General features: G+C 48.1%; 8 protein-coding genes and 2 long non-coding RNA genes across 31 annotated transcripts; 6 read left to right on the forward strand and 4 right to left on the reverse strand.

The window, feature by feature from the left end:
• Nucleotides 1–6,091: 6,091 nt before the first annotated feature.
• Nucleotides 6,092–34,299, forward strand: DHX40 (DEAH-box helicase 40). Its single transcript, XM_077311371.1, has 18 exons — nt 6,092–6,182; nt 8,339–8,538; nt 9,749–9,894; nt 11,768–11,887; nt 14,542–14,772; nt 16,569–16,635; nt 18,398–18,529; nt 19,246–19,345; nt 20,806–20,892; nt 21,495–21,677; nt 21,994–22,074; nt 23,102–23,259; nt 25,829–25,943; nt 27,886–27,994; nt 29,795–29,889; nt 30,013–30,082; nt 30,797–31,025; nt 31,733–34,299. The coding sequence occupies exons 2-18, from the start codon at nt 8,355–8,357 to the stop codon at nt 31,870–31,872; spliced, it is 2,247 nt and encodes a 748-aa protein (XP_077167486.1). The 5' UTR covers nt 6,092–6,182; nt 8,339–8,354; the 3' UTR covers nt 31,873–34,299.
• A 1,481-nt stretch (nt 34,300–35,780) lies between these two features.
• CLTC (clathrin heavy chain) lies at nt 35,781–118,293 on the forward strand. 2 transcript variants are annotated; one of them, XM_077312436.1, is made up of 33 exons: nt 35,781–36,179; nt 62,015–62,222; nt 70,462–70,730; nt 72,189–72,350; nt 73,073–73,186; nt 74,143–74,316; nt 77,436–77,633; nt 80,166–80,366; nt 82,583–82,735; nt 83,617–83,739; nt 85,521–85,658; nt 86,588–86,752; nt 86,944–87,124; nt 88,538–88,701; nt 91,987–92,112; nt 92,648–92,790; nt 94,633–94,867; nt 95,524–95,646; nt 95,734–95,879; nt 97,465–97,648; nt 98,963–99,155; nt 100,932–101,089; nt 101,767–101,931; nt 102,481–102,588; nt 102,687–102,854; nt 104,063–104,212; nt 106,358–106,489; nt 107,564–107,674; nt 108,616–108,786; nt 109,125–109,346; nt 112,022–112,042; nt 114,956–115,031; nt 116,694–118,293. In XM_077312436.1, exons 1-33 carry the CDS (start codon nt 36,138–36,140, stop codon nt 116,816–116,818), a joined length of 5,049 nt encoding a protein of 1,682 aa, XP_077168551.1. In that variant the 5' UTR covers nt 35,781–36,137; the 3' UTR covers nt 116,819–118,293. The 2 variants fall into 2 exon arrangements, with proteins under 2 accessions (XP_077168551.1, XP_077168552.1); XM_077312437.1 differs by lacking the exon at nt 112,022–112,042 and having other exon boundaries at nt 35,783–36,179.
• A 5,264-nt stretch (nt 118,294–123,557) lies between these two features.
• Nucleotides 123,558–126,079, reverse strand: PTRH2 (peptidyl-tRNA hydrolase 2). Of its 7 annotated transcripts, none has more exons than XM_077311363.1 (2): nt 125,913–126,079; nt 123,558–124,199 (listed from the first exon to the last, which is right to left on the reverse strand). In XM_077311363.1, the coding sequence occupies exon 2, from the start codon at nt 124,183–124,185 to the stop codon at nt 123,667–123,669; it is 519 nt and encodes a 172-aa protein (XP_077167478.1). In that variant the 5' UTR covers nt 124,186–124,199; nt 125,913–126,079; the 3' UTR covers nt 123,558–123,666. The 7 variants fall into 7 exon arrangements, with proteins under 7 accessions (XP_077167478.1, XP_077167477.1, XP_077167479.1 ...); XM_077311362.1 differs by lacking the exon at nt 125,913–126,079 and adding an exon at nt 125,736–125,890; XM_077311364.1 differs by lacking the exon at nt 125,913–126,079 and adding an exon at nt 125,748–125,889.
• A 159-nt stretch (nt 126,080–126,238) lies between these two features.
• VMP1 (vacuole membrane protein 1) lies at nt 126,239–246,136 on the forward strand. Of its 2 annotated transcripts, XM_077311358.1 has the most exons (12): nt 126,243–126,384; nt 145,629–145,730; nt 147,019–147,154; nt 151,672–151,762; nt 153,649–153,759; nt 170,899–171,066; nt 180,267–180,398; nt 205,140–205,220; nt 212,878–212,994; nt 221,692–221,753; nt 243,612–243,711; nt 245,309–246,136. In XM_077311358.1, the coding sequence occupies exons 2-12, from the start codon at nt 145,655–145,657 to the stop codon at nt 245,450–245,452; spliced, it is 1,218 nt and encodes a 405-aa protein (XP_077167473.1). In that variant the 5' UTR covers nt 126,243–126,384; nt 145,629–145,654; the 3' UTR covers nt 245,453–246,136. The 2 variants fall into 2 exon arrangements, with proteins under 2 accessions (XP_077167474.1, XP_077167473.1); XM_077311359.1 differs by lacking the exons at nt 243,612–243,711; nt 245,309–246,136 and adding an exon at nt 239,868–240,016 and having other exon boundaries at nt 126,239–126,384.
• A 5,181-nt stretch (nt 246,137–251,317) lies between these two features.
• On the reverse strand, nt 251,318–293,730 carry TUBD1 (tubulin delta 1). Of its 13 annotated transcripts, XR_013226872.1 has the most exons (22): nt 291,589–292,888; nt 291,020–291,221; nt 288,961–289,108; nt 287,183–287,399; nt 285,106–285,337; nt 284,265–284,429; nt 281,564–281,704; nt 279,204–279,387; nt 277,507–277,743; nt 273,828–273,995; nt 261,378–261,482; nt 260,947–261,078; nt 260,538–260,623; nt 259,726–259,802; nt 259,548–259,621; nt 259,163–259,265; nt 258,815–258,910; nt 258,035–258,136; nt 256,756–257,345; nt 256,113–256,360; nt 254,845–254,977; nt 251,325–252,447 (listed from the first exon to the last, which is right to left on the reverse strand). XR_013226872.1 is itself a non-coding variant. In XM_077312481.1 (9 exons), the coding sequence occupies exons 2-9, from the start codon at nt 291,189–291,191 to the stop codon at nt 277,641–277,643; spliced, it is 1,362 nt and encodes a 453-aa protein (XP_077168596.1). In that variant the 5' UTR covers nt 291,192–291,221; nt 291,589–292,888; the 3' UTR covers nt 277,176–277,640. The 13 variants fall into 13 exon arrangements, 1 of the variants encoding a protein (XP_077168596.1); XR_013226874.1 differs by adding an exon at nt 293,488–293,730 and having other exon boundaries at nt 251,321–252,447; nt 259,163–259,802; nt 291,589–291,695; XR_013226873.1 differs by adding an exon at nt 293,329–293,450 and having other exon boundaries at nt 251,321–252,447; nt 259,163–259,802; nt 291,589–291,695.
• Nucleotides 293,731–293,900: 170 nt separating this feature from the next.
• RPS6KB1 (ribosomal protein S6 kinase B1) lies at nt 293,901–326,815 on the forward strand. Its single transcript, XM_077312479.1, has 15 exons — nt 293,901–294,192; nt 300,854–300,903; nt 303,925–304,045; nt 304,592–304,660; nt 306,026–306,173; nt 310,074–310,131; nt 311,756–311,856; nt 312,490–312,580; nt 313,113–313,203; nt 314,194–314,301; nt 316,088–316,150; nt 316,670–316,747; nt 320,597–320,704; nt 322,392–322,504; nt 323,473–326,815. Exons 1-15 carry the CDS (start codon nt 294,121–294,123, stop codon nt 323,708–323,710), a joined length of 1,509 nt encoding a protein of 502 aa, XP_077168594.1. The 5' UTR covers nt 293,901–294,120; the 3' UTR covers nt 323,711–326,815.
• A 3,682-nt stretch (nt 326,816–330,497) lies between these two features.
• Nucleotides 330,498–348,647, reverse strand: RNFT1 (ring finger protein, transmembrane 1). Its single transcript, XM_077311563.1, has 9 exons — nt 348,492–348,647; nt 345,916–346,340; nt 343,153–343,229; nt 339,796–339,896; nt 337,893–338,046; nt 336,138–336,296; nt 334,190–334,255; nt 332,379–332,480; nt 330,498–331,117 (listed from the first exon to the last, which is right to left on the reverse strand). Exons 1-9 carry the CDS (start codon nt 348,515–348,517, stop codon nt 330,983–330,985), a joined length of 1,245 nt encoding a protein of 414 aa, XP_077167678.1. The 5' UTR covers nt 348,518–348,647; the 3' UTR covers nt 330,498–330,982.
• A 6-nt stretch (nt 348,648–348,653) lies between these two features.
• On the forward strand, nt 348,654–379,309 carry LOC143824361 (uncharacterized). 2 transcript variants are annotated; one of them, XM_077311562.1, is made up of 14 exons: nt 348,655–348,746; nt 349,938–350,142; nt 354,820–354,966; nt 356,046–356,154; nt 357,611–357,723; nt 358,742–358,907; nt 363,655–363,877; nt 365,804–365,927; nt 368,520–368,688; nt 370,129–370,307; nt 372,276–372,419; nt 375,364–375,525; nt 377,872–377,981; nt 378,478–379,309. In XM_077311562.1, the coding sequence occupies exons 2-14, from the start codon at nt 350,011–350,013 to the stop codon at nt 378,518–378,520; spliced, it is 1,821 nt and encodes a 606-aa protein (XP_077167677.1). In that variant the 5' UTR covers nt 348,655–348,746; nt 349,938–350,010; the 3' UTR covers nt 378,521–379,309. The 2 variants fall into 2 exon arrangements, with proteins under 2 accessions (XP_077167676.1, XP_077167677.1); XM_077311561.1 differs by lacking the exons at nt 377,872–377,981; nt 378,478–379,309 and having other exon boundaries at nt 348,654–348,746; nt 375,364–375,699.
• A 25,942-nt stretch (nt 379,310–405,251) lies between these two features.
• LOC143824535 (uncharacterized) lies at nt 405,252–407,727 on the forward strand. Its single transcript, XR_013226793.1, has 3 exons — nt 405,252–405,555; nt 406,976–407,086; nt 407,490–407,727. It is a non-coding gene; the product is annotated as an uncharacterized LOC143824535 (long non-coding RNA).
• Nucleotides 407,728–407,820: 93 nt separating this feature from the next.
• Nucleotides 407,821–409,574, reverse strand: LOC143824536 (uncharacterized). Its single transcript, XR_013226794.1, has 3 exons — nt 409,504–409,574; nt 408,753–408,839; nt 407,821–408,535 (listed from the first exon to the last, which is right to left on the reverse strand). It is a non-coding gene; the product is annotated as an uncharacterized LOC143824536 (long non-coding RNA).
• Nucleotides 409,575–447,068: the final 37,494 nt, after the last annotated feature.

Genomic DNA, 447,068 nt, shown 5'->3' on the forward strand with positions numbered 1-447,068 from the left:
CAAATGGCATTATTTAACCAAGCTTATGGTTGCAGCCAGAACAAGCAAACAAGGTCAAATGGGCCTGCTTCCTTCCCTCTCCAGGTCTTTCCATCTTCTGGCATGCCCAACCATTGAATATTAGTCAATGATATTACAGCCAAGATATGGCCAAGTGGTGTCAAAGCATTATGAGGTTTTAAACTGTATGTTAACTAGAAAAAGAAGAAGAGTTGGTTCTTCTATGCTGCTTTTTCTCTACATGAAGGAGTCTCAAAGCGGCTTCCAATTGCCTTCCCTTTCCTCTCCCCACAACAGACACCCTGTGAGGGAGGTGAGGCTGAGAGAGCCCTGATATCCGGGGGCGGGGGGGGGGAGCTGGCAGAAACCCTGGTCCCTGGAAGCAGCCCCACCTCCCCATTTGGCTTGAAGCAATCAGCTAGATGAGGCTTCTGTGTTTTAATACCGATACAAGGGGGTAGTTAGGTTGGTCTGAAGCAGCAGAACGACGTTTGAGTCCCAGGCACCTTGAAGACCAACAAAGCTGTGCATTGGCTGTTGCATGTATGCATGCTTCTTCAGACACCTTATAAAGTATACACCCAGAATAACACAGAATAACACTGGCAGTCTTCAAGCAAAGGTTGGATACACACTTTTCTTGGATGCTGTAGGATGCTTTGGGCTGATCCTGCGTTGAGCAGGGGGTTGGACTAGATAGCCTGCATGGCCCCTTCCAACTCTATGAAAACTTTGTTGAATTTCAAGGTGCTCAAACTTTGCTCTGTGTTTTAATAGAACACCTGTGCAGAAGGGGAGTAATAGAGCCGCTAGCCGCTTGGTGCTCCCCTGTATTCGCCTGCCCAAAGTCTCCTCCACCGCAAACATTATAGGACAAACCTAGAGGCCTGGCCAGTTTTGCATCCCTTTTAGATGCACTGCCTGCAACCCCTTTCCTTGCAGGGCAAACGCCTGCCTAACCACCTGGCAAAGACATGTCACCCCTTTCTTTAAAAGCCCGCCTGGCCTTTAATTGCCGCCTGTGCTGCAGGAATCAGTCAGGTGCTGCTTCCCCATCCTTCTATCCCTCTGCCAGGAAAACCTACCCTTGCTAAATTTCCTCTGTGCTGCCTTTAAAGTCACAGAAGCAAGGCAAGTCAATGAAGGTCGGCGACAGCAACAGCAGCCACGGAGAAGACCTCAGAGGGGAAGGCTTCAGATTTCCTTCTGTGACATCTGGCTGCCAAAAAGCTGCTGGGCGGTGTGTAATCACCTGTAACTCGCCACCTGGACCTCCTGCGCAATTTGGGCAATTCTGACAGAGAGAAGAGGAACAAACCAGGAAAGAGCGGAGGCCGCAATGCGACCCGGTAACCTTCTCCTTTGCCTCTTGCTTTCAGCACAGGGGGCCTTGGAGACCGCTGGGTGGCTGCTTTGCTCGTTAATTAGAAAGTGGTTTAATACCCACACTCATCAAGTCATGCATATTTTAAGGTGGCACAGACACGCCAAGGAAACAACCTGCACATCTGCTGCGGGAGTCACATTATCAAACGGAGAGACATTCACATTATATCTCTAATTCTCTCTCTCTATTTTTTTTTCTTTTTACAAATCCAGGCTGCAGTTTGGCACAGTTACCCGTGGACACATGAAGCTCCCTTTATAAGGAAGTTAGACCATTGGTCAGTCTTGTCTGCTCAGCCCAGTGGGGGGGTCTTAGTCTTGGGGGGGTCTCAGTCTTTCATATCACCTTCAGCCTGGTTTTTTCCCCCCGGAGATGCTGGGGATGGAACCTGGGACCTTCGGTACGCCAGGCAGATACTCTGCTGCTGTACCCCCCACTTCACCTTTGCTGCCGGCCTGTTGAAATCTGTAGCCCGGAGATGGAGCAGGCACTAACGCGCCAAATTGCACACAGAGAAATCCAGCTTCTAAATGAGAGGAAGCAAAAAAGGAGCCAGCTGGGTGTCGTGGTTAAGAGCGGCAGCCTCTAATCTGGAGAACTGGCCTTCTCCACATGCAGCCAGCTGGGTTACCTTGGGATAGCCACAGTTCTATTAGAGCTGTTCTCTGCCCCACCTCCCTCCCAGGATGTCTGCTGTGGGGAGAGGAAGGGGAGGCAATTGCAAGCCGCTTTGAGACTCCTTTGGGTAGTGAAACAAGAATAAAAACTGACTCTTCTTCTTCAAATCTGGGCAATCATGATACAGAGAGCACAAATTGCTATGGATTGTTCCAGAGGCAAGGTGATACTTGGCTCATAGCCCCATGGAGCTGCCTTCTACTAAGTCAAACCCACTGGCAATGGCTCTCCAAGGTCTCAAGGTCTTGAACCTGATCCTCTTAAACTGGAGGCCCCAGGGACTGAAGCCGGGACTTTCTGCTTGTAAAGCTGATGGTCTACCACTGAGCCACGGTCCCATCTCTTGATCTTGTCCAGGAAAACGAGCATGAGGATGAGCCAGAAATTCAGTTTAAGAAAAGAGAGAGTGTGTGTGATGTTATGAATCATTGGTGCACGTGGGCGTATTTGACATATGGGAGGGATCTGAAGTGAAGACGGCGATCAGCTGCCTGCTGCTAGTCCAAATGACAACAACAAAGAGGGCGCCTGGAAAGCCATCTGCCTCGAGGGGATGGTAGAATGGCAGGAAGCCCACCAGCAGGGAAGGACTGGAAAATGGGCTGCTAGTCCTCATGGATCATATGCAAGGGGAGTCTGAGAATGCAAGAGATGGCTGAAAACATGTTGCCCCAGGCCCGTTTTTTTGGAAAACCAAGATTGGGGAGATCTACCTCTGGAAGTCGCTTCGCGCGTGAGCAAGATAATTCAAGCGACAATTCTGTGCACAAGTATTATGGAATAAGACCCACAGTGGGATTTAATTCCAAGTAAATGAGGGTTGCCAGGTCAAGGCTGGAAAATCCCTGAGGATTTGGGAACGTGGCCTGGAGATGAATCTCAGCAGGGTAGAATGCCATAAAGTTTGCCCTCCAAAGCAGCCATCCCCCCCCCCAGGGGGACTGATCTCTATGGGTCTGGTGACCAGCTGTAACTCCAGGGCCTGCCTGGATGTTGGCAACCCTATGTTAAACATGCATTGCATTGAGCTACAGTCTTCTGATTGGTTTCAGGTGGCTGAGGTAGGCTTCTTGGTTGCCAAATGGATGAGGGGTGTGTGTCTCCTGTCCCTTTAGTGGTAGAAAGTGCCATCAAGGTGCAGCTGATGCATGGTGACCCTCTAGGGCAGGGGTAGTCAACCTGTGGTCCTCCAGATGTCCATGGACTACAATTCTGCATTTGCTGGCAGGGGCTCATGGGAAGTGTAGACCATGAACATCTGGAGACCACAGGTTGACTACCCCTGCCCTAGGGCAGGGGTGGCCAAACTGTGACTCTCCAGATGTCCATTGTCGTCCATGGACATCTGGAGAGCCACAGTTTGGCTACACCTGCTGTAGCAACTCTGAACTCCCTGGGTGATCTCCCGCCCAAATATCATCCAGGGCCTGTCTTGCTGAGCTTCTGAGATCTGGGAAGATTGGGCTAGCCCCTGTGCCTTTAATAAAGGTCAAATGAGTGGAAATGAGCAGTCAAAGCTATCCATGGCGTGAAGCTGGTATCACCTCCTCATGGCTGAGATCCAGCTGACTCTTAGAGGGACCAGTTTCAAAGGCGATATTCCTGCCAGCCCCGTTCTGGCAGAGTTGAGCAAGGCCAGTACTTGGATGGGGACAACAGAGGCAGACAGAGGAACACCAAGGCAAGCTGCCTTTGCTCATCCCGTGCCGGGGAAACCCCAAGGTGGAACTTTGCTTGACAACACATTTTAACCCTAATTCAGGACAAGCCTGCAGGCTTGCAGATCAAGAACTCAGGGAGACTGGTTTCAAAATCATCAACGCTGCTTACCAACCTTGGTGTCCATGTGGTGTCATGCTGAAGAGTGGCAGCCTCTAATGTGGAGTGCCAGGTTTGACTCCCCATGCTTCCTCCCCAGGCAGCCAGTTGGGTGACCTTGGGCCAGTTCTCTCAGAGCTCACTCAGCCCCACCTATCTCACAGGGTGTCTATTGTGGGGAGAGGAAGGGAAGGCAAATGTCAGTCTCTTTGAGATGTATAAAGCCTGCTGGGTGACCTTGGGCCAGTCTCAGTTCTTTCAGAGCTCTCTCAGCCGCACCTACCTCACAGGGTGTCTGTTGTGCAGGGAGGAAGGGAAGGTGATTGTTAGCTGGTTTGAGCCTTCTTTGGGAAATAAAAATCAGGGGACAAAAAACTCAGCTCTTCTTCTCTTCTTAAATGACTCTGCTCCTGTGTTTTTAGCTGTAGTGTGGTCTGCAGATATGAGTAGGTGGAAATGTATGTCTCCAGGCTGTGAACAGCTTTGCAGCTCGATTCCTGTGCATCGAGATGGCACAATAATAGAGTGGGGCAGGCAAAGTATTCTGGTCGGCTGGCAGCGGCCCCACGAAAACAGCAATTTCTCTAAATATGTTTAGCCTGCCATCTCCTGGCTGTCAGAGGAATGTACACAGAGAGGGGCTTAACACAGAGACAACACTCTGCCCCATTAACCTATGAGAAAAATGAGATACAGCCTCATTTTGGAAGGGAAACAGTGTCTGTCCTGGTTAGCATTTGGATGGGAGACCACCAAGGAAGGCCAGCGTCACCCGGTGGAGACAGGCAACGGAAAACCACCTCTTGCCTTGAAAATCCTACAAGGTAGCCACGAATCAAGCAAGGACAGCAAAAGTATTACTGCAAGTTTGCTTGGAAATGAAGTAGGGAGTAAAGAATCAGGATGAAATGCACCAGGAAGAGAGAGTGAGGGAAAAATTGCTAAGCCGTAGAGATGTTTTCCTTGATTTCTACTGTATTAAATGGCACTAACTTTTGGACAATTATGTGTGCACGGGATTGCGGCCTTCAGTAGTTCCACAAGATCAGATGAGTTGCGGGGCTCTCCTATGCAGAGCTGCTCCAGTCTTAACTCAGAATCAAATTAGGACTCAATTCAACAGGTCCATGCTTAGATGCTCGTGACAGAATTTTTTTAAAGTCAGTTTTTAAGATTCCTGTTAGCCTGTGTGTCTCTGTGTGTGCACCTTCAAATCCCAGCTGATTTATGACTCCTCTGGGGTTTGCTTGCCACTGCATGGAGAGACTGGGACTCTGAGAGAGCACTCAGAGAACTGTGACTGGACTGTAGAGAAGTGCGGATGACCCAGACTAGCCCGGTCTTCTCAGGGTCATCCCTGGTGAGTACTTGAATGAGAGACCCCCAAAGAAGACTGGGCTAGTCTGGGTCATCTGCACTTCTCTACATGCAGCCAACTGGGTGGCCTTGGGCGTCACAGTTCTCTCAGAGCTCTCTCAGCCTCACAGGGTATCTCTTGTCGGGAGAACAAATTTAGAGTCCACTTCCTCAGTGCACATGCACACAGTAGATCATAACGGAAATACAACTTTGTTGGGCTTAAAGGTGCCCCCGGACTCTACATTTGTTCTGCTGCTTCAGACCAACACGGCTACTTAGTTGAATCTATCTTCATTTTGTGGGGAGAAGAAGGGAAGGCAATTGATAGCCGTTTTTTGGTAGTAAAAAAGGTACAACCCCACCCACTCAAATGCAGCCGGCAGGGTGACCTTGGGCCAGACACCGTTCTCTCAGAGCTCTCTCAGCCCCACCTACCTCACAGGGTGTCTGTTGCCAGGAGAGGGTGGGCGTTTATCAACTCCTTTGAAACTCCTGGGAGTGAAAAGCGGGGCACAACCCACCCAGCCACCCCATGCTCTTCTTCGATTGGGTTTTATTTTGGATGCACAAAGTCCCTCCAAATAATGCTATGGGGCTGCTATTCCGGTTAGATTTTTCTCCTCCACGGACCCCAGAAGCTCCACACAGTTAACGATTTTTTATTATTAGTAATATTAAGAACTTATGATCCTTAACCAGTATTCACTATTAACAAGCGATTATTAGAATCCGCCCCAGTTCTAAGGGCGCCTGCGAGCAGCTGCCTCCGGCGGGGGGAGGGGCTTGGCGGGACGGGTGGGCGGGGCCTTCGGAGGCGCCGCCGTCGCGTCGCGACGCCGGGAGGGGTGACGTCACAGCAGCGCGCCGTTTTCTTGGCTTCCGGGTTGGAGAGGGGAAGAAAGAGCACCGGGAAGAGTCACGTGGCTGGTACCTGCAAAAGGTGTGTGGATGCTGGGTTCACCGGTGTGCGTTTTTTGTTGTGTTGTGCTTTTGGATGTAAATGGGGATGGGCAGCCCCCTTTTTGCTTACCGGATAGCTTTCCGGTGCTTTTAACAGCCGTCTGGCTGGCAGGCAGGCATTTAACAGGTGCAGCATCAGCCCTTCCCAGACCCAGAGAGGTGGTGACATGCTGGGTTTTTTTGGGACAGGGGGTTGGGGTGGGGCTGGAGGTGCCATTCTTATGAATTGCCTCAAGACTCTCTTTCCCCTTCTGGCCCGTTACCTCCACTCCAAGCGCTGTTTTTATCACTGACTCCAAACTGTGGCTCTCCAGATGCCCATGAACTACAATTACCATGAGCCCCTGCCAGCTGGAGAGCCACACTTTGGCTATCTGTGATGAGTCCCTCTCTCTCTTAACAGTTGATCGGTGCTTGCTAGCCCTCCATTCATTCCTCACAGTTACTCTCACTTGCATGCAAAAGCTTGTGCTCTGATAGATTTTCAAAGGTACCATTTCTCACTATGTGTTAATGTGAATGAAAGCTTATTTTGAATTCATGCACCAATGGTAGAGGAGGCCATTATAGATGAAAGACGACAAGCTAGGCCCTGCAAGAAATTGGAGGGTTCTGAAATCCCATTCCATCTCCTCAATACCTCTCCCTCCAAGATCCTCTTGATGGCGTGCCTTGATTTGTCCTGCACAATCTATATTTCTCTTTGGTAACTGTCATTACTCCATGCCTGAAGATGCTGAGTTCCAGATTTAATAGGCTTTTCCCCTCATATTTTCTTGCATCCCTGAGGGGTGTCCTATTAGGAGATTCCCACCTTGTCCACAGGGAGTCTGGTTTCCTGCTTTCATTTACTATTATGTATGCTGAAACTGCCACTTGGAAACCCTCCTCCTCTTCTTTTCCCAGTTAATCTTATTAGATATATAAGTATAATAAATTACACACTGTTCAAAAAACATTGAGCAGTTGCAGATGAGATGAAAACTGAATACTGGCTCAGCTATAAAGTTGGGTCTCAGTATAAACCTGGGTTGTTCAGAAGATACAATGAGGGAGGGAAGACTCATGCAAGCCTATCCCCAACTTACTGGAGGAAGGGCAGGATAATAACTGTTGTCAAAAAATAAAATGTATATTGATGCAAATTGTGGGACATGTTGTCTTTAACAGATGAAATATTTGATACAAGTAATAAATTGGGAGAGAGTATTTTCTGAAAACTGTTTAAAACTGTTTCTGATCATTAGAAACCATTACGTGTTTAAAACTGTTTTAAAAATGGCCCTAAACAGGATTCTGTTGGTTTTGCTGCAGTGGAATATCAGTGGTGCTCCTTTGGAATTTCTAGTTATGCTTCTGTTGCATTTTCCTGCCCTTCAATGAGCTCAGGTTGATGTATATAGTTCTCCTCCAATTTATCCTCGTAATAACCATAGATTCAAGTGGGTAGCCATGTTGATCTGAAGTAGCACAACAAAAATTGAGTCCAGTAGCACCTTTAAGACAAACAAAGATTTATTAAAGGTGTGAGCTTTCAAGTGCATGCACTCTTCCTCAGACTAAAGATGTTATAGTTTTTGTTGTCCTAATAACCATGTAAGGGTTGAGAAAGAAATACTGGCCGAAGGTCATTGAGTGAATTTAATGAGTAAGAATTTGAACCTCCCACGTAGCCTGGCAGTTAAAAACATAGGAGAAGCCATCTTGTGTCACACAGTGCCCAAAACCCAGGTACTACTAGAAGACCCACCAGTAGGGCCAGAACTCCAGAAGCCCTCCTATTGTTGGCCCCCAGACACCAAGAATACAGAGCACTACTGCTCCAGACATAAGAGAAGCCATGTTGGATCCTGCCAATGGCCTATCCAGTCCTACACTCTGTGTCACACAGTGGCCAAAACCCAGGTGCCATGAGGACATCCACCAGCAGGGCCAGAGCTCCAGAAGCCTTCTCAATGTTGCCCCCAAACACCCAGAATACAACAGTACTTCTTATGGAAAAGACCCAGCTCACCAGATTAGAAGCTGCTGCTCCTAACTACTACACCAAGCTGGCTCTGTGAGTCAGTTACACTGCAAATGTGCCTTCAGGGCTTTGTGGAGCTTATTGTGGTGTGTTCCCTCTTCTTTTTACAGCCTGGCTTCCCTTCCAATGGAGAGAAAACCCAAATTGCTCAAAGGAGAAAGGAAAGAACATCGGGACTTTGAGACTTTGCCCATTTACAGATATAGGAAGAAATTAGTGGACGCTGTCCGCGACCATGCGTTTCTTGTGGTGACCGGCGAGACGGGGAGTGGAAAAACCACTCAACTCCCAAAATATTTATTCCAAGAAGGTATCTGTTTAGCTCTTTGTGATACTTGGAAAACCAAATGCTGGCCAAGCTGTGCCTTTCACACATTCTACACTTGTGTTGATTTGTCTGTCTGGGTGGTCCCTGGATAATGTTGGCCATTTGGGCAATATGCCATAGACCAGGAGTAGTCAACCTGTGCCCCCCCAGATGTTCATGGACTACAATTCCCACGAGCCCCTGCCAGCAACTGCTGGCAGGGGCTCATGGGAATTGTAGTCCATGAACATCTGGGGGGCACAGGTTGACTACTCCTGCCATAGACCATTTCCTGAGCTTGTTATTCTCCTCTGTAATTGTTTGCGTGTCCCAGAAGACAGACAGGTGGTGGTGGGCTGACTTACTTTGACAGGTAAATAGAATTGTCCTGCTGTGAAATGTTCAGAAAGCTGGGTTGATAAAGGGGGAGGTTGCTGGCCAGTACTAATCTTCTCACTGTAGAACACCTGACATATTTCTGAGGAATCCCAGTAAATCCTGAAATATTTATTTATTATCATTTGATTTGTATACCTCTCCCTCTTGGGAGTACCTAGCAATAAAACAATGTCACTGTAATGAAAACCGTAATATAAAAATGTTTAAAACGTTGTGGCAATGGCCACTACTCAGCTCTGATGACAGTATGTTCTGGCTTGTCAGTATTACACTTAAGTGGTGGTGGTTGTGGGGGAGAGGAAGCGAGGCCCAGTTTTCTTATTCTAGTACCTTCCCCGGCTAGCCTCAACCAAAGACCTGGTGGAACAGCTCCATCTTACGGGCCTTGTGATCTCTTTGGGGAGCTCATTCCACCAGGCAGGGGACAAGGCCAAGAAGGCCTTGGCTCTGGTTGAAGACGGATGTATTTCATTGGGGCCAGCTGTCGTCGAAGGTCACAGTGACACTTTTGAGATCTGTTCACCAGGGCGTCACACCGTCACACTAATTCTGTGAAGGCAAAGGGGTGGATGAGCGATTGGGATGTGACGGTCCTGCATTGTGCAGGGGGTTGGACTAGATGACCCATGAGGTCCCTTCCAACTCTATTTATTCTATAATTCTATGAATTATATCTAGATGTTATTTTTGACACATGCATAAAATCCCTGCAAATGCATGGCTTTTTAAAGGCTCCCTTTTGAAAGACTGCAGCCAGTTCCTTTTCTCGCTGCTCCCGTGGAGTTTGACAGAGCCGTCCCGTTACCTCCTGCAGGGCTGGCCAAGCATGGCCTGATCGGTGTGACGCAGCCGCGGCGAGTGGCCGCCATGTCGGTGGCGCAGCGGGTAGCAGAGGAGATGGACTGCCCTCTGGGAAGCCTGGTGGGCTACCAGGTTCGCTTTGAGGAGTGCGTTTCGGAGGTACGTCTCAGAACGGATCTGCTGGAGAGTTCGGGTTTTGCAGTTTTGAATGTAGGCAGCACAAAGGATCTGGGAGAGAGGCTGGGGGCTAAGGGGCCAAGGAAACACTTTGTGTCACACCGTGAGCAGTCCCAGGCATCTTTGGTGGAAGCACCTTGGATCGCAGGCATTGGGAAAGACCTTTCTTTGCCTGAAACCATGGACAGCAGCTGCCTGGTCAGATTGGCCAGTACTAATTTATCTGTCATACGGCGTGTGTCATGTCGCCAGGAGATCCTGAGATTGCCTGGCAGCCAGGCAAGGAACTTTCAGAGGTGGTGTGCCATTGCCTGCCTTTGTGTCGTGACCCCTCGTGTTCCTTGGAGGTCTCCCATCCAAACACTAGCCAGGGATGACCCTGCTTTACTTTTGAGGAGATTAAACTTGTCTACCCTACTCTGGCCACGGCTGAGCTCTGGGGATCGCTGGCCTGGTATGAAGCAGCTCCATAAACAAGCAAACGGACTTGTTTTAGTATATCCGTAACCTCCTTTTTGGTCCTTGTGGTCCCCTGTTTTTGGTCCCGCTGGTCTGCTTTGCAGCTGTACCATTTTCAGATTGCAACCATTAAAGCACGTTAAGCAAAAATGTTAAAAACTGCAAACCTCAGTTCAGCCCAGCTGGCTGCCCTCTCTCAGATTGGGTCAGAGGTCTCCTGGAATGAAGAAAGAGCCCTGGTTCTTTTGGGAAGCCTGCAGGAGCGGCATTGCTCTTGCCTCTGCAGGGAGAGAGTTGCAGAATTTGTGAGTGGCATCTGAAAAAATCCACCTTCATACCCCAACTAACCTTGCCTCTGACACAGCTGTGTCATGCCAGAAGGGCCACCCATTGGCCCCAGAACCGTAGACACCGTCCTCCTATTTTCCGTGATATTGTCCTGTAAAATCGGCTTTTCATCTCCATTTTTCTGTGTTTGAAATGTGCCGGCGGGCTGGGAGGGCAGTATAAAAATCTGATAAATATAAATGAAATTAAAAAATAAGTATGCTGATGCATGAGCTAGTGAGTCATCACATGGTGGCTCTCCAGATGTTCATGGACTACAGTTCCCATGAGCCCCTGCCAGGACATGCAGAGCAGGGGCTCATGGGAATTGTAGTCCGTTGACATCTGGAGAGCCACCGTTTGGCTACCCTGAGCTAGGATGTCATCCCCAGACTCTGGCCTGTAAGGACATGCTGGATCCCTGGGTGGGTTTGTGCTTTTCCTACAGGGCAGCTGTGGAAACATCTCTCATTATCCTGTTCCTGAGCGCTGATGGTTTAAGAAACAGAGTTTTTAGACCTTTCTTCTCCCATGCCTGGGTCTAATGCACAAAGCAGCCCCCTCCCTTCCCAACACAACAAACAACAAGCTGTTGAAGGCAAACAACGGCTTTAAAAATACAAGTTCAATGAAATACATCAATAGGGTGGTCCACTGAAAGTCCTCCAGAAGAAGCTAGGTTCAAGTCCAGTAGCACCTTAGAAATTGTCAAGAGACGTGCTTTCAAGAATCCAGGCTCTGTTTGTCAGATCTGACAAAAGGATCTTGGGTTCTCAAAAGCGCGTCCCCTGAAAATCTTGTTGGTCTCTTCATCTGGACTTGAATCTAGCTGTTCTACTGCAGAACCAACATATCTACCATCTGAAACTGACCTTTTCCAATGGGGCTGTCCTGCGTTGGGGGAGGCGATACCCACCCTTGGGGGATCTGAGCCAGGAGAAACCTACCTGCTACTAGTTTTAGAACCTGGAAAACCCCCTCTGGAATGATTCAGGTGCCAGTGGTTTGGGGAATCCTTGTCCATGTCTCAGCTTGTGGCTCTAATCCCAGGCCTGATTAAATCCTGCAGGACACTTCGATCAAGTACCTGACTGATGGCTGCCTGCTGAGGCAGATCCTGGCCGACCCGTCTCTTTCCAAGTACAGCATCGTTATCCTTGATGAAGCCCATGAGCGGAGCCTGAGCACGGTGGGTGGAGCTAAAACAGGTCTGTGAGGCACCCCCTGCTGGCTCGCTTGAGGCTAGCTGGGACGGCCTCCGGGAGATTTGACAGGGGAACTTTATGTGCGTTATACTCTTTCTTTCATTTTAGGCCTCAGATGTTTAAGCCTGGGAGGGGTATCATAGAATCATAGAATAATAGAGTTGGAAGGGACCTCCTGGGTCATCTAGACCAATCCCCTGCACTATGCAGGACACTCCCAACCCTATCGCTCATCCACTGTCACCTGCCACCCCCTTGAGCCTTCACAGAATCAGCCTCTCCGTCAGATGGCTCTCAATTCCATGGCCAGAGGATGCCCCTCCCCAAACCAATATTCCTGGTCAGACTGGCCTGGAAGAAATTCGCCTCTCAACCCCAAAGTGGTGATTGGCATTTCCCTGGGCATGCAAGAAAGGGCCACAAGAGCCAAGCATGGTCCTTTTAGCTCCTAGGGAGAGGCTAGATTTGATTTTGAATCAGTGAATTTTGTCCCTTGAGTCAGGTTGATCTGACCTAAAACCTGCTTATTTTAGCCCTTGTCAAAAGAGTAGCTCCCAAAAGGGCCTTTGGGCCTTTGTAAACTGGGAGAGTCTTATTTTCTCTTTAGTCAAGCAAAGCCTCTTGACCTTCCTGTAGCATTTGGGGAGTTTTCCTCCTCTGGGACAATTGCAGCATTCGGGGTTTTCCAAACATAAAATGGATTGACTCAGGCCAAGAAGCTGACTAGCAACAAATTTGGGATTGCCAAATTCAGTTGGGAATTCCCTCTAGCAAGATGTAGTGCTTGACCCTCTTTTAAATGAGATTTTAAAAACAAGTTAGACGAGTTCGTGGAAGAGAAACCTGCCACAGGGCAGATCCATTTTGCTTCCCCATCGGTTGAACACTTGGTGTGCATCGTGCAGGGCGAGGAGTGGTTTCTTGTGGTTTTCCTGGTTGCATATCCGGTCTTGTTAGTTCTGAAGGGAAGGAACTGTTCTGCTTCCCTAATGCTAGGACTTGAGGTCTTCCTGTCACTCTGATTGACTGCAGGTTTTAACAGCAGACCAGACAAAATGTTTTTGTTTCTCGTGTTTCAAACCAAAGGGCTTCTGTGATTCCATGTATGAAATGTAAGGAGGGAGCTGCAAGTGTTAGGTGGGGACACAATTTCCCCCCCCCACACACACACACATACTCACACCAAGACCTTATAGTTCATGGCTAAAGGAATTTTTTTTTCTGAGACTCTCTGTTGAAGAGGGATGTAGACAAACTGTCCAGAGGAGGGCAACAAAGATGGTGAGGGGCTTGGAGACCAAGACGTAGGAGGAAAGGTTGAGGGAGCTTGGTCTGTTTAGCCTGGAGAGGAGATGACTGAGAGGGGATCTGACCACCATCTTCAAATATTTAAAGGGCTGCCATACACAGGATGGAGCAGAGTTGTTCTCTCTTGCCCCAGAGGGACAGACCAGAACGAATGGGATGAAATTAATTCAAAAGGAATTTCGCCTAAACATCAGGAAGAAGTTCCTGACAGTCAGAGCGGTTTCTCAGTGGAACAGGCTTCTTCAGGAGGTGGTGGGTTCTTCATCTTTGGAAATGTTTAAACAGAAATTTTAAAACAGAGGCTGGATAGCCATCTGAGGGAGAGGCTGATTCTGTGAAGGTTCAAGGGCTGGCAGGTTACAGTGGATGAGCGATAGGGCTGTGAGTGTCCTGCATTGTGCAGGGGGTTGGATTAGATGACCCAGTAGGTCCCTTCCAACTCTTATTCTATGATTCTATGATTTCCCCCTCCCAAACCTGTATTGATCAATTATTATCATTATCATTAATAATAATTATATTTCTTACCCGCCACTCTTGGCATGCCAAGAGTGGTGAGTTACAGCATAAGCCCCCCCACAAAAATAAAACCCCATATAAACAAAATAGAACAATACAAAAACCCAAAATAGCGGAAAAACAACCTTTCCTATAACAGAACGCCTGCCACCAGGCAGCAGCGGACTGTGTCAAACAATCAACACCCAAGATGTTGATGTACTTCCTGAGGGGAGTGGTTATTGATGGTTATTAGCCGTGGTAGCTAAATAGAGCTTCCATGTCCAGAGGCAATATACCTCAGAAACTTAGAACAACCAGAGGACAGCTGCCATGTTCATGCCAGTGTTCACAGAAGCATCTGCTTGGCCGCTGTTGGGAAGAGCATGCCAGGCTCAAGGGATCCCCTGGTCAGATCCAGCAAGAAGGTCTTCACCTTCCTGCGAATGGATTAAAGTTGCTTGAAACGCAACAGTTCAGCTTTGAAAGGATTATGTGATGATTCCGGTGCATGACTTGGCAGACCTGTGTGTCGCTGGGCCATTTGGGAAGGGATGGGGCAGGATCACAGGCTTGAGAATGCCCCGATTATGAAAAGAGACACCTTTCTCCCCAGCATAGTAGCATCTACAGGTGTGACATTCCCCCTCCTCTGTGTATGTCTCCCTGCAGCCTGGATCACACTGGCTGGATCTGTGTACGTGGGCGGGAGGCTCGTGGGCAGCCGGTCACTGTCGAGGGTGACCTTGAAGTCTTCTGTTCATCCCAGGGATTTTACCAAGTCCTCCCCCTGCTTCTGGGCTCCTCCCCCCACCCCACTTTTCCTTAATAGGACATCCTCTTTGGCTTGCTGAAGCAGCTGTTCCATGAGAAGGAACCCCCCGGCAGGAAAAAACCTCTCAAAGTGGTGGTCATGTCGGCCACCCTGGACACCGACAAGTTTTCCGAGTTCTTCGGTGGCTGCTTGGTGGTGGATATCCCAGGAAGGAGCTACCCAGTGAAGGAGATCTTCTGTGACCTCGTGGGCCCGAGGGATGCCGGGAGCTCTGCTTATGTGACGGAGGTGATTCATCGTCGATCGGGCTGATTTATGTAACCCCGGTTTCTTTCTTTTAAGCTTTGGGTTGAAATATACAGCAGCCCACGTGAATCTGTGTGTGTTGGGGGGTGTGCCCACCTGACAGTCTGTGGGGGGGTGTAATGCAGGCTGTGTGCCCTCAGGTGGCTAGCAGATGGGATTTTTGGCCCCCTCGGATATGGCTTTCTTCTCCTTCAGTGGAGATCCAGAATGGGCATGGGTTATTTATTGAGTTGAGTGGGTAGCTAAGAGGTGGAAGCTTATTGAGGTTGGGAAGTTTCTGATTGGACCAGTGCAGAATTCTGGGCTTAGATCCCTGCTCAGTCGTGACTCCATCTTTCTACGTTGTTAAAACAATAGCAATACACATAAAAACCCACAAGATGGTGAAAAAAAACTATCACCCGGCATAATTTACTAAGTCCAGCCAGACAATCAACATTATGTGTTATACTAGTAATTAAGCCCATTGTACCCAAAATACAATGGGCTCTAGAAAGCGGGGGTAGAGGGGGGGGGAAAGGCGAGGGCAGCGTTGTGAAAGAAGAGGTACCTGAAAGCGGAGGCATTGTCGAGGGCGGTCGGCAGCAGCAGCGGCGGGACGTTCTTTTTTCGGCGGCGGGGCAGTAAGTAGTGGAGGAGGGAGGCCGTTGCTTCGGGCGGCGGCCCCCAGGCGGTCTGGCGGCGTGTGCAGCGGCGGCTCTGTAGGGCAGTGGTCCCCAACCTTTATTAGGCTGGGGACCGGCAGGGCTTCGGGCCGCGCCCGCGGGCCGCACCCGCGGATCGGGCCACGCCCGCGAGCCGCACCCACGGATCGGGCCGCGCCCGCGAGCCGCGCCCGGCCGCGCCCGCGAGCCGCGCCCGGCCGCGCCCGCGGGCCGCACCCACGGATCGGGCTGCGCCCGCGAGCCGCGCCCGGCCGCACCCGCGAGCCGCGCCCGCGGATCGAGCCGAGCGGGCGCGGCCCGGCCCTGATTCCCTCTCGGGCAGCATCGGCGGCGGCCATCTTCTTGTTGGGCGGGGAAGCGGCGGCCATTTTCTTTGTTGTGCGGGGCAGGGAGTCTCCGGCAGCGGCGCTCCGCGCTGCTGGCAGGGGCTCCCTTGAGGGGAGGCAGGCGGCTCCAGGGCGGCATCTTCTCTTGTTGTGCCGGGCAGGGAGTCCCCGGCAGCCGCGCTCCGCGCGACTGCCAAGGGCTCCCTAGAGCGGAGGCAGGCAGCTCCAGAGCGACGTCTTCTGAGCGGCGGCCATCTTCTTGTGGTGCCGTGGGCTCCCTGAGGCGACGGGCTGACGGCTATCTCCTTGTTGTTGCGGGGGCTCCCTCAGGAAGCGGCCTGACGCGGCGAGAGGCGCTTCGCGCCTCTCGCCGCATCAGGCCGGGAGCAACTGCGAGCCGCGCTGCGCGCGGCTCGCAATTGCTGGGGCTGGGAATCAGAGGGAGCAATCGGCAGGCGCTTCGCGCCTGCCGATTGCTCCCTCTGATTGTCTGTCATGAGGAAGGGTCCAATCCGGACCCTTCCTCATCCCGGACGCATCCCGCCCCAGAACCCCTTACTGTTTTATTTAGTCCGTGGCGCCCGCGGCGCCACGGGCGGTGTACAGATAATACAGAGATATAAGCATGCAAAACCCTTATCTCTTCAGCAGTGTGGTTTTCCTTGACTTGCATTTGTGCCAGAAGACAACTATGATTGTGGGGGGGAGAAGCAGACTTATTCTGATGAGTTTGTGTAAGAGAGGATCAAAGCGAAGGTCCTAATCGTCCTGCTCCTTCTCATTCCAGACGGTAAAAGTGACCTTGGACATTCACTTGACTAGCTCGGCTGGGGACATCTTGGTTTTCCTGACTGGTGAGAGTTTCCTCCTGTTTTCCCTAACCTCGATACAGTCACATGTGGAAGAATTGCTGTCACCAGGAAAGGCGATGAAAGGAATTGCTTCCATGAGTCCAGCCGGCTTCTTATTCTTTGCCCAAATGAATTATTGTGTGTTTTCTTTGCCCAAATGAATTCTTGTGTGTTTTCTCCATTGATCAGCGTTTCGCACTCTGGAAATTGCTGGGAAGCTGCACCCCTTCGGAAAAAGGGAAGAGCAGGCAGAGCTACTATGTTGCTGTGTGGTATTGGAGAGCTGCTATGATGCTTGCTTTTTAAAGATATGCACAATAACGGAAAATAACATTTCTGTAGAATGCGTTTTTGGTAAAAACGCTGATGACTGAAACAGGAAACAAGATTAATGATCAGTAAACCAGTGGTCTCCAACCTTTTTCGGGCCAGGGACTGGGGGGGGGGGGGAGAGGGAGGCTCGGGGACCAGGGGGGGGAGAGGGAGGTGTGGGCGTAGGCAGGCTGGCAGGCACAAATGCGCAGGTGCAGAGCTGCCGCGCCTGTGTGTTTGTGCCCGCTGGTGCGCCCGCACCTCCTGCCCCCCACAGCACGGCGCTCGGGATCGGCTGATCACTCCCGGCGCAGTGAGCGCCACGCCGCGCGGATGTGATGGAGGCGAGCCCACTGGCGTGCCAGCGCCCACGCCTCCCTCCCCCCTGCCACGGCCCAGTACCGAGGGCTCCCCCGCCCGGTACTGATACGCAGCCCAGGGCTTGGCGAACTCTGATCAAGATGGGTGGCTGTGTTAGTCTCTCTGTAGCGGCCGACTGGGACAAGAGTCCGGTAGCAACTTAAAAGACTATTTGTGGTAGGGTGTGAGCTCTCTGAAGAGCTGAGCAGTGACTCACAGTGACTCACCAAAGCTTATACCCTGCCACAAATTTTGTTAGTCTTGAGAAGAACTGGGGTTTTTTGTACCCTGCTTTTCACTACCCAAAGGAATCCAAAGTGGCTTACAATTGCCTACCACTCCTCTCCCCATGACAAACACCCTAGGAGGTAGGTGGGACCGAGAGAGCTCTGAGAGAACGGTGACTGGCCCAAGGCCACCCAGCTTGCTGCAGGTGGAGGAGGGGTGGGGAATCAACCTGAGTTCAACATATTAGAGGCTGCCACTCTTAACCAGCCACACTGCACTGGCTCTCAAGGTGCTACTGATGAATAAAAAGACCTCAACCTCGTCCACATTTTGCATGATCTGGGGTTTCTCGAAGCCTGGTGAATATTACAGGGGTTTCTCAATGGTAAAAATGTTGAGAAAGGCTGTGCTAGAGACACCAAACTTGCAGGGGATCCCGGGCTGACTCACTTCTACCTGTCCACTGAGTTTGGTGACTTTGATTCTGTCCTGCTGGGCTAGTATTGCCCTTGATTTTCTCTGTATTTCTACTGCAGAGATCTTCTCGTTTGGCCTTAGTCCTGTTGGGTTTGCAGTGGCACTGGTTCTGCTGGGTGAGGATTGGATTTATAGGTGCAGAGTTATGGACTCTACCAAAGAGAGGACCCAACCTCCATAGTCTCTGCTGTGTTTGCAACTGGAAATGTATACATCCTCAAACCAGCAGGAACCTCTGTGAACTGCTTGAAAATTCATGGGAAGTTCATCCCGGTTGACATGCCATGAACTTCAGTTCGTGAAATACAAACTGCCCAAAATTCATGCCTGTCCCTACTTGGATCGAGCCAGTGGGATCTTGGAGTGAGCACTTGTGGTTTCATTTCAGGTCAGTCTGAGATTGAGAGGGCTTGTGAGCTCCTGTTCCAGAAGGCTGAAAACATCGACTACCGTTTTGACGTGAAAGACAGCTCAGTTGAAGGCCTCCTACTGCTGCCGTTATATGGTTCAATGCCAACAGGTAAGTCCCCATCTTAACAATGCCTTTGTACCTGTTTACTTACTTCATTTATGAGTGCTTAGGACCCAAATCAACCTATGCCTATGCTAAGGTGACTAGATTGTCCCACTTTTAGAGGCAAATTGTAATGTTGAAATTAAAATATATATATATATTACAATACTATTTTTGCGTTCTATGCGTTCTATGAAAATTTTGTTGCTCCATATAGACCAAATTTTTAATCAAGAACCCCCCCCCCCCTGGTCAATGGTGTCCCGTTTTACCAATGTTAAAATCTGATCACCTTAGCCTATGCTATCCTCACAGGAACCCTGTTGTTATGTCTGGAGCTGTAATATGTCTTCTTGGTGTTTTGGGGGCCACAGCAGGAGGACTTCTGGGGTTCTGGCCCTGTTGGTGGACCTCCTGATGGCAGCTGAGAAGCCATATTTGATCGGGCCAAATGCTCATCCAAATGCTACACTGTGTCATGCAGTGGCCAAAAGCCAGGTGCCTCCCAGCTGTGGCCCCACATGCGCCGAGAAAGAGCATTGCAGCCCCAAGAGGGTAGGATTGGATAGGCCGTCGGCCTGGTCCAACATGGCTTCACTTATGTTCTTATGACAGAATAACGTCTCATTGGTAGTCTTGCCTTTATGCAATGTTCAGCTTTAGTCAACTTTAACTTGGCTGATCCTCTTCCCCGTCCCTTGTTTTCTGTCTCTTTTTTTTAGATCAGCAGAGGCGAATATTTCTCCCTTCTCCCCCAGGTATCCGGAAATGCGTGGTGTCCACAAATATCGCAGCGACCTCTCTGACCATTGATGGAATCAGGTGAGCCCTTCTGCTTCTTTTGATCAGGAGAAGCAGCCGAGAGTTAACAGCTACAGTTGGACACACCAGGATGTTGAAAATCTATTCTTGGGATTTATGGCTGCTTCATGAAAAAGCCAGCTGAGTAAAATGGCGAAATACAAAATGGATGTCAAATCATATAACGTGAATCGCCCACCTGTAATAAAACACGCTGGACATAGAACATTCCAAACATCCCTGCTTTTAAGTGCGGAAAAAATGACGTCGGTACTGCAAGAGACTACAGTGGTCAAAGCCCTGCAATAGTAAGCTTGGTCCAAGTTCAGTTTCTGGTGTGTCCCCTGCTGCCAAGGCCATTGTCATTAGTTACAGTGGCTTGTAGCGACCAAACAAAGCAAAGCTTTCTAACTTTGCCGAAAACGCCCTCTTGCCCCCAATCATCTAGCACAGGGGTAGTCAAACTGCGTCCCTCCAGATGTCCATGAACTACAATTCCCATAAGCCCCTGCCAGCGTTTGCTGGCAGGGGTTCATGGGAATTGTAGTTCATGGACATCTGGAGGGACGCAGTTTGACTACCCCTGATAGGCCATTGCAAAGGGCATGTGCTGCCAGCACGAAGGAGATAGATCTTACAGTTGTTAAATCTTACGGTGGCATTATGATGACTGAATCTGGCATGTGGCTTTAGAGAAGGGAAGATTTCAGGGGATTAGCTGTGCTGGTCCACAGTAGAACAGCTGGATTGGAGTCCAGTAGTACCTTAGGGATCAACAAGATTTTGGAGGGCATGACCTTTCCTTTCCTGCCTTGCCCTGCCCTCCTTTCCTCCTTTGTTCAGTAGGTCGTGAGTAGTTCTTGATTAGTTTCTGAAGGAAAATACAAAATGGGAATTTAGCAACCAATAAGATTGTGTTTGGATCAAGTAGGGGAATAGCATCCTTTTGAAAATGATTATTACATGATAAACTGGTAAAGTCCAGCGATGCCTTTTAAAAAAGTGAAAAAAGAACATTCCAGAATTTTATGACATTAAGGATCGCTTTTATTTTGGCCACAAGGGCAAAGGTTACCTGCATGTGGAATATTCCATGACCTCCCATGCAATACTCCCACGCTAAACCCTTCTGGTTAGCATTAAGAGAAGCTGGTGGAACCCCCCTAGCAGAATGAAGAACCATTAGGAAGGCAAAGTATAGGAAGGCAAAGTATGGGCTTTCGAGAGCCAAAGCCAAAAACATCCTCTGGACTCGACTCTAGAGAGGGGAGCCAAGCCCTTTAGGCCATTGGTAACTCAATGATGTACCATTTGGACAGCACGGACAGCCAGGTCCTGCTGGCTTTCAGCCGTAGACCTGTCAGTCACCTTCGTAGTATAAAATGGCCCTTGTTGACTCCTTTTCATGTCATCTACATTTGGGAATCTGGCATTGGTAATTTTGGAACTCCCTGAATCACACTTGTATTTCCCTCCTCAAGGTACGTGGTTGACAGTGGATTTGTGAAGCAGGTGAACCATAACCCAAGAGTGGGCTTGGACACCCTGGAGGTTGTGCCCATTTCCAAGTAAGTTTCAGGAAACGGGGTGCCATTCTCTGGCTGGGGAAGAAACCATATGAACCTGTTGTCCCTGGCTGCCATATTGAATGGGAAAAGAAGGAAGGTGATGTGTGAAATGTGGGCATCCAGGCGGACGCCAATGGGACATCCTCCAGGCTCATGGGAAAAAATCTTATTTGGGGTGGGAGGACAGGGCAAGATCCACAAAATGTCTTTGTGAATTAAGCTTCATGTAGGTATTGCCTTGCTGGATTGGGTTAAGGTTCAATCCGGCCCCCAATATCCTGTTTCCAACAGATGGATCTGGGAGCTCATGCTCTCTGTGAGTCAACAGCAATGCGGGGTGGGAAGCCCTGAGGAAGTTAGATGGGGATTCATCACTAATGTACCGTTCTAGAAAGGAGGGGGCTGCAGGGGAGACCAGCTCAAGAAACTGCCTTGCACCAGTAGAGCAAAACAGTACATTCAGCCGTTTTGGGAGTGGCGGTATAGAAATTGAAACACAAATGTTTCAGGTGACTGGCCTAAGCTCAGGGCATTTTGGAATGGAGTTTATACATTTAAATGGGAGCTTTATCTCACGTGCACACTCCCCCCTTGTCTTCCAGGAGCGAAGCATTACAACGAGCAGGCCGAGCTGGCAGAACAGCATCTGGGAAATGCTATCGGGTGTACAGCAAGGAATTCTGGGATGAGTGTATGCCTGACCACATGGTCCCAGAGATTAGAAGAACCAGCTTGACGTCTGTAGTCCTCACCTTGAAGTGCCTCGCTATCCACGATGTCATAAGGTAGCCTGTCTTTTGGGTGGGCTGAAGGGGGACAGGAGATCTTAAGTGGCACCCAAATATTTATTCTTTGTGTATCTCTCTAAACCACAATCGAGGACTAAGTGCAGCGTCAACGCATGTCTTTTCCCAAAGCATCCCAACCTTCCCTTTAGGGGAATTTTGGGGTCTGTTCTTCACAGCTTTAGAAATTATTTCTGAAGCGCGCCGGTCTTTCCCCACCCCCAGGATGCCCTGGACAAGCTCAGATGATTGGTAAGTTCACACTGGGGTAATGTTCCTGCAAGCTTAGTGATGAGATGATGTTTTTCCCCTGTAGATTTCCATATCTGGACCGCCCAGAAGAGAGGCGCATCTTAGAAGCCTTGAAGCAGCTGTATCAGTGCAGTGCCATTGACCGGTATTATTATAAATTATTATTTATTGCGTTTGATGTCCGCCCTCTCTCTGCAAACTCGGGGCAACATACACCGAAATGAAACACATACAAAAATAGAATATATAGGTAAAATGCAATTAGTTAATAATGAATATTTTTGAAAATGCCACGGAGGATGGAGTGGAGTTGTTTTCTCTTGCCCTGGCGGGACAGACCAGATCCAATGGGATGAAATTAATTCAAAAGAAATTCCATCTAAAAATCAGGAAGAAATTCCTGACAGAGCGGTTTCTCAGAGGAACAGGCTTCCTCAGGAGGTGGTGGGTTCTCCATCTTTGGAGATTTTTAACCAGAGGCTGGATAGCCATCTGACAGAGAGGCTGATTCTGTGAAGGTTCAAGGGGGTGGAGGTGACAGTGGATGAGCGATAGGGTTGTGAGTGTCCTGCATAGTGCAGGGGTTGGACTAGATAACCCAGGAGGTCCCTTCCAACTCTATGATTCTATGATTTGATGAAAACAATTAAAGACAGATTTAAGCAACCAGTTGCCCAATTCTTCTATGAGCTGGAGAGGAGGGGCGTGTTTACGCTAGACAGCATGGAAGTTAGGAGGGTTTTGACAGGGAGGCCACTTCAGTGCAGGTGTTGTTTTAGGCTTCAGAGCAAGCCTGGTGGAACAACCCCGTCTTGCAAGCCCTGTTCAAGGTCCCGCAGGGCTCTGATTTCATGTGGAAGCGTGTTCTGCCAGGGCTAAGGCCAAAAAGATCCTCGCCCTGGTTCAGCCAGCATGGTGCAGTGGTTAAGAGCGGTGGCTTCTAATCTGGCAAGCTGGGTTTGATTCACTGCTCCTGAGTGACCTTGGGCTAGTCACAGTCCTGATAAGTGCTGTTCTGACCCTTGCAGTCCTGTTAGAGCGCTGTCAGCCTCACCTATTTATTTGTGGCCCCACCCACTTGTCAGTCCATCTATTGATGGGTTTGGTTTTTTTAAAACATTTATGCTTTTCTCTACCAGGAGTCTGCTTTTTTAGACTGTTTCCTTTCTTAGGAGAGGCCGCGTGACCCAACTGGGCGAGTTCATGGTGCAGTTTCCCCTCCCTCCGACCTTGACGTGTGCAGTCATAAAGTCCATTTCCCTTGACTGCGAAGACTTGCTGCTCCCGATTGCAGCCATGTTGTCGGTAGAAAACGTCTTCATCCGGCCAGGTAATGGTGCATTGGTTGATACAGTTCCCCGGTTGATACAGTTCCCCGGCTGTGTGGTTTCATGCTTTCCTTCGGCTTCTGAGATTTTTGCAGGTGTCGCCTGTCAAATGGCACCAGTTATCAAATACAGAATCTTGGAATGGTCATTGTTTGTTTTAAGGTGAAAATCCGTAGTTCATTTGCACATGCAGCCCTGGTCACTGTTCATTCCCATTCAAGAGCTTGCAAAACAAAGGCTGCAACATGCAGCAAGGAGAATGTCAAGCTGAGGCTTGTGGGTGGGGGAAGGTGTTGTACCACCCATTTCTCGTGGGGGTTTGGAGGCACAGCTACAGCCTAAAGGGGGTGGAGGGAGTGTGGGTTTTTTCATTGTAATTTGGCAAACTTTCTCTGCCTGTTCACCGAGAGGCAATTTTTACGAGTGATAACAACATAAGTCTGATTCCTGCTGTATCAGCCCAGTGGTCCATCCAGGACTCACACGGGCCAGCCACTTCCTATGGACGGCTGACAACAGGACAGAGAGGCAGAACCTTCATAAGAACATCATTAGAAGAGCCCTGCTGGACCAGGCTAATAGTCTATCTAGTCCAGCATCCTGTTCACACACAGTGACCGGATGGTAAGCAATAGGGCAGGGGTAGTCAAACTGCGGCCCTCCAGATGTCCATGGACTACAATTCGGTGGCAGTGGCTCATGGGAATTGTAGTCCATGGACCTCTGGAGGGCCGCAGTTTGACTACCCCTGCAATAGGGCATAGAGGCCTTCCCCTGAGGTTGTCTCCTGACTCCTGGATTCAGAGGTTTCGAGCCTCTGAATGTGGAGGTTCCCCTCAGTCACTACGGCTGGTAGCCATTGATAAACGTCTCTTCTATGAATCTTAACCCCCTTTCGAAGCTGTTTATTCCTGTGGCCATCACCCCATCCTCTGGGAGCAAATTCCACATTTGAATCACTCTCTGTGCCAAGCTGTGTTGTCTTTTGTCCATCCAGATAGGTGACCAAACAAAGGGTTTGGAAGGAATTAAGGCTGCACTTGTCCTGTTGTTTCTAATGGCCAAACCAGATAAGACCCCGGAAGATCCATGATGTTTTTACACTGCTGAGTTAGGCAGCCTCTGATGCTGCTGCTTAAACAGCGGAGCGATTCTTCTCAAAAGGACCTTTGTCCTTTCCTCCCAGCATTCTTTGGTGGTCCTCGGTTATCTCGGTCACACATTAACTGGACTTTTTGGCTCGTCTGCAAAAAAGCGGCCATTCCGACTTTGAAGGAGAGAGAGAGAAAGAGAGAGAGAAAGACATTCTTAATCATTTATCAGTATTCAGCTACCTGAAACCAAGCCAGAAATCTTAGTCTTGGCCCTTCTTTTCTCCGATGACAGGTGTTTGGAGGGCTGCGTTGTGCAGGTGAATAGTGGCACTCTGCATGTACTCAGGGACTGTCCTTGTGGCCCTTACTTCATATGAAAACATGTTCCATTTGAGCGCAAAGCCCTTTTAATATGCTGAGTCTTTGTGGCCTGATCTGATGCATGCTTGTTCAGAAGGGGTCAGGGCACAGGGCTGCCTGTTTTCCTGTTTTGTTTTGTTTTTTTAAACTCGTGTTTCGTTTTGCTGCTCTTCATCATGAACCTGTTGTGGGAGGGGAGGAAGAACTTGCAAGATGCTGCGTTGAATCAAGGTCGTCCCCTGAATTTGGGCCTGTGGGAAGGGAAGCCTGTGAGCAAGAAGACCTGGCGAGAGGGAACTGAGAGCTGAATTCTTGGCAGTCGTGCCCTAAGCAAAGTTGTGTCCTTCCAAGCCCATTGACTTCAAAGGACTTAGAAGGGGGCAACTCTGGACTGGACTGCAAGGGTGCGTGACCGGGAAGTGAGAACAAACAACAAAGCATCAGAGGTTTTATTTATTATTTACTCCGTCTGTCCCTAATGTGGCTTACAGCATTCTGCCATCCACCATTTCATCTTCTGTGCGGTAGGCTCAGCTGAGAGTGCATGGCCATTCTGGGATTACCCAGGAAACCATGGCAGAGTGGGGTTGAACCTGGATCTCCAAGATCCTAGTCTGAAACTGTCTCAGGGATTCCCAACAAGCCTGGGGCTCCGTGAGAGCTCCCCAGAGGCTCCCCGGACTTCCCCCTCTATCCTGCCTGAATGGACTCAGCCACAAGCTATTCCCAGAACCAGCCTCTTCCACTGACTTGTGGATGGCGTTTTCACATGCTTATCGTGCCTGGGAAAGGGGGCGGAGCTGCTATGTGCACAAGCAGAAGAGTCGTAATTACCTATGGGCAGCCCCTCATTTAAGGGCCTTGGTTTGGTTTTCCCTTCGGCTGGAGAACAGGACAGGGCACCGAAGGCAGGCAGGAGGCCAGGCCCAGCCCTGTTGTAAGCCAGGACCCTCTTGTTCCCTGCCTAGGCCCCCTGTGTGCGGAGGAGCAAGGGGATCTGCTGTCCTCCTTGCGCCTCCCTGCATGAGTCATTGTTCACTGGGTCAGAGAGGGTGGAAACAAGATCCGAGAATGTGACACCAAAAAGAAATGGGCTCCGGCCATTGTGTTTCCTCAGGGGATCCCCAGAGGCGAGAGAAAGTGGAGCGCCGGCACAGGGAGCTGTGTTTGCAAGCAGGAGGATGCGATGACTTTGCCACGCTCTTGAACATCTTTGAATGTTGCAAATCGAGGTACTGCTGGAAGAGAGGTCAAAGCTATAAGGCGCCGGAGGTCATGACCTGAGGGTTCTAGCCAGGAGATCCTAGCTCAGAAGAAGACCAGTGGTCCATCTAGTGCATCCTGTCTCACACCGTGGCCAACCTGTTCCTCTGCAGGGCCAACTGCAGGATGTAGAGGCTGAGGCCTTCCCCCTGCTATTGCCTCCCTGCTCTGGGTTTCAGAGGCTTAGTGACTCTGTTTGTGGAGGTGAAGAACATAGGAGCCCTGCTGGATCAGACCAGTGGTCCATCTAGTCCAGGGTTAGTCAAACTGTGGCCCTTCAGATGTCCATGGACTCCAATTCCCACGAGCCCCTGCCAGCATTCGCTGGCAGGGGCTCCTGGGAATTGGAGTCCATGGACATCTGGAGGGCCGCAGTTTGACTACCCCTGTAGTCCATCCTGTCTCACACAGTGGCCAACCAGTTCTTCTGGAGGTCCAACAGCACGGCACAGAGGCTGAAGCCCTGCTGTTGCCTCCTGGCTCTAGGATTCAGAGGCTTAGTGCCTCTGTGGAGATTCCCCACAGTCACAATGGCCAGTAGCCACTGATAGATTTATTCTCCATTAATCTATCTAACCCCCTTTTAAAGCTGTTTATTCCTGTGGCCATCAGTGCTACTTCCGGGAGCAAATCCCTCGTTTTAATCTGTGTGAAGTGGTATTTCCTTTGGCCCTTCCTGAACCTACTGCCTGCCAGTCTCATTGGATGCCCTCCTTGGGTGTGAATTCTGGATGAAGGTTAGGGGCTACTATTGCAGTCAAGAATAAATAGGGTTTCAGATTATGCTGTGAACCTGGGGACTGTGGCTCAGCTCCAGCACAGATGTGGAATTAGCTGCCGTACGCAGCATACGGCATTCATGAGCGTCAATCACTGTATATGGGGGTCGTTGGACAAACTCATGGAGTCATCTGTTGGTGATGACTAGACATCTGAGCTTAGGTGGAACCTCGGTGCTCAGAGCTAGTATACCTGCAGATAGTACTTGCAGTGTGGGAAGAGGCCCAAACCAGGGGGAAACATTGTCATTGTGCCTCGCTTGGCAGCTTTCCAGAGGTGACCTGGGACACGGTCCGCTTCTGATTGAAATCATGCCTGTATGATCAGACAAACCAAGGCTTCCTATGTAAGCCAGCAGGGCAAGGGACGAACCCATTTCCAGCCGATTTAAAAAGGCCTGTCACATTTGTATTCGGAATTGAGTTGTCGTCAGGACCTGCATAAAGAGAGGAGTTCATCCTCCCAAGTTTTGCATTTCAGAGCTACTGTGAAACCCTTTCTAGTATTACAGATCCGAGAAATCACTGGCTTGAACTTTTTTTTATTGCTCTCGTGGTGTTCTTGATTTTCCTGTTCTTCCAGTTTTCCAGTAGAAAGCTTTGTGGTTCCTGATAGAACGCCCTTTGATTTGACTCTTAAAACCCGGCCTCCTTTCTGAACACACCTACTATTGAATAGACTTCCCTGGCTCCACAAATCTTCCTGTCCAACGTAGACACTCTGGACTGTCGGGATCAGCAGCTGGCAGTCCCTGAGCCAAGAATTGCCTGGTAAACCAGCCCTGCTCACCTCATAGATCCTCTTCTCTTTTACCCCCTCCCCTTCTCAGGGGTGCAAGGGCAAATCTGATTTCTTTAAAACAGCAAGGCAGGGAGGATAGAACCCAGGGCTGGCTGGGTCTCACCAGACCTGAGAAGCAAAGCAGGGTTAATCCTGGCAAGTATTTGGATGGGAGACCTCCATGGAGTATCAGCAGCATTGAAGGCCAACCGCCTCTGACCATCTCTTGCCTCGGAAGCCCCATCGGCTGGCCATTAATTCGCTGTGATTCGACAGCATTTGGCCCTCGATGCTCTTCTGCTTTAGAGGATATCTGTGTAATCTTTTTCGTCTCTCTCTGCTCCTACCCAGCAAATCCCCTTCCCGTTGGTGTCGGGAAAACTGGGTCCACTGGAGAGCGGTGAAGCTCGCATTCAGCGTGGAACAGCAGCTCCGGGAAATTGCTGGTAAACTCAAGCAGGTAAGTGAGCAGCTGCCTCGTCCGAAGGCCGCAGTGCTTGGATTTAGTTTAGCTTAGTCTGGTTTATTAGATTTTTGGTCCGCTCTCCCAGCAAGCTGACTCAGAGTGGTGTACGGAGGCTATAAAATACACAGTCGCAGTAGGCAAAATTAAATTTGAAATTGTTTCAAAGACAGCAACCGGTTAAAGCGGCAACGATACTGCCGTAAAATGTGTGCTATGAATGTTGAAATTCTCCCAGAAGTTCAAGATGATTCGGGAGTGGATCAATACATAATTAGATGTACAGATAATTAAGCAGGTGAGTGGGTGGGGCCATAACCAGGGAAGTAGGTTAGGTAGATAGGCAGGCAGGCAGACAGACAGACGTTAGCTTTGACCCCAACCAAGAGCCTGGTGGAAGAGTTCCATCTTACAGGTGCATGGAATTGTGCTAGCTCCAACAGGGCCCTGATGTACTCCAGCTCATTCCACCAGGTAGGGGCCAGGTCAGAAAATGTCCTGACCCTGGGTAGCCTCGGGCCAGTTGCTTTTGGTGAATCAGACCTACCTCACAGAGCTATTCTTAGGTTGAAATGGAGGAGAGAGCCAGCTTGGTGTAGTGGTTAAGAGTGCAGACTTCTAATCTGGCGAGCCAGGTTTGAATCTGCGCTCCCCCACATGCAACCAGCTGGGTGACCTTGGGCTCGCCACAGCACTGAGAAAACTGCTCTGAATGAGCAGGAATATCAGGGCTCTCTCAGCCTCACCTACCCTACAGGGTGTCTGTTGTGGGGAGAGGAAAGGGAAGGCAATTGGAAGCCGCTTTGAGCCTCCTTCGGGTAGAGAAAAGCGGCATTATAAGAACCAACTCTTCTTCTTCTTCAGTAATATCAGGGCTCTCTCAGCCTCACCTACCCTACAGGGTGTCTGTTGTGGGGAGAGGAAAGGGAAGGCAATTGGAAGCCGCTTTGAGCCTCCTTCGGGTAGAGAAAAGGGGCATATAAGAACCAACTCTTCTTCTTCAGTAATATCAGGGCTCTCTCAGCCTCACCTACCCTACAGGGTGTCTGTTGTGGGGAGAGGAAAGGGAAGGCAATTGGAAGCCGCTTTGAGCCTCCTTCGGGTAGAGAAAAGCGGCATATAAGAACCAACTCTTCTTCTTCTTCAGTAATATCAGGGCTCTCTCAGCCTCACCTACCCTACAGGGTGTCTGTTGTGGGGAGAGGAAAGGGAAGGCAATTGGAAGCCGCTTTGAGCCTCCTTCGGGTAGAGAAAAGCGGCATATAAGAACCAACTCTTCTTCTTCTTCAGTAATATCAGGGCTCTCTCAGCCTCACCTACCCTACAGGGTGTCTGTTGTGGGGAGAGGAAAGGGAAGGCAATTGGAAGCCGCTTTGAGCCTCCTTCGGGTAGAGAAAAGGGGCATATAAGAACCAACTCTTCTTCTTCTTCTAGGAGGGGAGAGCCATGTTTCCTGCTTTTTAGGCAAGGTGTGATATATAACAGAGGGGTCAATAAGGGCTTTGGGGGCATAAGGTGGTGGGCAGTTTTTACAGTGGGGATGGATGTGCTACCACTAGATTAGATCTTGATGAACCACATTTCTGGACCTTTTCAATGGCTATGGGTTACGGTAGCTGGAGCCCCAGCTTCATGGACTTCATGCCTCCTTGGAAACCCTACGAGCATCAGAGAGATCACTCTTGGAGGCAGAATCCTGTTCTAACTGTTGAGATCCGGCTCACCACTCTCTTCTTCCTTTCGCCCCGGATAACTTTTATTAAAACAACAACAGTAATCTGTACACTCTGTTCGTAGCTTCCAGACTTCCCAAGAGAACATTTTGACGGCACCAGAACTGAGCTCCTGAGACGGTGCCTTTGCGCTGGCTATTTTGGAAACGTTGCCCGACGGTAAGGGAGCCTCGCTGGCAGGATGACACTGCCCAGATGGGAGTGGTTAGTGGGGGTCACGCTTCTAGGTTGGGATGTGAGCAGGCCTACAACATCCCTGTCTCCTTTTGTGTCTCCTCCTAGGTCCACAGGAAAGTCGTTCTGCACCATGGATGGCCACGGAAGTATGGTCTACATTCACCCTTCGTCAGCTGTAAGATCCTGCCTTCTGTTAACAGTTGCGGGGGAATGGTTGGCCCTTCTTGGGGGAGAGAAAATAGAAGACATTGAGCACATTTCTTGTACTCTTCACTTGTTACTCCAGGGTTCTGTGAAATCCTGGGGGTTTCTTGATGGCCCTGGAAGGGTTTCCCAAATGGGTGGGAGCAAATTAATTTTTAATATGTCTTTAAAATTTGTTATACATTTATCAGGTCATATGACCATATACAGTCCTGTTAACCTGCCCCCGCCAGTGGCCAGTGATGGGTCTCGGGGGGAGGGACCCTGGATGGCTGAGTACCCAGCTCTGCTTCCCAACCACTTTCTGCACGATTGTGCCACTTTTGGGGTTTCTCGAATCCCGAAGAATGTTTCAGGGATTTCTCAATTGTAAAAAAGTTGAGAAAGGTTGTTTTATCCAACAAGGGTCTTAACTTCAGGGGTGGGGGGACACAGCTCAGTGGTCTAGCCCCTCCTTGGCATCTGTAAGGTGCCAGGTTCAATCCCTGGCAGTTCTCTACAAGGCAGAGCTGCAGTCTTCAAACCAACTCTCAAACATGTTGTGATTGGTTCCCATGACAGCCATTTCGGGGAATTCTAAAGGGGCTCCCTTGCATGGTACACCTTTTTGCATCTCGCTGTGCAAATCTACCAATTCAACGACCTGATGGTTTTCAATATAGATTCTTCTTAATTTTTTTCCAAGCTGCATGATCAGGAGGCCCAGCTGGAGTGGCTCATCTTCCACGACGTCCTCGTGACCTCCAAGGTGTACATGAGGACGGCATGTCCCGTGCGCTACCAGTGGGTCCAGGACCTGCTGCCCCGGCTCCACCAAATCGACGCTTATGAGTTGAGCAGCCTGGCGCGGGAGGAGGTGACCGAGGACGAGCTGGCCCACTGGAGGCAGAAAGAGAACCAGGAGAGGCAAGCGGGTGAGTGAAGCGTTCGGAGACTGCCACTGTCGTCACGTCTTGAAGTAAGCCGGCCAGTCCTCGTTCAGGTGACAGAAAAGAACGAAGAAGAAATGCCAGGCTCCAGATTGACAAGACAGGAGCCTTTATGTGTTCCTGCTGAGGAACTCTCCAACACTGCAGGGAAAATACAGTGTTGCAAGTTAATGAGAAGAACTTGAATGCTGGCCTGATGCTGGTTTAGCTGCTTCAGGAGGGCTGGAATCTTGAAAGGAACTGGGAGTCACTTCTAAAAGAAAGAACGGGGGGGGGGGGGGATAGAAATGTACTTTGTTCAGATATCTATTAGCTCCCATCTCGTCAGATCTCAGAAGCTAAGCAGGATTGGTCCTGGTTGGTACTTGGATTGGGAGACCAGGGTTGCTACATGGAGGCTCCAAGTTGAGGCCAGCATATAAGGGCTTGAGTGACTGAAGCTGTCTGAATGCTGTGGATCCACAGGAGGCGGTGGGGCCTGGACCCAGGGAGGAAAAATGCAGGAGCGAGCAGTCTGGGAGGGGGCTGTGGGAGAGGAGTGGTGTCCTCGGTCTTCTCAGCTCCCCATATCTTGCTTGGGGTAGGTGGAGGGGAAGCACGAAGCCACGCCTGCATTACAGAACATTTGACCATCTAATGCCCTTGCCGTGTTTTGTGGTGTTGACATTTTTGGTTGGGTTCCTTGCCTCTAGAAATAACAACAAACAAATCTGGGATGAAGATGGAGAGAAGAAACGATGACCAGTCGATACTGGATGCTCGCGCACGGTACCTGGAGAGGAAGCGGCAGAGAATGCAGGAATCAGACACCCCTTGGAAGGAAACTAGTTAGCAATCTCTGGATCCTTGTTGGTGTGCTCAGGATAGGAATCCAATGGTTCAGAAACCTACATGACAGTGCTGTCCCCATAGATGTGGATAAATGTGTGCTGTCCTCCTCTTCTCCCTCTTGTAGGGCACGGAGCCAAGAGAGGAGGTGACTTGGAGAATGTTGGATAAATTGGCTTTCCTTGAACAGGATTGTCCCTGTTTGATTGAGACATCTCTGCAGGGGTCCTTCTGCCTGGTCATTGCAGAACAGCTGTGTGTGGGGGAGGCAGAAGCAGCACTGCTTAAAGGCTTAGAGAGGGGAAGCCAGAATGCAGGCAGATCTGCTCTGCACATGCATGGGAAATGAAGCAGAACGGCCCATGGGTGGAAAGTGACATCTTGGAAGGCTTCTCTTTGCAAACTCCCTGCAAATAGAAAAGCAGCTCACAAGCAAATGTGGGAGTAGAGCTGTTTTTCCTGCTGTGCTTTCTATTTCTTATGTGAAGGGACATTCAAATCCTGGAATCTCCCACCTGCAGTCTGTAGTGGTGTGACCCGTGCTTGTATGAATCAAGCTGGAGCTATCTGATGTTGGGGGGGGGGGGCTCTGACCCAGATATAGGACAGGAGGGCTATGAACCTGCATGTTCCTGAAGGTTCTGGGGGATGAGGCTGGCCAGGATGAAGTAGATTTTGCTGTGTTCCCCCTTTGCCCTTACGAGACAGGCTAACAAAATGAGTTCTACCTGTTATCACAGTCCCTCCAGCAGTGAGTGACTCTGGGGGCGGTATTCTGGAAGAGGGCCCTGAAATACCAATAGAAGAATATTCAGCCTCTTCAGAAAAGCAGCCCCGTTCTGGAATAAATGGCAGGTTTCTTTCATGATTGGGTGAGAACGTTGCCTAATAAGTTTTGTAGCTTCAAATCAGGTACTTTTTAAACTAGGCATTTGAATGCTGATGTTTGTTTCTGTATCGTGCATCTGTGGATGCTTCCCTGGATGAAGAATTTGACATGCCAGGGAAATGACAGGCTGTTCTATTACCTTCTCTGTCCTCTTTCTTCATGGTGCTCAGGAGTGCGATGCACCCCACCCATATTTTCCCTAACAGTACTCTTGAATTGTAAATATGTCTTTTGGGAGGAGCTGAGACCAGCCTTGGTTGACCCCCAAAGTTAGCTCCAGAACATAAAAAGCTGTTGATGAGGGGCCTCTTAGACCTGCAGCACCAATCCGGAGTTCTCACAGGCCCCTTACGGTCTTTTGGGGAGTTTGAATGGCTGTTTGGATAGGAAATCCATAAACAGGGATGTGGCTAACCTACCTTTGTCACTTGCTAGAGCTAGTTCAGCTGGCTACTTACAGCCTGTCCGCAGCCTTTTCTGTTTCCCAGTTGAAGTTACTGCAGGTATTCTGCAAGTGTTTGAAGAATTCATTTCCCTTTTTAATCTGTATAGCTGGCACAAGGGGGTGGGAAAGAGGCTCCAGACATTTAGTTGGCTACATAAGTGGTACATCATAGTGATGCTTCTGTTTTGATATAAGTTAGAAACATAGGATGCATACATAGACAAATGTTACAATAACCACGTATTACAAAAGGTTACCAGGGAAGCCTATATTCAACTCAGTTTTTTTTCCATGCAGCTACTTAAGAAAAAAAAGCTTAGAAGTCCCACAATAATTATTTTAACATTTGTTCAGATTTGGGGTTTATTATTTTATTATGGTTTATAATTGGAATTTTTTAAAACTATTATTGTAAGCTTACTTGAACCAAAAGGAAAGGTGGGATATAAATATGCAATAGATAAAAAATAAACAAACGCCCTTTAAATTGTAGTAAAACAGCATCATAAAATAGTAAACAAATTAAATTAATACCACATGATTAAATTTGGTATATATTTACATGCAGCCTTTTCTGCTTAGATTCCTTATTTGTTAACCTCTGACCCCTCCTATTTAAGCCTAGATTGTAAGCCCTTTGGGGTAGATACCTGTCTTACTTTGTTCTTGCTGTGCATACTTGTTTTGTATACTGGAGGAGCTACACTAAATGATAACAAGGCATTTAAAAATTAAATGCCTTAATAATTTAAAATTATGTCTCAAAAGTAAAAGTATTCACCTTATTAGTAAGATACCGGGCCTAAAACTTTGAGGGGAAAAAAATTAAACACAGCTGTCTTTCTAGTGAGCATATCTGCTCTTTTACAGCCTCACTTGGGGCATCAAGGAGCAAGTCCAGCAGTTTGCAAAGGGATGAGAAACCTGAGCTCATGCAAAAATGCCTTATTGAGTGCAGTGAAGCTTGTTTCTTTTCAAGGAACTGGGTTTAGTTGAATACTTTTTCATTCTTTGGGAGAGACACAAAATACCAAGAAGATGAATATATCTCTGTGTGTAGAATTAATTTTTTTATTAAACACATATATTTTTCTAAATATTGTGTGATGCTTTTGTTTCCCCATCCCCTAAATTGTGATAACTTTTGCTAGTAAAAGCACTGAGTTCCCAAAAGCCTTTTGTTTCATCCCCTTAGGAGAGAGTGCTGAGGGTCTGAATGGGGAGGGGGGGTTTCCCAGTGGCCAGGCCCTCCATGTTCATAGAAGAGTTGGTTCTTATATGCCGCTTTTCTCTACCCAAAGGAGTCTCAAAGCGGCTTAAATCTCCTTCTCTTTCCTCTCCCCACAACAGACACCCTGTGAGGGAGGTGAGGCTGATATGCTTTGAAGTTCCAGAAACTGAGCCAAACCATCAGTTAGCCACCTGTCTGCTTGGTTAGACTGGTCTTTTGGTCAATTCAGGGGGGTCTGGTTGATGCCAGATGCATTTCCTTGGGGCCAGGGATCGTCAGCTGATTGGCATTGCTTGATCAAAGAGCAATCTAGTCTAGGGAACATAAAATAGTTCTTAGATGAATAACCTTTTCTTGATTTCATTTCTCATAACCCTGCCAGCTCCATGAACTTGTTAGACAAAATTTAGCTGTGGATCCAGTAATTGCTGGTAATTCATCACACAGAAATTTATTAACTATCACCATGTTGCTTAATGCAGTTTGTCACTTAACAAGCCTCCATGTTCAGAAGCTGCGTGCCTGAGTTTTAGATGAATGAAGGGACTGTATTGTTTTCAGCCAAAGGTCATTACAATGCCAAGCAATATTATAACAGTTAATAGCTGATCAAACAAAACCATTAAAATGGTACATACAATAAATATGCAAAAAATATAATAATTCAGACTTCAAAGTCTCTGATGGCATACATTTGGCATGATTTTTCCTTGCGGCTAATGCAAATAGTGATAAATTATAACTGATCAGGGGACTGGTATCCGATAATAAGAATACCATTTTGTCTAAATTTGCAGGAAAGTTCTGGCCTAATAAAAATCTCTTAATATATTTGGTTCTTGGCTCCAAGTACAGAGGCACAAGTTTTAGACGGAAAGGGGAATGCGTCTGTGAGTTCCCGTAGGTCGACTCCTCTGCTGCCAACCCAAGGTTACCCCCTCAAGGTCACTTGGCCTCGCCGTGCCCCCGCTGGGATTCGAACCCGCGACGCCAGCATTTCATTCAAGCACTTATTAGCCTGTAAAACGCTGTCGGCCACAGAGCCCTGGCTGGAGCCCCCGCCAGGAGGGGCCAGGTGGACTTCGCGGGGAGCCTCCTTCCCCACGTGACACGGGGGCCCGGCGCCCAGGTAGGAGGGGAGCCCGGAACGGAAGTGACGTCACCCCACCCAGGTCGCATGATGTGGCAAAAAAAAGGAGAAGCGCCGAGCACGGAGGGAGGCGGGGGTTGAAAGAGAGCCCCGCCCCGTTCGCGGAGAAGAAGTATCCTTCCGCCGCTCCCATTGAAAACTACGCGGTTTTACTTTCCTACCTTCTCTCTTTTTTTTTTTTTTGGCCCCCACGCGCGATCCCTCCGCCTCCGCGGCGCTTATTGGGCGGCAGGTGAGGCGGCGGAAGGAGCCGTTTGGCGAGCGGCCTCACGCAGCCGAAGCGGGAGCCGTATCCCTCCGCCGAGCGGGGGCCGTTTCCGGATCGCCTCCCGCCGCCTCCGCCTGCCCCGCCATTGAGAGGCGCCCGGCTCCCTGGCCCCCGCCCGCCTCAGCCTCAGCCTCAGCCTCCTCCACCGGCTGCCCGGCCTCCGTCGCGCGCGCTCGCCCGCCCGCCCGCTCTCTTTTTTTTCTCCCCTTCTGCATCGGAGAGGAAACGCTCCCCGACCCCCGAAGTCGGGCTGGAGCCCCCAAACCCCAACAACGCCTCCGCCGCCATGGCCCAGATCCTGCCCATCCGCTTCCAGGAGCACCTCCAGGTGAGGCCGCGGGAGGCCGAGGGGGGAGCCGCCCTGAGGGGACTCACCTGTGGGCGCAGGTGAGGGGCGGAAGCGGGGGAGGGGGGCTCCCTCCGCCTTGCCCCCCTCGGAAGGGTTGTGTGGGGGGGTCAGGACACTGCGGGGGGCTTCTTTATTGGTGTGTGTGTGTGGAGGTTGCGAGGCCCTCGAGGGCCCCGGGCGTCTGACGCCGTGGCCGAGCAAGGGTGACACCTGAGCATGCAAGACCAGGGGTAGTCAAACTGCGGCCCTCCAGATGTCCATGGACTACAATTCCCAGGAGCCCCCTGCCAGCATTCGCTGGCAGGGGCTCCTGGGAATTGTAGTCCATGGACATCTGGAGGGCCGCAGTTTGACTACCCCTGTGCAAGACCCTTCACCTCCCCGCGGGAGGGAAAAGGGAGCGCGGCCCGCGGGCTTCCCGCGGGTTCTGCTCCACTCACGGAATGCGGGGGGCCAGATTTCAGCCCCTCCTGTCTCAGGGGCCCCCCGGGCTCCCTTGCCCGTGTCGATCCGATCGCTTCCAAAGGCCGAGGAAGACCATAAAACGTGCTGAGGTTTCATAGGTCGCAGCCCGCTTGGCCAGGGGAGGGGTTGTCCTTGCGGGAGAGGGGCCGGGTGGGGTTAGGAGATGGTGGCACCTCTAGGAGGAGGGAAAGAGCTGGGGGGAGATGTGAGACCCGAGAGGTTAGGAATGTGGGGAGGGGGTTAGATGAAGAAGGAGCGGAGTTGGTTCTTATATGGGCAGGTTCCAAAGAGGTGTAGGAGGGAAGGACGCGTGGGGCTGACGGGGAGACCTGGGGAGGGTGGTGCATGGCCAGGGCTTTGGAGCCCACTTTTTATTTCCCAGAGGAGTCCCAAAGCAACTGACAAATATCTTTTCCTTCCTCTCCCCACAACAGACACCCTGGGAGGTAGGTGGGGGCTGAGAGAACTGTGACTAGCCCAAGGTCACCTGGTGGGTGGATGTGGAAGGAGGAGTGGGGGAATCCAACCTGGTGTTCCGGGTTGGAGGCCTCTGCTCTGAATCACTACACCAGGCTGCCAGCCTGTGTGTGGTGGCGAGGAGACACCTGACTGGTGGCAGTGTAGGTGTGGGTGAGGGAGCTGAAGATTTGGAAGGAGGAGGAAAGGACAGCAATTGAAAATAAAAGATGTAGCCTCTACACGTACTAAATGGATAAACTGTCCCTGCTTGGGAGGGGGGGCATCCTGTGGTCATTGCTGCAGTGGGGGTGGGGGAGTTGAGAGGGAGTGGCTGGTGTGGTAACTTGAAGGAGTTGGGGGGTCCTCATGTAATGGAGGGGGCAATGCTGTAGAGTTGGCCCATGAGCAATGGTGGGGTGGTGGAGAAGCTCAGGAGGTATGAAAAAGGGGGGTGAGGTCACAGCTAAGGTGGGTGGTTTTGTGTCTGATGCTGGAAGGAGGATTAGCACCTGAGTGAGAAGATCCTAATTAGGACTTCTCTAACCAAGTGTGATGGTCTTGTTTTTTTGTTTTAAATGAGGAATCTGGTTGCCTGGCAGGGTAGGGGAAAGTACCAAGAGGAATTGTTCTGGAACAGAGTGGGGGAGGGAGTGTATGTGTATTAATATGGTACTTGGGCCCTTAGGAGAGAAATGAACCTGGGGGACTTTCAGGGAGGTCAGCAAAACTGACTTGTCACTTGTGACAGCTGTTGGCAGGGAGTTGTGCTGGAAGGTTTTTGGTGATCACAATGGATGGAAGGGAATTTATGTGCTGGGGTGCGGGAACAACCACAGTGTGTAGGTTAGGCTTGCTGAGGATTTTGCAGGAGATGAGGATGTGGGAAGAGAAGGCAACAGAAAATATACGCTGCAAGAGAGCTTGGAGCTGGGATTTTATCTGGCTTGGGCACTATATATTTTTCCCCCCCATGTTTGTCTTGCTGGGTCCCCAAGTGTTGCTTGTGTGACAGCAGATGGTGGGAAGCTGAACAGGGATTAACGGGAGAGTGGTATGGAGGGAGGCTGCTCAGGAGGCTATACATTGCTGGATGAGTAATGAGAGTTAATAGGTGGGTGTTGGGCTGAGTTTTTTGGTGCTAATATTCTAAGGTGACCAGATTTTAACATTGGTAAAGCGGGACACCATTGACTGGGGGGGGGGGGTTCTTGATTTAAAATTTGGTCTATATGGAGCAACAAAAAGTTTCATAGAATGCATAGAACGCAAAAAAATAGTATTGTAATATATTTATATTTTTTACTTGCAACATAAGTACAATTTGCCAGATGCCCCCAGATGTCCCTCCAAAAGTGGGACAATCTGGTCACCTTATAATATTCGGAACTACAGTGAACTGCTGGGTATGGATCATGAGAGAAATGTGGTTCAGGTGTGATAGTGTGACCAGTAAGGGAATGCAAAAACTGAGTGTGTGTTATGTGGGGCTGGCACCAGTTGAGGGGGTGGGAGTAAAATCCAGGTGATGGGGCTGCATAGGATTTAAGCACAGCAGCTGTCCGTGAGCCTCCCTTCCTTGCACATCTGGCATGAGAGCTGCAGTAGCAGTATGGATTGTTGAGTGGGTGTGCTTGGGGGTGAAGTCTCTGGCGGCTGCGTACACAAACGCCGCCTGCCTTCAGGTCATGTCCTCATTGCAGCTGGAAACTGCCGTGGGGGTTTCTGAACCAGGAAGGACTGCCACACTAGAGGCACAGCTTTCTGACCTGCTGAAATGTCAGTGCCCTTAAGGGGAGAGCTTCACTGACTCCGGAGAATGTCGCCAGAGGTGGCGCTTTCTAGGCTGCTGTTGCCTTTGCAGGGGCAGGGATGGGTGGGGGGGGAGAGTGGCTCTTCCTCGTGTTATGCTGCTGCTGCTGCTCCATCTCCAACACAAGTGCGTGTAAAGACGTCTCTGGGGTAGTGTATCTTGACAGTTTGCCTCCAGGCACTTTGGAAGCTTATTGTTTTAGAACTGGAACTCCCGGCATCAACTCAGTGGCTTTTTATGTCTCTTTTCCTATTCCTATATTGTGTCCCTCCGTGTCCTCATTCCCTCTGTCTGATCTGGGATCCAACAGGCTTTTAATGTTGAGGTTAGGAATCGTAGCTCTCTCGCAGTTCCGCAGGGCCTGTACAACGGAACTCTTCCACCAGGTCCTTGGTTGAGGCTAGGGCTAGAACATTAAGGAGCCCCTACACATATGAGCACATGAGTGCCATATATAGTACCATATATAAAAGCTACAAGCAATATCAACAGATTATAATCTATCTGTAGTGGAAATAGTTGGCACCCCTGGGAATTTATACCTTGAGGCGCTGGGGGGGGGGTTAGGATGACAGGAAGAGTGGATTTGAGATGGGGTTTAATTTTTTCTCTGCCACTGTATGTTACCTTAATGCTTTAAGGTTTTAGTTGGTGTGGATTTTATTTTTTTCTTTGTAACCTGCCGCGAGATGTCCATGAGAGCGGCGGGTAAGAAATCTAATAAATAATAACAACAATAAAATGCTGCCTTCAGTTCATACAATTTCCACTTTACAAGAGTCTTGCTGTGTGGTTGAGAGCAGGTCTCTGCTTCATTCAGTGCCTGCCAGCAGGTGTGGCACTATTTTATTATTATTATTTATTATTATTAATTTTTATTATTTATTTTAATCTACTGCCCTCCCTGAAGGCTCAGGGTGGTTCACATGGAACAGGAACAATACAGGTAACTCAGTTCATAATAATAATATAGTGCTAACAATATACAACAATATGGTGATAACAATAACAATAAACAACATTATGAAACGGGGGAACACTGGAGAGAACATTGAATCAACTAGTACCGAAGGCCGAGTGGGTTGGGCGGATCTGCTGTGATTGTTGTAAGAGGAGGGAGGCTCTGGGGCCATTGGGAAGTGGTGGTTCAGGTCAACCTCAACCAAATGCCTGGCGGAGCTCCCTTTTGCAGGCCCTGTGAAAGGATAAGCTTGGGAAGGCTTTTCTTCTAAACTTGAGTCACCTTAGTCTTCCACAAAGCAGAGCCACCAAGCTTCTCTCAACCGTAAGCCCCCTTTAAAATGGCCAGAAATTATTAGTAGCTGTGGGCCTGGTGTTTAGATGTCACAGTAAACCATGGAAATATGGCAGCCAACTGTTTCTGGAGGTCCCTAGTTGTGGTTAAGTGAACAACCATTTTTGTTCAGCATTGGCCTCTAAGTGTTCATGTTAGGAAGAACCCTGCTATAGGTTTCCTTTCTGTGTATGCTTTAGCAGAGAAGCTTCAAAGTGCCTGTCCATTGCTCCTGCTCAATATACAGTGGCATTAATCATTGTTTGGCAAAGAGAAATCCCTGCTGTTTTGTGGGACCGGGGCTTTCAGCATGGCAATAAACTGATGGTCCTTGACATGTTTCAAATCAGCAGGACTGGCAGCATCCTGTGAAATAGAATTTGGGCATTCTCCCAAGAATGTTCTTAGTCTCTGCTGTTTATCACCATTCTGTCCCATGGCAGCATGACCAAGAAACAGAAGCCGAGATAGGGCTATGCAGCAAACAGGAATAGCAGAAGTGGGTCTCCCCTGACTTTCTCCATGGAATGGAATTTATTCCTTGCAGAGTCAGGGAAAGAGATGAAGAGAGATAAAATACTTCATGTGAGGCAATGCTGCAGTGAGAGTAGCCTCCCCCCAATTAATAGTATTCAGTAATGAAAATCCTGCCTAGTGGGTGCTCCCTACAGGAATTCTTCCCCTGTGCACATTGTATGTAAAGAGCCAGTGTGATGAAGTAGTTAAACCTGAGTTTAAACCCAATCTATGGTAAAGCTCACATGAGCTTAAACCCAATCTATGGTAAAGCTCACTTCTACCTGCCTCACAAGGTGGTAGGGAGTTTGTGTAAAGCTCCTGGATATTTTCTGATGGTACAAAACACCTTTGACTCGAACATTTTGTAGGTGCTTAAGATCAGCAGGATTCTGCAAAATTGACTCAGATTTCATTTGAATTCTAACTGGTTTTCTACTCAATTATATTTGTGGGTGGTGGAGAAATAATGTTGATTAGTTCTTCAGAGCAGTCTCTTCTGAAGTTGGCGGATATGCGTGCTAGTAACAATTTCTGGAGAAACCCTGTACTCTATCAGACTTTGGCTGAGGAGGCAACAAAAGATGGTAGAGCAAACTGCTCAAGGCAAGTGGTGTGGCTGCTTAATGTTTCACCATTGTTCAGTGTGTGTCTTCTGACATATGTGGTCTGTTTATCTGGATTTTTTTCTGAAATAAAATGATACTTAGCTTCCATCCTTTCTAAGCTGGAATGACTGAGGAGGAAGCTGGGTAGGCAAGCAACGTAGAAACAGCTGATCTTTAAAACAATTGTTTCTTGATTAGTTTATAGCTGAGCCCAAGGGGTATCTCACAAGCACATTCTGAATGCTGGAAAGTGCATTCTGCTTGTGCATGGGAGGGAGGGGGGGTTCAAAAGGCCCCCTAAACATTTACTGAAGGCATTACATTCGGCAGTCAGCTTGACTGTAGCTTCTATGTCAGAGTGCTGGCCTGAGAACCCAGCAGCAGGCATGTATTTTCCCTTCAGACTGGCGCATAGCGGTTAGCTTCAGATTGGGGCATAGCCCAAGCTTTCACTGCTTGATGACGCCATGATTGATTTAATTTAGTCTTCTATTTTCCTGTTCTCCCAGGTGGGGGCCCAAAACAGCTTGCACAATTCTAAGGCTGTTTAGATTCACATAAACACAATGCTGTATAAAGAACAAACAGAAGGTACACAGAAGATCCGCAGCTGGTGTTTTTTGGGTTAGCCCGTCAAGGCAACAGACCTTTAGGCTCATAGCCCTTCAACTCCCCCCCCTTCCCCCGCGCTTCAGATAAGCTACAACAGGGAAGAGACAAACACTCAGCCAATCACGTATCCTCTGTGGTCCCAGATTATCTAGGGTTGTTGTTTTTAGTTGTGAAGTCCTGTCCAACCCATGGACAATGATCCTCCAGGCTTTCCTTTCCTCTACCATTCCCCGAAGTCCATCTAGGGTTACTCCTGGCTAAAGTAAGAAATGACAGTGGTGGAGGGGAAATTGGCTACAAAAACTCATGCTTACAACCCTCAAAACTACTGCTTTTACCTGACATTCAACCGTTTCAGTTGAGCTACTTAATGGTTGCAGAAGCTTTAATTGCGAAAATGATAGAGGCACAGAGATGCAGCCAAGTAAGAAGGTCACTAAGTAAGATTAATTGCATTTGTGTGGGAACTTGGATTTCCTTGTGTGTCAGAACTTTTATGTTTCAAGATGTTACGTACTCAAGCCAATGTGTAGGTTAACTTGTAATCGGCAAAATTGTGGTATAATCTTTATGAAAAGCAGGCTGCACATGCACCCAATAAACTGGAAAGGTGGTCCACAGAGCAATTTCAAGTGGCTTCCAAAACCTTTCCTGTTGTTTTATCTTAAACGCCTTTGGGCTACCGTAAGTGGAGAATGTCAGTGTCTGGATTGTTGTAAGGGAGGTATTTTAGGTTCTCAGCATTTTCTGCCTTTGTGCCAAGCGGCTCAACCTCTGTTAGCCGACTAAGAAAACAGACCTGGAATACATTATTCAGGATGTAGACTGTACATGCCTGCCACTGTCACCTTTTGAAGCGACAAATGAAACCTGCGTCCCAGCTCAATTTCAGTGCTGGCAATTGTAGTCCGTTGCTTTGGCAATTAAGTGTTCGGCATATTGAACACTGGCCTCCTTTCCACTGTGACTTCTGCACATCTGCCTACAGCAGGGCTTGATAAATCCCCGGCACCGTGGCACCTAGACGTTTCTTTGTGATGCCTGGTGTTTTTAAGAGTGATTCATAGTAGAATTACAAAGTTTTTGAGGTGAGGGATAGAGGTAAGTGTTCTTGTTACGACAACCAGGGTTAGCCCATATTTATGTATATGCTACAACTCTTGTTATAACTTTAAAAAATGGCAAGGGGAGTTCAGGGGCAGTTTTTTTTTTCTTTTTGCAGTGTCAGTAATTAGAAAGTGCAGTCATTAAACTTTAAACCAGGGGTAGTCAAACTGCGGCCCTCCAGATGTCCATGGACTGCAATTCCCAGGAGCCCCTGCCAGCGAATGCTGGCAGGGGCTCCTGGGAATTGTAGTCCATGGACATCTGGAGGGCTGCAGTTTGACTACCCCTGGTTTAAACCCTCAAGGCTGAAAAATAAGTCCGGCTCCCAGAATTTTTGGAGTGCGTCTTGAAGCTGGAGAAAATTTGTCAAACCCTCTGCCTGTTTAATTTTAATGCCACTTCCGGTTCAGTGTTTTTTATACCACTGCTCCCAGCACAGCTGGCTCGCAGCGGTTTACAATGAACATAGAATAAAACACCCCTCAAAACATCAGTACAAGTTAAAACATCCAAATGTAACAACAATGCTCCCTAAAATTATTAGAATCAAGGTGGCGGTACAAATACAAACTCCACCCCCAACTTCTGAGGCAGTTGAACCAGCACAGCAAGTAGTCAACAACTGGAGTTTTCTGCACTCCCCCCTCTCCAAGGGCGATGGTTGTTTCCAGTTTTGTTGCATATGGCAATTTGCTGTGACATCTTGGTTGATGATGGGCAGCCAAGAATTGTAGAGGGATATTGGTTTAAGACATTAATGGACTATACTTACTAGTGGTAGTACTAAGCTTAATTGTATGTAGCCATAGGCCTTTACAAAATATAAGAGACAAGTTTAAACAGTAAGAGTAGAACTGTATAAAAGCATAAAAGTTAAAACCATATGACTATGAAACAGCATGCAAAGTACAGAGATGCAGGAGTGTTAAGAGCCTGCCTTAATGGTGACAGCGTTGGCCCTTATTTTCCTTGTGGCCAAAGCAAATAATGAGGTTTTATATACTGTCAACACAGTCAGATACTACACTTACTATTATACAAGGTTGTCCTTGTGTGGAGGTAGTGGCATTGAACTTTATTTCCCTATTATGAAAGAATCAGCTTCCAATGGGTTCATCTTTGGTCTAAAGTCGTCTTTCTGCAAACTGAAATTTGACTTGTAAAGTAGGCATTTGTCTGGGAAGTTTTTTTTGCATATGCTTTCTGAGGGTGCAGTGGCATCTCAGTATAGTCTTATTCATTACACGTCTCCTTACATATACATAAAAATGTTGATTCTTGCAGGCTGTCAATATATCAAAAATAATTTCAGGTGTGGCTTAGAAATATTAGTGATCTAGTAATCTTAGTGATTGTGTCTTCTATCCTAGGACACTATGGAGTCATAGTAACTAATGGCAAAAATAAAGATTAATGGCTAGAGTAGAATTCAAAAAATGTATGAGCTTTGGGGAGCAGAGCAAACAAGTTTGGAGAAAACCTGCTTAAAATAAGTGTACTGTACAGTTTAGCATTTTACTCTAATTTATTTATATTTAAACTTGTATACTGCCACTCTCAAAGACTCGCAGTATACAAGTTTCTCTCAAAGACTTTTCCAATAAAAAAGTAAAACAACCCATCCCATAAGACCCCAGTACATTAACCGATGACTATACATAAATTCATCAGAGTCAACTCCCCATCTCCCCTCCCTGTCCACTTGTAGTCATGAGCTCTGAAAGGAAGATGTTGACCAAAGCAGGTGTACATTTTAGGGGATTCAAGTTTGGCATGATGCAAGTTGGATAGAATAAGTTGGCAATAGAAGGCATCCACTTTATAATAAACACAAGAAGCTTCCTTAGAAAGAGTACCTTGGATCCAAAGAATTATGTAGCTAGTTTCAGTTGTCCAAGGAGGTTATGTGCTTGACTAAAAGAAGCATCCCCTCTGCCCCACGGCAAACCGCTCTTGACTGTAAAATGTGTTTAAAGCAGTATAGCATGTATAATAGGGTTAGCCATTGGGGAAAGTGTATGTGGGAAATTCCACTAGGCCTACCTGAATCATTGAACACATCTTAAAATAGCTCTATCAATCTGTGCCAATATCTTGATTTAAGCATTATGATCCAGAAACATAAAATATTCCCATCTTTTAGCACAAAAATTCAGAAAACGTGCAATGTCATTAAGGAGTTAGAAATATTTGAATACTGAGTTAATTCTTGAGCAGGATGCCATTCAGAACTAGCCACAGTAATCTCTGCCTGCCTGTGCAGTGCGCTCTTCTTGGGACTACCCATGTACACTGCTCAGAAGTTGCAATCTAATGCAGAAAGGCGCAATCAGACTGCTGGTTGGGGGCAGGTATCAGGAACATATGACCCTGTTATTACAACAATTATACTGGCTACCAGCTCTGAAGTCCATTTCGTAGTGTTATAATTTACCTCTTAAGCCCTGCTGATTTGGGATTAAAGTATTTGAAGGACTGTCTCTTCCCATATGAATTAAATTCACAAGGAGAGGTCCTCCTATCAATCCAAGAAGCTTGTTTGGTGGAGAGAGGGCCTTTTCAGTGGCAGCCCTAAGATTGTGAAATAACCTCCCCAGGAAAGTGATTCTAACCTCCTCACTTTGGTCTTTAGAAGGCAGATTCAATCCTAAAGTATGGTTTTGAAGTTTGGCTGTATGTTTTCATCTATTTTTGTGCTTTATTAACATGGTAAACTGTCTTAAGCTCTACATGGAAGAAAGGCAGCCAATGAATATTTTAAACAGACATCTTTTCAGGCTTAAGCAAAGCGAGTGCCAGATGATATTCTGGGCATGGTAGAAATCCAAGTCTTCAGATCAGTAGCCTGGCCTGGGTAGGCCAAACTGGCCCAGTCTCTTCCGACCTTGCAAGCTAAGCAGGGTCAGTCATGGACAGTACTTGGTTGGAAATTTAAGTTGAATGAATGAATGAATGAATGAATGAATGAATGAATGAATGAATGAATGAATGAATGAATGAATGAATGAAACCACCAAGGAAGTTGAGGGATGCGATGACAAGGCAAAGCACTTCTGAGCATCTCTAGCCTTGAGAATCCTAAGGTGGCCATAGGTTGACTGCAACTAACTCTGGATGTAGGCTGTCAGTGCTGGTGAGAGATCCAAGTTAATACTGACTCATTACATCTACACCACACAGTCTCTTTACCATTGTAACACTTTCATAGGTTGGAACTGAGATTTCTCTTTTTCAGAGTCCCCCTCCACGTCAGTCCTCAGTCCCATCCCTAGTTAGAGCAGGATGTGTCAAACTCCTTGTTTCTGAACTGTTCCCTTGCATTTTTGTTGACATTGGTCTCTAGTATTGCTTCAGATGATTTGTGGATTAGGTTCTGTGTATACCGTTTGTAAGATAAGATCTTGAGAACAGGTCCCTACTTGCCAGCGTGGAAGCAAGTCTGTTGAAAGCTGCCGTTCAGCACAGAAAACACATATTACCTTCCCCCGTTTCTTGCACATTAGGCAGTGCTGAGGCTTCAATATATAATTCTTCTAGACACCTGCATATGCTAGATGAGAATCACATACCATAGTCTGACAGCTTGCTAGATAATTCACAGCGATGTGTAGTCTCTGCTGAATTGCATTCAAAAGGCGCTTTACAGCTAAGAGTTGACAGCAAAATGTTACTAGCAACAGATCACTCCCCTTCTAAGATTGGCTGACTGCCCATCTGGTACCATCCGTCCGCCCACATGTTGAGGCATGTTCAGCTTGTTCTTCCTTTGGGATGTTCAGAGCCTTCTTAGAAAATATGGCATGGCTTCTTCTTATGTTTTTAACTTGGGGAAGCTTAAGTGGCTCTTCCGTGTTTGTTTTCATGCTAGTTGAAATTACAATAATACACTGTAATCCTGTTTACAGGGGTAGTCAACCTGTGGTCCGCCAGATGTCCATGAACTACAATTCCCATGAGCCCCTACCAGCATGTGCTGGCAGGGGCTCCTGGGAATTGTAGTCCACAAACATCTGGAGGACTACAGGTTGACTACCCCTGGGTTAGAACAAATCTGTTTCAGGAATTGTATAGCTTTCCTCCAAGACAAGAAGTGTGCTCTGCCAGAAACGGGCTCAGCTTTTGGTGGAATCAATTAATAGAACCTGACTTACTGTCATTGGAAGGGATATATAGACTTCATCAAGGCTTAAGTTGCTAGATGTTCTGTATCTGCTGTACTGCTTGGTTTTCAGACAGTATTCACTAGAGTCTTCCTGTTCTAAAACACCACCTCCTTACACAGTCACCCTGGCTGACCTTTAAATTCACTATTTTTGGCTGACTGTACCTTTTACTCTTTCCCCCTTAAGCAGTGTGGTGAGATGTGCAAACTCAGAGAGCCTGGCATTCTCGGAAACCTTTTCAGTTCCAGCAGAGCAACCTTGCTGGATGGGAGGCTGTGCGTGACTTCCTGGCATGCTGTTCTTGTGACAGGAGATTTACCTGACTTCCTCTTAATTCCACTACTACTTAAGAAGGGGGTGGGTGGGATGAGCTTACAAGGCTGGAGATCTGGTTTTCAAATGTGGATCAGCTCAACGGGCAGTTGTAAGGTGGGCGTTTTTGTGCATTCATTTCAAAAAGCACTTGGGTTTTGCATCAAAAGTGTGAGTGTGTGTGTGTATATATGGGAGTGATGTTTTAGCAGGGCCGCTGTCCTCCTGCATGGTAGCATCTGGGAGTGGGAAGTCAGAGTTACAATAGAGTGATGCACGGCGGCTTCTGAAGCTGCTCCGGAAACTCCAACTGGTCCAGAATGCAGTATGGGGAGCACACGTTATTTATTTATTTTATTTATTTATTATATTTATATATACAGCCCTCCCCAGAGGCTCAGTACGGTTTACATAGAACATAAGAACAATACATGAAACATATAACGTATGAATTACCGTACAATATTAATAACTAATCGTTGTAACAATATAACAGTATAACAGTATAAACAATGCAACAGTGCAAACAGGTCCGGAACACTCTGGTGGAGTTCTGAGCGGGGGGGGAGCAGGGGCCCTTCAGTTGCTGTTGGTTGTGTCTGGTCTCAACCAAATATCTGGCAGAAGAGAAGAAGAAGAAGAAGAGGAGGAGGAGTTGGTTCTTATATGCCACTTTTCTCTACCCAAAAGAGGCTCAAAGCGGCTTACAGTCGCTTTCCCATTCCTCTCCACAACATGTGGGGGAGTGCAGAATCGAACCCAGCATGCCAGATTAGAAGTCCGCACCCCTATATATTTATTATTATATTTATTATGCACATGTATTATGCACCCCTAACCACTACACCAAACTGGAGCTCCTTTTTGCAGGGCCTGCGGAACTGTTTACGTTCCATCAGGGCCCTGATCTCCTCCGGGAGCTCATTCCACCAGGTGGGGGCCAGAACAGAGAATGCTCTGGCCCTGGTCAAGACCAGGCAGACTTCTTTAGGGCGAGAGATATTGCATGTGTGCTCGTTCAGCTGCACTGGCTCCAGATAGGGGACTGAATCAGGTTCAAGGTTTTGACACGTTCAATGCCCTACAATATGGGATCCCTGTATCTTTGGGACTGCCTCCTCCCCTGTACCCTTCCCCCAAAGAACATTATAATCAGGCAGTCAAAATTTGCTCAGGGTCCCCAGTCCCAAAGAGATAAAACTGGCCTTGACCAGGTCTAGAGCTTTTTGTACCTTGGCCACAGCCTGGTGGAACACACTCGCTGAAGAAATCAGGGTCCTCTGAGGTCTTCAACAATTGCAGTGGGCTTGCAGAATGGAGCTGTTATGCCTGGCCTGTGGTTAAAGTCAGATAGCAACATCATGAGATGCTAGCCTCCCTACTTGAAAACTCAATATTTTATGTATATTTTATTTATTATGCACATGTATCATGTGAATGCTTTTATTGACAGTTGTCCATAAAAACGTAACACAATCCATATATACTATCTTTTATTAGGACTAACCTAATAAACCAGATGACACTAACCAGATGACACAACACTGTGCAAGCTTTTGGATTCCCCAGAACACTTTTTCAGGTTGGATGTCACAAAAACTAAAAAGAAAAAGAATACTTTTCAGTACCTCCTGGGGAGGCCTGCCAGGAGATGCAGAGCTGATGCTGGAATTAATGACGCCCAGTTTTTCATGTGAGCAAGAGGAAATAAACTGGTTACTCCACAGAAGACAGCAAATGGCCCTTATTTGTCTTTGTCCGGGAGACTGAATTTCCTTAACAGGAGAGAATCTAGAAGTTTTTATAATTATAATAACTGAAGCCTGATTGTTTGTTTGTTTTTCTAGCTAATTTAGTCTTCAAAATTAAGTTTCCAAAAACACAAGTTTTGATGCTTACTTAAAAAAAAAAATTCTGTTCTTTGAATTGTGCTGATTATATCGTTATTTCAGACAGGCTTATAAATGTTGTAACTAAAATGGGCAGGCAGAAGAGTGCTCCTTTCTAACAAATGCCCAGGTCTCTTTCCCCTTACACCTCAAATTGTTCCACAGTGGTCTATGAGCCTCTAGCCACCAGGAAGGTAATGTTCTTATTGGCCATTAATGCAGCCAGGAAAGTTACTGAGCTGTGTGTTTGATCCACCTTCCCTGAGGTTTAACCCATAGTCTAGGCTTCCTTCCTAAGGTAGTTGCCAGATTTCATCCAGCACAGGAAATTGTCCTACTGCACATCCTTGATGTTAGAAGTGTCCTCCTATATTATTTAGAAAGAACCAAGGTGTTTTGTAAGGACAAAGAACACAGCTACGTCCGCTCAGTTCATTGACGTCTTTTCTGCAGACACACATTCTACCCTCCCACCTCAAAGGAGCTCACCGGACTTATTGTGCCATGGAAGGGGGCTCATGGCGGTTTAGTAGGAACTACGGGGAGGGGGTGCCTGCTGCCAGAGCACATGAAATTGGGTGGGAATCCCGCACATCTGCTGACACCAAAGGGGGCAGGGTGCCCCCGTTTGGAGTTTAAGCTAGACACGAAATGTTCACGGCAGGCCTGCAGAGGTGCAGTCCCACTGTGTGTCTGCACAGAAGACATCAATGAACAACTGTTACAGGTAAATGTAACCCTGTTTTCCATGCCTGTTGAGGCAGTGATGGTAGCTGTGCCCATAAGCACTGTTTCCTTCCTGCCTTGATTCTTACTTAAGAGGCATTGTGAGGCTATTCTAGGGGTAGTCAAACTGTGGCCCTCCAGATGTCCCTACTTGCCAGCGTGGAAGCATTTGCTGGCAGGGGCTCATGGGAATTGTAGTCCATGGACATCTGGAGGACTGCAGTTTGACTACTCCTGGATTCTGCTCCCTTTTCTGGGAGCTAGCTGAAAAGATACAGGTCTTCTGAGTGTAAGTTAAATGCTTCTCCAGTTATTTAAGTGAGGAAAAAACAATCTGCTTTGGATATCAAGCCTGGGAAACAATCTAGAAAAAAAATGGCATTAAACTGCAAACTTGACAACTCCTGGTTGAAAATAAATGCCCCTCCCCACAGAACAATGGCTTACATCTGCTATCAAAGCTAGCAAACGCTGCTTTCTCAGCATTTTTGCACTTCCTTTGGAAAGGGGCAGCTCAAGGCCCCTTTCTTCTAGCGAAATATGCTGATTCTCTGCTGGAAGAGGTCAGCAAACTTGCTGTCGTCAGTACGTTTTATCCAAACGGATGCCAGTGCTTGGGGTTTAATGACAGCAAATCCACAAACGTTTACTTGTGTAATTCTTCTCTTTAGGAGGAAGTTGCAGCACTCCAATTGTAGATTTTTCTGAAGCCAATTGAGAGATACAGAAGCGTTTCAAGATGGGTATCCATCTTAGTCTGTAGGCAGTAGAAAAGACTAACAACATTTGTGGTAGGCAGTGAGCTTTTGAGAGTCACTGTTCACAACTTCAGATACAGCTAAAATGCGAGTCCATCTGTCCCATATATTGGAAAGTGGAATGATTTCAGAAGTTGAATAATATTAGCAGGCCAATGACAGTAGCAGGTGTGATTGGGTGAGGTGTGATATGCAGAGGTGAAGTAGGTGTGGAGAAATTTAACATCACTCATGAGACAGGAAACTCAGGTAGATGTATTGTTTTGAGCTTCATGATCCGCTGAAATTCACCAGTGTTAATAATCTCCCTTTGAAGTTATAAGAAAACTGCTACTCTTAGGTCAGCAACTGAATGTCCTAGAATAGGGGTAGTCAAACTGCGGCCCTCCAGATGTCCATGGACTACAATTCCCAGGAGCCCCTGCCAGCAAATGTAACCCTGCTGGCAGGGGCTCCTGGGAATTGTAGTCCATGGACATCTGGAGGGCCGCAGTTTGACTACCCCTGTCCTAGAAGTTTAAAATGTTCCCCATTGGTTTTGGAATGTTGTGATTTCTAATATCAGACAATGTCTGTTAATTCCTTGTCGAAGGGACTGGCCTGTTTGCCCAGTGCAGTGGGTGGAAGGGGATTGCAGACATGGGATGGTATAAATCACATTAAGAGGATGAGCAGAAATATAGAGCCAGAGATCGTATGGCTGATATTGCTGGGTCCCTTGATGGTGTTGCTACGATCTTTGAGAGCAAAGTTGGCATCTTGGCTTGTTGCAGGCCATGGTGCCAGAGTCCATGTTCCTTCTAAGTAGCTTATCCTTTTAGGAGAGAAGCATAGGTCAGCAGACTGTCCGTAAACAAGAAAAGGCCCCCCTTCAAGTTGCTTTGTGAGGGAAGTGTCACTATACAGGCACAGGTTTCCTGTCTCATGCTGACTCACATTCTAGGTGTGCATGAAGAAGTGAGCAGTGACTCACAAAAAGCTCATCATACCTTGCCACAAATTTTATTAGCCTTTAAGGTGCAACTGGACTCTTGCCCTTTTCTACTGTTACAGAAATGTATGCATTTAACTGACTGTAGCTGAGTTTAGATCTGGAATTACACTAGTGGCGTCTACTGCAGTTTCCTTAAGTTACGATGCTGCTCAAGAATATGCAGCGTGTAATTAAACAAATGGCAGAGTTGGTATAAAATTGTTTCCTGGGAGAGTAAAAATGTGTTCCTCTTTGATTGCATACTTATAACTTGCAGCCATTCCTGCCTCGGTGCAAGTGCCTGTTAGTGTGTCCCAGCTACAAGTACAGCATGCAGCTAGGGTTGTGCGCTGCAGCGACAGAATTCGCTGTTCCAAGCCAATGCAGCCAGAGCCGCAGAGGTGGGCGCTGGTGCGTAACCTGGTGCACACAAACAGGTGAGTTACGCACCTGTGCTCTCCATGCCACAGCACTGGCTGCATCGGCCTGGAATGGCCGATTCGGACACCGCTAAGCACAACCCTGCATGCAATTGAAGAAGGGAGCTGAGAGGGAGCTGAGACTCACGAAAGCTCATACTCTGCCACAAATATTAGTCTTTAAGGTGCTACTGGGCTCTTGTTCTTTTGCACTGCTGTAGACCGATTAACAGCTACCCACCTTGATGCAATTTAATGTTGATCTAAAAGCATGTCTTTAAGACAAAAATGGGAAATTTGGCAAAACCTGAAAATACGTTCAGCAATAAGCCTAAGTTTATTTTTAATGAATCCTTCAGTAGAATTTGATTTTTTTGCTTAGTGTGTTTTATGAAATCTTAGAGATACGTGCTTTGCATTGGAATCGTTTGCAGAGTTTCACCAGTCCAAGCTCATTGGGAGACTCCAGTTCAAATCCTCACTCTGCAGTGGAAGCTTGTGGAGTGATGTTAGGTTAAATATTTGGCAGGCCTAACCCGCATCACAGGGTTATTGTTAGGATAAAACAGAGAAGAAAATAACATAAGCTGCTTTGAGTTCCTATTGGAGAGAATGGTGGGGTTATAAGTAATAGGTTTAGGCTTGAGTAATAATGCATATGATTATATTTACTTATTTGTATGTATTTATTTAAATTTAGATTTATATACCGCTGCTCTGAATACTATCTTGCAGCAGTTTATAATAAAACAAAATACAGTATAAAACCCCTTAACATTAATCGGATGGCAATACTATCAGAGTTCCAGTCTCCCACCCCTCATTCAGCACATGGGTCAGATGAACTCTCTCACTGGGAGTGAGGGTCCTGATCTAAGACGAGCATTGAGGGATCCCCCGTTGCTAACGCTGAGACCCCACCCTGGCTTCAACCTGGCGGAAGAGCTCCCTCTTAACAAGCCCTGCGGAATGCTGACAACTCCAGCAGGGCCCTAACCCTATCCTGAGCTCATTATCATGAACAAATCATAATGTGCTTGACCCGATACCGCCTAAATCCAGCAAACAGGATTGCTGTGCAATTCCTTTATCATAGGAAGCTCTCTTGTATTGTCAGGCCATTGGCTTCTCAGGATCAGCGTTGCGTCTTCTTGCTTGAAGCAGTTCCCTAGCGACTCATGTGCATAGTATGATCCTCTTAACAAGATGGAGATTGAACCTGGAACCTTCTGCATGCAAAGCAGTTCCTCTGCCACTGAGCTACGATCTCTCCCGGAAGGCTATAGCCATGGGCTGTCGTGGTCCAGAGTTTCTTCCACCTCTAACAGGAGTTAAGATTTACATCCAACAAAATGCAGATTTATGTGGTCTCTCTCCATCTCAGCTGTATGAAGCCTATTGGTTTATCATTACAGTATTCGTACATTCCTGGTCATTGTGCATTCCTGGTCATTGTGGCCTCAGTGGTCCCCAACCTTTTTCGGGCTGGGGGCCGGGGGGGAGAGGGAGGCGCGGGCGCACTGGCGGGTGCAAGCGTGCAGGCGGAGCTGCTCCGCGCCTGCATGTTCGCGCCCACCGGTGCCTCCCCGCGCGGTGCTCCCGGCACAGTGAGTGCTGCGCCGCAGGGGGGAGGCGTGCCCACTGGTGTGTGGCAGCCACGCCTCCCCCCCCCCCGTGGGGGCCCGGTACCGGTCTACGGCCCGCGGGTTGGGGAACACTGCTAGTCTTTAGGAGCCGAGAGTAAAATGTCTTAAAATGCTAGTATACCTTTCAGCAGTGTGACTCTTTGAATCCCATGGGGCCTGCAGTTTATCGAACTGCTTGAACCCAACTGTGGTTTGTGGCTTTCGTATTCTGCAGCATTGTTCAGATTTCACTTTTGTGACCAAATGGGCTGCTTGTCCTTGGCTGTGACTCTACATGAAGCTGACAGCATTGCTGCTTCAGGCAGATGGTCATAATTAAGGTAAATCTATCTTGGGGTGAGTTGCTTAAATACTGTGGCTTAAGCTTGGTCTTCACTTAGATGACATTACCATCTGCTGTGCTTTAGCTGGTAAAGCTGTTGTTGAATTCTTTAAAAAAAAGTCTTAAGTTTATTGTTGAATTGTTTCTCCGGTCAGTACAGATTTTTCTTAAAGATCTTTGATCCTTGATGGATTTATGATGGTCTCAACTGCAGCTGAGAGAATGAGATTGGATTTGGGCATAAAATTTCCTCATGTTGATACCATGGAAAAAACTTAGGCTTTCCTGGGTTTTTAAGAAATATATATACATAATACATTAACCCTGAACTTGTTTAATTCTTTCAATAATATAGGATAATCATTTACCATATCTTTGGAATAATAAACTGTGCTGTTTGGCATATTAAATTGTAAAGCAACTGCTGAGCTATATTTGCAAGCAGAGATATACTTTTGGGTATTCGGAGCCAAATAAAAACACACAGAAAAATTTAAAAGCCAGATAAAGATGAGAGAATCTGACTGGCTATCAGTATAGATGACAATGCAAATTTAAAATAAAAGCCAGAAATATGTGCAAAGCCAATAACCCCATAGGCTTACACTAATAAAATGTATATATCTTTTGAGTCTAATGAACTAGAAAGGAATTTAATTGTTTAAATCATTATAGTCCAAGTAAAAAGATGAATGAGACTCCAAGATAATAAATATGTAGCCTGGGTTCTGCTTGAATTACCATGACTGACTGTCCAGCCTAAAGAGCTACATTGGTGTTTATGCCTCACTCATGCTTCAAACTTGGCATCCTGGATTTGAAAAGGTAAGGTAAAGGTATCCCCCGTGCATGCACCGGGTCATGTCTGACCCTTGGGGTGATGCCCTCCAGCGTTTTCATGCCAGACTCAATACGCGGTGGTTTGCCAGTGCCTTCCCCAGTCAGTACCATTTACCCCCCAGCATTTTACCGACCTCGGAAGGATGGAAGGCTGAGTTGACCTTGAGCCGGCTGCTGGGTTTGAACTCCCAGCCTCATGGGCAGAGCTTTCAGACTGCATGTCTGCTGCCTTACCACTCTGCGCCACAAGAGGCTCCTTTGAAAAGGTAGTGATATTCTAAAATTTGAGTGAGTATAGGGAAGCTGAAAACAGAGCTCACTGTTTTGCTGGCACAGTACTTCTAGTAAAGGGTGTGGTGTATTACTAATAGCTCGTGAACAACTTACTCTCAAAGGTGTGCCTCTAAAACAGAACTTGTCCATAGTTAGACATATTTTTGGGGTAGAAATAGAGGTCTAGTGTGTGAATTAAGGCTTTCTTTTTATTACACATTAATTACACTAGGGGCAAAGCCCGTTGCATTCAGAAATACAGTGGGTGCTAGATTGTGGGGGTGGGGTGGAAGAACTCTGCGGACAGCCTTTCACTCCCTCCAGGACCTGGAAAGACTACAAGCTGGGAAGGAAACTTTCCAGCAGGGGCAGCTCTCATGTGGCAGGGATCTGCAGCCTCTGAACCTCTGAGGGAAGTGGGTGGCACTTAAGCCATGAGATCAGTTCCTCCTCCAAGCCCTTACCAGAAATATTAAGTGGAACAGAGATATATAGATAATAAAATATCTGTGTGGCACATTGTGTATCCTTCAGTCTGAGGATTCTAAGAAGTCTCTTTAAAATCAAGGTGGTTTTTGTTTTTTTATATGGTGTAGGTGGTGGAATATTCAATTGGGATCTGGAAAAACCATGATGAAACCAATATTCCATAGTAGATCTCGATGATATGGTCTTGGGAAGATCTGCTTCTTTCCCAGAATTGTTAAATTTCAGCATACCAGAACGTAATTAGAGAAAAAGTACTCTATTTTGTTGTAGGACAGTGGTCCCCAACCTTTTTCAGGCGGGGGGGGGAGGAGGTGTGGGCACCAGCGGGCGCCCGCACCTCCCCCTGCTGTGTGGTGCTCACAGCGAGCGCAGCACCACGTGGAGGAGGGAGGCACCGGAGCGCTGGTGGGCGCAAATGCACAGGCGCAGCAGCTCCATGCCTGCTCATTTGTGCCCGCCTGTGCTTGCTCCTCCCCCCCCCCCCCGCAGCACACTGCTCACTGCGCCGGGGCCCAGGAACACCGTGGCGCGCCCACTGGCATGCTGGTGCCTCCCTCCCCCCCCCCCCGCTGCGGCCTGGTATCGAGGGCTTCACAGCCCGGTACCGGTCCGCCGCCCAGGGGTTGGAGAAGACTGTTGTAGGAGACTGATCAAGCCTAGCACTTTCTTCTGAAAACGATCAGCAGTATTAAGCTTGGGAGAGGCCAGAGGCACTTTTGGGCAGGGGGCTGAAGCTGGGAAGAGCCTCCTAGCTTTGCTGAGTACCTTTTGGATTGTTTCTCCTCTGTTCCTAGGGCAAGACCCAAAGTGCCCTTGGATTTATGATATTTACTGGTCTGGTTCAGGAAGTAAGCAGGGTATATTTTTCTTTTAACTGGTAATTCTGAAAAATCTGCGGTGATGAAAATGCACTCTCGGCAGTTCTGACTTTACAGGCTTTGAGCCTGTCCATGTGCAGCATGGCATTGAGGGTGTCCCAGAAACATTAATTCCACAATGTGAAACTATTGCTGAGCCTCATAAGTGGTCATGGGTGGTGTGAGTGAATACCAGATATACAAACACCTTGGATGCATTGTGCTTCAAGAGTCATTTGAGGGATTTTGTGTCTCTTCCTGTGCTTTTTGTATAGACATCCTCTGTGAGTTACCAGCAGTTGAGAACTGTACTGTGGCACACCCAGTCTTTATCAGAAGCTACAAGAAACAACAAAACAGAACAAGAAAGGTGGAGTCCTTAATGAGGCACCAGAAATAGTGCTGATAATAAGATTGGACTTGCCCCCAGGCGCCTGTATTCCATATGTTTTGGGAGAAACTACTTTAAAAACTAAAAAAAAAAAAAAACTAGCCATAAGAACAAAATGTGGAAGGCCTGAGGAAAAAGATATCTGCTTGTTGCAAAATATTTGCTTCCTGGTCCTTTACCCCTTAACTGGTTGTAGTGAATGAATCATTCTTCCTTTCTGTAGTTTACTGCACCCTGTTACACAAATAGGGAACCGAGAGCAGGAATTCTGTAGAAGAGCCCTTTAAGGAGAAGCCTCAGACTCAACATTCTGCAGCCAGATCTTTTTTTTAAGGAGCCAGATGTGGAGTACATTGATACTTGTCCATGTCATTGTTGCACCCACCTTGTAATATAGAATTAACTGAGAAAACACCTGGCTCCGGGTCCTCCAGTAAGCTTCATGGCTGAAGAAGGATTTGAGCTCAAGTGTTCCCAGCCCGAACCTTGAAACCTATTTTGAAAACAAAATAACGTAATGGTATGTTCGCTGCATAATGCTTTGACTCTGCTAAGTCTCTTTCAGCAATTTGCAGAAGTTAATCAAGTTGAAACAGGAAAATGTGGCTTGCTTACTAATAGCTGCTTTTATGAGTTCACTCTCACTCCGCCCCAGCATTGTGAAATTCTGTTCGTTCTACTGGGTCCGGTTTCCAGGATTCTGAGGCCGTTTGGATCTGGTGAGGTGGGCTTTGTGATGTATATGCCAGTCACATGCAACTATGAACTATAACCGGTTCTGACATTCTGCCTTGAAGGGGGGAACCCTTTCTGCATGAGCCTGTTTCCCAAGAAACCCCTTGCGCACACCACAGGATTCTCAGTGTGTGTTTGTGTGTAAGTGTAAGCACACACCCAGCTGGCGAGATGGAACAACGGGTTTGCTGTTCAGGTTTTTGATTGCAACTGCTGCCATTCTAGCTTTGCTACGCATTACATGGGAGATCTGTGACCTGGTAGGTTTTTAGCCCTAAAGCAGAAAAGCAGGGGAGGATCAATCACCTTTCACCCCCCCACCCTTGACCACCCCCTCCTCCTTCCACTCCTCTCCCGATGCTTGGAGGCTACCGATCCCTACTGCGTGAGAGCTGTCCCTGCTGGTTAGTTCCCTGCAGCCTGCAGCCTTTTCAGGTCCTGGGGAGGGATGGAGAGGCCATCCACAGAGTTCTTCCACCACCACCCCCAATCTAGCACCCGTTGCATTCCTGAATGCAGCGGGCTTTGCCCCTAGTATAGTGTATAATCATGGACATTTAAGCAAACTTATCCTTTGAAAAGTGAGTAAAATGTTGTCTTAAAATGCATTTCAAATTCCCAAAAAATATTTCATAGGAGCTTTTTATCTTTTTCATTTTGTTGATGTCCTTGGGTAGAGTACGGGGAACAAGACCCATACATACTGGACCTTCACACTTGGCTGTTACATCTCTAGCTCTTGATGTACATATGTTCACAGATGTATATGTTAAGGGACAAGAGCTGATGGCTGTGGTCCTAGGAGGTCAAAATACTCCTATGGTGGGCCCAGTTCTCTACTTGGTGTCACTCCTGGAGGGAGAATATCAAGCACAAACTGGGTAGTAACTGTTGCCACTAGCAAATCTGGGAGATTCCCCTGGATGTAGTTAACATGCTCAGCACCTACACTGTACCTATGCTGCCATTTAGCGACTCCACAGAATTGCCTTGATTCCTACACAAGCTAGCATACGGTCTATCCCTTTCAATTTAGCAATTTTAAGCTATTTTGTTCAAGAGACGGTGAGCTCACTTATTGCTACTTCCCTTTACCACACTTTAGATAGCAAGACCAAATAGTCATGGATGGTGTGTTAACAGAGATAAGTCTTTGAGCATTTAGAACATGACAAAGTTTAAGAAAGTGCATGTGGCCTGTTCTAAGCATTAATCCAAGCAAGGATACAAAGAAAATGTACTTGGTACTCATCCAGAAGGTTGTGCAATTAGGATAGGCTAGCATTTAAAAGTCTGTTATTACTTCAGGGCCCATTCTGCACACATTGGATAATACCCTTTCAGTGTGCTTTTGCAGCTGGATTTTTCTGTGCAGACCAAGAAAATCAACTTCCAAAGTGCATTAGAAGTGCGTTACCTAACATGTGCAGAATGGGCCCAGTTCTCAGAGCTAGGACTTCTCCCCATTGTCCTTCACCACATGAGGAAGGTGAAGTCCTTCAGTAAAGATTTCATTCTTCATGGCTTATGCCCATCCAAAGATAAGAGAAAAGGAAGGAGGAAAATAGTTTTTTCCCCTTGTCCAGAGAGTCCTTTCACCATTGGGGGTCCTTTAGATCTGTGTGCCACAAGAGAAAGAAATTGCTATCTAACCCTTAGAATATTCAGGCCTCTGTCCCTTTGGGTTTGACATTGTAGCAAGGTGTGAAATAGTATGCCTGTTCGACTTTCGCTAAAGCCTTTGCCTTTGGTAAGCACTAAGGCACTCTGGGGCTTGGGTGAATCATTCCCTGTATATGTCCAGGGTGCCAGCTACAGATCTGTAAAGGGACCCTGAATCATTAAGACAGAATGAACCCCATTCTTGGGGTGAATTCTAGAGTGGAGGGCATTTCTTCACACACTCCTTTTTCAATGTAGAAAAGCATCCGTGTTGCAGGGTACAGAAGAGCATATGACTTTGCATTCAGACCAATGCAAATACTAAATGCTTGCTCTGGGTTCATGGTTGAATCCTTGTCACTTCCAATGAAAAGCACTCCGGTACTAGAGTTGGGACACTTTATTTGGGGGACACTTCCAGTTGTAGTAGATTCTGCTGGGCTAGACAAGTTTGTGATGCAGCTCTCTGCATGGCAGCCAGGAATTTTTTGTTATTTATTACATTTATGCAATCCTTATCCAAGACACACTTCAACAATTGTCTTCAGCCTTTTAGAATGTAAAAGGTAAAGGTAAAGGTATCCCCTGTGCAAGCATCGAGTCATGTCTGACCCTTGGGGTGATGCCCTCCAGCGTTTTCATGGCAGACTCAATACGGGGTGGTTTGCCAGTGCCTTCCCCAGTCATTACCGTTTACCCCCCAGCAAGCTGGGTACTCATTTTACCGACCTCAGAAGGATGGAAGGCTGAGTCAACCTTGAGCCGGCTGCTGGGATTGAACTCCCAGCCTCATGGACGAAGCTTTCAGATGGCTGCCTTACCACTCTGCACCACAAGAGGCTCATTTTAGAATGTAACTCCCTCTAAACACTTACCCTGGCAGCTTCCCAGTGGGTGCTCGGTAGGTTGTCAGGCTCTCTCTTTTAGAGAGTGGGATGCAGGAGTTGATCAACAAAAACGCTGGTGATTAGAACCAGTTAATATTCAATGGCTAAAGTTTGAGAGTTCCCTTGATGATGAGATTTGGAGTTTTTAGTATTCAGTCACAGCTGCATGGGTGACAGTTGGTTTAATAGTGGAAGATACCTTGCACTAGTTTACTAGGGGTAGCACATACATTAATGGGAAGAGTTGCTTGTTGCGTATCTTGGCTGCTTATGGGTAGTGCATGAAGATGACACATTTGCAGATGGCACTAAATTGGGTGGGGAGGCTAATGCCTCAGAAGAAAGGACTACTGTTCAAGGAGATCTGGATATATTGGAAAATCAGGACATAGCCAATAAAATGACTCTTTAATAGAGAGAAGTATAATGACTCTTTAATAGAGAGAAATATAAAGATCTCTAATATAAAGATCAATATTGAGATCTCTAACATCGAGATCATGGTTAGATCTATTGTATTGGTGCCACCCTCTTCTGAACATTATTCACTCCACCAGGCTGAACTAAGATCAGAATTGTGACCACCACCGCTATATGTTATATGTAACTTTTAATTGGGGTTTTTATGGGGATTTTATTGTGTTTTAACTATTTATGTTGTAAACCGCCCTGAGACCTATTGGGAGAAGGGCGGTCTAAAAATTAAATAATAATAATAATAATAATAATAATAATAATAATAATAATAATAATAATAATAATAATGTATTACATTTGGTTAATAAAACTGTGATGCATAAATATTGGGTGGGAGATACCTGGCTTGATAGTAGTACATGTGAAAGTGACTTAGGAATTCTGGTGGACAATAAGTTGAATGTGAACCAACAATACAATATAGCAGCTAAGAAGGCTAATATATTAGGCTGCATTGCTAGGAGCACAGAATCGAGAGCAAGGGAAGTTATAATACCACTCTATTCTGCATTGGTTAAACCTCATTTGGAATATTGTGTCCAGTTCTGGGTGCTGCAGTTCAAGAAGGACCTTGACAAGTTGGAACGTGTTCAGAGAAGCAACAGGTTGGGATCGATGCCTTAGGAGAGAGTTGGGTATGTGTAGTTTGGAGAAGAGGAGGGCAAGGGTTGACGTTTACTGCAGCTTGGATTCAGATTACGGGAAAGGAGGTTCCACTTAAATATTCGAAAGCATTTTCTGATTGTGAAGGCTGCTCATAGATGGAATATGCTGCCTCAGAATGTGGCGGAGTCTCCTTCATTTGACATTTTGGACATTTTTAGGAGGAGCATCTGTTATGAGTGTGTGTTTTTAAAATCCCTGAGAAGGTGGAGGCTGGACTGGATGACCTTCTGTGGTCTCTTCCAACTCTGTGTGATTCTGATTCTGATGTGCCCTGGTGGACACATGCACAGAATGGGGTTTTCCAAGGATATTTCTACTAGGTTAGCTGCAAGTGCTTACTCAAATTTTAAAGCTTCCCAACACTTTTGGCTTAATCTTGTGCAGGTGTAGCTATTGCAAGAAGGAAGATGTAAAAGACCTGCTAGATGACTTTGAACTTGTTCTCTTATGTGTTCTAGCTCCAGAACCTGGGCATTAATCCAGCCAACATTGGCTTCAGCACTCTGACTATGGAGTCGGACAAATTCATCTGCATACGGGAGAAGGTAGGGGAACAGGCCCAGGTGGTCATCATTGACATGAATGATCCCAGCAACCCCATTCGCCGGCCAATTTCTGCCGACAGCGCAATCATGAACCCTGCCAGCAAGGTCATTGCATTGAAAGGTACGGAGAAATGTTCTCAGAGTTTTTAAAGATGCTTCTAAATGCAACAAGCTTGGATTTTCGTTGACACTTTTAGTCTGAAGGCTGCATGGATTTTTCTCTCTCCAATGCTATCTTTACAGCTGTGACTTTTCAAGAGATGCCAATGCTAATAATTGTTTCCTCTTGCACTGTGAAAAGTTGTATCTTATGTTGTGTACATGGTGCTGACAGATTGAAATCTCCAGGGTTTTAGCTGGTAACTTCCTGTGACAGGTTTTCGATATGGCTGCTAGAACATAGTTCCCAAAAGCTTTATTAAAGTGATTGGGGTTTGTATGCAACTTTAAGAAAGCGAGAGACAGGTCATAACCGTACAAACTCTTGGGGAATGGGAGGGGGCAGATTGAATTCTGCCTACCCCCACCTCATTGCTCCCTCCTAGGATTTTTCCTTTAACTGACTCTCAGCTGCTCTTGACCATAGTGACTGCTGGGGCACCTCATCTGTCTATTTTAGAGGGTTTTGCTTTGAACTACTATACAAATATCTGGGGAGGCCTGTGGGTAGGTGAAGATTAACTCGATCTTGCTGCTGAATGATTGACAAGGGGACTTAGCAGAGAGTATTATTAACTCCCCCGTGCAAGGACAGATTCTTGCTGCATCCCAAAGCAGGGATGTGGAGAGGAGGTTGGATCAAAATGCCCAATGGAGCATAGCCCTTCAGCTCTCCAGGTGGCCTTCTGCCTTGATTAGATGTCTTGCTCTGTGTGTGTCAGAATGCCACAGCTTGGAGATCAGCTGAGATGTGATGTTCTGGTCCTCCTTTCCCAACATGTGGTTCACTCTCTCCTTGAAGCCTTGGCCTCTTAAGCTTACAAAAATCCTTCCCTCTACTTCTTAAAGTAGCTTATCACAATACAGAGTAGGCTTGTAAGTAATTAACTTGTATGGTCTTCACTGGCAAATAAGATTTGCCAGCAGTAGCCCAGTTAGGGGCACTCTTAACTAGCTGTCAGATAAGAGATGTGGTCATACAAAACATTACTTGTGCACTAGTAATCTTTGTGAATTTTGAAGAAGAGTTGGTTCTTATATGCCGGTTTTCTCTACCTGAAGGTGTCTCAGTGGCTTACATTCACCTTCCCTTTCCTCTCCCCACAACAGACACCCTGTGAGGTAGGTGGGGCTGAGAGAGCTCTGATATTAGTGTTCAGCCGAAGCTGGCTGCATGTGGAGGAGTGAGGAAGCAAAACCCGGCTCACCAGATTAAAAGCCAGCATGGGGCAGTATGCATCATACAGGACCTCCATTTGATTTATATATTTTTACTTTATAGTCTTCCATTTTTTTCTTTTTTGGGCCAAGACTCAAGGCAGATTATAATATTAGAAAAAAATGTCTTGAGGAAAAACAGGTTAGATTGCAAAACTGTTTCAAAACTCAAAAACAATGCTGTAAAAACAAGATAATATAGTATATAATATAATAATAGTTCAGTAATCACCTGCTTCTGCTGGAGTGGATTAGAGGTTAGATAAATATGTTTTTTTCAGCTCTCTTTGAGTCTCCCTTCCTCCCTCTACCATATCTTCCAGCTGCTCTAAAGTAAAAGAGCCTCTTGTGGCAAAGAGCCTCTTGTGGCGCAGAGTGGTAAGACAGCCGTCTGAAAGCTTTGCCCATGAGGCTGGGAGTTCAATCCCAGCAGCCGGCTCAAGGTTGACTCAGCCTTCCATCCTTCCGAGGTCGGTAAAATGAGTACCCAGCTTGCTGGGGGGTAAACGGTAACGACTGGGGAAGGCACTGGCAAACCACCCCGTATTGAGTCTGCCATGAAAACGCTGGCGGGCGTCACCCCAAGGGTCAGACATGACTCGGTGCTTGCACAGGGGATACCTTTACCTTTACCTTTAATCAACCTTATCCCTTTGATAAAAGTGCCCCCTCGAACACTTGTGTTACACATTCTGAGATACGTCAGATAAGTGGGATTCTTCCTAGCATGCCATTACACCAGTAGAAAATAGTGGGCATCCAGTAACACCTTAAAGTCCAACATCCTTTGGGGCAGAGTATGAGCATTTGTGAGTCACTGCTCACTGCAGATACAGGAAGAATGTGAGTCCATTCTAGCTGTACCCGAAGAAGTATGCAGTAATTCGTAGAAACCTATACCCTGCCCCAAATTTTGTTGGTCTTTATTTATTATATATTTATTATATTTCTATAAAAGCACTCTTTAAAAACACTAGAGGGCGTCACCCCAAGGGTCAGACATGGCCCAGTGCTTGCACAGGGGATACCTTTATCTTTAAAGTGCTATTGGGCCCTTGCTGTTTTCTAGCGCTACATGCAGACTAACATGGCTACCCATCTTGATCTCATTCCACCAAGTGTAAGTGACGGAGAGTTCTGATGCGGGCAGTTGTTAATCTTACCCATTTGGAGGCTGGCACCTTCAGGGAGCTGTTCCCAGTCTTTTCTCAGCTAGATATAATAGCAGAGTTGGTCCTTTTAGATATGTTGTTCCTGGGCCTTAGAAGGCTTTGTAAGTAATGCCAGCACCTTGAATTTAACTTGGAGGTTGATTGGTGTGGTGACTGTCGAACAGGAGTAATATCTTCCACCTACCTTTTCATAGTAATTGAGTTCTGGCATTCTGTACCACTCGGTTTCCTTGTTGTCTTCAAGGGCAGGCCTGTGTAAAATTCATTAGAGTAGTATAGCCTTGGGTTATCATAGCCACTGTGCCCCAATACGTGGGGCAGTGCAGTCCTCTTCCTCACTGATCTGGGGTTGTGTAACACCCAGGATAAAGTAGATAAAATAGGGATTCTTTCACCTGCTTCTGCTGGAGTGGATTAGAGGTTAGATAAACATGTTTTTTTCAGCTCTTTGAGTCTCCCTTCCTCCCTCTACCATATCTTCCAGCTGCTCTAAAGTAATAGCTTCATCCAGTATACTGCCTCAGTCACAAGCTGAGATGCATAACCTAAAACACAGCCTATGACATCTTGCAGCCCTCAAATCTCCCATAGGAACATTATACCAGTCAATGTGGGGAGGTTTACAGTTTTAATATTTTTATTCTCCACTCACCCACTTCCTTTTCTCCTGGCTACAAAAGATGCTTTAATGTAGGATGATAACTATGCTGTAAGGCTGGATTCATGGAACGGGTAGGAGCCTAGGTTTTTTGGGCAGTCCTGTTTCACAAACTAGGTGAATTTTTCAAAAAAAAAAAAATCCCAGATCTAAATATTGGTATGATATTCTGATCTGGGATTTTTCAAAAATCCCAATTTTTAAAGGGTCCAATTTTTTAAAAAAGAGCCAGCTTGACTTTGGGGTTGGCTTGGCTTCTCATGAGGTACAGTTTAAACTATGCCACATGTGAAGCTGTCCCTAGGGGAGATCCTCATCACATGCAGACCTGGCTGGGACAGCTTCTTCTGTGACAATTGTGCTGCAGGAGAAGCAGGTTCCGGGATCTGATTTTTGGCTAAGATGTTCTTCCCCACAGCATGTGGATCTTGCTGGGAGTCTTCACTCCCACCTCCTTGGCAGATCTCAGTTTAAACTAATCTGCAAGTGGCTTTAGCCCCAGCCAAAGTGGCATGGAACTATCATCTTCCACTGCCACAGCTGACCTTTGGTATAGCTGAAAATACCTGAATAAAAGCCAAAAACAAACTTTATCAACTATACCAGGAGCTGATAAGATTCCCTGATCTGCATTTGGCTTAAGTAACTCCAAAGAAATACTGATTAGGTATTTCTGGGGTATTTTTTCAGGTCCATTTAAGCCAAAGGCACACTCCTAGTGTAGATCAGGGTTTGCGGTGAGAAGTTGCTGCCAGTTTTAGAGCCCTGACATGGATACAGGTGTGTTTGCCATTTCTGAGCTCAAAAGTACAGGGCATGCAAGTGATATTACCTGTCTGTTGGAGCAGTCCTGAAAAATGGGTTCTGTGGTTCTCAGTTCAAGTACAAAACTGCTCCAAACATCTTGAAGGCTCTTCAAAGGATTGGGTAATTCTGGGATAAGAATATTAACAATAAGAAAATTTTGCCAAATAGTGTACCAACTGCCAGATATGCAGTACACAAACCATATCGATTTTCTGTATCAGGTATTGTTTTCCAGTGTATTCTCAATAAAATCATCTTTCCAACGCAGTAGTTTATTAGTCTTTTTAGAATTTGTTCTCCGGCAAGAAAGAAGGTTAAGGAAGCCTGCTAGGACGGGCGGGGTACAAATCCCATCCCAGTGTGAATATAAATAAATAAGTAAAGCCCGTACAGAAGATAAAATGTATATTGAAGGTCTCAGCCTCCGTTCATCACTGGCTCTGCAAGGAGGTAGCAAAGTACTGTAAAATATCCCACCTGTCACACAACAGATCAACAAGCATCCTTCCAACGCAGTAGTTCGTTAATCTTTTTTATAATTTGTTTACCAGCAAGAAAGAAGGTTAAAGAAGCCTGCTAGGGGGGGGGGCAGGGTACAAATCCCATCCCAGTATAAATATAAATAAATAAGTAAAGCCCCTACAGAAGATAAAATGTATATTGAAGGTCTCAGCCTCTGTTCATCACTGGCTCTGCAAGGAGGTAGCAAAATAAAATATCCCACCTGTCAACTCAGCAGATCAACCAGCATAGCCAGTCTAACCCATAAGCTACATACAGCGTGTGTCCTGACTTGAATTAAACTGTGTAATAGATGACAGGTGTCTAAGTCACCCCTGCCCAAGTGGTCGCAACCATTAATGCTGCTCATCTCCTTCCTCCAAAGCCAGCACGTTGCCTTGTTTTCTTCCTTGGTGGAGAAACTAAACTTGTTTTTTATATATTGATCTCTTGTCTCTCTCATTATAGTAGTTTCCTCCCTTTTTTTTCTGACGGCTTTAATGTTGTATCACTATTTTTTTGTCACACCTTCAATGCTTTCTTGTGTGTGAAGATGGTGAGTTACCTCCGTTTCAGATTGTATTTGTGTTTTGTCCTGTTTTATGAAAAGAGAATGCGAAAGGCTTACTGGCTTAAAGGCTTAGCAAGGCGCACCGCTGAATAATTTGACATGGAGGATGACAAGGAACTTGCCTTCTGTCACTGCTTCTGAGTTTGGTGCTCGGGGCTTCTCCTTTTTCAAAACTAACAAACCAAAAAGTGGCAGGAAGAGTAGTCTTGAATTTTAGGAGTTGTAGCATCGTTGCTTGGAGTTGTCAAACTGCTTGACTGAAAGCAGGAACTTGGATATGCATCAAGCTTTTTATAAACAGGACTGAGACTCCTACAATTTCATATCTGGCTGTTTTTCCTTTTTTTCCTTTTTTCCTTTTTGGTTGGTTGGTTTGCTTTTCACATTCCCAGGGGAAAAAGAAGCCACAGCCTGGCTCCCAAATAAAAGATGCACTTTTGGATGGGTCTCCCCTCAAAATTCAAGATTACGCAGTGAACGGAATAGTGGTTTTCCAATGACGCTGAACCCTACTGATGCACTTTGGGTGTTCTCTGCCCCCAGCCCCCTTTTGATAACAGGTTTGACTTGTTACCTGGAGGATAACCACTAGTACAAGCTCAGTGTAAACAAGAGTTCTGAGCCTTGGTAGGTTTTTGTGGCTTAGCCTTTAACCCTGATACTTAGTTCTTTATGGCTTTGAAAGTCTGATTTGTATAGCTTCTGTGCTGTGTGTTCCCTTGGAGTAAAGATGGTGTAAACATACGGAGCTAGTAATGTCCTTGCCAGCTTTGTTTTCCCTGCCCCCACTAGTAGAAGGTTATTCCGATGCCTAGCCCCCTCCATCCTTGTCTGCCTGCCTGTGCTACTTTTCAGAATCAGAGATGGGCAATCTTGGATCAGTGACTTTGCAGGCCTCTTGTTAACATGGGCCAGGGGACGAAATTCCAAGCCAGTCTTCCTATCAGTGTTGTATACCAGCCCATGTGGTCAGTAAGAACTGCTCTCCTGGCTCAGATTGGCAATCCATTTGGTCCCATATGGTGAACACAGTGGCCAGCCAAATGCTCCCAAAGGCCTAAAAGAACCTCACTAGTAGAGGTGAAGACCGTTTGTTGCTCCCCCTGGGGGAGTATTATTTACTGGGGGAGTATTATTTACTCCATTCATTTCTACCTTTCTTCCCAGAGGAGTCCCAAATTCATTTTGGAGTTTGCCTTTAAGCATGAGGGCTCCATTTAGCCAACCTGCCTAATAGGGGTGGATGTACCTCTGCTTCATGAGTATGCCTAATCCCCTTTTGAAGGCATCCTAACTGGCTGACATTACACCCCGTGGCAATGAGTTCTGCTCCTTATAACTGTGGTAGAGAGAAACTAATTGGGTCTCTTGCATCCCATAGGTTTGGCCATCTTTTAAGCTTGCTTTGCGGCTTATAGTCTCTTCCCTCCTTCCTCGCTGCCACATCCTGAGCTAGGCACAAGTACGGACAGGCAGCTTGTCTGCCTTGACTTCAGAGGATGTGAGGGGAAACTTAGGTGGTGCTCTTGATGTCAGGACATTTTCAAGTACCAGTTTGAGTACCCTTTCAAATAAAAGGAAATGTTTTTTCACCTTACCAGTAGGTTCACGTGTAGCAGCAGATCAAAATTCCCAAGTCCAGTGGCACGTTAAAGATCAACAATGTTTTGCAGGCTGTAAACTTTTGTGAGTCGGATAACTGTGACAACTCAACTTGGGCTCATAAAGCTTATAGCAGGGTTCTCCAAACTTTTTGGAGCCTTTGGCATTGTGAGTGAGGGTGAGGACCTGGAGCCCTAAGTGGCTGCTTCAGGAGGTAGAGCCAAAAGGAACACCTGCATCCTCACATCTCCTAGGAAGAAGTAGAGCCTGCCGGGAGACGGGCACCACACACTGACAAAGGAAAGCCCAGGTGCTTGCCAGTCCTTCTGATCCTCCAGTGGAAAACCCTCTGGCATTGCCAGCTTTCTGCAAAGCTGGTAGAGCATCTTGGGGAATGCTTGGCGGGTGCTACAGGCACCATGTCTGGGGAGGCCTGGCTCATATCCTGCTTTAAGGTGCTGCTGGATTTGGAATTTTTTTTGACTTGCTAGTAACGGCTAATAAACTCTCCACCCCTTACTTTTATTCTGAATTGGGTTTGGCAAACTTAATTATTTCTTCTCACTGGGGGAACAAAAACCTTGGAGTTTTCGGGGGAGATGTGAGGGAAAGCCTAGCTTGCAACCTCATGTATTCACACTGATAATGATTTCTGGCTCGCCTAACGTTCCAGGACGTAGAAGGATGTTCTCTCTTGGTTTGCAGTCCAAGCTTGATGGACTTCTTTTTGGGATCTAGGGGGGTAAAACGTGCCTTGTTAAACCTTTGGATTGCAGAGGCGTGGTCCTTATAACTATGACAGTCCCCTAAGGAGTTCAGTGATGGGCATTGCTGCTTCATCCTTGCAGCTGGTTTGTAAAGTTAGTTTGGTAAAGACTGGCCCATGATCTCCCCAAGAGCTTCGTAGCTAAACGAGGTTTTGAACCCTGGTCTTCCCAGTCTGTGCTCCAGTGGTCTTTACCATCTGCATGCCACATTGGTTCCTTACTTGTGGCAAGGATGTTGGAGGCAGCATGCTTTGACTTCGGTAGAAATATTAACCCTCTTGCTAAGACAAGCAGTTCTCTCCCCTCCCCTCCCCGCCTGGTTGTCATTGTGTTTTCTGTCTCCCCACTTAACAGCCCACACAGTAGGCAAGAGCAAAGAAACTTTGTTAAGGGTTTGGGTTCAACCACGCTACCAGCCCACCTAACAAAGTATCTAGTTTGCGACTACTGTTTCCCCTTCTCATGGAAACCATTCTGTGTTCCTCCTGTACTTGTACTAGATGCAAATACAACCATGTGTAGCACTCCCTTTGTATGCCTGGTGTACTCCTGTTGCAAACGAGTCCAGTAAGCTCTGCTCCTTGGATTGAGGATCGGTAGCCTAGCATGAAAAGTTACGAACAAAGCTGTGTTTGCAACACCTGGATATGAAGCCCTAACCAATTCTGCAATTGGTTTAGCTGGAACTCGCTTTTTCAGTAAATAGATTTGGCTTTAGAAGTGTTGACGTCTGGTTAAAAAGCGGCCAAACACACTGCATGATGCCCTCCTTGCGGGAAGCGGTCGCTTTCCTCATTCAAACCCCATAACACAGTCGCATCATTTTAACCACTCATCGCCAGCCTTTGAAATGTCTGTACGCTGCTAACCGTCTTGACCAACTTGACCTGTGGTCTTGTTTTCAGCTGCAAAGACCCTTCAGATCTTTAACATTGAAATGAAGAGCAAAATGAAGGCGCACACCATGACCGACGATGTCACGTTTTGGAAGTGGATCTCCCTGAACACCGTTGCGCTAGTCACTGACAATGCCGTGTACCACTGGAGCATGGAAGGGGAGTCCCAGCCCGTAAAAATGTTTGACCGCCACTCTAGTCTTGCGGGCTGCCAGATCATCAATTATCGTACAGATGCCAAGCAGAAATGGTTGCTTCTGACTGGCATATCTGCACAGGTAATGCTTTCGTGCAGCGGCAAGTGCAAGTGAGAGCCAGTTTGGTTGTAGTGGTTAGGAGTGCGGACTTCTAATCTGGCATGCCAGGTTCGATTCTGCACTCCCCCACATGCAGCCAGTTGGGTGACCTTGGGCTCGCCACGGCACTGATAAAACTGTTCTGACCGGGCAGTGATATCAGGGCTCTCTTAGCCTCACCCACCTCACAGGGTGTCTGTTGTGGGGAGAGGAAAGGGAAGGCAGTTAACTGTAAGCCGCTTTGAGCCTCCTTCGGGTAGGGAAAAGCAGCATATAAGAACCAATTCTTCTTCTTCAGTAATCTCAGGGCTCTCTCAGCTTCCCCTCCCTCACAGGGTGTCTGTTGTGGGGAGAGGAAAGGAAAGGTGAATGTAAGCTGCTTTGAGCCTCCTTCGGGTAGGGAAAAGCAGCATATAAGAACCAACTCTTCTTCTTCAGTAATCTCAGGGCTCTCTCAGCCTCCCCTTCCTGACAAGGTGTCTGTTGTGGGGAGAGGAAAGGGAAGGCGATTGTAAGCCGTTTTGAGCCTCCTTCGGGTAGGGGAAAGCGGCATATAAGAACCAACTCTTCTTCTTCTTCAGTAATATCAGGGCTCTCTCAGCCTCACCCACCTCACAGGGTGTCTGTTGTGGGGAGAGGAAGGGGAAGGTGAATGTAAGCCACTTTGAGCCTCTTCGGGTAGGGAAAAGCGGCATATAAGAACCAACTCTTCTTCTTCTTCTAAGGTCTGGTTAAGCTGGAAGCTGAATTTGTCTGTGCCAGTCTGACTGGCTCTCAGCACTGCTCACCTTACGAGTTGTGGCCAAGCTTCATTTTAAAGACTCCCTTGATACACTTGGCCCTGCTTTAGAAAAACGTCCAAAATTAAGCTAGGGCTGAAAGGACAGGAGCATTGCCGAGCATGCTACAGTGCATTCTCATTTAAAGAAAAGCCCTGTTGGCATTCTTCAACTAGAGTTTACTTATGCTATAGTAGCTCAACAGCAGTGCATTTTGATGTGCCAGTTGGAGTCCAGTTCCCTATAAAGATCACCATGCATCTCAGGGGAGGGAAATTGCTTCTGTTAAATAACAGATGTGCAGAAGCAGATGCTACCGGGGGGGGGGTAGTACTGCACAAGTATTGCAGAAAGTGGAGGGGCCCGATAGAATCGTAGAGTTGGAAGGGGACCTCCAGGGTCATCGAGTCCAACCCTCTGTGCAGTGCAAGAACAGCGAGTTCCTTTAGCTTGTGAGATCACCGCAGGCAATGTTTCAAAGCTTGCATGCATTAAAGAGAAGGCTTCTAGTATCTGGCAGAGTGCAACACAACCTCTGCCTGGGTTGGAAAGCATTGCCTAGGCTCCTATAAACGATGCCATTGGCCTGTTCACCTTGTGCGTAGCCGTTGTGCAAAGGTTGCTGACTTAAATCTTTGTGTGTATCCTCCTTTCTTTAAAGCAAAACCGTGTAGTTGGCGCCATGCAGCTTTATTCAGTAGATAGGAAAGTCTCCCAGCCCATTGAGGGCCACGCTGCTAGCTTTGCACAGTTCAAGATGGAAGGCAACGCTGAGGAATCCACCCTTTTCTGTTTTGCAGTGAGAGGCCAAGCAGGCGGCAAGGTAAGTTTGCAGCTCCGATAGTCCTTGCGTGGTAAGGGGAAGATCCATGTCTGGGCCCCAGGGCTGCTGTCTTTGTAAATTTGATGGAATAGTAACGGGGGTGGGCGGTGGGACTGTGTCTTCTCTTCCATTTATCCCTATCAAGAGCTACCATTGCATGTTTGTTCAAGATTCAGGATGAACTGAATGAGAAGCCTCCTTTCAGAGAGATTTTACTAAAAGAAGGGAAATGTGATAAGGGATGTTCAGAATGGAGAAGAATGAATTGATAGATTGGGAGTGAGGGGTGGGCTGTGGTCATTCATGAGGGAACACTGCTGGAGGACATCAGGGGGACACTGCAGAAAAAGAGGGCATCAGACAGGGATTTTCAGCAGATTGTACCTTGGTGACCTGGCTGTAATTCCACCTGTTTCTGTGTAGGCAGGGCTATACAGCCTGGCCGTTGTCGTTCAACCTGGGATTAATATTCCATCAGTTTCCTCCCTAGCACTCTTGTCTTGTCTTGCTTTGCTCATAAAAAGCAAATTCCAGAAGGGTATCTGTGTTTACTCCATTGCACCAAAACCAAGTAGGATTCTTGCAGTCTAGTTCGCCACAGTTTTTGTACTAGTTCAGGGTGCTACAAAATTTCTGCTTGAAGTCATGGGGGATGTTATTTTGGTTGTTTTCTATCCTGCGGAAGCTCAAGATACATAATCCCATCCTTTCTCCCCATGCAGTTGCATATCATTGAAGTTGGCACACCTCCAACAGGAAACCAGCCATTTCCCAAGAAAGCAGTGGATGTCTTCTTCCCACCTGAAGCACAGAATGACTTTCCAGTAGCGATGCAGGTAGGGCTGAGGCCAAGGGCATGCATGCAGGTGCTCTGTGCCTGGTAGCAGGCAAGGCTAACCGAGCCTTTTAGAAGGCTGAAAGGGGACCAGATAGATCCGCCCAACCCCAAGCACGCGTGGGAGAGGGAGAAAGCAGAGCTGTGAGCCGGGATCACTTCATGGCCTGCCAGACCACAGCTGTATGCCCCTTCTGTATTGTGGGTGGCAGGGGAAGGGGGACACTGCAATTCTGGAAGGTGTAAATCATTTGGGGAATCAAAATGCTGAAGAATAAGAGAGTTCCTACTTTCTACTTCCAAGCCTTGGGCTTAATGTTGTAAGCTGCCTTTAATTGCTACTTAGCCTACCCTTTTTATATAACAAAAAGTTCAGGTATTTTTAGCATTTGTAAGAGTATGGGTGGTAGTTGGTTGCTAAGCAAAACTCATTTTGCTGCTTGGCTGACATACACTAACAATTTGTAGGCTACTATACATCAGGGCTCTGTGCATTGATTAATGTTTTGTGGCTTCATGGGAGGCCTGAAATGTAATGGTTTGGGGTGCAATGTTCAGGATCTTTCGTGCCTCAGCTTTGTTTTAAAACAAGCTTCTAGCCATTATGGTAGGAAAGAGACCTTGGAAATGTTGGGAATTCTTCCTGATGTCTCAAGTCTGAGGGTGAAGGGGAAGATCTCTGATGGTAGAGGATAATATTCTTTGACCCCCCCCCCCTTAATTAGCGACAGGCAAGCAAAGTAGGTGAAATGAGACAGTTGTGTGAATATTAAACATACGTAGGACTGTCCTGCCTTCGGATCACCGAGAAGAAAGATTCGTGGTAAGTGAGGCAGATCTTCCATTCTTTGTGCACACGGTAGATGGTGCTAACCAAAATCTCATGCCCTCACAGAGGACATACATCGGATGTTAGTCGTAAGGACAGCCTCAAGGTTTATTTCCATTGTTCTGCAGATCAGCGAAAAGCACGATGTGGTCTTCCTGATCACAAAATACGGTTACATCCATCTGTATGACCTTGAAACAGGCACCTGTATCTACATGAACAGAATCAGTGGAGAGACCATTTTTGTCACCGCACCCCACGAAGCGACGGCTGGCATCATTGGAGTCAATCGAAAAGGACAAGTAATGCCATTTCATCCTCCCAGGGCTTAGTTTACAATTCCAGTGGGTTAAAGCCTCCAATTGAATACCAGCTCCTGAAGGTTGAGGCATCTCACAGGACCCAAGTGCCGCGTTAAATGCATTCCCCCCCGTCATTCAAAACTACATTTGCCGCCTCTTTGATAAAGCACATTTGCAGTGTTGCATGGGGAAGCGGTCGGTGGAAGGTCAGAGTAGCCAGAATGCTGTTTGGCAATGTTTGCCATTGCTGGCCTTGATGGTCTTTCCTGTGCAGACATTATTTGCTTTGAGAAGGAGGCTTGCAGTGCACTCAGTGCTGGCGGTTCTGGAATGCCGCTTTCATCCAGGAACTGGAGCATTCAAGTTGGCTCCCTGTGAAAGTTGAAGAGAGGACTTATGTTCCAGTCGTCACCTTACTTGTCTGTGCATCGCAGTAAGGCAGGGGTAGTCAACCGGTGGTCCTCCAGATGTCCATGGACTACAATTCCCATGGGAACTGTAGTCCATGGACATCTGGAGGACCACAGGTTGACTACCCCTGCAGTAAGGGGCCGTAGCTTCCTTGCCTCCAGGAGCCATATGTTCTCCCCATCACTCCTGAAAGCCCGCAGACTCTTTCTTGTATTAATCTGGCATTGCTCTGTGGTCACTCCACCTAATTGCTAAGCATTGGTATTCATAAAAATTCACTGTGAAACATAGCCCCTTTTCACTGGCCGTAATATAAAGGAGTTGCCTTTTTGAGCTGTAGGGGGTTCTGGCAGGGAACAAAGGAGACACGCCCTTTGAGAACATTCATTGTATATTACAGCAAAGAGTTTGGCTCCTGGCAGGATTTTCAATGTTTTTGTATCGCGGGACCTTTTTTTCCCCCCAACCCCCTGCCAGATTTGTGCCTCTCATTTTCGCTGTGTCGATCTAAGGCTGCAAACTTCAATTAATCTGCATTTCATCACTCGACTTTGATTTTGGCTCAGTATAATAAGAGCACGACAGAAAATGGTTGTTTTTTTACCTTAACCGTGAGTGGTTGTTTTTGTCTGAGCCATCTTGCATTTCCCCCCATAATCTTCAAAAGGCACCTGTATTGAGAATATGGCTGTGTAAATTAGTCCAAAAGGCCAGGTGACCAGATTGGTTGTCTGGTGAACAGACTCCACTGAAGCGCACGTGTTGTTATATCGAACATGGGCTCACTAGCATGAGACCAAAAAGGAAAAAGTCCAAGTCCCTGTTTATCGCTTTGTTCACGCTCTCATTTTTGACAAATTTTAAAGACTGGACCTACATAATCTGTAAACTGCCATATAGGTGGGTATGTTTTGATAAACCAGTTTCTTCGATGGATTTCTGAGGGGAGGGGCTTCTTCCCTTGTCCCATTGGCCCTGTCTCTTTCCCATTGACCTGCCTCACTTTGTGCTGTGGATAGAAGTACATTCTGCCTCCTTGAGTCCACCTGTTTGTTTTGATATCCAGAAAGAAAGATCTTTTCCCCCTCTCTCCTTGTGATTGTTCCAGATTTTGCCCTGGCTGACTTTCATGAATAGCATGCTTAATCCCATCCCAGTTAGTGGAGTGGGGGTGGGGTGGGAGAACAGTGTATTACATATACACTGCTAACTACATTTAAAACATTCTGAATAGGAGGGTGTCTAAGAAGGGACAGCCAATGAGAGTTAAGTCATCTTGGGTCTGTGCCAAAGAGCAAGCCCTCCTTACTTTGGAGTAAATGCTATTGCTGGAGTTCCTCCACAGATTAATATGAATCTTTTTCTCAAATAGCTAGCATCCTTCCACACGGATTGCATTTTAATCTGCTGCTAAGCTGCTGTGGCTGCAAAGAAAGCTTCCTACAGCAGCTGACTGTGTGGTCTGAGAAATGGCAGCTTTGTGAGTTCCCCTCCCTATTCCTGTGAGGATAAAGATGGGAATTATAATCTTCACAGCCTCTTGCTGCCTTACTGCAAAAATCGAGGGTAATGTGCGAAAACTCAGCCAGAATTGCAGGAACTGCGCAGTTGTGTTTCTAAGTGTCATTCCCCCCTCCAATCCCATTGCATGGCAAAATGTTCTTGAAGCCAAGGTGTCTAAAACCTGGTATAAATAAGGGCCGATATGCATCCTGCCTCTTCCAGAAAGGCAGAAAACTAATGAGCTGAAAATGGTCTTGGAAAACCTCCCAAGAAATTACCCAAAGCCTCTACTCTTATTTCCTCGTTGATGTTAGTTTAGTGAATCCATATTCATCCCTCTGTGCTAATTGTGAAGGAGGAAGTCCCAATGATTCCAGGCCATGGGTGTGGAGCAGTAGCCCCAACACTATATTATTTCTGAAGCCCGGAAAGCTAGAAACATTTCTGTAAAAGCTGAGGTTCTGGAGAACAGAAGCCTTGATGTAAATTGATCTTTGTCAATCTAGTCTTGCAGTATCTCCAGCAGTAGAAAAGCTAGATTCCTGTCAGGAGTTAACAAACCAATTAAGCTAATGCATACCAGCTTCTGGTCTTCAGAGGCATGATGTCATTAAATAGGGACATTCCAGGGAGCTCTCACAGTTACCAGCTGTCAAAACACAAGAAGAGTCTAGCTTTTTTAAAAACAATTTTAATATGAGTGGCGGTTGTAGAACCTGGTGTAGAACCTGGTGAGCTTAGTGGATGTTAAATGACTCATTGCTGGAGACCTGAAGGTCCAAGCTTCTGAAGTCCAAGAACCAGCTATGTGTGCACTTCACAAAGAAGAAGTTGCACAGAATAAACTGCATGGTTTAACCCAGGGGTTGTCAACCTGTGGTCCTCCAGACGTCCATGGACTACAATTTCCATGAGCCCCTGCCAGCAACCGCTGGCAGGGGCTCATGGGAATTGTAGTCCATGGACATCTGGAGGACCACAGGTTGGTTGACTATCACAGGTTTAACCTACCCCCTCCCCCCCCCTTTTTCTGTTTTTCCGGTCTCATGCCTTATTAAGCTGCCTTACTAAGTCAGACTGCGAGCCTGCCTAGGCCAATATCACTTCCTTAGACTAGGAATGGGTATCCAGATCATTTTTTTCTTAGTATAATGCCCGGTTCTTGATCTCAGAACACGTCCTCTTGTTCTCCTAACTCCAACCAGGTGTTGTCCGTGTGCGTAGAGGAAGAGAACATCATTCCTTACATCACAAATGTGCTGCAGAACCCTGACCTGGCCCTGCGCATGGCCGTCCGCAACAACCTCGCGGGTGCCGAAGAACTCTTTGCCCGGAAGTTCAATGCACTTTTTGCCCAAGGGAGCTACTCGGAAGCTGCAAAAGTGGCTGCAAATGCCCCAAAGGTAACGTTAAATAGTTCTATGTTTGTGGTACCTGTTAGGTTTGGGTTGGTTTTTGTTTCAGCCAGCTTGATCCTCCCCGTGCTCCTGGATTCAGGATCGACACCAGGCAATATGCCATTAAAGGTTTATTCACCGATTGAAATCACTAGGCCAGACTTTCTTAGCCTTTTTACCTTTGAGAGCCCCCTGAAATATTCTACAGGCTTCGAGAAACCCCAGAAGTGGTGTGATCTTGCAGAATATGGTTGGGAAGCAAAGCAGTATTCATGCCCACCTAGGGTGCCTTCCCGTTCCAACCCCCTCCAGGCCCATCATTGGCCGTCTTGGAAGGAGAGAGCAGCGAGAGACTGGGAGAAAAAAATGGTCCTGGAAAAGGGCCCCACTCCTACAAAGGAGGGAGGGAGAAAGCCAGCCGGCCCCACACTTTCTGTGGGGGCACCTCCCACAGCTCTGCTGGGCCCAGGTGTTGCCATCAGCAAGCTGCGCCTGCCTCACTGGGGCTGAGCAGGAGGGGCCCGTGCGTGCATGTGCAGGCCATCAGCCCCCCAGGTAAATCCCCTGGTGGCTCTCACGGCCAGTCTGTCCCTGGGTTGTGGCTTTCCATGAGACGCAGTCTTAATGGTGGTCTTGTACACCAGTGGACCCTTATTTGGCCCAGGCACAAGGCAAAATATAGGAACCTTTCTGTGCACCTTTCAGTTGTATCGTAGATGACGGTAGATATATTTGAAATATCATGCTTACTTTGGAAACCAGCTTTGTGGAGTCTTTAAAAAAACAAAAGACAAACTCTGTCATAGTCTTAAGGAAAATCCCTCAATGCTGCCTGAAGAAACTGCTTTAATTTTTGTTGTTTGTTTGTTTGTTTATTTATTATATTTATATACCGCCCTCCCCGGAGGCTCAGGGACATTCCAGGGAGCTCTCACAGTTACCAGCTGTCAAAACACAAGAAGAGTCTAGCTTTTTAAAAATAATTTTAATGTGAGTGGCGGTTGTGGAACCTGGTGTGCCAGTGTTCACCAGGGTGCTGCAAAGGGGTTGCCTCTTCCCCGGAAAAGAACTTCTCTGGTGTTGGGCTGTGATATTGTGTAGCCAGCCAAGCACAGAGTTTGTCTTGCACACTTGCCAGAAATATGTGCTTGAGGCCTGGAATAATAAAAATGTCTGACCTGAATGCAAAGGATGTTCGTCAAGAGCACTGGCAGCAGGGTAAACAACAATACGAACACTGAATTTGGGAGGCCGTGACCTCTGAGCTTGGTGGATGAGAAATACTGCTCAGAAACGTCAACCTTATAGCCAAAAGAAAGTGTATCTGCTCTAAGATTTGTGTCAACGATTGAGTCTGCAGCGGCTGTCTTTTGCTGGCATTTAAAGGACCCTGCATTCTAGAAAGTGTCTTGCAACACACCGCCCATTTCCGTTTTTCTAAGGCGTATTAGGAAATTTGATGCTCTCCAAGGAGCGGGGTGGGGCAGGAATCTTGAATACTTAATTGCTCTTCAAAACTGGTCATTGTGCAACGCCATAACCCAAAATCAAAGTCAGCAATGAGTCAGTCCAATCACATTAAACTTTAAAAGGTTTGAGTTAATAGTCTTCTAAGCCTCTTTAAAATTGTGCCCGGCTTCTGTGGAGCTCAGGGACTGCTATTGAAAGAACTAGCCACAGGCCTAACATTATGGAACTACTGACAAATTATCTTCCTTCCACCTTTGTGATGCAGAGGGAGTATATGGAAGCAGATCAGTTCTCAAATGTATTTTATAATTTATTTTGCCTCCCATTCCTTAAAGCAGGGGTCACCAACCCCCGGGCCACGGCCCGGTGGCGGGACGCGGCCACGGTACCGGGCCGCCGGCAGCTGCGCCTGCCTCCCCCCCGCCCACAGCGAGAAGGAAGGGAAGAGGCAGGCGCAGCTGCAGGCACGCCGGCAATGCAAACGCGCATGCGCGTTAGCGCTCCCTGGTGGCGAAAACACACATGCACGCAGTTGCGCGTACGCGTTTCGCAGCACCCGGGCCGTCGGCTCTCCCCTCACCCTGGAGGCGGTCCCTGACCTTAGAAAGGTAGGGGACCGCTACCTTAAAGCATCTGGGGAGTTGTGATGACCATGGTCTTCACATAGAATTTAGCCAGGAAGGAACTTAGCATTGCAGCTGAAAACTTAGGTCCACATATGCTCTTCTGCAGCTGACATCAGGGGTTATTTGTGATTGCTGCATCCTGAACCATCCTAAAACCATGTTGGAGCTCCGTACAGCAATCCAGGGGGGAAGCTGTTTAGAGGTTATCTGGGGAACAGTTCCATAAGCTAAATTGCATCTAACCCCATAGAAGAATTTTGCATGCATAAAAGTCGTCAAGAGTTGGGTAAAAATGGTACTGAAGAATTAGGTTTCCAGCAAGGACCTGTCCCTAAGGAGCTTGGAATGTGGCTAAGCACCCAGCTTGCCTCTCGACATTGAAACCTCCATGGGAGCCCCTAAGGCCTGAGTGAGTTGCCTTTTTATCTGTTTCTCTTCAAAGGGGATTCTGCGTACCCCAGACACTATCCGTCGGTTCCAGAGTGTCCCAGCACAGCCGGGCCAGACTTCTCCCCTGCTCCAGTATTTTGGAATCCTGCTAGACCAAGGCCAGCTAAATAAATACGAATCCCTAGAACTCTGCAGGCCAGTGCTCCAGCAAGGACGCAAGCAGCTCTTGGAGAAATGGTTAAAGGAAGACAAGGTAAGGCACAGAGGCTGGGTGTGCCATCCTCTGAAAGGGCGCTTTATGAAATCCCCAGACTGTGATGAGCATCTGCCAATGTGATACATTTTACTATAACATAACTACATTGGAAGAGCAACCACTGATGAAGATACACAGAAAGCGGGTTATTTACCTAGGATCCCGTTTTGGTTGACTCTTTATCGTTATTTGGACTTTTACTTATAATACAGAGAGGACTATTACATTATCTTGCCTTGTGATTCCTTTTTTTATCCTCTGAAAAGGGGCAGCTTAATAAACAATAATAGCACGGTTCTTTCTCTCTGCCATGCATGTCTGCCTTGTTGTGTGCCGTGATGCCAAATAGCAGCCGGCTCTGTGTCCCTGCAGATGTCCGCATTCTGGTTAGCCTTTGACTGATGACTGCTGTGGAACCAAGCAGTGTCTGGTGCTCAGTTTATGGGGCTCTCTGTAAGCAGATGCCAAGTAGGGCTTGAGCCACCCCCTCTCTTTGAATCTTAGCCAGCAATGTTGACCCCTCCTTCTTTCAGTTGCCAAAATTTTCTCCTTGGTATAAAAAGGGCTCCATACCTCTTAGAGGGAGCACAAGAGGGGGCAACAACCAAAACTCTGTTCCTGGAAGAGATGAATTCTGCAAGCTTGTTAAAACATTCAAGGCTCTGTCCTTGTAGCCATGCATCTAGACATAGGTCAAGAAGCAAGGCATAGCTCTGAATCCTTGCCCACTGCTCAAACAGCTGTGCCACCCTCTGAAGATTTGCCAGGCATTGGCTACACCCTTTCATCCGTTGTTTATTGCAGTTGTCCAGGCTTGGTGTAGTAGTTAAGAGTGTGGACATCTAATCTGGCGAGCCAGGTTTGATTCCCTACTCATCACCACATGCAGCCAGCTGGGTGACCTTGGGCTTGCCACAGCACTGATAAAGCTGTTCTGACTGAGCAATGATATCAGGGCTCTCTCAGCCTCACCCACCTCACAGGGTGTCTGTTGTGGGGAGAGGAGGGGAAGGCAATTGTAAGCCACTTTGAGACTCCTCCTGGTAGACAAAAGCGGCATATAAGAACCAAGTCCTCCTCTTGTCCTTGTTTTTCTAATAGCTGTGAATTAGCTGTGCTTTAATGTACATTCATATTGCCTGCACTCATGACCCTGTGACTACTATGTGGGAAGCTCCTCCCATGGCACAAATTTGGTTAGTCTTTAAGGTGCTGCTGGACTCTTGCTCTTTTCTGCTATTACAGTGAGACTAACAGGGCTACCCATTGTGCTTTGGTTCAGGGGTAGTCAACCTGTGGTCCTCCAGATGTTCATGGACTACAATTCCCATGAGCCCCTGCCAGCGAACGCTGGCAGGGGCTTGTGGGAATTGTAGTCCATGAACATCTGGAGGACCACTTGGTTTTTGGGTAGTGACTGCTGAGTGCTGTGGGAGCTTATTGGAGAGTGCTCAGTGAAGATTAGCAAATGGCAGGCCCTGGAAAGCTCCCCATGACCAAATTGTCTCAGTGGTGGCCATACACAGAGAAGTTCTGGGAGCGATCTAAGCCCTGTGTGCTCAAGCTGACTGTATTACTATCTGGTGTATTTAGTATTACTTTATCTGTCTTTCTTCCAGAGGCTCAGAGCAGATTACACAGTATAAGAAATTCCTATGAAAGATTTATTATTTATTATATTTATATACAGAGCCTCTTGTGGCGCAGAGTGGTAAGGCAGCCGTCTGAAAGCTTTGCCCGTGAGGCTGGGAGTTCGATCCCAGCAGCCGGCTCAAGGTTGACTCAGCCTTCCATCCTTCCGAGGTCGGTAAAATGAGTACCCAGCTTGCTGGGGGGTAAACGGTAATGACTAGGGAAGGCACTGGCAAACCACCTCGTGTTGAGTCAGCCATGAAAACGCTAGAGGGCGTCACCTCAAGGGTCAGACATGACTCGGTGCTTGCACAGGGGATACCTTTACCTTTACCTTATATTTATATACAGCCCTACCCGAAGGCTCAGGGCGGTTTACATCAAACAGAAACGAGGCAAATAACTCAGTATATATTAATACAGTAATAACTATGATATTATGAACAATAGAACATTGGGGAGAACAATAAATCAACGCTTACTGATGGGAAAGTGGGTGGGCAAATCTGCAATGATGGTTGTAGGAGGGATGCCAAGGGGGGGATGTAAACATTTAATGATTCTTTTTTTTTTTTCAACAGCTGGAATGTTCTGAAGAGTTGGGAGATCTAGTGAAGTCCGTGGACCCAACACTGGCCCTCAGTGTCTACTTGAGAGCTAACGTTCCCAACAAGGTCATCCAGTGTTTTGCAGAAACAGGACAAGTGCAGAAGATTGTGTTATATGCAAAGAAGGTGACTGCTACTGATCTGGTGTTGGTGGTCGGGGTTTCCCATGCCTCTTTCAAGTTTCTTTACCATTGCGAAACCCCTGAAGCATTCTTCAGGCTTCACGGAACCCCAGAAGTGGTGTGATCGTGCAGAATATGGTTGGGAAGCAGAGCTGTGGACACGCCCACCCAAGGCCCCTCCCTTTCCCACCTCCTCCAGGCCCATCATTGGCCATTTTGGAAGGGGGGGGAGTGGATCAACATGACCATATATGGTTAAATCACCCAATAAATAAATGTTTAAAAATATTTAAAATTAATTCGTTCCCAGACATTTGGGAACCCCCTTCCAAGGCTGCCAAGGAACCCCAGGATTTCACAAAACCCTGCTTGAGAAAGCCTGTTCTAAATGATTTAGGACTGTTTTTCGAGATGCTGGTAGTGGCCTCAGCAGGTTTCGGCATGCCTGGAGTCTGAAAAGAAACCTGTGAAAAACATTGCTCCGTGCAGGGGCAGATGTCCTGGGTTGTGGCGTAGCTTTTTAGGAGGGTGAGCTTCATTATAGGATGGTAGCTGCTGCCACTTTCTCCTGCCAGGCAGTCTGGTGCAGCTGGTTCTGGACTGTTAACAACATTGGCCCCAGCCTATTGGTAACACTTGGGGGCTGCAGAACAAAGGCCAAAAGAACAAAGGGCCTGAGGCTGCTGTGCAGGGGGAGGGACTTGGAAGAGCCTCGCTTAGAGTGGACAGGGGCCAAGTGGAAGGTATTCCCCTGAGCTCTTCTGTCAGTGCAAGCCTATAGTATAGGACTGGTCAGCCTTTCACAAGCTTCTTCCCTCTCAGTATCACTGAGCCTCAAAAAGCTTACAATGCTCCTCTTTTTTGAACATGCGGTTTTGCTCCTAGGTTGGCTACACTCCCGACTGGATCTTTCTCCTCAGGAACGTTATGCGAATCAGCCCAGACCAAGGACAGCAGTTTGCTCAAATGCTGGTCCAGGATGAGGAACCTCTTGCTGATATTACCCAAGTAAGGGATGAGTGCGAATTTAGCTGTTCGGTTTAAAGAGCCCCTTGCCTGTTGTGTTCTGGTTTTTGGGACCACTAGTTGGCTCTAGAACCCAAATTCTATTTCATTGTTTATTGGATGTTCCCTCTTGTGTGTGTGTGTGGGTTCACTCTGTGTCATCTTGAGCCCCAGTAAGAGAAGTGGCTGATATAGAACATAAATAAATACTCTTCAAGTTTGCTAGCATTCTTTCCTAGGGGAAAGGGTCTGAAGAAATTTTTCCTAAAGTCTTTCAGGATCTAAAGAATTGGCTCAGAAAACCTTTCTCTACAAACATAATCCTAGATAAGGCAAGTGTGTGGTTATGATGCATGAGGCCGTATCTGAAACAAATACTGGGAATTTTCTTACTTGACTGCCACAGTTGTGTGGAATGTTGGCATTTAAGGGGAGGGGACCATTTAATGTAGCCCTTCTCACCTTTCTTACCACTGAGAAGTGTCTGAAACGTTCCTCAGTCTGAAACCCCAGAAGTGGCATGATTATGCAGAATATGGTTGGGAAGCATCGACGCATAGACGCCCTCCATATATGGTCATATCACCTGATAAATGTGTAACTAATTAGAAAAATGTATTGAACATTAATTAACTCTCCCCCATTTGAGAAGCCCTGGTTGATGGAATAGATTCTTCATTCTTAGTGGTGGGGGGCTACCCATGCCAGAGTCTTTTCCTCCCCCAGTAAGAACCTTCCTAATGGTGGTTATATAATTCGGTTAACCAAGGGAGGTCACTTTGATGAGGGCTATGATTCATTAGACTTCAGATTCAATGTATGAATGTGTGTTTCTGACATTTTTGCTTTGCTTTGTCTAATCCTAAAATAGGAATAAGAGGTATAACCAAAGAGGTGCCGTCTAACAGAAGGGGTGGGGAGGTTGCGATTCTGAGAGCTGAGATAATAGTTCTTAATTTGGTAACAGATGCATAAGTGTTGAACCTTTCGTCCGGATCTCATTTGCATCCTAATCTTTAACGAAGCTGCTAAAATGTCTCCTGGCCTGTGCGGAGCCTCTTCCTCTTCAGTTCAGCACAACTCTCAGATTGTAACCAATGATGATAAATGCTATAATCCTCTCTTGGGGAAGGGGGGCGGGGAGTTAATATGGTGTGCTGTTAACGCACACCGTATAGCCTATGAACAGGTGGCTAGATGTTGGGGGGGAAGCTGCTACCAGATGTGCTGTGTATCTTGTTGTTTTGATGCATGTACGTTCTGAAGAAGCTTGGTACCTTTGTAAATACCTGTGTATAGTTATTTCTCCTCTGCACACAGCTGTCATTTGTGGCAGAAGGGAAGGTGGGAATACCTGTAAACAGTTTTGCATTCAACTGACCTAAAGGAGGCTATTGCCGAGTATTGGGAACTAAGAGCATTGGGAGCATGTGTGCTGGAACAGGTGCTGATGCGTGGGAGGGAAGGAAATGAGGTTAAGGAGTAGAAGATGCTTCCTCCTTGCACGGAGGCGGTGAGGGTGCTCATAGGCAATGCTGGGTGGTCTTGGTGTCTTTAGGTAGCACCCAGGGGTCTTGTCTAAGGCTTGGCAGCAAATTTTGAGATGCACTGTGGGAAGGAGGAGCTCTCAGAGAGGGAGTGTTGAATCCCATAGTGATCCTTGATAAGCATCATTTACGTTTTGTAAATGTGTTCAGAACAAGTCTTAATCCTGCAGTGTGGTTGTGGTGGGTGGTGGTGGGGAGTACAATGGGTTCTAAAGAAAGTCCTTTTTTCTTTTCCAGATAGTAGATGTATTCATGGAGTACAACTTGATCCAGCAGTGTACAGCCTTCCTCTTGGATGCACTGAAAAACAATCGCCCCTCCGAGGGACCTTTGCAGACCCGCTTGCTTGAAATGAACCTCATGCATGCCCCTCAGGTAAGAGCCAGTTCAGTGTAGTAGTTTGGAATGCGGACTTCTAATCTGGCATGCCAGGTTCGATTCTGCACTCCCCCTCGTGCAGCCAGCTGGGTGACCTTGGGCTCACCATGGCACTGATAAAGCTGTTCTGACCGAGAAGGAATATCAGGGCTCTCTCAGCCTTACCTCCCTCACAGGGTGTCTGGTGTGGGGAGAGGAAAGGGAAGGTGAATGTAAGCCGCTTTGAGACTCCTTTGGGTAGAGAAAAGTGGCATATAAGAACCAACTCTTCTTCTTCTTCCCACCTCTGTTCTGTAGAGTGGGGATCAGAGTGGGGATTTGGCTGCAAAGCTGTGTAGCTGTGAGGCTAGTGTGCTGGGTAGGGCAACTACACTTCCCAGTTGGTCGGAGGCGGGGGGGGGGGGGGGAGGACTGTAACTAGATGGATTTGGAAATGCTGCAGGTACTTGAAAGGAAGATTTAATTGCTTCCTCACTTAATACTCTAAAAGCATGTGCACCACTTTAATTTCACATAGAATTTAATTACAAATCAGTTATTTAAAAGTAATGCAATATTGGAGATTGAAAGCAATAAACCATCAAGTGAATTGAAATAACCCAGGAGTCGCATCTAGTGGAGACAAGCCCTTTGTCCCCAAAGCATTCCTCAACAGAAGCTGTTTTTCTTAAGAACATGATGGATGTGTGGCAGCTTCCCTTGGCTTGCTTACATTTCACTGAGCGAATCCTGGCCATGTGGGGGCCCTGCTTTTTGCTTGCCGGCCCCTTGCTTAGAGCAGAGCCCCATCTGCCTGGAGCTTGTAGCGGGAGGATCTCTAGGAAGCTTGTGTCACCGTGCATCATTTGTTCAGCTGTTTTTCTTGCCTCGGGTTAAAGTTCTGAACATTGAGACAAAATCTGCTCAGTTGCCCAATCTCTCTCCAGGTTGCTGATGCCATTTTAGGAAACCAGATGTTCACTCACTATGACCGGGCCCACATTGCCCAGCTGTGTGAAAAAGCTGGCCTTCTCCAGAGAGCGCTGGAACACTTCACAGACCTGTACGACATCAAGCGTGCGGTGGTTCACACTCACCTTCTCAACCCTGAGGTACGGCGCCCACTGTCTAGTGCGTGCATGCGTTGTCTCCATGAAAGGGTTTCCGTAGACGGCCGGTCCGAACCATAAGTGTCACTGATTCCCCTCCAGTTCTAATGCGGTTGCCTTGGATGCTTATTTGGTACAAGGAGAATCGAAATCTGAGGCACGGGCTTATATTGGTGTCTTTTGTTAACCTCCAGTGGTTGGTGAACTACTTCGGCTCCCTGTCTGTCGAGGACTCCCTGGAGTGCTTGCGTGCAATGCTTTCCGCTAACATCCGTCAGAACTTGCAGATATGTGTCCAGGTGGCTTCCAAGTATCACGAGCAGCTTTCAACCCAGTCGCTCATTGAGCTCTTTGAATCTTTCAAGAGCTTTGAAGGTAAGGCAGCTAGGCGTCTAGGCTCAGCAGCACTGACCGCAGAATCCATGCAGGAAGAGGTGTCTCATCCCCGTTGCTTGGTTGGCCTGCAGTGGCTGAGGATGTGAACAGTTCCTGGAATGGCACGCCCCACCGCAAATGCTCAGGCTTTGTCTTCTGGAGGTGGGCAGAGTTGAGCAGGGGAAGCGGATGCCTTCTAGAGCAGCCACAAAAGGACAGGTGAGCCAGGACAGGGAGAAGGGTGGTTGTGAAGACAACACCACATGACTGCCCTGGCTCAGCTCAGGTCTGCTTCTTGGAATTCTCTCCTCTCCTGCATTCTGCATCTGGGAGAGGAGGGCACTTCTTGTTTCCACGGTCTCTTCCCCCTCGGTATTTTAACATTTTAAAAAAGGTGTGTTCTCTCCCCACTTACATTGCCGACAGGTCCGTTTATTGTGTGGTTTTGATACCTGAGAAGTAAAAAAAACAAACAAACCCATTTGACAAATGCCTCAAACTGCTTTGAGCAGTCTGGTTGAAAAAGTAGAAAATGTTTTCTAAATATACTAGATCAATGAGAGACCCTCTTTGTTCCATTTTAAGTGGAGCCGTCTTCTGTCTCCTTTCTCTTCCTGGCTCAGACTCAAAAAGGGAGGCATCGGAGCACCATGAGCTCTACTGGGGGACTGTGCCATAGAGTGAATGACCCAAGAGGTCTTTCAGATCAGAGGGGGAAAGTGGAAGATATTGTGTTGGTAGGCATGAAAGGCCAGGGACTCCAGTTGAGGGTTGTCACCCGGGCAGAGTATTCCAGCAGATCACTCCCCTTTCAGGAACTTTGTCAGGTCTTCTGCAGCAAAATAGACTTTCCAAGGCTCTTCAGTCTGGGAACCCCTCCCTTAGTTGTGCTTTCCCTTTAAGCTTGTGGGATGCTTATCTGACATGGCAGATTCACGTGTGAGCTTCTGCCATTGACAGCAGTTGTCCTCTGCTGGGCTGAAATGTGAACCCCTTTGCCAAGAAGCTGTGCTTGACACCTAACATGGCTGGCTGCATGCTCCTCAGAACGACTGTCTCTGCCACAAGGCGTATTTGGAAGTATCTGTCATGAGATCCTCTAGCCCAGGGGTGCTGGCAGGGGCTCCTAGGAATTGTAGTCCATGGACATCTGGAGGGCCGCAGTTTGACTACCCCTGCTCTAGCCTGTCTCTGCTTTGAAGGCTGCAAGCCTCCGAGGTCAGTGGGGCAGCTTTTTAGGTCTCTGCTGGGGTCTCTGTTAAAGGGAACTGCTTTGTAAGAAGTGATTCCTGGGAGGAAATGCAACTCCGGGGTCTGAATTCTAGTGACATTTCAGTCCCATGTTAGTAATACTGATTAATTTATTTCCAGGGTGTTGCTAGTCCTTAAATATTTCTTCTTCTTTATTGCCAGGTCTCTTCTATTTCCTGGGCTCTATTGTCAACTTTAGCCAGGACCCCGATGTGCACTTCAAGTACATCCAAGCTGCTTGTAAGACAGGCCAGATTAAAGAGGTGGAAAGAATTTGCAGAGAGAGCAACTGCTATGACCCGGAACGTGTAAAGAACTTCCTCAAGGTAAAAGGCTCTGAGACTCTTTGACCCCCCTCCCCCCCAGGCCCTTCTTACTACCAGTTGGTGGTGGAGGCTGTTTTGTTATACACCATCCAAACTGACAGCTATAATCCCAGAGTGCTGATTTAAACTTTCTTGCCCACATCAAAAGTATCTCTGTGTGTGTGTGTGTTTGTGTGGGGGTGCCAAAAAGGTGGCAGCTTCTCAGTCGCACTATGCATCGCTATCACTCAAGCTCCTTTGGCAAATATTTCCTGACTTGAAAATGGAAGCCCACCATTTGACTCTCAGAGGAAGAGCTTGTATTTAGAGGCCATGAAATTAATTGTGCCCACCTTTCAGAACATAAGAAGAGCCCTGTTGGATCAGACTGGTAGTCTATCTCAGTCAGCATCCTGTTCCTCTGCAGGGCCAACAACAGAACATAGAGGCTGAGGCCTTCCGCTGATGTTGCCAACTGGGATTTTGAGGTTTAGTGCCTCTGATTTGTAGAGGTTCCCCTCAGTCACCATGGCTGGTCATCCCTAATAGTTCTATCCACTGTGACTCTGCCTAATGCCCTTGTAAAGCTCTTTACCCCTGTGGCCAACCCAACATCCCCCACATTTTAATCACTCTCTTTCTGATCACCCTTGGAGGGGCTCCCCCAATTCTTCAGCAGTCCTCTTGATTGACAGGAGGCAGGCCCAGGCCAGCGACACCTGGAGAGAAGCAACAGGTATCTTCCTTTGGGGGCAGGAAGTAATATCCTTGCATTGTAGATGTGCAGAGTGACTCCCATCTTAGCAGACTGGAACAAGGCAAGGGCAGAGCTGTAAACTGTGCCTAGATAAAAATGGGCCAGTTCCTATCTGAGTAGATTTGGTGCACTTTTATCGACAGTAGCTTTTTTTTTTTTAATGGTGAGCAGTTCTGCTTTGGCAGAGGTGTTCCCTGGTTCAGTTCATAATCTTGCAGTTCATTTTTCTGGGCCCTTGAACAGAGACGTGCTGCTCTCCCCAGAACTGAAAGAAACCATAAATTTGGTCTAGCCCAGGGGTAGTCAAACTGCAGCCCCCCAGATGTCCATGGACTACAATTCCCATGAGCCCCTGCTGGCGTTCGCTCATGGGAACTGTAGTCTATGGACATCTGGAGGGCTGCAGTTTGACTACCCCTGGGCTAGAGCCTATACCTGAGTCTTGATAGGTGAAGCTTAGTGATCTGCTAACAAGAGTCTTCAGTATGTTCTTAGTGACACATTTCCCAAGGAAATACTTGACTGTTGGGTGGGAATGTTGAAAGTTCATAACTCTGGTACATGATGAGTAGCCTGGTAGAAACCTTGGGGGGAAATGCATAACCACATTTTCTGGAGATGCTTCTTGCCTTGTGTGCGCTTGGGGGCTTGACACCCCCTCTTAGTGTTGCCACTAAGCTGATGCTCCCATAGCTTCTATTGCAGGGCTAGTCAAACTGCGGCCCTCCAGATGTCCATGGACCACAATTCCCAGAAGCCCCTGCCAGCGAATGCTGGCAGGGGCTTCTGGGAATTGTGGTCCATGGACATCTGGAGGGCCGCAGTTTGACTATCCCTGTTCTATTGCATAAAGCCAGATTTTGTGATATCTGTCACAGTTGCTGTCACAGAAAACATTTGCTAAGGAATGACCCTTGCTAGTGTTGGGCTGTGGGGGGGGGGGGAGGAGCAAGGGACTGTGAGATGTGGATGTCTTTGCAACAGCTGTCTTTGAGGGTGGCCTATGATCAGCAGTTTGAAGTTGTCTGACAAGCATTTCCTGATGCGCCTGTTGTCTTTTGTGCTGTTCCTTGTGTCTCGGAAATATTCAGACCCTCTACCAGGTAACTCTTCCCAGTATAGGTTTCCCCAAATCTGTTATATCCTTCAGTGTCCACTTTGTGTATAGGATTAGATCCTGGGATTTGCGTTCCTGAAAACTGGTCATACGAGCGGCTTAATTTTTCTCGGTGTTCCTCCTTTGGAGCGGTCCTTTGACTGACATGCAAAGAGCAACGACACTTGATTTTGCATTTCTAGATATTGAATTGTTTTGTTGGCATGATCTCTCTTAAAAAAAATAAATAACCGGAAGTTATTAGGACCATTTCTCCTCGGCCACTACCTCAGCTTCTGTTGATTCCCGTCTTGCGTTTGGGTCTTGGGTAGGGTCATAGCTGGGTTATGACGGACTTCATAATAAGTTTAGTGAGAGGCCTTCTGGGCAGAGGGAACATTTACCTCATCTTTGAGTGTGAACAGCTTGTGAACTCGGATCAGTTAGAACTGGCTAGACACTTGGTCATCCCTGCTTCAAACATCTGCTTCAAACATAAGCACTTTTGGGGTTTTGGGACAGAACTTTGTTGAAGCTAAGGAGGCTTGTATGTAGGCCTGCCAGTTTCTGGCAGGACCCACTGTTGTCAGCACCCCTTGCCCCCTCACTAGCACTCCCAGCACCCATACTCCCAGCTGCATGCACTGCCCAGTACCACTGGGGAAAAGTCAATGGCAAACCTGGGCAGTGAGAGTGCTTGAGAGCAGGCAAGGGAAGGACACGTACGCAGGTGGGTGGAATGGCAGAAGTGCCCAGTGGCAAACATGAGACGAGGGCCCCCCAAAAACCTGAAGTTGGCCCTGCTTGTTAGCGTGATAGGTTAAAGGTCAGAGGGGGAGGCCTGTTCTCTCCCATTGTGTGAGTCTTCATTGCTGGGTCTCCTGGACCGCTGTTGCTCACTACGGGAAGTGAAGCAAGCTTGATGGGCAGAAGAGACGTGTAACAAAGGGCAAAGGAACCTGAACCGGCCTCTCATCCATCTTCCTTTTGTTCAAGCCACTGCAATCCCAGAGTTGATCCTGCACACTCATTAGCAGTTGCAGTCCGCCAATGCTGAAGCCTAGCGTAGGCTTGTAATCCCCTGTTGTCCCGTGTTTATTTTGTAACATTGTATGTCAAGTGTGAGCATGCCAAGAAGCCATGACTGGGCTGGACTTGCTTCCCCCTACCCCCTACCCCCCATGACTGGGCTGGACTTGCTTCCCCCTACCCCTACCCCCCAACCGTAGGAGTTTAGAGTAGGAAGAAATGCTTGTGGGCCGAGGGAGGAAGCCTTTAAAGTAAGATGTGGCTTAGGGGAAATTGACTGGAAACGGACTCTTCCCTCAATCCCCATTCCTCTCGCCCAGTTCCTTTTTGCTGTGACAGTTCAGCCGGGCTCCTTCCGTTTTCCTTTTAGGAATGTACGAATTCTGCATCAGAACAATGCTTTCCCCTTCCTCTCTCCCTACAGGAAGCGAAGCTGACCGACCAGCTCCCACTGATTATTGTGTGTGACCGTTTTGACTTTGTCCATGACCTGGTGCTCTACTTGTACAGAAACAACCTCCAAAAATACATAGAAATTTACGTGCAAAAGGTGAGAATCTGGTGGTTATTTCTCTCTCAGAGGCAATTCTGAACACCACCTCCTGCTTTTTCCAAGCACAGATGTAAACTGCAGCCATGGAAAAAGTGCAGTAGTTAAAAGCTTGCATGAAATCCCAAGCTGATCATTGCTTGGGCTTGAAAGTTGGTCTCAGCAGCTTCTCCCTTTCTAGAAGGTGCATAATAGGTGCTTTGATTAATTGCAGATGTCTGCCTTAGAAGCGAGTTTTTAAATTTTTATTTACTAGATTTTTATATTGCCCTTCTGTTGCGGGTGGTTTCCCCCTACATGTGCCCCCAGTTAAGGTGGCAGAGGACTCCTACCTGGAGTGGTTGGCCACTCTTTAGTGAGTCGTAGCAAGTTGTTTGAGGGTGCTGCTTAACTGCCTCTAGGATTGCAGCCTCTTCATTCACCTGTGTTAGAGAAAGCTCATTTCTGACACAGACAACGCTTGACTAAAGTGCGAAGCTGAGTAGTCCCTCTTATAGTTGTGCTTTACGGTTTTCCCACCCTCTTCTTGCCGCAGGTGAACCCGAGCCGTCTGCCAGTGGTCATCGGGGGCTTGCTCGATGTCGATTGCTCTGAAGATGTCATAAAGAACCTGATCTTAGTTGTGAGAGGGCAGTTCTCCACAGACGAGCTTGTTGCTGAAGTAGAAAAGAGAAACAGGTACTTCCTGTGACCTGCTGGAGTTGTAATTCATGCCACTCCGTGCCTTGCAGAGAGCCACTGTTGGCACCCACTGGAAGAGCCACACTTCCGTGCTTAACAAGGACGCTCATAGCCTACCCATACCTCTGATGACAGCTGTCTCAAGCTGGGAACCACCTGTCAATTTCAGTCCCTACTGGGCACGGGGATGTGGCTCAGTGTCAGAGCCTCTGCTTGGCATGCAAGTCCCAGGTTCAATCCCCAGTATCTCCAGTTAAAAGATCTGGCAGTACGTGATGTGAGGTCTCTGCCTGAGACCCTGAAGAGCTGCTGCCAGTCTGAGTAGACAGTACTGACTGTGATGGACCATGGGTCTGATTCAGTATAAGGCAGCTTCATGTGGTCCTGAAAAATTAGTTAGTCCAGGACCCTCACTCCTAACAAGAGAATTCTTGACTGCAGCTGGACAGGGGAGGGAAGATGGGGAGTTAACGTCTATGAATAGCCATCTTTTAATGTATTGGGGGTTTTACGGGACGGGTTGTTTTATATTTTTATTGTAAACCACCGCGAGTCTCTGAGAGCGGTGGTATGTAAGTTGAAATATAAATACAAAAAAATGGGGCAGGAGCCACATTGTGGAGCAGTACTCAGAAGAATAGTTCCCAGTTCTGCACCATGCAGAACAGCTCTGGTATAATCAATTAGGTCAGATAGTCCCTCTGCCAAATTTTAAAACTACTTCTAACTGCCTGGAGGAGATAAAAGTGAGTTTGGTTGCTTTGGGCTCTTGGAATAGTTTAAATCTGGAACAATATGGGTTGTGATCTTCAGTAATCCAAACAGACTGATAAAAACAGTATTCATTTTCATAGGGGAGCCAAGGCAAGAACATAATCATGTCACATAAACACTGCATGGTCCTTCTGACAACGTATGCCTGTAGTTGCCCCCCACCCCGGGAACATTCCTTCAATAGGGTGAGAGCTGTCCCCTGCTTGAGGGCCAATCAGAGGCTCCCCCTTCTCCTCCTGGCATCCATGAGGATGAAGAGCTGGGAAGAGGTAAACCAAGGGGCTATCCATGCACCCTCTGCCCCACTCTACCACAGCCCTTTGCTGTTCTGCGCCCTCCTTCCCACTGGGAAAAGAGTTGGTTTTTATACCCCCCCCCCATTCAGTGTCCAAAGGAATTTCAAAGCAGCTTACAATCACCTACCCTTCCAATCCCCAAAACAGACACCCTGTGGTTCTGAGGGGGCTCTGACACGACTACTCTGTGAGAACAGCTTCTAACAAGGCTGCAACAAGCCCAGGTCACCCAGCTGGCTGCATATGGAGGACTGAGGAATCAAACCCAGCTCACCAGATTTGAAGCTGCTGCTCTTAACCAGTATATCAAGCTGGCTTTCCAGCTAGGGAAGGTCCTCCAGCCTTCTTGGAGGGACTCAAGGTGGATTACATAATTTTAAAACCACCCACCTCCACATGGCACAATTAAAAACATTAAAACACAATTTTAAACCATTCAGAACCAGTAATCCAATTCATGAGAGTAGCGCTCCCGTACATAAATTAGTGGGCTACTCAATTTTTTAAAAATCCAATATTTCTCCTGGTGGGAAGGGAAAGGGATGGGGGCAAATTTGATGTTATGCTTCCTTGTTTTGGCCCTGCTGTTTGCCGGCGGGGAAAGCAAGGCAGACGCTAAGCGGGAGTTGAGCCCAGCCCTCCCATGTCTGATGCACAGACAGCTTTGATGTGTCCGAGCCCTCCTTTCCAAAACACGGCAATGCGCAGGCTTCCAAAGACATCTGCTTTAGAACCAACCCGATCTGAATAGGCATCTTCTTCCCCTTAGGTTGAAACTCCTCCTCCCGTGGCTGGAAGCCAGAATTCACGAAGGATGTGAGGAGCCGGCTACGCACAATGCTCTGGCTAAAATCTACATCGACAGCAACAACAACCCTGAGAGATTCCTGCGCGAGAACCCCTACTATGACAGCCGGGTGGTGGGGAAGTACTGCGAGAAGAGAGACCCTCACCTGGCATGCGTGGCCTACGAGCGTGGCCAGTGCGACCTGGAGCTGATCAATGTGCGTATGGACATGGGGGAACATCTGAGAATGGGAGGCCACGGCCTGAAGCTCGCACTGCAATTGTGTAAAACCAGATTTTTCTCTTTCACCATGCAGCTTTGTGCCAAATCAGTATCCCAGCACCTCTCCCTTTACAAGCTGTATGGCCCTGCTGCTCATCTCCCCCTGCCCCTAAATTCTCAGCCCTGAGCTGTTCTTCTGTGCTGTACTCTGGAGCAGTTGGCTGACCCCTCTAAGTCCTTAAGGTTTGCAGGAATGTTCAGACTTGCGTGGAGTGAAAAGTTGATGCTTACTTAAAAAAAATTAAAAACATGGTCATGCATGGCCCAGTATCCCAACTCTATCATTTCTGTGTAACAGATCATGAGTTACTGGGACTGCAATTAAACGGGTCAGTTCTCTTGCACTTTGCAGTTGGCATTAGGTAGCTGCTAAGTGCTTCAGGGGTGTGGCTTGAAGTCCTTATCAGCTTGAGTGCTTTCCGTGGGTCGGGATGCAAATTCTGTCCTCTTTAATATAACCTTGGAATTTGGGGCCAGGGGCCACCTTGCCCAAAGTTGTGGCCCAGGCAACAAAGTCCACTCAGTCCAATATTCTTCTTCCCAGACAAAATGCTATTGCTTGACCTTTGGCCTCTGTCCCTGGTCCTTTAGGTCTGCAACGAGAATTCCCTCTTCAAGAGCCTCTCCCGTTACTTGGTGCGTCGCAAGGACCCCGAGCTGTGGGCCAGTGTGCTACTGGAAAGCAATCCTTACCGAAGACCACTCATCGACCAGGTATCCTTTCCCAGACTCCTTTGGCAGTGCAGGTGGGTCTGGTTGTAAGCCAGAAGGGTGCCCATTGCCCGCCTCTTATGTTCATAGGTTGTGCAGACGGCGCTGTCGGAGACTCAGGACCCTGAAGAAGTATCGGTTACCGTCAAGGCTTTCATGACAGCCGACCTTCCTAATGAGCTGATTGAGTTGCTGGAGAAAATTGTTCTGGATAATTCCGTTTTTAGTGAACACAGGTGGGCTGCTTTCTTTTCCTTCCTTCCTCTTTCAATCCTGCTTAGTATTAAGTGGTCCTCTGGAGGGATTTTCAAATGCTCCTGGGCAGTCTTGGGATACCTTGGCAGGCAACCAGATATCTCTCACATGGGTGGGGTTAGTCATAATAGGCCAGCTTTCCTGGAAGACAGCTTGCTCACCTTCCCCTACACTGGACCGATAAGTTAAGTGTACCATCTCTTTTGTTTGTTTGTTTGTTTGTTATATGTGTATACCGCCCTCCCTGAAGGCTCAGGGCGGTTCACATGAAACAGAACAGGAACAGTACAGATAACTTAGATTAACGATGATGAATGAAATGAAACAACAAGCAACATGGAACCGTAGAAAAATTAAACATTAAAGTAACTCCAACTGATAGCCCAGTGGGTTGGGCGGAACTGCAGTGGGTGCCATAGGAGAGGGCTCAGGAGGAGGGCCCTTGGGAAGTGATGGTACAGGTCGGCCTCAACCAAATGCCTGCTGGAGGAGCTCCCTTTTGCTGGCCCGGCAGAACTGTTCAAGTTCCGTCAGGGCCCTGATCTCCTCTGGGAGCTCGTTGCAGTAGGTGGGGGCCAGGATGGAGAAAGCTCTGGCCCTGGTTGTGAAGCCAAGCGAGCTTCCCCTTTTAGTTTGACCTTGGCTTATGCAGGGCTACAGTGAAGCCCCAAAAGCCAGGCCCATAATCACTGGGCAGTCTAGATCATCTGCCTCTCCACATTCCCTGCCCCTCAGAACCTTCAAATCCTCAGCAGTACCCAAAGGTAAATAGATAGTATCCCTTGTAGGAATATTAAATGATGGACTCTGTTTGGAAGCTAAGTACCCAGAGGTTGAACTCCTGGTGGTCCGAAAAGTTTCTCACTTGTGTTGTCACTGTGTGTAGTCTGCTTTGGAGCAAGTGAGGAGGAGCCTTGTCCCAGTATTGATGGCTGGTTGAGATAGAAGCTAGGCTGCATGCTTGCCGTGGTTTCTGTGGAAGTTATGGCCAGGCAACGTGGCCTAGGCATACTGTTCAGCTGCCTGGAAGAAAAACCTTTCACTTGCTTGAAGCTTCTCGCAATGAAGGCTGTAGGGAAATCCTCGACAGAACTCCAGAAGTTAGAGGACTTGAGGCCTGAATTGCCTGGAAATGCCATCGCCCCCACTGGAACAAGGGGCATGAATAATACAGATTATTTTGGGATTCCAAAACTTGGTGTGCAAGTTTGCTCAATTTTTAGCTGTTTACTTCAAACAAAATCCAGGGTTTTTATTTCATCCATTCATCCATTTTGGCAGCTTACCTAGAATCTTGGGGCAGGTTCAGGTAAGCATGTTTGCTCCTAATAGGGCAGATTGCATGCACGGGATCTATCTGCTGCCACATTGTCATTTGGGGGAATACGGGATACATGCAGCTGCCCGATTCAGACTCTTAGAAGTGAGAAGTGGTTCTTTCATGTGTAACCCACAGCAGCTCCGTCTTGCTAACCAGGCAAAGGCATTCGACGTTGAACTCAGGGGGTCATCTCTCTCTTTCGAACAGCAGGTGACAATCAATTCCTTGCTCTTCTGCTTTCTTAGGAACCTGCAGAACCTGCTTATCCTGACAGCGATCAAGGCCGACCGTACCCGCGTCATGGAGTACATCAACCGCCTGGACAACTACGATGCCCCCGATATCGCCAACATCGCGATCAGCAATGAGCTTTTTGAGGAGGCCTTTGCTATCTTTAGGAAGTTCGATGTCAACACCTCTGCAGTGCAGGTAATGGTCGGATTCGAGTTTGGGGGTGGGGGGCAGGTGTTCTTCAAACGGAGCAAAGCACTGGCCCTCTTTGCCTTGCTCATGATGCTGTCTTTGGGCACAGCTGTTGCTTGCCACCCTCCCCTTTATAGCTTCACCTCCAGCTTTAGTCACTAAGGCTGCCCAGAGTCTCTCCCTCCAGTGCCCTCCCTCCTTTCGTAGAAAAAGGTTCTTTGCAGCCTCCCATCCCAGCAATCACCTTAACTGCCTAAAGCAGCCTTTTTTCTCAGCTTTTTTGCCATTTAGAAACCCTTGAAACATTCTTCAGGCTTCAAAATAATTCAGAAGTGGCACGATTGTGCTGAATGTGGTTGGGAAGCGTAACGGTGTACATGCCAACCTGGGCCCGGTCCCCTTCCCACCCCCTCCAGGCCCATCATTGGCCATTTTGGGAGTGGTGGGCATGTCAACATGACCATATATGGTTGTAAAGGTATCCCCTGTGCAAGCACCAGGTCATGTCTGACCCTTGGGGTAACGCCCTCTAGCGTTTTCTTGGCAGATTCAATATGGGGTGGTTTGCCAGTGCCTTCCCCAGTCATTACCATTTACCCCCCAGCAAGTTGGGTATTCGTTTTACCAACCTCGGAAGGATGGAAGGCTGAGTCAACCTTGAGCCGGCTGCTGGGAATGAACTCCCAGCCTCATGGGCAGAGCTTCAGACAGCATGTTGGCTGCCTTTACTACCTTGCACCACAAGAGGCTCTTCATACACGGTCATATCATCTGATAAATGTTTCACAGATTTTTAAAAAATGTATTAAAAGAGTTTCACAAAACCCTGGTTGAGAGAGCCTGGCCTAAAGCTTTGCTCTTGGTCTGTTTCTGTTCTCCGTCCCTCTTGGCAATCCTTGGCTGGAAACAGACCTGCCAAAAGGGTGGCAAGGCTGAGCATTCGCTAGGGACCCTCAAGAGCAGGGGTAGTCAACCTGTGGTCCTCCAGATGTCCATGGACTATTCGCTGGCAGGGGCTCATGGGAATTGTAGGCCATGAACATCTGGAGGACCACAGGTTGACTACCCCTGCTCTCAAGATCCCAACAGTATCTGCAGCAGAAAAACGTTCTCAGTTTGCGTTGCCCGCTCTTTTTAGACCCTGTTGGAGGTGATGCGCTGCCAGAGGTCACTGCCTGTAGCTTCTACGTCCCTCCTTGTGTGATCTAGGTGTAGGCCTCGCTTAAGAATAGGCTTTAATCTGGATTGTAACATTGTACACGTCGCAGAGGAAGCTGCATCAGGACCTTGATGGCAACTGTCCCCCCTTTGTGATCTCAGGTTCTGATCGAGCACATTGGAAACCTGGACCGGGCGTACGAGTTTGCCGAGCGCTGCAACGAGCCCGCTGTGTGGAGCCAGCTGGCCAAAGCTCAGCTTCAGAAAGGGATGGTGAAGGAAGCGATCGACTCCTATATCAAAGCAGACGACCCGTCATCGTACATGGAGGTTGTCCAGGCAGCCAATGCCAGTGGTAGGGCTCAGGGTTCCGATTCCTGGTGTCTAAATGACTGGGGAAGGAGCTGGAGAATGTCCAGGCAGGGTCATTTTAGCCTCACTCCTCTCCATGGGATTCTTCTATCCACTGTTATGACGAATAAGAGCTTCTAGAAGGCTTTAGGGGGGGGTGTGCGTGTGTGTTGTCGTGAATCTGTTCTCTTTAAGAGAAAGGCTTTGGGGTTGTCCGTAATGTGTCCTGCATTCCCAGCTCAACAGGGCCCTGGAAGTAACTTCTGCAAACAGCCGCAAGGTGTACATAGCCGAATTTGATGAATTATTTATATGGGTCAATCGACCGAATAAACGTACTGTACTGTATGTAGCCAAATTAAAACGCAAGGAAAACCTACCAAAATAGTGTATCCACCTGCTCTTAGCATCGAGGAAAGTTCCCCAGTCCTTACTAAGCCTTTTTAACAGCAATGGATGGGATGGGCTTAGGGGCCAAGTGCTTGGGAGCTTCCAGTTCTTCTTCTTCGCTTGGCTTCTTGTCCACTCTGAGCTCCCAGTGGATCTTAAATGGGATGTGGCATTGTTCCCTGCACAGAAATAGCTGGCAGCCTCTTCCTCAGCACGCTGGGGGTGTGTTTGTGTAAGAGAGAGGCTTCTCGGAGCCAGCAGGCTGGGCAAAGGAAAGACCTCGGTTGCAACTTGGGGGGGTCGGCTGGGGGTGGTGTTCTCCTCTGTCCATTCTCTGGCACACCAAGCTGCAAATACAAGAGGGCAGTAGAAGGAGCTGGCTACAGCAGATAGAAATCTGACTAGCTTTGTTCTCTGCTCCTAAGCGAGGAATGCTTTGCAGGGGGAACAGAAAGAGCCCTTTTTTCTCTCCTTTCCCCCCTTTCTGGTGAACAGGCTTGATCTGGGACTTTTATGGCCCCCCCTCCCCAGCATGAGAGGAAGCAGGCTTCCAGCATGCAGGGCTTTTGACACCGTGACTCCTCTTCTGTAGTTGAACACCGTGAAGGTCTTGCCTCTTTCAGCTTACCATTGTGTGCTCCCTCATAGAATCATAGAATCATAGAGTTGGAAGGGACCTCGTGGGTCATCTAGTCCAACCCCCTGCACTATGCAGGACACTCACATCCCAATTGCTCACTCAGTGTAGCCTGCCACCCATTTGCCTTCACAGAATTTCCAAAAAAGCATCGCTTGGGATAAGTTGTCCCCCCCCCCTGCCCGCACTGGCATCATTTATGTTGATACCCCACCCCCTATTTGGGGGGCAGGGGTTCTTCTTTGAAGCATAGTGTTCCTTCCCCGCAATGGCAAGGGACCCAAGTTGACGGTGGAGTGCATTTTATCCTCTACCAGATGTGTGAACAGAGTCGCTCAGTATAAGGAGGGGACCACAAAGCGGCCGATTGTTCGGCTGACCCGGTTTTTTCCCAGCTTTGGGAAGCTTGCGTCCTGTGCAGCAAGAATGGGCGACTGTTCGGCTCTAACAAAACTCCACACACAGCGAGAGAGCCTAAGTACAAATTAATCAGTACTCTGATGGCTCATCCCTTGGCTTTTGCCAGCATTATGCATGCTGCAGCCTCTCCTCCCATCCTCCCCCCCCCTCCCCGCCCGCTCCGTGGGGGGATTAAGAGGCATTCCCTGTTGCGGCTAGAGAGAAATCCGAGGCTGTTTTTGAAGTCATGGCAATAGAGCAGAAAGTTCCCTGCCTTGACGTATGCTGCCTCAGCGGAGTGAGCATGGATCTCCCACGCCATGTGATTTAAGCTGCCCCGTCTTCCCTGCCTAGGCAACTGGGAAGAGCTGGTGAAGTATCTGCAGATGGCCCGCAGGAAGGCCCGGGAGTCTTACGTGGAGACCGAACTCATTTTTGCCCTTGCGAAGACCAACCGCTTGGCCGAGCTGGAGGAGTTCATTAACGGACCCAACAACGCCCATATTCAGCAAGTGAGTGCTCCTGTCATGCCGTTGATGCAGATCGTCTGCAAGGCCTCTTGGGTTGGGGTTTTGCTCTTCTCACCTCTGCAGGGCTTTGGCAGGTAGCTAGTTTGCTGCTTGCTGGCTGCCTCTTGGAAAGAGACACAAACACCTGCAACTTCAAGTTGTTAGTTTGGTGTCGTGGTTAGGAGTGCGGAATTCTAATCTGGCATGCTGGGTTCGATTCTGCGTTCCCCCACATGTAGCCAGCTGGGTGACCTTGGGCTCGCCACGGCACTGATAAAACTGTTCTGACCAAGCAGTGATATCAGGGCTCTCTCAGCCTCACCCACCCCACAGGGTGTCTGTTGTGGGGAGAGGAATGGGAAGGCGACTATAAGCCGCTTTGAGCCTCCTTCGGGTAGGGAAAAGCGGCATATAAGAACCAACTCTTCTTCTTCTTCCTCTTCTTATCGAGCGGAGGAAATACTCTCTCTCAATGCTTTTATAGAGACGGGGAGATTTCCGTTGCAGCTCTGTTACACGTTTGTGAGGGAATGCACCTTAGAAGCTCCCCTTTAAGAGGCTGTCCAGCTGCTGTCACGCCTTGAGTCTCATGGAGTCTTCTGGGATGCTGAATTGTGCTTGAGCAGTTGAAATCCGAGAGGGCGCTTTAAAGTAAAAAGTTGAAATGTTTGCCTCTTCAGGTGGGCGATCGGTGCTACGATGAGAAGATGTACGATGCTGCCAAACTGCTGTACAACAACGTCTCCAACTTCGGCCGCCTAGCGTCTACTCTGGTCCACCTGGGCGAATACCAGGCAGCGGTCGACGGGGCTCGGAAAGCAAACAGCACTCGAACATGGAAGGAGGTGGGCCTCTTGCGTCAGCGGGGACTCGCTACCACCAGGTGTGGTGAGGCACACCTATGAGAGGTGGACGGGATAGATCCCTGGCAGGGGGAGTATTGGTCTATCGATAGTATTAGCTGGGAGCCAGCTACAGTTCAGCCATCAGGCATGACTGGGGATGGCCAGAGCCCTTTTGCCAAAGCTAGAGAGCAGGGAGGAGCCTTTGACTATATGCTGTTGGGAGTCCTGTGGAGCCTTGGTTTGATTCAGCCAGGTCCCTTCCTCCATTGTCTTGGCAGTGTGTGCCAGGGGGCGCCTTAAGCCTTAGGGCAGGGGTCGTCAACCTGCGGTCCTCCAGATGTTCATGGACTACAACTCCCACAAGCCCCTGCCAGCATTCGCAGGTTGACGACCCCTGCCTTAGGGAATAATGGCAGCAACAAGGGGATTTTTAAAATCCTGATGCAATTGGCAGCCGTGGAGGGGCTTAAAGTTAAAAGTGGATTAGAGGAGGGGAGGCTTGTTCCTTTTTAGCTCTTCCCAGCACTTAAGGTCTGTTTGCCTTTTCAGGTTTGCTTTGCGTGTGTGGATGGCAAGGAGTTCCGCCTGGCCCAGATGTGCGGCCTTCACATTGTGGTGCACGCGGACGAACTGGAGGAGCTGATCAACTATTACCAGGTGACGGAGAGTCGGAGAGGTGGCTTTCTGCACGGTCAGGAAGTGGCTCTTTGTCTCCGGGTTTTAAACCGTGTAAACTCTGTCTCTCCCTCCCTCAGGACCGCGGCTACTTTGAGGAGTTGATAACCATGCTGGAAGCCGCACTGGGGCTGGAGCGTGCCCACATGGGGATGTTCACAGAACTGGCCATCCTCTACTCGAAATTCAAGCCTCAGAAGATGAGGGAGCACTTAGAGCTGTTTTGGTCCAGAGTCAATATTCCTAAGGTAACGCTTAACAAAACGGAAGCCGTGGCTGGGCTGAAAGATGGATCCCAATTGTAGCCGAAACCTCGTGCTAACCCACTAATTCTGTGTTAACAGCGGCTTACAGGCTTTGGTGCACTACAGTGGCAAGTCTGGGGACAGAGTTTAAATCCCCCTACTCAGTCGTGCCCTTCACTGGGTGACCTTGGGCCAGTTGGTCGCTGTCAGATGAATCACCCTCGCGGCATTGACAAGCTAATTCCCATACGAGTTGCCCAGGGCTCCCCTTTGAGCACCAGCAGTAGTACAAATGGGATTGTGAAGGTCAGCCCTAGAGTACCTGTGGAGCAGACCCGCTCCTTCAAAGGATACAGGTTTGGGTGTGGCGCCTCCTACTGGCACCTTTTAAAAAATACACCCAAGCCTAGCTAAACTACGTGTCGGCTGGTCACAACTTAGACCCCATCTAGGAGCCACAGCGGTGTTTGTGTAAGCCCATGGTGCTCACAGGCCCTGAGCACCTGTTTCAGTTTGGCAGGGATTCATTCTTGACTAATTGGAAATGAAGGGTGGGATGCAGCCTGTCCTTTCCACATAACGCAGAGCAGTTTGCCGACGTCCATTTCTTGCGGCGGAGGACAGTTCCACTCCTAGCGGAGGGGGAACGTTGGATCCTCATCCCAAGAGTCTGAAAGCAGCCGGCCGGAATCAAACGTCGTGTTCAGTCAGGATTAGGGTTGTGCGATTCGGCTGGTTCGGCGGCCGTTCCCTCCGGGCGCAGCCAGCGCCGCACCGCAGGGGGGGGAGGGCGGTGCCGGCAGCGGCGTGACAGCGGGCGCAACCACGCAGGCGTGCCTGTGTGGTTGCGCCCGCTGTGACGCCGCTGCCGGCACCGCCCTCCCCCCCGTGCGGAGTGGCGCTGGCTGCGCCCGGAGGGAACGGCCGCCGAACCAGCCGAATCGCACAACCCTAGTCAGGATGGCTGCTTGTTCAGCACCTGGTTCGTGGACCAGCTTCATACTGGGCAGGATTCCTTACCATGAGGGAATGGGAAAGGCAAATCCATTGGTCTAGAAAGCTAAATTGGGGGTGAAGGGGAGGGGAGCTATACCTACAATTCCCTGGTGGTGGGGAAGGTCCTTGCCCAAACTTACCAGATCTGTCTGGGTTCCGCCGGAAACTCTGCGTGGTGCCCTGAGATCCCAGACCCCTTTTTGTTTGTTCCGCAGGTGCTAAGGGCAGCTGAACAAGCACATCTTTGGGCAGAGCTGGTCTTCCTGTACGACAAATACGAGGAGTATGACAACGCCATCATTACGATGATGAACCACCCGACAGATGCGTGGAAAGAAGGACAGTTCAAGGATATAATCACTAAGGTACGGCCTTGCCGGATGCCGTATCGCGTTCATATTTCCGAAGGGAAGCCTGAAGTTCTTGTCACTAGTGGGGAGAGTATCCAGAGCTGGAATTGCTCCCCCCCCACACACACACACACACACAGGCTTGCTTCACAGGCATAGCCATCTGGACATAGCCTGTCCCCTACAGAGGGACAGCTTGTCCCACTCTCGTTCCAGTCTCTGAGCAGGTCAGCCTTGTTTTTCCAATAGTAGCAGAAACACATTCCCTCCTGCGGGGAAGATCTTCAAGCCACTGCCTACAGGCTTGACCTTGGATTTCACTGGTGGTTTTCCTTTATGTCATGTATTGCATTGAATTTCTTCTGAGGTGTTGTAGGAGCTTGGTTGGGAAGTGGCCAGAGCATTGAGTAAGTTTGCAGAGACGTGCTCGGAATGCATTTTGCTTTGAGCCACACTTAAGTTTTCTTAAGAAGAAGAAGAGTTGGTTCTTACATGCTGCTTTTCTCTACCCGAAGGAGGCTCAAAACGGCTTACAATTGCCTTCCTTTTCCTCTCCCCACCACAGATACCCTGTGAGGTGGGTGAGGCTGAAAGAGCCCTGATATCACTGCCCGGTCAGAACAGCTCTATCAGTGCTGTAGCGAGCCCAAGGTCACCCAGCTGGTTGCATGTGGGGGAGTGCAGAATCGAACCCGGCATACCAGATTAGAAGTCCGCACACCAAACTGGTTCTCGATATTCACTCCCGGTATGTGAATAAGCTGTGACATACCAGGGCCATTAAGTCAAGGCTGGCTGCTGCCGGTCACACTGCAGGGACTGGGTCCCGTACTTCCTGCTCATTACAGGATGATGCTAACTGAAGCCCTCTTTTCTGCTGGGAGGTGCTTCCGCCTTTGGGTCCTGCCAGCTCAACAGGGCTGCGAAGAGTTCTTGTCCCAGTACCGGTTAGCTTCCATTACAGCACTGTGTGTTTTTAAGGGGCTTGGTCAGAATAATGTCTGCCCTCTTTACCACAGCTCAGTTAGGACAGGAAGGGAGCAGTGGCTCAGTGACAGAGCATCTGCCTGGCCTGCGGAAGGTCCCAGGTTCAATCCCCAGCATGGCTTTAGGAGGATTAGGCAGAAACCAATGCAGAAGATCTCTGCCTGAAACCTTGGAGAGCAGCCGCCAGTCTGGCTAGCCCAGGGGTAGTCAAACTGCGGCCCTCCAGATGTCCATGGACTACAATTCCCAGGAGCCCCTGCCAGCATTCGCTGGCAGGGGCTCCTGGGAATTGTAGTCCATGGACATCTGGAGGGCCACAGTTTGACTACCCCTGGGCTAGATGATACTGGCCTTGCTGGATTGAGGCTCTGATTCAGTGTAAGGCAGCAGCATCCTGTGTTCATGGGCAGCAGCTGCTGTGCCTGCAGCGTGGCTGACCGGCAGCTCATCTGGCAGCTGAAGAGAGCAGGGCTGGAAAGCTGCAGAACGATGCGAGCCGGACGCACACTGAGGCATTTTGACCCACTGCTTCTGCACCAAGGATCTGACAACTTCCTTGCCAGTTCGCACCTCCCGTTCGCAAAATGAGCCATCGGGCAAGAAGACATCCCAGTCTCTCTCGAGCAGGACTGGAAGACCTTCAGATGCACAAGAGATGGCAAACCATCTGGAGCCCCGTGTCAGATTCCAATGGTGCAGAACGTGGGGCTGTTTCTGGTTCCCTGCAAGTTCCGTCTGATATTACGTGTGCCGCCAGCGGTGATGGGAATCCGCAGGAAGAACATCTGGGACCTGTTTTGCGACATGCAAAGGCCTCCCCTAGTTACTCATTTTGGCGTGTGCCGCCCAGCTGTTTTCCTGTAGCTGTGTCCCATAATAGTGCCTCCGAAGTGTCTCGTTTGGGCATTTCCTCCACCAGTGCCCCCCCTCCCAGCTGCATGTAGAGGAAGGGCCTCCACGACAGAGGGCCTATTGATATGGAGTGACAGCCAGCCAGCCGCAGCTCGGCTTCAGGAATGAGCTTAATGGATAAACGAGCGCGGAGCGGCTTTCCTTGCCTTCTGTTCGAAGGGAAGCATTCTGCACTCTCGGCAGTTGTGTAGGTAGGAGAGCAATTGTTGTTTGAGTAATGTGGGAGCAGTAATTGTTTTGTCTCCCCCCTCATTCCCACAGGTGGCCAACGTGGAGCTGTATTACAAAGCGATCCAGTTCTATTTGGAGTTTAAACCACTGCTGCTGAATGACCTGCTGATGGTGCTCTCTCCCCGACTCGACCACACCCGTGCTGTCAACTTCTTCAGCAAGGTAATTTGAGCACCGGTCTCCAGCTGCCTCAGGAGCCTCCCCAACTTCCTGTGTCCCCTTTTGATGCACGGCTGTCTGGTCATGCTGCACTCTTGTTAGGCCAAGAGGCAAAGAAGCTGAGAGAAAGGGCAGCAATAAACTACAGGGATGTACACCACTAACCTTTGATGCTTACATGGAAGGCTGTATCCTCTTTCTGGCTCCTTCCTGAATGTAGTTTTTCCTTTAACACAGATCAGGGGGCAAGCCACTGGTGTCAAGAGAGATTGGACATTATCCAAAGAGTTCCATAGCGTCCCTTGCTTGGGAACCCCAGTACAACTTTTCACCTGCCGTGCCACAAACTTTTAAAGCCTCTTCACTTTTCAGGAGTTGTTGTGTGGCATAAAGGGTTTCCCTTACTTTTTGGTCTAATACCCGGGAAGTTGAGAGATTGCTTTCGCCCTGATCCTTATGCAGTCTGTGAATTGGGTCTCCAGAGGCATGTGAAAAAATCTCTCCAGGCTGCAAAGAACGTCTGTTGGAATCAAAGCCCCAAGGTAGAAGGCCAGGGGTATGGCCTTGGCTGTCTCCTGGTGTGGCTGACAGCCTGTGTTCTAGTGAGGCAGGAGAGCTGTGTCCTTAGAGCAGGGGTAGTCAAACTGCAGCCCTTCACATGTCCATGGACTACAATTCCCACGAGCCCCTGCCAGCGAATGGGAATTGTAGTCCATGGACATCTGGAGGGCCGCAGTTTGACTACCCCTGCAGAGACTCCCAAGTACCACTGGCCTCTTTGAGGTCTCTGTGCGTGAAGTGCTCTCAAGCTGCTCCTGACTTAATGACCTCCAGGCCTTGTGCAGCCTTTGAAGGTGCAGCCTTTGAAGCAACCCATCTCCCGTGTGGGTCTTCCTCTTTTCCTGCTGCTTTCATCTCCTTGTGATATTATTGCCTTTCCTGGCGACTCTTCTCAGTTTTGGATATGCCAGTGCTTTAAACAAGCCCATGGGCAGGGGGACAGCCCTTGAAATCACAGTAGTGATACCCGTTTGAATCGATGGGTAATGCAGCACATGGCCTTGCGCTGTTTTACAGGTCAAACAGCTTCCGCTAGTGAAACCGTACCTGCGTTCGGTTCAGAATCACAATAACAAATCGGTGAATGAATCCCTGAACAACCTCTTCATAACGGAAGAAGACTACCAGGTAAGGGTTTTGTTTAGAACAGTGGTCTGCAACCTTTTTCGGGTTGCGGACCGGGGGGGGCGATCCGGGAGCCACGCATGCGAGGACGCATGTGTGGCAGGTTTGCACGTGCGCATTTGCGCCCAGTGGGGCCGCAAACGCACATGCGTGGCAGTTTCACGCATGTACGGACCTGCCGTGCATGCGCGTTTACGCCCCCATGCCAGCGGTCGCGCTTTCCTCTCCCCCCCCCTCCCCAAAAAGAAACTTGCCGTGCCACAAGCTAATCGGCCACTTTGGTGGCCGATTTGCTCGTGGCCTGGCGAGTTTCTTGCTGGGGGGGGGGCAGGGAGAGGGTGCCGAGGCCTTTACGGCCTGGCACCGGGCCACAGCCCGGTGGTTGGGGACCATTAGTTTAGAACGAACGCTGGTGGTACCCAAATGTTACTTTGTGTAGTAAGTCTCGTTCCCCCCCTCCCCCCATGGCCGTTCAAAATCAAAAATAATGAACTGGGAAGGGTGGGTTAGGATTAGGGTTAGTGAAGAGACAAATATAGATTAATACAGATGCGCTGGGAAACCAATATGGCAATAAAAAATATCCAAATTGGACTTATATCGAGTTGTCTCCCTTCAGTTTCAGTAATTCTTTTATTCTTACTTCACACAAGTCCCGACGCGTTTTGCCTACAGCTTTTTCAAGGGACGGTTTTTATATTTAAGGACCAACTTCCACTTGGGAAGCGCCACAAGCTAAGTTTAGCTATCGTATGACCTTATACTCTGTCAAGAGATTTCTTAATAAGTTGAGATTTCTTAATAAGTTGAGTAATACAGCGCGTCTTGTATTATTCTACGTTCAAAATCAAAGACACGTTCCCAGAGGTTCCCCTCTCCAGTACTTCGGAGAGAGTGTGGATCTCTCGCCCGTTTAAAATGTCGACTCGTGCCCCCCTCTCCAGGCGCTCCGGACGTCGATAGACGCCTACGACAACTTCGACAACATCTCCCTTGCGCAGCGCCTAGAGAAGCACGAACTGATTGAGTTCCGGAGGATTGCGGCATACCTCTTCAAAGGCAACAATCGCTGGAAGCAAAGCGTGGAGCTCTGCAAGAAGGACAGGCTGTACAAGGTGTGGGCCTTGGCGGAGGGCTTAGCAGAATCGCTTGGGCAGGGAGACAGGAAGAGAAGGCCTGCTTTGGAGAAGCCCACTGCAGTTGGTGGGACGGGGGGGGGGGTTGTTGCTGTCCCACAGCACCTAAAAAGGAGGGTCATTCCTTTTCCCTAGCTGGTAGATTTTAATCTGTGGGGAGGGAGTGGTAGACAAAGGCTTGGACACCATGTGCAGGTCTCCTCCCCTCCCCGGTGAAGTTAGGCCGTATTTCTCCGCGGAGCAACCTGGGTCCCTTCTCGTAGCGGCCGCTTTCCAGTCGTCGCTGACTTGCCCTCTGCGCTCTCTCCCTCCACCAGGACGCCATGCAGTACGCTTCCGAGTCCAAAGACACCGAGCTGGCGGAGGAGCTCTTGCAGTGGTTCCTGCAGGAGGGCAAGAGGGAGTGTTTTGGGGCCTGTCTCTTCACCTGCTACGACCTCCTCCGACCGGACGTGGTCTTGGAGACCGCCTGGAGGCACAACATCATGGAGTTTGCCATGCCCTACTTCATTCAGGTTATGAAGGAATACTTGACCAAGGTAAGGGCCGAAGCAGCCGCCCAGCAAGCCCGAGGCCTCTCTGTTAGATGCGCACTGTCCTGTTCGTCTGATGCGCCTTTGTTGCCTTTGTGTCGCTAACCCCCGTGTTGCCTTTATCGGACGTCTGTCTCTGTCCCCCCCCCTTGCACTCCTCATTCTGGGCCCAGCGGAGGAAAACTGTGCTCAGGAAGCGGAGAACCGGACGCCTGCCGAACAGGTTCTGAGCTAATTGTAGCGTACCAGCTGCTAAATAAGGGCCCCGGACATCCCTTGGCCACCAGAGTGCCCCTTTAGCTGCCGCCGCAAGCCGAGAAACAGAGTCCCACTATCCTTTGAAATCGAGCAGCAAGTTCTCCTGCCAAATCCTGAATGCATGGCATCGCTGAAGATGCTGAAGCCACTTGAGGCGGAGAGGGGTCTGCTCATGGAGCTACATCCCCCAAAGACCAGTTTCTGGCCTGTCCTCCTATTAGCGTAGAATACAAATCCAGCCACCCTCGACTCCCCCTGCACATCCTTCATCTCTTGCCAGCCCAGTATCTCCTGGATATAGAGGCGGGGGCTGTGCAGTTGGGGTAGGGACTCCTTGACTTCTGCTTCATGCAGAGGTCTGCGTCACCCTGGAGCAGGGGTAGTCAAACTGCGGCCCTCCAGATGTCCATGGACTACAATTCCCAGAAGCCCCTGCCAGCATTCGCTGGCAGGGGCTTCTGGGAATTGTAGTCCATGGACATCTGGAGGGCCGCAGTTTGACTACCGCTGCCCTGGAGCTTAGTGTGGCCATAGGCTGATCATAATTGGTTCAGTAGGGTTATCTTGCTGCAGCCACTCCACCAGCTCTCTGCCAGGCTGATCAACTCCAGGCTCTTCGTGCTGCAAACTGGTTTTGGACAGAAAGAGGAAGACAGAATTGATCCATTTCCTGTCACCACCTTTGCCTGGCTATTTAATGGGATGGGTTTAACCAGCTCTTTCACTTGGTGTCCCTCTTTTTCTCTGTGCTCATCCCCACATTTTGTCCCCAGTGGTCTCCCGGTCACCAATATAGCCCTTTAGGGGGTCCAATGGGACTCCTTCCTCCGTCTTTTACTAGCGGAAAATTCGGTGAGGCCCAGCCAGGTTTTTAAGCATTTTGCAGAATCTCTGCAGTGCTTACTACAGATCAGCAATGTTAGGGGAGTGGTCATTGCTTTGAGATCAAGACCAGACTTAATTAATTTGATCCCGACCAGAACCAAAAGAAATTCCATCTAAATATCCAGAAGTTCCTGACAGTTAGATCAGTTTCTCAGTGGAACAGGCTTCCTCAGGAGGTGGTTGGTTCTCCATCTCTGGATATTTTTAAACAGAGGCTGGAGAGCCATCTGACGGAGAGGCTGATTCTATGAAGGCTTAAGGGGGTTGCAGGTTACAGTGGAGGAGCAATAGGGTTGTGAGTGTCCTTCATAGTGCAGGGGGTTGGACTAGATTCAGGGGTAGTCAACCTGTGGTCCTCCAGATGTCCATGGACTACACTTCCCATGACCCCTTGCCAGCGTTTGCCCACAGGTTGACTACCCGTGGACTAGATGACCCAGGAGGTCCCTTCCAACTCTATGATTCTGACTTGAACCCAGGCCACTGCTCCCAGCTGTCACTCTCCCCTGTGACATGATTGGTAGTTCCCCCAGTGTTCAGATGCTGCTTGGAGAGTAGCTGAACTTCCACAGTGGTGCAAATAGATGTTAGAGGTTGGTAGGCATGTTCCTTGGCTTGCTGCGGGAGCCCTCCGTGCTGAATCTTGTGTCTGTCGCCGCGACAAACTCATGCGAGAAACGGGGCCAACCTCCTGTTCCAAAGGGAACCTGGGTAAAAAAAAAAATTCAACCATCATGTAACTTCCCCTTTAAATACCCTGCAATCTTCTCGTTAACTGGCAGTCATGTGGACTGGGCATCTGTTTCCTTCAGTTTTCCTCCTCCCAGATGCCTATGTTTTGTGTGTGTGGCTTTCCCCCTTGAGAGAAACGTAGGAAGGACAAGGTGTAGCCTAGGAAGACCGAAGCCCAGAGAGTAGGCGTTTGCCTAAGACTGTGGAGCTTTGCATAAGATCCTTAGACTCTGCTACATTCAGAAACAGGTAGTTAAAGATGGAAACACCCTCCCCCCCCCCCACATCCCACACCCCTGCATGGGGAGAGCTCTCCAAAAATATCTTGAAAAACAGCCTTGGTAATTAACTGCTGGAGAATGCGGAGTCTGAGAACAGCCTACAGTTTGACAACTTTTTTGTTGTTGTTGTTGCTGCTAGTTCCCAAATCCCTTACACCAGGGGTATTCAACCTATGGTCCTCCAGATGTCCATGGACTTCAATTCCCATGAGCCCCTGCCAGCGTTCGCTGGCAGGGGCTCATGGGAATTGTAGTCCATGGACATCTGGAGGACCATAGGTTGACTATCCCTGCCCTACACTGTCCTCCGCATAAACATGGGAAGCCTAGCCAGCCAAGCAGCCATGGTGTACAAAGCCCAGCTTGGCTCTCTGTAGCCAAGAACTTCCAACGTGCTGTTTGGTTTTTAACAATTTTTTCCTTCCCTCGCTCTTTGCTGATTCTACCTTTTTTTTTTTTAACATGCTCAGTGTGGAGTTTGATTTTTTTTTTCCTCTAAGCTGCACCTTCTGAATTCCTTTGCAGGTTGATGCAATAAAGGAAAAGGTGAAAGTTGGTTCTTTCCCCCCCACCTCCATCTTTGGAGACCTAAGTCTAAGGAAATCTGCATGAGTTTTCTTTCCTACCTTTTTACTATGCTGCTGCTGCTGCTTTCTCCCCCGCCCGCGCCCTCTCTCCCCCCCCCCCCCAACAAAGATCTCACTGAAGCCTCTGCGAGTTTTAAAACCATAGCCATACAGCCGTAGGACAAAAACCGTAGACACTAATTGGCTAACAGACTCGTCAGGAAGGTCAGAAGCGATCAGTTGGATCACAGCTTGCCCGAGAAACGGCAAAGCGAGTTTGAATTCCGCACACAAGGATGCTTTGAGAGACGTTGTGGCTGTCGGCAGTGCAACCGTTGACAGTGCCGCCCTGAAAACGTAGCAGGGTGGCAATTGGGTTCTCCACGTAACAGCCTCTTTTTTACCTCCCTGCCAAGGGCTGTGATCCAGTGTCTGATCTCTTGAATCTCACTAATGTCTTTCGCTGACTGTAGGCGACACCCCGAATGCTAGCTGCTTTGAGGCCGTCCTCTCACGTTTAACCAGGTGCCGGGCTCCCGTGGTTCTAGTTGGCTCTTCCCTCCCTTTGCCCCAAACGAAGCCCACTCCCCCCACACTGGTCAATCCTTTTCCATCGTGAGCTCCCGCCACTTCAGAGTTAAGGCACGAGACTCTCTCTAGAGCTCAGCTTGCTTGGGCTGATGGGTAGTTCGGGAACCGTGAGGCTGTCAGCAGGGGAGATCTTAGACAGACAGACAGACAGCTAGCAAGCAGCTGCCTCACTTTGGCCCCCGGCCCCTTCCCCCCTTGATAGCCCCTGGAGCCTCCGGCAAGCCTGTGTCATACGTGTTGGGCGCTGAAGTCCTCCAGCAGCTAGGCATTGAAATGGTGAAAGTGTGGTGTGTGGAAAAAGGTACATGAACTGCAGTGTTTGCTTTCTTGAACTGAGCATGTCCAGCAGTCATTGTGATGTTCATCTCACTTTCCCTGAAGCTGCAGAGCATTGCCATGGAGGGGGAGGGCTGGGGGGGGGGGGGGCTGTGTGCCGTGATCTCTTTTGGGGAGGGGAGCCTGGTTGGCTGCCGTCTCCAGCCTCACTCCTTGCTTCAGTTCTTTTGCCTTCTTTCCATGCACATGAAATACCACCAGATATTAACATTGACTGCATGTGATTCTTTCTTTCTTTCTTTTTTGGTTCTACTTTTTTTTCCCCCCTTCCTCCGCAGCTTTATTGCAGTCTCTGTGGAAAAGCCTTTTTAAACTGCAGCTTGTATGCACTCGAGTAGACCTGTCAGCAGGGCATCCGACCATGTGATCCGGGTCAATCAAGAGCACCTTCTCTTGGCCCCCTTCCCCTTTAAAAACCCTTCCATTCACTCGTGGCGTGTCCGAAACCCCTTGTATGTTTCTTAATAGCCCTTTGAACAATCCCAAAATTGTCTAGCCCACGGTTAGTCAAACTGCGGCCCTCCAGATGTCCATGGACTACAATTCCCATGAGCCTCTGCCAGCAAACGCGGTTTGACTACCTCTTTAAAAGCTGGAAACTGGCCAGCTGTATAGCGACCCTTCCTCTTTGCTTAGCTTGTATTCCTCTTTGATGCGCACTTCTGTCTGGATCTCTGCTTCAGCGCCTCAGATGTGCCTGGCTTGTTCTTACTTACCCTAATGCTCCTGAGCTGGGAAGGGAGTGTTGTGATGCTCACAGCTGCAGAGTTGAATGCCTGCGTTTGTGCAAATGAGGATGGGAGTCCTGAAAGTCGGCTGCAGGCAGGCTTAGGGCAGAGCAGAAACCCGACCTCTTGTACGCCCAGATAACACGTGACAGCAGCGTTCAGGGGGGCTGCATTGTGGAAGGGAGACTGTGTAGCCTGCTTGCAAGAAGCTCTTGCATTAAAGGTTCGTGCATGAACCTCTCTGCTGGCCAACTTATGGGAAATTCCGGATGCTGAGCGACCTTGCTAAGGAATGTTCATTCTGGGAATCGCATCGACATTGGAAGTAGCAGTTGGGGGGGGAGCAAGGGACAGAACCTTGTCCTTGTGTCCCTTCCCAAAATAGCTAGGACAGCTTCTGACACTTGAGATAGGTGTGGAGCGAAGGACCCGAGGCAGAAATGGCTGCAGGAACTGGACAGGTATCCAAAAGAAAAGTCCAACTCACCCTTGGATCCCTTTGCAACGCTCAGATTATGCACTTTTGAAAAAAAGATGGTGTGCATTTCTTTACTTCAAGGATCCCCAACTTAAATGTTCCCATGGCATCTGGGCCAGCCCACATATTTACACCGCTGGGTGAAGCGACTGTGTCAGAGCAGATCCAGGCTGTGATATGCCTGGTTCTAAATCCACATGCTGCATGCCCCAAAAGCCCACCCACAGGTAGCTTGCATGGACTTCACAAGTAGGAACCGTAGTGCAGCAGCCAGACAGCCCTTGCCAATTATCCACAAAGGCCCTGCAGCCACGCCCTCGGAGGACAGTTCATGAATTTTACCCACTTGGCTTGGCTGCGAGGCCAAGCTTTGTTGACTCATCCCAGTGAGCAAACTGCAGAGAACCAGTTAGTATGCTGGCGCTTAGAAATGGTGCCAGAGAGCTTTAAGGGGAAACACGATTTCTTGAGACTTCTCCGTGTTAAACCCCATCCTAAGCTGGATCAATTGAGTGCCAAGATTCCAGGGCCAGACTTGTAACGTCATTTTCTCCAGGTGTTGTGAACCGTCCTTGTGGAGGTCCCGTCCTTAACTCCCCCCCCCCCAAAAAAAACCCACATTCTTTTGTAAGTGGTCGCCTTGTCTTTGACTGTGTTTCCCACCCACCGAAGGCTTTTCCACTTCTCTGCCAGAGAGCAAAGGATGTGACCTGTGGGACCATGGGTTTGTCTAATGTCTGGGGCTCTTCTGTCTTCATAGGTGGATAAATTGGATGCCTCAGAGTCGCTGAGGAAAGAAGAGGAGCAGGCAACAGAGACGCAACCCATCGTCTATGGTAATGACTGCTGCTTGCTTGGCAAGGGTCACCCTTGCATGGTTATGCTATGGGTCTTGTGGAGGGGGGGTTTCCCCCCAAATTGGGCTGACAGGTCAACAGGAAGCCTCCCCCAAGCTGCACCCAGTCCCCTCTCCAGCAGGTTGAAGGAGAAGGACCTGCACCTGTAAACCTTGGGACTTGGGCTGACTAAAAATAATTGCTCAGAAGGAGCCCTCCAGCCAAATCAGTTGCTGACGGGTGCTCCCAGTTACTCGAGAAAAGACAGCCAAGAAGGGGAGAGTGTTACAAATCAGAGAGCAACAACCCTAACCAATCAGTAGTCAAGGACCAGAAGGTTAGGGGTCCACAAAATATAAATGACCATATTAACATTTGAATTGATCTTCTCATTCACAGAGAATAAATTGAAAAGTTTTAAATCTTTGCTTTGGTTGATTGAGATCTCGCCGCTTCCGCCAAGCCGTCTCGCGGCGGGTTATAAATAAAACCCCACATAAAACATTAATAATAACCCCATTAAAAATACCCCCCCCCCAGCGGCAACAACTCCAAAGCCCCATAGCCCCTGAGGCTGCTTTCCAGTATCCAGGGAGATCCCCAGATTGCCGGCTGTCCCACCAGCAGCAATGAGCAGCTAGGTGGAGATCTCTTCTGCTTCGGGGGAGGTGGGGGGGATCAGATATTCCGTGGCCCAGGCTCAACCCTAGACCTGGCGGAAGAGCTCCGTCTTACAGGCCCTGTAGCTGGAAGCTTTGAAACATTAAGCTGTGCACAATATGAATTAATATATTATCGTTGCTATTTTGTGGACACTTCACCATTTGGGTCCTAGCTTCGGGTTACTCACCCGCCTGGTTTTCTCCAAGAGCCAACAGTGGAGAGAATGCTTGCAGAAGTAGAGGCCTGGGGCACTAAGGGACAGCAGATTAGCATTCTATGCCTCTCATTTTCCAGGCACGTTTTTTTGCCCAGCACACTGGCTTTGTGCTTCTTAAAAAGGGGACGGTGTAGGTTGAGGATCTCTGCTCCCTTCACAGAGAGGTCAGTTAGATCTGCCCCTGTTAGACCTTCCTTTGCATTCCTCATGCAGTGGAGGCCAGGTTGAGGGTTGCACAGAGCAAAGACGGCCACCGTGCTAAAACAGCACCTTCAGCTTTAAGAGGTGACGTGATGCCCGTTCTCTGAGGCAGGGAGCGTCCTGCCGTGAACGATTTTGGGGAAGAACTAGGAGTGCTGGCGGTAACTTTGAGCCATCTATTAGGCTCCAAGTTTGTGGTCAATTAAAGCGGTGCCCTACATGGGTTGCAAGCCGTCACAAAGATCTACTCCAGGGGTAGTCAAACTGCGTCCCTCCAGATGTCCATGGACTACAATTCCCAGGAGCCCCTGCCAGCGTTCGCTGGCAGGGGCTCCTGGGAATTGTAGTCCATGGACATCTGGAGGGACGCAGTTTGACTACCCCTGATCTACTCAATAGGTGTTTTTCTTTCCGTTGTGAGAGAAGCAGCCCCCTCCTGAGCTGGATCCAGGCCCGTCATCTGAGACACGTGCAGCTGTGTCTCCTTCAGCACTCACGCTCTCTGTGATCCTCGGCTGCCGATTGACTTCAGCTCATGCCAGCCTCAGCCGCTGACGGTGTGCCCTTTCTCCTCCCTCCAGGTCAGCCGCAGCTCATGTTGACGGCCGGTCCCAGCGTCGCGGTCCCTCCGCAAGCACCTTTTGGCTACGGCTACACTGCACCTCCCTATGGGCAGCCTCAGCCCGGCTTTGGGTACACCATGTGAGGAGCAAGTCTGTTTGGAGTGAGCATCGGCGAACCTCCGCCTCTCCCACCCCCCGACTCAACAGGGAAAAACTTTGTGTCCTTGTAACCCTACTTCATGAAGGACTGTTGTTTTGTCCCCACCCCACCCCTCCTCCGTGCAAGCTCTTTGGATCCTGCTTAGTGTAACCCTTTTTTCACATTCCACGTCACTTAGAATCCCACCCCACCCCCTTTTTCTTTTTTTTTTCCTTTGTGTTTTGGGTTTGGTTTATTTGCAAGACTGCTTCTTGACATTAAACCCAGTCTCTCGTGACGATTCCAATTTGCACTCTGTAACGTTTAAACTCTATTATTGAATCTAAGTTCCGTGTATATGCGCCGCTTCCAAAATATGTACTGTCATATCCAAAATGCATTTTAACGTCTTGTCGTATATTCCAAAGGGGAGGAGGAGAAAGCTGAAGAGCAGAATTTGGATTTGGGGTTGCAACACTAACCGGCATATCCTACCCAGGCTGGATTGCTTTAGTTCTTTAAAAAAAAAACAAAGAAGAAGAAAGGGAAGCAGAAATTGAAGTTGCATAACAACTGCTTTCCCTGGATTTTAAAAGAAAACCTAGTAACCGTTTCCCTTTCAACCTATGCAGTATCCAGTTACTCATAGAGAAAACTCTAGTTGTTCGCTCACTCCATAAGTACTGATTGCCCTTCCGTTGTGCTGTGCTCTGTGCTTTCTTGTGGGGACCATTTCTTCTTTTCTTTTTTTAATTTTCTACTTGAGGAGCAAGAGAGCACCAACAAATCCGATCTGTGTGTATTTGACTAATCCTGCCCCGAGGTTTGTGTACGTTGGGTATTGTGGTGTTCAAGATCACTTTTTTTTCCCTTAGTGTACAGAAGAGAGTGGAAATCAAACAGGGTGAGGGAGGAAAAAAAAGAAAAAAAACTTAATTGCTGTTCAGTTATGTTTGTGCAATTTAAAATGGCTCCAATGGCAAAGAAATAAATTACTGGACTGTGGAAATCCTCTATAGTAGTTTTTCAGTACGCATTCTCTCTTCAAACTCGTTTGCTACGGACGCACTTGGCCTCAAAAATAAGACAGGTTGAACAGTGTTTGTTAGGTCAAAGGGCAGGACCAGCAGCTTAGCAACATACCAAATTTATGACTTACGGGGGGCTTATTGGCAGGCAACTTGCACTGAAGAGCCGGCATGAGGAGATGTGCACTGTGCTCGGGACTCTATACCAGCAGCGCGGGGAAAAAGACATGTTAGCACTTTGCGGCTGGGCTGGGCGCTGGGCCAACGGCAGTGTCTTTGACCCGGGAGAAAGAGAAAAAAAAAGCAAAAAACAAAAAAACCTCTTTAGGGTTGTAGTTTTGAGTGTTCCAATTTAAATTTGACAAAAAGAAAAAAAAAGAGATCATGTTATAGGTATGTTAAGTTGCCTTAATATATTTAGCTTCAAAATAAAGTTGACTTCAATGTTCAACACTGTTGAATACTGTCATGTTTGTTATGGGCAAAGGTCCCAGTTGCAGGGCAAGGTAAGTCCTGACTCTTTTTCTTGGGAATCCAGTTTTTACAGCACGTCTCAGGGCCGCATGGTTCCGATTTCCCTTTTCAACAGCTGGATGAGCCTCCTTTACAGGCTGTCAAGAGACTGGCCAACAGCTATTGGATATCCAGGGATAAGAGCGGTGGGTCAGCAGTGAGGGGGAAAGGGTCTGCTGTGGCTCAAGAAAAAGGGAAACCTGATTCCACAGCTCCACGGAATCACACTGCTTTGAGAATAAGGAGGGAAAGCAGCACGGCTGTCCTGAGGGATGCACTAAGGGCAATGAGCAAACGGCCAGACTCGGCAGAAGCAGAAAACGTAAATCGGTGGGCAGAGCAGCTCTTCCCCATCTTGCCAGCCGCCTCTCCCGGTCTGGGGTTGGCAGGTCGATGGGATGGCCACCTCCTACAGGCCCTGATAGGGAGGGGGCACTGATGAGACGGAGGCTACGTCAAGCTTGGTCTGCAACACCAAAGTAATCCAGTGACCTGCCAAAGACAGCAGGATTGCAGATGTGCTTCAGTCAGACTGAGACCACTTCGTCAGATGCATAAAGTGAATCTTCCATGTGGATCTTTATATTGCACACAAATGGCACAGAATGTTTTCAGGCTTGCGAGATAAGCACAGGACAATTCAAAAGAGCTGTAACACGCTGAGGAGCCACCCCAGATATGGTAAGGAGTAGAGCATCTCTAGCAGCTGGGACTTGAACCCAAGTCAATAGTCTTGGAGTCCTGCAATGGTATCCCCTTCAGTAATGGTGACTTCCAGGCTAACAGCTGTGGCCTGTGTTGACCTGAAGTGTCCCACAGGTTTCTGCCTGTAGGCGCTTTGATTTTATTATTTTTGCATAAAGATTGACTACACCTATGCCTCATACATTTCAAAGCTTTCTAACTCTGCTGTTTAGTGTCGTCTGGCTAGATTATTTTTTTGCTGTCAAACTGCAGCTGACTTCCGGTAATCCTGTAGAATGTTCCGGACAAGATGTTTAAAGAATGTTCTACAGCAGACATGAACTTCCTTAGTGGTCTCTCTTCCAAATTCTAACCATGGCCAGCCCTACTTGGCCTCCAAAGCCTGTTAAGACTGGGCTAGCTTGGGTCACAGGGGTGATCTTCTCTCACAGGGGTCTAATGGTCTTAGCATGTCTATCCATCCAACTGAAAAATAAACCACTGGGATGTTGGGGGTGGAAAACAAGACAGACCATGTTGGATCTGGCCGATGGCCCATCCAATCCAAACACTGCCACCCAGGGGCCATCAGGAGGTCCAGCAGCAGGGTCAGAACACCAGAAGCCTGATGATGATGTCATCCGTTCAGTCATGTCCAACCCTCGACGATTCTATAGGAAAGTCTCTACCATGCACATACACACCTCCCGTCTCTGGCTGCTTCTTTTAGTTGGTTCATGGTCATCCCTGTGCCAGCTTTGATCGTGTGGAGCCAGCGGATCCTTTGGAGACCACGTTTCCTTTTGCCGCTGACCATACCAAGCATTAACGATTTTTCTAGCAACTTCGATCGCATGATGTGTCCAAAGTAAGTGAGCGTTAGCCTTAATATCTTCCCTTCTAATGACACAGTTGGTTTGCTCCTCTCTAAGACTGTCTTGTTGGTAACTTTGGCTGCCCATGGTATTCGCAGCATTCGTCTCCAACACCATAGGCCCCTTCAAACACCAACAAGACAGAGCATCACTGCCCCAGAATGGCCACCAGAAGGCATTGCAGGCTCAGTTTCCATCCTGTTGTCTGAAAAGAAGGCAGGGCTCCGTCAGAGGCTGCTTTTAACCAGCATCACAACATGCCGTTCTTCTTACATGCTGTTGCATCAGTTGCTCCTGTGCATAAATGTTTCGGGTAGAAGCAGTTGCTAATGTAACCGCCGTTGTGTTTTTTCCCCCCTTCGACTTGGCCTGCCTCTTATTCCCTTGGGAACACCTGCTGAACTACTTGTCAGAGCTTCCGAAAGCATCTCTCTCTTCTTCCTGATGCAGAACAAGCTGCAGCTAGCATTTCCCAATATACTTCCAGTCCCTTTCTCAATACTCCCCAGCATACAGCTTACATTTTCCACTGCTGCAGCACACTGAGAAGGCATTCTCACCGAGTGATCCATAATCTCCAAATTTCTCTCCTCCACCAGGTCAGACTCCATCAGTAAGTATTTAAAGTTAGAAATCTCAGAAAGATCGTCCTGGAACTCTGCAAAACCCGATGCCTAGGTTTTCACTGGCAAACGTGGCATCTATGCTACTTTTCACTCAATTTAGAGTTGGGTTTTATACCGTTATTCACTACCTGGAGTTTCAAAGCAGCTTCCGATCACCTTCCCTTCCTCTCCCTGCTACAGCCACCCTGCGAGGTAGATGGGACTGAGAGAGCCCTGATGTTACTGCTCTGTAAAAGCCGCTCTAACAGGATTATGATGAGCCCAAGGTCACACAGCTGGCTGCATGCGGAAGAGTGGCTCGCCAGATTAGAAGCTGCCGCTCTTAACCACTGCACAAAGCAGCATTTTTCTCTCAGTGGCAACATACATTGTTCTCCCCCCTCAATTTTTTTTACAACAGCTCTGTGAGGTAGGCTAATCTGTGAGCATGACTGGTCCAAGGTCACTCAGCAAGCTTCCATTGCAGAGCGGGGACCTGAACCTGGGTCTCCAGGTTCTTGTCCAGCATCTAACTCTACCACACCAGGTCTCACATCAGATTCCAAATCATCATCATTTATATAAAATCCATTGTGAGGGAGGCCTGCAAAAAGGAGCTCCTCCACCAGGCATTTGGCTGAGACCAGACATAATCAACAGCGACCAAGGGCCCCTGCTCCCCCCCACCCCCCCTCAGAATTCAATAAACCACCCCCCTCAGAATCCCATCAATAAGCCCTGGACCTGTTTGTAGTACTATATTGTTATACCGTTATATTGTGCTGTTATTTTGGTTACAATTATTAGTTATCAGCTATACATGTTACAGACTGTTTTATGTATTGTTCTCTGTTATGATGTAAACCGCCCTGAGCCTCCGGGGAGGGTGGTATATAAGTATGATAAATAAATAAATAAAAAGTGCTGACCCCTAAACCGTTCCTTGTGGGAAAGCACCACTTCCTTTCCTCTATCACAAGAACCGTATAGTTATTCCTTTCTTCCTGACACTTAACCGATTTTAATCCACAAGTGGACTTGCCTGGTTATCCCCATTGACTAAATTTGTTCAGAAGTCTTTGAAGGAGGAGCCTCAAAGTGGCTTACAATCACGTTCCCTTTCCCTTACTGATCTGTGAGACCAGCACTATCAGGGCTGTGATGAGCCTAAGGTCACACAGCTGGCTGCAAGTGGAGAAAGAAGCGGGGGAGGAATCAAACCTGGCTCACCAAATAAGTTGCTGCTCTTAACCACAACACTGCCTCAAAAACTTTGAAGATGTTCCTTTGCAAGGTGTGTGTGTGTGCACATAGCTGTCAGTAAGATGTATGTGTAAAGCTACATTTTCCTAAACAGCACTGTTGAGTCTTACTGGGGTGGAATATTAATCTTTTCCCCTCTGCAGCCTTGTTCCAAAGAACAAACTCAGTTCCGGCCCAGCACAGCTGGCTGCTTAGTCCTCTCTTTCTGAGGGCAAATAAAACATTTTTAGCTTGAACGTACAAAGCCGCAAGTACAACCATCTCAGCGACTGTAAATCCAGTATACTCAATGATCCTTAGTATTTATACAGCACAGTGTGTGTTTAAAAACATGTCATTAGACACGTCATCACATTCATCTTCAAGGCAGTGTTTTTCTGATTCCAGGTGCAGCTGGAGGGGACATGCTTTGATGGCCGAGATTTGAGGCGGCAAGTTCCCATAGGGAAATTGAGCCATCTAGACAAAACTGATATAGGACAACCCCCTCCTGGGGTTTTCAAGGGGCTGTTTGCCATTGCCTGCCTCTGCCCAGCAACCTTGTACATGCTTGGTGGTCTCCTATGCAAGTACTAACCAGGGCTGACCTTGTTAGCTTCTGAGGCTGAATGGGATTGGCCTAGGCTGGGCCATCCATGCAGGAAATGCCCACGATGCTCTGTCAGCCATACAAGACGACTGTCTTTGCACTGGAGACTGGGGGAAATTATGGATGCTGCCTGTTGGGCAGCATGATAAATAAAAGAGGCTGAAATGCACCTTCCAGTCATCGAGTGACCCTGTTGGGTGACGTGTCCACCATTCTGTCCCCCACAAAGCAGAGCCATCTGCATCGCAATTCTAATTTGTCTGCCAATTTGTAGCATCAAGCCCCTGGAGAAGAAGCGGATGAAACTAGACCCTGAAGTTGGAACTTCTACTCCTCATCCTTATTCACTCCAGCCCTGGACCCAACCTGTACAGCTCTTCCTCTGTGCAGTTCCTGAAGGGATCTGCTGAAGGACCCAGGCATTGTTTTACGACCAATGAACTTTAGATCAGGTATTATGGACCCTGTGCCTCTATTAGCCCTTATTTCAGTGTCAGCTAAAGTTAACCTGCTCCTCTAGATGTCAATGGACTGGACTACAAGATGGTGGTCCTCCAGATGTCCATGGACTACAATTCCCATGAGCCTCTGCCAGAAAACACTGGCAGGGGCTCATGGGAATTGTAGTCCATGGACATCTGGAGGACCACAGGTTGACTACCCCTGAGCTAAAGGCAATGAGGTACATGACCAAAGCACTTTCCTTCTCACAGCAAATGCCCAAATGTTTTTAGGTCCAGTCTTTTAATATGCACATCCTGGGTCTATCAAAGCTTTCTCCGCCTGAAAGCCTGTTAAAAAGTGAATTCTCTTGTTCCTTGATACCCCCTCAGAGCCTGGTTTAGATCTTTGCAGCCATCCCAATAGCCACAAAACATTGAAGAATGCATTCATAATAATAAATTCGAAAAACAATTCAGATTGTTTCGTTTGAGCCAGTCCTAAGAAGGGGCAGTGGGTAGGCATCCCTCCCCCTCCCTCTTGCCAGGCTCTAACTCCAAGGAAAGCCCCTTCCTTCCGCCTGCTATGCACAAGGCTATCAAAGGGAGGGAAAGCAGCCGCTGGGAAGCACCCGTCCAGCCTGGCCCTCTCCTCCATCTCGTGCGTGCAGAACTGAATGGAAGCCACTTGAAAAACACAGACTTTGCAAAACACTTTAAACTGATGTTTGACACAAGAAGTGGGCTGAAAATAGATGATTGTATTTTATGTATCATATAAAAAAAACAAAGCAGTGGAAAATGAATCCAGTTGACGTTCCCTAACGCTGTTTCAGGATTTGTTTCTTTTTCTCATCAAAAAAGTTTTAAGTGACCAGAAACTTTATCCACTATCTCAGCTGGCCCTGGCCCAATGCCCAGGACAGTCCGACAGCCTGGGGCGATCTGAGTGCGCCCGGCATCCTGGATTAAACTGACTGTCAGGCCCAGTAATCTGGCCTCGGTCAGGAGCTGCAGAAGAGTTTCCTCATCAGGAGCCTTCAGGACCACCTTTGGCTGGCCACAATATTCCCACTGCTTCAGGAGTTCGGGGTTCCGGCGCTGAACTTGTTTGTAGGATGACACGGCAGCGTGGGAGCACTGGGCGGCCACTTTGCCCTTGCCCATCTTCAGGTCGTTCCGGACTACAATCACCATCTTGAATTCCCCGCCTTCGCCCATAATGCTGGCCTCGTTACCTAGTTCATTGGCAATTGGGGTCATTTTGGCTTTGGGTGGGCGGAAGAGCCGTCCACGAAGGCCCCAGCCCAGGCATACCCCACAGGCCACTCCGGCGATTAGACTGAAGAAACCAGGATTAGAAAGGTAATCCATAGTGTTGCCACAGACTAAAAAGAAAAGTTCAAGGGTTATTAGAATGCTCACAGTGGTAAAGAAAGTTTCAGATTGTCTCAGTGAAGCCCATGTGTTGTTTGGGATAGAAACAGGGGGATAGATTTGAGGGTGGAGGCTTGTGTTCAAATTCTTATTGAAACATGAAGTTTAACATGATACATTTATATTTAGCCTACCTTGCAGGTATGCTGTGAGGCTCACCGGAACACTAATGCAAACTCTTCTACATTTCTTAGGTGGAATGCAGGGATGATTAATAGGCCCAGCTTGTAAACATGTCCCATGCTTACTGTTTTGTATTGTAAACTGTTTTCAGACTATCTTAGACCTTTTGTGTTTTTATCATTGTCTACTTCACATTACTGTTGTTTTTAACTGTTTTAATTTTTAAAATTCTTATCCTTTGTATTTGCATGTCATATTGTACACCGCCCAGAGCCAGTCTACCGGGATAGGCAGTATAATTTTTTTTTAAGTTTTTATTTTTTTTATATTGCAAGCCAATGTGACTAAGGTAGCTAAATGTTTTACATACCATTTTCTTGTACTAAAAAAGCAGATATTTTAACAAAGAAAGCTGCCAGAAGTGCATTATTGCTGTATTTTCCCCAACATTTTAATAAACTGACAGTTTAAATCAGCTAAGAATGTCTACATGTAAGAAGCCTTATTAAAAACATTTAGAAAGGTATACATAGATAATGCTTTAAGACACAAGCCAAGCCCAATGCAAAGCAGGTCCACATTTTTTACTTCTGTATTCTGCCCACACAACAATCCTGTGAAGGAGTTTGGGTGGAGGAAAAGAGGGCCTAAGGGAGAATGCTGATTGTGGCCTTGAATCCAGGTCTCCCTCAGGCAGCATTCCAGGGGCCACACAATGCTATTAGCATATGAAAACTGTTTTAACATCGATATTTAATGAATTCCAGCCCTCCACTAAGGAGAAGAGCTGGGTTTTTGTACCCCACGTTGCACTAACCGGAGGAGTATTAAAGCAGCTCATAATCGCTTTCCCTTCCTCTCCCCACCACAGACAAATGTGAGGTAGGTGAGGCTCAGAGAGTTCTGAGAGAACTGGGTCAGGCCCCAGGTGTCCCATGTGTCTCGAAGCAGCTTATAATTACCTTCCATCCCTCTCCCACCAGAGACTAGGGAGGCAGGTGAGGCTAGGAGAGCTCTAAGAGACCTGAGACGGACCCCAGGTCACCCAGCAGGCCTCACGTGTCTCGAAGCAGCTTACAATCGCCTTCCCACAAAAGAGAGCTCTGTGAGAATGGCACTCTCAGGACTATGACTACCCCAAGCCAGCTGGCTGCCTGTGCCGGAGGAGCGGGGAATCGAAGCCGGCTCTCCAGAGTCCTTACCACTCTTAACCCGTGCACCAAGATGGTCCTCCTCCCCCTTCGCTCGGCACAACCACCCCGTGAGGTAGACCAGCCTCCCCCGGGGCTCTGCGTGGGTGGGGGCAGGTTGCAGCCCGGGTTCCAGGGGGGGCCCCCGCCCCTCCCGACCGTACATCCACCTGCCTAGGCCTGCACCTCCGGCCGCCTCCTCGCGGAGCCCGGGATGCCAAGCCGCCTCCGGCCACTTCCGAGCGGCAGCCGCGACGACTTCCGGTCACGGCGTCACGCACACCCCCCGCCAATCAGGGCGCCGCTCGCAACCTCCCTCCCCCGCCCCCACCTCGCGTCGCCTCGCTTCACCTTTCCCAGGCCGGGGGGCGTGACGTCACGGGCACACCGCCCAATCGGTGACGCGACGTCGCCTCCCGCGCGCTAATCACGCGCCCCTTTCCCCTCGCGGGTGCTCGCGTGCCGATGACCCGACGGGTGGGCCGGCCAATCCGGAGGAGCGTGCTGCAAACACCCGTATGGGGGGGGGGGGAGTCAAGGTAAAAAAAGAAAAAGAAAGAAAGCATCAGCAGTCCCGGAAATGGCGTCAGCGAACGCGCTCGCCTGGAAGCCCGCCGGCTCTGACGTGTCGGCGTTGCGAGAGTGCGAAAGAGAGAAGCCGCTTCCGGCCAGGGGCGGGGCCAGGCGCAGGGCCCGCCCCCCACTTCCGGGTTGGCCCGCGCCCAGGAGGTAGGAGCCGCAGGAGGGGAAGGAGGCAGCGGCGGCGCCTGAGAAGCCGGACGGAGGAGCCGGGAGGGAAGGAGGGAAGGCAGGAAGGAATCACGTGAGTCAGTCCGCCAGGGGAGGGGGGGCGCAGGGGAGGGGTCGCCGCTGCTGCGCCTTCGCAGCTCTGGGTTCGAATTCCCCTCAGGAAGGGGGGGGGCTGTCAAGGAGGGGGCCTCATCCGAGGGGGGGGTTGCCTGGGGGGACCAGGCGGGCTTGTGTTCAAATCCTGCCCCTCACCCTCTTTTCGGGACCGTCTCCGCACTGTTCCCACGGTGCTCTCCCTGCCCGGGCACTTCACGTGTGCTTCAGTCAGTGCCGGAGCATCCCGGGGGAGGAAGGCCAGGCCTCTGCCCCAAGGAGCTTGCAGGCTTCGCAGGGGCTGGGGCCGGGAAGGAGGCAGCAAGTGCATGTGCCCCTCTCGGGTGAAGGCGGAGTGGAGACTCGGGATTGGATGCTTAGTGGGCAAGAGGGTCCCCATCTGGAGGATGGGGCATGCGGGGCTTGTGCGGGTGGAGGCCGTGGGTGTCCCCAAGCCCTGCCTGCCGGGTGGCTCGGAGGCTGAGGAGCCCTGTGGCGTTTGGCACCTGTGCCCCTCTGGTGCGGGAACATGCGCTTGAGGCACTGTGGAAAGTGCACAATCTAGTCTGTTTTATGATCGCTTGGATGGATGGTACACCCCGTGCCTCTTAAGAAGCAAGCAGCTACTGCTTATTGCAGGGGTAGTCAAACTGCAGCCCTCCAGATGTCCATGGACTACAATTTCCAGGAGCCCCTGCCAGCATTCGCTGGCAGGGGCTCCTGGGAATTGTAGTCCATGGACATCTGGAGGGCCGCAGTTTGACTACCCCGGGCTTATTGGATCATAGTAGCTAGACAACCTGCCTTTGCTGGATCTTCCCCTGTGGTCACAATGTGGGGGCCCAGTCATGGGACAGAGGGTCATTTCCATGCAGTTTAAAAAGTCCTGAGCATGGGTGTGAAGATGCTGGTTTCCTTTCCCCACATTGAGCAGAAGGTTCACCCTGTGCCTGAGTTTGCCACACAGCAGTTTGGTCCAGTTGCTCAAGAATACGGGCATTAATTTCCTGTGAGGATCGATCGAGCTGGTTAAAGGGGACAATGGCTTTTTTAAAAACGTGTCGTCGCAAAACGGCAGCTCGGTGGTTGACTGTAACATTCTGTGGGGCTGCGGTGTGCTTTCTAAATGGTCTCTGATGCCTGGCAGCTTGACCCAGTTGTCCTCCGTTTGAAAGGTCAAATATGAGGCAATGTGCATCTTTTCCCTTCAGCCAGGAGGTCCTTCACACCTGAGTGAGATTCTCTCTCCTCCCCTGTGCTTGCTCCCTCTAGTGTGCAGATTTTGAATAGTTTTCCACCAAGGTTATAATTCCAAACCTGCTTTCGAAGAAATATGTCCTATGTGGGTGAACTTCTGAATCTAAACAAGTTTGGAAGATACCGTTTCCCAGCATGGGCTCCCTCAGATGCTGCAAAGCCAGGGGCTTTCACTGCCTTGTTCCATTACAGGTTATGGAGAGATGTGTAGATTTAAAAAGAATTTTCCTATAGTGGCACACCTGCAAAAGCTGTGATCCAGTACAGCATAGTGTTTAGAGTGCCAGATTAGGGCTTGGAGGACCCCGATTCAAATCTTCTATCAACTGTGAAGTTTGTAGGGTGCTCTTCAGTTCCAGCTATGTTTTCTGGACATAAACTGCCTCTCTGAATTGTGTTGACAGGACTGGTTCTGAACAGGAACATGCTGCCCTGTGTACCAAGAGGGAATCAGTGTGGTGTAATGGTTAAAAGGAGAGGCCTCCGATCTGGAGAACTGAGCTTGATTTCCCCACACTTTTACATGCAACCAGCTGGGTAACCTTGGGCTAGTCCCAGTTCGCTCAGAGCTCTCTTAGCCTCACAGGGTGTCTTTTGTGAGGAGAGGAAGGGAAGGTGATTGTGACCCACATTGAGACTCCATCGGATAGAAAAACATCTCTTCTTCTACTTTTGAAGAAGTTTAGACTAAAAATTGCAGTATATATTTATTATATATTTATAAATTATATTTATATATTGCCATTTGCATGCAGGACAGGTGCTGTGACCCCTTAAATGTCGCTCAGAGCAGAGCTCATCTTAATTGGGCTTTTCCACCAGCCTTTGTCCAAGGGACTCTGAGGTCAGTGTTCTTTCCGCCTTCTTCTAATCTCTGCAAAAATCCTGTGAGACAGGTTAGTCTGCAAAATGGGGGCTGCTTCCCCCTTCCTGCCAGTCATTCAACAAGCTTCGTGGCAGTTTGAACTTTAGTCTCTTCTGTCCTGGCACGACACTCCAACTGTTGCAAGACATACATCAGGAATCCTACATCCATCCAGTATTGTTCTTCCCACATTATAGATGCATTTGTGGCTGGTGGTCCACTACACCAGGGGTAGTAGACCTGTGGTCCTCCAGATGTCCATGGACTACAATTCCCATGGGACCCTGCCAGCTTTTGCTCATGGGAACTGTAGTCCATGAACATCTGGAGGACCACAGGTCGACTACCCCTGCACTACACTTTCAGTGACTGAAGTTCACATGGTGCCAAATTGGGGTTCTCTCATACCAATATTTCTCCTGAAGCACATGGACCTGTTGGCGGGCTCCATTTATGTATTGTTACACGACCTGCAATTGTGCTCTAGGACTTTCTGAATAGAGGTATAGTTATTTTAGAAGTGAGCTATGAACTCCAGTAGCATCTCTAGACACCTTCAGGAAGCATGTCTGTTTTGTGGAACTCTTCTTTAAAGTCATCTGCGAGTTTAATCTGGTTAGTTTGATAACTACATCCTGTAATTTTAAAACAGTAGAGTTTTAAAAATAACGGCTCTGCGGCAGTACAAAGCCGCTCTCTTATTGGTACAAAAGACCAGCAGGCTTCTTCCCTTGTATATGTTCACCTACAACAAGATACTCTTTGCTCCTTCGAGTGGATCCCCCCCCCCCGCCCCTTGTCCATGTAATACACCTGGTTCTTTTCTGTTTCTCTCCTTGCTGTTTTCCTTCCGCAACTCTTTGATTGAAAGCCGTGACTCCTTCGGGTATTGACTCAGCGTAGCGTAGTTATGCAGAGTACAATCTGTGAGCCGGTTTAAATCTCAGTTTATCCGTGAACTCTGATCTGTGTCAGTTCTTCTCCCCACCCCCCTGCATTATGGAAACTCAACTCAGTTGAGAAGATTACGGAGTTAACAAATGTGAAGACCTTTCAGCACTTGAAAGGTAGTATAGAAATACTGTTCAGGACCTCTGTTGAACTACGGTTGATGTATTGACTATGTTATATGTTAGACTGTTTTATGTATCCCCCCGCAATGTTATATGTAAACCGCCCTGAGCCTCATGGAAGGGCGGTATAAAAATCTAATAAATAAATAAACATTATGGTCATTTGGGAGTTGGGGAGGGGGGGATGCACCATCCAGCTCTACACACTTCCCTGTATTCTAGACTAGCGATCCCCAACCTGTGGGCTGTGGACCACATGTGGTCCTTCGACTAATTGGAGGTGGGCCCCGAAGGACGCCTTCTCCCCCCCTGGCCCTTTACTTCATCCCCCCCAGCCCTTTACAACACACTTCATTGTTCTGGCTTGTCTGTATCTTATTTTGAAGGGATGTTTAAACATTACCATAGCGATCAGAGAGCGCTAGGGCAGTGGTTGAGAGTAGAGGAGTAAACTACCCCCCCCACCGGGCCTCAGTAAAAGGCGTTGAGTGGTCCCCAGTGAGTGGTCCCCGGCGTTGAGTGGTCCCCGGTGATAAAAAGGTTGGGGACCACTGTTCTAGACCAGCCATTCCCAGCTTGTTTTGAGCCATGGCCCTTTATTCTCAGGTTCTAGGGCCCCTGCAGTAGGCTGGCGGCTTGTGCTATGAGCTAGGCCAGGGGTAGTCAAACTGCGTCCCTCCAGATGTCCATGGACTACAATTCCCAGAAGCCACTGCCAGCAAATGCTGGCAGTGGCTCCTGGGAATTGTAGTCCATGGACATCTGGAGGGACGCAGTTTGACTACCCCTGTGCTAGGCTAAAGAAGGCCTAAGGTAAGAGTGGACTAACTATACTATATGAATAGTGTTCATTAATTAAAGCATGCACAGAGGAACAGATTACATGATTTCTTTGCTTTCCCTTGACAAAGGTCAGCCTTTCTAGCAATTAACTACATCATACACAAAAAGGGTTATTTCACTGGTTCAGTTACCAAGGCCTCCTGTAAACTCTTTGGGTTCCCCTTCTCACATTTTTCAGCCTGTGCCCCTTTCAAATTTGCCAGGGCTTCCCAGTGGACCAAATGTTCAGTCTTTGGCCAAAAGCTGGATTTTTCTGTATTCCTGACAATTCCCTATATATATATATAGAGGTCTCTATCTTTTCTCTGGGTAACTCTGTTCTGCTGCCTGCAAGACTCATTCTGAAGCCAAGATTGTGAGATGCCTCTGGGGAAAAGGGAATATGGACATAGCCAGCACCGGCGAAAAGGCTAAGCAGCAGGGTGAATGCAGGGGTGTCAGTTGGCTCCAAGAGTTGGTATTGTCAGGAGATGGATGTTGGAACTGTGAAGGGGAACAAAACAGCAAGACGGAAGTCCTTTGGTCACTTTTCTGGGCCAGTTGAAAACAGCAAGAGCCCTGTAGCACCTTTAAGACTAACAAAATTTGTGGGGTGGTATTTTCTGTATCTGAAGGAGTAAGCAGTGAGTCAGGAAAGCTCCTCCCCTGCCACATAGGTTTTTTAGTCTTTAAGGTGCAACTAAATGGACTCTTGCCTCTTCCTACTCCTGCAGGCAGACTAAGACGGCTTCCCATTTTGATTTGGGCCAGTTCGTCATTAAATGCACGGAAGCCCCTGTTATTTCTCCGCATATCTGAGGGACCGCCTCTCTGAAGACATGCCCCAGAGAGCATTGTGACCTAGTAATATCAACCAGCTAAGGATCCTTGACCCTAAAGAAATATGCCTTGATTAAACCAGAGCTCGCCTGTTAAAACGAGCTCCCTGGGGAGATCAGAGCCCTGACCAAACTTGCTAAGTTCTGCAGGGCCTGTAAGACAGAGCTCTTCCAGCGGGCCTATGGTTAAGGCCAGCCAGATCTGCACCATAATACTTGGCCTCCCTCCTGTCCCTTCCCCCTTTCTCCTCCTTTCCTTTGACGCCTCCTCCCTGTTAGCATCACAGCTGGTTAATTTGCCATCTATCGCAGTAATAATTGCAACTCAGATAGTGGTCTTATTGTGATTTTAAATTGCACTGGTTTGGTGTTATTGTGAATTGAAATTCACTGTTTTTTTTCTAAATTGTAGTTGGTTGCCCCAAGACGGCAAGTCCGAGAGGGGCGGTATATAAACCGATTAATAAATTAAAATGTCCATGTAGGTCATTATGATCTCTCTGCAGGTATTCGCAACTGGGCTCCAATTATTATTTCTGCGTGCCACTTGGCTTAATAGTAGTTTGTGGAAAGGTGCATGTATGCTTGTGTAAGAGTGAGACATTGCATTAGCAGCGGCAGACTGCCGGGTTCAATGTGAATGAGTTGAGGGGCATGCCCTGGGCGTCAGGTTTATTATTGTGTCTGAGTCTGTTGGGAGGGTCCTTTCTCTGTGGTTTAGTTTGAGGCTCCACAGTCATTCTCAAGGATTTTCATCACTGCAGGCCTTGGAGGTTGCTGGGCATTGAGGGAAAGAAAAGCCAAACTGATTCAAGGCTGCGAACGCTGACATGTGAGGCTCCATTCATGAGCCAAATATAGCCCTTCTTCAGGACGATGTGGTGAGAGAGGAAGAGAGCAAATAGCTGTAAATATTTCATACGATGTCTCTCCCAACTAAGCTTTCTGCATGCCCAGGCAGACTCCTTGACAGTTGGCAGTATCCTTCCAGCTTGACACTGGAAAAATTTGCTTTTGGAATGGGCAAGAGTAAGCCACTCTTAGGAGGGACGACACCTTTGTAGTCTTTTTGATTGGATGGAGGAAGGCCAGAGCAGTGACTCATACAGAGACATGCAGAACGGGCAACCTCCACTGAGTGTTGCATATTATTTTTGTTGTTGTTGTAAATCTGTGTGTACTTGAAGGATTTGTTGATATCCAGCCCTGGGATAAGTTCGAGGTCTGGCAGGTGCTAACTGGAGCAGAGAGCCTTGTAGCACACTGACTTAATGGATAGGGCCATTCCAGGTGGGACATTAGATCTAACTGGAAGCCACAACATAACATTAAGAACCCGTCAGGCTTCCATCAGAGCCCGGGCCTATCCATTTTGGAATGGCTCCTGGAAGAAGTCGCGGGGGGGGGGGTTCCTGTCCTTCAGGAGGCACTGTGAGACCTACCTGCTCCCCCAGGCTTATGGAGGTATTTGAACGGCAGGTATATTTTAAGAAGGGGAAGATTGACGGGGGGGGGGAGTGCTGTTTTGTTTTTTATTTTAAACTGAAAGCACTCTGTACTTACTGTTGTAACCCACCTTGAACCACGAGATGAGGCGGGATATAAATGCAGCCAATGAATCAATCAACGCCCAGCCTTCTGTTTCCATAGGCAGCCAGGCCTCTGCCATGTTATTTATATACCGTGATGATTATATAAATAAACCGGCAAGTCGACTTTCCCTTCCTGACCTCGTTTGTCTTCTCTGGCCACAAGAGCTGGATCCCATTTCCCCAGCCCCACCCACGGAGCCGGCAACCTCGGCCCCTGTGGAAACTAGGACGCCTCGTGTGGCCCAGATCGATAGAGAGGTGGTGCCGCAGGAACGTGGCCCGTTGCACAACTGGCCGGGGGACAGCCCCCTCCCACACGGCCGCCTGCTCCGTTTCAGTTGCCACACCAGCAGCTAAAGGAACGAAAGGGAGGCGGGGAGCCAGCAGCACAGGAGAAAGCCAGTCCCGGGGCTGCTTGTGCAATGAGCCAAGGATTACGTTTGCGTATTCCAGTGGTGGATTCTGTGCCATAAAGTGACACTGCCTTTACACTGTTGAGCAACTGCTTGGCAGCTGTAGAAACAAGCAAGAGCCCAGGAGCACCTTAAAGGACTGACCAAATTTGTGGGAGGGGAGGGGCTTTCGTGAGTCACTGCTTCGGACACTCAGACCCTGCCACCGATTTTGTTAGTCTTTAAGGTTCCACTGGATTCTTGCTCTTCTCCATTTAGCAGTTGCAAGTCCTGCACAAGTCTTGTGGGGTGAGGAGGAAACTCAAGCACAGTTAGCTGTTCGCTGCACGGACGGTTAAACCTCTTTGATGGTTGATCTCAGGCCGAGACCACCACCTGTCGTCCCAAAAGGTCGCTTGAGGACATACAACTTCCCTGGCATCCTTTCCAAGGGTTACTTGGCTTGGGTTCATCTAAGGGACTTCAGGCTTGGTTCTTTCCAGAGAGCCGGCCCTGGCTTTGTTTGCAGTTCTTTTTCTGCCTTTTTTAAAATGCAAGAGTGATTGTTTCTCTGCTGCTGGGATCAGGCTGCCTTAGTGAGAAATTCCTTGGAGTGGAGGAGAAGGAAGCCAATGTTGGCTTTTGGAGAATTGACTTCTCATAGCGAGTGGTGAGTTAAAATTGCATCCAGGTGAAGAGAGAGGATGTCCAAGGAAGATAGGGCTCTTGATCATTTCAAAGCAAGAGATTATTTTCACCAAATACATTGGGCAAATGGTCTTGTACTTCCTTGTAGGTCTGTTTTACATGGTAGATCAAGCTTTCTCAACCAGGGTTTCGTGATGGCCCTGGAAGGGTTTCCAGAATGGATGGGAGGTAATTAATTTTGTATATATTTTTTTAAATTTGTTAAACGTTTATTGGGTGATGTGACCACATATGGTCATGTCGACCTTCCCCTTCCTCCCAAAATGGCCAATGTTGGGCGTGGAGGGGGTGGGAAAGGGAGGGGCCCTGGTGGTGTACACAGCTATGCTTCCCAACCACATTCTACACAATTGCATAACATTCTGAAACCTGAAGCATGTTGCAAGGGGGTTCTCAGAGGTAAAACAGTTGACAAAAGCTGTGGTAGATACTTGATGCTTACAAATACAAATCAGTAGGAACTCGGCCCCTGTTAACTTGGTGGGGTGAGGGGAGGCAGGATGAGATAACAGGCAATGGTATCTTTTCCGGTGAGTCTTGTCTTCTCGTATTGTGGCCAAAGTATGATAGCCTGAGTTTGCATTAATATTTTAAGAATATAAAATGCTAACCTACTTTTGCAGGTAAAACTGTACTATCTAGATGCTTGCAGCTATTTCTTGAATGAAAAAGCCCTGGAAAATTTAATGTCATAAAGTGCCAGTGCTATAGGTCAGGGGTAGTCAACCTGTGGTCCTCCAGATGTCCATGAACTAAAATTCCCATGAGCCCCTGCCAGCAAATGCTGGCAGGGGCTCATGGGAATTGTAGTCCATGGAAATCTGGAGGACCACAGGTTGACTACCCCTGACCTATAGGTGGTTGTGGAAACTGTTGTGCCCCAAGGTCTCAAAGAATATTTTGTTGGGAGAACTGGAATAAGCGTTGAACTGAAAAACCCTCTGTTGGAAGAGTGGGCATGGCCTCCCTCCGGTTGGCTCCTTGTGTGTCCCAACCTGGAACTTCCTGAAAAAGGGACAGGGTTAGAGTTACACCTTCTTCCTCTTTACAACTTAAACCGTGAGGAAAAGGGGAATATAAATGCTTTATTAATAAAGAAACAGAGACAGGAACTTGTCCACAGATGGGCCTGCTTCTCCCTCTCTTCTAGGGGCAGCCCCACTAACTGCACAGCCCCCGTAGCCGAGTGGCCAGTCACTTCAGATACTGAAGAAATGAGCAGTGACTCACGAAAGCATCTACCCTGCCACAAATTTGGTTAATCTTTAAGGTGCCACTGGACTCTTGCTCTTTTCTGCTGCAAGTCCATGAAAATATTAGCCTAGCGCGACTTAATTTATCTCATTGGTGTCTGAAAACCACATATGGCTCTTTGAAATGCCACCCGTGGCTTATCTGAGTGCTGTTTCCCGTGGCACCCGCCCTACGTGTCAAGAAAGTGGGTCATGGCTTTAGAACTGCAGTCCCCCAATGTGTTGACTGGGGCACTTGCTGACACCTTTCCTGTTGCCCACCAAGTGTTTTTAGAAAGCAGTGGGGCTTTTGCCCAGCAAGGGCTCTGATTGGCCACTAGAGCAGCTGTTTGTCTCTGTGCTTGCCATGCTATGTCAGGTTTCCAAAGATGCCCATACTGGCAGGCCTTGCTCTAGAAACTGGAGCAGCCGCATCATTACAGTAAAACTGCTTAATTTTTAAAATGCAGCACACCTAACATGCCAATTATAGCAAGGTGGTGCAGATAGAGGGCTTTCTTTCTTTCCCCCCTTCCTTCCCCCCTTCCTTCCCCCTTTCCTTCCCCCCTTCCTTCCCCCCTTCCTTCCTTCCGTCCGTCCGTCCGTTATTCTTTCCTTTGTTTCTGTTTTTTGTCTCTTCCCTCCCTCTCAGCAAGCCATCTTGTGGTGGGTTACATAAAAAGTTAAAATCATCTTCACCCCCCATCACAAAACAGAACCCAGTGGCGAAAACCTGGCTTGACATGGATTAGCACATAGAGCTGCATGAGGTAGTGGAATAGGGTGTACCATTGTGGAGTGATAGCCTATGAACTATGGAGGGGTTTTGTACCCCCAATATGTGAGTAGTATGTGGAGGTTGGATGCCTTCATTTCTCTTTCAGACTCTCAGCTTGGACCAGACATTTAAATACGTTCTGGGGAGGGGCTGTGACTCAGTGAAAAGAGCCTCTGCTTGGTGTGCAGAAGGTCCCAGGTTCAATCCCTGGAATCTCCAGTTAAAGGACCAGACAGTAGGTTGATGGGAAAGACTGCGACCCTGAAGAGCCACGGAGAGGGGCCATGGCTCAGTGAAAAGACCCTCTGCTTGGTGTGCAGAAGGTCCCAGGTTCAATCCCTGGCATCTCCAGTTAAAGGACCAGACAGTAGGTTGATGGGAAAGACTGCGACCCTGAAGAGCCACGGAGAGGGGCCATGGCTCAGTGACAAGAGCCTCTGCTTGGTGTGCAGAAGGTCCCAGGTTCAATCCCTGGCATCTCCAGTTAAAGGACCAGACAGTAGGTTGATGGGAAAGACTGCGACCCTGAAGAGCCAAGGAGAGGGGCCATGGCTCAGTGACAAGAGCCTCTGCTTGGTGTGCAGAAGGTCCCAGGTTCAATCCCTGGCATCTCCAGTTAAAGGACCAGACAGTAGGTGATGGGAAAGACTGCGACCCTGAAGAGCCACAGAGAGGGGCCATGGCTCAGTGACAAGAGCCTCTGCTTGGTGTGCAGAAGGACCCAGGTTCAATCCCTGGCATCTCCTAAATCGAAAGGACCAGGTAGTTGGTGATGTGAAAGAATTTCAGCCAGAGACCCTGGAGAGCTGCTGCCAGCTTGGTGGTCTGATTCAGTATAGACAGCTTCATACATGCTGTAATATTTTCAAGTTCTTCTCCAAGTCTTGAATATTCAGTAATCCAGACCAATGTGCTTCCTCACTCACTTCCGTCCTTCCAAAAATGCTCAGAGGGTCTATCCCACTTCTGGACCTGTGTGCTACTGAAGGAACCCGCTCTGGGTGGGGGGATGTACTTTTGTCAATGTAGAGTGCCTTGAGGAGATGTCCTAATTCTTGTTCTAATTGAATTTTTCCTTTTGGGTGTTCAGGGAGCTAAAAATACCATGAGTTGCTCCCTTTCTCCCCCCCCCTCCCCAACTTCCCTCCCTTGCCACCTAATTGCTTATTAAGAAACCCCTGATCATAACCTTCAAAATCTGAATGTTCTACTTCTCACCCTGGGCAGGAGAGTCTGCATCTCTGTGGATCTGGTAGAGCACTTAATATCTGTGCCGGTTAGGAGGTGGACGCTTTGGGAAGTTTGAAACCTGGGAGAGCAAAGCAGCAAAGAGGAATATTCCTTGGGAAACTGGAAGCTGGTAAACCTGTGCACAGTGATTGAACTGTATGCTTGTTCAGTTTGATTGGGGAAGAGAGGGGAACTCCCAGCTCAGCTCCTTAACAATGTACCTTTTCTGTTTAGGCTTGCGGTGGTTGCCTTGGTCTTTGCAGACCCTGCCTTCTGAAGAAATATTTCACGAGTCTTGCTTTTGCTATTTTTCATTTATTTAAATGATAGGAACTTTCTGTGTGTCGTTTTTAGAGCATAGAAGGCTGGCTGGAATGTGACTTACAAACAGACAATCAGTTCTGGTTCAAGTGACTAGAGCCTTGCAGAGATTCCTTGGTTGGAAGTCGGTATATGTGGACAGGATTCCCTCAAAGAATGCTAGGATGTTGTTCCCGGTATTCCCTTGCTCTAAGAAGACTGGAGCTTGTCTGCATGTGCTGAACGTCTTCTAGAGGCAATGTTGGAGCTGTGCAGGCTTGGTATTGAGCTTTGTGTGCATGCCTTAGGGTTGGAATCCTGGTCCATTGACGGGTCAGACGCTATGGGTTTAAACTGTCTAGACTGGTACCAGCTTGATATCACACAGAATATTTTCACAGAGTAGTACCACAGTGGAATGGGCTGCCTAAGGAGGTGGATGGCCCCTTCCCACTCTAAGATTCTGTGGATCTATGGGTCTAGTTCAGCAGTGGAATGGGCTGCCCGAAGAGGTGGGGAGCTCCCCCTCACTGGTGGTCTTCAAGCAGCCGCTGGACAGAGACTTCTCCTGGATGCTTGAGGCTGATCCTGCATTGAGCAGGGGTGGAACTAGATGGCCTGTGTGGTCCCTTCCAACTCTGGGATTCCATGGGTCTAATTCAGCAGCGGAATGGGCTGCCTAAGGAGGTGGTGAGCTCCCCCTCGCTGGCGGTCTTCAAGCAGCCGCTGGACAGAGACTTCTCCTGGATGCTTGAGGCTGATCCTGCATTGAGCAGGGGTGGAACTAGATGGCCTGTGTGGTCCCTTCCAACTCTGGGATTCCATGGGTCTAATTCAGCAGCGGAATGGGCTGCCTAAGGAGGTGGTGAGCTCCCCCTCGCTGGCGGTCTTCAAGCAGCAGCTGGACAGATCCTTCTCCTGGATGCTTGAGGCTGATCCTGCACTGAGCAGGGGGTGGAACTAGATGGCCTGTGTAGCCCCCTCCCACTCTAGGATTCCATGGTCTAATTCAGCAGCGGAATGGGCTGCCTAAGGAGGTGGGGAGCTCCCCCTCACTGGCAGTCTTCAAGCAGCGGCTGGACAGATCCTTCTCCTGGATGCTTGGGGTTGATCCTGCATTGAGCAGGGGGGCAGGCTAGATGGCTTGTGTGGCTCCTTCCAACTCTAGGATTCTATGAGTCTAGTTCAGCCATGGAATGGGCTGCCTAAGGAGGTGGTGAGCTCCCCCTCGCTGGCGGTCTTCAAGCAGCAGCTGGACAGAGACTTCTCCTGGATGCTTGAGGCTGATCCTGCATTGAGCAGGGGTGGAACTAGATGGCCTGTGTGGTCCCTTCCAACTCTGGGATTCCATGGGTCTAATTCAGCAGCGGAATGGGCTGCCTAAGGAGGTGGTGAGCTCCCCCTCGCTGGCGGTCTTCAAGCAGCAGCTGGACAGATCCTTCTCCTGGATGCTTGAGGCTGATCCTGCACTGAGCAGGGGGTGGAACTAGATGGCCTGTGTAGCCCCCTCCCACTCTAGGATTCCATGGTCTAATTCAGCAGCGGAATGGGCTGCCTAAGGAGGTGGGGAGCTCCCCCTCACTGGCAGTCTTCAAGCAGCGGCTGGACAGATCCTTCTCCTGGATGCTTGGGGTTGATCCTGCATTGAGCAGGGGGGCAGGCTAGATGGCTTGTGTGGCTCCTTCCAACTCTAGGATTCTATGAGTCTAGTTCAGCCATGGAATGGGCTGCCTAAGGAGGTGGTGAGCTCCCCCTCGCTGGCGGTCTTCAAGCAGCAGCTGGACAGATCCTTCTCCTGGATGCTTGGGGTTGATCCTGCATTGAGCAGGGGGTGGGACTAGATGGCCTCCATGGGCCCTTCCCACTCTAGGATTCTATGAAAAGGCCAGGTTGCTGCCTGCCCTTCTCAGTGCACAAACAGTGGTCCACATACTGTTTGATCTTGGTGTTGGTGTAAAGTGCCATCAAGTCACAGCTGACTCGGGAGGAGGGGGGGACCCTGGACAATTTGAGGGAGGAGACTTGCCGTTGCCTGCCTCTGTGCATCAACTCTGGGCTTTCTTGGTGGTCCCCCATTCAAATGATAACCAGAGCTGATCTCGCTTAGCTTCAGAGATGAGATAACACCAGGCTCATCATCCAAATTGGGGCATGATGTAATTTGTTAGGAAATGCAGGATTGGAGGCTGCTGGCCCCGATCCCCCAGTGGTTGGGAGGAAAGCTAGCAGCCGAACAGAATTTCTCACACTGGCCACCTACTTTTACTGCCGGAGGTTCTGAATCAGCATTTAAAAATAATTCTTGGTATTTTCCTTTATTTCTGTTCTAATTTCATCGTTTTTGAAGTTTCATTGCTGTCGGCTGATAGTCCTGTCCTAGTCTAAAAGTGAAAGAATTACGCGGAAACTAAATGCACATTCTAATAAATCCCCTTTTAACAAGGGGTTGCTTTCATTATCTCCTGAGAAAGTGATGAAGAGAAGCAACCAGTTAACTGTTAGTGTCCTTTTTTTGGTTGGAAATAGAGTCAACATTTTAAATATTTTTTTAAAACAATCAAATACATTTTTTGGCTGGTCAAATGGCCAGCCCTATCTTGAATGCTGCCCTCCAACTGGTGGCTCAGGACCTTCTTGGTCACAGTTTGACTTAGAGTTGGTCACACTGTATGTGCTGAGTTTTTTGTTTAGTTTTGTTTTATTTTTAGAGAGGAGGATAGAATGGGAGAGTGGGAAAGGATGTGGACCAAATTGAGAGGGTATAGAAGAGACGAGGATGATCTGGGGCCTGGAGACCAAGGCCTATGAGGAAAGACTGAGACGCTTGGGGATGTTCAGCCTGGAGAAGAGGAGGTGGAGAAGGGGCAGGAAGGCTCTTTTGAAGTATTTGGAAGGGAGTTACTTGGAGGAGGGCAGGGAGCAGTCCGTGTTTGCACCAGAGGCTGGGACCCGAAGTAATTGGTTTAAACTAAGTGTAGGATGGTCCTAGCTAGATATTAGGCAAAAACGGTTCACAGAGTAGTTCCGCACTAGAATGGGCTGCCTAAGGAGGTGGTGAGCTCCCTCTCACTGGCAGTCTTCAAGCAGCGGCTGGAGAGATACTTATCATGGGTGCTTTAGATTGATCCTGCATTGTGAAGGGGGTGGACTAGATGGCCAGCATTACCCCTTCCAACTCTGTGAGTATATGAAAGGTCAATCAGCAATGTTTTATAATTAAAGAGCCAAACTACCTCAATTTAAAGCAAGAGGTCAACAGTTAACAGGGTAAGAAGCTTACGTAAATGTCTGAAAACATATAAGGTACTATTACCTAAAAGCATAAAACTACTTATAAGGGACATGTTGTCAGAGGGTGTCTGCAGTAGAACAGTTAGATTCAAGTCCAGCAGCCCTTTAGATGCCCACAAGGAGTTTTGAGGTATACACTTTCAATGATATCTGACAAAAGGCGCTTTGACTCTCAAAAACTTGTACCCTCCACAAATCTCTACAAGACTAGTCTCGCACTTATAATTGATACGTTGATTAAGAATCAGTAAAGTTTCTGATAGATATTTGGCACTGGAACTCTCTGGGGCAAGATTCAGGCTCATCCAGTAGAGCTGTCCACTGCTCTCCTTTTGCCTGTCAGTCTGCTTTCTTCGTTTTTGCTTATTTGTTATGCATAATCTCCTTTTCCCATTGAGATGCCGACTTGAATGCCCGTTCTCTGGAAGGCAACTAGTGTATTTTAAAAACTCCACCCCCTCTTCAGCTTTTACGTTGGTGCTGATGTTTTTATTATTTTATTTGTCCTTTAAACATTTATAATTCCACGTTTTGGTTGGTAAAAGCCCAATTATATCGCTTGTCGGGAGAAATGGAAAAACCTGCCTCCGTTTTTTTTGGTGATGGGTTTGTCTTCTGTGCTTCAGTTCATAGAATCATAGAATCATAGAGTTGGAAGGGGCTATATAGGCCATCTAGTCCAACCCCCTGCTCAACGCAGGATCAGCCCTAAGCATCCTAAAGCATCCAAGAAAAGTGTGTATCCAACCTTTGCTTGAAGACTGCCAGTGAGGGGGAGCTCACCACCTCCTTAGGCAGCCTAGTCCACTGCTGAACTACTCTGACTGTGAAATTTTTTTTCCTGATATCTAGCCTATATCGTTGTACTTGAAGTTTAAACCCATTACTGCGTGTCCTCTCCTCTGCAGCCAACAGAAACAGCATCCTGCCCTCCTCCAAGTGACAACCTTTCAAATACTTAAAGAGGGCTATCATGTCAATAGAATAGAAGCCTGGAATAGAAGCTCACTTCATGTTTGTCTCTTTAAAAAAAGGAGTGGACGGATGATTGCGACTCTTCTGTGACCCTCCACAAGACAGTTAACCCCCCCCCCCCCAATTTCGACTGCCCCTCCCGTTCTGGCTGCTCCTGTGGCCCAAGCCATGTTTGGATAATCATCTACAAGAAGTCATGTTACGAGATGGGCTCAGACCGAATGGAAGCGCTGTCGACGCGGAAGAGCCGGTCACAAAGAGCTCCTTGTGCGCAGAAGGCAAATGTAAACAGCCCCCGGACATTCGGATGTGAGACAAAGAGGCCAATAAACACGGACATTTTATGGAACGTGTCTTGCCTTTGTGGGGGGAGATCTGCTCGCAGGGTGAGAAAAGCAGGCTTGGAGTCAGTTGCGTGAAGCCGGCCGATGCTGAATCACACCACCTAGCTGGTTCTCGCCTAGCTGGCCGTGATGGTCCAGGATCTTGGGCAGAGAGCAGGTTCTTTCACAACACCTGTGACTCAAAGATTGCTAAGTGCAGGTAGTGGTGGTTGAAACTGGAACCTTCTCTATGCAGTAAACATCATCAGGATAATAGGTGTTAGGCATATTCTAGGTCAGGGGTAGTCAAACTGCGGCCCTCCAGATGTCCATGGACTACAATTCCCATGAGCCCCTGCCAGCGGTCGCTGGCAGGGGCTCATGGGAATTGTAGTCCATGGACATCTGGAGGGCCGCAGTTTGACTACCCCTGTTCTAGGTCAACAGGAGGCAATTCTCAAGGAAGGAGCAACTTTGGGTGTAGAAGATCCCAAATTCTTGCTACCCCCCCCCCCCCCCAATTGAGATTTGTTTATGCAGCTGCTGTGAAGCAGAAACTTGGTGTCCCAGTTTAGAGCGGCAGCCTCTAATCTGGAGCACTGGATTCTATTCCCCACTCCACGTGCAGCCAGCTGGGTGACCTTGGGGCACTCACAGTTCTGTCAGTCCCACCTACCTTACAGTTCCCTTCTCCTCAATACATAGAGGCAGTGTGGTGTAGTGGTTAAGAGCAGTGGGCTCTAATCCCGAGAACCGGGTTTGATTCCCCCTTCCTCCACATGCAGAATACACCGGTAGCCTTCGTAGCACCGGGTGGTGATGCGTACCATAGGTGCAACGTGCAGAGGGCGAAGGAGCTGTCGAAGAGGCTAAGCCGGGTGGGACAGAAATCCAGACCCAGAGTTCTGTTGGAGCTGCTCTTGCAGAGCTCTCTCAGCGCTGCTTTCCTCACGGGCTGTCTGTTGTGGGGAAAGAAAGAGAAGGCGACTGAAAACTGCTCTCCTTCGGGTAGTAAAAAGCAGGATCCAAAAAGACAGCTTCTTCTTCTGTGAAAGTACACTTAACCGTGCCTTTTCCCCCTTAGCCACGACTAAGGAATATCTTTGATCATCCTCTCCTCTGCACCATTTTTATCTGCATCCTTTTTGAAGTGAGGCCTCCAGGTGCGGTCTGACCAATGCACTATTGACATCTTGCGATTTTTTGGTGTTTGCATTTGCCGTTTTTGCCACCGCTTCACGCTCTGCTCGTCTTTAGCTTACAGTCCACAAGTACCCCAAGATCTCGTTCACACACACACTGCTGCCCAGAAGTCTCATCTCCCACCCACTATGCCTGCTTCTCTTTTTTGTGACCCTGATGTAGAGCTCTGCACTTCCCATTATTGAATTGCACCTTGTTCTCATTGGCCCACTTTTCCTGCATGTTCAGATCTTGTTGGACTTTCTCTGGTGTGTTCGCCGCTCCTCCCAATTTGGTGTCATCTGCAGATTTAATGAGGAGTCCCTCCACCCCTTTCTTGTTAATGCAAAAGTATCGATTCAGTCCTGAGCCCTGTGGCTCCCTCAAATCTGAGGACATACCATTGACAAGAACTCTTTGGGTGTGGTTTTCCACCCAGGTCTCTGTCCACCTAACCATCCAAAACTCCAGCCTACGGTCCTCCAGTTTACCCATCAGAACATACTGGGGAACCTCGTGAAAAGACTTACTGAAATCCAGGTCTTGCAAGGCGGAAGGCCAGCAATGAATATCATGAAGCACATTGTTGTCAAAATGATTCATGTTGTGTCTAAAATTGTAGGTCTGTATATATAGGTGGCGCAAAGCGGTAAGGCAGCAGAAATGCTGTCTGAAACTGTCTGTCCATGAGGTTGGGAGTTCGATCCCAGCAGCTGGCTCAAGGTCAACTCGGCCTTCCATCCTTCCGAGGTCGGTAAAATGAGGACCCAGCTTGCTGGAGGGTAAACGGTAATGACTGGGGAAGGCACTGGCAAACCACCGCGTATTGAGTCTGCCATGAAAACGCTAGAGGGCGTCACCCCAGGGGTCAGACATGACCCGGTGCTTGCACAGGGGATTCCTTTACCTTTTATATATAGGAATAATCATTAATGCCTTAGATTGCTTTACATTAAAATGTTAAGCATTTGGGTAGATCCCACCACTCCAAAAGTTGAAGCCTTCTTCCCACATCCATGGCTCTTCTAAGAACCATTTATAGACCAGAAGAATATTGGATTCTCTGAAGGCAAAGAGGGGGCAGGTGACACTAGATGAGCGATAGGGATGTGAGTGTCCTACATAGTGCGGGGGGTTGGACTAGATGACCCAGGAGGTCCCTTCCAACTCTATGATCCTATGATTCTATGGACCAGCCCTGTTGTCTTAAGAAACATTTCCCTCATTCCAAAAGAGAAAAGAGTTTCCAGGAGATTTTTTTTTAAGTGTTCTTTTTTCCGAATTCTCTTGTCTTTCGCTCCGAAATGGTGTTTTTTCAGTGTTAATTTCCTGGTCTCATCCATAAGCCCGGTGGAATAGCACTGTCTTGCAGCCCCTCTGGAACTGTTGAAGGGCCTGGAGGGGCATGATCTCAACTGTAGGCCAGGCTGGGGCCAGGCTGAAAAAGCCCTGCCTCTGGTCCAGGCTTCTTCGGGGCTGGGGATCTTGAGCAATTGCTAATCACTGGATCTTAGTGCTCTTGGGAGGGGGTATAGCAACAGTCCCATAAGAACAGGGGTTCCAGCCCTTTTAGGGCTCTTAAGGTCTGCAGTCGGGAATCTGTCCACCTGGGTCTGAGAAGCAGCTTTAACCACTCCTGGTGATTGTGTTCAAGCATCGCTGTGCCAGGCATTAAAACAATTGTATTGCCAACAAGGTTCTCATCTTAGAGCTTTAGATGGCATAATTTTTTTTAACCAGTTTGCCATAGTATTTCCATCTGTCTGCTTCCGTGGATTAACCTTTCTACTGTTGCCAGTCTTGGCATAGTGGTTACAAGCGGCAGCTTCTAATCTGAAGAGACGGGTTTAATTCCCCACTCCTCCAGCTGGGCGACCTTGGTTTACAAGTCACAGTTCTCTCAGAGCTGTTCTCACAGAGCAGTTCTCTTAGAGCTCTCTCTGCCCCAGCTCCCTCACAGTGTGCCTGTTGTGGGGAGAGGAAGGGAAAGGTTTTTGTAAGCTACATTGGGGCTCCAGATAGCAGCATTTCAAAGGACCTTTGTTGGCATAACAAAAGCATTTATGTTAAAAGACATAAGGTAGTGAAAAGCTGGGTATAAAAATAGCTCTCCTTTCCCTCCATTGAAATGAAATCCCTCTATTTAAATGAAATCTGAGATTCTCTGGAGGTCTCTCTGGGCTCTCTGGTGCTCCCCCTGGTGGTTACCATGAGTAACAGGCTGCCTGTTTCAACACTGTTAAACTTGGCAGAACGGAACAGCATTTACGGGTGTTTGCTTTGTTGTTTGTTTGTTTTGTTTCTGCTCTTCTGGTTAACACTTTTTGTGCTTGCTCTTTTGTGTGTGTGTTTGTGTGTACGCTAGGTCCCCATAACTGACTGATCTATGAAATGGCAGAAAATGGAACAGATTGTGACCAGAGGCGCATAGGAATCAGCAAAGAACAGCACAATGGGAATTTCACAGGTGAGAAAATGCAGAGCTTCCCTCTCCAACAAAGCGCTTGGCATTCCTGCAGCTGCTGAGCGTTGACTGCTCAGGCGTTTTGCCTCTAATTTTCTCCCTCTGCTGAGTGGAGTGGTTTGCCTCCTCAGCAGGATCTCACTGCTGTAATCTTAAAACAGCCGGTGGTTAGGTCAAGACTATGCAGCTCCAGGTTGTGGCTAAGCCAGGCTTCCTGGGGTAGTGAGCGGCTTTTCACTCGCACAGCTTTGGGGGAGCATATTCAAAAAGCTAGCACACACATTGGATCAGCCACTACCGTGTTGTCATCAGCTGTTGTTGTCCTGGCGGTAGCTGCCTCATCCCACCCTAAATTCTGGACATCCTGCCTCTTTGTAATGACGTTTTAAAAAGGACCCTCTGGTCACTCTCTCCATAATGAGCATAGGGTGGTAAGTGTAGGTTTGCGTAACATGCGGTGGTCAAAGGTGCTGTCAGAGAGGAGTGCGGACTTCTAATCTGGTAAGCCGGGTTTAATTCCCCACTCCCCCACATGCAGCCAGCTGGATGACCTTGGGCTCGCCACAGCACTGATGAAGCTGTTCTGACCGAGGAGGAATATCTGGGTTCTCTGAGCCTAACCTCCGTCGCAGGGTGTCTGTTGTGGGTAGAGGAAAGGGAGGGCGACTGTAAGCCACTTTGAGCCTCCTTCAGGTAGAGAAAAGCAGCATATAAGAACCAACTCTTCTTCTTCTTCAGTAATATCAGGGCTCTCTCAGCCTTAACTCCCTCACAGGGTGTCTGTTGTGGGGAGAGGAAAGGGAAGGTGACTGTGAGCTGCTTTGAGACTCCTTCTGGTAGAGAAAAGCAGTATGTAAGAACCAACTCTTCTTCTTCTTCAGTAATATCAGGGCTCTCTCAGCCTCACCTCCCTCACAGGGTGTCTGTTGTGGGGAGAGGAAAGGGAAGGCGACTGTAAGCCACTTTGAGACTCCTTCGGGTAGAGAAAAGCGGCATATAAGAACCAACTCTTCTTCTTCTTCAGTAATATCAGGGCTCTCTCAGCCTTAACTCCCTCACAGGGTGTCTGTTGTGGGGAGAGGAAAGGGAAGGTGACTGTGAGCTGCTTTGAGACTCCTTCTGGTAGAGAAAAGCAGTATGTAAGAACCAGCTCTTCTTCTTCTAAACTGTTTGGCGCAGAAATCCAGGCCCGCAGCTCTCACTGACATCTCCCATACTCTCGAGCTAGTTCTTGCTTCTGTTCTTTTGCTTCCTGTAACCTCTCTCCTTTCTCTCCCCTCTCCACCTGCAGAGCCCTCTTCATCAAATGAACAGAAGCAAAAAGAACGGGAAGATCGGCAGAGTATCGTACTCTGGAGGAAGCCTCTCATTACCTTGCAGTATTTTTTCCTGGAAGCGCTATTAAACTTGAAAGAATGGACCGTAAAGTAAAGATACCTCCTATTAACTTGAGTTGAAGGGTGGGGCAGAGGGTCTTGCGAGGCACAGGGGGCAGCTGCAGTGAAGGACCTCAGAATCCTCCTCCACAGCGCCCTCTTGTTAATATTTCTCCCCAATGTGGTCCTCTTTTATCTAGTGGTATCCCTAGAGTGGGGGTGGCCAAACTGTGGCTCTCCAGATGCCCATGGACTACAATTCCCATGAGCCCCTTGGGCTCATGGGAATTGTAGTCCATGGACATCTGGAGAGCCACAGTTTGGCTTCCTTTGCCCTGCGGTGTTCTGTAGTTCTGGGTCCCTGTTTTCAAAAGGACTGGACTGCTTTATCCTCCCCTTCTAGAGGCTTCCAGTTGTTTTGTGCAGCCCGTTCCCTTTCTTCATAGGTCGTCTTGAGTTTGTCCTCAATCCAGCACCCCGCGTGAGCACTGTCTGTTTTTAAAACCTCAATTTTGAGTTTATTGTTTGCCAGCTTAGCTGTCGCTGTCGGGAGGAGATCTTGGGTTCGTTTATTCCGGGCCCTTCTGCCTCCTTGGCAGTTTCAGCATTTCAACTAGGAACATAGTAGGAGAATCACACAAAACGTCACGGAACCGCAATTCATTTCTTTAAAAAGAAAATTAAAGACAACAGAAGGGGAGCACTAAATGAAACGTCCCTCAAAGTCAGGATTATCTCTTCAAAGTGACGGCGGCTCTCCAGGCACTCTGGCAGAGGTCTTTCGTGTCTTCCAATCCTTTTGACGGGAGATGCCCGGGATTCAGCTTGAGACCCCCTGCATGCCAAGCTGTTGGGTGATCTCAGGCTGGGCACAGTTCTCTCAGAGCTCTCTCAGTTCCACCTGCTTCATAAGGTGCCTATTTGGAGGGAGAGGAAGGGAAAGCGAATGTGTGCTGCTTTGAGACTCCATAAGGCAGAGAAAAGCGGGGGTATAGCAACCAACTCTTCTTCTGCAAATCCACTTTTTATATGGTGTGGAATGTTTTGATGCATGGTAACCAGTCAAGGTGTCAAGGTAACGATGTAAAAGCATTCCTTAAGGGCTTTGAATTGAGGAGGGTGGGGCTAGCTCTAAGGCTGAGGAAAAGTTCAGAGTCTTGTGAACTTATCTTTAAAAACGTGTCCTCCCTCTCCAGGTAAAGTTCAGGATTACGTGGAACTTGCATTTGTACCCACCTAGAGGACTTTGGTTCTTACCTGGCTATCTGCTCCGGTAATTGACATGAGTATCCTAAAATGACATGAAAGCCAGCGTGGGGCTGTGGTGAAAGAGCAGCAGCCCCTAATCTGGAGAGCCGGGTTTGATTCCCCACTCCGCCACATGCAGCCAACTGGGTGGCTTTGAGCCAGTCACACTTCTCTTAGAACTGTTCTCACAGAGCAGTTCTCTCAGAGCTCTCTCAGCCTCACCTGCCTTGCAGGGTGTCTGTTGCAGGTGGAGGAAGGGAAAGGCATTTGTAAGCTGCTTTGGGACTCCTTCAGGTAGTGGAAAGTGGGGTATAAAACACCAGCTCCTTCTCTTCTTCAAACCAAAATAGTTACTTACAGGTTTTGGGCAGAATGGCATTGGAATGGATTGGCTGGTTAATACAGGAAGCCCTATGGGCTCCAAACTCATGTGACATCCAGTCCAGTAGACTCCTTTCGGAGACTGGTAGGCCAGACTCCTTGGGGGGATTTTGTGAGCGCTCCCTGACCCCCCCCCCCCACCTGCTCGCCCCAACAGCCCAACAGCCAAGATCTCCCCAGATACAGCTGGTGCTTTCTGCCCTTGCAGTTAGTGATTTCATGACAGTTTTATTGTAATTGTCTGTGTCGATTTGGCTAGATTCAGATTTGAATGCCTGCGAAGGAGGCATGCAACTGTTCTTCTAAGTCCTCACGCAACCATTTCTAACAGCGGCCCCTGCCAGCAGCCCTCGTAGCATCTGGTGGTGATGCATTCCTTAGGTGCAGCGTATGGAGAACGATTTCCTTTAATTCATGAGTCGGCCATGAGCCCTCTAAGCAAACAGGCTGTTAGGGTGCTGCTGGGGTCCGTATTTGAGCATGTTTCTCAGTGAGCTGGCAAGACTGTGTCCTGGCTGCACCACTTTACGGCTCAGGGGCCAGAATGCTCCTTGGCAATGGCTTTGAACACAGAAAGCTAGGATGTCATGGAGTAGGGTCCTTCTCCCTGGCATGCTAGCTTTCTTCATGCGAGGGTTTTGCTCTTATTTTCTTTTGCCATGGGAGTGTGAAGAGGTGCAGCCCGGGCACAGGTTTACTTGCTGCAATGTGACTAAGACTCTGGTGACATACAGTTGGCCTTGGCTCTTGCCTCCTCCCCCCACACTGAGCCTGCTGCCAGCTCTCTGGCTCACCAGACTGAGGCACACCCAGGCAGCAGGCCATCCAAATGCTCGTGGCAGCACTGTGGTCTCCCGTCTGACTTTTGGGCTTGGCTCGTGCCACACCCCCAAAATTTCAGACTTGAAGACGAGTTTATTATTTATTTATTCACTCTGTGAACTGCTGCTTCTGGACCAGCCATCTCATGGAAGTTGACAACAAAATCTAAATGAAAACACAGTCGTCTCTCTCATCTAAAACATAAACGCCACACAGTCCCCTTCTGGCCTATTTCTCAGGGTTGGTGCTTGGAGGAGGGGCCTGGCCTCAACCAACTAGCAGAAAAGCTTTGTCATGTGGGCCCTGCAGAACTGTTGGTTTTTATACCCCGCTTTCCACTACTCAAAGAGCCTCTTGTGGCGCAGAGTGGTAAGGCAGCAGTCATGCAGTCTGAAAGCTCTGCCCATGAGGCTGGGAGTTCGATCCCAGAAGCTGGCTCAAGGTCGACTCAGCCTTCCATCCTTCCGAGGTCGGTAAAATGAGTACCCAGCTTGCTGGGGGGTAAACGGTAATGACTGGGGAAGGCACTGGCAAACCACCCCGTATTGAGTCTGCCATGAAAACGCTGGAGGGCGTCACCCCAAGGGTCAGACATGACCCGGTGCTTGCACAGGGGATACCTTTACCTTTACTTTCCATTACTCAAAGGAGTTTCAAAGTGACGTACTGCCACCTTCATCTCCCCACTTTGACTCTTAAAAAGACAAACAAGTGCTTCTGGGATCAAGCCAAGCCTAAACTCTCCCTAGGAGCTAAAACCACTAAGGCTATCGTACGTTGGTCACGTTATGGGAAGCCGAGAGTCACTGGAGGAGACAATCACTCCAGGAGAAGCGGAAGGCAGCAGGAAAAGCGGAAGACCCAACTGGAGATGGACGGACTCAATCCAGGAAGTCCCAGCCCTCAGTGAGCAAGACCTGAGAATGGCTGTGAGCACTGGGACGTCTGGGTGGGCGTTATTTGTGGGGCTGCCATCTGTCGCAAGCAATTTGACGCCGTTTGCCGCACGCATCCAACCTCCTTGAGCCCAGCCTTGTTGGCCCATGCTCAGAAAACACAGCAGTGAATCCCACTCTGCAAGATGAGAGTCCAGTTGTTCCATCAAGACCAACAAGACTTCCCGGGCGTACGCTTGCTCTTCCGCTACAGACCGGCATTGCTACCAGCCGGGATCTGTGTTGCCAGGGGCAGCTGCTGTGCCCATTGCTCACTGCATTGGCAGGGGCTGGCTCAAGACAGCCTTGGCGTGGCACCGAGTGGGCTGTGATGTCTTTGGGAGATCGAAGGTGGCGATGCAGCCCGATGGGAGAATAAAACTGGACAGAGCTGAAATGGATGAACAGACACTTGGGGGTCGCCCCATGGCAAGGCTTGGCAGTTGGCAGAGGGTGAATGCAGGAGCCCCTCCTCCCTGCAACCCAGAATTAACCTCCAGAGCTTGCTCCCAGGCCACTGGGGGCTGCTATTATTATTATTAATATGATTATTATTAAATTTATTGCCCGCCAATCCCAGGAATGGCTCGTGGTGGGTTACAAATGTGTCCAATAAAACCCATTAAAATGGACAATAAAACATAACAAAAAGTCAACAGCTGTAGGCTAAAGCAGGGGTAGTCGACTGGTGGTCCTCCAGATGTCCATGGACTACCATTCCCATGAGCCCCTGCCAGCATTTGCTGGCAGGGGCTCATGGGAATGGTAGTCCATGGACATCTGGAGGACCACAGGTTGACTACCCATGGGCTAAAGGGCCCCTCCTTGTGTAGAGGCCTTTGATGGCCAGATGTTGGGCACCAGCTTTGGGGAGACCACCCTTGCCTTCACGCCCAGCTAGGGAACTCCATGGGCTCTGTGAGATTGTTGTGTGGAAACAGCCGGGCTTCCTGCCACAGGGTTTGGCCTAACCCGGTAGAGTTCTCCTTACATTCTCTGCCACTTACGGTAGAGTCCTTTGGGAGCGGTGCTAGTTGAGAAGGGGACGGGGCAGGGGGAGAAGGACGGATGTGCTCCGTCCTGATGGTGGATTTCGGAAGTTGACGATGACCGCGTCCTTTTCCAGTTCTGGGGATCCTAAAAACATGCTTTCTCTCTTTTTTTTTTCTTTTCTTCCCCCAGATTGTGGCACCGCCGGAGTATCATGGTGTCTCTTTTAGTGCTACTCATGGTTCTCATGTCTGCGTATTATATTGAAGGAGCACATCAACAGGTGAGCCTGCTACTCAGCCCTGGTCCTGAGGTCCTCTGCATGGGCCTGGGGCAGCCATCCCAACGTCAACTAGAGTGTCCAGAGAAGTGTTGATCAATGGCAGACTCTTTTCTTCCGGGGCCATCACTCTGCTCTTCTCCGGGCTTAGGAGATTTCTGACATTTCCTGGATGGCTGTCTGTTTTGCAGGACAGTCTCCCCAGACCTTCCTACTATGATCAGAATTGGTGGAGGGGGGGGGAGGGACCATGCTCAGCTGAGTCGTCCCATTGCGTTTATTGTGTTCAGAGCTCCGGGTCTCCAGTGGCCAGACAGAAGCGTTGCTGGGGAAAGCCTCACACGCTTTCTAAAACCCCTTGGCAGGCTCCAGGAAAAGGTGTTGGTGGATGCCATGTCACCCTTGAGCACCATGTTGGAGACCCCTGGTCTAGACTCTTTACCCCTCTACCCGCAGCGTTGAGCACAATCCTTGCCCACCTGTTAAATCCAGACCACATTTGTAGACTGCTGAGGCCACCCCTGTAGGGCGGGCCCAAAATGTTCCCAGACTGGAAGCTGAGAGCAAGCGGCTTGTCAGAAGGTCGTTTGAAGAACTTGTGGCCAAGCTGTGAATTGTTCGGCGGAGTTTCTTAGTCGGGAGAACTGGATGAGAAGGGCACTCACTTTCACCCCAAGAGACGCGCTTAGTCTTTGTCCCATGTTCTCCCCACAGCTGTTGCCTGCATGAGTATCACTTCTTTGCATGTGTCTGCTCCCACCCCATCCCCAATGCCCTGAAACCAGAACTGGGGCAAGGGGGTGGCCTGTGCCCACTGTCCAGTTTGCAGCCAGTACAGGGATGACCATGGACCAACTTGAAAGAAGTGGTCATTGACAGAGACGAATGGAGAAAACTGTCCCGTAGAATCGCTGAGGGTCAGACACGACTGAATGGATAACATCATCATCATCATCATTGACTTGGATCACCTGTTGCGCATCCCTGGGGCCACTGCATCCCCTGCGGTGTTTTCCACGCCAGAAGCAAAATGGAGATCCGGAGAGTGTTGCCTGCAGGCCCTATTGTGTGGGTGGGGATTGGGACCCTTGCCCCTTCAGACCTTGCTGCATTCACAGGTTACCCCGGGCTTTCTCAACCAGAGTTTTGTGAAACCCTAGAGCAGGGGTAGTCAAACTGCGGCCCTCCAGATGTCCATGGACTACAATTCCCAGGAGCCCCTGCCAGCATTTGCTGGCAGGGGCTCATGGGAATTGTAGTCCATGGACATCTGGAGGGCCGCAGTTTGACTGCCCCTGCCCTAGGGTTTCGCTGGTGTGAGCTAATTATATATATATAATTTGTTAAACACATATCAAGTTATATGACCGTATATGGTCAAGTTGACCCCCCCAAAAAATGGCTGATGATGGGCCTAAAAGGGGTGTGGAGGGGAGGGGCCCTGGTTTTTTTTGAAGCCTGGAGAATGTTTTAGAGGAGGCGTCACCCCAAGGGTCAGGCATGACTCGGTGCTTGCGCAGGGGATACCTTTACCTTTACCTTTTTAGCCCCTTAAAGACCAATCAAAACGTTCAGGGCAGAAGCTCTCATCAGTTTCCGCTCTCTTCCATTTGTAAATGATAAATCAAGAGCTTTGACTCACAAAGGCTTCTACCCTGGGAAATGTTGTGGCCGTGGACTTGAATTTTGTCCTACAGACTCAGTTTCCCCACCCGTTGCTCTCTCTCATGGTGCCAACTGCTGGCTGTAGCTGTCCTTCCTTCCCCCCTCCCTCCCCACCCCTTGGTCTGATTTTTTGTGAAGAATACTTTTCTGTTTTCTTTAATGTTACGGGTTTTTTCTGCTTTCTTATGCAAACTTCATTGTCTTCTTTTCCCCCCTCTCCACAGTATGTGCGGTATATGGAGAAAAAATTCTTATGGTGTGCCTACTGGGTAGGCTTAGGTATTCTGTCCTCGGTTGGACTGGGAACAGGTCTTCATACTTTTCTGCTCTATTTGGTAAGTAAAAGTATGTGTGTGTGTTCCTTAGTAACAACGGGGGGTTGTGCACTTGGAAAATTCTGAATGCAGCAGCAAGAGAACATGAAAGACCAAGGAATGATGCTCGGAATTTGGTTTGGGTTTTAGATCTGGTTCAGACCTATTTTTTCGTTGGAATGAGTAAACTTTCTGGGCAACTCCCTTTCCAAAAATCACACAGACACACGATACCTTTATTGGCATAAATCAGATTAGCAAGATAAGCAGAGAGAGTCAAGATGCATCAAACAGTTTGAATTTAAAAACTGAAGACAGAAATTCAGCCACAATAAAAGTGACGCCAGCATCCTTGTCACTCAGTAAAAATTGGCAGATCAGGTCTTTTGAATGGTTTCTCCAGTTTGCTCTACTTTCCAAAAATCGTCTGAGGATTGAGCATGCCCCAGAAAGGTCAATGGGCACATAAGGCTGTGTGCTTCAGCGCGATTCAGCCACCTCTGCAGTCACCGAACCCTGAAGCAGCGCATAAGAGGGGCATTCCTGGCTCCTAGCCCAGCACCCATAACTGGTGCTCCATGCTGGCCATTCTTCCTTAGAGCAGGGGTAGTCAACCTGCAGTCCTCCAGATGCCCATGGAATACAATTCCCATGAGCCCCTGCCAGCGTTTGCTGGCAGGGGCTCATGGGAATTGTAGTCCATGGACATCTGGAGGACCACAGGTTGACTGCCCCTGCCTTAGAGCCTTCGTTGCAGCGTGTCATCAGCAGCTTCTACTAACTCCGCAGAAAGTGTAGCGCTGCAGTCCTCCGCCTGGTGTCACTGTCCATTCACTGGGTCGAAGGTCCGCTCTAAAGTGGTTTAAACTGAAGTTGGAACGACAAAGCCGGTCAAAACAAAACCCGACGTGGCATTTGTAATGAACACTAGATGGCGCCCTTTCCCCAGTTAATGCGGAAGGGTGCTGCTGAAGCTCATCTGTACTTATGCTTTTGGTTTTGCTTTATTTCTGGCCGACCGGAGCGAAACATCAGGCACGCAGAACTATATTTAGGGGAGAGGCCGTGGCTGGGCGGCAAGGCACCTGCCTCACATGCGCTAGGTCCCAGGTTTGATCCCTTCTTCTGGCAGATCTCGGGGCCGCAGCCTCAGACCGTGGGAAGTCGCTGTCCATCCAAAAGCCGATACTGGCCTGGATGGGCCACCAGATGTTCTGGCCTTGGGTAAAGCCCCCTTCAAGCTTTTGCATATTAGAACTGTGCTGCCCGGTCATACTTGGTGATCATGAGGGTGGGAGGGGAAAGAAAATAGACGCATCCCCCTTCCCACCAGTCACAGGAGTCTCTGCTTAGGAATACGCTCTGCACCTGCTATGGGGCATCTCTTCACGGGATAAGCTCCTGGCAAGGAAAGGTCGTGCCAGCGGGAGCTCTGGCACACATTACTGTATTTACTTAAAAGGACGATTACCTTCAATGCAAGAAGCTCCTTCCCCTCAAAAAAGCTACCCACAAAATATTTTAGCATTCAACATCGTAATCGCTTGTGTGCAAATATAAGGGGATCCTTCTTTGCCATGCCCGGTCTTGCCTTTGAGTAAATACTGTAACACCGTAGCACAAGGACAGCTGGCGTGACCAGTGGCTTGGCGATCAGAAATGCCAGTCCCGTCCCTGGAAGGTTGCCGCGTGTTCAGGAGAGCACAAGACTGCTGCGTCGACACAGTGGCTAGCACGTCTCTACTTCTGGTTTCGTCTGCCTTTCGCCCTCCTCCTTGCAGCTTCCCTAGAGGCTGGCTGAGCAATTCCTGTGGAGACCTGCCCAAGTCCTCTCGGGTCTCCTGTAGCGTGTGACCCATCTCGCCCTGCCCTTCTGCAAAACGCAATGCGGTCGCATGGCACGATGCGTCCTCCACAGGCATAGTCAGACGGCTGTCCTTCACAGCTTCGTGGCTCCTCTGTGGTGTCCCAGGTCTGTCATTAGACACTTATGGAGCGGCAGCACCACCCCCTTTTCACGCACTGCCTCTGCTCACCCCACGTCAGGCAGGAGGGCAGAGCAAAGTTTCTGCTTTCTTCACCCTCACCCCAATTCTGGTGTGCAATAGAACCGGACGAGAGTCTTCTTCTGCAGTTCTGTGTTCATTTGCAGATTATTTTACCACAATAGCTGCCGTGCGCTCTCCAGGATGCTGCCACAGCGTTGGAGAGGAGGCGACTACACAGAGCCAGTTTGGTGTCGTGGTTAGGAGTGCGGACTTCTAATCTGGTGAGCCGGGTTTGATTCCGTGCTCCCCCACATGCAGCCAGCTGGATGACCTTAGGCTCATCATGGCACTGATAAAACTGTTCTGACCGAGCAGGAATATCAGGGCTCTCTCAGCTTCACCCACCTCACAGGGTGTCTGTTGTGGGGAGAGGAAAGGGAAGGTGACTGTAAGCTGCTTTGAGACTCCTTCGGGTAGGGAAAAGCGGCATATAAGAACCAACTCTTCTTCTTCTTCAAAGACGTGGCCACCATAAAAGGCTAGCACGGGGGTGGCTGCACAGTGGCTCCCAAGGCAGGGACTAGTTGGGTCAGAACTGCACTCGGCCTTATCTTAGTGTGCCGTAAAAACACATCGGTACAATACAAAAAGTTCTGTCATCCCAGGCAAGTGTCTGTAAGCATGTACAGAAGCCCCCCCCCCCCCAGGGGTGTGTTTTTGCTATGGAACAAAGGCAGAGTGTTCCTGTGCATCTGTGGTGGGGCACCCCTATATTCTGAGAACCGGCCCCCCTAGCAGATGCAAGTTCCTGTTCGGTTGCCTAACCCCTCCCTTCTGCCGAGCTGCCATTGGAGAATCCCTGTGACGTTACAGAGGCTGGCACTTTAGTGAGCTGTAGGGTTTTTCCCGTGTATTTTCAAGGACACCTGAGTGAAAAGGGGCCAGCTGCTAGGACGGTGGTTGGGGACGGGGCGGGGAACGGACACCCTCCCATATCCGAACACCAACGTCTGCTTGGGTTGTAAACCCGATTCAATTCTTTCTGTGTGCCGCTTTTCCTAATCGGCTTGTTTGTCTTGCTGCAGTCCTGTTTTTATTGCTGACCTTGTTGGTTCCATCGTGGAACTTCCTCAAAACCTTTTGGTGAGGAAGTGGAAAATGTGTTTGTGTGTTTTAAGAAAAGTGCACTTGCTGTGAATTTTGGCTTTGTTCTTTTTTTTGAACCCTGGCTTGTTAGCCCATTGCAATTTGTAGTGCCCATTGCTTCCCAAGGACTTTGCCTATGCCAGAGGGATTGTGGGGAGGGCATTCCCACATTCTTTGTGTGGCTCTTGGCTTTCAAGCTGGCAGCACACCCCCCCCCCCTCCCCAATGTTCACTGCGATTGGGGACTGCTTCTTCCCGCTCCAGAGTTGCGATCTGTGTGTGTGTGTGTGCCCTGTTGCCTTGAGCAGGGTCCCTTTCCTGAGGTTCTTCCTTCCGGCAGGTAGATTTGTGGACTCCTGCCCATCTGCTTGCTTGGCTGGTTTCGACCCTCTTGCGCAACTCTCAGTGTTCTCTTCCCTCTTTCAAGGAAATGGTGACGCTGGCTGTTCCTAGTTCTGTGGAAGAGGCCAGGGAGTGCAGAGGAGGGCGGTGAAGGCAGCGTTGGTCCCAGGGGATGGGAAGGCCACGTTTGCCCTGGTTGCAGCCTGCCACTTTGGCCAGAACCACTGAAAGCATCTCACAGAACAGCTCATTAAAATCCATATTCCGACAGCTTTTTTTTTTTAAGCAAGGTGTGCAATCCCCATCGGTACGAACTAAGCATGGGGGAGGTCCCGTTCTTAATGTCCTTGTTGGGGCGAGCTTGGAGAGGGTGCTCTCTCCCAGGCCAGCCAATTAAATGCCATCTTGGCGTCGTGGTTGGGAGCGGCGGCTTCCAATCCGGGGATCCGGCTTGGATTCCCCACTCCTCCTCCACATGCAGCCAGCTGGGTGACCTTGGGCTTGTCAATAGTCTCGTTAGAGCTGTTCTCACAGCAGTTCTGTCAGAGCTCTCTCAGCCCCATCTCCCTCGCAGGCTGTGGGGAGAGGAAGGGAAGGCGATTGCCAGCCCCCTTGAGAGTCCTTCGGGCAGTGAAAAGCGGGGGTAAGGGAGCCCACTCTTCTTCTTCCTCTTAATGACTTTGCTCAAGCAAGGGATCATTGGGTCGTGGTGTCGATGATGGACATGTTTTCAAAATCCGTGTGTCGTTACAAGGCCGGCTTTGGTGTTCATTACGGGAGTGGGTGACCACGGCTGTGGTTTAATCGTGGCATGTAAAACTGCTTCGTGCCGAGTCTGAATCTTGGTTTGTGCTTCCTGGTAGGGACTCTTCTGATTGTCAGGGGTTTTTCAGGGCTTGAAGGGTCTCCCCTATCCTGATGCCCGGGAGATCTTTAAGCTGGAGACCGAGCCCTGATCTTCCACAGGCAAAGCTGATGTTTCCATCACTGAGCTCCTGGCCTGTCTTTGCACGTGGGAGTTCTTCCGCTGTAGCAGCCACGGCATTTTAAAGAAATGAATTTCTCCCTGCCTGCCTCCACTCGCTCTTCCCTTCTCACGTCCGCGTTGCCCGACTGGCTCGCATTAAGCTCTGAAGTTGGCGTGGCCACGGTTTCTGAACCAAGGTCAAGTGATTGGCAGGGGCCGGAGAAAGAATTGCCTTTGGGCTTGAGTCGGAGACCGTCCAGAGTGCAGCTCCGGCCTTCCGACTGATCCTTTTTGGAGCGGGGCTGGGGTGTCCGTAGGAGAATTGTTTTGTGGCTTCTATCCGTCTCGTAGGCTTCCTCCCGGATTTCCAGCTGCTTCCTCTCACTGGCCTTTATGCCATTTCCAACGAACGTCCGGGCTTCCTGGAATGTTTGACGCTGGCACAGCGGGCTTGAAAATTGCTTCCGCCCAGTCTGCGCCAGTGACCCAGTGCCCGCAAGGGTCCCATTCCTAGCAGCCCTGGCCTATGGCCCTTAGACTGCGCATGGGTCTACACCAGGGATAGTCAAACTGCGGCCCTCCAGATGTCCATGGACTACAATTCCCATGAGCCCCTGCCAGCATTCGCTGGCAGGGGCTTCTGGGAATTGAAGTCCATGGACATCCGGAGGGCCGCAGTTTGACTACCCCTGGTCTACATGAACCCTTGGCAGAGAATTCCAGACTCCGCTTCCAATCAAGCCACGCTGTACCGCGAGGGGAGACCCTTTATTAGAGGCAATGTGTTTCTGCCCAGATGGGAGAACGTATCATTTGTCGAGGCAGGTGGTGTTCAAAGGTGGCTTGCTATTCACTGCCTGTCAGGAGGGAGCCTGGACGTCCTCGGTGGTCCCCCATGCTCCCGAGCTCCGGTGAGGTCAGGCTAACGTGGGCTGTCCGGGTGGCTAGCTTGTGATCAGGAGACTAAGACCAGAGGTTGCCATAAAGGGGAATACAAGCAAAGAACTTGCTGTCGGGTTTTCAGTGGTGGGGAAAGGCAGGGAGAAGCCAAGACAAGGCCACAAAAGGGGAGCAGAGGAGATGCAGAGTTGCCCAGAATGCTGGGCCAGTTTAGATGATTTGGGGGGAAGTCAACACCCCCCGGCTTCCGAGACGACACAGGGCCCTTTGAGACATTCCCTTGCAATGGGTACCTCTGTTGCAGCCATTCTCAACCAGGGCTTCATGACATCTCTGGAAGGGTTTCCTGAATGGGTGGGAGTGAATTAATATTTGATACATTTTTTTAAGGTGTTGGACATTTATTGGGCGATCTGGCCCTATATGGTCATGTTGACCTGCCCCCGTCTTCCCAAAACTGCCAGTGATGGGCCTGGAGGGGGTGGGAAGGGGAGGGGCCTCAGGTGGGCGTGTCCACAGCTCTGCTTCCCAACCATATTCTCTGCTTCCCAACCATATTCTGCAGCCTCACAGCACTTGTGGGGTTTCTCGAAGCCTGAAGAATGTTTCAGGGGTTTTTCAGTGGTCAGAAAGTCGAGAAAAGACGGCTCTGTTGGGAGGTTTGTAAAGGAGATAAACTTGATGTAAAAACATGGGGGAGGTCCCGTTCTTAATGTCCTTGTTGGGGCGAGCTTGGAAAGGGTGCTCTCTCCCAGGCCAGCCAATTAAATGCCATCTTGGCGTCGTGGTTGAGAGCGTGTGGCAACAGGGTAGAGGTTTGTATCGTAGTTCTCACCTGTGCTCTTTTCAGGGGGACGTGGGACTCTTCTCTTTCCGAGGAAGGTTAGACTGAAGCACAGGGACTGGCCCCAGCCCCCCCCCAGTAGTCTTTTTTTGGGGGGGGGGATTTGGCCTTTTGTTTCTCCAGGCCGAGGCCAGTCTGGCTGAGTAAAATTCTGCATCCTTCCTGCATCTCCTTGTCACTTTGCTCAAGAAGGAGACATATCTTAGACCAGTGGTCCCCAACCTTTTTATCACCGGGGACTGGTCGACGCTCAACAATTTTACTGAGGCCCGGGGGGGGGGGTAGTCTTTTGCCGAGGGACGTCGCCACCGCTGCCTGAGTCCCTGCTCTGCTTGCTTTCCCGCCAGCACCCCTGACTTCCCGCCGCCCACTGGGGGGTGCTGCCAGCAGCAGCTGCGCAGTGCCACACCGAGGGGGAGCCCCAGCCATGGCGGCCGCCGGAGAGCACCAAAGGTGAGCCGGCGGCAGAGTGGCAGGGCAGCCCCTGAGGCAGCAGCCAGGGAGGAGGAGGAGGAGCCGCAGCCTGGTACTGACTGATCTACGGACCAGTCCCGGTCTCCGGACCAGGGGTTGGGGACCACTGTCCTAGACTATCCTCAGCGCTCTTTGTGAAATACGTGTAGAAGATAGTGGCAGACCAGCCATCTCTTGGGCGGGCAGCCTGACATTGCTGGTCTCATGGGAATCCATCCCAGCTGGCTCATAGATCCAGGGAGTCCAGCCTCCATTTCCCCCACGGTGGCTGTCCAGGTGCCCTCAGGACGACCAGAAACAGGCACAGAGCTGCCTCTGTAGCCGGCCTTCCCCAATGGCGGCCACTTAGAAGCATATTGTCCCCAAACGTGGCGATTCCCCGTTAGGTCCTTCGGCAGCTACTGGCCATAGCGGTTATCTTCCTTTGAGTTGGTCACGTGGCCCCTCCATCAGTGGTTCATTGTGGGAAGAAGTACTTCCTGGTGTCTGATCCTGGGGCCGCCATCTTCATCGGACGCCCCTCCTCGCTATGACGGGGGAGAGTCTTCGCTCTCCACGCCTTCTGCACCGTGCATCTTCTCGCTGAGGAACCCTTGGCGAACCCGCCACGGGAGAGGATGCAATTTGAAAATTGCTGATCTTGGATAGTTGCACCATCTGAACGAGCCCTGCTTTCTCCGCATGGTTTCTCTTCCCCCGCTTACAGCCAGAAATCCCCCTGGGGCTTTCAGCCTGTGATCCGTGCTGCAGCAGCTCTTTGAGAAACTCCACGTTACAGAGTTGAGCAAGGAACAAGTTGATTCCATTCTCCCTCTCCCCCTTGGCCAGGACAGCTCTGAGCACAAGGCACCCACCCAGGCTATCTATCCATCTGTGAAGCACCAGCTGCGTAACTCAATTTGGGCTTGTCCTTACCTTGTTCCATAACATGGTTGGACACCCACCCACCCCCTTAAGAAAGCAAAGGACTGAGCAGCTCTTTCGTGTCTGTGTTGCTTTCCTCTTTGGGGCGTAACGTTGTGCCTCCCTAAGAAGGCATCAGGGTTCCCAAGGGCACGACGGAGGGCATACGAGGCAGTCTGGTGCCAGTTCAGGGCCGGGGGACAGGGGGAGGGCTGCAGGGAACCCCGCCTAAGCAGCCTCAGGTTCCTTGGTGGAAGAAAGGCCGGATGTGGAGGCATTTGTTTTCAACGTCTCCCATTCCGTGTGGACGCTCTCTTGCACTGAATCAGGCCATTCTTCTCTCCAGCCCGGGGCTGCCCCTTCTGTCTGGAAGCAACTCTCCGATGCGTTTCCCAGCTCTTGCAACCTCAGAGCCTTTTAACTGGAAGTACCGGAGAGCAAGCCAGCAACTTCCTGCTGGCAGAATATGTTCCCTTAACAATCAGCTGAGGGGCGGGGGGGGGGGGACTGGATCTTCAGGAAGAGCTTTGCAGGGTGTGCAAAAGTGACTGCCCCTGGAAGAAATGTTGATGTCTTTGGAACAGATTTTCTTGACTGTTTTTTACAGTTGAGAAACACCTGCAACATTCTCCAGGCTTTGAAATCCCCCAGAAGTGATGCGATCGTGCAGAATACGGTGGGAAGCATATTCCCTCCCCTTCCCCACCCCTCTCTAGGCCCATCATTGGCTGTTTTGGAAGGGGGTTGGGTGGGTTGACATGGCCACATGAGGCAGGACTTCTCAGCCATGGTTTCCTTGAAACCCTACAGTTTCCTGACACCCTGGAAGGGTTTCCCAAATGGGTGGAAGTTCATTAATTATATGTATAGATTTAAAAATTTATCAGGTGATGTGACCATATGTGGTTATATTCACCTGCCCCTCCCTCCCGAAATGGCCATTGATGGTCCTGGCGGGGGCAGGAAGGGGCGGGGCCCCAGGTGGGCGTGTCCACAGCTCTGCTTCCTAACCATATTCTACACGATTGCGCCACTTCTGGGGTTTCTCAAAGCCTGAAGGATGTTTCAGGGGTTTCTCAACGGTAAAAAAGTTGAGGAAGGCTGATATATGTTCCTATCCCCTGATAAATGTTGTACGAATTTTAAAAAATATATTAAAGATTAATTAGCTCCCACCCATTCAGGTCACCTTTCCAGGGCTGTCAAGAACCCGGTTGAGAAGGCCTGCTTTGGGATATGGCCTGTTAGAGCCCCAGTGGGTGGTGATAAAACAGGAAGTGACGTTGCAAGTCACTGGCTGACGTAATCTGTCTCCATCTTACCTACTGGGAGGGCTTACTTTGGACCTCCAGGTGTGCCCACAGTGCATCTCTTTTAAGACCAATGTCCCCTCCCATGCAACGTTAAGAAACTGCTTTTGAAGCCCCCCTTTGGTTTCTGAAACTGCTTCGACTCTGCTGTTCCGGGGACAAAAGGCCAAAGGGTCCTTGGGGACACAGACGTTATCGCCGTTTCTTTGCTCTTGTCCTGGCCCTTTCAGAAAGCTGGGCCTGGTTATGCCACCGGTTTCCAGCGTCCTTCCTGGGAAGCAAAGTTATTTCCTTTGGGCCCGTTTCCAAGTCGGGGCTCGCTGAGAAGCAGGGAGTGACCATTTGAGAAGCCCCATTCCAGGCTGCGTCTCAACAGTTGGCTTTTGTGTTCGCTCCCTGCCTAAATATAAAAAGATGGTGTCATCCGAGGCTGGCTTCACTTTTGGGAAGGGGTGGCTAGTGGGGGTGGGTGGGTCGATGAACGCTGCGGGATGAGTCGCCGGTTGTGGTGAAGAAAGCAGGCAGATTTCCCATGAGAAAATAGCCCTTCGTTCTCTCCAGGCGTGGGGTGACACATTTCTGTCCCACCCCCGAGTCGTCTGCCCAAGGTTAAAAATCCCACATCTCTGAGCATTAATAGCAAGCAGAGATGCTCTCCGTGGGCCTCTGTCTGGATACTGCCCTTTCCCTCTTTTCTTCCCGGAGGGTCCGTGTCCATTTGTTTTTATCCCGCCTTCTTTGGCAGAAACTGTCTTCCAGTTCTTAGGAATGAAAACACCTAACGGCGATTAAAAGTCAAAGGTTCACAGAACTGCCTCCAGACCAGGCCGAAGAAACCGCCCTGAGCTGTATGGGAAGGCGGTTTAAAAATCTAATAAATAAATAAATAAAGGGTGCCTGGCTGCTTCCTTGCTTTGGTCTCAGAGAGGGCAGATTCTCAGCTCGCTGGGTTGATCTCCCTCCAGTAACTCTATCATTGGCAGCTGGAAGTTGGCTGGAAGGGAAGGGGGGGATACCAGCTATAACGGGATGCAGCCGCAATAGGCAACATAGTGGACAAAAAGGAGATGGTGCAGGGGAGAGCAGCAAGGATGAACCGGGACCTGAGGCTAAGCCCTGTGAGGAACGGCTGAGGGACTTGGGAATGTTTCAGCTGGGAGAAGAGGAATTTGAGAGGGGACAGGATGGCTCTCCTTAAGTATTTGAAAGGTATTCACTTAGGGGAGGCCAGAGAGCTGTCAGGGGAAAAAAATCAGAGTAGTTCAGCCGTGGAATGGACTGCCTAAGGAGGTGGTGAGCTCCCCTTACTGACCGTCTTTAAGCAGCGGCAGGACAGAATTGGCTTTATTGTAGTGGTTAAAAGCAGCAGCTACTAATCTGGTGAGCTGGATTTGAATTGCTGGCAGGGGCTCCTGGGAATTGTAGTCCATGGACATCTGGAGGACCACAGGTTGACCAGCCCTGCTCTAGACTCACTCCTAGTTAAATGTATTGGTTACTCTGATAAATGCAAGGTACAGTTCCTTCTCTCCAGTCAGGATCCAGATACAATTAACAAAGTGGCTAAATTCTTACAAATGGCAATTAAGCTGCGTGAACTTAAGAACTAATTGTCTGTGTTCTGATTTGCCTTGTTTTTTTATGCCAATAAAAGTTGTTGTTGTTGTAACAAAATGAATATACTCGATGGTTAGCAGCAACTTTCTTTCCAATCAGCGTCCCGTCAAGCAGATGAATCTTCCAGCTAAGTTGGCTCAAGGGTTGCACGGTGACAGTGTCCATCTCTCAGCTGGCAGTTGCCGTTCAAGCCCTCTGTGTTTTACGTCCTCTGTATTTGTCAGCCTTTCTGGCCAAAGCCTCTTGCTAACTTATTTGATGACGATTTGAAGGATGCGGTCGCTAAATCTGGGCACCGGAGGCTTGAGCCATGCCCTGCACGTTTATGAAATAGATGTGCTTTGATATTTCCAAAGGTTTGTCTCACCAACATACTAATTGGACAGAAATAATACAGAAACCGGAACCTCCACGCTTGGGGCATGGTTGTCTCCCCCCCCCCCCGCAGGGAAATGCTTGCCAATTCCCCTAAAATTAGACTTGCCCTCTCTAGAAAGGGGGGGGAGGGATGGTTGGCAGGGAGAGAGATTTAATTTGGTTTCCCCCTGGTGACTAGCCTCCCCGTTGCCCAGATTTATATTTCACCCTTGGATTCCTAAGGAATCAAATTCCAGTCTAACCACAGGCTCCTGAGGGTCCCTCATCAAGCACATGTTTTGCGCCCAAGTCATCAAAGGGTTTTCTGATGAGATGCTTGAGTGGTTCTCTCTGCCTCCCCCCCCCCCCCCCACACACACACACTCCCTGTTGATGCTTGCTCTCGAAATGTGTGCACATGCCAACCTTCCGTGATGGAAGTGCAGCTTGCTGACTTGGCTTTTGCTCACCTCCACCACCTTGATCCGGGCGTTTGCCCCTGAGCACACAGGGAGCACTAAACAATATCCCAACTATTCAATTGTAATCTTTTTTAAGACAACAGGTTTCTAGCTTTTAAGGTTGGGCGAGAGGTTGGAAAATGCACAAACGAACACCCAGGAAGTTGACTTAATGCAGAATCAGACCCCTGGTCCCTCAAAATCTATCCAGACTGGCAGTGGGTGTCCAGGGCCTCAAGCAGAGGTCGTTCACCATCACTGCATCCTTGGGTCTTGAACTGGAAATGCCTGGGATTGAACCTGGGACCTCCTGTATGCCAAGCAGAGGCTCTACCAAAGAGTCACAGCCCCTCCCCAACACTGGGGAGGAAAGGAAAGGCAGAGCAGGATTTCCACTGGTCTCGGGTGCTACCTCAGCTATAGCTTTCTGCACACTCCCTGTTGTAAGTCATAGCAAGGATCTTCTGGCTTATTAGCTACAATAGCTACATACTCCTGAATACCAAACACAGGCTGGCAGTTGCTAGCCTTGTTGGACAAAGCAATTTTTGTAAACAGGTGTCCCCTCGCTTGACTTGCATAGTTTGGAATGTCACTTTTCTTGTCGCAGAATTCGTTTTTTTTGCTTTTTTTCACTAGACGTGTCTGAGGGCACCGAGGTTTTGGACCTTGGTGTCTCCTGCCTAGGCCAGTATTGTAGCTGCTGCTTCAAACTGGATTCCAGCAGTGAGTCTGACATCATTTCTATTTTGGTCAAGCCCTTGGATGCCCTTGACGCTCTTTGCTGAATGTACGTGGAAGGTAACGGGTGCAGCTGCCAGCTAGGTGCACTGCCTACAAAATCACGGTCAGGCCAAGGTGGGTCCACGTAGCACAACATCACTCCCCAACAGTGACCTGCCAGTTGACCCTTCCTGCCCCAAGGTCCCGGAGCAGTGGGGCTTAGCCTCCCATCCACCCCCGGTAGCTTCTATTCGGAAGTATATTGTCTCAGAACATAGGGGTTCCAGGTAGATCTCTTAACGCCCACTAGCTGCAGCGGCTCTTTTCCTTCGAATTAGTCTGGTCCCTCTTTAAAAGCTATGCATTGTGTGAAGAAGTATTTCCTTTCATCTGACTCTGTCGCTGCCTAGCCCTTGCTGATGGCTTATGCTGGCCAGAACTGGGAAGTCAAGCAGGGTCGGCCTCGGTCAGTACCTGGGACAGGAGGCCACCAAGGGTCGCTACACAGCGGCGGGCAATGGGAACCCACCTCTAAAAATCCTACAGGATTGCCGAGGGTCGGCTGCACTTTGACGGTGTTTTCCACAACTCCCGTGTTCCAGCTTGTGGCTGTTGCTGCCCCTTCCTAATCCCGCTCACTGGGGGTCCCAAAGGCTGGGAGAATTGCCCCAGCAGCACCTTGATCCTTCAGCGCAGCATGCAGGTCGGTGGTGGGCTTTCAAGCTTAGCTCCGGAGCAGGAGAGAGAAATCTCCAGGCTTGTGCCAGCCTCTGACGCACGGCCTGATCGACTCCAGGCTCTGAGCAGCAGGGGGTAGGAGAGCAGCTTCTCCTCTCTGAATCTGAGCGCAGCCACCCCGTGTCAGTTTAAACAAGCCATTGGCATCGTAGTTTTCATTCCAGTTGCCCTGTGGTTTCTGTGGGTTTCTGGATTCTGGGTCTGTCTTTTTCTTTTTTTTTTCCATTAGGGAATTGTTTGCATTTCAGTGGGAGAGAGGTAATAAAATCGGTTTAACCTTCAGGTGGCTTGACAGGTGTTTCCAGCTGCTTTCTTTCCACCTCCGCCCCATATGTGGGTGCTTTCTTGCTGTAAGTTTCTTTTTGCTCATGTTGAATTCCAGATCAGACTTAAAGTTTTGGCAATCACCTTTAGAGCCTCTTGTGGCGCAGGGTGGTAAGGCAGCAGAAATGCTGTCTGAAGCTGTCTGCCCATGAGGCTGGGAGTTCGATCCCAGCAGCCGGCTCAAGGTCGACTCAGCCTTCCATCCTTCCGAGGTTAGTGAAATGAGTACCCAGCTTGCTGGGGGGTAAACAGTAATGACTGGGGAAGGCATGGGCAAACCACCCCGTATCGAGTCTGCCATGAAAACGCTAGAGGGCGTCACCCCAAGGGTCAGACATGACTCGGTGCTTGCACAGGGGATACCCTTACCTTTAATCACCTTTAAGGCCATACGTGGTCTGGGCCCAATGTACCTGAGGGTCTGCCTCGCTGCCTATATCCCTCAAAGAGCATTACGCTCTGTCACTTCCAACTGGCGAGTGGTCCCTGGCTGTAAAGAAGCCCATCTGACTTCAACCATGGCAAGTCTAATGGAATTGATCTGTCACTCCTGCTTTCAAACTGAACACCCCTCTTCAGAGCAGCTGCCAGTGACAACGCAGTCTTGCCCCGTGAAGCATCTGCCCTGCCTAGCTGCCTCCCGGATTTGCTGCCTCTATCTTGTGTGTCAGTTTGGTATCTGGTGTGCGTGTGTGGACAACTGTGTGTGAGCAGTATGCTTTTATTAGGATGTAAAGCTGTTGTGGGGGGGGGGGGCGGTGTGAGAGCCAGCATTCCATAGTGGTTAAGAGTGGCAGACTCTAATCTGGAGAATGGTTTGATTCCCCACTCCTCCACATGCAGCCAGCTGGGTGACCTTGGGCTAGTCGCAGTTCTCTTAGGGATGTTCTTGCAGAGCAGCTCTCTCAGTCCCACCTACCTCCCGGAGCGTCGGCTGCGGGGAGAGGAAGGGAAAGGTGTTTGTAAGCCGCTTTGAGACTCCTTCAGTAGTGAAAACCATGGTATAAAAAACCTGCTGTTCTCCTCCTAGCTCTGTGTTCTCCTCTTCCAGACCGGTGAGCCTCAATGGGTCATGACAAGGAAATGCACTTCTGAACGGGACTGTCATTTTTCTGTTTTACGAGGCACAAATTTGGGTTGATAGTTCAGCAAGTCCTTTTGTGACCAGGCTGGAACAGGCTTCCTCGGGAGGTGGTGGGTCCTCCATCTTTGGAAATTTTTAAACAGAGGCTAGATAGCCATCTGACGGAGAGGTTGATTCTGTGAGGGTTCAAGGGGGTAGCAGGTTACAGGGGATGAGCGATTGGGATGTGAGTGTCCTGCATAGTGCAGGGGGCTGGACTAGATGACCCAGGAGGTCCCTTCCAACCCTATGATTCTATGATTCTATGACCTGTCCATCCTCCTAGGAACTTGGGCTGGTGCTTGCGATTCTTTCCTCACAACAGCCCAGCGAGGTAGATCATGCCAGGCATTTGTGATTGACCCAGGCTTGCCTCGTCTCGTGGGGGTCTGAACGAACTGGTTTCCCTGATCTCATCCCGTGCCCCAGTCACTGAGCCACACCAGCTCCCTGTTTCACCTCCTTTCCCCGATGCTGGCCTGAGTCATTGACTGCAATTTTAAGGAAGTCCAAGGGTGGGACAGGCTGTTCCCTTATGCGGGGCCTAGACAGGATGATCTGATTTGTGGTTCTGACCCAGTGCTGGGCTGTCTGGTGACCCCCATGAAAAAGTTACTGCAACCTCATTGGGAATTACTAGTGGTGGATTCAATTGAATGAAAGGATGTAAAGCTGTGTATGGGGGGGAGTGAGTGAGTCATCAGTTCTCTTTTGTCTCCCCTTCCTTTAACCCCAGGAGACGAGGTTTTTTTGGCAACTTACCAGGGGCCCCAGCTGCCATAACCCAGCAGTGCCTGGGGGGGGGGGGAGAGAAGCGCCCCGTGTTGACGCCACCAGAGATGACTGAATCCCAACCTTATAATTAATTAATGGGAAAAGATAAAATTAAAAGTTTTTTCTTCTCTGCCGTGGCCGAGATCCAGGATGAAAAGGGCAGCTAGTTTTGGCTTAGGGAGTTCATTGGCTTGCCCCTCCAAAAAAACTGTGTCAATCATGCTTTGGAAACTGAGGAGGGTTTCAGGAAGAGTTTATCATGTTTTACGAGGCTCTCTTGTCCAAAGTGTAAAATCGGGTCATTCTCCTGGCTGCATCTGGTCACGTGAGCATATGAAGCAGCCTTAGACTGAATCGAGCTGAGAAATGGTCTCTCCAGAGCTACCTAAGGGTGGAGGCTGTTGATGCATTTGGAACAGTGTTGGTATGCTTGTTGGCATAAGACAGGGGTAGTGAAACTGTGGCCCTCCAGATGTCCATGGACTACAATTCCCATGAGCCCCTGCCAGCGAATGCTGGCAGGGGCTCATGGGAATTGTAGTCCATGGACATCTGGAGGGCCGCAGTTTTACTACCCCTGGTATAAGTTGTTTAACTTTGGGCATTTAATATAAACAAAAAAGGTACAATGCACACACATGCTTTACCTGGTGCCCAGGAGAACCTTCTGAGAACCTTCCCAGAAGCAGTGAACTGAATGGATTGGACATGTGACAGACAGCACTGTTAAAAGCGTAGAAGAGCTGTGTGAAGAGCTAAGCAACTGTGAAGGGTTAATTCTTCACAAAGCCAGAGAGCTTTGAGTGACAAGCTGTTCCAAGGGATCTGGGTGGTTGGCATCAGCTGTTCTGAGAAAGACTTCAGGCTTTTTCAACCTTTTGATGTGAAGGAGCTTCTGAAAGAATTGCGCAGGTTTCCAGGAGCCACAGAAGTGGTCAGCTGGCCACGCCTCCCTGCCATGCCCTCCAGGAAATGACATATCACCAGAAATGATGTCATCCCCTGTGTTAATGGGCAGGCTTAAGGAGGACTGAGGGCAGGAGAGATAGGAGGTGGCTTAACCTGAGTAAGTGGGCCCCTGTCCTAGGTGCAAAAACCATGAAAGAACTCGTGCTTGAGGGGGGGAACATGGAAGGGGCCAGTTTCCTTAGCTTGTGGCTGAGTCCATTATGGTAGGAGGGGAAAGGCTGCAGACCCCCTCCAGAGTTGCCACAGACTCCCCAGGGTCCTGTGGACCCCTGGTTATGAATCCCTTGTTTAGACAAACAGGGGTAGTCAAACTGCAGCCCTCCGGATGTCTATGGCCTACAATTCCCATGAGCCCCTGCCAGCATTCGCTGGCAGGGGCTCCTGGGAATTGTAGTCCATGGACATCTGGAGGGCCGCAGTTTGCCTACCCCTGCTCCATACTGTCACAGACTTCCAACTGCTCTCAACATTCTGTGCCTTCTTGAGCATGCTCAGTTTGTCCTTCTTTCATGTACAGTCACATTGTTCTACATACCTGGGGAGGCCCCTGCCCATGCCCTTAACCCTTGTCTCTTGGTGCCCCGATCGTTCCTCTTTTTCCTGTTGGCACCCCCATCTTCCTAATCAGTGTGGTTCATTTTCCATCAGCAGAACAGCTAGGTTGGGGTCCTGTAGCACCTGAGAAACCAAAGAGATTTTTGAGCTATAAGCCTATGAGAGTCAGAGCTCCCTTTGTCAGGCGAAGTTTCATTAGATGCCATCTGACGAAGGGGGTTTTGACTCTCGAAAGGTTTGGCCTCCAAGCTGGCTGTTCCGTCGCAGACCAATCCGCCTTCCCTCTGGGACTTTTATTTGGTCGGTGGGAAATAACTTTTGTGCCTCTTCTCCTTCGCTGCAGCTCAGCAGTCTCCCGAAAATGCCGTACCTGACGCTATTGGGGGGGGGGGGTAAGGATGAAGGGGAAATCAGTGAAAATTGCTCGTTTTGCCTGGCTCCAACCATAGTGATGCTGTAACAGAACCTGCTTTTAGAAGTCCCTTCTGTGGGAAACTGATGTTTGAAGAAACCCAAGCCCAAATGCTTCTTTGTGTGTTCAGATCTAACCATTGCAGGCCTTCGGATTCGATCTGTAACGGCTCTAAAACGATCGTGTGCGGCGACACCTGACGTTTCGGTTTTCTCTCCTGCTCCCATCTGCAGGGTCCACACATAGCTTCAGTGACTCTTGCTGCGTATGAATGTAACTCTGTGGACTTCCCTGAGCCACCTTACCCTGACCAAATAATGTGCCCTGACGAGGAGGGGGTTGAAGGATCAATTTCATTATGGACCATCATCTCCAAAGTCAGGCTAGAGGCCTGCATGTGGGTAAGGAATCCTTCCAATTGAACATTTTTGGAGGCGAGATGTTGAAGAAATTCTTGGATCTGTTTTTGTTTAAGCGGTCGATTTAATCGATTGACTTAAATGGCTAGATTAAAGACAGCTTTTTAAACAAGGAAATGTATTTATTATATTTATTATATTTATTATATTTATTATATTTATTATATTTATTATATTTATTATATTTATTATATTTATTATATTTATATGCCGCCCTCCCCGAAGGCTCAGGGCCGTTCACATGAAAAAGAAACTGAGTTTAACAATAGATATTAGAGAAGGATGCATCGAAACTTAGAAGAGGCATTCCAACGTTGTCACACAAGGGAGCGTGTCCCTCCCAGTACAGCCCTTAAAGAAGCATCCCACTTCTTTGTGTGGATAAGGAATGCCTCTTCCAAGAGGCTGTGGCAGGGGAGATATCTTAAAAACAAAAGGATGTGAATCAATACAAATGTTCTTTGAATGAATGCAAATGTCACAGGTCAGCTAAGGTTTCCTTAATCTGTTGTGTATTTCCGACATCTGCACTATTGCTATGAGGTAAGGGTGTACATAGCCTGTTTGGTGCTCGGGGTGGGGGGCAGCGTGCCCAGTGGGCTTGTCAGCTGGCAGAGCACTCACCTGGCTGCCTTCTGGATCTCCCCCCACATGCTCAAAGGCACTTGCCCAGGAGACCCGCCCCCACCCCCCACTCCGCCTAGACTTGGATGTGAGCACCAGGGATGGCAAGATGCAGGGGCCTGCAGTGTTCCTGCCCCACAGACTGCTAAGCAGGCAGCCCAGTCAGGCGAGAGATGCCAGAGAGACCTGCCACCAGCCCCCCTGGGGAGCGGCTAGGGTGTGAGCGACAGGGAGGGTGGTGTGCAGGCCATCCGGGTTGCGGTCCTTTACAGATGCCTTTACAGATCCCTTGAGCATCAGCCTGGCCGATGGGACATGCTGGTGGCGGACTGTGGCTCCTGCGGAAGGCTGCAATGGCCGCTCAGGGTGTCGTCTGGACAGGCGGGTTCCCCCTTCCCCCGGCAGGGTGCTCAGAGCACAGCCCCTGCTTGCCAACCCCTAGTTCTGCCACTACTGCAAGGAGTAATTTGGAGGGTTGTTTGTGCTTAGCTTAAGGTGGGTGAAAGGCTAGCCGTCGTCCGCCAGAACAGACATCACACGAGGAGGAGACAAAACATACAAAGACCTCCTCAGCCTGCTGCTTTTTTTGACAGTGGAGATCAACGTGTGGCTCTTCCCCTCGGGGAACCTCTTCCTCTCGCTACCGTTATCTGATGTCATGACATGTTTTCTTGGCCTTGTTTACGGGAGTCGGCCGGTTTCCTGTAAACTCAACGCGCCAGCAGCTGCATCGCTCCGTGTCCTCCGAATTCCAGCCTGCTCCTGGAGAAGCCGCTGGGGGAAAGAAATGTGCCCCGGCTTCCCTTTTCCGTCCGGTCAACCTTTAGAGATGCCGCAGTCCAGCTTCGCTTGCCCGCCCGGTCATGCTTTCAACCATTTTTTTAAAAATCTGAAGCAAAGGACAGTGCTGCACATCATGGGGGTTGTGGGGTTGCTGCCAAAAGGGCACACTTGCCTTGACTTTCCTTCCTCTCCATTTGCAGGATGGGGGGGGGGAGCTTCCTGCATCCCGAGGTGATCAGTTCAGTTAAAGCGGGGGTAGTCAAACTGCGGCCCTCCAGATGTCCATGGACTACAATTCCCATGAGCCTCCTGCCAGAGAACTTCCCCAACAGATGGCTCTCCGGCCATTTCTTGGAAACCACTAGCAAGCAAGGCTGCCCCCTACCCCTGGAATTGGTGATGTGGTCAAAGTGCTCTTTAGCAGTGGTCCCCAACCTTTTTTTGGTTGGGGACCGGCAGGGCGATGGCCACGCCAGCGCAGCGCGCATGCGTGGCCGCACGCGTGGCCTTCCTCTCACTGGGCCGTGGAACACAGGTTGGGGACCACTGCTCTTTAGCATGCATGTTCAACCTGAGATCTCTCCTCCAGGATCTTAACCTGTGACCTCTAGTCTTGCTCTTTGGAATAGTAGAGAGCAGGTATTTCTGTTTCCGCCTTCTGGCCAGGTTCTGCTGGGGGGGGGGGGGGTCGTTCTGCCAGTGGGAGTTGTTCGTTCATTCCGTTGCTTCCCAGGAAGAGGAGGAGGAGGAGGAGGTGCAGTTGCCTGCTCCTGACATGCTCAGAGCACGGACTCTCACAGAGGCTCTATGATTCTGAGAACACATCCCCCCCCCCCGGGAAGGAGGTTAAAAGCAGATTATACTCCAGCTTCCATGGGGTGTGTGGGGTGTGCTTCTGCTTTCAGAAGGAAAGGCCACGCAAGGGGGATCGTGAGGTCTTGCGTTCTCCGTGTCTGTCTGGGTGGTTTGTCTGTCTCCACACGTGGCCCAGCTAACTCAGGGAAAGTTCACTTCCAGGCCATGCAAGGGTGACCTTTTGTTTTTCCTTTGGGTTAGCAACAAGAAGCCAAAACAGAAATGTTGTTTTTATGGTGGGAGAGCAGGGTGGGTTCCCCCGCCCCCCCCTTCTCTTTCTCCTTTTGCCTCGTCACATTCCAGATTCATTGTACAGGCTTGGAAAAAATGTTTTCGGACTCATAATTTGAATCCTCTGTGACAAACAGGCATTTTGGAGTGCTAAAGTACTAATTTAAGTCCTGCTGTTTGTACTCTCAGAGGATGGAGCCATAAAGTGATATCTGATGCCGGTCTGTTCTCCTTGCCTCCTTCCTCTCACCCGTCTGTTCTCCTTGCCTCCTTCCCCTCACCGGTCTGTTCTCCTTGCCTCCTTCCCCTCACCCTTGCCTCCTTCCCCTCACCGGTCTGTTCTCCTTGCCTCCTTCCCCTCACCGGTCTGTTCTCCTTGCCTCCTTCCCCTCACCGGTCTGTTCTCCTTGCCTCCTTCCCCTCACCGGTCTGTTCTCCTTGCCTCCTTCCCCTCACCGGTCTGTTCTCCTTGCCTCCTTCCCCTCACCGGTCTGTTCTCCTTGCCTCCTGCCTCTCACCGGTCTGTTCTCCTTGCCTCCTTCCCCTCACCGGTCTGTTCTCCTTGCCTCCTTCCCCTCACCGGTCTGTTCTCCTTGCCTCCTTCCCCTCACCGGTCTGTTCTCCTTGCCTCCTTCCCCTCACCGGTCTGTTCTCCTTGCCTCCTTCCCCTCACTGGTCTGTTCTCCTTGCCTCCTGCCTCTCACCGGTCTGTTCTCCTTGCCTCCTGCCCCTCACCGGTCTGTTCTCCTTGCCTCCTGCCCCTCACCGGTCTGTTCTCCTTGCCTCCTTCCTCTCACCGGTATGTTCTCCTTGCCATTTTCTTGGCTGCTGTAGCTAGAGAGGCAGGGGGTGGGATGCATGGAGCTATAACACCATGATAGAGCAGATAAGCATCATGTGAAGGTTGAATGTGGCACAGAGATGCAGGTTCGCACAGTGCCTAATTCTGCTCTGAGAGAGGCGTGAAGTCAGGTAGAGAAGTGGAGCGTTGATTTCCTTCATGTGGGTAGCGTGACATTTCATCTGCACCTAGCACGTTATTTATTTTATACTAGTATCAAAGCCCATTTTAAAAACGGGCTTTGAAAGGCTTTCCTTTGGGCTGAAAAGCCCTCTCGCGGGCTCTGTGAGGCAGTGAGAGGTCTTGGCGGGCCGAAGGAAATGGAAAAGCCACCCTCCCCCCGCTGTCCCCCACCCTCAGGGCACTTACATGTTTCCTGGGGAGCGTCCAGCAACAATGGCGGCAGAGAGCCCCTGGCTCTCTGGGTGGGCGGGAGCAGGCATGGCCTCTGCGCCCACTCTCCGCCCACTTAGCCCTTAGCCCTTTATTAACAGCAAGCCCGCTGTTACAGATATTTATGTGATATGATTTATATCCCGCCACTCCCATACAGTGGCTCGTGGTGGGTCACAAGGTCATTAAAAATCCCATTAAAATCACCATTAAAAGGACACACTGATACAATGTAAAAATACGCAGCGGAAAGGCGATAAATAACACAAGCCCCACACCCAAGACTAATACCCACTATCGGGGAGGGAGAGGGGGCCTAGCTGGCAACTCCCAGGTGCTAACCCAAGCCCTGGGAGGGGTGGGGCCTGATCTTCCTCACTGCCCCGGCCTCCCCCCAAGACCTGGCGGAAGAGGTCCGTTTTGCAGGCCCTGCAGAATGTGGAAACCTCCCGCAGGGCCCATTTGTCCTGGAGCTCAATCGGCGTGAACTGACGGACTTGAAGCTACAAAGTGATTTTCTCCTGTGTGAAACCGGCGGGAAACTTAAAGCCATTTTATTTTTTTTACTGTCAAGTTTTGCCACTCTCCACCTGCCTGTGGCCTGGCTGGCTTGCTTTGAGTCATCAGGAGCCACTTCCTCCAAAGGGCCCTCCCGGCGGTACACCTGCTCTTTGCTGGTGGCGCTCTCTACGGCCTTGCCTGCGAGAGTGGTCTGGCCTTAGGGCTCCAGGTGGGCTTGTTCTTCCCTCTGTAATCGCCCACATTTTTCGGCAGATCTGAGGACTCGCATGCCGCCCTCTTTCATGGTTCCATGGACAGCTGTTGCAACCTGAGGGCCCTGGGGCTTTGTCATTGAGAGGCGAATGCCCACTGGGGGTGCACAGAAATGCAGGCGCTAACCCTTCCGCGCGTTGATGTGTCTGGTGCTGTAGACCAGGGGTAGTCAACCTGTGGTCCTCCAGATGTCCATGGACTACAATTCCCATGAGCCCCTGCCAGCGTTTGCTGGCAGGGGCTCATGGGAATTGTAGTCCATGGACATCTGGAGGACCACAGGTTGACTACCCCTGCTATAGACCGCTCCCGATTTGCGCCATTCCTCTTTCGCTGTTTTTTTTTTGAGGACAGGTTATATGCATGAAATGTCCTTGCACAGCTGTCTGGGTGTTCTACCCGGGTCGTGTGTTACCTTTTGTACGTGTTTTGATGTGCAGTGTACCTTCCCGCCCCCTCGACACCCACCTCTACAGGATCCTCAAGGCACAGACCCTTTCAGCTGGCCTCTCCCGTGTATCTGGTTTGTCAACCAGACTTACAAGTCCCTCCCTGTGAACCAAGGAGCCCAGCGTGTATATGGGGAGGGCAAATTTCTTCACCTTTAATCCGAACATGTCTCTCTTCCTTGATGCAAATTGTTCACATCTGGATAGCAGTGGGGAAGTAAACACACTGGCGTGGTGGGCCGTGTGTGTTGTGTTTTTCTTCTCAGTGGAACGCAGTCTTCAGTAATCGAACACACATGGACACTTGAGTCTGCCTTGTACCGAATCAAGAGTTTTTGCTCTATCAACATCTGTATTGTCTGCTTTGACGAGCCAGCAGCTCCTAACTGGAGAGACCAGGGATCGAACCTGGGACTTTCTGCATGCAAACCAGATGCTCTGCCACTGAGTCACAGCCTCTTTCTTGTAGCTATTAGTATTATTTAATTTATATTACCCACCACTCCCAAGTAGGCTCATGGCGGTTTACAGATGTCCAGTTGAAACCCCCATTAAAACCCTATTAAAATGGACAAAAATACAAATACAGTAGACTAACAACCCAACAACATGGCAGAAAACCCCCCTCTACCCCCAACCCCTACCCCCACCTCTAGTGGAGGAGGCAGGAGAGCTTAACACCAGGGGGGCCACATCGATCTTCCCCCACTGTCCCAGCCTCAACAGTAGGCCTGGCGGAAGAGCTCCATTTTTCAGGCCTTGTGGAATGTTGGAAGGGCCCGCAGGGCCCGCAGCTCACCCAGAAGCTCATTCCACCAGGTCGGGGCCAGGACCGAAAAGGCCCTGGACCTGGACCTGGACCTGGACCTGGTTGAGGCCGGGAACGACCGGTAAATTCTCACCCGCCCGCAGAGCATAAGGCCCTGCAGGGCGGAGCACAGGGCGATAGGTGGTCCCTCAGGTATGTGGGTCTCAACCCACGTAAGGCCTTAAAGGTTAAAACCATAACCTTGAACCGGATCCGGAAAGCAACTGGCAACCTGATGGGCTTGTTGGAGCACACAGAGCCAGCTGCGATTCTGCCCAGCAGCTGCCTTTGGGGAAGCGAACAAAGGAAGCCAAACAACTATAGAGCCAGTGGCTTGAAAAGGGGGTTCTGTAAAAGTGTTTGTCGCCTGGCAGCGGCTGCAAGCAAAGACACCTGCCCTCGGCTGAGGGGTATCCTTCCCCAGGCCAGCTGGCTGATTGTCCTCCCCTGTACCTTGCCTGCGTTTTTTAAGCCGCCTCTTGAATGAGATCCAACCTTCCTCTTCTGTTAACCTTTGATTAGCCAGGTGGCTGGTGGGGCGTGATCTGCCCGGAATGGCCAAAAGGTGTGTTTTGAACCATCTGGGGATTTGGGCCTGAGAAAACCTACACTGCTGCTGATTCATTGCGGCAGGAATGCTGTTTACTTGCTGCTGCAGTTATGAAGTTATTCCGGTTCCTTCTCTCACCGTCGCTGATTACTCCCTGCTGGAGCCCCAGGGAAGCGGAGATTTCATCTTGCTCGAACTTAAGCGTACGGGTTTCGAGCGTACGGGGACCCACAGTGGCTCTGCAACCAGGCCTCCTTGCAGAACAGGAAGGGTCAGGCCTCTTTAAGAGGGGCTCAGGGCTCTAAAGAGGGGAGTGCTGAGGTCAGGCCAGTACGGTTTTCTGCACCTGGTGGCAGCGCTCTGTGTTGAAAGGAACAGAGCCTCCCCCCCTCACCCTGCACCTACCCTGCCCACATTTCCCCGTGGTGGTTAGCGTACGTGGCTTGGGACAGGAAGACCTGCAGATAGAGCTGCCACTTTCCCATCCCAATTTGGTGGCATTCCACAAGTCACCGGCTCTCAGTCTAACTGACCCACATGGTCTTAGTAGTAGAATGAAATAGGTTATAATCCCATTTTGGGCCACCAAACTGAGTTTCAAGGACCAACCCAAATCTGACCGACCCAAAGCTGTGTCAGATGTTCCTGTTCAAGTTAAAAATTGTTCTGGTTGACATGTCATGATGGTTATATTTGTGATTTGTTATATAATTTTTGTTATAATTTGTTGCGATGTTCTATGTCATCGTGTTATATGTTCTATGATGTTATATGTAAACTGTCCAGAGTCATATGGCAGGGCAGTATATAAATATAAGATAAATAAATAAATAAAAAAGGAGGAAAGGCAGGTTATGAAATGTGATTTCTCCCTCCTCCTCCTCCTCCTCCTCCTCCCCCCCTTCAAAGTCTGCCTTTGCCAAACATCAATAATAACCAGTATTATAAACCAGGGGTAGTCAACCTGTGGTCCTCCATATGTTCATGTACTACAGTTCCCATGAGCCCCTGCCAGCAAACGTTTGCTGGCAGGGGCTCATGGGAATTGTAGTCCATGCACATCTAGAGGGCCACAGGTTGACTACTCCTGTTATAAACCACCGTACCGAACTCAAAAATATTGCCCAGATCAAGTTGTTTTAAGCCCCCTTAATCTCAGCTGAAGTTACCCTCTAGAGCAGCCTTTCTCTATTTTTTTACCATCGGGAAACCCCTGAAATGTTCTTTAAGTTTTGAGAAACCACAGAAGTGGTGCGATCGTGCAGGATGTGGTTGGGAAGCGTCGGCGTGTGCACGTCCACCTGGGGCCCTGCCCCTTCCCCCCCAACCTGCCCATCACTAGTCACTTGGGAGGGTGGGTCAACATGACCATATATGGTCATATCACTAGATCAGGGGTAGTCAAACTGCGGCCCTCCAGATGTCCATGGACTGCAATTCCCATGAGCCCATCAGCGAATGTTGGCAGGGGCTCATGGGAACTGCAGTCCATGGACATCTGGAGGGCCGCAGTTTGACTGCCCCTACCTAGATGAACGTTTAACACATTTAAAATGTTTGAAAAATTAATTAACTCCCACCCATTTGGGAAACCCTTCCAGGGCTGTCAAGAAACCCCAGGGTTTCAGGTAACCCTGGTTGAGAAAGCCTGGTTTAGAGCCAGTGTGAAGTATCAAGCTTGGACTGGGGAGATCTGGGTTCAAATCATGGCTTGTTGATTGATCGTACCTTGCCTAAGTCACACTCCCGCCGTCTCTAACACATCTTCTCCTGCCTTTTGGAGAGTCACTAGAGGGGTGGGAAGACCCCTTTAGGTCTGCTGGAGTTCTTTGGAGGAAGGAGAAGACAAACACAGAGCAGGTTGTGCACTCCATGCTTTGGCCACTTCAGCAAGCACTGAACCCCGAGGCGGCCAGTGCCACGGACGGGAGGTGCAGCCGGTGCCTGCATGCAGGCACAGAGCTCTGCGCCTGTGTACAGGCACACCACCGCCACCCCTCTGCACTGCATCACTGGCTGCCTCAGGCTCACCAAATTTACTGGAGCGCTCAACCCTAGTCTTCAAGCAGTGGCTGGACAGATGCTCATCAAGGATGCTTGAGGCTTATCCTGCATTGAGCAGGGGGTGGGGCTAGATGGCCTGTGTGGCCCCTTCCCACTATAGGATTCTAAGCAGCAGCTGGACAGAGACTTATCCTGGATGTTTAGGCTGATCCTGCCCAGAGCAGCGGTGGGACTAGATGGCCCGTATGGCACCTTCCCATTCTAGGATTCTATGAGTCTAAGCAGCAGCAGCGGCTGGACAGTTACTTATCCTGGATGCTTGAGGTTGATCCTGCATTGAGCAGGGGGTGAGACTCGTTGGCCCTCTCCAGCTAGAGTTCTAAGCGTCTAAGCAGTGGCTGGACAGATACATATCCTGGATGCTTTAGGCTGATTCTGCATTGAGCAGGAAGTTGGCCTGGGTAGCCTGTCTGGCCCCTTCCAGCTCTATGATTCTGGATGTCTAAATGCAGTTTGGTTGAAGCTTGCCTTTTGAAATCCGTGGGGCTTAAAGTGCTCCAGATTGGCTGGATTGCCCTCATTGGTCCCTACTGTAGTCTCCATCTAAACCAGGCCCTGATTCCTTCTCAGACTTCTGAGTGCCTCTAAATAGGCTGCCGCCAAGAGTCTGTAATTCAGTGCAAATCGCCCGTGTGCTCCATGCCTAAACCGATCCAGACAAAATCCATGAACACCATTTTGATGAGAGGAGACAAACCTTTTTTTTTTTTTGGGGGGGGGGGTTAACTCCTAAGGACTCGCAAAACTCTCAAGGGGCAGGGAAGTGCTGGTTTTGCTTATGGGCTTTGTTTTTCTCACTTCTCTCTCCAGGGTGCCGGTACAGCTATTGGAGAGCTGCCTCCCTACTTCATGGCCAGAGCAGCCCGCCTCTCTGGAGCCGAGCCCGACGACGAGGAGTACCAGGAATTTGAAGAGATGCTAGAGCATGCGCAGGCTGCACAAGTAAGCGTGGAATCCCGCAACCGGCAGTGGCCGTCTGAAGCTTTCGCTCTGGCTGGCGAGCAGCAGGGTGCATTTGGGAGGGAGACGATGACAGATGCAACCATCATACACTGGATGGGACCATTGATGCCTCCAGCCCAGAACTGGCTGCTCTGGCTGACGCTGACTCCTCAGGGTCCTAGACAGAGGTCTTTCTTGACCTCTCCTGCCTGAGATCCTCTCAGGTGGAGATGCCAGAGATGGGAGGCATTCATAGTTCATAGCATCACTACTGTTGCTGATTCAAAAGCACAAGTCCTGTGTGTAATGTGCAACCCCCCCCCCCCACACACCCACACACAGGCTTATCCTGCAAGAGCTGGTGTTCTGCGGTGGTTGGAGCATTAGACATCACAGGTTCGAATCCCCGCCTTGCCGTGAAAGCTCACCAGGTGAACTTGGGCCTAGCCTTACATTTTCAGCCTTCCGTAGTTGACAGGGTGAGGACTTCTGTAACTAGCTCTATGTGGGCCTGCCCTTGGCTTTGACCCGGAAGTTACAGCTGGTACAAAATGTGGCTGCCAGGGTCTTCACTGGGACATCTTGGAGGGCCCATATTCCGCCGGTGTTGCGTCATCTGCACTGATTACCAGTCTGTTTCCGGATCAAGTTCAAGGTTTTGGTTCTGACCTTTAAGGCTATACGCAGCCTGGGTCCTACTTATCTGCAGGACCACTTATCTGCTTATGCCCCCCACAGGGCTCTTCGCTCTGCAGGTATGAACCTATTGGTTGTCCCGGGCCCCCGAGATGTCTGCCTGGCCTCAACCCTGGTGGAATGAGCTCCTGGAAGAGCTAAGGGCCCTGTTGGAGTTGTCAGCTTTCTTCAGGGCCTGCCAGACAGAGCTCTTCCGCCAGGCATATGGGTGAGGCCGGGGTGGCATCTTGGGGTTTTTAATCTGAGGATCTTGGAGTTGTAGTTAACTAAGCTCTTCGTGCCTAGGGAAAAATGCAAGGAGGATCTATTGACCCGTTGCTGAATGGAGAGGTGGGAGGAGGACGTAAATTATTACAGATCGCCATCTCGTTGTGTTATTTTAAGGGTATTTTTACGGGTTTTTAATGTGTTTTATTGATTGTAAACCATTGCGAGACATTGAGAGCACCAGTAAATAAATATAATAATGAATGTATGAAAATGAGTAAGTGAGTGAGTGAGTGAGTGAGTGAGTGAATGAATGAATGAATGAATGAATGAATGAATGAATGAATGAATGAATGAATGAATGAAGAGGCAGAGCCTGTGAGTAGCTTTCCCCCCCCTCCCTGGGGAGAAGTAGACGTAAAGCTGCCCACAAAAGCCCTGTCTCTTTAATTGAAAGGTAACAGGATGCTGTTCAAAGGTTCACCTGCCCATTTCCACACATCAGGCTTCAATTAAAGGGACAGGATATTATTCCTACAGTTTGCTGCCAACCCTATGATGCAGAAGGGAGGAGTGTTGTGGCAAAGGAAGAGGAAAAGATGATCAGAGCAGAAAGTGTAAAGAGGCCATCAAATTGCCTTAGGTCAAAGGTGGCCAAACTGTAGCACTTTAGATGTCCATGGATTACAATTCCCATTAGCCCCTGCCAGCAGCTGGCAGGGACTCATGGGAATTGTAGTCGACGGACATCTGGAGAGCCACAGTTTGGCCACCCCTGCCTTAGGTGGTTGTGCTCCTCCAGAGTTTTGCATTCACAAGGCCAACTTTGCAGTCAGAATAAGCATGCCAGATGTCCCTTCCTCTGAAGTCCCTGCATCCCAACTCAGGCGTGAAAAGTTGGGCTACACTAATGAAGAGGAAGGAGGTGGGCTACAGATCAGGCGTTATGGGACAATTCGGGAAAAGAGGGCTATTGGTGGTCGCAGGTGACAAGGCTGGGTGACTGCTGGAAACACCAAGCTGTAGGGCTGTATGTGTTTTGCGGAAACTCCTGTCCATTGTGATAAAGTTCTCCCCCCCCCCTATAGTTTTAGAACCCTGAAAGCTTCTTTATGCAAACTCGATGGCTTGCAGGTAAAAGTGGGGAAGGGAACAGGCAGGTGTTTTGAAATCCAAAAAAGGCCAAGAGCACAATCCATGGAATACCTGCATCAGGGCCGGCCCAGTGACGTGAAACAAAAGGCAAGCTTTTTCATTCCCCTGATCTCTTCCTCAAGCTGGATGTGAGAAAAGAAAGAAAAAACTTAAAAGGCAGATTTTAAGCAGATTTCGAGGTCAGAGCATTCAGAACTCTTCACACCAGCGTACAGTGGACTTGCTGACAGGCTATGGAAAAAATCCGGTTTCAGGTTGCTGCCTGCCGGGAGCTGTAAAAATGAGAGGCAATAAAACACCGTTCATTTGGCTACATATAAGACAGAATGAGACCTAGCAAGTCCCCGTTTTGGCAGTGGTGACTCCTTATTTGAACTTGCACCATGGCATGTTTGGGTTTGCCCCCGTGTAATGTGTGAAGCCATGTAGACAGGAGTGAACCTTGCCAGGATTCTGAGAAGGGTGTCAGACCTTGGCCTAGCCAGTGACAGTGTACTGATGGCACAACCACCACAATGTTCATCCCATTTCCTCTGGGCAGCAAGCCAAGCCTCTCTAGGAGACCCCTTTTTAAAAGTTCTCTGCAGCCTGCAAAGCGCTCTGCATTTTGTACCAGGCTGTCACCAGCCGGAGGGGTGTTGCCATCTTGTCGCCTTGCCACGGGACCGAGGCAGGCAGCTCTGCGTGTTAATCATTTGCTTGACGAGGCACTTCTGCGTTGGCGTGCCAGTAAAGACAACCGGGGGGGGGGGGTGTCTCGTCACAGCAGCAAACCGTAGCATGAGAAGCTGGCGCCAAGTGGCCCATTCACCCAAAAGCTCGCGGGTTACGCACAAAGTGTTCTTTCCCTGCTCCCGTGCCGTTTGGTCGCCCAGCCAAAAAAAATATTAGGCAGTTGCCTGTGTTACTATCAGTGGCTTGCTGATAGTTTACTCTCCCAATGGAGTCTTGTCTTCCTTTAAAGAAATACAAACATGGGAAAAGGAGTGGAAGAGCCAAAACCTCAGAGAAAGAGAGAGAGAGAGCAAGCAGGGTCTGGTTAGGGGCATGATGGAGTGTCCATCGTAGAGAAGACCCGAAGTTGGGTTTTTTTCCTCCCCCATGTGACTCTTGACTTCTCTGAACCTTTGCTGGTTGTGGTTTGTCTGGCCATCACATGATTTCTCTGAAAATTCCCCCTCCCCTCCATTTCCAGTAAACTGTTTGAACAGGGATGAGTCACAGCGAAACCAGCTTCCCTGTAACCACAGAGCTTGTTAAAGAATTTGTCAACGTGGATTCCAGAGGGGGGCATTTTCATTTTATCTTATTTGTAGTCAACCGAAGCTTATAAGCTTGGAGGGGAGGGGGGGGCGGTTAATCTTTTTTGCATCAGGAGTTAGATGGCATAACTTCCTGCCCATGAAAGGGACTTGGGCTGGTTGTGAGTCGAGAGGAGCGGTCAAGGCCATTCAGGAGAAACCCCTCTCTCTTTCTCTCGAAGCATTCCTTAGAGCTCTTGTGAGAACTTACTTTCCACCTTTGAGCATGGAGTTTCTCTTCTGTTTCCCCCCCCCCCCTTTTCTTTGTTGTTTCCTTTTAGCAGAGAGGACAGAGTGCACTGGCCCCTCCCAACCGCCTTCACTTTTTAGAACTCAGTACAGTAGGTGAACGGTCACGGGGGCTGAACCGTTGTCCTGTGAGAAGCGCGGGTCAGAACACGTCCTTCCGTCATCGGAAGCAGAACGGAGCGGGCGGCCTTTGGGGGCTGTTTTAAAATGTTGTCATCTTGATTTAGATTTCGGGCAAACCAGAAGCAGTTTACCTTTTTGGAAAATGAAAAGTGGAATCGGTTCAGATCCCCGCTTGGCCATGAAATCTGTACGAGTCGGCCCCTCCCTCCATCTAACATCCTACGCAGGGTTGTTACAGGTAAAACGCAAGGGAGAATCTCACCTGACGCCTCAAGCTCTTTGCTCTCCAGCCCCTTTCTCTGATCCAGGCTTTCTCAACCAGGGTTTCTTGATAGCCCTTCAAGGGTTTCCCAAATGGGTGGCAGTTAATTAATTTTAAATATATATTTTTAATTCGTTAAGCATTTATTGGGTGATATGATCCTATATAAGAGCCTCTTGTGGTGCAGAGTGGTAAGGCAGCGACATGCTGTCTGAAAGCTCTGACCATGAGGCTGGGAGTTCGATCCCAGCAGCCGGCTCAAGGTCGATTCAGCCTTCCATCCTTCTGAGGTTGGTAAAATGAGTGCCCAGCTTGCTGGGGGGTAAATGGTAATTGAGTCTGCCATGAAAGCGCCCTGTACTGAGTTTGCCATGAAAACGCTGGAGGGCGTCACCCCAAGGGTCAAACATGACTCGGTGCTTGCACAGAGGATACCTTTACCTGTGATGATATATAGTCATGTCAACCTACCCACCCTGCCCAAAGTTGCCAATGCCTGTTTCACACCATAAGGCAAACAACTAAGGCACAGGTAGAGGCCAAGGCCTTCCCCTGATGTCGTTTCTTAGCTGCTGGGCTTCAGAAGTGTGTAGTCCAGGGGCGGCCAAACTGTGTCTCTCCAGAAATCCGTTGCTGGTCAAAGGACTGTAAATAAATGAATTGAATTGATGTCCATGAACTACAATTCACGTGTGCCCCTGCCAGCATGTCCATGGACATCTGGAGAGACACAGTTTGGCCACCCTTGCTGTAGCCTCTGAATATGAATGCACATGAAGATGCCTTAACCCAGGGGTAGTCAATCTGTGGTCCTCCAGATGTCCATGGACTACAATTCCCAGGAGCCCCTGCCAGCGTTTGCTGGCAGCGGCTCATGGGAATTGTAGTCCATGGACATCTGGAGGACCACAGGTTGACTACCCTTGCCTTAACTGAATCAGGCCTTTGGTCTGCCTGGGTCGGCATTACCGTTTCCCATGGTCTCAGGCAGATGTCTTTCAATTCGCCTGCTGCCTGGTCCTTATAATTGGAAATGCCAGGATTGGAGGCTGAGACCTTCTGCATATGAAGCAGGGGCTCTTCCACTGGGCCACAGCCCCTCCATGTGGATACGGAGACATAACCATGTGTGGTCAGGAGCGCAAATTGGCCTTTCCTACAAGGCACCCCTGTTGGAAAATGTTTAGAATCCTGATTGGTACAAAGCAGCCCCCTCTCCATTTCAAGCCATTGGTTAGAAAATTGGGGGGGGGGTCTATGTGTCTCTCTTGTTGACTAAGGCGTGACTGGCACATGGCAGCTAGTCACATGGTTCCCTGGCTGAGAATACGCAACGGCCATTTCAGTCACTGAAAGTCATTGTTTCCAGAGTTGAGGTTCTCTTTCTAGGTGAGCATGAAAATCTGCTCCAGTTGCCCTCTGAATTTCCCCCCCCCCATTTTTTTTTTTTTTACTAAGCAAGGTTGTTTGATTGTCAGATAGGGTCATTTTTGTCCCGGTGGCTGTTTAAGTAGACATGTTTTAAATAGCTTGCCACAAAGTCATTTCACACAAGGAGGAGCTGGAAAGATGGGAGGCTACCATGTTTGAGACAGAGGAAACGTTGCTGCCACCCCTTCCAAAAATAGGCCTTGGGCCCAAGTGCAAATGCTAACTTCTGTCTGCCTTTTGGGAGTCATCCCATCATCCTTTTGCCTGCTGGCTCTTCAGCCCATCTCCCCTCTTTATGAATGGTTTTCTGCCTCTGGCCTCGTGTTGCCTCAATGGGTGGCCACCGGGAGTTCTGTCTGCATGTCCCGCATTCCAGAACCTTGAGGCATGCATTGTGCTCCTGCATGGGTGGATCTGTCTTAACCCTTTCCACCCTTGGGCCACAGCTCTGAATAAGATCAGCCAGCATGGGTCTCTTGGCTTTGCCCCATCGCCGACAGACGACCCTCAGCTTCCTGCTTTGGGCATTTGAGTCGTGCTATTAAAGCAGTCCATAGTTAACAAGAAATAAATGTACAGTCTTCTTGGACCAGTTGCTGGATTCGTTCCATACATCCAGTGCCAACTGCCGGGCACAAAGAAGGACATTTTATCATAGCTGTTTCTGAATTGTCCTTCTCCTGGAGTTACAAACTCTGGTGTCTTCAAGATACCTGATTTTTTATTGTGAACAGGAATCAATGATGGAATCCTAACAAGATTTGCCGGACCGCATTATTTTATTTAATGTTTATCATTAGTAGTAGAAGTAGTAGTGGTAGTGGTAGTGGTAGTGGTAGTAGTAGTAGAGCCTCTTGTGGCGCAGAGTGGTAAGGCAGCCATCTGAAAGCTTTGCCCATGAGGCTGGGAGTTCAGTCCCAGCAGCCGGCTCAAGGTTGACTCAGCCTTCCATCCTTCCGAGGTCGGTAAAATGAGTACCCAGCTTGCTTGCTGGGGGGTAAAGGGTAAACGGTAATGACTGGGGAAGGCACTGGCAAACCACCCCGGATTGAGTCTGCCATGAAAACGCTGGAGGGCGTCACCCCACGGGTCAGACATGACTCGGTGCTTGCACAGGGGATACCTTTACCTTTTTAGTAGTAGTAGTAGTAGTAATAGTGTTCTAAGGCCCTTGATACCAATGGTCTTTAAGGGGGTTTCCTAAATAGAACAAATTTTGAGTCCAGTGGCACGTTTAAAACCAACAAAGTTTAATTCGGGGAGGGCGGTATATAAATGTGAAAAATAAATATAATAATAATAATTGTTGTTGTTGTTAATTCAATTTTTATACTGCCACTCCCAGCATGAGCTGTCTCGTGGCGGTTTACAAATTATAAAACCAATACAAATTACAGAATAAAACATATAAAACCCCTCATTGCAATTACAAATGGTGGCAGCATAACCGAATTCTTGTTCTCTCATGGATCCACCACCCCACTGTTCCCAGACTTGTTTCTTACATAGATGACCCTGGGTGATGTTAACCCGGGGCCCCCCCGATCATAAGGAGGTACGGCGGGAACCTCAAATTGGTAACTCCGGTCTCTGCCCTGGCCTCAACCGAACGCCTGGCGGAAGGGCTCTGTCTTACAGGCCCTGTGGAACCCAGGGAGCTCCGTCAGGGCCCTTGGCTCTTCTGGGAACTCATTCCACCAGGTTGGGGCCAAGGCCAAAAAGGCCCTGGCCTTGGTTGAGGCCATGTGACCCAGCGACAACCAGCAGATTTCTAAGGATTTGTGTGCCTGTATCTGAAGAACTGTGCATGCCCACAAAAACTTTGACTCAGGATGAAACTTTGTGCCTTTGGACTCCAACTTGGTTCAATTGCCTCAGACCAACATGGCCACCCTCCTGAATCTATTTACACGTTAGGAGAGCCAGCATGGTGTAGTGGTTAAGAACAGTGGGGACTAATCTGGTGAGCAGGGTTTAATTCCCCACACCTCCACATGCAGCCAGCTGGGTGACCTTGGGCTAGTCACAGTTCGCTTAAGACTGTTCTCTCAGAGCAGTTTTGTTAGCCTTACTTACTTCACAGGGTGTCTGTAGTGGGGAGAGGAAGGGAAGGGTGTTTGTAATCCGCTTGGGGACTCCTTCTGCTAATGAAAAGCAGGGCATACAAAACCAGCTCTTCTTAAAAACATTATGCTTTGTTGGGAGCCAGTGTGGGAAGGTGGCGCACATGTTAGACAGTGAATTGGATTTGTCTGTGACCCACCAGTCACCCCAGAAGCTCAGGGGCAGCCTGCTTTACTGTGGTGAGGACTAAGTTCTCCCAGGGTTAGAAACTTCTGGAAGCTTTAAGTGCTGAGGAAGGGGCAAATGCAATGTGTTGAGTAGTCTAGTTGAGGAGTTGAAGAAGAGGTTTCTCGAAATACTTGCGACCCCCCGGATTATAACACCCCAGTTAATTTTCTCCCCCTGAAGACTTACGGATGTTTGAGATGTGATTGCAGCCGTGTCCCCAAAAGCAGCAACGGGAAAATCTAATGACTTGTCTTCAAAACTCTATAACCTGTTTCTTAGGAAGCAGATGAGAATATATGAGCTGGCCTGGTTTCATTTCCAGTGAATTGGTTGAGCAATCCTGTGTGATACTTAAGCATTTGTATCCCATCGTAGTCTTCAGGTGCCTTCTCTCTGTCCTGTCAACAATCCTTCACTAACCGAGGGTTGCCTCAGCTCTGAAGGGGACTAAAAAGGCTCATTTAATGTAACCGTGTGGGAAGGACAAGGTTACTAAAGGCTGAATGAGGGCTACAGATTTCCAGAGATTCTTCCAGAGATTTCCAGAGAGGGCCTGATTGTGATGTTTCTAGGTGGGTGGTAAAAATAGGCCTATTATAATGTCTTGGGGGTGCTTCTGAGTGTGAGAAGGTGGTGTGGGGGAGCCACCCCAGGGAATCCATCTGGGGGTCCCGTGGTGGCTGTTGACGGTCTTTTCTGGCTCACAGCTGAATCTCTTTACCTACGGCAGCCCCTTTCAACCTTTTGACCATGGGGGAACCCCTGAAATATTTTTCAGGCTTTGAGGGACCCCACAAGGGGTGACATGCCCTTTCGGAGAAGTGGGTACAGAATTAAGATGCGGGAGCCAGCCAATCGATCAATCGTTTAGCGTTTCCATCATGGAGAAAGAGACAAGGCCTGTAGACCAATGGGGGAAGGGGGCTCCAGTGACTTCTAGTGATGTCAGCGGCCATCTGAACTTTTGAGAAAGGCCACGTAACCCCTGGGGAGCTCTCGCAGAACCCCAGGGTTCCCTAAATCCCTAGATGGGAATCCCTGACGTAGGGTATCGGCCACTTCCTACCTATGCCTCACCTCCTGACCACTTCCTGTTCTTGGTGTTTCTTACCTGTTGACCAAATACACTTTTTCTGAATCTGGCCTTTCTAATCCAGGCTTTAGTCAAGATTAAAATAGTAACCAAACATTACATGTTCAGTATTCTGAAATGCACAGCTTCCGTGGATTCAAGTGGCTAGTCATGTCAGTCTGAAGCAGCACAACAAAATTTGAGTCCAACGGCACCTTTAAGACCGACAAAGCTTTATAAAAATAAACCTTTGCCTGTCTTAAAGATGCCAGCTTTCGTGGAGTGCCCCCAAACTGCAAGGTTAAGGGCAAGCTTTGGATTTCCCACTTGTCTTTTAAAAGAAAGCCCCAGAATCCCAGACCCAACCCTTCACCGTCTTCTTCGAGGCCATTTTAGGAGGTACAAGGAACTATTTTCTGTGGCTTTCTGTGTGGGGGGTGGGCGACGTGTCACATTCTGAACATACCAACCGTTTTATGCTCTTCTGAAGCGGGGCAGGCAAGCAATGAGTTAACCCGGTGGGCAGAAGTGCTGAGTAATTGATGTGTAAAGCTCCTCTCCTCCCTCTGGCCCCTCCTCCCGTTAGATTTCTGCAGCTATCAGAAAAGAACACAAAGTTCCCAAGCGGGTGTTGTACGTTCTGTTTAACTCTCCCGCACCTGTTGGCCAGCCTGAAGGGAGGGGGAAGAACTCTTAACCACCAGGCGGTGTTGGGTTACTTTTTTTGTTAAAACGATCCCGAGACGTTTACGGCCGCTCAATGGTCCCATGTGCATGCCTCCCGAGTCTTAGAACTAATTGCCACTTTCAGACTTACTCCGGTGCTTATTTCCCCAATCCCTCCCCCACCCACCAAGAGCCACTGGGAACTGGTGCAGGGGGGGAGGGGATCTTCGGACAACCTCACCCTGGGGGATTTAAACCCTTCCTTAAAAGAGAGTTTACACTCCCAGGCTCTGGAGAGGTCCTTTGTTCAAACAAGTACAGGATTTCCCAGTTGCGACATTCATGTTTTTTTTCTGCTGGGAGATGGGAAGAGCTTGAAACCCAGATTCCGTTTCCATTCAGGGTTAGGGTGATCAGCTCTGAAATCAGCTCTGATTTGGGAAATTCCTGGACGTTTGGGGGGCGGAGTCTGGGGAGGGTGGGTTTGGGGAGAGGAGGAACAACAGAGGAATATAATTCCCTAAAGATAGAGTCTGTTCTCCAGGGATACCGTTTTCTCCGCAGCCAGTGATCATCGTAGTCTGGAGATGAAATGTAATTCTAAGAGCTGTCTAGGCCCCACCTGGAGGTTGGCAACTCTAGATTAGGAAGAACTGGGGGCAGGAGGAAGCTTATCTAAGACCACCTAGCAAAGTTAACGCTAGCCGTGAGGACGGAATCTGAGGTTGCTTCACTGCAATCATAATATTCAGCATATACAGTGTTTGGAAGTGCTCAAAGAGCTTCAAAATGTTATCATTGCAACAACTGTCTTCAATTGGGGCGGGGGGGGGGTGAGGCTGAGAGAGAATGAACAACTGTAGGGCCCTTGCCTGACTGTGTTGGGATCCCAGCTTGCAACCGGCCGATTCATAGCTCAGCCTCTTAGCTCCCCTGCCGTTCTATCTGCGACTCAGTCTGCGGTGGCCAGTTACATTGGGCAGGCTCCAGCATCCCAAAGGTTGATCTGCAAAAAATAATATTTTAAAATTTCAAATATTTATTACGTGAAGTGCACCAGTTCGATATATTAAAAACATAGTCATCATAATTTAAAAGCATCACATTTCTAACTGCACATGGAATGGACCAACACAGAATAAACCAAAGGCGTTTTGATCCGGGGGGGGGGGGGTGTCTTCCTCAATGGACAGATTATTGTGAGGAAGAAGAAGAAGAGTTGGTTCTTAGATGCCACTTTTCTCTACCAGGAGGAGTTTCAAAGCAGGTTACAATCTCCTTCCCTTCCTCTCCCCACAGAACAGCTTTCTCAGTGCTGTGGCGAGCCCAGGGTCCAGTAGCTGGCTGCAGGTGGGGGAGCGTGGAATCAAACCCGGCATGCCAGACTAGAAGTCCGCACTCCTAAACACTACACCAAGCTGGGTGTCATGTAGAAAATCAACATCAAAAGGCTTGCTGGGTGGCAAAGAAAAATCTTTTCCTGACCCACATGGGAATGCACGGGTGATTGAGAGCTGGGCAAAAGCGGAGAGTCTCTGGAAGTGCCTATTTGAGAAGGTGGGTCCAAAGCAGATACATTTACATTAGAAAGACTAGTAGGAGCAGCACCTAACAGATTTCTCTTTGCCACCCAGCAAGCCTTTTGATGTCGATTTTCTACAGGACACCCAGCTTGGTGTAGTGCTTAGGAGTGCGGACTCCTAGTCTGGTGAGCTGGGTTTGATTCCCCACTCCCCCACATGCAGCCAGCTACTGGACCCTGGGCTCGCCACAGCACTGAGAAAGCTGTTCTGTGGGGAGAGGAAGGGAAGGAGATTGTAACCCGCTTTGAAACTCCTTCTGGTAGAGAAAAGTGGCATCTAAGAACCAACTCTTCTTCTTCCTCACAATAACCTGACCACTGAGGAAGACCCCTTGGGGTCGAAACGCCTTTGTTCCCTTCTACATTGGTCTATTCCAAGTGATGTCAGAAATGTGATGCTTTTAAATTATGATGACTATGTTTTTAATATAATAATAAACCTTTATTGGCATAAAACAAGAAGAGGCAAATACAGCCAAGCAGGGAAAAAATATAATAGGGTAAAATAGGCTAATATTATAAACTAAAACAGAGTAAAATTGGCTGATTAAAACATGTTTTCTTTAAATATAATATAAAGTGCATATAGTGCACTTTATGTAATAAATATTTGAAACTTTTAAAAAGTATTTTTGCAGCTCAACCTTTAGGTTCCTGACTTTTCTGACTAGGCTGAGTTTTGGTTTCCCTTTTTGGTTTTGCATAAGCTCCAGCATTCATCATAGGAAGATGCTGATGGCTGTAGATCTGCCCCCGTCCCTGAGCAGTCTTGTCCCATGACCTCAGGAACCAGCTTTCCCAGGATCCATCCTATAGACTTCCATAGGAGTTGGGAAATGCAAAATGCAGAAGCTGTGAGCTGTACAATCGCGCAGTTAATTCCTCCCACCCGTGTTTCATTGTCAGCATGCTCCCCCAGGGCTGTCATAGGGGAGTCCGTTTGTGAATGCGGGGGGGAGGGGGGGAGCATCGCCAAACACGTTTGCTGTATGGTTTGGGAGTGGATTTTGGTATCGCATGAGAAAAAAGGAGCCCAGAATCCCACTGGGTGCACTCAAGCCCTTGGGCGTACCCAGAACCACTCTTTGGATGCCAGCCCGCAAATGAACATGGAGTGAGTCACATGACCTGAACAGGGGCGAGCTGGGAAATGGGAGATAAGGTGGCGACACCAACTGATGGGCTTGATAAAGAGTCTGCAACGATAAAATGCTTTCCTCTTCCTTTCGTCCCCACGTTTCCTTTGATTGTCTCTCTTATTTCTGTGAAATTTGTCACAATCAATGGACTTGACTCATCCCAAGGCACAGGTGAGGTGAAACACCAGCCTTCCGGGGCGGGGGGGGGGGAGCATGTTCTTCGTCTTTGTAGCGGTGAGCAGATCACCCTTTTGAGTGTCGATGTCATTTCTGAGTGTTGCCAGGATCAAGATCAGGACATGGCCTCCTGCAGCACTGAAAAGCCCTTGGATCAAGCCCCTCTTTTCAGTGGGCTGTGTACAGAGAGGGGCTGCCCTGGCACTCTTGGCTCAATATAGCAAGCATTCCTGGTATACTTTTGCTTCCTCTATGCCTCCCCCCCCCCCCACATACACACACAGTAACATATTCTCCTTAAGTCTGGGTTTTTAAGGCTGCCTCGGTCACTCTGAGGCCCTGGTGTGGCCGCTGTTATGGGAAACTGTTTTCACCACTGTGGGAACAAACTGAGGGAGGGGGAGGGAGAACCTTTGGGTTCATACGCAGCGGTTTGTACGCAAACCATAGTTTGTTGTGTCAAACACACATTCAAAAATGACCCTTGCAATAGACTGGCAAACTGGAGAGTCTACGCCAGGGGTAGTCAAACCGCGGCCCTCCAGATGTCCATGGACTACAATTCCCAGGAGCCCCTGCCAGCATTCGCTGGCAGGGGCTCATGAGAATTATAGTCCATGGACATCTGGAGGGCTGCAGTTTGACTACCTCTGGTCTAGGCATTGCTGCTGGGTTAAAATGGCCCTTTTGCACCCCTCCCTCCATGGCTGCCTCGTGATTTAGTGGCTTTCCTTCCTCTTTCATCCCTTCCATCTCCTCGGCTGTGATGGACAGCCCTGTCTGCGGCTATTCTTTCTTCCTCTGGACTTCTTCCGAGTCTCCACACAGCTGACAATGTCTGTCCGTAACCGCTCAGGTTTCTTTCTCTCTCCGAGCAATTTATTCTCTTATCTGTTTTAATGAAACCTGGCCGCTCCTCCCCCCCTGCCCCCCAACCCCACCACCACCTGGTGGATCACTTGACTGATCAGATATGGTCGAATGTGGCTCGAGTTATTATTAATTTTTTTTTTTGTAAGCATCAGAATGACGAAGAAGACACCTGATTTGTCAGCGTGTCCCTTAGTTGTGCTGTTTGCAAACAACCAATAGTTAATTGGGGGGGGGGGGGGGATGCAGTCCAGTCTTTAAAAAGTAATGAAGTGTTAAAAGTGTTTGATGCTGGATAAGGTTTCTTATCCAATTAATGCACTGAAAAGCCTTTGATCCTGGAATGTCAGGATCAGCTTTTGGTTGCCGGCCAATCGACCGCAGGGGCCAGACGCGTACCCCGTCGTTTATCACAGAGCGGCTGTGCTCCTTCTCCAGGGGGAGGGGTCCGCACTCATGGGGACTGAAGAATATCCCGTTCTAATTCCCTGACAGTGAAGAAATAACGTCCCCTTCTCTGAAGATAAAATGCCATATTTCATCCAATGAGCTGTCACAAAACTAATTCTCAACTTTGCCCCATCTTGGCTCCAAGTACAGCTAGATACATCCGTACGTAGGTGCAAACTCATACCAGCTCCTTTAAATATTCTCTGTTTTTCAGTGTGTCATTTTTTTTTTGTAAACTGTTCTCTATTTATAAAGTTGGATGGGGTGCATTTAAAAAAAAGGGAGATGGAACATTTAACGAGGTTGCCGTCTTAAATTCCCCCTGTCCTCACTCACGCGAACGGACTTGCCTTGAATGGCAGGCATATTTTGCCGCCTGGGCCGGTGATAACCCGGGGTGCTTCTACGGTGCAAGAAAAAAAAAGCAGCCGGAAACCAAATTTTCCAAATTTTGTTTGCAGGCCATGTGCTTAGCAAGGAGGAGGTCTGCGGTTCAATCCATGGCCTCTCCAGCTGAAGTGCCTGGATGGCTTGGAGCGAGATCTTTGCTCCAGGACCCCTAGTAAGTGACAGGGACCACATCCAACAGAGACCAACAAGATCTTCCAGGTCTGAGCCTTCCACAGTCGAAGCCCTCTTTGTCAGATGGTACCTGACAAAACATGGGTATCTGACAAAGGGAGCCTTGGCTTTCAAAAGCTCCTACCCAGAAACGTGTGTCAGGGCATGAGCTTTCACAAGTCACTGCACCTAAAGTGCTTCTGGACTCTTGCTCTTTCAGAGAGAGAGAAGAGCTGGTTTCTTATACCCCGCTTTTCATTAACTGAAGGAGTCCCAGAGTGGTTTACAAACATCTTCCCCTTCCTCATCCTGTCTCCTTAGCAACCTGCATCCCATTTTTTCCAATTTGTGTTAGAAAGCCATTTGTTTTCATTGTAAACTGCCCAGAACAATGAAAAGGAACATACCCAAGAAAGAACAAGAAGCGGGTAAAACGGTCTATACAAGCATATAAATATGAACCATTTGGTGTAGTGGTTAAGAGTGCAGACTTCTAATCTGGCAAGCCGGGTTCGATTCTGCACTCCAGCTGGGTGACCTTGGGCTCGCCACGGCACTGATAAAACTGTTTTGACTGAGTAGGAATATCAGGGCTCTCTCAGCCTCACCCACCTCACAGGGTGCCTGTTGTGGGGAGAGGAAAGGGAAGGCGATTGTAAGCCGCTTTGAGCCTACTTCGGGTAGAGAAAAGCGGCATATAAGAACCAACCCTTCTTCTTCTTCTTCTTCTTCTTCTTCTTCTTCTTCTTCTTCTTCTTCTTCTTCTTCTTCTTCTTCTTCTTCTTCTTCTTCTTCTTCTTCTTCTTCTTCTTCTTCTTCTAAATACAAGCCGTAAACATGAACTTTTGTCTTGCGGCCATCTATTGCTGCCCATTTTGAATTGCGGGTGGGAGCCCCAGCCCTTGGAACCTCGGTGGTAGAGAATGTGGTCAAGTTGTGACCGCCTTATGGTGACCCTATGGGATTTTCAAAACACAAGATGAGCAGAGGTGGTTTTCCATGGCCAACCTCTGTGCGGCAACCCTGGACTTCCCTGGGTCTCCTACCCAAGTGCCGACCAAGGCCAGCCCTGCTTAGCTGTTGAGATCCGATGAGATGAAGCAAGCCCAGGCCAGCCAGGTAAGGGCCTTTGGAGGCTTATGCCCTGATATATATTTCAGGTCTCTTTAAGGTACCTTTAGATACTCTGCTGGCTATCACAAACTAACATGGCTGTCATTCTGGACATCTTTTTAAAATTTATTTGCACACAGAGAGGAGATTGTAAGGGTTCATTTGTGCTTGGGCTAACGTGGTTACAATGAGGTCACGCCCTCCTGGCCCGTGTCCAGCACAGCGCATGATGTGGTCACCGTGAGAATGCTGCATGATCATCTCCTGATGTCTAACCTTCAAACATACAAGGGCTTGTAGTTAACAATGTATCGTTAACAATGTATCAACATACATCTTCGCAAAAAGCAGCCTTGTATAACTCTGCACATGCGCAGTGGTAATTTTTATGCTTCAATGAAAACCAGAAAACTCTCGAGGGGGTCAAGAGAGTCGGCTGGACCCACTCCGTGTCCATGGGTATCATTCCAATGGGGGATGTTGACCTTTCTCCCGGAAGCTATTTCCCCAACAACCAAACTCACCGACCTGACTCGGGCCAGACAGGATCACCCCCCTCGACAGAAGATACTTCCAGAAATGACATTTTACAGAGGAAGCTTCGAACAAGGACTTCCTTGTTCCTCTCTTGTGTTCAGGTTGTTGCCTATTTAAACCTAAAGATCCTGTTAAATATTTTTTCCTCTCTCTCTCTCTCTATACTCCCTTAGGAACAAAGCTTCAACAAGCTGTCAGCTCTGAACTTGTGAATCAGAGCTTATACAACATCCTTTCCCCACTCCTCATTTTTGGGAGATGTGTATTCACAGCAGTTTTTGTGATTCGATGATTAATCCGATGAAGTAATAACTAATCATTTAACTGTTCCTGACCGGTACGGCATGGCATTGGTGACAGGAAGCCTTTATTTCCAGGCCTAAAACAGTCATCCTTTTGATAGAAACACTGAGCAAAAAAAAAAAATACATTATAGTTACAATAGAGAAAATGAATCACAGTAGCCAGGAAGAACGGAGGAGAAAATCTAAATGCTTTAATTTTGGGGAAAATATGTTTTGCCTGTAAGTAGTTTCAACATTTTAATATGTATATATACTTTCTTGGAAACTGGTTACTTGTAACTTTATTTGATGAAAACTTTCAGAGAATTTATCAAATATATTTCCCAGAGTGAAATCTTTAATTTTTGTAACCTCTCTGTATTTTTAAAACTAGGGTAGTAATTGTGTACTTGAATGTTCATCGCATCTGAGAAGTGAAACTTTTAGAGATCTCTTTGAGAGAGGTGCTATGCTTTAAAAAAGCACATTCCCTTTAATAGTAATAATTTAAAAAAATTAAAAATCAGAGCTGCATTATTGTACTTTAAAAAAAAACTGGGGGGAGTGGGGAGCTGACACTCTAGAAGAAAATTAGGGACTCAGGTAGCTTCAGTGGGTTTTTGTTCCTATAAGTCTGCTTATGTGTCATTTCTGACTTTGTTCAAACTTCTTCGCATAATTTCTTTTACTGGTATATATTTTAAGAGCCTGAGGAAAAAATGCAGATTTATAGCAGGGGTCCACATAGGTGTGCAAGTTTTATCTTAACTTCAAATAAATGATCAATTTAACCATTTCTTAGAATTTATACTAAGGCATTCACGGAGCCTAAAATAGACGAGTCTTCTGTAAAGTAACATTGATAAAACTAAAAAAGGAACAGTTGTATTCAAGGTACGGAAGTTTGCTAAGATTTGGTGGTTAGATTTTATTCACAAAAAAACCTACAAGGCAAACTGTAGTTTCGATTCCTTTTCTACATGAGAATTTTTGAAAAATAAAAGGTGCTTTTTCTTCCTTTCCTTTGGTGTGTGGTTGGTTCTCCATCAGCTCTGTCTCAGGCTTGTTTGCATAGAAGTAATTCTCACAAGCAATTTTCCAAAAATGCTCTTAAGACCAGTCTGTCTAGAACTAGAAAATTTTAATTGTGTCGTTGGGGTGAGCCCACCTTCTTCCATTTCCGTATCATCTGTCTTTTTATGACTTTTAAGTGTAACCGTGCTGTCCCCTAAACTTTTTTTTATTATATGTTAACTTCATGAGGTTTTTTTTTTTTTTTTTTTTGCCAAGGAAACGCATTGAATTTTAGGTTATTAAAATGTATGGAAGCCAAAAGGAAATTCAGTCCATTTTTTAAAAATAATGTTGCTCATACCTGTTTAGTTTTAATATCTTATGAACTTGCTTTTAACTGTACTCTACAAGTGGGTTTTTGCACCCCAGCCAAAGAGTTTTTGCAGGTTTATTAAATTCCAAGTGTTACAATAATGCATGTGCCTTGAGAAATAGCTTTGGCCAAATAGGAACTGAAAATATGTTCAAATCTACTATTGCAATATCGACCATGTAAGGAAACCTCTTTCGAAATCTCTGCGCAGACGGAAATGTTTTTCATGTTCATTTCTCATCCTTTGATAATTTTAAAATGGGCCCTGATTCGAGGGGGGGTGACAATCTGCATATAGATTATCCTCACTGTATTAAAACATGTATTGTGATTTCCCACACTGAGGCAGCACCAGTTGTAGATAAGGCTGTGGCCCCGATCCACAAGCCTGTCTCTTCTGGTGGTCATTTAGAGCAGGGGTAGTCAACCTGTGGTCTTCCAGATGTTCATGGACTACAATTCCCATGAGCTCCTGCCAGCGTTTGCTGGTAGGGGCTCGTGGGAATTGTAGTCCATGAACACCTGGAGGACCACAGGTTGACTACCCCTGATTTAGAGCTTCTCTCTGCCCCTCCACTGCTGGAGGAGAGTAACTGTAGGAATCCCCTTCTCTGTTCATGCAAGTTTCTGGTTTGTTTGTGGGGGCCACTGTAAATGCTCTTCTTTCTGGATTGCCACACCTACACTAGTTTAAGGGGGAGGACAAATAATAATCTTTCAGAAATTGGATCTCTTACTGGACTCTTACTTGACATTTGTTAGACAACTAGAGAAAGCCCGCCTACCCTTTTCCCAGGCCCTTGCTCTCTCTGCTAAATCAGTTTCACAGCTTGGGTCCTGAAATAGGAGAAAGGTGAGGATATAAATATTTTAAGTAACTCCTGATCGTGGCTGTACGGTGACAAAAACTGCCTTTTTCCTACGTAGGTCTATTTTATGACATTATACTCTCAGCATGGCCTACACAATAACTGGGCACCCTGGTGTGTGTATAACGCTCCCACAGTCTCACGCCCAGATTCATTGCTGGAGCATGCGTGTGCACATGGTCCATTAAGGTCATTAGTGGACCATTGATGACCACTTAATGTGTCATGTCAATATTTACGCCACGCTTCGGTTCGTTCTGATGGTTTTATACTGCTACTATCCTAATGCATTGGCTATTAAAATGTCTCATTTAGTTGATTGTGTGGACTCATTATGTGTATACCTTGAGTCACTCTGAGAAATGCATCGTCCCTGTAAGCGCTTCCCTGCTTGCTGAATGCTGTATTCTTTTACCACGGAGAAGACTGTTTTGGGGAGACTTCTGAAGTAAAAACTGTCCATCACATAAGAGGAGCCTTGCTGGATCCGGAATAGGAGTGCATCTAATCCTGGCCAATTTAAAAGCTCAGAAGTCCCACCAGTAGGGTATTGAGGTCTGGATCTCTCCCTCTTGGGGCCATCCCAGAGACTGGAATTCAGAGGTCTCCGAACATGGAGGTCCTCTGGCAGGGTTCTTCCTTGTGAAACTCTTAAATGGAACATCCAGTCTGGGAACAGCACTGGGAACAGAACTGAGAACAGCATCTTTCTTTTACTGTCTGGACAGGCAGGTTTTTAGGAGGACAGGAGTTATAGGGCCTGTGCGCATGCTAACACTTAAAACAGGGGTAGTCAAACTGCGGCCCTCCAGATGTCCATGGACTACAATTCCCTGGAGCCCCTGCCAGCGAATGCTGGCAGGGGCTCCTGGGAATTGTAGTCCATGGACATCTGGAGGGCCGCAGTTTGACTACCCCTGACTTAAAAGCTTCCACAGAATCTGTCCCAAAGGTAAAATAGAGAGAGTGATTTAGCAGGGCCAGCAGGAGAAGAAAGAGGCCATACCTGGTAAAATGGATGGTTGCAAGCATTCGCTGCTAATAGACCATGTACGCATCTCCCCAGGTCTCAACCCCCCCGTAAACAACTGATCACATGACATATTTCTTACAGTTTGTCTGAAATGACTTCGTCTGCTTTCTACATCATTAATTGTTCACACAATTTAAAAGGTTTGGCTTTCTACTTGTTCCGTTTATTTTCACAATTGATTTGGAGTTTTTAAAAACAGCTCCACTTTCTAATTTACTGTAGCTGGCATTAAAATGTTTATTATAAATACATATATAACAATACGTGATCCACTTGTTCGTAAAATGGTGAAAAACTATTTTCTGGAAATATAAGTATTATTCTCCATTAGTATGTGTAGGAATCAGAATGACTTTGTTGGATCAAACTACATTAAATTTGTTCCAGGCCATTATTCATATTGGAAGCGTAAGGAAAAAAGGATTTTTAATATTCTGTGTATAGTAGCCCAGTTGCCAAAATTGTTTCACATATTTTAAGAGGAGTAAATTAAATAACTCAAAAGCATTAATTAAGGAAATCTTAAAATATAATTTAAAAAATAAAATAAAAAGGGTTTTAATTATCCATAGATTGTTCATATATGGCTTCATTTTAGGATTACTGCCTGGCGGGGAGATCTTTGGGCTAATTATTCTAAAGAACCTTTCATCAACTTTTTAATCTGAATAGTCTTAAATGAGTACTCAGCAAGTGTGAGTCTTATTGTTGTGCTTTGCCCAAAATAAAAATTGCTCCACAAAGAAGAGTGGTACTCAGATGCTAAAACTGGATTCTTAATTTTGCAAATCAGACTGAGATTTTTTAAAAGTTGTTTTGAATATTTTTTAAAAGGCTGGGGTTTCAAAGTCTTGACATACAATGCTTGCAATTGGTTATCAAGCTTAGCTCATTTTCAGTTGACATAATATTTGACAGATACTTATTGTTAATATTGCATTTTAATAATCAAAATAAACTCATCAATAGCCTTGAGTTAGACTATTTAACCTCAAGCCCAAGAGTCTTCCCTTCTTTAAAAGGAGTATTTTTTTTTCATTGAAATTGTAAGGCATTTAAGTGAATTGCTTTTGTCTGATTTGAGGATTTAAAAAAAAACTTTAAAATTCTGGATTTGGGGGAGAAATGAATGCTAAATAGAGTCTAGCTGGAAGATTTTTCCTAAAAGGGGAAGAATTTGCTTTGGATTATTTTAAAGAAATCTAAAGGTAGTCTCATCCTTGTCTGTGGTTTTAAATTAAAACTTGCTTAAAATTAGTACGAGCACTTACACTGAATCACAATCTTATATACATTTTATTTCTTTATTTTTACATATATACCCCATCTTTCCCTTCCCTGAAATTGCAGAAACTTACTTATTTGTGCTATGAATTTAAACTAAATAAGAATATTCTGATTTTTTCCCCCGTTATTCTCAGCAAGACTTCCAAAGAAGGGGAAAATCTGTGCTAAAATTCATAAAAGTGGGCCACCAAAAATAAAATGTTTTTCAATATGTTTTAAATGCTGTTTAAATTCTTTATATAAATATTTTCATAGCCTCAGAACTTGACATGTAGCATTTGTATTTTGTATTGCAGGAAGAAAGAGATGCATTGATGCAAAATTAAATTTAAAATTTGAAAATACATAGCCTCGGGTTATACTGTTAAGAATTAATTGTAGCCATTCTTAATTTATTTTAAATGGTCTGTTTGTGTTTAGTGGTAGTCTTGAAAATAAGCTTTAGCCACCCAAGACTGTAACTGTCTCTCATGCATCATTTTTGTGCTTTTATCAGTTTTAAACATAAAGCTTTGCCACTTAATTCGCCCAGTCATTTTTCAAAGTTTGCATAACTGCATGTTTAAATCATTAATACATTTAACAGTTCTATGCCTTGCGAAAAGACAAATCTATATTCTAGCATATAGTTAGACAAATCCATATTAGACAAAACCATATTCTAGCATACTCTAGCATATAGTTAGAATTAAGAACCCATAAAGTTTCTAAAATATATGAATATGGAAATATATCTACCATTATTATAACAAAAGAAATGTGTAAGGAATATGAATCTTACAACTTCTACTGCATCATTTACTAAAATGACAAGAGTCCAGACCTCAAAGTAACCATATTTGAAAATTTCAGCAAGACCACTTCAGATGCTCATTTGAGTGATACAGAATTCCTTGAGTTTATTTTGGAGATGTATATGAGGAACTCTGAGTTTATATCCTTCAAATTGTCATCCCAGAGATTCCCAGACATAGCAACTATGTCAAAGCAACTTTCTGACTTCTAAACGTACATAGGCTAATTCAGTTGGGCGGGGTGGGGTGTTCCTTGGGGAGGCGTCACAACCCCCGGTGGGCCTGAGGAATGACAGGTTGCTGAAGTAGCAGTCCAACCATCTATTGAAATGGAAGAAGAAAGATGGAGAGCAAGGAAGGGTGGCTAGATCTGGATAGCTACTTTAAAATGATACATGAATTATACATTTGAAAATAATTGTTGGGGAGATATAAACCAGGGTCCACATTTCAGGTTGCATCCTGGTTCTTCTAAGGTTATGGCCACAGTCCTAGTGCGCCTATCAGATCAACAGAATTCCTACAGTGTGAGTCTGGATTCTTATATCAGTCGTCCATGACAAGAACACCTAGATTGGCTGCTTTTGAGCTCTGAAACTTTCTTCTGTTCTGAGGATCACATTCCCCTTAAAGGATCAGGTGTGCACCCTGGAGAAACTGCTGGGGATCCAGTATTGCTTCGGGCTGCCGAAGTGGCAGCTGTGATCCAAATCAGTGGTCCCCAACCCCCGGTTCAGGGGCCGGTACCAGTCCGTGGATCAATTGGTACCGGGCCATGGCTCCTCCTCGGCCTCCTCCCCGGCTGCTGCCTCGGGGGCTGCCCTGCCACTCTGCCACTGGCTCACCTTTGGTGCTCTCCAGCGGCCGCCATGGCTGGGGCTCCCCTTCGGCAGGAAACAAGTGGAGCAGGGGCTCAGGCGGCGGCAACGTCCCTCGGCAAAAGACAACCCCCTCCCGGCCTCGGTAAAATTGTCAAGTGTTGACCGGTCCCCAGTGATAAGAAGGTTGGGGACCACTGATCCAAAGGACCAAGCCTCACTCCCAGACTGGTAAATTACCCGATAATGTCCAGGCTGGACTGCTGTAGCATGTTCTGATTGGAGCTGCCCTTCCAAAAGTTCTAGAAACTTTAGTTACTTCAAAACAATGGCTACCTGTTTATGAGAGGAGCCAAAAGGAGCCCACTTTCTCAATGCTGAGGCAGCAAAGATGGCCTTTCATTTATGGGCACAGTTCTGAATGACCCAAGAAAAGATTTCATTTGGATCAGCTTCCACGTACAAGAAGCCATGTCCTGACTCCTCTTTTTTCTCTTGAGGTCTGAGTGGTGAGATGCAGGACGTCCTCACTAGTGGACCCCCTCATTAGAAATCCCTCCCCAAGCAAACCCACCCGCTCAGCTCGTTCTCCACCTTCCAGAAATTAAAGCTGATTCCATCACGGCAGAGCAATTTGCTTCTCTTAGGAGAACTCTCCCCCCCCCGCCTCCCCCTTGTTTTGTTGGTGGAGACAGTAATTACTGTTTATATATTTAGAAATGTATAAACCACTGTTTTAAGTGTATTAAAATATATATTTAATTGCTCATGTCTAGTTCTTGTGCTCTTGCTTCCCGCTTTGGTGGGATGGTTAAGTACATAATATATCACTCTATCTTCCAGAGGTGATGTAAAAATGTTCTGTTCAGGATTAATCGTTCCTTTTCATAACCATGTTTCTTCGTGTGTGTGTGTGTGTGTCTGTGTTATGGATTTATTTTGTATTATTATGTAAGCTATAATATTTTTGTCATAAAAGTTTTTTATTGTGACATTCTTTGCAGTAACTCTCCCTGTTATAAATTGTAACCCACTCTTGTGAAGAGGGTTAAGGTTATAAATCTGTGACTTATTTATTAAATGTTACGGAACTTGTTTCATTCTGACACACAAGTCAGCGTAAATAGCTGCCTAGGGCTCTGAATTTGACCTGAAGTGTTCCTCCCCAGAGATTGCCACTTTCTGTCGTAGAACCCAGATTTTTTTTTATTTTGCAAAAAAAAAAAAAAGAACAAGCTTCTAGTCCTCATGGCCAAAGGAGGAAGAAAACTCCAATGTGGATGGCTTCTACCAGATTTTTAGGAACTGGAGAGCTTCAAGCTTCTTTACTAGTCAAAAACTCCAGCCCAGTTTACATAAAGTTAACTTAGCCCTGTTGTCTTGCATTGTGACCCATGTACTGTTTCCTGGTTAATATTCCGTGTCAGAACATATAGTTTGCATGCAAAAGGTCCCAGGTTTATTCCCTGAAAGTTATGATCTGCTAAGAGAAGATCTATTAGCAGGCTTGGTAAAATTTCTTCTCCAGTGTATCTAGCGACTGACGGGTCTTTTGGTAAAGATTCTGGCAGGACAGTTTGTGGCCAGTCAAAGCAAATGGTATCCTTGGTACCCCTCATCTTTATCTGCTTGAAATCCCGGGAACTGAAGCTTTGTACTTGATGCTTTGACCCAAGCTAGCCTGATCTTGTCCGATCTCGGAAACTCAGCAAAGTCAGCCCTGGTTTAGTACTTGGATGGGTGAGCACCAAAGAAGCCCAGGGTCTCTACACAAAAAAACGGGCAACGGCAAACCACCTCTGAACGTCTCTTGCCTCAAACTCCGCAAGGTCACCATAAGTCAGCTGCAGGTTCACGAGGCTTTTCACCACCCTTGCATCATGCATGCAACCTGGGTAACGTGCAACTGAGCAACAGGCCTTTCCTGAGTACCTGCAGTGCACAAGAACCACGAGGCTGTTTGCAGGAGCTCCATTGATCCTAGTGGTGAACATGCAAGGGGAGGGAGGGCTTCATGGAAGCTCTGGCTCACAGCCCTTCCTTGGCAGAAACACACTTCAGACCTTTTGCCAGGGGATAATTGCGAGCAATTAGCTTTCATGAGCAGTCTCTATGTCACTTGGAACAGGTCAGATGCAAATAAGCATCTGCGAATGTTCGCAGTTTCAGCTTGCTTCGGCATGCCGGACACCTGGTTCACCAGCATGTCAATTCTCTGTCTCCGTGTTGTGTGGGTTGAGGGTCTTTGGGTTGTGTGTGTGGGTTGAGGGTCTTTCTAATTAAACGTTCTGGCCTGAAGTGGAGCGGGGAAGGAGAAGGGTGGTCAGTAACGCCCCGGCCAATTTCCTCCTTTGTTACTGATTGCGCCGTTTCCCTTGTTTTGCAGGACTTTGCCTCCCGTGCTAAGCTGGCGGTCCAGAACCTTGTGCAGAAAGTTGGGTTCTTTGGGATCCTGGCGTGCGCTTCAGTAAGTTCCCCTCCAGCATGAAAATAACTCAAGAGTCAATAAATCAACCAGCTTTTATTTGCTAGCTGTAAAAAAAACTACCCAAAGCAGCTTCCAGGAAATGGAGCAACACCCAGACTACCACAAATGAAAAATGATACAAATAAAGGTGGAGGAGGAGGGACAGGGAATGAAACATCAATGAAGTTAGCCAAATCATTAATGAAAGGGGGGGGGGGGCTCACTACCTCAAAGGAGGCTTTTGATCCCATGCAGAGTGGCTAGCCTTGGGCCCATTTTGGGATTCTAGCAGATACCTGAACCCTACCCTCTGGAGCCAACTGCAGTTGCTTCATTGCAAGGTCTGTTTGAGCGTGGGGGGGGGGGGCTAAAGAACACACAGGCAGATCTGCTATAGCTGGGGAAGGTCCACCTTCTCTGGTAGGTCTCTCAACACATTGGTGGCAGGGCAAAGGAAAGGTCGTGCCCAGTGGGCTGATTGAAAAGGGCCTTTGAAGGTCAGCTTCTTCATACCTGCACCATCCTGTGACTCATTGCAGGTGAAATGTCGAAGGCAAAACTCATTCATATTACCTCCGCCTGGGATCCTTCTAAAGATGAGTCAGTTCACACATTCTGCTACGACTCATCAGGCGGTTAAGAACTGAACATTTGGCATGCTCATTTGAAGCTACGCTGAGAACTTGCCCCACCCTGGCATTTTCCGGGTGCTGGATAAGCCAGTCAAGAGATTCTGGGGGTGCTAGACATATGTAGCTCTGTTGTATCTGGATTACTCCCTGACAACGTGCAAGCCATTGTTGGGTTGCAGGCTGTGATTTTGTGTGTGTGTGTGTGTGTGATGTTCCTGGAGGGTGCTCACTCCCGTCATCCTCGCACAACCCCTACCAGGACTGAGAGGGTGTCTGACCCAAAGCGGTCCAGTGGCCTTCATGGCAGAGCAGGGATCTGAACCCAGGATTCCCTAAGCAGTCTAAACCAGCTATATTAGCGATCCCCAACCTGTGGGCTGCGGACCACATGTGGTCCTTCGACTAATTGGAGGTGGACCCCGAAGGACGCCTTTTCCCTCCTCCCGGCCCTTTACTTCATCCCCCCCAGCCCTTTACAACACACTTCATTGTTGTGGCGTGTCTGTATCTTATTTTGAAGGGATGTTTCAACATTAAACATTACCATAGCGATCACTATATAACCTACAGCAGTGCTCTGGGAATTCCCCTCTGCCATAGGAGTGCATGATGCCAAATTTATGTATTATTTATTTCATTTGTTTAATTTGTAAACCGCCCCTCCCTGCGGACAGGCTCGGATCTGATCTGATTCATAAATATTTAAAATCCTAAATCATAAAACCATACACAGGACCTGTAAATAGTTATTAATACAAGGGCAACAGTAAAACGCTACGACAATTCACCCGTGGGGCTATAATGTCCAGTGGTTCCCCAATTACAATTCTCCATGGTGAGGAAGGAGAGAGGTGAGGAGGGAGGCCCACCTTGATGTTACATTGCTCATTTGGGCCTCAACCATGCACCTGGCAGGAGAGCACTGTTTTGGAACTTTATTTTATTTATTATTTAATTTATAGTTAAATTAAATAATAAATAATAGTCTGATAGCAGGCGAGTGTGAAGGCCCCAGGCGAGTGCGAAGGCCAAGAAGTCCCTGGTTGACCTCAATCGTAGAAGAAGACTTGGTTTTTATACCCCGCATTACACTACCTGAAGAAGATTCAAAGCAACTTACAATCGCCTTCCCTCCCTCTCCCCACAACAGCCACCTTGTGAGGTGGGTGAGGCTGAGAGAGCTCTGAGACAAACTGCTGTGTGAGGACCGCACTATCAGGGCTGTGACTGGCCCAAAGTCACCCAGCTGGCTGGCTGTGGAGGGAATCAAACCCAGCTGTCCAGATTAGAATCCCCCACTCTTAACCAGGACACCAAGCTGGGGCCAGGAATCACCAACTGAGATTAGCAGAGCGTGATGCTCTCTGGGGGACATTCTTTGAGACCTTCAGACCATTACCTCTCTCCCTTAATGGGCTCAGGATGGTGGACAACATAGATGACATGCATAAAACAGTTAATTCATTTAAATTTAAAATTAAGATTTAAAAAAATTAACCCTCAATTCACTGACTTATCAAACAATTAACAATCTAACAGCCACCGTTTGTCATTTCCTGCCTGTCGACCGTAGCGGTCACATCTGTTCAGTGACATGGGGAAAAGAGACGGAGGAGCCTGAGAGGGGCAGAGGGAGGCCCATTTGACTAGATCGCTCTGACCTCAACCACGTGCCTGGTGGAAGAGCACCATCTTACAGGCCCAGCAGAACCGTGGTAGTTCCATCAAGATCCTGGTCTCAGCTGGCAGCTCGTTCCGCCAGGCTGGAGCCAGGACTGAATAAGCCCTGACTCTAGTCGAGGCCAAGCGGATGTCTTTGGGGCCAGGGATTACTTTCATCTCTGCATTCATCTGGGGACATCCTTGGTCTCCACCAGGGAGGGCAACCCCGGGGACATCCGTGGTCTCCACGTCCTGCTTGTGGGCCCCGGGAGGAAACAGGATGCGCAGCACAGTAAAGCAGTGACTTGATTCGGAAGGGTGCTTGTGGCCTTCTGATTCTGGGGACTGTCTATTCATTTACTTCATTTACACCCGGCCTTCTTTTCTCCCCAGTGGGAACTCAAAGCGACTTTCGTAATTTTCCTCTACACCATTTTTATCCCCACAATAACTCTGTGAGGTTAGCTAGGCTGAGAATGTGTGACTGGCCTTAGGATTACTCAGCAAGCTTCCAGGAGCACAACTGGGGATCTGGACCTGCAGCTTCCAGTTCCTGGTCCAGTTCACTGGATTGAGTCCCAGACTGTCTGCGGGGCAGTAGAACCCCCCCCTCCCCCGTGCCTCTCAGCTAGGTGCCTCCCCCTCCTCTTTTTCAGGGCCCAATTTCTCCTCTTCCATCCCACTTAGACTGTCATGACATCAGCCCACGGCAATCGTCTCCGTGTCTGATGCAGGGCGCTTCCGAGGGCCTTCCACTCCATGTCCTCTTTCACGCCAGCCAAGCCCTTCTCTGCTCCTTCTGCTCCCCCCACACACACACACACCAGTGACGTGTTGTGTTGCCAGTGCAGCTCTGCTTTGTCTAGTTCTTCTCAGTTGCTCAATTTGACTAAGCCTCCGTTGGCATGCGGTCCCTGGATCTGACTCACCTCCTCACAGTCACTCTCTCATGAGGCACCTCTGAATAATCTGACTTGAGCCGAGGGATAACTGGAAATCCGGGGTTGGGGGGGGGGGTCTGGAAATGTCTCTTGCCCAGCCCAGCCTCACCCCCCAACCTTAGGGCTTATTGTTTAAATAAACTTGCTTTGGGAATGCTTGCTGTGGGAGCTGGGTTTTTTTGTCCTTTATTTGTTTGCTTCTGACTGTGACATAAAACCTATTACATCTTGCTGCATCAGAAGCAGCTTGCTTAAATACGGGAATTAAAATAGAGCCTGTGTTCAGGGTTTTTTTTTTTCCTTCTTCTTCCTTTTTTCTGAAGCGTATAGTTTGCACAGAAGGGTGCTGACAGAGGCCCGAAACTAAATGGCTGGGAGTTTGCTAGGGACGTTTGCCAGGCTCTGCTTTGTGTTAAGCTGATGTCTTCACAGCACAGGGAAAATAAAACGGAGCGTTTGACAGGATTGATGCAAGTGGGAAGCCGTATTGGTCTGAAGTAGCACAACGAAAATAGAGTCCCGTAGCACTTTTAAGACGAACAAAGATTTATTCAAGGCGGGAGCTTTCGAGTGCATGCACTCTGTGCACGCACTCGAAAGCTCCCACCTTAAATAAATCTTCGTTGGTCTGAAAGGTGCTGTTGGACTCTATTTTTATTTGACAGGATTGGCCTTCCTCGCTGGTTGACATAACGTGAAAAGACACTAGATTCGTCTGCAAGGAAATCGCAGCAACCTGGACCGGGTCCAGATGAGTTAGATGGCACGGCAGAGAAGCTAAGGGACCTGTTCTGGCTCGTGGAGGGACCTGTTTGGAATGTCACCCCTGCCACTGACTCACCAAGTGGCCCACAGTGAGCCCCGCTGACTGCAGCATGGCAGGATGGTTCTACTAACCTGCCTGTCGTAAGGACTGCAGTCAAGTCAAGTCTTCGAACACCGCACGTGTCGTCTAATGCTGCGTAGTAGTATTGCTATTAATTTTTCATAAGAGGCAACCAGCCCAAAGACCTCCAGAGGGACAGTCACTTTGCATTACGTTAGGAAACTTGACTGTGCGGCCAGAAGGCAAACCTTTTCCCCAGAGCCGTATAAACATAGGTGCTTCCCAGGTGCATGTGAAGCAGGCCAGAAATCTTTGTAGTGACCAATGTAAGAGAAGAACAATAGTAGGAATAATAATAACAATAATAAATAAATAATAAAAATCGTATTCATTTATTTATTTTTCGGTTTGTTACCCACCACTCTCTGCACTCTGGCCCGTGGCGGGTCGCATGACCATCCCGATGCAATAAAATAAGACCCCCAATTAAGACTCCTAATTAACCCCTCCCCCCAATTAAATATCCCATAAAACTTTACAGAGAAAATACAAAGCAATATGGTGGAAAATAAATATACCGTATATACTCGAGCATAAGCCCACCCGAATTTTACCCAAGGCACCTATGCACTCAGGCATTATAAGTGCCCCCGTTGTGGGGGAGGGGGCACAAATTGTTTGCTGGGCAGATTCCACCATCCTGCCCCAGTGAGCATGTCTGGAGCAGACCTTTCCTTTCTAGATTCAGCGCATTAACATTTATATAGAATCATAAATGCATAGAGTTGGAAGGGACCTCCAGGGTCATCTAGTCCAACCCCCACTAGAATGCAGGAGATTCACCCATCCACCCTCACCTCTATTCCATGCCGAGATTACATAGTTCATTATTTCACATCTTTCCTTTTATCAGCCCATAAAGCTTTGGCAGGGCTACCACGGGCCAGGTGAAGATTCTCCAGGTTGGTTCTCATGCTGTAGGCCTGCTCTGCAATCCTGAATGGGGACAAAGCTTTGTGTCAGAATTTTGACATCCCATTTGCAAAGGAGGTAAAACCTCTCCTTTCCAGGTCGCGGGATTCCGGACTGCATAAGGCAGCTTGGTCTTGTGGTTAAGAGCGGCGGCTTCTAATCTGGAGAGCTGGGCTTGATTCCCCACTCCTCCACGTGCAGCCAGCTGGGTGACCTTGCGCTAGTCACAGTCCTGTTAGAACTGTTCTCACGGAGCATTCTCCTCAGAGCTCTCTCAGCCTCACCTACCTCATAGGGTGTTTGTTGTGGAGAGAGGAAAGGAAGGTGATTGCAAGCCGCTTTTGAGACGCCTTCTCATAGTGAAAAGCGGGATATAAAAAACAAACCCTTCTGTGTGTGTGTGTGTGTAACAGTAATCTCAGCTTCCAACCTATCCCCCAATCTGTCTTCCTCATTCCCCTGATTACAACATCTGAAGCTTTATCTACAGAACATTCTGTGCTCTTTTCCGGCTGCTGTGCATAAGCACCTCATCTGCTTGTAGTAAAGCGGACTCATTGCCATCTTCTCTGCCCTCCCCATCTGCCCCTCAGTGCTGGTTCCTGAACTATGCAAATAAACAAAGGGAGGATTAGAGTTGTCAACCTCCAGTTGGTTGCTGGAGAGCTCCAGCTATTGCCACAAAGATCAGCTAACCTGGAGGAAATGGCTGTTCCAGAGGTTAGACTCTGTGGAACGCTGGCAGGGGCTCATGGGGATTGTAGTCCCTGGACATCCGAAGAGCCACACTTGGGGCACCCCTGCTGTTTTCTTCTGCCTTCAAAAAAGGATGGTCTCTACTCACTGTCTAGACCAGGGGTAGTCAAACTGCGGCCCTCCAGATGTCCATGGACTACAATTCCCAGGAGCCCCCTACCAGCGAATGCTGGCAGGGGGGCTCCTGGGAATTGTAGTTCATGGACATCTGGAGGGCCGCAGTTTGACTATCCCTGGTCTAGACCAAGGGTGGCCCAATATTCCGCTTTTCTCAACCCTCAAGAGTTTCAAAGCAGCTTCTAATCGCCTTCCCTTTCCTCTCCCCACAACAGACACCCTGTGAGGGAGGTGAGGCTGAGAGAGCCCTGATGTTACTGAAGAAGAAGAGTTGGTTCTTATATGCCGCTTTTCTCTACCCAAAGGAGGCTCAAAGTGGCTTACAGTCGCCTTCCCTTTCCTCTCCCCACAACAGACACCCTGTGAGGGAGGTGAGGCTGAGAGAGCCCTGATGTTACTGAAGAAGAAGAAGAGTTGGTTCTTATATGCCGCTTTTCTCTACCCAAAGGAGGCTCAAAGTGGCTTACATTCGCCTCCCCTTTCATCTCCCCACAACAGACACCCTGTGAGGGAGATGAGCCTGAAAGAGCCCTGATATTACTGCTTAGTAAGAACAGCTTTCTCAGTGCTGTGGAGAGCCCAAGGTCACCCAGCTGGCTGCATGTGGAGGAGGAGCAGGGAATCAAACCTGGCTCGCCATTTTAGAAGTCCACATTTCTACCCATTACACCAAGCTGACTCTTGACAAAAAGACAAAAGGAATGCTGACTCTCCAAAGCCTATTTCTCTGAAAATCTTGTTGGTCTTTGAGCTGCTGCAACACTCAAATCTCATGCGTGTTTTGAATTGGCGGCCAATGCATTCACCGCTACTAAGGTGCTAACACAGAACTAGGGGCGGACCCACCACCTATTAGAAACTGGCTGGTTAAAATCTGGAATCAGGTTGAATTGGTAAAATTAACAGTTTATGCACTCGAGAAGAGATGTGTGTGGGTGGGTGTGTTTTCTAGAACATGACAACTGTTAAAGAAATTTGTAAAACCGTTATAGTTATTGGTAATTTGGTGTGTGATTGCTAAGATATGAAAATATACTTGTTGTCCCGTTTCCTATTACGGATATAAATTTGAGTGATGGGGGAAATCTGAGATGTGGGTGCAGAGGAAGTGAGGATCCACTGGAAGAATGAGAGAACCGTGACCAAGAAATCCTCTTGGAATGAACCAGACTTAGGCTCAACCCAGTCTGCCCCGCAAGGTTGTTGTGAGGGCAAAATGGAGATTTAGGTATGCCACCCTGAGTTCCTTGGATACAAAAGATGGCCAAGAAATGAACAATAAAATGCTTCCATTTTCAACAACAGAGTCTGGGCTCCCAAAAGGTGAAAGAACAGAAATAAATACCAGATTTTTATTGTGTGTGTGTGTGTGTGTGTGTAAAATTTCCCTCCTTTGTTTCAGACAGTTCACAAGAGAACAGTCTGAGTAGCTGAGTCACTGGTTCAAAACACTTGTAGGGGGAGAATGTTTGATATACGGCCTTAAAATGGCTGACTGTGGTTTTTCTGCATTTCATATGGAAGACGTCTGTTAGCTGTTTCTAATCTGGGGATCAGAAGAGAGAATCGGGCAGGATCTGTTGTTTGTCTAAGACATTGTTGAGTTGAAACCTTGCAGTTTTTTTTTTCTAATTTATGTGCTGAAATACACCGATTTTGGGTAGAAGACAAAAAATAAAAATAAATGTTTTTCAAGGGATTTATTACTGGATTGACCACACTACTGAGCTTTGCATCTCTGCTCTTTCCAGATTCCAAACCCTCTTTTTGATTTGGCGGGGATAACATGTGGACACTTCCTGGTACCCTTCTGGACTTTCTTTGGGGCCACCCTGATTGGAAAAGCAATAATCAAGATGCACATCCAGGTAATTAAGTTCCCTTTCTTTGATCCAAACACTGCCCATCTCTCCATGCCTTTCCCTTCCCTTTCACAAATCCACTCAGGCACCTGAGTAGCTCCACCCTGTATTTCTTTACAAGGTAAATTATTCCTCACCACCACTACCACCACCGGTAATTACTCTTTCTCAGCAGCATCACTACAAAAGGAAATCCTCACCCCAGGAGGTACCCCAGTAGTTGGCACCTGGGAAACAGACTCCCAAATATACCTGGGGTTAAAATGGTAGTCAGAGTGAGAACTATATTTCATAGAATCATAGAGTTGGACTAGGCCATCTAGTCCCACCCTCTGCTCAATGAAGGATCAGCCTCAAGCATCCAGAAGAAATCTCTGTCCAGCCGCTGCTTGAAGACGGCCAGTGAGCGGGAGCTCCCCACCTCCTTAGGCGGTTGATTCCACTGCTGAACTAGACCCATAGAATCCTAGAGTGGGAAGGGGCCACACAGGCCATCTAGTCCCACCCTCTGCTCAATGCAGGATCAGCCTCAAGCATCCAGGATCAGACTCTGTCCAGCCGCTGCTTGAAGACCACCACTGGCTCACAGAATCCTAGAGTGGGAAGGAGCCATACAGGCTGTCTGGTCCAGCCCCCTGCTCAGTGCAGGATCAGCCTAAAGTATCTAGTGAAGGCCAGGTGCACTTCCCACGGACCGGGAATCACGAACCTCATGATTGTACTTGACTTACAATATGTAACCCATCTTGAGGCTCAGCTAGGAGGGTAGTCTTCTATAAATATAAAATCCAAATATTCATTTATTTATTTTCACATATTTGTACCGCCGCTCTCAAAAAGTCTCACGGTGGTTTACAACAATCCAATAAAACACAATAAAAAACTTCTAAAATCACCCCTTAATGCATTAGTCATTAGTCAGATGGCGGTCGATAAGGGTTCCAATCTCCACTCCCCACCCCCCGTTCAGCCCATGGGTCAAAAGCTCTCTCTCACTGGGAGCGAGGGTCCTGATCTAACCACACATTGCGGGATCCCACAAAAGAGTTTGCATGTGCACATTTGAAAAAGAGTCATGTAAGTCTTAAACTGGCAGTGTAATCCTGCGGCTGCAAACGAATTCTCAGCTGTGTGCGTCTTGTTCAGAGGTCCCCACTGCCACAAGGCCAAAGAGACGGGGAGTAGTCTAGAGCAGGGGTAGTCAACCTGCGGTCCTCCAGATGTCCATGGACTACACTTCCCATGAGCCCCTGCCAGCGAATGCTGGCAGGGGCTCATGGGAATTGTAGTCCATGGACATCTGGAGGATCACAGGTTGACTACCCCTGCTCTAGAGAATTCCCCTAACCACCACCCTCCAGTTTAAATTGTAATAGGAGGGCAACAAGAAAACATATTGAAATCAGCATTCAAAGTGTTCAGACCTCACCGCCGTTCAGGAAACCGATGGTTTATCAAAGGAACGTTTCACCTGAGCCGCATCTGCGATCGTCCAAGCAGAAGACAACCGCATAGTCATAACGAACATACTATTTTTCGTCACATTCTTGTGTACTCATTTTGGCAGTTCTCTGATGATAGCTTTTACTCACTGTGGTGGAGGGCGGCGGAACAACCTGCCACGGGAACCGTAACGAAATAAAGCCCTTTTTACAGGGCTTTTAAATATTTTTAATCCTCACGTGAGAGCTTAACACAAATTTTGAAACGACCGGCAACGCAAATGCTGTTTGCCTGTCCCAGACGGCAGCCCTGTTGTACTCACTGCACCTACATCAGCAGAGCCTGTTGTGGTGTGTTGAAGACCCAGAAGACGTCCTGGGGCAGATGCTTTGAGTTGGGTCATTATTCTGGCCCGCAAGCCCGATGAGAGCAGAACAATCAGATGCTGATCCTGTCTGGTGAAGCGGGCCACAATCCGCACAAGCTCGTGCTCGTGATAATGATTGCAGTGCTCTAGTACGGTCGTGTCCACATTTTAAGAACATTAGCAGTTCAAGAAATGCAATAAAAAGTGGCAGAAGGAAAAGGGGAGGAGGAGAAGAAGCAATAGGTAAAGAAAAGGAAGAGGAGTTGGTTTTTATACCCCACTTTACATTGCCCGAAGGAGTCTCAAAGGGGCTTACAATTGCATTCCTCTCCCCACAACAGACACCCTGTGAGACAGATGGGGCTGAGAGAGCTCTGAGATAACTGCTCTGTGAGAACAGCTCTAATGGGACTGTGACTGGCCCAAGGTCACCAGCTGGCTGCATGTGGAGGAGTGGGGAATCAAACCCGGCTTGACAGATTAGAAGCTGCTGCCCTTAACCACCACACCAAGCTGGCTGTCGCCTGGGGTTTCTTGGCAGCCTTAGAAGGGATGCCTTCCGCACCCAAATGAGTGGAAGTTAATTATTTTTTTAAAAGGTATTAAACATTTATTGGGTGATATGAACATATATATATGGTCATGTTGAGCTACACGCAGACCCCAAATGGCCAATTATGGGCCTGTGGGGTTGGAAGGGGAGGGGACCCGGGTGGGTGCATACACAGCTCTGCTTCCTAACCATATTCTGCATGATCGCACCACTTCTGGGGTTTCTCAAAGCCTGGAAAATGTTTCAGGGGTTTCTCAACCGTAAAAAAGTTGAGGAAGGCTGGGGTAACGTGTTGTCTAGATACCGCTGACTTATGTCAAGTTGTGGCCCTGCAGAACTTTCAAGGCAAAGGGGTGTTCCAGGGTCCCACCTTGCCTAGTATTCAAGATCTGGCACGATCATCAAGCTAGCTCCCATCCAACTAAGGACCCATGTAGCCCTTAGTACAATTAAAATAGTTTTCTTTTATATTTAGTATAAGAAAGGCTCGGAATTGTACACATCACGCTAAACAAAAAGTTCCTTACAAACATTTACGTTTGTTCCGTTCAGTGTTCAAATGAATAATAGCGCGATTTTTTTTTAAGATTGTAAATGTTCATTAGTAGCACAGAAAATGTAAAAGGCAACCAACTCCATCGTGACCAAGGATTCAGTAGGAGAGAACATGATAGTTTATGCATTTGCCTGTTTCATCCATAGTCTTCATAGAATCATACAAAAATAGAGTTGGAAGGGACCTCAAGGGTCATCTAGTCCAACCCCCTGCACTAGGCAGGACACTCACATCCCAATCACTCATCCACTGTAACCTGCCACCCCTTTGCCTTCACAGAATCAGCCTCTCCGTCAGATGGCTCCGTCAGCCTCTGTTTAAAAATCTCCAAAGATAGAGAACCCACCACATCCCGTGTAAGCCTGTTCCACTGAGAAGCCACTCTAACTGTCAGGAACTTCTTCCGGAGGTTTAGATGGAATTTCTTTTGAATTAATTTCAATCCATTCATTCTGGTCTGTTCCTCTGGGGCAAGAGAGAACACTGCTCCATATGACACCCTTTTAAAAACTTGAAGATTCCTTTCTTTCTTTCTGAGACTCAAGGCGGACTTCGATGAAAAGCAGTGCACCAAGAAGTAAATCCTGTAGCCCAGGGGGAAGTCAACCTGTTGTCCACCAGAGGTCCATGGACTACAATTCCCGTGAGTCCCTGCCAGTGTTTGCTGGCAGGGGCTCATGGAAATTGTAGTCCATGCACCTCTGGAGGACCACAGGTTGACTACCCCTGCTGTAGACTACAGAGGGTAAAGCCGGGTTACAAGAACAACGCAGGGGAACAACGCAGCAAACCATTATGTCACGTACAATCAACAGTGTAATAAATCTGGATGATAAAATTTGAGAACAGGGCAATAAAAACGGCATTGTATTACAACATCAAGACTAACTCTGATTCCACAAACTATAACTGCTTCCACGTTTTTAACAAAGGGAAGAACTTTGTCATGAGGAAGGAAAATAGAATGTGCATTTCTGACTGATTACGATCATATGTTATTAATAATGATTATTATTATTGCCTTCAGAGTCCTCCATGACTTCCCTTTTCTCGTTTCTCCGCTCCTCCGGTACCTTCCAGTACGTGTCCTTTTCTACTCCTCCATCCTTAACTGTCCACATGTCTCCTGCTCCCATCTCTTTTGCTGCCCCTTATGCCTATAATTACCTCCCAGGACAGCTGGGTAATGTCACCTCTCTCACGTCTTTCAAACTTCGCCCTGGACTGTCTAGCACTGACCCTTAACTTCTAAACTTCTGTGATTGGAATAAACATACGTTCTTCCCCTATTTATGATTCCCCCAACTTCTCTCCGGTTCCCTTTTTTGCTTCCCTTATCTCGATTTCCAGGTAGATCCCTGCCCCAAGAAGCTTACTGTTATCACTGGTGGTAGAAAGTACCGTCGAGTCACAGCTGATGTATGGGGAGAATGTTCATAACTAATAAGCTGCCCATTGTTACTGTGGAGATAGATCAAGATGGGTAGCTGTCTTAGTCTGTCTTTAGCAATTAAAAAGAGCAAGGATCCTGGCGCACTTTAAAGACTGACAAAGTTTGTTGCTGCTCCCTTCTTCAGATATGGCTAGAATGTGAGTCCATCTGTCCTATATGTTGGAAAGTGGAGGGATTTCAGATGCTTGCGGAGAAAACAGCATTGGTAATGAGACAGGAAACCTAGGTCTAGTTTCAGCCCAGGAAGATGCCTTGTCTTGAGCTTCATTATAGCCGCAATTCAGCAGTCTTTCTTTCTAATCTCTCTTCGAAGTTCCTTTGTAAGAGAACGGCCTCTTTGGGGAAGGCAAACTAAGAATGGTTTTTTTCATCTGATCCAGCGCTTTCAAACATGGATGTGATTAAAGCCCATTAATCCGCCTTGAGTCCGAGAAAGGCAGGCTATAGATGGCGTCAATAAAATAAATAAAAATAAGATATGCTTAATCAATAGAGACACCTACTTAAAAGTGATGGGGGCATATAACACATACCTCACTTTAAACCAGTATAAAGTCGATTTATACTTATAATTATATTATAAAAGCAGCTGCATCCAATAATTGGATTGCTGGTTTTTTTTCCTTGAAGGCCACTAACAAGCCATTGAAATTAGCCTCTCCTGGAAATGTTTTTCGCACGGTGCAAAATGATCTCATGGAACTCACTGCCCCAGGATGTAGATAGCCGCTAGCTTTGATAGCTTTAAAAGGGGGGATTAATCGAGAGCAGATCCATCAATAGTCATTAGTGCCGGCAGGGTCTCATGGGAATTGTAGTCCGTGGACATCTGGAGGGCCGCAGTTTGACTAACCCTGTTCTAAACTCTGGGATAGTATACCTGTATTAACAACCAGGAAACAGGACAAACACCGTCAACTCCATATCCTCCTCGTGGGCTTCCCGGGACCCATGGTTGGCCACTTAACTTTGAAGCATGAGACCCCCCAACCTCATTTTAGGGAACAACGGTTTAATATCGCCGCTTTATCAAAGACTGCTGCTTTTTGATTTCAAGCAGCACGCTGAAATCAGCCCGGGGGGGTGGGGTGGGGAGAGGAAGATTGTGTAAACTTTTTTGTGGTGCATATTATAAGGTCAATTAAATGGAGCCATAAAACAGACTACTGTGACAGGGCCGGTGGCTTCCTGTCTGGGAGAGAGGGCAGGGGGGTTTCATTGTAAATCACATACAGCCACTGCATTTCCGAAACTTCTCAGCAACAGTAGGAAAGAAAGACAGATGTACATACAACGAGGGTGGGGGGAAGGTTCAGGATATTGCGCCATAATGCGCTTGATGTACATAATGCAAAATGTACGGTCTGCTTTGTTGGAGGGGCGGGCGGGGGACACGACGATAATGCTTACTTTACGACAACCATGAGCTTTACCCAGGGTAGAATATTGGGTGGGGAGAAGGAATGTGGCCGTTTTGGTTTGCTTTGCTTCCACCACATGTGGGTGTTGATTATAAATGACAGTCCTTTTTTTAAAGAAAAGAGCTACAGAACAGCACGTCCTCCAAGGTTTATCTCCCCGGACCAGTGATTATCCTCAGAGAACCCTTCGGAGTCCTAGTAAACCACCAACGGAGTCACTGTGTGCTGCGGAGAATTCCAGAGGAACACCCTGGAGTCACGCTTCCTCGTCCGACCAAACTCAGTGTGACTTTTTTCCCGAGCCGGGCCTGAGCTCCCCTGGAAGCGGCACTCTTAAAAATCAGATGGCAGCTGCTGGATTTGGGACCGCAGAGCGAGGAGGGGAGAAACATCAGCCCCCACCATTTTCTGTTTAGGGGAAACAGCAATGGGGAAAGCCCCCCCACAGCAAGAGTCAGCTCAAAGGCAGTCTCAGACCCGGCTCATGGGAAAATGTCCCATTTGGCCCAGTGAAATGAATCTGTCCACTACACCAGGGGTAATCAACCTGTGGTCCTCCAGATGTTCATGGACTACAATTCCCATGAGCCCCTGCCAGCGTTTGCTGGCAGGGGCTCATGGGAATTGTAGCACATGGACATCTGGAGGACCACAGGTTGACTACCCCTACATAAGAGGACACTCCCGCAAGATCTGTGCTTGCTTGGTTTGTCCCCTGCATGTATTTTGTCCGTGGCTGGCATCTGAGTCATGCCCTCAACACTTTAGGGAGAGAGTGACCCTCCCTGCCCCCCCCCTCCATCCCAACTTACAACAAAGCATGTGTCCATCCATCCCATAATAAGCCATGGAAACACTGGTGGGATGGCAGACGGAGAGGTGGCTCAAGCCACTTAATTGCTGAACCTTGATTTATGGGAGCTAATCTTCTTGTGGTCGTATCTGTCGCCGAAATACTATTTTCCATTTTTAACTTGTTTTTCTCACATTCCCTGAGCTATGCTGCTTCTGAAGAAAACAGGAAATGGGGATTTAAGTGGGGGGGGGGGAAACCAACAACTTGATTATCCATTTTTAGGGGATCTCGGAAGGAACAGCCCACCAGGTGACAACACTGTCCCTCGATCGGTCCCATTCCATAACACCACTTATTCTGATCCCCCCTCCTTGTATAAAGCACCCTCTGCATAGAAGGGTAGAGAAGGGACTGTAGCCCCGTCCTTGCCATAGTTTCAGTGTCCTGTGATGTGCTTCATGTAGCTACCCACCTATCCTTCTAAGCACAGTTTTCTCACACAGGGAGCTTGGAAACCCTCTGTCTTCCTTGCCCTGGGCAGATTATAATCCTTAAAAGGCTCAAAAAAGAAAGCCAAGTTTGGTGGCTTTGAAAGTTCAATGGATTTCATAGGTGGGGGAGGTTCAAGAATGCCATAAATTAGCAGATCTTCCAATGCATCAGTTTGGGTTTTTTTCCCCTTAAAGGAATTGATGTTTTTGAGTGATCTTCAGTCTTCTCATAACTACTGGTCTGAGATTTCATAAGTTCTTGGAACCAAGCCTGAAGAGAAAATGGAAACCATTATGAAATAGAGGGTGTTTTTTTTTTAATAATGGAATACATTTTTCATTGCTTTGGGATGGAATAAAAGACCAATGTATGGAGTTATGTTTCATGGATACAGCTGCTCCTGGCAGTGGCATTCATGTGTCTCCAGCTCCATCCATACTGACTCATCCAAGGGTCTCCACTGTGGTGCCCACAATACCTTTCCTGGGCCCATTCTGCACACACAGGATAATGCACTTTCAATGTGCTTTGGCAGCTGGATTTTCCTGTGCGGAACAGCAAAATCTACTTCTAAAGTGCATTGAAAGTGCATTATCTATTGTGTCCCACCAAGGGTCATTAGGCAGTGGGCATGGTCACATGGGGCTTGTGCCCAGGAGGAATTGTGATTGGCTATTTTAAACAGAGTTTCTGCCATAAGTATTGAAGAGTTAATAGAAGAGTTATTCCTTAACTCGCTCACTGACATTTCGTGGTTGTGCCCACCACCTTTAGTGGCAGCTATTTTGTCACTGTGACCCAGACTCTGCAGGCTGAAAGAGCTTGGGGATCCCTGGTCTAGCAGAACATCTCCCTTGCCAACTTCAGTGTTGTGCATTTGTCACCTCACCAGCACCCATTCTGCACCAGTTGGATAATGCACTTTCAGTGTGTTTTGGCAGCTAGATTTTCCTGTGCAGAACGGGATAATCTGCTTCTAAAGTGCATTGAAAGTGCATTATCCAACTGGTGCAGAATGGGCCCAGGGTGTTCTGCTGGATGTTACAGAAGGAGGAGTCTTGGACGCATGGCTTCCATTTTCAGCAGCAGCTCTGTGTGCTTTAGATTCAAGCGGGTCGCCGTGTTGGTCTGAAGTAGCACAACAAAAAGAGAGTCCAATAGCACCTTTCGGACCAACAAAGATTTATTCAAGGTGGGAGCTTTCGAGTGCATGCACAGAGTGCATGCACTCGAAAGCTCCCACCTTGAATAAATCTTTGTTGGTCTGAAAGGTGTTATTGGTCTCTATTTTTGTCTGTGTGCTTTAGTTAAACATCTAGTTTGCCCCTAGATTGGTCCCAGGACAAAGGCCCAGGGCTTGTGAGGTGGGCACCTTGCTGAAGTTAGAAGGACTGGGCCGAGTCAGTGGCCCAATAGTGGGGGGGGGGGGGGGGAGATCTCCTGGGAATCCTGTTTGCTGCCTAAAAATTCCACAGGAGTGCTTGGGATCTAAAGCGATGATGAAAAGCACACACGTGCTCGAGAGGCTGATTAATCGCACAGGGACACAGGTTGTGAAACGGTATTGTCCCCGCTTCCCCTCTGGATCAGTGTCTCTCTGACTGATGTTTTCCTTCCTACAGAAACTTTTTGTGATTATAACGTTCAGCAAACATATAGTGGAACAGATGGTGTCTCTAATTGGGTGAGTAATTCTATAGCTGCTTCTCCCTGTTAAGCCATGAACTATCGCTATAAACATTTGTTTAATGCTAATGATTTACAGTGCCGGGCACCAGGGAGGGGGTTATTCAGGTCAATGCCACCCACCCTTGCCCAGGGAGTTTATACTCAAAGAAGGGGAAAGGCGGGGCACGATCAGGGCTTTCTTCAAACGATCAGGGGGGGGAAACGCACCCTCAAATGTGTGTTCTGTTACATTGATTTGAACATGCAGCTTGTTCAGAGTAGAATCATAGAATCATAGAGTTGGAAGGGGCCATACAGGCCATCTAGTCCAACCCCCTGCTCAATGCAGGATCAGCCCTAAGCATCCTAAAGTAATTTTAAAGTTCTGCCTTTAGTCATTTGAAAGGTCGCCTTCAGTGCCGTTCATCACAAAGAGGGTCGTTGGGCTGTTTCTAAGAGTCGCCGGCTGGGAACCATAAGTGGAAGCAAGCCATGATGCCAGGGAAGCCGAGTCCCACCCCTCTGTGGGTTTTGCACCCTTGCAAACTTTTGCACCCTTGCAAACTTTGCAGTGCCCATGCCACCCTGCACTTCAAAATGGAGAGGCATGTTTGGCTGGTAGCAGAAAGCACAGGAGGAGGGAGGAGGTAGATTAATTGTCCTCCTCCATTTTAGCCTCAGGACAAGCGTGTGAGATTGGTTAGGATGGAAGGCCGATGGGTCACCCAGCAAGCAGAGTGGGTATTCGAACCGGAGTTTCTCCGGTCCTAATCCACGCTGGCTTTCCCGTTAACATGGGAATAAGGACTCTTTGAGCAGAAAGGCGACTGTGGTGATATAACGCACCCCTAGAACCGAGCACTGAATAAAAATGAATGCAAACATCCTCCCATGTAAAAGAGAGAGCGCATGCAAACGGCTCCCTGCTCGACTCTGGAACACGATCTAAGGCCCCCTTCCCCTTCGGCAGTACCCCTCGGGATTCCTTGGTGCTGTTGCCTTCACCGTAATATCCTTTCAAGTTAAATGCATTAAAAACATCAGAAGAGCCTTGCTGGATCAGGCCAGGCGGTTCATCTGATCCCCGCATCCTGTATCCAGCGGTAGCCAACCAGATACCCCCAGAAGGAACAGCCATAGAAACCAAAGTCTTTTCCCGTTGCTCTTCGCCCCGAGCAATTGGACATTCAGAGGTAGACTGCCTCTAAACACTGAGGTTCCGTTTAGCCATCATAACAGTTGATTGGACGACTCCTCCTCCTCTTCTATGGGTTCCGACACGGCAGGCACAGCCATCTACGCTGTCTTATTGAAATGAAGCTGTGGCCATTCTTCTATCACTGGCCCCACCTCCTGCGGCAGCCATTTTGCGGCTGTGCCGCAAAATGGCTGCCGCAGGAGGCGGAGCCAGTGATAGAAGAATGGCCACAGCTTCATTACAATAAGACAGCGTAGATCTTTGTGCTGTGGTAACAGCTGTGACCAAAACAACATGTTTTTTAAAAAAATCTGCCCAGCCAATCAGAAGCCCTGCTGGGCAAAAAGCCTTGCCTGGCCCCACCCACTTCCTAGAAACACAACACTTGGCAGGCACTGATTGGCGGACACCACGACACCACGTTGGGGCTCCTGCTGTAAATGAGCAACCATCCATATGGCGTTCTACGCAGGGTTATAGCTCCCATTAGGCAATTGTGGTGCCTTTGAATGGGGTTCTTCTTGTGGTCCTGCAGCGGGGCTAGCCAGATGACTGCACGCCCTAGCTACTGGCTTAAGTTCCCCAAATAAATGAATAGTCGGTGCTGAAATGCACAGAGTGTCTGGCTGGGGGTGAAACACTCCCTTGTGCTGAAGTGACTCGCTCCTCGAATGTGGAACACATTACAAAATGTCGAAAGAGCAACCATCAGCAAAAGGACGGGTTTGTCTGTTGCCAGGGTGGCTGTTTCCTTAGAAAACCGTCCCTCCCTTTTCATGGATAAACCCGTCCCTGTTTTAGAGGGGCGAAGAAGTATATCCACCCCCCACCCCCCCTGCGGTCAGGAAGTGATTCAAACATGTATTTTTAAAAGCTGAGGATTTATTTGGCTGTTGTGAGCAGGAAATGAAGCCAAGATGCAGACAATAAATACGTCGCTTCTATATCGGTAATAAGGTTAATATCGTAATACCTGGGCCCGTATCCTCATTCGAGAGACCAAACTGTGTCTCAGCCATACTAGAGAGAAAACTTTTCCTAGGAGTTACGGTTCTGATGAAGATAAAAATGGTATTTCTACTGGCAGATGTATTCCCTCCGGTCACCTTCATGGTTGCTAATTCGTCTCGTCATCTATAATTATTAGGAAACAACTCATCTCTAGTATGGCCAAGGAATCCTTGTTATAGCTTATTCGTCTTTTATTTCATTTATTTTATTTTGTGATTTTGTGACAGTAATTTTTAGTCCTGTTTTTATAACTTGTTTGCTGATTTTAGTTTATTTTCACCATGTATTGTGAACAGTACTTGTGTGTGATTACTTGTCGCTCAGCATGGTGCGTATTTCTATGTTTATTTGCTTGCTTAGGCTTCGGCTTCAACAGTAAACCTTATATTCATATAATTAAGGTGACCCAATAAAATCCTATAGAAGAAGAAGAGTTGGTTCTTATATGCTGCTTTTCTCTACCCGAAGGAGGCTCAAAGCAGCTTACAGTCGCCTTCCCTTTCCTCTCCCCACAACAGACACCCTGTGAGGTGGGTGAGGCTGAGAGAGCCCTGATATCACTGCTCAGTCAGAACAGCTTTATCAGTGCTGTGGCGAGCCCAAGGTCACCCAGCTGGCTGCACATGGGGGAGTGCAGAATCAAACCCGGCATGCTAGAAGTCCGCACTCCTAACCACAACTCCAAACTGGCTCTATAGGGATTAAAAAAATCCCTAAAGGTAAAGGTACTCATTTCACCGACCTCGGAAGGATGGAAGGCTGAGTCAACCTGGACAGGCTGCTGGGATTGAACTCCCAGCCTCATGGACAGAGCTTCAGACAGCATGTCTGCTGATTTACCACTCTGCGCCACAAGAGGCTCTCAAATTTTAAAATCTATAAGGATTAAAAATAAACCGGGAGTCCGACAAACTGATCTGGTTGACTTGGGGGTCTCCTGGGGCTCTCCCCAAAGGCCCCAAGTCAACAAATCTGGCATGTCTGACCCTTGTGACACAATGAAGACTGGGAAGGGAGTGACATTAAAAAAAAAATCAAACCCACAAGAAAATCTCTATGTTCGTTCCTTGGGCAACCATTAAACCCAGTAGAGAGGAGAAGGCAAGGAGTTCTGCTCCTGCTAGAAGCCCCTATAATATAAGCAGCACTGCTGTTCCATAGCTGGGACTTAGGCAGGAGAAATTTGTGAGTTGTGTCCTCCGGCTCAACCTGTCTGCTGTGCTTAATGGTGTCCATGGCCTGTGTCAGCCTTGGGGATGGGGGAGAGGATCGCTTGGGATGCCCCTCCCTCATCCGCCCTTGCCTCTTAAGGTAACATGAGGTAGCAAATCAAAGATATTGGCTAAGGAGGTGGGAACAATCACCTAGGGCAGGTGCAATCCACTTCCTGGGGTCTTCTGGTGCATTTAACCAGTGGCTTGGTTGGCACCTCCATCTCTGGCCTCAGTCTTCAGCCTGCAAGTCAATATGAATTGCTCTGTATCAACTGCATGCTCCCACTTCTAACTGTTGCGGGGAGATGTCCATCCAAGTACCCTGCTGTTGTTTTTCTTTCCTGGCTTGCCGTCGTTCTAAAAGAATTGGAGTTCAGTTTTTGGCTACCTTAGAACAGGGGTAGTCAACCTGTGGTCCTCCAGATGTTCATGGACTACAATTCCCATGAACCCCTGGCAGCAAACGCTGGCAGGGGCTCATAGGAATTGTAGTCCATGGACATCTGGAGGACCAGAGGTTGACTACCCCTGCCTTAGAAGATCTCACTCTATGAGAAATTGGCGTTGGCCAAAGCAGTATCTCTGTTTCCGTCTTCTAAATCCATAAAAGTGAATTGGTAGCCGAGCTAGGCTTGGAAGTCTTATGGCTAACATCTCATGAACTCTCAGGAGCCAGAATTGTATGTGAGCAGACTAAAATTTCCTGGGGTCTATTGGTAGCATATCAGTGTGCTCCATGCCTCCATGTGGCCAACTTCTGGTGACCGCATAGGGCTGGGGTGGCCAAACAGTGGCTTTCCAGATGTCCATGGACTTCAGTTACAATGAGCCCCTGCCACCACAGACATCTGGAGAGCTACAGTTGGGCCACCCCTGCCGTAGGGTTGTCAACACAAGTGATTCTGCAGAGGCGGTTTGCTATTAACTTCTTAAAAGTCTTCCTTGGTGAAAAGTCTTCCTTCCAAGGACCAATCCTGCTTAGCTTCCAAGATCTGACAAGATTGGGCCATCCTGTCCCACTGTACAGCCAAGCAAATCTTTTTTCGTTTTACGCTTTGGGCTTCTTATCACTCCTCATCACCAGTAAAGGTTTAACTTGATCTAGCACCTCCTGGAATTCCCTGATATCTAGAGGGGAAAATTTTGTCTCAAGGATACGTTTTCAGGCTTCGAATGTCTGGAAATAATTACGGTTGAAGTATGTAAACTTGACATGGGTAGCAATATACACAGTCGGCATGACTGAAGTAACATTCTTGAATGCTTCGGTGTTGGAACAAATCTGCTTTTTATAACTTCCGGCGCTTCAAAATGAATCTTTCTTTTTGCTTTAAAAAAAAAGAAGTCAATTCATCCTCATCTTTTAGCGAACCGTCAGGGCCTTTGCTACTTTTGAATAAGAGCTGACTTTTGTTGAGGGAGTTGGGCTCTGAAAAATTTAAGGCTTTGAAGCAACATTACTCGAATTTCTCCTGCAATTATTCATCGGCTTTTCAGAGAGTTTCCCACCCCCCATGTCTTTGCAAAACCTCAGTTGGTTTCAGAACTCTATTAGACAGTTGATGTCAGGGTTCAGAAATGTTCTTTGGAGACAAGAAAATTTTTTGGAATGTCCTGGTATCTCTCGACTTTATTTTCTTTCTCAAAATGCTGTCTCTAGCATTACCTCATCAATCTCCAGAGTAGTGTATAAAAACATGTGTAACCAACTACTAGAATCAGAATTTCTTACTCATTATCCAACACAGAATGGAAAACATCTTTCCAGGGTCTGTGAAAGTTATCTTGGTAGTTCTGTTAATTTCTCTTCATTTAAGAGTGCAACATCCAGCATTTTCCACTTAATTTGATGGGATATTTACACATTTGCCACTTAAATCTGTGAAAGCGCATAACTTTGTCCTATATTCTGTTCACCATTACCACCAGCCTGAGAAACTTTTTTTTAAGCAGTTGTTCGGTTTAAGCACTATTTTAAACAAGCCCATAATATACACAGAGAATGAACTTAAGCCCATAACACAGAGTCCGACTGGATCAGCCCAGGGGTCCATCTGTATCTTTTCAAGGATCCTATTTGTTTGTTTTCTTTAAATAAATGTTTATGTCCCATGTTCCTCCCCAAAGCAGCTTACAAAGTAAAAATCCAATGTATATATACAAGTGGAACAGAGGAGACCATCCAGATATCTCCTGGAAGCTCTGGAGCCAGGGCGACATCTCTCATCCTGCTGCTTCCTTGCACACAAGAGTTCAAAGATAGACTGCTTCTGCACATGGAGGTTCTACTTAGCTCTTTCCCCCCCCCCTTTAGCTTTTCATACATTTTTCAAACCCTCTTACCAAACCATTGGCCTTCACATTTATGGCAGTGGATTTCGTGTTGGGTACAGAAGGACTCCTTTAGTCAGTTCAGCCCGTGAATTTCATTGCTTGCATCTGAATCAGTGCCGTGGGAGGGGACAAAGAAGTTCTCTATCTGCTTTTGATTTGATTTGATTTTTTAGATTTGTAGGACGGCCCCTCACCACGCAGAATTTAAATCAGCCCCTATAATAAAAAGGCCAAAATTCCTCAGTCATTTCGTGTGCCCCACCCTGTCCCCCCTGAGAAGTGCAGTTGCTCCCATCCCACATGTAAGCATAAAGGCAGCAGAGTCTGTTCACAGTACATATAAACTGCAGCCCTGTTTTGGGGGAGTTTAACAGCAGGGCGTCTTGGGTGTGTTTTGGGTTTATGAGCAGGACAGATCAACTGGCCGCCTGCTGCTGGCCTTCTCCTGAATTGATCAGCCGCAGGGCCATGTGGAATGTTGATTGGGAATGCTGTGAAATCACACCTAGGAAAAACATGCGGAAAGGGGCAACTAAAACGATTGATTAAGGGGATGGGACACTTATTTGTGAAGGAAGGTTAAAGAGGTCAGGACTCTTGAGCTTGGAGAACCAATTTAGGGGGGACACATGATAGAGGTTCACAAAATTATGCATGGGATAGAGAAGGTAAAGGAAGAAGTACTTTTCCCTATTTCTCACAAGAACGCATGGGCACGCAATGAAATTAATGAGCAGTAGGCTGAGAACAGATAGAAGAAAGTACTTCTTCACCTAAAGAGTACTTAAGACGTGGAATTCCCTGCTGCATGCATAGGCAGTTTCAAGAGGGGATTGGAGAAACATACAGAGCAGAGATGCATCAGTGGCTATTAGCCACAAGGTCTAGATGGAGCACTCTGTCTGGGGCTGTGATGCTCTGTATTCTTGGTGTTTGAGGAGCAGCTGTGTGGAACTTCTGGAGTTCTAGCTCTGCTGGTGGACTTCCTGATGGCACCTGGATTTGGGCCATGGTGTGACACAGTGTTGGACTGGATGGGCCATTGGACTGATCCAGCATGACTTCTCTTCTGTTCTTGCATCTGGGAAAGTGATGCTCTGTAATCTAGGTTGCTTGGAGAGCAAGAGTGGAAGGTCTGGAGTTCTGGCCCTGCTGGTGGACCTCATCGTGGCACCTGGGTGTTGGTCACTGTGTGAGACAGGATTGGATTTGATTGATCATTGGCCTAATTCCACATGGCTTCTCTTACGTTCATATGGAAAGGTTCATCATTGTGCAGTTCCGCATGGGACCGCACACACAGACAGGCCAGCTGCCAGAAGATTTTTAACTAGCCTAATAACAGAGCACATTTTTAACTAGCCAATAACAGAGATGGCCCCATCCAATCAGAGCTGTTTGGGTTGTTTTCCTGCCTAATAGTCACATGATTCAAGTAGGGGCCCCTCTCCCTCCCTCAGATCTCCCTTTGCCACTGCAAAAGTACCGGAGTGGGGGGAATTGCACACTCCTGGTCACTAGGGGTGCTTGCTAGCCCACAATTATTATACCTACAACAGCCTTTCTCAGCTTTTTCACCGTTGCAACCCCCCCTGAAACATTCTTCAGGCTTTGAGAAACTCCACAAGTGGCATGATGGTGCAGAATACGGTTGGGAAGGGACACGCCCACCTGGGGACCCTTCCCCTTCTTGCCCCCTCCAGGCCCCTCATTGGCCAGTTTGGGAGGGAGGAGATCAACATGACCATTTATGGTCATATCAACTGATAAATGTTTAACACGTTTAAAATATATATTTTTTTAAATTAATTAACTCCTCTCCATTCTGGAAACTTCTCCAAGGCCGTCAAGAACGCCTACTCTATAGACAAGTGGCAAGAATGCATAGATTAAATGTCTATAGGAGTCTTGGCCTCCATGTTCATCTCACATCTGGACTTCAGTAAAATCCTGGGCTATGTGTGAAAACACTGGTCTTGTATAGCAGTTTTCACTTTCTTTCCCAAGAGCGACTGTTTCATACATGCACACATCCCCTTGGAAGTATTCTTAAAAGGCTTCACGTTTTGTTTGTTTGAGAGATTCTTTATACACCATGTGTTTTCCTCCCTGTTTATAAGATTATATTTAGTGCCAGCCCCTGAAAAGACATGCTGCGACTTCCCCATCGTCCCCCTTTTGCTCAAGTGAGGCCGAAGCTGTCCAAAAATTACGAGGAATGTCATGTTTTTCTTCCGAGTTTGAGGCCAAAATTTACTTCCGAGTGGATTTTAATTAACATCCTGCAAGTCAGATTTTTGTGTCTAGAATCAGAACTTCGGCTTCTCAAGAGGATCGTGTTTGTTTTGGAAGCGCTGGTCCCGATATGGTCTGGGGAATCCCCACCCACTTTTCAGAGCTGAGCAAGTGCTACAGTTTGGCCAGCAGAATCCCCGTCAAATGAGGCTTCCCCCCTTTTCTTCTTCCGTCTCTGGGTCATCCCGCAATTTAATTAATATCTAGAGGATGGTTATCAAAGCAGAGGAAGAGACAGAAAATACCCCCTTTACGACCATTTTACATTTCCATCGGGAAAGTTCAAGCGGATTCTGAACTTTCATAGAGTGTTATGTGACGTTAGGCAGAGGGGGGGGAAGCTTTTTGGCCGAAACGCTGCTCCACAATGAACGGATCTTAAAACAGGTCAAGGAATATGTTGGACACCTTTTGGTGTTGGTGTCATGGATGCGAGCAGGTCTGTGTGCCATCTCCTAGCAGGTCCAGAGGTTTGGCAGCTTGACAGCTCCGACGGCACACAGAACTGATTTTTGACGGTGCGTGGACCATCAGGTGCAGCAAGGCAACTGGTATATCTGTAGCCAGCCCAAAGAAGCCTAGCACCTCGCAAACCCAATTATTTGTGCGCTACTTCATGTTTTCGTCCATCGTAAGATCGTTTTGCGACTCCAAACACACAAACTTGCAGCGTAACTACAGGACACGTTGTCACTTGTTCACACGCATGCATAAATACAAGCAAATTCGTGCCGAGTGATCTGCATGTGTGAAAGAACCACAGGATTCATAAAAATGTCATGGGCGGAAGAAGTGCAAGATGGGTGTAGCGGCTTTGTGGAGGTCCTAGTTCAAAGGTGGGCAAAGATTTCAGTAGATGGCTGGAGTGGAATCTCTGTACGCCTCTCAGCAGATATGAATATAATATTGGCTTTCTTCATGGGGATTACAGAGGTAATATATGCAAAGTGCCTTTGAAAAGAAGTGCATTTCAGTTGTGTTCAAGTTACGTAGAATAAATACTATATTTGAGGTGGTAGAATTGCATATGGCACCTTTTTTGCTTCTTTGTGTGTGTTTTGACTACCTCCCTACACGTAGACCAGGGGTAGTCAAATTGTGGCCCTCCAGATGTCCATGGACTACAATTCCCAGGAGCCCCCTGCCAGCGTTCGCTGGCAGGGGGCTCCTGGGAATTGTAGTCCATGGACATCTGGGGGGCTGCAGTTTGACTACCCCTGACGTAGACTATATTGAATCTTTTTTCCCCTCCTGATGTGCTAGTTTTCTGCATCCGGGGAGAATTTTTTTGAAAGAAATCCCCCCCTACCTATCACTTAACAAGACAATGATCCTGAATTCTGCTCTTTATTCTGTCTGAGAGCTCATTTTACAAATACTTTTATTCACATAGTATTGTAGAATCACTACTGTTGCATCAGATAGTATTCTTTTGGGGAGTCCACCCCCAAATCTGCATTGCACAGGCACAAATGGACCTTTTTTATCCCTGCATATAGCAAGATGTGTGTACCCTTCTGTTACATTTGGTGCAAAAGATAACTGCCTTCTTTGTGTAAATTCTCTTCTCTGGAACCAGTCTGCTTTTGAGTTGCTTAAAAATCACTCCCCTCTTTGATAATAGCCTTGAAACACCTTTATCAAATCAGCCAGTGTTTCAAATTCAAGCTTTCAGCTCACACAGAGTTCTTCTTTGGGGAGGCTTAATAAGCAACACTGGCTACATGCACTAAAATTTAATCCATCAGAGTTTGACTGTTCTCTTTTAAAACAGAGGAGTTGAAGGACTTGAACTGGAGGCATATTAATGGTACAAAATTCAGCATGGACTAGAGCAGGGGTAGTCAAACTGCGTCCCTCCAGATGTCCATGGACTACAATTCCCATGAGCCCCTGCCAGCATTCGCTGGCAGGGGATCATGGGAATTGTAGTCCATGGACATCTGGAGGGACGCAGTTTGACTACTCCTGGACTAGAGAATCTCCCAAGGTAAAAATGGCCCCAGATCCGTTCAAAGTGACACAGCTGCTATCTCTCTTAATCTGAAAGGATTTACCCCATCCCCTCCTCTCTGGCCAACAAGTATATCAACAATTGTATGTTCATAATACAGCCAGTATATAATAGGGCAACTTTGGCAGAAAGAGAGGGAGAAGCTGTTTCCCCCCCCCCTCTTCTCCTGAAAAGGAAGCACAGATGTGAAGGAAATTCTAGAAGGTCTCTACACCTTTTTAAATGAATCACAACAGAACCATAATAGCAGGTTGAAGAGGCCCAGAAGGATTTAAGACGGCATTAGCCAACGAATGTTTGAAAGGTGCATGCATTTTTAAAAAGGTATAATCTTTGGACGCTGTTTAGTTTCCTTTAGATGACCCAAGAAAATGGGGAGGGTACGCAGACCTTCAGCTGCTGGCACTGGAATAGTCAGTCCTAAAATATAAGTTTGTATTTAGGACTGCCTAGGAAGGACATCCATGCATGTGAAAAACAGATTAAAATTACATACATAATCCTCATAGTGGCAGAATGGTGCTGAAAAGTTTGTCAATTGGATCCTTTGAATTCTGTAAGATGATAGTTCAGGTTTCCCCTGGGAGAATGCATGCCTGCTTCCAGAGACACTTCCCGTGGTCAGGAGAACCAAGTCATAGAATCTAGCCCTAAATCTCCTGCTGATCGGTGTTACAAAAATATGCCCCAGCCGGTCTCTGATTTGTGGCCCCTCCCTTCCTCCCTTGGTTATTGAAGATTTCCTGAGAGCTCAGTTGGTTGATGGGTCGGAATCAGATGGCTCGTTCTCCGCCGGCCACAGTTCCAAACCAGCATGAAACTGTGATCCGGGACCCTGGATTGGTAGGCACACCACAGTTTATTAGCTCTTCCGATTTGGACGTCACAACCGACTCTGGGTTTTCAGGAAGCCGGAAGTCTTCAGAAGAATAGATTCAGGGTGTAAGCACTCGAGAGTTAAAAGCTCCATTCCTTAAATACCTGTCGAAGGGAGCTTGGATTCTTGGAAGCTGGTATCCTGATAAGGTCGCTGGCTTCTAAAGGAGTTACTGGATTCCGATCTAGCTCTTCTACCCCAGGCCTAAACGTCTTCTGACGTCTTCAGGGTGCCTGAGCTGGGCAGACAGCAGAGAAGAGAGGTTACGAGCCCAAGGACTGGCAAGATTTGTTCCTGTAACAAAGGCTTTGAATGTCTAAAACAGGGGTAGTCAAACTGCGGCCCTCCAGATGTCCATGGACTACAATTCCCAGGAACCCCTGCCAGCATTCGCTGGCAGGGGCTCCTGGGAATTGTAGTCCATGGACATCTGAAGGGCCGCAGTTTGACTACCCCTGGTCTAAAAGAAGCCACAGTCTGCCGGGTGAGCATTGCGCAAATTGTCCTAACAACAAGCCTCGGCATTCTAGAAATTATATCAGGCCGTCGATGATGTCTGATTCACAGGGCGGAAGAAACAGCAGATGCATTGAGAGTGTCAAACTAGGATCCGGGGGGGCCCAGAATCACATCTCTCCCAGGGAGGTTTGCTCTTCATTATGAGGTCTGTGAATTTATTATGAGGCATACCAGCGTGGTGTCGTGGTTAAGAGCGGCAGCGTCTAATCTGGAGAAGCGGGTTTTGATTCCCCCCGCTCCTCCCCCTCCTCCACATGCAGCCAGCTGGGTGACCTTGGGCTAGTCACAGTTCTCTTAGGCCTGTTCTCACAGAGCAGTTCTTTTAGGGCTCTCTCAGCCCCATCTACCTCACAGGGTGGCTGTTGTGGGGAGAGGAAGGGGAAAGTGCTTGTAAGCTGCTTTGGTACAAAAAAACCAGCCCTCCTCCTCCTTGTAAGTGACTTTGGACTGCTGTTCCTCACAGAGTTTATCACGATGCCATTAAAGCTGTTTTGGTTTGTTTTATTTATTTATTCATATTGCAGTTTATTTGCCACTGCTCTTGGATTGCAAGAATTAAACAGGAGGGGGGGACTTTGCCAAGATGGCCCAACTGACACTGATAGTTAATGGAAAAACAGAAGAGGTATTCCAAGAACAATGGGGCCCTTATCTGAATTATTTAAGAAGATAAACTAAAAAGGGACACTAAAGGGGAAATAAGTGTAACAAATGAAGAGCATACTCTCTCTTTCTTTGTATTAACAATTTATATTATTTGTTCTGTTTCTATATTTTTATCTTTATGAAAATAAAAATATACATTAAAAAAAACAGGAGGGGGGAACGATGGATTCTGTTCCTAAACATCTATATTATATTTATATATATATTTATATTTATATATTCCCACTGTCATGAAGGGAGTTCATAGTTTGAGGAAGAGTGCTTGCCCTCGAAAGCTCACGCCTTGAATAAATCTTTGTTGGTCTTAAAGGGGCCACTGGACCTATTCTGGTTGAGAGAGTGAGATAAAAAGCTCTTGTCTAAATTCTTACCTAAATATGGCAACAAAAATATATTGAGCATCTGTTCTTGGGCTTTGAAACCTGTAACTGTTTTTTTTTTTTTTTGGGGGGGGGGAGATGGGGACAACTGGCTAAGACTGGATTAAAATTCTGTGGCAAGATGTGGGCAGGTTGGTTTGTCTGTGACCCCCTCTCAAACAGCACCAAAGGATGTTCCAGGACCGCGTGAAAGCCCCCCAAGTTCCATTTCCTCAATGGCCATCTGCTCCAAGCAGCCGTTCTTGCCCAATCAATACGATCCTTGGGGATGTATGATCCTCAGGGACTTCCAGATGTCCCCAGGGGAAGGCAGCTTTGAGACCGAATCCCCGTCCCTTGCTTTCTCAAAGCACCCTTGACCACCAGGTCCCTGTTATGACTGAGCGACGCTGAGCTCGTTCTGAATCACCCGACGATTATGTCTGCCGGGGTATGGGAAACGGACGGTTTTAAATGCTGCGAGAATCTTTTTTATCGCTACAGGAAATGACAGCTCGTTAAAAAAAAAACACCCTGACCATTAAAGCTGTTTACATCACCGTCTAGAGGGGGGGCGGGGGGTAGTAAGACATTGTTTTAGGGTTCAGAGAACGCAGGTGGAAGGGAAGCCGGCAGTTCCTTTTGATGGGGAGGAAAAATAGAACAATGCCTCACCTTTAAACTGTCCAGCACAGCATTTGCGTGGCGGTCCTTTTCCTACCGGGAGCCCCGCGGACTTGAGCGGGGTTCCCCCCCATAGGGACGGTCTAGCCTGCTTTGTACCTCAGTGTTCAGAACTGGGAACCTTCCTAGTTCTGTATGGCCAGAGGCTTAGCCGTGTGGTTCTGCAGCAGAACAACTAGGGGGGAGTCCTTTAGCACCTTGGAGTCCATCACGATGCTCAGGGAGCTTTGACTCTCGAAAGATTCGTGTTGGTCTTCAAGGTGTGAAAGGACTCCAGGCTAGCTTCCCGGTCTCTGTGGGTTTTCACAGCTCTTGTGGGCTTCAGGTGCCTCCAAGAGAGTAGCCGCCCCAGAGCCCTTCCATTGGCCTTCTGATATCTTCCCTATTTGTCGGCACATCTGTAACGCACATGTACTTTATCCTCAAAAGACTGCAGCCTTGGGTGACTTTTCTCCTTGGGGTTGGGGGGAGAGGTGGGTAAATGTTCTCAGACTCCTTTCCCCTCCGCCCCCCAGCCACGCATGCATTTTGTGGACCAGGAAGATGGAAGGGCATCTCCAGAGCTCTCTTTTCAGGTTGAAAGTAGGCGAAGGCTAGTCACCGTGGTACGCACAAGTGTGGAGGGGACGTGCGTTTGGGTCCCCATTCAGCCCCGGGGGTCACTGCCAACCCCCCTCGTCCCTCTCAGTGCCCCTGGTGCTCGGGGCAGCCACATGGCTTCAGGACGTGACTCTACGCCTTAACGCCCACCCCGTTATCCTCGCCATGTCAGTATGAGGTTGGTTAAGCCAGAAAAATAAGTGTCAGGTTTGTAGCTGAAGAATCCACGAAGAGATGACCTCCGCCAGCTGTTTTTATTCTGGACTTTTTTTTATAGAGTCTGGTGCGGAGTTATTAAAGCAGCACCATCCAATCAGTGAAATAACTTTGGCCTCGTCTCTCGAGACTCTGGAAACCTTAAGTGAAACATTATTTTTAGGACTTTGTCTGCAGCGAGGCAGGTTGGAAGCAGATGTCATGGCAGACCTGGGGCTTCCACTGAAAAGAGCAGCTGCGTGTCTGGCTCTTCTGCTCCGTCCCCAGGCGACTCTGCTCTCGAAAGCAGGTTGTTGAAATGGTGTCTGGGAAAGGAAGGGGAGGGGTGGAGGAAGACAGGGCAACCCTCGTTCCAAGTGCATCGGGCCAGATTTAGGGCTTGTAAGTCTGTCAAAACGTGGCCTGTATGGCCCAGGCCAGCCTGTTCTTGTCAGCTCTCAGAAGTGAAGCGGGGTCAGCCTGGCGACTGCTTGGATGGGAGACCTTCGAGGAACACCAAGGTGACTTGGCAGAGGCAAGCAGTGGCAAGCCTCCTCTGGCTGGTCTTCTCCCCCCCTCCCCATCCCATTGCAAAGATCGTTAAAAGAGTATATTCAGACAAATGTGACTTTGTGACTCGCTCTGAAGTCACCCATCAGCACATGCCTTTTGGGACGTCTTGAGGGTAGGCTTTGTGAGCACGCTCAGCATTTCTCTCCCCATCCTTCAAGGCAGCCTGTGTCAGCGATCTGTGGGGCCAGCACTTTTCCGGAAGGAAAGGCTCCTGCTGTCCCTCGCTGGGTGCTAGGGGAATCCTGTGCAGAGTTGCTCCAGTCCAAGCCCTTTGAAATTGCTAAGCATTTGGGAGTCACTAAACAAGGCCGATGCGGGGTAAATTCAGGGCAGATAGAAAAGGAGATGCCTCTTTGTGCTCCGCTGGCCACGTTGCAAGTGAAGTGCTAACTTCAGCAACTTCCACAGGAGAAAAAGCCCACTGGTGGGCATTAGCTATATCCAGAGCAGTTGGCAGGGGGCTGAAACGGGGACGTTTAGGTCGTTGGGAACTCTCAGCCACAAACAGGACAGGAGGGGAATTCTGACCTCTTGGCCACCGGCCCCTTTTGCTCTGAAAACCCAGCGCCTCTGTCCGGGTTTCACATGTGCAATGGGGGTGGGTTTGTCAGCCTTTCGGAGTAAGATAGGCCTGGAGCTTTGCTTCAGAGTAGGACTTAAATCATTCTGTGCATTATGCTGCTGTGTGCAACCTGTGTTGGGAGGGGTGGCACACGTGCATGGGGCTAGTGAATGCGGCACCCCCAAATTCTGCATTACGTGCATGTTTGTGAGCAGAATAAATCTTACCAAGGGGTAATTCTGCGTGCCGTAAAACTGTCTTAATGGAGGCACTGTGTCCTCGAGGGCAAGAGGGATGGGGCTGGTGGAATTTATTAGGCAAAAGGGCAAGGGTCATAGGGCCGAGGGTCAGGGTGCTGTGGAGAAGCCCCCCTGGCTAGGAGAACCCAGCTTCACCGGTTCCACCTTTCTCCAGCCGTTTGCTTTGAGCCTTCATTGAACACGGGCACCACCTCCTACTTTCCTGGATCACAAGGACTAGAAACACACCTCTCTTTTAAAAAACTACAGCCTTCAGAAGCACGGAATCCAGGCTGCAGAAGTCTTGTTACACTTTTGGCCCTGGAGGATCCAGTCCCGAAAAACAAAGCTCGTCTTAACGCAAGTGAAAGTGGCCAGAATTGCTAAAAGCCACTGGGTCCATTCTCAAAGGGCAGCAAATTTTGGGCAGGGTGGAGCCATCCAGCTTTGAAACAAAGAGCCAGCAGAGTTGACTGCAGGCCGGATTGTAGCCTCCACTTGGAACCGTTTGCCGTGGGTGGCTCAGGATGAGAAGGGGCAGCCAAGGCCAGTGACCCATTTGGCTGTTGAAATGAAGGACAGTCGTCTCCCTGACGCTACCAACTGGCAGCGACTATTTCCAAATCCCGATTAAGGACGCATTTGGCGGATGCGAGAGCGTAGCGGAAAGACAGTAGTCCAAAGTGATTTCATCTAACCATTGAGGAAGGTGTAAGAGAATCATACAAATTTCCATGGGGAAAGGGAAGGGAGAAATTCCAGCCCGTGGAGGTGATGCTTTAATGCAGGGATCCTCAACCTGTGGTCCTCCAGATGTTCATGGACTACAATTCCCATGAGCCCCTGCCAGCGTTTGCTGGCAGGGGCTCATGGGAATTGTAGTCCATGAACATCTGGGGGACCACAGGTTGAGGATCCCTGCTTTAATGTTCATAGGATGATGAGAAACAAATTTATGCATTAAGGATTTCTGTGGTGGGACGGCTGCATGCCAGCTGGGGAGAGCCTGCACCCAAATCCCCACCTGGCTGAAAAGTGCACCAAAGGATCTTGGGCTACTGGCTTTCCCCACAGAGTGGCTGTGGTGAAAGGTGCATTCCTCCTGCTCTTTTTGAGGATGGTTGCAGACATGATACCGTTGTCTCGTGCTGGGATTCATGAGAGCCAATTTGTTGCAGTGGTTAAGAGTGGTGGCTTCTAATCTGGCGAACTGGGTTTGGTTCCCCGCTCCTCCACATGCAGCTAGCTGGGTGACCTTGGGCTAGTCACAGTCCTAATAGTGCTGTTTTCACAGGGCAGTGATATCAGGGCTCTCTCAGCCCCCCCCCCCCCCAATACCTCTCAGGGTGTCTGTTGTGGGGAGAGGAAGGGAAGGCGATTGGAAGCCGCTTTGAGACCACTTTTGGTTGAGAAAAGCAGGGTACAAACTCTTCTTCTTGTTCTTTGTTTTCATAAAGCGAATGTGACCAGTCCTTTTTGGGGAATTTTATAGATGATAACTAAATTATAAAAGCAAATCCTGCCCAGCAGTTTGTCAGGATATTTTAACCCCGTGAAAATTAAATATGTTATGTGCCTATGTTACGATGCAGAACTTTGCGACAGAGGAAAATTGTAATGCTTTTAAAAGATACACACACACACACCCAGAACACAAAAGTGATTTTTCTGAATATACTCTATTCAGGCTATAGTCTGCCATGCTCATGGGACAGATTCTGAAAAATGGGTATTCCTAACAGTTGTATTTTACCATTTCACAGTTTTAAAGTGCAAGTTAGGCAACATTTACAATATGTAGGATTCTCTGCTCAGTTCTTGACTGGTGTTCTGTAGCAATCCTTAATTATATAGAGAGGAAGAATTCACAGGTCTTGATTCCGTTTCTTTTGTTCATGACATCAGAGTGGTTCCCAAAATGCTCGTTTGCTTCTCAAACCTCTAATTTTTTATTAAGTTCTTAGTCAACTCAAAAGCTCAGGGAAATATGCTGTGGATTTCAGTAGCCGAGTGTATTGAGCACTGTGGGATCATGGCAATACGTTTTGGGGGGTTGTTTTTGAATGAAACTGAATTATTAAACTCGAGGTATTATGTGCTCGAGGCACGAGTAATTCAAAGTTAAGTACTTTTCATTCAGTCGTATCAAGAGAAGTGATCACATACCTACATGCAGTCCGTTGAAATGACTTGGGCTTAAAAACATTCTCAGAACCATAAAATGAAGACAGTAGAAATGATCGTGCTACTTCTGGGTAGTACACATTTTCCTCTAGCATAGTGTGTCATTCCCAAGACAAAAACCGATTTCTTTATTAGTGATGAGGATATTGTGCAGATAAACAACTTTTACAACGCTTAAATAGTTATACAAATATATATATTATAAATACATGTATAAGTGTATTGTCAGATTTATCATAAAGTGGGGCAAAGTTTGACCAACTGCAGTAAACCGACAGAAATTGTAAGGCTGCTGAAAATATTTTAACAGGTTGAAGGGGGAAAAAAAATTCTCAGCAGGATTTTGAATATTTCCAGCGTTGATATTTCAGGGGGCTTTGTTTTGTTTTAATACAGTCCTCCGTAGCTTCTAATTACAGTCCTCTGATTCTTAATAGCCGATATGAATGGAAATTATTGTTTGCGTTGAAGTTGGAAGAAAATGGTTTATCAGGAACAGAGAAGTTTTTTAAGTGGGTGACTGATAGCTCCTGGTAGGAGGCAGGGCACCCATCTACGCACATTTTGGGGGTAGTTTTGCCATAAGCTCCATGTCTCTATATCTAGGAAGCTGTACCATCCGGAAACCTACGCAACGCTCAACCAGCCCCGGAAGGCGCAGGGTAGTGATGCCGGGCGTACGTGTTGCTTCGGTCACTGCTGCGGCTCATGAAAGCCAATTCCTGGAAATCACATTTGGAACGGCTGCAGCATCGAGGTGACCCATGCAGCTTTATCCAAGGCGATAGTGAAATACATCTTGAAAGAGAACCCAGTTGCTGGGTTGATGGAGCTCTTAAAATATCTTTTAAAACCCTGAACATTTAGTCCAGCTGAGAGCTTTCATTCTTCTGTAACATTCATGACAAAGCAATTTCAGCAGGTTTTGTGGCATTCTGGAAGATTATATTTTATTGATCGATTTTTATTTATTTGTATTTACATATTTATACACCGCCTTTCCCTTGCAACTCAGGCCAGTTTACAGAGAATATAAAACCATAAGAGAGTTGCAGTATAAGTTCGATAACTACATCAATTGATAAAAGCAGGGAATAACAGCAATAACAATAACATCATTAATAACTAATAACTTCAGTTTCTTCTTTAAAAAAAAATGGCTACTGAACAAAGGTGTTTTATTTCCCCTGTTTAAAAAAACCCACAATGACGTTATCATCTCGATTTCTTGAACAAGCTGAAAGGTTTTGTAGTGTAAGAAACAGCCCCCTCCCCAAGACAGCAAAACAACTTATTAAAATTATATTGTGCGATAGATTTACAAGATTGTCCTTCAGCACCATTTTCTCATACGGGGTGGGGAGGGGGAGAATGTAAACGAGAGAAGAGAATAAAACTTTGATTTGCTTTGAGAAATCTTCTCAACCCTGTAAGCTGGAGCCCTTCCTTCAGCAATTAATGGAGCTGGTCTCTCCTATTGAAAGAGCTGGGCGATTCTGGCCAGTCATCCAACTTTCACTGTCAAAATGTTCATAACTTTAAAAGTTTTTGCAGTAAAGGTTACCTTTCGGTAGCTGTTTCTTCGCCGGGGCTTCTGTGTCATCTGAAAACCAAACCCGAGTGCGATTTTTCTGAAAGCGGTGACTCGTTTCTCCGGGCGAGTCATTCCCGAGAATTTCTGTGGGGTGATCAGTCTTGGCCCAGCCGGCAAGATGCTTCCCTTCCTTTGCAAAACCTTGTCTTTAAACCTCAAAATGTCCAGTTCTGAAGTGGGTTCTTGATCTGAACTGGGCTCCTTGAAGATCCTAAGTTTCCTAAGTAGTCACTTTACAGACTTTGGACAGCCGATGATGAACACGTTCCTCCCCCCCCCCCCCCCCGCAATGAATTATTGAAAGTTGTAGAGAACTGGATAAAATCCTGGATGAGATAGACAGGTAAAATATATTTGAGTGTAAGTCATAGTTTTGTGTAAACAAAGGTAATATTTAATAGTAAAGAAACGGCACTATTAAAGAAATTCCCCTTAGTTACAGGAACACTAAAAGAAACCTTTGTAGCAGATGTCAGGTCCTTTTCAGCACCTCATTTAAAAAAAAAACTCTTTAATATTTGATTTTAGTGCCTCTTGGTGTCACTGTCAGCATCTGGTGCCAGGCTACTGAAAGGGTACTTTTAAGGATGATGACCGCAAGAAACATCCTAGAATTCATAAGATCCCCTCTTCTTGTAGTGGGGTGGGACGAGTAAAACTAAAAGTTGAATTAATAAAGGTCGCTCTCAACCCTTGCAATGCCCTTTAAGAATGATGCAGCTTTCAGTTTCTTAAATTGTGCCTATTTCTAAGACCAGTGATTAAAATGTATTAAGGGTGCGGGTGTATGTGACTTCTCCCCTGCCTTCCTAAAAAATAAAAAAAAGAGAAGAGGCCAGAATCCAGTTTTGGAAAATAGTTGGTGGACCATCATAAATGGCAGTTTTGAGTTTTAGGCAATACTTTTAACTTGAAGAAAGTGGGGTGTTATTCCTCCCTTTTGAACGCCTGGTTTTCTTGTTGGTGTTTTGTTTTTTAATTTGAAGAGCCTTAAGTTCAGAATTTTTCTTTACATCCATCGGCATCGTTTCTTAACTTGCTGTTTTCCAAGGAGGTCAGATCTGGGCTTTCTCTCCCCCTCCCCCCCCCCATCACCACCACCACCATAATTTTACCATCACAACAGTCTTGCGAGGTGGGTTAAACTGAGAGATAGGGAGCAGATCAAGGAAAGCCCGCAGGGCTGCCTTGATTTGGACCCAAATCTCTCTCCAAACTAGGAGGCCTGGCAACAGAATCTGAAAGAGCAGATAGACCCAAGCCCCTTTTTGATTGCACAGGAGCAGAAATTTCCCTGCAGAAAAGGGTGGGTGGGTTAATTTAGCCATACAGCACTTCAGGACAACACACATGCCTACCACTTTCCTTTCCCATGCCTCCCCCGGGATTAAACCCAGTTTAAGTGGCCGATGCATCAGCGTTGTGGTTACCCCTCTTCTGGGCTCTGTGCTTCAAGGACATGCAGGGGAGTACCTAGTTTTGGCCTGTGGAGTGTCTGTCTGCTCCAGGGGTAGTCAAACTGCGGCCCTTCAGATGTCCGTGGACTACAATTCCCATGAGCCCCTGCCAGCTGGCAGGGGCTCATGGGAATTGTAGTCCACGGACATCTGGAGGGCCGCAGTTTGACTACCCCTGGTCTGCTCAATCGTGGGGACCCCTTACCCAATACCCTGTGAAAGGTGTTGCATGCATCGGGCTTCCTTGCCCCCTTTCTGAAGGTCGGAGGACAACTTGGCCTACCCCCCTTCCCCATCCCGTTGGGAAGCCAAAGGGCTCAATCGGGGAAGCTTGATCAGCGTTCCATCTGCCTCCCGGGACAAGGTGCGTTTATGGAGTGTCATTTCTCTGCACAGTCATCGGCCATAAAGCCCTGCCGTGATTCAGAGGCAAGGCTCAGCTCTTCCTTTGTTCCTTCAACCTTTTGTTAATTGCCTGCTTGCTTGCTTGCTTGCTTTCCTTCCTTCTTCTTTTTTTTTAAACATTGCTTGACTCTCTTTTTTTCCTCTCCCCCTTCTCCTGGTGGGAGGTGTCTCTGGAATGGGCCAGTGCCTTCCCTTTTGGACATCAATGACGCGGGAATTGCCCTAATAAGGACCTGGTTTGAGTAAGGGACCTCCCCTCTTGGAGCCGATGGGGGCAAGTCACAGGGGTGGGGTGTGGGGGGGGGGGAGGCGGGCAGTTTCTTTTTTAAACTGGGGCGAATGACACAAGCCCAAGTCATTTCCTTACTTAATCGGTTCAAACCAGTTCTTACAGGAACCCTCGGTGATAAATGGTTGGGACTTCTCAGAAGTCCCGGCACCGAGCTCCCGGCACTGCCCTGGTGCGCACACGGCTGGCTTTCCTGGCTCGGCCGGGCCTTGCCTTTCAGGAAGTGCTCTCCCTCCCACGGCATATAAAGCTTCTCCCCCTCTGCTGCCACTTTATCCTCTTAGCAGGCACTTGGCAGCCAGAGAACTCTCCTGCATTTTTTGGCTGTTTTCTCCCCTCTCTGTTTTTGGTTCTTCCACGCCAGCAGGGAAGCCAAGAGTACACGTGCTGCTTTGGGTTTTTTTTCTTTTTCTTTTGCTGCTTCCCTCTCCTCTTTGGTCCTTCCAGATGCCTCTGACCCCAGGGGCAATTTTGGACCTTTAGCTATGGTTTAAATTTAGGCGGTAAGTTTTGAATTTTTTTTTTCTTTTTTTCTTTTGCATATCCTCCCCCTCTTCCCGTTCCCTTTTCCAAATTTCCCATCTTGGGTCGGAACCGGGTTTCAGTGCCGTCCCGAGCGTAGGTCCTTCTCTTCAGAAGCCTTTCCGAGAATATTTGGAAGCCCAGCGGATGAAGCTGCACCACAAGGCGGATGGCGGCCCCCAGGTAAGAGATCTTTGCCTGTTCTCCCCCCTGCCCCCCCCATGCATCAGACCCATTTTCTAGGAGGGGGGGTGATAATTTGGGTTAAAGAGAGCTGGATGCCAGTCGTATATGAAACAAAACTTTTGAGGTTGATCAAAGTTAATAGGGAAGGAAATCATTCATCTCAGTAGTAATAAGAATTTAAAATATGGTTTCAGGGCTGATGTGTCAAGGGTGGGGGTGTTGATTCCTTGCTATGCCAGCAAATGTTAAAGCCTTTCAATTTGCATCATTTCCTACGGGCTAAAGATAGAAAACCACTCTTTTAACAGGAAGTATTAGAGGTAGAATTGACAAAGATTAGAGGTAGAATTGACCAACACCCAGAACCCTTCAGTTGGATTACCTGAAGAATTGCAATAGATCTTTCCAAGCCCTGGAAGGTTTTGTTACAAAGAAACTAAGCATGTTAAGAGTATCCCTCTCAAATACATTTTGGGCTAGTCTGCTGGTCCCACGTTGTGTGGTCCGGTCCCCCTGTCCCGTCCCCCCCCTGAACCTGTCCCGCCTTAATTCGTCCTAGAAAGGTACACGTCCTGGGGAGAAACAGACAAGGAAAGGAAACCAGATGGCAGAGGGAACTGGGTGAAAGTGTGAATGGATCAGTTGCTCACTACTGCCCTCCAGAGGGGGATACTTGGCTCGCAAGCCGCTCTTTCCCCCCCAAACCCTTCCCCGCAAAAGCTGTTCGAAGCTGCTTTTCTGCTGCGTCAGTTGCTGGTTGCACAAGGATCGCCAACCCGGAACATGCAGCAAACAAATAGGGGGGTGGGGAATCCCAAAGGGGATTGGCCTTCGGTGAAACCCAGTGGCCAGCCAATGGTTGCATTCCCGGTGGTGGTTGGGCCATTCTCCCCTTACCCTGTCCTGAGCTTGAACTCCTTGAATCCCCGCCAAGGAGCAGGAGGGAAGCAGAGAGCAGCCCACTCTTAACCCTTTGCATACTTTTAACAAGTTGAAACCTCTCTTGCCAAGCTGCATTCACTCCGGGATTTGTTTTTTTTTTTGGGGGGGGGAGATCAGTTTCACCCCAGCTGATTTGTGCAGCCTAATGAATTGTCCCCAAGACCCCCCCCCCCGGCACCCAGCAGCCTCTCCCCGACACAGCTTGCCTCCTGCCTGCCGCTCCACAGGTGTCCGCGGGGACATTCTTGCGTTTGACGTGGGGCAAGGAGAAGCCCCACCAGGCCTCAGATAGTTCCCAGATGCTCCCCGCCCCCTCTGCTTTTTTACAGCACTGAAGACAGGCAGAAAATTTGAGTAGGGAAATTTCCCTGTCTCTAGATGGAGAGACCCACAGGAATACAGGGAGGTGGGACTGTTTGGACCAGGTTAGTCAAACTGCGGCCCTCCAGATGTCCATGGACTACAATTCCCATGAGCCCCTGGCAGGGGCTCATGGGAATTGTAGTCCATGGACATCTGGAGGGCCGCAGTTTGACTACCCCTGGTTTGGACGCCTGAATCCACGAGAATTTCTGGCTGCCTTTGAACTAACCTGCGTTTCCCTTCTCTTTCTCTTCCTCCCTCGTCCACGGGGGGTTTTGTGTCTCCGCAGGGTGAAAACTGGCTCTCGTGGACATTTGAAAAATTGGTCATTGTGATGGTGTGCTATTTCATCTTGTCGATCATTAACTCCATGGCTCAGAGTTACGCCAAGCGGCTCCAGCAATTAAGGCCCTCTGAGGAGAAAACGAAATGAGCCGGGCAGAGGCGCAGGGAGGGGAGGGGTGAGCCCCTAACGTAATTCGGACATCCGGCTTCACTTAACTCTTTAAACCCCCCCCCCTTCCCCAAACAACAAAGAACAACTGGCATTATTTGAGGATAGGGGGTGGGGGTGGGGGCCCTTGTCAATCATCCTGGCTCCCCTTGCAGATGATTCTTTTAAAAAGTAATTCTGCCATTATTAAACCATCCACCTTGACCGACATTTGCCTGCTCAAGGTAACGTCCGCGCTTTCATTTGAATCTGGTCCCGGTTGGAACCTGAGCAGGGATGCTCCAACTCTTCTTTTTAACACAGTTTTGGGACTTTTCCTTGACAAACTGAGACGCTGGCAAAGCTTGCCGCTGAAGGTCGGCATTTCTCCCGGGTGCCCCCTCCCCCTCCTGCAAAATCTGACACCCAACTAGTCTTAGATCAGCCTCCCCCCCTCCCTGCGTGCATGTCCCTCCACGGTAACACTTTAAAAATCTCATTTTTCATTTGTGTTCATTTGCGGGGGGTGGGGAGCAGGGGGACGGGCCGGCGGGACATTTTTAAACTTCATAATGGTTGTGAGCAGAGAGACAGACTCTGTCAAGCTGCCGTCTTTTTTTTTTTTTTTAATCCTGTATATTTAGAATGAAGCTAAGACGATAAAATTTATGAAATCAACTTGGATCATTCCAGACCTTGTTGTCTTGGTCTTTTAAAGCACCCCTAACCTCCCTGCCCTGGACTCCCATCTCTTCTTGTATTCTCGTCTTTCCAGTCGTGTCCTTGCAATCAAATGCTTTCTGTAGCCCTTCAGGTGTTCTTGAATTTTTCCCAAGGACTTCCTGCTTGGCCGAAGGTAACAGAAAGCATGGATCTTGAAACGGCTCAGTTAATTTTGTCGACTTAACTGAAAATTCGTAGCGTGTCTGTGTGTGTGTGTGTGTGTGTGTGTGTGTGTGTGTGTGTGTTTTAATGGGCTAATTCTTTCGATGTTTGCCTAGCATCGTTAGGAAATGCCAAGAAGATGCTTTTGTCCGGTGCAGGAAAGGTAAAAGGAATAAACAGCATTGAAATATATCTTTAAGATGCCTTTTTTTTTTTTTACCTTGATGTCAAGCAGCGTATTTTTAGGTTGTGTTGTCATTTTTTTTAAATTTTCCCTTTCTTTCCAACTCCTGTTTCTTTTCTACAAATTGGAGACTGTTCTGGTCATTTCCCAGAATGCCAAGAAGTAGCATGTCCCTCCGCAGTGTTTGCCTTGTTTGGGGACTGCTCTCCCCTCCTCACTTTATTCTGTGTGCCTTCATAGGTGCTACACTTCTTTTCAAAGAACGTCAATCATCGACTATCCCCTCCCAAATCATCCTCTTGATACGGAACAAGCGAGAGCAACCTCTACATCAGGGGTTGTCCTTCATAGTCCCCAAGAGGTTCTTTGGGACAAAACAGAAGGATCACTCTCCTCGCCCCCCCCCCTTCAAGAATATATTGCCGATCAAGTTGTACTAGAAAGAGTGGCTTCCTGTAAGGCAGGGGAAGTCAACCTGTGGTCCTCCAGATGTCCATGGACTACAATTCCCATGAGCCCCTGCCAGCGTTTGCTGGCAGGGGCTCATGGGAATTGTAGTCCATGGACATCTGGAGGACCACAGGTTGACTACCCCTGCTGTAAGGTATCATTGGTAGGCTGCAGAGGAGTTGCCGTCATACGACTGGGTGCCTCGGACTGTGCTCCCCGATGGCTCTTTTTGGGACGAAGACCCCGGGCATTCCTCCACCTCTGAACTGTTCTAAGTACCCAACAAACTGACTCTTCCAGCAAACAGAAAAGAGCAGCCCATCAGTCGCCTTCGTCCGACTAGGGTCTGGCACGTTGGAAGACCCACTGGTCTTTGGGTAGATTTTGTGTTGACCGGATTGTCGAGTGAATTTGTGGTTGTTTCCCCCCCCCCTCCCCGTGCGTTGTGTGCAATCCCACTCATGTTGCTTGCCAACCTATCGTCGTGACGTTGCCGTGGCCTGTACCTTTCTGTTGGATAGCTTATCAGACTGATGTTGACTGTTGGATCTCATGGCAACAACAGTCGGTAGGCTGTCTGACATTTTGGTATCTATCATCTTGACTGTTGTGTCCACCCGTCTCCAAGCGCTGGTTGCCGAGCCCCCGACACCGGTGGCCGAGGTCTGCTTGCTTAGGGGGGAAAGGACCAGAAGGGGAACTCGTACCTCCGACCACCTCCCTCCCCTCATTGGGGAGAGCCGCCGGGGTCCCTGGAACGTGGTTTGGGTAACAAGCATAAGAGCTTTTGGCAAAGGGGGGCCAATATTGTTTGGTGGGTGCCTTGGGATTTCCCCCACACACCCCAAAAGGCTATTAGAAAAAAGGACCTTTATGCATTTACAAGGCATGGGCGGTGGGGGGGGGGGTTGGAGATGCCATTTCAACAGAACTGTCCATGAAACTTCCATTTAAAAAAGCAGGGGAATTGTTGTCCTCCTCCTTAAAGGCCAGGATCCAAAGAACTGTGCAATTAGGCTGCAAACTCCAAAAAACAGGGGAATTTCTGGTTTTTCCCCTTCCCCCAGCAGGCCTCTGGACCCTGCAATGGGAAACCCTTCACTGCTTGTGCTTAGCTCACAGCAGCCAGGATGTTGCGGGGGGGGGGGGGGGGGGACTTTGGGCGGGCTGCCACCCTGGCATTGTCTACACCCCCACCTAATTACAGCAGCCCGTTTCCTTAAGAGACTCTGCTTTCTTAGCCAGCCCAGGTGTGCAGTGTGAACCATTCCATTTGTCAAGGAGAGAGGGTGAGGAAGAGGTTTGCAGGGGATGAGCTGCCAGTGGAAAAGGGTGAAGCTCTCCTACCCCCATCTGCCGCTTCTTACTGCAACACACACACACACACGCTGCTGTGAACCTGCCTTTCTGACATGGTTCAGTAGGTTTTGGGACTTTCCTGGCCCCTGTGGCCTGTATTTTCCCAGTCTCTCCAGTTATATTGTTGGGTCCCTGCTTAGCATACCCCAGTTTTGCTCGTATTGCAAGCACTTTTTTATTGAATCCTTCTAAAAGATTTCCCTGCCCCTCCCTTCACTTCACAGAAGGTGTCAAGTGGAAGGAACGCACGGAAAGCCCCCTTAGGACCCTTTTGCCCCTCTCTTCTTTCTTGAAGGATCTCTACTGACCTGTCTGGTTTGAAGACCTGGGGACTTCACCGTTCCCTGAAGCAGGGCATGATGGGATGTGGTTATCAGCGTATGGCCATAAAAGCAGAGTGATTAAACCCTCCTGAAATTATGGGTTGTTTTATTGCTAGCAGTTAATGCATGAGAGCGAAATTCGATTCCCGTTCCTCGTAGCAGAAGATTCCCACAAAGATTTGAATGATCCTCAGCCTTGGGAGAAAAGCAGACCGGTTGTCGTGTGCGTGTGCGTATGTGTGAATACGTTATTCAGGATTCATGTTTCTCTCTGGACCAAGGATGTGATTCTCAACGTTTTTTTTAAAAAGGTGTCTCATTTGGTTTGATTTGTCATCCCTTCCAAGTCCTGGGGAGAGGGTGAACTCTGTTGCTTTAGGACCAGGTTTTAAAAAGTGAAAGATTCAAAACTGAAATACTTATATTGCAAATAAATGCCTTGCTCAATTGGTCAGGTTTTAAAAATAAATAAATTGCATTTTGGTGGCAAAACATTTCTCTTGGATTTATTTTAAGCACATGAATATCTGCCGAAGCCCTCTTGAGTGCCCCTCGCTCAATCAGTCAGTCTATCTTAGCGGTTCCCAAAGTAGGTGGTACTCCCCTCCCCTGGGGGACAGTGAGGAATCTGAGGGCAGCAGGGGGGCAGCAGTCTGACTCTTCCTGCCGCAGCTGCGTTTTCCTAGAGAGAGATGTTCTGAGGTGGCTTGCCATTGCCTGCCTCTGGGGAATACTGCCCTGGACTTCCTTGCTGGTTTCCCACCCCAGTGCTGACCAGGGCCTGCCCTGCTTAGCTTCCAGAAGAAAATGGCAGCTTCAGAAGGTGGCCGCGGGAGGGGGGGTTGTATTCCTGCTGAGCTCTTTGTCCTCCTCAGGCTCTGTCCTTTCCAGGCTCCATCCCAGATCTCCAGGAATTTCTTCACCCAGGGTTGGCAATCCTTCCCCCAACGTCTCCATCTTTGGGAGGCTGGAGAAACCTTCTCCCACTTGTTCCTGGCCAGGGGGTTCTCCATCGCTTGCTTCTCTGTCTCTGTCTCTGTCTGTCTGTCTATGTCTCTCTCTGCCCATCTTCTCTCCAGTGAAGACCAAAACTGCCTCATGCAAATGATTTTTACAAAGAACGTTTATGTCCCCCCCCCCCACCACTAAAATATGGCCAATACACAACAACCCAGAAAAGAAGTGTAGGCAACGTCGCGTGTTTTGAATTTGCAGTAGAGCTAACACCAGGAAAGAGGGGTGGGGGGTCACTAGGGTTGTGACCTGGGAGCCAAGGGGGTGGCAGCCTAAAAAGATGTGGGAACTACTGTGCCATCTGAAGCATCCTTTCTTGCCAGAATGTGCCCTGTCCCAAACCAAGGGTTCAGTAAGGTTGTGGTTGTTCTAGAGCAGGGCTGGCCAAACTGTGGCTCTGCCCATGTCCTGGACCACCATTACCACGAGCCCCTGCCAGCCTGCGATATTCCTCCTGGCCGCCATCAAGCAAAAGCACACAGGTCCTACAAACGGCCCATGCTCCAAAGTCAGCACTTCCTGGAGGAAAGGCAATGCCAAAGCATTACGGCCATCGGAAAGACGTCTCCCTGTGCCACTGTGGATCTGAATGCACAGAAAGCTCGTGGGGAGGTCCAGATCTTTTTCGGATTGTGAAGGGCTTGGCTGGTACTTTAGGTTTGTTGGGAAGCAGTGCTCAATGGGGACTGCCTTCCATCAGCCTGCTCCCATGAGCCAGAACTTTGTTTTTGGCAAAGAGGATTTTTGTGTAGATGAATTTGCCCCGGGGACATTCATGGCAGTGCTCTGTCTTAAGATATGTGAACGAAGATCAGGAGCCGGAGCCCCTAGGCGTGAAATGCAGCCTCATTGAAATCCAAGTGTGCATTCACACTAATTCATCTTGCCACCATTGACCAGCACGTTTTGGCATCGCTGCCTTTATCAATGGAAAGGCAGAAATAAAGGAGGAAGCATACATAAAATACAGGAAGAGACATGTTAAATATCCCGTTGGCTCCTGGACATGCAGGCATATAATATGTTAACTGTGTAGGACACTGAAGACCTTGGTCAATTCTATGGGCCAGAAGGCCAGATGAAATCCTTGGAGGCCTCTTGTGTTTCCGAAGCAGGCTCCGGTCCAGAGGATCCTTCCAGCGTCCAGGGAGGGTCCAAAGGGACCCCGGCCTTTCTCCAAAGGAGTCCTCTACAGCAGGCCTGAAGGGAGCCGGGGTGGGGGAGGAGGTGCGGAATCCTGAGCAAGAGTTCCGATTGGCCCCGGGGAGGAGAGATTCCACCAATAGGAGTCCTTGGTACCTTCCGTATGTTGTCGGAAGTATGAATCCCTTTTGATGTATATAGATGTATTTCTTTAAAGGAAGATTACGCACAGTGGCATTGGGAACTCCTAACGTTTCCAAACATTCATTCATACCCTTCCTGTCCCCCAAAGAGACCCCCAAAGGCATTCATCATTCTCTTTTCCTCCATTTCACCTTCACAACAACCCTGTGAGGCGAGTCGGGCTAAGCGTGTCGGCCTGACTCAAGGTTAACCCGGCCAGTTCCTACCACTGGCCAGAGCTGAAAGTATTCTTTTTTGTCGAATTCTACCGGCTCAAGTGATTTGGAGAGTGGCATCAATGTTGTGTTTGTGGGAAGAATTTAAATAGGCAGAGAGCACCAGGCTTCTAAAAAGAAGGAAACGTTTGCGTAATAAAACAATATAAAATCAATTCCTATGACCAGAAATGAACTCTCCGTAGATACTCTAAGAACAGCAGTGAGGTGTTGCAGCCCTGCATGGATATTGCAGTTGTATGCTGCGCAGAATCCTGTACATAAATCATGACAGAAAAGACAAGTCTGTTGTGGCTAACGGTTCAAATGGTTTATGTGTCGACAAAACGAGGGATAAACTCCATTGTGGGATAACAGGTGTAACGGGCAGAGGTATATTTTTCAAACCTTTGAGAAATGTAGAATTTAATGGGTGAGAAAAAACAGACTTGCCATCCACTATATCATGGGATGCAGAAATAGCAGCCAAGCAGACCTTGACAGATGAGTTAGAAAGACCTCTATCTTTTAGATAAAGGTAAAGGTATCCCCTGTGCAAGCACTGGGTCATGTCTGACCCTTGGGGTGACGCACTCTAGCATTTTCATGGCAGACTCTATACGGGGTGGTTTGCCAGTGCCTTCCCCAGTCATTACCATTTACCCCCCAGCAGCAAGCTGGGTCCTCATTTTACCGACCTCGGAAGGATGGAAGGCTGAGTCAACCTTGAGCCGGCTGCTGGGATCGAACTCCCAGCCTCATGGGCAGAGCTTTCAGACTACATGTCTGCTGCCTAACCACTCTGCGCCACAAGGGACTCTATCTTTTAACTTAGCCAAATAAGAAAAAATCACAGGAAGGGGACATGAACGTGATAAATGGCCCGAGTCCTGAGCCCATGTCATAAATTTATTCCACTTGGTGGCATAGGAGTGTCGCATGGAAGGTCTATGGGCAGCTTCTAAAATTTGATCTACTCTGGCATCATTTATGTGCCCACTCTTTAAGCTGTAAGGTAGAGGGGGGATTGGGATGTAGGGACAGTAGATTGGTCCGATCTGGAAGGTGAAAGAATCTCCCTTGGGATAGGTAGAAGAGGGACGGAAACCAAGTCTTCTGCATCCAAATTGGGTTATACAAATGCACCGAATGTTTTTGCTACTACTCTGTTTATTAAGCTGAATGGCAGGAATGCATAAAACAAGGATGTTACCAGCACGCGTTTTCCTTTGGTTAGGTCTGAAAAGGAAAGGAGAGCATATCTTACCGCAAAGTATTCTAACACATTGATGTGAAGGAATTTCTCTCTTTCTCCCCAGTGAACACTGGTGGAATGGTGAAGGCAGTGTGCCCCCCCCCCAACCTTTGAGAGATGCATCCGTATACAAGGTCAAGTCCTCTCCTTGTATCACTAGGGGAATCCCTCTAGATACTGTATTTGCCGGCATATAAGACGACTGGGCGTATAAGACAACCCCCCAACATTTCCACTCAAAATATAGAGTTTGTTACATGACATTACAGTACTATGGGCCACTATGGGCAGCTATGTCTATCCCAACTGAAGTGCACCCGGCGTATAGGACGACCCCCCCCCCCCCCACACTTGGAGGCATGTTTTTCAGGGGGGAAAAGTAGTCTTATACACCAGCAAATACTTTTAATTGGAAGGGAGGGCCCACCAGGTGAGTCAACGGGAAACTGAAAAAGGCTTCCAGCTGCTAACAAAATGTGGTTTGCACACAGAAAAAACCAGAGCTGGAGCGGCCTGATTCGGAATCTAGCGTAAGGAATGACCACCATAGTGACGCCATGTGCCCTAGCATAGTTTTGATTTGTTGCACAGATTGGGACCTGAACCTAGAGATCTTCAGAGCCAAAGCTGAGAGTTCAGAGACCCTCGCTGGTGGTAAGTATACCATTACATTCCATTCGCTCCATCCAACAAGACACCCATAAACACCAAAGAACGAGATGGAGTAAGGTGCGATTTACCAAAATTAATATTAAATCCTAAGGAACTTAAAAGTGTAAGTGAAATAGAAATGGAAGTGGAAAGTTCTTCTGCAGAGTGGCCAACCAAATGCCAATAATCAAGATAGGGGTATATTTCTACCCCTTGTCTTCTGAGATATGCTACCACAGGGGTAGTCAAACTGCGGCCCTCCAGATGTCCATGGACTACAATTCCCAGAAGCTAGGAATTGTAGTCCATGGACATCTGGAGGGCCGTAGTTTGACTACCCCTGTGCTACCACCACATTAGTGACCTTTGTGAACACTCTAGGAGCGGATGCCAAACCAAATGGGAGAACTGTGAACTCAAAATGGTTTTCCCTTGCACAGGAGTGCAAAATTTTAATGCAGGACGCATTGATGGAAATGTGGAAATAAGCATCCTTAAGGTCCACTTTTGCAAACCTTAAGTCCTCAGATAAAAGGGGAATCAACTTTGAAAGGGAAAGCATGCAAAAACATTTAACTTCAATGAAATCATTAAATGCACGCAAATCTACAATTGGCCTCTTCTCACCATCCTTTTTATTCACTAGAAAATACTTGGGAGTAAAAACCCAGCGAGGTTGGTGTAAAATTACCTGCTAACGGGAATCCCGTATGGTTTGTTATACTGATGGAGATTGGTGATACCAGACTACAAGTCAACTAGCAGATATTTATTTTTGTACGGAGATGGTCCCATCTCATGGGCCAGCAGAAGACGAGAAGCAACAGCTCTATCATCGACAGAGCCTGAATATATTGCTGCAGCAGAAGTGTGCAGAGGTTGAAGAAACTGCAGTTTGGAATATGTGACCCATCACTTGGATGGAGGATAACCAAAGCTGCATCACACTCTCCCCAATAGACAGGGTACATGTATGGGCAAAGCACATAGGAGTGTGGGATCACTTTGCGCGTGATCTCAGAGAATGAGGGGTCATGCAGATGAGGTTGTCCAACCAATTAAAAGACGGCTGATGTCCTGAACAAGCCTTTACCAAAGGGCAGATTGAAGAGCTTGCCTACGAATATTGGACTTTTTGGTTCCTGCATGCAGGTCTGAGAAGCAGAGTTGGAATTCTTGTTCTGCCTCCCTGCATGGACACTCTGAGGCCAGAGTGATGCATGATGGGAGTGTTCCAATTGACAGTTGGCTCCTCACAGTTGGCTGGGTGTGAGACTGAGAGTCAGATAGACTGCGCTCTCTGGAGTCCCCACATGGGAAGGGAGAATGGAAGGGAAGGGCACTCCTGCAGGGCGTTCTTGACTCTTCCGTATGGGAGAGAAGAAGAAAAGCAGGCAGGCCCCAGGGTCAGCTCTCTTGCCTTGGTCAATAAAATATCCGAGGGATCGCAGACTTCCTTCCAACCTGGGGTCTCACAGTGGGCAGATAAACCTGCACTTCGCCTGAAAAGACTTCTTCAGAAAGAGCCCTCGTTCCCCGGAGGCAAAGGCATTTCAAGACTGGGGCTGGGGCCGTGGGAAGAGCATCGGGAAAGGCAGCTGAATCGGCACAGAAGTCTGGAGCCTGCAGTGGGGAAGGCTTATCTGGACAGAAGGAACTCCGATGCTCCTAAAAGCGGGATGGCCTGGTGGGCTGGATAGGCTGCCTCCAGAAAAGGGACGCTAACTCACCTTACTCATGTGGAAGGACTTTGAGGAGCTGTCCGATGACCTCCCAAGCCCTCTCCCGGATGTCTGCTTCCGGGTCGGCCAGGGAGACGGACAGCTTTGCCACCAAGTGCCCGTATTCATCTTGGCCAATGATCTAGAGGGAAGCAGAAAAAGAGGCCTGTCTTGTCCATCCAGAGACAGCACAAGAGCCCTGAACCACTGGGGTCTTCCCCCTCCTGCTTTGAAAAGGACTCTGATCTTGTGGGATAACAATCTGCCCCCATCCAGCCCCCTAAGGCAGCAGTTGTCTCCCAGCCTGGCTGGCATCATTTCTTGTGCAGCCGGGGTGAGATCAGTAAACCTCCTCCAGGGAAGGACATTTGAGCTGCAGAGGGGTTCCCTTGAGGGCCGCTGGTGTTTCTCAGGCTAATTGACCTCCCTGGGTTGTTGCCAGCATGCAGAAAGGAAGCCCACCTAGGCAGCCCTGAGCACTTTGGAGAAGTGGGACAGAAAAGAAAGACGGCCTGAAACCTTCTTCCTGAGAAGCTGCTTTTCTACATGCAGGGATCTTTTCCTAAGGGGGCAGTTGGGAGTCCTCTCTGCCTCCCACATCCCAGAGAGGTAGACTCCCCGGAAAGCACAGCCAACATCTCAAGCAGCCCTCAGATTCCACGAGGGAACAGGACAGGTGCCCAGTGACCCTTCAAATTGGATGGCAGCTCCTTGAGAGTTTTCCCATTAGGGGAGAGGCAAGCCACTTTGCTTCTGCTACTGAAAGCCCAGATTCCGGAATGCGGTCTGAGAGCAGTTAGTGGAGAACGAGCCCCATACGGCAGGCCAGTGGGGGGCGTATGTGCTGACCCAGAGGTGAGCTCCATGCTGAGCTCCCTTTTGCCCATCTGCCTCCCACCTTCCCCAACCAATTACGTCCAGGAGGCTGCAAATGTGGCCAGATGAAGGATCCTCCCTAATCAGACCTCAAAGCAATTGGGGCAGAGCCTCCTCCCTATCCTGCTGCAGTCCCTGTTGAGAAGAGCGACCTGGCATGGGATGGCTGACCCCTCCTCCCATTCAGATGTGCACAGAAAGCCTTGAAGACAACCACTCCCTCTACTGCGGGAAGGAGGCCTCCAGATTTGGCACCCAAAGATGGATCCTGCCTCCTTCACCTCTTTGTTCTGTTCTGGAGGAACACAGCTCTCCCCAAAGTTGCACCTCATCCTCCGGGGATCACAGGACCGGCAGGCGTGTCCGCCATCCTCTTGACAAGTCAGGCTCACTGAACGTACCTGCCTGCGTTCTGGCGTCTGGATTCGGCACCCATAGAGGGACCCTGCCACCTTCACCTCTTCTGGAAGAACTCAGCTCCTCGTCCCAAAGCAGCACCTCGTCCTCCAGATAAGACCGCTGAGCGTTTCTGCCTCAATGTACCGGGCCTGCGGGGTCTGCTCCAATGAGTGGCCCCCCGAGGACCATCCCCAGAGCCCAGGCCACCATAGATCGCCGGACGGTGGGTCCCAGCGGTGGATGGAAATTGCTGGCAGGACAGAAGGGTTGGAATTAGACTCCGTGCTGGAAGAGAGGGCAAACCCCTGGCCCTGCAGGGGCTCTGTCTGAGGCACCCCCACTCCCCCTCAGGCCTGGGACAGGGGGGCTGCAGTGTGAGGGTGAGGGTGGGCAGGGAGATGGCAGTGCAGCTGGTGAAATTCAGGAAGAGCCTCTTTGAGGGAGGCACCACTCCTAGCTGCAGAACAGGGTGCTGCCTTGAGGCGCTTTGCCCGCATCCCGAGGCCAGGCAGGATCAGCAATGGCCTCCGGGAAACTCCTTCTCCTGCCTGCCGTCTCTCCTTTGGGCTGCCTCTGCTGGCCGTCCTGCAGCCCCAGAATTGTTTTCCTCCCCCTCATAGAGCTGGGCACCAGCCAAAAACGTACCTCAGGTCTGCCACGGCCTCCATGGAGAGGGTGAACCTCGGCTCCAAGCCAAGGAAAGATGTGAGCATGATGTCCTTGGGGAGACAAAGGTTCCAGAAAGAGGAAATCAGAGATCCTAGGGCTGAGGCAGGGCTGCTCCTGCCCCCACACCCCTTCCTTCCCCCCCCAGTCCCCCTCCCAGGGACGCTGGGCTCTTAGGCATCCCTGAGACTTGCCCCCGCATCCTGGAAGCAGGAAAACCTCCAGGGGGTGTGAGGGATTTTCCTCTGCCTCTCAGCAAGAGCTTCAGGTCTGCCATGGCCTCCATGCACTGGATCATAGTTGTCTTCACTCCAAGGAATTATTTGAGCATTACGTCCTTGGGGAGACAAAGGTTCCAGAAAGAGATCCTAGGGCTTGTGCAAAGCTGCTCCTGTCTCACACACCGCTTCCCCCCCTTAGTCCCCCTCAGAGGGACCCTGAGTATCACTCACTCTTATTTTCTCCCCAACCGCATCTTTCTGGATGGGAAGCGTTTTCTTTCTTCCCCTCTGTTGGCTGATGCAGACCCCCCTGACCGCCTTTAAGAAGCAGAGGTCCTCTCTTGGGCCCTGGAAGTAGTGAGAGGTAGGCTGTGAGCCTGGCAGGGGGGGACAAGGAGACCCTGCTGCCCGCAAGAGAAGCAGCCATCCCCAGTCAGAGGCCTTCTGTCTGTCTGGATTTGAGCCGGTCCCACTCCTGAGGCGACTCCCTCCTGAAAGTCTCCGCGACCTCCCTGGCCCTCAAGGGCGCATGCCTTGCCCACGGATCCCATCCAGCCTGCCCTGCCAACTTCTGGGCAGTGCCTTGAGGGCCGTCCCAAGGACACGGCATCCTTGGCAGACGGAGGCAAGCTAGAAGCTTCTGTTACTCCAGGAGGTGCTGGTGGGACAGCCGTGGGGTTCCGTAACCCAGGGGATTGGGATGGCGGGGACCCCGTTCCCTTTTCTCTGCAATCTCCTCTTTGCAGAAAGGCAGAAAACTCTCCTGGCCATGGCAGAGCCCCCTGACCGGCTTAAGGAACTGGAGCTCCTGTCTCGGGCCCTGGAAGTGGCGAGAGGGAGGCTCCTGACCCACCCCACTGAACCCCAGGAGGAGAAGCATGTCTCAGTGGCAGACTCTGGCATTTTGGAGAAGAGGGAGGGAGGGAGCTGTGGGGACCAGAGGACCAGTCCTCATCATCCCCCTCCCACAGATGGAGTGGCCCCTCCTCTCTTGCTGGCCTCCACCAGCCATATCCCGCTGGGGGTGGGAGACTTACGTTCAATCCGGGCATCTTGGTGGCAGCCAACAGGTCCCTTTTCAGGGCACATGCCCGGGCTCGGGGGGCAGGCCACCTCACCCGGTTCCAATACAGTAGTTGCTGCGGAAGGAAGGAAAGAAGGAAGCGGCCCCTCAGTCTATGCAACACACCCTCCCCCTGCAGCTATGCCCACCAAGGACACTGCTGCTCTTGAGAAGATCCCCAAAGGGGGCGGGCCCCATGCTTTGAAAAGGGCTCTGATCCTGCCTGTCCCCATCCTGCCCCCTAAGAGGATGGTCCTTTCCCAGCCTGGCTGGTCTCATTTCTTGTGGAGCCGGGGTGAGATCGGCAAACCTCCCCCAGGGAAGGTCCTTTGAGCTGCAGAGGGGTTCGCTTGTGGGCAGTTTGTGTTTCTGAGACTCCTTGTCCTCCCTCTCTGCCCCCCGCATCCAGGAAGGGTAGACTCCATGGAAAGCACAGCCACCGTCTCAAGTGGCCCTCAGATTCCACGAGGGAAGGGGACAGGTGCCCAGCGACCCTTAAAGTTTGGGTGCTCGCATGGCTCCCGGATGGCAGCTCCTTGGGAGTTCTTCCCCCCGGGGAGAGGGAAGCCGCTCTGCTGCTGCTACTGAAAGCTCAGCTTCCGGAAATGGGTTCTAGATCAGCCAGTGGGAAAGCAGCCACATCCAGAAGGTATAGGGGGGTGGGGTCTGCTGACCCAGAGGTGACCCTTCTCCCCACTGGGATCCCTTTTGCTCCCCTTCGCCCATCTGCCTCCCACCCTCCCCAACCACTTACATCCAGGAGTGTGTAAAAGTGGCCTGAGGAGGGATCCTCCGTGATCACACCCTACAGCATCCTATGCAGGGCCTCTTCGCCGTCCTCCTGCAGTGCCTGATGGGAAGAGCGATCTGGAATGGGATGGCTGACTTCCCGCTAGGCCTGCCCAGAAAGCCTTGAAGATCACCACACCCTCTCCAGTGGGAAGGAGGCCTCTGGATTCGGCACCCAAAAAGGCACCCTTCCTCCTTCACCTTTCCTGGAGGAACACAGCTCTCCCCAAAAGTTCCCCTCATCCTCCAGAGAAGACCAGAACCCTGGGTGTGCCTGCCACCCTCTTGAAAAGTCAGGTGGTGCTCAACATACCTGGCCTGCGGGGTCTGCTCCAATGGGTGGCCCCCCGAGGACCATCCCCAGAGCCCAGGCTATAATTTACTCCCGGATGTTGGGCGCCAGGGGCGGATAGAATCTGCTGGCAGGATAGAAGGGATTAGACTCTGTACTGGAAGGCAGGGTGATCCCCCAGCCCTGGCTGGGACAGAGGGGCTGCAGCATGAGGCTGAGGGGGATGGCGGTGCAGCTGGTGAACGTCAGGGAGAGCCTCTGGGAGGGAGGCACCGCTCCTAGCTGGAGAACAGGGTGCTGCCCTGAGGCGCTCTGCCCGCATCTCCCTGAGACCAGGCAGGAAGCAGAATTGTCTCCTTCCCCCTCATACGGCTGGGCACCAAGGTTCCCCCAGCCAAAATCATACCTCAGGTCTGCCACGGCCTCCATGCAGAGGATCATCCTCGGCTCCAGCCCCATTAAGGATCTGAGCATGATGTCCTTGGGGAGACAAAGGTTCCAGAAAGAGGGCATCAGAGATCCTCGGGCTCAGGCCTCGTGAGGGAATGGACATTGCGCTGGGCCTTGTGCCTCATGGGCTTTACCTGTTCCATGGTGGCCAGGAAATCTGCTATAACACGCACCACACCCGTTTTGGTGCGCCTCCTGCAGGCAGCTGTAGCTGGGGAGGAAGGACCCGATTAATACCCGGAAAGATCCCGCTTTCCTTCCCCCTTCCAAGGTGGCTTCCAAGGTTCCAAAAAGAGGACATTAGAGCTCCTTGGGCTGGGGCAGGGCTGCTCCTGCCTCACACACCACTCCCCCCCCCCCAGTTCCCCTCACAGGGACCCTGGGTCTCACTCTTATTTTTTCCCTGAATTCGTCTTTCTGGGAGGGAAGAGTGGTCTTCCTTCCCCTCCGTTGGCTCTGGCAGACCCCCCTGAATGCCTTCAGGAACTGGAGCATCTGTCTCAGACCCTGGAAGTGCCAAGTAGGCCCGAGAGAGAAGCAGCCTTCTGCAGTCAGAGGCTAGACATGAGCTGGTCCTGCTCCTGAGGAGGCTCCCTCCAGAAAGTCTCCACTGCTTCCCTGGTCCACAGAGTGCATGGCTTGCCCACGGATCCCATTCAGCCTGCACTGGCGGCTCCTGGGTAGTGCCTTAAGGGATGTCCCAAGGACACAGCATCCTTTGCAGACCGAGGCAGGCTAGAAGATCCTGCCCCTCCAAGAGGTGCTCGTAGGACAGCTGTGGGGTTTAGTAACCCAGGGGACTGGGATGGCGGGGACTCAGCTCCCTTTTCTGAAACCACCCGTTGGGGGCAGCTGCCAGCCAGTGCGGGATCCATGTGCACGGCCTCCCTAGCTCCCCAGCCTTTCCCAAGACTGCCTGGCCAGCACCACAGACGGGTCTCCATACCTCAGCTGCCAAGGTGAGGTGGGAATAGCTCTCCCTCCAGGGTCGCTCTGGGTCCTCCTCCCAGGAAATTGTCTTCTTGCTCTGGCCTGAAAGGAAGACAGCAGGAGGAGCTCAAACAGACTTGCCCTGCACAGAACAGCTGAGCTTCCTCCTGGCCTGGGGGTGTCTCTTGTCTCTCCCCCTGGGCTTTGCTCCGATACCTTTGAGAGGGACTGTCCTGGCCCTCTGTTGTCTCCCCCTCTGGCATCGGTGGAGGGCTGGGGCCATGGGGACAAGTGGAAAGAGCATCGGGAAAGGCAGCTGAATTGGCACAGATGTCTGGAGGCCGCGGTGGGGAAGGCTAATCTGCACAGAAAGAACTCCAAAGCTCTTAAGGGAGGGGGACCCCAGAAAAGGGACCCTAACTCACCCTGTTCCTTTTGTTGGAGTTTCAAAAACTGTCTGAAGACCCCCTGGCCTTTTCCTGGACCTCTGCTTCTGGGTCAGCCAGGGAGACGGACAGCTTCGCCACCAAGTGTCCAAATTCATTTTTGCTGATGATCTAGAGGGAAGCAGAAGAAGAGGCCTGTCTTGTCCATCCAGAGACAGCACAGGAGCCCTGAACCACTGTGGTCTTCCTCTTCCTGACCCTCCCCACTGACCCTGGGGATGACCTTAGAGGAGAAGGAAGACTGTCCCAGTGGCAGACACTCTAGAAGTTCGGGGAAGAGCCAGGTAGGCAGGGAGGGAGCTGTGGAGACCAGAGGACTAGTCCTCATCCTCTCCCTCCCAGAGATGGAGCGGTCCCTCCTCTCTTGCTGGCCTCCACCAGCCATATCCCGCGGGGGGTGGAGGACTTACCTTCAAGCTGGGCATCTTCATGGCATCCAAGAGGACGTCCCTCATCAGAGCAGCTGCCCAGGCTCTGGGGGCAGGCCACCTGACACGATGCCAGTAAAATAGTTGCTGTGGAAGGAAGCACCCCCTCAGTCTACGCACTCCGGGCCAGGGCATGGTACTCAACGCACCCTCCCCTACCAGGCTCTGCCCACGAAGGACTCCGCTGCTCTTCAGAAAGATCCCTAGAGGAGGACCCATGCTTTGAAAAGGGCTCTGATCCTGTGAGATAGCTGCCTGCCCCCATCCTGCCCCCTAAGGGAACAGTCGTCTCCCAGCCAGGCTGGCCTTGGTTCTAATGGAGCCAGGGTGAGATCAGCAAACCTCCCCCAAGGAAGGTCATTAGAGCTGCAGAGGGGTTCGCGTGTGGGCAGCTGGTGTTTCTCAGGCTCACTGACCTCCCTCTCAGCCATCTGCTTCTTGGAGAGTTAGATTCCACGGAAAGCATAGCCACCATTTCAAGTGGCCCTCAGATTCCAAGTTCGGGTGCTTGCATGGCTCCCGGATGGCAGCTCCTTGGGAGTTCTTCCCCCAGGGGAGAGGCAAGCCATTCTTCTGCTGCTACTGAAAGTCAACTTCCAGAATTGGGTTCTAGAACAGCCAGTGGGGAAGGACCCCCCCATCTTGCAGCCTGGCGGCCTTACTGTCAGTCATCTGTTAGGCAGAAGGGAAAAGCTTTGCCCCCTCAAAAAGAAAGCAAGTCTATTCTCTCAGACTCTCTTGCATTGCTCACTGAAGGAAAAGCCTCCCTCCCCTCAGTCAGGGGCTGTTAGAGACTTCCTTTACAGCAGGCCTGAAGGGAAGGGGGGATGCGGAATCCTTAGCAAGGGCAGCAATTGGCCCTGGGGGAGGGGAGGTTCCACCAATAGAAGTCTTCGGAACATTGTATGTTGTTGGAAGTATGAATCACATTTTCTGTATAAGATACAATACGATACGAAGATCTATGAACTGATTTCTATTCTAAACCTCTATGTTGAACAAGTTGAAGTTGAGAGTCACAAAAGTTCCCCTCTTCCCTGAGATTAAGTGACAGGAATGAGGATCTCATTGCCACAAGGACTTGGTGAGGGTTCAGGCGGTAGCAGCACATGTCGAAATGGTGGGTGCAGCCAAGCAGCCTGGGTCTCCCCGAATATCTGCTAAGAAGGCCTCTACCCTTGTCTAGACTAGCGATCCCCAACCTGTGGGCTGCGGACCACATGTGGTCCGACTAATTGGAGGTGGGCCCCGAAGGACGCCTTCTCTCCCCCCCCCGGCCCTTTACTTCATCCCCCCCAGCCCTTTACAACACACTTTGGGTGTCATTGTCTCCCATCACTCCCAGATGGGACTATCTTGTTGCAGAGAAACAAGCTCAGGGTTCCCATTGATTTCTCATTGTCATGAGTTAAAATTTCCATGAAAATAAAATGTTCCTTATGTTCATTGTTGTGGCATGTCTGTATCTTATTTTCAAGGGATGTTTAAACATTACCATAGCGACCAGAGAGCGTTAGGGCAGTGGTTGAGAGTAGAGGAGTAAACGCCCCCCCCCACACCGGGTCTTAGTAAAAGGCGTTGAGTGGTCCCCGGTGTTGAGTGGTCCCCGGTGATAAAAAGGTTGGGGACCACTGGTTTAGACTACCTTCCCAGAGATGGTTTTGTTTGCCTGCCTTTAGAAAAGGGTGTTTTTTGGGTGGGGTGGGGAGGCTGGTGCATGGTGTAGCGGTTAAGCCCAAGTTATGTTGGGGTTAAGAGTGATGGCCTCTCCAGATTAGAGTCTAATCAGATTAGAGTCTAATCTAGAGAACCCGGTTTGAATGCCCACTCCCCCCCTCACAGGGTGTCTGTTGTTAGGAGAGGAAGGGAAATGTAAGCCAATTGGAGACTTCTTGAAAAGCTCTTCCTCACATTACAGCTGACCTATGACTGCATATTTTCAAGGGAAGAGACGTTCAGTTACTGTTTGACATTGCCTGCCTCTGCATAGCAACCTTGGTATTCTTTGGCGGTCTCCCATCCACATATCAACCAGGACCGACTCTACTTAGCTTTCAAGATCAGCCTGAGCTATGCAGGCCAGGGCAAACAGGGCCATACTTCTCTCTTCCCCCACTTTAAATGGGGGAAGCTGTTGACTGAGTTTGCCAGGCTTTTGAGTTCCCCTGGATGTAGTTTGAGGATTGAACATTTTTTGTTTGGCTTTTAAATGTTACGTGGTTATGTATCAAATTAGTTTTGAGAGCCCATAAGACTTGTGGAAGGTGATGGATATCAAGTAACAATTTTAAAATAAAGATAATATTTGTGAGAAGGTAGCCCTGCAGGTAAATCTGAAGCTTTTTGCTTTCGTGCCCTAAGTGGCTGGGCCGGACTTGATGCTCCTCCAGTGCCAGGTCCCAAGCACCTGTCCCTGCCTAAAAACTTCCTCCTGCCCACCTGTCAGGTCCGCCCTTTCTAGATGGCAAACCATGGGCTTTACAAGCCTGTAATCCCTGTTGTTTTAATCGCTTCAAAATGAATCTGGCTTTTATTACCGGTTGAGCTGGTGCCCAGATAAAGAACCTGCTCGGTGGCATTGAGACATAAAATCCCGCAGGTGACATGTTTACTAGGCAGGAGTTTTAACCCAAGAGATTTTACAGCCGGCTTTGGCAGTTTCCAAACTGTGCTCCAAAGAACCTTGGAAGGTCAGGGAAACGGAACGTCAGATCAGTCGTGGCACGCAACCCCTGCCTCCCCCCCCCCGGAAAGATGGCTCCCCAGTTTCCTCTTGCGATGCCTTTGTTTCAACTTGGAAGAAAAAGCCCTGTCCCTTTCATAGAGAACGTGTGGAAATGAGCCCCGAAACAGGGTTGGCGGCTCTGGGTTGAGGGATAAACGTTCTATGTAAACATTCTAAAATGTTTTATGTAAACCGCCCAGAGCTGTAGGGAAGGGCGGTATAAAAATCTAAATAAATAAATAAATAAATAAATAACTGGAGATTTGGGTTATGGAGCCCAGGGAGAATGGTGTTTGGAGAGGGGAAAGACCTCAGCTAGGAATGCCAGTCCGCAGATGGGACCCTGAAATCCCCAGGGGTTATAGGTCATCTCCAGACAATAGAGACGAGTTCCCCGGGAGAAAAGAGCTTCTTTGGGGGGTGGACTCCATAACATGCTCCAATGAGATCCCTCCCCTCCCCAACACTACCCGCAGTGTCTTCAGGTATTTCCCAAACCAGAGCTGATAACCCTAAACTCAGCAGGGTACAATGCCACAGTGGAAACAAAAACCAATAAGTATCCAGGTCCTGATGGCAACAGAGCTGAGAGTTCGTAGGGAACTCAAATGTGAGATGCTTAATCTACTAATACGGATCTGCTGCATCACCAAAATTGGGCACTGTGATGGAAGACTGGAGACCAGCAATGTTATGTTGATTTTATAAAATGCAGACCAGTTAGCCTAACGTTTGTCCAAGGCAAATCAGTACAAACTGTCATTAAAGGCGGAATTATTAGGCTCATAGGGGAACAGAAGTATGTTCATAGGAAAATCACAGCATAATTTCCACAAAGAGAAATCCTGCCTCACCAGCCTTTCGGAGTTCTTTGAGAAAGGGAACAAGCGTGTTGACAATGGTGATCTTGTAGACCAAGGATGGCCGAACTGTGGCTCTCCAGATGTCTGTGTACTACAATTCCCATAAGCATGCTACATGCTGGCAGGGCCTCGTGGGAATTGTAGTCCATGGAGATCTGGAGAGCCAGTCTGGCCACCCCTGCTGTAGATATTATATACTTGACCTTTCATTAGGCTTTTGACAAGGTACCCCACCAAAGACTCATGAGAAAGCCAAGCAGTCATGGAATATCAAGATAGGTCTTCTTAGGGAGTAAAAATTATTTAAATTACAGGAAGAACAGGCTTAAGCCATGGCCAATAAAGCTGTATCACTGAAAGGAAGAGGTGGGAATGGAGGGAAGTAAGGTGTGCCGTCCCACAAGGATCGGGGCAGGTGCTTTTTAAGTGGTTCATAAGTGATTGGGAAGTTGGTGTGATGGATGCAGTGGCTAGTTTTTGCAGATGACGAAATTTTTCAGGATGGAAAAATCCAAGGCTGACTATGAAGAGCTCCAGAAATTGGGTGAGAGGACAAAAATGTGGCAAATGAAATTCAAAGTACGTAAGTATAAAGTGATGCACAAAAGGACAAATAATCCTGACTTCAAGTAAATGCTGCTAGGATAGGAGTTTGCTGGGACTGAAAGAGAAAGATTCATAGAATCACAAAGTTAGAAGGAGCCCCCTACTCAATAGCCCAAGACTGCATTGGCCTTCTTTACCACCACATCGCACTGTCTGCTCATATTTAGCTTACAGTCCACAAATACCCCAAGATCTCGTTCACACACACACTGCTGCCCAGAAGACTCATCTCCCATCCACTATGCCTGCTTCTCTTTTTTGTGACCCTGATGTAGAGCTCTGCACTTCCCATTATTGAATTGCACCTTGTTCTCATTGGCCCACTTTTCCTGCAAATTCAGATCTTGTTGAACTCTAAATCTTCTGGGGTGTTTGCTCCTCTTCGCAAGAAGCCTTGGTATTATAGTGAATAGTTCAATTAAAGTGTCAATCTAGCATGCCACAGCAGTGGGGGAAAATCACTGTTGGGGATTAATAGGAAAGGGACTGAAAATAAATCAGCCCATATTAGCCTTGGCCCCTGCCTGGTGGAATGAGCTCCCATAAGAACTGAGGGTCCTGATAGCCAGCTTGGTGAGTGGCTAGGAGCGCTGACTTCTAATCTGGCAAGCCTGGTTTGATTCCCCACTCCCCCACATGAAGCAAGCTGGGTAACCTTGGACTTGCTACAGCACTGATAGAACTGCTCTCACCAAGCAGTAATAGTAGGGCTCTCTCAGCCTCGCCTCCCTCACAGGGTGTCTGTTGTGGGGAGAGGAAGGGGATGGCAAATGTAGGCCACTTTGGAACTTCTGGTAGAGAAAGCGGCATATAAGAACCACTGACGGAACTAATGCTGTTCTGCAGGGCCTGCAAGACGGAGCTCTTCCTCCAGACATTTGGTTGAGGCTGGGTGGAAGGAAGATCTTAGCCCCTCCTTCGATATGTCCAACGATATTATCCCCCAGATATATGGCGGGGGGGGGGGCAGAGACAGACAGACAGACAGACAGACAGAGAGTGCAGAACTTGCTGTGAAGGCTCCTTTGCAGTAATGGAAAGCTTTTATGTTTGCTTCACTCTTTTCCAATGGAGTGTTTCCTTGTGGCTGTGGGCCTGGGTTGGGCCTTCCTGGGAGAGGGCCTGGGGCTGCCACAGGCACAGAAGACGGAAGTACTCCATAAGAAAACCCCAGCTGTAACACAAAAAAGCTGAGCTGTGTAAACAAGTGTGTACACTCGACCAAACGGACAGGCTGGATAGGCTGTTTTAACTCGCTTTACGCCAAGAGCGGCCTTTGTGCTGCACGCCTATCGGTTTCCGGATTACTCAGGAGGGCCCAGATTACTTTCACGTAGCCCAAAGGTCATCTTTTCACTGACATCACTGTGCATGATGTTGACACTGGAAGAGCCGCTCCCTTGCCAGTGAGTGGTATTGGATGCCGGTTGTCTGACTTTAAGGCCTCTTTCCAAAGGTCCCCCTCTCCCCTGCATGGTTTCTCTCTTTTTCTTCCTGAAGTCCACTACTTTGGCTGCATTTCTAGAGATTGGGGTCTGGTAATGGGAGCTGAAAATCCCCATTTCTTTTCAGACGAGAGGAGGAAAGCGGCCAGTCAGACCCGCAGGCCTCATTGGGAGATCAGCTTTGAGCATGCTGTATACATTGGGAAGCAGCCTAAAATAGTAGCCAGCTTCTGTGCTATGGTTGCCAACTCTGGGTTGGGAAAGAACTGGAGACGTTTGGGGATGGAGAGACCTCAGTGGAGCTTAATGCCTTAATCTACCCTCCAACGCTGCCGTTTACTCCAAGTGACCTGATCTCTGTTGTCTGAAATTATGTGGGGAGACTCCAGGCCCAGCTGGAGATTGGCAACCCTAGCGGTGGCCAAACTATGGCTCTCCAAAAGTCCATGAACTCCCCAGCTGGCAGGGGTTCATGGGAACTGTAGCTCATGGATATCTGGAGAGCCAGTTTGGCCATCCCTGCTCAAAGAAAGGGGCATGTGGGAAATGTCTGCTCTCCTGCTTGGGGTTCATTATTATTCATTTCCTTGATTTATATCCCACCATTCTCCCCTAAGCAAGACCCAATGCAGCTTACATTGTTCTCCTCTCCTCTGGTTTATCTGCACAACAGCCCTATAAGGCAGGACAGCCTGAGAGTTTATGACTGGCATGAGGTCACCCAGCAAGCTGCCATCGCCCAAGTTGGGAATTGGACTGGATTTCCCAGTTCCCAGCCTGACACTGAGAACAGAACACCATGCTGCCACTTGGTGTTGTGGTTAAGAGGGGCAGTGGCCTTTAATCAGGAGAGCAGCTCTGAGAGAAATGCCTCCTCCTTCTCCACATGCAGTCGGCTGAGTGACATTGACCTTGGGCCAGTGACAGTTGTCTTGGAGCTCTCTCAGCCCCACCAACCTCACAGATGTCTGCTGTGGGGAGAGGAAGGGAAGGAGTTTGTAAGCCGCTTTGAGACTCCTTTGTGTAGTGAAAAGCAGGGTCTTAGAAATCCAGTTCTTCTTCAAGTCTGTCATGTTGCCTTTTAAACGAAGGGAGCAGAGTGTGAAAGAGCCAGGATGGGGCCCTACCCCCTTTCCCCATCTTGATGCTTTCCATTGCACCCTTTGAGTATTGACAGGTGTAGTATCCTCTTCAAGGAGAACATGGCTTTGCTGTGGAAACAGGCTGCACCAATTCCCAGAGCCAGATCAAGAAGGGTAGCCATACTAGTCTGTCTGTAACAGCAGAAAAGAGCCAGTCCAAGAGCACCGGAAAGACTAAACACTGGTGTCAGGATATGTGCTTTCACGACTCCCTGAGCAGTGACTCACAAAAACCCATACCCTGCCATGAATGTTGCTAGTCCCAGAGCCAGCATCATGTTCCACCACATTCTGATGCCACAAGCAAATGGTGCTCAGGCTGTGCATACTGGAAAAGCCACCTGGGCACCCCAGTTGAAGAGGGATGTAGGCAAAATGGAGCGTGTCCAGAGGAGGGCAACAAAGATGGTGAGGGGTTTGGAGACCAAGACGTATGAGGAAAGGTTGGGGGAGCTTGGTCTGTTTAGCCTGGAGAGGAGACGACTGAGCGGGGATTTGATAACCATCTTCAAGCATTTAATAGGACGCCATGTAGAGGATGGAGCAGAGTTGTTCTCTCTTGCCCCAGAGGGACGGACCAGAACCAATGGGATGAAATTAATTCAAAAGAAATTCCATCTAAACATCAGGAAGAAATTCCTGACAGAGCAGTTTCTCAGTGGAACAGGCTTCCTCGGGAGGTGGTGGGTTCTCCATCTTTGGAAAAATTTTCAACAGAGGCTGGATAACCATCTGACAGAGAGGCTGATTCTGTGAAGGCTCAAGGGAGAGCAGGTTACAGTGGATGAGCGATAGGGTTGTGAGTGTCCTGCATAATGCAGGGGGTTGGACTAGATGACCCAGGAGATCCCTTCCAATACTATGATTCTATGTTGCCAGGATGTAATTCAAACCCGGGCTTCCGTTCATCCATTCCTGCTTCAGCTAGCCCTCTTGCTGCTCCTCCAAAAGATATATATTTCTTGGAACATTCCCTGTGTGTAGAAATGTGTTGCATTTCCATGCTCGGTCTCTTTGTCTTTTTCCCTTCCCTCCCTATGTTTGCATAAGGACCAGGTTTCTTTGTTTCCCACTTCCTCACCTGTGCTTGACTTTGGAACAGCACTCCAATGTGGAAAGAACCAGGGCCCTTTGTGCAAGAAGAGACTCTAGGTGGGGAATGAGTAACAGGAAGAGAGAAAAACAGAGAGCCAGTTTTTATGCAAATTTCTGTGCCATAAAAGCACCAAGGGGACAATGTTATCTCGGGGCAGGAGACCGTTTTCTTTTGAGTAACAGTCCCCGGCTGAAATAGTACCAACCTGTGGCTTTTTATAAGCCTCAGTATCGGTCATGGGAGGACTGCGGGGGAGTTGAATTGCCTCATTATCTTATACGGATAGTCATGCAAGGGTTCCCGTGTCATTTTTAATAGCTGCATGTCAGGCACGCATTTGACCAGCACAGCTTTTCTGGTTCTGGGCAGGCAAGAGAACAGGCAGTGACCTTGGAAGTTCCAGATTTTCTGCCATGAACTCGCAAAACACTCACCCCATCCAAGCTTGGATGGGTGTTGGGTGCACAGTGGGTGGCGGGGCAGGGCGTGTAGCATACAGCAGGGGTGGCCAAACTATGGCTCTCCAGATGTCCATGGACTACAATTCCCATGAGCCCCTGCCAGGTATCCATGATGGTGAAGCTTGCCAGGGGATGGGGTCCCCTGTGTTCTGTGCCCCCTCTATTGGCACCTAATTTTCTTGCATTTTGCACTAGGAGTGACCAAGCCGTGGCAAACCAGAAGCCATGGAGGAAGGGTTTCCTGCTTCTGGGTGGGGACTGGAGTTCTCTCTAGATTACAATTGCCCTCTAGACCAGCGGTCCCGGCCCATGGATCAGTCAGTACCAGGCTGCGGCCGCTCCTTGTCCTCCTCCCTGGCTGCCGCCTTGGGGGCTGCCCTGCCACTCTGCTGCCAGCTCACCTTTGGTGCTCTCCGGCGGCCGCCATGGCTAGGGCTCCCCTAGGCGTGGCACTGCGCAGATGCTGCTGGCAGTGCTCCCTAGCGGGTGGCAGGAAATCAGGGGCACCGGTGGGAAAGCAAGTGGAGCAGGGGCTCAGGCGGCAGCGGCGACATCCCTTGGCAAAAGACTACCATCCCCCTGGGCCTCAGTAAAACTGTCAAGCATTGACCGGTCCCCGGTGATAAAAAGGTTGGGGACCACTGCTCTAGACTACAGTACCCTTGGACAAAATACCTGCTTTGGTGTAGGGTAGCAAGACATCTGTATCTGACGAAGTGAGCAGTGACTCACAAAAGCTCATATCTGAATACATATTTCATAGTTTTTACGGTGCTACGGGAGGGCTAGGGATACCAGTTCCCAGGTGGGACCTGGGGATCCTGTGGAATTATAGCTCATCGCCACACTAAAAGGATGAGTTTTCCTGATGGAGAAAATGGCTTCTATGGATACTCCACAATACTCCACTAAGGTCCCTCCTTGCCCCAAACCCTACCCACTTCCAGCTCCACCACCAAAGTTTTGTGTTTTCCCAACCCAGAGCTGGCAACATTATACAGGACTCTGGATCCTTTCTGCTTTTATAGACAGACTAAGATGGCTTCCCATCTTGATCTGTGCTTAGGGGGGTGAACTCTATGGCATTACACCCCGCTGAGGCCTTGCCACTCCCCAAATCCTGCCCTCCCCTCGCTCCATTTCCAAATCTTCAAGTATTTCCCAACCTGGAGTTGGTATCTGTATGGAGAGGGAATAATGCATGGGGAAAGCCCCCCCCCCCCAAGATGTGCAAAGGTTTGGAGTTGGCTCTTTTAGCAAACTTGACCCAACTTCAAATATCAGAGGGAAAACTGGCTGGCGTGGAATCTCCTTTTTGCATTCATCGCTAATCCAATGCTGGAGTTTTTGGTGCAATTTCTTCCATCAGCCAGCATTTTACTTTCCCCTCGACCAAAGGATTTTTGAACAGCTTTTTAATTAAAAAAATTAAAAGGTATACGGGTATAGAAATGCAGTGCTAGGGCAAATCCCATAGTTTTTTAGGCCTCCTTCATCTGATAGTTGTTTCCTAAGGAACCACCTTTCTGTGTGTAGCTCCTACCCTCAAAACTGAGATGATGTTCTCAGAAACTGAGAGAAACTATCAATTACCTCCCCTGCACTATTATCATAGTGGAATTGCTCCCTGCAGCAGGACTGCAAATGAATTTGGTGGGCCCCACGGTTTTAGGTTGAACATTCTGGTTATTGACAAGCAACTAAACGTCAGTATTGTTCCCTAGGGAAATTCATCAGAAATATTACCATTAAATTCACTCTTTTTATCACCTGCATATAAAGGCCACAGAAATAACAACAGCAAAAAACCTGGGAATACCAACAATGAACTGGAGAAAAACACACAGACCTGGCAAGGGCGAGTACATAAATTTAAGTCCAGTAGCAGCTTCAAGACCAACAATGTTTTTGTGAGAGAGAATCAAAGCTCTCTTTGGTTATTGTGGGTTTTCTGGACTGTGTGGTATGCTCTGGTAGTTTTAGTGCCTGAAGTCTCAACGGTAACTGCAGCTGGCATCTTCAGAAGACACGGAAAGTTGGAAAAGTGTGGACAATTTCTGAGCATTTTATCTACTTCTTGAGCGGGGGGCAGGTTGTATTCCTGTCTTAAGTGGCATTTGCCCAGGGGATGGACTGAAACTAGGAAGTGCTTTTCCTGTATCTTGGTGGAGTTTGTTAGCAAGTCCATTAGGAAGTATTTTTCTAGTGTCTGGGTGGAGGTCATTAGCAAGTCCACTGGATGTATTTTTCTGTGTCCGAGTGGAGTTCATTAGCAAGTCTATTAGGAAGCATTTTCTTATGTCTTGGTGGAGTTCATTAGCAAGTCCATTAGTCAAGGTCTCGCTTGTCATATCTGCTGAAGTGTTGAAAGGTGTTTCTAGTGTCCCATGGTTTTTTAAAAAAAATTCTGGTGTCTTTTAGGGCTGGCAGTCAGGTTTTATTAATTTCCAGACAGCTTTTTTATTGAAACTATCAGTGTTTGTGAATTTCAATAGCTTTAACAGCGTTTTTGACAGTCAAAAGACTATGCTCTGAAAATCTAGCTGGTGCCACTGGACTTGAGCCTAGTCATTCCACTACAGACTAACATGGCTTAAACTTCAAAGTCAGCCATGAACTCCACACCTGTCTGGAGCAATCTGCATTGTAGGCCTGCTGAAGGCTGCATTTTCTTGTATCCGTCATGTTGATTTCAGCACGTTTCCCCTCTGCCTGGACAAGTCCTTCTCCAAGCCCCGGAGCCCCCCTTGCCCTTCCTGCACTCTCTTCCCTGATAGCACTGTGAGTCAGTCTATGAGTCAGCACAGCCCCAGTAACCTTTTCCCAGAAGGGTAAGCAGCGGCTCCTGGGGTGTGGCAGCAGGCAGGTGCTTTGGAAAAAGACTGGAGGAGAGTGACTGGGGGCTGAGCGAGGGGGATTGGCTGCCCCTGGCTTCTGTTGCAATCTTTCCTTCTCTTGCCAAGTAACATCACAAATGAACTCTTTGTAGGTGTGACTGTACCCCACGGAGCAAGTAGGAGCATATCAAACCTCTTCTTGGGGCTGTGACTTCCAAACCACACTGTCAAATAAATCCTTGTCTCTCCCCAAAGCAGGCTCCTGAGTCTATGGATCCATGCTGCTTTGGAGAAGTGCCGCAGGGCAATTTAAGTGTGGCTTGGAACCTCAAAGAATCCCACTTTCAGATTCCTCAGCCAGGTGGTGCATACCCAAAAGCTCCCCAGTGGGAAACCAGCCAGCATTTTGTTCTCTAGTGTTGGAGGCCTTCCGTTTTCTCCCCCACTCCATCCCCAAGTAAGTTAGTGACTTATGGAGCTGTTGCGGATCAGGATGAGGCTCTTGTGCTTTATCTGGTGTACCCACAATAAAATTTACTGGCCCAACTTCTACCAATTATCAATTATTTTATAATTTAACTGCATTTTAAATTGCTGCTATCGTGATCTCTAATAAGATAGAAAGGCAGCATAAAGATGTTTTCAATAAATAAAAATAAAATCAAAGTTGTAATGGAGCTGCCTCGGATGGCATGCTGCCCTCACTAAGTCTCTTAACAAGCTGATACTTGGTTTTGATCTGCCATATTGCATATGGATTGAAATTCCCTGACAAGGCGGTAGGACTGAATTGATTGTGGTCTAAATCAGTGGTCCGCAACCTTTTTTGGGTTGCGGACCCGGGGGGGGGGGGGGGGAAGGGTGAATCTGTAAATATTTGTTAAAATTGGACTGTGAAGCTGAGCAGGTCAAGGTTTGCATGGTGAAGTGGATGCAGAATTTTGGTGACATTTCCTTTGATGTGCCGGGGCAGCTTTGGTCTAAGAACGATACATTTAAAAAATGGCAATTGAGGAAGTGATATAAAATCTTTTATAAATAGTATCTGTCCTCTAAAGGTATAAGCAGAATGATGAGTCAGTTGGATGGTTTCTTGGAGATGCTTTGATACTGTTGGTTCCTATCTTTCATATGTGGTGGTCTTGTAAGAAAGTTAAGAGTGTGCCTGATTAAAATACATGAGATAGAGGATAGTGGAGTTCAAATTTCCATTGGATCCAAAATGCATGTTGTTAAGTACTTTTCCGATAAATTTACCTGTGTCTGCGAGATACTTTTTCTTCTGTGCGACGACCATGGGTAGACTTCTAGTTGCCTTGAGATGGAAGTGGCAAGTATTGCACGAGTTGGACGTATAGCTGGCGAAACTCACCAATTTAGTGAACAGGCCACCAGAATGCTGGGATTTCTTTCTTGAATTTGTTGCTAAAAATGCAGTAAATGTAAGATTAATACTTTATTTTTCTTTTCTTTCCTTTTATTATAAACTAATAGCATCTATTAACATGTAAATACCTGGCTGTTTCTGAGATTTTGGTTCCCCCCCCCCACCTGCTTCCAATTCTACTGGTGATTTCTATACAGATGGTAGGAAGTGGTTCATTTTTACGCTTAAAAGGTATGCAGTCCTCAGACAATGGACTCTGCTACTGCAATGACTCATGTTTGGTGGTTGCTGAAATGGGCTTTGGAATTGCAATAGAATCTGCGTCATAGAACAATATCCCATGATTCCTGTCTGGCGTCTCCAGGTTAGGAAATTTCACCTTCAAGGGTAGGGCGTGCAAATATACCACACAAGGCGAAGTATGAGATAATTTCCAGTATTACCATTTAGAAAAGAAGAAATACATTTATTCTCCTTGTGAATAATTTAAAATTTTAATTCATTTTAAAATTTTGCACACTGAATATGTGGGAAGAATTGCAAATCTTTGCTGCTACTCCCAAGCAAGTATGGGAGAATGTTTTCTCTCCCCAAGCATGTATGCACACATACCCACACAGAAAACCTTTTTTTTTTTTTGGGGGGGGGGAGGAAATCAATTTCCTAAGTGTTTTCTGTGGATGTCCCAGTTTGATGAACGATTTCATCTTATGGCAATCCTATGAATTAATGACCTCTAAACTGCCCTAGTGTTAAGAGCCTTGCATTGGTCTTGCAAACTGAAGGTTGGGTCTTTCTCTTTCCTGGCTGCCTTCCACCCTTCCTGGCTTCGTTGTCTTCTTCTTCAGTGATTCTTGGATGCTCAGAATGAGATCAAAGCACAAGAGCCTCAGTTGAGTCCTTGTAGCTTTCTAGGGAGAAGTCAGGGTTAATTTGATCTGTGTCTATTTAGTGCCATCAAGCAACTTCTGATTTAGGGCAATCCTATGAATTATTGCCCTCCAAAATGTCCTAGTATTCACAATCATTCTCAGGTCTTGCAGACTGAGGGGGGCTGTGGCTCCCAGATGGAGTCAGTCTATATCAGGTCGGGTCTTTCTGTTTTCCTGTTGCCTTCCTCTTTTCCTGGCATTATTGTATTTTCCAGTGAGACTCCTGGCTCCTTAGGATGTTACCTTGGCAAACTGGGTGTTGGAGGGGAGACAGACTGCATCACTGTTTGTGAATGGCTAACAACAGTGAGTGAGTGAGTGAGTGAGTGAGTGAGTGAGTGAGTTGCCCAGTTGATGAGACTTCAGGAAAAGTAGTATGGATAGAGTGGAGTCATTCTAAGGACAGGTTTATAGGAAGATGCCAATTCTACAGTCAACGGTGCACTGAACTACATTACCTGATGGACAGCATACAGCCTTATAGGGTTATTGTAAAAGATCATACATACAGTTTAGTTAGTTGTACAATGATTATTCATGAACTGTTATTTTAACTGGTCAGTGAGGTTTGTATAATGTATTGTACCACGTATTTTAATGGGATTTATTACATTTTTATCCTATTTCACTGGTTAGATTTTTTTTCAATATCTGGTTATTAGAAGGCAGTTTTGTGTGAAGTATATACAGAACAATACTGTGCGATGCGAAAAGAATAAACTTTTACCATCTGTCACTGCTTAACAAGTACTGGGTATGACTCTGAACTAGAGGTCAGCTTTCTCAAGGGCTTGCTGAGTAACTGGAACTACTCAGCTTAGTTTCTAAGTTATCTCTATTTTTTTTTTGGTGTGGTTGGCATCGCTTTTGAATGTGCCACACATATTGATGGTGTTACATGAAATCTGTTACTCTCCTGCCTTGAAAACTCCATGGGGTTGGACTTTACATACACCATGGATGTCTTGGTCAAATAAATGAAAATATTCTTGCTCCCCCATAGAATTTTTTTTCGAAGGGGGGGGGGGGGTTAGAAGCATACACTCTGTGCAAAGCTGGCCAATGGTGCCATCTAGTGGCCAAAAAAAACAGTTTCCAATGTGGAAGGTTCATAAGGCTGTGCACAACTTGCCCACAAGCCTTCCACTGCACTTTGGAAGTTTCAGTCTCTGTGCTTAAGCCTTGAGATTGCAGATCAGGGATTCCTGACCTGGGTTCTAGGAAACTCAGGGTTACACAGCCTTTCCCAGAATTCTGCATTGCCACTAACATCACTAGACATCACTGGAGCCCAATTCCAATGGCTCTACAGGCCTAGTCTCTTTCTACACAATGGAAACGGTAAATGATCTATCATGTGATAGGCTGGCTCCCGCATCTTATTTCCATGGCCACTTCTTTGAACGGGCATGTCACCACTTCCAGAGTTCCTCAAAGCCTGGAATTTTTTTCAATTCTTCCACAGTCAAAATACTGAACAAGCCTGGTAGATGACAGGCACTCTGCTGTAAAGGTAAAGGTATCCCCTGTGCAAGCACCGAGTCATGTCTGACCCTTGGGGTGACGCCCTCTAGCGTTTTCATGGCAGACTCAATACGGGGTGGTTTGCCAGTGCCTTCCCCAGTCATTACCGTTTACCCCCCAGCAAGCTGGGTACTCATTTTACCGACCTCGGAAGGATGGAAGGCTGAGTCAACCTTGAGCCGGCTGCTGGGATCGAACTCCCAACCTCATGAGCAAAGCTTTCAGGCGGCTGCCTTACCACTCTGCGCCACAAGAGGCTCTCTCTGCTGTACAACTGGGCATATTTGGAGCACCCCAGAGAAAGACAAGGCCCATGGGAGTTAGAGAACCTGCTGGGAGGATGAGGCAGGCTTCTGGGGCATTCATGAGATGTGGAGGCTGTCAGCTATTACTGCATGATTTCTACTGCCCCTGCCAAATGGAGGGGAGCACTCAGGGATGTGGCAGAACCACAGCTGGCCATTGGAATGCGGTATTTTCAGGGTCTCTTACTTCATATACATCAATAACAGATTTAAAGGGGAAAACAACATTCTCTCAGCCCCTTTTGAAAATGCACTGAGCTTGTACTAGGTGACACACTACAATACTCCCCAAGGGACACTGAGCAGTAACTTATCCCCAAACCACTGCTCTGGGGGGGGGGGGGAACTGCATAATTATGGATGCCTTGAGCAACTATTAAGGAAGGATGGGGTACAAGTATAGGGACAGCTAGGTGGACACACAACAGAGGCAGCTGATGAGGCATGTAGAAGACCATTAGAAAAATTAATTTATTACATATACAAAATATGTAAAACTCAGACCTCCAAGCAGACTGAGGTATATGTGTTCCAGTTCCCAGACAATGCCCTTTATATAGTGTCTTAAGACAGCTGCTTCTGTTTCAGATCCACATTCCTAGATCCTCTCCAGCTTTGGAAACATGCTAATTTGAAAAGAAAGCATTAGATGATCTTGCTGTGTAGAATGGGGCCCTTGCAACGCCTTGCAAGTGTGGGGCCTTCCCCACGAATGCAGGAAGCATGGCAGAGTATCATATGTCATCAAAAATTTGCCTGTGAGATCTTCCATCTAAGTTCCCCCTTACCATGCTCCTTGATTGGCCCTACAAGGCACGCATGTGTTCTGCTGTGGATTTCAATCTCCTTCCTCCATCTTTCTCCCTTTCTGGGTTATAAGATCTGTACAGTCCATCCATGCTTGTTCCACACTGGTCCAACCTCAAAGGCTGGCGTAGCTGGTGACAACCTGTTCCAGAGTGGTAAAACAGTCCAAAAAGTCTTCCTCTTCTATCCCAAACTTGGTGTACTGATGAACATAAGCCCTGGGCAGAACAAAAAGAATGGTACGTAAACGGAAAACTTTAGACAAGGATTACAAACAGTCATGTTGAAAGCAGTAGATTTTAGATAGCTGTGGCAAACTTGTCCCACTGGATTTGGTTGGTGAAGGTGGTGGAAAGAGTCATCAAGTCACAGTTGACTTGTGGTGATCCTGAATGGTTTTCAGAGGAAGAAGGGCTGATTATCAAGTGCTGGGAAGCAGTCAGCAGGCAACATCTGTGTGCAGGTGATGCCGGGTTACATGGTCTGATCTGACCTGGCTACCCTTAGGTTTTTACAACAACAACAACAACAACAAGTGTGTCATCTAGTCACAGCTGACTCAGAGTGACCCTAGGGCTTTCAGGGCACTAGAAGAATAATTGGTTTTCGTACCCCACATTTTACTACTTGGAATCTCAAAAGTGGCTTATAATTGCCTTCCCTTCCTCTCCCAACAGACACCCAGTAAGGTAGGTGGGGCTGAGGGAACTTTAATAGAACTGCTCTGAGAGAACAGCTCTAACAGGACTATGACTAGCCCAAGGTCACCCAGATGATTGAAGGTGGAGGAGTGGGGAATCAAACCCGGCTCTCCAGGTTAGAGGCCGTTGTTCTTAACAGGACACAAGCTGGCTCCTGAGAAACAAAGGTGGCTTGCCACTACCCACCTCTGTTTAGTAACCCCAGATTTCTATGACAGTCTCACATCCAAGTCCTAACCATGGCTAAGGACTTAGCTTAGTTTCCAAGGGCTGACGAGATCAGTCCATTCAGGTCAGAGCATGTTCAGTTGGACCCAGCAATCATTCTAGCAGGATTTGAGCCAAGAATTCTGTATTTTTGCTCCTTCTGGGTGCCTGAACATGACATACTGTCATTAGCCCTCCCACAGCAGTGTCTGTTCCTCTGCAGGATTGCCAAAGCTAGGTAGTAAAACTATTTTCTTGGGGGTCCCTTAAGCTGTTTGGGCTGGTCTTTTAAAGACCAGGAGGCAGCAGATGTGAGGATAATTTTAACCCACTTGTGACAAGCATACCTGGTTGCCAGAGAGAGGGTGAAGGCTGATGAAAACAAATCTAAGAAACAGAGACCATACCAGGCTGCAAGGGGATGGATGTGTGCGTCCATGTTGGAGCTTTCTCTGTCTCTTGGTCACAGGCAGGGTCATGTTCAAAACTGGCTCCAAAGGAAAGGACTATATCCCCCAGGCTACAAGACTGGCTTTGGCCACACTGGACGTTTGAAATGACTGCAATTCTGTTTTTTTGAAAAAACACTCCCCCCCCCCCCCATGTTACAGTGAAGAAGGCAGAAGACAGATGCACCTCTTAACACCTAACTTCCCTTGACCCTGCTTTTTGCACACTGCCTGTTTTCCCCAATCAGGGATAAGCCCTGGCACATAGTGCAAAGTTCAAGAGTAGAGCCCCCAAACCCACTCTCCCCCACCCGCACTTACTTCGAAGCAAACATTTTCCAAGCCTTTGACACTACATCGTCGATGGGCTTCAGTAAAAACTGGCTGTTGCTGACCAAGGATGCAGATTTCTCGTACTTGTCAAAGGCTCTTGGAGTCTTCCAGACAGCCAAGGCCTCCTGAGCGCTTAGCCACGAGGTGTACAAGGCAGCATCTCTGAAGCCTCCTGAAACATCAAGCACTGCATCGTGAAATGTATTTCCTCAAAAGAGCTCATGATATTCATCTTTCTTTACATTTCAGTTTATATATCACTCCCTCTTGAACTGTGTCATCTGGGGCAGTGTGCATCAACAATCATGAGTTCAGTTCAAATCAAAGCAGGAGAATTACGAAACGATTTAAAAACATCGTGCATTTACAGTTACAATTTATTTATTTATTTAAGCATCAAATGCTGTCTTCCAGTTCTAGATTGAGAACAGCCCTGAGGAAGGAGAGGGGGCTGCCCATGCTGGATAAGTAGATCTAGAAGAGCTGGTTCTGATATGCTGCTTTTCTTTTGCCTGGTCTTCAGCCTCTAACCACACCCCATTTTATTCTCACTGCTATTAACACACCAAGCTGCCTTATACTTAATCAGACTCCTGAAGCATCGTCAGCATTGTCTACTCAGACTGGCAGCAGCTCTCCAGGGTCTCACACAGAGGTCCTCCACTCCAATATGTGGGGTAGTGGTTAAGAGCAGCAGACCCTAATTGGAGAACTGGGTTTGATTCCCCACTCCTCCACATGCAGCCAGCTGGGTGACCTTGGGCCATTCACAGTTCTCTCAGCCCCACGTATCTCACAGGGTGTCTGTTGTGGGGAGAAGGAGGAAAGGCAATCGTAAGCCAATTTGAGATTTCTTTGGATAGTGAAAAGTGGGGTATGAAAACCATCTCTTCTTCTTCTACTGCCTGGTTAACTGGAGATGTCAGGGATTGAACCCGGGAACTTCTGCATGCCAAGCAGATATTCTACCACTGAGCCATGGCCTCCCTCCACCAAATAGTGGAGTATCTCCTCTACACTGTAGTACAATGACTCTCAGACCCGAGAGGCAAAGAGGGGCAGAAGTTTCTTGTGCTGGATGCACAAGAGAAATTTACCCCATATCAACATCCATAACCTGGACATTCCATGAGCTGTGTTTTCATCCACTTACGTGATGCTGCCTTAGACTGAATCGGGCTATTTGTCAAATCAAGTCAACACTGCCTACTTTGGCTGGCAGCAGCTCTCTGAGGTCTCAGGCAGAGGTCTTTCACACCAGTTATGACCCGATTATTAACTGGGTGCCAAATGCATGCCAAGTGCCTCTTCCAGTTAGTCATGCCCAGCTACAAGCTGCAGGCTGGACAGGCTCGTTGAATGCTGTGTTGAAAAAAACAGCTTCCCACTGGTTCCCACCCCAAGCAGTGCCCTAGTTGGGTGGAAGTCTATTGTTTGAAAGGAGAAGGAGGCCAAAAATAGAGAGATAAAGCCATCTCCTTTGTGGCCTGCTTCTGAGCTTCCTGGAAGCCATGTTGAGGTGGAGGGAATGTGCCAAATTCTTATCCCATGATGGACAACTAGCCTATTCTTAACTGCCCTTCCATTACTAGGACAGAGTGAAGAGTCATAGGTACTGTTGTTTTTCTTTAGGATCCAAGCAAGCAATGATTAAGTTTCTGGGCCTTTCCATATTTTTCTTACATGGATCTATACTAACTTTCTGAGACTAAGCTTCTTAGCATTATATCTCTGGACATTCCTTAAAGTCCCACACCTCCTCAATGCACAGAACTCATCACAAGATGACAGCAGAACTCTGAAATAGCCTCTGGCTGCTGTCTCTCTGCTCCCATGGCGCTTAAGAACAAGCTTGACAAAACCCAGGGGCCAGGGCACCATGGCTCCTAGAAATCTCATTGTGGTGCTTAGTGATTTCACAGTCATTTATTGTAGTGACTTCTGGTGAGCCTCTAAATAAGCCTCAAGTACAAAGCTTATTTAGATGACAGATACAGATTAGGTTTTTGCTGTGGTGATAACCAGCATTAATATGTACATTTAAATGCAAGAGTGCTTTTGGTATAGCTTTAAAACAAATGATACAAAACTCTAAAAGAGTTTAGGATTGTGGCCGAAAAATAAGTATCGGCTCCCAAATATTTAGAGTAGTTTATAATGCCACAGAAAACTTGTCAAGGCTTGGCTTAAGGTCAGGAAACAGGTCTGATCTTAAGGTCTGATTTTGCCAGGCATCAATCAAGCCGCTTGTCACAACCGCATGTCTTGGAAAATGCAGGCAAATTTGACAAGGCAGCAAACTACCAAGAAAGAAATATCTACTGCAGTCCTTCTCTTCAATGCCTCACCTAAATCTGCAGCTTGTACATCTTTTCCTCGCAGGGTAACCAGGTTCGCAATGGAAGTGTTGAAACGGACTGTCCTGTTTGGAGACTGTTTCTGGGATGAAGGGAATCCAGGCAGTGGTGGTTGCACCTGCCAATCAATGCCTGTAAACACAAACAGGAATGGGAACATCATGTGCTTGGAGCCCTGGCACCATGCCAATAGACTGTTCCTCTGGGGAGTTTAGCAATTCTTACAGTGCTTTGGGCAAAAGTCTCCCATTACCCCACTCATTCTGGGGAGCCATCATTCAGGAGGGGTAAAAGGGGGTGTGGGAGCCCCATCCTTGATTTCTGGCTAAGGTCCCAGAATCACTAAGTGCACCTCTGACCCCCACCCCCCAGCATCTAGGGTCATTCAAGTTTTCTGTTCTAGAGCTCGCTAGAGGCACAGTAGTTTGAGGATGTATTAAACTAATGATTGTACATCTTGAAATGACACAAGTGGTGAGCACAATGATCTATCCACATAGCTACTAAGAATGATTTCATTATCAACAAAAATAGCGAAAGGAGTCACCCAACACAAGCTGAGATTCTCATTTAGCATCTGACAAGAAACCAGCAAACTGACAAACTGCCCATGTACGTGTTTGAAGTTTCAAGTGTGGCAATAACTTGAGAAGCTATTTTAAAAAAATGTTTTACTAGCATCTCCCTTAAGCTACACTGGGGCTCAAGAGCAGGTCTTTTAGTCATCTGCAGGTGTGTAAATTACAGGGGGCTGAAGCAGGCCTGAGGATTTCACAGAAGGAGTAATTCCCCACGCACCCAAACACATAGGTAGCATCATGAAGTTGCTCAGGTTGTTGAGTTCTCAAGTTTGGTCAGTCCTATTTGTCTTTGTAGCAACTTTACAAGTCCCTAAGTGGCATGGGGTGGTTTTGTTTTGTTTTTTTTTGTAAAGAGAAGGGGCAGAAGGAGCCTTCAGTGGATAATACTGACTATGAAGAAAACATAGGGAGAGAAATCTAGCGAAGAAGAAGAAGAAGAAGAAGAAGAAGAAGAAGAAGAAGAAGAAGAAGAAGAAGAAGAAGAAGAAGGAGAAGGAGAAGGAGAAGGAGAAGGAGAAGGAGAAGGAGAAGGAGGAGAAGAAGAACTGCTCTGGAGACCAGTTTGGGGTATAAAGCTTTCAACAGCTCAAGCTCCCAAATTCCATATGCAAAATCTTATACTCCAAAAATCTTGTTGGTATCTAAGGTGTGGACTTGAATCTAGCTGTTCTACTGTAGGCCCATACAACTTCCTTCTGAAACTATCCAATATAAGTAGTGGATCAACAGAATTCTGGTGACTAATTGTCTTGTTACTCTGTCCTGGTGGCCCTGCCTTAGAGAAAGAAAAGGTCTCAGCTACATTTTATCTTCAGCTACTTTCAGCTTCCAAGCAACCCTTACCTAAATCTCCTGATTTGCCTTTGCAGCCATGTTAGGAGCTAGCAATGCCTTACTTTGGAGAAGGTGCGCTTGTTAAAGTCTAAGACTTTAAGAGTTCAACTAAGACTTTGATGGCGGCATATTATTTTTTTGAAAACATATATAATTTCATCCTTATCCATGGTTCCTCTACATATTTGTGAAACAGCCTAGGGGGTGGAACATGTCCAGCTGTCCGAGTTGGAATAGGGCCAATCAGGGTGCAGCCAGAAAAGGGTTGTGGTGGAGGGCCTACTAACGAGGGCCTCCCAGCCTGCTACGCAGGGCCTGCTAACGAGGGCCTCCCGGCTTGCTGACTGCCTGCTAAGGAGCTCTGTCCTGGGCCTGCTAATGAACTGGCCAGCTCCCGCCCACCCCACTTGATCTGGCTGTGAGCTGCGGCCCAAAGCCACCTTAAGATGCCTGGCCAGGGGCCAGGGGAGGAGGCCCTTTCAAGGCCTCTTCTTAGGAATGGGTTTTGAAGCTAGTATTGAAATAATTTAAGATTACTAGGCGTGGGCTTGAACCAGGTTCAGCCATGTGTCCTCCTCCCACTGGGAAATTGAGATGTCTACGCTCCTGATCGAACTCTACATAGTTCCTTTTGCTTTCACCCCACTCATCCCTTGGTCATCAGACTGGTGCAAAATACATATATATTCCCATAATCTGCATAATTTGGGCTTCTGAGTCTAGCTTTTCTTTGCAAAAGATTTAGTTTCTTTCCCCACACAGAGGTGAGACCTGGCAATAATATTGAAAGTCCCTGTGGATCAATTTAAATAGGGGTCAGGAAAGGACAACCCCTCAAGACAGATCAGGCCCCATGTGTCTCTGGTTGCCCTAGGGCAGGGGTCCCCAATATGATAGCTGGTGCAATGGCGTCCAGACATCTGCCCACCAAATGTTTCTAGAAAGTGGTTGGGGTTTTAGCGCAGCAAAGTTTCTGATTGGCTGTGCAGATTTTTCAAAATATTGCTTTGGCAGCAGCTGCTACCACACTACAAAGATCTTCACTGTGTGACCGAAGGTAAGCTGCAGCAACCATTTTGTAGATGGCTCTGACTCTTGCAAAAGCCATTTTGTGGCTGTGCCCACGGGATTGTGTTAGAATTCCAAAAGTGCCCGCAGGTTAAAAAAGGCTGGGGGGCCCTGCTCTAGGCAAGCCAGTCACTTGTGGGGAGGGGGACGGCTGCAGTGAGGGATTGGGTCCCTCTCAAAGTGGCTTTTCAGTGAGCTCAGAGTTCTACCTTCTTCCATTTTGGCATTAGCAATGAGCATCTGCCTCAGGTGTTTCAGGAGTCCAGGCCAGGCAAAGGTGCTGAAAGCAAGAGAGTTTTCAGACATCTGTGGAATGTTCCGAAGACCCAACATTTTAAACTCGGGATGAGGAACAAGAGCCTCCATCAGGTCTCCTGAGAAAGAGGAAACAAAAAAATGAAATTTATTTATATATTTATTTATTATATTTACATAACGCCCTCCCCTGACGCTCAGGGTGGTTTACATGGAACTGGAGAAAAACAGTACAGATAACATGATAAATTGAACAATAACAATACAGTCATAAAGGTAGAACAATATAATAATAGAACAAACATGGTAAGAACATCTATTTGACTATAAATGTACTGACGGCCCCGTGGGATGGGCATATCAGAGGTGTTTTTTGTGGGAAAGGGCTCAGGGGCCAATGGAAGGTGATTGAATTCAGGTCGACCTCAACCAAATGCCTGGTGGAAGAGCTTCCTTTTGCAGGCCCTGCAGAACTGTTTAAGCTCCGCTAGGGCTCTGATCTCCTCCAGGAGCTCGTTCCACTAGGTGGGGGCCAGGATGGAGAAAGCTCTGGCCCTGGTTGAGGTCAAGCGAGCAGTTGGTACTAGCAGAGCGTAAGGCTCTTTGAAAGGTGTAGCTTAAGGGTTTAAAAAATGTTAACAGTATTTGTTTGTGATCACACCAGTTTACCTTTTGCCCCTCCACATCCTCTCCGCAGAGGTGATAAGGTTTGGGGACATACAGACAAAAGCCAAGTGAGAATTACAGTATCAAGTCAGGTGAGTTATTATGGCACCCCTAATGCCAGATACCCACCTAGGGGACTCCTGCTATACTGAAAGGCACCGTCAGAGGAATAAGCTGGCTGGAAGATGCTTCCAAGCTGATGTGCAATGACTTGATTGACATCCTGGAAAGAGATCTGCTTGATGTTCATGAGCTGCGCACAGATCTTGTGGATGGCATCATTCTCATGAACAAGGAGTGCATCTGAGGTCTGGTACAAGTGTGAGAGGGTCAGGACAGAGTTGTAGTTTTGAACAATAACCTAGAGAAGTACAAAAAAGTTATTCTAGGGCAACCACTTTTGTATATTAGTCTTTTCACAAGAAGATCAAGGGACATTCAACTGGGGGACATTCACACATACTCTGCATGCAAGAAGGCCCGAGGCTTAATCCAGGGGTAGAAGCTAGGAACCTTAGAGGTTGAGCAGCAGCAGAATTAATATTAAATATTAAAATACAAATATTTATTCCATTCATGTGTACATTTAAGATTCTAAAAATATCAACATTCATCTCAAACTATTGCACAATTCAGAACATAGATAAACGACCTGATACAAAAAAGTGACTACTACCAACAGCCTGACTCAGGATAAGCTTCTTCTATTATCTGTAACCAGTAAAGATTTTGGTTACTGTGCCTGGGAAAGGTGGTGGAGCCTGGATGCCTATTCCTGACTTAAAACAGCTTCCTTCCCACCCCCAGGCATGGCAAGGAGGTGTGATCAACTGACATCACTTCTGTCCGGGTTCTGGGGTTCCTTGAAGCATGAAAAATATTTCAGGGGCTTCTCCATGACCAAAAGGTTGCAAAAGGCTGTTCTAGCCAGCTATGGACTGTTCTGACTGGACACCACTTTTATGGCTGGCAGCAGGAGGTGCCAAAATAGGGCAGCTGTTCAGAGACCAAGTCCAACAAAGGGGCTCTACTGAAGACAGAGGAATGTAGGGGGGAGCTATCCAGCAGATGATCCTGTTCCTGGGCAACCTGGTTGTGGAGGAGGAAGATGAACCTCCCTTTATCTCTTTCTGATATAACTATTTACATAGACCTTTCCCTCCACTTCTTGAATGACAGTCTCCTAGGAGGATGCCAAAAATCCAAAGCCAGTTTTTGTGCCCCTCCAAAAGTCATTACAAGATCTGTCACCCAAGGTTCTTTTAACTGGAGGGACCAAGATCTGAACCCTGGAACCGTTTAAACCAGCCTTACCCAGCCCTGAAACATTCTCCAAGCTTCAAGAAACCTTAGAAATGGCACACTCATAAAAAAATAGTTGGAAAGCATAGCTGTGTACATGCCCTCCTGGAGGGCCCTCCTCTTCCCATCCATTCCAGGCCCATCATCAGTCATTTAGGAATGGGTGGGTGGGTTGACATGACCATATATGATCATATCATCCGATAAATGTTTAATACATTTTACAAATATATTTAAAAATTAACTGACTCCCACCCATTCGGGAAACCCTTCATGAAGCCTGAAAGCCTGCTTTAAATGCAACGCTTGTGATCCAGCATGGAGCTACAGGCTCTGCCTATCATACACAGCAGCTGCACAGTAATGTAATAATAATGCCACACTAGTTAGCAGGTCTCAAGTCAGTATGCAGGTCTGCCCTTGCTAGCAAGCAGTATTCAGCATAATTGGAGACACCCTACCAAATCAAGGTGTCTTTTTTTCACAGCAGAGAATAAACAGTAGTTTATGCATGCACGTACACAATTTGATTTATGCTAACTGTCTGGCAACTGAATTCACAAACTTGGCAACTGAATTCACGAACTTGTGGAATCCTGTGAAAGAGACAGCCAAGTTCTCTCTCTGGCACTGGAGTTCTGCGATGGCTCAGCCAGAAATGCAAGGAAGTCACCATCACTTGGTATTGGAGCCACTCAGTGATGGACATGAACGTGTAAAACAAGGTCAAAATATGTGAAAGAATTTTTGTTTTGCAAAACAATAGTTTTCTCACAATGTTTTAAAAATTTAGTTGTTAAACAGGGTCTGGTGATCCCAACTAATATAACTGAGGAAGAAGAAAAGGCAATCACAGGAAAAAAGTGTGCAACTTCAAACATTTTTACAGAGTGACTCTATTCACCTCCCCCAGACTATAGGGCCAGATGACGTGGTTCAGCAGAAATGAAGTTGGGTAAGTGTCCCTCAAGCTTCTGGTCACAAAGGCCCCAAGGCCTGACCCTGTCCCACCAGCCATGCTCAGGAGTATCAGAAATCCACTCAGCCGGTCACATTTCTCAGCCTCCTTCTGTATCAGATTCATGATTGCTTCTTTGTGTTTGGGCCCGTGAATGCAGTAACTGTGTACATATGGGGGGGGGGGAAGAAAGAAATGACAGGAAGCAATTAAATTACAGCTCAAGAGAAACAAACAAACAAAAAATCTACTTGGTGCATGATAGAACAGATAGGCAACAATCACACTGCCTTCCAGGGTGAAATAACTGATGAAAATTTGAAGTTTGGTGGTTTAAAAAAAATGATTTTGACTCTCCTGCATTAACATCATAAACAAAACAGTACAGAGGGAAAATTAATTAAATATAAAGGTAAAGGTAAAGGTATCCCCTGTGCAAGCACCGAGTCATGTCTGACCCTTGGGGTGACGCCCTCTAGCGTTTTCATGGCAGACTCAATACGGGGTGGTTTGCCAGTGCCTTCCCCAGTCATGACCCTTTACCCCCCAGCAAGCAAGCTGGGTACTCATTTTACCGACCTCGGAAGCATGGAAGGCTGAGTCAACCTTGAGCCGGCTGCTGGGATTGAACTCCCAGCCTCATGGGCAAAGCTTTCAGACAGCTGCCTTACCACTCTGCGCCACAAGAGGCTCTGGTAATTAATAATTAAATATAATAATAATTAAATATACCTCATATCTTTTAACAATAAACAGCATAATTTGCTTATGAAAGTGTGAGTTATGTTATGCTTAAGAAGAACGCTTCAAATCTGTTCTGGGAAGAAAACATTTTAATATGGGGGTGCTGAGAAGTAAAACGCACACTAGGTAATATTTTGAGGTTATTTGGGTTCTCTTATGTAGTGAAGGAGACTTCAACAGTGTTCAAGATAACCTTTCCTTAAAGTTTTGTGGGATAGTTTCTTTGTTTGTTAAACTAGCTCACATTTTGTTTGGTATCTGAGAAAGACACCTATGCTGAGGTTTTGGTAAAGGTTAGCTTGTTTAATTAAAGATTAGCACCATGTCCAAAAGCCTCTGCAGCTATAGGATGGAATGCTGAACTGCTAGAAAAGTAAAACATATAAGCATCTCCAAAATACAATTTGCCTGTACATGTAATAGTTCAGACCATGGCTTGTTCTATAAACAGAGTTAAGTTGGTCTGCATGGTGTATAAACAGATTCTTAGTTGAACTGCAAACCTTTCTTTATTGTATGCTGCCTTAAGCCTGCTGTGCACGGAAGGGTGACATAGAAATTAAATAAATAAATAAATAATCTTGAGGTTCTCTGTACCTGAATTACTGGGGTGTAAGTTAAGGCGAACAAACCAGTCAGTCCTGGAGATCAGCCCTGACTGCTCTTTAGAAGGCCAGATCCTGAAGATGAAACTCAAATACTTTGGCCACCTCATGAGAAGGAAGGACTAACTGGAGAAGAGCCTAATGCTGGGAGCGATTGAGGGCAAAAGAAGAAGTGGACGACAGAGAATGAGGTGGCTGGCCGGAGTCACTGAAGCAGTAGGCGTGAGCTTAAATGGACTCTGGGGAATGGTAGAGGACAAGAAGGCCTGGAGGATTGTTGTCCATGGGATCGTGATGGGTCGGACACGACTTCGCAACTAACAACAACAAAGTCAAAAATAATTCCTCTGCCACCCATGAAACACTCATGCATACCCATTTGCCCAGTTGTTTCCTGAACCCTGCTTTTGACAGAAGTGTGATTGATGGTCATATTTCCAGCTGCCAGATCGTAAGGCCACTGATAAAGTCTGTCCAATCACTTTTGGCTCCATGTCAACAAGAACTGCCCGAGCAACTGGAACTAAAGAAGAAAACAAAAGCTAAACATGTATCTTGTTTTGTTTTTAATTGAAAGAAAATGAGGAAGATGATTAAGGGGGGAAAGATCACAATAACGACAGTCAAAAGCAACAGGATTTTTCCAGAGCCAGCAGCGTTTAACATTGACTTCAAAGTTGGCTTCTCCTGAATTCATATGCGTGCATCATCAGCAACTAAATATGCATTCCCACATTTTGAAATAAGAAAGCACTGGTGTGTCATATATTGCAGAAAAACTGGGCTTTATATGCTGTGGAATTCAGGGCCAGTCCCTGCTTCCCCCCTCCCTGAAGTGGCCTGAGCAGCTTCTGTTGCGAAGGAATCTTGTGAAAGGGTAAAGTCCGTGAAGGGATCTTTGAAAACCAGATGTCCTGCTTTAGGACAGACTTTTACACAGATGAACTATGGGGCACTCCAAGACAACTACTTTTCAGCACAACATATATGCTTTTTAAAAAATGATCTATTGTGTTTGGCCCTGCAAAGCTAGACGTTTGTTTCAGGGGCCATAATTTCTTTCTGACACTAGACATGCTGTAATTTGAATGTGAAAAAAAACCACAGTTCTTCTCTTCCTCTTTTCCAGACAGCACAACTGTTGCTATTGTGATCGCTAAGTCGAAAGCAATTGAAATTGTGAAGCAATTAATAAGCAACACAATTCCAATACCATGCCGTGACCCATAATCGAGACTTTCATAATCAAGAAAAATATTCTATCAGCAAAGATTTCTCTTTTGCTACACAATACTTCACATTACCATTGGGGAGGGGTTACTAGCCTCCAGTTGGTGGTTGGAGAAAATGGCCATTTGGGAAGCTGATCTCTATAGCACTATACCCCATTAAAGTTCATCCCCTCTCTAATGGCACACTTCTCACGCTTCACCCCACAATCTCCAGTTATTTCCCAACCCGACCATAGGCTGACATTGGTAACTAAGGAGAATCAGCAAATCTCTGAACATGGGTACTCGAAAACTACTGTAGAAGATCTTTGCTTTGATGCACTGTTTGTTAACCCTCCAAGGGAAATGTAGTGGTTAAGAGTGACTGCCTTTATTCTGGAGAACCAAGTTTGATTCCCTACTCCTTTACATGCATCTAACTGGGTGACCTTGAGTTAGTCGCAATCCTGTTAGAGCTATTCTCACAAAGCAGTTCTATCAGAGCTCTCAGCCCCACCTATATCACAGGGTGTCTGTGGTGGGGAGAGGAAAGGAAGGCAATTGTAAGCCGCTTAGAGATTTCTTCAGGTAGTCAAAAGTGGGGTATAAAAACCAACTCTTCTTCTTCTACTATATGAAATAGGATTATTCCTAAATAAAGAGAAGAGTTGTATACTACCTCTCCAGACCATTAAAAAAATTAATCAAAACAACAAAACAAGCCAGTAAAAGAAACTGCACAGTAGTCCAGGATGCTGGACTAGATGGGCCACCAGTCTGATCCAACTAAGTTCTCATGCATTTCATGCAGGATTCCATGTATTAAAGGTGGTAATGCCTCTGACCCCTGGGATTGCTGTATTGAGGGGTGTGGATAGGAAAGAGAAAACATTTATTTGTGTTTATTTTGATTTAGATTTGTTGTCCACCCTCTCTCTATGACTTCATAGTGGATTACATCAAGATAAAACTCCAGCAATAAAATTATAAAAATAACATTTAAATTAATAAATTAGTAAAACACGAAAACAAGATTAAATACTTAGTTTGCCCATTCTCTCTTTCATGGGAAAAGATAGAAGTCAGATAAAACTCTTTAGTTAGAGTATGGTTACGGGGGATTCCAGCAGTTTCAGATGTTATTTCAGGCCTCAACCATAGGCCTGGCGGAACAGCTCCTGGCTTGCAAGCCCTGCAAAATCAATTAAGGCTACAGAGCATACCTCCCGTTTTCTCCTCATTGAAAAAGCGCTCTTTGGAGGCCACCTGGTAGGCATCATTTTCCTTTTTGGAACACAGTCCGTGTGTGCTGTGGAGATCTGTGGAGATAGCCTGGAACACCTCACGGCCAACCTGGTTACCGCACTGCCCAAGTTGTATTGTGATGATTGACATTCTTGCCTTAATCTTGTTGTAGTGCCTTTCCTAAACAAAAAGAATTACATTGCTTCTGTGCAGGTCTTATTGAATTCAAATAGACTTGCAAATTATTAGCCCCTATTTTTAGCCTTGTGTTCCTGCCTACACAGACATTTTTGATTAACTTTTGTAGAGTTTCTGTTCACGCAGTATTGAACTTAAAAATTTGTATTAAACATGCCATGCAACTATTTTAGCACCTAACATGTTCTAATAACAGTAATTCATATTAATACAAGTGTGTATGCATTCAGCATCTTAATATTAAAAGTTAACATTAACAAGTACTAACATGTAGTTTCAGTGAGAAAGGCAGGATATTAAATTGTAATAATAATAATATTAATGATAATAATGATGATATTGGTAATACCTGGACTCAAATCCCCATCCCCAGTCTGTCATAAAGCTTTCAAGGTGACTTCAGCCTAATATATTTTGCAGGACTGTTGTGATGCTATCATGCTGATGTGGGAGGAACTATGTATACCAAGATCCGAGGAAGAAGAGTGGCATAAAATTTGATAATAAATCATATAGGATTATAGACAATACAAAATTAGATCCTAGGCAACTATTCTCTTAGCAAGTTGTGCTTCTATTTAGTATTTTTATGCAACTTTTGACTCTAAATGACAGACACTGATACTATGCCTATATTTCAAACTTTTAGCTTGTTTGAACAGCAGTTTAAATTAATGGTACACATGTACTTTGTAACAAGAAAAGTACTTTGTACATGTGTACCATTTGTAATATTGTACAATGTAAGTGCTGCAAATAATGACAGAGTACTTTATTAAAGACCAAAGATGATCATTTTATCTATTAGCATCCAGCAAACACTTTAATGATATTTCACACACTTAATAATAATACATATTAATAAGTAATAAACTTCAGCAATATTTAACTCATTATTACTACACCGTAGAAACCAAAACTCTAGCAGCACTTTAAAGACTAACATCTATTTCAGTATGAAACTTCATGGATCTGAAAAGTGTGCACATGAAAGTTTACACCCAGAATTAAACTTTGCTGGTCTTCAAGGTGTCCCAGGACACCTAACTTTGTTCTGCTGCCTCACTTCATCAGACAGATTTGCACTGTTCATGTTTAAGATGGCACTACATTTTTCTTTTAAGAGAGCCAGCATGATGTTGTGGTGGCTCTAACTTGGAAAGCCGGGTTTGATTCTCCACTCCTCCACATGCAGCCAGCTTGGGCTCGTCACAGTTTGTGCAGAGCATTTCTGCCAGCGCTCTCTCAGGCCCACCTACCTTACAAGGTGTCTGTCATGGGAAGAGGAAGAGAAGGCAACCATAAGCCACTTTGAGACTCCTTCTAGTAGAGAAAAGCAGTATACAAAAATTCTTAAGACCAACAAAGTTTAATTCTGCGTATAAACCTTTGTGTGCATGCATGCTTCTTCAGACATCTTCTAAATTAAACTTTCCTGGTCTTAAATGGGCCTCTGGGCACCGAACTTTGTTCTGCTGCCCCCCACTTCGTCAGAGAGATCTGTGCTGCTCGTCTTTAAGTAGCCACTAGATCAGTGGTTCTCAACCTTCCTAATGCCGCGACCCTTTAATACAGTTCCTCATGTTGCGGTGACCCCCAACTATAAAATTCTGCAAGGGTTCTTTCACAGAAATTAAACCGAAACTGACCAATGGCGTGAAGATCCATTGTTCAGGATTGTACATTAATTGTTTTTTTCGGGGGGGGGGGGGTTCTCAGTTCAGTTCTGTCCCACCATGCCGATCACGCTCTTTTCCACTGCTCCAGACAGACAAACGCTCTATCTCGATCTACCCTGCAAGGCTGTTGTGTGGATGGCGTTCCTCTGTCCAAACTGCTTGTCCTGCCACAACCCCTGTGTTCGACCTCCAGGTTGAGAGAACCACTGCACTAGATCTTTTTGCTTTTCTTTTGCGATGACAGACGAGCATTTGGAATTACTTATGCATGCCTTGCTGACCGAACAGCGTGCATATGCAAAGGATACTCCGTCGGAGTCCGGGGCCTCTCGAAGACCAACCAAATCTGATTCTGGGCATAACATTTTGGGTGCGCGCGCGCTTCCTCAGATACCCCCGAAGGCGTATACCCAGAATTAAACGTTGCTGGCCTTCAAGGTGCCCCTGGGTCTAAAGGCATGCGAGTGGAGGTTCTGCTACGGGTCTGAGAAAAGGTCGGCGGCAGGAATACGATTGTGGGACCCCGCCTCAAAATCCCCTCAGGAAACCAACCGCCCCTCCTCAGCTACCTCTCGGATTCCGCTTCTCCTCCCGGCGCATGCGCCCGCACTCCCTCAGCCCCCTCCGTCTACTACGAAAGCGCGTGTTCAGGCGGGAAAAATGAGCAAGGCTGCTGGCCTAACGCGCATGCTTGCGGCGGGGGAGTAGGGAGAAGAGAGGGAGAGAGCGCTCCCTTTGGCGCATGCCCAGGAGCGGGAATAAGTTTTTTTTTTAAGTCAATGACGGGAAGGCGGGCAGAAGCTGGCGCACGTTTTAATTTAAGGCGCGTTGGCTGCCGGGCGAAAGGGAAGCTGGGAGGCCGGGCGGGCACGCCTCGCGCGTGCGCGTTGCCGGCAGAGGAAGGCACGAGGGAGGGCGTGGGCGGGCCCCGGATGTTCCCTTCCTTGCCGCTCGCCTGCCGACGCCACGCTGGGCGCCTGCGCAGTCGTGCGGGAGGAGGGCGCACGCAGGCAGGCGTCGGCTGAGGGGAGGGCCTGGCAGGCTGTCATGGCGGCGCTCGCGATGAGCGCGGAGGGCCCATGAGGAGGCGGCCTGCAGGCCGGCCCTCGCCCGCTCGGCGCGCTTGGTGGTAGCGGAGGCAGGCGGGCAGGGAGGACGGCGGCGGCGCCCCCGCGCCGGTCCTCGCCGCGTCCCTCCGGGCCATGGCGGGCGTCTTCGACATCGACCTGGACCAGCCGGAGGAGGTGGCCTCGGATGAGGAGCTGGAGGAAGGGGTGAGGCCCGTCCCGGCGGCAGCCTGCAGCGAGAGGGAGGGAAGGGCTCGGCACAGCCCCTCGGGGGAGGGGGGCGCGGGCTGCAGGGACTCTCCGCAGGGCCCTTCTCCCGCCATTCTCCTCCCCGTCGGGCCGCCACTCTCGATTGCAAGCCTCCCGGGGCGGCCGGGAGATTCTCCCGGATTCTCTACCGGCCCCCTGGACCGCAGAGATCCGTTTCCCGGAGGGAGATGGCAGCTCCAGGTGGCAAGTTCTGCGACTGGGCTGGCCAAGCTGTGACTCCGATTACCATGAGCCCCTGCCACCATGCAGGGGCCTTTGGAGAGCCGCAGTTTGGCCAGCACTGCGTGAAATGCCTCTCCATGGCTTTGGAAAGTGCCGACGAGACACAGCCCATTTGTGGAGACTCCGTTGGGTTTTCAAAGCATGAGGTGGAGGGAGGTGGCTTGCTGCTGCCTGTCTTTGCATAGGGACCCTGGGCTTCCTCGGTGGTCTCAGGCCTGTCCCAGGTTAGCTTCCAAGATCTGGTGAGCCTGGGCTATCCAAGTCATGGGAGCTGCTCAGAATCTCCAGGGATTTCCTGGGCTGCAGTTGGCTACTCTATGAACTCTCCAATTCTGAGCTAATGCAATGTCTATGTCTATATATACTGGGCTAATGCAATTCTGATCTAATGCGGATAATTGTTGCTCCAGGGGGCATGAAGATCCACCTGATTTCTAAAAGTAACATCTGCACAGATGGTTCTTATAGATGTGTAAGCTGTAAGTGCATATAATTGCGTTCATATTCTCACGCTACTGAACAGCGTCTGTTAAGGCTGCCAGCATGAGCAAGCATTATTTTTTTCTGGTCTCTCATAATGCTGTTTTTGGATATGAGGAGAGCTCAGTATGTAGCTTGCTCGGATTCGTGGCTCCAAGGTGGCGATTTAGAAGAGTTTAAATGACAGGAAACAGGCAAATGTTTGCAGATCAGTGACCATATTAGCTGCATGGGACTCGTGTGTTTTAATTGCTGGGGACTGATTGAGGCTGCTACTCCCATTCTCTGATTCTGCATTTCTTAAAAGAAAAACCAGCTGACTGGCCACTGTTGAACATGCGATGATGGGCTTACATGGTCTGATTAAACTCTTAGTTGTGATGCCTAAATGGAACCGCCAGAGATAGGAGCAGTTGCAGTGGGAGATGGGTGCCCCCTTAATGCCCTGTGTGCAGATTTCCAGAAGCTTGCAGTTGACTGCTCATGATCACTGCTGCTGGACATTGTATTTATCTTCTATTCATTTTTTTGGCAGCATGTATACAAAAATGTACATTATTTGGAGCCTGCTGTTCCCACTGAGACTCAAGGTGGATTACAAGTGTAGATCAATGTAGTCTATTTATTTACATAGGTATTTATATACTGCCCCTATTGAAAACCATCTTGAGATGGTTTACATGATTTAAAAAAGAATAAAAGAAAAAACCAGATTATGATACAAAAATTAGACAATTGCAGTTGATGACTATCATACCAAAAGAGCCTCTTGTGGCGCAGGGTGGTAAGGCAGCCGACATGCTGTCTGAAGCGCTGACCATGAGGCTGGGAATTTGATCCCAGCAGGAGGCTTAAGGTTGATGCAGCCTTCCATTCTTCTGAGGTCGGTAAAATGAGTACCCAGCTTGCTGGGGGGGTAAACTGTAATGACTGGGGAAGGGAATGGCAAACCACCCTGTATTGAGTCTGCCAACAAAGCGCTAGATAGAGGGCATCACCCCAGGAGTCAGACATGACTCGGTGCTTGCACAGGGGATACCTTTTCTGATGATGATTTGACCGTATTGGCCCAGTTGATGTTAAAATGGGGGGGCAGGGCTTTGGGGGTGGGAGTGAGGCAATTTCATTGGAATTGCTGTTAATTGGCTGGCCTCAACTGTAGGCCCAGTGGAAGAGCTCCGTCTTGCAGGCCCTGCAGAACTCAGAAAGTGCCAACAAGGCCCTGATCTCTCCTAGGAGCTCATTCCACCAGCCAGGATCCAGGGCCAAAAAGGCCCTGAGTTCAGTTGAGGTCAGACGGATTTCCTTGGGGCCAGGGATCCTCAGCTGATTGGCATTGCTTGATCAAAGAACAATCTGGGGAACATATTCAAAGAGGCCATGCCTCAGATACACAGCGCCCAGACCATGTAAGGCCTTTAAAGTTTAATACGAAACCTTAAAAGAGACCTGGAATTTCAGTTGTTTGTCTAATTTAGATCAGAAGTAGTCAAATTGCGGCCATCAGGGGCTTATGGGAATTGTAGTCCATGGACATGTGGAGGGCCGCCGTTTGACTACCCCTGATTTAGAGCATAGTGCTCATCCTTAATGGACATTATTCAGTAGGGGCATCCAGATGTGCTCTGCATACATTTGTATGTCACTTATGTGAACTGAATGTACAAAAACTGCAATTTAGTTCTTTTCTTTCCCACCACCGTCTTCCAGTTTACAGAACAGGGAATGCTGTACGGTGTAAAAACTGCACAAGTAAATCTTGCATTGGCCCGAAATGAGAGAGGTTGAGAGATGGGGGGAGAGAAGGAGGGAACCAAAAAGGAGATCAAGACTGCAATCTTATGCATGCTTAAATGACAGCTTGTTGTTAGCTTTATTGTGCCATTGCTGTGCATAGCTATTTGCTGAGAACCATCCCTCCCCTGAAAGCATTGCTGTTCCAGGTAACCTGCCATCTAAATACTTTCAGGTAGGAATGGGCAATTTGGCTTGAGCAAGCCCAAAAGTACCTGAGTCAATGCTGATATGGGCACTTTTTGGATGTATCTGAGCCGAATTGCTCATCCCATCAGTTTAAATCAGCCTAATGATTCGGCTGATTGAGAAAGAACTGGAGGTCCCCAACAACTTTTTTTTTCTCCTGAGAATCAGCTGTTTTTTGTGGGGGGAGAGGCATTAAATGTCTCAGCAGCAGACCCCTCTAAAGCCGTTAAGAACGGTCTCTCCACAGCAGGGGTAGTCAACCTGTGGCCCTCCAGATGTCCATGGACTACAATTCACATGAGCACCTTCCAGCATTCACTGGCAGGGGCTCATGGAAATTGTACTCCATGCACCTTGTCCACCCTGGAACACAAATCCGGGGTAGACAAGGTTCATCGGGCCAAATGCTTCCCTGTTCGGGAGCAGGAAGAGTTGGGGCAACCTATCCTGGCTCAAACTCCAGCCTGCAGCCTGGCTCGAAACTTACTGTCATCTGTAGCTGTTGAATTGCCTTCTTAGGCAAGTAGGAGGTTTTGATAATAATCTATAAAGATTTCACACCTAGCTAAGCTTTCACTGGAAAATAAGCCTCATCAGTTTACAGTGGATTTCTGTCTCAAGCGTCCCTAATATCAGCAAAAGGGTATCTAAGCAGATCTAGAACTCTGCTATGAGTACCCATTTGCCGAACATTAATGTTTTAGGAGCTGAATCTCATGCTCTTGCGAGCTAGTAGCGCACTTTAGGCTTGTAGAATCATGTACCGGCTTGTCTCTCTTATAAAAATGTCTCGTAAAGTAAACAATACCGCAGGAATTAACCTCTCCCCACTCCCTGCTTCCCAGGCTGTCGGTATACCACGGGAAGGATTCTCGCATGTATATATGAACGTGGTGGTGGCGGTGGGGAGTTTGAGCTCAAAACTTTGGTGGGTGGCTACGTTTGGGCCACTTTCACGTTTAGAACAGGTGAGAGATATTGTGTTGCTTAAAAAATGCAGAGATAAAATGTTGGGCAATAGACTTGGCCATCTCCTCTTGGAGGAACCTCTTTCTGCAGTAGAGCTGCAGCTTTTCTGTCTGATAAGTGGAGACGCTGGAGAGCATAATGCATTGTGCGATGTGCACTTTTCCTGCAGTGCTGCCTGGATAGGGCTCACTGTGCCTCATTCCGTTAGACCAGGGGTAGTCAAACTGCGGCCCTCCAGATGTCCATGGACTACAGTTCCCAGGAGCCCTTGCCAGCATTCGCCAGCGAATGCTGGCAAGGGTTCCTGGGAATTGTAGTCCATGGACATCTGGAGGGCCGCAGTTTGACTACCCCTGCGTTAGACGCTGCAGGATGTTCTTGTTTCCTTTTTGCTGCGTACTGAAAGTCAGTATAGCTTCCATGTAGCTCCTTGCAACCCAAGAAATTCTGGTAATTCTGGAGTGACTTTTGGAGCCATTAGAGCTTTAAGATTTGCCTTATTTACCCTGCACAGGAACGAACGCTGCAGCAGCTACTCCACAAATATTTCTGTGGTGTAGTCTTGTGGACTAGCATCTGAGTCAATTGTAAACATTTGTGAAAGGGAAACACCTCGGTAAATGTAACAACGCCTTTTGTACATATTTTACAAGATTTCTTGAAAGTTGTGCTAGTTGCTTTTGAGTGATTATTGCTTTATACCTAGAGTTAAAATAATTGCTATTCATTGTGTCACTGCGAACTCTGGATTGGCTGCGGTCTCTCCGTAGAGCTGTGGTATTTTAAATCAAAGTTTTTGTATGTTGAGGTCGCTGCGGTATCGCTATTTATTTTGTTTGTTTGTTTGTTTATCAATCAATCAATTTTATTTACGGTCATAGACCAGCCAGTAAAAAACATAAAATTACAAATATAACATCAATTATAAATGGGTAAAAACTAAGAAATAAGAACAGTTGTATATGGATCCAATATAAAAGCTTCTATACCACCCCTCACGACAGGCCATCTCGGGGCAGTTTACACATAAAGCCCATAAAACCCTTAATTATACAAAACTAAGAGAAAGATGACAGCATGATTTCTACAGCCCAGTGACTGTTCCAGCCAGGTCACCGTGGATGTTCCTATCATCTTGTTCATCCAGGGCAGGTTATACATATCAGGAGGGATCCACAGATGTCATTTCTGGACACTGCCCTGGCCTCAAACAAATGCCTGGTGAAAGATCTCCATTTTGCAGGCCCTGCAGAACCCAGCGAGCTCTTCCAGGAGCTCATTCCGCCAGGTAGGGGCCAGGACTGAAAAGGCCCTGGCCCTTGTTGAGGCCAGGTGAATGTCCTGGGGGCCCGTGACTACCAGCAAATTCATACCCACAGAGGGAAGGGCCTTGCGGGGGCCACAAGCAGATAGGCAGCCCTTCAGATAAGTGGGACCCAGGCCACATATAATGTGTTAGTTTGTGCTTGTCACCCTCTCAGTTATATATCCCTGTTTCAACAACTTTGGACTGTTCTGGCCAAGCACTGTAGCAGAGATGTTCAAATCGATCATTGTGAGTCTGCTTTCATCAGGGCCCCTGAAACTGCCTATATATCCAGTTTTCAAATATAGCGGGGATTCCATTAGCAGTGATATATACTTTCCTAGTTCATTCTCCTCAGTACATTCAAGAACAAGTACTTGGGCTGCAAATTTTGGGATGCTTAGGCACCAGCAGGGTTTTCTAGGGAAGGAACGGGCACCAGCTTTTGGAGCTCTGGCTTAATTGTGGCTAGTGCTGCTAACCCGAGGTTGTGAAATGTCTGGAGATTTGTTGCTGGAGTTTTGGGAGGGACCTCTGTGCATAAATGCCACGGAGTCAACCCTCCGAAGCTGCCAGTTTCTCCAGTGAACTGATGGGCTGGACTGTAATCCCATGGGATCCTCAGGCTCCAGCTGGAGGCTAACAACCCTATGGCATTTTTGTACCTCTGGCAGTGGAGTTAATTACAGTGCTACTGGCACATGGTAGGAGGAATCACATGCGCTTATGGTGTCCTGCTTCATTTTGTGGGCTGTGAGGTTAGGGGAATCTCTTGGGCGTGGTGAAGTAGGTTGGTTTCTGTGTCATCATCCATAAAGGAGTAAATTTCAAGTCTTTCATCGCTTGACCGCTGCTAAACTCAGGCTTCGGTGGACTCTGAAGCAAGCCTCCATGGTCCGCCAGCAGAGCATATGGCAAGATGTCAGTAGCTGCTAACAGTAGTAGTAATTAGTTTTGAAGCCATAGTTTGAAGCCGTTATCTGAAGATTTTCAGGGCTGGAGTTAACTGTAGGGCAAATGTAATGTAGCACCATGATTAAACCTGAAAAGGGAAAGCAGGGTGGCGAGGAACTTGTGCAGGCCGGTTGGGAAGCAAAATCAGATGTGTAGCAGGGCAATGTATAAAAAATATTTTCAGCTGCATTGCCCATGTTTTTAACTTAACAGTTTTGCAACTGAATCCTCCCCCCCTTCTTTGATGCCTCTCCAAGAGGAAGAAAACTGACCCTCCGGTTGAAGGGTGGGGAGGGTGGGAGGGGATTAGATATACTGAGTAAGAGGTCGCCATCTATCTTTCTATATTGTGTTGTTGTAAGGGGCATTTTTATGGGGTTTTATTGTTGTAAACCGCCTCCAGCTGCCTCTGTTGGGAGGGGTGGGATAGAAATTAAATATTGTATGCTAGCATCTGATTGGTTAACAATGCAGTCTGAGAGAGGGTTTGGCAGCTCTCCTGTAAAATACAGTGGACATTCCACAAAGATTTAGAGGGAGAGCTACCATCTTGTGCCCACTGTCCTTGCATGTACAAGTTATATAGGCAGGCAGCCTTGCAGCAACAAGCAAAAAAGAAATCTAACAGGGGTGTTAAAATGGTTCTTGTGTATGATGATGCATTACATTTTTGTTTTGTTCTAGGGTCACTTAAGTGAAAGCATGGACCATGGAGGAGTCGGCCCATATGACCTGTAAGTTCTTACCCCCGCTAATATATACACATTGAGGTGCTGGAACATAAATACAACACCTCCTGAAGCAAGATGCAGCTGAGAGACGCCTGTAAGCTGATCCTGGCTTGGAAACCTTGGGTGTTCAGAAAACCATAGTTGCTGAAGAATAGGTGTAATTGAACTATGCTGTACAGCAGGGGTAGTCAAACTGCGGCCCTCCAGATGTCCATGGACTACAATTCCCATGAGCCCCTGCCAGCAAACGCTGGCAGGGCTCATGGGAATTGTAGTCCATGGACATCTGGAGGGCCGCAGTTTGACTACCCCTGTTGTATAGGAATGCCTTCAAAAAACATTCAGGAAGACTCTTCAGCTTGTTTTTATCTGTTTTCTGCTGATAACAGCCCTGATAACTAGGTACTTTTACTGAATAGTGGTAGGACCTCCTGTTCTAATGATAACAGCCCTGATAACTGGGTACTTTTACTGGATAGTGGTAGGACAGACTGACCTCCTCTCTGAATTCTGCTTGAGGTAGGCAGCCATTTTCCGAAGAGCACAGTTGACCCAAGATTTGCCAATGGCTTATCTTTGTCTATAGTGTTGTAACTCACCATGCAGGCACACAGTGGGCTTTATGTCTAAAGGTTACGGGTTACATTTTCTTGCTGATCCTACAAGGAAGGAATGAAAGGAATCTGCACTGTGGCATTCAGAGACGTGGGATGGAAAATTTCACAAAATAGAATAAAATGAAAAAATTTCCAGAATGTTTTCTTGTGCTTTGCTTTCACGGTTGGATAAAACTAACAGTGAATGGATGCTGTTGCCAATGCAATATTGGGCAGGCCTGGAGGTTTCAAGGTTATAATGAATGATTTCTGAGTGACTATCCCTTGGAACTGTGCAGGAAAGCGTTTGAATCATAGAGTTGGAAGGGGCCACACAGGCCATCTAGTCCAACCCCCTGCTCAATGCAGGATCAGCCCAAAGCATCCTAAAGCAGTGGTCCCCAACCTTTATGAGGCTGGGGACCGGCAGGGCATCAGGCCGCGCCCGCGGGGACCGCGGCCGCACGGGCCACGCCCACGCGGCGGGCCGTGCCCGCGGATCGGGCCGCACCCGCGAGCCGCACCCGCGGATCAGGCCGCACCCGCGGGCCGCGCCCGCGGATCGGGCCGCACCCGCGGGCGCGGCCTGCACGGGCGCGGCCCGGCCCTGATTCCCTCTCCCCGCCCTCTCGCAGTGAGAAGCTTCCCGGGCCGCAAGCTTGCGGCCTGGGAAGTTTTTTACTGCGGGGGGGGGGGGGGGGCCGGGAGAGGGAGCCGCAGCCCGGCGCAATGGCCTTTGTGGCCCGGCACCGGGCCGCGGCCCGCAGGTTGGGGACCACTGTCCTAAAGCATCCAAGAAAAGTGTGTATCCAACCTTTGTTTGAAGACTGCCAGTGAGGGGGAGTTTGTATTTTCTGGATTCGTAAGCTAGGGCATGGGAGGATACAACCACAAACAGAGAAAATAATCCTAATACACATCCGGGTCAAGTGAGACTCAAATGCAAAATCTTTATTTGTGACTCTTTTCGCAGGGGTGGCCAAACTGTGGCTCTCCAGATGTCCGTGGACTACAATTCCCTTGAGCCCCTGACCGGTGGCCATAGTCCCCCCCCCCCCCAGTCTAGAAGATAAGAGTAACAATGAGATTTGTGCACACAGCTCTCGTTTGCTACTTCCTTTCTTTTCTCTGGCAGGGGCTCGTGGGAATTGTAGTCCATGGACATCTGGGGGCTGCAGTTTGACCACCTGCACTACTACTAACCTGCACTACTATTAAGAAAAGACAGTGCTCCAGTTTGTAAATAGGGATGGGCACAAACTGGTTGATGAACTGAACCTTGTCAAGAATTTTGACCGCCATGAACATTCACTGATTATGATGCCGCTTACGGCAGTTCATGAACAGCAGAAAGCAAAGGTTTCACGAAAAATAGCAGTTTGGTTTAAATGCACAAATGTAATTAGTGGCCATCCCTATTTGTAAATTCAGGCATTAGAACAAATTGCAGGTAGTATAACCTGTAGCTGGCCGAGCCAGTTGCAGATCTTAGGTTGAAACTCCAGCTTGTTGCAGAATCAACAAACCCTTTTTGGTTATATTTTGCAGCTAACCGGGATTTATTGTTATGTCTGAATGCAGCCTGTGCATGGGGATTGTCTCTTTTCTTCCAGTGGTGTTGTCCCATCTGTTTCTCTTCCTACTGCCATATTTTTTCTTTAAAAGCTGAACAGCATTATCAAAATAGGGAAGTGGTGCCGAGTTCCTGTAGACAGAATTCTTCTGTATATTGTCTTTCTCTTGAGGCTTTCTCAACCAGGGTTTCGTAAAACCCTGGGGCTTCTTTACAGCTCTGGAATGGTATCCTGAATGGGTGGGAGTTAATTATTTTTTTATATATTTGAAAATGTTGTTAAACATTTATCGGGTGATGTGACCATATATGGTTGTGTCTACTGTGCTACTCCATGGCCACTGATGTGCCTGGAGGGGATGGGAAGGGGAGGGGCCCCAGGTGGGCGTGTCCACAGCTCTGCTTCCCAACCACATTCTGCACGATCGCACCACTTCTGGGATTTCCCGAAGCCTGAAGAATGTTTCAGGGGTTTCTCAATGGTCAAAAAAGTTGAGAAAGCCTGGTCTAAGAAGTCTGGATTGGAGCCAAGAGTATTTTTTGCATTGTGTTTTTCAATATATAAAATTTCCCTCTGGCTACATTGCTAGTTTGAGCATTCTTTGTTTGTAATTTAGTGGTCACAGTAGGTATTTCTCACATACAGAATATCTTCCCATGAAAGATCTGAACTTACGTACGTGAGCTGCCTTTTGCTAGAAGCCGCTGTGCCACTTAATATGTCCTGAAAATGATTCAGTGTTTGAGGTTTTTTCCCTGCAAGATGCGTATTTCACCTCTGGTTCGAGTGTTCATTGTTTTGTGTTATTTTAAAGACTGCCCTACTAATTCTAAAAAAAAAAATTGTTTTTTTAGTGGCATGGAGCATTGTGAAAAATTTGAGATTTCAGAAACCAGCGTGAACAGAGGCCCAGAAAAGATACGGCCAGAGTGCTTCGAGCTGCTGCGTGTTCTTGGCAAAGGTGGCTATGGAAAGGTATGATACTTGGATCATCTGTATCGGGGTTTCCCACTTAAAACCAGGGAGTCAGAATTGGCCCACCCAGGGCTCTGGGTGCTTCTGGTCTGTAACGTCATCCTCCCTTCCTCCCCCCACCATTCACTGCAGCCTGCAGTATTCAGCATCTTGAGACACCTCCTTTTCCTCAAGGCCTTCATGAAATTTGGCCAGGGAGCATGACTCTGCCTGAAGTCGATGCATTGTGCGTTCTTCCCCCTAACGCTGTGCAGCCTGGCTCTTAGAAGCTTTGATGTTGAGATCCACATAGCAAAGCTCATTCTTTGTTATCAGTGCTACTCCAGGGTTGATACCTTCTGCTTTCTCAGAGGGATGTGAACAGTGCTGTGGTAGATATGAAATAGCCACACCTGTGCAGGTTTAGTGCCGAGGTAACTTGAGAACATTAACTCTTCATTTTTGCCATTCCCTTGGTAACAGAAGAATTTAAAATGCTAACCGCTATTATTATGCTCCCTTTAAAAATATATATCTAACAGTTCTTTTCAAAATTGTTTTGGGCAGGTATTTCAAGTTCGAAAAGTAACAGGAGCAAATACTGGTAAGATATTTGCCATGAAGGTGCTTAAAAAGGTGAGTTGGTTTTCAACATTCAGCTATGACAAGCTTGTAATTCTCCTTTACGTTTTACTAAATGATTGTACTGAACATTTCTCAGCTGCTTGCAAAGTTCATCATTTTGAACCCCTGCTTAGTTCTGTTTCGGGCTTGTCCCAGGAGCAAGGGAGTGCAGGTTTATGCTAATGAATGCTCTTATTTATTGCTGGCCACACTATCTGTGTACCTAAGGGACTGGCTCTCTGAATATGTTCCCAGAAGAACCTTGTGGTCTGCCAGTACAAACATGCTAGTGGTCTCCAGCCCCAAAGAAATTTGGCTGGCCTCGACCATAACGAGGATCCTGTTGGGTCCTGTTCTGCAGGGCCTGTTAAATTTAGCTCTTCCATCAGGCCTATGCTCGAAGCCAGTATATATCACCATCAGATTGGCCTCCCTCCTGTATCACACCCCACCCAGGGTTCTGGCTTATACTTATGGGTGAAATTTTAGAATTGTTTTTATTAGTTATATTACTGAATATAAGCTGTTCATCACTCTGAGTCTGCTCCCAGGGAGAGGGCAGATTACAAATGGAAAGAAATAAATTACAGCAGAATTCCAAATTTTGCAGAATCCTAGGGTCAGCTGATGCTATGCCCCTGTTAAAATGTAAATGCCTAAGAGTGAACCACATATTCAGTTCGTGCTGGACCGTATCCTTGGTCGAGAAAAGTAGGAAAATGACTGTTGGAGAGGGAATATGGGGAAGAGGATGGTTGGGGGGAACCCTTAATTGAAAGGGGGAGAATATCTGTGAAATCTAGGTAAATGGTGGAATAATAAGAGGGCCAAGTGGAGGTACCTGTGGAGCTAGAGGGGCAGTGCAGTGGTTAGAGCAGTCGACTAGGACTGGTGCAGTGATGCTCATATCTCTGCTCAGCATTGACACTCACTGGGTGACCTCTAGTGGTCTCCAGCCCCAAAGACATTTGGCTGGCCGCAACCATAACCAGCATCCTGTTAGAGCCCACTGAGTTCTGCAGGGCCTGTTAAATTTAGCTCTTCCACCAGGCCTTCTTCCATTGAACTGAAGGCAACATACATGGTTTCCCCTTATTTTACTCTCCCAGCAATCTTCAGAAGTACGTAAGGTTCAGAGAACAGTGCTGGACCATCCCTGAACCTCATGGGAAGGCGAGGATTCGAACCCAGATCTCCCCAGTCTGGTCATTGTTCTGCACTGACTTGGGCCATTGTCTCTACCACCACCTGCTAATCTCAGAAGTTACCAATGATCTGATTAGAAAATCCTGGGGGCTAATTGCTGGGAGTCTTAGAATTTGATGAGGGCACGGTTTAGAGTCTGCCCTACTTATTGCTGAAACCTCTGTTCTGCAGGCAATGATTGTACGGAATGCAAAAGATACAGCTCACACGAAAGCAGAGCGGAACATCTTGGAGGAAGTCAAGCATCCATTCATTGTAGATTTGATTTATGCCTTCCAGACTGGTGGAAAACTCTACCTCATCCTTGAGTATCTCAGCGGTAGGCATGCCACTGTACTTCATAATTGTAGTGAGCAAGAGCCAACTTGCTTGATGGTTGTTCATTCCTGTCGTGGCTGTTCCCCCTTTCCCAGGCACCTAGGACTAATGACCACACCCATTAGATTTCAGCCAGACCTCTAGTTTGTTCTTCCTCCAGCATGGCTTGCTTTTCATGTGGCCTTTCCTTCTGTAAGCAGCAGCAGCCACAGTAGATTTGTACTGCATGAGACCAAAGACTAGTTGCCCAAGCAGTAATAAATTTTACTGAAGGTCGCAGCAAGTTTAAAAACATTAAAGTTGTCAGGACCAGAGCATAGTGGAGAACATCAGGGCAGAGGTTTTGCACAAATTTTCTCGGCAGCCAGAGGATGCAGTGATATCCTATAGGTCATCATTGTAACGACAGTCAACTGGTAAGACAGGAGGTAGATGATATTGTCTTCTACTGAATGTGAGGCTAGCCTGGCTAAAATGGTTGCAAAGGACATGACCCTCGGAGCCAAGTCAGAGTCACAAAAGGGACATAATGAGGGAGATCCTACAATTCTGGAGCTTCACAGATACATACTCTCTGAGCAAGTGGTGTATGCTGAAGACAGCCACCTAAGTCAGTGGTTGTCGTTGTTTGAAATCTTAGGTCTGTGAAGGCTTCTCTAGGTTTGTGGATGGTGTTGCTGGACAAATAGGAAGCTCTGGTATGATCCTATTTGAGCAGTTTAAACCAAGGGTCAACTCTAAAACTGATAAAGGTAAAGGTATCCCCTGTGCAAGCACCGAGTCATGTCTGACCCTTGGGGTGACGCCCTCCAGCGTTTTCATGGCAGACTCAATACGGGGTGGTTTGCCAGTGCCTTCCCCAGTCATTACCGTTTACCCCCCAGCAAGCTGGGTCCTCATTTTACCGACCTCGGAAGGATGGAAGGCTGAGTCAACCTTGAGCCGGCTGCTGGGATCGAACTCCCAGCCTCATGGGCAAAGCTTTCAGACAGCTGCCTTACCACTCTGCGCCACAAGAGGCTCATCCTAAAACTGATACTGGTTCTCTTATCTAAGGCGGCATCAATATTGCATATTGGATCCCTGACATGCACAAGGAACAAACTCTTCCCTAGTGGCTTGACAGTCCAAACGAGCTTGCAAAAGAATGGGTTTTGTAGTTTAGAGGCCTATGACAAGAGAACACTAAACTGGCAGACAATTTGCTCAGAGAGATCCAGAATATCCAAACCATGCTTCAGTGTTTCTTGGCACAAAGATTGAAACACACCAACTTCCAGAATGTGTGGTATAGTAGAATGTAAGCCCTGATTCTTCTGGCTCCCTGTTGAACCCCTTCATGTCCTGCAAACGGTTAAGAAGTATTACAACTGAATAGCCAAGTGACACCTTAAGGCAGGGGTAGTCAACCTGTGGTCCTCTAGATGTTCATGGACTACAATTCCCATGAGGGGCTCATAGGAATTGTAGTCCGTGAACATCTGGAGGACTTCAGGTTGACTACCCTTTCCTTAAGGGATAGTAGTTACTTTCGGCCTTATTGCTTACCTCAAAATAGGGGTGTGTTACAATGGTGATGAGACGGAGATGTAATCTATTTTACTAACGCCCTGGGGGGACAAGTACGTATAAATGCCACAAGAGGAGTCATACATGGTTCTGTGGTGGTAATAGATGATGGGGAGATAAAACTTTTGGAAATCTCAAACCTGCTGTGTTCAGGAGCTGTTCCTGAGATGACCTGGCCAAAAAAAACATGCTTACCAAACAACCTGGTTGTTTATACACTTCGAGGCACCAGAAGGACTACACTAGTCCTTACAATGAACTCACTGCACAGGGCATTGTGGAACTTGGGGAGCTGGGAGTCTAGAGCAGGGGTAGTCAACCTGTGGTCCTCCAGATGTCCATGGACTACAAATGCTGGCAGGGGCTCCTGAGAATTGTAGTCCATGGACATCTGGAGGGCCGCAGTTTGACTACCCCTGAAATAGAGGCTAGTATCTGTATTTGGAAGCTTAGGACTTCTAGGTGGAATATATGTGTTCACACAGAGAAGAGATCCAGTGTGTTTGCCTCTAATCTCCAGCACCTGGATAGGATTCCAGGCACCATGTTCAGGATCTAGATGTCATCCTTGGGGTCAGTTGAGACCAAGGTTGCTAGACCCGTCACTGGCATAACCTTTAGTGCGGGTTTTAACAGCAGGCACAGCAATTCCCGGAAGCCCTGTAGAAAGTCAGATTCTTGCAGAAATGAAAGGACATTTGAATTGTGGAGTTAATTTCCCATCCTGTTCCCATCCTGATCTGCTGTTGCATCAGTCACCTCCTTCCCCGTTCTTCTTGCACCAAGGCACGCTGCTCCACTTTCTGACCCAGATGCTGTGGTTTTAACTGAAGGTGCTTCAGTTAAGGTTCCAGGAGCAGAGGCATAGTCTCCCAATCCTGTTCAGCTCTCCAGTGGGTTCACTGGAAGGGACCCATGTTTTGAATAAGAGCATTGCTGGCTAGGTCCACTGGATGGAGCTCTTATTGTATTAAGCTCATGGGCTCTTAAAAACTTCAAGGATTGAGAGTTTGCCAAGTGGTTGGGTGAAAACTTATTTATTGTGAAGAATTCACCCCCTCCCTCTTTCTGGAGAAGTGTGGATAATAGGGTGGGTTCCTTGAGGTTCCTTCTCTGTCCTAACTACAATTATGGGGAAAGGGGACAAGCGTGCTGTCCTTCAGACCCAAGAGCCTGGTTTTCAGCTACACCAGCCTGTCAGTGATGGACTTTTGCTCGCTGGAATAGCTTTGAAAAAGCTGATAAGGTCTGCTGCTGTAGAATCACTCAGTGCTGCATTGTTAGGTGAGATGTCCCTTGGCTTGGACTCCATTTCAGCAGGGGGGGGGGGTCATCCCAGCTAATCAGATTGCTGTCTGGGACTCTGATTGAGTCACATCTCCTGCCGTTGGTCTCAGTGTCCGTTCTAAGGCTAGCTGTCCCTGGCCTAAAGAGGGGGGAGATGGGATATGCTATTTAAGGCTATAGATGGAAAGGTTCCCTTAGAATTCAGAGTTTTTTTTCTGTTGCATAATCAGAAACCAAACATTAACAATCTGTTTGCCCTGCAGGAGCAGTTAAGATTCTCAACTAACTTCAGATCGATGGGGAAATTTTGGGTAGTCAACGGTGCTCTCAGATGCCACACTACACAAAACTTAGAATTCTAAGAGGGGAGTTTCATCATCCAATAAGATAGTCAAACAGAGAAGGACTAATTGGTACAAGCTGTTGACTCTACTGGTGGCTGAGGACCTTGGGGCCTTTGGGCACCGCTGTTTGGTGGGAATGCCAACAGGGGAGTCATGCTTGTGATGGGGCTGCATTGCACATAGGTGGCAAGGCATTATTATTGTTTGTTTCCAGCGTTACACTAGTGAGGTGATCCAGTTCTGAAAGTGTTGTCCAGTTGATCAGAAATAATTCTCAGGCAGGAGACCTCTGCTGTTGCATCAGTCACCTCCTTCCCCGCTCTTCTTGCACCAAGGCACGCTGCTCCACTCTCTGACCCAGATGCTGTGGTTTTAACTGAAGGTGCTTCTGTTTGGGGGGGCAGGACAGAAAACCAGTTAGAGGTGGGCACGTAAACTCAGAGGAATTAGCACATGCAAAGAAGTCCTCAATTCTGCTCTGTTTGGAGGCTGGGGGCTGGCGGGTTAGGTCTGGCCACCCTCTGGAGTGTTTTTGCACACCCATCCTTCTTCCCCTCCACAAAACAAGCGCAAACCGACAATCAAAGTGGGGACAAGCAGGGAAACCAAATACCTGAAAGCTAAATGCGGGCAGCTGCAACATGACATCGCAACAAACAGCATATTTCTAACCACTGTTTTTTCCTCTCCGTTCATTGTAGGAGGAGAACTGTTCATGCAGTTAGAGAGAGAAGGGATATTTATGGAGGACACAGCTTGGTAAGTGAAACGAGCTGTACTGAATTCATACTAATCCGTGTAGGAGGGTGGTTTGTCCTGAGCATTCTGTCCCTGGGAGGAAAAGGAATGGATGGAGTTAGTGGTGCTACAGGGTGTCTGTTGTGGGGAGAGGAAAGGGAAGGCGACTGTAAGCTGCTTTGAGACTCCTTCAGGTAGAGAAAAGCGGCATACGAGAACCAACTCTTATTATTATTTTGAGAGTCCCAGGGCCCTTGCGGCTTGAACTTTTGTAGACAGCATCTACCCATACCAGATGCGGCCTTCTCCTTGTTATTTGAGGTATTTGGGGATGTAGCACCTGGGATATAAAGATGTAGTCTGGTTGTGTCTGTTGACCTTGGGTCTCTTAAGAGTTGGGCTTGTTTATATACCAGCTTGGCCACACCATAGCCCAGAGGTTCCAAATGTGGGCCATCGGAAAAATGCAACAAACAGTTGAGGAGTGAGGGAGGTACGACTACAGAATGCCAAGCAGTTTTTCTCTTTCTCTCTGCTGGGCCAGTATTTGAACCAGGTTTACAGGACAGTCCTCAGGCAAAGAGCCAAGGGACAAAGATCTCTTTGGGTTGTGCCTCTGGCCACAGCCAGGCCTGAAACAGTTGCAACTGGAAGAGAACAAACTCAACAAGATGTTGTTTGGCTGCTGCGAACTGTTGAGCTAACAGGATCTCCACTTAGGGGCATCTACTTAGGAAAGTAATCCATGCCATCCTGCTGCGTTGTAATGTGTTGAGTCCAAAAGATTCCTCTCCCCTTCCCCCTGGCTTTGTGTTGTGTGAGATGCTGGAATAAGTTTCAATGGGACAATGTGGATGACAGCAGGTTGACCCAGCCTTAACAACTCCAGCTGTTACTGCTGCAGAAGTAACTTTTTCTTTGCACACTATGAACCCCACTATGAACCCCATATTCAGGTGAGCTTAACGGATTTGGTGCAGTGGCTTGGAATGTGATCTCATGGCAAATAGGACTTTGAAGCCATGGTGTGAATTGGATTTGAAAACCTTGTTTTGTGTTCACCATGGTTCCAGCTTGGTGTAGTGGTTAGGACTGCAGACTGCTAATCTGGTGAGCCGGGTTTGAATCTGCGCTCCCCCACATGCAGCCAGCTGGGCAACCTTGGGCTCGCCACAACACTGATAAAGCTGTTCTGACCGAGCAGGAATATCGGGGCTCTCTCAGCCTCACCCACCTCACAGGGCGTCTGTTGTGGGGAGAGGAAAGGGAAGGCGACTGTAAGCCGCTTTGAGCCTCCTTCGGGTAGAGAAAAGCGGCATATGAAGAAGAAGAAGAAGAAGAGTTGGTTCTTATATGCCGCTTTTCCCTACCCGAAGGAGGCTCAAAGCGGCTTACAGTCGCCTTCCCATTCCTCTCCCCAGAAGAACTGACTCTTCTTCTTCTTCTAACTGCCACTTCTCTGGATATCTGCACACCTCAGGGTGGGAGTGCTGGGCAGGCAGGAGATGAAAACAGGTTCCCAGCAGTCAGTCATGGTTTGCTGGATAAGAATCTCAAACTTGTGGTTTGGCAGGACATCTGAATCGAGCCAGAGAGCCCTCATGCTTTGGTGTGTGTTTAATGTTGAGAAATCTCTTCCTTGCAGCTTTTACTTGGCTGAAATCTCAATGGCTTTGGGGCACTTGCATCAGAAGGGGATCATCTATCGAGATTTAAAGCCAGAAAACATCATGCTGAATCATCAAGGTTAGGACTGCAGCCACGAGTTTATTGTTCGTATGTCCTTAAAACGGTTACGCCCTAGAGCTTTCACAAGTTCAGGGTGATCCTAGAAACCCACGGTCCAGCAGAACAGAACATCAGGATGTAAACCAGGGATAGTCAAACTGCCGCCCTCCAGATGTCCATGGACTACAATTCCCATGAGCCCCTGCCAGCATTCGCTGGCAGGGGCTCATGGGAATTGTAGTCCGTGGACATCTGGAGGGCGGCAGTTTGACTCCCCCTGATGTAAACCACCCAGAGAAAGGGGATGTTAAGCCTTTATAAACATAAAGCGGTCAGTTTTGATTGTGACTTGTTAGTTTGAATGTTTAGATGTTACCTTAAAAGGCCCTTGCACTACTTGAGTTCAAGGTAGCAGCATCTCCTTTGTAAGCTTTTCCCATCCTATGCCTCTGAAATCTCGATCTCTGCAGTGCTACTAGACTCAAATCAAGGTCCTCGTGATTAGCTGTATGTTGATTGCTGCTTTGGAAATACCTGGGTAATAAATGAAATGGCTAAATATCCGAATATATTTGTGTGATGATTCCTGCACTGTTGGAATGACTCTTCTATGTCCCTCTGTCCTCCTTTCCTTTTTGTGTTTCCTTTTAGGTCACGTTAAGCTCACTGATTTTGGACTGTGTAAAGAGTCCATTCATGATGGAACTGTCACCCATACATTCTGTGGAACAATAGAATACATGTGAGCCTGCATGATGAAACAGAAAAGTATTACTCTGGTTTGGGGGCAATGTCTAAATTTTACCTTTTTGAAACTTGGCGACTAGGTATTCCAAGTTTTGGCTTTGCCTGTCTGCAGGGCAAATTGCCCAGTTGTATACTTGGCAGAGGATCCCTAAGGCACAGGATCTCATATAAGCTGCCTGTATTTGGAAGTGGGTGGAGAGAGACTGTCAGAGGAGCTTCTGCAAATAAATTGTAATTATTCGCCTACAAACGTCCCTAGCCAGCCCAACTGTGCCTGTTAAGTCATTCATAGCCCATTGCTGGAACAGAGATGTTTGCAAAAGCCTTTCTTGTGTGTTTGCGAAAAGATGCCTATTCACTGGAGGTTGATCAGATAGTTAGAGAGATCTGTTCAGAAGCCTGCTTTGAGGAAAACGCCCTCTTGACACTTTGATTCCTGTCTGTGGCATTTTCTTAATGAATGAGTAAGTGCTGGTTGTTACCTGCTGTGCAAAGTGCCTCCATCTTCCCTGTGTTTGTCATTCCAGGGCCCCTGAAATCTTGATGAGGAGCGGGCACAATCGTGCTGTGGACTGGTGGAGTTTGGGGGCGTTAATGTATGACATGCTGACTGGAGCAGTAGGTGCACACTTAAAAACTGCATGCGCTTTTATTTCATGCTGCTTACAGAGTATTGCATCAGAAGCCATCTGTCTTATCAGCATTTTGTGTGGCCAGGCTTAGGAGGCCAACACCAACCTTGGGCAAGACTTGGGCCTGCAGCCTGGGAGACTTGGAAAGCCGAGTCAGGGCCATGAAAGCCATTGCAACGGAAGGGTGGTGTTACACCTGGGCCTGTGCTGGGTCAAATCGCTGATCCATCCAGCACAGTAGTATTGACTCTTCTCTCAAGGTCTCAGACAGAGATAGTTCTTTGCCAGCATTCGTTAACTCGGGGATTTCTGCACATAACATTGACCTTGCAGCCCTTCCCTTCTGCTGTTTAATCCTTTATTGCATCTCCTGGGCTGGCTTACATTGAGGAGATTCAGGGGAGATGGAAATGACCTAAGCAGCATGCACCTGTCGGGGGTAAATTGCATAGTGGGGGATTGTGTTTGCAGTATGCAAATCGGTTCATATTGCTCTTCTAGGTGAAGAGTAGCTAGATACAGGTTGCTTTGAAAAATGTATGTCCTGCATATGCCATGTTGCCAGCTGCAGAGTTTTCTATTCTGTTTTATTGGCTGTCTGAGCTGCCTTGTCCACCGCAGCTGTATGAGCTCTGTAGCTGAAAGCCAATTTAAACGTGTGTCCCTTAGGTGTCGTAGCAGTTGAATTTGTTGTGTATGACTATAGGCTGGAACAGTATAAAACATACAGCAGTATAAAAAGTCCCTTATGTCCAGTTGCAGTGCTTCGTGTACTTGCCCAAACCTTGCTGAAAATAACCAAACAAACCTCATGCTAGTTGCAAAGTTTCACATTAAGGCCCTTGACCTAAATGCTCAGAAAGTCGCACTTATAAGCTGTTGAGCAAATGTACTGACATGGAAATGCTGTTCCATTATACACAATTCCTTATGACTTCCTTCCCTTTTCTCCCTGCGTTCCAATTGTGTTCTCCAGCCCCCGTTCACTGGGGAGAACCGAAAGAAAACGATCGACAAAATTCTCAAGTGTAAACTCAATTTGCCTCCCTACCTCACGCAAGAAGCCAGAGATCTGCTTAAAAAGGTAAGGTGCCCTGCATGGGGGACGGGAGAGGAACCCCGCTTCCGAAGTTGTTATGCCTTGTTTTGAATAAAGTAAGAAATCTGTTGGAGCTGCAAGTTAGGGTTTGAGAGCTGGAAATGCCTGCTGTTGTTAGAACAGAAAAAGAGCTGTTGGGGCTGGATACTGAGAATCATAGAATCAGTTGGAAGGCATCTCATGGGTCATCTAGTCCAGCCCCCTGCACTATGCAGGAAACTCACAAACCTATAGCTCATCCACTGTAACCTGCCCCCCCCTTGACCCTTCACAGAATCAGGCTCTCTGTCAGATGGCTATCCAGACTCTATTTAAAAATTTCCAAAGATGGAGAACCCACCACCTCCCGAGGAAGCCTGTTCCACTGAGAAATGACTCTGTCAGGAACTCCTTCTGGATGTTTACACAGAATTTCTTTTGAATTAATTTCATCCCTTTGGTTCTGATCCGTCCCTCCGGGGCAAGAGAGAACAACTCTGCTCCATCCCCTACATGGCAGCCTTTTAAGTGTTTGAAGATGGTTATCAAATCCCCTCTCAGTCGTCTCCTCTCCAGGCTAAACAGACCAAGCTCACCCAACCTTTCCTCATACGTCTTGGTCTCCAAACCCCTTAATCGAAACCCCTTGGTCTCCAAACCCCTCCAAACCCCTGTCGTCTGCTGCAGCCTCAAGAGACCTGTCATGAGGGCTCTTAAAGCCCGGTAGTGCCTGTAGTAGGTTTCATTGGTTCAAGTTGAGAGCCGCCAGTAGAAACTGACCTTCTGAGAGGGAAGACGATAGCCCGTGGATCTGATCCGAATTATTTGTCCCTTCTGCAAAAGTTTTGATATAAATAATAATACCTTTTTAAAAAGGGGGGCACCTTAAAGGGGGGGGGGAATCCCAAATGCCAATGCAGCATTCCTCCTGTTCAGCTTATCCCTTCTCCTTCCTACTCTTTAGCTTCAAAATACTGAATTGATGTAAGGGAAACTGACCTGTACTGTAATGTTGATCCAGGACCTGTTACCTGTTTGAAAATGCAATACCTTAAAACAGGAGTAGTCAACCTGTGGTCCTCCAGATGTCCGTGGACTACAATTCCCATGAGCCCCTGCCAGCGGCTCATGGGAATTGTAGTCCACAAACATCTGGAGGACCACAGGTTGGACTACCCCTGCCTTAAAACAACAACCATCAGACAGAACATTTGGGTTAAAGCAGTGGTCCCCAACCTTTTTATCACCAGGGACCAGTCAACGCTTGACAATTTTACTGAGGCCCGGGGGGGAGGGTAGCCTTTTGCCGAGGGACGTCACCACCGCCTGAGCCCCTGCTCCACTTGCTTTCCCGTCAGCGCCCCTGACTTCCCGCCGCCCGCTGGGGGGGAGCTGCCAGCAGCTGCTGTGCAGTGCTATGCCAAGGGAGGGCCCCAGCCATGGCGGCTGCTGGAGAGCGCCAAAAGTGATCCGGCGGCAGAGTGGCAGGGCAGCCCCCGAGGCAGCAGCTGGGAAGAAGGATGAGGAGGAGCCGTGGCCCGGTACCGACTAATCCACGGACCGGGACCGGTCTCCGGACCGGGGGTTGGGGACCACTGGGTTAAAGCACACGAGTTAGAAGGAGAAGGGGCCTGGCACTGTCTCTGGCAGTTCTTCTTGGCTGACCGGTCTGAGAAGTACTTTGGCCAGACACTCTGGAGAACGTTTGGCCAACCAGAGCAGCCAGATGGATGGAAGGAACCCCCTTACTGTAGCCTTCTGTTCTTAACGTCTCTCTGCTCTCTTTTCTCAGCTGCTAAAAAGAAATGCTGCCTCACGCCTAGGAGCTGGTCCTGGAGATGCTGGAGAAGTTCAGGTATACTTTGCTTTCCACTGTGGACAGAATTAGATGTCAGCATTGTGTGGAGGTTGTTTGTTTGTTTTAAGAATGGGAGTCAGGTGTGGGGGGGGGGGTCAATTCCTGCAGCTCAGAGTCAAGGTGACTATGTTTAATTATTTGAAGTGCTTAAAATATAACAATATAGCTCAATAAACTGACCAAGCTAAAGAGCAGCCAGGCAAACGGATTGTATAAAATCACAAGTAGGCAGAAAGGTAGGAAGAGGATGGGGAAATGAGGTAAAACCCCAGGTGAACAAAAGCCTTAATGACTCTCCAGACCAGGGGTAGTCAACCTGTGGTCCTCCAGATGTCCATGGACTACAATTCCCATGAGCCCCTGCCATCACATTTAAAAAAAAATGTGTCGGTTGCTATATATTTTAGTTCATCCACATTTAGCACCGTGAACCAGTTGCTTCACATTGGAGAGGAAAAGAGCAGTTTGTTTACCTGACTTGGGGGAGGTCTTGACTGCTCCGATAATATTTCTTAGGCTCATCCGTTCTTCAGACACATCAACTGGGAAGAGCTGCTGGCTCGGAAGGTGGAGCCCCCATTCAAACCATTACTGGTATGTACTGCTCCAGTTTCAGAACACAACTTGCTATATTATTTTAGCTGTTGTGAAATGGGGATGTTGCTTGTCTTGGTCAAGTGTGGGAGGGGTCACGTGCTCTAGGCTTTGTCTTAACTCGGGTGTATACCAGTGGTTCTCAACCTGGGGGTCGAATGACCCTTTCATAGGGGTCACGGCAGGGCAAGCAGCTTGGCTGTGGGACATCATCCACACAACAGCCTTGCGGGGTAGATCGAGATAGAGCGTTTGTCTGTCTGGAGCAGCGGGAAAAAGCAAAATTGGCATGGTGAGACAAGAGGAAGAACGGAACTGAGAAACCCCAGAAAAAAACCTAATTTATACACAATCACAAACAATGGATCTTCATGCCATTGGTCAGTTTTGGTTTAATTTCTGTGAAAGAACACTTGCGTAGTTTTGTGGTTGGGGGTCACCACAACATGAGGAACTGGATTAAAGGGTCAAGGCATTAGGAAGGTTGAGAACCACTGTCCTATACTAACACAACAGAGTTTTCTTGCTATTCTTGGAATGTGATGTGTATTTACTGTTTATCCTGCCCTTTCTTCCAGGAAGCACAGGGCAATACACATGATCCTTTCCTCCTGTTTTATCCTCATATATATTGATTGATTGATTGATTTTTATACTGCTGCTCTTCCATTGGTCTCATGGCGGTTCACACAATTTAAAACAATAAAACCCCATAAAAACAACCCTTACAACAATAAAAGACGGAAAAAGAGATGGCGACCTCTTGCTCAACATTTCCAATCATCTCTCCCCCCCCCCCCCCATGAGAGTCCTGTGATGATGGTGTCAGTTGAAAGAGAGAGAGTGTGAGTAGGGGAGGGGGCGGCATGTTGAGAGGAGACTTGAAAACAGCAGTTAAAAAACGGCAGCTTAGGAGTTAGTAGCAGAAACAGAGCTGACTCTCCATTGGATAGAATGGAGAGATGGGGGCACCCTCTTTGGGAACCACTGGACATGGAACGGGGTTAGGGAAGAGTCTCCCAGAGCTACCCTGAAAGTTTGGAGGCTGTAACTGGAACCCCCAGGCCCCGGGAAAGGCGGGAACACCGGACTTCTTATTAAAGTCAATGGCGCCATTTATTGTAATGGGTGCCGCTGAATCAGTCCAGATCATGCCCCTGGTGCACAAGCCTAGTTGTGTACATGCCTATCTGGGCCCCTCCCCTCCCCACCCCCTCCATGACTGTCAGTGGCCATTTGAGCGGGGTGGGTTGGTTTAACAAATTTAAAAAATATTAAGAATTAACTTCCACCAACTCAGGAAACCCTTCCAGGACTATCAAGAAACCCCAGGGTTTCACAAAACCCTGGTTGAGAAATCCTGGGTTAAGGGCTGAGGTAAAAAGGGATTTTCTGACTGTATGGATGAGTTCCTCAGATAAGGTGAATTTGTAACTAAATCTCAGTTGTAGGTATAGAGCAGGGGTGGCCAAACTGGCTCTCCAGATGTCCGTGGACTACAATTCCCATGAGCGTCTGGAGAGCCACAGTTTGGCCTCCCCTGATATAGGACTTTACTTCAAAAGTGCTGTGGGAATGAAACATTGTTCTTTAGACTTTACTTTCCTCATTGTTTTGTTCTTATAAATAAGTTTCTTTGATTAAACCTGTGGGCTGCGTCCCTAAGGGGAAGAAACGGACACAGAGTTTAATATCTCGGTCTGCATACATATATTATATGGTATGAATGAACACATTTTAATATCTCAGTCTGCGTACATAAATTATACAATATGAATGAACACAATTTAATATCTCAGGCTACATAAGTAAATTATACGATGCGAATGAATGGGGGCAGTGACCGATTGGAACCGTGCTTGAACTCTGCCACAATAGCTCTGTGTACGCAAGTGCTGATTATTAAGGGGGGCTGGGCTACCCTCTCTGGATTTTCCGGGAGTGAAAGAAGTCTTCAGATATGAGATGGTCGCGACTCCGTCGCTTTTAAAAGAGACAAGAAGGAAACCTCGTCACCTGAGGTTATTGAGTGGGGTGGCACTCTGTGAGTGGAAAGGGTTGTAGAACAGTGGTCCTCAACCCATGGGCCACGGCTCGGTGCCGGGCCGCGAAGGCCTTGGCGCCGGGCCGCGGCTCCTTCTTCCCTCCCCCCCCGAAGTGAGAAGCTCGCCAGGCCGCGAGCAAATCGGCCGCCAAAGCAGCCGATTAGCTTGCAGCCCGGCAAGCTTCTTGTTTCAGGAGGGGGGGAAGAGAAGCTTGCTGAGCCACAAGCTAATCGGCCACCTTAGCAGCCGATTTGCTGGCGGCCCGGAGGGGCCGGGAGGGGGAGCCGCGGCCGCCGGCATGGCGGCGGCACAAACGCGCGTGTGCAGACTTCCGCGCACACGCGTTTGCGGCAATGCGCGTTTGCGCTGGGGCTGCCGCGCGGGCCCCCGGGCCGCTCTCTCCCCCCCCCCACTCCGGAGCAACGGTCCGTGGCAGCTGAAAGGTTGCGGACCGCTGGTGTAGAAGATTTAGGAGTGTTTTGTGAAAGTTAGTTCTGTCCAAGGGAGCTTTGTTAGTCCTTATTTGAATCTCGCTGTGTAAGTGTAAACGACCCTGTGCAGAGTACTGGCATTTGCCTCCCCTTTTTCTCTCAAGGGGGGGGGGGTCAGTGTTGGGTGATACCAAGTAGTATGACTGGTGGGGGGCACAGGTTTGTGCTTCTAAAAGTCTCTCTCTTGGTTTTGTCCTCATATTTATTTATAGTTCAAGTTTTATACCACGCCATTCAAACAAGTCTCGGAGCAGCGTACAACATTCAGTCTGTAGATGTGACATAAAGCTAAAAGCAATAAAATCCATCATCGTATTAATAATTTAGATAGTCTTAATTCTATTTTTATCACAGAACGTTAGCACTGATGTCAAGTCCTGGTCTTCTGAAAGTGCGAGGCGGGGAGGCCCAACATGTATTTCCGCTGGCCTTAACCATAAGCTTGGTGGAAGAGCTCCATCTTGTAGGCCCTGCAGAACTTAGTATTGGCTGACCATAGCAGTCTCCAAGGGGGCATATTCAGATAGGTGGTCCCTCAGATATATGAGAACCAGACTGTGCGTGGCCTTTAAGGTTGGTACCAGAACCTTGAACCAGATCTGGAATTCAACTGGGAGTCAGTGCAGCTGCTGAAGGACTAGCCTTATATGGGCTGTCCAAGGTGTTTGTGTGAGAACTCAGGCAGCTGCAATCTGGACCAGCTGCAGTTTCTGGAGCAGAGTCAAGAGAAGGCCCACGCAGAGCCTATGGGTGACTGTCACATGGATCACTGTGGCTAGGTGTTCTGGGGCTAGATAGGTAATTTGTAGCTTTGCTTGGTGGGAAAAAGCCTTCATGGCTTTGAGCCTCCATGGTTCAGAAGGCATAAAAAATCACTCCCGGGCTCCTGGCTGTGTATTAATAAACTGTACATCATCCAGCCTGGGTAGGTGCATTTCCTGGACTGGTCCTTTCTCTCCCAGCCACAGGACCTCCGTCTTTGAAGGGTTCACCTTCAGGCGGCTTGCTCTGAACCACTCTGACATTGCTTCCAAGCGCTGGACCAGTGAGCTCAGAGCATCCTTCAGGAGATGGAGCTGGGTGGCATCACCAAATTGATGGCACCCCAGCCCAAAACACCTTAACTTATCCTTTTTACTAGGTTCTTTTGCTTTTGATTGTATCCCCCTTGATTTTTCAGTCCAACTGGGTACACTGTGATCTTTCCCTAGTGGCGATAGGATTTCTGTCTCTGTCTAGGGACTTCATACTGCTGCTGCCTAAATTTGGATATAGTGGGTATAAACCTTTAATCCATTTCTGTCTTTGCAAAGCAATCCGAAGAGGACGTAAGCCAATTCGATGCAAAGTTCACCCGTCAGACGCCCGTCGATAGCCCTGACGACTCGACTCTCAGTGAAAGTGCCAACCAGGTCTTCCTGGTAAGTGAGCATGAGATCTAGTGCTGCGGAGAGCCAGCAGCATGCGCACCCCTCCTTCTGTAGCCCCCAGTGCTTGCCAGAAAGCCCAGAGAGAGAGAGAGAAAACACCTCTCCTGCTAAACTTGTTTTTCACTGGAGTCTCTGTAAGAAATAAATCAAGTTCCCAAAAGCTCCATCCCTCCCTGCTTTGCCACAAGGTGTGTTTCAATTCTTCCATTCATTTGCTCTCCCTGTTTCGCATTTCGGTTTCTGCCTTTGTGTTACATGCCAGCAACTAACTTTCTCGGAAGGCTACATTAAAGGGGCAGGGGGGGGGCGGCACTGAAGAATAAATTGCTAAATCTTATTGCTGTGAACATGCCATTCATCTCTTCTGTGTTGTGTGCATAAACTTATTTATTTATTTGATTTATTATTTGATTTATTAACCGCCACTCCAAGACTGGCCGGCAGGTGGTGGGTTACAAGGAAAAGATCCCCACACTAAAACCCCCAAAGCTTAAGAACAGAAACAGCGGCAGCAAAACCAACCCCCTGTGCCCCCACCCATTACCCAAACTCAACAGAACCCCCGCCACAGGGGGATGAGGGGAGACAGCTTGTTCTTACAGCTATGGGGATGGGATCTTAATTGCCCTGGCCTCAACCAAAGGCCTGGTGGAACAGCTCCATCAGGGCCCTCAGCTCTCCCGGGAGTTAATTCCATCCGGTTGGGACCAGGACCCTGGTTGAGGCCAGACACACCCACCTCCTTTAGGTTGGGAGCCACCAACAGATTTGCACCTGCAGAGCAAAGAGCCCCGACTTGAGTAAGTACATATGGTGTTGTCTTCTGTTGAGTGAAGCCTTGGGTTAGATTAGCTCAGTATTGTCCGCATTGTTCTCCTGCCTCTCAGAGACAGTTTTCCCCCCTCCCCTCCAGCATCTTCTGCTCCTACCTCCCCTCTCCTTAACTCTGTACCTATCCCTAAAGCCAGCGTGGTGTGGTGGTCAAGAGCAGCGGCCTCTAATCTGGAGAGCTGGGTCTGGAGCCCCGCTCCCCCACATACTGCCAGCTGGGTGACCCTGGGCTAGTCATGGTTCTCTCAGGGCTGTTCACATAGAGCAGTTCTGTTAGAGCTCTCTGAGCTCCACAAGATGTCCGTTGTGGGGAGAGGAAGGGAAAGGTATTTGTAAGCCGGATTGGGTAGCAAAAAGTGGAGAATAAAAAACCATCTTCTTCCCATGGCTTTTTGTCCCTTTAAATTCTGCAGTTCTCAGGAGAGCAGTTTTGGGTGGGCAAGGATGAGCCCTCATTCTTTTTTTTCACTCACAGGAAAAATTGGATTGATCCAGCCCTTTGTTTCCTATGAGGTTTTTTTTTAAAGGCCCACATGTCAGCAGCATAGGAAATTCTTTGTGCATAGGAGGCCCCAGGCTCGACCCATGGCATCTCCAGCTGGGAAGACCCCTCTGTCCGAGTCTGTGGTGAGCTGCTGCTAGTCATAAAGAGCACTGGCTATGCAGACTGAGATCCCCCTCGGTGTAGGGCAGTCAGGTGTGTCTTCATTCCCCGTACTAATAAGGGCTGGATTTGACACTTATCTCTGTGTGTGTTTGGCGCAGGAGAAATGGGAGCTAGTGCTGGGCTTGAGGCTTTGGGATATTACCATGGATGATCTTAGCAACTTTTTTCTTTAACTTCTAGGGCTTCACATATGTGGCTCCCTCTGTACTTGAAAGTGTAAAAGAGAAGTTTTCCTTTGAACCAAAAATCCGATCACCTCGCAGATTCATCGGCAGCCCACGGACGCCAGTCAGGTACTCCCCCCGCATAGTCTGTTGTTCATCTCTGGTTAGGTGTCCTTTGCCTCCAGAAAACCTTAAATTGTCCAAAAGAAATTAGTGCTTTTATAGAATCAGAGTTGGAAGGGATCTCCAGGGTCATCTAGTCCAACCCCCCCTCGGATTTCAGGAAATTCAAATCTACTTGTCCACTCCAGTTCCATGCCCAGATAATTATGCTGCTGTTAACTTGGAATGCCTCAGTGTTTGCCACTTGACTTTGCAATCCAAGTGCTGAAGCCAAAGGGAATAGTAGGACCATCGAGCTGCCTTTGCCTTCTGCAGTGGGCATTTGACATTTCACAGAAGGAACATTTTGTGTGTGTCACAACCCTCAAAAGGAGTGTAAGGCATGCCAGTGTAGCCTTCTGCTCGAAAATCCCAGGATTGGTTTCCTTCCTCCTTCTGATCAACTCATGCAGCCCAGCACCTGGCACTTTAATCTGCTTTGTAGGTTAGCTTGCAAGGGGGTTACCAAGGCCTGATCTAACAATCTGGCAGATTTTGGCACTCCGTCTTGACCCTCTTCCCCTTCAGAATGGGAGGGGGGCAGTCTGTTCAGTTACCTTACTTTGCTCCTTGTGGAAGCAGCTCAAAGCACCTGTGTAGGGCTTTGAACATTTTTAAGAACGAAGGGTGTAAAATAATTTTCAGGAACGATCCTATGCATCCTCCTGATTTCCCCTCTGAAGTAGGCTGTTAGTACCAGTTTACAAAACAGGGGACTGAGGCTGAGCGAGCCTTGCTGGTGGCTGACCCAGCAGTCTGTGCTCAGGCCTGGAGTCCTCTGCCGATAGCTTTTGGTTGCAGCTCGCTCTAAAAATCAAAACCAGGAGCCAGCGACTGAAGCGCAGATACTTGCTACTTCTGCTATGTAGAGTTCCGTAGCAGGCAGCGCAGTTCATTAAGTGAAACTCTATAACAGGCCTTTCTTGTCTTTGAAGCCCTGTAAAATTCTCTCCTGGAGACTTCTGGGGACGAGGTCCTTCTGCCAGCGTGACAAACCCTCAGACACCTGTGGAGTATCCGATGGAGACAGGAGGGATTGAACAAATGGACGTGACGGTATGCGGAGAGGCTTCGGCTCCCCTTCCCATCCGGCAACCCAACACCGGGCCATACAAAAAACAAGCCTTCCCCATGATTTCCAAACGACCAGAGCACTTGCGCATGAATCTATGACACAACCGGTGGCCGAATCATCTCCAAAGCTGCTTGGGCAGTGGAAGGAAGAGATGGCAGATCTTTGCCGGCAGCCCCCTTCCCACCCGGATGAAACAGGAGGGCTCCTTGTGGCTTCTTTCTCGGAGCAGCGGTGTCGAGGCGAGTCATTGCGCAAAGTGGACTGGGAAAGAGAAGCAAAATCCCGTGGATCTCCCCCTCCCCCCTTCTCTGAATCAGTGGTGCATAAAAAAAAAAAAGAAGGACCTGGAGCAAAATGGCGTTGTAATGCTGCAGGAGCAGCAGTTAAGAGTTTTGCAGTGTGGCGTCTTTTGCGGTTGATCAAGGGTGATGGCTTGAAGCTGACAGTGTTTAGCGTAGAGCGTTGCTATGGCGTCGTCCTGTCGAAGGGGTAGCCCGCTTTGCCGGGCAAGCGCACACAATGCCTCCTCCGGTACTCGCCTCTCGAGGATTAATTAGCATGCAGGCTTATTTGGATGGTTTCCTATAGTGGTGTGGCATGGATGAGCCAAGATAAACTCCGCCACAAGGTGTTCCACATGCCAAAAAAAAAAAAAAAAGACCCCACACAATCTAAACAGGTTTTTAAAATATGAATATATATTTTTCAAATAGTTCTTCCCCCCCCTTTTTTTTCTCACATTGGCTCATTATGGAAAGTATATCCCAAACTTGGAAAATGCAGAATTATTGGTTTGATGCACAAAACAGAAAAGCGGACTTTAAAAAAAATTTGTTTTGCTACTGAAACAATGAAGTGGTGAAAAAGACAGCGGCACACTGTCCATTAGGTAGTCGGGGTTGGTGGAGGGGCTGGTGGGGGGACATACCCTGCCTACCTTCTCATTACAAGCAACAGTTCAGGCTCTGCTATATCCTAAGCTGACACTGAAGCCATGTGTCCCAGTCTCACGCCTCCGGGGTCCACTTGATGTTCAGAGGCTCCCTCTGCTGGCACAGACTTCTGTGCGCAAGTCAAGAGTCCCCCGGAGATTTTGGATTGTTGCCATGAGCTTATATCTGTCAAGCGTTTCATCAATCTCAGCAGAAATGTTGCTGGTAAATACCCGTATGTTATGCTGGCTAAGAATGGTCTCGAGATTCCCCAGCGTACTCCGATGTACCGAGCCATCGAAAAAGAGGTGGAAAAGGGGCGTGGGTATGTGCGCGCACAAGCCATGATGCCATCCGTGTGCTACCGATTGAGAAAAGAAGCAAATTACCCTGACCTTGCCAGGAAGTGGCCACGCTTGGAGAGATGGTTTGTTCAGCTCGCCTCTGCTCCGTTATGCATTTCCGTGGCAAATCACAATAACCGTTTTCCAGTGGTGGGGCTGTCCATCTGCTGATTGTATTTCAAAACAAAGCAAAGTATTAAGATGGCCTTCAACGAATGTCTTCCAGCGAATTTTTTTGCAACTTTAATTTTAGGGAAACGTTCGATAGATTTACTATTTATGTTTCTGCGATTGTCGTTGGGAAAACGCAAAACACACAAACAACGATCTGTACACGTGACTTTACAGATACAAAGAATTAAATAAAGGTATCTTTACCTTATCTTAAAAATACTTCCTGCCTTAAAGAATTTCCGTGGACGTAGCTGGTGAAGGGAGTTGCTAATGGTCGGTAGAGCTTTACGCTCCAGGGCAGAGTGAGTGTGTTGGGGGGGCCTCTGAGTAATTGTGCGGCTGCGTCAAGTCCCTGGTGCTGCTTCGTCCTGCTTGTTAGGTTCTTCTGTCCGTGTTTGTCCCGCTACTGTAGGGATGACTTTTGTTTTTCGTCCTCCTGAGCCATAGGATCCAAGCCATAACTCTTCTCAAAAACAAAAAATAGTCACAGCCCAGAGGCTTCACTTTCCACAAATTAACATGGAAGGAAATAGCACAGATGCGAAACCTGGTCGTATCAGTTAGGAGCATCATTGTTAATTTTTTGTTTTTCTGCAAAATGTTAAAGGGGTTGCAAGTCCCGCTGAGAGCAGCAGTCCAAGGGACTGAGTTGGGATCGGAACCCTGCTGGGCTTGGTTTGGGGTTTTAGCCTCTGGCAGCAGAGGACCCGCTTTCCCTCGTGCCGCTCCAGTAAGGCTCGTAGGTCTGAATCATGTGGGGATAGAAAGCAGGTTGTGTTGGCGCTGCGCTCACCAGGGCAGCCTCCCCCGACGGCTTGTGGCGCTCCTGCCGCCGGAAGGGTCAGATTTGGACGTGCAGGTGATATTGGAACTGTCCAGGCTGTTGCCGTTGAGCAATTCCATACCTCTCAGGAAGGCTCGCCTTGATCCTAAGGCCTAACTCAGACAGGTGATAGCCGCTTTTGCGTGGTGTGTGTTTGTGTGTGGGGAAGTGCTCCATGGTGTGGAGGCATATTATGTAGGGTTGTGCGATCCCCGAAGCCCGAGGCGGGCAGGGGCGGCTCTTTGCTTGTGTGCGGCCACCGGCTGGCGTGCCACCACTGCCCCTCCTCTCTGCGCCACAGCACTGGCCTCCTATGCGCCGCTTTGGCCTTCGGTGATCGACGAGGTGGCTTGAACCGCACCGAAGCACTCGACCCTAATACGACGTGTGCTATGGGAGCGCCTCGCGGGTCCCCATGCACATGGACCTAATGGGTGTGACTCCTCCCCCTCCCCAGGGAGGAAGAATCGCCTGAACTGTGAGGCCATCGTATGGAGCTCTTGTGTTCTGCCTGCCGTTCTCAGGGAAGGGGGGGACACAAGCTGTCGCTGCCCTCCTCCGACCCACCCCTTGGTTGCAGCTGGATAGTGTGCGGTGGGGCGTGGGGCTGTCTCTGGAGAGCGTTGGGGCCGTCCGGCTTTTCCCTCTTAGTTCCTCAGAGGAAGAGCTCCCTTAAAAGTGCTTTGATTATAGACATCGGATACGGCATAGATCCCACCCCGCCCCGCCCCACCCCGAAACACTGTCTGAAATAGCAGCTGCTTTCCCCTCAGCCTGCGCTGAAGCAGCATGGTTGCGGTGACAGCTAAAGGTGAGATTCCCGAACCCTGTTAAGGACTTCTGCTACTCAAGACTCAGGGCGTTTGCGGTTGTAGAGGAGCAATGCTCCCTATGTGGTTCCCCTCCCCCATAAGAAGGGGTACGATTTCCCATGCTCTTACCCTTCTGTCCTGGCAGGAAAGGACTTTTTGCAAGGGGCCTGGCATTTCTAGCTGGCAGAAGAAAGCGGCTAAGTGTGGTAGTTTTGAGTTCACTGCTGTATCCAGTTCAACCGATTTTATCGTGTGTTTCCACATTATCGCTTCATCCTGTTAACTGTGAATCTTTATTTTTTTATTTTGGGGGGGGGGGAAATGCGACTCGGGACAGCAAGTACACACTATGCAATATGGGTTATCCTGTATTTATTTGTATAAAAGAAGAATATCCAAAACCTTGATTTTTGTGTATATAACTCTTAGCGACAATGCGTAGTGGTTACCGGACTTCGAACGGAGCGGCATCTCTCTCCGGCACGGCCGTACCAGAGTGCTAGCCTGCGGAATGCAGTGGATATCGGAGAACTTCTAAGTGCTTTCTTTGAATAAATTTTTTAAAAGTCTTACAGTTTTTCTTGGGGTATAGCGATGAAGATTTATTTTGTACAAGCTGTGCTTTTTTAATTATAATCTTGGGATTTTTGCTATAATTTGATTTTTATAGAATTTTTGTACGGTTATATTATTAAAAAAAAAAATAACTGGGCGTAAAACTTGGTAAGGCTAACCACATATTAAGTATTAAAACTTGATTAACTTGAATCCTGTTTTATTTCAGACAGTTCCATGATGTCGAAAGTAGTGCTACTTCTGCCGTTTATTTTGAAGAGTACAGAAGTGCATAGGTCAGCTGGGCTGGGCCTTCTCCCTCCTTCACCCCCCCCACCCCCCCACCCCCCCGTGATATAGATTTGGAGTTGGGGCGGGAGTTATTCAAGGGCTCTCGGTCAAGCAAGGGATGCTCGGTTAACTTGGTGAACCGGGTAATGGCGGGCGAAGTCCAGACCAGGCTCTTTGTGTGTCATCTGAAGCCTGGTTTGGTGCACACAAAACAATGTGGTAGAAATAGACTGGAGATTATGCACCTTCAGACGACTCCTCGCCAAAGAAACGTAGCATGCGGTAGGGAGAATTGCTCTCCCCTCCTGCCTGCTGGCGTTGCAAGGAGCCTGGGGAATCGAGGAGCTTTCCAAAGCGTGAAGATGCGCAGTCTATTTTTACCGTCTCATTTCCGTACATGTACGAGCCAGGCTTGATAGACCAGACTTCATCAGGGTGTTGCTACTTGCTACGGGCTCCCGTTTTAAAAATCGGTTTGTGGTGAAATAGTGTCAGGTGGGCTAGACCAGGCCACTGGGGGAGATCCCACCACCGAACTGCTGCTCCTTCCACTGCCCTAACGTTCATCCATCTCTATGAATCGGGGGGTGATGAGAGTTGCAAAGAAATACAGCTGGGACCTGGGGAGGGGGGTAGTGGAAGGACAGCAGAGAGCGTGCCTAAAGATCTGTGTGCTTGTGTGTGGGGGGGGATCCATCTCGTAAGAATGAGGGGTCTTTTGTAGTGCCCTGTGGGCTGGCTTCATATGGGCCCCTGGCCAGGAGTCCTGGATTCATCCTGAAGCAACCTTGTGCTTCTCATTATTGTGAGTTTATCATATTTGCTTTTATCTTTCCGGAACTGCTTGGGAATGTTTTATCATGGTATGGTGGCATAACATCCGTCTAGATTCTCTTCTTTACCCGTGAGGTGCCATGGGTGAGGGTGGGGTGGGAAGAACAGCCTGGACCCACCTGGGTTGGTTCTGTTTTCCCCAGAGGTCTCAACATTCTAGTGACTTTTCTGGCTACGATCGTCAGGGAAGGAGACGGCTCTAAATTTGAGCCAGCGAATTCTGAGTTTATCCCCATTGCAAAGGAGTGAAAGCGTCCATTCACTCAAGGGGAAATCTCCCTTCCAAAGCCCCATCGAAAAGAAATTGGGCTTCAGTGGTGCTGTGGACATGTATTAAAACCAGCATATGCACCCTCTCATTTAGGGGTGAGCAGGGAAAAGAGGGTTTGGGCTTCATCTCAAGCCGACCCTGCGTTATTGCAAACCGGGGAAATATCTATGGGAAATAACCTTTCTCCGTCAGTGTCCGATTATTGGGGGAAAGGAGGGGGCAGGAAGAGGGGTTGTGAATGCATGGGTGGTTCTCATCTGTACCATTATGATTATTATTTTTTAATGGAAGTATTCTTTCTGCCAGACCTGAGCTGGTTTTTGTAACCATCTGTAAGAATTGCTCTCCAGCTGCCTTATTGGGAATGGTATAGAGCAGGGGTAGTCAAACTGTGGCCCTGCAGATGTCCATGGACTACAATTCCCAGGAGCCCCTGCCAGCGTTTGCTGGCAGGGGCTCCTGGGAATTGTAGTCCATGGACATCTGGAGGGCTGCAGTTTGACTACCCCTGGTATAGAGGATAAATATCCTTCTCTGCATTTCATTCTGTACTATTTACTGTAATGAAATATACTTGATTTCAGAACAAATGGATGTAAATAGCAATTAAATGCAACTTTGAACAAATGTTATGAAGAGTGTTTTTTTAAAAGAGATTACATTTATACTTTTGCATCCCAAGCCGACCTTCCATACAAATGGACTGAGCAGTAACTACTCCCTAAATGGTGCAATTCTTCATTAGCGTCAGTACACTGCTGATGTCGGACTACACCTCTACGGAAGGTTGTTTTAAAGGGGGCAGTTAAGAGAAGAGAGGGGGGAAGCGGCTTCTCACCCAAAGAATAACAACTCAGGTGTTATATCGACCTCCAACAACTTGCTTCTGTCCTGGGTCTGGTAAAGGTAAAGGTATCCCCTGTGCAGGCACCGAGTCAAGCCTGACCCTTGGGGTGATGCCCTCTAGCGTTTTCCTGGCAGACTCAATACGGGGTGGTTTGCCAGTGCCTTCCCCAGTCATTACCGTTTACCCCCCCAGCAAGCTGGGTACTCATTTTACCAACCTCGGAAGGATGGAAGGCTGAGTCAACCTTGAGCCGGCTGCTGGGATTGAACTCCCAGCCTCATGGGCAAAGCTTTCAGACGGCTGCCTTACCACTCTGCACCACAAGAGGCTCTGGGTCTAGTAGGTTACCATTACTGGGGATGGAGGGGGTTGGCTGCTTGCTGATTTACCTTGTAAAGACCCTGGTGGTTTATTCTTCCTTCTGGGAACCAAAGCTGTAAGGCTGGAACATGTGCTTTGAAGGCAGGAAGGCCCAACTCCCATCCCTGGTACTTTCACATAAAAGAACCAGGTTTTTTTTAAGGTTCTGAAAGACCTTTGCTTGACTCGCAAGCAACAGCAAGGACAGCTAAATGAATGGAGAAAACAAGGCCTCATTATTGGGCAGCTCCGTACGTCCAATTTGTCAGGTTCCTTTATCAGCCTGAGCTTTTGAGTGCTGAGAATTAATTTAAAACCCACTGCGGCTCTCTCAAAATACTTCTCAAATGCAAGAAGTTTTGCAGGTGTGTATCTGGTGCCAACAGGTGTGCCCTTTCCTAATACACTGCGGTGATGCAGTGTTGGGGCTGCAATGCTGTGTTCCCTGCATATGCTTCCATGTTAGGAGCACCTGCAATTGTGAGTGTGCCTCGAAAAAATGATGCTCCCCTTATAGGACTGGCAGCAGTGCCTCAAGCTTTTGTCACACCCGATAGGCACATGTATCAGTAGCGCTATAGATGTGGTTAAGTTTCCTTTGGCAGAATATGGACAAAATTCACAAAGGGAAAGAGGAGGGTGTTCCATGGATTAAGAACTGCATTTATTCTTGTCAACCTTCAGGCCTATTACAACTTTTGTATAGAGGCCCCACAATTAGGTATATCTCCCCTTTTTATTTTGCTCCTCAAAATATAGCATCAAATAAGTTTAAAAAAAATAGATTCCAGGGATCAAATATCCATGTTTACCACGCTGAAGTAACTTGGCAGTAAGAGCAGAAATGGGACAACAAGGATAGGAAAGTGCTGTTGAATCCTGTGAGCTGCTGCCAAAGCCCATTCCAATGGGTACGAATGTGATTCTTAATATTTCCAGGGCACTGTTTAGGGGTATCCTGTTGCTCTGGAAGTCGGCCAGCCCTTGTGTGTTGCATGGTACATGCATTGTTGCAGATTTAGCCGTAGTGGAAGACCAGAAAAGTGTCCGAGAGGCACGGCACCAGTTACCCACCCGGCCTCGAGCGGAAAGTAAGTTACACTGTGAAGCAAAAAGCTGCAAGCTTTTTAATAGAGCTGTAATTGCACAGAAGTCGCCCCATCTTTCCACTTGTTAATGTGATCTGAGATGACTGTTCGACACAAAGGGCAGCTTTTCTCTCTGTTGAACCACAGAGCTATGCATTCTTCGCAGAATATGTGCTGCAACAAAAAGGACCAATTTGATTGTTAGTGCCCAGGAAAACCTGAATGTGAACAGAGGCTGCTCAGTTTAAACGGGTGGCCCTGATTGAACTGGCGTAGAATGTCCGTTTTCATACCTCCCCCATTTTAGCCCTCCCTTCCTGTGCTGGTTCAGTGAATTGCAGAGAATTCTCGGGCTGCTGTGGACAGCGAAAAATGGGCCCTGCCTTTTTCCCGTGCCTGCAAAAATCAGCCGAGTATCTTGTTGCAAAAAGCTTTAAAATCAGATTCAAAAAAATAGAAGCATCAAAAAAAATAGAGGCAGCATACAAGTCCAACAAAGTGTTTTACTGATGTTTTATGCATGTATCACGCCTGTTACTTAGCTGGGCACATGGAATACTTTGAGTGGGCCCTTGGATCACCAAACCCTGTGTAGTTTTTCTCCTATAATCAGAAATATGAAATTCTGATGTGAGTGGAATTTCCCAGTGAAAATTGATGGGAACGCGGGGGGGGGTAGGCTTTTGTCTTCTTCAACTGTTATTTGGCTCAACCAGTATTTCAAGGTGGCAAATGGTTGCTGTAAAAAGAAAGAGGGATCCTGTTTCCTACAGATGCTCCTGAAGAGCCCAAGAGGTGATACCTTCATTGAGGCGTCTGCAACTGCTGCAAAGAAGAAGGGATTTCAGGGCCTCGGGGGACGGAGGCACAGCAGAATTGCATGGTGTGAAACCTGTGTTGGGTGGTACAACCATTCCAAATAAGCATGAAGCGAAGGGGTGGGGGTGTCCTAGTTGGGCTTGGATACCTCTAGCACAGGGGTAGTCAAACTGCGGCCCTCCAGATGTCCATGGACTACAATTCCCAGGAGCCCCTGCCAGCGAATGCTGGCAGGGGCTCCTGGGAATTGTAGTCCATGGACATCTGGAGGGCCGCAGTTTTGACTACCCCTGCTCTAGCAGATGTCCAGACTCACTTTCCACTACCTCTGGATAGAGAGGCTGTGTTTTTGGAGATGATGCAGAAGCTGATTGTCAGAAAAATGGGAGAAAGCAGAAAGCAAAGGGTGAGCAGTCTCCTTTTCCCTTTTTCCAGTGGAGAATCTTTCAGCAGGCAGAAGAATTTACAAAGCCTCCAATAACTCTTATCACCAGCTTTTTCCAAGGGACACAGTTCACTATTCTGAGCAGAATCTCACTCCCCCCCCCTCCCCTCCAACACACATGATTTAGCTCTGGAGTCCACTGATGAATTTGCAGAAGACTACTAGAGTTACCTGGCAGCTGAGAACAACAGGCTTCTGGAACTCGGCTTGGCAGATAGAGCAGATGTCATCTGCATCGGCACACTGCCTCTTGGTGGCAGCCACGCCATAGCTCTGCAAAACGGCAGAAGGGGGAAGAAAGGATGGTATCAAAAGTACTTCACAAGACCTGGAGAAGGATGCACCTTGGCCCGTCCACTCCAGTAGCTCTCCAAGGATAGATCTGTTTTCCAACAGAGCATGCAGGTTGCCCGTTTTGCACAGAGCACAGTGGTGCTGAGTCACGGCAGCAAGAGTGGCTTTGCCCTTTCCCAGATACGGAGCCAAATAGTCTTGTTTATTTATTTATTTATTTTATTTTTATCCCGCCACTCTCCGGGGACTCGTGGTGGGTTACACAAAGCAGAAATAAAGAAGAAGAGTTGGTTCTTATATGCCACTTTTCTCTACCCAAAGGAGTCTCAAAGAGGCTTTACAATCGCCTTCCCTTTCCTCTCCCCACAACAGACACCCTGTGAGGCTGAGAGAGCCCTGATATTCCTGCTCAGAACAGTTTTATCAGAGCCATGGCAAGCCCAAGGTCACCCAGCTGGCTGCATGTGGGGGAGTGCAGAATCGAACCCGGCATGCCAGATTAGAAGTCCGCACTCCTAACCATGACACCAAACTGGCCCCAATAAATCACATCCCTCATGCTAAAAATTTATAACCCACTAAAATGGTGGCATAATCCCCAAATCTTCCTCAGTCAAGCCATCACAGGTACAAGATACGCAGAATGTAATAGCTCTAGCCGGAGGAGAGACCCCAGTTCTCCCTGGAGAACCCGACCTCAACGAAAGACCTGCCGGAAGAGCTCCGTTTTGCCGACCCTGCGGAACTGAGGCAGCTCCGTCAGGGCCCTCAGCTTTTCCGGGAGCTCATTCCACCAGGTCGGGGCCAGGATCGAAAAGGCCCGGGTCAAGGCCAGGCATGCTTCTCTGGGGCCGGGGGCCGCAAGTAGATTCGCACCCACAGACTTTCTGTTCAGGACAGTGAGGAAGCAACCCCCCCCCCCCATGCAGGAACATCAAATGTAACCTTGGGGTGATGCACCCTGTGCAGTTCCCAGCTTTCCTTTCCAACTGATTCCTCTGACTTGGAATGGCTGCTACCATTCAGAGTTGAGCCACTGGAAGTTGTTCTCGTGGTGGCTCTATAATGGGGCCCACGGGTGGATTGCGGAAGGGTTGACAGACTCTGCTCGCTGCTGGCCCTCCCCGGAGCTGGAGCGCCTAATGCTCCTTTCCCTCTTGGCTTCCCAGGTCTCCTTAAACACAGCACAGCAATCCTGGAGCGCCCAGCAGCTTCGCAAAATCAAGCCAGCCAAGGAGGGAGGGAGGAACTCTCCCAGGAGGGTGTGGTGGGGAAGGACAGCCAGTGTGGTGTAGTGGCTACAGTGGCAAGACTACGACCCCTAGGTTGGAATCCCCATTTAAGCCATGGAAATTTGCTGGGTGACTCCCCTGCAAACTCAGCCTGGCCTGCCTCACAGGGTTATTGTGAGAGAATGGAAGAGAACGATTTCTGAAAGATGCTTTGAGTCCTCGCTGGGGGGAAAAAAGCGGGACGTCAACAATGTGTGAAGGGGCAGCAGGCCTCAGGTGGCACCTTTCCCCAAGCCACCACCTCTTAGCCTCACCCCTGCCCCCCCTCCCCATTAGCTGCTCTCGGGAAAAGCTGCCGAGATGGTTTTGTTCATGCTAAATGGATGGCGTTTTCCAGCTGGTGCCTGTTCCCTTCTCTCACCCTGGATTCTAGAGTCCGGGTTTTTCAGTACTCACCGGTTGGGAATAAAAGACTCGTACAACCCGTCTGAAGTGCTTCAGATGTGCAAAAAAGCTCAAAAGCTGAAAAGCAAAGAAGAATGGGGAACAATCACAGTTTCTCCATGGTTAGAAACAATAGCGTTGATCCTTGCCATCTTTCCAATTAAAGAGGCGGTCTTGTTGCTGTTTAAAGAGTGTAAAAGTGCTAGATTAAAATGCCCTGGTTCAGTTGGCGTTGGCACTTTTTGAGGTGTTAACTGGCACAGCTGTGGTGATCTGTGCTGCTTGCTCTGTCCTTCACACTCTCTTCTGGCTATAACCACTAGGGAGCTCTTCATCAGGTGAGAGTGCTGGGTGCAGGGAGGAGGCTGCTGTCCCCTGGTGTGAAAGGCCATTAAGAGTGTCCTGAGCAGCCGGTCCTTTGGAGCAGGGATAGTCAACCTGTGGTCCTCCAGATGTCCATGGGCTACAATTCCCATGAGCCCCTGCCAGCAAATGCTGACATCTGGAGGACCACAGGTTGACTACCCCTGCTCCAAAGGACCTTATCTCTGCCCGAGATCCCGTACAGCTGCTGTCATCAGCCTACAGATAATATAGAGCTTACTGGACCAAAGGGGCCATGTGGCATGGCACAGGTTGTTTTTTATGAATGAATGATGATGACAAAGGACGGGTCAGGATAAGGACATCAGAAGAGCCCTGTTGGATTAGACCAATAGTCCATCTAGTACAGCATCCCGGCCAGTGGTCCAGCATTCTGCCTCACACAGTGGCTAACCAGTTCCTCTGGACAGCTAAGCCTTGTTGGACCAGACCAGTGGTCCATCTAGTCCTGCATCCCGTCTCACACAACAGCCAACTAGTTCCTAGCAATCAGGGGCTCATGGGAATTGTGGTCAATGGACATCTGGAGAACCACAGTTTGGCCACCCCTGATACACCTTTACAGAGGGAGGCCAACCAGTGTTAAGAGGGGTGTAGCAGTGCTGCTGTTTCCTGTATTTCTCAACCACATTGAAGCCCTAAATAGCATAGGTCATTTGCCTCAATTGCTTGATGGGCTGGCTCCTCCCTTAGAAACCTGCCCAGGCATTGAACTGATCTGAGGGTGCTGAAGACCGCCTGGCTTGAACTACCACGGGGCTTTTTCAGCCACTCCCCCTGGTTTGGAAGCCAGCATGGTATTGTGGTTGAGAGCGGCAGCCTCTAACCTGGAGAGCCGGGTTCGATTCCCCGCTCCTGCACATGCAGCCAGCTGAGTGGCCTTGGGCTAGTCACAGTTCCCTTAGAAGTGTTCTCACACAGAAGTTCTCTTAGAGCTCTCTCAGCCCAATCCTGTGGGGAGAGGAAGGGAAAAGTGTTTGTAAGTTGCTTGGGACTCCTTCGGGTAGTGAAAAGCGGGTTAGAAAAAAACAACTAATCTGGAGAACCAAGTTTGATTCTTTACTCCTTCACATGCAGCCAGTTGGGTGACCTTGTTTTGGCACAGTTTTCTTAGAACTGTTCTTGCAGAGCAGTTCTCCTAGAGCTATCAGCCCCACCCACGGCAAGGGTGATTGTAAGCCACTTTGGGATTGTAAGCCACTTGAGGTAGTGAAAAGCGGGGTATAAAAACCCATTCTTCTTTGTGAAACTGCTTTCCCCAGAGAATGGTGCTACCCCCTCCAAACCTTCCAGAGGAGGGTAAAAACATTTGACCTTATGGACAAGACATGGTTTTATGCTATTCCCTCCACTATAGTTGATTTTCATGCGTGTTACTGATTTTTGTAGATTATTATGGTTTTTGTTCCCTAGATTGGGAAGACGGTTACAATACTTCAAAAAGAATAGTCTTGTAGGCAGAAAATAAGAGTACAGAAGAAAATGCAGCTAGATCTGTTTCAGTGCATTGGGCTGGTGGACGGACCGATTGTATTTGATGGAGACAAATCCCGCAAGCTTAGCACGAAGGACTTACCTTCAGGATCAGGTAGAGCAGAGCCAGCAAGATGCCGAGACTCCATCCGATCGCGCTTCCCTGCTCTCTCAAGCCGACGAGGCAGCGGAACCAGATGGGTATAGGGGCGATTTTACGGTAATATTGGCAGGTTTCTTCCAACAGCATATACCAGTAACCCTGCAGGAGGGGAGAAAGTCTTCCTGGTTATATGCTGAGTCCTGTGGGGGTTTTCTTGACCGTGAACTGATCCCAGACTACAACCCCTACAGTTGTTGTAATGACTTTCTCCCTCCACAGTTAGTGTTAATGGGGGGGAGGGCGGTGTTGAATTCTTCAGGCTCAAGGGGGTGGCAGGTGACAGTGGATGAGCGAGAGGGTTGTGAGTGTCCTGCATAGTGCAGGGGGTTGGACTAGATGGCCCAGGAGGTCCCTTCCAACTCTATGATTCAAAAAGAATTGTAATGATGTTTTTTAAAGTTGTTTTGATGTTATGTAATGTTCCATGTAAGTTATAATGCCCTCTGTAAACCGCCCAGAGCTGCAAAGAAATGGGCGGTATAGAAATCTAAATAAATAAATAAATAAATAAATAATCTTTGTTATGGCCTCTTGCAACCTTTTCAGCTGTTCGCCCCTCCCTGGTTGTTTTAGCTTAATCACTCCTGCCCCTCCTGTTTAGTGATACTAGACAATCCAGGATGATGCAGCAGTCAGGATAATGCCATAATACTTCTTAGCTGGTTTCGACAAAAAAAATTTAAAAGATAGTATTATTTAGTCTTTTCGGTCCTGGCCCCAACCTGGTGGAATGAGCTCCCGGGAGAGCAGAGGACCCTAATGGAGCTATCAGAATTCTGCAGGGCCTGCAAAATGGACCTCTTCCACCAGGTCTTTGGTTGAGGTCAGTCAGGGAAAACAAGGGAACCACCTCAGGCTACATGGTAACATCCAGCGTACCCCCAACCTGGGGGGTGGACGGTTGGAGGGATGGGGGGAAGGACTATACCGCCAATCTGGTTTTATCTTGTCTTTTAGCTATGTTCTGTTATGGGATGGGGGTTTTTATATTGTACACCACAAGACTACAGATAGTGGCAGGCGAAAAATCTAATAAATAAATAATTAAATAAAAGTTATGTGGTCTAATGGTAAAGAGCGGTGGCTTTTCCCCACTCCGTCTCCACATGGAACCAGTTGGGTAACCTTGGGTCAGTCACAGTTCTGTTAGAGCTATTCTTTCAGAGCAGTTCTGTTAGAGCTCTCAGCCCTACCTACCTGCAGGGAGAAGGGAAAGGTGTAAGCCACTTTAGGACTCTTATTTTCAAGAGGACTTTACTGTTTAAAATAGTAGTAATCTTGCTCATGAACATCTTGTGATAATACACTGTTGAAGAGTCTGATGTTTCCAAAGGTCTAAAATTCAAATGTGCTGCTGGTCCTACATTCTCTCCAAATAATACAATTTTTTCACTACCTTCAGATGGCAAGAGTGAGCAGGTAGGTTTGTATCTTCACAACTGTAAGCAATGCATTTGGTGCTAAAGCAGTAAAATACGTTTAGGTTGATAAGAAAGTAAGCGAGGCCTAAATTACATTTTTTTCTGAAAGTTTCCTGGAAGTTTTGCTTTTGTGGACCCCATCCAAGGACTTGCCAGGACTAAGGCTTTCTCTGCACAAACGGTGACGAAATTTAGTGTCCCTGTTTTCAAATACACGTTAGGAGTGTTAACACCTGGATACCTATGGCTGCCATTCAAAGATTCCTTGTCTTACCTTGGCCTTAAATGACATCATCAAACAAGGCAACAGGAGAATGATGCATTTGAAACTCATGAAGAGGAACTTCAGGACAAAGTCTGTGATTCCCACGATCCAAAGTACCTCCCATAAATTCGTGAAATCCACAGTTGGACTCAAAAAAATCAAGCTTTAAAGAAGAAAAAGGCACCAGAAGTTAGAATAATGATTTGGTGTAGCGGTTAAGAGTGGTGGTTTCTGATCTGGAGAGCCGGGTTTGATTCCCGACTCCTCCACATGAAACCAGCTGGGTGCCCTTGGGCTAGTCACAGCCCTGATGGTGCTTTTCTCACATAACAGTTCTATCAGAGCTCTCTCAGCCTCAGCTATCTCACAGGGTGTCTGTTGTGGGGAGAAGAAGGGAAGGCGATTGTAAGCCACTTTGAGACCCCATCGGGTAACAAAAAGTGGGGTATAAAACCCAACTCTTAAGTATTAAAGAACCATTTCACTAAGAGTACATTGTTATTTTAAGGGGACTACAAACAGTGAAAGTTGGTTTCCTATTTTTCATGAGTGGGTGCTGGGCAGAAGATATCCTTTGGGAATACTGGCCTCTGCGGCATTCTCAGCACGGAATCCTGTTTTCAGTAGAGAACAAAGTCTGAGTCCAGGGGCACCTTGAAGACCAACCCAGTTTAATTGGAGTATTAGCTTCCATGCGCATGCATGTTACGCATATAAATGCTTCTACCCAGAATTAAAACTGGTCGGTCTTCAAGGTGCCCCTGGACTCAAACTTTATTCCCTTGCTTCAGAACAACACAGCGACCCACCTGAATCTGTCTACTGCATTTGTCGTCTTGATGTCCAGCAGGACACCTAGATACTTGCAATGGTTCCCTCTCCTATAAGGGGTTCCTTTGTCAGGATTGACTTTAACCTGAACACTTTTTACGGAACTCTCAAGGAGTTCTACCCCATGTGCTCCACAGGAACTCTCAAGAGGGAAATACATTTTGCAAAGCATGGTTCACGTGACGGTCACCTCTGGGTTAGACTTCTGTAACTTGCTCTACGTGGGCATGCCCTTATCCCTGACCTGGAAACTGCAGCTGGTGCAAAATGCAGAGGTGAGGGTCCTCACAGGAACCCCATGGAGAGCTCACATTCAGCCAGTGCTGCAGCAGCTGCGTTGGTTGCCAGTTGCATTCCGGATCGAGCTTAAGGTTTTGCTTTTGAAATTTAAGGTCATCTGTGGTCAGGGCCCAGTGTACCTGAAGGACCATCTGGCTCCCTATGCCCCATGCAGAGTGCTCCGCTCCACAAATTTAAACAGCCAACGTGATCTCTGCTAGGGAGGCAGCCAGAGACCGTTGCAAAGGCTTGGTAGTAGAAGAGAGAGGCAAGGGAAACCAAAGCACAGGTCTTGCAGTCAGAGCAATCTCTTTAAAATACATTGGGACAACAAAGAGTTGGGGAGGGCCTGCAGTACAACCCAGTCTGCACGGTTTTAATTCCCCCCCCCCAAGAGTTTCCTAGAGGGACTCAAAACAGTATGCAAAACCCAATCGGAATTTGATTTTCACAAACTCTTACACAAGGAGTTTTTCAATACAGTGTTACAACCCATATATAGACTACAGATACCAGCTTGGGGGTGTGTGAAGTCTCTGGCACTGTACTCCACTGAGGTCCCTGTCTTCCCCAGGTCCATTCCCAAATCTCCAGGTGTTTCCCAACATGGCTCTGGCAACCCCGTCACTTCCCGCATCAATGGTTAGTGGGAATCTGGCAACCCAAGTTGCACATCACCCTTCAGTGGGCTCTCTTCTTCCTAAACACCACCCTGAAGTATTCTGTTTATTTAGAAAGGACACAGAGAGAAGGAAAGCAATGATCAACCACTCACACTGGAGATAAACCTGCAGTGAATTACCTGTAGTGAAGGGATTGGTCATGGAAGGTGTAATAGAGGAGGACAGACGATCCTGTTAGGAACAAGAGTAAGCCAGCACACTGCAGCCTGGAACACTTTTCCTGCAAGGTAAGAGATTAAAAAGGATTTAGTTAACAGCTGACTGGTTTCCCTTTTACAAAGTCAAGACCCCAGGTTGCTGCTGTGCTGTTTGTTCTCCAAACACCGATTCACTTACAATTGCACAACCTTCAAAGGCTTTAGGAAACTCTGTACGCACTCCACATACTTAGTCAGGCTCTGAAATGTTTCCTTCTTATTGTTTAACCTATCTGCCATAACAAGATAAAATTGGGATTGCATAAAGGAGTTTCAGAAATCAAAGGAGGACAGCCTCTCCTTGCATATGTGTGGCATTGCTGTTTCTCCTGACAGAGCCTCATGGTAATATCCCCTTTGTTTAGGGCAGGGGTAGTCAAACTGCGGCCCTCCAGATGTCCATGGACTACAATTCCCAGGAGCCCCTGCCAGCATTTGCTGGCAGGGGCTCCTGGGAATTGTAGTCCATGGACATCTGGAGGGCCGCAGTTTGACTACCCCTGGTTTAGGGCATGTTCTGGGCTTTCTCCATGTCCAACAGGCTCCCAGAAGAGGTCATATAAGCTGCCCCTCCTGACTATAAGACAAAATTATCCTGGAGTACTCTGGAGCAACCAGTACCCAGGCGAAGGGGAAATACCTATGGGTGGGTGTTTTTTTTTTTTTTTAATTCTGTTCTTTTAGCATGTTATTGTTTTACCATTTTTAAAAATATTGCCACCCACCTTAGGTCCTGAAATGTTTGGGAGAAAAGGCAGGCATATTCATGCTCTAAATAAAGCTGTATATTACTCTCCTTCCCAGTAGTCTAATTGCAAATTCTTTCTAATCGAATGGGCAGTTGGTCCTCTGAGACAGGCATATCTGACTTCCAGGTGGCCCATGAAATGGTCTTATGAAACACAGGCCCATGAAACGGTGAGAGGAGAAGTTCTGCATTTTAATATCCACCTCTTTCTTAGCTTTTGTAAGTGATCTGTCAGTAGGCTTAATGGTGGGTAAATGCTTTCCATGAACATGTCTGTAACTATAAAACCCATTCCTCTATTTGTGTGCTGTCAAATCACAGCCAACTTACGGCAACTCCAGCGAGAGGGCTTCGAGACATGTGAGAAGTAGATGTGGTTGGTCTCCCATTGAAGTTCCCACCCTGCTTAGCTTCCGAGATCTCATGAGATCAGACTCTACCAAACTGCCCTCCCCCCGTATTCTTCTTTTTCACTGACCCCTCTTAGCCTGGGACACCTTATCAGAAGACTAGGGAGTATTCAGCCAACCTTGACCTAAACCACAAATTAAATTAATCAACTTCTAGGCTTAATTCAACGTAATGGAAAACCATCTCTTCTATTCTGATGTCCCCAAATCTGTGTAGTGCTTATTATTTAAAATGTTTATATCCTGCTGCATCTCCTTAGACTCAAAGCAGCTAACAAAGCAACAGGGAGCCTCAGAGGCACAAAAACATCGGAATCTGTTAACAAGATAAAACAACGCGCAGGTTAAAGCTTCCCATAACAATTTCATGGGGTGTTTGCTTAATTTAGAGGGTTTCCATTAGGTTGTGGCTCTTAAAGCAATCAAAAACGATGGCAACAAAATTAAAATCTAATCATAGAAAAATAAAGCTGTAAGTAACATAAATGGCAAGAAGGAAAAGATGAAATCAGCTACCTGTTTAACTGAAAAAAAAATTAAGAGGTCTCAACTGAACAGGGGGGAAAGGTCTTGAAGGTTCAACCAAACTGAAGATGGTCACACATCTTGGTACCATGGGACTGGAGCGTCTTGCCTAAAAGAAAAGGCTTGGAGGGGGGGGCTCATCCCTTAGTACAGGGGTAGTCAACCTGTGGTCCTCCAGATGTCCATGGACTACAATTCCCATGAGCCCCTGCCAGCAAATGCTGGCAGGGGCTCATGGGAATTGTAGTCCATGGACATCTGGAGGACCACAGGTTGACTACCCCTGCCTTAGTAAACCCAGGAAAAAGATCAAAAGTAAACTTGCTTTATTTCATCTAGAATCCCAGCTCTTCAGCACCCTGACACCCTCAGGATAAATATTAACTGTAGATAAGTAGCTTTTAAACTTTTCAAAACCTAAATTCTCTAATATATGAACTGTTGTAACCTGTTTACGTTATATTGGATTGTTTACGATTTGTTGTCACCTGCCCTGGGCTGCACACGGAAGGACAAGTTATACAAATAAAGTTATTGTTATATTCGTAAGACTTGTCTTTGTGCCACCTAACTGACGGTTTTCTAGTCCATGTGAGACTTCAAGGACAGAGGAACAGGTGGCGGCATGCCAAGGGTAACTCTCATTACAGAGCAGGGGTGGCCAAACTGTGGCTCTCCAGATGTCCATGGACTACAATTCCCATGAGCCCCTGCCAGCATTTGCCTGCTGGTGACTGCTGGACTACAGAGCTTGTAGCCATCCCGTTTAGAAAAAAAGACAACTAAGGGAGGACTCAATAGAAATGTGTACAATTGAGTACAGTGTGGGCAGAATGCTTACCTTTTCTCTCTTTGAGGGGTATAAAGCAACCAAGGCAGGGCAGTTAGCATCTCAGGGACTGTTTACGCACTGGAGCTTTCATGCCAGGCTGCAGGCTGGAGTTTTAATCATGGCAGGGTGCCCCACCTCTTCCTGCACCCACATGGGGGAGCATTTGGCCCAGTGTCCCTCGTCCGTCCCCAATTTGTGTTCGGGCATGGAAGCTGGGGCAATGAAGTTCCCAGTCAGGGACTGGAAAGATTATAAGGTATAAGCCAGGGGTAGTCAAACTGCGGCCCTCCAGATGTCCATGGACTACAATTCCCAGGAGCCCCTGCCAGCAAATGCTGGCAGGGGCTCCTGGGAATTGTAATCCATGGACATCTGGAGGGCTGCAGTTTGACTACCCCTGGTATAAGCTTTCGAGAGCTAAAGCTCTCTTCAGCAGATGCCAGAATAGGCTGGGCAGTGTATTTTCACATGAAAAAAAGGCACAGGGGAAATAATTGCACACAGACATTCTGTGAACAGCTTGACTGTCATTTCAGAGGACACCCCAAAGCTCCACCTGAACCTGTTAAGTGTGTTCTTTGCTATCACTCCAAATCAGCTGGTACAAGGGTCTCCCTCCAGCCGTTCCAGAGAATCCCTATGTCTGCTTTTATGAAGAAAACTAACCCAGGACTTCCCTTTCCTCTCACGAATTTAATGTATTTCATGGGTGAGATAAAACTTTAAAAAATACTTATTACCTCTTTGGAGAGGTCAATACTTACTCTTAGGAAAACCTGATTTACAATGCTTTTGTTTGCATACATAAAAGTTGTTAGCAGCCCAACTCCCAGAGAAATGCCTATTAGGAAAAAAGGGTCAATTACAAAGCAAAAGAAAAAAGAAAACGAAAAACAAAGGATAAAAAGCATGCATCAAATGGAATTCTTTAAAAATGTGGCAAAATCAAAATTAAATACATGCAATAATAATACTTATAAGGTGTATTGTAATTATTCAGATAGGAAAACAAAAATCATAAGCCATTATACGAGTTGAGGGAAGGAGTGTGCTGTGTGACCTTAACTGCACTCTATCCTCATTAATGAGAATTCCAGTTTACCTTTAAAGAATAAAGGCCGTGTTTCTGGACCTCACTGTTCAAAAAGATTTTAAATGTGTGAAAATAAAATCTACTTAACATTGAGATTAGAGGGATCCTAGGGCAGCAATCTCAAGCCCACATTGTTGGGAGTAGGCCCCACTGGCTACAATGGAACCTACTTCTGATTAGACTTCCTTAGGATTGGTTCTTTAGGATTGCTCCCTAAGTGCAGTCATCATACATAGCTGTCTGCCTCTCTCTCCAACCTTTCTTTCTTTCTTTCTTTCTTTCTTTCTTTCTTTCTTTCTTTCTTTCTTTCTTTCTTTCTTTCTTTCTTTCTTTCTTTCTTTCTTTCTTTCTTTTCTTTCTTTCCTTCCTTCCTTCCTTCCTTCCTTCCTTCCTTCAACTATCCATCAATAGTCCACCCCATTCTCCCCTTTCCTGTTGCACTACTGTGCAATCAAGACAGGACAGGAGACAAGCTTACAGCCACGTGCCTGAACCACTTGTGCTGAATTCTCCTTATAGGGTTGTGTGGTTTGGACTGCCTTAAATGCAGGGTTGCTCTTTATAAACCAACAAAGGAGCAAAATGGTTGGGCAAAGGTCTAATTAAACATTTGTTCCCCTGGCCTAGACCCAAGCCAGGGACTTTTCAGTCCTGGCCCTGACCTGGTGGAATGAGCTCCTGGGTGAGCTGAGGGCCTTGATGGAGCTGGCACAGTTCCACAGAGCCTGTAAAATGGAGCCTGGTTGAGCCAGGCTGGGCTAGTCCAACAGACTACGCCAGTCCATCAGGCGAGTTGCCCCTCCTTCCTCATGGCAGGTGGCGGGCTGCCAGACTGGATTTTTAATATGGGTTTTACTGGGGATTTTAAATTATCATTGTCAGCCGCCACGAGCTGTTCTGGGAGTGAAGGGCAGTTTAATACATAATAATAATAATTATATCAGTGGAGGAAATAAATGAAAACTGAGTGAAAGGAAAATAAATTTGACTTTCTTAGGAGAAGGTAATTAAGAATAAATAAAGGTAAAGGTATCCCCTGTGCAAGCACCGAGTCATGTCTGACCCTTGGGGTGATGCCCTCCAGCATTTTCTTGGCAGACTCAGTACAGGGTGGTTTGCCATTCCTTTCCCCAGTTGTTACCATTTTACCCCCCAGCAAACAGCTGGGTACTCATTTTACCGACCTCGGAAGGATGGAAGGCTGAATCAACCTTGAGCCGGCTGCTGGGATCGAACTCCCAGCCTCATGGCCAGAGTTTCAGACAGCACGTCAGCTGCCTTACCACCCTGCGCCACAAGAGGCTCTTTAAGAATCAATAGCAGGATGTTTTTGCAGACGTCATTTTAAAATCTGAGAAGCCCAGATTCTTTTTCCTACTGAGTTCTGGATCCCACAGCAGAAGATGGGAACCAGTCAGAGTGTACAAAGGAACTAATTTGTTTGGCCCAGGAAAAAGGATAAGGCTGAGCTTATTTAAAATGTTTATATCCTGCTGCATCTCCTTTTTTCGAAGCAGCTAACAACGCAACAGGGAGCCTCAGAGGCACAAAAACATCGGAATCTGTTAACAAGATAAAACAACGCGCAGGTTAAAGCTTCCCATAACGTTAAAGGTAAAGGTAAAGGTATCCCCTGTGCAAGCACGGAGTCATGTCTGACCCTTGGGGTGACGCCCTCTAGCGTTTTCTTGGCAGACTCAATGCGGGGTGGTTTGCCAGTGCCTTCCCCAGTCATGACCGTTTACCCCCCAGCAAGCTGGGTACTCATTTTACCGACCTCGGAAGGATGGAAGGCTGAGTCAACCTTGAGCCGGCTGCTGGGATTGAACTCCCAGCCTTATGGGCAAAGCTTTCAGACGGCTGCCTTACCACTCTGCGCCACAAGAGGCCCATAACGTTATTGAGCTTCTATTTCAAATGACGTTTGAAAAAGAGAGGGAAATGTTTTGTCCCTCCCATCGAAGACCGGAAGCACCCTATTTAAATCAGGCTGCATATATGGCCCAGTTCCAATGGTACGTAGGTACTGGACTCAATATGAACCTTTTTGAAAAGTTCAGCTTCTATTTAAAAAGCGTCTTTCTGGCCTTCACAAACACAAAGGTAAATGTGAAAGTGCCTGTGGAAATCCCAGGCACTTGAGGGAGGTTTGGTAAGATTGTCAGCGGCTGAGAGATGGATAGCTCTGCCGTCAGTTTGCACCACACCTTCCAGTCCCCAAGAGAAAAGATCTCTGATCACAGAAAATAGGATTTTCCAGGGGGGATTTGCAAACTATATGGTGCTAACCTACTCTACATAAAACCCAGAACTGCTTCTTATTCCTTGGCCTAGGGTGAACAGAGCTGAAGACAGTTTGACCTGTTGCTTCCCTTTCCACCTTTATCCTAAGACGAGGTTATTTTCCAAAGCACCACGGTTTCTTGTACTGTACCAATGACGTGCTGCAAGAGAAGTTTGACGGACAAGATCAAGATGTACGGGAGGCTCTTGTGTAGCCACTGGAGGAGATATCTGAGCTCCGAGAGAGAGCTGCCGCTTTGTTCCTCCGAATCCCCACTGCCCTCTTCCGGCCCCCTTGCATTGCTGTGAGACTGAGGGTGGGCGTGACTATGAGTCCCTGAGTGCGAATGCTGCCTGGAGCCAGAATTCTCCCCGGCCTCCATCATAGCAGAGTTGAGCTGGATGTGAACATCCCCTCCATGCTGGCACGATCCTTCTCCTGGCAGTCTTGCTGCGTGAGCACACTGGGAGGCATCGTTACTTCCTGGGGGGCTGTGGCGACTGTTAGAGTGGCCTTGCATGGTGGCAGGTGGATTGTGGGTCATTCCAAATGCCTGGGTTTTGGCGTGATGTTTCCTAGAAGAATAAAGAGATGGATTAAAACAATTTAGCTCCGCAGTCAGGGTGCATGCACTCTCTCCTAACGTTCTGGGAGTGTAATGGAGGGCTTTCCCACATTCTCATTTTACTCGCTGTTCCTGTTTCTTCAGCCCCCCCCCCCCCCAGTGTTTTGTACCCTTCTATGGTCAATTTGATATCAGACAGCTTTATTTCCAGCTTATACCTCCTTGCTGTTTATATATGGGAGATAAAATGTTTGATATTGAATTGACCACCAGAGGGAGTAAAAACATATGGAGCAGGGAAAGACCCTAAAACCAGGTCGCCAAACTGTGGCTCTCGAGATGTCTGTGGACTACAATTGAGCTCATGGGAATTGTAGTCCATGGACATCTGGAAAGCCACAGTTTGGCCACCCCTGCCGTAAAAGAAACAGGTCCTCAACAGCAACTTAAATGAGAATTGGGGAAATACACATACATAGTCCTACGTTTCACGTAGGTAAAGTCCTAATTTCATGATGTCCCTATGGTGTTGGATTGTCATAGAATCATAGAGTTGGAAGGGAACTCCTGGGTCATCTAGTCCAACCCCCTGCACTATGCAGGACACTCACAGCCCTATCGCTCATCCACTGTAACCTGTCACTCCCTTAAGCCTTCACCGAATCAGCCTCTCCGTCAGATGGCTGTCTAGCCTCTGTTTAGAAATTTCCAAAGATGAAGACTTGTTAAAGACTTTCACAGCTAGAGTCTGCTGGCCGTTGCAGGTAAAGTGTCTTTAGCATGGAGAGATTCCATCTTTCCATGTCCTACCTCTGAAGATATCAACCACAGTTACTGGCAAAACATCAGGGACTACCAGATCACAGCTGTACAGACTAGAATACCCACAACACTTAGTCCCTATAGTGTCCTCAGATTTTGGGAGTGGCCAACTGTTGGTCCTCCTCAGGAGACAGACATAAGGGTACTCCTTACATTGAATCTGATCATGATTCCATTCTGACTGGCAGGCTCTGGCAGAGATTCTTCACTACAGATGAAAATCACTGTAGAAAGCAAAGGGACCTCCTATGACATTTCCTCCCCAGGTCTCTCCTCAAATGCAGAAACTGTTTCCAGTTTATAGTTGTCTCCTGAGCAGGCCATGGGACTTTGGGGAGCCTACAGAGACTCTGTTTTCAAGCACAAATATCTTAAATGAATCCGTCACTGCAGGGCTGAGTTCTTCAAAAGGCTGAGGAAGTAGATGTTAGTTAAAATGACACATTCATCAGTGTATATACAATGACGCATTCAGTGAACTCAGTGTATATACAAAGGCCTGGCCTAATTATTAAAGTTCTCAGAATGAGCACACCATTTGCCATTAAAATCACACCACAAAGCACACGGGAGTTGCCAAATCACAAGAGGCTCTACGAAGCAGCCCCAGCAATGAGGGATGCCTCTGAGGAAGTACAGAGAGCACTTTGTTGGGGTTACGAGACGTCCCCTTTTTAGAAGACATGCCCTCTTGTTTTGATGTCTCTCCTTTTGGGGGTTCTTTTTTTTTAAAAAAGCAAAAACGGATGAAAATGTCCTCTTTTGGGGCTGGGAAGTCAGGAATGAGCTCAGCCTCAACAGTGCGATCCCTTGTTTGCAGCAGGGAACGTGCCCTCTCCTTTGCTTTTCAAAACAGGACAACCTTAGCCAAGACCTTTAAGGCAGGGGTAGTCAAACCGCGGCCCTCCAGATGTCCATGGACTACAATTCCCAGGAGTCCCTGCCAGCATTCGCTGGCAGGGGCTCCTGGGAATTGTAGTCCACGGACATCTGGAGGGCAGAGGTTTGACTACCCCTGCTTTAAGGACTTCCGTGGTTTGATTGCACCAGGGCAGCCCGGTTGCCAACTCCAGATTGGGGGAACACCTGGAGATTTCACTCCCGTGAGAGTTTCGCTTCCATGACATCCACCTCCCCCCCCCCCAAAAAAGCCACCCTTTCCTCCTGGTACTAGTGGGCCCCACCGGGAGGTTGGCAACCATGCTGAGCCCCGGCACCGCTTGCGGAAAGCGCCCCTTTGCTCTTCCTCCTCGCCTCGGCCGGTGCCTCTGAGCGGGTGCAGAGCGCCCAGGGAGACGGAGGGCCCGACTCAAGGCTTGCGACCCGCGACGCCACCCACCTCTCATAGCGCGGCCGTGGCTTCATGGCGGGCCGCGGCCTCCCGCCGGCTCCATCCCCGGCCGCGGGTAGACAGACGAGCAGGCTCCGCGAGAGGGCGGGCGGGCGGACGGCCGCGGGAGGAAGAGGAGGGCCCGCGCCCGGGCAGGGAGGGCGGGAGGGAGCAGCGCTCGGGCGCCATGGCAACCGCCTCGGGCCTGCAGCTGAAGGGAAACTCCTGGCCCGGCGCTCTTCGTTCTGGTTTCGCTTCATTTTAGTATGTTTTATTGTGTGTGTGTGTGTATCCCACAAATCCCACAACGGGAGACTTTGGCGGTGGGTCAGGCAGACTTTGAATTGAACATCTAGATCAGGGGTTGTCAAACTGCAGCCCTCCAGATGTCCACGGACTACAATTCCCATGAGCCCCTGCCAGCATTCGCTGGCAGGGGCTCATGGGAATTGTAGTCCATGGACATCTGGAGGGGCGCAGTTTGACTACCCCTGATCTACATAGAGCCAGTTTGGTGTGGTGGTTAAGTGTGCGGACTTCTAATCTGGCATGCTGGGTTCGATTCTGCACTCCCCCACATGCAGCCAGCTGGGTGACCTTGGGCTCACCAGGGTACTGATAAAACTGTTCTGACCGAGCAGGAATATCAGGGCTCTCTCAGCCTCCCCTCCCTCACAGGGTGTCTGTGGTGGGGAGAGGAAAGGGAAGGCGACTGTAAGCCGCTTTGAGCCTCCTTCGGGTAGAGAAAAGCGGCATATAAGAACCAACTCTTCTTCTTCTTCTAGATGATAGATAGATAGATAGATAGATAGATAGATAGATAGATAGATAGATAGATAGATAGATAGATAGATAGATAGATAGATAACCTTCCTAATGCCTCGACCCTTTAATCCAGTTCCTCATGTTGTGGTGACCCCCAACCATAAAATTAGGCAAGGGTTCTTTCACAGAAATTAAACCAAAACTGACCCATGACGTGAAGATCCATTTGTTCATGATTGGATATAAATTAGGTTTTTTCCTGGGGTTTCTCAGTTCTTTTCTGCCTCTTGTCCCACCATGCTGATCTCACTCTTCTGCTGCTCTAGACAGACGAAAGCTCTATCTCGATCTGCCCCGCAAGGCTGTTGTGTGGATGGTGTCCCCACCCCATCCCGCCAAACTGCTTGCCCTGCCGCAACCCCTGTGAAAGGGTTGTTCGACCCCCAAAGGGGTCCTGACCCCCAGGTTGAGAACCACTGGATGGATGGATGTTATTGTCAGCTCAGCTTTAATAGTTGCACATTACAGCCCCGATACATCTTATTTGCTCCCTACATTTAACTTCCTCGCTAGGATAGAGTTAGGGAAGTTCACCAGGATAGGATAGTTCTTGGGATTGCATTTCTGATAATTTGCCATTCGAATAACTTGCAATCCCTTCTTCTGTGTGGGATTTTCTTTTTCTCTTAGGTGTTCCATAGCAAAAGATGTGTTGACGAGACATTGGCAAGGTCTTGTTGTGTTCATCTTTTTGTTGCATGAAATGGAAACGCAAGCTGGAGAAAAAGTGGAATGGCCAAGAACAGGAGCCTGTAACAACCCTCAGGATTTTGGGGCTTCTTGGTTAAATTTCTGCCTGCAGGAGACATTATTACCGGGAAAGCCATGGCATAAGGTATCGAAGCAATGCCTAACTGTGAAGTATGTTCTAACTGAAAAAGCAACATGGTGTGCTGGCAAACAAGATGGGGGAAGGATGAGACTTCCTGTATCAAAATTAGAATGCCTATATATCTCTCTAAGCACTTTGGCAAAACAAATAGAGCAGGGTAGTCAAACTGCGGCCCTCCAGATGTCCATGGACTACAATTCCCAGGAGCCCCTGCCAGCATTCGCTGGCAGGGGCTCCTGGGAATTGTAGTCCATGGACATCTGGAGGGCCGCAGTTTGACTACCCCTGAAATAGAGGCGACAGTTCCACTAATACTTAATCCCAGGACAAGGACAGGCTAAAGACTCTGGTAATTACCTTCAAGGCCATTCACGGTCAGGGCCCAGTGTACCTGAGGGACCGGCTCCCTGCCTATGCCCCTCAAAGAGCTGTACGCTCGGCCACCACCAACCGGCTAATGGTCCCTGGCCCTAAAGATGCCTGCCTGGCCTCAACCAGGGCCAGAGCATTCTCTGTTCTGGCCCCCACCTGGTGAAATGAGCTCCCAGAGGAGATCAGGGCCCTGACAGAGCTTAAACAGTTCTGTGGGGCCTGCAAAAAGGAGCTCTTCCGCCAGGCATTTGGTTGAGACCTGGCATAACCAACAGCGACTGAAGGGCCCCTGCTCCCTCCCTCCCAGAACTCCATCAAGGCGCTCTGGGGGGGTAGAACTCTGCAGACAGCCTCCCCTTTCTCCTCAGGACCTAGAAAGGCTGCAGGCAGCTGTTAGGGAACTCAGGGGCAGCTCTCACGTGGCAGGGATCTGCAGCCTCCAAGCTGCAGAGGGAAGTGGAAGGAGGTCAGGGGTGGAAGACGGAAGGCGATTGGCTGGCTGCTGGACAGACAGGCAAGCTGGTTGAAGGAGGAGGCACTCAGGGGTGGGACAGCTGCCCTGAGTGGATGTTAAGCGCTGAGTGGCACTTAAGCCATGAGACCATGGCTCCACCAGGCCCCTACCAGAAATATTAAGTGAACTGAACTGGTTGAATTTTAAAATTGAATTTTATATTTTAAAATCAATTTATTTATTGTGTATTTGAGTCTGTTGCAAGCTGCCTTGAGTTCTCCAGGGAATGGCGAAGTAAAAATCTTTTTAAAAGACTGAAATTATATTTAATTACTATGTACTTGAAGCAGCCACAAGCCCTTTGGGGAATGGCAGGGTAAAAGAAAAATGTATAAATGAATGAATTTAAAAAAACTATGAAATTGGCGCTTATGGAAGAGTCCAGGGGTGAGGGTTGCACTTGGGCAGTCAGACTTGTCACTCTGGTAGGGCTGCAACATGCCAGGAATGACGGCATAGAAATCTAAAGAATACATGAATGAATAGACATTTCAGAGCATTGCCTTGGACTCAGTATGGGAGATGATGATGGGTTTAAACCATGCCAGGAGCCTCCTCCTAGGCCACTGTGTCCTGCCATGTTGCCCGTGCAGAAACCTGCCCTGCAAGATCAGCCTGTGTTCTGTCTAGGCCAGCATCCTCTTATACCTAGTGGCTAAACCACCCCTTTGAGTGCCCTGTTCTGCATTTTTTCCAGGTCTGCATTTTTTTTTGATGGTTCAGTGACTAGAATGATGCATAACTTTCCAAATACGATTGCACCATACAAAGATATTCCAATATCAACTGCTCAGTTTTCCATTCCCTTGCGAATGATCCCAAGCATGGAGACCGCTGCAAACCAAATGAACACTTTCATGGGGGGTTCTCCAGAATCCTGAGATCTCTTTCCTTTTTGGGAGCTGCCACTCCAAACCCTATCAACATACATCTAAAGCCTGGAGTTTCTATTCCATCATACACCATCTTGTAGTTATTTCTACTGAACTTCACTTGCCGTGCTTTTGCCTGCTTGCCCTCTCTTGAAGAGATCTTTTTAGAGCTCATCACAATATGTTTTGATTTCTCTATCTAGAGGCTGTGGCTCTCCAGATGTCTCTGGACTACAATTCCCATGAGCCGCAGCCAGCGTGTTATACCAATTTGGTATTACCTGCAAATGCAGGTACTGCATTGCTCTCCCCCAGTTCCAGATTTATAAACCACTATCTCCAATCCCAGGTCTTGTGGCGCAGAGTGATAAGGCAGCAGAAATGCTGTCTGAAGCTCTGACCATGAGGCTGGGAGTTCAATCCCAGCAGCCGGCTCCAGGTTGACTCAGCCTTCCATCCTTCCGAGGTCGGTAAAATGAGTACCCAGCTTGCTGGGGGATAAAATGGTAATGACTGGGGAAGGCACTGGCAAACCACCCCGTATTGAGTCTGCCATGAAAACGCTTGAGGGCGTCACCCCAAGAGTCAGACATGACTCAGTGCTTGCTCAGGGGATACCTTTACCTTTTACCTTTATCTCCAATCCCTCCTTCATGAAAACTATTTCCTCCTACTCGCTGCTCCCTGTTCATCCAGTTTTGAATCCAGTCCACTTATCCCATGACTACTATTTATTTATTTTATTTATTATATTTATATACCGCCCTCCCCGAGGGCTCAGGGCGGTTTACAGAAAACAGGAGGAGATACAATTAACATATGGTAACAGGTAACAGTAATAACAATATAACAATAATAACAAGATCATAAACAATAACATTATAAAATAGAAATTGCAAGAGCCTCAGATTAACTCTTACTGGGACCCAGTGGGTTAAACCGATTAGTGTTGGTCATAGGGGGCCAACTGGAAGCGGTGGTTTGGGTCGGCCTCAACCAAATACCTGGCGGAGGAGCTCCCTTTTGCAGGCCCTGTGGAACTGTTTAGATTCTGTCAGGGCCCTGATCTCCTCTGGGAGCTCGTTCCACCAGGTGGGGCCCAGGATGGAGAAAGCTCTGGCCCTGGTTGAGGTCAAGCGGGCTTCCTTTACTAAATTTACTGTGAAGTCTTTGAACAAAAGCTTCGTAGGAAGTAAAAGCATATCGCATCTTCAAGATTGGACATATCCACCTGCTTGTTAACCTTTTCAGAGAACCCCTTAAGGTTTATTTTTAGTTAGGATTTCATTTTACACCCCGTCCCAAGGACTAATCATCATCATCATCTTTATTCTTATTCCCCGCCCTTCCTGGTAGCTATGGGCAGGTTGCAATATATTAAAATAATCCATACTAAAAAAATAACAGTATAAATATTAATGTGTTATAAACATTCTGTGGCAAATAACGAGAGATTAATCATCACATTACATGGCTCTATTTATTTATGGTATATTTATAGCCTGTTTTTCCCACAGGGAATCGAGACAGATTGCAAACAGTGAGTCAATACAAGCGACAAATGGGACGTCCAGCAAACAAGACGTTAGGATTGTAGGAGTCTGAATGAACAGAAGCATAGCCTAAGGTTGAGCATGACACATTAAGCCAGGGGTAGTCAAACTGCGTCCCTCCAGATGTCCATGGACCACAATTCCCAGAAGCCCCTGCCAGCGAATGCTGGCAGGGGCTTCTGGGAATTGTAGTCCATGGACATCTGGAGGGCCGCAGTTTGACTACCCCTGCATTAAGCCGTGAAATAATTCCATAATAGGTTCCTACTTACCGTAAGAGATACCCAGCAGGTAGACGAGTTGAGCCCCCCACATCCAACCCACCAAATGCCAATTTCAGTTAAATGTTTGGCGGTCGTGTCTTCCCCATGGAGGTGGCCTAGTGGATGGATTTTATGCAGACGTGGTTCCCAAGAACCTCCCAGCCAGTCTGTGGTAGTAGGGAGACCTTGCAGCATAGCGCATCTGGCCTCATGAGCCAAATGCAACCTGCACGCAGACTGTGTTCCTTGCAGGGCAGAAAAGAGCCCCAGTGTGGCCTGTATGGTCTAGGCCAGTGGTCCCCAACCTTTTTATCACTGGGGACCCGTCAATGCTTGATAATTTTACAGAGGCCCAGGGGGGGTAGTCTTTTGCCGAGGACGTCGCCACCGCCTGAGCCCCTGCTCCACTTGCTTTCCCGCCGGTGCCCCTGACTTCCCACCACCCACTAGGGGGCGCTACCAGCAGCAGCTGTGTGCCACGCCAAGGGTTAGCCCCAGCCATGGCGGCCGCTGGAGAGCACCAAAGGTGAGCCGGTGGCAGAGTGGCAGGGCAGCCCCTGAGGCAGCAGCCGGGGAGGAGGACGAGGAGGAGCCACGGCCCGGTACCGACTGATCTACGGACCAGTACCAGTACCCGGACCAGAGGTTGACTACCCTTGGTCTGGGCCATTTGTGCGACCCAAGCCGTGGCAATCACATAGGGCTCTTCCTAACATTTCATGACTAACATTTCCACACAGAGAAGCCGGCTCAGTCAGGACTTGTGCTGGGGTTAGCATGGTTTATATGACTGCATTTTTTTACTGACCATTCTTCAGCCCCAGCCCCACCCTAACCTTTAAAAAATGGAAGAAAAGAAGGAACTGCAAGAATGGAGTGGTAAATGAAGCTGCTACCTGGTTGGTTTTGAATCTCTTATTTTATTGCAAACCATTTTGAGCCCCGGGGAAAAGCAGTATAGAAACCGAATAAATCAGTTTTGCCCCTTGGTCTGGCTCTGGGTTATGTTAGGCAAATGGGAAAAAATTACATCGGAAAATGAGTAACTCTCCTGTGTGTGTGTGATGTTTATCATATTTATTTATCATAATTCATGCCTCCTTTAGGTTTTAGAGAGACTGGAAGCTGCTCTGGCCTCTGAAGTAAAGCCCCAGCTAAAGGATTCAACGCGAAGACAAATAGTTTTCCGTTTCCTCGGCCGGAGCTTTGTCAAGAGATATTTCGGCAGTTGTCCTGGTGGTTCCGATTTGCCAGTGAGTATGCTCTGAGCGGGGGTGACCCAGCCTCTTTTAGTGGCCGTTGCAGATTGGTAGACATTCTGTGGAAATCAATGATGAGATTAGGGCCCTCCAAGACCTTAAGTAGTTCCAGAGGACCTACAAGACAGAGCTGTTCTGCCAGGCTATGGCTGAGGCCAGGAAATAAGGCCATCAGGCACTGGCCTCTCTCCCTCCCTGAAAATCCACCCATCACTCCCCAAAAAAGAAAGAAAAGAAATCTTTTCCGCATGGTCACTCTTTCAGGATATGCATTTTAATTGTAGATGTGGGTTTTGAAGTTTGTGTTTGTGTGAATGAGAGAGAGATGATTGTTTTAACCTGTATACCCCATACAGGATTGTTTTAAGACTTGTTACCCTTCCTGAGCTGCACAGGGAAGGGCCGGTTATACGAATGAAGTTGTTGTTGTTGTTGTTGTTATGTTATTACTTCCAAATGGGCAGCTAATTTGGAAATGCTAAGTGACTTGCATCATCCTCATGGGAGAGAGGAAGAAGAAGAAGAGGAGGGTGTATACAACTAAATGGCTTCTCCCTGTAAGGCAAAACCCTATTAGGTTTAACATCTGAACTAGGGCCCATTCCGCACACATTAGTTAATGCACTTTCAAGTTGATTTTCCTGTTCTGCACAGGAAAATCCAGCTGCAAAAGTAGACTGAAAGTGCATTGCCCTACACGTGTGGAATGAGCCAAGGTCATGATCTGTCCAAAGAGCTGCAGGTAACCCAAGTAACTTATTTACAATGAGTTGCTTCCTAAAATAATTTTTTAAGATTATCAGCATAAAATTCAGTGAGTTTCAGGCCAATAGTGCTCCCCTCCCCTTTAGTAGTGTTCACATGCAGGGGTAGTCAACCTGTGGTCCTCCAGATGTTCATGGACTACAATTCCCATGAGCCCCTGTCAGCATTTGCTGGCAGGGGCTCATGGGAATAGTAGTCCATGAACATCTGGAGGACCACAGGTTGACTACCTCAGTTCACATGCATATATATATATATATATATATATATATATATATATATAATTTTAAATAACCCTCTGTCCCTAGTCCCTTGCGGGCACGAGTGGAAAAAACGAACCGGAAGAAGATGCCAAGGCCTGGCTATGGGACCAGTGCTTGAAAACAGCGGAACACATTCACTGTCAGCTCAGCCTTGGTGAGTGGAGACGTCCGATTCAAACACATCAGCTGTAATGGTCACCCGGTTGAGCAGCCTGACTTCAGGCCACATGGGCGCAGACCCACCTCGCTTGCTCATGTGGCAGATGATGGAAGGGTTCCTAATTTGCACGTCCTCCATTCAATTGGCTGTGACATCCAAGAGCAAGCACCTGTGTGAAGAGGAGTTTGTTTCCTCTCTGGAAGCTGGGCTTTCTAGGCCTGTCTGGATGCAAGCTGCAGCTGCGTATGCACTCCTCATCCTCCAGGGGCATGTGGGCGGGCGCCACCTTCTCTGCCCTGACGCCCCACTGTTGGATGCAGGCAGTTAGTTGTGCATTCGTGTTCCTGTCTGGCTAGATGTGCTCTCCCCTGTCGCTATGGCACAGAGTTGAGTTCCAGGTTGCTTCTTTTCACTTAGCGACTTGCCCAGGGCCAGCAAGTGAACATCTTTGCTGAGCAGGATTTTTTAAGCCTGGCCTGCAATGCTCACTGACCTCCTGGTGTTGATCCCCCCCACCCCCCAAATGACGATTTTATTCTGTGTTTAATTAAAAACAAATGGGCAAATGGGATGAAAAATGGAAGGGGAAGAATCTCTGCGTGAGCATTGAGGTAATTACATTTCGAATCAGGAAAAGTCCTGCTGTTTCCTAATAGACTCTGCATTGTAGGAAACCTGGAAAAAATATTGTTCTGCTAGAGAGACATCCCCCCATCCCATTCCCCAAATTAAGCTAATGTAGTCTCTCCCCCCTCTCCCTTTTCAGGGCTTTGCCTTAGATTAGTTTGCATGTGAAAAAGACATCTGTTTTGCTCCGTGTTAATAATATCACGGTTTGAAAGGAAGCTGGGGGGAAAAACACTTCCCGAAAAGTTTAATGGGGATCAATTCTGTATTCCTGACACACCAAGAAGTCCCCACGCGCGTTCTCGGAGAGGTTCAGCGAGACGTTTGGGAGCATTTATGGGTGGGAAATTTGTCACCACTTCCCTGGGGAACAGGAGATTCGGGGACAGCTGCAAAAGGACGGCTTTCCTTAGAAGGAGACAAGGTTTATGGAATTCTTCTTTCATGAAACCCATTTATTTGCAAATATACAAGCTGAGCTCAAGAAAGAAGGCAGGGGTCCTTACGGGGCCGTTCCTTTAAGCAGTTCCCCCCTCCCCACAAATACGTGCTCTTAGAGCATGCCCCCCCCCGCAAACAGGGGACCTCCTTTTTACCCAAGCCCTCATTGGCTAAATTCAGAACTGCTGAAGGGTTTGACTCTAGCCCTCATTCATGCAGTTGGGTTGCCTTTTGAACTCTGGCAGCCGGTAGCCACCAGCCAATAGGCACCTCCTTCTAGTTCTCGAAACGTTCCTCAAACGTCCTTGAAAACATTCTCTCAATCTGATCTCGCGCAAGAGTGCGTCTGTTACAAAACAAACTTTCACTGTCCGTAAAATAGATGGAAAAGCATCCAAGATGGCTCCCGAAATGGTTCATTTCCTTAATGACGTCTACAACGTGGTTGTAGCAGAGACGGAGCTTCTTTTGGCCACCTGCCACGTCCGCCACAAGGTAGTTCGCTTGCCCGTTTTGCTGATCTTGATGGTTTGAGTTCCAGGGACATGATAGGCTGTGAGATCCTTCTTGGGCAAGGCCAGGCCACTGGGAGATGGGGTGATAGGTCTGTTTTGCAGCTTTCCCTGTGGGTAGCCATCCCAGATCAGACTGGCGGTTTATCATCCAGCATCCTGGCCAGTCATATGCCTCTAGGAGGCCTCCAAGCAGGGCATGAAGCTTAAGGCCTCCCCTTTTTGTCGCCCCCAACCCCTGCTAGCATTCAGTGGGTAACTGGAAATTCCCTTGAGTCCTCACAGCTAATCGCTATTGCTGAACCTGTGAATTTGTCTGAGCCCTTTTTAAGGCCATCTGCCTTATGGCTTAAGTGCCACTCAGCACTGAACACCCACTCAGGGTGACCGTTCCGCCCCTGAGTGCCTCCTCCTCCAACCGGCTTGCCTTTTTGTCCAGCGGCTAGCCAATCGCCTTCCGTCCCCTGCCCCTGACCACCCCCTCCTCTTTCCACTTCCCTCTGAGGCTTGGAGGCTGCAGATCCCTGCCGCATGAGAGCGGCCCCTGCTGGTGAGTTCCCTAACAGCAGCCTGCAGCCTTTCCAGGTCCTGGGGGGGGGGGGGAGAGGCAGTCCGCAGAGTTCTTCCACCCCCACCCCCAATCTAGCGCCTGTTGTGTTCCTGAACGCAATGGGCTTGGCCCATAGTTTAAAATAATGACCATGAATGGACTTTATTCTTCCCCATAAGCAGTGACTCACAACTACTTGCTTCTTTGGGCCTATTCACCGCTATGAGAGGAACTCATAGGGTGCCTTCAAGGGCTCCATTGGGGTAAGAGCTAAGCCTGTTTTTTGCCTGTGGTGACCTCGGTCATGGGAGATTCAGCCAGGAGACAGTGGATGTGTTGCCCTGAGCTTCTGAGAAAAGGAATGGAATAAAAAAAAGGGGGGTTAATTCTCAGCACCTTTCCCAAACTGTATTTGCCATTCACTTCATTATGGAACCTTCTGCCTTCACAGGAGAAAAATGCCCAAGATTGTGAAAGTTACTTCCAAGTATCCCGGCTGCCATTGGCAAGAAACCCCATCCAGCCTTCCCCGGTGTGCAAGAGGCCGAAATCCATAGAAAGTAAAGACATCCGTCTGGCCTTGTGGAAAACACCAGTTTCTCAAGTAAACGCAGAAGGTACTTGCAGAGTATGCACATTGCTGCTAGACCAGTGGGCCTTGTCTGGCATTCTAGACTTCTATCATTTTTTAAAAATTCTACCAAGTTTTCAGCCTGCTCATTGTGTTTCTCGCACTCATGCCCTTCCTCATCCCTGGTTTAGAGCTGTCTTCTTTTTCCTGGATCTGTTGGAGGGTGTTATAACACATTTCTAGTACTATTCCTCCCTCCCTCCCAAAACAAATCTAAGCATGTTTGCCTCATTTTGCACGATTTATTCTCACTTCTGGGTTTGGCTTATCTTGCGAAAGAAACACAACAAAACAAAATCAGAGTCCAGCGGCACCTTTAAGACCAACAAAGATTGATTCAAGGCGTGAGCTTTCGAGTGCTTGCACTCGAAAGCTCATGCCTTGAACCAATCTTTGTTGGTCTTAACGGTACTACTGGACTCTGATTTTGTTTTGTTGTGCTGCTTCAGACCAACACGGCCACCCACTTGAATCTTGCTAAAGAAAATTAGTTTTGAAACTGTTCCTCCTTAGAAGCTTCTCAGCTTCTTCCTGATAGGAAGACCAGGAATGTTGAACAATCCGCCTGAATCTCAGCTCATCCACTGGAACTATTTCTCCCGCAGTGCTCAGCTGCGTTGGAAGCATTGGGCCCATCCTGAGGCACGCCCTGTTTGCACAGGTTGACAGGGCCTTTGCTGGTGCTCTGAGTCTTCTGCCTCAGGAAGCATCATGCTGCAGCGTGTGCAAATCCTGCTGCAGGTGTGCCAGAGTTCCTTGGCAGAGAAATTAGCGTGAAACTGCTGACGTGAAGTCTGGGTTACATGATGGTGGAGTTCTCTGTTTTAATACGGCCTTGGTTGTCCTGAGAATAATCGGAATCAGAAGAATATGAGAAGAGCTCTGCTGGATCGGGCCAGTAGTTCACCTGGCCCAGCACCTTGTCTCGCATAAGTGGCCAGCCGACACCAGAGCACAGAGGCTGTGACCATCCGCTGACATTGCCCCCCGGCTCTGGGATTCAGAGGCTCACTGCCTTTGAATGTGGAGGTTCCATCTAGTCACCAGGACTAGGAGCCATCGATCAACATCCTCCTTGAATCTGGCTAATCTCCTTTTGAAGCTGTTTCTGCCTGTGGCCTGAATGCCTGAATTCCACATTTGAATCACTCTCTGTGTCAGTGGTATTTCCTTCAGTGTGGTGTTGTGTTTTAGAGCAGGGGTAGGCAACCTGTGGTCCTCCAGATGTTCATGGGCTACAATTCCCATGAGCCCCTGCCAGTGTTTGCTGGCAGGGGCTCATGGGAATTGTAGCCCATGAACATCTGGGGGACCACAGGTTGACTACCCCTGTTTTAGAGTGTCAGACTAGGAGCTCCAGGTTCATATTCTCACTCTGCCATAGAAGCTCATGGTTGACCTTGGGTCACTCGCATAATCTCAGCCTAGCCTACCTCTGAGGGTTGTTGTGAGGATAAAATGGAGAATTATGTCCCTTGCTTTGAGTCCCCAATGGGAAGAAATGCTGGGTATACATTAAGTAAAGGATTCATATAGATCTGTACTCGTGCCAAACTCTTTTGCTCAGTTTTGGTCAAGGTTTCCTATGGGGCTGCCCGTCCCATCACACTTTAGGGGTACACCTAAAAATGCACTGTCAATCAGCCATCTTGGTGTCGTATTTAAGAGAAGCAGCCTCTAATATGAAGAGCCGGGTTTGATTCCCTCATCCACATGCAGCCAGTGGGGTGACCTTGGGCCTGTCACAGTTCTCTCAGAGCTTACAGTTCTCTCAGAGCTTTCTCGGCCTCTCTTACCTCACAGGGTGTCTGTTGTGGGGAGGGGAAGAGAAGGTGGTGGTAAGCCACTTTGAGACATATAAGGTCTTACTGGGTGACCTTGGTCCTGTCGCAGTTCTCTCAGAGCTCTCTCAGCCTCACCCACCTCACGGGATATCTGTTGTGGAGGGGGGGGGGCGGAAGTTGGTTGTAAGCCACTTTGAGACTCCTTTGGGTAGTAAAAAGCAGGACACCCCCCCCCCCCAGTTCTTTTTAAGCTGAGTCAGCTGATAAAAATTGTGATATTCAAGATATTAGCTATCGCGTGCAAAACCCTGCTGGCCTTGGACCCTCCTATCTGCAGGAGCTCCATCTTTGACCCTCTGCACTGCCATGACAGTTCTGTTCATCTGAGCAGGGCCTTCTGAGGGCCCTGCCAATGGGCACGATCAACACCTTCCCATACATGGCCATTCTCTTTGGGGGCCTCAACATATGGAATAGCCTGCCTAAGGGGATCAAGAATCCTCCTGTCCCCCTGTCTTTCTGCAAATGAGGCAAAACTGAATTATTCTGAAGAAGAAGGTCTGGTTTTTTGCACCTCAGTTTTCACTGCCCAGAGGGGTCTCAAAGCGGCTGAGAGTCGCTTTCCCTTCCTCTCCCCACAACAGGCACTCTGTGTGGTAGGTGGGGCTGATAGTGCTCTTTGAAAACTGCTCTTTGAGAACAACTCTGATGGGACTGGGACTATCCCAAGGTCACCCAGCTAGCTGCATGTGAAGGAGGGATTCAAACCCAGTTCTCCAGATTGGAGGCCACTGCTTTTTCACCATTACACCACACTGGCTCTTGAAGAAAGGCATTTTTACACAGGTCACAAGGCTGTGGGGATGTGGTATGGTCTCCTGTAGCCAGATCTTAGCAGCTAAGCAGGATCGGTACTTGGATGGGAGCCCACCAAGGAACACTCTGCAGAGGAAGGCTTCTCACTTGCCTTGAAAGCTCTGTGGGGTTACCATAAATTGGTTGCGACTTTATGGTACAAGGACTTCCTTGCACAATGCTGAAAGCAAAGAGCATCTCTCCCTTCCCATCCCCAACTGATAAGGGCTGCATCCATTGGCCCATTCAGGCCTAAGCCAATTGGGCACGCAAGAGCAGCTAGCGCTGCTGCCCAAGCATATAATAAGCAAGGTTTAATCTACCGTGGAATATGCATCACTTTCCAAATCTCATGCAATCCTGCCTGCTTGTTTCAAGTGTTTTATTGACCTGTCTTTGGCTGCATGGCTCCCGCATATTGTAAGTATTTTGAATTGGAAGCCAAATGCTTCCATTTATAGGTGAACGCAGATCGTGCAAAAATGTGAGGAAGGAAAATAGCAATCAGGCACAGAAATGCACAGGTCACCTGGAAGTTATCAAAGTCACTCACAAAGACCTGTTTATTTGTTTTGTTTTGTTTTGTTTTTGGGGGGGGGGATGTGATCCTCATGGATGGAAACTTTAAGCGTTGTCTGGGATACAAAGATCCACTCCAGGCATGCCTGAGATCCAGACATGCCCAAGATAGACTCCTTTGGGTAGAGAAAAGAGGCATATAAGAACCAACCTTCTTCTTCTTCAATGCGATTTTTGACCTCTTTCCAACTGTATTTTTCATACTCTCTGCAAATTTCCAAAACGATCAGCCGCATAGCACAAGGGAGATAGGTCTTCCAGCAATGCATCTCGAGAGTTCCCAAAAATTCACTGAGTCCTTTGTATCCTGGTTTATATTTTGCCATTAGCTTCTCCCCCCCCCCACCCCAGGTAGCTCCAGGTGAGAAAAATGGTGCTAGCAGAGGAGGTGGAAGCCCCTTCTCCATCCACTCTGCAGTTTCCATCTGAATCAGACCCCTGCAGCATTTGGGGTCTTAGTTCCCAGCATCTGGCAGTGCAGAATAAGACTCAGGTTAGGGCAGGTTATTTCAATCTTTGGCCTTTGGAGGAATCCCTGAAATATTTTTCAGGCCTTGGGAGAACTCCAGAAGTGGTGACCTGCTCCTTCAGAGAAGTGGGAGTGGAAGTAAGATGCGGGAGGCAGCCAATCACTCAGTCATTTAGCGATTTCATTGTGGAGAAAGAGACTCGGCCGGTAGAGCAGCAGGGGAATGGGGCTCCAGGGACATCCAGTGATGTCAGCAGCCATCCGGAAAGGCCGTGTAGCTCCAGGGATCCCTGGGTTAGGGGATGGATGGACTTGGCAAGGAAGAAAGTCACATTCTGCTTTGGTCTTCAGACCAACAAAATCTCAGCATGTGGAACTTCCTGGAGACACCATCACAGGGAACAGGAGAAAAGTGACGGCTGTCAAAGTTTGGCAAACCTTAGACAAAGAAAAAAAAAGAGCCTTTTGTGGCGCAGAGCGGTAAGGCAGCAGACATGCAGTCTGAAAGCTTTGCCCATGAGGCTAGGAGTTCAATCCCAGCAGCTGGCTCAAGATTGACTCAGCCTTCCTTCCATCCGAGGTCGGTAAAATGAGTACCCAGCTTGCTGGGGGGTAAACGGTAATGAGTCTGCCAAGAAAACGCTGGAGGGCATCACCCCAAGGGTCAGACATGATCCGGTGCTTGCACAGGGGATACCTTTACCTTTAGACAAAAAAGAGAGTGGGAAATCGACCAAGCTGTCATCACTGAAGCTAACTAAACCGGTCCTGATCTATGCCTAGGTAGCAGATCACCGGTATGATAAAAGGAATATTTTTTTTAAAAAAGGAATTGATTTACTTCAGTATTTGATGTTCCCATCTGAAATTAATGTGGGTCCTTCAGGTCTTCATGCTTGATTGATATACATTATTGTTCCGTCTCAGATATTTGTAATTCTTTGGAGTGTTGCTGCCATGTTTTTTATTGTTGTTTTAAACCGGCAACATATTTGCTTTCTGTTACTAATTAGAAGTCACGTTGTCAATATTTGGGTTTCTTACAGATGGGCGTATCAGACCCGTGACGGACCCTTCTGTTCTCAGTTGCCCAGAGAGTGACTTACTCGGGGGTTTGCTGTGTGCCATCATCGCTCGACGATCGGAGAACCTGTCAACGGTGTGTCAAAGGCTCCGCGGAAAACTGCTTCCCAAGCAGCTTCGTGAATTCATTTGGATTATTAAGCTCCTGGGGGCAGGCTCTAGAAGTCCCATGGGCAAAACGTTGGCGTAAGTATCGATAAGGACCACGAGGGGCTTGGCTGCGGGGTTGCTCTTCCGAGGGAGGGATCTGCCGTAACAACAGCATGAGTGCCTTCTATGTGCAGGGCTGCAAATTTTAATCCCTAGTGCCTCTTGCTAAAAGGAGGTCGCCAGCACTGGGGAAGAGTTTTCTCTGCCGGAGGCTTTGGGGATCTGCTGTCAGTCAGAGTAGGAAAAATAGGCCAGGGTTCATAGAATCAGAGAGTTGGAAGGGAGCTCCTGGTCATCTAGTCCAACCCTCTACACTATGCAGGACACTCAACCCTATCACTCATCCCCTGTAACCTGCCACCCCCTTGAACCTTCACAGAATCAGCCTCTCCATCAGGTGGCTATCCAGCCTCTGTTTAAAAATCTCCAAAGATGGAGAACCCACCACCTCCCAAGGAAGCTTGTTCCACTGAGGAACCGCTCTAACTGCCAGGAACTTCTTCTGAAAGTTTAGACGGAATTCCTTTTTAATTAATTTTATCCCATCGGTTCTGGTCCATCCCTCCGGGGCAAGAGAGAACAACTCTGCTCCATCCTCGAAGATGGTTATCAGATCCCCTCTCAGTTGTCTCCTCTCCAGTCTAAACAGACCAAGCTCCCCCAATCTTTCCTCATACGTCTTGGTCGCATTATCTATACAAACCCTTCAGCATCTTTATTGCCCTCCTCTGGACATGCTCCAGTTTGTCTACATCCCTCTTCAACTGGGGTGCCCAAAACTGAACACAGGACTCCAAGTGAGGCTGAACCAGAGCAGAGTAAAGCGATACCATCACCTCTTGTAATCTGGACATCATACTCCATTTGATGCAGCCCAAAATCTCCCCATAACTAGCGTTCCAAGATTCGCTGCTTCCAAAATGGAATTTCCACTTACCTATTGTGGCCTGTTGTAGGCCCATTCCGCACGTGTCGTATAATACACTGTGCTGGATTTTCCTGTGCAGAACAGGATAATCTACTTCTCAAGTGCTTTGAAAGCGCATTGTCCAACGTGAGGATGCTTCCTGATCTTTTATTAATGCAGCTCCATTTTAAAGTAATCAGAGCTAGCTTCCCTTACCACGTCCTGTGGCAGTAGATTCTATAAGCTTATTAAATCTTGTATGACGAGATCTTTCCTTATTGTCTGTACAGCTCATGAGTATAATTGGCTGTTAGGCCCTTCATTGTGGCACCACACTGGTTGACATCCTGATACAGGTGCTTAAAGGTCAAAACTAGTATCATTAATATCTCGAGGCACAACTCAGAGTCCTTTTGAACCCATGCTTAGCTCTTCTTTTTGAAATCTCTGCAACTTACATGTAATAGAAGAAGAGTTGGTTTTTATACCACGCTTTTCACTTCCTGAAGGACTCTCAAAGCAGCTGACAATTGCATTCCCTTCCTCTCCCCACAACAGACCCCCTGTGAGGTAGGTGAGACCGAGAGAGCTTTGAGAACTGTGACTAGGACAACCAGCTGGCTGCATGTGGAGGAGGAGCAGGGTTCTCCAGATTAGAGGCCACTGCTCTTAACCGCCACACTATGCAGGCAGTCTGGTATCTAGAATGTTGCTGGACTTCTTCATTGTGGTGGTTGGTAGCCATTTTTGCTTTAGGATGATAACCCAAAAGCAGACCCCTCCCGAGATAGGCAGTGGTCCACCTAGTCCCACATCTTCTTTCATCAGGGAGCCCCCAGAAGGCCAGCAAACTGGCATAGAGGGCAAAGTCTCTCCTTGTTGTTGCCTTCAAGTAAGTGGTTATTCCCAGGCCTGCTGCCTCTGAACAGGGCGGATCCACTGAGTCATCATGGCTAATAGGCACCAGCGGGCCCTTCATCCACGAATTGGTTGAATCGTCTTCTAAACACACACACGTGTTTTTAAAAACATATCGTTGTTGTTAATCATCTCAGATCTAGTGAGAGGGAAGCCAGAGCGAGCTTTGGGCGTACAGTGGCACGACGGACTGCAGAACTGAAGCTGCGGACTGCCACTCGGTCACCCGTTTCAGGCCTCATTGAAAATGCAGTGGTGGAGGTGAGTTTGGAAGACTGTAGAAAAGCTCTGGGCTCCACCGCAGGAGCGGTTGTCTTGTCCAGCAGCCGCAGTCTGCCTGGGGTCATGCAGGGACCGGCTGTTGCCCCTGGCTAACCTCTACCCAATTTTGCTATTAGCCACTGGCTTCCTTGTCTCAGTAATTAGCATTTGAAAAGAGTTCCCTGTGATCTTCAGCACTTCTTTCTGAGCCTCAGGAGATACATGTCCCTTGCAAGCTACTTGCCTCATGTTTTGGTTCAACCATGTGAGCTGAACTCGTGTCCTTATTGGGGGTACTTTTTAAAAATCAAGCGTGTGCCTTTTCATTAATGTGTTTTCTTCACGGCTCTCAAAGAGGGTCCCACAATTCCCTCTTTGGGAGCCCCTCGGATGGGACCCCTTGGTGCAATCTTATTGAAACATGCAGGGGAGCTCCGGGAGGGTCTTGCCTGAGTCCCCTGCGAGTTTCAGGAAGATTGCACCAGGGGGTCCCATCCGAGGGGCTCCCAAACACCTTTTCCCATAGAAGTCTATGGGAAATCAAGTTAAAACCAGAGATTTCCGAACCTCCATTCTATTCAAAGGAGCAGATAGGGGATGAGACGGGATCCTCCCGGAAGGCTCGGCAGCGCAGCGCCCTCTGGCAGGGGGAAGGGCCCCTCCCCACGAGCAAGGACCCCGACGCCAGCGGCAGCCTGCCGAGCACAGAGGACGTCATTCGGAAGACGGAGCAGATCACCAAGAACATCCAGGAGCTCCTCTTTGGGAGCCCCTAGGATGGGACCCCTTGGTCCAATCTTCTTGAGACTTGAAGGGGAGTCAGGGAAGACCCTCCCTGAGCTCCCCGAGAAGTTTCAGGGGTGTAACTTACACCTCCTCTCCCCCAGCCCCAGGGAAAGGCGAGGGAAGTCATTGACTTGCATTGGCTCCGAATCGATTCAGACGGCTCCGAAGAGGGAATCATTTCAGAATGTTGTTCCCAGATCATTTAGGTCGAAGGACAAAACCAGCTCTTTCATTCCCAAAGCTGAGAATTATTTAAAACCTCTCTTAAACCCCGCAACAGAAGCAAGGTAGACTAATTTGTCGTCACCGTTTTTATAATAAACAAGGCGTGAAGTGTTTAATGCCTGCTTAAAAGGAAGAAAGATTTGATACTGAACATGCCGAGCTTTCAAAACCGCCATATTTGAACTGGACCTTAGCCTCATCCACACGGCAACAATGGAGAACGCATGGCTGGCAGCAGAAATTCTGCCTCCAGCGTGGTACATAGCAGAAGAGGCACACCACCTGGGACGGAATACCTTGATGGAGTCTGCTGCAACACGTGCATGTATCGTACAAAAACGATGGCAGAGAACTGTTGTTTTATTCATACATCATTTGGTGCAGATATAATTGATTGCACTGTTAAAATTTAATGTGATTCATAGTAAAAAGACAAAGCGAATGAATGGGTCCTGTGATTCCTATTAAATGTAGGAAGATCCATGGCTTCTATGCCGCTTTTCTATACCCGAAGGAGGCTCAAAGCGGCTTTCAATCGCCTTACCTTTCTTCTTCCCACAACAGACACCCTGTGAGACAGGTGAGGCTGAGAGAGCCCTGAGATTACTGAAAAAGAATTGGTTCTTCTATGCTGCTTTTCTATACTTGAAGGAGGCTCAAAGCGGCTTACAATCGCCTTCCCTTTCCTCTCCCCACAACAGAGCCTGAAAGAGCCCTGATCCTATGCTCTGCTAGAACAGCCTTATCAGTGCTGTGACTAGCCCAAGGTCACCCAAATGGCTTCATGTAGGGGAGGAGCCAGGAATCAAAGCCGGTTCACCAGATTAGAAGTCCACGCTCCTAACCGCTACACCAAGCTGGCTTGGAGGGAGGGATCGGATCAGGTCCACACCATGGACTAGGCGGGCATTTGTTCTCCTTAGAATCCGTTTTCCTGACTGCTATCAGCCTACTGTAATTGCTATGAGCTCCATCAGGGCCAGTTTAGCTCATTAAAAAAAAGCTGGTCGCCCGTGAGAATGAAGAATCCTCTCTAGCTGAAAGAAGTGGGAGCCTTAATCAAGGCGGCTCTTTCCTCTTTAGTGGCAAAAATGATTTATGCATACAGAGAGGTGACAACAAGGACAGCAGGAAAGTGATTTTGAGGACCGTTTGCTTTTTTCGCCCAATTTGGAAGGTGGTGTTAAAATTCAGTATGTTGTCGCGGCTGTCAAGGTAGAGATGTATTAATGTGGTATCGTGTTGACTCGCATTAATTTGAGTAGTAAAGTACTTTCCTGGTGCAGTCGCAATAAGAGTTACACTTTTCTAATGAGGCTTATTGGCTTCAGCATTGTTGGAATGGGGTAACTCTGCTTAGGACAGGCCTGTCACATATGGCCACTTCTCACAACTAGGTACTAAAACAGGGGTAGTCAAACTGCGGCCCTCCAGATGTCCATGGACTACAATTCCCAGGAGCCACTGCCAGCATTCGCTGGCAGGGGCTCCTGGGAATTGTAGTCCATGGACATCTGGAGGGCCGCAGTTTGACTACCCCTGTACTAAAACATAACTGTTTCCCCAACTTCTTCCTGATAGAAATACAGCAAGACCCCCTGCCTGAGTCATTTTGCTACCAATGAACAGATGATCATAGAGTCCACTAAAACTTTAAACGTCTTGTACGTCTTCAATAGGATCTACGAACCGTACCTCATCCACTGGTTGTTTCCTCTGCAGATGGCATTTCAGGAAATAACACCAACAGGTAAATAAGTTATAGCGAAACATCACCATTGTCTTCTCCTCCTCGTGTCTTCCCTTAGGGGAGACCTTCAAGCACTTCTGAATCAGCCAGAATGTACTGTTGACATGCCTACACACTAGAAGGAAAACCCGTTTTAAAAATGGCCTGGGGGCTCTTGTGCCCACCACCAGCTCTCCTGGCATCCAGGAGGTCAGCAAGAGCGGGATGGGCATCACAGAGTGTGTCCGATTGGCTTTTCCCACCCTCTTTTGATGGCCAGGATGTTGGTAAGAACACTGGGTGGTGTGAAGGGTGCCCAGTTGGACTTCCTCATCCTCCTCCACCGCGCCCGGTCAGGCTTCCCTGCCGTCTTCTGGTAGCTAGGAGGCCAGGGAGAGCAGCGGAGGGGGAGGAAGAGGAGGAGGATGGGTCGGAGAAGAGCCTCTGATTGGTCCTCTGTGGGGGATAGCTCTCACCCTATTGGGGGCATGTCCCCCACTGAGGGATAATCAGAAGTTCAGCACATCATCAGAAGTACCTGATGTGGTTTCTTATGTGGTATGATATATATTCAAATAAGTCATGAACAGTAGAGTAGGAGACTACCAAGGAATACTAGAGGTGGGCAAACTACCCCTGAGCATCTCTTGCCTTCAAAACACTATGAAGTTGCCATGAGCCAGCTGTGACTTGATGACAAAAAAGAAAGCAAAGGTATCCCACACATGAATATTGCATCTCCTGGGGCATTGTACAGGACACACTCAATATCCCCAGCCCAGGAGCTGCCTTGTACTGAGCCAGGCTGTAGACAAGCTACACATGCCCACCCAGGGCTGCTCCCCTTCCCACCCCATCCAGGCCCGTCATTGGCCATTTTTGGAGGAGGGGAGTTCGACATGACCATGTGGGGTCATAAAGGTATCCCCTGTGCACGCACCGAGTCATGTCTGACCCTTGGGGTGACGCCCCCGAGCTTTTTCATGGCAGACTCAATCCGGGGTGGTTTGCCAGTGCCTTCCCCAGTCATTACCATTTACCCCCCAGCAAGCTGGGTACTCATTTTACCGACCTCGGAAGGATGGAAGGCTGAGTCAACCTTGAGCCGGCTGCTGGGATTGAACTCCCAGCCTCATGGGCAAAGCTTTCAGATGGCTGCCTTACCACTCTGCGCCACAAGAGGCTCTATGTGGGGTCATATCACCCGATAAAAGTTTAACAATTAAAAAAAACATTCAAAACTTAATTAACCCAACCATTCAGGAAACCCTTCCAGGGCTGTCAAGAAACCCCAGGGTTTCATGCAACCCTGGTTGAGGAAGCCTGCAGTATGTATATATATCATTTCTGCATTGGGTAACATTCCATGTTGATACTTAACTTTGTTCCAGATTTTCACTAGGTTACAATTTCTTAATCCTGTTAACGTTATTAACAGGAAGTCTCTTAATTTGATTTTAGATGAACATCCCTATGAATTAGCCATGTACCTGTGGTCCCTGAGCCAGAACCTGTTCCCAAAGTGGGCAGAAATCTATGCTGTGGCAGATTCCGTGATGAGCTTTCTAGAGAGAGATGATGCCGCATTCTTCAGTCACCTCTGGAGTTCTTTCAAAAGGAATATCACCATTGATCCAAAAGTAAATTTCTGAAAACTCTGTCCAACTGTAGAAGAAGAAGAGTTGGTTCTTATATGCCGCTTTTCTCTACCAGGAGTCTCAAAGCAGCTTCCAATCGCCTTCCCTTTCCTCTCCCCACCATAGACACCCTGTGAGGTGGGTGAGACTGAGAGAGTCCTGACATTACTGCTCGGTTAGAACAGCTCTATCAGTACTGTGACTAACCCTAGGTCACCCAGCTGGATGCAATGTGGAGGAGGAGCGGGGAATCAAACCCGGCTCGCCAAATCAGAAGTCAGCGCTCCTAACCACTACACCAAGCAGACCATCTGGGCATCAACAGGAGCCTTTAGGGTGGCTGGCCGGACTGCTGGTAGCCCTCCCAGTGACAGGAAATATACGTGTAAGCTTTCTTGCACTGCCTCTGGTCTTTTTAAAAATCTAGTAGCACCTCTAAGACCAACAAAGATTTGTTCTATGGATATATTTATTTCTAACTGGAAACTGGTCAAGGGGGAACTTGTGAGACTAGCAGGGGGAGAACCCCATCCTCCCTCTGCTCCTCAGACTGCCCACTTTCCAGGTTCCCTTCCCCCACCAGCAAGCCAGGATCCTTGTTGCTTCCATGGCTCATGTGGGGCTACTCCTTCCTTTCCCCACTTGCCTCTCTGCAGCTCAAAGGGCACTGGTGGTGGTTCCCACTCCTCTCTCGCTAGGCCTCCTATCTGAGCCACCACGAACCTGCCCCTCCTCCCCTGTCTGCCGGCCAGCACCACCGCCACCTGTTATAGCTGCTGAGAATTCCCCTTGTGGAACAACAGCTGGTCCTCCCTGCAGGCCCTGCCAGCTCAGGGGCAAGATGTATCCAATCACACCCCCTGCCCATTTCCATAGGCACCCCTCCACAGCTCATGCAGAAACCGGGAGGGCGGTGGCAGCTCCTCCTCCATGCGCACCTCCGTGGCTCCTACGGTTCCACCTCTTCCTTCCCTGCTCCAGCCACCTGCCCAGCATGGGTGAAGCAGGCCCAGTGGAGGGGTGCTGTCTATGCAAGTGCAGGCAATTGATATCTGTGGGGAGGGGAAGGATTTAAATCCTGTTCTGTTTTTTAAGTTTTTGGATTTTCCTGTAATCCTAGGAGTTTCCACAAGTTTGTAAAAAGATGGCTTTTCCCCCTCTACATGGCCTGAATCTACAGATTTAAGCATCCACGAATCATGGGGTCATGTTGGGAATGAGAGATATTGATCACTCATATAAATTAGACAAGTAAAAAAACTTCTCATGGCCACTCACTAACAAGATAGGGGTTTTTCTCCCCTTTCCCTGTATGAAATAAAATATGGCTTTGTCAATTAGCTAAAAGAAAAGAAACCAAAGGTCTGATGAGGACGGAGATGCTGTAAGAGGCAAGAAAGCTGAGAGAAACTGAGAAATGGGAAAGCTTGAGGGAAGAGGATTTCCTAGTTAATCCATCTCCTATCATTCCTTGCGGGTTCCCAAGGTTGTCTTTCTTCTTTCTCAGTTCAAAAATGCATTGTGTAAACGGGCCAGATGAAGCAGGCTCAGCGACCCTTTTGGCCATTGTCTGTCTCTAAAGGTAAAGGTATCCCCTGTGCAAGCAACAGGTCATGTCTGACCCCTGGGGTGACGCCCTCTAGCGTTTTCTTGGCAGACTCAATACGGGGTGGTTTGCCAGTGCCTTCCCCAGTCATTACCGTTTACCCCCCAGCAAGCTGGGTACTCATTTTACCGACCTCGGAAGGATGGAAGGCTGAGTCAACCTTGAGCCGGCTGCTGGGATTGAACTCCCAGCCTCATGGGCAAAGCTGTCAGACGGCTGCCTTACCACTCTGCGCCACAAGAGGCTCATTGTCTGTCTCTACCATGTGGCTGATCTTGCTTCTTTCAAAAAGCCAGAGAAGCCGCGGGTCTAGACTGAGTCCAGTTTGCCCTTTCACAATAGGGTGTCTGCCCTTTCTTTGCTAGGATTTCTTGGTGAATCCGACACTCCCGGAAGAAGCCAGTGCTCAGCAGATCTTGCCATTTGAGAAGAGAGGTCAGCCAACGCCAAACAGAGCCAAGGAGTGGCAGGCCAACCCAGGTTTTTTCCTTCGGAAGTGGATGGGTGAGGTAAAAAGAGGGCCTGGTTTACGGGAGGTAGTGACAGACATCACTGGGCAGCTGGTCTCTTTTCGCGACTGAAGGCATTGCTGTTTGGTTAGGGTAGCTGTTGAAAGCTGCCTTATTCCCCAAGCAGACCACTGGCTCATCTCACTCAAAACTGGCAGAGGCTCTCCAGAATTTCATGCAGAGAAAGCTGTTTCCTATCTAACACCGTTCAAGACAGCCAGGATTGACACACCCAGGAAGTTGCTCTGAATCAGACTGTCCATCCATCAGGATGGGTCCAGGCAGAGAACGTTTCTATCATCTACTGTCTGTGCTCTCCCAGTTGCCCAGGCTCCAGATTGGAGACCAAATCAGATTCAAGTTTTTCACCCTTACATTCAAGGCCCTAAATGAGCCTTTCTCAACTTTTTTACTGTCGAAAAATCCTGAAATATTCTTCAGGCTTTGAGAAACCCCAGAAGTGGTGTGATTGTGCAGAATATGGTGGGGAAGCAGAGCTGTGGACACGCCCAACTGAGGCCCCTCCCCTTCCCACCCCCTCCAGGCCCCTCATTGGCCATTTGGGGGGGGCAGGTCGACATGACCATATATGATCATATCACCCGATAAATGTTTAACAAAATTTTAAAATATATATAAAATTAATTCATGCCCAACCATTTGGGAAACCCAGAGCAGTCAAGAAACCCCAGGGCTTCACAAAACCCTGGTTGAGAAAGCCTAACATAATGTTTATAACATCTGGGGTCCTTGAATCTTCAGAACCACCTCCTCTCCCAAAACACGAATCATAGAATCATAGAGTTGGAAGGGACCTCCTGGGTTATCTAGTCCAACCCCCTGCACAATGCAGGACACTCACAACCCTATCGCTTATCCAGTGTAAATTGCCACCCCCTTGAGCCTTCACAGAATCAGGCAATAAAGATCTGCTTAGGGTCCGAAGATCAGGCAATAAATACCTGCTTAGGGTCCCCAGCTCCCAAAAGATAAAACTGGTCTCAACCAGGGCCAGGGCTTTCTTGGCCTTACCCCAGCCTGGGGGAAACACACTGCCTGAAAAGATCAGAGCCCTTCGGGATCTTAAACAATTCCAGAGGGCCTGCAAAACGGAGCTGTTCCAGCAGGCCTATGGTTGACGCCAGGCTATAACATCATGAGATGTTGGCCTCCCTGCTGAAAACATCCACCCAAAGGAACTCCTCCAAACTCAGGGAGACAAATAATAGGAGGCGTGGATGTGTGGGGTGGGGGAAGGGGTGGGAGAGCGCGGTGGGTGGGTGGCTGTGTGTGTGTGTGCGTGTGTGTGTGCGTGTCTGTGGGGGCGGGGAAGCGGGGGCGGCACGATGGGGGGCAGCCAGGGGATTTTTATGCGTGCGTCGGGGAGGGGCGGGGAAGCGGTGGCGGCGCGATCGCAGGGGGGGCGGCCAGGGGGGTTTGGCTGGTGAGTGTGTGTGTGTGTGTGTGTGTCTGAGCGCGGGGAAGCAGTGACGGCGCAATGGGGGGTGCGGGCAGGGGGGTTGTGTGTGTGTGTGTGTGTGTGTGTGTGTGTGTCTGGGCGAGGGGAAGCAAGCGGGGGGGACTCACTGTCGGGGAAGGCTGCCTCTCCTTGTGTGCAGTGAGTCCCCGGCCAGGCAAGGTGAGGTTGGGCCAAGCGGCCAATGGGGAGCCGGGCTTTGCGTGGCTCCCCATTGGCCACTTGGCCCTGAAGTTACACTCGGAGGGCCCAATCAGGAGCTGCTTCACGGCTCCTGATTGGGCCCTCCAAATTTTTATCCCGGACAGAGCCCACCCTTTCTCCTCCCCCTTAGGGCTTACTCTTTTATTTATTCCACTCCACAGGAGCGGTTAAATACATGTTTTGTTTTGAAATGCTGTTAACCACCCCGAGCTAAAAGGAATGGGGCGATACACAAATAAAATATGTATATATTTAACTGGAGGCACCAGGGCTTGAACCTGCAACCTTCTGTGTGCAAAGTCCTGTGTTTGAGACATATTTGCTGAATTACATGAAGTGCTAAATTTTAGTCCTTGGGGCTGGGAAGGTATCGGTTATAGCAGTTTTAAGCCACAAGGGGGCAATGTTGTAGCTACAGCCACAGCAGCACTCTTCAGCTTCAGTACACAGACTGGCAGATTACTCTTCGGAATTCTGACCGATTACAAAATATACTCAAGGCAAAGTCTAGAGCTGGGATTCCTAAACTGAGGGCTGTGAGAGAGCTGCTATTGCATCACAGAAAACCCCTCCCCAAATATTTACAGGTTCACCATTGAAGAGTCTGTGGCATTTCTGCGTGATGTATTGTTCTGGCTTTCGCAGATGTTAGGGGAGTTTTGCTGACTCTGTGCATTGGCAGTGGTAAAGTCACCTAGCAAAGCGGGGAAATAAGTTCCCACAGGGTACCCAGCTAAGCTGGTGAAAGAGGGTTCAAGACAGACAAAAGGAGATTGTGCTTCATACAGCAAGAGATTAAAATGTGGAATTCTCTGCCCGAGGACATCATGATGGCCACAGGCTTTGATAGCTTTCAAAGGGGATTGGATAGACTCCTGAAGGAGAGGCCCATCAGCGGCTACTAGTCATGGTGACTAAATGGAACCTCCACGTTGAGGGGCAGTAAACCTCTGAATGGTAGTGTCAGGAGGCAACATCAGGGCAACTACTATGTCCTGTTGTTGGCCCTCCTGGGGAAGTGGTTGGCCGCTGTGTGAGACAGGACGCTGGACTGGATGGATGGACCTTTGGTCTGACCTCTGGTCAGCTGGGCCGTTCTTACATTCTCCTGTACTCATGACTTGTGGCCAAATGTCTCCTATAGTTTGGCTCAAAGACCAAGTTCTTAGAGGGTTGTAAGACTGTTGACCAGTTTTACTTCAGAGAAGGGATGGGGCTTGGGGACTCTGGAGTAAATTTAGCTGTCTCTGCTGTTTGATGCAGGGGTTTGTCGGTGTTCTGAACTTCCCTGCCGTTCTATTGGTCTGGGACCAGCTCTTCATGCAGGACTGGGACGCCAACGTGATGCAGACTTTCTGCACCTCGATCCTTCTGTTGTTAAAGGATTCGTTCATGGCGGCTGACGACTACCCTGCGGTTAGAGAGGTGCGTGGATGCATGTTGTGGCTTTGCACCTTCTTCTTCTTCTCCTTCTTCTTCTTCTCCTTCTTCTCCTTCTTCTTCTTCTTCTTCTTCTTCTTCTTCTTCTTCTTCTTCTTCTTCTCCTGTGATCCTGTGAAGGTTCAAGGGGGGGAAGGTTACAGTGGATGAGCGAGAGGGTTGGGAGTGTCATGCATAGTGCAGGGGGTTGGACTAAATGACCCAGGAGGTCCCTTCCAACTTTGTGATTCTATGATTCTTCTTCTTCAAGCAAATAAGAGCAGCTTCTTTCGGTTTGGAGGTCACAAGCAGAGACGGGCTAGGAGCTGAGCTCCCCGATAGCAAGTCTTTACTTAGGCTCTCCCTTTGTTAGCCTTCCTTCCATATATTTTAATGCTGTTGAAAATTAGTCTGTCAGTTCTTTGGGCCACAACCCTAACTTTTCCTTCCCTCCGTCTGTATACTTATTTATTTAAATTTCTACTCCAACTTTTAACCTAGAAGCAGCTCCCACTACCTGTGGTGGCTTGACGGGGCCCAGTACATTGCAGGTTAAGAGCCCCAGTCATCACACCCTAATCGGTTGCCCACAGGGTCCAGTAAGAGTTGAGCTGAGGCTCTCACAATTTCTATTTTATGGTGTTATGATCTTGTTAAGTTATTATTGTTATAATATTATTGCTGTTACTGATGCCTGTCACCATGTGTTAATTGTATCCTTCCGTAAACTACCCTGAGCCCTTGGGGAGGGCGGTATATAAATATAATAATAATAAATAAATACGCCATTGAGCACATTTATGCCTCTTACACTGATTGGCTTGAGGGGTGTGATGGTGCTGGATATTTACAAACATTCCAACTTCTCAGTGAACAAAGCCCTTGGAATCGGGCAAGGGGACAGAACTGTCAAGAGATCAAGGGAGTACAGTCAATAGGTGTGGTGACACCGAGCAGGAAGAAGGCCGGCGAGCAGAACCTGGAGAAATAGGAGGCAGAGCCATGGAAAGGACAAAGGAGGGGCTAAAGTCTGAGGCAGGCAGAAAGTTGGCAAGGAGGGGTGGGGAGTATGAATCAAAGAGCCAAGGAGGATGCAGCGATGAATTAGTTCTAGGCTCATGGCTGCTGTTACTCCTTTAACAATTGCAAAGAAGAGGAATTCTGCCAGTAACAGCCTCTTTGGCCAACTTGGCATTCCCAAAGGGGCAATGAGGGCTGAGAAGAAGTGCTGGAGGGGAGGGGGGAAAAGACTGAATTTCACTTATTGATTGGAACTTGCAGGCCTCTCATGTTACTCAAAAGCGATATTGATGGGGGCAATATAAATAACAAAGACAATAATGTCATCGTTACACTTTGTATATGTGAACAAGACGAAGGAGATCAATGGGAAAATAAGCTCTGCAGACAAAATTGGGCCAGCTTTGTAGCTGTGGTAGGAGCAGTGGGAAAGGAAGCCAGGCTTCAGTGACATGCGTACTGGAAAAGGTCCATCAGCGGCTACTAGCCATGGTTACTAAAGGGAGCCTCCACACACACAACCAGTTTCTGAATATCAATGCCAGGAAGCATCATCAGAGGAAGGTCTCAACCTTTGTGCCCTCCTTTTGGCCAACTGGTTGACCACTGTGTGAGATGGGATGCTGGACTAGATGGTCCCCTGGTCTGATCCTGCAGGGCTGATGTTCTTATGTAGGCCTTTGCCTCTCTGCCCCATTGTTGGCCCTTCGGAAGAGCTGGTTGGCAGGATGCTGGACTAGATGGACCCCTGGTCTGACCCAGCAGGGCTCTACTGATGTTCTTATGAAGGCCTTGTACTCTCTGCCCTGTTGTTGGCCCTTCAGAGGAACAGTGTGTGTGATGGGGTGCTGGACTAGATGGACCACTAGTCTGATAGAGCAGGGCTCTTCTTGTGTTAAAATTTTCCAGCCGTGAAGGACTCCTCAAATGTATAAGATCATTAATGTTAGCTTTAGGGGTGCCAAATCTCTACTCTGAGGCTCACTTTTCTACCCCTGATCTGCTGGCTGGCAGGGGTATATCCTGCAAAAAGGAAAAAAACAACCAGGAAGGAATACCAGACGTTATAGCAATGTGCCTACATGACTTTGCTGTGACACAGAAGTGACAACAGTCTGTTTTTTGGACAAAATCCCTATGATAGAAGCTAAATCCCAAAACCAGAGCATTGCTCCCACATGTCTATATCTCTTCTGGGTCACCTTGGAAGTCATCTGGGCACATGGCTGAAATGTCAGTTGAAACTCCCTGCTCTCAGTAAGCCCCCTCCCCATCCTCCACCAGCTGTACTGGGCCATGTATTCAAATCTTTCTCCCTGCTCTCTTCTCCAGGTATTTCTCCTGTATCCTTCTCGCCTTCTCACGGCTGATATTCAGAAGGCCTGGATTCACTTGCAGCAAGGAGGCTTACCTGCTGACATTCCAGGTCATAACAGTCTAAGGTAGAGAGGCCTCGCAGGGTTGTTGTTTTCTTTCTTTGCTCTTTTAAGCTAACAGGTCTCAATGAGGACTGCATACCCTTCAAGACGGGAAAGTGCTGGGCCTGGATCTAGCGAAGTGAGGGTGACACAGAAGCAGAGGGCAGCTCCCTGCTTTCAAGAATGGCACAGTGCACTGGAAGCCATCTGGGGAGCAGGGTTTGAGCGCTCCAAGGAATCTGGATTACTGTATGCATTGCAGATTGGGGAGGCATTTTGACCTTAGCAGGATGTGGTAAGGCATCAGAGAAAGACCAGGAAGCCACTTGCGATCCTAATTTCCTCCCCCACACCCACCCACCGTGATGCAGGGTCCCCTGTGACCATTTGAATCTATTAGATCATGACGGCACCGTTGAAATAAAAACAGCAGTTCTGTCTGTTTTAAAAGAGGTGGGAAATGACCATTTCTCTGCTACTTCCACACCGTCTCCACTGTATCTCGTTTCTCTAATTTTAGGGACGGGGCTGCTGGCCTTCTCAGGGACTCCCAGCGACTATAGTCTTGGCCAGATCAACGTGGTGCTCGCAGAAGAGAGCTTCCTTCTGTGCCTAATCTACATGGAGGAGAAGAAAACGTAGCAAGAGAGAGCTCAGCCATTCAGTCCTGCGGCAGAGCTGCATTCGTTGACATGTTGCACAACGTTTAGATTTGATTCCCTTTGTGCGTCGACCATTACTTTAATTTTGGTGATTGAAATGATTTATCGCCAGCCTTCCTTACAGTCAGGGAGGGTCTCAAACGTTGGTCCATCAATACAAATCACACGTTGGCCTATCAATTAAAGTAGCCTGGTAAAACATCTCATTGAACAAACCCTTTCAGAAGCCTGCCCTGGGAATTACCTCCACTATCGAGATCATCGACTGAATACTAGCGGAAAGGAGAATGTCTTACAATCTCGATGAAAGCACAGATTTGTTGCTTAGATCTTTTTCAGAGACAGGGGCGTAAAGTCTAAGGATGCAGTGAAATTTCACAGCCCCGCCATTTCAAGAGGCTCCCCAGCCCCACACCTTCCACAATTTTCTGTGAATCAAACTAGCAAGCCTTTTGAATCACGTTTTGTCTCCTCCTGCTGAATTTGGCCCCATTAAATAAATCTGATTCGTAACCTTATTTTTGTGCCCTTCACATATCAATGCTGTGCCATTTAGAAACGGCATAAAAATGCAATGAAAGAAACAAATGAATTGGGAGCAACAGCCGCAAAAAATATTCAATTACAGGCGGTTCTGAATGAATATACCAACAGAAAAAAAGAACCTATCCCAGGCTATCAAAATCCATATACACATCAATAAAATATTAAACATCAAAACGTGTCTTATCTCTATTTTAATAATTAACGAAGCAACCAAAACAGACTCTAGATTTGTGACGTTTTCAATGTTGAATTTTCATCACTAGTTGTTTCCTAATTATAAAAAATTACAGTAATCTTTGTTGGTCTTAAAGGTGCTATTGGACTCTGATTTTGTAGTAAAAATAGTCAGTGAAAATTCCATCATAGTACAAAAGTGAATAAACTCAAGTTCCAAAAAAAACATACCTCCTATAATTGTCAAAATTATCCTTGTAAATTTCCAATATTCCAATATTTCTCCTAAAATTCAAAGTATAAGTATTAGCTCTAAACATAAATCATGCACATATTAATATAATTCATACAAGGTAAACTCTTACCTATTTTATATTGCTGACACTCAAGAATTACTCACAAGAATCTGAGACGATTCACAAGAAGGCTGCAGAGGAGAGGACACGCAATAATGGGTTTAAACTACAAATACAACGATATAGGCTAGATATCAGGAAAAACAATTTCACAGTCGGAGTAGTTCAGCAGTAGAATAGGCTGCCTAAGGAGGTGGTGAGCTCCCCCTCACTGGCAGTCTTCAAGCAAAGGTTGGATACACACTTTTCTTGGATGCTTTAGGATGCTTAGGGCTGATCCTGCGTAGAGCAGGGGGTTGGACTAGATGGCCTGTATGGCCCCTTCCAACTCTATGATTCTATGATTTGCCCTAATGGTTCATACAGAAGCAGTGTTGGATCCGTGGGGTCTGTTGACCTGCCAGCAAACCGAGGTTTGCTGTGACACGTCAGCTATGCTCTTCTCTTAGGCCGCTACGTCCTCCTCATTGCAGCGTGAGGCTATTTGCATTTGCAACTGTGTCTCATTTGACTTATAAATTAAGGAGAGCAATTCTAAATCCTTCAACTGCAATGAATATTTTATACTGGGAAATTATGCGTGCTTTTTCTGTGCTCTCTGCAAAAAGGGATTTTTTTTTTTAAGTCGGAAGCGCCTGTTCGTTGCCGGTTGTTTGTTGTTCATCGCAGGGCTCCGGGATAACTTTAATGAACAAAAGTAATTAAAATGAGAATTTAAGCTCCGATTGTTGCCGACTGCCCTCCCCCAATGCGTTGAGAACGGAGGAACTTAAATTATGAAAACCCACTAATTAGTGCTGTTGGAATGTGCAAGGCCGCCCGTGGGTCTGTCTCAGGGGCACAGCTCCTCTGTAGGTAGCGTAGCTTGTCTTTTCTTTTTTTAACTAGGTTGATGTTAATATTGAAGAGCATCAAGAGGAGTTCAGGTGCTGTGAAAAACATGTTGCTTCTTGAGGACAGGCAGGAGTCCAAAACTCTTTAAAATAGGGGTGCCAAACTGCAGCTCTCCAGATGTTCATGGACTACAACTCCCATGAGCCCCTGCTGGCATGTGCCGGCAGGGGCTCATGGGAGTTGTAGTCCATGGACATCTGGAGAGCTACAGTTAGGCCACCCCTGCAAGGAAGGGGGCGTGGTTTAGTGGTAGAGCCAGCATGGTATAGTGTTAGAGCGGCAGCTTCTAATTTGGAGAGCTGGGTTTGATTTCCTGCTCCTCCACACGCAGCCAGCTGGGTGATTTTTGGGCTAATCGTAGTCCTGTTAGCGCTGTTCTCACAAAGCAGTTCTCTCAGACCTCTCTCAGCCTCACCTACTTCACAGAGTGTCTAGGCAGGTGACGGTAAGCTGCTTTGAGACTCCTTGGAGTAGTAAATAGCAGAGTACAAAAAAGCAGCTTTTCTCATAATCTCTTAGCTTTCATGTTGGCTCACTGTGTAATCTTGATCAAATCACAATAGCTTTTTCTCGCCTATCTCATAGGCTTCTTTCGAAATACTTGTTTGCTTACTGCCTTTCTTCCCAATAGGGACTCAAAGTGGGAAAGTGGGCCCAGTTATATGCTTTTGCCCCGGGACTACATGCACTTGGAATTTGGCCCTGGTTGTGAGGGAGATTGTAGCTGGTGGGCTGGGAAGTACAGGAGGAGGTAGACGTTCTTCGACCTCAGGCTAAAGCTGTCTCTGGCTTTAACGTTCAGAACCCGTTCTTTGAATTGCACCCACAAATAGGCTACCAGCACAGGGGTGAATATGATCACCCCTGTGTCCTACCCAGGGATGCCAGCCTCCAGGCGGGGCCTGGGGAGCCTTTGGAATTATAGCTCCTTGCCAGACTACAGAGATCAGTTCTTCTGGAGGAACCGGTCCGTGGATCAGTCGGTACCAGGCCGGGGCTCCTCCTGGTCCTCCTTCATGGCTGCTGCCTCGGGGGCTGTCCTGCCACTTTGCTGCCGGCTCACCTTTGGTGCTCTCCGGTGGCCACCATGGCTGGGGCTCCCCCTCGGCATGGCACTGTGCAGCTGCTGCTGGCAGCACCCCCCAGTGGGTGGCGGGAAGTCAGGGGCGCCGGCGGGAAAGCAAGTGGAGCAGGGGCTCAGGCGATGGCAGCGATGTCCCTCGGCAAAAGACTACCCCCCCTCCCCGGGCCTCAGTAAAATTGTCAAGCGTTGACCGGTCCCCAGTGATAAAAAGATTGAGGACCACTGCTTTAGAGAATGGATTCTATTGTGCTGTAACCCACTAAGGTCCCTGGCCTCACCAGCTTCTGTCCCAAAATCTCCAGGAGTTTCCCAATCTGGATCTGGTAACCTACCCCCCCTATCTCCTGCTGGTGGCTGGGGGGGGGGGAGGGCTGGCAACCCTAATCCCACCCCAGAAGGTAGCTCAGCTGACTTTTCAAAGGCAGCTCCAAAGGAGAGTGCATTACAGTAATCTAATGTGATGAGTTATATCTAAAACCCGAAGCTGGCAAAAGCACGATAAGGAACTGTGAGATAATTGCTGCTGAGGGAGAGCCGCACGAAGGTATCTAGGTCAGCGGATGTATCGGAACAAGCACAGAAGGAGCCGGGGACCGTCATGGAGCTACCTTGCAAAGCGAGAGGATATTAGCTTGTGTTTCTTTTTGCTCGGAATATTTGAAACGCGCATATTTCTTTGTAGATTGACTGGCTCGCTGTATATAGCCTTATGGAAGAAGAGCTGGTTTTATACCCCGCTTTTCACTACCGAAGGAATCTCAAAGCGGCTTACAATCCCCTTCCTTTCCTCTCCCCACCTTGTGAGATAGGTGGGGCTGAGAGAACTCTTGAGAAAATTGCTCTGTGAGAACAGCTCTAACACGACTGTGACTAGTCCAAGGTCACCCAGCTGGCTACATGTGCGGGAGTGGGGAGTCAAACCCAGTTCTCCAGATTAGAGGCCAACGTTCTTAACCACCACACCAAGTTGTAGGACCAAGCCTCAAAAGCCTCACCCATGAGTTTAGAGCAGGGGTTAGGAGAGGGGAAGAACCTCAGCAAGGTACAATGCCAAAGAAGCCACCCCCCCCCCCAAGGCAGCCATTTTCTCCAGGGGGAACTGATCTTGGTCATCTGGAGAACAGTTGTAACAGTGGGAGATCTCTAGGAGCCACGTTATGAGTTAGTGAATTGTAAAGCTTCATATCTATCTGGTAGTAATAAAATGGTAAAATAGAAGCCAAGATTACATGTTCTTTACTGATAACAAAACGTCATTGAGGCATGCCTCTTGCTAGGAATTAGATGATCGCATATGTATTAGAGATCTAGGACTTCTTAACTGCACGCCTGCATCTGAATCAGGTGTGAGCAGAGTCATCCAGAACATAGTTTACGCCCTCAGATGTCATAGACTAACCAGAGTTTGTTCATGATGAGATTCCATCTGGTCAATTCTCATGCGCTCCTTCCCGCTTCCATTTACGCATGCAGCATGATCAAAGTCTTCCTGGTTTAGTTGCGATGTGAGAAGGCAAGCACTTTAACGGATCAGAGGCTGGTTTTCCTTCTTTCGATAAGCAAGATTTCATGCCAACATTTGAGTGTGGTTCAGAATTCGAATTGCCACAAAAATACAGTCCCAATGCAGTTGCCACAACAAAATGAAGACTTGGCAGGGCATGAAAGGGCATGGGGTGGTTCTGAGCCAAAGCCTAAGTCTTCTGAAGCCCTGACCCAACCCTAGCTTGGTGGTAGCTACATGGAGCCCTCTTGGACAGAGTTTGAGCTGCCAGATTCCCCCAACAGCTTCCACCTATCTCACACAAGGTAAGGGATGCCCCTAGCTTGAGCTTGGCACTAGGGTGGGTCCATGGGTGGTTACCCCACCACCACCACCCTAGCACAGGGGACCAGAGAAGCTGTCCTGGTTGCCTATTTGTAAAGAGCGGCTCTAGAGGGCATGTGGGAGCCCAAGCATCTAGCAAGCTTGCCCTCCTCACAAACGGATTCCATTTTGTTTGTCTAAAAACCTTCCTTAGGAATCATTCCTTTGTGCTTCATCTTTAGTCGTCTTCTTTTGGACCATGTTGCTATCTACCTTTGGTAACCCTCTAGGTTTCCAAAGTGGCTGACCATGGGGAAACCCAAGACTCTCAGCACATGGAATTGTTTCTACAGTTCTTCTGGATTCCGGCCTATAGCTTTAGCTTGGGAAGGGAGACGACAGTTGAAACCACGATGTGAACTCCAAGTTGGTTAAGTAATCATTCCCAATTTGTTTTGACAGCTGGAAAAAAATGCCTTTGGGTTTCAGGGATCTCTGAGCGACGGGAGTGATATTTTAAGAAAGAGAGTTTCCCCACTTCTTCTGGCGGAGAGCCCCACCCTCTGAGCAGTAAATTAATTATATGGACACGATAATCATTTTTATCTCTACCAGGAAACTAATTCACTTTGCACAAAGCCCAACCGAACAATTTACAGTCATTATTTAGGACACGGACTTCTATATTTAATGTCAGCATTTTAAAATTTTAATACCATTTCTATTGGCTGCTAGTTTGAGACAATGGGTGGCATATTTCCTTGAAGGCAGGTCTGTCGATCCTCCAGCCGAGTAGCTGTTACATTTTTATGGTGATCTCCAGCCAAAGTTGGTTTCCAGTGTAGCTCATGAGAAAAATACGACTCATAAATATGAAAATCCATGGCAAATGTTGCTGGGGGAAGGTGGAATCTCAGCCGAGCTATATCCAAGTGTGATAGAAAGTTTCTCTGCCGTTCCTTGCCCTTGCATCGATGGGACCTGGGGGTTGGAGGCCACCATCTAAACCGGATCTAGACATGTCAGAGAGAGTCGAGTGGTGGTTTTAAGGCAAACTGGAACGTGGAATTAGGATGCAGTGAAATCATTCCTCACAGACCAGTCCCAAGGGGACCTTTTATACTCAGTGTGGGCCCTGCCCTGTGGGTAACTTCTTGGCCCAATAACGTTCAACTTCTGTGTAAAGCCCTTAGGCCAAAACAGAGTTTACAGCTGCCTTTGTCAACCTTTTGACTGTGGAGGAGCCCCTGAAATAATGTTTCAGGCTTCAAGAAGCCCCAGAAGTTATATCAGCTGGCCACGCCTCCCTGCCATGCCCGCTGGAAATGACGTGTCACTGGAAGTGACATCACCACCTGTGTTAACAGGCAGGTTTGAGGAAGACTGAAGGGGAGAGACTGGAGGTAGGTTAAGACAAGAGTAGGGATGCAAGCTCCGCCCCTCCCAGGCATAGAAACCATGAGACAACTCACACTAGAGGAGGGAAGGAGAGCAATGGAAGCAGCTAGTTCCTCCCAGCTTGTGGCTGAGACCATTAAGGCAGGAGGGAAAATACTGTGGACCCCCTCTTGACTGGACAGGGACACCTGGTTGGGAATCCTTGGTTTAGAGGTTTGCCAAATGCTCTGATGACACCCAAGTCTATACCTCTTTACCCAAGGGGAGAGGACGGTGGGGTGGAGATCCTGGATCACTGCTTGTCTGCTGCTGTTAAATGGCTAAGAATGAACAAACTGAAACAATCCTGGCTGGACAGAGGTAATGCTGGTGGGGTGGAGAACACTTGGAGTCCTGCAGATCTGGAGGCCTCGCTTCAAAAAGGATGTGGACAAAACGGAGAGGGTGCAGAGGAGAGCGACGAGGATGATCCGGAGCCTGGGGGCCAAGCCCTGCGAGGAAAGGCTAAGACAGGGGTAGGCAGGGGCTCATGGGAATTGTAGTCCATGAACATCTGGAGGACCACAGGTTGACTACCCTGGGCTAAGAGACCTGGGAATGTTCAGCCTTGAGAAAAGGAGGTAGAGAGGGGACAGGATAGTTCTCTTGAAGTATTTCAAAGGTTGCCACAGGGAGCGGTTCCTGTTGGGTGCAGAGGATAGGACCTGCGGTAATGGGCTTAAACTACCAGCTAGATGTCAGGAATTTCCCCCCCACAGTCTGAATACTTCAGCCGTGGAATGGATGTGTTCAATACAGTACTAACTCAAACCATCATGCAAATGAAGGCTTGTAAAAGGACCAATAAGAGGCTCTAAAACTTAGTCTCTGTGGACCAACCATAGGGCTACGTTAAGGGCCAGTTAGAGCTCTTGGTGGGCTCCCCAAACTGTATATAAGTTTGATGTTTGATTGGTGCTTGGATTCAATAAAAGAGCTGTGTCTTCAAAGAATCATGGCTTAGAAACGGGCCATACAGTTGCAGTGTGTGTCTACCGAACCTGCAGAGTTATTCGGAACAGGGGTTTTCCCACGTGTCTGCAGGCTGAGAGGCAGCCGAACTTTCAAGTATCCCATGATCTGATATGGTTGCGATCTCCATTTGGCTAACTCTGCAGTCAGCCGCCGCCAAAGATGCGATGTGAGAGCAGGGACAAGTACACCACCGTGGCATTAAAACAAGGGCTATGTTAACCTGGCGTGTTACATAAAGGAGAAGTTAGCCCATCCCAGATGACCTCCTCTTCTCTAGGCCTTCGCCCTGAGTCCTGCACCCTGTATAACTTCCACCCTCAGCAAAGAAGTTATGCCCTGGAAAATGTGTCTCTTAAATAAATGATGAGCTAATTTCTCCCGGCTTTGCAATGTACGGGACCGACGAGGTGCTGCTGAGATTGACTAATGGCTAGAAACAAATTGAGAGGTTTAATTAAAGCTCAAAAGCTATTTATTGCCAGAATACTGCGAATCAATAGAGAGTACTGCTGTTATACAACTAGGCAGTACATAAAATATTTTCTCCCCCACCTTTGGTACTGCTGAGGAATGGGAAACATTTTGCCACTTGCAGTTTTCACCGGCGGGATGTACTTAGAGCGAGGAGCTGATTAAAGAAGAGTCGGAAGAGGTTAAGCCATCTTTGTAACTATGGCGTTTGTTCATAGAATCTTTCAGGCCCCCTGCTCAATGCAGGATCAGCCTAAAGCCTCCAGGAAAAGGAGCTGTCCAGCTGAGGTAGAGCTGACCACTCTAAGGCAGCCCATTCCACCCCTGAACTACTCGGATTGTGAACAGTTTTTTCCCCTGATATGTAGCTGATATTGTTCTACACATAGTTTAAACCCATTATCAGGGGTCCTCTCCTCTGCCGCCAACAGGAACCACTCCCTGCTCTCCTCCAAGTGACAACCTTTCATATACCTCAAGAAAGCCATCATGTCCCCTCTCTGCCACCTCTTCTCCAGGCTGAACATTCCCAAGTCCCTCAGCTTTTCCTCACAGGGCTTGGTCCCTAGGACCTGGCTCATCCTCACCGTTCTCCTCTGCACCCTCTCAATTTGGTCAAAGCCCTTTTTGAAGTGAGACCTCCAGATCTGCATACAGGACTCCAGGTGGGGTCTGACCAATGCGGTATACAGTGGGAATATGATATCTTGTGATTTTGATGTGATGCCTCTGTTTGCCAAATTGATATTTAACTCTTTCAGTGTTCAGCGTGGAACAAACGGGGTTCTCAAACTTGTGAAGAGGTTGCAACTGGCCCATGATCCAGCAGGGAACTTCATAGCTGGATTTGAACCTGAGGCATGCTTTGGCTATAGGGTTGCCAGCTCTAGGATGGGAAATAGCTGGAGCCTTTGGTGGTAGACCAAGGAGTGGGTGAGATTTAGGGCAGGGAAAGACCTCAATGGATTAGTTCTATGGACCCCATCCTCTAAAGTAGCCACTTTCTTCAGGGGAACTGAACTCTGTCACCTGAAGATGAGCGGAAAAAACAGGGAATCCCCAGGTCCCACCTGGAGACTCATAGTGAATGGGCCACACGGTATAGGTGAACAATATGCAAGACCTCGAGAGGCAAAATAGTACAGAATATTTAATGATCTGCTTTCCGGAAAAACGAACAGAGTCAAAAATAATGATCAAACATAGCCCAGAGACTCAGTAAGAGCCCCATTCCAGAATGTAAATTAGAGAACAGAAACATTCATTCTCAGAAGAAATTTTCACAATTGAACAGCATCCTGTATAAACTGTTTTCAAAATGATTTTTCATCAGAATCTATCATGTTATCGGCGTCCCAAACCTTGTTGAGAAAGATCCTTCTTCCAAGTTTAATCTGCTAGTCCAAGTGGTTTCCCCCGGTCATTCTGACAATTTGTCCTCCACCAGATGACTATTCAAGAAGTCCCCCGAGGTGCTTGCAGGTGGCATACAAATGGAGTGTGTGTATGTGAGTGAGTGCGGGAGATGGGGATTCTTCTATCCCAGGCAATCACACTGATTGGTTTATTGTGTACAACTTTTTTAATCTGCCATTCTCAGTGGGGGTCACATGGTCCCCTGCGGGCACCGGCACATTTGAAGGGGGCCACGGACTGAAAAATGTTAGGAGAGCTCCAAGGGTTTATGGGGGGTCTTGCTAACTGAATCGATAAAGCACCCTTTTGGTCACACATGACGTCATTAATTGCTAGGAAGTCCAGCCTTCGTCAAGGGAAAGAAAACGAAACTATATCATCCATTCCTGTGTGTGGGCTTGAATTAATGCATTCAAGAAAAAAAAATGGACACATATGCTACTCTCAGTTGAGTGTTCTATAAATCTATCTCGGGTATGTATAAAGACAAGGCTTCAAGAAGCCCAAGGTACATGGAGTAGCATTAGACCATTCTTTGTTTAGGCCAGGCTCTGTCAACCAGGGTGTCACTAAACCCTGAGGTTTCTTGATGGCCATGGAAGGGTTTCCCAAATGGCTTGCAGTGAACTAATTTTCAGTATATATTTTTATTTGTTAAACATTTATTGCGCGCTATGGCCATACATGGTCATGTTGACCCACCTCCCCTCCCCAAATGGCCAATGATGAGCCTGGAGGAGGTGGGAAGGGGAGGGGCCGCAGGTGGGCATGTCCACAGCTCTGCTTCCCAACCATATTCTGCAGGATCGCACCACTTCTGGGGTTTCTCAAAGCCTGAAGACTGTTTCAGGGGTTTCTTAATGGGAAAAAAGAAAGTCTGCAATAGTTAAATGGCTTAGCCATCACTGGTATGATTTGGGTTCCCATGTTTGGTTTGGAGGATAAAGACATGTTAAGGTTACCAACCAACTTCACTCATGGGAATGACTGATGTACATCTGGTGAAAGCACGATGCTGTGTGTTTCACAACCCTGGTTTCATGGGCTCATTTTCGTGCTGAAAATATGACTGTAGCAGTTACAAAATGCATTGCTACTAGGGAGAATGGGCTCTTCTGCATTCTTATTTTCTTTGCTTTTGTGTCCCAGCTGCTTCAGGGTCCCCCCCCCTTTTTTTTTCCACTGGCGTTTTGCACCCTCTAGCAGTCGATCCAGTATTGTATAGCTGTATGTCCCCACAGTTTTAAAGCACAGGGAAACATACTGGCCGTACAGTGATGTCATATCAAATTGATCACTGGAGAGGGCAGGAGGGAAACCAAAGCAATAGGGACACACAAGTGATTTATTTGCCTGGATGCAAGCCATATTTTCCCGTGCCAATAGACATGGGCCTTGCAGATTCCCAGCTCAAATCACTACTAGCGTTTGTGTCCACCTCTGAACCCACGGATTTAATACTAGACCTGGAGGTTGCAACCTCTGAAATCAGCTGCTGGATCTGGGGTGGGACCTGGGCCGGGAACAGAGCAGGCAGACGGTATTGCTCGGTTGACCGAGGCAGAAGTGCCTAATTCAGGGGTCGCTGAACTGTGTCTCTCCGGATGTCCATAGGCTACAATTATCTGCAGGGGCTCATGGTAATTGTAGTCCATGACACCCAGAGAGCCGCAGTTTGGCCACCGCTGGACTAGTAGCTATACCATCCAGATGCTCCATATAACGTACACTTCTTTCTCCTTCTGTGGTTGAAAGAGCTTGTATACCCACAGATACTGTGCTTTTGGTCTGGCCCTCAGACTGTAACATTCCTGGTACAGACTTGGGGGGGGGGGCGGGAGGTTGACCAAGCGGTATAATTCTATTCACAGTGTCACCCCTCCCCCCCTGGGGTCTCTTGTAAAGAACCTGCTAGAATCCCCTCGAGGCAGCTGCGAAAGGGGCCGTCCAAAGGGTAGACAATCCCTCACTTAGGGGAGAGTCATTTTTCCTTTAATTTTCTAAATTGGCCTTCCTCTGTTGCCTGCTATTACATTTGCTTGAGTGATAGTCTCTCTGAGCTGGTCTTGACCTCCAGGCCATATTTCTTCACTTGGTGAAGGGTACAGTGCCTCCTCGTGTGTCTTTAACCATATGTATGAATGCGCTGCCATAAATCATGTGGGGTTTTCTTAGACTTTGTCAAGGGCCATTCAAAGATCCAACCGATGGCTGATGACAAAGAACGCAGTAAACTTGAAACTGGCAAGAGAAGAAGGAAAGAGACGCACAGGATTTAGAAGGGTGTTAAAAACATCAACAGAAGTACTTCTCATTCACCAGATTTTAGTTCTTTTATTTTAGGCAAGCCAGATCCCGGTGGATCACAGAAGCTAAGGAGGGTGAGCCCTGGCTAGACCCGGAAGAAACACCAGGGTCACGATGCAGGGGCAGACAAGGGCAAACTACCTCCAAGCGTCCCTTGCCGGCCTGTCAGACAATCGTTTTGTTTGGCCTGCCCCCTTATTATGTACTCCAGTGGTTCCAAAACTTTTTCAGGCTCCTCCTGCCCCCTTGGCTCCCAGGAGATATCCCTGGTGCCCCCCCCCCTCCCATGAATACACACCTCTTTCCTGGTGTTAGGTCTACCACAAATTCAAAACACACTATATTGCCTACACTTCCTGTTGTGTTGTTGTGCAGTGGCCATATTTTAGTCTGGGAAAAATATCTTTGTAAAAGTCATTTTTAAAAACTACTTTGGGTCTTCATTGGGGAGAGAGAGAGAAGCAAGCGATGGAGAACCCCCTGGCCAGGAGCAAGCGGGAGAAGGCTTCTCCAGCCTCCCAAAGATGGAGACGTTGGGGAAGGGTTGCCAACCCTGGGTGAAGACATTCCTGGAGATCTGGGATGGAGCCCGGAAAGGACAGAGTCTGAGGAGGGCAAAGAGCTCAGCAGGAATACAACCCCCCCCCCCAACCCAGGCCACCTTCTGAAGCTGCCATTTTCTTCCGGAAGCTAAGCAGGGCAGGCCCTGGTCAGCACTGGGATGGGAAACCAGCAAGGAAGTCCAGGGGCAGTATTCCCCAGAGGCAGGCAATGGCAAGCCACCTCGGAACATCTCTCTCTAGGAAAACGCAGCCGCAGCAGGAAGAGTCAGACTGCTGCCCCCCTGCTGCCCTCAAATTCCTCACAACTGCCTCAAAATTTCTCACCCTCCTCCTGGATTCTTCCACTGCCCCCAGCAGGGATGTACCACCCACTTTGTGAACTTGGACCACAAGCCGTTGCTCAGCCTCTTCAGACTGACAATCAAATCCTGCAGCTCCAGGACCGTCCCTGGAGGAGGCAGAGGCAATGGTGGAAATGTGGTGAGGTGGCTCAGACAGGTGTTCAATGAGGAGCACTTGTTGGGCTGGTGATGGCTGGGGAACTCCCGGGATTATAGCTCATCTCCAGAGTTCAGTTCCCTTGGAGAAAATGGGGGCTTTGGAGGGAAGACTGGAGGGTTAATGATCAAACAGCCTTTGCGGGTTGCCAAAACCATACAAAACCCTGCTTACCAGGTAGCCAAAGAAGAAAGAGTATTTCATTCACACAGTCCTCTTTCAAAGCATCTTTGACTTGAAAAATATGATTGTCTCCAACCCAAGACTCTTTGCTGGTCTCTCCCCTCTGAATCCGTGTCACAGTGTGTTGCTGTATTTATTACCCATCTTAGAATTTATGGGGCGTCTCCCGATATATTTCTCATCTAACTAGCTAAATAACACACAACCGACACATGCAACTCTCTGGCGCACCGTATTTCTGCCCCTGTCATTTATGCGTTTCATTTGGCCAATTTATTTTCAGATTTACAACAGCCCCGACGTTCACGGCTTGAAAATTAACGCCAAAATCAATACTGCCTATAAATGTATTATGATTTTACTGTAAATTATTTTGCAATACAAAGCTTGGCGCAGGCAGCATCAAAGGGGTTATTGTATATAAATGCAAAATCTTAAGCAAGTTGGAAAGGAGCTAATTCTCCTAAATGCACCAGCTTTCGAGTGGGTAGCCAAGTTTGTGTGTGTGTGCGTACGCATTTTTAAACAGAGCATATGGGGAAACCATGCAGCCTGGGCATTTCAGACATCAAATTGGCAGCTGTGCAAGACTTTCCAAGCACTGGCCGAGTGTTTGTGAGCAAAACAGATCGGCAGGCGGAAACTCCCACCGCAACGCGGCATGCTAGAAATGGACCCGAGAACCAGCGTGGTGCAGTGGTTAGTGCCGCACTTGGATCTGTACTGGTTGCCAATTGCTGCCCGGATCCGGTTCAAGGTTTTGGTTTTAACCTTCAAGGCTTTACGCGAGTTGGGACCCACATACCTGAGGGACCGCCTATCGCCCTATGCCCCTCGCAGGGCCTTGCGCTCTGCGGGTGAAAACCTGTTGGTCGTTCCCGGCCCTAGGGAAGCACGCCTGGCCTCGACCAGGGCCAGGGCCTTTTCGGTCCTAGCCCCGACCTGGTGGAATGAGCTCCCGGGAGAGCTGCGGGCCCTGCGGGATCTTCCATCGTTCCGCAGGGCCTGCAAGACGGAGCTCTTCTGCCAGGTTTATGGTTGAGGCCAAGACTAATATCTACGCCCCCCGGGACCTGGGATTGGGATTGGGGATGGGTACCATCAGTATCCCCTCTCCGCCTGCTAGTAGGGGGAGGGAGAAGTTGATTAGCCGATCTTGCCAGGTTAGCTTGCTAACTAATAATTGTTGGATTGTAATTGTTGTTAATGGATTTTAATGGATTTTATGGGGGTTTTAGAATGTTGTAACCCGCCACGAGCCGCAAGGGAGTGGCGGGCAATAAATCGAATAATATAATAATAAAAAAATAATCTCAGGAGAACAGGATTCAAATCTCCATGCGGCCATGATGACCATGGGGTGACCTTGAGGGTCGTGGGATGACCTTGGGCCAGTCATTGCAGAGACCCTCATTGGGTCTGTGCAAGAAGAAGGGAGACCTTTGTTTCATGGATAAAAATGTAAGATCAGTGTACTACTCCTTCAACAGATCAGCTGTGGCATGGGCCCTGGGTGCCACTTGAGGGGTTGCCACTGTACACCTTGTGCTGCTGCCCTCTTGCCCATCTCCACTGTGGTTGCTAGCAAAACCACAGAGCCCCACGTGGTGGACAGAGCCTATGTATCCCCTGAGGACAGGAGGGAGTCATAGAATCATCGAATAATAGAGTTGGAAGGGACCTCATGGGCCATCTAGTCCAACCCAGTCATGGAGGCTGTGTTCCCTGATGCCTACCCCTGGGGGCGGAGGATAGCAGCACGTAGCGGCGGCAATCTGTCTGGATCTTGTGAACGCGCAGAGTTCCCATGCAATAGCAAGACGCCCAATGGCAGGTGTCAACACCAAATTTCCATGCCCTCAGCCCCATCCCAGTGTCTGATCCTTGCTGTATCAACACAGGCCCACCCCAACAGCTGCCGGCCCCCTATCCTCCCCCAACCCCTGATGGCAGGGTTGCTCCAGAAAGATTTGTGGTTGCCCTCCATGGTGAAAGCAGCAGGACATGGGCAATGGGGCCAAGCCTCTCCTTGGTGCCACCAAGTCCTGCCCACCCGCTTGCCATGTCTCCCAGATAGCCGGATTGGTCCAACCAAGTGAAATCACAGTTCTATTTCCCATACTTTGACCAGGGCTCTAGAGCCCACTTTTTGAACGCACCTTAAGTCCTGCATAGTCTCAGTGTTCTGCAAGGGTAAGCTGGCTGCTTGACATAAATATATATGTAGAAGCTATTCATTATATACCCAATAATACAGTTATCAATCAGTCAATCAAACTTTATTACAGTTGTTCAGACCAAGATATGTGAAGTGATTACATAAGAAACCAAGAGAATATGGTCATTTAATATAATACAATTTAAATCAGATCATAAAATAGAATTTAAAGCTATGCTACTTTAGAGTAACGGATTTTTATGGTGGCGGCATAAAACTTAGCCAGCTGAGTTGTCACCTGGGGAGACTCATCACTTAGTAGCCTCTTTGGTCAGTCTACATCAGGGGTAGTCAAACTGCGGCCCTCCAGCGAATGCTGGCAGGGGCTTGTGGGAATTGTAGTCCATGGACATCTGGAGGGCCGCAGTTTGACTACCCCTGGTCTACATCATGATGTTCTGGCAACTTTTTAAGGAGTGGTTCAATCAAGTTGCTACTAATGTCTACATAAGCAGGGCAATGGAACAATATATGTTCTCTTGTATCAATTTCACCACTCTCACAAAAACATTGTCTCAATGTAAGGGGAATGTTCTTATAACGACCCCCTACAAGAGCTGGGTTAAAAGAGCCTCTTGTGGCGCAGAGTGGTAAGGCAGCCGTCTGAAAGCTTTGCCCATAAGGCTGGGAGTTCAATCCCAGCAGCCGGCTCAAGGTTGACTCAGCCTTCCATCGTTCCGAGGTCGGTAAAATGAGTACCCAGCTTGCTGGGGGGTAAACGGTAATGACTGGGGAAGGCACTGGCAAACCACTCCGTATTGAGTCTGCCATGAAAACGCTGGAGGGCGTCACCCCAAGGGTCAGACATGACTCGGTGCTTGCACAGGGGATACCTTTACCTTACAAGAGCTGAAGGCTTCCCCCCTTTGAGTGGCTGCGTGGCTGCTGAAGAGACCTGTTTTTTTGCAGGGGCTCAGGGAAAGAAGCAGTCAGCATACTGAACACATAAATGCAAAATCCTGTTTTAGAAGAAGAGTTGGTTTTTATACCCTGCTTTTCACTGCCCGAAGGAGTCTCAAAATGGCTTACAATTGCCTTCCCTTCCTCTCCCCACAACAGATACCCTGTGAGGGAGGTGAGGCTCAGAAAGCCCTGATGTTACTGCTCTGTGAGAACAGTACTATCAGGGCTGTGATGAGCCCAAAGTCACCCAGCTGACTGCATGCAGAGGAGCAGGAAATTAAGCCCGGCTCACCAGATTAGAAGCTGCCGCTCTTAACTACGACACCATCTGAATCATGGTGTTATAAACCCAGATCATGGGTTTATCGAAGTCAGTCTTATCTCATCTGATGGGTAGTTGGTCTCCAGGGTCTCAGACTGAGATCTTCTGCAACACCTGATCTTTTAAACTCGAGAAGCTGGGAATAGAACCAAGGACCTTCTACATGCAAAGCAGATGCACTGCCTCTGAGCCACAGCCCTCACAGATAATCTAGGGGTGGCCAAACTGTGGCTCTCCAGATGTTCTTATTGGAGGGGGGACCATGTCAATCCAAAGCAGCAGAGCAAGGTTTGAGTCCAGTGGTTCCTGTAAGACCGACAAAGTTTAATTCTGAGCAGAAGCTTTCATGTGCATGCATGGAGGGTGAGATCAAGTCCTACTTTTTGTGGTGCACACAGAGCCGCTTGCTCATTATTTCGTTTTTTTTTTTTTAAATGTTATTTATTGCCATATTTTCATAATAGCACGAAAATGACCATGAAGAATAAAACAACGAGTTGGAGGCAGAAAGAAAAGAAGAAAAAGCGAATGGAGAGCAGCTCTGAGAAACCTCTGCAGTGCTCTGTCTGTCCACACACTGCATTTGGGGCGACGGGGAAGCCGTTTAATTAAGAAGGCAGTGGTTTGGCTTCTCTGACAGTTTCCACATGGAGGACACAAAGCTGTGCTGTCGCCTGTTTTTCAATCCGGGGCTAGTCACCCCGAGTCTTCCCATGGCTGCACGGTGTCAGCGTCTGGCCCGCTCCCACCTGTCCATCCTGTATTTTCACTACCTCATGAGATAGTTGATGAACCTGAAGTGGAAACTTCCTGCCATTCGCTTCGGTCATTACGACATGGCGAGAACTGCCCAATCACTTTCCACACCACCTAAATGCCCCCCTCCAAGTCCAAAATAATTTAAAAAAATAAATAAATTACCAGGATTGTGTTATAACACAAAGCAGTCACAACACACACAAGGGGATTAAAAATGGGTAGTGTTATTATGCCATTTACACACAGAGACCGTTTACGCACTGGAGGTTTCATGCCAGGGTACAGGCTGAAGTTTTAGTCGTGGCAGGTTGCCCCACCTCTTCTTGCATCCACACAAGGGAGCTTTTGGCCCGGTGCACCTCATCCACCCCCAATTTGTGCTCCTGAAAGGGAGGTGGGGCAGTGAAGTTCCCAGTGCATAAATGGTCAGAGAGAGACTGACTCAGATCTCAGTAAAACCAAGAAACCCAAACATGGGTTTGTTGGTGGGGGGGGGGGGTTTGTTTTTGTTTTTTGCTATTTTGTTACTTTGGGATTGCATTGTAACACAATCAGACTTGCTTTTTTTTAAAGGTTGCAAGGGTAAATGACGGAAGTGATGCTCGAGCAATGCCCCAACTGGGGACGGCCCAGATTTTCCACAGACACACAGCCCAGGTCTGATGTATGCCCTGTTGAAGCTCAGGGCAAAAAAGGGAATGTGGTTTTATCTGCTTTCCCTTGCCATGGGCCAACTGAGGGCCTGAGTCACGCCAGGCCTGGGACTGCCCCAGACTGGGCCCACTTCTGTCCAGAAACGGGAATTAGCTCTGATCCTCCACAGGTGGTAAGGCCTGCCAAATCCTGTGTGCAGAAGCAGTCTCTCTGAAAACTGCATGAACAAAGCACGGCAGTTCAAGTCCAAAGTCCAGAATTGCTACAGACATGATAGGTCTAAAGCCATGCGAGGGGAAATATTTAGGATTTGGATTGAACACGCATGAAACTTCCCGATTCTGAGTCAGACCCTTGATCCATCCAAGTGAAAATTGTTGACTCAGGCTGGCTCATGAAAAGGTCTTTTGCCCCACTTACTGACTGTTCCCTTTCGCTGGAGATGCTGAGGATTGAACCTGGGACCTTCCGCATGCCAAGCAGAGGCTCTACTACTTGTCACGACCCACGGAATGCAGCCCAGAAACTGGCCCTCAGAACAGAGCAGACTCCCGTAAGTCAATCTTTATTCAAGGCACTCTGGATTTTCTGCATGCCAAGCAGATGCTCTACTCCTGAACCACAGCTCCTAACCATAGCTCTCGAGGGTCTCGGGCAAAGGTCTTTCCCACTGCCTACTGTCTAATCCTTTTAGCTGGAGATGCTGGGGACTGTACCTGGGGACCTTTTATATGCCAAGCAGATGCTGTTCTGCTGAGCCACAGTCACAGGGTAGTGCAGTGAGCATCAATCCTGAGAGGCATCTCTGGCAGATATCTTCCAAATGGCTGTGACTGTAGCCCCACGTGATGGCAGATGGATCTGTGCTTGCTGCAGAGCTGCCGAACTACATTTTTATTTTGCCTTTAGATTGCAGATAGGAGTTGGATCATTCAGGCAACTGGGCTGGCAGATGGCAAATGCACATCTGACTTAGACAAACCCACGGCAGGCACCAGAATGGGGAACAGGCGACAGAGGGGGACTCATCATCCAGTTTACTGATCAAGAGGGAGAGCGTTTCCCCGCCCCCCACGCCCAAGGCTGCCATGTGAAAGAAATAATTGAAGCCATCCGTCTAGAATGCAGCAGGCTCCCAGGAAGAGAACTCCAGAAAAGCACTTGGCATTAACAAAATTCAGCACAGTCTTCTCCACACAAGTAGACCCATAGCTTTCAGGGAACTGATAAGCCTGTTTCAACTGCTTCGGAGGGCAGCTGTGCTGGCCTGTAGTTGAAGAGCTAGAGTTGAACCCAAGAGCATCTTGGAAACCAGCAAGATCTGGGGAGACATTTTGAGAGAGAAAGCGCAGACCCCCACAAAAGCTTGTTGGTCTACTTCAACAGCTGTGATTGTTGCAGCCCCCTGCCCCCACTCCCTGGCCAAACCCCTCTTCCCTGTGCTCTGGGTCAGAGAGAAATGTTTCGACATCCCTGTGTGCAGCTTCCATCAAATTCAAGGAGGATGGATGTACCACTCTGATGTGCAAACATGTCATATGCTTAGAGGACCACATGTGTCAGAGGGACTTGTGCTGATCAGGCAACTCTGTAGCCCCACAAAGGGTTAACAAACCCTAGGGAGACTGGCAAAAGGGAGGAGATGTCAAGGAAATCATAGAATCCTAGAGTGGGAAGGGGCTACACAGGCCATCTAGTCCCACCCCCTGCTCAGTGCAGGATCAGCCTCAAGCATCCAGGATAAGTAACTGTCCAGGCACTGCTTGAAGACCACCAGCAAGGGGGAGTTCACCACCTCTTTAAGCATCTGATTCCATTGCTGAACTACTCTGACCATGAAAAATTTCTTTTGCTGCCTTGGGCAGCGGCATGGAGGTGGCTTGGGCGGTGCGGAAGCAGCACAGGCAGCCCGGAGGCAGCTCAGGCAGTGTGGCGGGAGTGCCCCCACTTAAGAAGTGCTTGGGGAGGGAGAGGGACAGCAAGAATCCTAGATGGCTGTGGATGGGAATGGCTGAGCGGCAGGAAAGGACGGGGGTCTGACAATGGAGAGGAGGAAGGGAAGGAGGCACTTACTAAAAAACCACTAGAGGATGGAGGTTGAACTGACATAGGGGTGGGAATCTGCCTCCCTCACTGGGCAGGAACCAGGGAGGGACAAAGCTGCTGCGACTATCGTGCTTTTTCCCCTCCATATGCTATTTTCCCTGGTTGCTCACTGGTTGCTCTCCAGTGGCTTGCACATTTTAGGGTGGTAAATCCACTTTTCTGGATTTACTGCATCACTAGTTAAAAATGGTGAAATCATGAGCCAGCTGCTGGGCAGCCTCTAGATGTACACAATGTCAGCATTCGGAGGCTGTCCAGCTACATTTTGCACATGCGGAAAGAGTTCTGGAGATTGGAGGCTGGAAGCTAGGAAGAGTAGGCTTTGGGGAGGGGAAAGACTAGAGCCCCATCTAAAGTAGCCGTTTTCTCCAGGGGAACTGATCTCTGCAGTCTGGAGAAGAGGAGGAGCTGCTTCATGATTTGTGTTTTGGTGACAGCAGCTTGGAGTTGGATTCTTTTCCATCTGAGCCGGTTCTTTTGCCAGTTTCTTTGCTGTTCAGGATGCTTCTCAGAGCTTCCTTGGTGAAAAGTCAAGATAATGAATGAGGAGTTTGGGACACTTTTTTGATGGAGAATTTGTAATGTACCAGGAGATCCTGTGGAATATCAAGTCCCTCTCCCTGCTCTCCCAAGATTTAATATATATATATTTTTCAAAAACTGGTTGCTTTTCCTGGTGAATATTTTTATATGCATCCCAGAATGCAGCTGCGCAATGCCAGTGGTTTCTCTATACAGACCTGAATAAAATAAACCACAACAGATACCCTGCCTGCTTCATCGCATCACTTACAAATCAAGGCAGATCTTGAGCATTCAGTGTTGGAGGTGTGAAAGTAGAACAGTGCATCATCGCATGCGCAGCCGCCACTCTTCCTCTGGGAGTGGAAATGATGGCAGTGGGGTGGGAATCTGCTAATCAGGGCCAGCAATTCTCTTTGGTTTCCATTCTGTTGTCTTTCTAATCTGGAGAACTGGATTTGATTCCGCACTACCCCTCCACATGCAGCCAGCAGGATGACCTTGGGTGAGTTTCAGTCCTCTTAGAGCTGTTCTCATAGAGCAGTTTTGTCAGGGCTCTCTCAGCCCCACCTACCTCACAGGGTGTCTATTGCAGGGAGAGGAAGGGAAGGTGATTGTCAGCCACTCTGAAACTCCTTTGGGTAGTGAAAAGCTGGGTAAAAAACAACAACTACTTCTTCCTGCACTTCCTTTGAGGATCCCCATGTCCCAGAAGGTTGAAGTGTTCTTTTATAAGTTTCTCAGTTTTGTGATTCTTGATGTCACCGTCCTGTTGAAGCTGTTCTCACAGACCAGTTCTGCTAGAATTCTCTGTCTCACCTACTTCACCAGCTGTCTGTTGTGTGGAGAAGAATGGAAGGGTAGGTGTAAGTTGCTTTGGGACACCACTGGATAGTGAATAGTGATGTACAAAAAAGTTATTCTGTGCTGACTACCTCTAGGTGCCACCCTCCAGGTGGGAGCTGGGGATCTCTGGGAATTACAGCTCATCTCCAAACTAGAGAGATCAGTTCCTCTGCATTTTGATCCTTTTGGTCCTGAACGAGACTGTCTAACTCCCCATTTTGTGAAATGTGGCTCCCAATTCCTCCTGCTGTTAGCCCCGCCTTCTGTGCATGCTCTCTGCTCTGTGCCACATGGATGGCTCTCTGCATTTTAGCCAGAGACACCCCCCCAAAAAAAAATGTTCAGGAATCCCACTCTTCACCAGCATAGCCCATTAAAGACTACTTTAGCTTGCCCATCTGGCACTGACATGAACTGCAACAAAGGCACTCCGATTCCTTGGAAATTTCCCCACAGGACCAAAAGCCCTTCATTTGCAAAATGTGCAGTTACTGTGATCAGCTTTCTCAAACGTACTGCGGAGTCCCTGCTATTTACGATACGCCTGAAACATCCAAACCATCTGTTCTTTGCAGACACAAAGCCTCAGATAACTGCTGAGAAGGGCTCCTTTCGTCGAAACGAAGTCAAATTGCCCACCGGCTGCTTGTACGAGATTTAGCCAAGAAGTGGCCATTTCAAGAAGGTGGCTCATCGGAAATATCGCTTTTAGGCATCCTTGCACTAAGGGGACTCTCCTCAAATGCAGACAGACTCGTAATTCCTTTCATGGGTATTTCAGACTGACCAAGTTAAGTGAGAACATTTCCCCCTCACTGAGCAATTATGTTTGCTTTTTAAAATTATTATTTTTGGTTCTTTTATGCTGAGATGAACCTAGGCGTGGGATTTAGAATGAGGGTGAAGATGGACATAACATTTTCAGGACAGAGAGGCAAGGTTAGAAATGCCACCATTATGGTTAGTCAAAATTTGCTTATTCCTCTGAAGAAATCAGCCTTGAAGGACTTATTTTGCAAGTTTTCAGGCTGTGGAAGGCACTGATTGGCTAGTGTTAGCGATGTGCTAGCACCAACAGATATTGCCTAAAAAATACCCCAGCACACTAGTTCAATGGCTTTATTTTTTCAAGGTAAAAGATTTCAATATGAACTTATCAATCTTCAGCTGCCATTTAGGGAAAAAAAATTAAATAGGCACCTGTCACAAACCGAGCCTACTGTCTTGTGAGATGCAAGACAACTGAGACATTCTTCATCAGACAACAGTTCAGAGTTGTTTTATTAGATCCAGGAAAGTACATCAGGAACTATCATGATAGAAATCTATTGCTATAAACAACTGGTTTGACCAGTCTTGGGGTACATATATACACCCCCCTTCCCAAACCTGTATACCATTTTTCGTGCCATTAGCTACTCCCATGGCAGAAGGGCTTTTATCTTCAAAGGACAGCTAAAACAAAGCAAAATCTACAATTTTACACCTAGTGGCCAAAAGGCTACTAGAAAGCTTTCCTGTACCTCACTGGAGGAGGCAGTGCATCAGAAGATCCCAGAAGGGTCTCTGCAGGGAATACCCATTCAGAAATAGCTGCCCCCATCACAGAGGTAATAGTTGGGTTGGGACATCCTGAATGTTTGTGGTTGCCTTCTCATACAGCAAACATTTTGTCACAGTGTCCAATATCCTTTCCCAAAAATTACAGAAGTCCCTGCAAGCTAAGAAAAATTAAGGGTTTAGGGAGCTAGTTAAATATTTCCACAAATTTTTGACAATATAATCAGCTTCTTGGAATGCTCAGTTTCTGAGGTGCCATCTATACTAGGCTTTCTCAACCAGGGTTTCATGAAATACTGGGGTTTCTTGATGGCCCTGGAAGGGCTTCCCAAATGGGAGTTAATTGATTATATATATATTTTTAATTTGTTAAACATGTATTGGAAGATATGAACATATATGGTCATGTTGACCTGCCCACCCCTCCCAAAATAGTAAATGATGTAGTTATGAATTTCCTGCATTCTGCAGTGGGTTGGACTAGATGACCTGGTATGTCCCTTACAGCTATATGAGTCTATGGGCCTGGAGGAGGTGTCTTAGCCTTTCCTTAAAGATTTTTACACCCTTATCTCAATGGTCACAATGTCCCACTAGTCCAAATATTTGGCTAGTATGCTGCTTGTGATCTGAGTAGAGAGGCATGAGATAGATGGAACTGGAACATGCTAAATCTGTAGTGTGTGTAGTTGACCCAAATATAAAGGGTGTCCTGCTGGGGGTGTCAGAGGAGATGTATATTTAGCATAGAGAGAACAGGAAGTTTCTGAAGAAGAGTTGATTATTATATTACACTTTTTCTCTACCCGAAGGAGTCTCAAAGCAGCTTACGATTGCCTTCCCTTTCCTCTCCCCACAACAGACACCCTGTGAGGGAGGGAAGGCTCACAGAGCCCTGATATTTCTGCTCAGTCAGAGCAGTTTTCTCAGTGCTGTGGTGAACCCAAGGTAACCCGGCTGGCTGTATGTGGAGGAGAAGTGGGGAATCAAACTGAGCTCACTAGATCAGAAGTCTACTCTCCTAGCGACTCTTTATTTGTTTGTTAGTTTTTCACATTTATTTTCACTACACCAAGCTGGCTTTCTAATTATCTCCACCAGTGTCCAGATTGGCTCAAGCAGGAGACATTCTGCTTTTTGCACACTTCCTCCCTGCTCACCTCCAGAACAGCAGTTGAACAGATTTACTACAGAGTTTCTGCCAATTCTTTAGCAGTTACCGTACATCACTTCTGAGTTTTCAGCAGAAGTGGCATAATTGCTTAGATGATTGTTGCAGCCCTCCCCCCCAGATCTATGCCCCCAACCTGCCCACTGGTTGCCGGGCAACCCTGGGTGGAAGTTCAACAGAACGTGATACCATAGAAAAGCTGCTGCTTCTAATCTGGAAATCAGTTGTCATTCTGCGAGAGCTCCAGTCCCCATGTGGGGTCTTGCACCTCTAGTCTAGACCCAGAGCCATGGTGATACAGAAAAGGGCAGTGCAGTATCAACAATTTGTCATGCCCCTCCAATCAGCACTAAGTTTTGGTGTTAAATCTGTCACGTTTTCTCTCAGGTATAAATTTCCTAAAAGTGACTCCCATCATAAATCTTCCCAAAGTGAATTCTCTATGCAATTGCCTAGAACAGAATTAGCAGATGAGCAGAACTGAAGAGCCTGCAGGGGAGGCGGGGAGTGAAATTATGCTGGAGTAAAGCAGACAGAGTGAGAGATTAAGGAATGTCTAAGTATGTGAAAGGTTGTCACTTGAAGGAGGGCAGGGAAAGGTTCCTCTTGGCAGCACAGGACCCACAGTAATGGGTTTAAACTACACGGAGAATGATACCGGCTTGATATCAAGGAAAATCTTTCATAGTCAGAGTAGTTCAGCAGTGGAGTAGAATGCCTAAGGAGGTGGGGAGCTCCCCCTCACTGGCAGTCTTAAGCAGCAGTTGGACAGGTACTTATCCTGGATGCTTGAGGCTGATCCTGCATTGAGCAGGGGGTGGGACTAGATGACCTGTATGTCCCCCTCCCACTCTAGGATTCTATGAGTTTAATTCAGCCATGGAATGGGCTGCCTAAGGAGGTGGTAAGCTCCCCCTCACTGGCGGTCTTAAGCAGCAGCTGGACAGATCCTTATCCTGAATGCTTGGGGCTGATCCTGCATTGAGCAGGGGGTGGGACTAGATGACCTGTGTGGCCCCTTCCAACTCTAGGATTCTATGAGTCTAGTTCAGCCATGGAATGGGCTGCCTAAGGAGGTGGTGAGCTCCCCCTCACTGGCAGTCTTAAGCAGCAGCTGGACAGATCCTTATCCTGGATGCTTGGGGCTGATCCTGCACTGACCAGGGGGCTGGACCCGATGGCCTGTATGGCCCCTTCCAACGTTACAATTCTATTGTTTTATTCTATAAAAGGTGTTGTGGCAGACTCAGGAGAATGTAAAGAAAAAGAGACAACAGGACACTGCTTCACAATACAGCAGAATTTTCAATATTTATTTATATTTATATTTATATTTATATTTATATTTATATTTATATTTATATTTATATTTATATTTATATTTATATTTATATTTATATTTATATTTATATTTATATTTATATTTATATTTATATTTATATTTATATTTATATTTATATTTATATTTATATTTATATTTATATTTATATTTATATTTACTGCCACTCCCATCAATGCTGGCTCGTGGCAGTTTACATATAATGAATAAAAAAACCCCATATATCCTAAAACAAATAAAACATTCTAACAATAGAACCCCTAGCCCTAAATTAATTAATAATAAAATTCCAATCACTAAAAGATAGCAGCATAAAAGATTACCCCATAACGAATCACTGAGCCGGCTATGTAGACACACAGCCAATGCTGCTAATGTCAAAAAAGGGGACAGAATATAAACAGGGCTGACACATAATTCTGACCACAGAGGGCGGGGGGTTAGCAGCCTGGGGAAATTATTTTTGAAGACAGATAATAAGGAAGAACTTGTGTTCTGGATCTTCCCCCATTTGTCTGCACATCACCCTCTTCTCCGTATCAGTTATCATGTTGTCCTGGATCTGCAAGCTTCCTCACCCTGGTGGAACTTCAGGCGTGGCATCCTGCCAGGCTTCAAGTTGCCCCCTGCTTACACCGCAATCACCCGCTTTCTAGGAAAAACATGCCTTCTTGATCCACCTCCATCCATCTGCACGTTGACCTCTTCTCCATGTCAGTTAACTTCCTGCCCTGGATCTGCAAGCTTCCTAAGTCTGCTGGAGAAACACAGAATAAGGCATCAAGGCCAATTTGAGAACTCACGGCTCAGCCCGCTCCCATTCCCACTTTCTGAAAGAGGACACCATGAGCCCCAAGGCTAGGACTCCCAGATATCTTTCTACTCCTTTGCTGGGCTAAAAATGTCATCTCGCCCTTCATCCAGAGAGCTGTGAGGGTTGGGGCACGCTTGTCATACTTGGCTTGTCCAAGTGCAAGGTGAAATACTGAAGGCTCAATCACAAACAGTTCCCTTGAGAAGAAAAGATGGAAGGAGCCTAAGGAAGCCAAGGTGGCTCCATACGCAGCTGTCAAATGATCTGAGGAATCAAAAAGAGTCATTTAGGAAATGGAAGGAAGGCCTTATTACCAAGGATGAGTATAAACAAATAACCAATGATTGTAGGGAGAGCGTTAGAAAAGCTAAAGCTCAATAATATTGGGGTTTGATGGTAAAAATACTGAGAGTAATACTGGGATTTTGATTTCTATCAATATCTTAGCTGGGGAAAAATAAAATATGATGAAATCTTTTTTGTGTAAACTGGTCAACTTACACCAATCTCTCAGTCAGAGTTTGTTCATCGGAGTGAGAAAACGGTCTATTAAAGCTGCCAGGTAATAACAGCAGTTTCTAAGTTATTTTCTTCTTACTTCAAATCATAACTTATAACATCTTCTGTAGTAATACTGAATATGTTTATTCACATACTGGAGTTTACTCAAACACAATCTTTAGCGGTAACCATTTCTCTGAGGTAAAAATCTGGTCTTCTGAAATATACTTTCTTTCCCCCTGGTTCACATAAAGTTAACAATCTGGTTATTAGATTGTTTCATTGGATATTCACAACATAGAGGTAGGGATTCCTTTACGTTTACTGACAGAAAAACCTGAGAGAGTCTCACTCACAGCCAACTGCCAAGAGCCAACTGTCAAATGGAGCACTCCCATCATGCACTGCTTCATGCAAGGAGGCAAAACAAGAATCCCAACAAATATGAGCTTAGGCTAACAAGAAGTGCTAAACATAGCAAAAAAAAAGGGTCCTTTAGTTATATTTCAAGTAAGAAAAAGAGTAGGGACTCTGTAGGACGGCTGTGAGGACAAGAAAGTGAAATTATGACCGATGCTGAAGAGAGGGCTGAACTGCTCAACTCCTGTTTCTCCTCAGTCTTCTCTTGTGAGGGAAAGAGTGTTCAATGTGGCAAAAACATATCGCTACAAGGGGGATGGGAATAGTGGCTGAGAATCACTGTGGGGGCAGCCCATAAACACCTAGGTGGATTCCGCACTCAGAAAATTTCACAGCAACGCTTTTTCCGCTGCGTGGAAATTTTCCAATTTTGCACAAAAATCGGGGCTCTTTAGAGGTGCAGATCTGGTGAGATTGCCACCATCAGCGGCAATCATGCTGTTTTTCGCAGTTGGGAAAAACCGTGAATTGTCTCCCCTACCGGGGAAGGGGGGAGCAATTCGCAGCAATCCAATGTGTTTGGTCTGCATCCGAAGTGGCTTTCCACTTCTTTCCCCGCCCTCCGCGTTGCCCTCAAAGACCGAGTCCACCCACCTCCTCTAGTCCCTCCTTTCTGCCCGCCATTTTTAAAATTTATTTTAAAAAGCGCTAGGATGAACAATCACTGTGAAATATAATTATATGTCTAAAAGTCTCTTTCATGGTCGGGCCCAAATGGCGATCATGTTCTCGGGACCACTGCAATCTCTGTCAAGGAGTGTTCTGCAAAATGTTTGGTATTTGAAGAAAAAAATAACATTGCATTAAGATGCACAAGCACATTTATGATATTTTTTCTGGACATTTCCCACCACACCCTATATTTTATTCTCTGGTTTGATACCAAGGAAAGCGAAGAAACGAATAATAAAACCTAAAGCTACCATTTGACAATACATCTCTGCTTATTTTACATCACCCTAATACCATAGACTGCTTTTTCTTCAGAGTTTACCTTTTCCTCCAGGCTTACATATACAGTCTGAAAGTTTATTATTTCTTTCCACCTCCTTTCCCCCCTTAAAACGGCCCATATAATCTAAAATTGGACTTCACTTCTTCTGAATTCCAAATGTGATGCCTTTTGCTTCAAATATGCAAGTTTTGCCATTGTCCCATGGAATCATAGAATCATAGAACAACAAAGTTGGAAGGGACCTCCTGGGTCATCTAGTCCAACCCTCTGCACTATGCAGGACACTCACATCCCTATTGCCCATCCACTGTAACCTGTCCCCCCCTTGAACAGTCTATTATTCTATGATTCTTTATAGAGGGAATGCATGTTGAGTAGGCATCCTTCTACATTAATTGACTGGCTCTTAATTAGGGCCTCTTGTTGGCCAAAACAGACTGGCCAACGGTCTCCAGACTGGTTTCATATTAAAGTGCAATGAAAGTCAAGTGTTGCATACATCCACAGCCAAATTAAAGCTCTGAAGGTCTAAACTGTCTCCCTTTGCCTCCAAAGCTACAAGTTCCGGGGTGACCAAGGTACAAGTAATGCAGGGGGGAGAGGATGATGAGAGTCAGGCAAAGGAGAGTCAGGCAGCACCTCACCTCTCTCCAGATCCAGTGCCAGGCAAGTTTTATCTTGAGAATTTGTAAGGGAGTATGGGAATGGCCATAAAGGATATGGTGTGATTTGCTGGCAAAACAATTTAGTGGACCACACATCTCCTTTATTTCAAAAGAACATCAGGGCAGGTGGAGCCTGAAGGGGAGGGACGGTCCACAATGGTGGAGGGATCCCTTGCAGAACTGAGGAAAATGATACGCTCCCAATGCTACCAGGGTTATGCTACCTGTGCATGAGATAAACATTTCAAGGTTCAAGGAGGTAGCAGGTTACAGTTACAGGGTTGTGAGTGTCCTGCAGGGGGTTGGACTGGATGACTTAGGACGTTTCTTCCAACTCTATGATTCTCTGATTCTATGTAATAAAATGTAACAAGATGAACATTCTCTCTTCCTTTTCCCAACAGTGCACAGAGTTAACTGCCAGCTCAGGATGATTGAGGCAAGGTTGGAGAAGGTGGAGAGGCGAGACAGAGATCTTTCATAGAAAAGTGTCCTGAACTCGGGATGAGTTAGGTGGAGGAGCAGGAGTAAAGTTTCTCGTTGGGATTTTTGTGTTGGGTAACAAGTCTGTTTTTGTTTTTTGTTGTTGTTGGGGTTTCTGGTTATTTGTTACAATTTGTAATTAAAAAATGTATGAATGCATATTTTTAATTTACTGAGACAAACAAACACACACACACAATCACACACACAAACAAAAATGCTTAATATTGAATGACCCAAAACAAAGCATTGTCAACTTTTGGAGAGGGAGGGATGTAAACAGTGATTGCATCCCACTTACAGGTCAAATGTTTTTATAATTGGGCATTTACCTCTCCTGGGCAAGACCAGAGTTCTCTGTGAACCAACACCCTGGCCTATGGCCTCCTGAGGGGGCAGATTTACGTTGTTCAACAATGGAGTCAGTATTGCAGATGCATGGCCGTGCCCAGATGTGCAACTTTTGCCTGTTTCCCCAGGGGTCAGTGTTCCAGCCACATGCCTATGCCCAGCTGTAACACTTGTGCTCGCTTCCTCTGGAGTCAGTGCAGCTCTGGGCTGTGTGCTCTGCCTTGCCATGCTTGACTGGCATGCTGGATGTCAAGCAACACGTCTCTGATGCCAGAAATCACGTCTACTGCTGACCTCATGATGTCATGACATCCCTGAACACTGTCCGATCTCTCTCCCCATCTTCCAGCATGGCATGCAGGTGCTGTTCCTCCCTCTCCATCCAGTGGTCAAGCTTGGTATCTGTGTGCTCATGCTGGAGCCTTGCCTGGTCAAGGATCTGCTGAGCCATATAGCTGAGTATGGCAACTCTTCTGTTTCTCCTCCGCATGTTCTCCAGCTGTGTGTTGACAGATTGCGCAGCAGGACCCTCATCTCGCTCCTCAGCTGCACCCAAGGGAGTGAATTAGGCCACAGAAGCCCTCAGTTCCATGCTTAAACAACAGTCCATTTTTTTCTGGAAAAGAATGTGAAAGTTGGGGTGACATGAATCTTTAAAGGTAGACCTATGCATGTGTTTGTTCACACACTTGTCAGGTTAAACAGTAACAGATAGTTTGTCAAAAACATGGAAGGAAAAGTGGATGGTGGTTGGCTGGGTTGGTAGTTTGGTGGGAGTCATTGATGAGGGCATGGGTTGACCCTATTTGCTCCCTGAAAGTCCAATGTCATACCATTGGGTGCATTTTCCTCCTCCTGTTCTGGCTCTGATCCATTTTAAACTGGATTGCGGGGCTCAGTTGGATCTCCCTGTTGTACGCCTGTAGTGATTTCAAACACAGAGGTATGGATGAACTTCAGTAAACAAATGTCCCAAGGTCCCCATCAGAATTGTGGCCAATGTCAGTTTTCTCCAACAGAACCATTCAGGAATGCTCACTTGGGCACAAGGAAGCCCATTGAAGAAGAAGAGTTGGTTCTTATTTGCTGCTTTTCTCTACTCAAAGTCTACTTTCTGAAAGAGGACACAGTGTGTCCCATGGGTGGCACTCCCAGATAACTTCCTCCCCCATTGCTGGATTACAATGTCACCCCACCCTTCATTGAGAAAGCTGGGGGGGGATGGGGCACGGGACTTCAAGCTTGCCTCAGTTGGCTACTCCCAACAACCTGGTAATTTTGGCATGCTGAGTGACAAGATGGCCCAGAGCCAAGGGACACGCCATATGGCTTAGTGCTCAGGGCTACCAACCAGCGTGTTCCAACCACTGTCTGGTTACCACTAGGCCATAATGAAAGAATCTGATAACAAGGACCCCTTCACTCCTCCTATTTCTCTTTGCCCAGCCAATATAGCTTGCCAGACAGACCCTGAGCATGCCTTCCTCTCAAACTCATCACAAGGTCTGCTTGACTAAGCAACAGAATGGGGGTCAGGAGTGGTGAGGAGGGAAGGGATGGGAAGGAGTTGGGAACAGTGCTCACCTCTTTTAAAGTTGACAACTATCTTGAGGGCTTGCGGGCACACTTCATAAAAACTCCCCCGAGAAGTCCCTGCAAGGAAAACACAGGGTGAGCAGGGCTAGCTCCTCCATTGGGAATATCCCAGGCTCCTCTGCTGCCTTTGGTTGGCCAGCTGGCAGCTGCAGGCTCACGTCCATTGGTTTCAAGCTGTGCATTACTTCCCCCTTCATCCCTCAACCACACACACCAACAAAATCTTGGTTAGGCAAAATCTAGAGATTGTTATTGTGGTATGACTCTGAATGATGACGTTAAGGACTGTATGACAAAATGGGCTTGAATCCTTGGAAAGAACTGAAGTCTCACTCAGTGGGAGGCATTGTGGGGCAAATTAATGTACTAAAAGTCATATGCTAACAGAAAACTGTGATAAAATGGTTTTTAGGTAGTATCCTGCTTCTCAAGATAGAGCAAGAATTGCAAAGAGTTCTAACGGCCAATGCCAAAAACAGCAGGATATAGATGCATCATTTTAACACATCTGGTGGATTTGCTAGAAAACCTGGAAATGCTGGATTATGATTCACGAGGAGAGGCAAAAGAGATTGAAAATGAAATTTGCACTGGATCCAAAATGGACGTTACAAAATATGATCAGTAATCATATGAAAATGTATAATGACCTTGTTAAATGCATGGCAAGAGCAACTGCTATGATCCTTTATGCAGCAAGATAGAAAAAAGAATCCTTACCAGATACTACTGACTGGTTAGACAAAATGTTGGAATATGGGATAGTGGCAAAACTTGCATATTTGAAGCAAAAGGTATCAAATTTGGAATTCAGAAGAGAAATAATCGACTTTCAGATTGTGAAAGTCTGGAGGGAAAGATAAACTCTGAAGAAAAAGCAGTACATGGTCTATGCTATTAGAGTGATGTAAAAGAACAAGAGATGTACTGTCAATTGGTAGCTTTACATATTATTTTTCAGTTATTCGCAGAGCAGTTCTATAATATGCAAGCTGGAGTGTTTCTCTATATATTGAACAAAAAAATTCTACAAAAAAAAAAAAGTCCCTTTCAGCCCCTGCCTTCTAGTCCCCAAGAAGGCTGCAAAAAACAACAGAGGAGCATGAAGCAGAAAGCAGGGGTTTAAGGGGATGACCCTGAGTCGCTTTCAACCCCTGATGTCCGGTCAAAACATGAACCACCAAGAACTCTTGAAAAGTTCATGGAAGTTTGTGATGGCAGGCTAAAAATAGTCATGAACTTGAATTGGTGAGCGGGTTTGTGCCCACGCCTATCCCTCGCATTTACTCTCCATCCATACACTGTCAAACTCTGTCCAGCAGAACAAATGGGCACCCTGCTCCGCCCAGCTGAAGGGTCGGGCACTGTGCGCTTTCCATCTGAATGGACTAGCACTCTGGCCCTGTCCATGTGATCATGTCCATGTCTCTCAATCCCTGTTTGTCAGAACGAATGAGCACCCAGGATTCCATTCACTCACACTCTCACTCTCCACCCCTATACAATCCACTCCCCCCAGCTTCCTTCCACCTATGTCCACCCCTACCCCCGGCCAACCGCCATCAGCTTCTGTCAGCCAACATCATCAGGAGCTTCAGGTATGGCATCCCACCAGGCTTCCAGTTGCCCCTGCTTACACTGCAATCCCTCCCACCTTTATGGAAGGACTTGCCTTCTCGATCCACTTCCATCCGTCCACACATCGCCCTCTTCTCCTTATCAGTTCCTTTCCTGCCCGGGATCTGTAAGCTTCCTAAGTCTGGTAGAGAAACACAGAATAGGGTGTCATAGAATCATGGAAATCATAGAATCATAGAGTTGGAAGGTACCTCCTGGGTCATCTAGTCCAACCCACATGCTACGCAGGACACTCACAACCCTAATCCACTGTAACCTGCACCCCCTTGAACCTTCACAGAATCATCCTCTCCGTCAAATGGCTATCCAGCCTCTGTTTAAACATTTCCAAAGATGGAAAACCCACCACCTCCCGAGAAAGCCTGTTCCACTGAGAAACCGCTCTAACTGTCAGGAACTTCTTCTGGATGTTTAGATGGAATTTCTTTTGAATTAATTTCATCCCATTGATTCTGGTCCATCCTTCCGGGGCAAGAGAGAACAACTCTGCTCCATCCTCACAACTCTCTGTTCCAGCTGTTCAAGGACCAACTGCGTTTGGCCAGTTTCAGTAACCAGGTGTGGTTCCATCCCATTCCCATGTTCTGAAAGAGGATGGTGAACACCATGTATGGCACTCCCATATACCTTCTTTCTCCTTTGCTGGGTTACAATGTCATCCTGCCCTTCATCCAGAGAGCAGAGTGAGATGGAGCTTGGGTGGTTTCACTTGCCACAGCTGGCTTCTCCCATCAACATTGTGATTTCAGTCTGCGGAGTGACAAGATGGCCCAGAGGCAGGGACCACACCAAATGGCTTAGTGCTCAGGGTTCCCCACCGGTATGTTCTAACCACTGTCTGGTTACCACTCGGCCATAATGAAGGAGTCCGAACGCAAGGATTCCTTCACTCCTCCTCTTTCTCTTCATCCAGCCAGTACAGCTTGCCAGACAGACCCTGAGTCTGCCTTCCTTTCAAACTGGCAGGTAACAAGGCCTCCTTGGCTAAGCAATGGAATCGGGATCAGCAGAGGTGGAGAGGGAAGGGAATGGAAGGAGTTGGGGAACATTGCTCACCTCTTTTAATGTTGACAACTCTCTTGACAGCTTGTGGGCACACCTCATAAAAACTCCCCCGAGAAGTCCCTGAAAGAAAAACCCATGGTCAACAGGGCCAGCTCCTCCACTTCCCTCCACTGGCATCCCCTAGGCTCCTCCGCTGCCTTCAGTTTAAGGGGACGGCCCTGAGTCCCTTTCAACCCCTGCTCTCTGATCAAAACGCGAATTGCCACCAACTCTCCAAAAGTTAATGGACGTTTGTAACAGCAGCCTAAAAATTTTAATTGGTGAGCTGGTTCATTACCATGCCCACCCCTCACATTTAATTCCATCAATGTCCACCCCCTCCTGCTGGCTGACTACTGCCAGTTTCTGCCAGCCAATGTCATCAAGAGCTTCAGGTATGGCATCCCACCAGGCTTTGAGCTGTCCCCTGCTTACACAGCAATCCCTCCCGCTTTCAAGGAAGAACTTGCCCTCTTGCTCCACCTCCATCCGTCCACACGTCACCCTCTTCTCCATGACAGGTAACTTCCTGCCCTGGACCTGCAAGCTTCCTAAGTCTGGTGGAGAAACACAGAATAGTGCATTAAGGCCAATTTGAGGGCTGGTTCCACCTCAGCCCGCTCCCATTCCCACTTTCTGAAAGAGGACACTGTGAGCCCCATTGCTGGCATTCCCAGATACCTTCCTTCTCCTTTGTTGAGTTACAATGTCATCCTTCCCTTCATCCAGAGAGCTGGGAGAGATGGAGCTTGCGTGGTTTCACTTGCCACAGTTGGCTCCTCCCATCAACCTTGCGATTTCAGTATGCAGAGTGGCAAGACAGCCCAGAGCCAGGGACCACGCCACATGGCTTAGTGCTCAGGGCTCCCAACCAGCATGTTCCAACCACATGTCTGGTTACCACTAGGCCATAATGAAGGACTCCTTCTTTCCTCCTCTTTCTCCTCATCCAGCTAATACAGCTTGCCACACAGACCCTGAGCATGCCTTTCTCTCAAGCTGGCAGGTCACAAGGCCTCCTCGGCTACGCAACATAATTGGGATCAGGAGAGGTGGAGAGGGAATGGATGGGAAGGAGGTGGGGAACAGTGCTCACTTCTTTTAATGTTGACAACTCTCTTAAGGGCTTGCGGGCGCACCTCCTCAATACACCCCCGGGAAGTTCCTGCAAGGAAAACAGATGGTAAGCAGGGCCAGCTCTTCCACTTCTCTCCACTGCATTCTCCAGGCTCCTGCACTGCCTTTGGTTTAAGAGGATGGCCCTGAGTCCCTTTCAATCCCTACTCTCTGATCAAAACATGAACTGCCACCAACTCTTGAACAGTTCATGCAAATTTGTGACTGCAGGCTTAAAATATTCATGAACATTAATTGGTGAGCTGGTTTGTGCCCATGCCTACCACTCACATTCACTCTCCATTCATACACAGATAAGCTCTGTCCACCAGAACACCCCCACTCCATCCACCAGAATGAACGGGAACCCCAGCTCCATAAGCCTGAAGGGTTCCATCCATCTTAAGGGACAGGCACTGTGCTCCATATGTCTGAAGTGACAAGCACTCAAGCCCTGTCCTTGTGAACGGATGGGCTATCAAGCTCTGTCTGTCTGGACAGATGAGCCCTCAAGACCTGTCCATCTGGACAGATGGGCACTCAAGCCCTGTCCATTGGAATGGATGGGCACTCAAGCCCTGTCCGTTGGATCAGATGGCCATGCAAGCCCTGTTCATTCAGACAGATGAGCGCTCAAGTCCTGTCCGTACAAACGGATGGGCACACAGGGCTCCACTCATTCACACACTCACTCTCCATCCTTATGCAATCCCTCCCCCCAGCGACCAGCCACTGATATCCACCCCCTCCCTCTGACTGACTGCCGCCAGCTTCTGTCAGCTGACGTCATCAGGAGCTTCAGGCATGCCATCCTGCCAGGCTTCAAGTTGCCAGGTGCTCTCTGCTTACACTACAAGCCCTCCTGTTTTCGCAGAATAACTTGCCTTCTCGGTCAACCTCCAACCATCCGCATGATGCCCTCTTCTCTATAGTTAACTTGCTGCCCTGGATCTGCAAGCTTCCTAAGTCTGGTGGAGAAACACAGAATTGCGCATCAAGGCCCATTTGAGAACTCAGGGCCGGTTCCACCTCAGCCTGCTCTCATTCCCACATTCTGAAAGAGTGCCATTGATGGCACTCCCAGATATCCTCCTTCCCCTTTGCTGGGTTGTAATGTCATCCTGCCCTTCATCCTGAGAACTGGGGGAGATGGAGCTTGTGTGGTTTGCCTTGCCTCAGTTGGCTCTTCCCATCAACCTTGCGGTTTTGGCATGCAGAGTGACAAGACGGCCCAGAGCCAGGGGCCACACCACGTGGCTTAGTGTTCAGGGTTCCCCACTGGCATGTTCCAACTACTTTCTGGTTACCACTGGGTCATAATGAAGGAGTCCAAACACAAGGACTTCTTCTTTCCTCCTCTTTCTCTTCATCCAGCCAATACAGCTTGCCACACAGACTCTGAGCGTGCCTTCTTCTCAAGCTGGCAGGTCACAAGACCTCCTGTCTAGGTAATGGCGATTGGTGGAGAAACACAGAATAGTGCTTCATGGCCAGTTTGAGAACTCAGGGCTGGATCCATCTCAGCCTGCTCCCATTCCCACTTCCTAAAAGACGACACCATGATAACTCAGCACAGTCACACAGGCAGATCGTGAGGCCAGGCTGTCCTCCAATACTAACTTTGGATCACCCACAATAACACATTTCAACTCAGGACATGGACCTGCATAATATAACATACACTGGTGCCTTTTCCAAAAACTGCTTCTTGCATCAGAGGCTTCTTTTTGGGTTTCCCCTGAGAAGCTGTGTTAAAAAGATTTTGATAAGGAACTGGAACAGCTTCATGCCCTCTTAACCCCCAATAAAGTTTGGAAATTTCTGACTCCTCACTCCTTCAGGGAACTTTGCCTTCTGAGAGGATATACGCTCATTCCAGGTCTAAAGTCCTGTTCCTGTGCTAGCAGCTCCAAAGTGGGGTGCCTTACGACAATCACACAGTCAGACACTTGGGCCCAGCTGCCCCCTAAATGTTTTTTGAACCTCCTCAAATGATAGTCATCCCCATCTTCCAGAGACGGTCCCTTGCTGTAGGACATAGCATGGGTCCCAGTCCAAACAACGGTTCTGGTGCATCAAGCTTATATTTGGAGTGTCTCCAAGAGGCCTGCATGCCCTCTGCACCCCAAAACAAGATTTGGATCACCACATATCATACATTCCACTTCCAAGGGACCCTTTGGGATGATATTTACATAGTGTTTCCTGGTCCAAAAGCCAGCTCATGTGCCAGTAGCTCCAAAGGCGGATGACCCCAGAACAATCACACAGGCAGATACTGGGGCAGGCGGGACCCCAAAGCAATCCTTGGACTAACACTAATGCCACTTCCCAACACTATGCCCACTGTCACCTTCAAAAAATAAAACACTGGTTCCCAGTCCAAACTCTGATTCTGGTTCCCTGAGTTTCTCTTTGAGGTGCCAACCAGAATCATGTATTACAGAAGAAGAATCGCATTAGGAGCTAGGACAGCTACATGCCCTCTGCTGTTCAAAATAGAGTTTGAACCCCCATGTCCATGCAGACATTCAGAGTGCCCTCTGAGGAAACCGAAAGCCCAGTTCTTGTAAAAATTGTTCCAATGATGGGTTCCCCTGTGGCAGGCTTTCTCAACCAGGGTTTCATAGAAACCTGGGATTCCTTGATGGCTCTAGAAGGGTTTCTCGAATGGGTGGGAGTGAGTGCATTTTTAGATATTTCTCAAAATTGTTAAACATTTATCGGGGGATGTGACTGCATATGGTCATGTCAACTCACCCACCCCTCCTGAAATGGCCAATGATGGGCTTGGTGGCGGTGGAAAGGAGAGGGGCCCCGGGTGGGCGTGTCCACAGCTCTGCTTCCCAACCATATGCTACACAATCGCACCACTTCTGAGGTTTCTCGGCCTGAAGAATATTTCAGGGATTTCTCAGATGCATAAAGCCTAATCCTTTCTCTTCTTCTTCTTCTGACTCACCAGCCAACCTACTTTTATTTGTTCTCCTGCCTTGAGCTTTCTTTCCTCCTTGCCTATCCATCAAGGTCTCCCTGGGAAAAGTCTGGCTCCGTTGTGTAGGGGCTGTCAGCTCAGGGGAAGTCCCAGCTGCCTCTGTCAGCTCAGGCGTGAGGCTCCTCCACCACTGCTGCCAAGTCAGGCTCAATGATCTCAGTTGTGAGTCTCCAGAAGTTGCTCCTGGACTTTTCAGGGATCTCTCTGGGGCTATTTTGGGCCCTCAGTCTAGTCCTGCCCTCTATCCCACAGCTTTGCTTTCCAGAAATCAAGGCTCGGAATGTTTGGCAGTATTGCTGTGGTTGTCATGTGACCCCCAACAGCCTTGGAATTCAGTGGACTTTCTTAGCACAATAGATGTTCCTTCTGTTTTTCTGGGCAGTTTTGATTCCAAGACTTATTGCTTCCTTCAGATTTGTTTCCTGAAAATTTGGAACTGCTTTGGATTTGAACAGAAACTCCCACCTCACCCCCAGTCTGTCCTTACCTCCATATTGCTGTTCTCCTGTGGAACAGTCGAGACCAGATTCCTGGCCCCTCCTGTGTTCGCTCTCTTTCCAGTCTCCAACACACCCAACAAAATGTGGAGTCCCTCATTTAAATCTCGGTGTTGTATGATGCCAGGAATTTAAGAGAAAATAAGCTCTCAAGAATGCCATCCTAAGCAGAGTGCCACCCTCCTAAGTCAGATAACTTCATACAGTGGGCAGAGAAGGGGGTACCTTTGAGTAGGACAGCACTGCAGTACTTGGCATCCCTGAAGCCCTGGCATGCATGACTGAGACTGAGGAACATAAGAGAAGCCATGTTGGGTCAAGCCAATGGGCCAACCAGGCCAACACCCTGACTGCTTCTGCATCAGAGGCTTCGTGCTGGGCTGCAGGCTGGAGTTTTGAGTTGGGGCAGGTTACCCTGCCTCTTCCTGTTCCCGCACAGGGGAGCATTTGGCCCGCTGCACTTCATCTGGCAAGGATTTGTGCTCCTGCATGACAGTGATGTTCCCAGTGTGGAAATGGTCTCTGTGGTCCCATCAGGAGGTCCACCAGCAGGGCTAGACCTCATCAGAGAAAGCTAATTGTGCTGTTCTGCAGAGACTTCTGACTTCTCCAAGTTTTTTCCACAGCTTTTAAACCACCCAGATGTCTGTTGGATGCCCAAGGACACCCAGCTGGCTTCATGCAGAGGAGGAGCGGGGAATCAAACCCAGCTTGCCAGATTAGAAGCTGCTACTCTTAACCACTACACCATGATGGCTCTATCCCTATTATAGATTCTCAATGTGTTCCCCTTTGCAGCATCAACAGCAGTTCAATGGTCAGATTGAAAGTCCCCCCTCTGTCACCAGTCCTGATCTGGGGGGGTTGAGGAGGTTTGTGTGTGTGTGAATGCATAGGAGTTTTATAATCCTTTGGCTTCTTTCCTGCACAGCTCATAGTCTATGCTAAACAGTGTTGAGACAAGAGTCAGCTTGGTATAATGGTTAAAGAGCAACAGCCTCTGGAGAACAAGGTTTGATTCCCTGCTTCACTTCCACATGCAGCCAGCTGGGTGACCTTGGGGCAGTCACAGATCTCATAGGGCTGTTTTCACTGAGCAGTTCTTTCAGAGCTCCCAGCCCCACCTACCTCACAGGGTGTCTGTGTTGGGGAAAGGAAGGGAAAGATGCTTGGAAGACACTTTGGGACTCTTTTGGGAAATGAAAAGCAGTGTATAAAAAAAACAGCTCTTCTCCTTTGACCCATTGCTCACCTGTGTAGTGGATAGATGCTGTGACTTCATCAGAGGCCTTTCCAAGCCTGTTGGGAACTCAGGGGTCTGAAGAGAGATTTGAAAGCAGGTCAGCTGAGAGTTCATGGGTCTGCGGAGGACTGGAAACTTCTCTATAACAATTAACATTGCTATAAATGGGACTCAGACTGAGCCAGATTTTATAATCACGACCATTAAATGTTGAGGTGGTGGACTGAATATCTCAAAACAAAGTCCATGTTGTTCCAACTGCTTGTGATTTTAGGGGAAAGATATGCATGCAAGATCTGGTTACAACTTCAACATAATTTTTAGAACCTCTTTCCTCTCTCAAATATTGCTATAGCTTTATTTTTAAAGCCCCCCCTCTATTTACTAGCTACTTTTCAAGCATTGGGGAGAGGGGGAGAATCATACAATATGTAGTAAATGCATTTGCATGAAACTAGCTGTAAAGAGCAATTAGTCTTTCATTAATATGCAAATTTGGTCCAGTGCAAATTCATCTATATATGCCGTATAAATATGCAAGCCAGGCTTGCTTTGCTAGAAAACCCAGATGCTTTTATTAACTCTGAAATTGAGGGATTTGGTTAATGATGTTGTTGACAGTGAAAACTTGAATAAATTTGATGCCTGCCATCTCCCATATTAGCAGGAGCCCATAGGAAACAAAATGCCACGTAAAATGCCAATTTTACCAAACTAGGAATACATGTCAGGTATAAAGTAGCAGAGTTAGATATCTTCATCTAGTTATCCCAGGTTTAAAACATATTCCCCAAAGGTACAGCCATTTTTCATAAACTTTTGGGTCTCTGTGTGTTTTTCCCAGAGGGGGCAGCCATCTGCATAACGTCTATGAATAGCGTTCTGCTTGGAGATTTAATATGAGAAACTTTGGAACAGTTGCTTGATTTGAAGAAAATGCACACATGCCTTGGGATTATAAAACGAGCGGTTTTATGCAAGTCTTTTCTCATGGTCCTTTGTTAGCTCTGTTGAAAAAATGTGGCCTGTGCTCTCCAAAGCCAGATAGCAAGTTTTCGAACTCTGGTCACAAAGTGGGTGGGGAGGAACCAGACCACTGTGACCTGACACTTTCATTCTGGATGGCCCAGGCTTGACATAGGCCCTGTGGCTGCTGGGGGCAAAAAATGAGAGCCTGAGTCGAGCCAGGCCTAGAATGGCCTGGTCTGGTGCAAAAGTCGAGCAGAACCTGGAATTTGCCCCACCACTGGACAAGTGGTGAGTCGGGGCAAATTCCTGGTGTAGAAAAGGTCGGTCACTCAAATTGATTTTACCTGATCAATAATTTACAACATTCAACAGTATTATTGACCTGTGCTTAGTGTGGCCCATATGTAGATACTTAAATCCGAAATTTGGGGCCATGGACAGACAAAGCAAATGCTTTTATTAACCTGAGAAAAAACACAATTGCAAGAAACCTGGAAACCTAAACACAAACAGTCACAAACTCTCATAGAGTTAAAAAATCCCATGGTAGGAGCACCTGTTGCTTTAAGAAACAGATATCCTCAGTGGCCATCTCTAGGAAACTGTAACCATATTGTCAGCCTTCAAGCCTTGGTTTCTGTCAGGAAAAGGAAGGGGAAGAGGCCCATTACAGGGCTGTTTTGGCTTTGAGGAGGCCTCATGAGGGCCAGGCCTGGCCACAGCCACTGGAACTTGCTATCATGCCACTTCCATGACTCACCCAGAACTGGCTGCTTGCTAGCTCAACAGCAGCCACCTCGCAAAAGCCTATGTCATGTAGTGGTTGGAGTTTGAAACTAGGATCTGGGAGACCCAGCTGTAAATCCCCAGACTGCTGTGGAAGCTCACTAGGACCGTTTATGCACTGGGAACTTCACTGCGCCAGCTCTTGTGCAGGAACACAAATTGGGGGCAGATAAGGTGCACCAGGCCAAATGCTCCGAAAGAAGAAATTGTGTAGGGAGGGATACAGAAGGAAGCGAGGCACCCTCCATGAGTCTGTGGAATTTGGCCAGAATGTTCCTGTGGAGAAGCTACCAGGGGAAAAGGAGAAAAGCTGGCGAAAGAGATCCAATGATATTGGAGTGAATGACTAGGTGTGTCTAGACACTGGGAAGGGGAGTGCCTCTCTTTGCATTAAACTGGGAGCTGCCCTCGGACACCTTCTTTCCCTTTCCATGGCCTTCCATGGAGACACATGGAGTCCCTGCATGTCTCTCTTGTAGAGACAATGCCTTCTGACTCCCACACACATAGTGCCAGCCAAGCTGGTCATTTGTGATAGGGAAAGTTTCCTTTTGATTAGGCTCCTTTCCGTTCTTCTGACATCAGGCTGAATGTGAACTGGATCTACTTGAACAATTCCGTAAGATGAACATTTTTGCAATATCTTTCAGGGGAGATTTAGACACTCAATGTCATGCTTCTAGGACTGGGCAAACCTCTGCTCCATGAACCACATATCCCAATAGATAAAAGGTAAACCCACTTGCCCCAATAGGCCACAGAAGGTCAAGCTCCTCCAGATCTGGCAGTCTCATTGGTCAGAGCCTTGCACTCAGTTTCGCAATGGCAGTTCATCCCATCTCATTCCCAGATGCAAATCCTGGCTCCCAGAAGCTCAATTCTAAGCCACGTTGAGATGAAACCCACTGTGCTGGCAGGGTGGGTGGCCAGCAGGCATTTGAGGGATGCTATCTGAGGACAGCAAAGGATCCAGCTGGGGATGTGGAGCTTTTGGGGCTGGGATCCCCACACTCAGCCTTAAGTGCGTGTCCCATAAAGGTGGCATGGGGAGAAATTGCCAATGAATTGCCAAAGTTATTTAATCAATAAACCTCCGAGTAATAACCGGAGGAGGGGGACCCTCCTGCGAATTTGATAACTGTTTTATATTCAGGAGATTAATAACCACATCTACTGCCGTAGAGTTTTATTAGCTCCAGGAGTATTTATTACCTCGTAAGCACAAACCCCCCTCCGGTTACCATCTAATTAAACTCCAGTTCAATGTATGCAAGAGTGGGGGGGGGAGGGTGTGCTGAATTAATAATAAACTTCAAAAGAAAAGAGAAGAAACTAAGATTATGGATTGCATTCATCTCCATTTGGGGTGTGAGTCCAGAGACTACGTGCCTAGTGGGAGTTCATGGGGTACCAGCAGAGGCACCGTGCAACAGAACGGCTGACAATAAGGGGAGTGAGGGGTTTTTTTTGGGGGGGGGAAGGTTTGGGGAAGGAGAGTCGCTGCTGGGGGGCAACTCAGGAGAAAGTCTGCTCTGCACTTTGCATGCTAGGCCAGTTTTCTAATTAACTATGGAGAGGATTTTGAGGACTCTAAAGTGGTCTAGCCCGGGCACGGACCTCCCTCCCTCCCTCATTCTTGTGCCTGGCGCAAGCAGGTGGGTGGGTCTTGGTGACATGGGGTGGGGTGGGGCGGGGGCCACCACAGAGAAACACCCACCATGAACTGGCTCTCCCTCCCTGGCACCTGCCATTCTCCACCGAGGAATACATTTCATCAGATGTTAAAGAGTCACTAGACTTCTGTTTTATCCTGTCGCACACCAAATAACGAATGACAAAAAAAAATGAACAGTTTTGCCCTGAACAAACAGTATTCCAGGAATTTGTTCAGCTCCCATTGTTCAGCTTCTTCATCAGCTGCAAAGGACCAGCAGGAGACCTATCTCTTACCTTCCCTCTGCTGTGGCCATTCAGAAGGTGTGATGGAGGAACTGGCTGCCAGTGGGGGAGTAGCCCACGCAGATGCCTGGGCCAGATGGAAAGCCACCGAGGTTCACGCCAGGTGGTCATCAATCATTGCTCCATCCCACTTGAGCAGCCGCCCACCATGCCCAGCTTCGGATCTGTGGCACAGGATGGCTGGGCCATCGGTGGCCGGTGCACACATCCCTGAGCTGTCCTCTGCCTCCAAGGGAGAATATCACTGGATACAGGCTGGTAGGATGCACAGCTCTCATCACCCGTGCGGGCTTGTCGTGGCTCACTGTGCCTCCATTGATCATGGTGCTCAGGGCATGAGCCTTGGTTGCCATACCCTAGAACAGTGGTCCCCAACCCCTGGTCCGGGGACCAGTACCGGTCCGTAGATCATTCGGTACTGGGCCGCGGCTCCTCCTCCTCCTCCTGCCTGGATGCTGTCTCGGGGGCTGCCCTGCCACTCTGCCACCAGCTCACCTTTGGTACTCTGAAGTGGCTGCCATGGCTGGGGCTCCTCCTCGGTGTGGCACTGCGCAGCTGCTACTGGCAGCACCCCCAGTGGGTGGCAGGACATCAGGGGTGCTGGTGGGAAAGCAAGCAGAGCAGGGGCTCAGGCAGCGGCAATGTCCCTCGGCAAAAGACTACCCCCCCCCTGGGCCTCAGTAAAATTGTCAAGCTTTGACTGGTCCCCAGGGATAAAAAGGTTGGGGACCACTGCCCTAGAATAGGCACCCCAGGGGCTCATCCTACTTCCCTGCCCAACCAAGGCTGGGGGTTGTAGGATGGGTCTATCAGTCATTCGCACTGGGAGTGACACAATAGGCTTGCCATCTTCCAGGGATTACCATTGCTTTCCAGACTCTGCAGAAAAGCTGCCCTGGAGAATATAGCTGGTCTGGAGGGTGGAGTCTATGACATCATACACTTCCCTCCTCAGGTTTTGCCCCTGGATCTCCAGGAACCTCCTAACCCGGGGTTGGTAACCTTCACAATAACCCATCATACTGCTGGTCTGTGAAGCCAATTGGTTGACTGATGCCCTTCATTACCCCCCAAGAAACTATTTACAACATCCCCCCCCTCTGTTTTATCCTCACAACATTCTGAGATAGAAAGCATGCACATGAAAGCTCACACCTTGAATAAAACTTTGATGGTCTTAAAGATGCCCCTGGACTCGAACTTTGTCCTGCTGCTTCAAGCCAACATGGCCACCTGGATGAATCTGAGATAGGTGAAACAATGACTCACCTGAGATCACCCTGGGAGCTTCTGTGGCATGCTGAGTAATGTGAACCTAGGTCTCCCAGATCTTAGAAGAAGAAGAAGAGTTGGTTCTTATATGCCGCTTTTCCCTACCCAAAGGAGGCTCAAAGCGGCTTACATTCGCCTTCCCATTCCCACAACAGACACCCTGTGGGGTGGGTGAGGCTGAGAGAGCGCTGATATCACTGTCCGGTCAGAACATTTTTATCAGTGCCATGGCGAGCCCAAGGTCAACCAGCTGGTTGCATGTGGGGGAGCACAGAATTGAACCCGGCATGCCAGATTAGAAGTCCGCACTCCTAACCACTACACCAAACTGGCTCTGAGGAGAAAGACCTCAGCCAGGAAGGGCTAATAAGAGAGTCATCTCTCTGTCTCCACTTTCCTATTGGTTTCAGAAGCTTGTTGGATAGAGGCAGCCTCAGAGCATGCCCTGCTGCCAGTAAGTTGCAATGGCCTCCTTGCTTCTTTCAACTCAGAGGATGAGGGGGAAAGTGAGCTGTCTCTTGGGGTAGCCTCTGCATTCCTTCTGGAGGGGGGTCTGCATGAGGCCCAGATGTGGCCCCCTGCTGGTCTTCTGTGACTCAGCATGGCCAGGAAAAGCCTTTGCCCTGGAAATCTTTACTCATGAATAAGTCATGCAGGGTTTGCAATTTGCAATCTGAGAAGGGAGGAATGCTTTGGAGGTAACCATTGCAGGCAATTGCAGCAGGGAAAATAATTATGTGGGTGGGACTGGGAAGATGTAGACTTTCCCTTTCCAGATGGGTCAAGAGACGTTCAGAGGTAATTTGCTTTGGCATAGCAACCCTTGGGCAGTCTTTCTTTGGAGGTCTCTCATCCACGTACTGGCCAATGCCAACTCTGCTTAGCATTCAAGAGCTGATGACATCAGGCTAGGCTGGGCTGCTCAGCCTGTTTAAACCACCGAGAGCTTACAAAATCCTTAAGGGAAAAACTTGGGGGGTGGGGAAGGGTTTTAAAGTGGTTAAGCTTGAAATTGCTCCCTACCCACTGATTCCTTGGAGGGAGAGGTTAAAGATGAAAGTCTCCCGGGCACGAGAGGCAGCATGGAAAGAGGTGCATTTTGAGAACTAGAGGCTTTCTGGCAGCAGAGGACAAGCTTGGTTCTGTCCCTGGCTTTGTATGGAACTGCCAAGGGATTGAAAGCTGTTTGACGGGTGTCCAGTCTTGGTTGGGTGACCAATGAGCCAAGGCAAATTCATGCAAGAGCTCCCAAGGATGGGGTCACGTCAGGGTCAGGCTTGGCTGGAGACCCACTACAGGACCTTGGATAGCTCCAACTAGATCCGTTAGCTGCCACAGCCAACCTGAGCTCTTGAACAATGGCACAGAGTCAGATAGCTCCAGCCAGCCCTATCCTTACTTTGGCAGGATGAGGACATCCTTCGAAGGGCCTTATGCTTCTCTCGAGCCTGGCACTCCTGTGGTGCTCTGTGACCCTCTAGTGCCTCCAGGAAGCTAGACTTGGTAATAGTGACTTTGGAAACTTTTAGGAGAGTAGATCTTCAGTACTCTGTTTGCATCAATGAATGGGCCAGACTACTGGCCCTTGGGTACAGTGGCGATGTCTGCAAAAGTTTGTGCCATGTTATGCCGTATTACTTTTTCTAAAGCCATGGACTCTGTCGTCAAAGAACAGGAACATGAATAGGAGAATACAGAGACCTAAGCCTCTTAGGCACAGGCGTTTTCCCTTACTTTCACTGTGAATGTCCATTGAAGATTTTTTTGTTTTGCATTGATTTTCCTCCCTTCATTGCTCAGCTCACTTTCTGTTCACTGTTTCCCTGGGTTTTGTGAGTGTTCTTTTGTGTAGGTTTTTCCCTTGTTTCACTTCTAAATCGAAAGTAATTCAAAAGTGTACCCATCCCCTAGGATTTCAGCTCTGCCCTTTTGCTGCCTCTCAGAGGTCATTCCCCACCCTCATCAAGGTCATTCCACCCACTCTGCACTTTCTGCCATCATCCTCCCTTCCTCAGTACACAAACTCTATTTCCCCATTGTTTTAAAATATTTTTGACAAGCAACCTGAGTCCAGAAATACTGGACTATTGCTCGTCTCAGATCACTAAATTAAAAAAAAACAACAAAGGGAAAGTTTAAAAAGGAGCTGCACAAGGTTTAGTTCCCTCTCGGTATTGACTTGAAAGTGGGATCAGAGAGGAGGAAAATGGCAGCATCCCCAGTGCAAAAAACCCCAGGGGATTTTAGTTCTGTGTGCAAAGGTTGCTAGAGGAGGCAACTGGCCTCCAAAATGGCCTAGCAAACACCAATGCAGTTCATTGGTGTTCATACACAGGACATCCTTGTACATAGAAGCCTATTGCACCATCCTACCCTGGGATCACTGAAACCGAAGACATTCCCCACCCGTTGGAATGACATGTGCATCAGCCTTGAGAAATGAAAGAGGGTTTTGTAAAAATATGACAAATGTCTCCCACCCTCCCATGAATCCAGGGGCATTTAAAAACCACCGGGAATAGCCGTCCTGAAATCACAATAGCCATTTTGTGCCATCCGCTGCCAAGAGGTCAAGTACCGAAGGGTGGTGGGAGAGGGGAAACAAGCCGATCACGGAAGGGAGCATTCCACAACTTGACATATGGATCCTGCAAATGCCAACTGCAGGATTACATCATGGAGAACAAGACAAAAGAGAATAAAATGGGCTCTGCCAGCTCGAAGAAGAGCCGGTGCCAAGAGAGGCAGAGAGGATAACACACACGGCATGACGCGATTGCAATGAGACACAGGCTGGTTGACTGCCAAAGGGAAGGAACTGAACTCCTGCACTGGGGAGCCCAGAACTTGTACATTTGCCATCAGCTCCATTAGGTCGGTTAGAATACAGAAGGAAAATTGAAACCGAACTCTCTGCTACACCTGCAAGTTTTAAGCTGCTCCATTGCAATCTGGGGCAGTTTCGGGGGCCAAGAACCTCCCCTACCTACCTAGGTCTGTAATTCCTTACACTGCATCCTGCCTTTTCTCCCAGGGGAAGGTAATGACAATGCCCACAGTAAAGAATCTCACTGACCATCAAGCCAAGGGCACAGCAAATGCTTTAGAAACAGGCTGGCTGGACAGAAGCCAGAAATCTGGTGGCACCAAAGGAAGATGGGGGGGCTCCCCCAAAATAAGCTTTTCAGGGAGGGAAGTCAAAAGTTATGCAAATCTGCATAGTTCTGTAGCTTCTGACTGGGCTTCCAGAATCACCTGGCGAGTTGGCAGGGGGTACTAGTTAGAATGTCTACCTAGTTAGAATGTCCACCAGAGAGACAGTTTGGTTTGGTGCTTAGGAGTGTGGACTTCTAACCTAGGGAGCCGGGTTTGATTCTGCACTCCCCCACATGCAACCAGCTGAGTGACCTTGGGCTCACGTCTTCCTGTTGGGGGAATATTTCCTGGAGAAGCCAATCAGGTTGGGAGTGAGTTGCCTGCATGCAATTTGAGCTGATTGGCCCTCACTGGCAGAGTGCAATTTGAGGTCTCACTCTCCTCTTCTTTAGGCTCCACCCACAACATCTCTAAATGTTTCCCAATCCCAACCTGGAAATCTTTGATCCACGGGGCCATGGTGGTAGAAAGATGGATGGAATCCTCTTCCAAAGGCAGGTTCCATGTCATCTGTGCACCCAGAACGCAATGCCTGCTGCTGGGCTTTTCCCTGTATCTCGTACTGTTCTCGAGGGTCCCCAATCCTCAGGAGCACTCTGGGAGGGGGAGAGGCCCAGCAGAGATCTGTTCAGCAAGCTGGGCTGTGTCCTCTGGATCCAAGCCACCACCAACAAAACCAAACAAAGTCTTACTGGCCTCAAGGGTGCAGGAAGCCGTCTTTTGGATTGTAGAGAATCCCGGCTACCTCGCAGCGAACAGTTTGATCTCTTTCCTGAGATGGTGCATCGGGGGGTCTTAAAGGTTGCATAAAGTAAAAAGCTGCTGGCAGGCGGATTTGGGCAGCCTGACCTGGACTGGCAGCAACTCACCCTGTGGGGAGACCTTGACATTTAGTTCGCTGCTTGATGGCAGCGGACTGTGGTTTGTGTCCAAGATCGTCGCTTTGTCTTTTTCAAAACGAAGCCATACGCATTGCGGTGACAAAACTCTGCACGAAAGCCGCTTTGCTTTCATCATGCTACCTTTATTATTGTTGTTATTGATGATGATTAATTAATTAAATTTGTATACCCCCCCTCCCAATTAGGCTCAGGGCGATGTACAAGCTGGGCTAAAATGAGCAGCAAACTAAAAAACCAACACAATCCATCGACGTTAACAGTGCAAAACAAAACAAAATAAACTCTTAAGGAACAAATCATCAGGGTTAAGCAATAGCAGCCTCCAGATATTCCTGCCCAGAAGTCTTCAGTCAGTGGAGGTGCTTTGTAGGGGAGGACCATAAATGTTATTAAGTAATTGGCCCCAGTCAAAAGCTTGGTGGCCCCAAGGAACTGTCCCAGCTCCAACAGGGCCCAGATCTCCTCCGGGAGCTCGTTCTGCCAAGTAGGGGCCAGGACTGAAAACGTCCTGGCTCCTGCTTGAGGCTAAACATACTTCCTTGGGGCCAGGGACCACCAACCGGTTGGGGATAATTCTGTTCCATCATGCTGGGTACAGCTGAAGTTCTGGTTGGCTCCCTCGGCACCAGTTAGATAGGGCTTGTTCATAGTGAGGATGGGGTTTCTAAAACGCCTGCCCATGTTTTACTTGAAACAGCTAGATGAGCTTCAATGTTATGCCTGGAAAAGCAAAAACAGTGTTATGTTGTCTGTATCTTTAATATTAATTTAATGTAGGTTCTGAGGGACCTCCCAGCCATGGAGAAAAAAGGCCAATTTTGATAATGTGAACAAGCCTTGGCAGATAAATAATAACTAAATAACTCTTTATTTTTATAGCTGGCCTTCCTATAGGCAGCTACATTGGTTACTGGTTGCAGCCCAGATAAAATTCAAGGTTCTGGTATTAACCTTTAAGGCCATCCGGAATCTGGGCCCCTCATGTGCAACCACCTATCTCCTTATGCCTTGCACTTTGTGGCTATGAATCTGTTAGAGGTTCCCAGCTTGAGAGAGGTGTGCCTGGCCTCAACCAGGGCCAGGGCCTTTTCGTTCTGTTGAGCTGGGGGTGGGTGGGAGATGTTGCCACCAGATGGTGGTTGCAACTGAGGTTTTTAATGATTTTAACTGGGGGATTTTATGATTGTTATGGGATGTTATTGTGGGGAAAACTTTCTTGTGGGGGTCGGGGGTGGAGATGGGGGGTTTAAATTGCATTTTATTGTAATTTTATTATTGTAACCGTTTTTATGGAATGTTTTATTGTTATGCACCGCTCCGATCCTGTATGGAAAGGGGCAATATAGAAAATAAATATTATTATTATTATTTCTCATTATGCCTAATTTGCTTGAAACTGTTGTTTGAGGGACATTAGTGGAGGGCTTCTCCTATGTTCTTATGTCTGGGGCTGTGATGCTCATATTCTTGGTGCTTGCGGTGGGCAACAGGGGGAGGACTTTTGGAGTTCTGGCCCTGCTGTTGGACCTTATGGTGCATCCTGGGTTTTGGCCACTGAATCATAGAATCATAGAGTTGGAAGGGACCTCATGGACCCAACCCCCTGCACCATGCAGGACACTCACAACTCTGTCGCTCATCCACTGTCACCAGCCACCCCCTTGAACCTTCACAGAATCAGCCTCTCTGTCAGATGGCTATCGAGCCTCTGTTTAAAAATCTCCAAAGATGGAAAACCCACCACCTCCCAAGGAAGCCTGTTCCGCTGAGAAACCGCTCTGACTGTCAGGAACATCTTCCGGATGTTTAGACGGAATTTCTTTTGACTTAATTTCATCCCATTAGTTCTGGTCCATCACTCTGGGGCAAGAGAGAACAACTCTGCTCTATCCTTTATATAGCACCCTTTTGAATACTTGAAGATGGCTATCAGATCCCCTCTCAATCGTCTCCTCTCCAGGCTAAACAGACCAAGCTCCCCCAACCTTTCCTCATACGTCTTGGTCTCCAAACCGCTCACCATCTTTGTTGCCCTCCTCTGGACACGCTCCAGTTTGTCTACATCCCTCTTCAACTGGGATGCCCAAACCTGGACACAGTACTCCAAGGGAGGCCGAACCAGAGCAGAATAAAGTCAAGTATGACACAAAGCTCTGGACTGGATGAGATATTGGCCTGATCCTGCATGGCTGCTATTATGTTTGTAGGGAAGCTGTTTCACTTGCTCATCTGAAGTTCATCTTGTGACCGTGTTGTTTTATCTGCTGGAAAATCTCCTGGGCAGGAGAGATGGGAAGAAGTAGGTTACTTACACAAGCAGGGCCAAGCTGCAATTTAGCTTCAGAGGCTCCTGGTAAGAGCACAGGTTAGTGAGCAGCTAAATTTGCAGGAGTCATTGCACTGAGTCTTGGCCATGATATGGTCTTGTTTTTGGGATTACGCTCCCCCCCTCCACACTCCTTTTGTACATGGAGTTTGGTTTTAAAATGTCCCGGTTTAATGCATTTGTTGTGAAAGTGTCAAAGGCCATGAGAATTTAAAAGGGGATCAGACAAATTCATAGAGGATGAGTCTTGAGAGCCACTGTGGTGTCATGGGTAACATCAACAGCCTGTAATTTGCAGAAATGCTTTTGATTCCCTGCTCCTCCTCGACCGGCAGCCAGCTGGGTGACACTGGTTCCAGTCACAGGTCTTTCAGAGCTTTCTCAGCCTCACCTACCTCGCAGGGTGCCTGCTGCAGGGAGAAGAAGGGTAGGCAATTGTAGACCACTTTAAAACTCCTTTGGGTAGTAAAATGTGGATACAAAATAAAGCTCTTCTTCCTTCCTCCTTCTCCTCCTCCTCCTTCTTTTATCAGTGGCTTCTAGCCATGGTGACTCAAGGGAACTTCCATATCTGAAGCAGCCTCTGAATGCTGCTGCTAAGAAGCAACATAAGGGGAAAACCTTGGATTCCGTGTCCTGTTTTTTGGACCTCTATGACAACTTGATACTGGACTAATGGACCACTAATCTGAGCCAACAGGGTGGTGTCTGAATGTGCTGCTAAAGTGGCCGTCTTTGCTTTGGGGGGGCTCCTTTTCGCTAGTACGCCTGTGGCCATCTTGGGAGTCCCTTTGTTTCTGAACTTTCTTTGTCTCAACAGAATACAAGTTGCCTGGGCAAACTGTTCTCCCTCCAGCCCACCAACCATGATTTTCAAATCAGTTAAGACTCCCAGTTTGGGGGGAGTAAAAAACTCCAGTTCACCACTTTATCTGAATTCAGATGTTGTGGGAAACTGGAGCTTGAACAAACCAAGAAAAGTTGAAACCGAGTTTCATGAGCAGCTGAAGGAGGAGCCAAAGAGGAGCATGCAGGCACCGTGAACACGGCCGAGCTCCGTTTAATCACAATTTGTCATGCTGCCTGAACATTGCTTCTGTCCACCAGTGTCTAACTCTTTGCAAATTCTCAACACTCATTCATTCTGGAGTGCACAGACCTGGGTCTGTAGTCTTCCCCATGTCCTGTGTAACAGTCTCACGCAAGTTGAGGGCTCCTCTCAATTTCCACAATCCCAATTTGGATTGCAACCAAGACGCACACTAGTTTTCCTGCTCTCAAACCGAATACAGGGGTGGGGGGAATGTTTGGCCTGTTGGGGTTTTATGCTGTTTTTATGTAAACCACCACAAGCTGGCTGTGCTGGGGGTGGCTGTCTATTAATATTAATATAATAATAATATAATATTAATGTCCTGCTTTTCAGGGCAAGGCAGAAGAAGGAGGAGTTGTTTTTAATACCCCATTTTTCACTGTCCAAAGCAGCTTACAAACGCCTTCCCATCCTACCCCCACAAAGAGTCTGAGAGAGATCTAAGAGAACTGCTTTGTGGGCTAGTCCAAGGTTACCCAGCTGGCTGCCTGTGGAGGAGGAGCAGGTAATCAAACCCAGCTCTCCAGATTAGAAGCCACCCCTCTTAACCACAACACCATGGTGTCTCTCAGGATAGCTGCTTTCATCTTGCTTATTATCTATTTTTAAATTATCTTATTACTCATTATTAATTTATTTCTTATCATTCCTCTGCTTTATCATTCTGGGAGGGGAGTGCATTGTGCCCAGAGAGATCTGCTGCCTCCTCTCCCTGCTCAGAGAAGTATCGGCTCCAGTGCAGATGTCGGAACAAAAGTAATGCAGAACGGCACAATTTGGCCGCAGCCTTTCCCAGAGCCGGCTGTGCCCTTGATGGGACAGCAACAGCTGCGCATTTCCTGATATAACCTCTGCTTGCTGTAGTTTTAAAAATAAGTCCTCTGGTCTTTCTCACATCGAGCCAGCAGCTTATGCTTGGGAAGCAAGCCTTGTGCTAGATTGCCATGAAATAGAGAAGAGTCCATGTAGCAACAAGGCGGGTGCAAAAATAATCCCCTGCGATGGCACAGCGACAAGAAGCAGGGCAGGAACGGGTGAGAAGAAGGTCTTACGTACACGTGTTCTGGTTTTGCTCATTGTTGCTTCCTATGCTGACCCCACAGGATTTTACGGGCAAGAGATATGCAGAAGGTGTTAGCCATTGTCTGCCTCTGCATAGACACCCTGGCATTCTTTGGTGGCCTCCCTTCCAGATGACGACCCTGCTTCGCTTAGTTTAGTTTCTGAGATCTGATGAGATCGGGCTACCCTGGGTTATCCTGGGTACACACAAGCATGCATGTGCACGCACGCACATGCACACACAACAGGCAACGGGAGGGGTGAAACTTAGAGCAAATGTATTTCGGGGAAATGAGGGGTTATTGGGGAAGCGGATATTTGGAATTGTAAACAGGACAGTTGGAAGATTGTGAATCCATCGGTCAATTGACCAATGGGGGAGGACTAGGCGGTATAGGGCTGTCTTAATATTGAGCTGTGCTGTGACACAGACTTTGAAGATCTTTGGGTGTGATCCTCAAGTATCTTCCCGTGCTTTGCAAACCATGAAATAAATCTGCTTATTGCTTTCATAATCTTCCTTGTCAGCAGCATTCATTTGCAGGGCCGAGTTTGTCCGTGACAGTGACAGTGAGGACAGGATCCGTGATACAAGGCTCCCTGCTGCCATGTCCCAGTTGGTCTACAATGCCACTCAGTGTAGAGCAGGGATTCCCAACCAGGGGTCCCCAGGAACTCTGGTGTAGTATGGGGGGTCCAGGCTGTCCTCTTCTTTCCAACCTACTTATGGTGGAACCCCAATAGCAGTAGTAAAGGCATGGGGGAGGGAGCAAAAGGAGGACTAAAGGAGTGGATAGTGATGTCACTTCTGGAGGCGTGGCAGGGGATGACCACCTGACATCACTTTTGGGGGTTCTGGAACTCTGAAAAAACCAATTTAGGGGTTCCTCCACAGTCAAAAGGTTGAAAAAGGCTGGTGGAGAGGTTCAAATCTGTTATCACTTTTGGAGAAATAATATCCTCCTGAAAGTTTGCAACAATATTTGGGTGAAGAGAAATCCCTCCACACTAGAATTCACCCTGGTATTTCCACCAGCACTCGGATCATTCCCACACACGAGCAGGCCCTCACATTGGTGTTCTTAAAGAATCAAACAATGCGAAACCATCCAAATTTCACGCCCCCTTACCCTACATTTTCTGACTCCTTTACAACAGTGTTTTTCTCTTTGGATTTTAGCTTACAGTTTTCCAGTGAGGAATTCCCAAATTCAAATTTGGTTTCCTGCTGCCCTGCCTGATGTGCCACCCTGGCTAGCAGAAGATGCTCTCAATAGTTACTCACAGCAGCTAGTGCTAGCCAATTTCTTTTTGTAAGCCCAAATGTCAAAAAAAGGGGCAGAGGTGCCAGGTGATCGACTCAGGACAGCCATGAGGGGTTTCCAGCATGCTGGGGGACAAACAGGGCAGGGCTTGGGCGTCCATTCCTTCACACCATCCCATGCATGCTAACACTCATCCCTCGTTGCACCGCAGTTTCCTAGGAGGGCAGCGTTGGTACTTTAGACCCCCAAGCTGAGACAGTAAGCAAATGCTTTCATATGGAGGGCCAGAGATGCCAATTCTGACATCCCGTTTGGCTTGCCAGCAACATGCCGGGCTCAAGTGTATTGTCTGCCAGTCTGCATTCTCTTCCTACGGGGCCATCTGCTACACCTCAAATATTAAATGCCTTTCTGTCAGGCTTGGAGGCAAACAAGCCATCAGCCTTGTGTGACTGTGTGGGGAGGAACGGGACAGCAGGGCCTTGAAGGTCAACATGTTCTGACCCTCCCCCTTCTGTCAGTCATGAGCTGCTTTTGGGGCAGCGTGTGTTGGGCTATTTCTCACTTTCCCCCACCTTCCAAGCAGACCTTCTCCAAGGATTTCCCCTCTATCTAATGAAGTTTGATTACAATATGGGTGGTATTTTTTGCAGTCTTAATTTTTTAAACAACCAGCATCCAACTTTATGGGGATAGGACCCACTTTGTAAGACGTACAATGAATGTATTATTTTAACTATTATAATGACATATGATATATGCTTGTAATTTATTATTTTATTGTTATCTATGTTGTTCCCTGCCTTAACCCTTCATGGAAGGGTGGGTTACAAAGAATGGTTGCGGTTATTGTTATTATGTTTGTTTCCACTATTGTTATTCCTTTTGCAAGAGAAATTTAGAGCGGTTTCTCAGTGGGACAGGCTTCCTCGGGAGGTGGTGGGTTCCTCCATCTTTGGAAATTTTTAAACAGAGGCTGGATAGCCATCTGACGGAGAGGCTGATTCTGTGAAGGCTCAAGGGGGTGGCAGGTTACAGTGGAAGGGCGATAGGGTTGTGAGTGTCCTGCATAGTGCAAGGGGTTAGCCAGATCCGTACGCCTGGTTCCATACGTTAATTATGTATCACAAAAAGCCGCTACTGTTGCATTGAAATATAGTTAACATTTACTAGTTATTATAATAATTATTATAATATTTTTTATTTATATCCTGCCCTTCCAATGCTTCTACGTCCTTATACTTTCTGCAGAGGTATGGAAAGCTGCAATGTCCCTATGCACTCAGGATTTTAGGAGGACCTTATCAGTTACAAATTAAACCCTTTATCTGCATGGGAGTTCATGAATCTCAGTTTCCAGTTGTTATCTTGTGCCTACACTGTACCAGTTCTTAGGCACACCTGCTTGGATTTCAGGAACTCTGTATGTAAATACTTTCTTGTACCTTGTCCAATTGGGCACAACTGGATGCCCTTCTCTCTTACGTCAAATAGTCCAGTAAATTTTTCATTGTCTAGAGCAGGTGATTAAAAAATAACCTTTTAAAAATGTTTAATGTTAGTGTTTTCTACCTACAACTGCTTGGTTACATGGGTTATTGTAACCAGACAACCTTAAAAGCAGCAAAACCCACTGACGAAGCAGAGGCCTCCAATGACTCAGGGGCTGCCCAGGTATGCAGAAAAATATGACTTCGTAAGTGAACCAAAAGGAAAGGGCGGGGGACTGAAGAAGCAGCAGCAGAAGAAGCAGAAGAAGAGTTGATCCTTCTATGCCACTTTCTCTACCTTAAGGAGTCTCAAAGCGGCTTACAGTCACCTTCCCTTTCCTCTCCCCACAGCAGACACCCTGTGAGGTGGGTGAGGCTGAGAGAGCCCTGAGATTACTAAGAAGAAAAGGTTGGTTCTTATATGCCACTTTTCTCTACCAGAAGGGGTCTCAAAGCAGCTTCCAATCCCCTTCCCCTTCCTCTCCCCGCAACAGACACCCTGTGAGGTGGGTGAGGCTGAGAGAGCCCTGATATTCTTGCTCAGTCAGAACAGCTTTATCAGTGCTGTGGCCAGCCCAAGGTGGCTGCATATGGGGGAGTGCAGAATCAAACCTGGCTTGCCAGATTAGAAGTCCACACTCCTAACCACTACACCAAGCTATCTCTCCATATAGCCTCATTGTTGTTGGGTTTTTTTCATTGTTGCAATATCCTCTGGGCTCAGGAAATCAAGAATCTATGAATAAAGCTTCTGTGCTTCCAAGGCAAATGATATAATGTTTTACATTCATCCCAATCAAAACTGCCCCCCTCCCCCAAGGCCTGGCAGCTCATCTGTGAGCCAACACTTGTCACTAACTTTGCCAACCTCCAGGTAGAGCCTGGAGATCTCCCATATTGACTAGTGGTCTCCAGACTATGCAAATTAGTTCCCCTAGAGCAGTGGTCCCCAACCCCCAGTCCGGGGACCGGGACCGGTCCATAGATCGGTTGGTACCAGGCCGCGGCTCTTCCTCGTCCTCCTCCCCGGCTGCTGCCTCGGGGGCTGCCCTGCCACTATGCCTCAGGCTCACCTTTGGTGCTCTCCGGCGGCTGCCATGGCTGGGGCTCCCCCTCGCCATGGCACTGCGCAGCTGCTGATGGCAGCGCCCCCCCCCCAGTGGGCGGCAGGAAGTCAGGGGCAGCGGTGGGAAAGCAAGTGGAGCAGGGGCTCAGGAGGCCGTGACGTCCCTCGGCAAAAGACAACCCCCCCCCCGGGGCCTCAGTAAAATTGTCAAGTGTTGACCGGTCCCCAGTGATAAAAAGGTTGGGGACCACTGCCCTAGAGCAAACAACTGCTTTGGAAGGTGCTCTTGGCAGTCATATACTCTGATGAGCCTCCACCATCCCCAGCCCCCCACCTGACCATGTGCCACACTCAGATATCCAGGGAGTTCCCAAACTGGAGGTGACAACCCAGCTGCCACGTGAGCAGAATGGACCTCTGTGGTGCCCCCAGCTTCAGAGAAGCCAAGGGCTCAGTTTGATCTCTGGGAATTCCCTCAAGGAGTTAAAGAGCTGGTCTGCCCCATCCAAGTGTGTCTGGGGCAACCTTGGGCATTTCCACACATCAGCAAAAATGATGTTATGAATGGCGTACCACTAAAGATTATCGCAACTCTTGGCCCCTCCTCACCTTTTTGCTGTCTCACGTTCGTCTACCACCTTATCACACTTCTCACCTTCCACATAGCCTGCTGGAAATGGCGCTTTACATGTGACTCTCTTCCCCCTGTCAATCAACCCAGGCAGCCAATCCCTTTTCTCCATGCTTTAAAGGTCCTGCAATGCCAGCTAATTTATTTCTTTAAAAAATTCATAGTTCTCCATTTAAATGTGCTTCTTAAATGCCACCCTTTATGGAATCATAAGTCTTGATACTTTAAAAAATTAATCTTGTTCCTGATTTTTTTGGGGAGGGGGGACTTTGCTTTGTGAGAAACATGCTTTGTGTAACAACTTTGGGGAACAACTTATTTCTGACACCACCTCCATGCTTGTTCACCTGTTCGTTGCTCCAGGAAGTTAGACCTTTTTAAAAAGACATTCCCATCTCCAGGAACAAGAGAGAGGGAGGCGGCTGTGAGGGCAGGAAAAGGCAGGCACCTTTAGCGCGTTTGAGCCTCCAGACCTTCCCTCTGCTGATTGCCTGCTGGTTGTTCTCCTGTAGATCACGCTAAATAGGTTGGGGAATCCACTTTATGCGATTCCCCGAGTAGCGCTTTAAAATGGAGGCTGTAGCGAGCCAGTTACTGCCCAGACACTGGATGTTGGCAACGTCATATGGAGGGGGCGGAATATAACGACTACTTAAGGTAAGTATTTCACTATATTTAATGGGTGCGGAAATGCCCCTTGTTGGACTGCTGTCCTCCTGCTGGGAGCAGCCGGGTGCCAGCTGGAGCCCTCTGCCTGGTAGTGAGCTGACTCCCCCCCCCAAAGCAACGTTTGATGGATGGCACTTCAAGGGGAGGGGCAATTACTCTAACTACCAGCTCGGCCGCTGAAGCTTCTGTCTGTTTCAGCAACAGCACTGCCAGCCCTCTCCGAGCTCATATCTGCCAGGGAGGAAAGAGGGACTTGGGAAATGAGAAGGGATCCAATCTTGGCAGCGATGGATGGTGGGAAGGGAGAGTTGTGCCGTTTGCCTGCTAGGGATTTTCCTGATTTGTGGGATTCAGTATCACCATTTACAAGGTCACCCCTGTTTCTCTAGAACTGGGACAACCAGGTACCTTCTGTTACTGTTATCAATGAGAGGAAAGTAGGATTGCCAATTGCAAGCTGGTAAATGCTCAGAGATTTCGGGGAGGTGCCTTGAGAGGATGGGGAGAGAGAAATGAGTATGTGCTGCCCTAGCCTGGCACATGCAGGGTTAGTGCAAGGGCAAGCATGGTTACAAAGTCAAGCAAGTTCAAAGCGCATGCCAGAGAGTAGTCAAAAGTCCAGTCTGGGTCTTATCAAGAATTGCTAGTGGATGAAGTCCAAAGGAGAACCGAAAGAGTTGTCGTTTATCTTCACCAAGGTCAAGCCGGGAATCTGTGGAGCATTCAATCAAAGCGTAGTCTAGTCGGGTGAAGCAGGGTCAAGCCGGGAATCAGTCAAGCATCGGGGAGCAGGAAACCAGTCAAGGCAACGGGTGGACATGTGCACAAAGTTGCAGCCACACTGGGAAGCACTTCGGCTGTGCTTAAGAACAAGCTGAGCTGTCACACCAAGTGGCTGCACCTGGCACTCAGCCTTCCTCCGATGAATGAGCCCCACCTGAGCCCAACCTAGCCTGTTGCTGTAGTCTAAGCCGAGCATTTTGCCTCTGTGTTGCCAACGTTGTCCTCCTGCATTCCCTCCTGCGCTCTGGAGATTAGTCTGGGCTGTTCAGGGGTGTTACTGCAGGCTGAGGTAATGCTGGTGCAGAGGGCATGGTGCTTGTCTGGCTGGGACCTGGTTGTGGCTCCCTATCGGGACTTGCCTCTCTAAGCAGCACCCTGCTGCTTTGCTCCAGCTCCTCCACTTCTTCCTCCGAGGGAGCTGGCAGAATGAGCTCAGGCAGTGGTGCAGAGGCACCCTCTGGAGACGGGGCCATGACAGAGTAGCACTGTAGAGCCCCCTCTCCAAAGCAGCTGGTCTGTATGGGGGGGGGCGGGGGGACCGATCTCTGTCATTCAGAGATCAGCTGCAATCCTGGGAGATCTCCAGGCCCCAGCTAGGGGTTGGAAACCCTAAATGGAAAGATGGGAAACCAAAGTTCTCAATAAGGTTTAAAAGGATGTACAGGAGATTAAATGGCAAAAGCAGCCACAGTGGCTAAGCAGTATATTAAGAGAACTTAGGGGGGGGGGGTATTTTTATATATCAAAAAGAGCAACATCAGGGTTGTCCAGAGCCTTGTGGTTTCTTAAATGCTTGGGTGGGTCAGATCATGTTTTGTCATGGGCTTAAAACATTATCAGGATATTTCTATCTGACATTTTACTTTTGTGAAATGAAGGGACTTGCACTTTTAGCATGCATGCAAGGGAGATAGTGTGCTGCCCTGAAAGAGCATTGTTTCTCAGGAATAGACATGAGCATGGAAAAGAAGATTCGGCCCTTATTTGAGTCTGGTGCCTCTACCTCAAACCCCTAACCCCCAGAGCCCGCAAAAGTGTATTTTCCAGTCTCTGGGAGGGTGGGGGTTGAGGTAGAGAGCCAGTTTGGTGTACTGGTTAGAAGTGTGCACTTCTAATCTGGCATGCCGGGTTCGATTCTGCACTCCCCCACCTGCAGCCAGCTGGGTGACCTTGGGCTCACCACGGCACTGATAAAACTGTTCTGACCGAGCAGTGATATCAGGGCTCTCTTAGCCTCACCCACCTCACAGGGTGTCAGTTGTGGGGAGAGGAAAGGGAAGGCGAATGGAAGCCTCTCTGAGCCTCTTTTGGGTAGAGAAAAGCAGCATATAAGAACCAACTCTTCTTCTTTTAGAAGCACTAAACTTGCAGCATAGCTGCCAGACACTCTCCTCAAAAGAACTCCAAGTAGCAAAAAGATTGGACCAGGGGGAACTCCATTATTTCCTATGGGGAGAACAGACCAGAGAACCTGGTTTTTACACCACATAGAAAATAATGGTGATTGGAAGGGGACACTCTCTTTGGGTGCCTCTTGTATTTGACCCTGTGGTCCAATCTTTTTGCAACTTGGGGGCTCTTTTGAGCAGAGGATCCTGCTGCTCTGCTGCAAGTTTAGTGCCTCTACTGCAAACCCTCTCGGAACCCTGGGAAGACAAATAGGGGAACTTTTGTCTCTTTCAAGTTTAAACGGCCACTTGCTTGAATTGCCAAACCATGCCAAATAGTGATTTGGCAGTTATAGAATCATAGAATCATAGAGTTGGAAGGGGCCATACAGCCCACCTAGTCCAACCCCCTGCTCAATGCAGGATCAGCCCAAAGCATCCCAAAGCATCCAAGAAGTGTGTATCCAACCTTTGCTTGAAGACTGCCAGTGAGGGGGAGCTCACCACCTCCTTAGGCAGCCTATTCCACTGCTGAACTACTCTGACTGTGAAATTTCCCCCCCTGATATCTAGCCTATATCGTTGTACTTGTAGTTTAAACCCATTACTGCGCCTCCTCTCCTCTGCAGCCAATTCAAGCAAGATAGATTCGGCCATTTAAACTTATTGGCAAATGGCAATTTGGACCAGATTCACCTGATTTGTGCCCGAATCAAGGCTAATGTGGGTACTTTTCAGCTGGATCAAGTTGCACATGGCTACTTAAGAATAAGAGCCTCCTGTGGAGCAGAGTGGTAAGGCAGCAGACATGCAGTCTGAAGCTCTGCCCATGAGACTGGGAGTTCAATCCCAGCAGCCGGCTCCAGGTTGACTCAGCCTTCCATCCTTCCGAGGTTGGTAAAATGAGTACCCAGCTTGCTGGGGGGTAAAAGGTCATGACTAGGGAAGGCACTGGCAAACCACCTCATATTGAGTCTGCCATGAAAACGCTGGAGGGCGTCACCCCAAGGGTCGGACATGACTCTGTGCTTGCACAAAAGATACCTTTACCTTTTTACTTAAGAATAATAATCTAAGCTCTGAAACTCATGGAAAGTGAGGGATACCCCCTACTCTCTCCTCCCAGTGTAGTGCTGGCTTTTTGCTCTTGTCTTGATCTGGGAATGGCAATTATTTTATTCTGAGAACATCAGTGCTGATAGATTTGTTTCATGGACAGGTTTGCACGATTGCTTCCAATGACTTTTAGCAATAAAAGCACAAACAAATGACGTTAGGGGTCCTAATTTAGAAATGGACGTTCAACATTTTTTTTTTAAAGCAAAATCCAGGTGATAAATTCTTCCCTTGCTCATCTATGTGCAGCAGCTGGGCACAGAGCTGGGTGGTGCAGAGCGAGCGTGTGGCATTGAAGTCCTGTTCCAAGAAAGTAGAAGCAGATGGCTTTCTCCATGGTGACCAGAAAGAGGGCACGCAGCAAACAGGAGAAGCCCCAGCAGCGGTAAGCTACGAACCAACTGCTTTGGGTAGTCAGAGATGCTCAGGCACAGGCTGGTTCCTGAGCACACACAGGCACACACACACACACACACACACTGACGCACCAGGCCTCCCCAAGTTTCATTGCAGCACTTGGGTCGTTAGAGTAATTATCTCTCTGCACAGAGATAAAGACTTGTTTGCAGAGTTATTAAGTCCTCCCTCCCTGAGGAGACATTCAACACTTTGAAAAGAGCCGCGACAAAGGAATGCAGCAGTGTTACAGATTTCCCAGCAAGCTACAAAAGTTGCAGAAGGGAGAGGAGTACCGCACGACGACACACAGAAGTTGCTGAGCCGGAAAGGATGACCTGCACCTGGAATCTGGACTGTGGAATCTGGACTATATCAGTTCTTCTGTGCAAAATTCTTTGTTTGCACCTGAGCAGGGCCAAGCGATGTTTTGATGCTTGGCAGAAAATCCAAAGGATGCCTTTATTTTATTTTTTATTTAAACTTTCATTCTGACCTTTCTTGGCAGACTCAGGGCAGGTCACAACACAATTAAAATCCCATAAAATTCCAAGGTACAATATGAAATCTAATTCAGATTAAAGTTTACAGGTACGTTAAGCTCTAATATTGCCCGTAAAAAATTCCAATCACGGGACTTGAGGGAGGGGGCAGGATATAGACCTCCCTAAGGAGTATAGTTTAACACAGGGGTAGTCAACCTGTGGTCCGCCAGATGTCCATGGACTCATGGGAATTGTAGTCCATGAACATCTGGAGGACCACAGGTTGACTACCCCTGGTTTAACAGATGTAGGTGGAGAGGTCTGTGAGATCAGATGGTACTTATTAATCCTCAACCACGGGCTTGGCGGAACAGCTTAGTCTTACAAGCCCTGTGGAACTGTCTAAGGTCCCGCAAGGCTGTGATGTTGTTTGGCAGAGTCTTCCACTAGGACAGTTTCCACACTGGAAGCTTTGCGTTCAGCTGCAAGCTGGAGTTTGAGTTGGGGCAGGTTGCCCCACCTCTTCCTGCTTCTGCACCCGGGAGCATTTGGCCTGGTGCACCTCATCCTCTCCGGATTTGTGCTCCTGTACAGGAATCGGAGCAGTGAAATTCCCAGTGCAGAATCGGTCCAGGCCTTCTTAGCCTTGGCTCTGGTTGAAGCCAATGTGATCCTAAGTGGTTTGGGTCACTAGACCTTGGTGCCCTTTGGGGCAGGAGAGGTGTAATGAAAGAGATGGTCCTGAAGATAAGAGAGTCCCAAAGTGTTTAGGGCTTTGAGAACCAAAACTTTGACTCAGATTCAGTCCCTACTCTCCCACCAAACAGCAAACTTGACCCAAGCCTCTGAGTCAAACGTCTTATAGGGTTGCCATCCACAAAATGGGAATCTTCCGCTATTAATATCGATCTCCAGACAACCAAGATCAGTTCCCCTGGAGTAAATGACTGCTTTGGAGGGTGGTCTCCACAGCATTATACCCCACTGAACCCCCTCTGCAGGCTCAATCTCCCAAATCTCCAGGTATTTCTCAACCTGGAGCTGGCAGTCCTGATTTTCTGGCCCAGAGCATGGAAAATCACTGTCCCAGTTTTTGTCAATGGATGCCACCTTGCTAAAATATTCTTAGCCCTCAATTCCTGGCATTCAGACACCTAAAGATGCGTCATACCATTGATTCATCTAGCTAGGCTACTCAGACTAGCAGTCATTCTCCTTCTTGTCTGTAGCATACAACCGTTTCAGCACCTGCACATGATCATTCAACCCCGAGGCAAAACAAGGACTGGCAGGTAACATGGCAACTGATACTTTTCCTGTGCACTGTGATACTTCCCCTTTACCCACAAGGACTCATGGGTTATAGAATCTGGGGAGGAGCATTCCTTACACCATGAATGACTGCAAGACAAAAGAGAAAGAGCAGGGTTTTGTATGTTACGGGAGTTGTGTGTGCGTGCATAGGGGGGGAGCTCAGGCAGTGATAAGAATAAAGATTTTCCTTGCGAGGTAGGGATGGGCAGCTGAAGAAGAAGAGTTGGGGCCATTTCGCATGGCTTCAAAATAGCACAATGGTTGCTAATTGAAAACGCTACTAATATGGAATAACCCACGACGTCGTAGACAATCTGCAACACTCCTGAAACCGACCCGCAAAAAGCGCTTCGTTGTAGCGCTTTCAGGGGAATCCCAAAAAGTGGATTCACCCTCCGAAAAGCGATACACTCCTGCAACCAATCTGCAACAATAGCGATAAAGACCTGTGCGTTAACATTGTTGCGGTTTCTTCAAAGTCCCTCCTCCTGAGCCTGTCCTCCAAACTTCCGGCGAAGCGATCGCCATTTTTTTTTCCCCGAGCGAGTGGAGATCAACGCACCGGCGAGCCTCCGTTTAGCCAGTGAGGCTTCCCAGGCTGCAGTCCCTCCTCAGAGCTGTTTACAGTCACTAAGCACAAGAAGCCCGCAGAAGCCCGTTTGCTGATGTATTTTCCCTTTATTTTTCACACTGTTTCGGCTGAAAATCGCGCCCGTGAGGGGGGGGGAGGGGGGATTTTTTTTTCCACTCGGAGGCAGCGTGGCCACGATCAAACGATCAAACGACAGCTCAAACACCCCAGGCAGCTGGATGGGTCTCTCCGTTGCAACGAATCTACCCAGATTCGTTACAATGGGTCTGTTTTTTTTTTTTTTTTTAAAACCTTCCTTAAAGGGAAAGGGGCTGTTTGGGAGCATGCTAACGGCTGCCCATTGGCTGCTTGACGGCCAGGGGCGGGACGAGCTTGGCAATAGCGCTTCCTTTCTAGCGATTTCTGCCGAGACCGGAAGCCTGTGGGAAACGCTAAAAAACGCAACTGATTCCACTACAAAGGCAGGTATGCATAACGACGAATTCCACTATTTTAAATGGCGATTTTTCATTCAGTGACCAATTTGCAACAAAGATCCCCGTGCAAAAAGGCCCCTGGTTCTTGCATGCCACTTTTCTCTACCTGAAGGAGTCTCAAAGCAGCTTTACATTTACCTTCCCTTTCCTCTCCCCATAACAGACACCCTGTGAGGGAGGTGAGGCTGAGAGAGCCCTGATATTACTGCAGAAGAAGAAGAGTTGGTTCTTATTTGCCACTTTTCTCTACCCAAGGGAGTCTCCAAGTGGCTTACATTCGCCTTCCCTTTTCTCTCCCCACAACAGACACCCTGTAAGGGAGGGGAGGCTGAGAGAGCCCTGATATTACTTAAGAAGAAGAGTTGGTTCTTATTTTCCAAGGGCACCCAGCTGGTTGCATGTGGGAGAGTTACATCAAAAGATCTCACTTTAACTGTGACCCACTCAGGAATGTTGGAATAGTTCTGTATCCCGTCAAAACTTTTTGTGACCTTCTGACTTGATGGCCATTCTGGTTTTGTACCCCACTTTTTACCACCCAAGGCCATCTCAAAGTGGCTTACAATTGCCTATCCTTCCTTTCCCTGTACCAGATATCCTGTGAGGTAGGTGAGGCAGAGAGAGCTCTGAGAGAATTGTGATTGGCCTAGGGTCTCCCAGATGGCTGCATGCGGAGGAGGAGGAAGGAAAAAAAGAGAGATGCTCAATATTAGTACAAGCTACGGTTGACAACTCCAGGTTCACACATTCCTGGAGATTTGAGGGTGCAGCCTGAGATTTGTGGGTTTGGGAAAAGGAGGGATCTCAGTGAGGTGTTATACCAAAGAATTCACCCTCCAAAGCAGCCATTTTCTCTAAGGGAACAGGCCTCTGTAGTTCCTCCTGGCAACCAAGGGAGATGGTGGGGAACCTAACAGGAAAAAGTGAAAAGCCTAGGCCATGTTGCTGGTATTGCACAGGAAGTGACATCATCAAGCCAGCAACTTCCAGGTGACAGTCTGGTATTTGGGAAAAAATTCTATAGTTAATCTCGCTTCTACCGTGGAGTTTTTGCCCAAGCACCAGAACATCACCCAGGAATTGTTGGTGTTGTTATGGCACTTCTAGTATGATACTGGCAGTGTGGTAAAGACTTTCTTCATTCTAGTGCTAAGTCCCCCCTAACCAGTTGATGGGTGGCTGGAGGGCAGAGTTGACAGTTCTTGTGTGACTTGGAAGTGATGTCATTACATTGCTAGCCATACTCCAGCATTTGCTGAATATGCAATGATTATTTATTTGTTTGATTTTTATGCTGCCTATCTCAGTAGGGCTTTCTCTGGAGTCTCCAAGGGAACTGAACTCTACTGGCAACCAGGGGGGATGATGGAGAACTTGCCAGGAGAAGATAAAAAGCCCAAGCCCAAGCCATGTTGCTGGCATTGCACAGGAAGTGACATCATGCTAACAACTTCCAAACCATAAAGTTAGGGGCAGTGCTAGAACATCACTCAACATGCTTGGGTCCTCCGTGGAAATGATGTCATGGCAATTACACCCCTATTTCTCCCTGCAGTTTTCTGTAACCCCCCTGTTGAGCAGCTGCAGGTAGAGTTGGTGTGGGGGCCCTGAGGTCTCCTGCTTCTGACTTGAGCTCCCTGATTCTTCTCCAAATGTCATCCTGTCCAGCTAACCCGGAATATCCACTCATGACATATTAACAATCATAAGCAGCAATAAATTCTAACGTAACATTCCAATATAACATTATGTTGCAAAATAGAATAACTTCAACAGATCTACTGATACTAATGAATGATAATACATGAATATACAAACTAATAAACATGAACATATGAATACTAATAAACATATTATTAGTATGACATATTAATAAACATACACAGTAATGAATACAAGGATCACAGTACTATATAACAAAACAAAGTAACTGCACAACCATTAGCAATGCTAATAATAAGGTTTAATGGCTTGCTTTCATGGCTTATCCTTTATATAGTACAAACTTATTGTTTTACTTGTAATCTGCCTTGTGCAAAACTCTGATGGGACGGCACTGAAATTTCTCAAATAACAAATAATAAAACAATGATATAAATGTTAATAGTATATATCATTAATAATAATAAACGCTAATACAAAACATACCTTTAATACATATGACTAGCAACAAATACTAAAAGTAAATCCTAAAACATGCTATTAGTTAATCTACAAATAATTTTAAATGGTTACTAAAACAAACAAATAATTCAAGCAGAGGACCCACAAGGACTTGGGCTCAGTATCTTATTTAACCCTCTCCCCGTTTCCTCTTTCCCTTTTCAAAAAGGCCCCCTAGTCACGCCACTTTTCTTTCTCCACCTGTTCCCACCCTCCAGCCAACCTGTCTTGATGTGTCCCATCTTTAACTCTCCCTTCTTCCCTCCCCTCCACCACCCCAGGCAACCTCTGCCTGAGAAAACTACGGCTCCCTTCCGCAAGGTGGGAAATTATATACCTCACTTTCCCCCACGTACACATCCCCAACCTGTTTCCTTTCCCCCTCCTCCCGGCCCCTCCTACATCCACACCTTTCTTGCTTCTTTCTGTTTTTCTTCCTCACCAACCAACCAACCAGCCTTTTATTTGCCTCCCATACCAAGCTTTCTCAACCAGGGTTTCGTGAATGGGTTTCCTGAATAGGTGCAAGTTAATTAAGTTTTGAATGGTTTATTTATTTTTTTCACACATTTATCAGTGACATGACCATATATGGGCCTGTCAACCCACCCACCCCAATGATGGGCCTGTAGGGGGTGGGAAGGGGGCACAGCTCTGCTTCCCAACCAAATTCTGCACCATTGGACTATTTCTGGGATTTCTCAAAGCCTGAAGAATATTTCAGGGGGCTCCCAACAGTAAAACAGTTGAGAAAGGCTAGGCTACATTGATATTTATTTACTTCATTGACACTCCGCCTTTCACCAAAATGGGTAGCTGATGCAGCTACCGTAATTCTTCTCACCTTCCTTTTAGCCTCACAACAACCCTGTGAGGTAAGTCAGGCTGAGAATGTGTGACTGTTCCAAAGGCACATGGAAAATTTCCATGGCAGTGATGACTTGAAACTGGATCTCCCAGATCCTAGTTTTACATTCTAACGTATGGATTCCAACCAGAGTTCTGGAGGACCTTGGGATTATGCAAGAGCTCCCTAGGAGTTACATGGCCTTTCTCAGAAGTTCAGATGACATCACTGACATCACTAGACATCACTGGAGGCCACTTCCCTGTTGCTCTAGAGCAGGCTTCATGAAACCGTTGAATTTCTTGACAGCTCTGGAAGGGGTTCCTGAATGGGTGAGAGTGAATTAATTTATATATATATATATATTATTTTTGTTAAGCCTTTATTGGGCGATATATAGTCATGTCGGCCCACCGACCCCTCCCGAAATGGCCAAGGATGGGCATGGAACGGGTGGGAAGGGGAGGGGCCCTTGGTGGGCGTGTCCATAGCTATCCTTCCCAACCACATTCCGCATGATTGTGCCACTTCTGGGGTTTCTCGAGGCCTGAAGAATGTTTCAGGGGGTTCAATGGTAAAAAGGTTGAGAAAGGCTGCCCTAGAGGCCAGCGTCTCTTTCTCCACTGCGGAAACGGTAAATGATTGCTCAATCGGTCTGTTGGCTGGGTCCCACATCTGACTTCTGCGCTCACTTCTCTGAAGGGGCCTGCCACCATGTCCGGAGTTCCATGAAGCCTGAAAAATCAAGGTCTCTTAATTTTCTGCTAGCTGATAAATGCTCAGAGACCACTGAACTGGTAGCCAAGTTTTTATC

Source organism: Paroedura picta, chromosome 15, assembly GCF_049243985.1.
Source record: "Paroedura picta isolate Pp20150507F chromosome 15, Ppicta_v3.0, whole genome shotgun sequence".
Taxonomy (NCBI): Eukaryota; Metazoa; Chordata; class Lepidosauria; order Squamata; family Gekkonidae; genus Paroedura; species Paroedura picta.

Bases quoted from the DNA above. Each gene is read 5' to 3' on its own strand.
- DHX40 (XM_077311371.1), top strand. From the start codon at position 8,355: ATGGAGAGAAAACCCAAATTGCTCAAAGGAGAAAGGAAAGAACATCGG. The intron at 27,995-29,794 runs GTAAGTGAGCAG...CTCTGTTCGTAG, and splicing joins TTGCTGGTAAACTCAAGCAG to CTTCCAGACTTCCCAAGAGA. The intron at 31,026-31,732 runs GTGAGTGAAGCG...CCTTGCCTCTAG, and splicing joins GAACCAGGAGAGGCAAGCGG to AAATAACAACAAACAAATCT.
- CLTC (XM_077312436.1), top strand. From the start codon at position 36,138: ATGGCCCAGATCCTGCCCATCCGCTTCCAGGAGCACCTCCAG. The intron at 73,187-74,142 runs GTAGGGCTGAGG...ATTGTTCTGCAG, and splicing joins ACTTTCCAGTAGCGATGCAG to ATCAGCGAAAAGCACGATGT. The intron at 87,125-88,537 runs GTAAGGCAGCTA...CTTTATTGCCAG, and splicing joins ATCTTTCAAGAGCTTTGAAG to GTCTCTTCTATTTCCTGGGC.
- PTRH2 (XM_077311360.1), bottom strand. From the start codon at position 125,727: ATGTACGGTCGGGAGGGGCGGGGGCCCCCCCTGGAACCCGGGCTGCAA. The intron at 124,200-125,573 runs GTAAGGACTCTG...TTTTCTTTTTAG, and splicing joins TGGTGCACGGGTTAAGAGTG to TCTGTGGCAACACTATGGAT.
- VMP1 (XM_077311358.1), top strand. From the start codon at position 145,655: ATGGCAGAAAATGGAACAGATTGTGACCAGAGGCGCATAGGAATCAGC. The intron at 212,995-221,691 runs GTAATTAAGTTC...TCCTTCCTACAG, and splicing joins TAATCAAGATGCACATCCAG to AAACTTTTTGTGATTATAAC. The intron at 221,754-243,611 runs GTGAGTAATTCT...ACCGGGTTTCAG, and splicing joins CAGATGGTGTCTCTAATTGG to TGCCGTCCCGAGCGTAGGTC.
- TUBD1 (XM_077312481.1), bottom strand. From the start codon at position 291,191: ATGTCAATCATCACAATACAACTTGGGCAGTGCGGTAACCAGGTTGGC. The intron at 284,430-285,105 runs GTGGGTATCTGG...CCTCTTTCTCAG, and splicing joins GTATAGCAGGAGTCCCCTAG to GAGACCTGATGGAGGCTCTT. The intron at 279,388-281,563 runs GTGAGGCATTGA...TTGATGTTTCAG, and splicing joins TGTACAAGCTGCAGATTTAG to GAGGCTTCAGAGATGCTGCC.
- RPS6KB1 (XM_077312479.1), top strand. From the start codon at position 294,121: ATGGCGGGCGTCTTCGACATCGACCTGGACCAGCCGGAGGAGGTGGCC. The intron at 306,174-310,073 runs GTAGGCATGCCA...CGTTCATTGTAG, and splicing joins CATCCTTGAGTATCTCAGCG to GAGGAGAACTGTTCATGCAG. The intron at 311,857-312,489 runs GTTAGGACTGCA...GTTTCCTTTTAG, and splicing joins CATCATGCTGAATCATCAAG to GTCACGTTAAGCTCACTGAT.
- RNFT1 (XM_077311563.1), bottom strand. From the start codon at position 348,517: ATGAAGCCACGGCCGCGCTATGAGAG. The intron at 346,341-348,491 runs GTGGGTGGCGTC...TTATTCTTCTAG, and splicing joins CCACGGCCGCGCTATGAGAG to GAAACATCACGCCAAAACCC. The intron at 332,481-334,189 runs GTGAGTACTGAA...GCCGTTTTGCAG, and splicing joins GAGTCTTTTATTCCCAACCG to AGCTATGGCGTGGCTGCCAC.
- LOC143824361 (XM_077311561.1), top strand. From the start codon at position 350,011: ATGGAAACGCAAGCTGGAGAAAAAGTGGAATGGCCAAGAACAGGAGCC. The intron at 363,878-365,803 runs GTAAGTATCGAT...TAATCATCTCAG, and splicing joins CCCATGGGCAAAACGTTGGC to ATCTAGTGAGAGGGAAGCCA. The intron at 368,689-370,128 runs GTAAATAAGTTA...ATTTGATTTTAG, and splicing joins TCAGGAAATAACACCAACAG to ATGAACATCCCTATGAATTA.